Source organism: Manis javanica, chromosome 14 (assembly GCF_040802235.1).
Source record: "Manis javanica isolate MJ-LG chromosome 14, MJ_LKY, whole genome shotgun sequence".
In the NCBI taxonomy this organism is placed as follows: Eukaryota; Metazoa; Chordata; class Mammalia; order Pholidota; family Manidae; genus Manis; species Manis javanica.
In genome coordinates this window covers 86,980,783-87,496,364 of record NC_133169.1, presented here as the reverse complement: position 1 = coordinate 87,496,364, position 515,582 = coordinate 86,980,783, and the positions used below count along the sequence as shown (strand labels likewise).

General features: G+C 42.1%; 21 protein-coding genes, 1 long non-coding RNA gene, 1 other non-coding gene and 2 pseudogenes across 57 annotated transcripts; 11 read left to right on the top strand and 14 right to left on the bottom strand.

Annotated features, from left to right (window-relative positions):
* Window positions 1–17,568: 17,568 nt before the first annotated feature.
* LOC108392114 (protocadherin alpha-1-like) lies at window positions 17,569–19,977 on the bottom strand. The gene has a single exon (XM_037016558.2). It carries the CDS (start codon window positions 19,975–19,977, stop codon window positions 17,569–17,571), a length of 2,409 nt encoding a protein of 802 aa, XP_036872453.2.
* A 41,220-nt stretch (window positions 19,978–61,197) lies between these two features.
* Window positions 61,198–66,558, bottom strand: ZMAT2 (zinc finger matrin-type 2). Its single transcript, XM_017652146.3, has 6 exons — window positions 66,413–66,558; window positions 65,986–66,079; window positions 64,786–64,909; window positions 63,503–63,576; window positions 62,957–63,102; window positions 61,198–62,239 (listed from the first exon to the last, which is right to left on the bottom strand). The coding sequence occupies exons 1-6, from the start codon at window positions 66,428–66,430 to the stop codon at window positions 62,096–62,098; spliced, it is 600 nt and encodes a 199-aa protein (XP_017507635.1). The 5' UTR covers window positions 66,431–66,558; the 3' UTR covers window positions 61,198–62,095.
* A 759-nt stretch (window positions 66,559–67,317) lies between these two features.
* Window positions 67,318–73,914, bottom strand: LOC108392117 (histidyl-tRNA synthetase 2, mitochondrial). 3 transcript variants are annotated; one of them, XM_017652139.3, is made up of 13 exons: window positions 73,630–73,914; window positions 72,324–72,398; window positions 71,943–72,062; window positions 71,724–71,819; window positions 70,899–71,024; window positions 70,697–70,804; window positions 70,347–70,445; window positions 69,962–70,055; window positions 69,528–69,655; window positions 69,193–69,435; window positions 68,909–69,025; window positions 68,544–68,690; window positions 67,318–68,131 (listed from the first exon to the last, which is right to left on the bottom strand). In XM_017652139.3, exons 1-13 carry the CDS (start codon window positions 73,735–73,737, stop codon window positions 68,072–68,074), a joined length of 1,521 nt encoding a protein of 506 aa, XP_017507628.2. In that variant the 5' UTR covers window positions 73,738–73,914; the 3' UTR covers window positions 67,318–68,071. The 3 variants fall into 3 exon arrangements, with proteins under 3 accessions (XP_017507628.2, XP_017507629.2, XP_073077916.1); XM_017652140.3 differs by having other exon boundaries at window positions 68,603–68,690; XM_073221815.1 differs by lacking the exons at window positions 71,724–71,819; window positions 71,943–72,062; window positions 72,324–72,398; window positions 73,630–73,914 and having other exon boundaries at window positions 70,903–71,030.
* Window positions 73,915–73,955: 41 nt separating this feature from the next.
* On the top strand, window positions 73,956–86,162 carry HARS1 (histidyl-tRNA synthetase 1). 3 transcript variants are annotated; one of them, XM_017652137.3, is made up of 13 exons: window positions 73,956–74,156; window positions 74,437–74,526; window positions 76,856–76,975; window positions 80,792–80,887; window positions 81,535–81,660; window positions 82,292–82,399; window positions 82,549–82,647; window positions 82,882–82,975; window positions 83,225–83,352; window positions 83,446–83,688; window positions 84,977–85,093; window positions 85,284–85,430; window positions 85,746–86,162. In XM_017652137.3, exons 1-13 carry the CDS (start codon window positions 74,067–74,069, stop codon window positions 85,815–85,817), a joined length of 1,530 nt encoding a protein of 509 aa, XP_017507626.1. In that variant the 5' UTR covers window positions 73,956–74,066; the 3' UTR covers window positions 85,818–86,162. The 3 variants fall into 3 exon arrangements, with proteins under 3 accessions (XP_017507626.1, XP_017507627.1, XP_036871825.1); XM_017652138.3 differs by lacking the exon at window positions 81,535–81,660; XM_037015930.2 differs by lacking the exons at window positions 73,956–74,156; window positions 74,437–74,526; window positions 76,856–76,975; window positions 80,792–80,887; window positions 81,535–81,660 and adding an exon at window positions 81,214–81,377.
* LOC118971950 (glomulin pseudogene) lies at window positions 78,871–80,784 on the bottom strand (annotated as a pseudogene).
* A 288-nt stretch (window positions 86,163–86,450) lies between the features above and the next one.
* On the top strand, window positions 86,451–89,067 carry DND1 (DND microRNA-mediated repression inhibitor 1). 2 transcript variants are annotated; one of them, XM_073221817.1, is made up of 4 exons: window positions 86,451–86,574; window positions 86,701–86,818; window positions 87,149–87,610; window positions 88,221–89,067. In XM_073221817.1, exons 1-4 carry the CDS (start codon window positions 86,551–86,553, stop codon window positions 88,676–88,678), a joined length of 1,062 nt encoding a protein of 353 aa, XP_073077918.1. In that variant the 5' UTR covers window positions 86,451–86,550; the 3' UTR covers window positions 88,679–89,067. The 2 variants fall into 2 exon arrangements, with proteins under 2 accessions (XP_073077918.1, XP_073077917.1); XM_073221816.1 differs by having other exon boundaries at window positions 86,551–86,818.
* WDR55 (WD repeat domain 55) lies at window positions 88,938–95,239 on the bottom strand. 3 transcript variants are annotated; one of them, XM_037015940.2, is made up of 8 exons: window positions 94,926–95,056; window positions 91,282–91,515; window positions 90,577–90,677; window positions 90,398–90,485; window positions 90,122–90,301; window positions 89,931–90,030; window positions 89,676–89,845; window positions 88,938–89,593 (listed from the first exon to the last, which is right to left on the bottom strand). In XM_037015940.2, the coding sequence occupies exons 2-8, from the start codon at window positions 91,305–91,307 to the stop codon at window positions 89,299–89,301; spliced, it is 960 nt and encodes a 319-aa protein (XP_036871835.2). In that variant the 5' UTR covers window positions 91,308–91,515; window positions 94,926–95,056; the 3' UTR covers window positions 88,938–89,298. The 3 variants fall into 3 exon arrangements, with proteins under 3 accessions (XP_036871835.2, XP_036871836.2, XP_017507632.2); XM_037015941.2 differs by having other exon boundaries at window positions 91,282–91,503; window positions 94,926–95,054; XM_017652143.3 differs by lacking the exon at window positions 91,282–91,515 and having other exon boundaries at window positions 94,926–95,239.
* Window positions 95,240–97,058: 1,819 nt separating this feature from the next.
* Window positions 97,059–107,798, bottom strand: IK (IK cytokine). Its single transcript, XM_073221809.1, has 20 exons — window positions 107,643–107,798; window positions 107,057–107,123; window positions 105,589–105,681; window positions 105,019–105,078; window positions 104,032–104,199; window positions 103,750–103,864; window positions 103,220–103,290; window positions 103,081–103,127; window positions 101,659–101,822; window positions 100,800–100,908; window positions 100,424–100,463; window positions 100,076–100,277; window positions 99,828–99,846; window positions 99,346–99,423; window positions 98,982–99,063; window positions 98,700–98,757; window positions 97,819–97,907; window positions 97,522–97,630; window positions 97,324–97,358; window positions 97,059–97,242 (listed from the first exon to the last, which is right to left on the bottom strand). Exons 1-20 carry the CDS (start codon window positions 107,656–107,658, stop codon window positions 97,215–97,217), a joined length of 1,650 nt encoding a protein of 549 aa, XP_073077910.1. The 5' UTR covers window positions 107,659–107,798; the 3' UTR covers window positions 97,059–97,214.
* A 118-nt stretch (window positions 107,799–107,916) lies between these two features.
* Window positions 107,917–109,834, top strand: NDUFA2 (NADH:ubiquinone oxidoreductase subunit A2). The gene is given in 4 exon segments (XM_017652157.3): window positions 107,917–108,074; window positions 108,197–108,303; window positions 109,628–109,710; window positions 109,712–109,834. Coding segments are annotated over 4 exon segments (321 nt in total). The 5' UTR covers window positions 107,917–107,970; the 3' UTR covers window positions 109,739–109,834.
* A 96-nt stretch (window positions 109,835–109,930) lies between these two features.
* TMCO6 (transmembrane and coiled-coil domains 6) lies at window positions 109,931–117,559 on the bottom strand. Of its 13 annotated transcripts, none has more exons than XM_073221810.1 (12): window positions 117,091–117,559; window positions 114,851–114,963; window positions 113,218–113,339; window positions 112,934–113,117; window positions 112,580–112,684; window positions 112,320–112,405; window positions 111,965–112,099; window positions 111,669–111,780; window positions 111,367–111,553; window positions 111,129–111,223; window positions 110,589–110,756; window positions 109,931–110,333 (listed from the first exon to the last, which is right to left on the bottom strand). In XM_073221810.1, the coding sequence occupies exons 1-12, from the start codon at window positions 117,263–117,265 to the stop codon at window positions 110,220–110,222; spliced, it is 1,596 nt and encodes a 531-aa protein (XP_073077911.1). In that variant the 5' UTR covers window positions 117,266–117,559; the 3' UTR covers window positions 109,931–110,219. The 13 variants fall into 13 exon arrangements, with proteins under 13 accessions (XP_073077911.1, XP_073077913.1, XP_073077912.1 ...); XM_073221812.1 differs by having other exon boundaries at window positions 111,965–112,081; XM_073221811.1 differs by having other exon boundaries at window positions 113,224–113,339.
* A 359-nt stretch (window positions 117,560–117,918) lies between these two features.
* Window positions 117,919–119,587, top strand: CD14 (CD14 molecule). Its single transcript, XM_017652156.3, has 3 exons — window positions 117,919–118,067; window positions 118,157–118,285; window positions 118,361–119,587. Exons 2-3 carry the CDS (start codon window positions 118,283–118,285, stop codon window positions 119,483–119,485), a joined length of 1,128 nt encoding a protein of 375 aa, XP_017507645.2. The 5' UTR covers window positions 117,919–118,067; window positions 118,157–118,282; the 3' UTR covers window positions 119,486–119,587.
* Window positions 119,588–136,666: 17,079 nt separating this feature from the next.
* LOC108392115 (uncharacterized) lies at window positions 136,667–146,260 on the top strand. Its single transcript, XM_073221485.1, is given in 11 exon segments — window positions 136,667–136,693; window positions 136,776–136,895; window positions 137,479–137,552; window positions 138,435–138,521; window positions 141,069–141,205; window positions 142,352–142,514; window positions 142,516–142,556; window positions 142,637–142,686; window positions 144,211–144,519; window positions 145,101–145,409; window positions 145,480–146,260. Coding segments are annotated over 11 exon segments (1,476 nt in total). The 3' UTR covers window positions 145,639–146,260.
* Window positions 146,261–146,565: 305 nt separating this feature from the next.
* SLC35A4 (solute carrier family 35 member A4) lies at window positions 146,566–148,472 on the bottom strand. The gene is given in 3 exon segments (XM_017652169.3): window positions 146,566–147,823; window positions 147,825–148,327; window positions 148,329–148,472. Coding segments are annotated over 3 exon segments (1,071 nt in total). The 3' UTR covers window positions 146,566–147,399.
* Window positions 148,473–148,516: 44 nt separating this feature from the next.
* Window positions 148,517–150,964, bottom strand: LOC118971980 (SLC35A4 upstream open reading frame protein). Its single transcript, XM_037016067.2, has 3 exons — window positions 150,795–150,964; window positions 149,683–149,781; window positions 148,517–149,101 (listed from the first exon to the last, which is right to left on the bottom strand). The coding sequence occupies exons 1-3, from the start codon at window positions 150,807–150,809 to the stop codon at window positions 148,904–148,906; spliced, it is 312 nt and encodes a 103-aa protein (XP_036871962.1). The 5' UTR covers window positions 150,810–150,964; the 3' UTR covers window positions 148,517–148,903.
* Window positions 150,965–151,121: 157 nt separating this feature from the next.
* Window positions 151,122–157,073, top strand: APBB3 (amyloid beta precursor protein binding family B member 3). Of its 3 annotated transcripts, none has more exons than XM_073221807.1 (12): window positions 151,130–151,454; window positions 151,764–151,927; window positions 152,010–152,086; window positions 152,635–152,695; window positions 152,913–153,059; window positions 153,172–153,299; window positions 153,700–153,859; window positions 153,986–154,070; window positions 154,289–154,372; window positions 154,574–154,689; window positions 154,830–155,021; window positions 156,520–157,073. In XM_073221807.1, exons 1-12 carry the CDS (start codon window positions 151,406–151,408, stop codon window positions 156,754–156,756), a joined length of 1,500 nt encoding a protein of 499 aa, XP_073077908.1. In that variant the 5' UTR covers window positions 151,130–151,405; the 3' UTR covers window positions 156,757–157,073. The 3 variants fall into 3 exon arrangements, with proteins under 3 accessions (XP_073077907.1, XP_073077908.1, XP_017507655.2); XM_017652166.3 differs by having other exon boundaries at window positions 151,131–151,454; window positions 153,745–153,859; XM_073221806.1 differs by lacking the exon at window positions 154,830–155,021 and having other exon boundaries at window positions 151,122–151,454; window positions 153,745–153,859.
* A 627-nt stretch (window positions 157,074–157,700) lies between these two features.
* SRA1 (steroid receptor RNA activator 1) lies at window positions 157,701–164,357 on the top strand. 2 transcript variants are annotated; one of them, XM_037016066.2, is made up of 5 exons: window positions 157,701–157,865; window positions 157,987–158,112; window positions 162,720–162,817; window positions 163,530–163,638; window positions 163,753–164,357. In XM_037016066.2, the coding sequence occupies exons 1-5, from the start codon at window positions 157,841–157,843 to the stop codon at window positions 163,950–163,952; spliced, it is 558 nt and encodes a 185-aa protein (XP_036871961.2). In that variant the 5' UTR covers window positions 157,701–157,840; the 3' UTR covers window positions 163,953–164,357. The 2 variants fall into 2 exon arrangements, with proteins under 2 accessions (XP_036871961.2, XP_017507659.3); XM_017652170.3 differs by having other exon boundaries at window positions 157,708–157,865; window positions 162,621–162,817.
* A 725-nt stretch (window positions 164,358–165,082) lies between these two features.
* EIF4EBP3 (eukaryotic translation initiation factor 4E binding protein 3) lies at window positions 165,083–169,633 on the bottom strand. Of its 2 annotated transcripts, none has more exons than XM_073221808.1 (3): window positions 166,760–169,633; window positions 165,569–165,742; window positions 165,083–165,412 (listed from the first exon to the last, which is right to left on the bottom strand). In XM_073221808.1, the coding sequence occupies exons 1-3, from the start codon at window positions 167,103–167,105 to the stop codon at window positions 165,384–165,386; spliced, it is 549 nt and encodes a 182-aa protein (XP_073077909.1). In that variant the 5' UTR covers window positions 167,106–169,633; the 3' UTR covers window positions 165,083–165,383. The 2 variants fall into 2 exon arrangements, with proteins under 2 accessions (XP_073077909.1, XP_017507661.1); XM_017652172.3 differs by having other exon boundaries at window positions 166,785–166,991.
* On the top strand, window positions 167,071–171,085 carry LOC140846202 (uncharacterized). Its single transcript, XR_012125141.1, has 2 exons — window positions 167,071–167,199; window positions 170,939–171,085. It is a non-coding gene; the product is annotated as an uncharacterized lncRNA (long non-coding RNA).
* A 993-nt stretch (window positions 171,086–172,078) lies between these two features.
* Window positions 172,079–288,360, bottom strand: ANKHD1 (ankyrin repeat and KH domain containing 1). Of its 4 annotated transcripts, XM_017652158.3 has the most exons (35): window positions 287,840–288,358; window positions 263,890–264,043; window positions 259,623–259,779; window positions 258,504–258,651; window positions 257,678–257,825; window positions 254,851–255,084; window positions 251,905–251,999; window positions 245,514–245,751; window positions 245,087–245,278; window positions 242,416–242,525; window positions 220,468–220,524; window positions 211,712–211,799; window positions 209,470–209,597; window positions 209,133–209,276; window positions 208,025–208,127; window positions 200,483–201,241; window positions 194,175–194,320; window positions 193,893–194,004; window positions 193,256–193,401; window positions 192,624–192,766; window positions 191,966–192,179; window positions 190,519–190,694; window positions 190,149–190,311; window positions 188,370–188,465; window positions 187,777–187,893; window positions 184,164–184,338; window positions 182,947–183,403; window positions 182,316–182,462; window positions 180,526–180,675; window positions 178,743–180,355; window positions 175,668–175,844; window positions 174,420–174,671; window positions 173,681–173,856; window positions 172,824–172,988; window positions 172,079–172,546 (listed from the first exon to the last, which is right to left on the bottom strand). In XM_017652158.3, the coding sequence occupies exons 1-35, from the start codon at window positions 288,128–288,130 to the stop codon at window positions 172,487–172,489; spliced, it is 7,731 nt and encodes a 2,576-aa protein (XP_017507647.2). In that variant the 5' UTR covers window positions 288,131–288,358; the 3' UTR covers window positions 172,079–172,486. The 4 variants fall into 4 exon arrangements, with proteins under 4 accessions (XP_017507647.2, XP_017507648.2, XP_017507649.2 ...); XM_017652159.3 differs by lacking the exon at window positions 220,468–220,524 and having other exon boundaries at window positions 174,420–174,620; window positions 287,840–288,360; XM_017652160.3 differs by lacking the exon at window positions 220,468–220,524.
* On the top strand, window positions 185,023–185,131 carry LOC118972058 (U6 spliceosomal RNA). Its single transcript, XR_005060869.1, has one exon. It is a non-coding gene; the product is annotated as a U6 spliceosomal RNA (small nuclear RNA).
* Window positions 288,361–295,509: 7,149 nt separating the features above from the next.
* SLC4A9 (solute carrier family 4 member 9) lies at window positions 295,510–323,761 on the bottom strand. 8 transcript variants are annotated; one of them, XM_073221801.1, is made up of 23 exons: window positions 323,260–323,753; window positions 322,763–322,923; window positions 322,368–322,481; window positions 321,873–321,928; window positions 321,596–321,753; window positions 321,277–321,364; window positions 320,769–320,923; window positions 320,424–320,540; window positions 320,065–320,239; window positions 319,817–319,950; window positions 319,388–319,650; window positions 318,520–318,578; window positions 318,112–318,297; window positions 317,869–317,982; window positions 316,787–316,867; window positions 316,530–316,691; window positions 316,204–316,382; window positions 315,427–315,499; window positions 313,920–313,988; window positions 313,513–313,686; window positions 312,738–312,890; window positions 312,271–312,370; window positions 295,511–298,462 (listed from the first exon to the last, which is right to left on the bottom strand). In XM_073221801.1, the coding sequence occupies exons 1-22, from the start codon at window positions 323,541–323,543 to the stop codon at window positions 312,317–312,319; spliced, it is 3,009 nt and encodes a 1,002-aa protein (XP_073077902.1). In that variant the 5' UTR covers window positions 323,544–323,753; the 3' UTR covers window positions 295,511–298,462; window positions 312,271–312,316. The 8 variants fall into 8 exon arrangements, with proteins under 8 accessions (XP_073077905.1, XP_073077902.1, XP_073077903.1 ...); XM_073221802.1 differs by lacking the exon at window positions 295,511–298,462 and adding an exon at window positions 310,699–311,325 and having other exon boundaries at window positions 318,112–318,144; window positions 323,260–323,752; XM_073221800.1 differs by lacking the exon at window positions 295,511–298,462 and adding an exon at window positions 310,699–311,325 and having other exon boundaries at window positions 323,260–323,751.
* Window positions 323,762–336,104: 12,343 nt separating this feature from the next.
* On the top strand, window positions 336,105–346,854 carry HBEGF (heparin binding EGF like growth factor). Its single transcript, XM_017652179.3, has 6 exons — window positions 336,105–336,423; window positions 336,610–336,783; window positions 339,917–340,094; window positions 345,132–345,287; window positions 345,839–345,929; window positions 346,263–346,854. Exons 1-5 carry the CDS (start codon window positions 336,378–336,380, stop codon window positions 345,909–345,911), a joined length of 627 nt encoding a protein of 208 aa, XP_017507668.2. The 5' UTR covers window positions 336,105–336,377; the 3' UTR covers window positions 345,912–345,929; window positions 346,263–346,854.
* Window positions 346,855–369,854: 23,000 nt separating this feature from the next.
* PFDN1 (prefoldin subunit 1) lies at window positions 369,855–425,996 on the top strand. 2 transcript variants are annotated; one of them, XM_073221798.1, is made up of 5 exons: window positions 369,855–369,997; window positions 372,424–372,590; window positions 391,345–391,429; window positions 397,768–397,828; window positions 425,596–425,996. In XM_073221798.1, exons 1-5 carry the CDS (start codon window positions 369,965–369,967, stop codon window positions 425,634–425,636), a joined length of 387 nt encoding a protein of 128 aa, XP_073077899.1. In that variant the 5' UTR covers window positions 369,855–369,964; the 3' UTR covers window positions 425,637–425,996. The 2 variants fall into 2 exon arrangements, with proteins under 2 accessions (XP_073077899.1, XP_073077900.1); XM_073221799.1 differs by lacking the exon at window positions 397,768–397,828 and having other exon boundaries at window positions 369,856–369,997.
* Window positions 386,845–386,972, bottom strand: LOC140846309 (U4 spliceosomal RNA; annotated as a pseudogene).
* A 19,254-nt stretch (window positions 425,997–445,250) lies between the features above and the next one.
* CYSTM1 (cysteine rich transmembrane module containing 1) lies at window positions 445,251–512,790 on the bottom strand. The gene is made up of 4 exons (XM_073221484.1): window positions 512,740–512,790; window positions 502,159–502,519; window positions 481,899–482,120; window positions 445,251–446,359 (listed from the first exon to the last, which is right to left on the bottom strand). The coding sequence occupies exons 1-4, from the start codon at window positions 512,788–512,790 to the stop codon at window positions 446,250–446,252; spliced, it is 744 nt and encodes a 247-aa protein (XP_073077585.1). The 3' UTR covers window positions 445,251–446,249.
* Window positions 512,791–515,582: the final 2,792 nt, after the last annotated feature.

The window sequence follows — 515,582 nt, the reverse complement described above, 5'->3', positions numbered from 1 at the left end:
CACTATTGCCATTTCTATTTAACATAGTACTAGTGGTCCCGCCCAATGCCATAGGCACATGAAAGACATAAAATTGGAAAGGAAAAAATACTACTCTCATTATTTGCTGACAGTATTGTTTTCTCTATTGAAAAATACAATGCATCTATAGATAAATTATTAGAATTAATTGGTAATTTTGGCAAGTTAGCTACATAACATGTCAATACAAAAATGCAACATATATTAAAATGTACTATTACTGAAGAGAAAAAAAATTAACTTAAAACATATGCATAATGATTATAACTGGAAAATCCCTAAGAATAAATCTAATGAAAGATGTATAGGACCTTTACACAGAAACTTTTATTTTATTTTATGTAGAGAAATAGACCATGCTTATGAACTGAATGACTTATTATTGTAAAGTGTCAACTTGTTTCTTGTTTCTCAATAGACTCAGTGCAATCCAAATAAAAATTTCACCAAGTTGTTTTAATGGACTTTATATAGAAATCTAAGTGGAAATGAAAGAAGCAACATGGCATTGATGTAAAAATGAACACAAAACTCCACGTTAAATAGATTAGAACAACAAAGGGCCATGCCTACATAATGGACAATTGCTTTGTAAAAACTGTGGAACTCATTTTTAAGAAATGATCTTGGTTCAGTTGAATATCCTTGGGGGAAAATTCATCTTGGTCCCTATGTCACAACAAAGACAAAAAATTCCAGTGGGCTGTATATTTAATGTGGCCAATGAAACAAAAGACAGCAAAGGAATTATCTTCAGACATAGAATCAGGAAAATTGATAAATTAAACGTAAATAAAAATAAAATTTCCTAGTCACCAAAATACAAAAGAATGAAAAAAGTCATAAAGTAAAAGTGTGCAAAACCAAGAAAGGAGTTATGTCTCGATTATAAGAAAATTTCAAAAAGCAATAGGAAAACAGGCAGGAGACTTGAATAGCTATTGCACAAAATATGATATTAAGATGGCCAACAAGAAAGGAGGTCACTCTCATTTATAATTCAGGAAACATAAAATGGGAACATTAAACACACCCAGAAAATGACAACCATGGAAATAATCGGAAAATGCCAAGTTTTGGAGATGATATAAAGCAATAGGAATTCTCAAACATGGCTACCACGAGTATAAAGAGGTAAAAATATTTGGAGAAATTGTTTAGTATATTAAAAATGAATATAAACACATATTGCATATCCCACTAATCTCAATCCTACTTAAATAACACAGAAAAGTGTGTATAAGAACACTGACATTTCTACAAATACATTAATGGCAGCATTATATGAAATAGATATAAAGAGAAACTATGCAAAACCCTTGACAGTGGAATAAATATCTTATTATCATAAACTACTAGAGAGAAAAAGAATGAACGCCTACTAGATATGGCAATATCAATGATTTCATCACAAACATGCACACACGTAACACATTTTCTGCAAATCACTTAAATTTCAGGAAACGGGTCAAAGTTAATTACTTATAATGTTGAAACTGTGGTTATATTTGGGGGAGAAAAAAGGGAAATTGATTTCAGAGGTGCATTTAAGTGACTCCTAGAATGGAGGTAACAAAGTTCACACTTTCAAATAACTCAGCTACATTATACAGTTTTTGCACTTTTCAATGTATGATACGCAAATAAGATCAAAAGTCTCTAAACAGCTGACTATAGCAGAATATAAATAGGTGAAGATAGTAAGCACAAAATTCGTAACACTAGTTATATGAATATGCAATGAATAATGAAGATGAAATGTAACACAATTTATATTGCCTTGCTGTCCTATGCTACTAAAAGATATTAGTTTAAATGGTTGTACAACAAGAAGCAAAGATATTTAAGGACAGAAATTTCACTCAGAATTTTTTAAAGAAGTTGATAGAATTAAAAAATGAAACTTCAGATTAAATAAAGCATATTTATAAACTAACCTTTGAAAGGGAATTTCCAATTGCTGCCTGCAGATTCTCTCTGTCCCTAGAGTCGGACAGACTGGGGCTGAAGGCCATGAGGTCGGCCTTGGGCGGCCCCTCCCCAGAGCACACCCGCTGCCGCCTGGGCTGCGAGCACGACCAGCTCCCCACCGCGCTGGAGCACACCAGCGGGGGCCGCCCCGGCCCGCACGCGCCCTCGCTGCGCGGCGCCGAGCACCGCAGCGCCGTGTACAGCAGCAGCGTGAGCACCAGCAGGCTGGACACCGCGCAGATGCCGACGACCAGGTACACGTTGACGTCCACCAGCGCCGCCTCCGTGCTCCGGGAGCCCGCCGACGCCCGCGACGACACCCTGGGCGCCTGGCCGCTCTCCACCAGCGACAGCAGCACGGTGGCCGTGGCCGTCAGCGCCGGCTCGCCGTGGTCCTTCACCAGCACCAGCAGGCGCTGGCGCGGCGCGTCCGCCTCGTCCAGCGCGCGCGTCGTGCTCACCTCGCCCGTGTACAGCCCCACGCGGAACGGGCTGCGCGCGCCCCCCGCCGCCGCCTGCAGCTCGAACGACAGCCACGCGTTGTAGCCCGAGTCCGCGTCCACCGCGCGCACCTTGGCCACCACGTGGCCCGCGCCCACCGACCGCGACACCGGCTGGCTCGTCGCGTCGCCGCCGCCGCCCGCCCCAAGCGGCAGCAGCGCGGGCGCGTTGTCGTTCTCGTCCAGCACGAACACCTGCAGCGTCACGTTGCTGCCCAGGGGCGGCACGCCCGCGTCGCGCGCGCTCACCTGGACCTGCAGCAGCTCCAGCTCCTCGTGGTCCAGCGGCTGCAGCGCGTACACTTTGCCGCTCTCCGCGTGCACCGACACGTAGCTCGACAGCGCGCGCTCGCCCACGCGCCGCTCCACCAGCGAGTAGGACACCCGCGCGTTCTCCTGCGCGTCCGCGTCGCGCGCCGACACCGTGAAGATGTGGCGGCCCGGCGGGTTGTTCTCCCTCACGAACACCGTGTACTCGGGCTGCGCGAACGCCGGCGCGTTGTCGTTCACGTCGGCCACCTGCACGGACACGCTGGCGGTGGCCGACAGCGGAGGCGAGCCCCCGTCCCGCGCTGTCACCAGCAGCTCGTAGGTCTCGACGCTCTCGCGGTCCAGGGCGCTGTCCAGCACCAGCGAGTAGTAATTCTTGAAGGTGGACACCAGCTTGAAGGGGACGTGGGGCGCCAGGGTGCAGGTCACCTGCCCATTGGCACGGGAGTCGCGGTCGGACACGCTGATCAGGGCTATCACCGTGCCAACTGGAGCATCTTCTAACACAGGTAACGATAGTGATTTTATGACCAACTCAGGTACATTATCATTGGTGTCTAAAATTTCCACAAGAACCGTGCAATGACCTGCCATTGGCGGGTTTCCTTTATCTGTCGCTTCCACCTGGATTTCATATAATTTAGTTTCCTCAAAGTCTATGTTACCCTTTACCCTGATGTATCCATTAACCGGATCTAAGTGGAATTTTGACAAAGTATCTGTTGACGTGTCTGTATTAAGAGAATATACAATGTCCTTATTTATTCCTTCATCCAAATCAGAGGCGTTAACAATCACTACTAGGGTCCCGTTTGGTGAATTTTCGAATAATCTGACTTTGTAGACAGCGCTCTCAAACTCTGGGGCGTTGTCATTTACATCTAGAATTGTGATCTTCAGTTGAGTAGTACCCGTGAGCTCTGGTTTCCCACCATCAACTGCCGTTATTAGTAACTGATGCTCAGGAGTGTCCTCTCTATTTAAAGGTTTTTTCAACACGAGCCCAAGGGATTTCATTTCCTCATCATTTCTTTTAATATCCAAGGTAAAAAAGTCATGTGACTTAAGACTGTAGGTCAACAACGAATTCGCTCCGATATCTGCATCTGATGCGCCCTCTAGCGGAATCCGAGAACCAGGCGGCCAAGATTCATAAATAAACAAATTTTTTACTGTCATTTGAAAAACCGGCGGATTATCGTTAATGTCCTTCACCTCCACCTCCACATGGAAAACCTGCAGCGGCCTGTCCACGACCACCTCCAGGTGGATGCTGCACTCTAGGCTCCGCCCGCACAGCTCCTCGCGGTCGATGCGAGAATTCACAAACAAAATGCCATTCTGCAGATTTACCTCCAGAAGGTCCCCGCGGCCTTTGGACGCCACCCGGAACAGGCGCGGCACCAGCTCCGCCAGCTCCAGCCCCAGATCCTGGGCGATGCGGCCCACGAAGGTCCCGTGTTTGGCCTCCTCTGGGACCGAGTAGTGGACCTGGCCAGTACTGGTCTCCCAGACCGGAAAGAGCAGAAACAAAAGCAGTAGTCGCCGCTCCCCGAGATTTTCTTTCCGAGAAAATACCATTGCAAGCCTTTCCCAAATATTGGATCGCTCTTGCATCTATCCAAAATTAAAAATATGAGTTTCTTATTCGTCATTTCTTAAATGACCTTTAAGGAAGCCCATATTTTAGAGATGGTGGAAAAAAAACCGTATCTGAGTACGCAATGCGCGCTGTTTTCTTTTGTGGTGAAAGACGCGGTGGACAGCGACATCATGTGGCTAAACTTGTAAGTATTAAATACATATTTATCTTTTCCTTATACTTCATTTGTAGAATTTCTATTTCCAAAATTTCTATTTCCGTTGTAATTTATTTCAAGAAAATCTCAAGATCCATATATCTTACCAAAACATATCCTTAGACCTTTTATGCTAATTTGTCTATTTCAATTATGCCTACCCATGGCTTACAGCTAAATGTAGTAAAATAGTGATTACTATTATAACAGTAGTGCATACCTATATGGAAATATTTTCTATGTGACAAGCACTGTTTATTTGGTTTAATGGGATTATCCCATTTAATTTTCACAACAACCCTCTGAGACAGGTATTAGAATGATTGACTTTTTACAAACAAGCAAGTGGAAACACAGTTATTAGGTTCATTTCTAGATTAAATAACTAAAAAGTTATATTAACTGGTGGTGTTAGGGTGGGGTTGACCTTAAATTCTACATTTTATAGAACAATGAGGCCATTGATATTTGTGACCTTCAAAACACTGAAAATATATGTGTATACCTATCTATAGACACAAACATATTTACTTCTGTATTATAACTGTTAATGTGCAAAATATGTTCATTTTATTATTTGTTGAGTGTCTGTAAACCACTTTTGTGTCCTTTGTCTAACAAGTATATCCTTGTTAGCTGTCTTAACTGTTATTTACATAAAAATATCAGAAGTAAGTTTTACAGTGCCATTCTGTAAATTTGTTTTTTACTGCATGACAACACTGTGATTTGGATATTTATTTCAGTCATATCACACCAGTTAACAGTATATTCGTTTTTTTAGTCTCCACACCATTTTGTATTTCAATTTATCTATATATCGTAAAATGTTCACAATATGAAATAATTGTGTTTTTAACAATCGGCATTCTAGATGAATTTCTGGATTCCATTTTCCTAAAAACTTGCTAGCTGAAAGCATTGGTGATTTAACCAATCATTAAAGGGAGAAAAGTAACTTTGGAACATGACTCACTACTCAGCATAGGCAACATGAAGCAATGAAACATTCTAAAGATTTCTGTGAATTCAGTGAGATGCATGAGTTCTCTGAACACTGGAAGTTGAGCAAAGAAAATTCATGAGAAGAGGTTGAATTTAGATGGGTAAGATAATTCCAAAATTTGAACACAATAAGACCCTTTTAATTTAAAGGTGACTTAAGTATTAGAAGAAAAGTTTTCATAACAGTTTTTTTTCTGGGTACTCACTGAGTGTAAAGCCAGGATTACAACTAACTTATATTTTATCATTCATATTTAAAATAGACCAAATCATCAGTTAATGTTTTAATGGGTAAATAAGTGAACCTTTTAAACCAGCTTTCTCAAGTAACATAAGAGGTAAGATATATTAATGACATTTGGTAATATCAAACTTTCATAATTTCTAATTCATTCTATTGTACTAGTTCATGAACAAGTAAGTAAACATTTTAGAACTGTTTTGGAAAAAGCATGAATCTAGGAAATAATTATAAATATCAATATACCTGTTAGAGTGTTGATGACTCTTCAGAGCTAGTTATTGATAAAATGCCCTTGAAAACTTATTGTAATGCTATACATTTGACATTTAAGAGTATACTAAATGCAAAATGGGATGCCACAATGAATTTATACCAGAATAGCTCCATAATGATTATTAGGAGATGAAAGTATACTATGAGTTTAGAAGATTGAGCCAATGTGAGGATATCAGTAAATAACATTTACCCTCACTTAGACATCTCTTCAGGCAACTTAATAAAAAATGTAAATACAGAATAATAAACCAATAGGAACTTATGCAGTGATAGATTGTGGTTCCCAGAGGTCTGGGCATACCTGAATATATTTTTTAAAGCTCAGCATTTACCTATAGTAGAAACACAGTGGCCAGACTTCTAGTAGGACAGATTCCACCTGACCATTCATACTTTGTGTCTCAAGAAGGTGGTGAGCAGATGATACTCCAGGTATCTTCCCAAGAAAGAACTTCTTCCTCGTTTGTTCAAGCCATTTGTTTTTCTCTATGAAGACTCAGATGAATTTTTCTGATTCCCAGGAAAAATAAACTCAGCATTTTGAGGCATATCAACTCCAAGGAACTAATAAGTTTCCTGTAGGAGCAGACTATCCTTAAATGGAGTTCAAGATTTCTCCATCAAACTCCTTAGTTCCTTTAAAAACAAATCCCAGATGGAAATTGACACTGTGGTCTGTGAAGTGACTAAAGCTAAGATCATTTAGTGGAAGTAATTTCTATGAATGATCAATATCCACATACATTTAGGAAAACAGCATATAACTAAGAACCCAATAGTAGAAGAAAGTTTTAGTGTATTTAGTATTTAAACTGTTTAGTTTATTTCACCTCGAGACATCTCCCTTTGGTTGAAAGTTTTAAAAAATTCCCTTCCAAGTCTAACATTTACTTGTCAAGTTTAGTGTTTTAATTACCTATCACAGGAGTTTCCAATGAAAATGTAGTCATCCAATACCAACACTTACCTTTTGGAAAAACTCCAAGTTCGGTAGGAATATGGATGCTATCAGGAGAAAATGAGTGAGCTCACAGTCATCAAAACTGTTGTCCCAGGAACAGAGTGTAGTGCCAGAGGCAGGTGGCTAATCTCTGCACATGGGAGGCCTGCATACATGGGCCTGCATACAGTGATACTGGTACTGGAAGGATGATTGACCAGCCCACTAATACAAAGACTGGGTTAGAGTTCTCTCCACTTCTGTGAAGAAAAAGTCCCACTACGAGGCCACCTCATAACGTGATTTTTTAAGTTTTTTAAATTAAAATTGAGAGGGGACTCTTTCCTCAATTAACTATTGCGCCTTAAAACTCCGAGGATTTTGCAAGTGTGGAATCTTTATCCCAAGTGACAGGCTATTTTATAACTGAAAGATCTACCTAAGATTAGCAATTATTTCTAAGTGATTTCATATGTTGTAATAATCTATGAAAGACACTTTTGGAGGTACTGGCATGAAAAGATCCATTCAGGCAGCTTTCAAATACAAGGAAAAGAAAAAATGTCGCATAAACAGATAAGGACAAAACGAATTCTTGATCAAAAGAATAATTTAGGAAATGTCCAGGTATATACTATAGTCTTATTCCAACATATTCTGACAGAATGGATAGATGGTATAACTTGGAAATATGTATTATACAACCATACTCTTTAAATTCTTTCAATTGGGACTTTTTAAAATTGAGAAACATATTTGCAGATAATGTTAAGTTTCCGAATTATTCTCAAGTGTTTTTCAATCCTTTAAGGTCCTGTTATTCATAGAGAGAATTAATTATGGAAAGACAAATGTAAAAATAAGAAAATTATTGAAGTAAATAGATCTCAATGCCATGAAACTGATATGTAATTCATATCATACATTGCAGAACAGGATGATGATATCAAAATAAAGGCAGAGCTATGAATCAAAATAAGTAATAGAATCATAAAAAATAAAGGAAATAAAACAATTCTAGAAGACAGGAAAAATTAAGAGACTCACCCCTCCTAAGAGTTCTGACTCGGAAGATTGTTGTCTTTGTTCTGCGGAGCCTGGATTTTGAGGTAGGCTGGGGCTGAAGGCCATGAGGTCGGCCTTGGGCGGCCCCTCCCCAGAGCACACCCGCTGCCGCCTCTGCTGCGAGCACGACCAGCTCCCCACCGCGCTGGAGCACACCAGCGGGGGCCGCCCCGGCCCGCACGCGCCCTCGCTGCGCGGCGCCGAGCACCGCAGCGCCGTGTACAGCAGCAGCGTGAGCACCAGCAGGCTGGACACCGCGCAGATGCCGACGACCAGGTACACGTTGACGTCCACCAGCGCCGCCTCCGTGCTCCGGGCGCCCGCCGACGCCCGCGACGACGCCCTGGGCGCCTGGCCGCTCTCCACCAGCGACAGCAGCACGGTGGCCGTGGCCGTCAGCGCCGGCTCGCCGTGGTCCTTCACCAGCACCAGCAGGCGCTGGCGCGGCGCGTCCGCCTCGTCCAGCGCGCGCGTCGTGCTCACCTCGCCCGTGTACAGCCCCACGCGGAACGGGCTGCGCGCGCCCCCCGCCGCCGCCTGCAGCTCGAACGACAGCCACGCGTTGTAGCCCGAGTCCGCGTCCACCGCGCGCACCTTGGCCACCACGTGGCCCGCGCCCACCGACCGCGACACCAGCTGGCTCGTCGCGCCGCCGCCGCCCGCCCCAAGCGGCAGCAGCGCGGGCGCGTTGTCGTTCTCGTCCAGCACGAACACCTGCAGCGTCACGTTGCTGCCCAGGGGCGGCACGCCCGCGTCGCGCGCGCTCACCTGGACCTGCAGCAGCTCCAGCTCCTCGTGGTCCAGCGGCTGCAGCGCGTACACTTTGCCGCTCTCCGCGTGCACCGACACGTAGCTCGACAGCGCGCGCTCGCCCACGCGCCGCTCCACCAGCGAGTAGGACACCCGCGCGTTCTCCTGCGCGTCCGCGTCGCGCGCCGACACCGTGAAGATGTGGCGGCCCGGCGGGTTGTTCTCCTTCACGAACACCGTGTACTCGGGCTGCGCGAACGCCGGCGCGTTGTCGTTCACGTCGGCCACCTGCACGGACACGCTGGCGGTGGCCGACAGCGGAGGCGAGCCCCCGTCCCGCGCTGTCACCAGCAGCTCGTAGGTCGCCACGTTCTCGCGGTCCAGGGCGCTGTCCAGCACCAGCGAGTAGTAATTCTTGAAAGTGGACACCAGCTTGAAGGGGACGTGGGGCGACAGAGTGCAGGTCACCTGCCCATTGGCACCGGAGTCACGGTCGGACACCGTGATGAGGGCGACGACTGTGCCCAGCGGAGCGTCCTCTCGGATGGGTAGTGAAAGAGAGGTTATGGTGACTTCTGGTATGTTATCATTAATGTCCACCAGTTTTACTGAAATTTTACAGTGCCCAGACATTGATGGACTTCCATTGTCATATGCAATGACTTGAATCTCATAGGATTTCGTTTCTTCATAGTCTAACTGTCCCATAGTTCTGATTTCCCCTGAGCTGGGATCTATTTTGAACTTGGTCTTTATAGTAGAGGGCATATCGCTACTAAATGAATACACAATCTCGCTGTTTGATCCTTCATCTGCATCAGAAGAATTTAGTTTAACCAATAATGTTCCGTTCGTGGTGTTCTCTAACAACTGTACTTTGTAAACTGATTGGTCAAAAGTAGGTTCGTTGTCATTAACATCTAATATCTTGATGAGCAATTGGACGGTGCCTGTGAGCTCAGGTTTGCCCCCATCAGTAGCCACCAGTAACAAATTAACCTCGGCAGTCTCCTCCCTGTCCAGAGATTTCCTCAGTACAAGAAACAAAGACTGACTGAGTTCATCATTTGTCTCTACTTCTAGAAAGAAAAACTCACTGGAGCTGAGCTTGTAGGAGAGAAGAGCGTTTACTCCAATATCTGCATCAGATGCTCCCTCTAGAGGAAACCGCGAGTCAAGCAGCCTGGATTCGTGAAACCGGATAGTCCTTACCGCCACTGGAAATACTGGTGGATTGTCGTTAATGTCCTTCACGTCCACCTCCACATGGAAAACCTGCAGCGGCCTGTCCACGACCACCTCCAGGTGGATGCTGCACTCCAGGCTCCGCCCGCACAGCTCCTCGCGGTCGATCCGAGAATTCACAAACAAAATGCCATTCTGCAGATTTACCTCCAGAAGGTCCCCGCGGCCTTTGGACGCCACCCGGAACAGGCGCGGCACCAGCTCCGCCAGCTCCAGCCCCAGGTCCTGGGCGATGCGGCCCACGAAGGTGCCGTGTTTGGCCTCCTCGGAGACCGAGTAGTGGACCTGGCCGGTGCCGGCCCTCCAGGCTGCGAGGAGCCGAAGCCAGAGCAGCAGTCGCCCAACCTCCCGGCCCCTTCTCATAGAAGACACCATTACCAATCCTCAGTGAGTTGATCAAATTAAAAGATCATGTTGTGCAAATTTTTAAATATTTTCCTCTAGTCTCTGCTCAAGTCCTGCTACTTCTATTGTTCTGTTTCTCTTGAGTGACAATGGCATCTGGGTATTTTTCTTCCTGGAAACACTCTGTGGTAGACAGCGACATCATGTGGCCAAAATGTAGGCTCTAGTATTTATCCTGTAGATTTGAAAGTAGACAATTGTCTGGTCTAAATTTACTAAGAACACTCAGCTTAGAAAAATTCCTTATTTTAAACTCTGAAATATATCATTTCCCATTTTCATCATGTTGAAAACACATAGCAAAATTTACCATCTTCATTATTTTTAAGTATGCAGTTTATTAATTTTAAGTGTGTTCACCTTGCTCTGAAACGGACATCTGGAACTTGACATTCTGCAAATCTGAAAGTCTGAAAAGACAACTCCCCTTTTCTACCACCATATTATGCTCCCGCTAAACACCACTCTACTTTATATGAATTTGATTACTTTAGGTTCCTCATATAAGTGGAATCATACAGTATTTGTCTGTGACTGGCTTATTTCACTTAGCATAATGTCCTCAAGGTTCATCCATATCATAGCATGTGACTGATTTCCTTCCTTTTTAAGGTTGGATAATATTCTAATATACGTATAATATAACATATTTTGTTTACCTTTTCATACCTCTGTGTATGGACGTTTGGGTTGCTTCCACCTCTTTGCTGTTGTGAATAGTGCTGCTATGAACACAGATATGAAAACATTTCTTTGAGACCCTGCTTTTCAGTTCTTTTGGGTATGTTACCTCTTTTTTTTTTTTTTTTTTACCATTTCTTCAAATGAAGCACATAGGAATCAAACAATCAAAGGGGGTTTCAGTCAACTGAAAATACATGTATATTCCATTGTTGGCTTTTTTGTGATTTAATTTTGTTTTCTGAACTGCAGTTATTTGGAAATTGATCATTTACTTGTTCTGCATTCGGATAATGTGTTCTTCATTTAGCAATTTTCCCTTGTCTACTGAATTTGGATTTTTATGCAAAACAGTACAATTGATCTCTTTTTCAGTGTTTTTTAAAAATACCTTGTTTTATTAATTCTTAGCTGGACCCTTCACACCCAAACAATATGAAAATGAATAAAGGTATCATAGGGATAAAATAAAATGAATTAGTGGTGGGTCAATATTTAAAATGCATAATGCCAGTTATGCTGAGGTCAAACATTTTGCTTTCAGTAAAGAGGAAAACAAAATTATTTGCATGATTTACAGTGTCCACAAAAGAAAAACAAAATACTTGATTAATAAAACTTTTTCTGATACTGAAGATCAATACTAATTTCTCCCTTGAGTTCAGTATCTTAAGATACTTATTCACATGATCCTCAGAAGTGTATATTTATATTAATCGTACTTTAACAATGAACCTCAAGTAAACTGGCTTAAGCAGAAAAGCAGAGGATCATTTATTGTCTTATATCTGGAAATGGATAATTATTAACTGGTTTCTGGTAGAGCTGGGTATACACAACTCGATAATGCCATAAGGAAGATATCTCCATATTTATGATTTATTTTCCTCTGCTAACTTTCTTCTCAGGTAGGCTTTTGCCATGTGATGGCAAAACGGCCAAAGTAGCCTTTAGCGTACATTTAGTGACTCTCAATAGAAAAAAGGTGCCCTTTTCCTAATAGCTGCAGCAAAACTTGTAGCCTGTCACTTTCTTTGACCCAGTTGAGATGACATATCTTTGCTTTAGTCAAGAGCTATAATGGTTCTTAGGCTAGACATGGGCTGCTTATTCATTCTTGAAGTCAGGAGATAAAATCAGCCATGCCTAAATTATATGGACTGAAAATAAGGAGGTTAGTTCTTTTGAAGGTCAGTGCAAGGTCTCATGTATCTAAATTCTCTGGGAGCTTAAACTGATTGCACATGACTACAGACTGGCTATTACATCATTATGTAGTTGTAATACCCAGTAATTTTTATTTAATCAGTGGTCAACATATCAGCTTCTGTTTGATGTATTAAGGAGTTATATCTAGAATCCAGGCTTTAGCTCTAGAAAACATGCCTGCCTGAGGCAACTTTTGCAAACCTACAAAGTGATTTTGCAGGATTTTCAAAATAACATGTCTGAAGGTATAAAGCATATACTGCAGCTATTGAATGTTTCTAAGGACCTGGAATACCTCTCTCCCTCCCTCCGAGAGACTGAGTGCCATTGCCAGAAATCCAAGCACACTTGCCCCACTGGGAAAAGGAGACTGACAAGCCATGGTCAACAAATACCACCCAGCTTGACATCTCTTGGTATCTGTAGTGGATTGAATAGTAGCCCTCAAAAGGGCTACTATTTATCTATCCAAAACTTCAGAATGTGACTTTAATTGGAGTTATGATCTTTACAGATATAATTAAATTAACCCTAACCCTAGCATCATCCTAGATTAAGGTGGGCTACAAATCCAAAAACATGTGTCCTTATAAGAGACAGAGAAGATACATAGAGACACAGGAAAGAAGAAAATGTGAAGAACGAGAGACAGAAATTGGAGTTATGTTACCACAGGCCAAGGACTGCCAGGAGCCACCAGAAACTGGGAGAGGCAAGGAAGAATTCTCCACTAGAGTCTTCAGAGGGAATGTGGCCCTGCCAACACCTTGATGTTGGACTTCTGGCCTCTAGGACTCTAAGAGAATTAATTTCTGTTGTTTTAAGCCACGAAGTTTGTGGTAATTTGTTGCAGCAGCCTACAAAGCTAATATAGAATCCACTGCTAAAATTATATCCTTTGCACTTATCAAAGCCAGCTGTCAATTCCCTAAGGTTTATGCATCTGAGCATTCATTTTTGCAAAATCTTCATCCCAGTCTTTCACAAAACTACAACAAAGCACCAAAAGTTCAAAAAAGGAAGGGTGGGGAAGTGGTAGGCAAGAACAAAAAAAGAAGGGGTAACTAAAACATTTTAAATTTAGTTTATTTTTCTTCTCCTACCTTTTATAAATAAGAAAAAGAAATCAAAACACAATAATTTTTTCTGTGGAATCCAAGTTATTTAATATGCTTGATGGTCAAATGCCTTAGTAAAAAAAAAGGTCAATAATAATAATGTTCTCCTATCAATTATATTATTATTTATTGTAATTTTCTCCTTTTAAAGTTTATTCTGTTCATATTAGGTTAATGGCAGTGGAACCCCATGGAATACGTTGCTATACACTGACTATTTTAGGTTTTCCTCTGAAATCAACACAATTTTATTTCTGTCCACTACAAAGTCCTCTGTGGTAATGGGAGACTGCCTAGGACAGCTTTTCTCCACATGTTTGCTTAGCACCCCAGACTGCTCTGATCTTATGGCATCTCAACATCAACCTGCGCTTCTCTAACTGCTGTGACAAGAAAAGAGAGCAGAAAAGAGCCTTGCACTCACAGCTACATATTTCTGCTTGGAGGTGACCTACATCATTCACATTTCATTGGTTAAAGAAAATCACCCCTCAAGGTAACAGAGAAGTAAAATCCTCCAGTGTTCCCAGAAGGAGAACAGAAATATTCATAGTAGCTACTCAAATATACAACTATTTCTCATTCTCATATGTTTATATTCTTGAATGACCACTAGTCTCAAAGTTGCTTCAAATGATACCTTACTTTTCTAATTACTTATTGTTATTCAAAAAAATAGAATTATAATTCTACTCTTAGAAAAGAAGTTTTCTGAAAAAGAGGGAACATACAAGGAATATTCGTCTCAAGTGTTGTCCCTTGTATTTCAGGTGATGTAAAAATATTTCCCTACTGGTGAAATTACATTGGTATCAGTGTACCAAGGTAACTTGACAATAAAATTACAGTTCCTAAACTCATAGTCATGAAACTGAAACTAATTACTGAAGTTGAATAATTGAAAGATAATAACGTATGTTTTCTCAGTATTTTACTGAAATATACTGGAGGTATAAGGCATATACTGCAGTTATTCAATGTTTCTAAGGACCTGGAATACCTCTCTCCCTCCCTCCGAATTTGTTTTCACTGGGGTATTTGAAAACTGGAGCCTCTACAGAAAAATGAGAACAACACTGTTATTCTCAGTATGTATATAGGACAAGGATCTTTGCCTAGTTTTTTTCAAATAGATAACAAAGGTGTGAAGCAGCTAACTTGAATAGATAATTAATATTAACAAAAATTAATCCAATCATAACAATGATTATAATCTGGTAATAATTTCTCAGCATACAGAACTTCACTTTCGAGGATACGACCAATTTTAAGTCAATAAATTCCCCAAATGAACAATTAATTTGAATTTTAAATATACCATGAAACAAGTCCTTAAGAGTATATTTTCTCATAAATCTATATTATTCTATGCTTTTATTAATACTAAAATATTCAGTGAATAACACATTAATAATTGGAAAAAACAAGTGGAAAAGTAGGAAAATAAATCAGTTGGTTTATCGTTATAAGGAAGAAGAGAGGAAGTAATACAATACATTTCCTGGAAGAAATCTGATAAAGAAAGATAAAACTACTGAAAGTTAGGTTAACTACACTAAGATTCTGAATGGGACAAGAACATTAACTACCAATGGGAAATCTATTCGTTTTTATATTTAAAAAAATACTAAGTAACAATACCACTCCACAATCATCTTTTCCTCCACTGCAAAATTACCTTTTCATAAAAAGTTGCTTTTCAAACTCTGTAGTCTTTGGTTTACTGGTCATTCGCTAATATTTGAGATTCACGTCCATGTTAATATCTTCAGGTCATATTTAAAAGGCAACTGATATTCAACAAATGATGCTCAATTTCAGTAATAATCTTATTATTAACCCTAGGTGAAGTAGCTAGATAATGGCTTCATCAACCTATGTAGATTCTTGAACTCAAGTTATTCTACTCTAGCTTCAAATGCCAGCCTCCAACTCGTTTTTCTGGCTTCACAGAAGAAAATATACGTTTACCTTTTGCATGCTATTTGTAATTTTCAATTTGGCCTCAAAACAGTTACCTCACTATCCCTCCCAATTTTTTGATCATTTAAAAATATTCCCTTTTCCAGGGCATTTTCCATCTATTTGACTATGTTTCTCTTCAGCTAAGGCGATGAGAATTACACATAGTTTTCTGAGTACTACTAGCATGAAGAAAGCCTTCATCTGCTTAGTTTCCAGGAAACTTGATAATAACAGACAGCATTTCATTGCCTATGTTTTAAACAGTCACAAATAGAATGAGATCCTCCTTCACAGACATTTTGGTTAGACAAAGAAAAATGTAAAAGCAATATTACACCGAATTCAAGTCTTTTCTTGAAAAGACTATTGTTAGTTTACATAGGTTGTTATTTTACATAGGTTAGATTGTGGTCTCCTTGGAGCCAGACACCTTGCCTACCTTGTTTCACTGTTGCTGTGTCCCTAGGTTTTACAGCAGGTATATAGGAGGCTCTCCATATGTGCTTGTGGAATGGATCCATAAGTAAATATTGAAAGTCTCTAGAGGAAATACTAAGCCTGGACATTAGTATCATTAGCAAATGTAGCTATGGGGACATAGTAATATGAATTGGGGAAGAGAAATTATTCTGTGACTCCCTAGTCAGGATTTTATAATCTTGCTAAATTTATTTCATATTTAGAGGACCTGATAATTTCTCAGCAACCTGACTCCAAAATATTTTTGCCAAAAAGCTGGGTATGATACTAAAATTTGAAAAATTACAGCCTATTTTGTGCAATGCTCTAAGCAATGGCTCTGTATCAACTCAAATCACCAAACACTTAACTACCAAATTATATTAATTTCTTACAGACTGTTTTCACAAGGGGACTGTCATGGGAATTTTTCCTGTATGTTTATCTTAATGTTTATAAACAAAAAATATATTAATTTAATGCTTTGTAACTTCAGAATGACTAGAAAATACAATACTATCTTTATTAAATATTTTTCAGCTGGCTTTGAAAAACTGCTATCAAACATACTGTCCAGTATATTGCTAAACCCTTAGTAAATAATCAGGTATCAACTCTTCCTTGAATGTATAGCAGGAAGAGTGTTTTTTCCTCTCCCTAAGAATTACTATAATTTCCTTTTATTGTTAGATTCATATTTCTGTTATTCACTTCCAGGACTTAACACTTAGCCTATGCTTGATTTTTGGATAAGTTGCTCCCACACTCCTCTTGGTCTTTTACTTTGGCTTTTAAACAGATCTTTTAAAAATTTGCTCTTGCAATTTTTTCCCATTGTAAGGTACCTTAAATATTTTATGAAAGGCAAAGAAGTGCATTAAATCAAGCAAGTTTTGGATATCCTTGGGAAATTTGGAGAAAACTTGGTAAAAATATTGAACTTAGTTTTTCTGAACCTCAGCACCTTTATCCATAACATGCGACTAAAGTATCCACAAAGTTATTGGAAAGGCGGATAATTAAAAAATACAGCGTTTTTCGAACATTTGTGGATAAACGAAAGGAGCTCAATAATATTTTCCTAACTGGATCCTCTGAATAACAAATTATTAAGCCTTTTAGACCCAGGAGAAAACAAGAAGGTCATTGGCTTCAGGAAATTGCCCATAATGACAATGAAGTAAAGTTTGTATGACTTAAGGTAAAATGTGACACAATAAATATATTTTAAATTATTGCTTAAAATGATTTTTTATTGCCCACTTTGAAGTCAGTGAAGTCAGACGGTTTCTGTAATGTTACCTGTGATTTTTTGTCAGGGCTTGAATTTAACTATGAGATATAAGGTAATAAATATACCTGAGATGTTACTGTATTTGATTATATTTAGATCCTGTGTTAAATATGTTCAAGACAAGTTAGAATTTCAGTGATTTACTATCCTATTTTAATCGAGGCGTATGACAATTTGTCCTTGTTTTTTGTCCCAAATTCCATTCAACGTGCAACTGCAAGTCACCCAATAAGTATCTACATTACGTGGTAAGATTTGTTTCAATATTAGTGAATACCTTGAATACCTTTTAAAGAGTGGCATTTGAAAATTGGTTGGATAACGTCAATTTAAAAAAATTAAAACCAAAAACTAGAAAGGTGAACTTACATTAGCACAAAGATCTGAATTTCTTTCTAGATGTTCGTTTCCTTCTGAAGTGTTCGAACCCAGAGGTAGGCTGGGGCTGAAGGCCATGAGGTCGGCCTTGGGCGGCCCCTCCCCAGAGCACACGCGCTGCCGCCTCTGCTGCGAGCACGACCAGCTCCCCACCGCGCTGGAGCACACCAGCGGGGGCCGCCCCGGCCCGCACGCGCCCTCGCTGCGCGGCGCCGAGCACCGCAGCGCCGTGTACAGCAGCAGCGTGAGCACCAGCAGGCTGGACACCGCGCAGATGCCGACGACCAGGTACACGTTGACGTCCACCAGCGCCGCCTCCGTGCTCTGGGCGCCCGCCGACGCCCGCGACGACGCCCTGGGCGCCTGGCCGCTCTCCACCAGCGACAGCAGCACGGTGGCCGTGGCCGTCAGCGCCGGCTCGCCATGGTCCTTCACCAGCACCAGCAGGCGCTGGCGCGGCGCGTCCGCCTCGTCCAGCGCGCGCGTCGTGCTCACCTCGCCCGTGTACAGCCCCACGCGGAACGGGCTGCGCGCGCCCCCCGCCGCCGCCTGCAGCTCGAACGACAGCCACGCGTTGTAGCCCGAGTCCGCGTCCACCGCGCGCACCTTGGCCACCACGTGGCCCGCGCCCACCGACCGCGACACCAGCTGGCTCGTCGCGCCGCCGCCGCCCGCCCCAGGCGGCAGCAGCGCGGGCGCGTTGTCGTTCTCGTCCAGCACGAACACCTGCAGCGTCACGTTGCTGCCCAGGGGCGGCACGCCCGCGTCGCGCGCGCTCACCTGGACCTGCAGCAGCTCCAGCTCCTCGTGGTCCAGCGGCTGCAGCGCGTACACCTTGCCGCTCTCCGCGTGCACCGACACGTAGCTCGACAGCGCGCGCTCGCCCACGCGCCGCTCCACCAGCGAGTAGGACACCCGCGCGTTCTCCTGCGCGTCCGCGTCGCGCGCCGACACCGTGAAGATGTGGCGGCCCGGCGGGTTGTTCTCCCTCACGAACACCGTGTACTCGGGCTGCGCGAACGCCGGCGCGTTGTCGTTCACGTCGGCCACCTGCACGGACACGCTGGCGGTGGCCGACAGCGGAGGCGAGCCCCCGTCCCGCGCTGTCACCAGCAGCTCGTAGGTCGCCACGCTCTCGCGGTCCAGGGCGCTGTCCAGCACCAGCGAGTAGTAATTCTTGAAAGTGGACACCAGCTTGAAGGGGACTTGGGGCGACAGGGTGCAGGTCACCTGCGCGTTGGCACCGGAGTCACGGTCGGACACAGAGATGAAGGCGATGATGGTACTGAGTGGCGCGTCCTCTCTAACAGGCAAGGACAACGACGTGACTGACAGTTCCGGAGCATTGTCATTTACATCTAGCACTTTCACTAAAACCTTGCAGTGATTTGACATGGGAGGACTTCCTTTATCAGTTGCTTTTATCTGGATTTCATATGATTTTGTTTCTTCATAATCCAGTTTGCCAATTAGCCTAATTTGTCCTGAGCTGGAATCAATTTTGAAGTTTTTCTGAATGTTAAAGGGAATATCATTGCCAAAGGAAAAGACAATTTCGCCATTTACACCGTCATCAGCGTCAGAGACGTTTAATGTTGTCACTAATGTTCCATTTGCCGTGGTCTCTAATAAATATACTCTGTACACGGACTGGCTAAACGACGGGGCATTATCATTAACGTCCAGCACCGTGATCAGCAACTCAACTGTATCTTCCAGCTCTGGTTTGCCACCGTCAGTGGCTGTCAATAACAAATGAAGTTCTGGTGTTGTTTCTCTATCCAAAGATTTCCTCAATTCAAGAGAAAGTGACTTACTCAGTTCATCATTTGCCTGTACATCCAAAGAGAAATAATCATTGGGGCTGAGGGTGTATGTTAGAAGAGCGTTGGGACCAATGTCCCCATCAGCAGCGCCCTCTATAAGGAAACAGGAACCCAGCAGTCTAGATTCAGAAATAAACAACCTTTGTTCTCTCCATCTGAAAACCGGTGGATTGTCGTTAATGTCCTTCACCTCCACCTCCACATGGAAAACCTGCAGCGGCCTGTCCACGACCACCTCCAGGTGGATGCTGCACTCCAGGCTCCGCCCGCACAGCTCCTCGCGGTCGATCCGAGAATTCACAAACAAAATGCCATTCTGCAGATTTACCTCCAGAAGGTACCCGCGGCCTTTGGACGCCACCCGGAACAGGCGCGGCACCAGCTCCGCCAGCTCCAGCCCCAGGTCCTGGGCGATGCGGCCCACGAAGGTGCCGTGTTTGGCCTCCTCGGAGACCGAGTAGTGGAGCTGGCCGCTGCCCGCCTCCCAGGCTGTCAGGAGCAGAAGCGACAGCAGCAGACGCCGGGCTCCCGGGCCTCCTCGCCTAGGCAACAGCATCGCAAAAGCACAACTCCTTTCGTACCGCTCGTTCCTTACTTAAAAATTATGCTTTTTTTACTTCCTATTTTCAGTAATTTATCTCCTTACCGATTTTATCTTTTATGGGCAGTGACGAAATGGAACTTCCTCTCTAGGTTTTGTTGCCAGTACATTTCCAGTACAAGACTTTGTGGTACACAGCGACATCATGTGGCTAATAATGTAGATTTTAGATGCATTCATTGTTCAAAATAGTATTCTATACTCATTTGCAATATACTCAGCACATTTTCAATTTTATGTCCTTTAAAGACCAGAATATTGCAAATCTCACTTGAGAGTATGTATTTCAGAATTTCCTTTAGCTGTTACCACAAAGATATTAGGAATTTGAGGAAAATCAAGATATGTAAAATAACCTTATATCTTTTTACTTAAAATAATTTATCGACTCATGTATTTTTATTATTAAATATTTGTAACTGAATACTGGAGTTTTAAAATAAGGGTCTTTGACCACTAAAGTTTTCCTTATCCTAGGATGGTTTGGGTGTTTATTTTTTAAATGATGTATCTGGTTCTTACATATGAAATTTTTGGAAATGTTTCTGAAATACATTTAAAATTCCTTCAGTTTTGTGTAAACAATGACATTATTCTGATACTTTAAATCTTAGAATAATGATATTTGGGACATTTCCCTTTGTTGCTCACTATATAACATCTACATAAATGCTGATCTTGTAACTTTGTCCTCCAAAAGTCATTATTCCAAATTGAATTAGTGTCCATTGGCTCTTTATTCCTACATCAAGTTTTCAGCGATATTTTTTTCTTATTAAAACAAAATATTGTCATATTTTAATATAAACAATATGAATATTTAATATCAAGTACAAATTTCTGAGAATTGTGTAATAGCCCATAATCAAAATTTTTTATGTAAATCTAAGGTGTAGATTAGGTTTTCAGAAGAAACTCTTTGAGAATACCCTACTAATAAACTTCTCTTTTAACTTCAGTCCAGTTCATAATCAGAACACCATAGCTACTCAAATTTTGTCTTAGAAATGTGGTCTGAATAAAACTATCACTAGTTAATTTTCTTTAAAATAGCCTTAACATTTCTACTTTGAATATTATGGGTATTTAAGGATATTCATGTTAATAAGATTAATATATTATGTCTTCATGATAAGAAAGTGAAATCATTGTTTACTTGATAACTAAGATATACACTAAATGAAGCTTTTTTTAAAAAAGGTTATAATTTTAATAGTTATATTCAGTGTATTAATTACTTTCTTACAAAGATACAACAATACAAGATCCATCAATATCCTGTTTTCAAAAAGAAACACATTTAGAACTTGGACATTTTCTAAATGTCAGGCGATTTGGACAATACTGTCAATATTTGATGTGCAAGGTACTTTAATGTGTTATGTTTCCTTGTGATACATTTTATTACTATGAAGAACACACAGAATAAATACTAATTCAACCAACTCACATTCAAATACCTTAAACATAAAACTATTGAGCTAAATACACTTTTTTTCCACAGTTAAAAACTTATTTTGCCTCTTAAAACATATCTATAGGGAATTGAAAATTACACAATTTTGATAATTATTGAGAACTACAATAGTCTTTAAATATAATTTCAACTACAAACCACATTGTAATATTTCATCCTCTGTCTCTTTTGATGAGATTTGGACATATTTTCTAGACAATTTTCATTTATATTAACGAGATGACACTTAATTGAAACTTTGAAAATAGTTAGTAATGGACTTAATTATCATGGTAGTGAACATAATCCTCAATATGAAAACAAATGGGAGGTTAGTGCCTTGAAAAAAATGTTATCAGACAGAGCTGTTAAAAGATCAGAGTGTATGTTATTGAAGCTGAGCTGGTATAAACTCAAATTAGAGTGTTATAACTTTAAGATATGAAATGTAATGTCCATGGTAATTACAAAGAAAATAGCTATAGAATCTGAATAGACCTATAACTAGTAAAGAGATCTAATCAGTAACAATTTTTTTTTAATTCCTGACAAAGGAAATTTCTTGACTTGAATGATGGCTTCACTGATGAAATCTACCAAGCATTTAAAGAAGAAATAATACCATCCTCAAATATTTCCAAAAAATTGAAGAGGAAGGAACACTTTCTAACTCATTCTATTAGACCGGAATTACTCTGATATCAAAGCCAGACAAAGACACTACAAGAAAACTACAGATCAATATCCCTTATGAACATTGCTACCAAAATCCTCCAAAAACATATTAGAAAACTGAGTTCCAGCAACGTGTTAAAAAGATTATACACCATGAGCAAGTGGGATTTATTCCTGTTATGTAAGGATGGTTCAACATACATAAATTGATCACTGTTTCACTAATAGAATGAATGACCACAGGATCATCTAACAGATGAAGAAATAGCATTTGAAAAAATTCAATACCCCTCCATGATAAAAACACCCAAATCCTAGGAACAGAAGGAAACCATCTCAACAACAAAATACCATATATGAAAACCCACAGAGAACATCATACTCAATGGTAAAAAAAAACTGAAAGCTTGTCCTCTAAGATTAGGAACAAGGCAAGGATGCCTGCTTTCACCTCTTCTGTTTAACATAGTACTAGAAGTTCTAGTCAGAGCAATTAGACAAGAAAAAAAAAGCCATCCAAATTAAGAAGGAAGAAGTAAAATTATCCCTGTTCACAGATGATATGATCTCATATGTAGAAAACCCTAAAGATTACACAAAAAGCTTAAAATTAATAAAAGAATTCAGGAAAGTAGCAGGACATAAAGTGAACACACAAAAGTCAGTTGTCTTAGGATACACTAAGAATGAACAGGAAATTAAGATGTTAAGATGTCAATACTACCCAAAGCTATCTACAGATTTAATACAATCCCTAGGAAAATTCCAATGATTTTTTTTTGCTGAAATAGAAACACCAATTTTAAAATTCATTTGGAATCACAAGAGACCCAAAATAAAACAATTCTGAAAAAGAACAAGGTTGGAGGGCTCACATTTATTGATTTCAAAACTTACTACAAAGCTATAGTAATCAACAATGTGATACTGACATAAAGACAGACATATAGACTAATGGAATAGAATAGAGAGTTCAAAAATAAATCCTCACATATATGGTCGGATGATTTTCAAAAAGGGTGACAAGACCATTCAATGGGAGGAAAGGCAGTCTTCTAAACAAATGACTGAGAAAACAGGATATCCGCATACAAAAGAATGAAGTATATACCCTTACCTAAACAGCACATACAAAAATTTACTCAAAATTGACCCACAACCTAAGTGTAAGACTTAAAAACTATAAAACTCTAGGAGAAAACAGGGCAAAATCCTCATGACACCAGGTTTGTCAATGATTTCTTGGATGATACCAAAGGCACAGGCAACAAAAGAAAAAATAGACAAATTAGACATCATAAAAATTGAAAAATTGTTCCATCAAAAGACACTGTCAAGGACTTCCCATTTCTAGTTCCAAATGTTAGAACATTGGAAATCACCACTCTGTCCTAACAAGTAAAGAGATTAACAGAGTGACAAATCAACAACTTTTCTTGGATGTGTTAGAGATAGGAGAACACGGGGCAAATCACTGCCTCCAAGATTACAGAGACAGACAGGAAAATTCAGGGAATCACAGATTACTGGTACAGCAACTCAAGAGTAGAGAGTACTGTGAGAACCAATGTTGGAATGGGAAAATCTGAACTGTAATTGAAAAATTGCTGGGGGCTCAGTGTGTAAATGTCCAACAGTTGAAAACTCTAGGGAGAAGCAGTTATGGGGGACTCCACAATATTTTGAGATTTATCTCCAAGAGCTTGACCACATTCCCATAGTAAATATCAGGGGGAAATCCCCTCATGCTTCTGGCACAAACACACAAAATTTGAAGAGATAGAACAAATATCAGAATCAGACATGACAAGGATGTTGGAATTATCAGACCAATGCCAGACAGCTAAGGGCTTTAATGGAGAAATCACACAGCCTGCAAGAACAGACGGGCAATGTAAACAGAGAGACAGGAAACCTAAGAACCAAAAAGAAATGTTAGTGATAAAAAACCCTAACAGAAATGAAGGATGCCTTTGATGATCTTTTTAGTAGACTGGGCATAGACAAGGAAAGAATCTTTGAGCTGGATGTTATGTCAATAGAATCCTTGAAAACTAAAAAGCACAGAGAACAAAGACTGAAAAAAAACAACAGAGTATCCAAGGACTGTGGGACAACCAGGAAAGGTCTAACACACACATTACGGAATACCAGGAGAAAGAACAGAGAAAGGGACAGAAGAAATAACTAATAATTTCCCCCAAAATTAATGTCAGACATCAAAGCACAGACCCAGGAAGCTCAAATAACACCAAGCAGTATAAATGCCAAAAAATCTACACATAGGCATATAAATTTCAAACTTCAGAAAATCAAAGATTTAAAAAAAATCCTGAAAGAAGCCAGAACGATAAAACACCTCACCTATAGAGGAACAAAGATAAGAATTATATCTGACTTTTCAGAAACCACTTCTCCACAACTTGATAAAGAACATCCATGACAAACCTACAGATAACATTATATCTAATTATGGAGGATTGAACGCTTTCATTGTAAGACCAGGAACAAGGCAAAGGTGGCTATCTCACTATTCTTATTTAGCATAGTGTTGGAAGTGCCACCCTTTGCAATAAATCCAGAAAAGGAAATAAGAGGAATACAGATGAGAAAGAGAGAATGTTGTCAGTATGGTGCAGCAGGCAAAAAAAAGAAAGAAACAAACAAAATCGTCCCTCTTTATCTATGACACAATTGTGTACATTAAAATCTCAGGGGGGAAAAACTCCCTAGAATAAGTGAGTTCAGTAATATCAGAGAAAACAAGATAAACATACAAAAATTAATTCTCTTCAAATACTAGCGATGAAAATATACATACCAAAATTAAATTTAAAATGCAACATTTACATGAGCTCAAAAAAAGATATTTAGGTGTAAATAACAAAGTATTTACAGAACTTGTATTTTGAAACCTACACAAGACTGATGAAAGAAATCAAAGAATATCTAAATAAATGGAGAGACATACTGTGTTCATGAATTGGATGACTCAACCTGTCATGGGAAAATGTCAATTTTCCCTAAATTAATATATAGATTTAACACAATTCCTACCAAAATCCCAGCAAGATTTTCTGCAGACATAGACTAGATTACATAAATGGCAAAGAAACTAGAATACTTAAAGCATCTTTTAAAAACAAGAAAAAAGTACAAAGAATCAGTGTACACCATTTTAAGATTTACTATATAGCTACAGAAGTTGAGACTGTGTTATTGGCAGATGAATAGACATTAATGGAATAAAATAATTTTAAAAAGACGCATGCAAATTTGCCAAATTAACTGAATTTTGAAAAAGATGCAAAAGCAATTAAATGAAGAAAGAGAAAGGTTTTCAACAAATGGTGTTGGAGCAATTGGAATTTGTTAGGGTAAAAAAATAAAAAGCCTTGACCTAAGTTTCACATATTATACTAAAGTTAATTCAAAATGGATCACTTAAAAGTAAAACATAAAATTCTGAAACTTTTAGAAAAAAATACAGGAGAAAAATTTCAGGATCTAAGAATAGGCAGAGTTCTTACACTTGACACCAAAAACAGTCTATACAAGGAAAAGCTCATAAATTGGACTACATCAAAACTTAGGGAATTTTATCCTATGAAATACCATGTTTAGAGTAAGAGAAGAAAAGCTACAGATTTGGGGAAAACTGTTTGCAAGCACATACCTGACAAAGATGCATCTAGAATATATAATGGATAGTCAAAACTCAACAGTAAAAAATCAAACAGACCAATTAGAACCTGGGCTGAAGATATGAAGGGACATCACCAAAGAAGATGTACAGATGACAAAGAACCACATGAAAACATTTCAACAACAGTAGATGCTGGGGAAATGAGAATTAAAACAATGCAATATCATTACACATCTATCAGAATGGTTAAAGTAAAAAATCAAGACATCAAATGTTAGCGAGAATGCAGAGAAAGTAGATCACTCATATATGGCTGCTAATAAAGTAAAATGCCACAGCCACTCCAGAATGCATTTGGCAGATTCTTTTAAAAAATAAACACAGACTCATAGCTGCACTCCTAGCACTTATCCCAGAGAAATGAAAACTGATCTTCACACAAAATCCTTCATATTGGATTGGAATGTTGACAGCAGTGTCATTTACAATATCCAAAAACTTGAAAACAACCCAGGTGTTCTTCAGTATGAGAATGGCGGCAAAACAAACTGTGATGCATCCACACCACGGAATTGTATTCATAATAAACTGGAACAAACTATTGATACATGCAACATCCTGGGCAATTTTCCAGAGAAATAAGCCAAGTGAAGAAAAAAATGAATCATAATATATTATTCCATTTATATATCATTTTTGAAATGACAATGTTTTAAAAATAGATAACAGATTAGTAATTGCAGGGGTTAAGGAAGAAGTGGGGGTTTAAGAGAACAACAATGAGGGGTGCTTATCATGATGAGAATGCATCCTGACTGCATCGATGTCAGCGTCATAGATGTGATACTGTACTACAGTTCATAAGATGTTACAGCTAGAACTGTCACCACCTGGGTAAGTAGTAAAGGGATTATTATTTCTTACAAATGTGAATCTACAATTACCTCAAATACAAATTTTAATTATAAAGTCAGGAGTGATGTTAGAAAACTGGTAGCCTAGGAATCCCCGAGGATTCCTGAGCCTTATTCCCTCACAGAAACATAAAAGCTGTATGAACTAGCCCTGTAGAACTGAAAAAGTCAAAGGATTACAGCAACCAAGGAAACACCCAATCAGGAAAAAGCCATCTTCAAAACAGTAGGAAACTTTTGTGATGTTTTTACTCATCCTTGCCCCAACCGCTCCTTGGCACAACATCAAACTTAGCCATGAACAGATGGCAGCCCGGTTCCCAGTTGTGTCCCTCAAATGAGAGGGAACACAGCCAACCTTACTTGCAAGTTATTGGGTTGGACTGCTCTAACCTGTTTGGGGGATAACCAAAGGAATGAAGCAAGTCATTTATCTGCTTTGTGTAACTCAGAGTGTAGGTGAGAAAAGTGGCAGGCACTGTTCATAAAAGCTACAAGGTGAACATAGACCCACAGAAACATGGGGCAAGAGATTATGCATGAGTCATACAACAGACCACCTAAGATCTGAAAGGGAAGCTGGGGTGAGACTTGTTTTAAAAGATTAAGACATTCAAAAGCAACTACATATGTAGAAGAATTGGAAAGCCATGTGTATGTCCAAGCGAGATGCATGCTCAGAGAAGTCCTGAAAAGACCTTAAGCTATCATCTTGGGCTGATGCCTAGGCATAAAACAAGCCAAGCTAAATGGTGAAGAAGTGACTCAACACAGAGCCAATCTAAGACTGGAAGAGGTGGCGGTTCTCTACCTCTCTATTTTTATTTTTGTTTGTTTTAATTCCTGACATTGAAAGAAATCTCTGCCAAAACATTGCTGAACATGAGCTAAAGGAAGAGAGATTTCAGCGATCATACTTGACAAAGAATAAAAAGTTTGGAAAAGTCTTAAAACAGAAGTCTACTACAGCCTTTAACGATAAAGAAAAACTAGCAAACTCCAGGGAAGAGTTTGCAGAGAAAGTAGATCACTCATATATGGCTGCTAATAAAGTAAAATGCCACAGCCACTCCAGAATGCATTTGGCAGATTCTTTTAAAAAATAAGAGGGAAGAGGGATAATCTGAGTTCCAGAGTTACCACATAATAACTAAATGCCTGATTTGAAAAAAAACATATGAGGCATACAAAGACACAGAACATGGCTTTTCAAAAGAACAAAATTAGTTGGCAGAAATCATCTCTGAGGAAGCTCAAACACTGGGCTTAAAGAAAAATACTTTAAAATAACTATCTTAAATATGCTAAAAGAGTTAAGGGAAAATATGGAAAAAATGTAAAAGAAATCCTGGAAATCATATGTGAACAAAATGAGAATATCAACACAGGGATAGAAATTATGAAAAGCAACCAAGCAAATTCTGGAGCTGAAAAATACAGTAGTTGAAATGAAAATTTCAACAGAGGGTTCAACAGCAGATTTGAGTAGGCCAAAGAAAGAATCAGCATTAATGAGAAGACAGTGGAATTGTCTGAAGAACATAAAGAAAAAAGATCGTAGAACAGTAAATAGAGACTAAAGGACATATGGGACAGCATTAAGAATACAAATATACTCATTATTAGAGTCTCAGAAGGAGAACAGAAAGAGAAATGTGTAGAAATATTATTAAAATAATGGCCAAAAACTTCCCAAATTTGATGAAATACATGTGCCCACAAATCCAAGAAGCTAAAAGAATTCAAAGTTGTATAAATATAAAGAAATCCACACTAAGACATTTTATAATCAAACTGTCAAAAGATAAAGGGAGGACCTTGAAAGCAGCAAAAAAGCTATTCAGCATATATAAGGAATGCTCAATAAAACTGTCAATTGACTTATTATCAGAAACCATGGAAGCCAAAAGGCTTGATGTATTTATAGTTTTGAAAGAAAAATCTATCAACTGAGAATTCTATATCTGGCAAAATTGTCCTTCAAAAATGAGGGAGAAATTAAGATATTCTAAGATAAACAAAAGCCAAGGAGCTCATTGCCACTAGACCTGCCTTACAAAAAAACGTTTAAGAGAATCTTTTGGTTGAATCAAAGCACTATAGATAGTAACTTGAACTTGATGATATAAAGATTTTTTAAAAACCAGTATTATTCTATTTTTGGTTAGTAACTCTGCTCTCTGTTTTCCATATAATTTAAAAGACAAATGCATAAAAATAATTTCAACCTATATTATTGTACACACAAAGTATATAAGATATAATGTTTGACATCAAAACATAAAGTGGGGGAGATGGAGCTGCATGGGAGTAGAGATTTTGAATGTGATTGAAGTTAACTTGGTATCAATTCAAATGATACAACTTTAGGATATAATATGTAATCCCCATAGTAATCACAAAGATAGTATCTATAGAAAAACACAAAAGGAAATGAGAAGGGAATCAATATATATGACTACAAAAAATCAACTAAACACTAAAGAAGGTGATAATAGAGTAAATGAGGGATCAAAAAAAGCTGTAAGGCATACATAAAAAATCAAACTGGCATAAGTTTCCATATAAATATACAATTGTTCTAAATGTAAGTAGATTACATTCTGTATTCAAAAGGCAGAAACTGCAGAATGGATTAAAAAAACATGATTCAATTGTATTATGTCCACAGGAGATGTACTTTAGATTCAAAGATACAATTAGAGTGAAGATAGTGTTGGAAAAAAGATATATCATGCAAATATTAACCATAAAAAAGCTAAAGTGGCTAAACTTACATTGGACAAAATAGACTTTAAAATGAAAATGTTACTAGAGCTAATAAATAACATTTTATGTTGATAAAAGCACCATTCCATCTTAAGGTTATGAAAGTTATAAACATATATCTACCTAACAACAGAGCCCATAGTACATGAAACAAAGGCTGATGGAATTGAGGGGAGAAATAAACAATTTAACAATCTACAAAGACTTCAGTACTACACTATCAATACTGTTTAAAACAACTATGCAGAATATCAAGAGTCTATATAAAGTAGATCTAACAGACTTCTGCAGAGAACTCTAAGAACAGCAGAATACACTCTTCTCAACTGTGCATGGTGCATCCTTCAGGTTAGACCTTATGGTAGGCTACAAAGCAAGCCTTAATAAAGTTAAAAGGATGGACTCATAAAAAGATGTTCTCCTTTAATGGAAATTGCAAATTAATAACAGAAAGAAATTTGGGAAATACAAAATATGTGTAAAAATTAAACAATACTCTACTAAATAACCAATGGGCAAAAGAAGAAATCACAAGAGAAATAAGAAAATAGTTTGAGGTAAATAAAAATTATAGCACAACATACCAATTTATGGGATAAAAGGGCTTATTTATAGGTGTAAATGCCTATATTTAAAAGGAAAAGCTATCAGAAATCAGTAAACTTAACTTCCACTTTAAGATACTAAAGAGAAAAAAGAAGAGCAAGCTAAACCCAAAACAATCAGCAGGAAGGAAATGATAAGGATTAGTGCGGATACTGGTGAACTGGAGTGTAGACAAAGAATTAAATAAATATCCATGAAACCAAAAGTTACTGATCTTTGGAAAGATCAGTAGGATTGACAAACCTTTAGCTAGATTGACCAAGAAAAGAAGAATCAAATTACTAAAATTAGAAATGAAAGAGGGACATTACTACTGACCTTATAGAAATAAAAGAATGAAAAGTTTCTAAGAAAAACAACCATAGGCCAACAAATTAGATAATGTAGTTGAAATAGAAAAATTCCTGGGAAGGCATAAAATACCAAAATTGAGTCAAGAAGAAATATAAAAATCTGAATAGACCTATAACAAGTGAAGAGATAGAATTAATAATAAAAAATTCCCCACAAGAAAAATCCCAGACACAGTCAATTTAAAGATTTAATACCAATTCTTCCAAATAATAGAAGACAATGGAATCCTTACCAACTCAGTCTATAAGGCCACTGATAACCAAACCAGACAAAGATCTCTTATGATCGCAGACACTAAAATATTTAACAAAATACTATCATATTGAATTCAGCAATGTTTAAAAAGAGTCATGCATCATGACTAAGTGAGTTATCCTGGTAATGCAAGGTTGTTTTATCATCTTAAAATCAACTATATAATATTCCATATCAATAAAAGACAAAAACTACATGATCATCTTGATAGACATATTTCTCTGTTCATTTTGGGATATGGTAAGTCCAAACAATGACACAGAGATCTGAATATGACTACCTTTTTAAGTCTTCCCCAAATGTGAATATCAATTTTAACATGCATTAGGGTAGTTTTATGCATTAAGGGAAAGAAGTAGTAGTAAAGGTAATAAATCAATGAGAGTTGAAAAATGTTCTGGAAGTGAAGGAACAGTAAAGAAAGAGTCAGAGAGATAGGGGAAGGAGTGTTATGGATTTGGGGGATCTACAAATAAGGCAGTGCTGTTTCTCATATTTTTAATTTGCTTTAGCTAAGGAATTGCTTAGTTAGGCAATTTTAAAGTCCAATTTCAAGGTGGAAGACTTCTTGTACCAATTAAAGAAAGCACACCAGTGGAAAGGTCTTGTCGAATATCTTCCATTTAGTTTCTCACCTATATGAATTCTCTGAGGTTGAGTAATTTGATAGCCGCTATTTAAGGTCTCTACATATTTTGTATTTATATGGTTTCCATCAGTATGAATTCTCTTTTGTGTATTAGGATGACTTCCCTGACTTAATGCTTACATTCCCTATCTTCATAAAAACTCACATCAATATAAATTCATCAACATGTATTAAGTTTTGAATTGTATCCAAAAGCCTTCCCACATTCCTTGCATTCAAAGTGCTTCTTACCTAAATGAATACTCTGTTCTCAAGTAACTTGTTATATACCAATGGTTTTCACACTTTCAGTACATTCGTAGGGTTGTTGCTGCTCTTTTAAACCAATACGTATGATCTGATGTTTGGTAAGTTGTCTTCACATAAAAACTTTACTAAATTTCCTATATTCATAAAACCTCTCAGCAGTATGAGTTCTCTAATATACAGTAAGGCCCTAATTAAATCTAAATACCTTCCATCTTTTCTTATATTAATCACATATTTCACCAGTATGAATTCTCTGATACTGACGAGCTTGTCCACACATAATAAAGGGTTCCTCACATTCTTTATATTTATAAAACTTATCACCAGTATGAATTCTTTGGCTTGAAGAAAGAACTCAGTCAGGTCTAAAGACCTCCCCACAGTCCTTCCTATGATTTCTCACCTGCATGAATACTCTGATGTGGATAAATTGTCCACACACAATGAAAGCTTTATAGCACCTCTAATATTCAGAAAGCATCTCACCAGTATGAATTCTCTAATATATAAGAAGAACTGAATTAAGTCTAAATATCCTTCCATATTTCTCACATTCATCAGGTTTCTCATTAGCATAAATTCTCAATGTTAAGTAACTTGTCCACACACAATAAAGGCTTTCCAAGATTACTAATATTCATAAGGTTTCTCAGCAGTTTGAGTTCTCTGTATTGCAGAAAAAAGCTTATCTAATTCTGAACACCTTCTTATATTCCTTATATCCAAAGGATTTCTCACCAGTATGAATTCTCTGGTGTTGGCTAATTTATTCACACAAATAATGACTTTCTCACATTCTTAACATTCATAAAGTTTCTCACCAGTATAAATTCTCTATGGTGTGTTAAGGACTGAATTAAATTTAAACATCTCATATTCCTAATATCCATTGTGGTTTTCACCAGTGTGAATTATCTGATATTGAGTAAAATGCATTACAAAAGGTTATTCCCCATTCTTTAGGATTATACCATTTCTAATTGGAGCAAATTTTCTCAATTTTGAAAAAGGTTAGATTTTTAGTACTGCTTATGGAGTTTCTATTAAGAATTATGTGTCATAAAGTGAGAAAATGTCCATAAGTGGCCATTTTCATAGGTAATAATTTGGGTAAAATACTCTTTTTTAGTTACCTGATATCTCTCAAGCATGGTCTTACACCTTCAGTTATTTCTAAAAATAGAGGTCTTAAAGTTAAGCTTATTACTTCTTAATCTGATTCCTTAATTCCTGAATTAAGGAATATTTAGTGTCAACTCTCCAGAATTCTGGGTCAAAAGGCTGTCACAGCCATATAAGAAGCTCCAGAACTAAATTAGTATATCTAGTGGCACTCTAGTTTTGTGCAGTTTACTACGTAAACCCTTCCAAGCATCTTGTAAGCACATAATTTCCCATATGCATATCCTCCTAATTAAAAATACCTGGAATTATTTGATTCTGGCCCCAATGACTAGATTGATTATGTAAATAAAGACAAAAATAAAACAATGCAGAAAAGTGGTTGTATTAGTTTCCCAGGGTCGCTGTAACAAATTACCACCAACTTGATGGTTAAGACAACAGAAATCTGTTCTCTCACAGTTCTAGAGGCCAGATTATATTAAAGTGTTAGCAATGCTTCAGTTCCTCCAAAGGCTGCAGGAGAGAGTGCATTCCTTACCTCTTCCAGCTTCTAGTAGTTGTCAGCATCCTTTGTGGCTATATCACCCCAATCTCCCCCTCCATCTTCACGTGGCTCTCTCCTATTCTCTGTGCTTGTCTCTTATAAGAACACTTGTTATTGTATTTAGGGCCCACCTGGGATAAGATAACCCATGATGTTATCATCTTAAGATAATTAATTGTATCTGCAAAGACTCTTGTTCAAAAATAAGGCAATATTCAGGCAGTCCAAGTATTAGGACATGGACATATCTTTTTGGGGGGCCACCATTCAACCTGCTATAGCATTCAGTAAGGTTAAATACAAAATTCTGATTAAAAATAACTCAGGAATATTTCTTTACTCAGAAAAATTACATAACTAAAATCCTACAGCAGAAATTACACTTGCTATAGAAATTTTACATGCATAATCATCACCTCTACCATTTAACATGTAGTATAAAGAAAGAAACATTTAGTATAAGAAAGAAAATGATAAAAAAGAGAGAAAGCTATCATTTTTAAATACTGATGTAACACTCTGCCTAGAAAAACCAACATATACAAAAGACAAACTTTAAAAACTAAGAAATATCAGCAAGTTTCCTGTAATCAAGATCAGCTTTAAAATATTAATGGCATTTCACATTATCAATAAATAGAAAACATTAAAATGTACATGTAATTCATAATACCAGAAAAGCTATAAAGTATCTAGGAATTAACTAAGAATATACAAGATCTCAATGAAGAAAAATACACTTAAAGTACAGAGAAGGTTATAGATATATTGAGAAACATTCTGTGCTTAGATCCCATTCTTTAATATAATATACAATCTCCCCAAATTAATCCATAAATTAAAAATACTTGAAATCAAATTTTCAGTTGGATTTTTTAGCAGTTAGATAATATTAATCTAAAATTTAAACAGAAGAATAAAGATCAATAAAATTTAGGTCAACATAATGGCTCACATGATTATGGAGACTAAGTCCCAAGATCTTCAGTCAGAAGGCCTGAGTACAAGTAGAGCTGCTGATGGTATGAGTTCCAGTCTGAGTGTGAAGGCAGAAGAAGACCAATGTCCCTACGTCAGCTGTCATCAGTCAAAGAGGGTGAATATTTTCTTCCTCAGCCTTTTGCTCTATTCAAGTCTTCAGAAGATTAGATAAGGCCCACCCACGTCGGGGAAGACAATCCATTTTACTTAGTCTACCAATTCAAATGTTAATCTCACCCAGAAACAATCTCACAGACACACCTAGAATAATGTTTAACCAAATATCTGGATACCCCATGCCCAGTCAATTTGACAGGTAAAATTAACCACTACAGTATTTCTGTTCTTAGGAGATAGGTACATGAAGCATTGCTGTACGAAGTGTTATGATGTCTTTGACTGTAAAATGGTTTAATGTTTGTAAAATTCACTAACACTGTAAAAATCTTTTAACAATATAACATTGCATATATATATGGAAATAATGTAGCAAGTGTTAACATTAGTGAAGGATATACGTTCATTGTCTTATTCTTGCAAGTTTTCTCTAGATTTAACATTTTTTTCACAAAATTTTTTGGCAATATTTTTAAAAATACTGAGAATCTATTTCATATTTTTCCTACTGCTACCACTGGCATCAAGGTCATCATAGTCTCTTATTGGGTTACTGAAATAGCCTCTCATGGTATCTCCCTGCTTTTACCCTTTTCTCTCTACATTATATTTTCAATATGGCAGCCAGGATGACATTAGCCATATCACTCCTGTCCTGAAAAGAGAAGTTCTAGGTTCCCATTTCCTTCAGAGTATAAGACAAAACCTTATTATGACAAAGCCCAAGTGATGTGGTTCTCCCATTACCACCCTGACCTCATTTTCTACTGCACACTGCTTCAGCCACACCACCCTCTGTGCTGTTTCTTGAACACACCGAGCAAATATCTTCCTTAGGACTTTTGCTCTATAATTTCCCTCAGCCTGGAATGTTTGCCCCCAGAAAATTCCTTGGCTAACTCCCTGACCTACCTTAAGTCTTTGTTTAAATTTAAATAATGAGACATATCACGATTATCCTTTTTAGCTATTTAATATGGGGGCATGTATCTCCTATCTGCCACAGATTCTTGATCCTCTTAATTTGTTCTACTCTTTCTTTGTGCCAAAGCATATATTATCTTTACCTTACTGAATATAATTCACTTATTATTTTCTTATTTATTGTTTGCCTTTTCTCATAATGTAAGTTCCTTGAAGGTTGGACTTTGTGTTTGTTTTGTTCCATTATATATACCGATTGGCTAGAAGGGTGTCTAATACACAATATATGCTCAGTACATATCTGTTGATTAAAACAATTATTATAATAAAATTTACATGTCAGTTTTGGCCTGAGATTTGAAGGTAAGTGAGCCAAGAATGACTCAACAGTTTATTTCTTCAGCAACTAAGACAATAGAGGTGCCTTCAATTCAAAGAGGGAAGACTAACAAGATCAGATTTGTGGGAGAAAAACCAATTGTGTAGTTCACATATAGTAAGTTAAAGATGTTTATCAGCCATTCCCAGTGAATATATCTACTATGCAGTTGGATGTACGAGTCTTCACTTTCAGAGAAATATACAGATTAGAATCATAAATTTGGGCATTGTTAGCATGTAAATGCCATATAAAATCATGAGACTAAATGATATTGCTTAAAGAGTGAGTGTAAATAAAGTGGAGAATAGGACTAAGGACTGAGCACAAAATAATGATGGATTTTGTCCAATGAAGAAACCATGGCAAAATTAACAGACAATAGTTAAGAAGAATATAGTTGCAATGTCTGAAAAAATAAGCGACTAATATCTAGAAAATAAAGGAAAGCAACAACAAAGACAGGACACAGTGATTAGACAATTAACCTAAATAAAAAGTCAAAAGAAAAGATGTAATATAAAATACAATCTCCCCAAGTTAATCTTCATTATTAATATTCATTATAATCACTGACATGAAAAATTTTTTAATGATGTAACACTTCACATTTATCAGAAGAGCAAAAATATGAATACAACTTATGCCCAATGTGGGAAAGAATGTGGAGATAAATGAAAGCTCATGCATTGCTGCTGGAAGTGTAATTTGATGTAGTCATTCTGAAGAGCAACCGCAACTACTTAATCAAATTAAGTAGAAGAATCTATGAATCATCCTTTTACTCCAGCACTGAATCCAAAATAAATTCTCATATAGGTGCATACAGGGAAATATGTATGTAAGAATGTTTATTTCTGCATTGTCAAAGAATGATTTTCAAAATGTTAAAAACATAGTTCTCATTCAAACAGATACTAAGCTGGTCAGTTTTATTTAACTCATTGACAATGGAACCAGCAAGATGACAAAGCTGGCCAAAGATAATATAAACGTGAAATTTATAGTCAGAGGATGGCAAGAAAGCTAAATAAGATTGCTAAGTTAAATTCCGAACTAGTCAATGTCCATCAGGACAACAGAACCTTGGTAGTTAATTGTTCTTCATGACAAGTAAAAAATCATCACAGAATAATCAGTTCTAAAAAATTGAAAAAATTCTGGGCCCTCATCAGCTGTGGGAACTAAGTTATATCCCTGTATGGAATCAAATGATCTTTGGAGAAGCTTGTAGAAAATACTTTAAGATTATTTTGAAAGATCGTGCAATTATCCTTTTACTTTGTTTTCATGTTTTGGATCATTTCCTTAATCCCTCATGTGATTATGAATAATTCTGAAATATTATTCTTCATCATTCAATGGCCATCTCATTGCAGTTTTTGTTGTGGTGATGGCTTGACTCAATTTGTAGATGAAGCAAAGGGTATTCACTAACATACACAGCATTTTTGTTTGGTCAGTAAATTGAGAGCTATATAATACTGAGCAACTACTAGGTCCACAGAATTAACTGCTGTCAGGCTATTATGTAAGGAATCTAAGATTGCATTTTCAATTGCCTGTATCTTTCTCAGACGTTGTAAGTATACTTGTTTGCTCACATACTCCAATGCTAGAAAACTAAAACCAAGATACTCATCTCAATCAGATTCTTTCTTCAGTCCCAGTAAATGTGAGTGAATTCTTCTTTCTTCTAGCTTTCCAAAATTTGCTAGAATTCCTCGCCTGCCAGTAAGTAAAATTCCTTATTCATTGTAAGAATAAGGCCCAAAAGTATAGATAAACGACCAGATTCTTAGATTGGTTTCACATATGATACATCTTTCTTGATGATGGTGTTGTTCATACCTAATAAAATGGAATATGTTCTTAAATATGACACTTTCAGTGTACTCTTGGTTGCACAAATGGCTCATCAAATTATTGGATAATTTTGATTTCTTTGATTTGTTAAAATTATACTGTTTTTTTAAAAAGACAGATTCTGATGTAATCTATTGCATACAAACTAAAAGAAGTTCTGGTTCCAGAATGGAGTAATCATATTCTACCCTCTCTAGTTGCAAAACGCCAGATAGAGTGTATGGATTAGCCATCTGAGGTCTCTCAACAGTTAATAACAGCAGGCAGATTTGTGAAGAAGCCTCAAATTTGAAGTTCCACTAAACCAGCAGTGTTTGCTATTTTCCTCCTCTGATACTGCCCAGCCTGGAGTCAATGGCAGCCTAAAATCCGGGAGTGCATACCAGCTGCAGACAAAGAGTTCCAATGGGATCTTTCTTCTATTCTTGGAACTAGAAAGAAGAGTACTAGAGCTCAGAGATAGTGGGGGAATTCTCTTTTTATCCCCCTTCTTTCCTGCTACATCACTAGGTACCAAGCAGATACATAAAACCTGAAGAACCCTTCTTTCTGGTCCCAAGAACATGGAACAAACCCCTGTTGCTTTTTAAACGTCTTTATGCTATCTGTCTTACTTGGTCCTGAATGCAGACACCATCATATAAAGTTTGTGGCAGAGAAGGGAAACTTTCAGCCTCAGCTTTCAGATGTGTTTCTGGGCATGTCCACTTTGAAGAAGTGATATTTCTGCTGAATATGAATGCTTTCTTAGCTCATCCTCATTACTAATCATAGTGTGGGATATCAAAATCCCTTTTATATCTACTTTGAACATTGTTTCTTAAGCTCTCTAAGCTCCTTCTCACTATTCAGGCCTTTCAGAGACTGCTACCGAAGGACCAGAAACAGAGGCCCCAGAAAGCCATGGAGACCAAGGGAGATCAGAACAATGATCCCATGAGGTTGTGTATGAACTCATGAGCTCACCTCCAAACGGGATCTCATGCTAAACAGCACACCACAGGCTTCAAGAGCTGAGCCACAGAGTAGACAACTGCCCAGGTCCAAAACTGGCCACTGGGTGGCATACTTGCAGGCCTGATACAAAAAACACTGCAATCACTTTGAAAACAGAACTGACTTTAAAATCACGGCCAACAGAAGGCAGGTTAAAACTTGAGGCCTAAACCCAACCTGGTCAATCGTCTGCTACAATAAAACCAAGAACCCGACAACATTCTGCTTATGATATATCCAAGACCAAGAGTCTCATAAAATAGTATTCAAAGTGTTCTAGGATAGAGTCCAAAAGTACACAGCACAGCATGTGAAGAACCAACAAAGTCTCAAATCACAAGGGAAAGTTCAATCAACAGATGCCAATTCCAAGATGACTCAGATGTTGGAATTACTAGACAAAGACATTAAAGCAGAAACTATGCGCTCTAGGAATTAGGGAATGAAATTATCATTCTTGTAATTAATAACAACTTCAGCCACAAAATAGAAGATAGGAAGAAAAACTAAATGCAAATATTAGAACTGAAATGCAATAACCAAAATAAATTCACTAGACGGGATCAACGGCAGAACAGAGATGACAGAAAACAAAACCCCAGTGAACCAACAGAAATGATCCTATCTGAATAACAGAGAGGAACAAACATTGAACAAAAGAGAACAGAAATTCAGAACCCTGAAGGTAATACCAAAAAGTCTATCATTTGTGCCATCAGGGTCTCAGAAGAAGAGAAAAAACATGAGGTAGAAAAACATTTGAAGAATCCATAGCTGAAAAATTCTCAAATTCAGCAAGACAAACTTACATAAAAGAGAAGCTTAGTCAGCCCCATACAGGATAGATTTTAAAAAGTAGATTCAAAAATGTATATTCGCAGACACATCATTCTCAAATTGCTGAAAACTAAAGACAAAAACTGAACAACAGAAAACCCTAAAAGCAATCAGAGAAAATGATGCATTTTATGTTGGGTTGACAATTATTCAAGTGACTGTGGATTTTTCACCAGAAACAATGGGCCCAGAAGGAAATGGAACATTTTTAAAGTGCCGTAAGAAAAGAAACCAGAATTCAGTATCCAGCAAAAATATGCTTCAGAAAGGAGGTAAAATAAAGACATAATCAGATGAAGAAAAACTAAGAGACTTCATTGCCAGTAAACCTGCTTTAAGAGAAACAATGAAGAAAGTTCTTTAGATGGAAGGAAATTATGCCAGAAAGAAATTTGGAAAATCAGAAAAAAGCAAGAGATGTGGTAAATATCTGGGTAAGTATAATAGACTATTATTCTCCACTGACATTCCATAGACTATATTTGCTGTTTGAGAGAATTTTTCTGCCTCTATTTTTAAGCTATTTAAATTAAAATTTTCAGCTATTTAAATTACATTTTTAAGCTATTTAAATTACATCTGCTTCTTGAAAACAAACAAGATATACAGGAATATATAGAGCAAAATTTTATCCTCTCTCAATTTCCACATCCTTCCCCAGAGTTAACCACTGTTAACTCTTCAGAACTTTTTAAAAATCCAATTACATTCATAAGTAAGTGTACAACCATATTATGCAGTATTGTGATTGTTTTCCTAGTCTCTTGGTGGGTTTTAGCATACTTACAGAACTTCTACTTCTCAGTCGTTTTGGAAATCTCTTCCTGTCAGTACATTCTTGCGCTTTCATGACTGCCTTGTAATCCACATTGTAAGTCTAAAATAAGTTATTTGGCGAATAGTTATGTCGTGTCCGATCTTTTGCTATTAAAAAGAAAGTTTACATTGAACCTTATTACACTAATGTGTACATGTGTGCCAGTATGACTTTAAGATGGATGCTTAGGAGTGGAATTACTGAGTAGGCAGTTTGCAGATTTGACTTTAAGGTAGATCTGTCAAAATATCTTCCAAATGAACTTGTAATAAGTCTACTTAAATTTTCACCACATGGACAAAAAAAGTGAGATATTATTATTCTTTATGATTTCCTAATTAGTGGTGATGTTGAGGGTCCTTTATATGTTAGTTGGTCAATTGTAATTGCCCTGTGAGTTTGGTACCCAATCAGTAGTTATTTATTGAACACTCCCTATTTGCCAGGCATTCTTTTAGATTCTGGGTATATAGAAATGAAAAAAAAAATGACATAAACCCATGTTGGAAACTTTCTTTCTTTCTTTCCTTCTTTTTTTTTTTTTGCTTACATTCTAGGATTTATATCCTTTGTCCATTTTCTGCTGCACAGCTTGTTTTTATTTTATTTTCAGGAAGTGTTAATATATACTTATTATAAATTATCCATTCTTAGAGATACTGTCCAAGATAGTTAAAATATTATTTATATAGTCAAAGAAACCCAAAATTAGTATGGGTAGTGTAGAAATTTTCCTGAATCTTTATCAGACTTCACCATCTAATAAATCTGTTTCTAACCCACAGCATCTAAGATACAGGATCACTTCTGCCATTGAGATATTGCCTTGGAAAATCTGAGCAGCTCATGCATTTCCGTGCTGTGCATATTCAACAGTCCCTTTCCGAGGAGAGATTCGGGGAGCCCTGAGTCTTTGTGATCTCCTGAGCCACCAAGCCCCGCCTCAACACCCTCTCTGTCTAAGTCTTGAGTTTCTCCAGTGCATCACGATCCAGAAGGGATGCTCTCCGCTCTCACTAACTCCTCACTGTTAGCCTTAATGTGTATTTGGAAGGAGGACTGGAGTCCACCGTAATGTGCAGTGGTCAGTAAATTGTAAACAAAGTCGGACCCTTCAGATTTGTCAAGTAGTCTGAGAGGTATAAGGGGGCCTCATAGAATTTTTCTGGACCTGCTTGGCTGTGTCAGCAGTGACCTAAGGAGAGGCCCTGGTGGACAGAGGATCTTGCTACTCAAAGTGTGGTTCTCAAATGAGCAGACCTGGCTTCACTAGGGAGCTTTTTAAAAATGCAGAATCTTGAACCCCACCCCAGACCTACTTAATATGATTCTTCATTTTAGTAACATCCTCAGGTGAATCATCTGTCCACTAAGGTCTGAGAAGTACTTGTGTATTAGTAAAAAGCAAAGACTCTAGAGCCAACTGGGCTCCCTCATTCATTTGCTATTTAACCCTGGACAATTTAGTTTTCTGTGCTTCAATCTCATCTTCTATGAGTGGGCCTAATAATAATCGTATCCCTACGCTAGAGGTTTGTTATTTGGGTTAATACATGTAGTTTTATGAACAAAGTCAGGCACTTCACGAACCCTTTCGTTGTTAGGTTTCGTTAACATGAACTGTTTCCAGAACTCTGCCAGCCTGGCTCCGTCTATTCAACAAGTCTTCCTAAGCATTGCCTCCAGGGAGCTAGAAGTAGCAGTAAGTTCCAGAGCGCCCACCTCACACCAGTGTGCTCTAGACTTGAGACCGCCTACTTCGGTTCCTACCCAAAAGAGGTTTTTTTGCCTTACTCTTGCTTCTTCGGGTAAGTACTATGCAGACATCTTTGCTTTTTCAGACCCACCTCATATCCATTCATAACGTTACTCTGGATCTCCTAAGAAGCAAACATCAGAATGGAATTGAATGTGCAAGTGTTTTTAGAGAAAATGCCTATGAGAGAAAATAAGGAGAGAGCCAGGAAAGCCTGGCAGGATATCTGTGAGAACACAATGCACTTCTGACCCCAGTAAAAAAGCAGGAAACAAGGTTGGGTGGAAACCTCAAATATTCCCCTGCTGTCTAAGGAAGGTTCATCAGGGTGATGGGTGAAACCTCAAATCAAAGCTGGCCACAGAGGAGTCCCGGGTCTTCCAGGGATGGACTTGCTTTAGGATCCTCAGACTTGCTCAGCACAATCCTCGGCTGGTAACAGCCTGGGGGAAGTCTGGCTTCTGCCTACAAACTTGGTGGTAGATGTCAGAGCACAGCAGCTGGATTGGTCAATGGCTCTCCTCCTATTTGGAAATCAAAGAGCACATTCTCATGACTGCCACAGCCTCTAATCCATTCTCTTGGAGGAGATAGTAAAAATTCCCCCCAGGTTTGGAACCACCTCAAGAAAAAGTTGTATATTCTTATGATCAGGTTTTTCAAAAGAAGAGGATAGGACTAAGCCAAAAGTTCCTGTGATTCTAGCCATTAGTAAAGGAGTAAGGGGAAGCAGTACTGGCCTGGCCATTCATTTAATGTATGTTAAATATATAACATAAATATGTAATAAATATAGACCCAGCAGTGAGGTTGTCACTGGAGTTTAGAAAGAAACTCCAGCAATATCCACCTACTCCTTCAGGATCGTTCTATTTCAATGTCTATGCTGTGCCAGACACAGTTCTGGGTTCCAGGGACTCACTAAGAGAAAAAGAAGACACACATAGCACTGAAGATCCCTCTTTAAATTGTTTCTGGTAATATAAAAAAGGGAACTTCCAAATTTTTTATTTGAAACCAGTACTTTAAAAACACAATAAAAATAACACCAGAGACTTTCGGTTTCTGCACTGACATCTACAGAGCGTGGAATCCATCACTCCCATCCTAAGAATACAGCTGAATAAACCAAAAAGCTGACTCTTCTTAGATCTGTCAGAGAATGGAGGTCACTGGGTAAGCTGCTGGCCCAAAAACTGGAGAGAGAGGTGGATACAGAGAATCACAGCTTATCTGGAGCAGAAGCCCTCTGCTGGAGACAGGACAAGGAGGGGCACTTAAATTATAACTGACAAATTGCTAGAGGCTCTATGTGCCTGGATTCAGAGTTAAAACTCCGGGCCCCCAATCTTAGGGGAACCCTCATACTTTCCTGAGTTTTACCTCCAGGAAAAATCCACAATGCATCCAACAGGAGGAGGGGAAAAGTAACCATCTAGAAATAAACCCAGAGGGTTCTGTTCTCTACAACAAAGCCCTGCCCTCAAAAGAAATTATTTTACCGGAGCCTAACCAATGTTGGGGAAGAAAATACCCAATTCCAGTTCCTTTTAGGCTTTGATATGGGGGGGAAGGAAATACCCAAATCCAGCTCCACTAGCATTCTTGTCTCACATAAAAGGAGGGAAAAGTGATGTCATCAAGATGGCAAAATAGGAGACCCCAACTTCTGTCCCCCAACAAAAATCAACAGACAAGCTGTTCATGAAGAAAAACAGCTCTGGAAGAGCTCTGGAGTCCATGTAAGAGACTTCAGCAAATAACTTCCCATTCAGTAGATTGTCTCTTTGTTTTGTTGTTGGTTTTCTTTGCTGTGCAGCTTTTGAGATTGATGAAGTCCCACTTGTTTATTTTTGCTTTTGTTTCCCTTACCTGGGGAAGACATATACAGAAAAAATTTACTATTGCCAGTGTTCAAGAGTTTATTGCCTATATTTTCTTCTAGGAGTTTTATGGTGTCAGGTCTTATATTTGGGTCTTTAATTTATTTTGAGTTTATTTTTGTGAATGTGTAAGATAGTGATCCACTCTCGCTCTTCTGCATGTAGCTGCCCAGTTTTCCCAGGACCATTTATTGAAGAGACTATGTTTTCCCTATTGTATCTTCTTGACTCCTCTGTCATATAGGAATTGACCATATAAATGTGGGTTTATTTCTGGGCCCTCTACTCTGTTCCATTGATCTATGTGTTTATTTTTGTGCCACTACCATACTGTTTTGATTACTGTAGCTTTGTATATATCCAATAAGTGGCTAATATCCAAAATATATAAAGAATTCATATAACTCAATACCAAAAACATAAATAATCTGATTTAAAAATGGGCAGAAGATCTGAATATATATTATTTCAAACATACAGATGGCTAACAGACATATGAAAAGATGCTCAACATCACTGTCATGGAAATACAAATCAAAACTACAAGGAGATATCACCTCACACCAGTCATAATGGCTAATATAAAAAAACAAAAACAAAAAATGACAAGTGTTGGTGAAGAAACAGTGTAATGTTCATGGGAATATATATTGGTGCAACCACTATCAAAAGCACTATGGAGGTTTTTACTCAACACCCAAAAAACAAATAACCCAATCAAAAAATATGCAGAGGACCTAAACAAACACTTGTCCAAAGAAGAAATACATATGCCCAACAGGCACATGAAAAGATGCTCCACATTGCTAATCATAGGGGAAATGAAAATTAAAACCACAATGAGCTATCACCTCAAACCAGTTAGAATGGCCACTATCCAAAAGATAAAAAATAACAAAGGCTGGCAAGGATGTGGAGAAATGGAACCCTCCCATACTGTTGGTGGGAATGTAAATTGGTGCAGCCATTGTGGAAAGCAGTATAGAGGTTCCTCAAAAAATTAAAAATAGAAATAAATACCATTTAATCCAGTGATACCGCTCCTAGGAATTTACCTGAAGAAAACAAGATCCCTGATTTGAAGAGACATTTGCACCCCTATGTTTATCGCTGCACTATTTGCAATGACAAGATATGGAGGCAACCTAAGTGTCCATCAACAGATGAGTGGATAAAGAAGGTGTGGCTCATATACACAATGGAATATTATTCAGCCATAAAAAGAAAATAAAACCTGTCATTTGAAACAACATAAATGGATCTAGGGGGTATTATGCTCAGTGAAATAAGTCAGGTGGAGAAAGACAAATACCAAATGATTTCACTTATTTGTGGAGTATAAAAACAAAGCAAAACAGAAGGAACAAAACAGCAGTAGACTCATAGACACTGAGAAGGGACTAGTGGTTACCAAGGGGGAGAGGCTGAGAAGGGTGGCAGGGAGAGGGAAGGGGATAAAGGAGTAATATAATTTGCAAGCACAATAGTTAACAATCACAATATAGGTTGGATACAGGGACAGTAGTGCAGCTGGAGAACACAGTTAATGATTCTGTAACATCTTACTATGTTGATAGATTTTGATAGTGACTGCACTACAGGGAGTGAGAATTTAATAATTTGGGTAACTATTGAACCACTGTGTTGTATATTTGAAGCCAACATAAGAATGTATATCATAAAAATGTACTTCAATGTATATCAATGATACTTTAATTTAAAAAAAAGAAAACAGTGTGACCTGGTAATTCCACTTCAGGAAATTTACCTGAAGGAAACAAAATCACTAATTCAAAAAGACATGTGCACTCCTATGTTTAGTGCAGCATTATTTATTTATTTATTTATTTTTCGATTTTATATGAAGGCTTTAATTTGAAATGGGAATTGGTGTCATTTTCAGTGCAACACAAGTTTTTCATGCTATGGAAAAGCAGCAGGAATACTTTCTGATTCTGGTCGTGGACTTTTTTTTATTAAAGTATCATTGATATACACTCTTATGAAGCTTTCACATGAAAAACATTGTGGTTACTACATTCACCCATATTATCAAGTCCCGCCCATACCCCACTGAGGTCATTGTCCATCAGCGTAGTAAGATGCCACGGAGTCACTACTTGTCTTCTCTGTGCTACATTCCCCATGACCCCTCCTACACCATGTGTACCAATCATAATACCCCTCGATCCCCTTCTCCCTCCCTCCATACCCTTCCTCTTCAACCCCTCCCCTTTGGTAACCACTAGTCCCTTCTTGGAGTCTGTAAGTTTGCTGTTGTTTTGTTCCTTCAATTTTGCTTCATTGTTATACTCCACAAATAAGTGAAATAATTTGGTATTTGTCTTTCACCACCTGGCTTCTTCTACTGAGCATAATACCCTCTAGCTCCATCCATGTTGTTTAGTGCAGCATTATTTACAACAGCCAAGATATGGAAGCAACCTAAGTGTCCACGAATAAATGAATGGATAAAGAAAATGTGGTACATACAACAGAATATTACTCAGCCATAAAAAAGAATGAAATCTTGTCTTTTGTGACAACATCATTGAACCTTACTCCTAAGTGGAGTAAGTAGGACTGAGAAAGACAAATACAATTAATTTCACTTATAGGTGAAATCTAAAAAACAAAACAAATAACTAAAAAAAAAAAGCAAAAATGACTCAAATGCAGAGAGTAGATCTGTAATTGCCATGAGGGTGGGGGAAAGGAAAAATAGGTGAAGGGGATAAAGAGGTATAAATTTCCAATTATAGGTCATAGTCTATTATAGGTCATATTGACTACATATAGTCAATAATAATTTAGTAACTTTGTATGGTGACAGACGCTAACTACACTTATAATGTTGAACATGTCAGAATGTATATAATTGTCAAACTACCATGTTGTATTCCTGAGACTACTATAGTATTGTATGTCAACTGTACTTCAACAAAGGAAATAAAAAAGAAAAACACTTAAGCAATACAGAAGAACAAAACACTAAAGAATAATCACACAAAAAGGGAAGGAAGAATAGCTTCACTTTCATGAATCATCCTATTCCCCAGTCGCCATTGCTCAGCACCAAGAGGGAACTCCCCAGCTGGAAAGGGATCCCCTCGCCGAGAAATGGAGAACAGGATGGGTGGAAAGCTCTAGGCTCTCAGAACCCTGCATAATGGAGCCAATTCAGTTTCACCCTGTCCAGAGATAAGCAACACTGAGATGTATAGAGACAGCTGGGAACAAGGGAAAAAAGCAGAGGCTACCAATCAGCCACACAGCAGGAGCCACACAGCAGGAGCAACTACACTTGCCAGTGACCGGCTCTGCAGATGACCTCAGCGGCTTTTGCCACTGAAGAAACCTACAGCCAGTATAGCGTCTATGGAACCTTCCAAATTTCACCAGTTTTCACCCCATACGTATTCATGTTCACTGACGCTAGATGCCTCAGTCCCTCCCTACTTCCTCCCATCACCACCTCCACCAGAACCTACGACTCATACTGGCAGACAGCCCAGGACTCTGCAGCTGCACAAGTGAAAGAGAGCAGCCTAGACACCTGCAGCTGACCCCTGCTGCCATATGTGCTTGAGGCTAGCCCCTCCAGCTATGCACTTGCATGTTGCTGGCATGACAGCCATCACCAGCTGCCATTGCTATCTGCACACTCACAGCAATATCTCACAACCTTGGAAGTGCATGCTGATAGCTGAGGCCCCCATTGCTTCTTATGGGCCTGGATTCAGCTCTAGCTCCTATCGCTGGCCTGCACAACTTGCTTCACCTGCAACTATCCCCTCCAGTTGTCTACCTGCAGGCACTAGGCCCAACCCCATCACTGGCTTCCACAGCCATGTGCACACCCATGGGGTGACTATGCAGCCATAGGAGCGCATGCCAATAGTCAAGTTTCCCACAGCTGCTTGTGAGCCTGGATCTAGTCCTATCTACTGTCACTGTCCTGCACTGAGGGGCTCACTTACAGCTTGCTGCTCAAACTGTGAACCTGCATATCCCTGGCCTGTCTCTCCACACCAGCCTCCACTGCTTTGCGCCTGTGGCAAGAACCAGTAGCCATGGTAATACACACTGACAGCCAGGACTACATAGCTGCCAGTATGATCACAGTTAGCCCCAGCCCTTGCTGCTTGTCCTGGCTTCCTCCACTATGTGTGTCTCTGCAACTTGCACCTACCACTACACAGGCACCTGCAGGTGGACCCACAGTAAAATGTGTACAGACCAACAGCTCCAGCTACCTGGCAGTCCAGCTGCCTGCCCTGGTCTCTAGCTGCTGGACTGGGAGGCACTGCTGAGGACCCCAACAGTCCTTGAAGCCTCTGCAGATCCCCCCAAATGTGTGTCAAGAATAACACAGTGTTGATACTGTGGAATGAATAGCCAGAGCCAAAGAGTCAGCCCACACTCCTGGACACTGAGCCACTACATGCCTCTGCACTGGGTGCCCTCTACCACTAGACCCAGGGCTACAGCATTCTCCAGTATACCCCCATCTGCAGGTGAAGGTCTTTTCTTATTGAAGTCAGTCCATAAAGCCTGGGAAAAAAATGACTGTTTCTTCAAGTGTGCAGACATCTACATAGAAATACATGAATATGAACAATCAGGGAAATGTTGTTGATACTCCCTTCAGATATGTTAGCATTTGCTTAATATATTTAGGTGGTCCAGTGTTCAGTACATATATTTGCAATGGTATCCTCTTGATTAATTGATTCTTTTATCATTATGTAATAGGGGACTTCAGTACTTCACCTTCAACAATGATCATTATCAACAATTGACAGATCATCCAGACAGTAATAAATAAGGAAAGATTATACTTGAACTCTACTTTAGATCAGATAGACCTAACATATTCAGAACATTCTATATAAGAGCAGCAGAATACACCTTTTTCTCAAGAGCACATAGAACATTCACCAGGATAGATCATGTGTTAGGTCACAAAACAAGTCTTAGCAAATTTTGATACTGAAATTTTACCAACTATTTTTTTCTGACCACAATGGTATAAAACTATAAATCAATAACAGGGAGGAAAGTGGAAAATTTACAAATATGTAGAAATTAAACAACACATTCCTGACAATCAATGGGTCAAAGATTAAATTGAAAAGGATATCAAGATTTTTATTGAGCCAAGATGATGGCATGAGTAGGGCAGCAGAAATCTCCTCCCAAAACCATATATATTTTTGAAAATACAACAAATACAACTATTCCTAAAAGAGAGACCAGAAGATACAGCACAACAGCCAGGCTACATCTACACTTGCTAGAACCCAGCACCTCATGAAGGGGGTAAGATACAAGCCGCAGCCCGGAGGGACCCGAGCGCCCCTCCCCCCAGATCCCAGCTGGAGAGCAGTCAGAGCTGGAGGGAGAGGGAGCCCAGGACTGCTGAACACCCAGCCCCAGCCATCCGCACCAGAGCGCAGACACAGTGCATGGTGTGCTGGATACTAGGGAAACAGAACAGTAAAACCTGTGAGCGGGACCCTGAAGCCAGTGCCCCTGTGACAAAAGAAAAGCCAGTGCTTTTTGAAAGACTTAAAGGGACAGGGACCCCACCGCTGAATGGAAGCACCCCGGCACACTCAGCCCAGCAGCTGGGAATCCCAGGGAACTCTGGGCACCCTAACCCCCTGGGCAGCAGTGCAGCTCTGAGGCCCCTCACAGCGATAAACAGCCTCCCGCCTGTTCCTCCTCCAGTGGGGTGGCCATAGCGGAGCAGCCTGAGAGCGGACACGCCCACAGCAGCCACACAGAGCCTCCTCCGCAGCCACCCGGGCCAAACTCAGAGGCCCCATCGGCGTGCAGCTTCCCAGCACAAGCCACTAGGGGTCGCCATTCTCACAGGAAGGGAAGGTGACAGGCAAGCAGGAAGGGACTTTGTTCTCTCAGCTGACATACACACCAACTGCCTGTGACTACCTCTATCACCATAAAAAGGCAGAAGAATTTGATACAGACAAGAATAACCCAGACATCCCCTGAGAGGGAACCTGGGGAGATAGATTTAATCAATCTTCCTGAAAAAGAATTCAAAATAAAGGTCATAACCATGCTGATGGAGCTGCAGAGAAAAATGCAAGAGCTAACGGATAAAGTTGGGAGGGAGAATACAGAATAAAACAATCTCTGGAAGGACTTAAAAGCAGAATGGACGAGGTGCAAGAGGCTGTTAATGGAATAGAAATCAGAGAACAGGAACACAGAGAAGCTGATGCAGAGAGAGATAAAAGGATCCCCAGGAATGAAAGAATATTAAGGAACTGTGTGACCAATCCAAATGGAACAATATCCACATTATAGGGGTACCAGAAGAAGAAGAAGAGAGAGAAAAAGGCATAGAAAGTGTATTTGAAGAATAATTGCTGAAAACCTCCCCAAACAGGGGGAGGAAATAGTTGCTCACACCACAGAACTACACAGAACTCCCAACAGAAGGGACCCAAGGAGGACAACACCAAGACACATAATAATTAAAATGGCAAAGATCAAGGACAAGGACAGAGTTTTAAAGGCAACCAGAGAGACAAAAAAAGGTCACCTACAAAGGAAAACCCATCAGGCTATCATCAGACTTCTCAACAGAAACCTTACAGGCCAGAAGAGAATGGCATGATATATTTAATGCAATGAAACAGAAGGGCCCTGAACCAAGAATACTGTATCCAGCATGACTATCATCTAAATATGAAGGAGGGATTAAACAATTCCCAGACAAGCAAAAGTTGAGGGAATTTGCCTCCCACAAACCACCTCTGCAGGGTATTCTAGAGGAACTGCTCTAGATGGAAGCACTCCTAAGGCTAAATAGATGTCACCAGAGAAAATAAAATCACAACAAAGAAAGCAGACCAACCAAATACTAACTAAAGGCAAAAAAATAAAATCAACTACCCACAAAAGCAGTCAAAGTAAACACAAAATTAAACAACTAACATAAAAAGAATGGAGGAGGAGGAATAAGAAGGGAGAGAAATAATCATCAGATTGTATTTATAATAGCTTAATAAGCAAGTTAAGTTAGACAGTAAGATAGTAAAGAAGCTAACCTTGAACCTTTGGTAACCACGAATCTAAAGCCTGCAATGGCAGTAAGTACATATCTTTCAATAACCACCCTAAATGTAAATGACTGAATGCACCAATCAAAAGACACAGAGTAATAGAATGGATAAAAAATCAAGAACCATCTATATGCTGCCTACAAGAGACTCACATCAAACCCAAAGACATGCACAGACTAAAAGTCAATGGATGGAAAAAGATATTTCATCAAACAGAAGGGAGAAAAAAGCAGGTGTTGCAGTACTAATATCAGACAAAATAGACTTCAAAACAAAGAAAGTAACAAGAGAGAAAGAAGGACATTACATAATGATAAAGAGGTCAGTCCAACAAGAGGATATAATCATTATAAATATATATGCACCCAATACAGGAGCACCAACGTATGTGAAACAAATACTGACTGACAGAATTAAAGGAGGAAATAGAACACAATGCATTCATTTTAGGAGACTTCAACATACCACTCACACCAAAGGACAGATCCACCAGACAGAAAATAAGTAAGGACACAGAGGCACTGAACAACACACTAGAACAGATGGACCTAATAGACATCTATAGAACTCTACATCCAAAAGCAACAGGATACACATTCTTCTCAAGTGCACATGGAACATTCTCCAGAATAGACCACATACTAGGCCACAAAAAGAGCCTCAGTAAATTCAAGAAGATTGAAATTCTACCAACCAACTTCTCAGACCACAAAGGTATAAAATTAGAAATAAATTGTACAAAGAAAGCAAAAAGGCTCACAAACACATGGAGGCTAAACAACATGCTCCTAAATAATCAATGGATCACCAACCAAATTAAAATAGATATCAAGCAATATATGGAAACAAATGACAACAACACAAAGCCCCAACTTCTGTGGGATGCAGCGAAAGCAGTTTTAAGAGGGAAGTATATAGCAATCCAGGCAAATTTAAAGAAGGAAGAACAATCCCAAATGAATAGTCTAAAGTCACAATTATTGAAATTGGAAAAAGAAGAACAAATGAGGCCTAAGGTCAGCAGAAGGAGGGACATAATAAAGATCAGAGAAGAAATAAATAAAATTGAGAAGAATAAAACAATAGAAAAAAATCAGTGAAACCAAGACCTGATTCTTTGAGAAAATAAACAAAAGAGATAAGCCTCTAGCCAGACTTATTCAGAGAAAAAGAGAATCAACACACATCAACAGAATCAGAAACGAGAAAGGAAAAATCACGACGGACCCCACAGAAATACAAAGAATTACTAGAGAATACTATGAAAACCTATATGCTAACAAGCTGGAAAACCTAAAGAAAATGGACAACTTCCTAGAAAAATAAAACCTTCCAAGACTGACCAAGGAAGAAACAGAAAATCTAAACAGACCAATTACCAGCAACGAAATTGAAGTGGTAATCAAATAACTACCCAAGAGCAAAACCCCTGGACCAGATGGATTTACCGCAGAATTTTATCAGACATACATAGAAGACATAATACCCATTATCCTTAAAGTTTTCCAAAAAATAGAAGAGGAAGGAATACTCCCAAACTCATTCTATGAAGCCAGCATCACCCTAATACCAAAACCAGGCAAAGACCCCACCAAAAAATAAAATTACAGACCAATATCCCTGATGAACATAGATGCAAAAATACTCAACAAAATATCAGCAAACAGAATTCAAAAATACATCAAGAGGATCAAACACCATGACCAAGTGGGATTCATCCCAGGGATGCAAGGATGGTACAACATTCGAAAATCCATCAACATCACCCACCACATAAACAAAACGGACAAAAATCACATGATCATCTCCATAGACGCTGAAAAAGCATTCAACAAAATTCAACATCCATTCATGAAAAAAACCCTCAACAAAATGGGTATAGAGGGCAGGTACCTCAACATAATAAAGGCCATATATGATAAACCCACAGCCAACATCATACTGAACAGTGAGAAGCTGAAAGCTTTTCCTCTAAGAACAGGAACAAGACAGGGATGCCCACTCTCCCCACTGTTATTCAACATAGTACTGGAGGTCCTAGCCATGGCAATTAGACAAAACAAAGAAATACAAGGAATCCAGATTGTTAAAGAAGAAGTCAAACTGTCACTATTTGCAGATGACATGATATTGTACATAAAAAACCCTAAAGACTCCACTCCAAAACTACTAGGACTAATATCAGAATTCAGCAAAGTTGCAGGATACAAAATTAATACACAGAAATCTGTGGCTTTCCCATACACTAACAATGAACTAACAGAAAGAGAAAACAGGAAAACAATTCCATTCACAATAGCATCAAAAAGAATAAAATACCTAGGAATAAATCTAGCCAAGGAAGTGAAAGACCTATACCCTGAAAACTACGAGACACTCTTAAGAGAAATTAAAGAGGTCACTAACAACTAACAAATGGAAACTCATCCCATGCTCATGGCTAGGAAGAATTAATATAGTCAAAATGGCCATCCTACAGATTCAGTACAATCCCTATCAAATTACCAACAGCATTCTTCAACTAACTGGAACAAATAGTTCAAAAATTCATGTGGAACCACCAAAGACCCTGAATAGCCAAAGCAACCAAGAGAAGGAAGAATAAAGTGGGAGGGATCTTGCTCCCCAACTTCAAGCTCTACTACAAAGCCACAGTAATCAAGACAGTTTGTTACTGGCACAAGAACAGACCCACAGACCAGTGGAACAGAATAGAGACTCCAGACATTAACCCAAACATATATGGTCAATTAATATACGATAAAGGAGCCATGGACATACAATGGGGAAAAGACAGCCTCTCCAACAGCTGGTGTTGGCAAAACTAGACAGCTACATGTAAGAGAATGAAACTGGATCACTGTCTAACCCCATACACAAAAGTAAATTCGAGATGGATCAAAGACTTGAATGTAAGTCATGAAACCATAAAACTCTTAGAAAAAACATAGGCAAAAATCTCTTGGACATAAACATGAGCGACTTCTTCATGAACATATCTCCCCGGGCAAGGGAAATAAAAGCAAAAATGAACAAGTAGGACTATATCAAGCTGAAAAGCTTCTGTACAGCAAAGGACACTATCAATAGAACAAAAAGGCATCCTACAGTATGGGAGAATATATTCATAAATGACAGATCCGATAAAGGGTTGACATCCAAAATATATAAAGAACTCATGCACCTCAACAAACAAAAAGCAAATAATCCAATTAAAAAATGGGCAGAGGAATTTGGTAGTGGGACAAGAACAGAGCCACAAACCAGTGGAACAGAATAGAGACTCCAGACATTAACCCAAACATATATGATCAATTAATATATGATAAAGGAGCCATGGACATACAATGGGGAAATGATGACAGTCTCTTCAACAGATGGTGCTGGCAAAACTGGACAGCTACATGTAAGAGAATGAAAATGGATCACTGTCTAACCCCATACACAAGACTAAATTCGAAATGGATCAGAGACCTGAATCTAAGTCATGAAAGCATAAAACTCTTAGAAAAAAACATAGGCAAAAATCTCATGGACATAAACATGAGTGACTTCTTCATGAACATATCTCCCTGGGCAAGGAAAACAAAAGCAAAAATGAACAGGTGGGACTATATCAAGCTGAAATGCTTCTGAACAGCAAAGGACATCATCAAAAGAACAAAAAGGCATCCTACAGTATGGAAGAATATATTCATAAATGACAGATCTGAATAAGGGTTGACATCCAAAGTATATAGAGCTCACGCACCTCAACAAAAACCAAATAATCCAATTAAAAAATGGGCAGAGGAGCTGAATAGACAGTTCTCTAAAGAAGAAATTCAGATGGCCAACAGACACATGAGAATATGCTCCACATCACTTGTAATCAGAGAAATGCAAATTAAAACCACAATGAGATATCACCTCACAACAGTAAGGATTGCCACCATCCAAAAGACAAACAACAAATGTTGGCGAGGTTGTGGAGAAAGGGGAACCCTCCTACACTGCTGGTGGGAATGTAAATTAGTTCAACCATTGTGGAAAGCAGTATGGAGGTTCCTCAAAAAGCTCAAAACAGAAATACCATTTGACCCAGGAATTCCACTTCTAGGAATTTACCCTAAGAATGCAGCAGCCCAGTTTGAAAAAGAGAAATGCACTGCTATGTTTATCACAGCACTATTTACAATAGCCAAGAATTGGAAGCAACCTAAGTGTCCATTAGTAGATGAACGGATAAAGAAGATGTGGTACATATACACAATGGAATATTATTCAGCCATAAGAAGAAAACAAATCCTACCATTTGCAACAACATAGATGGAGCTAGAGGGTATTATGCTCAGTGAAATAAGCCAGGTGGAGAAAGACAAGTACCAAATGATTTCACTCATATGGGGATATAAGAACAAAGGAAAAACTGAAGGAACAGAACAGCAGCAGAATCACAGAACCCAAGAATGGACTAACAGTTACCAAAGGGAAAGGGACTGGGGAGGATGGGTGGGAAGGGAGGGATAAGGGTGGGGGAGGAGAAAGGGGGCATTATGATTAGCATGTATAATGTGGGGTGGGGGGCATGGGGAGGGCTGTGCAACACAGAGAAGACAAGTAGTGATTCTACAGCATCTTACTGTGCATCATTTAGAAATGAAAGAGAATTATAAACCACAGCATCATCACAGTGACTGTGATGGGGTATGTGGGGGGGGGACTTGGTGATGGGGGGAGTAACATAATGTTCCTCATGTAATTGTAGATTAATTACATGTAGATTAGTAAACATAATGTTCCTCACGTAATTATAGATTAATGATACCAAAATAAAATAAATAAATAAATAAATTCTTAAGGAAAAAAAAAATCTGGCTTTCAGGTTCCCACAGAATAATGCCAGTCACCTAAATTTGAATCTCTCCACCCATCCTAAAAGGAAACAAACAAACAAAAGGAAAGATAATAACACTACCTATCACTACACAACATGGAAACAGGGAATATTATAAACCTAATTTTACATATAAACAGGTAAACTATACATCCCAAACCAGCAGATCCAGTCACAAAGCCATGCTATAGAAGACAGGCTGAGATGGTACTGAAAAGTCTAGACAGCATCACGAAAAACTGAAGGAACAAAACAGTTCCAATGATAAGATGGATAAAGCCACCATCAGAAAGAATGAATCCCAGCTTGTGTGGAGAAATGCTGACAGTAGGTCTGAGACCTGGTGGATAAAAATAATTGAGGCCTCTAAAAGGAGGGCTTAAAAGTGTTTGAGACCAGAAATGGCAATCTTGGGAAGGCATCTCATTCAGAGGAAAGAAGTAACTTGAGGGGAAGTGTCTCTTGAGACTTGATACTGAAGAGAGAGAAGGAAGCAAGCAGAGAAAATGAAGACTACTTTAGAAATGAAAGAGAATTATAAACCACAGACATGTATCAACGACATGAGCTCCACTCCAAAAAAGGGCCTATTTGGGAAAAAATGCACTTCATTCTATCAACAGAAGAGGGCATTCTTGAACTAAGAAATCTGATCAAGCATCCAATTGCCTGCCTCTTGCAATTCCTGAAACTGGAAAATAAAAGACATTTCAAAATGAACAGAATATAGCATGCATAATATATAAAGACAACAAAAAAATGAGAATAAATATTAAGAAAAAAAGCTAACCATGAAATAGGAAAACTGAAACACAACACTTTAACTTGAATTAAACAGTCATTTGGTGATAAGAAAAACTTGTGAATCAGAACAGAAATGGACAAAATCAAAAAGATAGAAGAGTTAGTCAAAATGAGGAGAAATTGAAGAAAGAGACAAATCATCTCAGGGAAAAAAAAGACTAAATTATAAGATGCCCAAGGGGAAGAAATTTTACTTATAATATAGTAACTGGTATCAAGTCAAGGGATTAAAACAGCCCTGGAAATAAAAATAAAATCAAGAAAGCAGCCCAAAGGATCATAAAGAAAGTGCAGGATACAGAGGCAAAGAAGATCCAGTACATAGTCTGTGAAAAAGAAAAACAAAATAACAGAAGAGATGTAATATACAAGAATTATAATAACGAAAACTTTCTGGAAATAAAACTTGAATCTACAAATTGAAAGAGTCTTCCATGAGCCTAGGAAAATTGATATGGAACAGTTAACTCTAAGGTGTATCTTAAACAATCATTTAGATTTGGAAAAAAAAAATCCCCTGGGCCTCAAGAAAAAGGTCAAATCATTTACAAAGGAAAGACAGTCAAGTTGGTATCAGGTTTCACAACAACATACAAAGAGAGGGAAGCCAAGGCATTTTTAAAAATTCACCTACAAATATGGACAACAGGCTGTTGGTTACCATGGGGAGGTGTTGGGGGAATGGGTGAAACAGATGAAGGGAATAAAGGGGTACAAACTGCAAGTGGTAAAGTCATAGGAATGCAAGTACAACATATAGAATATAACCAATAATAATGTAATATCTTGGTAACAGGAGAAACTACACCTACTGTGGCAAGCACCTAGTATATAATTATTGTCACTATGTTGTACATCTGAAACCAATATAATATTGTGTATCAACTTTACTCCAATAAGAAAAAAAGACAAAAAAATTCAAGGAATCAAGATTTTATAACCAACCAATCTGTCCTTCAAGTATCAAGACTACAGAAAATCAGTTTCAAATATGCAAGAACTTAGAATACTGTACTCAGGAGCAGAGGTCTTGAGGATTTTATTAGAGAATGAGCCTCATCCAACGAAAAACTAACTGGGAAAATTCAGAGAACATTATGATGGAGTGCATTAAATATATCAAGTTACAGATCTCCCACTAAAAAAAGGTAGTGACAAGTTTGGGAAAATAGTATGCAAATTTTGTTTTCTAAAAATGACTTAAAAAAATGGAAGGGAGGAAAGGGAAAATAGAATAAAATAATTTACTGTTTTATAAGTAACAGGAGGGAGTCAAGCTATAGCTTACAAAGATTTCAGACCAAGTGTGGGATAGGAATTTGAGGGCATTAGAAAAGATTCAAGTACAATGTTAACTGCTGGAACAAAAACACAAACATTACTAAAATACCAAAATTTAAAAGGAACCTTTTTGTTTGTTTGATTGTTGTTGGGTTTTTTTTAGGGTGGGATCTTAACAAGCTGCAAATTGTATTTCAGGACTCATCTTGGGATTTTGTAGCTAAGCTAGATATACCCCAGAGCTCCTTTCCCAGATGTATTACTTCTTCTGTCACTCTTTTTTAAAATTAAACCCCACATAGATACCCTATTCCTTTTATATATACTACAAAATGCTTTCTCTTCCCACAATTCCTACTTTTTTCCAGCTAACCTCTTTTATTTCAGCTTGCATCCTTTTCCTCAATCTATGTATTGAGGGCGGTTAGCACTTTCTTACTTTCTGGCACTACAAGATACTCTCGGGTCAACTGTATTTCCTGCCCCCCAAGTCTTGCTTCAGGCACTTCTCCAAGGAGCCCCGATTGATGGTCCAAAGGAAGCTGAACAAACCCAGCTGCTGGTGCTCTGGGCAGGGAAGGAGTCTCAAAACGCCTTCTTGAAGGCTGATTACTGAGAAAAAAAAAGAAACCTGGCGCAGAAGGACTGGAAAGCGCCCGTGGGTCTTGAACCACTAGTAAGAGTGGCTAGCTGATGATTTTGTGGAAGGAATCACTGGGCTAGGGCTGGTGTCAACACATCCTCCATATACAGCCTTGGTTGGCAAAAATTAGCCAGAGTAAGCGCAATCCAGGATGATTTAGTTGGAAAAACTAACCTGCCACTCCACCCTCCAGCCAGACACTTGGAGAGAGACAAGGACACGCCGCTGTGAGGAGTATCCAGGCCTCCCCTACCCGCTCAGTGAACAATTCCTCGGTTGTTTCCAGGGCATTCTCTTCTACCACAGCGGACGCCTGCTCCAGCCTCCGCACTGTGATCAAATCAACTTTCACAGGCAGCGCCTGAGTCAGCAGGGTGGGATCTTAACAAGCTGCAAATTGTATTTCAGGACTTATCTTGCGATTTTGTAGCTAAACCAGATGTACCCCAGAGCTCCTTTCCCAGACGTATCACTTCTTCTGCCACTATTTTTTTAAATTACTTTAAACCCCACATAACACCCTATTCCTTTTATATATACTACAAAATGCTTTCTCTTCCCACAATTCCTACTTTTCTCCAGCTAACCTCTTTTATTTCAGCTTGCATCCTTTTCCTCAATCTATGTATTTAACTGTTCATACAGTATAGTCTTTTATGCCTTGAGGGTGGGGGCTTATTAGGGACCAGTGTGTTGGGAATTTTATATTTAATTTGAGAATGTCTAGATCTTTGTCAGGACATACAGATCCAATTCATATATATTGTAATGGTTACATTATATGCAAATATAAATATACAAGCTTTATTTTAAATGTTTCACTCTTATGTGGTTAGCATTTAGTAATGTATATAGATGTTCGCTGTTGTATACCTGAAACCAATGTGATATTGTGTACCAACTATACTTCAATTTTTTGTTATAAAAATGAAAGTACAGTACATCCTTGTACATATAGGTACCATACACAAGTACGTTTTTAGGATAGCTACTGATGGGTTGAATTGCTAGACTAAAGTCTTCACATTTTAATTTTTGGAGGGGGTTATGCAATTAATGCAAGAGCCCCTGGAGGTGCCTGAGGCCACAGAATAATCTGATGGAGTACAGAGCTTTTTGTTCCCTAAGTACTTTAAACAGCAACTGCACCAGAATGCAAATTCCATTGCAGTTGGGGTCTTGATACTTGCTCCAGAAGATAGTACCAAGGGCCTAGAATATGCTCAGCATCTCAGCAGTAACTGAATAAACGAAGACAATGTAAGCCAGTCACAGGCATATTCCTCAACCAGAATTCATTATTTCCAGACTTTAGAAAGACCACAAACATTAAAGGAGTTTCTCTTCCAGAAATTTGAGTTCTCTGATAATTCTAGATTCCTTAATTTCCATCTCCTTTTTCCCCGTTTCCATGTCAGCACTTTGAATCCCTCCAAATACCCTTGACTAGACAGGACCCTTGGAGAATCAAACCACTTGCCAGTCTCAAGAGAATTTAGAGACTCTGGAATTCAGAACTGCTTTTAAGTAAATATGACCTGAGGTGAGATTCCACTGTACCAAAGAGGGAGAGAGATCGTTTTAAGCCACACATCTTTAGAATGAATCCTGAACCATGGACCTCAGCTGACAACCTTCTCTAGCCTGCTTTGAAAAGGGGGAGCAAAAAGACCCCAGTGACTAGGGTTAAGGACTTGGTACAGCACACAATCCTGCCAAGGAAACCATCCACTAATCTTCCCAGAACTGGCCAAACAAAGCATATGTGAAACTTTGAGCTAGTAAAGACATTCAGTGTTCCCAATGGCAAGATTCATTATCAGAAACAAATCAGGCAAAAATATGCCTGACAGCAAGGGAATTTTGTACAAGAGTCCAAAGGAAGCGTACCCCTTTAGGGGACCCACAGTGGATGCTACATAAAGGTGTGTGGGGTAGGGGCTACATGAGGAAGAGAGAGTAAGCCAAATGGTGGCAGCTTTAACCCGATAGAGCCTACTTTTCAGACCAAATAGAGAGCTAAAGCTATTATAGAATTCACTTGCTTGAAGTCTGTGTAACTATTGTTTGAGACTAAATTTTTTTTCCTCTCTATTCCTGGGACTTGGAACAGTATCTGATCGAGGGAATACAAAGTTGTCTTTCCTTTAGTTAACCAGTCTGTGCCCTCGAATTCTCAAGTTAGACCAAGTAGGGAAGGCACTTCTCAATGGGCTGGGCAGACAGATTTCACACACACTTCCAGGGACACGGACATCTTTAGCTGTCACAACGCAGGCCTGGGTGGATGCTACTGGCATCTAGTGAGTATAGGCTAGGGATACTGCTCAACATTCCTACAATCCACAAGGGAGCCCACACAGCAAAGAATTACCCAGCCCAAAAGGTCAACAGTGCTGAAGCTGAGTGACCCTGCGCCTGCCTAACTGCAGGCGACAAGGTCAACACTAAGTTCATCCCTGAGCTCTGCTGTTCCAAAAACAGAAGATCAAAGGAGGCTAAAATTGTATGAAAAGTTTTGTTCAAACTCCTCTGGACACAGATCCCATCAGAGGAAAATACAACTCTTGTTGAGGAACCTAGAAGAAAAGTGACAAGGCTCAAATGAAGGGAGAATAAGCTCTATATGGAAATCCTCAGCGTGGGAAGAAAAAACAATACACAGGGAAAAACATGGAATGTTCCCAAATGTGAAATAGGCCCAGTCAATGCCATTTATTATACATGTTGAACAGCCTCTGAGACCCAAGGGCTCCCATATGAGGTTTTTTTTTCTTTTCTTTTTTGCATCAAACAGGTTCTTCCAAGAGCCTGCTTACAAGGAAGACAAAAACAGAGTAATCCTCAATAAAATGAAACAAACAGGAAAAGCTGAACAGTCTACATATCAAAAAACAAAGGTTAAAAAACTCACCAGACAAAAAAACACACCAAACACTCATTCATTTAATGTCCTGTTACATGCACTGAGGAAGCCAAGAACATCAGGCCCCAAGGCAGCCGTGCTCTGAGGCTCTAACTCAGGCTCCCTCGATGTGACAGATTCATGCACACACATCCACGCATACCACTAACCCAGGCAGTATACATGCATGCACAGGTGGCCGGAGAATCCCAGGGAGGGTGTAGGGGAAAGTAGGGCTGGAGAAGGATATGCTACCCACTGGAAACTGGGGGCCCAGAGAACCTTTCCACTGCAGGCTAAGCAAGAGTCAAATTAAAACAAATGCAGAACACAGGATAAATGTAGGATGCTCAGAGAAAATATTGGACAGATGAAGAGGGGAAAATGCAGGGGAAGTTTTGGGAAAGCAGCCTCAGAAAAGGAGGTTTTTCTTTATTGGGAACTCAAATGGGCACAAGCGCTGTGACTCCAGTGATACACTGAGGCTGAAGGAATATGCCACAGCATCACCTCTGCCTCCTGTGCTCTCTCCCAAGGCAGAGGGTAACCACGAACACCCACCCTCTAGCCCTCCCCACTGCCACTGTTAAGGACTTTCCCAAGTACCCCCGAAAAATGACACCCCCACACACAGGGTTAAGCCCAGCAAAGAGACAAGCACAGAGAGCCTCAGTAACTCTTCTTGGCGGAACCAAAGCCAGAGAAGCCCATCACAGCGGCCATCTCATCCTCCTCCTCAAATGTCAAGTCCTCCTCGGCCCTCCTTTTCTTCTCCTTCTGTTTCTCTTTCTTGTAGGCTTTGGCCTTTTCCTCCTAGGGGGGAAATCACTCAGAATCAGTTCAGACTCCTGGCCAAATGTTGAAAGAGACAGGTGAGCTTCAAGATTCCTTTCTATCCTTAGGAGAAAATAGTTAGAGACAAGTAAAATTTCAAGAGCAGAGGAAAAACAGGAAAGATGACCAGGAATGAGAAAGTTCAGGAATTACCAAGAAAGAGAAGTTTTAGCCTGTGAAGTGCACTCCTCAATCCTACATTCTAGTTCATCTCTAGATCTTAACAAGGTTATGGGACAAAACATATAAAAGCAGCTAACATTGTGAGGTATGTAGTACATGCTAAGAACTGTGCTTTGTGTATTATATACTAGTATGTCTATTATGGTCTATTATGGGGAAACCGAGGCACAGGGAGGTCATATAACTTGCCCAAGATTCACAGCCAATAAATGGAGGAAATGGAATTCTGACCCAGTGCCACAGGCCTCTTGGAGACTAGGTACATTTAGTCAATCTGTCCTGTAGTAAAAAGTATGGCCCAAAGACTCCAGAAAAAAGGAGAGGTTCAGAGTCATTTCCTTTAGATGATGACAATCCCAAACAAGGACAATAAATGTTTCCCTATTATACAGAAATTCAGGACATAAAATGACCCTCCAGGGATGGGAGGTGACGAGGAAGAGAGCCTCTCCATGATTTACAACATAAAATTCAAAGCCTAGGGAGGGAAAAGAAAATGGCACAGAGCCTCACCTCTTCTCTGAGCTCCTTCATCCTTTCCTCAAAATCATAATCTTTTTGCTTCTCTTCCATCTTCTTCTTGTTGACTTCAAAACGTTTCTTCACCTGATCCAAGGTGGAGCGCTCCACACGCATAGACATCCCCAGGTTTCGCTGATCTGGGTAGGATCAACCACAAAGACGGTGACGTTGTTACAACACCTCAGGCCCTCAAAAAGACTTTTCCTGACATGGATCCCATAAAACACACAGCAGAAGTAATTACAGCTGGAAGAAACTCCCTTGGCTTTGTTTCCAGAAGGAGCTGACCCGGATAACAAGACGCAAGGGGCTTTCAACTGCCCTTACGGACGCACACCAGTGGGGACAGCTGGGCCCAGAAGACCATGGCTTGTTGAGAGTCTAGAACAGTGTCTCACCTCATGGCCTCCAAAAACATTAGGTAAGGAAGTAAAGGATGGCCTGTACTGAAGCAATGCGAGAATTCGCCAGGCATTACAAAGGAGCCCAACAGAAACCCAATCCCAGCCCCGGTCACAAACTACCTCCAAGCCTTACGTTTCTTTCCGTTAATGTGATCCAGGAAGTTGATGGAGTCCTTCACCACACAATCGCAGACATTGCAGTAATATCTAGCAGACAGAAAGGAGCAGCAGTTGGGCAAAATGTGGTTATAGGGATCTTACCGTTTTCAACCTAGAAACATATTTTTAGGTAAAACTTCCTTTTTAGAAGGAGGCACTTCTCACTCACGTAAAGGCTTAGCTCTTGGAAGAGCATGGTAGACAGTCTCCAAGATGGTTGCCTTGATAACCCCCAATTTCCTGACATTCCAACCCCGTGTAGCCCCCTCCTAGTTTGAAGTTGTCAAAAGTGATGCGATGCCACTTCCGAGATGAGGTTGTAAAAAAAAAACGGCTTCTGTCTGCGGCTGCCCAGCTGGATCGCCTGCTCCAGGAAAGCCATTTGCTTTCCTGTCAGCAGCACTATGGAGAAGCCCGTGGGGCAACGAACTGAGGTTTCCAAACCACAGGCACATGGGAGAGCTTGCAAGCAGATCCTCCACCCCCACTTACGTCTCAGCTGAATGCAGACCCAGCAAACACCTCGACTGAAGTTTTGTGAGGCACCCTGAACCAGAACCACGTCGGTCAGCCATTCCCAGATTCCTTACCCACAAAAATCACGAGCAATTCATTTTTTCATGCTGCTTCATTTGTTAATATACATGCAACAGATAACATACAGAGAGGAATGACAGCAATGGGTTTACAAAGCAGCGCAAAGATGTGTCACTCGTTACTGTTTGTTTTGCCATCTTACTGAAAGACCTAAACGGACAGAGAAGTAGTGGTGAACAAAAGAAAGTTCTTGTGGGACCCTTCTTCCTACAGATTTTAGTCTTGCTCTAGAAGGAAGGTGCACAATCAGGCAATGCATAACAACTATAGGCTTGGCAACCATTCTGGAACCTCAACCCCCTTTATACATCACCAGCTTCTAGCCCCCATTCTTGCTTCACCTAATTTCTCCCCCAAAGATGTCCTCGGTAGTCCTTTCTTTCATTTCTTCCTCTGGCAGGAGAACAAAGAATCCCTTTTAAAATATTTAGTAGTAGTTATAGTGCTAATATGGAGATGCCTACAGAGTAACCTCTCCTTGAGACACCACTATGTTAACTTGAGAACTTGAGGGGCAAAGAACAACAAACCTAGACTGGAATTATAGGCAACAAAGTTGTAAGTCTAGGGCAAAAGACCCTCCTCAACACTTCATAAAACCAACATAGACAGTTTCCTCTGTCTGCTCCTGGCTGCTGAAAAAGATGGAAAACCACTCACCCTCCCATCTCAGATTGTGGGGTAGTCTTGGTAATGACAATTGTCTTTCCAAGCTTGGATTCCAGGTCCACCTTGTAGTCCCTATGCCGGAGAAGCTCCCGCTTGACTGGCTGCACTGGTTTTCCTGAAATATAACAGGGAAGAAAGTCCCTTCAATATTACAGTTCCTTGAACCAAAAAAAAAAATGCATGTAACTCAAAATCCAGAGGTGTGCTCACATTTCCTTTTGAAACCTGAAGCAAGGGATACAACAGGCGCTTCTAGCAGCAGCTAGGGAAAATCCAAATGCAGGAGAAAGGTAAGTAATCCTTAACTCTCTACAGCTTTTCTCCACTTTACTCCAACCAGTCTAAAAGCAATAATTTCTATTTATTAACTGAACTGAAGGGAGGAATTCTGAATTTTCACAAAATGCAACCCGTTAAGAGAGCAAGGACACTCAGTAATGCTTTCAGACAGATACCCCAAGCATAACACAGAAAGGAATCCTCTGGGAGCTGAGGAAAATTAAAAAGGGGACCAACATTTAGGAAATACCTGTTACATACCAACCGCTATTATGCAAGTTACATAAAAACTAAAATGGATAAGTGTGTGCAAGGTGGTGAAGAAGTAAAGCAGAACAACAATGCACAAGTTTGAAAACAGTTAAGAAAATAAGACATTTCTTTTTGTATAGTGGAATCTCTATCTAGGAAAGGAACATCAATTCCGTGACATTGTACAAAGCAGAGAACAGCCCTACTCAACACTGGCTGAAACAACCATTTCCTGGTGTAAACCTGCCCTCCTTAGATTTCAGGGGAAGGGTTTGATTGGGACAGTTCTTTGATTGAAGCAATTGCCAGGGAAAGAGGGGCTCCTCAACAGCAGTAATGCACAGCAGCCAAAAACTGCACTTAACTTCTCCTGTGTCACTATTATGATCTCAGTCTCTTACCTGTGCTTTGGGAAGTACTAAATGAGCCAAGCAAGGGAGGGCAAGGAAGCGGAGGGCAACAGAGCTGGAAAGCACCTCCAAACCACTTCAGTCCATCTCCTCGCTCTCATTTTATGCGTGAAGAAATCAAGGCCCAGTGAGGCAACGTTCTGCCAGAGGTTACACAGGAGAGGAAGACGGGGCATTTCAACTCTCCACCCGCTCTCCAGCCACAGCATCACCTCTGATACCCTTAGACCTTGATGGAACAGGCACCCACCATCCTTCTTTTCTCTCTCTTCCGTGAGCCTCTTCTCAGCGAGCTTCTCATATTCATCTTTGTCCCACTTTCGACGGAAGTCCAAGTTTTTTGTCTGTGGGGGAAAAAAGCGCTCAAGATTCGTCGCTAATCGTATCTGACCCCTAGAGAAATAGGCAACCACGTCCTGGCAGCCAAGGCGGCCCCGGGGCCTGTCCAGAACGAAGCGTCTCCGGACAGCACCAGGAGGCTGAGTGGCCTCAGGACCCCAACCGGAGACCTCCGCGACTCTACTGACCCTGTGCCAGGGCCTTACGAGGGGGCTCTTGAACACGTGTCGCTGGATCTCAAGGAGGTGTCAGAACGCAGACGGGTGCGGCATATTCTGCGCTAGGAAGCCACCCCCTACTCAGCCCCCAGCAGCCGCCTCCTCACACACACCACCTACCCCGCTACCCGACGCCATCTTCACTGCGAAGTGAATGGGGAGCCGAAAAATGCCGGAAAGAGCGGACTTGAGCCGTAAAGCAAGGCTGCCGTCCAATAAACGGAGAGTTCCGAGTTCCTCATGCGCTGACTGGAAAGCTTCTCAAACAGGATTGTCGGCTCCGCCTCTGCTCCAAGGAAATAGCGCATGCGCAGGGTGAATATGAGGCAACACGGAAGTACGGGCACCTGCAAACTTTTTTTCTTTTTTGCCCTTTCAAAACAAGCATCACAAGGTTGCCTAGTCCAACACGTCTATTCTACAAAAGGGGAAATTGAGGTTCAGATCAATGCCCTCTTATCTAGTCTAAATCAATTCTGTGTGCACTGCCAAAAGTTTCTGAACCTTTTTTAAGGCGGAACCACTGTTAATGGGGGCTCTAGATGCCCCATTTACCTGTATGCACTAAATATAAGGCCCTGAAACACCAAAGTGTTTGCAAAGGCTGAAGCTTTCCCAACACACATATGGAAAGTGCCTTTTGCACTTTGTCTCTTTATCTTGAAGCAACGCTATCACCACTTGGTTAACTCATCTTTCCCTCCACTGAGGAACATTATAATCATTCAATTAATCTATAGGGCACAATTTAATCAACATGATTGGATTGGGAAGGCCAATCAGCAGCAACACTCCAGGGTGAAGAACTCTAGTGGACGGCTCACTATATGTTGATTTAGTAACAGGACTGTATCTCCAAGCTGCGGGGTAAGAGTGGATGGGGGAAACTGGCTGCTCCCTTGGCATGGGTGACAGAAGCGTCACCCCAAGAAAGGTTAATTCTAGTTTAGAATTCTCCAGTGCACAATAAAGCGTTTTCTAGGGCCTATACAAACTAATCCCTTGATAACAGATTACCCAAACCATTACATTTAATATTTTATTTAATGCATTATCCAACCACTTTTAGAACAGTCACCTCCATGGCAGAACATGAAATAGCCACAGCAATGGTTCTGGCACAGGAAATGGTCTCCAAAATCTCAAAAGATTAGACCTCCATCATGTTAGGTCACCTATTAAATTTAACAGTCACCCTGTTAAACGGCCTCACCCTGGTTTTGTTAGTGGTTAGGCATTCACATACATAAATATGGGCACTACTGTGCCTTTGAGATAGCATCTCTGTCCTCAAAGCAGAGAGCAGCCATTTGTCCCTTCCTTGCTCTCTCAAAAACTCCCTGGATGGATAGACCAAGGGAAGGTTGTAGACAAATCCCCAGAATTTGGTCCAGAAGCCACAGTGTAAGGCTAAGTATCTGACTTCTGATCTCAATGGTTCAGAATTACGTCAGCCTGAGGTTGACTCTCCTAGAACCTTGCTCACATAAACAATCCCAGCACTTCTTGGCAGCATTTAATGGTCTTTAAATCTGCTACCTGCATCTGCAGGTAGGACACGTCTCTTTCACATACCAGCCATCTGCGCCCATGCAGAATAGCTGCTTGCTCTAGCCCAGGAGTCCCTAGGGCCTTCTATAGTTCTGTATCCAGGAAGGACAGAGGAGGCAGAGGCACTTGTCACCCATCCTGGCCAGCAGTTGTGAGGTCCATCAAGAACTCAGTCCTAGATAAAACATCTGCTGCTACAAAGAGCAGCAGATGGCAATCAGGTAAGGATCAAGACTCAGACAGTCGCTTCTGAATTTCAGTCACAAGATGTTCCCGTTTAATGGCCACCTGAAACATAAGAGAACCTTCATGTAATGAACTAGAGTGTGATATTAGCCACTGCTTTTCTGGATTCATTTACTCTGCAGCTGCTCTCACTACTTATGCAACTAGTAGGGAGAAATGTGGGCTTCAAGCTGACCTGGAGATTGTATGCCCTCAAGACTAATGGGATTCAAACACGGGATCTATGTCAATTTTGTGGATTAGTCTAGAAACACCCTCTGAGGTTTCATTTGTCCTTCTTCTGCCACCCAGCCAATACTCAGTGGCTACAGTGTTTGCCTGGGGTGGTTCTTCATTCACCTTTATCACTATTAGCCTTGGAGATATTTCCTCAGCCAGAAGACAAATATTTCTTAAAGAATCTAAGATAGGTAGAAATACTCGATCCCTTCTATTTTTGCCTGCCCCCACTCACCTCCTCCCTGCTGGCCACTGAACGGAGCTTGATGACCCCATCTTTCAGTTCTTGCTCACCAATAATAACCACCAGTGGAATGCCCGTGTCCTCACAGTACTGCAGCTGGGTTAGTAGTTTAGGGTTGTTCTTATACAGTAGCTCTGCCTGAAAATGGTGAAGATAAGAGTAGAGGGCTTAGAAGTGACTACATCACTGAAACTCCAGGAGCCAACATTTCTAAAGAAATAACCAGCTAGCCCTCCAACCCAAAGAAGATACTCCAGTGAAGACCAGAAGGGTCTTGTTCTGCTCTAGGCATAAAGTAAAATTGGGCCTGGTGCCTGAACTCCACATATACCTACATGACTTGGACATCAGCATACCTTAATCCCAGCATCCCAAAACTCTGCAATTAGCCTCAACCGTTCTTGGAGAAAATTCTTCTGCGGTGTGGCCACAAACACTTGAGTCTCTGTGGTCCGTATCTTCTCACCAGATGTCTGATAAAAGACAGGGAAGAAAATAAAACTAATAAAATCTTCCTTTGCATGAGTAATTCCAAAAAACAAGAAAAGAATCATCACAAAAACAGTCCAACTGCACCTCCAGAAACACAAGAGTTTTTAGGCCTTCAGCCCCACTCCACCCTTCCTTATCCAGGACCTACCTTCATCCTCTGCTCCACAATGGAGAAGATCCGCTCCACCCCAATGCTGAGCCCCACGCATGGCACCTTGTGGCCCCTGGGGTCAAACATGCCCACCAGCCCATCGTAGCGCCCACCAGCAGCCACACTGCCCACATGCAGGGGCTCCTCGTCAGCCTGAGCTGGGGTCTGTAGCAGCACTGCTTCATAGATCACTCCTGTATAGTAGTCTAGACCCCGAGCCAGGCTTAAATCAAAGGAGATCTGTGGGGAAAGGTTACAGCCAGTCCCAGACATGACTCAGGACCCTGAGAGCCCCTGAGCCCTGTACGAGGTCCACTCCCCATGCAGCTTACCTTCTCAGCAATTCCAAATAAAGTCAGATATTCAAATAGCAGCTTCAGGTCTCCCAAGCCCTCTAGGGCCTGCTTATTCTGGGACAGTTTAGGATCCTGGCACATTTGCTCTACCAAGGACATCCCACCTGGGGAGACAAGGGAGAAATAAGGTCTGCTATTCACCCACATGTGTTTCATCCGAATTTATCCCTCCTCACTTAGAACAACAACAACAAAAAAGATCCTGACCACACATGACCAGGCTTTCTTCCTCTGCCTCTACCTTTGCCATATGAGGACAAAGAATGGTTCCAATAAAAGGGGAGTTAAATTCAGGCTAGGCTATGAAACTTAGCATTTCTATGGAAAGGAGCTGCTTCAGAGACAGAAGCTGTTCGCCTATCACCCTCACCCTGGTTCCATCATACAGCTCTGAAAACCCTGGTTCTTACCATGACATTGGACATAGTCCCCAATTCGATCCGCCACTTCAGGAGCCAGACCTTGCTTTTCCACCATCTCATGTCTCACATTTTTCCAAGACATCTGTACAAATACCCAAACATTAGCCCAGCCCCAAGATGCTTCCTTCTCTAACTGGAAAAGGACAACTCACTTCCATTCAATATGTGTTATGCTCAACAAAGTCACTAGAGAGGCAGCTTAGGAAATGCAGCCACAATCCCCACTGCACAATCAAACTCAGGTCTTGCTTCAGAATGTCTCCTCGCCCTCCTCGCACCCAGCCACCATCTCCTTATTTTTCTCTAGGGGTATAGAACTGAGAGCAAGGCAGAAACTCTGACAGGGTCTACTGAAGCATGCCTTCTTTGTTACCTTGTCTAGCTTGTCTATTGAGGAGCAGACAGCATGGAACTTGCTTTCAGGAACACCACAGACAGCAAACATCCCATCCAAAATCCTCCGGTCACTGACCTATGAACTCAGTGGAAATAACCCAAATGCCTTGTTAATGCCCTTTCCCTCAAAACAGTACCTACTTTCCTGACTCATAAAAGTGACAGAAAGGAGATTTCAGATGATAACTGTATCCTGACATATATGAAATGCAACAGCTGTACTAAGAAAGTTCTGAAACTACAGACTTAAAGGCTGGGTTCACCTATGTTTTGGGACAGCATCAGGCCAAATCCAGAATTCTCCCCTCAGCCCTGTCCTGGCCTCACCTTAATGACAAAGTCCCCCAGTTGCAACCCACTTAGGATTTCACACATGATCTTCAAACACTCTGCATCAGGGATCATAGGATCAAATTGACCAGCAATGTCAAAATCCTACAGCAAAGAAAAAGATGGGAAAAAAAGAAACTCCCCTGAGCAGCCAGTTCCTGAGTTTGAGCCCCCAGACTGCCTCCATCAGGTCACTTACGCACTGGCAGAACTCCCTGTAGCGGCCTTGGACTATGGTTGGGCTCTCCCGCCGCCACACCTTTCCAACATGGTAGCGTTTCATCTTCTTCACTTTATTCATGGCCAGATAACGAGCAAAAGGGACCTCACATAAACAGGTTAAGGAGGAAGAATACTGCATCCAAAGGTCCAGTGAACTGACATTAGGGAGGAGGGAGGACTGGGCCTCTATCAACTGGATTTCACCCACAAAGATGAGAAGAAGGACTTTCTCTGTCTTGTTTTCCCTATCCCCAGGGCGTAACAATGCTTGGCATTTGAAATACTCTGAATAGTGTCAAATGAAGGAAACCCACCTAGCAAAACTACAAGTTCAGTAGAAAGCAGGGGAAGCAGAGAGAAATAAGCCAAGAACTTCCCTCTTATTCCGATCAATTCTTAACTTCTCCAAATATTCAAGCTTCAGAACCTGGATTTGACTACATCTTCTATGTCAATATTTCTTAATGTGTAGGTCAAGGACTAATTGCATCTTAATTACCCAGATGCCTGTTTAAAATGCAGATTGCTGAACCCCACTTTAGCTACAGAATTAAGAATAGAGGCTGGCAGCCCGGAATCTGTTTCTGCAAACTTCCTGAAGGGATTCTGATACATGTTAAAGTTAAATGACAGTGCTCCAAGCCAGCCTCCACTGACAGAGCTGCCTTCTGGAAGAAACTGGAAGCGAAAGCTGCTGCCAACAGACATTGAGAGGTCCCAGGGTCATTCTTGTTCTCTTTGTTCAAGAAAGCCCTCTGGGTTTGAAAAGAGGTAAGTCAGATCCCAGCACTCAGAAGGATACAGTGAGGTCATAGCGTAAGGACAATAGCTCTCCACCCTGATCCTTCAGATCATAGATGAGCCTAGAGTCCTCTCCGTACTTCTCTGTGAGCACTTCCTTCAGGGGACAAACAGAAAGTGTCACAGTTCAAAAGAGGACCCCAGAACACAGACTAGAAGCTTGTTGGGAAAGTAAAGGCAGGTGAAGGAATGGGGTTCCAGCACTTTCTATGCCTCTTACCTTTAGCTCAAATGCTGGGGTATCCAAACCTTTTGCTCCATGACGTTTAAAGCAGCTAACAACCATACTGAGAATTTTCTCCCTGACGACCATCTGCTGAGGACTAAGATCTCTGGTGCCCTAGAAACCAAAAGCAACCATAGTGAATAAAAAGACAAAAGACAAGTCCATTTAAGACAGAATTAAACATCTATAATCTAAGGTCTAGAATTGAAATCTCTCTGAGTTCAAATGATTCTGAGCCCCATCAACTACCTCAAGAATAGTGCTTTTCTTAAACTTGTCTAAAAGGATATTAAAAGGGGTCAGCAAGAGACAAGCAGACCAGAGGGCAGTCCTCCAAAGCACTCAAATGGGATAGGGTGAGGCAAAAAGCATTACCTTTGGGGTCTTGATAATAAAATTAGATTTATCTTGATGTGGTTTCAGTTGGGACGTTAACATGGCCTCAGCAACCTGGCAGAAGAAGATGTGAGTGTGAGATGTGGCTCTTCTCAAGGCTGGCCAGACCTGTGATATCTCTGGCCCTATGGACCACCAACGTACAAAGACCTTTGGTCCTGAGAAGCAGGAAGTTCAGACACTATTTTATCCATTCAAATCATAGCCCCTCTCCAAAAACCCACATTGTATCTGCATTATATAAATAATACACATGAGGTCAGGTCTCTACCATACAAACTTTGTCACTCTATTTGGAGTTTTTCAATGTCTGAAAAAGTTTAAGCACTTGAGAATAATGAAGGCACAGAACAAACCAACCCACCATTACCACATGAGCAATCAAGGGGCAGGAATTAGTATGATCTTCTCCAGTACTCAGTTCCTACTCAAAGAGTGAAAGTAATCATTTGTATTAAGTTAACAGTGGTCATTAAGCTTGGAGATGGGAGAAAAAGTAACTTGTAGGCAGAAGAGAATCAGCCTCGGGACACAAAACATGCCCGTGGAATGAAAAGAAATGGATTTTTCTGATTGAACTCAAAATCAGACTGGAAGGATGCTGTGACTGAAATTTAATAACAAAAAATCTGAGCCCTGTTGTTTACGATAGCACAAAGCATCTGCTAGGAAGACGACAGGGTCTTTCCCAAGATAAAAACAGAATAATTGGTTTTGTTTATCACCAGCAGGTTGTATGCCTCTCCAGAAATATGGAGGGTGTGGTAATTCCATATTTTGGCAGATTCTGTTCTCCAAAGGACGGCAGGTCAAGTCCAAAATCTCTCCTCTGGAATTCCAAAATACAAAAATCTCTGAAAACAGAAAATGCTTTCTCTTTTTTAAGCCTCATTTTGAGGTAAATTCTAATATGAACTCCGTCTACTTATGGTCATCTTCAGTCATCTTAGTGGGAATACTCATATATATATATCGCTTATGAAAATTTAATGTGTTTGGACACAGGAGATTCAGATAAGTAATTGTGGACCAGTATTAAAATGTTCCCTTGTTATGCAACTTTGCAGCCTCCCTTTCCTCAACTGATATGCAAATAATACCAACCTCTCGAGATTGCTACCAAGTTTAAACAACAATACATCTAAAACGCTTATCTCAGTGCCAGTACATGGTGGGCATGCAATAAAAACCAACTGTAACACTACTGGAGTACAGGCCGCGAGTCCAAGCTTTCAGACCTGGAGAACCTGCCCCCACAGATGGCAGCTACTTCCGTCTGGCTCACCTGGCTATGATAATGGACCTCCCCGATGCACACAGCACTAGGAGGCCGCAGGAGCTGGCCGAGCAGGTAAGTCCAGGCCCTCCTATGCAGGAGTCCGAGCTGGGGCATGGTGAGGCAGGAGGCCGGCTTTCAGGGACAGGAGCCAAAGGACCAGAGAACGAGGCAAGGCGGACACCGGAAAGGGTTCAGAGCGCTATAGAGGCGATGCCCTAGCACAGAGGAAAAAGCGAGCTCTTCCGCAACTCCCAAAGCCTGCAAGCGGAATCCAATCTTCTCGGGCTCACGTCTCCGCTTCGACACTTCCGGTAGGAACTGGAAGTAGTTACACTCGGCGGAGGCTCTCTAGGCGTGCGGGCCAGTGACTCGATAGCCGGAAGTCATCCGAGCTGACGCTGCGGCAACCACAAGACAACGGTCTGCAGCAAGTGGCGGACGCTATGGCGGAGCGTGCGGCGCTGGAAGAACTGGTGCGACTTCAGGGAGCGCACGTTCGGGGCCTCAAGCAGCAGAAGGCCGGCTCCGCGCAGGTACAGCGGAGGTGGCAATGGAGTGGCCAAAGCAAGGCTGGGGAGGACAAAGAACTGGGGTGGTCTGCACCTAGTAGAGAAATGAGTAGGGGATGAGACCCTGCCTTAGGGTGGAGGACGGGCTGGGTTGGGAGGGAGCAGGGGTAGGATCCGAGAGAAGTAAAACTAGGCCTGGGGAGAAAGATCTGCCTCGGATCCTGATGAGGGACGGGTACTGAATGAATGGCGGAGGTGGGAGGGGGAGTGGCAGATGTGAGAGTCCAGCGCCTTATCTTAACAGATCGAGGAGGAGGTGGCGAAACTACTGAAACTGAAGGCACAGCTGGGCCCTGATGAAGGGAAACAGAAGTTTGTGCTCAAAACCCCCAAGGTAATTTAGGGAGCCTCTGAGAGAATCCCTAGCTCCACTCCCCAGGGCTGATATGCCTGTTTCCTTGAACCAGATACTTGAGGAGGATCTGCAATGCTGCAGAGGAAACAATAGTTGCTCTGGGCTGGATTGGACTCTTATCTGAGTCATTCTGGGATTGCAAAGTGGCATCAAAAACTAGGCCAGCTGGGTGCTTATGGGAGTCGGCCTGCTACTGCTTTTCAATTCAGTAAATATTTATCGAGTACTTACAACATGTGCTTAGCATTGTACAAAGCAGTGAGGAGACCATGGAGAACAACACATTCTATTTAAGTAAGAAGACTTAGGACAAATAATCCTACACATGGATATGTCATTACAAATGATAATAAATGATATAAAGAAATAACAAGGATGCTCTGAGAAAAATAAGAGAGAACCAAGGAGTCTGAGAAAGCCTCGCTGAAGAAGTGATACACCAACTGACCTAGCAGATGAATGGGAGGTAGCCAGGGGAAGAGTTTGAGGAAGAAAAGTCCAGGTAGAGTATGGGAACCCTGAAGCAGGAAAGAACCTTGGTAGTTTTCAGGAACTAGAAGAAGACCCACCTGTGTGACTAGAACCAAATAAGGAGTAAGCAGTAGGGTAGAATGAGGTTGGAGATTCCAAGCTCGGCCTCCAGGATTTCAGTTCAGATGCCACTTTCTGTAAGTTCTCTAACAGAACTATTTACCCCTTCATCTGGGTTCCTTTGGCACTTCATAGTTTTTTAACGTCGCATTTATTGATGACTTTTAGTTATTCACATGGTTCATTTACCCTGAGAAGCTAAGACTACATGCCTGAAACTAGGTCTTCAATGAATGTATGCGGAGTTCAATTCCGAAGGAAAGGGGAGATGATCTGTCTTCCTTTTGTTGAGATGCCACCTTCTAAGGATACTGCTTTGCTTAAATTAATTGAACTATTACTTTCTACACAACTCATTCAAAGGTTGAAGACTGTAAAATCCCAAGGCATTGATCATTATTCAAATTATTAGGTGAAAAGATGAATAGGGAATTTATGACAGCTCAGGCTAGCCTCACCTAAACCCAATGATCAATCTTAACATTATTAAAACTAGGACAACCAGACGTTTTTCCTGATGCAATGCAATAAGAAGTACTTAGCACCACCTATAAAATATCCTTGCCAAGAAAAATTGAACCTGAATCTAATCAGGCCTTCAGACCTAAGTACCAGTTTACCAGAAATATGGGAGATAGAGGAACATATTAAATGACACATTGAGATATTGTTAACCAAATCTAGAAAGCAAAACATTTTTTAGAAAAATGACCCAATTTCTTCAACAAATAAGTGACTTAAAAAAAAAAAAAGAAAGGAAAATATTAAATAGACATAAAAACATATCAACCAAATACAATGCATGGACTTTTAGAATTTGATTCAAATAATCCAACCAAAAGATCCGTCTGTCTTTTATGCCAGACATTAAAGATTTGCAAAAATATAAATCAATACCACTCTTTTTTTGTTTTGGGAAGTAGTTACATTTTGCTAAAATGTACTTAGGTTAGTATGTAGTAGATTTACCATTTTTTAAGTGAATTAATAAATATTTTTAAATGTTTTCAGTTTTAATTTCTAAAATGATAAATATTTATAAGTACAACCCACTTTGGGTCCTTAGTAAAAGTAAGACTATAAAGAGGGCCTGAGACCAAAGACTTGGGAGTAGGATATAAAAGCTCAGACTAGAAACTTCGACCCGGAATGACAGGATCCTACTCTTGACTGTCACACAACTGCTGAGTGCCCTTAAGTAATGACTCTTCTCAACACCCTATAATTCATCTGTAAAATGTTTCTGCCCAGCCCATGTTGCAGGGCTGGGAGAACAAATTAAAGAACAAATACTACTTATCAGAATTTTAAGCTACATTGGGAGGGAATGTTACTTGTGAAATTTGGAATTCAACTAGTTAAGCCAGGTTGAATTATGTACCTGTCAGGTAGGTGCTTTCTATTAGGCAAGGAAATGTTCTGTTATCCCAGAAAAGGAGTTTTTAGGAAAATTGCTCAGAGAATAGAATTCTAAGAATTGTAGAAAATAGACCCAAGCTAAAAAGGGTATGGAACTTAGAGGGGCAATAGCAAATGGATGTGTGGTTAATCGGGAGTTGTTTGTACTTACTTTACAGCTCAGTGGCCTTGAGGAAAATTTAAGATTGAGTCAGTATTTGCATTTGCCACCATGGAGGTCATGCTTTTATGTTTCTAGACCTTAACTGTTCTTTGTCTTTAAATCCAATACCTGGTTTTTTGGCTGATGGACTCCAAGGGCACAAGAGACTACAGTCCACGGCAGATGGCAGTTCGGGAGAAGGTATTTGATGTAATCATCAGCTGCTTCAAGCGCCATGGTGCAGAAGTCATCGATACACCTGTGTTTGAACTAAAGGTGAGGGATGAGTGAGGAGAAACTGCTTGGTGGAAAAGTGGGTATACAGACAACAAAGAGGGTGAGGAGTGGTGGCCCAAAGGTCTCCCTCCTGTTGTGGGCAGGACTGATTTAGAAGGAGAGGCCCAGCTATTTATTTATCCTGGTTGTGGCCAGCAGTTTCAAAAAGTAGCCCTATGCAGAAATGGAAGTTCTTAGGACTGCTGTCTGTGATGAATTCGTAGTACCTGTATCTGGGATATTTTCTAGATGCATGAAAACCACACAAACTATAAATATGCAACCAGTCTCCTACTGATAGACCCTGAGGTTGTTTCCAGTTCTCTGCTGTTAAAAAAACCAGATTGCATTTCTCCCTACAGTGACTTCTATTGCATTTATAATAAAATCCAAACTTTTCTCAGGCTTACAAGGCTGCACATGATTTGGCCACTGCCTGTCTCTCCTGTCTCACCTCATGCTATTTTCCCTTTGCCCACTCTGCTACTCTGGTCTTCTTTCTACTCCTGGAACAAATATGTTTCCGTCTCAGGACCTTTGTTCTTGCTCTTCGCTCTTCCTGAGCTCCCCTTTCTCCAGCTCTTTGCATGACTTTAATTTCAGATCAAATTAGCAATTATAGATTTTAATTTCAGATCTCAACTGAAATGCCATCCCTCAAATAATCCTCTGTACTACCTTTTCTAAAGTAGCCCTTATCTATCACACTGATCTGTTTTATTTCCATTAGAGCAGCTGTCACTATCTGAAACTATCCATTAATTTGTTCCCTTGCATTGGTGTACTGGCTGATGTTTCTCATTAGTGTAGAATATCCCTAAGAGGACTGCCTTTGTCTTGTTCTCTGATACATACTCAGTGTTTAGAACAATATCTGGTACTGGTGAACATTTATCTGCAGGGTAAGTTCTATAGAAATGGAATTGCTGGGTCAAGGGGTTGTGCTCATTTATATTTTTATCAACTGTATTAATTTGCTAAGGCTGCCACAGTAAAGTACCATAGACTGGGTGGCATAAACAAAAGTAATTTATTGTCTGGAGGCTATAAGACCAAGATAAGGTATCTGAGGGAAGGATTTGTTCTAGGCCTTTCTCCTTGGCTTGTAGATGGTTATCTTTTCCCTGTGTCTTCACATCATTTTCCCTCTGTGTCCAAATTTCCTTTTTTATAAAGACATCAGTTATATTGGATTAGGTTCCAACCTAATGACCTAATTTTAGCTTAATTACCTCTTTATAGACCCTATCTCCAAATATAGTCATATATGAGTTTCCTGGGGGATAGGACTTAAACACATGAATTTTGAAGAGGGACAGAATTCAGCCCATAACATCAACCAATGTATGAGTGTTTTTGATTCTACACACTGCAATTTTTCAAACTTTTTAAACTTTGCCAATCTGGCAGTTGAAATATGTTATCACCTTGTTGAAGATATCAACTGCTATCTACTATCTGTTTTGGCTTTTAACGTTGTTCAAATCTCAGGCATCATAAAAACTCTTATGTTTGTTGTAATAACCCACTCCTAGGGGTTTATCTTCAAAAAATAAATATTCAAAAGAAAAAAATTATGTACCCAAATATATTTATTGAAATGTTATGAAACCTTTTTTTGGAATATACTAAACATTGAACAGTGTAACACTAGGAAGGAAGCTCCTGTTTCCTGGAATATTATGCAGCTTTTAAAAGTAATACCTCACAACATGGAAATGTTGATAAGCAGAAAACAAAATTGGTTTTTCCTTTTGATTATAACCACATCAAATACATAAGCATTGGAATAGAGAGTAGAGGAAATGTAGACAAGTGGAAATCATTCATGTTAGAGTAGTTTCTGTTTTTGTTTTTTTTTTATTTTACTAATTTTTATTTAGGAAATGGAACTTTCATTTCATCCCAGTATTTTCTTCGGAGGTAGACTTTGTTTTTATTTCAATGAGTTCTTCTACTTGAGCCAGAACACTTTCAATCAAATCAAATGTGAAAAGAGCTGAATGTAGGACCTTAAGCTGCATTTCAGGAGGCATGATAGGGATCTCTTCTCCACCTACAGTTACAGAACAAAGATCCTTAGACTTTTGGACTTCTTGGCTATTTTCTTGGCTATTTTTAATTTCTGCTTCATAATGTGCTTTTGACATATTAAGTCCTGTATGGAGTGGCTTTAAGAAATTATTCTCAGTCTTTCCAAGTTCTGTCCATAATCCAGTTTGATTATCATTTTCATTATCTTTGATAACCAAATATCTCAATAAACTTAATGAAGCCATTATCCTGTCTGAGTTTTGCAGTCACCCTCTGGGAGAAAGAGTACCAAATCTAGAAGGGAAATTAGTGATGGTCCTGTAAACCATTTGTTATATGTTCTCTTTAAAGACACATCAATTTGATTTTTGATATTTTGAATAATAAAGGCCTCCACACCTGAGTGATTGCTTGTATTCAATAAGCACCTAAATAATGTATATTTGCCTTGTGAATCCAACTTGTTAATATACAGCTGAAGCATAAACTCTTCTTCCTCAGTGCCTCAGTGGGGCAGAGTGTCATTACTTTGACTAAGCCTTGAGGTACAGTAAGAAAACTCTTGATTTCTAAACACTGGTGAAGTAGACTGTTATCTTCTATTCTTAATAAACCATTCTCCAACAGATCCAGTTCTTTGGAGAAAAGAGACTCTTCTGTTCTTTGCAAAAAGACTTCAATATGCCCCATATTAAATTGCAAAAGGTACGATGGGCTTAAGACCATTGGGAGCTGATCAATACTGATGCCCTGTACAAATACTAGATATGCCAGAGAAGCCATAGACCCTGCTAACTGTTTGTCTTCTTCTTCCTCAAATTCAAGATAATCCCAAATCCTCTTTTTCCTTTCATGATTAAAAATCATTTTGGGGAAAGGGTGTCCAATTGCTGACAAAAATCCTATTATTTCAGATGCAAAACACCTTAAAGGATCATTTCCACTTTCTCCAGACTGTTCAAGGAATTGTGCTGTCAGCAGAGGCCATTTCAAGCTTTTGAAACAAAATTTCAGTAACTCGTCCTTTGACTTTTCATTTTCCAGTGAGTTTTCTTTGTCGTCGATGACTTCTTCCACAAAAGGCTTAGTGAGCTCTATTAAGGCCTTGCAACACTGACAAAGGCCATAGTCATCTCTCTGCATTTGTTCTTTTGAGTATGGAACGGAGGAGGGACAGCTGACTCCAAAGGGTGGACAAGGCTAATCCAACTGAATATGCCGTGTTGTTATGAAGTTTCTGAATCACTTGACCAATAAATCAAGCATCAGAAAATATTTCCTTTTTTCATCTTCCTTACCATTCCATAAAAGGCATCGAACAACAGGACCAACAAGATTCCAGCCCATATTCTTAATGATGACTTTATTCTTTTCATTTTGAGTAATTTCTAATAGCTGGTCTATGTGCCCTTCATCTATGCATCTTTGACCAGCTAACTGAAATAAGCCAAAATCTTCTTCTTTAAAGTCTTGCTCTTCTAGGATTTGACATCTCTTTATTATGGATTGAAGTTCTTCCACAGCCATTCCTCCTTTTTCCTGGTTTTGATGCTGAAATGTACCGCAGGCCGCCAGCCCCTCTCAGCGGCCCCGCCCCGCCCCGCCCCGCCCCGGCTGGGCCCGCCCCGCGTGGGCGAGGGAAGGCGGAGCCTCGGGGGAGGTGCCAGGGCCCGTCCGCGCGAAGTGCGCTGCCCGTGGCTGACGGGCCCGACTAGTTTCTGTTTTTAAAACTTCCTTTTAAATTGTTATAATTGTGACCACGTTTCTTTGTGTTTTCTCCAGGAGACACTGACTGGAAAGTATGGGGAAGACTCTAAGCTGATCTATGACCTGAAGGACCAGGGCGGAGAACTGCTGTCTCTTCGCTATGACCTCACTGTATCTTTCTAAACCTGGGCTCTTGACACTTTGGATGGATTGGCCCTCGTTGAGCTGGGGGTGTTTCTAGCATCAGTTTTGGGGACAGCTATACATAAATGGGATCAAATATGATGCCTTTGGCAATCAGGGAAATTATTTCTCTAAACCAGGAACAGGACTGTGGCTAAACAGCATAGCCTTGTAAGACTTCTGAATTCTGAGTGAGACCTCAACTTGATGTCAGGGCCAGTTCCAACTCTGCCAGCATTCCCCTGGCTCCAGAATCTCTTTTCTGCTGTCCAGTGGACAAAGTTGTTAATGGACCAACAGCACGTTTCTTTTATCTCCAAGCTGTGTCAGAGAATCATATGCTAAGAAATAAATGTGGCTCCTTTTCTGCTCGCTGGCCAATCTGCTCAGCCTCCTGCCATGCTCAACGTAGGCCAGGGAGACACTACCAAAGAAAAAGGAGACTGAATCATTTTTGAAACTTCAGCTGCCCCTTATGGTAACAAAGTTGATTCTAATGTTCAGAAATGCTGTTAATCTTATAGTTGGTGGTTTACCCACACAGGGAGGAGTTAGGCCCCAGTTTCTGTTGGTTATGATAGTAGTCAACATCCAGACTGATAGGAGGGGCTTTCTTCTTAACTCTTTGTTATCAGGTTCCTTTTGCTCGGTATTTGGCAATGAATAAACTGACCAACATAAAACGCTACCACATAGCAAAAGTATATCGGCGAGATAACCCAGCCATGACCCGCGGCCGATACCGGGAATTCTACCAGTGTGTGAGTGTGTAGGTCAGGCTGGGTGACTTGGCCCTGCCTCAGGTCAGCAGGATCTGTTGAGTACTCCTGGTGGACTGAACAGACTGGTTGCCCCAGACAATGCTAACCCTTAGGTTTCTTTAGTCTTTTCGTGTAGAGGACAGGGATCATTCTCTCCATTGACACATGAGTAAACTTGAGACTCAGCAAGATGAAGGGATCATAGGAATAAGAATGGCAAAGGCAGACTGGAACTCTTGGTCCAGTGCTCTTTATATTGAATCACAGTGATAGGATCACAGCGTAGGACGGGTATTTAAGGTATTAAAGCGGCCAGACTGATAGTTTCTGAATAGTGATGATGACTGAGAACTAAGACTGTGTAACTGCCCCCATGACATAGGAGGAAATAAGGAAAACTAGATGAATGAGGTCAGGAAGGAATAGCCCAAGAGACTGGTATCAGCAAACCAGGACTGGTAAGAGATCCGAGAATGCTGCAGTTTTCCTCTGGGCTAATGATCAGAGAATGAAAAAAGTCTGTGCATAAGTGCAAACAGATCTTCATAGCGAGAGAGTAGAGCTCCCTGCAGGCCCCCCCACTGAAGTAGAGTGAACCCCTGAGGACCTCTAGCTACTCCTCTCCCTGCAGGATTTTGACATTGCTGGGCAGTTTGATCCCATGATTCCTGATGCAGAGTGCCTGAAGATCGTGTGTGAGATCCTGAGTTCACTTCAGATAGGCGACTTCCTGGTCAAGGTCAGAGCTGAACAAGGGCTGGGAGGGCAAAGTTAAGCCTGGCCTCTCACAGGAGAAGGTCCTTGTGCAGAGATACCAGTAGCCCAGGTGACCAGGGCTATTGAAGGTTACTAGTGGATTCTCTCCTCACTATGCCTTGGTAACTCCAGGTGAATGATCGGCGCCTTCTAGATGGGATGTTTGCCATCTGTGGAGTTCCTGATAGCAAGTTCCGTACCATCTGCTCCTCAGTGGACAAGCTAGACAAGGTGATGACCCAAATACACTTGACTCTTCTTTCCCCAGATTGCACCCTCCTCTGAGAAATGGAAAACAAGATTAGAAGAGAGGGGCCTGCCTCTTTGGCCACCAGGGGAAGATTAGCCCCGGAATGTAGGTTGAAGGGTAGCTTCTGCTCCAAGACCACCTTCTGAGGGTGACCCATATTGGCCTTGCAATGGGGAAGCTACCCAGGGGTCCCTGACTAGTGTGTGTCTGCCCAGGTATCCTGGGAGGAAGTAAAGAATGAGATGGTAGGAGAGAAGGGCCTCACACCAGAGGTGGCTGACCGCATTGGGGACTACGTCCAGCAGCATGGTGAGGAACCAACCCTGACCCCCAGCAGCCATCCCACTGCCTTCAGGTCTAAAGCCGAAACCCTTGTGTGTGTGGATGTGTGTGGGAGAGAGAGGGAGGGGCAGAGAAAGTGTGTGTGTGTGTGTGTGTGTGTGTGTGTGTGTGTGTGTGTGTGTGTGTGTATACACGCATGCTTGTACAGTCACACAAAAAGGCAGAGCCCCTGTCTTTTTTCTCTTGGTAGTCTGACTCACAAATATGTCTCCTCAGGTGGGTTATCCCTGGTGGAACAGCTGTTCCAGGATCCTCAACTGTCCCAAAACAAGCAGGCCTTGGAGGGCCTTGGAGACCTGAAGCTGCTGTTTGAATACATGAGCCTGTTTGGCATTGCTGACAAGGTGAGTCAGGTCAGGGATGGAAGCCTTCGCGGGGCTCTGGAGCTTCAGCTTCCTGACCCTCATCTGGTATCGACCATGTTCTTGTCCCCACAGATCTCCTTCGACCTGAGCCTTGCTCGAGGTCTCGACTACTATACCGGGGTGATCTATGAGGCCATGCTGCTGCAGACTCCACCCCGGACAGGGGAAGAGCCCCTGGGTGTGGGCAGTGTGGCTGCTGGAGGGCGCTACGATGGGCTCGTGGGCATGTTTGACCCCAAAGGGCGCAAGGTGCCATGCGTGGGGCTCAGCATTGGGGTGGAGCGGATCTTCTCCATTGTGGAGCAGAGGCTGGAGGTAGGTCCTGGGGGTAAGCAGAGAGTCTGGGTGGCTGGCGCCCAAACCGTCTTCTTTGATCTCCAGGAGGGCAAGTGATGCTGCTCTGGACAAGAAGCATCTTTGTAAAGAAATGGAGAAAAGATGGTCCCTGGTCTTCACAGATTCTCACCCCATTACAGGCCAGATATGGATCTTTGATCATTCTTCACAAAATCCTTTGCTCTGGGTCCCTACTTCCCTCAAGCTGTCAGGAATCTAAACCGATATATCCAAAGACCTGGATCTTTTTTGTAATACAAAGTCCTTAATATTTTACTACTCTATGCCAGGCACTGTGCTTACTGGTTTTCTTGCATTACCTAATAAGATTCTTAAACAGCCCTCTGAAAGTAGCTACTTTTATTATTTATTTACAATTGCCAGATGAAGGAACTGAAGTATTATGGATAAAATAATTTTACCCAAGGTCATGAAACTTAAGTGGCAGAGTCAGAAATCAAATCCAAGCAGTCTAACTCCAAAGCCTCGCTTCCAACCACTCTGTGACATTGTCTCTAAGTGGAAAGCAAGTGTCCGAGGCCCTGAGATCCCTCAGATGTCTGTCTTGACTCTTTGGCACCTAGAGGAATATCAGCCCTTCATGGCCTGAAGCCCTTCTTCCTTGCTGCTGCTCTTAACTGGCTCTTGGTATTTCATCCCCTGGGGAAACGCTCTTGAAATAACATTTCCACTGATCCCATCTTTTTCTCCAGAGTGGAAACTACCTGTTTCCCAACTGAGGTCCTATTCCAGTAGGCATCTTATGTTGTATGAACTATGAAAGTACTTCTGAGAGAGACAAGGGGCAGTAACAGCATGTCCTTTCCCCCATCCACACACACCCTGTGTCGTGCCCTATGGCTAAAGAGGAGTAGTCTCCTGACTGGGCAGATGGGAAGTGGGAACGAGAACTGCCAGAGGGGACTGCATTGCCTGGGTGCGCTCACAGGATCACTTCTGTGTGAGTGTTCTTGGGGACCCTTAAGGTACTAGATGGAGATGAGCTTGAAGTCACTATACATTACCTTTGGCCTTGCCCTATATTATTTATTCTGGCAAGTCATATGTACAAGCCGGGCAGTTCATGTTTTGTATCATCTACCTGATGCCCAGTTGCCAGATGAGAAGACTGGAGCCCTGCCCTGGTGGACCTCACCGAGTTGGGCCTGGTCTCTCAGAATCCTGAAAATAGCGTGCTCTGTTTGCTCCTTGAAGGTGTTGTAAAGAGTAGCCCAACTCTCTGACTCTTTATCTGCCCCTTCCCCAGGCTCTGGAAGAGAAAGTACGGACCACAGAGACACAGGTGCTTGTGGCATCTGCACAGAAGAAGCTGCTGGAGGAGAGGCTGAAGCTAGTCTCAGAGCTCTGGGATGCTGGGATCAAGGTAGAGAAGGCAAGCCCCAGGGTGGAAGCAAATTTGGGAGTGCTGGGCCCAGACTGAATAAAAGCTCATCCATAGTGACTCTGCCAGTACTGTGACTTTTTGGTGTCAAGCTAAGAGCAGAGTGCCAGCCGGGGCCCCAAAGACGTTGTCCCTGAGGACAGCATTCACCTTCTGCTTTGGTTCCCTGCAGGCAGAATTGCTCTATAAGAAGAACCCAAAGTTGCTGAGCCAGCTGCAGTACTGTGAGGAGGCAGGCATCCCACTGGTGGCCATCATCGGTGAGCAGGAGCTCAAGGATGGAGTCATCAAGCTCCGTTCAGTGGCCAGCAGGGAGGAGGTAAGTAGGCGGGCAGGAAGGCCGCAGGACAGGGGATGCACGCCATGTTGGCAGGTTGATGCCTACCTATGCAAGAAGCCTGGCGTTCATATTTGTACCCACTTGTGAAGGACTTAAAGAGCGTAACTCATTACTATGGCCATTGTGGAGTAGATCTCCATCCCCACGTACACCTTCAAGAAGCACTGTCTACCCTGAGGTGTTTGATTGGGTTCCTGCTCCCAGCTGAGTCAAGCCTGATGCCTAGAGGAAGGTGTGGGCACGGGGCACAGTGGAGTGGAAGATGTTCATACCACTTTCCCCCCTCCTGGCCAGGTGGATGTCCGAAGAGAAGACCTCGTGGAGGAAATCAAAAAGAGAACAAAGCTGCCCCTTTGCACCTGCTGAACTGAGCAAACTATCCAAGGAAAATGGGACTGGCACTAATATTGAAGGCTCAGACAAACTGCATATGTACTTCAACATCTTTGCACATTTGTGTTCCAGCAGGAAGACCTGAAGAGTGGTCAAAACAGAGACTTTATTTTTATTATGATTATTTTATTGGTAATCACAGGCAAAAATGGCCAAGGACTACACCATTTTCCATAGGAGGCCCTGGGGGCTTAGTCTAGTCAGTGCTCCTGAGCCACAGGACTGGACGGAGACGGGCTCCTCCGCAGCGCCCTGCGCCAGGTAGCGGGAATGCCCCCAGGCCCACCAGAGGTCCAATAAAAAGCCTCGGTCACCGTATCCTGCTTGTGTCGCTATCGCCTGGACCTGCCTTCCCCGTCAGCTCCTGAGCCTCCCGTTCTCACCACTCTAGCGGTGGGGAGACCTCCGGGTAGCCCCACGGGCTCTTCCCCAGGGGCTCGGCCTCCGGCGTCGTACGTGCCGGTTTGCAGCCATTTTTTTAAGAGGTGGGGCTTTGCCGGCAGACGCACCGCTAGCCTTTCTGGCTTTCACCTGAGGGTCGGAGGAGCCCGCGGCGCACGTGCGGCGGATACGCCCATCCCCGTGGGAGGAGGGGTCGTGCTCCGAGCCAATGAGAGCTTGGGGGGTGGGTGGAGGGTAGGGAAGTTTCCAGAGGCAGATAGAGGGGAGGTTATAAAGGGGCTACCGACGATCGTCTGGCAGAATCATGCAGTCTAAGCGGGAGTGTGAGGTAAGTGGCTGGCAGCCTGGGGGTGGGCGGGCCCCACCCGTGCAGGGAGCGGGGGCCCCGGGGGCCCAGGCGAGGTGGGGCGGGCGGCGCGGCGGTGCCCCCTTTCCACCTGCCCGTTCCCCTCAGCTCTGGTGCGAGAGAGTGAATCCAGAGAACAAGGCGGCGCTGGAGGCGTGGGTCAGGGAGACGGGCATCCGCCTGGTGCAGGTGAACGGGCAGAGGAAGTATGGCGGGCCACCCCCAGGTACGATAGTCCCAGCCGGCCCCGACCATCCCCCTTGGGGGAGGGAACGCCTCCCAGGCTTCAGGTGGGAAACCCGAACTGGGCGTTACACCCCCCATCCAAGCAGTTGAAAGTCACTGTCGGTGGCCCCTCCCCCCAACACGCCTCAAGAAAAGCAGCCAATATTAAAGTACACCTTTTCCGTGCCATCCTTGTCGCCTCAGTCACCCAGTGGTGCCAACGACCCAGCTTTCAGGCGTTGTACCCATTTCACAGAAGTTTGCTCATACGTCCCAATCGGGATCCCGAACCCGGAACGATGACGGTGCCCCTTCCCAACCCTTCCCCCAGGCTGGGTGGGCAGCCCGCCGCCGGCCGGGTCAGAAGTGTTTATCGGGCGGCTGCCGCAGGACGTGTACGAACACCAGCTGATCCCGCTGTTCCAGCGCGTGGGCCGCCTCTACGAGTTCCGCCTGATGATGACTTTCAGCGGCCTGAATCGCGGCTTCGCGTACGCCCGGTACAGCTCGCGGCGCGGCGCGCAGGCCGCCATCGCCACGCTGCATAACCACCCGCTGCGGCCCTCCTGCCCGCTGCTGGTCTGCCGCAGCACCGAGAAGTGCGAGCTGTGTGTGGACGGGCTGCCGCCGGGTCTGAGCCGCAGCGCGCTGCTGTTCGCGCTGCAGCCGCTGAGTTCCGGCCTGCAGGAGGCGCTGCTGTTGCCCAGCCCCGGGCCAGCACGCACTCAGATGGCGCTGCTCAAGTTCAGTTCGCACCACGCCGCCGCTATGGCCAAAAAGGCCCTGGTGGAAGGTAGGAGGGTGAAGGTTAAGGGGTCAGGGGAGGCGTTCTGCCAGGCACTTACTTCTGCATTTCTGAGTTTGCGACCTTACATTTCTTTGACGTAAGGTTTTTAAATTTCCAGTGGTGCTACCAGCTACCACTTAACTAAACATTTTCCGCCCATTATTTCCTGAATTAATCTTAAACATTCCAATGAAACACTGAAGGATCTTCCTCTTTAGAGATGAGCAAAATTTAAGACAAATTGACTTGCCCGAGGCAGTCCAGTCGAGCCTTTTATCCACTACAGAATTTGCTTCCTCAGTGTTGTGAAAATTAAGCAGTGCTTAGTACATTCCCTGACTCAGGTATTCACAGTAAAGGTTAGCTATTATGGTTATCAAGTAGACAAAGCCTGCATTAGCCAGTACTATTCCAAAGAAACTTAGAAGGTAGCAGTTATACCCCCTTTACAAATAAACACAATGAAATTTGGAGAAGATAGTTTAGCTTGCCCGAGGTCATGCCACCAGGAAATGGAGAGCTAGAAATTTAACCAGTCTAACTCCAAGGGGCTTAAAGGGTCTGGGGGCCTGGGCCTAGGGCTGGACCTGCTCTTATCTCTCCTTTTTCCCTGCAGGGCAGTCATGCCTCGGTGGAGAGCAGGTGGCCGTGGATTGGCTCAAGCCAGAGCTGAAGCATCATCTCCGCCTGCAGCTCTTAGGACCATCTGTCCAGTACCTACAGCCAGTAGGCAGCCAGTTAGCCCTAGCAAGGGAGAGGCTAGAGTCCCAAGGGGCTAGAGCTGCCCTGCAGCTGCTGTGCCAACGGATGAAACTGGGCAGCCCAGTATTCCTCACCAAGTGTTTGGGTGTAGGCCCTGTTGGCTGGTACCACTTCTGGTACCAGGTGGTGATCCCTGGGCATCCAGTGCCCTTCAGTGGCCTCATCTGGGTTGTGCTGGCTCCAGATGGGCAGAATGGGCATGAGGTGGCCAAGGATGCTGTGTCTGCACGGCTGCTGGCGACACTGAGTGAGTCTGGAGCCAGCCTCCTGGGGTCTGTTGGGGCTGAGGCAGGTACTGTGGTTAAGCAGTGACCCCGTCCTGTTCACAGGCAGCCTGAACAAGTAGGCATGTCAGTCTCCAGGCCTGACACAGCCTCCCATCTGGGGCAGGGCCCTATGGCACCTGGGAGGCAACTCAGGTTTGGCTAAGTTGTGGAGGGACCTTGCCCTTCCCCAGGGTCTGACCTGATTCCATCGTCTTCCACCCTTGTGTGTGTAATGCACACTCCCCTTTTCCTCCCAGAACTTAGCATGAATCTTCTTTCTTGTTTATTTGTTGGTTTTTATTTGGGGGCTGGCTGAGCCAAAGGGTCAGAAATTGGGACTTCTGTCCCCAGCACTTGGCATTCTGGTTTTGATATGAGTGTGGTTTTGAGTTTTTCTATGCTGGTTGTATTTATATTAAACCCCTGGTTGGTATACACCTGTGTCTGTGCTGTCTTGCCGCGGCTGTGGGTGTGGCTTACGCTGGTAAGAGTAAGCAGCTGCTACAAGGCGAGTACTTCCCCACAACACTGTCCTCAGTCCTGAGCCTCTGTGTATCTCCTTATGCTACACAACAGGGTATTACAAGCTCATAGGCTCTCTGGAGATCCAGCCCATGAAGGGACTGTTTCCCAGGGAGGCCCCATCTTGAGATTCAGCTCTTCCTCTCAATCACTGTCATCCTTGCTCTCCTCTCCTTCCTCCCTCAGTCCTGCAAAGAAGTCATCACTGCTCCAAGCCTTGCTGCTTAGGGCCCGCAGCTCCCCTCCCCTTTTCTTGCGCCGACGGTAATCGTCCACCACCACAGCCCGCAGCTGGGCCATGTTCCAAAACTTGAGGCGCTGGTCGTGGCCACTGCTGGCCAAGAAGCGGCCACAGTGGGAGAGGGCCAGCTCCTCCACAGGCTCCCCAGGATGCTGGCCCACACTGCCTACTACTCGGTTCGGCAAGATGTTCACAGCCCTAGGCAGAGAGAAAAGAACCTTGGGTATGGCCGGTTGGGCCTGCCATTCCTGGGATGGGAGGGTAGTCCTGCTTCTCCCACCTGATGACTCCGTCAGAGGAGCCAGTGCACAGCAGATTCTCAGTGACTGGAACCATGCAGTCAATGGACTCAGCTCTCAGGGCAAAGCGGTCACTTGTAGCCCCAAGCCCATTCCAGTTGAAGAGGTAGATGGTACCTTCACTGGAGCCACAGGCCACCTTCTTTCCACACTGCAGGGAAACAGGACAAGTTATATCTGGAGCCATATCAGACCAGGTTCCTAGCACACCCCCATCCCTCTGCACTCAGCTGTACTTTCATGAGAGTGACAGACGTCAGGTCTCCAGACTGAGGCTCTGAGAGCAGCTCAAACCGACGTCGCCTGATATTGAAGACACCAAGGCAGCCATCTCCACTGCAGAGAGAGCAGAGAAGCAGGCTTGGCCAACACTCCCAACTGAAGACATTTAACACAAGGAAGGGATGGGAAAGGTTTGGGGCTGGACCTGGCTGTCAGCAGCAGCTTCTTGGCTAGGTCCAGAGCCATGTCTGCGATGTAGTCCTCATGCTGCCGCATATCCATTAATGGGCCCTCCTTCCGCTGGTCCCACAGCCGGATACCACCTGTGTCATCCCCAGTGGCCAGAAGGTTCTCATCCACCAGCAGGAGACTGTTGATGGGGGCACTAAAGACACAGATGCAGAACTTTTTGAAGCATCATTGTCCCATTATGGACCTACCAGTCCATACCCCTGACCTCTACACAATTGGCTCCCCTTACCCATGAGCCTTGGAAATGCGTCTTTCCAGTAGGCCCTGCTCCACATCTAGAACATGGATGGCTTTGTCCTTGGAGACAGTAACAAGTTCTGGGGAAAAGATGCCCAGGTCATGAGGCTGTCACTGCTCCTTTCCCACCACCACATTGCTGGCTGCCCGCTTGTCCCCCCCAATACTCACTCTGCCCATCTTCAGAAAAGGCCACAGCTCGGCAGGACTTGAGGTGGTGACCTGAGGACCAGAGCTCCTTGGTTTCTCCCTCTTGACAGGAGTAGGAAAAGCTAGGAAGAGGAGGAAAGTGAATGACCCTGGACCCTGCTTGGGGTGCATGGAGTACAGAGATCAACTAGCCAACTGGCCACCTACTTGGGAGTTCCCTGCTTGCACACCTTGAAGCCCAAGGACCTTATCATCCATTTTCCATGAGCTTCAAATGTCTTTTTCCTATTCAATATACATTAATTCAAAGTGCATTTGCTCAGGTCTTGGTGACCTCACCCCACCCCGCCCCTGTTCATTATCCTTGACAGCTCTAGCCTGGGGAAAGATTTGATCTGACCCCAATATGGAAGCCCAGAAATATCTGCTAAATTAACGACAGAAAAACAGCCCCAGAAATCGGAGATGTAAAAATCAGGAAGGCAGGACTCTTGTATTCCATGTCTGCAGAAGCTAGAGAAAGCCAAAAACCACACACATACTGAAAAGGAGAGAAGGTTAAAACAGAGGTGGAATAGAGAGGTACCAGTCTATAAGCTTAGCTTAGAGGCAAATACCTGTCCACAAAGTATCCCCAGTGCCTGCCTCAGAGCAGATCTTCAACTAAGGCCAAATGAGTAAGTACTTAATTGCCAGTGAAGTTCAGGCAGAAATGGGTCTACTTACCGTTTGCTCTGTCCTGGGCCTAACATGACAAAGCTACTTAATAAACATTCACGAATAGGATGAGTACTTGGGAAGACGAGAGCCCTGGAAAGCTAAGGTAATGACGTGGATCAGATCATGAAGAATACGTAAACTTGGCAGACAAGGGGCAGATGTTGAAGTCTCTTTCAGGATAGACACAAAGCGGAGGGTTCCAGTAGCAGGAGACTGGCATGGCTGCATCTGAAAGACAGGCTGGACCGGGCTTGAGACCATAGAGGCCAAGCAGAGCTCTTTAATTTAGTCCTATGGGAAAAGAAACCTCCTGAATGGTCATGGGAGAAGTTAGGCTTGCCAGATGGCAGTGGCTGAGGGTAGGGAAGAGGGAACAAACTGAAACAATGGGGATGTGAAAAGTAGAGGTCCAGGGTGATCTCCAAGATTTGGCCCTGTAAATATGAATAACAGTAGAAAGGAACCCACATTTGTTCAATACAGGTGCTGAAGTGAACACTTGACCCTCTGCCAGTTATATATTATTTCCATTTTCAAAGACAAACATAACAGAAACCGGTAGGGGATTGAGATTTAAATTCATTAAATCTGATAGCACAACTCTCCTAATTAAAATAGTCAATAGCTTCTCACTGCTTCCAGCCTACATCTTTATTCAAAAGCAAACGTGTTGAGCACTTATCTTGGTCTAAAAGCAGGAGATACAATGGAGAACAGACTAGAATAGTTTTTCAAACTCCAGTCATGACCCATTAGTGAACTGCAATCAGCATTTGTGTGTTCCTGCAATCACAATAAAATAAGCCAGAAAACAAGGAAGAAGTTAAACTGTCCCTGTTTGCAGATGACATGATATTATACATAAAAAGCCCTAAAGAATCCACTCCAAAACTACTAGATCTAATACCTGAATTCAGTAAAGTTGCAGGATACAAAATTAATATGCAGAAATCTGTGGCATTCCTATACACTAACAATGAACTAGTAGAGAGAGAAATCAGGAAAACAATTCCATTCACAGTTGCATCAAAAAGAATAAAATACCTAGGAGTAAACCTAACCAAGGAAGTGAAAGGCCTGTACTCTGAAAACTACAAGACACTCATGAGAGAAATTAAAGAGGATACAATTCCCATGCTCATGGATAGGAAGAATTAATATTGTCAAAATGGCCATCCTGCCTAAAGCAATCTACAGATTCAATGCAATTCCTATCAAAATACCAACAGCATTCTTCAACAAACTAGAGAAAATCATTCTAAAATTCATATGGAACCACAAAAGACCCTGAATAGCCAAAGCAATCCTGAGAAGGAAGAATAAGTGGGGGGATCTCGCTCCCCAACTTCAAGCTCTACTACAAAGCCACAGTAATCAAGACAATTTGGTATTGGCACAAGAAGAGACCCATTGACCAATGGAACAGACTAGAGAGCCCTTATATAAACCCAACCATATATGGTCAATATATGATAAAAGAGCCATGGACACACAATGGGGAAATGACAGCCTCTTCAACAACTAGTGTTGGCAAAACTGGACAGCTACATGCAAGAGAATGAAACTGGATTATTGTTTAAACCCATATACAAAAGTAAAGTCAGAATGGATCAAAGACCTGAATATAAGTCATGAAACCATAAAACTCATACAAGACAACACAGGCAAGCATCTCCTGAATATAAGCATGAGCAACTTCTTCCTGAATGCATCTCCTCGAGCAAGGGAAACAAAAGCAAAAATGAACTCATGGGACTACATCAAACTAAAAAGTTTCTGTACGGCAAAGGACACCATCAACAGAACAAAAAGGCATCCTACAGGATGGGAGAATATATTTGTAAATAATGTATCTGACAAGGGGTTAACATCTAAAATATATAAAGAATTTACATGCCTCAACACCCAAAAAGCAAATAACCCAGTTAACAAATGGGTAGAGGATATGAAGAGACTTCTCCAAAGAAGAAATTCAGATGGCCAACAGACACATGAAAAGATGCTCCACATCACTAATCATCATGCAAATTAAAACCACAATGAGATACTACCTCACACCAGTAAGGATGGCCAGCATCGAAAAGCGTAAGAACAACAAACACTGGCAAGGATGCAGAGAAAGGGGAACCTTCCCACACTGCTGGTGGGAATGTAAACTAGTTCAACCACTGTGGAAAGCAATATGGAAGTTCTCAAAAAACTAAAAATAGAAATACCATTTAACCTGGGAATCCCACTCCTTGGAATTTACCCAAAGAACACAACTTCTCAGATTCAAAAAGACATATGCATCCCTATGTTTATCGCAGCACTTTTTACAATAGCCAAGATATGGAAGCAACCTAAGTGTCATCAGTAGATGAATGGATAAAAAAGAGGTGGTACATATACACAATGGAATACTATTCAGCCATAAGAAAGAAACAAATCCTACCATTTGCAACAACATGGATTGAGCTGGAGGACATTATTCTCAGTGAAATAAACCAGGTGGAGAAAGACAAGTGCCAAATGATTTCCCTCATTTGTGGAGTATAACAACGAAGCAAAACTGAAGGAACAAAATAGCAGCAGACTCACAGACTCCAAGAAGGGACTAATGGTTACCAAAGGGGAGGGGCATGGGAGGGCAGGTGGGGAGGGAGGGAGGGAGAAGGGGATTGAGGGGTATTATGTTTAGTACACATGGTGTGGGGGATCACGGGGAAAACAGTATAGCACAGAGAAGGCAAATAATGAATCTGTGGCATCTTATTACACTGATGGACAGTGACTGCATTGGGGTATGGGAGGGGACTTGATAATATGGGTAAATGTAGTAACCACATTGTTTTTTCATGTGAAACCTTCATAAGATTGTACATCAGTAATACCTTAGTAAACAATTTTTTTTTTAAAGCCAGAAAATGTCAGTGATTCACACACAAAGTAAAAGTGTGAAGGGAGGTTTAAAAATGAAAACTTTTTTTTTTTTAGTGGTAGCAACTAATAGGTAATCCAATTTATCTGGGGCTTGGAGGAAAGGTGAAGAGATACTGAGAACTGAGGGACAGTGGGTACAAGTGAGGGGAAGGGAGTTTCCAAGTAGAAGGAATTATATGTGTAAAGTTGCTGAGGCTTCAAGACACATTTAAAATGTAAGGGTGAATGAGCACAGAAAGCAAAGGAGAAACGGACCAAGGGCCAGAGTCAAGGCCCGGAATGCCGGATTAATTCTGCCTTAATCCTAAAAACAAAGGTTAACTATCGAAGGGTTATTAATGAAGGAAGTGAGGTGGTTGGATTTGTGTTTGTGAAAGATCAGTTAAAGTGGACAAAAAGCAAAAGCAGCGGGCCCCATTGAGCCTGTTTCAGGCTGAATATAATAATCCCTTAGCGGGTAACAGTGTCCTGAACGCCTCTTGTCCTACTGTCTCCAGGCTCCGTCACTACATTTCAGCCACTTTGTCTTCTTTTCGGTTCTTTCAAAAGGTTCCTGGGGTAATTGGTTTAAAGCCGAGTGTTACTGAACAAATCGGACCAGATGAGTCCTGCAAAATTTGTCTCCCTACAACTTTCCTCGTCCCGGCTCCATCCCTGGAGAGCCTCCAGACAAAGCAGCTCCCGCACCTACCACGCTCGCCACGGCCCCGGCCCTGCCCCACACTTACATGAACACGTCCCCATCCACGTCCCCGGCCGCCAGGAGATCTCGGGCAGGATGGAAGGCCAGCCCACTGGCAGGGGCTTCCAGCACGATGTCTTCCGGGGTGTCCCGGATACGGGCCGGGGCTTCCAAGGAGTCGGGATCCTCCTCGTCGCTCCCATCTTCCACGGGCTTCTCCTCACACGTGCGGTCCATGCACTGGAGGATTTCGCGCCCAGCAGTAGTTGGGCAGTAAGCCCAGAAACGAAACACACAGCGATAGCAGTGGCCCAGGGAACCTACTCCAACTCGGGAGAAGGGGGACCGGAAGTGACGCCAAGGCGTTCTCCAAAACCGGAAAAGGCGGCACCGGCTGCAGAAGATACAGGTGGAGTGTGGTCCCGAGGCCCGCCCCCAAGACCGGCTGCTTACTGTGTTGCATGGTCTCTTCCAGCTAGACTGAGCTACCGACAATCTCCTCCTTGGTTCCTTCACATAGAATTGGGAACTCGTTTAATCCTTTCTCCTCGTCCTGACCGAGTTCGACAGTTTGGTACTCCCTCCGCCAACAGTAAGGAGGATTTTATGCCTTCGGGATGCGAGAGGGGACACCAGTCTTTCTCGGCTTGGTGAAACCCAAGAGTATGACAAGCGGCAGCCAGGTTGGTCAGGAAACCGCAAAAGCACACGCAAGAGAATTTGACATGAGGCGGAAGTGGACAGCAGGCACCCGCTCACATGCTGCTACCCTCCATGCTAATTACAGATTCGTGTCCAGAGAATAGCGTCCTGCCTGATCCAACAGCTTAACTTAGTGGTCTGGGCTATCAATGCTCAGAGATGGCAAGGATTTGTTGAAGAGGAAAAAGGGCACAACAGTTCACATTCTGGACATTCCAGTTACCAAAGGTTCTGCAAGGATGGGGGCACCCTGTATGGTAGGGCGGATAAGGGGTAGGAGCCCCTGCAGTTGAAGAGAACCTTCTCATACTGCTGTGGTACTAAGCCTTCTAAGACATCTTTATATGCTCATGTGCAAGCCTCGTAGTGAGAAGTGAAAAGTGAGGTTAAGGATCTCAAAGAGGCTACAGGTCTCCCGTGTGATTGGAGAAGTTGCTGTTTGGTGTTGGGAATCCTTTGTGGCCAACCAGAGGGCTTGTCACTTCCACAAGGCTTGGTAGTACCAGCAGAAAGTGATTTTAAACTGGCAGTAAATCCCCAGGTCTTAATCTTAGGGACCCTCCAGAGGTATCTAATTTGAGCAAGGTCTCTGTGACCTTTTTCCTAATTGGGACCTCTGCCTACAATCATGAAACCATCAAAGTGTTTTAAATTAGCCATTCTAGGTGCTACTGCAGACAGCACTTAACTTCAGCCTCCTGGGTGCTATGCACAAAGCTGGCTTCCTCAAAAAGTCCTTGCCCTATCAAGGTGAAAGTGACCAAAGGCCAGACAACCGATAAGGTAGCCTAGCTTTCCTTGGATCTGGTGAGCCCACAGATCTTAACTAGGCTCAAGGCAGGCAGTGGCAGCTGGATAGCCAGTCAGAAAGTGGTGACCCTTACTGATAAGTACTAGCTACTGACAATAAGCAGAGAGGAGGGAAAGGGTGGGTATGGGGTGGTTCAGACATCAGAGAACCTAGCCTGAGCCTTAACAGTTTCCAGGGTATTTAAGGGTATCAAACCCTTCTGGCCTAGGACTGGGCTTCCCCAAGGTTACCTCTTCAGCCAGGGAAGCAGTGATTTGTGTTTGGGATTACTAAAGCTCCCTGGAGGGCACAAACTCAAAAGGTTTTTGTTCCCACAAGCAAATATCATCAGTTGCCTTTACTTAAAGCCCAGTCCTGCACAATCTTGAAATCAGATTGGCAGCCCAGTAGGCTGACCCCTAATTGCCAGAGAAACCCTGCCCCAAGAGTAGGCCCCAAAGGGGCTTGAATGGGTCTGACATGTAAGACCAATAATCCTTATGTCCTTTTATCCATGTCTTGCCAGCAATCAGGGTCATTCTTCCCTTCCCTTCCTCTGTCTAGGATCTAGAACTACAGTTCAGTGAAGAACTGAGCTTTCTTCTGATTTTTATACAATCAAGGAATTAGTAGCCCTCTTCATACTTCTGGGGACCTCGTGGGAGGATGCTCAACACAGAGAAGACAGCAGGTTAACCAATTTTAATGGTACCAAATGACAATACAATAAAATTTTATATACATTCACAAAAAAACCACTCTCCAACGTTTCTGGAAATTACAGAAAACAAGCAGTGGAGAGCACATCCTTGTGGAGATTCTCCTTGGAGTTCGAACTGGAGATCAGTATTTTGGTCTTTTCACTTCAACCCTGAAATGGAAGGAGAAATAGTCAGTATGATCAATACTCGAAACAAATCCCACCAGTGCCACAGAAGAACATGCTGCTCACCCATCAGCCTCCATCTTTTTCCTCTTCTCAATGATCTGCAAAAAGCACAGTTATAGCCCACAGTTATCCTTCTAGTCCAAGGCAAAAACTGACCTCTCCCACTTTCACGGCTCTCTAAACCCCTGCCTGTTCCTGGATCTGAGGGCCAGTGTCACCTCCCAGCTGAAGCCCTCCCACGCAAGAGGCAGCCCCACTTACTGCACTAATCTTTTTCCATTGGCGATCAAGCTCTGCCTTGTCATTGGTTTCCTTGAAGCGCCTGGTTTTCCGCCCTTCTGACATTTTGATGCCATACTGGAATGCAGCCCTAAGGGGAAATAAGGGCAGTTGGGAGAAGACATTAGAAGTTGCATGGCTACGGCAAGGTATTTCGAGAGGGCCCTGCATCAGAAAACCTATTTGGGAATGTCTCAGGGACTAACACCCTCCAACCCGGTATGGGCTAGCCCAACCCATCCCTCTCCTACTCCTTGTCTGTATTTAACACTGACTCACTTGGGCAAAGCCTCTTTGTTGTTCATGTATTCGCTGTATTCCTCCTGGGTATCAAAGTCCCAGCGGCCTAAGGGGCCCTTCTTGTTACCCTGTTGCAGAACAGAAGTGGGGAAAAGGCAAGGTAGAGACGTCAGTGGAAATGGAATTTAGCCCTTGAATAAAGCCATGCTTTCATACAATTCCATTTCATCATTCATAAATCCTACCCTAATGAATAATAAATGCTTACTATGTACTTACTCTGTGCCAGCACTACTTTAAACACTAAATACATACTTAATTCTCTCAAAACCCCATTGAGAACTATACTTCTCTCCATTTCCTGATGAGGAAACTGAGGCATAAGCAGTAAAGTTGGCAAGGTCACAAAACTAAGAAATGGTAGAGCCAGGGTAAGGTTCCAAGATGGAATTAAACCATGCTCTTAGCCACTGAAGTACACAGAGAACAAGGAAAAAGTAGATGAAATTTTTTCACCATTAATGCTGTTAAGTATTTGTTGGGGTATTTTTGTTTCTGCTTTAAGACTTAAAGGAAAAAGTTCAATCCTGGCTAGAATAAAATTCAGTTATTTTCTAAAGACTAAAATTCTTTGTGCTCTTTTGCTTATGCACTAAAGGCTTTCTTAATACCTAGGATGAAAATCAAAGCCTGGTACTTTGTAGGAAAAAAAAATTTTTTGACCCTTTCTTATTTGATTTTGTATAGACACTTTAAAACAGTTGAGCTGCCCATGACTCCACAAAGCTGCTACTTCCACTGCTGCAGCTGAGGGAAGGTGAGGCCCAGTAAATGAGACACAGATCTGTTGGGAGTGAGAATAGGATATGTGCTAAAGAGTAACCTCCCAAGAGCCCCCACCCATCCTTCCATCTCCACACCTGGTCCATTTTGCTGTAATCCACCTCCTCGTCACTGTCTACAGCCATATCATCCATCCTAAAGAAAACAGTTAAACAGATGCTTTATCCAGAAATTGCCCAACTTAGAGGCTAGGAATATACCTAGGAATGACCATCCCCCTAGACCTCCCACTTAGGGCCTAATAGTTTGAAGTAGGAAGGGCCCCTAAGAACTCAGGAGATCAAATTTCTACCACACCTCCCCTCCCCCAACTTGTTGTCCCATCACCCCTGCCTCCCTTCTTTAACAATCTCACATACGTGGCTGGGTAGCACTCAGCATAACTGTTGGACATGCCAAAGAAATCTCCCAGCTGCTTCTTATCCTCTGGCTTCTTCAGCGTACGCTATGTTAAAGAAAACAATTCTACCCATAGCAGAGAAGTGTCAAGCAGGAAGAGCGCGGGGCTGGAACCTCCGACATGAAAACTAAAGAGGGCTGTGAACTTGAATGGGTCCTCGAGAAACTGAAGGTCATAATAACATCCTTTCTGTCCAAATATAACAGAGAAGGGTGGGTGGAATTGGTGTGGGGGTGTGGGGAAGCAGGGAGGCAGGTGGAGTTGGAATGAAAAGAGAGCAGCAGTTCTCCAGAACCCAGTAACATATTGAAATAAAGGATATGACTCAGTGCCTTCCCAGCCAGTAGACCCAGCAAACTTTTCATTGATTGACTTGATCAATTCCTTGGCAGACCCAGGTCCTGGGAAAAAGAGAACTCAGTTCACACTGAAACAGGTATTTACAACCTCTTCCCACAACATACTTGCAACCTGTGGCTTTCATAAAAATATTTTTTTCAGCAACAGAGCCCTTTCAGCTAACAAAATTTTTTAATTCCAACGAATGAGCTACTCTGGTTGAATAGGGTAGTGTACCCAGAATATGCCCACTCAACCTGCCTCACATCCTCAGAGCCCCACAGATGACAGAAACTCCGGACTCATCATCTGTCTATTCCATTAAGCAAGACATGTACAGATTTTGTGAGAACCCAGATTCAGGAAGTTCCCAACCCCACCCTTGCCAGCTCTGAGGTCTAGGTCAGACTCTCAGCCAAGAGGAAAGCTGCCAGAGCCAGTGCAAGATGCCTTGGCTACAACCCACCTTTGTCGACATCCATGGGCTGGAAAGAAAACAGAAATTGAAGTGAGTGTTACCATGAGGGATTTCTATTCGTCCCTCCAAGTCTGAATCAATTTCCCACCCCACCTTGCTCCCATATTCCAGGACGGTTCCTACCCAGCTGCTGCTATGGAAGCCATGAGATGCCTGTGTAACAGAGACCCTGTACCTGGCTCGGCAGGCACAGAGATGGGCAGCTCCACCATGTGGTACCAGGAGCCACATCTCACCTCATCATCCACTTTTGGCTTCTCAAAGTAGCTGTGCCTCTTTTTCTCTTCTTCTCTCTCCCGCTCCCGCTCTCGCTCCCGCTCTCTGTCACGGTCCCTGTCTCTCTCCCGATCACGCTCCCGTTCCCGGTATCTCTCCCGCTCCTTGTCCCGAGGCATCTTGGTGGTGGAGGGCACATAATCCCCAATGTCTTCGAATATACTAGGAAAACAGAGACGGCTAGCTGCCAACCACGTCCCTGGTCATTTCTCCAGATTCTTACACCAAGGCCTCCCCAAAATGCCCAAGGAAAGAAACATAGAGCCCCTTCCTTCCCCAAACCAGATGACAGGGGCTAGGATACATACTTCATGTCAGCCTCAGGGGGTTTCTTCTCCTCCAGCTTCCCTAAAAAGTAAAGAGAGGAGTGAGAAAAACACTCCTGAGTTCATTTCGCTCAGCCTCCCCATGTGCTCCAGCTCTCACTCTGCTTGGAAGGTGGAACAACAAAGGCTACCCATACTATCCCTCCCCAGGCCTCACAGCTGACGCACTGCTTTGAGTAGGTCAAGCAGACAGAAACCGGATGTGCCCATCCCTTTGCCAGTGCTCCACTGCTCCCATTTTTCTCTGCTCCCCAGGAGCCTCCCGGTGTTCTGGAGACAAAAAGCTCCAGGAGACCTTGGTTCCATCCTCACATGCCCTTCCAGGGTTAAGGTTTCTCTCCCTAACCCTCCTGGTTACCTTTATCCTTTTTCTTGAGCTTCTTGTTGCGGGTACCCTGCCTCAGGTAGGAAAGGATCTGGGTGAGCTTGCTGATGACAATGTCATTTGTGGTCAGTGTGGTCTGGGCCTGAAAACCACAAGTAGCAAGAATGTCATCTCACAGAGCAAGAATATCTTCATTCATTCACTTAACAAATAAGAGTTAGAATTAACCAGATGAAAACAGGGAAAGGTTTTGTGGAAGGCCATTCCTGAGAGATTAAACAGCACTAAGGGTCAAAAGTGAATCTAGCACATTCAAGCAAGCCCGGATTATGAGAGAACAAACACCTGGGAAACATGGTGAAAAGAGGCTGGAAAGGCCAGAAGCTGCAGGGACTCGTGGGCTACGATAAAGATGTGTGCTCTTTATCCTAATAGTGAGGAACTATTGAAGAAAGCTTCTAAACTGGTGAGACTAAAATTCACCCTTGGCCAGGTGTAAAAATAATAATAGAAGAGAGGATAGTGAGACTATGGGGGGATGGAAATGTTTTAAAATTTACTGTGATGGTAGTTGCACAACTATGAATCTACTAAAGGCCACTGAATTGTACACTTTAAAGGGCAAACTGCATGGGATGTGAATTAATATCTCAGTAATAATTAAAAAGTAAATAAAATATTGTAAGAAAAAAGAGAAGTAGGAAAACCAATCAGGAGCCTCTTTTAATAGTTCCAGCAAGAGAAGATGGCTTAGATGGATGTCACTGGAGAAAAGGAAATGGATTCAATTGAGGCCAAAAATGGACAGGACCTGGGAATGGGTTAAATGTGGCAGAAGAGATCCAGGACAGAAGTGGAGATGATTCCCAGGTTTGAGGCTCAGGTCACTCACCTCCATAGTGGGACAATCCGCTTTGCTGCGGATAAGAGTGGTGGGGATGTCTGTGTCAGCATACTCATCATCGAGGTCTACCACGTAAGCCATGCGGCCTGGCAGAAAGAGCTCATTCCTCTCATACGCTTTGCTCTTGAAGAGCATGCGGTAAACGTTGCGGCCTACAAAGAGGAAGGGCAGCAAGGAGCCAGTGAGAACCTTTGTAACAGCTGCCATTGATTAGTAAGTGCTCACTCTGTACCAGCCACCTTGCCGCATGCTATGCATACTTTGCTTCATTCAAACTTCATAACAGCCCTGCGAGGTAGGCATCACTGTCTCCTTTTAACTGGTAAGAATACTGAGAGTTAAGTGATTTACCAATAGTCACACAGTTACCAAGAGACAGAACAAAGACTGGGACAAGCAGTCTAACTCCAAAGCCTGAGCTCCTATCCGCTCTTCTATATTGCCTTCCCAAGGGCACTGGGTGCCCAGCATGGCATTAGGCCCTGCGAGGAAGAAGGGTGAGGTTTAAGGTAATACTGATGATGATGGAGAAGCCAACTTTACCACATGTTCAATATGATAGGCCCACTGCATATATACACCCCAATAATCCCATTGGTGAATATTAACCCCATGTTTGTAGATGGATAAACAGGCACTAAAAAGTGAAATAACTGGCTAAAAATCACACTCCTAGTGTGGTTTCATCCTCAGGATTCAAATACAGGTCTCCCTGACTGCAGATTCTGAGCTTTTAATCACCAACCATGCTACCTCTCTTAATGCATAAGCCCCAGTCTGCGAGAGCTTCCAACCTGAAGAGACATTAATAACATACGAAATAATGAAGTCCAAATCTGAGTTCTACTGGACTATTTTATAGGAACTAGCTGGTTTGGGGGTAAAAAACAAAGGCAAGGGTGAGGGAAAGGGGAAGCCTATCCTGCCTGCAGCATTAAATTCCCTATATAAGAAGAAAACAAATCCTACCATTTACAACATGGATGGAGCTGGAGGGTATTATGCTCAGTGAAATAAGCCAGGCGGAGAAAGACAAGCACCAAATGATTTCACTCATATGCGGAGTATAAGAACAAAAGAAAACTGAAGGAACAAAACAGCAGCAGAATCACAGAACCCAAGAATGGACTAACAGTTACCAAAGGGAAAGGGGACTGGGGAGGGTGGGAAGGGAGGGAGAAGTGGGGGGAACACGGGGAGGGCTGTGCAACACAGAGAAGACAAGCAGTGATTTTATAGCATCTTACTACACTGGACAGTGACTAATGGGGTATGTGGGGGGGACTTGGTGAAGGGGGAAGTCTAGTAAACACAATGTTCCTCATGTAATTGTAGATTAATGATACCAAAAAAAAAATTCCCTACAATACACACAGAACGCACAACCACTTGTGTAGAAATTGTACTCACCCAAACGTGTTTTAAATTCAATTTTATTCTCAGGATCTTCATCTTTCCTGAAAAGACAAAAATAATATTTTTGCTAAATATGTTCCTACTTTAGGTCCCACTTTTCTAAACCCTCAATCTCTCCCCGATGTTTCCTTACTTGGTTTCCTTCTGGGGCTTTTCCATCAGTTCTTCTTCCTCTTTCTCTTTGCTGGCAATCTCAGCTCGTACCTAACAGAAAAGCAAGTAAGGGTTAGACACTGATTCATTTGATGCTTATTTACTGAACATCACTATACCGCACTGTACCAAGACTAAGAGCTCAGCACTAAATGAGACAACATAGTTCTTGCCCTAATGGAGCTCATAGCAGGAGAGACGAACAAACTCAAACAGCAAAGCGTGGTAACAGCTGTGATTCAGTAAAATAGAAGAGTTACACAAGAGTGCAGGAAGTGGGAGATGACAGAGTGGGGGGACATAACCATACCTGGGTGATCGGGGAAGGTTTCCCCAAGAAAATAAAACCAAGGCTGGGAGTTGCAGGATGAGTAGCAATTAGTCCTGCACAAAGGCTACCATTAGCCATTCTAGATGGTCTGAGCCAACAGCAGCCTCCCTCACCTCGAAAGGCCCATACAGGAGCACTGAGCACCCTAAGATTACTTCCACTCACCCACAGAGGCTCACCTTTTGAAGCAGAGCAAAATCCAAGCCTTTCACCAAATGGGTGTGCTCCATGTCACCACCCAAGAATTTGGACTCCTGGATCAACTGTCTTCTCTTCTCCGCAGCTGATTTGTCCCTGTATAATGAAAAAGGCCACAACAGAACAATTCCTTTGTAGGTGGCAAGTACCTCTTGATATGGCTTGGCATGGGCTGCAGAGTGGGGAAAGTAGGAAGAATTGACACTGCGATCGCGTGACTCCGGAATGCTGAGGGAAGCAGGCCCTGGCCGCGCGGTACTCACGCCTCGGCAGTGGGGCCCACAGCCCGGTAGTTAGCTGTGGTGCTGATCAACTCGGTCTCCTCATAATCTTTGTTCACACCATCTCGCCGTTCCTTGGCACGGTCCCGGTACTTCTCTGCAAGTTCTCTTTCTCTCTCAATTTCTTGTTGGCGAAGCTTGGCGTAATAGCTGTGACCAGAGGAAGGCAAAAGTGTAAGGCTCACCCACTGCTGTATCTCAAGGTCAGCAGAATTGTTCCTGCCTATTTCCCTTTACCTTCACCCAACTCCATGGTGGAAGTTCATAAACGTCCTGGAAGAACCGCTAGCCAACTCTTGATAGGCCTCAAAAGCACAGCATCATCTTCCAGCTCAGATATACTATTCCAGTGCCACCACACAATATTCTGTCACTTCAGAATTCTTTAATACCACCCAACTGTGTATCACTGAGTCTCTATAGGTATGATACCACCACAGGGCAACCGGGAAGTCATCTAAATTTTTATCACTTTCCACATTTCAACTGAAAACAAACCTTTCCTTGCTGGTCCTCTGCCAGAAGAGAGGAAAAGCAAAGCACCAGATCTAAAAAGTTTAGTATCCTTTAAATAATAACAATGATGATGGCAGCCAAGATTTAATGGGTGGTTACTAGAAGCCCAGGTACTGACACTAACTGTTTACATGTGTGCTATCACAGCTGCTCCTCATGACAACCTGATGAGTTATTATCACTATCTCCAGTCTACCCATGAGAATATTGAGGATTAGAAAGATTAAGCAAAATGCCCAAGGTTATCCGGCTATAAACTGGTAAAGATGAAAATAAAACACTGCAGGCTGACTCCAGAGCCCTAAACTGCCACTCTACATATCACCCCTCTCCATTATGAGACCAGAGAACCTCAAGATAACAGAGGAAAACCTAGCCTCATAACTAGGCCCTCCTCCTTTTTCCCAAACACTGTCACCTTAAAAACCCAACATTCTTCCATTGTTCCTTCACCTTTTCTTTTTTCTCCTTCGTGCAGCAGGGTCTTCATCCTCATTATACTCCCTTGGCATCCTGGAAAAGAAAGAAACTCACTAATAGCAAAATACTGCTACAGTGCTAGAGACCGCAAAAAGTGGCTTTGAAGACTGACGAAAGGCCTAGAATACTGACCAAAGCAACAGTTTCATCCAGCAGAGATCTATGTCAGTATCTGTAGATGAGTGGTTCTCAAGCTTTAAAAGCATCACGACCCCCTAACAGACTACATATCCCCAAATGTCTAAGATTACATATCCCCAAATGTCTACCCCAGGAATCTGAGACTGTAGGACTGGAATGGCCCTGAAACCTGCCCATTTAGGCACCAGGTTCCTTTGGAACATCCATGGAACACTCTGAGAAAAAATGAGATCCTAGAGCATCCCCCCTAGAGCATCTTCATTAACACTTCAATCTCCAGATAGAGAGAATCAGAACCACAGGCTTCAAAAAAGAACTAGCCTTCCAGTTCCAAAAACATCTAGTTCAGTAATTTTCGGTAGGAAGGAAATGGGAGACAGTTTAGATCACCCGAGAACTTACTCATGGTGCCGTGACTTAGAGGGCGGTGCAGAGGTGGGTGCAGCCCTTGGGGTCATGAGGAGTTTCCTGAAGTCTTCATTGGTGAGTTTCGATCTATAAGGCAAAGACTTAAAAAATTAGTACCCAACAAGAATTGAAAAAGGATTATGTAAAAAAAACATGGTTAATTTTACTGGAAATGAGGGAAATACAAATTAAAACAAAGATGACACTTTTAACCCATCAGACTGTTAATTATTAAAAAGCTTGGTAAATCAAGTATAAGTGAGAATTTGACAAGTAGATACTCTCATATATTGCTGATGGGACATAAATCAGGATAGCCCATTTGGAGAGCAATTTGGCAGTATCTATTAAAATCTAAGTGTGCATATCCTATAACCCGCAACTCCATTTATCTATATTTAGTCTGGCCAATTGCTGGCCTATTAAAAACAATTTAAATGTCCACTAACTTGAGACTAACTAAACTTTGACAGTGCTTCCCAAATGTGAGACAGGTATCAATCATACTACACGAAAAAAATCTGAACTGGAACAGTGATAAGGACTCTTAACTCCTTCAACAAACTTTAATCAGGCCACCCTAAAACAAAACCCCTTCTGATATGCCTCTTCTTGGCCTGCTGAGCCCAGCTTTAGGAAAGAATCCTAAGTCTCCCCAGTCTTGAAAACTTTATTCAAGACTACTGTAATAGGAGTCAAGACTATTTGCAATAGGAGAAAGGGACTGAAACTCAACTCTGAATTCAACAGGGACAATGGGGACTTACAGAAAATGACAAAGAGGAACTTGGTGAGGTATCAAGGGTGAGGTGGAAAAGAAACCTGATTAGATTTCAAGGGTTAGGGGAGAAGGAGCTTGACTGGATCTCCTTGACTGGCTGAAGAGATTTTTCAGAAATTGGCCCAGTCAAAATCAGACCTTGGGAAAACCAACTAAAGTGAGGTCAAAGGGAGTCCTTGTCACTGCCATGACAATATTCTCCAAGACATTAAGTGAGAGAAAAAAGAAACTGTCAAAATTAGATATATGTGATATAACACCATTTAGTTTCAGTACGTCAACTAGCAAAGCAATAATGTATTTTCCTCAAATATGCACGTATGTATACAAATGCGTTTAAAAAGAGTAAAAAGATACATATAAAAAAGGTTACCTCTAAGAAAAGGACTGGAGTTGGGAATGTTATCAAAGAGAACTTCACCCTTACTTTTAATGAATTCCTGTAATAATGTGTAATTAAACAACAACTTTAAAAACAAGCACCCTACTTGCCAGAATTTCCCCTCTAATACTCTTATAAGCAGTTGGCCTGATCTAGTTAAAGTTCACAGAGATAAAGGGACAAGGGGTACAATTTCTGGCCATCCTTACTTACAAGACATTAAGAATTCTTCCACCTTCACTACCACCACTCTACTCACTGCCCGGCTCATGCCCATAGTCCTACATCAAAACACTCACTGGTGGAAGGAGTGGGGATCGTCCACATCGTGTCCATCGGGAGCCAAAGGGTTGGAGAAAGGCTCGCCTAAGAAAAAGAATTAATATTAATTTAGTCAATCTCTTTTATGTCGGTTCTTGAGCAAAAACCGGGGATTTAGTAGTGAACAATGCAGATGTTTTCCTGTCAAACTGCTCACAATCTAGTGAGGAAGAAAGACAAGAACAGAGACAGTTACGAAAAAAATGTTCTAAGTGCTGGGGAAAATAACAAGAAGCTGTGGAAAGCTGAAAACGGCCCCTAAACCAGCGCGGGAAGATCAGCAAAGAATTCCTACAGATGATATCTAAGATACTCAAGATTAAGTGATGGGGAGGGGGGAGAGTCTACAGATAAAGCACTCGTCGTCCCTTGGGGCACGGACAAGGCTTAAATACGGAGTTTGGGGCTGAACGGCCTCCCTCGGGCCCCAGAGGCCTCGCCAGGCTCCAAGCGTCCCACTCTCTCAAACCTCACGCACACACCCGACTTAAGCTCTCAGGCCAAAATAATGCGCCAACGTCCCGAGTCCCGCGAGGAAGAAAGGACTGATAACACAAGCCTTACTATCTCGTTCCGGCATTTTGACGGTGGGGTTTAAACGCCAGCAACACTAACGGTCCGGCAACAACACAGAAGCGACAGGTTTTGGCCCACAATGCACCTCAACAACCAACCCACGATGCCTTGCGTTCCCCAGCCTTTCCGCAACCGCCAGATCGCGGTGAACTGGAGGACGATCTGATTGGTGCCCTGCACGATGCTTTTATGGCATTGGCTAAAGTTTACCCTCCAACGTCAGCCGACCTATCGCGAGACGGAGAGTCCGCGGGGGAGGGTCCAACTGGATAATTTAACCGGAAGCCCTAAGGCGGGGCGTTGAGCCTTAGGTGACATGGCGGCGGCTGCAGCTGTAAATCGAGGGATTCGGGCCAAGCTGGGCCTGCGTGAGATTCGCGTCCACTTATGCCAGCGCTCGCCGGGCAGCCAAGGTGTCAGGTGAGGCGTGATGTGGTGAGGCTGGAGGGCGTTGGGGTGCTGGGGTCATGACCTTGTCATCCTGGATGTTTGGGGAAGCCCGCGGCCATCCAGTACGCGAGGTGCTCTCTCCGGCCCCGCAGGGACTTCATCGAGAAACGCTATGTGGAGCTGAAGAAGGCGAACCCCGACCTGCCCATCCTCATCCGCGAATGCTCAGATGTGCAGCCCAGGCTCTGGGCACGCTACGGTGAGCGCGGGACGCTTGGGGTCTGGGACCCCTGTGGGGAAACAAGTGTTCGGCAAGAGAAAGGGCCGCCCACGGACACACACACACACACACGCACGCACCCACCCCCACGAACTTGGATTTCTGCTTTGCTGTCGACCTGTAACAGATTTTTAAAATTTACATTCATAAGCTTACAGGATGCTTTGTGCCCCGACTAGCATGTGGGGGCGGGCCCTATCCTGTGTCGTGACCAGGAATTGCCGTTATGTCATTCAGAGCAGGCTTCAGGTAGCGGGACAAGACATGCTGGTCAGTCCCGTCAAGGTAGGTCCTTGCAAATTACGTGGGGGCAGTGCCGTTTCAGATAGTGTGAGAATCTCAGTAATAACCTGAAGTAATGACTGTCAGACCCTTAATGCAAGGCTCTGTGCTGATTGCTTTCCTGCCTAAATCTTATTTAATCTTCATTAATTATATGCGGGAGCAGTTTTTTTTCTCTTTGTAGAGATTAGAAAGCTGGATCCATTTTATGGAACATAACTAAGGTTATATAACTAGGATACGATAGGGTTGAACCGTTACATTTGTTTTCCTTTTCTAGAATGCATTTCTGCCAGACTTCTATGGTTGGTTCCTTGTTACAATTCAGGAGTTAGTTCTGAACTTAAATGTCACCTTCTCAGAAAGGCATTCCCAGACTGGTTATGTAACATTGCCCCTGGCCCCCTTTTATATCTGTTTAAGTTTACCACAATCTGAAAATTACTATTATGTTGCCTAACATATTAGGCACACACTAAATATTTATACTTACTGAATAATGGTATTGTAGGCATGACTTAACTAACGGAAGTCTTGGGAAAGGGGGAGGTCACACTAAGGCAGATGGGTTCTAGTAGTGGACAACTGTAGTATGCCATGCACTAAAAATTTTGGGGAGTTCTTTCAAAAACCAATGTAGTAGAGAAATAGAGGTAGACACTAATAACTTTATTGTATTATACCAGATTATGGAAGCCATAGAATGGGCACCCAGTCAACTCTAGGGCCATACAATGCATTGCTACAGTGGTTAATAATACCTGCCATACTCCTTAAAATTTCCTTGAAACACTGTCCTATTGTGGCCACCCAAAATCAGCTAAAATTGTAGTTGAAACAGAGCTTCCTGGAGGTGTTTCAGACCCATTGGATAAATTCCAGGCATACCAAATACACCTTGATCATTCATGTCTCTTAACTACCCTAACAAGACTTTAAGTTGAAAACAAAAACCTTTTCTTATATTTTGGTATTTCCAACAGTGCAGGGTGGATACTTACTCACCATCCTCTCTCCTCAGCATTTGGCCAAGAGAAGAATGTCTCCTTGAACAACTTCAGTGTTGATCAGGTAACCAGAGCCCTGGAGAATGTGATAAGTGGCAAAGCCTGAAGCCTCCACTGAGGACTAAGAGCAACAGACCCACAGCCTGGGCTCTAGTGAACTGAGTACGATGTGGGAGAACATATTCTTCTGTTCCTTATAAAGCTTGTGCTGAAAAATGCCATCTCAAGGATGTTCTTTTCCTCATTCCATCTTTTACCCTTTATTGTGCAACTACTGAGTCAAAGCAATTTAATGTAAAAATAAATAAAACTTTATTCTGTCCCATCAAAAGCCACCAGCTGCTGGAGCAAAAAAAGGGGATTCCAGGGCCCCATATGAATGCGACAATATCAAGTTCCCTCTGGTCCTCCTGCCTGGACCACACTGGGTGAAAGAAGAGGAGCTGGGGTCCAAAGGTTTTGGCTTAGGCTTAGGTGTGGGAGCAGAGAGCATGAGACGACATTATGGTTCTAAACCCCCAAAAGGGGCTCTGTGAGCAAGGAAGCCCCCACTTGGGGGGAGGGGGCAGGGGTGCAGAGTGGTGTGAGTGACACTGAGAAGCCACGTCACCCATGAAGAGCTGTCTGCTGGAGAGCATGCACACGATCCTGTAGCTGTGCCGCTGCCTCATGCCTTCCCAGGGCCTGCAGCCCTGATTCCTGCAGGAAGGCCCGGGCAGCCTGAGGGCAGGGAAGGAATGGATTTAATATCTGGGTCCCTATGCCCTAATACTTGATTCCCACAGCTCTATGGGTTAGCCCACCTGTTCTTGCGAGAGAATGCATTCCCAAGAAGAGGATGGAAGTTCTAACCTAAAGCTCACATAGGTTACCCAGGCCCAGAAAAGCAACTATAGTTAGGACCAGAAGGAAAGGGGGCCATGGTGAGGCCAGAGGCTTCAGAGTGAGGATTGGGGAACAGGGCCGGAAACCTACCTCTGGCCGATAGAGGAACAGCAGTTGCAACAGTTCCAAACTCTGGCCTACAACTTCAGTGTCGGACAAGGCCAGCATGCCCAGCAAAGAGGGGAGCAGGGGCCCTGGCCACAGATGCTGGCAGTAAGCAGGACCCTTCTCTGCAACGTTGCACAGAACTGTGAGCACCTGTGGGCAGATAGGTATACACAGTCTCCACAACTGATGAGAGCTAAAGATCGTAATGATAGCTAAGATATGGAGCATTGATCACATGCCCAGGCAGTGTGCGAGGCACTTCATATGCATGTTCTGTAATCCCCACAGTAACCTCAGGATTACTATTGCTAATAATAAATGAGGAAACTAAAACAAGGGGGTTAGTTGGATTTGCCCTTAGTTAAGTAACTAGTAAAACCACAGTTTAGGGACTCAGACCTAGAGTGGTCTGGCCCTGAAGCCATCCATCGCGCAGCACCTGCCCACTCTCAGCTCGGGGCCCTTCAGAGGGCTGAAGCCTGCTCCCATTGTTTCTCCAACTCAAGTGACCCCAATACCTACCAACGCGCTGACCACATTAGATACTGGCAACAACTGCAAGAGGGGCTCAATCAGATCCAGGGAGAGCAAGGAGGTACAGAAACCGGGACTGTTTGCTGAAAGGGAAAACGTCAGGATGAGGTCCCTCAGGCTGAGGCCTAAACTGCATCCCCCCCCATTCCTACCCTGTCTCAGCCCAGGCCATGAGGAAGAACTCCCAGGATCTAAGGGCCAGGCTCGGACAGATTATGGTGTGTACCAGTGAGGTTGTTAAGGAGCCAGAGGCCCTCCGGAAGCAGGCTGGGCTGTTTCTGCAGGAAAAACTGCAGAAGGATAAATAAGGCTGCCATGACACGCTCATCTCCGAGCTGCATTTGCTCTTCCACAGCCTCTGCCGCTGCCTCCGTTAGCAAGTTGCTTAGACACCGAAGCACAGGGCATGCAACCTGCAAAGACCAGTTGGAGGGTCAGATGTAAGGAGGAAGAGAACATCTTCAGACTGGAGGAGGAGCAGAGTAGGAAGAAAGGCCGCCCAGATCTTGACCAGTCCTTTTCACCTACCAGCTCCAGTCCTGCATCCTCGGTTCTCTGGACAGCCCCAGCAACGTCCAACAGCAGTAGCCCCAGAGTGGACAAAGCCCCATGGGTGATGAGCAGGGTGTTATTGACCTGGCTGGGCAATAGGAAGCAAGCAGTCACTACTCAGTCAACCCCACCTTTAAGTTGGCAAACAGTCTAGGGCCTGACCACAGAAGGAAGAAAACACCCCGATTCCAGAAACCAAAGTTCAAGAACTTAAGTGTCATGAAAGGGAGCCCCAGGGGAGGTCTGTGGCACTTTCCCAATTGGCCTGTTACCTGCAGATGATGTAGTGAAGGCACCAGGCAAACTCCACAGCAACCCCAAGGGTCAGCTTTGGACCAGGTTGCAACAGTCGCAGCATGTGCTGGGGGAGAGGGGAGCCCAGGACAGAGCTGCCAGCAAAAGAAGTGCTATGAGCAGGAACCACAGAAGGCAAGAGGCCAGTCACTCTCCAAACCCTAACAGCAGGTAGGAAAGTGTCCAAATGCAAAATTCTTCCCAGCCAGACACATGACACATGGAGTTAAAATGTACAACAGCTTTGGAAACAAGACTTGATAAGGCATCCAGGGGCTATACTACCAAGTAGGTCACACCTGCCTGCGCATCTGGAGACACAATTTTACTTACGGGATGATCATGTCAGGAGCTTCCTTAGCCTGCAGAAGCTGGGACAAGGCATATCCAAGGGCTTCCAGCACAGTCAGATGTGGGGACTAGAAGCAGACAGGGTGGGGATCTGACGCTGGGAGCTGAGCCGTAAGATTTTCTGAGACTTTCAACCCCTTAGCACAGGACAAAGACAAACTGCCTAACCAAAGCAGGTGGGGCATGTGGAGACAAGTGAGGGGAAGGTTGCCCAGGGAGGGAGAAAGGAGATGGATACTTACATGGATGCATGCAGCCAAGGCTGGAACAATGCCCTGTGGCAGCAGCTGCCTTCTCACAGCTTCACTTTCCACGATCAGGTTTCCCAGTGTATACAGACAGAGTTCCTGAGAGCAGGACAGACACCAAAGGCACTGGGCTTGGCTCGCCTCAAGCCTGGGCGTGAGGGGTGGGGCACACGACACTACAGCCTTGTCCCTGAGGCTGTGGGCACAAGGGGCTAATGGGAGATGATAGTATCTATGTGGCCGGACACATCAGGGGAAACAGGTTTTCTTCCCTCTGCCAGCTCAAACTGGACCCAAAAGCACACTTTTTAAATCTGAGAACAAGGTAGGAAGGGAGACAGGGCTTACTATAAAGTCTGAGCTGTGACTGGAGAGGTAGGTCAGAAGGTAGGACGTGGCTGGCAGGCAGGCCTCAGCTACCGCAGACTGTTCCGAGTGAGAGAGCTCGTGAAGGCACCGAGCCGCCTCGAGCTGCAGCAGGGCCTGGCTGCTGGTCAGGAGTCCGACCAGGGTCTGCATGCTGCCCTCCAGCCTACGTGAGTGGGCATCAGAGTCCTGCTCAGCCTGTGGCCCATCCCTTCCACACTCCTGTCCATCCCTCAGAGCACCAGCCCCCCACTCACACCACTCACACTGACCAGATGAAGATCTGCTGCGTCTCAGGGTGCTGTAAGCCCCGACGAAGGCGGACCAGAGCCCTCTGTCTCTCCTTTTCCTCTGTCCCCCGCTTGGCTAACTGCAGGAATTGCTGGATCTGGAGCCCAGCATACAGAGAGGAGACATGAAAAAAGCAGGTTGTAAGTCATGCTCCGCTCGCCTCACCTGTGAGCCAGTATTGCACCATCTCTTGAACTTGTCATTCACACTAACATGGCTAATAAGTGCCAACTTTACAGTAGGATGGACAGAACAAACAACTGGGTTTAATGCCAGCCCTGCCATGTATTCTATAAGGAACCTAAACTTGAATTTCCCACCTGAAAAACAGGAGTAACATCAATGCTGCCTTTTCACGGGGTTATTTTCATGAATAACATTTAAAACTATTGTAACCTTCCTGCCATTCTCCATGCAACCTACACTTCAACACCACCTAATGCAAACCTGACTTGGTTTTTAATGCTTCCCAGCTTTTGCGCCATATTCCTCTTGCCTGGGATCCCCTCCCCAGGTCCTCCACTCCCTTAAAAGTTCTGGTCCTGTGGGAAATTAGATCTTTCTGGAATCCTCTGATAGTCTTGGGGTTTCTATTGTGCCTCATGTTTCCTTCATGACAGGGGATAGTTAAACCTGTCTCTTCCACTGGGCTGTGAGCGCTTCAGACAAAGGGACTCTATAGCTTGTGTATATCAGTACCTAGCATAATGTCTTGGCATAAAGTAAGCACAACGAGCATATGGTATAACCTTGACGTAGTGCTTTATAAACCCATGTATGTAAACATAGATAATATAACACAGGGGATGCCCAATGCTTGCTGAATGAATAAATGAACTAAAACTCTTTCATTCACTTAGTCAATACTGAGCATCTACTATATGCCAGATACTGTACAGGCATTTCAATTTTCAATGATGATAACTAAGATAGGGTCTAGGTTCCCGTGGATTTAAAGTCTCCTTGAAGAAATGATAATAAACAAACAGTTAGTATGATTAGTATTTCTGTAAATAGGCTGACAAGACAGAATACTAAGATGGATCCACTTTAGATGCAGTAAATGCAAAGGCCTTGAGACAAGAAAGAGCCTAGTATATTGTTTCAAGAACTGAAAAGGGGCCAGTTTGGCTAAGATGAATAAGCTGATAAGGTTGGAGGTAGGCAGAGGTTAGACGGTGTGGTGCTGGACTTTTTAGGTCACAGGAAGGATCTTGGTCTCTATGTGTTTTTAAATGACACATCTGACGTGTGGAGAATGGAAATGAAGTGGGGTGAGGGGAGCACGACGTACAACTTGCTTGGGGGCATGATACTAATCATACTAACTGCTTAGGAGATTCTGTAAGTATCCAAGTTAGAGCGTAGGGACAACTGCGACGGCGAGGCATGTAGACTCCAGAACTCTTCAGGCTGGGCCTTGATGATGTATTGATGTGTGGATGTGGGATGGAGTTGTTGAGGATGTTCCCCCGGTTTCTGGCTTGGCCCACTGGATGGATGGAGGTGTTGAAGGGGCTGCGTTCAGGTTTGGAGCGTTCCTGGAATACTCTAACAAGGAGTTTGGGGCCAGCCAGAGTAGACCTCAGCACGCACGCTCCCTCTCACCTCGGCTTCCCCGAGGATCCCAATCACATATCCCTCTTCAGCTTCCTCCGGGGCGACATCTCTCAGCAGCCTCTTGCTGACCAGCTGCTGCTCCCTCCGCGCAATCCGCAGTGCTGGGGGCAAAGGAGCCGGATGAGCATGGGTAGGGCACCCAAAACACAGAACCCCGTCTCCCCGCGGGGGGCCTCCTCACGCTATCTCCAGTCGTTATACCCTCCGTCCTCCGGTCAGCCCGCACCTGCTTCCCGCTCTCGCCGGCGACGCCGTAGCTCCTCCACCCCACAGCCCACCGGCCGGAGGCGGCCCTGCAGTCGGCTCCACATGGTGGGGCTGGGAAAACGCGCTCGGAGCAGAGCCAGGGAAGCAGGCCAGAGCTTAGAGGAAGGTAGGCACCGCGCAGCCTCAGTGCAGGACAGGACGGGAGGGCGAATGGGCGCGGCGCGGCGCAACGTGACGTGGGCGGAGCGAGGGGGCCTGACCAGAGGCCGGGCCGGGCGGAGGGCGGGGAAAGGAGGGGAGGGGCGTAGGGGAGGTTTGGAACGGGGCGGGGCGGGGCAACACCCACTCCGCCGGTGGGTGGTTTCTCTCCTCCCCAATTCTAGGAATGAAAGTAACTCAACCTAGACCCAGACTGCCGCCAATCAGTGCGTCACTTTCCACTCTGCAAACATAACCTCCCTACCCTTAGCACACCTTAGACGAACGGTTCAAAACCGCGAGGAGCTCTAGGAAGCAATGGAACACCAGTTCACTAAACACGGCTCCCACCGATGAGCGCTGGCCAACGCTGGTCATGCATTACCTTCTTACATGTTCACCATGACAATTTATCCCCATTTTAGACGTGTGAGGAAAATGAGGGCAAACATATAACTACTTCACTATTCTGCATAAAAGTGACCCTCATTATTTTTAGAGGAAAGTAATTGTTTCACCAAAGTTTGAGCGCCACAGATACAGGTACTGGGGAAACACCGGTGAAATAAAAACCTTCCTACCCTCAAAATCGGAATTCTGGCCAGCTAACCCCTACATGGTATAACCCCTGCATACCTCTCCACTCTCTACTGGAAGGGTGTTTCATCTTACTCACCCCTCCTGGGATCTTCTCTTTGTTCCCTAAAGGGGACCTGCTTTTTTCCTCCTCTGGGCTTTTGAACAGGCTGTTCTTCTGCCTACAGCCCTGTCTCTGCCCTTCCTCCCACCCCAAACAGCATTCTTCCCTTAATTAACACCATCCTTGAGACCTCATCTTCATCGTCCCCTACTCAGAACGACTGGATCAGTGCTCCTTTTGTTAGAGTGTATAACACCATATACTTCTCCTCAATACCCTTTTTGCAACTGTCATTAAGTTATAGTGTACTTGTCACCTCCCAAAGCCCCTTCCCAGCTCCAAGAGAATAGAGTCCTGGTAACACTTAAGAATTTGTATTGGTGGCCTGTAATTTTTAGAAAGCCATTACTTGGGCAAAAACCATTACTTAGGAGGAAGCTGAAGGGGGATATGTGATTGTTGTAAGTAATAACAAATCCAGGAAAGATCATTGTTCTTCAAACCAACTTCCTTCTCTTGAATTTAATTCCACCTCTTGGAGTCAACTGATGAAGGCTTCAATATCTTCCACAAAACATCTAGTTACATATCTGCAGTTCATCATCCTGTCTCCACATTTTGTCTCCAAGCCCAGCATCCAACCAGTCCCCGGATAGCCATTTATTGAGTACCTGCTGTGTACCATACTCTGGCTGGGGATAGGTCTTGACTGTCTTTGTTTGCCTCCCCCACCTACTAGAGTACTTGAGGGACTGTGTGATCATGTCAACATCTAAGGGCTTTGCACCAGCCCTGGACTCGGTAGGCAGATGATGGATATTTGTTGAATCGAGGTATGAGAGGGGGATCCTTGCAGAACCATTATTGCTCCTCTTAGCTTGCACCCCTAATCTAGAGCGCCTTTCCTAAAGTGACAGGATTTGCTATCAGGAGCCAGGCTTCAGTGGCCCAAGTCATGTGAATCAGAGGCTCTGATGAAGAAAGCAACAATCAGAGAGGCTGGCATCAGATGTGGCTCTAAACTTATAGACAGGTACTACTATTATCTCCATTTTACAAAGCAGAAGCCCAGAAGTCTGAGGCCCAGAAACTTGCCCAAGTCTCACAATATCAATAGCAGAGCTGGGATTCCAAGGCAGCTGAGACTGCAGAGTCAGTATATATAACACTGAGCTGTACTCACATGTTGGTACCCAGGGATGTCCCGTGACCTGGCCTGGCCTTAGGATGGCTGAGAGTATCAGGGCATGCCCAACAGGACACACAGGCACAGTGTGGGCTGGTGAAGCCTCCTTGTTTGAAATGGGGACAGATGTGAAGCTATTTCTGGAAAACAGGGGATGTGAGAATTCAACCATTGTATGTGTAGCTCTTTCTCCAGAAAACCAGAGGTGCAAAACTGCGAGGGCTGTGGTGAATGCATAGCCCCACTCCGCCCCACCCTGGGAGACTTGTTTTTTTTTCTTGGCAAAACAGGTGAGTTACTAATTAAGCCTCATTCAATATAGTCCAGCCTCTCTTTCCTAGGACACAGGAATTGTGAGGGGCAGAGAGCAGAAGACAGCTAGGTACAGGTGTCAAAACTATGTTAGAAATATCTTTTTTCTCAATTTCAGGACAAGGAAATGAAACTAAAATATTGAGCAATTCGGCCAATGTGTCTCTGTTAAACACTTCACCTTTAGGAAAGCTATTACTTTCTTAATAGACAAAGTTTGAAAAAAAAGAAAAAAAATAGAACACGTCAGCCAAAAGGGGACGATGAGTGTTGTTCTTCAAACCAGCTTCCTTCTCTTGAATCTAATTCTAGCCCTTAGAGTCATAGGATGAAATTCGCAATCTCCTCCACAAAATATCCAGTTAAATATCTGAGGATATTTGGAAGACTGGACTTGGGTGAGGGGAGGTTAATAGTAACCACCAAGACTAGGGAAAGTCAAGGAAACGAAGTGGGTAGAGTCTCTGGGATGCAGGCGGGGAAGGTCAGAGTCCTGGCCTGAGGCACTGGGGACCTTCCTTCCTCCACACTCTCCGGACGAGCCTCGGGCGCCTGACCCCTCGGGCGGCACTGGCCGGTGCAGAGCGCCCTTAGTCACCCTTCAAGATCCTTCCTGTTTCGGCTCCTCTCCCTACATTTTTTATTGCAAAATTTCCCAGAAGGTTAGTGAATGGAGTGGCTGGGTGGAAAGAAGTGACCAGAGTTCAGAGAGGAGGGACAGAGTGACACCTAGGGTTACATAAACTCCCAGGGGCCGTCGGCGCGTTGCCACTGCCCGCGGAGGCTGCACGGCGGTGAGGGCCGCTGCGGCGGAGGGGAAAGAAGCCGAGCCCTTCCCGGAGCCGGGGACGCAGACGCTCTGAAGCCCGCGTGGACCATGGTGAGTGGGGGCGGCCGAGCGGGGCTGTGGGGACGCGCGGGGCGCGCGAGGGCCGCCCTGACCCGCCTCTTACAGGCCCCCGCGCCCGACCTGCTGCTGCTGCTGCTGCTGCTGCTGCCGCCGCTGCTCGTCTCCGCGGACGCGCCCGAGCCCTGCGCGGTGGACGACGACGACGTCCGCTGCGTCTGCAACTTCACCGCCCAGCAGCCCGACTGGTCCAGCGCCTTCCAGTGTATGGCTGCCGTCGAGGTGGAGATCCGTGGCGGCGGCCGCAGCCTGGAGCACTTTCTGAAGGCTGCCGACGTCGACACAAAGCACTACGCTGACATGGTCAGGTCTCTGCGCCTGCGGCGGCTCACGGTGGGCGCCGCCCAGATTCCTGCTCCGCTTCTGGGGGCCTTCCTGCGAGCGCTCGGGTACTCGCGGCTCAAACAGCTGGCGCTCGAGGACCTGGACGTAACTGGCACGATGCCGCCGCCGCCCCTGGAGGCCATTGGGCCTGCGCTCTCCACCCTCAGTCTCCGTAATGTGTCCTGGGCAGCGGGAGGTGCCTGGCTCGCCCAGCTGCAGCAGTGGCTCAAGCCAGGCCTCCAGGTACTGGGCATTGAGCAAGCACACTCGCTTGCCTTTCCCTGTGCAGAGCTCCGCAGCTTCCCTGCCCTCACCACCCTAGACCTGTCTGACAATCCGGGACTGGGCGAGCGCGGGCTGGGCGCGGCTCTCTGTCCGCAGAAGTTCCCGGCCCTCCGGGATCTAGCGCTTCGCAACGCGGGGATGCAGACGCCGGAAGGCGTGTGCGTGGCGTTGGCGGCTGCGGGTGTGCAACCCCACAGCCTAGATCTCAGCCACAACTCTCTGCGCGCCACCACCGCGGGCGCTCCCGGGTGCGTCTGGCCCAGTGCACTGAGGTCTCTCAACTTGTCGTTCGCTGGGCTGGAGAGGGTACCTAAAGGACTGCCGGCCAAGCTCACTGTGCTTGATCTCAGCTGCAACAGGCTGCTCAGGGCGCCTCGGCCAGACGAGCTGCCCAAGGTGAGTAACCTGACACTGAACGGGAATCCTTTTCTGGACCCTGGAGCCCCCAAGCCTCAAGAAGACCTGATGAACTCCGGTGTGAACCCAGCCTGTGTGCGCTCCGCCCTGGCAGTGGGGATGTCAGGAACTCTGGCGCTGCTTCAAGGGGCCAGGGGCTTGGCCTAAGAAGAAAGAATTGGCTCGGACTGCCCTGGCTCCGGGGGAGCCTCTTCAGGACGTCTTAACCAACCACCTTCTGCCCCATATTCATTAAAGTCTTAAACAATAGTCCATATCATTCACTCAACAGATGTTTACTGGGTGTCTGCTCTGGGCTGGGCACAATGCTGGATGGGGAATCCATTATATTTAGACTCTCTTCCTAATTCTCTAGAAACCATACATGCCCTAAGAAAAGAACTTCAGGGGCAGAAGAGGAAGGGAAGTTGCCTTTCTAGGGCTCTGTGGAATCAACTCTAGGAGGAAAGGGTGGTTCTCTGGAAGGCTGTACAGAAGAGGAGACATGTAATCTAGGTCTTGAAAGGTGAATATCACTTCCTCGGGAAGGATATCCTAGGCAAAAATGGGCAGCACATTAAAGGGCTCAGACACCTGAAAGCGTATGGCCAGATCTGAGAATTAAAACTGATGAGAGAGGGCTGGAGATCATGGTGATGGAAGCTGGAGGCATTTATTCATTTGACCACCTATTATGTGCCAAGCGCTACTATGCTAAACCCTGTGAATATAGCAGGAATGAAGCAGAAGTTCTTGTTCATTCGGATTTCAGATTCTGGTTGGGTAGTGGAGGTAAGGGGAAGACAATAACATATAAAACAGACTATGGTAAGTACTGTGAAGAGAAAGGGGACAGGGTATTGAGGATTGATTCATTATATAAGATTGTTCGGGAAGGCCTCTCTGATGGGGAAATTTGAACAAATTCTGAGTGAACTGGGAAAAGGAGCTTGAGGATATCTGGGGGGATAGCATTTCAGACAGAGGCATCAGCAAGTACAAAGGTTCTGAGGTCTTTGGGATGGTAAAGAAAACAGTAAAAGAGGCCAGTGTGGCTGAAGCAGGGTTGGGGAGGGTGGAGGCGAGGAGGTGGTAAGAGATGAGGTTAGAGACTAGAAGGACCAGATCGTGTAGGGCCTTGTAAAGTAATGCTGCTCAAAATATGACCCAAGGCAAGTGCCAACTTCCAAATTGTTCATTACTGCACCATAAGGAGACAGGTAAAATAAAGTCAAGAATAAGTATTTGGAAACTTCTAAAATTAAAAATTTCACACTGTAGTGTGTGTTCCAGAAGCATGGTAAATGTAGAATATAGTAAGGACTTTAGCTTTTACTTTTAATAAGCTTAGGAGCCCTGCTGGTGGAAATGTAAACTAGTTCAACCATTGTGGAAAGCAATATGGAGGCTCCTCAAAAAACTAAAAATAGAAATATCATTTGACTCTGGAATTCTACTCCTAGGAATTTACCCAAAGAAAACAAGTTTTCAGATTCAAAAAGACATACGCACCCCTATGTTTATTGCAGCACTATTTACAATAGCCAAGAAATGGAAGCAACCTGCGTGTCCATCAGTAGATGAATGGATAAAGAAGATGTGGGACATATAGCAATGGAATACTATTCAGCCATAAGAAGAAAATTCCTACCATTCGCAACAACATGGATGGAGCTATAGGGTATTATGCTCAGTGAAATAAGTCAGGCAGAGAAAGACAAGTACCAAATTATTTCCCTCATTTGTGGAGTATAACAATGAAGCAAAACTGAAGGAATAAAAACAGCAGCAGATTCACAGACTCTAAGAAGGGACTAGCAATTACCAAAGGGGAGGGATGGGAGAGGGTGGGTGGGAAGGGAGGGAGAAGGGGATTGAGGGGTATTATGATTAGTATACATGGTGTGGGGGGATCATGGGGAAGATAGTGTAGCACAGAGAAGACAAGTAGTGACTCTGTGGCATCTTAGTACACTGATGGGACAGTGACTGCAATGGGGTATGGAGAGACTTGATAGTATGGATGAATGTAGTAACCACAATGTTCTTCATGTGAAACCTTCATAAAAATGTATATCAATGATACCTTAATAAAAATGAAAAAGTATAAAATAGAAAAAAATAGCTATGGGAACAAAAAATAAATAAACAAAAAATGAACTTAGGAGCCATCTCTCTCTTCTGGGCAGAAGTGACACATAAGCAACAGCACTTTATGAAGGGACTTGGAGGCCATCCTATAAGCTGTAAGGAGTCAATAATGAACTTTAAGTGGACAGTTAATGGAATCAGGTGTATGTTTGTAAAAGCCCACACAGGTGGCCTTGTGGAGGACGATCAGTGGATTCTAAGGGAGCATTGATGAGGTTATTGAATGAGTCCAGCACGGATGAGGACCTGACCAGGATGGCAGTGTCCATAAGGATGTTGGGGAAGGATGACTTCAAGAGCTCTGAAGGAGGAAGAACTGACGGGTCCCGGGATGCCTGAATGTGGGTGACATGCCTGAGGTTTCTGATTCAGTTAATGATAGTTTCATTCAGGAAGACAGAAACACAAAAGGAAAAGAAGATTTTTCCTGATTTCTTTGGCTAAGACTTTCTGTACTACATTAAATAGAAGTGGCTGATGAGGGCATCTTTGTCTTGTTCCTGATCGTAGATGGAAGGTTTTCAGTCTTTCACTACTGAGGATGATGTTTTTTAACATGAGAGAAATAGCTTGGTTGTATGCAGATGGGAATAATCCTGTAGAGAGAGAAAACCTGATGACTCAGGATAAAGAAGGGAGTTCTTCTGAATGAATGCCCCTGAGTAGGTAAAAGGGACTGGTAATCCACCAGTGGAGGGGTTGGCCTTAGTGTAAGCATAGAAATGAGCAATTTATAGTCCCAGGGTGGAAGGCAGAGTATCTGGGCAAAGATGCTGGTGAGTAATTGTGCTGACAGGAGTCTGTGGAACTTCTACAAAACTGAAGCTCTAAATATAGCACTTCGTATGGTGGCACATTGTTGTTTAGGACTCAACTCAAATGTCACTGCAACTCCTCCTGCCTCATCATCCTGATCATAGGGTCCTATGTTATTTTCTTCCCTGCACCAATTTCAATTTAAAATTATATTCTTTATATCTTTTTGTGTGTGTTTAATATGTTGAAAGCACCATGAGAGCAACAATTGTGTCAATCTTGTTCAGTTCAGAGTCTCCAGTCCCTAAGACAGTGCCTAGCATACAACGGGTACTCCATAAATCTTTACTACTAAATAATTAATTGAATGAATAAGAGGAGGGGGCTGAAGCTTTTAGTGCTGCCATGATTTAAGTGAGCAAACACACATTAGCATTTTCTTCCCTAGAATCCAATAAAAGATTTGCCTAACTGAGGTTGGAGACCATGTGCTATGTGTCACCGTTCTAGTTGCAAGGCATGTGATATCTTTTGATCTGATAATTCACAGTGGCCTAGGAGAGGGATTCATTCATTCAAAATTGGGGGGTGTTTCAAAAGAGAGATACTGAAAGATCCTGAACTCACATCCTCCCATGGACACACCAGATCTATAGCATCATATGGAGCAGTTTCCTCTGAAAAAAACCTTAAAAACTGGCAGAACAAAACTGCGGGTGGGTGCACAAGGCAGCCTAAGTGAGACTCAAAGATGGAGCAAGTTTTGCTGACAAGGGCAAGATTGAGAAGTGTGCCCCGGACAGGGAAGGAAGTGAGACAAGGACTAGGATATGGACAGAGAGAAGCAAGGGCACCACTTCCCCATTCGCATCTGGGGTGATGTGATGAATTTTATCCTACAAGATAGGATGGCGTTCATAGGATTTTCTTTTCTGATCCAAAATCAGTCTCCCTCTAGCTTCCTCTTTTGTTCCTATTTTGTCATCTGGAACAGACGTTAGTTCTTTTACTCAAAAATTCGTATACTCTGAGTCAAGCTTTTTTGCTCTCTTCCATGGCGTCATCTCTTTCTCAACACATTTCCCCCTGGCATTTCTTCTAATGCTCAAGAGTTCCCTCATTTTCCAGTTCAGGGGGCTCTTTCTGAGCTACTTAGAATTACATGCAGTGGAAGAAATTTGAATACTTATTCGGATCTTTGAGGTTATTAAGAAGTTGCTAGTATTTTTGTTTATGGTATGGTATGGTATTCTGTATGATAGGTATGATATTATGGTTATGTTTAAAAAAGAGTGGTTGACAAAGACATCACAAGAAAAGAAAACTATAGTCCAATATCCCTTATGGATATGGATTCAAGAATCCTCAGCAGAATGCTAGAAATTGACTCCAGCAATGTACAAGAAGAATTACACACCATGACTAATTGGGATTTATCCCAGGAATGCAAAGTTGGTTTACCATCCCAAAATCAATTAATGTAATACATCATGTGATATCGGAATAAAACATTAAAACTACATGATCATCTAAATACACACAGAAGCAGCTTTGGACAAAATCCAACACCTTTCATGAAAAAAACACTCAATAAACTAGGAAGGGAAGGGAATTTCCTCAACATGATTAAAGACATCTACAAAATTCACCAGTTGATATCATACTTAATGACGAAAGTTATTGGATGCTTTTGCTCTAGGACGAGCAACAGAATAAGGATATATGCCCTTATCACCTCTATTCAGCATTGTATGAGAGGTGCTGGCAATGGCAATTAACCAAGAAAAAGAAAAAAATGGCATCCAGATTGGAAAGTAAGAAGTAAAACTACCTTGATTGACATATTTTATGATATATATATTAAAAAATCCTGTGGCTATGCCAAAATATATTAGAACTAAGCAAGTTCAGTAAAATTTCAAGATACAGGATCAATATATAAAACTCAATTGTAGACCCAGTAATTCAACTCCTAGGAATTTACCCCCCCCAAAAAAAATCTCTGATTCGAAAGGTGTATGCACCCCTATGTTTATCACCACAGTTTTTGCAGTAACCAAGATATGGAAGCAACCTGAGTGTCCATCAACAGATGAATGATGAATGGATAAAGAAGATGTGGTACATGTACACAATGGAATAAAAAGAAAAAAAACCCTGCTATTTTCAACAACATGAATGGATCTAGAGGGTATTATGCTTATTGAAATAAGCCAGGTGGAGAAAGACAAATACCATATGATTTCACTTGTTTGTGGAATACAAAAACAAAGCAAAACAGAAGGAAGAAAACAGCAGCAGACTTATAGACACTGAGAAGTGACTAGTGGTTACCAAGGGGGAGGTGGGAGGTGGATAAAGGGGAACAGTAATATGTAATCACAATATAAGTTGATCACGGGGACTGTTGAACCACTGTGATGTACACTTGAAACTAACATAAGATTGTATATTAACAACACTTTAATAAAAAATCAATTGTATTATCTTTACACTTGTAATGAACATTCTGAAAATGAAATTTTAAAAAATTCCATTTACAGTAACATCAAAAAGAATAAAATACTTAGGAATAAATATAACAAAAGAAGAGCAAACACACTCCTAAAACTATAAGAATTTGTTGAAAGAAACTAAAGAAGATCTAAATAAATGGGATAACACCCCATATTCTTGGATCTTAATCTTGTTAAGATGTCAATTCTCCCCTAATCTACAGATAGAAAGAAATTCTTATAAGAATCTAAACAGAATTTGTGTACATTGACAAGGTGATCCTAAGTTCAACAGATATTGAATTTTAGCAAATGCTGAATAGATAAAACAATCTTCCAAAAGAACAAAGCTGGAGGACTCACACTTCCTGATTTCAGAACTTACTGTGAAGTAACAATAAACAAGACAGTGTGGTAATAGCATAAGAACAAACGTAGAGACTAGTGAAAGAGAAGTGAGTGTCCAGAAATAAACGATGCTTCTACAGGCAACTAATTTTGACAAGGATGTCAAGAACATTCAGTGAAGAGAGACTCATCTTTTTAACAAATGGCAGTGGGACACCTGGATATCCAGAAACAGATGAATGAAGTTGGATCCTTGCCTCAGACCATATACAAAATTTAACTCAAGATGGATCAATTACCTAAATATAAGAGTTAAAACTATAAAGCTTTTAGAAGAAAACAGAAATTAATCTCATGACCTCTGATCTGGCAACAGACTCTTAGCTATACCAAAAGCAAGGGCAACCAAAGAAAAAATGATAAACTGGATTTATCAAAATTGAAAACTTTTGTGCATCAAAAGACATTATCAAGAAGATTAAAACACAACCTATGAAACATGAGAAAATATTTGCAAATTACATATCTGATAATGGTCTAGTATCCAGGATATACAGAGAGCTCCTACAACTCAGAGACAAAAAGAAAAACAACCCATGAAAAAAAAAATGGGGAAAAAATTTGAATATCCATTTCTCCAAAGGAGATATTCAGATGCCTGACAAGCACATGAAAGGATTCTCAACATGATTATTCATTAGTGAAATACAAAAAGACAAGCAACGAATAAAAATTTGGCAAAGAACTTTAATAGAGATTTCTCCAAAGAAGCTATACAAATGGCCAACAAGCATGTGAGAAGAGGCTCAAAATCATTGTTCATTAAGGAAATGCAAATCAAAACATGATGAGGTACCACCTCACACCCACTTGTGTGGCTCTAATAAAAAGAAAAACAAACTGTTGGTGAGAATGTGAATAAATAAGAACCCTCATACATTGCAAGTGGGAATGTAATGCGGTATAGCCACTTATGGAAAACAGTTTGGCAGTTCCTCAAAAAGTTAAACGTAAAGTTACCATATAATCCAGTCATATTACTTCTAGTATATATGCAAAAGAATTGAAGAGGGATAGATAAACAAATTTTTGTGTCAAAATGTTAATAACAGCACTATTCACAGTAGCCAAAAAGTGTCCATTAAGGGATGAATGGATAAGCAAAATGTGGTATCTACATACAATTGAGTATTTTCAACCTTAAAAAGCGATGAAGTACTGACACATGCTATAACTAGATGAACTTTGAAAACATTATGCTAAGTGAAATAAGCCAGACACAAAAGGACAAATGTTGTGTGTTCCCACTTACATTAAATATCTAGAATAGGCAAATTCATAGACACAGTAAGTATATTAGATACTACCAGGGTCTGGGGGGAGGGAAGATGGGAAGTATTCGCCTAGTGGTTAGAAAGTTTCTGTTTAGGGTGATGAAAAATTTTGGAAACAGTGGTGATGGTTGCAGAACATTGTGAGTGTAATTAATTCTACTGTACTGTCCACTTGAAAATGGTTGAAAAAATGGCAAATAATATATATATATATATATTTTTCTTTTAAATGAACTTAAGTGAATATGGTGTCTCTCAAAACATCTTATTGCACTCACCCTTCCTCTCGTGATGATATGAGGGATGACAAAATGCCGATGTTATTAGATGCAGTGGAGTGAATGACATAAATTTAATTACAGCATATTGTTATATTTTAATAGTTTATTATTATTATTTATTGTTGTTCATCTCTTACTATGCCTAATTTATAAATTAAACTTTATCATAGGTATGTATACATAGGAGAAGACATAGTATAAATAGGTTTGTTACTGTCGGTGGTTTCAGACATCCACTGGGGGTCTTGGAATGTATCTCCCCACAGGTAAGGGGAGATTATTGTTTTCATGTTATTATTGCTCTATCTGTTATATAAATGCTACACCAAATGTAGATGATCAGAAAGGTGAGATCCTTTTTCTACAAGGGATCCTTGGTGAAAACTCAGGGGGTGGCTTGTGAAAAAATAAAGAATATATCTGGTCTTTGTTTCCAGTTCCTGGCAGAGCTTCAGAAACCTTTGCAATTTCCTGAATGGTAGAAATCTCTCTGTGGTGCTAATGAGGTGACTTCTGGCCAGTGACTTGATAGCTTCAGACCTGAGGAGGCTGCATATCAGAGAAACCAACCATGTGATTAGAGGGCTGGAGTTCAGTCCATTCACACAGCCCTCGACTTAATCAATCAATGAAATCTCAATCAAAAACTCTGGACAATGAGGCCCAGGGAGCTTCCTGGTTGATGAGCACATTGATGTGCTGGGAGGGTGGTGCACCCTGACTCCACAGGGACGGGTGTCCTGCACTAAGGATCCTTCCAGACCGTGCCCTATGTGACTCTTCATCTGATTGTTCATTTGTAGCCTTCATAATGTTAAAAAGACACAGACCCAACATGGTGTCACTTTTGCTAGGCCAAATCACCAAAGTGGGGCTTAATACCTAACTTAATTATAGTTTCAACCTCTCCCATAAATGTAGTCAGTCAGGAATTTGCTGTCAGCATGGATACAATGCTCCATGTGCCCTCTCCTTTTCCAAAGGAAGATGAGATAATGCTCTTATGAGACCCTGGTCCTTTCCCCCCCCTCACAGACATAGATAGCATCAGGATGTCTATAGCATTATCCTTTTAGGACACTAGATGTATCCATGCCACACTGCTTAATGTACTTATAAATGTAACCTCTTTTTTGTATGTATCCCCTGCTGTAGAAAAAATATTTAACATGTCTCCAGATGGAGGGGCATCAAGCAGTTTATCAAAGCACACTGATGGGAGGCTCTCGGGTCCTCAGTAAACTACGAATAAACTTTTTATCTTTCTTAAATATAGCAGTCGTGTTGATTTCTGTCAACAACTATAAAAAAATAATCATAAGTAAAGCCCTTTCCTGAGTTCTATGAGTCATTCTAGTAAATTACTGAACTTGAGTAGTGATTGTGGGAACCCCCAAATCTGTAGCTACCTCACACAGTAGGGCTGGTGGCATGGGGACCCCACTTGTGGCTGGCATCTGAAATAAGGGCAGTCTTGTTGAGGACCTTGCAATTTAACTTGTGGGATCTGGCAGTAACCCCAAGTAGTGTTAGAATTGGATTGGAATGCACGACACCCAAATGGAGTCAGAGAATTGGTGTCAGAAACAGTAAGTTTAATATTTTCCTCAGTTCTGTAAGTTGTTCTAGCAAATTATGGAACCTGTGGGAGTAGTGGGAAAGTGTAGATAGCTGGTCAGGGTAAGGGAGGGCTGGGAACCCCTTAGCTTGTGTTTGAAGTAAGGGTAGTATTGTGCTTTTAGCTATGAAGTTTGGCCAAACTCTGGTGACAAAAGTCATTGCATTGCTACATGGAACATTATTGAGCAATGATAAGGAAAATATTCAACACAGCCAACAAGGTCAACAGAAAACCCTCGCCCCCCTCCGCTTTTCTCCCCCTCCTCCAGGCTCTTCCTTGGCAAAGTCAGCAGCACATTCCCTCCCCCCCACCCCCACTTCAGTCCTTTAGGTTCCTCTTTCACCCTGTTTGCTGTGCATGCCAAAATGCCACATATTAAAAAAAGTATAAATGGCTCCCCTTGCTTGTGCTTGGGGCTCACCTTGGGAAATTACTCCCCATCTGAGCCCACTGGTGTGAAATCAATCTCCACCCTCCGAGACCTCCGAGTGCCACCTGTCAGCGATCCAGTCCAGGTTTTCCATAACATTTGGTTCCTTGACCAGGAAACCCAGCCGCGCTGGCCCACTGTTGCCACTGGTTTGTGGCAACAGCAGGGCAGTGACAGAATGGGCGATTGCAACAGAGGAGGCGCGCCCTGCCTGATCTTTCGGCACCGCCTGGTCGCCCTGGGCCACCCCTGCTCCGCTGTCCCCGCAGGGCTCAGGGAGGCTTGGCAGGTGAGGACCTGGTTCTGCCATTGGATTGCAGTAAGGCCCTCGGGCCCCTGACCCAGCCAGCTCACACCCACTGGGGTGGAAGGGGAGGTCCCGGGGACTTCTTAGAAGTCTCACAGGTAGGAAATTCCCAGGGAAGGAATGTTTAAACTCTGGTCTGAGTGTATAAGTGAGTGTGCAGGGCGGCTGAAGCCATTCAGATCCCACTGGGCTGAGTCAGCACTGAATCTGTGATTCCATAGCCTGCGCTGAGGAATCTGAGTGGGCCCTTCGCCGAATTCACGGTTCGCTGCCACGACATAATGGTGACTCAGCTTTGGCTGACCTGTCCGGGGACTTATACAGGTGCACCTTAGTCAAGGCTGACCAATGTCTCTGAGAGGAGAGTGAACAGATGGGCATCTGACTGATCTCCTCTCTGAAGGGAGCACCCCCTCCCTTGTCTGTTCTCACAGCACCGTTACACGGACACATCATGGGGTCAGGGCACAGCAAACCCACAGCTCTCGACACCATGATAAAAAATTTCAGGAAGGAATTTTCAGGAGACTACGGAGTAAAATTAACTCCTGGCAGGTCGAAAGCCCTGTGTGAATCCAAATGGCCCACCTTCAGTGTAGGGTGGCCTCCAGAAGGGACCCTAGATGTCCCAACAGTCTGCCAAGTCTGGCGGGTCATCACTGGAGAACCAGGCCATCCTGACCAGTTCCCACATATGGACTCCTGGTTAGAACCCGCCCAGACCCTTCTCCCTTGGGTGCAATCTGCTTGCAGCAGGCAGGGATAAGGTAGGGTCTTAGTTGCCTCAACAAAGCAGCCCGCAAAGGATCAACAGAAGCCTGAGCCTCAGCAAATTCTTGCTGGTGATCCAGAGGAAAAGCCAATATTGCCCCCTTATGCACCCCAAGGCCGTCAGCACCCAGTCCCCTGGTCCTGGACACCCTGCTTCCCCACCACCTCCAGAACCAGCAGACCCACTCTCCCCCATACCAGCAGCCAGACTGCACCCTTGACTGGGAGCAGGCACCCTTCAGATGCTGGTGTGAGAGACGTGGGAGCCTGAGGGGCGTGATAAAGATGGGACCATCTGGCCCAGCCAGTCCATGCTTTCCTATCAACCCTTCTCCACGACTGACCTCCTCAGTTGGAAACACAACACCCTGACATACTCAGAAGCCACAAGTCTTGGTTGATCTCATGGAATCCCTCTTCCAAACCCATCGGCCGATCTGGAAAGACTGTCAACAGCTTCTCTGCACCCTGTTCAACACGGAAGAGAGGAGGCAGATCATAAGAGGGGCTCACCAATACCTGGAAGATCGGGGTGCATGGGCTGAAATCGCTTTCCCCGAGGACCACCCCTAGTGGGACTTCACACCCCCGAGGGACAGCAATATCAGGTCCGCCACTATCAGGACTCTATCCTCCAGGGGATCAAAGCTGAGTCCAAAAAGCCTATGAATATGACCAAAGTATCTTCAGTCACTCAACTACCAGGAAAGTCCCTGGGGACTATTAAGACTGTGTGAAGCTTATTGCATCTGCTGTCAGATGCCTTCAACCCTGAGGCACCAGAGAGCCAACAGATGGTCAACACCTCATTCGTGGCCCAAGCTTCCCCAAACATCAGACAGACGCTCCAAAAACTTGAAGTCTTCACTGGATGAATATCACTGAGCTCACTGAAATTGCCAACAAAGTCTTTCTAAATAGAGAAGTTCAGGCCGACGGATAAGCTGAAAAAAGAATGAAGAAAAAGGCCAGCCTCCTGGCAGCTGCTCTAAAAGAAAGAGAGAGATGACCAAAGGCAGAGAAAAGCCAGCCACCAGGAGCGGGGAAGCCTAGGACCCCCCTAGCCAGGGACCAGTGCGCTTACTGTAAAAAGAAGGAGCACTGGAAGAACGAATGCCCCAACCGAGGCAAAGCCCCGAAGCCCGGTCGCTGCCAGGAGGAGCCCCACGGGGAAGGGCTCGCTGGCCTGGCAGGGACAGACCCGGAGTGACAGGGACCGGGCTCTCTCCACTCGGCCCCCAGGAGCCCATGGTCAGAATGAAAGTGGGCGGCCAACACATGACTTTTATAGTTGACACAGGGACAGAACACTCTGTGGTCACCCTGCCCTTAACTCCCTTCAGTGGAAGGACTGCAACTGTCCTCGGAGCCACTGGGACAAAGGCAGTCCAGCAACACTTCTGCCAAGCCTGCCAACGTGAACGTGGAGGCCGCAAGATCTGACATGAGTTTCTCTTCCTGCCTGAGTGCCCCGTTCCCCTCCTCAGCCGAGATATACTCTCAAAGCTCAGAACTCAAATAACTTTTGAACCAACTGGACACACTGGCCTCAAACTGAACCCAGGCCAAGAAGAGCCAGGGTCCCTCATACTGGCAATAACCACACCCAGGGAAGAGGAGTGGAGGCTATTCTGCACCCAGACCCACTCAAGCAGCCCACCTGAAGTCAGAGCCGCCTTCCCCTCAGTATAGGCTGAAGACAACTGGCTTGGACTTGCTCATAACCAAGCCCCTGTCATTGCAGAATTGGCTCCAGGGGCGCAGCCACACAGACAGCAACAGTACCCTCTCTCACAAGAGGCGAGAGCAGGCATCCAGGGACCCCTGACCAGACTCAGAGATGCAGGCATTCTGATAGAGTGTCAGTCACCCTGGAACACCCCGCTTCTACCAATCAAAAAGCCAGGAGGAGGGTACTGGCTGGTTCAGGACTTGCAAGCCATCAACAATTGTCTGTTTCTTTACACCGGGTGGTCCAAAATCTGTACACCCTCCTCAGCCAGATCCTGGGGTCTGCCAAATGGTTCACTTGCCTAGACTTAAAAGATGCCTTCTTCTGCTTCCAGCTGGCCCCCCCAAAGCCAGCTCTTGTTTGCCTTTGAATGGACTGAACCAGGTATGGGGTGGCAGATGCAGTCAACATGGACGTGGCTGCCGCAAGGGCTCAAGAACTCACCCACTCTCTTTGGAGAGGCACTGGCCGCAGACCTTGCCAGTTTTCTGAGGGAAGCCAGGCGCTGTTCCCTTCTCTAGTATGTAGGTGACCTCCTCCTTGCCAGTGACACCCAAGAGAACTGTGCAGAAGGCAGAAAGGCCCTCCTCCAACTCCTGTCAGACTTGGGATACTGAGTCTCATGGAAAAAGGCACAAATCTGCCAGTAGCAAGTCCACTACTTGGGCTTCCTCCTCACCCAGGGAAAAAGGACACTAAGGCCGGAGAGGGAAAAGATCATTACCTCCTCACCCCAGCCCCAGACAAAGAAGGGCCTACGAGAATTCCCGGGGGCTGCAAGGTTCTGCTGAAACTGGATTCTGGGATTTTCAGCAATGGCAAAACCCATTTACGGTCTCCTGGGGGGCCAGACCGAGAGACCCCTGTCTGGACAGAAGAGGCAAAAGCCACCTTCCTGGAAATAAAAGCTGCTTTAGGACAGGCACCAGTCCCAGGCCTGGCAGGTATAGAAAAGCCCTCAATCTCTTCATACATGAAAAGGAAAAAGTGGCCCTCGGGGTTCTCACACAGACCGCTGGGCCCTGGCAGTGGCCGGTTGCATACTTGTCAAAGAGACTGGACCTGGTTGCAGCAGGATGGCCACCCTACCTCAGGGCACTGGCAGCCACAGTTCTACTCATTAAGGAAGCAGATAAACGTATCCTGGGACAAGAACTAAATGTCAAGGTCCCCCACGCTATTGTATCCCTCATGAACACACAGGGACACTGCTTCCTCTCCAGCTCAGCTGGCGCAATACCAGGGACTCCTCTGTAAAAACCTGCGGATCACTCTTGAAACAGTATGGACACTGAATCCAGCAACTTTCCTCCCCACCGAACAGGGGAGACCAGATCATGACTGCTCCGAAGTAACTGTCAAAGTCTACACAAGTCGCCCGGATTTGCAGTATCAAGCAATACAAAATCCAGAACTCACACTATTCAGTAATGGCAGCAGTTACCTACAAGAGGGTATCCGGAGAGCAGGTTATGCAGTAACTACTGCCACTGAGGTCTTAGAAGCAAAAGCCCTGCCGGCCGGATGGTCAGCACAACGGGCTGAACTGCAGTTCTTCATTCAAGCCCTCACCATCAGCTAGAGCAAGCGAGCCAACATCTACACTGACTCCCGATATGCCTTTGCCACTGTGCACATACATGGGACCATCTGCAAGGAAAGAGGTCTCCTTACCACAGCAGGAAAAGCAATCAAGAACAAGGAAGAAATACTAAGACTTCTCAAAGGTGTTTGGCTCCCAAAAGAAGTAGCAATTCTGCATTGCAAAGGATACCAAAAGGGAAACGACCCTGTAACACAGGGGAATCGGCTGGCAGATGAAGCAGCTAGAGCAGCAGCCAGTAAAGAAACAGGTAAAGGTCCTTCCCTCACCATGGCCCTAACACCCCCAGTGGAGGTCCCTCCACCCAAGTGCACTGAAAAAGCAAAGGACTGGCCCATGGCTAAAGGAGCCACCCTAACTGAAAAAGTGTGGTGAATGCTGCCCGATGGATGCATCTGTGTCCCGACTGCAACCAGAAGGCATCTAGTCAGCAAATACCATCAGCTCACCCACCTAGGAAAAACTGCACTGGAAGCCCTCCTCAAAAAGCAATACTACATCAGCCAGTTGCCAGCATCATGCCCAGCAATAAGTGAGTAGTGCGTGACTTGCACCAGAAATAATGCTCGATCTGCACCGTGACCCCTGCCAGGTGTCTAAAGGGCAGGAGTTGCGTCCTCTGAAGACCTTGAGATAGACTTCACAGATGTCCAGCCAAGCAGAGGACTCAGATACCTCCTAGTGGTAGTGTGCACATACTCTGGGTGGGTCCAGCCTCCCAGCCAGGACAGAACGAAGCCAGGAGGTAGCCAAAACCTGCCTACAATTCACAGTGACAGTGGATCTGCCTTTGTAGCAGATGCAGTACAGATCTTAACTAAATCTCTCAACATTACCTGGGAACTCCACAATGCATATAGGCCACAGAGTTCAGGGAAAGGAGAGCAAATAAATTGCACCCTCAAGGGAACCTGAGGTAAGTTCTGCCAAGAAACTGGCCTCCTGTGGCTGGACCTACTGCCCCTGGCTCCCCTGCATGCTTGCTGCACACCCAGGACTCAAGGCCTTTCCCCTTTTGAATTAGTGTATGGAGGCCCTCCCACCCTCAGGTCTAGGAAACCTTCAAGGGAACCTGCACCAAATAGGAGATAAGGGAGTGAGGGAACAGCTCCAAGCCTCAGAAGCCACCCTAAATAAGCTACAACAATATACCACAGAAAGAGAGCTGCTCTCCTTAGGAACCCCAGTACATTCCTTCCAGGTGGGGGGCTCATTCTGGGTCAAAGATTGGAAAAGGGACCCCCTCAAGCCTCAGTGGACTGGCCCCCACATTGTTGTTCTAACCACTCCTATTGCCCTCAGAGTTGCAGGCATCACTCTGTGGGTCCATCATTCCAGAGTGAAAAAGGTCCATAATCCGGACAAAGAAATACATCAGTGGAAGGCCCAGCCAGACATTCAGAATCCTCTCCACGGTCGTATTGTATTCGACGATTACCCTCTGACTAATAAACACCTGCACGCCGTGGATACTGGCCCTCGCTGGAGTGGGATCTTTCATCCTGGACATTGGACTCTCTGCTGCTGCCCCCTCTGACTGGACTGTCCCTCAAAAAGTTGCCCTTTCTATTGTCTATTGCATAGTCATAGACTGTTTTGCTGTGCTTACCTGCCTTTCCTAACTAAACTCAAGCCTCAGCCTGCATCTCCCCAGTACCTCTCCATAATGTTACCTCTATACCTATTTGGACTGTGCTTAACCACCCAAACCACATCAGAATGGAGAAACCCTAAGCTATACAACTTTGCACTGTCCTCAGGGGGAAAAATCCTAGCTCAAAGTGGTTGAAAATATGAATGCAAGCCATTATGACCCTATCATAAACCAAGATGATGATGCCCCCTAAAACAAAGTATTTAAAGGGGCATCAGAGGGGGGAGTGATGAGGGAAATATATTCAACACAGCCAACAAGGTCAGCAGAAAACCCTCGGTCCCTCCGCTCTTCTCTCCCTCCTCTGGGCGCTTCCTTGGCAAGGTCAGCAGCACACTCCCGGCCGCCCTCCCCTCACTCCTCTGGGCCTCACTCCTGCAGGCTCCCCTTTCACCCTGCTTGCTGCACACGCTGAAATGTCACATATAAAAAAAAGTGTAAATCACTGCCCTTGTTTGTGCTCGGGGCTCAGACCTTGGGAGATCACTCCCCTCTGAGCCCACCAGTGTGAAATAAACCTCCACCCTCCGAGCCCTCCGAGTGCCGCTTTATTCTTCCATCGACGATCCATTCCAGGTTTTCCGTAACAGCCACAGAAAGGAAAGGAGTACAACACATGCTATACCACGGATGAACTCTGAAAACATTATGCAAAGTGAAAGAAGCCAGTCACAAAAAGAACACATACTGTGTGATTCCATTTTTATGAAATGTCCAGAATACGCTACTCTATAGAGATAGGAAGTAGATTAGTAGTTGCTTAGGGGTCAGGGTGGAGTGGGGCTAGGGAGGTGACAGTAAGGGAAACCAAAGGTTTTTATAAAGTTACAGAAATGTTCTAAAATTAACTGATGATAGTTACACATATCTGCAAAGATATTTTAAAAAAACATTGAAATATATACTTTAAATGGGTGAATTGTACGGTATATGAATCACATCTCAATAAAGTTATAATATTTTTTAAAAGGGTGGTTGTCATTTATAAATATATGCCCAAATAGCTGTGGATGAAATATAAATGTCTGCGATTTGCTTCAAGAGAATCCACTGAGGATGGGGAGAGGAACAGAAGAAATAAGACTGGCCATAAGTTGATAACTGCTGAAACTAGGTGCTTGGAGGTTCATTATGTTATTCTCTCCACAGTTATATGTTTGACATTTTTCATAAGAGGGGAAAAAAAGAAGAATCCCATGCAATGTTCTGACTCACAAAAGATGGGACTGTGCCCTCCTTTGATAGTTATTATTTAGAGGCCTCGCCCAAGGCCTTCAGATCAGGGGGATGAATTATTGAGGGCAATCTGAGAGGCCTGGAAGCCACGGAGAGTGGAGAAGTGGCAAGCGCAGGGGCTGGTTTGGGCCGGGGCAGCTCAGCCCCTCAGCCCTCACTGGCAGCGACAGGCCAGGCTGACCACGGTGGTGGAAGTACAGTGAGGGAGAGGACCAGGCGAGAAGCCCCCATACGTTCATTCTCAGAGCTGGTGCAGCCTGGGAGAGCCTCTTGGGAGAGGCAGAGGGCAAGGCCATTTCAGGTTAGGAAACTGGGGCAAAGGGGGAGGCCAGGACTCAGGAGTGCTGGGAGCTCAGTGTCCCCAACAAGAGTTGATATGAAATCCACCCTTCTCAAGCCCTGAGGAGACCTGTCACCCCACACTCTTCCTGGGGGGGCCCAAGAGCATCCGCCTGCTTCAGCCCAGGACTCCAGAGACTCAGGCAGAGATGGGATGGGGTGCAGATGAGGGCGGTGAAGATGGAGTGACACTGCTGACCCCAGCCCTGCCCAGAGGAACAATGCGTCACCTTTGACAGTCCTGGGCTCTGATGCTGCTGAGGTAGAGGGTCTGACGGGCAATGGAGGAGGATGGGAGCCCTTAGGCCCCTGGATCCTGTGATGCTTAGTGCTGCCCTTTGCTCAGGGGGGGCTGGGTCAGGGCACCTGAGACAGGGGATGCGCCTGGGTCTCCCTGCAGGAGGCAGAGCAGAAGCTGCTAGCACAAGTCCAGCCCACGCTGGGCTTGGTGGGCCGAGGGTACAGCGTGAACCTGCTGCTTTGGGGTCGGGAAACAGAGGCACCCCAGCTTGTGCCTCAGGTGAGTCCCAGTGGAGCCATCGGGCATCGATCTCATGAGCTCAAATGCTGCCTCCTCCAGGATACCTTTGAGAACATTCCCTCTCTACCCTCGGCTACGTGTCCCTCCCTCGGTTCCTATAGTGCCCTGTGGTCCCTATAGGACATTTTGCCAGGGTCAATCTATGCAGCTAATGAGAGGTCAGGGAAGGTAGGAGGCTGGTGCCCATAGAGTGAGGGTCAAGGTAAGATGGTGTGCAGAGATCAAATATCCAGTGAGGGCTAATTTTTAAAGCTCTTGGTAATACTAATAATGCTAATAAACTTGAAAATTTTGGTTTTTGAGCTTCACAAAAATGCCCCCAAATCAATAGCTGCCTCAGGCCCTTGTCATGGGCCTCTGCCCTAGCAAACTGCAGCTCCCACTGAAAATGTTTGCTCATGTGTCGGGCTCACTGTGAACCCTGGGGCCTGGGGCTATTTCTGTCCTGGTTGCTGTGTGCATAGCACCTAGCACAGGGCCAGGCACAGACCTCACCCTCAGGAAAGTTGGAGGACAGATTGATTCTTTCTCAATCCCCACGGAACCCCTTTCTCCATTTTAGCTGCTGCAGATGCTGTTTGAGGAAGCTCTGCCGCTCAGGGGCTCTGACTCTGCACCTAGTACTCTTAGCCTGGGGTAGGTGGGACCTGAGGGGGAGGCGACCTGGGAGCCAAGGCCACGGTGATGCTGCAGAAAGAGCCTGAGACTGGCGGGCAGACAGAGGAGCTTGGATCTAGCCCCACTCTGCCGCTCACCCGTGCAGGCTTGCCTCTCTTGGATTTCCCTTTTCCGGCCTGAATGGCTAACCTTTGGTTCCCTGATTGGCCCACAGGGCTCCACTGGGAGGATCATCTGAGCTGAAAGCTGGGAGAGACTTGGTTTGTAACGGGTGTCCTGCTTGTGTGATCCCAGCTCAGTCCCCGAGGAAGGACTCGGGACCTGCGCTCTCCAGGGTCCGAGAACCTGTCAGTACCGGATGCGGCTCCTCTGGGTTCATGAGCATCCGGGGCCCAACTGGGCCTGAGAGTGCTTGCTGAAGGCCTGGCTGACATCCCCAAACTGAGCCCTTGGAGGTTTCTCTTCACTGCCACCCCAGGGAAGGGAAGCCCTGAGCTTGGGCTCATGCTTACAGGGCCTGGGTTTGCTCCCAGGACTTCCTCTCACCATCACCCCTTTATCCCACGTCCCCATTCCTCTCACTCTTCTACTCCATCCATTTACACTTCAACTCAGTCATTATCATCCTGGATGATTTGAGTATCTCACTGAGCAAAACTTCAATTTCTCTATCTGTAAAATGGGAGCAATCCCAGCTATTCTGTTTCCCTCCATGGGCAGATGACAGGAGAAAAATAAGATAATGAGATGAGAGGCTGTTAGGGGGTACTCTGAGATTCGAACCTTGGGGATGATTCTAACAGGCTCTTGGGATCCCCATGGGCTCCCTGTGAAGAGGTTCTGGGGGGCTGGACATAACCCAGGTGCTTAGGAGCTGAGCCTAGCCTTTCCTTCCTCCAGGGTGGTGGGAGATGCCGGTGAAGTGGAGGTGTCTGGCTCAAGTGCTGTCTCACAGCTGTACGTGCAGGCTGCAGGGGGTGAAGGCAGGTGAGGATCCGAGGGCACATGGCACCTCTCAGCCCCCTAGGCATTTGGCCTGATCCTACCTGCTCCTCCACAGGGCCTGCTCTCTGCTCAGTGTTACCATGTCCTGCCCAGGGCTTGACCCTTCTGAGGGGCTTGGGACCCAGCATGTGTGGCAAGGGGCCTTGAGGATCCTGCAGCCCCCAGGAGCCCTGTAAATCTGATGGAGACTTCTGACTGCTTTGAGGGGTTGGCTGAAATATGGATGTAGAGGCCCAGGATAGCATGAGAGTCAACTCCTTTCCTCACCTTTGACATGCCAAAGAAACTCCCTTTAGCATTTCTTGTGAGGCAGGTCTACTAGCAATGAACTCCCTCAGCTTTTGTTTATCAGGGAATATCTTAATTTCTCCTACATCTTTGAAGGATAGTTTGGCCAAATACAGAATCCATAGTTGACAGGTTTTTTCTTTTGGCACTTTGAATATGTCATCTCTCTGCCTCCTGGCCTCCGTGGTTTCTGATGAGTAACTGTGTTTTAATCTTATTGAGGATCTCTTGTAACAAATTGCTTCTCTCTGTTTTCAAGATTCCCTCTCTGACTTTGGCTTTTGACAGTATGATTATAATGTGTCTTAGTGGGGATCTCTTTGAGTTAGTCCTCCTTGGAATTAGTTGAGCTTCTTGGATGTATAGATTCATGTCTTTCATAAAATTTGGGGAATTTTGCACAAATATTCTTCAAATATTCTTCCTGTCCCTTTCTCTCTCTTTTCTCCCGAGACTCCCATTATGCGTGTTTGTGCATTTGACGGAATCCCACAGGACTCCTAGTCTCATTTTCCTGCATTCTTTTTTCTTTCTGTTCCTCAGACTCATACCACAACCTCATAATGCTGATTTAATTTACAGATGAGGAAAGAGAGGCAGGCCTAATTTATAGATGAGGCTCAGCGAAGGGAAGGCATATCTTATTTGACCTACCTTTGGGCTTACTGAGATTCTTCCTTGAGCCTGCTCAGATCTTCCCTCTAGCAGATTTTAAATTCCATCTCTAGAATTTCTGCTTAGGTCCTTTTTTTTTTTTTTTTACAATTTCTATCCTTCTATTGATATTCTCTATTCAGAGAAATCAAGAAATGAGACATCATTTTCTTGATTCCCTTTAGCTTTCTGAGCACATTTAAGGAAGTTGAATTAAAGTCTTTGTCTAGTGAATCCATTGTCTGTGTTTCCTCAGATCAGTTTGTTCATTTCTTCTTGTTCTTATGAATGGAGCCATACTTTATTTGCATGTTTGATAATTTTTTGTTGGAAACTGGCCAATTTTAGTATTTTTTGTAATGTATTCTGTTTGTTTTGGCCTTTTAAGTCTCCCCTCCTTTCCTTAGACCTCTGACATTTTGTATATGATAATGTGGTAATTCTGAAAACTAGATTCTCTCTCCTTTTCAGGGTTTGTATTGTTGCTTGTTATGGGTTGCAGTTATCTGTTTGCTTAGTTACTTTTCAAAACAATTTTTTGCAAGGACCATATTGTTTGTGGTTACATAAGTCTCCATTCTGTTATCTCAGTGGTTAGACAGTGACATGAAAAAACTACTTAAACTGTTGGGACAAAAATAATTTTTTTTAAGTAAGAGAAAAAGGAAGAAAAGGTAAGAAGCAGGAGTAGAACAGGAGGGGAAAAAAGTCAGGAAAAAGAAAAAAGAAAAAAAATTTCCAGGTTTCTACAGATTGGCTCTATGTTGGGTCGCTCATTCTATGCTTAGCTGGGCCATTTACAGCTCTGCCTTCACCTCACCCCCTGCTTGTGCTGAGCCTAAAAATCAGCTAAAGGTGAAAGCTACGGTCTTCTCAGGTTTTTTCTGAACATGCATCCTGCCCTGGGTATGTGTGTGGCTTTCTAAGGTCCCCAGTACATGTGGGAACTTTTCAACGTCCTTATTCCCCTAAAATCTCACTTTCCAACTTTTCCTCCCCATCTTTCCATGTGTTTATCATTTTCCCCAACTATTATTTCTGCCTGTTCTTTCATTTTTCAATGGTCTGAGGGACTGTCCTCTGCCATGGTTGTTCTGCCCTGAGAGAGATTCAAGATAGGAGAACAACGGGAAACCCCTTTCATCAGTCCTGGTGGGGATCCCCAGACAGTCAAAACAGACAAACACACGTTCCTTGGGAACATGATGTGAACTGCTCCCCAGAGAACCAAGTAACCAGATATGTGGGCCTTTGTCTTCACGACCACCTCTGTGCTTGGGAGGAGGCTGGGGCTAGGGTGAGATAAAACATCATATGTTTTATGATGTAAGTATGATCTTTTATCAAACTTAAGTTGCGTTTCTCCTGGTTAAGCATTCACTTAGTTGCCATAAACCTTTGACTGTCTCCCAGAGTTCTATAAGGTTGATTCTCACCATTTTTGCCAGATGTATCTGGGGAGGGACCCCCAGAATTCCCCCCTCTGCCATTTTTGTTGATTGTCACCTTACTTAGTCAGGTTTAACTTGGGTTGTCTTTTTATTATTGAGGTGTCAGGACATCTTTTCTCCGCCTTCCCTCTGGCAGAGATTGCCCCCTGCTACAGGTATTGGCTGGTGAGGTTGTTGGTGAGCAGGCAGAGGGCTCTCGGCCCTGGACTGTCTCATGGCTCCTGGAAGGAAACAACTACAGTGGCCTTCTTCTTTTTCTTCTGGACCCTCATGGTTGCCCGGGGTTCTTTGGGAAGCTCTGGGATCTGGCCTTAGGCCTACCCCACCCTCTCACCCAACCAGCCACAGCCCCAACCCCAGCTTAGAAAGAGCCTGACCATCTGAGAGGGGCAGGATTCAGAAAGGTCCCAGGATGGCGAGGCTGCCAAAGTCTGGGATGGCAGGGTCTATAGTAAAAGCAGCCCCTCGCCCTGCAAAGGCCTTCAGCAGTTTGCCAAGCATTTTTACACTGTCTAATACCTTTCATCCTTGCCACAGCCTCATAAGGCTGATTTAATTTACAGATGAGGAAAGGGAGGCTCAGGAAAGGGAAGGCACTTCCTATTTTCACACACCCATTAAAAATCAAGCCTGTGTGAAATGATACCATGTCAGAGATTGGGGGCAGGTCAAGCGGGTGGTAGGATCAAACAGGAATGGCCGAGCTGACAAGTGCTGAAGCTGGGGAATAAGTAGATGGATTTCTTTTTTTTTTAGGAGAGCAAGGTACAGGCTTTTATTTAGAGATAAAGTGAAAGGACAGAGCTCCCGACTCACGCCAGGAGGGGACAAGAGAGTCCCTGTAGATGGATTTCTTATACACTGTATAGGTTTGAAAATTGCGCAATAAAAGAGCAAAAAAATGTCTGGCTTTCCTATTGTCTCTAAAATCAGTAAACACACATTCATTAGACCAACATATTCCCAGACTTCCTCCTTCCTGCACCAGGCCCTGTGGAATGAGGAAGTTAATCTGGAACCCTTCCCGCCCTCAAGGATAAAGCAGTGAGGGACAGAAGTGTGTTTATCTATAGGCCAGTTTCGGTATTATGATTAAGGGCACAGACTTCAGTGCCAGACAGAACTGGGCTTGGGTTTCAGCTCTGCCGCTGCCCAGGAAGTTGCTTGTCCCCTCTGAGCTTCAGTTGCTTCATCTGAGAAATGTGGGGGGGAGGCAGCATGAATTAGAGTTGTTGACTCACTGGAGAGTGGTGTGGATTGGGCAATCCGAGAAAAACCTTAGCACAATGCCATTGAGCACATGTAAGAGTCTGATAGGTGTTAGCTTATTTTATACATTATAAAAATTTAAAGTATTATAGACAGTGAGCTTTGGAGTCCAGAGGAAGGAATGATTCCCTGGGGGTCTCCCCTTCCTAGGAAGCTCCCCGAGCTTGCTGCAGGCTGCTCTGTTGGGGACTGCGGGAAGGAGGATGCTGGGGAAACAGGCAAGGCCCTCCCTGCGGGATGCAGTGGAAGAGCCCTGGGCCCGCCGGGCTGGCCCGAAGAGCCTGCATGCACGCCTCCTCGGGGCCACCCTGACAGAGTGGGCTCAGGAAGCTGGGCAGGGCTCTGCGACAATTGCCCAATTGCCGGTGAGCAACCTGAGGCCTGGAAGTACTCGGACCAGCAATGGCCAGAGGCCACCCTGAACCTTCTCCCCATAGGTGGTGAAAGCCTGGAGTCAGTGCCCAGGAAGCCGGATGCTCAAAGGGGTGCCCCGAACCACTGGGATGTCTTCTCATCCAACCTCTTGGGAGCCCCACTGATGTCTGCCTTCCTCTCCTCCGTTTACAGAGCAGTAAGAGGGGACCCATCCTTCCCTCATTAGTATATTGATTCCCAAACACTTCTGTAGGCCCTGGGAAATCACTGTCCTCATAGAGTTTACAGTCTGCTGAAAAAACAATGACAACTCCATTATCAGGGCTCTGACGGGCTATCAACACAGGGTTCTATGGGGCATCTAAGTTAGTCTTGACAAAGAGAGGGAAGGAAGAGTTTATGGAGGAACTTGATTCCTGAAGGATGTGGCCAGCAAAAATGAATGAAGATCGTTCCAGGCAGAGGAAATAAGAAGCAGTCTCAGAGGTAAGCAAGTTCTTGATCTCTTTGGGGGACTCGATTTGTTGGAGAACAGAGTTTCAGGAAGAGAGTCTAGAGAAAAAGACTGGATGAACCACTGTGTTGTACATTTGAAACCAATATAAGGTTGTATATCAACAATATTTCAGTTAAAAAAAAGAATGACTGGAGACTGAAGTAGGGGCCTGGTCATATAAGGCTGTAAATGTATTAAGATGTTTGGAGTTGGTCTTGAATTCAAGGGGAAGCCACAGAATTATTTTAAGCAAGGAAGACAACATTGCACCCACTTCCTGGGTGACAAACAGCCTCAGCAGAGAATGGCTCTCAATCACCCGGGTCACTGGCATAAACAAAGGCAGCAGAGGTGCAAACACATCCGAGTCCTTAGACTCAATGTGGTCTCTTGCACCCCCTTAGGGCGCATGACCTGCCTCTCTCGTGCACAAGGGGGCGCTGTCTTTCATGATTTGACACACGGGGGCTGGAATGCTGCTTCCTCTCAGCTCCTCCTGGTCCTTCTCCCTTCTCATAATCCCTTGAAAGTTGTTCCTACTGCTCCCGGCCTTGAGAATTAGACACGTGAGCTCCCATTTACTGAACAGTGCCTGCCAATTCAGTATTTTGGGGGCCTTATTTCATGTTCTCCACCCAGTTTATCAGCTCTACTTTACAGATGAGGAAATGGAAACTCAAGTCTAGTCACCTGCCTGTGGTCATACAGCTAAGAAAAGAATGGGCTGACACCTTGGTGTGATTTTAAAGCCCTGAGCATAACCCATGCTGCCCTGGGGCATGAATTCCCACTCCTAATACATTCTGAGCAGGTGATGGATTCAACAGGAAGTCACAGGCAGCCCCGGCCTCTCGGGGTGGAAGGTGTGTGTGTTTTCTCCACCTTTGTTGTGTTTAACTGCATTTTCCTTCACTGGAGGAACAGCATCTCTAGGATCTGGGCTCCACCAAAAGCATCCTGTCAGGGATTCTGGAGACCAGGCAGTAGTACCTCATGTACCCCAGAACTGGAAGCTATTGGTGAACAGCTGCAGAGCCCAGCTAATATGTTTTCTGCTTGCCCTGCCCCAGTATCAGGGAGAACTGTGGAGCTTCTGGCCAGCAAAGGACCTGAAGGGCTACCTAAGGGAGGGGCATAGGAACAGGCTGCTTTCCTACTGGGTCAGTTCAGGGGTATAGGACCTTATGGCTTCCACAGCACCCACTGGCAGAGTCAATCTCTCTCTTCTCCCACTGTGGCCTCTGAGTCTGTCTGGGCTGTAGGTTCTTCTGGGCCAGTTAGGTCCTGGCAGACACCAGATGTGGCCCTGCAATTCTTCCTGGCCCAGGCCCAGAGACAGAGACTGCAAGAACAGCACCAAATCTGGATCCAAGAGGAACTGAAGCGTTTGGAACAGGAGGTGGTGGTGGCAGGTGACCAAGTCAAAGGACTAGTGGCTGGAGAAAAGGTGAGGAGGGTCAAATAGGAAATTTGAGGCTCCCTCTAACTGGGCCATGCACTGTGCTGGGGGCTGGCTGGGAGCCAGCCCCGGTCCCAACAGCCTGGGCCATACTCTCTCTCGCGGCCCTCACAGTTTTGTTGGGGGGAGATGAGGCAATTTTCAGTGCTAAGTGCTGTGATCGGGGGAGCAGGGGCTTATGGGAACAAGGAGGTATACCCGATCCAGGCTGGAGTGGATCAGAGATGTCATCTAAGCTGAGATTTAAAGGACAAATCAGCCAGAGGAATTCAGTAGACTGAGCTCCGCAGGGGCAATTTGTGCTCATCCCACAGAGGCGCTCAGTAATAACGCGTGTGTGTCTGTGTGTTGGGGGGAGGTGGGGTATAAGCAAAGGTCCAGAGGGAGACAAAGGCAAAGCAGCTTTTGGGTAATGCAAATTGTCCACCTGGTTGGGGCCTGGCAGGCACATGGTCAGAGGCAAGGCTAAGAAGACCAGTGTGTGCCATGCCTCTGAATTTGGATTTTACCCTGAGGATGATGGTGGACCAGTGAAAGGCATGTCGTCTCAGTGCATTTGGGCAAGTTAGTTCGTTTCTCTGATCCATTCTTTCCAAATCTGTAAAATGGCAACTGCCTCACATGGTTATCATTGTATAAAACAAGATAATATGCATGAAGTGCTTAGAACAGAGCCTGGCATACAGGTGGCATTGAACAAAAAATGTGTATTATTACTGAAGGTCTCGGAAGAGAGGCAGAGATGGCTCCTGGAGCAGACAGTGCTGAGACTCCAGCTGGGGACCCTCCAGGCAGAGTGGAACACCGCAGAGCAGGGCCTGGTAGCCCTCTTTGACCTGCACATGTAGGCTGCCTGAGCTCAGACATGCGGCAGGTCCGTGGGGACAGAAGGCACACCTGGAGCTAGTCCTCAGGCTGACTGACAGGCACCTCTGAATCTGGCCACAGGGCCACACCTGGCGGGAGCTATTGGAGGAGCAGGCTGGGACCACAGAGCATCGTTACCGCAGCCTGCTGGCCAGCATCCTGCAAGACACCATCAACCTGGCCACACAGAACCAGGAGCTACAAGCCCAGGACCAGCAGCTTCGGCAGGATACAGACTAGGCTGGATCCTTGCCTTAGGGAGATATGTGATGACCAGGAATCCTGCAGAAGCAGTTTCCTCTCTTAAGGGTCCTAAGAGGAGAGGAAGTTGGGTCACGATAACCAAACTAACCTTCATTATGGATAATTAATACCACTAACATGGTCTCATTGTGCCAGTCCCTGTTGAGTGCCTAATATCCGTTATTTCATTTAGGCTTTTCTACTACCCTACCAGTAGTAGCTACTATTTGACTCCCATTTCAGAGATACAGCACCTAAAGCTAGGAGAGGTTAAGTAACTGCCTAAGGAGTCAGCTAAGTGGCAGAATTAGAATTCATTCATGCCTTATTGGCTATGGTCTACACTGGACAGGAGTGGTTTACAAGCTGTACTATGCATCAGAATCACCTAGGAAGCTTATTTTTTTAAAAAGGAAAGAAAAAAGAGAAAAAAAGATTCTCAAACTCTGCTCTGTAAGATTCTGTTTCAATAGATCTGGGACATTTTATTTTTTTAACCAGCCTACCAGGTATTCCGCCACAGGAACAGGGCCTGACATTCCACCAGCCATAAGGAGAGATGACAGGCAGGAGTATCCGTGAGGGAGTCAGAGGAAATGAGAATCAAAACCACACTGAGTTCTTACGAGCTCTTCTCCAGCCTAGACACTAGCTCGTCTTTCTAGGTGCAGCACCTTCCAGTACCAAAATCCCTCCAAATTCCTCAGGGCCCGAGTTTTGTGCTTCAGAGGTTTCAAAAGCTCTGCTGACAGAGAATAATCTCAGTCCCATGGAGTCCTCAAACCAGATAATGCTCCTGGCAATAAACAGCCTTTCTGCCTAGTCTAAGAATTACCCCAGGATTAAGATACTCAGGGCACCAGGGGAAGGACATTATGTTTGAGGAACTATATGCCAACAGAGAACACGCAGGACAATCAGAGGTGATTGTAGGAACTACCTGCACCCCAGAACAATTTATTAAGACCTTATTGCTTACGCAGTTAAGAGTCACTGATTGAGCTGTACAAGTTTCCCTGTGCCTGGTCCTTGGTCACTCTGTGTAGAGCTTCCCTAGGCTTTTGGGGGCTGGGACACTCCCAGGCAGGGGCAGGACCCAGAGTGGGATGGATGCTATCTCCTAGGGGCACAGAGGAGCAGCGGGCTTCAAGAGAGCCCTTTGGGCGAGCAGAGAGGTTGAGTGTAGGCCTGAGTCAGGGCCCAGGGGAAGCATTCCGAGACGAGTCAAGCGCCAGCCCTCTCTGAGGTTTCCCGAACAAAGGCTGCAGAGTCATCCGGTGGAGAGTGCAGAGGCCCCATGTTCCGAGTGCCGCGGGAGCTGGGGTAGCCTGGCAGAGTGGCTGGGCGAGGGGTGTGTAATCTGTGACAACCGGGCCTTCCTGCATGACAGTGGGGGGTGAGTATCCCTTGGGGAGGAGTCAGGCACCGCAGCCAGCCCCAGGCCTGGGTGCAGCGGTCTGCTGGTGTGACCACAGGAAGCAAGGAAAGCCAACTGGTGCCCTCACCCCACTTAAGCAAATGCATTCATCCGAATGAGGCGGGGAGCCTCCTCCATCAGGCGTGGGGTCATTTCTCAGGCACAGGTACTGACGCTCTCCCAATTCCTTAGTCTGGGAGGGCTTGGCTAAGGGAGGGGCAGGTAAAGGCTTCCTTAACCAAACCCAGTCTTTGCGTTTTCCAGGCGTAACCGCTCATCCACACACCTCTAGAGACTAACCTGGCTGCTCTCCCTTCCCAGCTTTTCTCACAAGGCACTTTTTACAGGACTTTTGGGGGTGGAGGTGGGCTGGGGCTGGAAAGCAGCTCTGATGGGGGCGCCCAGCTTACAGGCTCAGGCGTCAGGGTGGAGGTGGTTGGGGGCTGGCGGCTGCCATAGTACAGGCGCACAGCCAGGCCGATGAGCAGCGCGGCCAGGAAAAAGGTGGCTGTGAGCTGCAGCCGCAGCAGGGCTGCCGAGAGCGCAGCGTTCACCACGAGCGAGCAGGACACGACGAAGAGGCGGGTGATGCTGCCGCCGTGCTTCAGGACAGTGGACACGAGCAGCCCGTTCAGGGCCTGGCTCAGCACCACGAGTGCCCAGCCTGAGAAGCCCTCCAGGAGGCCTGGGCCAGGGCCACCGCCAGCGTGCGGGCCTAGGTGCAGAAGCACACCGCATGTGTAGAGGAAGAGGTTCTGGAGCCGGAGGCAGCCGCTGCCGCTTCATGAGCAGCTCTGTGTACGCGGACGGCAAGCCCGAGATGAGGCAGCACAGGATGAGCAGCAGCGGTCCCCGCGGAGTGAGACGCAGGGCCATGCGGCCAGCGGCAGCGGCTGGAGGGGGCCCCGGAAGGGTGTGTCCAGGGTCCTGGAGGCCACCAGCTGCACAGCGGGCCCCTGCTGCCATGAGCAGCATGAGTGCCAGGCCCTGGCGCGCAGAGAGGCGGTGCTGGAGGCAGAGGCAGTAGAACAGGGCTGTGATTCCGATCTCGAGATTGCTCAGCACCTGGTAGGTACTGGGATCCACGTGACATTGCAGATAGATCACCAGGTTGTTGTTAGCGCCATAGAGCAGGGCTGATAGGGCGAAGGGGGCAGCCTGGCGCCAGGGTGGAGCCCCCTGGGGCCATGCTTGCCAGTCTGCCAGGAGGGAGAAGGCGCACAACAGCAGCTTGGTCAGCTCAGTCAGCAGCATGGCTGAGGAGGGCTTGGAAGGGCACGCGGCCATCCACTTGGCACAGTGCCAGCAATGGGGCGTGGGCACCATACGTGGCAGTGGACAGGAGCAGCATCAGGGTCCAGTGGGCCTGCCTGGGACGGCCCAGGCCTGGCATACCCCCATCCTCTACACTCATGCCCAAACCTGACCCTCGACGGCTTGTACAGCTTGCAAGGGGGGCAGTAGGGATTGAGACATGTTTGGGGAAAATGAAGTTATGGAGCTGGCTCCCTGGAGGGAGGAGCCGTGGTACATCGCCAGAGAGAAACTGAGGACCAGCGTCAGCTGCAAACTCCACAGTCAGGGCTGGAAGAGGAAGGGGCTGGTGGCCCTAGAAGCCACAGTCTTGGGGCCAGTCTAGGCAGTTATGGGGGGAAGGAGTCCAAGGTACTGGCTGATGAGCCACTGTCCACCCTCTGCAGGACGGGAAGCGAGGAGGATGGCAGTGGACAAGTTGGAGATAGCAAATGGGTGACAGCTGGGGAAGCTAGATAGGGCATCTGTGGTCTCAAGGCCTCTACCTGCAGGCCCCAGCTGCTCATCTCGCCTCCCCCACAGGATCCAGAGCTAGTCGGGCCCCTTGCGCAGTGACCGAAGATAGTCCCTCAACGTCTTCTCCACATTGGGTACAGCATATGCCTGAGCTGCGTAGATGCCAGTACAAGTGCCCACAGCAAAGCCCAATACTGCTGATGCCCTCAGTTTGGCCACCACGTAGCCGGCCAGGAAGCCTTTGAGGAATGGGGAGGACAGGAGCGAGCCATCCTGTGGAGGAAAATGTAGGAGGAAACTGAGCCAGGCTCTCCCCTTCTCTCCTAAGAGCTACTCAAGCTGGGCTCCGAGCACCCCACTGCTTGGTCCTTTTTACTCTGGGAAGCTCTACAGTTCTCTCCAAAGAGTTCTCAAGGTTCTGGAGGCATAAAAAGAACCTAGGAATACTGACCACACGATCTCAAAACACTGGAGTTAGAAGGCTCCAATCACAGAACCCTGCTGCTACAAGGCCAGAGAGAGGAATCTGACCCCTGCCTGCTTCTCCAGCCTAATGTTCTGGCGTGCTCCCGAACTACTGAAGCCTAACTGAACTTTCATCTCATGTTCATCCTGTTACCTTCCACCCCAAGGGCTTTATATATGCTATTCCATTTGCCTGGAATGTCCCCTCCTCCCCTCCTTATATAGTTTACTACTTAAGATCCCAGTTAAGTATCATTTTCTCAGGGAAACTTTCCTTGGGGTCACAGAGAACAGGACGTCAGTAAGCATTTACTGAATAAATCTTTATCACCCCTTCAAAAGCACAGTGGCAAATAAAGCTTAAGGGGAGCGGGGGCAGTCAGCTCTACCTGGCTCACACCACTGTTTACTTCGTCTTCCACACGCTGCTGTAGGCGCTCCAGCTGGTTCTTGAGAAACGCCAGGTCCTTAAGCTTGGGCAGAGAATCCTAGCACAAAGGAGACGCTAGTTTCAGCAGGTTGACCCAGACCCATCCTCTGCTCAAGTTTATCAGATTGCGGACATGGGTAAGGGGTGAGCCCAAGAAACCTCCTCTTATGAAATCTTCCTGAGGCAACAGTGGTACAGGAAGAAAGGCATCAAAAAGTAAAAGAACACACGCAGGCCAAGGAAGGGATGAGAGATGGGCTCTGCATCAGTGACTTACAACACACTTACAGAATATTATACAGCAAACAGTGGTAGGGGAGACAGGAGGAACTGTTAGGGACCTTCAATTAGGTTTATCAAGTAATAACTAGTGACTTGACTATAAGCTATCTGATAGTGGGACTAGTCTATCTTGTCTCCTGCGTCCATAGGCCTAACAAAAGGGGTAGCAGTACTTAGTAAATGTGTGAGTGATGCTGAACTTCCAGACAGATGGTGAGTGAGCAAAGGCCTGAGGCAGTTCCCTGGGCAATTTGGGGGTAATCCTGATTTCTGCAAGGGCTTTCCCTTCTCCCAAGGCCATTCCTAAACCGTATATGCGACTGGATGCGGAGGGTGGCTACAAGAGTGAACGTAAATGAACCGAGGGATTCTGATCGCTTCTAAGTATGACATTCAATGTGTGCGCAAGGGAGTGTCTGAATGAGGGTGTGAGTAGCCGCGTGGATTGGAAATATCGTGTATTTGGGAGAGAAATTTCGGGGGCTAGGGGATAGAGCAGGGTGAGGTGTGTGTCAGAATGAATGTTTTGAGTGTGAGAATAATTAAGGATCCTGATGGTCTCGGGAGGGGGCACGTGGGGAATCCCCGGCTCCTCCTACCTCGCAGGGCTCCGGCACTTCCTCCCCACTGCTGAAGGGGTCAGCAAGAGTGAAAGTCAGCCCTAAGGGAAATAAGGGGCAGCCCTCTTGCTCCAGGCCCACGAGCCGCTCCAGTGCGCTTCTTCTCAGGACTAAAAAGATGTGAAGACCACCCCAGACTGCAGCTAACCTAACCTCCACATCCACTCACCTTGTCATCCGCCATCTTCCCCGCCGAACTTGCTGCGCAGGCGCAGCCCCGCCTTCCTCACGCCAAGTGTTACGGCCATCTTTACTGAGGGCGGAAGAACTTCCCGGGTATTTTTGAAAAGGGTAGAGGCGTTTTCCTGGCGGCCGAGGCCGGGCGGTCTCCTTTTCGCAGATGCCCTCTCGTGACTCTTCCCTTCGAGACACAGGCTGCGTGTGCGCGCGCGCATACGACCTGGGCGCGATGATCTCATTCGTGCGCGTGTGTGCGCCGCGCACGTTCGCCTCGAGGGTCTTCCGCCCCTTGATGAGCTCATGGTGGCGCGGTGACGTTAGCGACAGTGCGCCTCCCCTGGAGCCGCGCACCGGGAAGCTCACCTACTTGGGGATCCTGCCGCCCGTTTACACGCCCCACCCCTCGGCCGGCGGTGCTGCTCAGGCCCGTCCTTTCCCGCTCTTGGGACCCAGCCCCTGCCCCGCCCCATATTTGTGCTGCGCCGGCTGGCCCGCTACTCCGGCGCAGAGAGGCTGGCCCTGTGAGGCGCCGCACCTGCGGAGGACCAACTGGGCTGAGCGTGCGGGCTGGCGAAAGCCGGCAGGGACGAGGCCGGGGCAATGCTGGGCAAGGATTACATGCTGGCCATCATTCTGGTCAACTGCGATGGTGTGCACAGTGGGCCCCAACGGGAGGATCGGGAGCTGAGGGGGTACGAGGGAGGGCGAAAGGCTATCTCAAGGCTTAAAGAAAGGGAGAGGAGGCTCGTCTCGGGGTGAGGACCAAGGGACAAATAAATCCCAGGCTTTGCACTGCCATATCCAGGACTGGGAGCCTGGACCTTCAGAATGAACCTCCAACTAAGGGTTGTCCTCTTTGGGATGGAGGATGGGTTATGACAGGCTGTTATTCTGAACCCACGTATATGCCCTGCCTCCCCAATCCCGTGGTCCTTCTCCCCATCCCATGCTCCTGTAGATGACTTGTGGGGGGACCAGAATCTGGAAGGAGAGCCAGGCCTGCCCCCTGGCTGGAGGAAGATCCGAGATGCTGCAGGTACTTACTACTGGCATGTACCCAGTGGTAGCACCCAGTGGCAGCGCCCAAGCTGGGAGCCAGGGGACTCAGAGGACCCAGGCACGGTAGGTGGAGTGTGAGGAGGGGGTCTGAGTCCATGTGTGGATATAGGCCTCCTGCTACACTGACCTAGCCCCCTCTCTACAGAGGACGGAGGGGATTTGGGGACTTCGGCCCCCCAAGGGGAGATCCTTCTCCAGCCTGGAGAGCTCACTGGACCGGAGGTAACAGGGATAGGCCAGGCAAAAACGAAAGGCTTGGGGTTCCATGGCGCTCAAAAGTTGGACCCACAGTCTGCTTTCCAGCCCAGGTTCTGGGCTCTGTCCAGAACTCATGTTTGGAGCTACATTCTGTGTTCTTGTCTTTGTCCCATGTTCTTGATTCTCTCAGTATTTTGAGTTTTGTCCTTTGTTTAAAGTTCTGTCTTTTGCTACATTTTTTTTTCTATTTTCTGGGTCCTGACCATGTTCTAGACCTTGGCTACTGTGCTAGACTCTCTGGGGGTTCGTATCCTGTGTTCTAGGGCCCCTTGTCCCAATTTGGGGCTCTGGTCCACGTTTTGGACCCTATTCTATGTTTCCAACTTTTATTCTATGTCCTGTGTCCTGAATTTTTCATCAAATTCCACAGTATGTTTATTTAATATGTCCTGGGCTCTTCACCCTCTAATTTTATATTTGGGGACTCATGCCCATCAAATAGTCTGTGATGTAGTCACCAGTGTCCCTTCTGTGGGACGTGTGGTCCCCTTACCAGCTCTGCTCTGTTCCAGTAACTCTCTGTCCTGGTATGGTGAGGAATCGTACATCCAGAGCATGGAGCCAGGGGCTAAGGTAGTGACTTGGGCCTGAGGACCAACCCAGGGCATTGGGGTGTGTACGTGTGTGGGAGTGTTCCGAGGGAAAGTCAGGGGGGGGATTGGGCTGAGCAGAGGTCACCAGAGAAGGGGAGGGATACCAGAGGTTTATATGTGTGGGGCTTGTGGCACCTCCAACCTTACTGCACCTCTGCTCACTCGGGGCCCTCCTGTCCCTTCCTCCAACCTGTCAGTGTTTTTCAGTCCGCTCTCTGGGCTGGGTAGAGGTACCTGAAGAGGACTTGGTACCAGGGAAGAGCAGTATCGCAGTCAATAACTGCATCCAGCAGCTGGCCCAGACCCGCAGCTGTAGCCAGCCCCCAGATGGTGCCTGGGGTGAGGTGAGCTGGTGGGCCCTTCAAGTCCAGGGCCCAGCAGACATAGTTGTCCCCGAATTGCCTTTTCCCCATGGCAGCCACCTTCATCTGAGCTCGGGGCTGACCTCCTTGGCAGGGCCAGAACATGCTGATGATCCTGAAGAAGGACGCCATGAGTCTGGTGAATCCTCTGGACCACAGTCTGATCCACTGTCAGCCTCTGGTGCACATCCGCATATGGGGTGTGGGCAGCTCCAAGGGCCGGTGAGGATTCTGACATCCCCCCAAGTGAGAGTTGCTCCTCCCTCCACCCTGCAGGCTGTGATCCCCACTGATGCTGATCCCCTGTACTTGAACCCCTGGAAACAGATCCTCTGACATGGACCCAAGCTCTGCCTCCCCTGCCTGGTCTAGCCCTGGTTGGGGAGGGTGGGCCCAGCTCAGCAGGGCCGGATAGGGGAGACCCTGAGAGGCTGAGCTGATTCTCTCCTCTGCTCCCCCATGCTTCTGGAACAGTGACCGGTAAGTGACCTCCAGGTGACTTGAGCCCCAGCCCTGACCACTCTGTCCCATTTCTGCCATATCCCTTGCCTGTCTTTCTGGCCTCCTGCAGGCACTACAGACCCCTGCTCCTGCCCCTACCCTTACCCAACCTCTACCCCAGCCCAGTCTCTGCCACTGCCACAGCTCCAATCTCTGACCCTGCCAGGGACTTCGCTTTTGTGGCTGGTGACAAAGACAGCTGTATGCTCAAGTGCCATGTGTTTCGTTGTGATGTCCCTGCCAAGGCTATTGCCAGTGCCCTACATGGGCTTTGTGCCCAGGTAAGGGGCAGGGAATGCGGGTGTGGAGTCGGGTCTGTGGCTGCCAAGGTTGTTGGGCAGGGTGGTATCTGCTCCTTCACCTCAGTTCCCCTCTCCCTGCTGGTTTCAGATCTTGTTGTGTTTCAGATCTTGTCAGAGCGAGTAGGGGTCAGTGGTGATTCCCCTTGCTGCTCTCTAGACCCCATCTCTCCTGGAGACCTGCCACAGCAAGGTATGGGGGGGCAGGCGCTGCACCGCAGCGAGGTGGGAGGCCCTGAGTTTTTAGTACTTCTCTGGAGTTACAGGACTTGTGACATGGCCTGGTCCCGGGAACCCCCTGAATTAGAGCAGCATCCATGGCCTTTCTTCTATTGGCTGCAGCTCTCAGAAGGGTGGGGAGGGGAGTCATTGAGAGAGTGCCCCAGCTAACTTGGTGTGTGTGTATTTCAGTGGAGCTGCTGGACGCAGTGAGCCAGGCTGCTCAGAAGTATGAGGCCCTGTATGTGGGGACCCTGCCAGTCACCAAAGCCATGGGTGAGGAATGAGCGGGCGTACTGAGTGGGCTGCATGAGGTAAGGGGAAGGTCCTACCCTTCCCAACTCAGGATTCTAAGCCCATCCCCCGCTATTCTGCTGCCATCTCTCTGAATCCCAAGTCAGTGGGGGACCTAGACACTTCTTGCAGATCCCCTCTCTTTTTATGTCTGGGAGCACCATGGTGGGAATGTCCTTCCAGGCATGGATGTGCTGAATGAGGCCATCAGTACCCTCACCTCCCGGGGGGACCGGGATGCCTGGGTCCCCGCCATGCTCAGTGTGTCTGACTCTCTCATGACCGCACATCCCATTCAGGTACCAGAAGAAGGGGAATTTGGGGGCTTTGGGGGTGAGGGGGCGGGCATTTATTCTGAGGGGTCATTACTTGCCGCTGGAAGAACTCAGTGGGTCCAGCTAGTGCCTGGCCTTCTAGTGACTAGGCCTGTTGTGAGCAGGCAGAGGCTGGTGCAAAGGAGGAGCCATTGTGGCAGTGCCCTGTGCGCCTTGTGACCTTTATTGGTGTTGGCCATGACCCACACACCTTTGGCCTCATTGCTGACCTGGGCCATCAGAGCTTCCAGTGTGCAGCCTTCTGGTGCCAGCCCCATGCAGGGGGACTCTCTGAAGCTGTGCAAGCTGCTTGCATGGTGAGTTAGGGGTGAGAATGGAGGGGTGGGATTGCCCTGCGCCTGCTCTGTATTGGTGGCTGGGGCTCAGAATTAGTGACCTCTCCAGAACTCACAAACCAGCAATCCCAGGGCTGGCTCTATTTCACTAGTGTTTTATTTGGCCCTCATGCTGCTTTTTAATAAATTTAAGTTAGTTGCCAACATTTAAAATCCAGGACATTTCACCTAATAATTGCTATTCCTGTTTTTTGAAAAATATCAGTTGTGACAGTGTGTCCACACAGAGTTAATTTTGATGGGTGGAATCGTGTAGGGACTGTGCCCTGTAGGTTCGCATTGTTTTCCTGTTTGTCTCATTTGGGTTATAGTCCTGGCATCTGAGTGTGGGACTCTTGCACTGGCACTCAGTCACTCACTCACTCAAAATACGAGTGCCTGCTGGTCAAGTATGTGGCACCACACTTGACCCTGGGGATTCAGTAGTATAGATAGTACAGCCTTACCCTCACAGAACACTTGGGGTAGAGCAGAGACAGCCTAGAAAGGAGTTGTACACCACAGGAGGATGGAGACGGCCCCTTCAGGGGTTCAGGAAGGCTCCTGAAGGAAGTGGTAGAAAACTAAGAGTTGAAGGTGCAAGGAGGAAGTTCGCCAGGTGAAGGGGATGGGACAGAAGGCATGCAACAACGACTGGGAACCCCAGTCGTGAAAGTGAGAGATTATTAGTGGATCAGGGTATCTGAAAGCATCTAGTGTATCCAGAGTGCAAGAGGCATGGAGTGAGAGAAGGCAGAAAGAATGGCAAAAACCAGGTCATGGAAGGATTTGTAGGTGAGGGTGACGAGTTCGCTTTATCCCATGGCGCTTTGAGCCATTGAAGGGTTCTGAGCAGGGTGGTACAATCAAGTTTGTGGATTAGGAGGAGTCCTTAAGCTGTAATATGGGTAAAAGATCTGGAAGACACAAGAAAATAAGTAGGAAGACTATTTAGGACCCCACTGAATTCAAGTGAGAGAAGACTGGGGCACTTACATGGGGAATGGAATCTACTTTGCCAGGGGCTACTCTGGCCCAGTGAGACTTGGAGGAGAATTAGCATAGTGGTAGGTGCACAGGTTCTCCAGTCAGACAGAACTGGGTTTGAGCCCAATTCCACATAGAATTTTCTGGCCAGTTGATCTTGGGCAAGTCATGTATATTCTCTCTGAATCTCAATTTCCTTATTTGCAAAATGGGGATAGTAACACTTGATAAAGAATTAAGTTAAATTGTACACATACAAGTAAGTTAGATTATAGAAAGCATTAGCACAGTGTCTAGTTCTTAAATGCTCAGTAAATGTCAAATTTTATGTTTTTGTTACTGAGCTATCTGCGAATGCTATAGGGGCTCCAGATGTGGCAGACGATCAGCTTCATATTAGATTGAGGCCTTGGCCAGTTCCTTGTCCTGCAGAAGCTTTCCGGGAATCAAGGGGCAGAAGGGAACTGGATCTGCACATTCCCCTTCTCCACAGGTTCAGTACCAGAAGTGTCTTGTGGCCTCTGCAGCTCGAGGCAAGACCTGGGGTGCCCAGGCCCGTGCCCGCCTGCGGATCAAGCGGACCAGCTCTGTGGACTCCCCAGGAGGTCCCCTGCCTCTTCCCCTGCTCAAAGGAGGGATTGGGGGTGCAGGAGCAGCCCCTCGAAAGCGGGGTGTCTTCTCTTTTCTTGATGCCTTCCGGCTGAAACCTTCTCTGCTCCATATGCCCTAAATTTTCTGGGAGGACTAGGGTAAGAGGCTCTGGGTCCACATCCAACTTTGTTTCCCTTGATATCCCAGGAGCCTGAAGCCTCTCACCCCTGGGAGCCTTCTCTGCCTGCTCCTCCAACTCTGACCCACCCTCTGTTTATTGCCTAATTTATTGTTTATATGGATGACTGAGAGGCCCTGCACCACAACCTGGGCAGGCCCCTGGCCCTCCTTTCCCTGGGTCCCTGTGTTCCTTGCCCCTGTCCAGCCCTGGACAGTTGGCTCTACCTCAGCAACACTTTATAGCAAAATCAGTACAAATAAAAATCCCTCAGTGACCGTACTGGATGTGAGTATGTTGGGCCTGGGACAGGGTTAGGGGCCAACAACCTGTGTGAGGTGAGTCTTTGTACTTGGTGTTGCTGGCCTGTAGTCACATGAAGGCATGGGTATGATGGAAAATATGATTTCATTCCTTCAACAAATATATTATTCTAAGGTTTTTCTATGCTGTGCACTAAGCTAGGCACCGGGGATATCATAGGGGTTCAAACTTAATGAGACTCAGAAGGGAAGAGGAACAAAGAGTCAAACAAGACAGAAGATACTATGTAGTGCAACTAGGAGGTCTCCGAGGGTTGTGGGAGCCCGGGTGACACTTAACCTGGCCCGAGGCATTACTAGGCTTCTGAAGACTTGCACATGAGGACTGACGGAAGATAAGTCTAGAGAATAAATGTTGAACAGTGGACAGAGGTGAGGCTCTGGAAGCCCATCTGGCTAGATTACAGAGGGACCTAAATGGGGCAGGCGCGTCTGGTGGTTTAAATTTGCTCCTGAGAGCATCTGTGAGACACGAGGGACTGGACCCGGGGGGACTTGGGCTTCCAGAGCGCCGCCTCCCGGGACACAGCGCCGTTTGGTACCTTGGGGTCAGGGCCCCGATGCGCACCACTGGCTGGAGATTTCGAGCTCCTTAGGTCGCCGGCGCAGGGTCCGCACAGAATCTCTCGGACCGTCGGAGGGCCCCAGGTAAGCCGGCCCCGGGAGCGCCCAAGCCCGCCCCGGAAGTGACGCGCTGCCGCGCTGGCCGTGCGGAAGTGGACATGGCGGAGCTGTACGTGAAGCCGGGTGAGCGCGGCCGGCGGGCTGGGGACACCGGGCGACCCCTCCCCAGGCTGGGGCGGATACCGCGAGGAGTGCAGTGCAGACCGCCTCCCGCTTCGCTTCACACGCACCCTCGTCTCCGCAGGCAACAAGGAGCGCGGCTGGAACGACCCGCCGCAGTTCTCCTACGGGCTCCAGACCCAGGCTGGCGGACCCAAGCGCACGCCGCTCACCAGGAGGGTCGCCGCGCCGCAGGATGGGTCCCCCCGAGGTGCGTGGGGGCCCTGTGCGCGGAGAGCGGCCGAGGGTGGGAGGTGCTGGGCGTAAGCTTGTCTCGAGGGCTCCGAGGAGAGACCGGGGCCCCAGAAAGGGGCTCGGCGCGGGCCCTTTTCCGAGTCTCTTCTCTATTGCCCAGGGCAATAAATGGTACGTTGGTTTCAGAAGAATCTGTGTGCTTTCCTACTATGTCATCTCATGCAGCCCTTTGGTTTATTTTTTTAATTCTCAAATTTTATTTTCAACCTGTATCTCTTCCTTGGACTCTAGTATGCTGTACGTCTTCACTTGACTGTATTGTAAGCATCTTAGACTTAACGTGTAAAATTAATCATTTAATCAGTATTACCGACTTACTGAGCACCTCCTATAAACCAGGCACTGCTGAGGGCTAACTAGGCAGAGGTGAACAAGACAGGCTTTTTCACGGAGTCCACACTGTAGCTTTAGAGACAGACACAGAAAATAGTGGTAAGGGCTCTGCAGAGAAATAAAACGGGGATGTGAGAGTGACTAGGGAACTTAAATTAAGTCTCAAGGGACTGACTTTTAAGACGAAATCTGAAAGTGATTAAAAGCCAGCCATACAAAAGATCAGGCACAAGAGTGTACCAGGCATTGGAAACAGCTAATGCAAAGGCCCTGAGAACAAGTTTGGCAAATACAGAGATCAAAGGAGTATCTAGTAGCTGGAGCACAGAGGCTAGGGATAGAGATTAATTTCTGAGAAGTAGGCAGGGGCGGGATCATAGTGAGTTTTGTAAACCTGAATAAGAAGTTTGTTCTTTATGTAAAGTTGAGAGCCATTGAAAAGTTCAAATAGATGAGGGCCACCTTTCCTCTAGAGCATTTCCAATGCCAGTAGGTGGGGCTGTGGCCCTGAGAAAGGGGCCAGCTTCAGCCCTTGGCTCTTCTGTGCATTAGCAGCACCCCTGGCCTCTACCCACTAGATACAAGTGGCACCTGTCCAGTTGTGACAGCCAAGTGTCTCCAGACATTTGCCATGGGAGCAAAAATCTCCCCAGCTTGAGAAACACTGATTTAAGATCACTGTATCTGCTGTGTGGGAAACAGATTTTAGGAAGAAGTAGAAAGATAAATTAAGAGGCTATTACAGTAACACTGCAAGATTTAATGATGATTTGGACAAGGGTGGGAGTATAAGAGGTGGTAGGAATTAGATAGGATATGCTATGGAGAAAGTCAGTAGGAATGAGTAGATAGAGTAGGTAAGAGAAAGAAGTATTAATGTGACAGTTTTTTTGCTTGAGGAACTGGCTGCTATTGTACATTAGTATGAGAAGACTTGGGATAGAAGTTTTGTGGGGAGAGGGAAAGCAAGCTTTCAGTCTTGGCCGTGTTAAATTTGGGCTGCTGTTGTGGGAATAGATGTAGGCTAGAATTACAGAAACAGTCACCATCATATGGATGGTATTTGATGTCATGGGCTTGAATAAGGTTACCTAAGGAAAGTGTGTGGATAGAGACTGAAAGAGGATCCAAGACAGAACTTTAAGGCTCTTTCTAGCATCTCAAGGCTGAGGAGAGAAAGGATTAGCAAAGTAGATGGAGAAATAGCCAAAGTAAAAAGAAAAGTAAAATTTACTCTGGGAGAGAGTAAAGTCTTGACTCAGCGATGATAGATCCTCCTGAGAGGTCAAGCTAGAAGCACTAGGTTTGACAAACATACTGAGAGCCGGTAACCCTAACAAAAGCAGTCCGGAGTGATGAGAACAGAAACCCAGCTGGAATGGGCCGAGGCGAGAATGTGACTAGATAGCTTGTTCAAGAATTCTGCTGTGAAGAGGTGTGAAATGCGGCAGGGCCTGAGATGGAATGTGAGGTAAGGGAGGGTTTTCTTCTGAAGATAATATACACTGGCGTGTCTGTCTGCTGATGGGTGGTGAGTCAGTAGAGGGAGGACCGATGGAGCAGGAGAAAAGGGCTAACCGCAGGTGGGGAGCCTGGAGGAGGTGGGAGGCAAGGATGCTGAGTACAGGTGGGGAGATGGCTTCTGGAGTAGGAAGCTTTCCTCCATTAGAGGAGGAAGGGCGGTGGCCACAGAATGCAGGTGGGTTAGTAGAAGTGGTGGTGAGAAGATGAGACTTCCTGTTTAATGGCCTCTATTTTTTCAGTGAAATATGAGGCAGGGTTGGGGAAAAGAGGGAGAACTCTGGTAGAAAAATTGAGAGATAAGTTATGAGAATAATTGTTCCCAAGAGTGGAAAAATGAGGATTTTGAGGCATTGTCGGGGACTTTTAGAAATCTGTAGCCTTGACTTTAGTGTTACTCATCAGCATCGTTCTGTTTTTCCTCCCAATGTGTGCAGACAAGTTGGGTTTACCAGTAAAGTGGACAGTGTGGGTGGTGAGGTAAAAGTGTTTATAAGGGAGTGATTTTGATGTACTCTGAAATCTGAGTGGCTGAGCTAGAAGGACAGGAGGGAGTCGGATTTTGGAGATGGTTCAGTGTTGTTGACAACACAGAGGGCTGAGGTGGGTGGGAAAATGGTCACTGGAGGTGAGGAGGTCAAGAAACCAAGAGGCCAATCATTAGATGAATCAGTCATCCATGTGGATGTTGATGCCTGAAAGTAAACCTGTCATTTTTTTTTTCAGTTTTCTCATTTTCTGTAGTGGTTCCACCATCCCATCACTGAAGTCAGAAACCAAGAGTCATCCTCGACTCCTCTCCCCCTCACCTCCACTCCACCAAGTCCTGTTGCTGCCTCTTCCTAAATAAATCCCAGACCACTCCATTTCCCCTCCTCTGCTCTTTTACTCTAGTACATGCCGTCATTTTCTCTTTCTTGGACTCCTATGTTCACCTCCCAGCTGTTGACCTGCCTCCTTTCTTGACCTATTCTCATTGTTTTTTCACAGACCATACGTAGTGAGCATCTTAAAAAAACAAGTCTATTCTCTTCACCCTCTGCTTTTATAAACATGCAGTGGTTTCCCATTGCAATTAAGCTCAAGATCAAACTCCTTCAGAGCCCAACAGGTTCTGGGTCCTGGCTTACCTCTCCAGTGATAGCTTAGACTGCTTCAGTATTAATAATGTCCAGCTATATAGGCTTGTTTTTGAACAAGCGTGGACTTTCCCTGCCTCCTGGGCACTGCCCTTACATCTACCTAGCACATAGTGCCTTCCGCTCTTCCTGGCTGCATCTGTGTCATCCATTCATTCTCAACATTGTGAGTACTTTTGCTACACACTAATCTAGCAGCTGTACCTATACTCTTGCTTTATCATCATTGGAACCCAGTGAAGTAAGCGCCATTCCTATAATATCTCTGAGATGTGTTCTTTCATATATAACAATAATGGTATTATACACAGCAGTAATAGTAGTAGAACTCCATTCGGGTTCCCGGACCCAGATCCAATGGGTGTATGTGTGTGGGAGGGGGTCTTCCCATATTTAACACCAAGCAGTTCTTGAACACCAGCAGGGTGTTGGAGAAGTCAATTCTGATGCTCTGTGTCCACAGACAGCACTAAATTTCCCATGTTAAGGGCTCCATCTTACAAGACTGCCTACCACCCCCGCTTCAGATGCTGGTCACAAGCTCCAGGCGGTTTACCTGTGCTCCTGACCTACCGGATACAGATTGTAGGTTCCAGTGACCTCCCCCTCAGGTTTGATTAATTTGCTAGAGCAGCTCACAGAACTCAGGAAGACTCTTATGTTTACCAGTTAACACAAGTTAACAGCTAGCTGAAGAGATACATAGGGCAAGGTCCCAAATAAAGGAGCCTCTGTCCTCGTGGAGCCCGGGGCCTGGCGCGTTAGCAGGCGGAGGCGTTCTGCGCCAGCAGCGCTCTCCCACTGAGAAGCTGGATCCAAGAGAGCACTAAGCTCCTCTCAGGGAGTGTGTGAAGGCTTTATTGCATAGTCCCGACTGACTGAATTATTAGCCATTGGCTGATTTCAGCCTCCAGCCCCTGTCCTTGCGTGGGGTTCAAAAGTGTCATTAAAATGACAAAACACCCATTTCACCTTTAAGACTTTGCAGTGTGTTTTTAGGAGCTGCGCATGAAGACCAAATATGTATTTCTTGTAACTCATTATCACAATCCCATTTTTACATAAGAGGTTTTACCCAAGTTCAGAGGTTAAAGGTACCTTGCCAAACAGCACATAGTGGTGAGCTAGGATAAACTTTGATGTCACCTCAGAAGGCCTTCCATGAACACTCAGTTCTACTATTCCTCTTTATTACATTACCCGTTTTACTTCTTTGTAGCAAGTAATGTAACTTGATAATACTGGTTTTTTTCCTTCCTCTAGAATTTAAGCTCTCTGAGGTCAGGAACCTCATCTGTCTGGTTTATTACTGTATCTCTGGTGCCTTGCACATTGTCTGGCACACAGTGGGGACTTCATAAATATGTTTTAAACAAATGAGTTGTCCCAGAGTAGCCCTCTGTAGAAGTTAAGAGTTGAGCTTTTCTTACCTATTTAAGTCATGTTGTTTGATCCTGCTTTACCTTTTCAGTCCCCACCTCAGAGACTTCTCCTAGGCTCCCTGTAATGGGGCCTCCAAGCAATGTTTCCAGGCCCCCACCTTTGGGGAGTTGTCCTGCCTCCATTGCAGAGCCCACAAATTTCCCAGTCATTGAGTCTGAGACTCTGCTGGAAGATGTGCTGAAACCTTTGGAACAGGCCCTGGAGGATTGCCGTGGCCACACAAAGGTAAGCCCTGGCGTACCAGAGAGGGTTCCCATCATCAGCCAGATGCAGGTGGGGCTCCTCAAATCAAACCCTCTGACCCTCTGGGCAGTGGCTCTTGACGCTTTCTGTGGAATCCCTTTGGAATCTGCTAAGGATTTCCCGGAAAAACGAAAAAAATTTTAAGAGGGTTCATGGGACTTCTGAAGACCAGTCAGTACTAAGAGGCTTGTAGGAGTAAAGGCTGAATTCACCTCCCGTTAGTGATGATAACAGCCTGATTTTCATAGCTTCAGGACCTCTAGGCTATTCAAGAGCAGACCCTGCTGCTTTTGCGCTCAGGGAGAGGAGAGAGGCCCCCTTTTCCTATCTATAGTCTTTCCTGAGTTCTCTGGAGGCAAGGATCTGAGGAGTCTTAAAGGAAAGTTGCATAGTAATTTCTACCTCTTTGGGTCTTAGTTTCCTTGTAAAAATAGCACACTATAGAAGGACTTTCTGAGGGCCTGAGAACTCTGGAAATTTAAAAGTTCTAGCCATTCATACATTTTTCTCGGGAGGAGATCTGTAAGTTTCATCAGATTCTTAGGAGAGCCTCTAACATTTGGGTAAAGAACCAGAATTCTAAGATGAAGTATCAAGTTCCTGGGCCAGTGAAGGTAGGTGCTTCCTCTGTGGTGCTGCCTTTCCCAGCCCACTGGGCTGGCAGCACTGACTGGAGGGGGACGCTGTCTCTCAGAAGCAGGTATGTGAGGACATCAGCCGGCGCCTGGCTCTGCTGCAGGAGCAGTGGGCTGGAGGGAAACTGTCCATGCCTGTAAAGAAGAGGATGGCTCTGCTGGTGCAAGGTATGGGTAGGTTCCCTGGGATAGCCCGAGTCCCTCATCCTGCTGGCTGGGAGTGGACGGCTGGGGGCCGTGTCTTTTGCCTAGGCTACCCGCTCAGCCTCTCTCTTTCCTCAGAGCTTTCAAGCCACCGTTGGGATGCAGCAGATGACATCCACCGTTCACTCATGGTTGACCATGTGACTGAGGTCAGTCAGTGGATGGTGGGAGTTAAACGATTAATTGCAGAAAAAAGGAGTCTATCTTCAAAGGAAGAGGCCAATGAAGAGAAATCTACAGCCATAGCTGAGGAGAACCAGACCATACCAAGCATCTAAGAGACTCCATGATCCTGTGGGTTCCTCAGACTCACACCATCTTCTCTGCCTTGGCACAGGAGGCCTGTTCTCACTTGGCTTCCTCTTACCACTTGGGAGACAGTCTGCCCCACTGGGGTCCTTGGCCTGACCTACCTCTGAGGGAAGAGGGTCCACCTGGGCCACAGGGAGGTTACTTGTTACCCATAACATCTGCATTTCAATAAAAACATCTCAGTGGTGGGCCCTGGGTGGGAGAGATGAGCCCTTCTTACAGCAAACTGGTCCCCTGTGGTGTCCTTGACTGCCCTACATCCTCTGTGCCCCCATTCACCATGGATGGCCTTGCTAGGCAGGAACAGATTACTGCCATTTCCCCCCAAATTAGACTCAAATATACATACCTTGCTGAGCTGAGTAGCCATATCTTTGGATGATTTAATTTTAATATGAGAACAGAGGCTCATATAGCCTGGGGAGATTTTTTCCTTCAAGAAAAGGAACTGCCTTATTTGCACTGTGTCACCCTTGCAGTATCCAAATGCTATAGAAATTAAAACCAGATTAGAACATAGCTGTGTACATTGCAGGAGAAAAAGACCAGGTTGCTGAGATAGGGAAGAGGGAGTGGGTAGGATCATGATTGACTTCCAAATAGGCTACTACCTCATTTTGGACCCTAAATTCTCTCCTAACCCTTTGAGGACAACAGAGCCAGGAGGAAGGGGCCCTGAGGTTTGTATCCTGTTGTGAGAAGGTAAGGTACAGATTTTAAATGTTGGAATAAGGGGATTGATACAAGGCAGAAAAAGCATGGGGAGACCCAAGAAGGCTAAAGACTGGGCAGAGCCTCTTTTTTTCCTGGTTTAGAATAGATAGGGATGGACTGCTGGAGAGACCTGATTGCAGGAAGCAGCCTTCCTGGCAAGGCTGGCACAGCCCCTGGCAGGGTTTGCCTATTGCTGGTTATCGTTTGGCGGCTCCTGGAGCACGCCTCCATAGACTACCTCAGGCTCTAATTGCTGCTGGAAGTGGGCCCAGAGGGAGCTGGGAAGGGACCTGGGACCTCTGATCCTAACCTGGTCGTCTGGGGCCCTCAGCTGTGTGGCTTCAATGGGAATATCAGCATTGAGAACACCAGAGCCGAGGCACTTCTTTGAATGTTTACTAAGCAGTCAGAAAGTGACATCCCCCAGTTGTAGCCACAGCCTGACAATGGAGGGCTGGGGGTTTGGAAGGAGTGTCTACAGACCAAAGAGAAAGTAGAGCTAAGGGCTTGGCAAGTTGCCCAATCCTATCCCTGGTCTAGTTGCCTCAGAACAAGAGAGGCCAGACCAACAGTCACTCCCAGGTTAGATGAGGTCAGCTGGCCTTTGGATAGCCCAGGAAGAGGTGGTGGCAGCAGCGGCATGAGGGAGTCGTCTAACTTCACACGTGGTCCTCTGCACTGGATTAGATGTCCATTTCAAATTGTGCGTCATCTGGAGAGAGAAAAGGAAGGAGGACAGGTTGCTGACCTGAGGGTCTGCAGGCTCAGTGCTGGTGCAGAAACCCCTCTTGAACTGAATCCCCACTCTGCTTAACTGGGGCATTTGGACTTGAAGGCATTTCTTAATTTTAGGTCCTGCTTTCCTTACCGGGTGTCTCTTCCTCTGTCTCCTTCTGCTCCTTCAGTTCCTCCAGCCTGGAGGGTGGGGCTGTTGGAGGAGTTGTGACCCCGGGAATCTGAGGGAGGCAGCAGGGAGGCGTCCGGGCAATGGGTGAGTTCTTGCACTCCAGCAGGAACTTTCGGTCGTAGATGATCCTGGTGCCTGTCAAGGGGCAGGGTTTGGTAAGAGGTAGGCGCTTGGGTACAGAGCTGTCTGGAGCCCCGGATGGAACTTCTAGGAAACTGGGGACCATGTTTCCCTGTGTACTAAAGGGCAACTATTCTGCAGCCCAGCTAGGGTCTCAGCTGACCAGGTCTCAACAGCACTTAAAGACTTCCAGGTCTAACCAAGAAAGCAAGGTCTAAGCCCCATAAAGCAAGTGAGGCACCCAGGGGTACTGCTTTAGGGGAGTGTTTCAGGTCTTGGCTCTAGAAGCACAAAACTCAGAATCAAGTAGTTAAGGCTGCTCTTGTCTGGCTCTGCTGACAATGGGACTTCATTGCTTTGGTTCATAAATTGGGGCCTACCCCTTCAGCCTCAGCAGTCAAGAAGACAAACAGCAGATGTGAAGGTGTTTGATCCAGTGCTGTCTCCTGGACTCATACTGCGGTGAGGAGGAGCTGTCTTCCCCTGGACACCTGCTTTCCCCATGAAACAGGAACATACTGTTCTCATCCTGACCCCTCCCAAGTCCTATCAGGCTCAGCCCAGCCTAGAGGAACTTGGCCTGAATTGTATCCCCAAAGAGCCCTGCCCTGTTCTTGACCCTCCCCTCTGCCTCCACGTGGCAGGAACCCCTGGGTCAGGAGCCCAGCAGCGCGGGATCCCAGGCTGCTCACCCAACCAAACAGCCACCAGCCAGGGGCAGATACCCTCAGCCCCTGCCTCCAACTCTGGCCGCTTTGCAAGACCTGGTGCTTCCTGTTGGGGCCAAGTTTAGTTGCTGGCAAAGTTGGGCGGGGTGGGGAAGCAACGAGCCCAGAATCTAGGTCACGGTGAAGATTTCAACCCACAGTCACTCGGAAACGGCTCAACGCCGTCTTGCATCACTTTGGGGTTTCAGGGAACTGGGCTTTGACTGCAAACACTTTCCAACCCCAAAAGCTACAACCTGCAGTGGGGCCTGCTTGAGAGTTAAAGCCCCGTTTCTCCCCAACCTCCCCACCCCCGAACACGCACGCGCTGGCGGGCGCGCCCCTCTGACCTCCCGGGGTAGTGGCGTATAGCGTGCCCCCCGGCGTGGTGCTGTAGCCATCGGGCAACCGGTCCCTGCCCCCAGGAATCGGGCAGCCGGTGGAAGCGGACATAGCGAGCGGGACGAGCAGGAAGGCAAGCTGCTGCTGCTGAGGACGCGGAGCGCAGCTGAGTCTGAGGCGGACTCAGTTGACCACGTGCGGCTGCAGCAGCACCACCAGGAAGACGTCACGGCTGGGGCGGGCCGTCCGCCGTTACTCAACCCGACAGTCCCGCCCAACGAACCCCCAGCTCGCGGCAAGTTGGAAGGAATCCCAGGCCCCGCACCCATCTCCAGGTCCTGCTGGCCCAACACCGGTCAGCCTGCCCCTGAGGGCTGCAGCCACTCAGCTCTCTTACTGTCTATGGATGGGAGCTGGAAACAGGTAAGGTACAGCACACAATACTGCCATGCATTAATTCACCCAGTCCCTGCAAGTTTGGGGCAGTAACGCACTGTATTACTAGCCGTTTTTTACAGGGGAGGAAACTAAGGCCCAGAGAGGTTAATCACTGGTTCCGAGTCTTCTAGGACTGGGGGCTGAGAGTCAGACCCGAGTGTACCTGATCCCTGTACAGCTGTGTACCGCCTCCCATTAATCAATTTCTGTACGGTGATGGCTTAGTGCACAGCAGGAAGGGGAATGTCAGGGAGGGAGGAGGGGCTTTCTGGAAGAAGAGATGCTTGGACTGATCAGAGGATGGCTAAAGGTTGGGGGACAGGAGAGACTTGCTCCTGGATCTCTCTGCCGCAGCTAGCTAACCTGAGGAAACTCAGGGCAGGGGACTTGGACGTTAGGCTTCTGCAAAGGAATCAGACTCTGGCCTTAGAAGATTTTTCGATGTAGGCACGCTGATATGAAAGGAGGCAGGAGAGAGGTGGTGGAAGAACAAATATTAAGTCTAGTACCTATACACACTAAAAACCTCAACTTGACCCAGTTGTACTTGGTTTGGCTTCTCCAAAATTAGTATACCCCCATCAACTCCTACTCCCAAATTAAGTACAGACCACCTGACTTCACACATTTATCAAAATTACATCATCTCTGACTTCATCAGGTTTTCCCTTAGCTCTGATTTCTTTACTCATTAAAAAAAGACTGTATTTTATTAAGTTAAGTGCTTCTCAAATTTACACATAAATCACCTGGAGATCTTGTTAAAATGAGAAGTTTTATACAGCAGGTCTGGGGTGGAACTTGAGATTCTGGATTTTAATAAGATCCCATGTGTACAGGTCTTTAGAATCACACTTCAGGTAGCAAGCATATATATATTTTACTGTTCCAAAAAGGGTTTTGAGGCTCTTAACCAAGTAACATATGCTGAAATGAAGTGTTTTTAGCAGTGCTGGAGGGTGAGGCTTAGAAGCAGATTGAGTAGGTAGTTTGGTGAAGGGACTGGGGGATGGTACAGTGGACAGCGAGACTGAAGGTGAAGACTCCGGCCTAGTGAAATGGGACAGGCAAAAGGTCAGTGGCTGTGAAGATGGAGAGAAGTGGATGGGATCCTGATAAACAGAGGAGGAAAGATAAGGCAGCTGATTAAAGATGGGGTAAGGAAGGAGATAATCTAGGACAATTCCCAATCTGACTTGAGCATCTTGGTAGCTAGTAGTACCACCTAAGGTAATATGGAAAACAAGAGGAAGGGCTTATTTTATACTGATGAATGTATAACCTGTGTGGAGTGCTCAGACGGAGAAGCACAGCATGGTAGTAGATATACTGGTCTGAAGCTCAGGGTTAGATTTGGGTGAAAAAAAATCCAAGAGTTGTGAGATGAGGCCACCTGTGGAGTAGGAACAGGCCTGGGCACATCAACATATATTTAAGAGGTTGTGGGGAAAGAGGATTCACCAAGAGACTGAGAAGGATCAGCCAGAACAGAACTAGGAGAGAAGTGTCAAAGGTTTTCAGGAAGGATCAGTGTGGAAGTGAGGCCTCCCTTCAATTAATCTCTACTACAAAACAATAGCAGGAGTTACTATTATGACAAGACTACTGCTGGAAGCTTACAATCCTTGAGATGCTGTGTGCTTTATGGGCTAGGGAACTAGAGAATAGGTAGTTGGCTTTAGAGAGAAAGCCAGATTCATCATCAGCCATGCAACCCAGATGAAGGACCAAGACGATCAACACTGATTACCCACTAGGCGTATGGGATCTTTAAAGAAATATCTATGCCCTGGCCCTGCGCCCCCAGAGACCTGATTAAACCTAGAAGGGAATACCAGGTCTCTGCTATGGGCAAATTACTCTGGACTTACACAAGTACCATTAAGATAAAACAGGAGGTGCAAAGTAATCACAAAATAGGTTTGCTGTCTGATCAATACTTTCATGATCTTGTTTCCCAAATTAGGTTTTAAAGCCCAGGCTCCTGACCCTCACTGGAAGTGGTCTTAACACATTTACATTTTGGATACTTAAAACCATCTTTTTCTCACTTGCCTCGTACAGAAGAAAGTGAAGGTGAGGGAACCTGCCTGTCAGCAAATGGTGACAGAGCTTTGAGGATGAATAGAAAATACAGCAATATCAGAGCCTTTCACCCCAGGATAGGGTCCACTGGGAATACGTCATGACCAGCCACACCTGTTGGTAGAAGAGAGCTAGCTAGGACTAGTGGGAGTACAAGATGTTCAGAAGCTGTTTTCCTACAGGCTTGTTTGCCTCTTCCTGGGTTTACAATGTGGTCCAAAGGTCTTAAGCAGTGGGAAAAAAACATGTATACAATTAGTCCTCTCTGTTGGGCTTGAAACTACAATATGACCAGCCTTTCCCCTTCTACAAACTTCTTCAAACTGAGGACGGTGCCCTCATGCACCATCTTGAGGTTGGGAGGAGGATTTGGCAAGAACAGATGGCAACTATAGTTCCAGGTCCTGAGATTTCTTACCTCTGGTTAGGAGGGGCCACTGGCTGTCCAATTCTCTTCTTTGGTCTGGTTAGCTGAGGTGATGGGATTTCCCCTTTGAGAGCAGGGACTGAAGGAAGCAGACTGGCCTATAAAAGGGCAAGTCAGCACACTGTAGCCACAATAGGTTTAAAGGGTCTTAAAACATCAATAATTTTATTGTTGGTATAATTTTATTACATTAAATACTACTTGAAATAAATGGGTTCAGAAACCTTGGTGATATAATTTTATTCCCTGAAAGAGCTATTATTCTCATGGGGTTTGATCTATGCCTCAGCAGGATGATTCTTAGTAGCTCGAGGGCTCACTATGGATGTGCGAGAATTTCTTCTGCCTCCACTAAAATCTCAAAATCAGTGCTGGCCTCCACAGCGGGCTTTTGCTTCCACGTGAGAACCAGTGGTAGGGGCTCACAAACCTCAATACCGTAAACATTCTGTTTGGCTTCCAGTATTCCCACACCATATATTCTCACTCACAAGAAAAAGAAGAAAAAAATATGTGGAAGAATGAGGGACTCTTTTGAGTTTATCTATGTTCAATTCCATTTTCAAATGAGGAAAGGGAAGCCCAGAAATTAAAAACAGCTTGCCTAAGGTCATATAGTTTCAAGTGGCAGAAATGAAAATAGGATTTAGGCTTCTGACTTGTTCCATTGTACCCATGCTGCCTACCCCCACATCCCTTGCATATTTTTAAAGTTAACTAAGTTCTTACCTGAGCTAGGTTTAATCCAAGGTTCAGGTTGGTAAAATAGAAGTAAAGTAATGCCAGGAAGAGGCAAGACAGAGGAAGAAGAGATTATAGCAGGCGAAATGGGGTAGGAACTAGACTACTGGGTTCCAAATAGAGAAGAGGGCAGTGCTGGTAAGAGGGCAGGAAGGAGGCTATCCTAAACAACTACTATCAACTGCACACAGCTCCCATTTCTTCCTAATCTTCCTAGGGGTTTCTCATACTTGCCTCTCTTTCTCACAGGTTCTAGTTACTGACCTGGATAAAATTTCTCATTCTGCTGTCCTCAAGATATAGAAGATAGGGTTAAGGACTCTTTTGGATACTTCAGATGTATTGCAGATAGAAAAAACATTTTTGTCCCATTGAGAATTTATTTAGTATTCTCTCTCATTACTGTATGTTTCATCAATGGCAGTATCATTCATTTCACTATAATTAGGTGATTTTTGTGTTTGTTTGTAGGTGATCCAAGGTTTTTTTTTGTCCCTCTCAAGGTAAGGGGGCCTCTTAGGAATACTTGATATTGTTATTAAGCACTAAAAGGCTTCAACACCAGTGATACTCTCCACATCCACTCAAAATAGAAAATAAGAAACAAGCTTAAGGAAGCTCTCCCACACGTAAGATGACATGGAAGACAAAAGAGCTGCTACGTCTAACACAGAGCTAATATGGTGTGCTCATCTAGTGGTGCCTTTAGGAGCCAGGCAGAGAAGATTAAGATCCTGATGTAACAAGAGTAGAAAGTGCTGCTGGTATGGTTCTGCCTAATTACTATTTTCCTGTGCACCCTTCTTGGCATGATAATGTGTTTTGGCTTCTCTGTCAACCTCAAACATTTTTGTTTCTTTTTCTGATTTCCTATACATAAGACCAGGAAATTCAACTATATTAAAACATGAACAAGATGATGAATGCTTATTTCAGTGAGACAGTTTTTCCTTCTCTAATGCATCAGATTCTTGGGAAAGCCTATAGTTTGGCCAAAGCAATCCATTCCAGTGTTGTTGCATTTAGCTTGTTAAACATATTGGCTCTTCATACTTGGGGCCATGGAACCAAACCCACAATTAGTTACATATTTTTAAACATTACTCAGTTAATTCAGTAATACAACAGAATAAGGAGTCACCCCCACTCCCTCCTTTGTCCCAACCCCAATACAACTTAAAACACATACAACAATATCTTTAGATAAAGAAGTCAGGAAATACAAAAGGAATTTGCAGTTGATGATCTAGGTGTCCTACATTTGTTCAGTGTCATCTGATTGAAATCCTACTGTTCTTGTTGACATACTCATGATCCACAAAGAGCTAACCCTAGCATTGGCCTATCTGTTAAAGTCAGGTAAGACATAATTGTAGGGGTTTGAAACGTTCTCACTATAAAACAATATGGAATAGAACAAGGAATGTTTAACACAGAAAAAGTAGGTAACTAGTCTTAAGAGTGCTTTTTTCAAGGCAGTCTAAGAATGGACTCTAAAGTGTAAAATGTGAGAAACCTATTACAAATACAGTATTAACAATCTAGTTCAATATGATTGTGGACTGGGTGGTACCTGCATGACCACTGAAAGGATCACACCCCACTTCTAAACACTGTTCATCTTTTTATTGAATATTCTGGTAAATATTTCACATTGATACAGGCTACATTAAGTAGAGCCACTAAATGACAAGAAATTTACTCAACCTTTTCCTTTTATGTAAACAATTGTACATGTATTTACCACCCTAAAAGGTTGAAACATGTGAATCATCTAAGTCTCTTCTGCATACATGTAGCATTCAGTATGTTTAGCCAAAAGCACTAAGTTCAAAATGGCTAAACTAACCACAGAACATAATCAGGTGGATAGGAAATCACTTTTTTCTTATACAATGGGTAATCAAATTTCCATTGATAAAGCCTCAGAGAAAATTTCTTAGGCACATTAAAAAAAAAATCCCCAGGGTTCTTCCAAGGTCATAGGTTTCCCAAGGCTAAAGAGTAAGACCTTCTAACTTAGTTGACATATTTGAGATGCATGTTTCCAATATGAGGTGCCCACGTGCCAGGCCAAATCTGAAAAGGGGGAGGAAAAATTGGAATTTCTAATTAGGAATCTGTAGACATTTACAAAATGAATATATAAACGCAAAGGCAATTCACTGTTTCTGCCTAGGAGGAACAGACATACATGAAATAAAATATTTAGTAGCATCACCTTGATACTGAAACACTTAGTTCACACTGAGGTGGTCAGATGTCATGACTTGATAATCAAAACTTACCCTACCCAAAGAATTAGAAGAATGACATGATAAATCTAAAAAATAAAAGAGCATTAAGTCTATTTTACCTGCTGGGCATCAGTGCATTCAGTTGAATTTTGAATAACTTTTATCATAGGGTTCCAAGCAGGATCTGGGTTGTGAAGTCCATTAAATAGAGGGCCTCCTGGAACATCAGCAAGCTGGGGATGAGAGGGTATGATGGTGCCTCCATACATGGAAATCGGCAGACCCTGAAACAGCAGAAAAAAAGTCTGATCCTGAAGTGATTATAAATGATGATTCCATAACAGTAGCTTAGGTCTCTCTAATTTCCTTTCATTCAAAGAACTCGAGAGGATCCTGTAAGTACAGCACTGAGCAGTACTGAGAAACCAAAAGTAGTTACCTGCATCAGCAACACTTTTTAACAAGATGAGAAAAAAAACCAAAATCCAGTATCACATCCTCAGGAAATTTCCTGTATTTGGAACAAATAAAAAACCCTCAACTTTCCCATAATTTAGTTTCACTAATAAGCTTCTGCTAAGAAGAAAAGGGGAACTCTCCATGATCGTGTATAGTCATACTCTGGCTTTATGGCAGCTGGGAAGCTCTCAGAGCACACAAGAGGGCATTGGGAGCTCACTGCCAACTTTTTAGAGGAGCAGAGGCTTCCTGCAAAGCTGCAACAGCAAAACCTGAAGCAGTGAAACCCAAACTGGGCAGGCTGTTTTGGAAAATGGGGGCATCTTCAGGACAGTTTGAAGACAAAGTACTAGACAACACGACCACTCTTGAAACTGGGCAAAAGATCTGGCAAAGTCATGGATGCAAACTAGTTACACCAAAAGGGAGAATTATTTCAATACAAATTATTCCTTAACATGTGACTACATTGGGTGGCAAAGTGTTAAACAAGTTACAATGATGTTTGTCAACTCACTTTAGAAAAATCCACAAAACTGCTTGCCATAGGCTGATGAAAAATGTTAGAGGGGGCTACCATTCCAGAATCATCTCTCTCCATTGGCTGATGCTGGGAGAATGTGCTTGGATCTGATAATTGTTGATGCATTGGATGGTTCCCTATCACAGACTGTGACCAACCTGATAAGCCTTCTGGAAAGAATTGAGAACAGGATTTAATATTTATTTGGATAAAATAACAAACATTACCTTGTTTTTCATATTAAATTTTATCAAAATCATTCCTCTAAAGAGTTCAGGGCACATTCATGACAATCTTTGCAAAAACCAAAAAAACACAAAATTCCTGGAAAACTGGGTGATGTCCTCTGAGTACCCCACTCTTCTTTAATCTTCAAAAGATTAAATGCTTTCTGAAAGAACTGAAATGATTGTCCCATTCTACATTGGAAAGTTTAAGAGGGAAAGGAAGGATGCTTTGCTTATTTACTTCTAATCAACTCTACATTTATTATTTATATATATATATCACATATTACTATTATACAAATTACATGTGTTACTATGTATAACCCAAACTAACATTCCAGACTGAGACTGACTTGAATTCTTCAAAGGTATAAACATCCCTTCTGACTGTTAAGTGTACCAACTAAGCTTTTTGATCTTGTTTTGTTTTTAAGCAACTGAGTTTTAATTGCAAATCCCACAACTTACTTGAAATATCCCTCCAGACAGAGGCAGGGTAACTGTACCTGACATAGCATTGACACCAAATGACCAGATTCCACTGTGTCCAACAGGAGCAACAAAACTGGTCCCCACAGGGGCTTGTGTGACAGACCCTCCTTGCCGAATCCGGGCTAGTCTCTCCGTTCCAATGGGGGGAGGTATCTTTCGATCCTGACTGGCACTGCCTCCTTTTGGTTGGCCCAATATTGGTGGTGCAGAAGTGGCTGAAAGAGGTGAAGATGATCCCGAAGAAATAGATGGAATAGGAGAGTCACCTGGTGGCAAAATATTTCTCTATTGTTTTATTACATTAAAAACTATAAGAATATGAGAAACCTTATTGCAAAGATCTAGTCCACAACATGGGTTCTGTAAAGAAAAGTCTCATTTTATAAGATGATTCAAATGTAAATATGTAATTTCTATAAACATTATCTTATGCTACTTCTGCCTATAAACAAGTATACTCTAAAAGAAGTTTCCAGATTGAACTGAACAAGGTTAGAAAGGAAGGCTATATTATTTATTCTTACTCTAGTTTTCAATAATCTTCTCAAAAATGTACTGTCAAATTTAAATTAACTTAAATGTGGCAATGTTTGTATAGTACCTTGTATATTATCTGGAAAATAGCCGGTGGCCCTCTATACTAATTAGTTTTCTTTTTTCTCTTTTATAGTCCTTTTCTTCCATAAGGAAGAAAGGTTAAATGTTAGCCAAATATCACAGGGTTCAATTCAAGGCTTTGTTTCTTAATGAGACTCTCATATAATATGGGTAGTTTTCCTTGTCAAAAGGGCCAATACTGACTGACTACCCTCATGATTCTTATTAAAAAAGAAAAAAAAATCCTGTGCCTGTTAGAACTTCATCTAAGTATTGAAATAAATAAGTCTGCATAAAGGAATACTTTGACTTAGAAATAGCAATACTACAGTTTCCTAAAATGTAAAAATAAATGAGAAATCATACCAAACTGACCAGATACGTAAATTCAATTTCTTCTCAGACTTAAGAAATTATTTCACAATACTGCTCCCAAAGGGTCTTTTTATAAAATTACTTGTACCTCATTTCTTGATCCAAGTCCCAATGTAAACAGTTCTAGTTTGGAAGAAAAGCTTGACCCTTCTCCAGTTTTCTATCCTACAAATGACTGCAATACAAACCTTGGGTATCTGCATACCATTTGGTTCACTAAAGTTACAGTAGAGTGTTCCCTGAAACAAATGGTTTAGTAACTTTGGGAAGAGTTCCTATGGGATTCCTACATGAGTTTGAGGCGCTTGTCCAAGGATGGGGAGAAAAATGTTGTCTGTTGAAACTAGGAGTCCCAACAGGAGCTGGCCCTTGTAGGAAAACCCGTGTTCCTGGTATGCTGGAAAAACTTGTCAGAGGAGCAGAAGAGGAAGATGGGGAGCTGCCCGATGGGTCAATGGATGGTAATCCTGAAATGAAACAGGTCCAAGACATCCAATTAGCCAAGGCTTTAAAATTGAAATTCCAGGATTACCCAATTCCTTTAAAAAAAAAAAATAAAGCATGCAGTTTATTTTTGTAGATCACAGCAAAAACAATCTATTTATGTAATAATATATGTCCCAAACCCATTTTCTTCTTGCAGTCCAGAAGAATATCACCAAATAACACTAGATACAGAAAAGTGAGCACATGTTGTTTAAGAGTGACAGCACATGGAGCAATGTTCTGGGTAAATCTCAAAGCTTTCACTGGAGGGGACATGAAATGAGAGCATGTTGTAATTAGGTGGCACCCATCAATAACTTCTGCATTCCCTCTTGGGGAAAATTCAAAGTATAGCTGTTCATCTACATAAAAACAAGTCATTTCCTATGGAAGATGAATAACAAAATCTACCAATGTTTCCTTCCTAACAAGGAGGAAAAGCATACCATTAAATTAAAAATAATTTCAATATTCCATCTGATAAAAAAAAGCAACAGCTGCAAATTATATCAAAGTTTCTATCTAGTTTGTGCAAATCCGAATTTAGTAGTCTCCTCAAATTCCATTGCTTTCTCTGGAGAACCTATTAGGGAAAGGGGACAAAGGTCTGGAAAAGGACTGGAGGTGTTCATTTCAGGAAAGAGTAGCTTAATATCAACATAATCTGTCAAAACTCTCAAGCAGGGATTCATTCATTTAAAGGTATAAAGTTCAAAGGTTTTTAGTATATTCACAGGGTTGTACAACAATCACAATTTTAGAACATCTTTGTCTTCCTCTAAAAGAAATTGTATCCATTACCTGTCATTCCCAGTCCTCCTTTATCCCACCTCTAAAGCAATCACTAATATGCTTTCTGTCTTTAAAGATTCACCTATTCTGGGAATTTCATATAAATGGAATGATACAATATTTTTGTGACTGGCTCTTTTCACTTAGCATGCTTTCAGGTTTCATCCATACTTAGCATAAATCAGAACTTCATTTCTTTTTATTGCTGAATATATCCCATTATATAGATGAGCTATATTTTGTTTTTCCATGCATCAGCTGATGATGGGCATTTATTGGGTTGTTTCCACTTTTGGCTATCATGCTGCTATGAACATTTGTGTACCAATTTTTGTGTAGACAAGTGTGTTTTGGGTATACTGAGGAGTAGAATTACTGGATCATATGGTCACTCTGTTTAACTTTTTGAGGAAATGTCAAACTGTTTTTCTAAAGTGGCTATATCATTTTGAATTTCCACCAGCAGTGACTGAGAGTTACAATTTCCTGCATCCTTCCAATCGTAAGCATTACTATTTCTTACCTCTAAACCAGGAGAGTAAACTATATCCATGAAAGAAGAGCATCAACAAAAGAAACCACACAGGCAGTTAAGAAATGAGGCCAAGCTTAATAAATCCTGGACCCCAAAGGAAGGTCCAGGATTAATGCTTGGTTTTTAAAAAACTATGTTCTTTCTGTTAGCTGTAAATAATTTTAATACTTCAGATCTGAATAATTAATATCCCAAAACCTTGTTTTCTACCAAACTAGATGGATGATTTCCTTCATTCCCCCCCTTTCTTTTTTAGAAATTCATAATCTGTACATCTTCTGGAATGTAGCACGTGGAGTGCAAAGAGCTCAAACACCAGAATATGAGAGATCTGAAGTCAAACTTGGGCTAAAGCACTCTGAATTCATTTATTAAGTGCCAGTCTAGTCAAGGATTAGTGCTTTCTTCTACATAGCCTGAGACTGACAGTGAGCTCTTCTTTCACCCAGGAGCCTTTGAAAACCTCTATTAGTTCCCTCCAAATGGAAAGTTTGATACCTATTTATAGTAAAGAAGAAAAACATTTGGACCCACATATTGTTATATGTAAGCTTGTATTTCTATTTGAAAGATGATATAACAGCTGTGTTTCTTGTAAATGGAAACATAGCTGAAATGAAAGCTAAAGTTTATACTATATCCATAAAGTCAAAAATTTTAAGCAAAGTAGATCAGTTTATAATTAGCAAAGAGCAATGATGGGCTAGAGGACAGTTTTCCACTGAAAGAAAAATGCTAAGTGGCAGTAATGCTTCTTACCCCCAGTCTAAGTCAGGCACAATTTCTAATGTTTTTTCAGAACACTGTAGATCGGATTACAATTTGGCTCTTAGGCTCTAGAAAATAGATTCTGGTTTTCCAAATATCTCCAAGACAACACTAGCCTCATATCTATCTGCATCTTAATTATAGTGCCTCAGCAGCTAATTTCTAACTTTGAGGAAGCAGGAGCTAAATCTAAGCTGGTCTTTGTAAAATAAGCACCCACAAATGACTAGATCTCTTCAATCAGCTTCATCTAATGTAAATAATATAGAGTACTATTAAACAACATCATTTAATATTCAGTCTGAGTGACCAAGACTGCAAATAAATAAGGTAGACTATTGACTGGTGCTTAAATACCTTAGTAACTCAAACTTTTTAAATCTGAGAAATGCAAACAATCACCATGGCTTAAAAAATGTCTGTAGATTTGGAATCCTTGAAGCATCCTATGCATCCTTTTTTATTAATGTCACTATATCAATTCTAGAAAATAGGGTGACACAAGGTATAACCTCATTGCTGGGAGGGACAGAAAGATCATATAGCCAACATAAAGCAGCTCATTATATGTGAGCAATTTACCTACAGCTACTTTTTGGTCCACGCCATCAGTAATCATTAAAAGGTGTTTACTAATTATGACACATTCTCATTTCTTTACTATCATACAATATTATGTACAAAATGAGTGCTTTATTATTAAAAGATTTGATTATGCTCTTTAGAGCTCCAAAATGAGCTACAGAGTTATAGTCATAGTAATACAGTAGTTATAGTAACTTACCAACTGGACTAGTAGAAACTCGCTGGGAAGGTGGTCTGAAGCCAGGTGCCTTAGAGCTGTCAGGGTGCACATTTTCCAAATGTCCGAGAACAGAGTTACCGAGGAACGCTGACTGAACAGTGAAAGAGGCATCTGCGGCAACGCGTGAGGGGAGTGGACCATCTCCCCAACCCTGGTTAGCTGGCACCTGACTGCTATCGAAAAGACTACTGAAGTGATTGAAAAGTGTGGCTGGGCCAAATGTAGGTGGCAGAGATTTACTTGCTGGGTTAATGTGCATCTGAGAACCATTCATAATGTTCATGGCTGAAGAAAGCTGCACTGCAGCTGGTGGGCCTTGAGGTGGTGTTAAAGGAACTGGATTTGTAACAAAAATAGACTGGGGCTCCTGGTGTATAGTTGCATTTGGTACCACTGAGTAAAAAGAACCTCTGGGCTGCATTCGATGAGAAACTCGAGGTGCTGGTACAGCTAACTGAGGTAAACTATTGGTGTCCTGATTATCAGCAGCAACCAATCTGGGTGATGCCAAAGTCAAGGGAGCAGGCTCTGAGTTGGACGCAAAAGGCATTGACATAGGACTTAAATCAGGTGCACTGGATGGCTGTGCCTCCTCCTGAGTGTTACTGGAGGGAGGGGTAGGACTACTGGACGGGTGAGTCTCTGGAGCTCCTTGGGTGTTGCTGGCAGAGCTACTGCAACTATTTGCAGTTGAAGATGGGGTACACAGGTTTGCCACCGGCTGGTCCTGTGCGGACACTTTCTCTTTGGGGGGTGGCACGGCAGAGAAAGGCTCCATCTTTTGTGAAGAAAGCTGTGCTTGCGGAGTACTTGCGGGCAGAAATGTGGTGGGAACTTGCCCACTAGTGACAGGTGCAGAGGAGATAGAAGGCAGGGAACCACAAGTGCTCGACACAGAAGAAATCACTGTTGCTGGAGGACTCGTCTTAGGCACACAGGCAAACAACTGCTTTCTGACTGACGAAGGTGTCCGGGTGTTAGTCACACACAGCTGCTGACTGGCAGCAACTACAGATGAGACAGTGATCGGACAACTGGCAGTAGCTAGTCCAGCAGACTCTGAGGGTAAAACAGTCCCATTCTGGTTAGGCAGACGGCCTGTATTATTATGCTTTGGGGAGCTATTTGTGTTGCCAGGATTCACAGGTCTCACTGGGAATGGTCCCCAAGTGTTAGGAGAGGGTGAAAAGGTTCCTCCAAACTGGGCCATGGGTAAGCGGGGATGCCGAATCTGTTGCATAGTTTGAGCAGCCAGCAGGGCAAAATGAGGGTGGGGATAAGCTAAGGGTAGAGAAACTGGGAAAGAAGAACGTACGTTTGTCGGAACGTTCTTGTTAAGTTTATTTGTGGGCTGGAACGTAGATAACGTTGTGGCTTGTGAAGTCACAAGAGTTGGAGCACCCAAGGGAAATGCATTTTTACTGGAAGCTGCTGTGGTGCCTACTCCAGATGAGAAGTTCGTGTGGATGGATTTGGTGCTAGCAGGTGTTCTGATATGATTTTTAGGAATCAAGTCTTCCAGTTCCTTAGCAGGATCTTGAATAAGCGCATTGATAAGCTGAACTGCATATCTTGTTGATTCTGTACCACCCCTGGGGAGAAAACAAATGAAAAAAACAAGATAAAAAACAAACAGCAAAGAAACCTAAGTAATCTTAAGCCACGAGATAAAATTCTTGATTGTACCATACCAAACAAAAGTATGCTTCTAATAAAATTTGGTTTCTACATAGAACTACTAATATCCATTTCCCACAAATACCTGATTGTGATCATTCTCTCGCCATTCTTATCTTTCTGTTTATCCACATCAATATGGGCACCAGTAACGTCTTGTATTGCAGTGATGTTGCAGCCTCCTCTTCCCATTATCCTGGAAACCACTGAGGCTGGAACAGACAATTTCTTTGACCTATAAATAAAAGACTATGTATGATTATGAAAGCAAATGTCTTTGAATAGTACATGTCTTTATTAAAAAAGATGTCTCAGTACGTTTAAGTATGTTCATTGACATCTGTGGAATAATATTTCTCAACTTTAAAGAGGAAATTATCAGAAATTTTTATTTTAGAAACTGACCTCTTATCATATTGACTTTAGTGAAAATAAAATTATATTGCCATTTAAGACAAAATTATATTTAAGTAACCAATGCATTTAAAGCTGCACAAAATAATAGACATCAACTAAACTGCAAAAATCATACGTGTTGACTCTTTCTAAATTAAAATAATGCGTACCATATTGTTAAACTTCATACTGAATAGAGGCTAGCTTATCAGTATCAACAACTTATACTTGACAATAAGAAATAAAGCCTCAGATTTGAACTACATGAAATGCAACTCACAAGAGGAGCCAGGGCCTTCTACTTGTGTGTGAAGTGAGTGGAGCTAGAGAGACCAGTGGCAGACCTTGGGATCTAACAAGATGGCCTGACTGCCCCACAGAATTACCAAGGGAACCCCAGTATTTGCTGGCAGAACCAGCTCTCAGCATTAAAGCAGAACCAGATGAGAGCAATAACCAACATGTCATCTTCATGTAGTCACTGCTGGGCCCAGAATTCTCCCTTTAAAGGAGGGACCTTCAAATTTGAACTATTATATCCAGAGGAATACCCAATGGCAGCCCCTAACATACATTTCATGATCATGATTTATGACTTTAATGTAGACAAGTTGGGAAGGATTTATTTAGATATTTTGAAAGATAGAGCATGGACTAAGCTATATACCATGAATAATACTTAAATCAATCTGATCAAGTATGCTTCATTTCTTTCTGCCGAGACTTCTTTCTTTTTTGTTTGCATTTAATGGATATAATCTTTAGAAACATTATAGAATGATATCTCAGTCCTTTGGTGATTAAATGTACATTAGGAAATCCATGTGTTGTCCTGATTCCCTGTGGTAAGCATGAGCAGAGGCTAAAAGTATCATCTGGATCATGAAGACATTTATAAGCAGTGGCCCTCTCTGCTTTTATTCATTTCCCTCATCATGGTTTAAGTATAAAGCTGTGTGAATAAAGGTAGTTATCAGGGTTAGGTGCACGGGTGTGGATGTTTCTTTCTTTCTTTCTCTTGAGGGTGAAGGTAGTTTTAATTTTATGGGCTCCTTTCCCCCTCTGCTGATATTAATTGCATTGGTTAAAAGTAGTTAAACAGTTCTTTAGAATATGATCTCTAGCCAAGTTTAAGTTTATTAAAATGCTGTAGATGGACAAGCTCGATTGAACCAAGACAGGGCCACTGAACAAATATTTATAACCTTCACTACTAACACTGTGACTTTGCCATTACATGTCGAATCATCCCTTTGAGAAGCTTGTGATCATTTTGTATGGTCTGTCTGGAAATGTCTGTAAATCTAATGTTTTAATAAAATATTTTTGTTATTTTGCTTTAGTCTATCCAGGATTTATCATAGCACTGCAGTTTAAAATAACTACATTCAAGTTATTCATTAATTAATTGGGGAGCCATCTTGCAAGAGGAGGCTATATGTCTATGAAAGTTAAAAAGATCAGACTAAGTCTACTCACCTTCGTACAACTTCTTTCCAGCCCTCTTCTCTTTTTTGGCCCCTTTTGGGGCTAGCCAAATTCAGCTTTATGTTTGGAGAACTTAATGGCAATGACACTGACTTGTAGCTCGTTGATAAGGAATTAGGATTCACTTCACCTTCAAGTCTGAGAAGAGAGAAATATCAAGTCCAATAAAAGATAAATTTTAAGATTGAAACTAAAAGACTATTCCTTTATAGACGTTATGCTGAATTTTTGGCTTTTGAATTGAAACTCGGCACATCAAATTATGCCCAGTTCAGAAAAACAGAAATAGGGCCAAGAGTCCATTATATATTTTAGTTTTAACATAGATTCAGAAGCCGCAAGTTGGTTTATAATCAATCGAAATGATGTAATAAAATAAGATCAAGGTATGCTAATATTTTCAACTTCAAAATGGAATCATAAAAATTTCTAATACTCTCATTTCATAACTAGCACCATGATTAGGACATTGGTGAATTTCAGTTTTGAATACTGAAGACAGATAATGTGGTAGACTTAAGATGTTTAATAGAACTTGTGTCTGAAGAATGTGCTTCAAATTCTTGTGCCAGGTATGAAAAAGGAAAGGTGGATGTAGAGTTAACAAATCAGAAAAATTTACCGTGTCTGAGTTTTGGAAGAGGCAGTATTCGTCTTTTCTTCCTGGGAATGGAGCAGCAGTGAGGGGTATCTCCTGTCACTAGAGGAATTCACATCCACGGTGAAATTTAACTCTTGGCTTTTACCACCACTACTACTCTCACTGTTGCAATCTGTGCTGTCCAAGTTATCTGAATCACTATTTCCACCTGTACCACCACCTCTGGGTTCTCCATTTATTTTATTTTTATCTGCTTTTTGCTGTGCTAAGGATATATGCTGTTCTGGTAATATTAAATGTGCAGTGGGAGGGGTGTCTTTTGTTTTATTCTTCTTATTTTTCCGATTGGAGCTGGGGGTTGTCACCACGTTGGCCCTTTTTTTCCCGAACACATTCGTGAACGTTGTAGATGTTGCAGAGATTCCAATTGTGGTGGTGGTGGTTGCACTAGGAGGTTCTATAGGAACTTCTTGCTCCACTGAAATTATCAAAAGGATAAAAATCACATTGAGAGCCACAGATCTCAAAACAAATTTGACAGAATAGACCTAATGATTCATAATACTTCAGTCCCTTTTTTTACTAGTGAATACCAGTATTCACTAGTAAAAAAAGAATATTTATTGTAGTCAGAACAAATATATCATATTTTGATATCTAACATGGTATAAAACACTCATACGATTAACATTCTTGAGACCTGAAATGCTAGTCCCATGAACTAAAAATCACAATATAGTTTGCATTTAGAAAATTTTCAAAGTATTTTAGAATTAGAATTCAAATAGAACAGAATTATTTGCCAACTACAAGCACTGCCAGACTGTACAAAAAATAGCTCTTTGACAGTAAGAACCCCCCAGCCCTGCTACAGCTTTGAGCCTTGACCTCAGCTAAAAATTTATTGAGGAACTAGACCTCTCCCCAGTTTTTAAGCCAAGGAGGGGACAGTAGGTAAGAACCTGAAGAGATGCTGGCAAACATCTTACTCAATTCCTTTTAGACAGACATGATGCTTTACAGGATGACTTAAATTACAACTAACTTCAGATTATGTGCTTGCCTTCCCTCTTCTTTATCACTTTACAATGCAAAATATTTAGAAATATTTACTATAAAAGTCAGTTGTTAATTTCCGATGAAAGTAATCAAGTACTTAATTGTAGTCAGAAGCACTCAGAATGAAACTGATAAGCACAGGAGAATTTTGTTACTAATTTGGATAAGTCATATCTCACCATCTTCATCATTCTCCTCTTCATCTTCATCCTCTGGTAGTTCTGAATTCTCCTTAGGTTTGTTTTCCTCATCTTCTTCCTGCTTCCTTTTCTGTTCCTCTTTTTTCTTTTTTCTCTTTTCTTTTCTTTTCTCCCTTTTAGCAGCAAGAGCCTGCTTTCTGCTCTCCTCTCTTGACTGTAAACACAGTAGGTTTATCATTACCAGTAATGCAACTACTTAAAATAAAAAATGGGTACTTTTGTTTATGATACATGGAGCTTCCCATGGATGTCAGTATCAAAACACATTGAGAAAAGCAACAAAAGAAAAAATAGGTAAACTGGATATCATCAAAATAAAAAGGTTTTGCACTTCAAAGGCACCATCAAGAAAGTAAAAAGACAACCCACAAAATAGGAAAAAAAAATTGCAAATCATAAATCTGGTAAGGGACTTCTATCAAGAATATGTAAAGAACTTTTACAAGTCAATAATGAATAGCCAAGTAACTCAATTTAAAAATGGGCAAAGGATCTGAGCAGACATTTATCCAAAGAACATACACAAAAGCCAATAAACACACGAAGGGACAGATGTTTAGCCATAAGGGAGAAGCACATCAAAATCACAATAAGCCACTTCACACACCCACTAGATGGCTGTAAGCAGAAAGATAGATAATAACAAGTGTTGGAGAGGATGTGAAGAAATTAAAATATTCATATATTGCTGGCAGGAATGTAAGATGGTGCAGCTATTTTGGAAAACAACCTGACAGTTCCTCAAATGATTAAACACAGAATTACCACATGATCTAACAATTCCATTCCTAGTTATATACAAGAGAAAGGAAAACATGTATGCAAAAATTTATACACTGTGCTCACTTCAGCAGCATATACACTAAAAAAATTGGAATAATACACAGAAGATTAGCATGGCCCCATGCAAGGTCGACATGCTAATTCATGAAACATTCATATGAAAAAAACCCCTAAAACTTGTATACACCTATGAAGTGGAAACAACCTAATGTCCATCAATTATGATGGATAAACAAAATGTGATATATCTGTATAATGCGATATTATTCAACAACTGAAAAAATGAAATATTGATACATGTTACAATATGGATGAACTTTGAAAACATTATGAAGAGGCCAGTCACAGAGGACCAAATACTGTATGATTCCATTTATAGGAAATGTCCAGAATAGGTAAATCCATACAAACAAAAAGTAGATTAGTAGTTACCTAGGATAGACAGATTGAAGGAGGTGAGGGATGATACTTAAGAGGTGAGGGGTTTCTACCTGGGATAATAAGTGTTCTAAAATTGATTATAGTGATGGTTGCACACCTCTGTGAACATACTAAAAGCCACTGAATTGTATACTTTAAAAAGGTGAGTTGTACATGAATTAAATCTTAGTCAAGCTGTTAAAAAATACATATATGTGGCATCTGAAGTGCAGGTATCATGATCTTTATAAAATACTAACAAATCTCACTGTAAAAATACTGACAAAGGCTCCTACAGAAGGTTTTTTTCTCTTATATAATGTTTTAAACTCACATACATAATTCTGATAACCTTCAGGTTTTGCTTTGGTTAATAGAAAGAATCTTTTCTTTTTTTTCCAGAAGGGGGAAAATGGTAATAGTTGCCTAGAATCATAATGAAAGTTTGAAAAGAGTAGAAAACACATCCAGAAACATAATTTCCATTAGAAATCTGTCTATGGAGTTTGTCTAATTATCATTAGAATTTGTCTATGGAGTTCTAGTCTCTTGGTAATTAAGTAAAGCATTTTCCTCAAAACTAAAATTTATCATCTTAAGGTATAAGTTCATTATTATTCAAAAACTTTTTTGACCTAAATCGTGGGTTGGCAAACCATGGCCTGAATGCCAAATACAGTCTTCTGCCTGTGTTTATATGGCCTGAAACTAGGATTGGCTTTTACATTTTAAATGGTTGAAACAAAAAAAATTGAAAGATTTCATGACACGGTAAAGTTATACAAAATTCCAGTGTCCATAAATAAAGTTCTATTGGAACACAGCCATGCTCATCCATTTAGCTATTGTCTACAAGTGGCTTTCATGCTACAGTGACAGAACTGAGGAATTATGACAGAGACCACATGGCCTGCAAAGCCTAAAATATTTACTATTTGGCATTTTATAGAAAAAGTGTGTCAACCACCTATGTAAATGAGAAGAGCTGGGAACTGAAAGAAGAGACTGCATATTCAACTAAAAATTATTTAATCACTTTGTTTGCATAAGAGCAAACTGACTATTTAGGGAATAGTTGACAAAATCCCTGGGTAGTTACACAAATATAAAAATTACAGATGTGGAAGGGACCTTAGTAGTCACCTAACTTCAAACTTCACTTGATTTTAAAATGAATGTAACTTTTTTTTCCCTTTTCCTTTTAACTGTAACCAAGTTTATCATGTAGGTACTAAAATTTAATACCCTAATGAAAAGACTTCAAGGTTTACACTTTCCCTCCATTATAAGCAATGCAACAAAGCTGTCCTCATACATTCACATCTTTGAGCATTTGTTTAATTATTTACCTTAGGCTGAATTTCTATGGGTGGCATGGTATTAAAGAAGGCCATTAATTCATTCTTTTTATTAATTCATTTGTCAAAGCATCTCTATGAATAGTCATACTAATTTACACCATACATGAAAAATCATATTAAGTGCTAATTTCTCCATTATACCACACATCCCTTGCTATCAATTGCTATTATCAAACCTTTAAATTTTAAGCTTTGCCAGTATGGTACAAAAAAAAAAATTAAATCACTTTTGCTGTGCATTTCTTTGTTTATTCATGAAGTTGAGTATTCTCCATCTATTTATGGAACATCTATATTTCTTTTTCTATGAATTGCCCATTTGTGTGATTCTTTTTTACTTTAGGCAAGTTATCTTTTCCGCATTGATTTGTAAACAGACCTTTTTTTCTGTTCTTAGCCTATGAATGTTTTTTTAAACTAAGAATTGATATGAAAATTTTAGCATCTTTCAAAATTATCATATTTTTTCTCTTCTTTTAATCCTCAACAAAATATCTTCATGCTGAGCTATCTCTTACATGCCTATAATAACTCTATCTGATCATGGAGTGTTTATTCTTTTAATATAACTTCTGGATTCAATAACACCCTTATTTCCTAGGTAACCAGACTGAGCCTCATAAATGCTATCTTTTTTTTTTTAACTTTTCCCATTATACCACACATCCTAGGATAGTAGACATTTAGTTTTAATTGAGGATGTAATTAAGCACTTCTATCACAGATATAGCAATAAACAAAAAACTTCCAATGTTTTACTGAATTTCTTCTCAGACTAATTTAAAGCCATTTAAGAAGTAATGTCACGCAGTAAATTGTGATCTGCTCAAAAACCAGTCCCCACTTATCTGACTCAATTTTTTTTATGAACAATAGGTAAAAATTAAAAAAATGGATGGTGGTTTGATAATCTGTTAATCATTTCCTTTGAAAGAGATTTTGTTAAGATTATTGGTCATATAGGAGGCAAATCTATTCTAGCAGATTTTCAATAATTTTTAATAAGAAAAATTATTTTTCCCACTCACCTTTTCCAGATCAAGTTCCTTTAAAAGAATACTTGCATTCTTATTTGCTTCTGCAGCCTGCTGGTCTTTAGCCTTCACAATTGTCTCAACACACTGGTGACATTTTTTCAACAGTTCCTATAGTGGAAAATGAAACTATATAAATAAAGGAGCACATAACTTAAACAGGCTGTCTAAAACTTGAGCTGATGAGGACACCAAAGTTCAGGACTTAAAGGTCAAACAACTGAAAATTCACTACACTATTTTGAGCTACCCTTTGAGTCTAATCATTTATCAATCTTTCATCAAAATAAGGCACCATTTCCTAAAAAGATTATGTGTTCTTAGCAAACTTCCTAATTAGGCTAATAATCTAGTTAATAAAGTTTAACTGCTGTCATTTTAATTATGGTCCATAATAGGAAGGAAATCTCAAAATAATTTATCAAAAGAATTATACCCATTCTTCATTTGCAAATGAAGAAACTAAAGCACAGGAAGATCAAAACAGCAGTCTCACAGAGGACAAGAAGAACATGTTGGTAATCGTACACTTTGGCATATAATTTCACAAAGAACAAAAATGTGCTTCAATAGCATATTCAACCTACCTTATCTGTAATTGTTGCTATGTATCTCATGCATTCTATATCAGAAGGGAACTGATTGACTTCCTTCACCAAATATTGAACGACTTTTACATGAGCCTAAGGAATACAACAAAAAATACACAAAAGAATTCCTTGAAAATTTGCCCATATATTTAGAAACTCAAGAATAAAATGTAGATAGTAATACTTCCAGATAGTTTACTAAACTTAAAAATAAGAACAACACACTCAGGTATTTCTCCTAAATTTAATCTGCTCATTCCCAATGAAAGTAGAACTTTTGTAGAAAACAGTATTTCCTAGAATAAATCTACTAATAAAGTAAAAATTGGTGATATGAAATGAACCTCAGTATAAAAGGGAACTTAGTCCTGAACCGAGGATATTCTAGATTTCAAAGCATTATTTTAGCTCTACCTTATTAAACTAAACAAGGTAGGCTGTAACATTTACCTGAGTCCTGTTATTTGAAGCTGGATAAAGCACTTTCTAAATGCTATTGTTAGGGGCTGACTGATCTGTAATTAATTCTAAGTATATCTACTTTAACATAACCAAATTTGCATGGTTTCCCCTCCTACTAAGGTTCTGAAACATCCTCAAGGTCTGATGGTGACAATCAGAAAAGTAGTTGCCTCTGGGGCAGGGAATTAATTGAAAATGGGCATGATGGAACTTTCTAGGATTATGGAAGTAATTTATGTATTTTTGGGGTGTAGGTTACATGGGTGTATGCATTCATCAAAACTCAAACTATGCACCTTAGATGTATATACATTTCACTCTTAATTATACCTTAGTTAAAAGGAAAGAAAAACATTGAAAAAAGTAATTAAGTCTTTAAAATGTTTTAAGATTTTCTTTTAAGACACATAACTTACACTGCTCTCATTCAATGGCTATTTAGAGACCTCCTAGTATGGTCAGGCACTGTGCTAAACAACTGGGTATAAACAGTGGTGAAAAAGACAGTCATGAATCTTGGTCTTCATAGATCTTCCATTCTATAAGTTGGGGAGATAGATGTTTAAGAAGTAAATACATGTTTGTATAATTACAAATTGAGGTAAGGAAAATAACAGGATTCTTTAAAAGATAACAAAAGAATCTTTTTCAGATTGGGTATTAAGGAAGGACTCTCTGAGAAGTGACACTGAAAATAGGAGCTAAAGACGGGTACAAGTGAGCCAGGTGAAAAGTAAGGGAAAGAATGTTTCAGGAAAAGAAAACCAGTGAGCAAAAGCCCTCAGGCAGCTAAAAACAGAGTGCCTTCTAGGCCAGTGGCTGAGTGTAGAAGCAAAGGGGACTGGTCCATGGAGGCTGGCATTAGCCATATAGTGCAGGGCTTTGTAAGCCATGTTAAGTAGTTTAGAGTTCATTTTAATTATAATAGGAAGCCTTTTTAAATATAGCAGACAAGTGAGTCTTAATATATTTAGGAAGTATAATAATTTTTTATGAAAGAGTCTAATCATTTTTGTTCCTCCTGAGATAGAGAAGACATCCATCTGCACATAATATCTGTCCTTAAATTTCATGTTTTAGATAAAGCATTACAAAATGAGTCAAGACAATAAGTGATTTAACAACAAAGTTGCCTATGGTGAACTGCCATAAAGCTTTTAGATTTGGCCACAAAGACAGTGGAAAGATAGCAATGATTTGTATATGGAAATAAAGTCAATTTTCAAAGATTTATTTATCTTTCTGACATGTTTTCAACTTAGAATTCATTTAAAAGCATTAGATTTTATCTTTCTTTCCCTCACATCAAATTACCTTGCGGAATGCTGACATAAGAGGTGTGATTTTCCGGTTATCTGCTGCATCCACATCAGCACCTGCTTGAACTAGCAATTGCACCACATCAAAATGACCACCATTGGATGCCAACCAAAGTGGTGTGTTTCCCTTCTTGTTACGAACATCAATATGGGCTCCTCTATAAAATCAAAGAATGTTAATATAGTCTGTTTCCTGTGAGAAGAAGTTGACTTTTCTATTTCCTCTATTTGTCTTTTATGACAGAATATGCAAAATACGTGTTCTTTAGAATGTCAACGAAGTAAACAATTTTATTAACTGTAAAGGCTCTGAAAAATTAAAGGGGTCACAGGCAGTTCTACACACGAATATAAAATTCACCCACCTATTAATCAGGAGCTCACAAAATTTGTAGTGACCTTTATCAGCTGCTATTGTTAGAGCAGTATCCCTTGAGGAAGGCACAGGGGGGGCATTGACATCAGCTCCCTTATCAAGGAGAACTCTTCCAACCTCTGCATATCCTCCGGAAGCAGCTTCCATCAAGGGGGTAAGACCAGTCTATTTAAACCAAAAAATGCAAGTAAATTAATATAATTTCTTTAAAAGACTGAAACATTGATTTGTAAGTGGATTCTATTTCCGATTTTCTCTCATAGAAGAGCTAAGCAATATGCAGTCTTGAATTTTACCCAAAGAGCAAGTGAAAATTGTTAGATTCAGTTAGACATGGTAGAATGAATTCACTTACAATACTATTTCATGCTAAAAAAAAAGCCCCAACTTCTATAATGTTATAAATGTACACATGAGACAGTAACTTCTCTGCACAGGAGACATTAAAAATGAATAAAATTAAGTATGGCAAAATGTTCAATTGTAAAACATTTTTAACACCTACCTAAGAATACAGTTTGCTAAATGACTCAGGATAAATTCCTTCAATCCTACTCAAACTTGGGTAAAATAGATTAAAATATCACTTCATATATTTTATGACTATGTGTCTTTTGTTCATTAGTCTCCAACAATTTTGCCAAAAGACATTTCCTACTGGTATCATCCATTTCCAGTACAATAAGGATCTCTCTGGGATCTAATAGATAAGTGGTCCACACTGAATAGCTGTAACAACAAAAAGATAAACTGCATAGGACAAAAGGCTCATTTCTTGTTGTGTGATGAAAAATCTGAGGGGAAAATCACACTTTCTCACTTCTTAGATTAAAAAAAAAAAAGTAAATGTTGCACTGAAGTTTAGGAAATACAACTAATAAAACCCAAGGAGAAAATTGTAAGATTTTCATTCAAACCTTTCCAATTTGAAATGACTACCACATTGTCCATTGTCTGATTATAAAGAACTCTACATAAGCTACAGGTTTCTCAGGTTAAAAGTACTTAACAGTCCTAAGCAAAAAAATTCAAAATACTGACACACTAATGCAGTAATTTTTTTTGATTGAGGCTTTTACCAATGGTAAGCACATGCTTCCTTAAAAGAGCTCTTAAAAAAAAATCTACATTAAAGGACTCCACACCTTACTACCATATATCTTACTATATTCAAAAATTGCAAACTAGAAGATTAACAGAGAGCCACTTGAGACTGAGGTTGGAATAAGTACTGATTCTATTCAGTGTCCTTAATAAAAGTCATGAATGGGAAGAATGTGTCACTGACAACTGTATGACACAACTCCCCAATCCTGCACTGGGGCATCAGTTTTAATTTATGACAGTTTAAAATAGCACATTCAGTTTGAGTTAAAATGCCACGCTCTTTCTACTAGAAATACATCTTAGCAGTTGACAAGTTATACAATGCTTACCTTTGCCCTATGTTCAACATTGGCTTTTCGGTCCAGAAGCAAACTTACTACTTCTGCTCGGCCTTGGAAACAGGCTAAGGTGAGAGCTGTGTTCCGATTGGTCTCTATTTGGGCATTAATGTCTGAACCCATGTCAAGCAGCAGTTTCACTGCAGGAACATGTCCATTCATTGCAGCCAACATCAGGGGAGAAATACCTAGTTTACTCCCAGTCCTAAGGGGGGAAATGTGGTTAGAAAATTAAAATAATACGTTGCCTATTGTTTTTTAAAAAGCAGAGAGAACATAAAAGATGATAATGTTTCAGTAAAAAGAAAGGTTTCTAACACCAATGAATAGATGTTACTTGTTTAGACTAATAATTAGGAATAGGAAAATCTCACAATTTAAAACATAATGCCTATTTAGAGGTTATAAATTTCCAACTATACACAACAAAGTACTTTCTGAAATGACACCTCTTTAAAAATAGCCATGTTAGCTAAAATAAGCTTTGATTACTTATAAGCACATTATAAGAGTAACAGTTGGCCTTGCAACTAAATTCAGTACTCTTAATTAAAAATGGTATTGTCCAAATATTTAGGGGAAGACACTTATTTTCAAGGCAATAATTCACTAATCATGTGTAATAAAAAAATGAACAGGTGATAAATACCTTGAATTAATCTCTGCCCCAGCATTAAGCAGAATCTTAATAATATTAACATATCCTCCAGATGCAGCTAGACTCAGGGGTGTATAATCAGAAACATTCCTATGTTCTTTATTTGCACCTCGTGCCAGCAGCAAGTCTACCACCTACAAAGTAAAATATGAACAGAGAAATCCAGTTTACACCAAGGGTTCAACTTTTAATGAAGAAAGCACAAAGCAATGGGACCTATAACTTCCTTGCCTAAATATCTGATGTTTTAATTAGGCTCTAAATATTCAAATATCAATAGGAGAGAAATGGATTCAATTTCATAACAATGAATTCAGAGCTTTGAAATCCCAATTACACTGAAACAACAAGATGCTACTCTTTCTATTTGTCGATTGCAGAATGATCATTTTGCATTTAGTATTTAAGATTTTGGTTTAGCCCTAAAAATGTAAAGATAAAGAGAATTTTTAGTTTGCCTAAAGGACAAGAAAGAGATTCCTTACCAGAGCATTTATTATCCTCATTAAACTTAGTATATGGAACATGTCAAAACACATGCAAGCTTTATTTATGTAGATAAATTATTAAAGTATACATATTTAAAATACATGCAAAGTGTTTACAAACTAACATTCACACACCTCCTGACGTCCACCAGAACATGCCAGTGAAAGTGGAGTGTCCTTTGTTCGTTCAGATTGTGCTTCTATATCTCCACCTTTATCCAAAAGGATTTCAACAACGCCCACATGCCCTGCTGTTGCTGCCAGGATCAGCGGAGTGAAACCTAAATCATAAAGTAAAAATCTCAAACACATCTGTGTTTTTTATTTATTAAGCCAGTTTTCAATTCTCTATTGTTTTAGTAGAAAAAGGTCTTCGAGGTAGATACTGATAGCCATTTAAAAATAAAACTGCTCTAAATCCTAGTTTATTTGTGAGAAGAACCCATATAAATACCTGATAAAAAGGAAATGCTAAATCAAACAAAGCTTAAAATTTATACCTCTAATGAACTGTGATACTTTTGCATGCCATACTTCCGGATTAAGGAGAAAGACAATCACAACTGGCTGTATTTCCCTGATGATCTCCAGGCTAATTAAAGAATTTCTGAAGAGCAGTTTGGCTCTGTAGATCAACAAATATGGATATTGCTCACTGAAATATGCTTATCCACCTTTTCACTGAGATAGTCTAGGAACTACTTATCAGTAGTGAAAACTGTTTTCTGATGTAAACACACTCAGACTTTATTTCTTACTGACGTTTTCTTACCTTTTTTGTCTCTGTGCTCAATTTTAGCATCTCGTGCAATGAGTACAGATACAAGTTCTTCATGACCACCCGCACAAGCTAGTGTTAATGCTGTGTCATGATTGCTCTCAGTCTAGGAGGAAAAAAAAATACTCTGGATTTTTTTTTTTTTTTTACAACAGGGTTATCAATTGAAGAGCAAATAATATTTTTTTTCACTGTGAATGTACAAAAACAATTTTCTTTTCCAAACAAAGAAAATCAAAATGTGCAGGATAAGTTTAAACAAAGCAATCTACTCACATGTGCATCAATGTCAACTGAAGGATACACAGGGGGCATAGATTGGGAAGCCACATTGCTTGGAGGCTGTGAACAGGGTTCAGATGTAAGACATTCTGTGGTCTGAGAGGAACTGTTTGAACCAGTGGGCACTCTGCTACTCACAGCTGAAAAACAATATTCATATTGCTAAATTCTACTAAAAAGAATAAAGTCATTTGTGTACAGAAAAACACAGAAAACAGGAACTTCTATAGCAGTAATGTAATGTAGTAATTAAAGCACAAACTTTGGAGTCAGATGGACATACATTTGAATTTCAGTTCCAGCAGTGACTTTCTGACCTTGGCAAGTAATTTAACCTCTAAGAGCCTCAGTTTTCCCTGCATGTAAACTAAGATGATAATAATAGTACCTGCCTTGTAAGGGTACTGGAAAGGCCATTCGAGATAATGTAGGTAAAATACTTATAAGGGTGCCTGATATTCAGTGCATATACAACAAATGATAGCCTTTTACACTGTCAGTAGGGAAAAAATAGTTTTCAATTAAAAAAGGCATTTTATGTCTTAGTTTGTAAAAGGCAATTAGAGAAAAATGTCCAGAGGACAATGCAAAAAAGAGGGTGAAGAATGAGTTAGAATATTTTTTCACATAGGCAGAGAGTATGTTTTTTTAGATTCATTATTCACTTTGAAAATTTGCTTCAATGTCTGAAAATCAAACCATTTTAAAAATGAAAAATAGAAGTTTTATTTGGGATCTCAAAATCTGAGATTAACTGAGTTTAAGAACTGAGTTTATTAAAATTGTATCTAATGTCTTTGACCATTTCTTATGTTTTATTAGAGTTTTTTTCCCCCCACAGGCAGATTGGACCTATCTCAGAGGGATGTTGTGAGTTGTCACTGAGATAATGTATAAAAAGCATTTAATAAAATGGTTTGGCACATGGTAAGTGCTCAATAAATGGAATTATCAGATAATTTATGATTTCCAGTGTTGTTATTCACTGTATTGAAAAACAAAAACATTACCACTCATTCAAGAAAAATTCAGAAAGAACATATAATTGTCAATATTATAGGAAAATATAAAGCTTCAGTTGATGGTAGTAACTTATTATCACCCAAACTAAAAGTCAGTAAAAAACATATAGGTCTTAAAGGAAAATGTAAGCATTTTGAACACTGCAAATATAAGGAGGATTGTGGAGAATGTTTTCTCTCTAGAAAGTGGGTATGACTGGATCCCAATTAAGGATACTGCTTATAGCAAGTGTGAGTGACTGTTAGTACAGTACTTTAAATAACAAATTTTATGATGTTCAGATATATTTATACATGTACTGTCCTCTCTTCCCCATCAATGTATATAAAAATCATCGTGGCAATATGAATTTCTATAGCTTATGTCACAATATAAATATGCATAATCCAACTATATGATTACAAATAGGAATGACTATTATAATTTGTTTCACTTGTAAGAACATGCACACGAAAATAAAGTCAAAAATTTTTTTTCATCCAATGAACTAAAAGCACAAAGTATTTTGCTACACTCCTTCAAATTAGCTGATATGTTTAGAAAACAGCTCCAAAAAATAAGACACTAAAGACACTATATATCACCTTTGTAGTAAGATTTTAACAGTGGTCTCATAATTATTAACATATGCCTTACTAAAGAACTACTTTTCTACCATTAATTTTTATTCATGTTATCTTTTTGTTATTATGAAAACAGATACTTAAAAAATTTTAAATAGTTGATTAGAGTTCTATGCCAGAAGGTGATCCTATGAGACTTCTTTACAGAGTTGGCTTTTAAAAAATTCTTCTGTGCATTTAACAGCTCGAGTACCAAAAATGTGTTGTTACATCCATTATTGTACATTTTTGTACAAAATTATCCTAAAACATTTTTTCCTCCTTGCAGTAATGACAATCAGAAACGTTCCATAGATGTAACTTTAATAGGGTTAATTACATACAAAATGTTATGAAGATAAAACTAGAAAGTAACAAAGATTTAAAACACACAGATGGAACAATTTTTTAATTTATCAAGATAAAATTATACCAGGACTGTATTTTCATCAATCCTAAAATATTTCCTACCTCTGAATGAAATGCCCCTGAAAATGATTGATAGATCATTCATTTGATTACTACCACAAAAGTGACCATATAATCCAAATTAAATGAACACACTATCCTAAAATGGGAGAACTAAGTTCAACATTCTACTTAATACTTTATGAAATTTAAGCTAGTTTTGTAGACAATATGAAAGATAATAATAAACCTTACTATATAAAAATCTTAGATACATGGTGTACATAAACTATGCTGTTCAGGCTTTAAGAAATTACATCATATAATCTGTTTTATATAATAGTAACTTTATTAAATAGTTCCACATAATGAAATATTAACATCTATTAGAAAAAATTATTTAATTTTCTAAATAATAAAAAATGAAAGTAAAAAATGTAGTAAAGGAAGATATTTTATTATAAATTCCCTAAAAAATAAGACGATTTCCTAATTACTTTTTTTTACTCCTAAGCCTATGATGTAAGCAAGATATTTTGAATTGGAATTTGTCTTAAGAGGGCCTATTAAGGTGCCAACAATAGTAACAATGCACTAAAGTCACAAAACTATATTAAATCTCACATGCAAGTAAAATCTTAATATAAAAATGAGGGAAATTATTGGATTAACACATAGTCTACAGGCACACACCTGATCATCTACATTTGCTCTCTTACAACACTAAACTATGTTTTCTACCTTTATCTTGCATCTACCTACCACTTCAGCATTTTATTAAAAATAAAAATAATAATAATAATAAAGGGAGAAATGTGGGATCCACATATAAATCAAGTATAAAAATCAAACGAATATTCATATTTGACCTGATTGTTTATAGTTCATAATGCGTGATCAAAACCGAAAGTTTCTGTGATGACTGCCCTTGTACTGTTTACCATGTAAGAACTTGTTCGTTATGCTTCAGAAGATTGGAGACTGACGAGAATTAGGCTTGGGATGGATTAATAATTGTGCATTGAGCATTGACTCCCCTATACAGAATTTTATTGTTGTTAACAACCATTTGATCAATAAATATAAGAGATGCTCTCTCAAAAAAAATAAAAAATTAAATTAAATTAAATTAAAAAATTTTTTAAATGAGGGAAATTATTACTTAATAGAATTTAGAAGTCTAAAGAAATAACAGTATCTTTAAGATCAATTCCAAACTTCAAGTTGAATCAGATGCATACATATTACATCTAAGGTTCTTAAACCTGGATGAAAATTGAGTTAGAATCTTGGCACTTACTAGTGACTTAATTTCCATAAAGCCTCAGTTTTTCAACAGAAAAATAGAGGTGGGAAAAGGACATATTTTAAAGGATTATTACAAATAGCCCATGAGATAATGTGTATAAAGCACTTAGCATGGAGTCTGGTGCATGTTAAGTGCTCAATAAATATGAATAAATTGATATCAGTTGATTTTTAACCAATCTTCTTTATATATTAATAATGAAATTTTTACTAGATGTTTCTAGAACTGCTCAATGGTCAGAGTTTTTTTCAACTTCTTCAAATTGTTTTACTTTTCCAGACTTTAGTTCTAGACATTTGAATTGAGATTAACTTGCTATTATAACTTCTAAAAGCCCAACCCTTACTTTCAAAAGAAAAGAACCTGAAGAACCTTGCTCCCAATCAAGAGTTTACATACATTCTGTCTGAGATTATATCAAGTATGACACATATATGAATATATACTAAAATACTAAGTCAGCTAATCAGTCACATTATTATTTATCTAGCCAACTCATTACCATGACAAATATTTTGACAGAACAGCAATAAAGAAAAAATACTCTTTTATTTAAAGAGTGAAATATATTACTAGTATATATAGATATTCTCTAAAGCAAAATTATGAGATGTACAGTATTCTCTCTTTTACTAAATATTTGGGATGAGAAACATTTAATTGAGGTAAAATTAATTATATCTTTGGCCTGACCTATCATCCTACTGACATATTAATATATCATACCACTGTACAATTCATCCTTGTCTAATTTCTTTCATCTTCAATTCAGAAAATTAAAAAGCTTGGACTTAATAATATTATTTAACTTTAAGTGAGATAGGTCATTATCTTGAACAAAGAAAGTCTAATTATTGCTATGTATTTTATTTTATTTTATTTAAAATTTTTTATTAAGGTATGATTGATATACACTCTTATGAAGGTTTCACATGAAAAAACAATGTGCTTACTACATTTACCCATATTATCAAGTCCCCACCCATACCCCAGTGCAGTCACTGTCCATCAGTGCATAATTATTGCTATGTATTTTAAAACAGGTAGGTAATCTTCACAAGAATGGAAAATTTTTATATGAAGATAATTTTTGTATACTCACTGGCTGATTTATAAGTTGAAACTTATTAATAGAAGAATACTGTACAAAATGGTAGGGCAACTATCACTAGACATTAATATTTAACAGAATCAAATTTTCTTAGTTTATATTAACATTATATATAATTTAAAGGTTTTCTAAACCAATTTTTAAAAATTTCATGTGAAATTTATAAAAGACCACTTCAATTTAACAAATACTTCAGTAAATAGAATTTGCCCTCCCCTACAAGAACTATCCAACCTACAAGTTCCCTTTAGAGCTATTTTTACACTCTTAAAAAAAATAAATTTAAAAAAAGGTCCTAAGTTACAACAAAACTAGACTGATTAGTAATGTCGATTTCATAACTGCAAACTGAGCACTTAATTTCCAGGAATATTATAATCTATTTATAGAACCCTAAGTCTTAAAAATACTACTCTCAGGTTACCATTATTTCATTATTACTATTCATAATCATACTTCACACTCCAGTATTTGCTATTACCCAGATTATAAATTGGAACTATAAATGAAGCGTAAGTGTTTATTCATAGTTTATAGAAACTCTCAATACTAATGACATAAAGTTAGTTTGACTTAAATGGCTATGGGCTGAAGAGATAAAAATCTAAAGTAAACTAATTCCTTAAAAATATTTCCCAGCATTTTAATTTCTTTACAGAAACTAAGATACTCCTCCTCTGCACAGTGATACCCACCACATATCATAGGAGACTCACAGGCAGTATTACAATTCTCTTACCATTGGAAGTCATACACATGCCCAATAAAATTCCTGATTTAAGTCATCTTATTCCACATTGTTAAAGATCAGTAAAGATTAGGAAGACTAAAAGCTCACAAAAGAAGAAAGGAAATTGGGAAAGCATAATTGGGATGGGAGGAGGGAAGAGAATATGACAAGAGGAAACAGACAACAGTAAGGAAAAAATGTTGCAATCAAGAGACAGAGGACTGGCCTGCCTTTGAATATCACTCCAGCTACATCTTAGTTCTTGGTCTTCATCCACTGTCAACAGCCATTCTGGCTGCATTTCTGAACTGGGCTCTCATGGAGGTGATACATTCACCAGCCATCTTTAGGAAGGTAAATGATTAATTGCACTGTTTTCCCACTGCTGCAAGGACAATGAAAGGGAAAGTAAACTTGTGCACCTCATTTCATATCTAGTTGTAATTTTTCCACACAACAATAAACAGAAACATGTACTTTAAGGTTATCAGGCCTTTTCTTTTTCCTTTTTGTGCACGTATGTGTGGTGTATCTGTGCGCTTTCAAGATAGTTAATATAAAAACCCCAATCTCCCAATCATCATCAAGTTGACAATAATTTTAATGTACTTGAAATCTAACCACAAATACTGTAACATGGAATGGTTGTTTTCTCTGAAAGTCTCTTTTATTGGATATACTTATATTGATCTAATAGAATTATAAAGAAAAAGCAATGTGATTTAGAATTATGATTTCCAAACATGAAAATCATTAGCAGGAAAATTTAATGTTAATCTTATGTGAATATATCTAAGGTCTACAAAGAAATTCTATCTTGAGATGTCCTGCCCAAACAACACAGGGTGATTTTGATAACAAAGGTCTAAAATAAAGGATCATAGCATCTTTCTTTGCCTTTGCAAATAAAATAAAATAAAAAAAAAAAAAGAGAAAACACACTTTTGTGTGTTAGTGTTGTTTAGTTAAATTCATGTCTAAAACACCTCAAGAAATAATAATTCTACAAAGATAGTTCTGAAATGGAGAAGTACAAAGTCAGTGTTTTTGGAGGGTCGTGTAAAGAAGTTGAGCACACAGATTAAAGAGAAATTATTACAGATACATTTCTTAACCCACCTGCTATCAGGTCATCAAGAGTGTCGGTAAGCGTCTGGGCTGGAGTTGCAACCATCAGTCCATCTGGTTCTTGAACTAAGAGCCCCTGATCGTGTCCAGTAATAGCAATCTGAGGCTGTCCTATTATCTGATGGTTACCTGATACTTTCTGAAGTTCAAGAGAATCTGTCCCATTAGAACCTAAGTCACTGGAAAAGTTACACTGTGGAGATGATAAAGGCTGGACTGGGACAAAATCAGTGTGTTCTGCCGATGGCGGAGACTGTTGCTCATCATCAACATCATTATCTTTAAATAAGATTGTGTCAACCTGAGGTAACTCTGAAAAGTGATCCTCTGGGAGACTACCATCTCCTTCCCCTTCCGGGAAGACTCCTCTATGAGAGCACTGCTGGTGGAGAGATACTGAGTCTTTCTGACCTTTGGTTTCCAAGTATTCTTTGGTAAACTGCTGCTGTGTTTTCATCTGTAACTGCCTTTCCACTTTCTGCAGTTCTTTCAGTATTTTCTTCTTCTTCTGGACTTGCTCTTCTCTGTTCTTTTTAAGTTCTTCTATCTTATCTTTGTTCAGAGGTTCACCTTGAATTAACTCCAATGACTTAAGCTGTGCTTTTTCAATAGCACTAATTCTTTGTCCCAGCTCATTCAGCTTGCCTTCGGTCTCCTCTACTATGCACTCCAAAGGCTGGTATGGGTGAAAAGGTGGCAATGCATCCTGATCTGCTACCTGCAGGGAATTGGACTTCTGCTTGGATGAACCTAAGCACATGAAAAATGTTTGAAAAAGTGCCATGCTAAAAAACAAAAAAACAAAAAACAAAAAGCAACAACAACAACAAAAACCCCACCTCATTTCCCCCACCACCCCACACATGGACTTCCCTCCCAGAACCCTCATAACTAAGGCTATAGAATGGTCAAAGATTCACATTAGTGGTAGGTAGATTAAAAGACTATACTCATCTATTCTAGCACAAACTGGGATGTTGCCAATTAAAAATATGTCAATTTCTTAATAAAAACACCCTAATCTTCAGGAAAGGAGGATTTTGGAAATTAGGATACGGGCAGAGAAAAGAAATGAAATAGGAAAAAAATCTTAAAATTCTGCTTATTAGATTGGTATTTTAAAAGAACATCAAATATAAAGCAGTATCAAAATACTGTTGAGGATACCAGCAATGTTAGCTTAACTGCCCAACTATTCTTTTCACAACATTAACAGTGCAAGTACAAAAAAATAAAACTCGTGGATAAAACTAGTTAAAAGTGTTTTTCAAGTTGCCAAAGTATTTCTCATATTAAAATATAATGTGAAATCACAGTTTTCCAATACATATCCTTCTAAAATTTTCCATTGTCTTTAATATTTCTTTACATGAACACTATATTAAACTTATATCACAAAGGACAATTATTCTGAGTTTTAAATTAACTCTTCATGTAAAAGTCTATGAGAGAAACAAAGAATGTTACCCAGGAGAAAAATCAGACTTCCCATATAGGATTTTTCATATTGACAATGTATGCTAAAAATGAAATAAATGCATGTTATTTTAAGATTCTTAGTTGTGCTTGTTAATCCCCTCATGACAAAACAATTATCAATATTAATGATCCAATCCTAACATCTGGACATAAAAATGGAGGAAGTATACAATAACTATTTTGAGGCAAATTTGAGGCTTCATCTTATTTAGGCAGAAGTGGGGCTACTCAGCAATAAAAGGAACAAAATACTACTCAAACATCCTACAACATGGATGAACCTTGAACGCATTATGCAAGTGAAAGAAGCCAGACACAAAAGGACAATTGTGCAATTCTATTTATATCAAATCTATAGCTAAAAGGCAAATCTACAGAAAGAAAGTAGTTGTTGCCTGGGGGTATGTGACTGCTAGCTAAAACTCATTACACTGTACACTTCCATGAGGGAACTTTAAGGTATGTAATTAAACAACAATAAAGAGCTTAAAAAAATGAATTGAGTAAAAAATAGTCCACTCTTTTGGACTGCAGTCAACATATATGAGTAAAATATGTAACTTAAGAATTTTAACAGTAAGATCATCCAAAGTATTCAAAATGATTCTCAAGTCCAAAGTAACAAGTCACCCATTTGATGTTAAAATGCTCTCAATTGCAAGAGGGTAACAAAACCACTGGGAGACAGAGATGCAATTGCTTTTTTTGCTAGAACAGGAGATCTCAAAATTACAAGCAGCTCAAACAACTGTTAACATGTTATTACTGAAAAAGTCTAATAGTTTTTCCCCTAGATATTGTCTTTAACAAAGTCAGAAAATCAGTTCCAAAATCACTGCAATCACTTTAAGAGACTCAAAATAAAAAGCAAACTTCAGGAAAATGCATTGTCTAGATTCAATTTTATATTTCTATCCAAACAAAATGATGGGGAAACACTTTATCCTTTCAGTGCAAAAGCTGTTAGATTTGTCAAATAATTTTATAACTATTTCCATAGATCATATAGGAATCCATGGTTTGATACTTGTCAAAGTACCTAATGACAATCAACAGGTAAGACAAGGAAGGTTAATTGCCACAAATAACAATGTACAAATCTGCCAGCGCAGCAAAGAAATTTTCAGTTCTGCAATAAATTCAGTTACCATCAGCAGAGTAAATTTAGAAACTCTGCAAATATTCTGAATGTTCCCTTAAACATTCATTAATTTCAAAACACCCCTGTATAGTTGCTATGTAATGTATGTTTAAGATAAGAGAAAACTAGGTAAGAGTTCAACACAAAGCAGACTGATAATTATATGACCACACTGGACATTCACAGATTTAAAACCTAATAACTATTAAGATGATCTAAAATAAGACTAGAATTTTGGGGACAGCAGCAGATAGGACTAGCCCTGTCTTGTCAACAAATAAAATGCAAGAAGCTTAGATACAAGATTACTAAGAGCAACTTGAACATGTGCAGCAGGAAAAACAGAGGATGGTGAAAGTAAAGCACAAAAAGCAGTTCTTCCCCAAATAGCCAATGACTGACTATCTGTAACCATGGAGTTAGTGGGATTACCTAGATACATATCAAAGCACTAACACAAGCTAGACTATCAAGAATAAACCTGACTGAAAAACAAATAATGTTACCTAATTTCTCCTAGAAGAGGAAGCAACACCTTCAATTTTGGGTAAAAGTAAATAATGTGACAAGTGTCCTTTTAGCAACAGAATTTCCAGTAGGTGAGAAGGCAGTGCAAGATGCCAGAAAATGAAAGAGTTCCATCTCCTTAAAACATCTCCCACAAATAAACCTGTTCATTGGCAGTGCTGAGTGTCATTGTAAGCGCTATTTAGGAACATAGGTAAAGTCACCATCTCATCTCTTTGGTCTGGTGTCTATCCTACATCCTTACCTTTCACTTTTCCTCCATGAATAAAACAAAGTTTGCAATAGGAAGCCATGATATCAAAACAGTTTAGGATATGGTCTTTATTCTTTTAATGGGCAGTGAGGTAATGAGTTGAACATACACTTGCCAAGTATTTACTTCACTATTGAAATGAGTTTAATTCTATCAACCAGTTTTGTGTATAATTAGTTCACTGTACAATAGAAAACAATGGCCAAAGGAAAAAAATACATGACTAAATATGGATCTGGATCTGATTTCATATATCCTTACTTGGTTTTGTCTAATCAAATTTAAACATTGTTCTGCAATTCCCTCGCTTTCTTACATCACCACACAGCACAGCACCATACTAGAATGATGTTTAAACAGCATTCCCAACTGGGTCTTAAAAAAAAAAATGATGAGGTAGAACTGAAAGTAACATAGTACATCAAATACAGTAGGGTATATATTATCTAATAGAATGTGTATTTGGAAAAATAGGTATATACTGTGTCCTGGGTTTCAATATAAAATATTTCTTATTGTCACAGTCAAAAATGAAAGCCATTGGCTGACAGTTGACTCATTTTCCTTTTTGTCTATAAATACCTGTCTCAAAATTTCCCAAAATAACAGGGCATGCTAAACGTCTTTAATACAGTAAGGGTAACCAAAGGTGTTCAAAGATATGGCACGTGTGTTACATTCAACTTCAACCTCTTACTGTAAGGAGTTATATGTAATTTGGGCATATGCAAACCCACGTAAGCATGATTACATAATAGAAATTCACTAGAGAGTATCAGTAGTAAAATACCAGGGGCATGCTCAATTTTATTTATTATACATATAATTTATATAGTTTTAGGATTTGATTAAAAAAAAGAAATTTTCATATTGCCTATTCCAAGAAACAACTCTGAAATAAGACAGCATGTTAATTTAATTCTTACTTTGCATTTCTGTTTTCGGTCTTTCCCCCACTGTTCTAGAATACTACTGTTGATTAATTTTTTAAATGTTCTTTTAATCACAATGTCTGTCTTCTTAAACATTCTTAATTTTTTAGAATTTTCTTGATTTAAAAAAATTTCTTTTGCCTTCAGAATAATCTATATTCTTAGGCCTGGCATTCACTAATTTATTCAACAAATATTTGAACAGCTGGTGCAAGCAAAACAGAGTGGACCATACAAAGATGAGCAACATAAACCCTGCCTTTGAGAAGCTTACAGTCTAAAAGGGGAGATAAAGATGCATAAATCCAAATATAAGGATAAAGCCAAGGGTTGGCAAGCATGGAAATGAGGTGAGGTGTATAATAAAGGAACCCTTACACGTTGCTGGGAGGAGGGTAAACTGCTGTAGCCATTCTAGAGAGTGGAGTTGTAGCACTTTGTCAGATAAACGGTATGTATTCCTTTGACAGGCAATTCTGCTCCTGAATTTATCCCCAAGAAATTCTCATGCCGATCTAGAGGGGACTATACGAGTAATTTCATCCCAGCATTGTCTGTGGTGGGAGGAATGAGAGGCAACCTGAGAGGTACCCATCACTAGGAGAAATGGTAAGTAAAATTGGAGGATACACAGGGTGAAGCACTGCGCTGCAGGTAGAAAACAAACTCGAGGTGGACACATGGATAGATCTTAAAGACAGTGTTGAGTGAAAAAAGTAAATAGCAAAAAACAGATCCACAACACAGTACTATTTATGTAAATTAAAAATACAAAGTGTTAACATTTTATAAGAACTTGTAAGAACAGAAGAATATGCACATTAGCCTTAGAATGGTTGCCTACAGGGGAGGTAGTGGAATGGGAAGAGGGACAAACAGGGAATAAATAAAAGTGAGGAGCTATGATGACAAGGCACCAGGGATGGACTGATTCACTCAGCCTTCTACTCTTGAAGTCCAAAGGGGAGAGAAAAGGGCAGAAGTGACTAAAGTCAGAAGGAAGATCCAATAAAGTGATGTAGGAATTCAGAGAGGAAATTATTCCTCAAGATGGCTTGAGGTACACACAAAAGATGTGTTTGTTTATCCTGACATCATTTTAGTGCTTTGCAATGGATGAGTTCTAAGTTGTACAACCTGCAAAGGATGATCACGCTGCTGAATCTTCTCTTTTAGAATCTCTAAAGAACCAGTCACAACAAATATGTTAGGTGCAACAAATGACTTTAATCAACAAATTTAGTCACAAAATTGATTTTGGAAAGGCAAAGGGTTAATACTACTTATGCACCCTTTCCCATCTGAATGTTCATAACTATAGTTAATAAAGCCAAATAATGCTTGAAAACAGAGGAAATCACTCTCACCTAGTTTCACATTTTGTTTATAGAACTGATTCTGAGGCCTCTGTTAGATGTCTCCTAGAACCTCAAATCCTTGAAAACCAACAATGGATAAGTGAGATTAGTTACCTAAATGAGGAGAATATGGGTCAAAATGGATGGAGCCTGGACAAATGGTGCACGTGGCTCATGAAAGAACAGAGTATCTGAGTAGGATATACATAAAAACCTGGGTAAGATGTAAGGGTGTGAATATATATTTTAAGAAGGTGCAGATATGAATAATAAAAAAACTTAATACAGGAATAAAATCTTGTAAGAATTTGAAAGATGACTGCTAGAAGACAGAGTCCTAGAGAATACCCTCCCCCATCCCTAATCATATATGCAACACAGAAATAATCTAAGGTCTTATAAGAAACAAACACAAAAGGGTCAAACGGCAATTTCATCACCCAAAGGAACTTTTCCAGAGACATAAATGACAAGATTTGAGAAAAAGCCACTTTAAGGAGAAAAAAGTAGTAATATATCTAATATAATATGAGAGGCTTTTCTGTCTGGTGTGTACTTTTACATTAACAGATTTTTCCTAATTCATAGTGACATAATATTTTATGATACATATGATTGATACTACTAACATGACATCTTAACACAATGCATTATCATAGTTTGATCCTGTATAAATAGATATGAGCTTGGCAATGCCATTTGGCAACAAAAACAGGCATTTATGTTTAAGTATTTTACTAACAGCTGTCAGTTGCTTGGGATGCTCAGATTCCTTAATGCATGTTTAGCTGGCTTTTTATTTAAGATTAAAAATAGCAGTCTTCATTTTCTGAAAAGTTTGAATGGCTACGTGTCCAAAGGAAAACTGCTAGAATTAGCTTAAGATAGAGTTCAGATATTTTATCCCTAAAATTAACATTAGAAATGAATTCATTCTTGGTGAACATGCTCAATACTCTAAATTACTAAAATGGACATAGTTTGAAAGAAGCTTCTGTTTGCTGCTATAACAGTCACCCCTAACCAACTTTTCCTCATCATAGTCTTAAAGATACTAATATTTACTTACACACCTCATTGTGATTTCAAAAATTAAGGACTTGATTATCATCAACAGAATGAAATATGCTCATAGATTTGTTTTTATATAGTTTTGATACCTTACATATTACCTATTTTCTCTATTTCACAGAGCTCAGATATGACAACTATACATGATTATCAAGTGAAGACACTTCACAAAAGAAAAATATCAGACCTCACAAACTTGAGTCCTTTTATAATCGAGTATGCTACTTCTTCATATTCACTTGGATATTGTTTATTTACTTTTTGATAGGTATTTGTCCAGGTTCACATACTGACAGGTGTTAATCCACTATATTCCACATTACTTGAAACAAACTAAATGTAATTCTTAGCTTCTTACTTACTGAACTGAATCAATGCTAAGACTTAACTAGACAGCAAACACATTTTCACTCCTCATATTATACTATTGTTTAGCTAAATAAATGTCAAATGGAAAATGAAAGTCCAATATATTTTTGCTACTTTAATATAGCCAAGGATTTGGTATGCTTCCTAAGTATTTTCAACTGTGTCAGATGAAATCTACACCTATCAGTATGTTAACAGGACAATAAGGAGTAAGTTTTCCTGGTACTTACGTCATTTCTATTTTAAATAGTCTGTAAAATTATTAGCATTTGTCAGAACTACGTACCTCAATTAATTCTGAGTACACAGTAACTGTGTACCATTAAATTGAAAGTGTACTTTATGAATTCATTAATTAGGTGACAGCATACTCAATTTAACAAACATAATTTACTAACTAACCTTTTTGTACTCCTAAAAGGGTGGCAGAATTCTCCTGTGAAGTTCTGTCAGGTTCCTGGGGAGGTACAACCATGGCAAGTGTATGCATTGGTACACGTGGAACCTAAAAAGTTAACTCAGAAAAAAATAATCTCAGACCAAAGAATAAAACAAAACCACATAAATGAAACAGAGATCCTGTTTTAGACTTTCCTCATATACTACCAGATTCATTTTCTTTTTTCTTAAACAAAAACCTTCACCAAGGAATAGTATCTGAGAATATTTAAAATATTTAAAAATTGGTTTTTAAAGAATTTTCAACCTGACCTCCATTCTGAACAATGAGTATGTATCAACAAGATCTAATACAAGTTCTAACTCCTATTCAAGGCAATCTACAAGTAGTCAATGAATTAAGATAAATGAAATTAATATTACTTTCTTGTTAAGAATGACTTGCTGGTTCCAATTACAGGTAGGAGTACAAGTCACATAATCACTGGCCAATCTATCCTTGTTTAAAATTCTGTATGAGTCAAAAGAAAAAAAAAGTCCAACATATTTCCTGAATTGGGGTATTTTAGCAGTTCTCAGGACAACTTTATAGAAAAGAACTTCAGATTTTACTGACCTTCTACACTTAGTATGCTCTCTATATTCTCTCCATATTTTTAGGTAGGTATAAAAATTACTTTCACGAATTTTTGCTGCACGTACTCTAGTTAACCAAACTTTTCTGGTGAAAAAAGTAGGTATCTCTAGAATTAATACTGTCTTGGGAGGTATTAAGGGAAACCTTTTCTCCTGGTTCTAGATCATGCTTAATGTGTTCTTTAAAAAGCAAACAACCCTAAAGACCTAGTTACAGTAAGATGACAACATGGAATATTTATATTTATATCTGGTATTAAGTGGTTTTTTAAAAACATGATTTTCTGTAAATAAGACAATAAAAAAATTTCCATGTACTTTTGAAGAAAATAAATCTTAAGGAATTTAGGATCATGTTTATCTCAATATGTAATAAAAAGTGAAACCAACCCACTTTGCTTAGAACCAATTTTAAATAAAAACCAACCAACCTGAAGAATACTTATATTTATAAGTCAGCTCTGTTTTACTTTACCTGAGATTGATCTTGAGAAGGTGGGGTGAGCTGAGACACATCTGTAGTAGGAACTGACAGAACGTTGTTTGGATAATCCAATAGATAAGAAACAACATTGGTATGGCCACCTTTTGCAGCTTCAATGAGCATTGTTGAGCCATCCTGGGAAAAATTGACACCATAATTAATTATTTGCAAGTTTCTTCTTATAATATAACTATATACATTCAGTTTTTTAGCAGCTTATATAAAAACAAAACTCATTTTAACAGTAATAAACATTAAGCACTAAGAGATCAGATAAGTTTTAGTGTATCTTAATAATATATGTATTATTTATTTTTAAGTAGAATACCTTGAGTCGGTGAGTAGGGTCAGCCCCATGAGCCAGGAGGAGTTCAACAACTGCCAGGTGACCTCCTGCGCATGCGAGTGATACTACTGTATGATCGTTATTGGCGGTAGCCCTATTCACATTGGCACCTTCAAAGAAAAATAAACAGCAATCTTAGTAACAGTTGGAATCAAGCCAGTTCACAGATAGTATTAAAGATTTTTTTGAAGTACAACATAGATACAAAAAAAAGTGCACAAATCAGAAGTGTATAGTTGAAAATTTTTCACAAAGTGAACACACCTGTGTAACCAGCACCCAGATCAAGAAACAGAGTATTATCCACATACCAGGAGTCCCACCTTGTGCCCCCTTTCAGTCACTACCCACCCCTCCAGTAGTAACTACTATCCTGACTTCCAAACTGTTTTTCATTTTTGGAACTTTTTTTATGAATGAAATCATACAGTGTACTCTTTTGTGTCTGGCTTCTTTCGCTCAATATAATATTTGTGAGATTCATCCACACTGTTGCGCGTAGTTGTAGTTCGTTCATTCAATATCACTTTTAAAATGGAAAATCTAGAAGACTAAGATTAATAAATATATACAGGTTAATGTAAGCATCAAATAATACAATTGTATGTAAGTCAAAATGTTTCAAAGACATTTTTGATCTACTTTCAGAGTATGGCAATATAGCCAGGTCTCAAAGTAGAGAAACAGATTTTTTTTTAAACAGTAATCAAGAGAAATGTAATTCTTTATATTGTGTATTTTAAGAGTCAGAGGGACCTGGATATGGAAAGAAGACATAAGAATATCCAACTATGTTATATGAAAGGCTACTTAGTAAGTTTTTCGAAAGCTTTGTTTATCATGACCTGAAAAAAATCTAGCTGCAAAACTTTTCTTAGCCTCTTTTACAGTAAATTATTTTTGACCCCTGGAAAAATAGTTATTTTCTATTTTTAGTTTTAAACTTTTAGGAAAAAGTTTTTAGTTCAACTACCTTTGTAACTTCCATAAATCTCAAGTAGTAGTTAAGATGATAGCAATATTCATTCTTCCTTAATTCCAGACTATTTTATGAAGAGAAAAATCAACTTATGAGTGAAACTACTATTATTATTTAATTTTCAGAAATAATCCAGCTGAACCCAATCCTAATTTGCACAGAAGTAACCTTTTAGAAGGGGCAAGGCACACTGACAAAGATCCTTACAGTAGCAACACTAATATTTTTAAAGTTGTTAATAATAAATTTAGATGGTGGGGTTGTTTAGCAGTTACTACAGCCTGGAAAGGCTGACATCAGTGTGTTCCTGCTACTCCTGACAAGCCTGACTACATGCTTAGCAGAGTCGTTGCTGGGCATGATCAGCTAACCTCTTTAGTAAAGGAACATGAAAGAATTCTAAAGGTTACCCATCCTTTTATGACTTCCGTGTGCTTGACGTAAATAGCTTTTACAGACTATGTTAAAACATCATGTAAACACATGCCTTACTTGGTAGCAAATATGTGCTATGAATCCAATTTAAGTTTTATCCAATTAAAGAAGAAAACAAGTGTATTTAAAATGATAGAATTTTACACTGTATTCTTAATGGCACAAAATGTCAGAATTCAATTGGAATACAGATAACCTTTCATCAGATTACAGAGTACCTCTAACACTATACACAGTGTTAGGCTGAAACAAATGAAATGATTGACAATACCACTTTTTATGTGTAAAATGACAATTTCATACAGCTTAACCTAATATGGCTTAAGTGTTTTACTTTTCTATAGTAATTAGCCTCGAACTACCTCTTTGTCCATCATTTGAACTTCCTTGCCTGAATATATTCTAATATTAGAATCTCTACAGGATTATAAAAATAATAAATAACCCCCCTGTATACTCATTTAATTCAACTGTGCAACAAACAATTACAGACTTGCTCTCTTGAACCCTCCTTTCCAGCAGACCTGCCAGAACGCTGAACAATACTCTACTAAATATAGCTGGACAATTTACATTTGGGTTTTTCAACTTTTGGGAGCAACCACATGCTGTTTGGTTGATAAAAACTTCAAACTCAAAACTAATAAAGAAAAATCCCAGAAGTACTTCATGAACTCTATGCTATAAATAAAATACAGCAACAAAAGACTAGAATACAGTACTTGCAACTTCAACATAAATTCCAACAGTTCAGAATTTTTTTCCCAGAAATTATAGCTTCTTGGAAATGATCACTTGTACTTTCTTTACCTTTGCTAATAAGGAACTGCACAGTGCACAAATGACCAGCTCTTGCAGCTTTCATCAGAGGTGTTCTTCCACCTTCAGATTCATGTTCCTATTGAAGAACAAAATATAATCCATCAGTACCAATTCATTAACTATGTATTTTAAGCACTTACTACACATGACATGAGAAATACTTACTTAATGTAGTTACTTATACTACCTACCTCAATTCCTCCAAAATGCAAGAGTGATTTCAGTCCACACTAGATGGTATAACTTTTTGAAGGCAAGTTCAGTTTTGTATACCAAATGATAACCATTAAAGATAATACTGTGAACAGTTTGATCCTCAAAGAGAAACAGCTACATTTTTCTAATCTTAAGGTTAGAAAAAGATGCTTTCCTAACTATTCATCTGAACTGTGAAAAAGGAATATTAGTCTCGTGAGGTGATTAGGAGGATCTTAATTATATCAGAAGCCAGTCAGAACTCTATCATAGGCTAGCAACCAATCCCTGAAGAAAAACACTAAGGTATTTCAGTAGTATAAATTAAAAAGGAAAAAATACACCAATGAGCAGATATTTTTTAGAGTAGAAATTAAATACATGAATAGTCAAATGCAAAAGATGCAGTTTTATAATAGCAGGAAGATTGTTATTCTTCTAGGAAGTTTGCCAGCAAGAATGAATGAATGATAAAACAGCTTCCAACCATCCTAGTAACAAATGCCACTAAAATGGGCTTGCTTGTATGGTAAGTAGCTCTGTCTGTTGGGAGAACTGTGAACTGTTATTACATTCACCGAAGTATTAAAATGTAACTGATCACTTCTAGAAGAGTTCTCTCTCCTATCCCCTCTTTCATTATGCATGCAAAGACTGACATCTGTTGTTCTGGTTCTCTTGTTACTAAGAAAAATTTGATAAGGAATAGTGATTAAATCAGGCTTTAGTTCAGCTCTACTCTTCTAACTCAGAATCCTTTAGCTACCATACAGTCAACTGAGTAATAGTGCACTCTGTCAACAGGATACAATTTAGTCTATTTACATGACTATATCTGATCGACAAGTCAAGCAAACTACCAACAAGAAATAAGAGTAGATTGTCAATCTAACAATCTAATAGAAACTTTAAACTGGACTGCAGTGACAGGAATTTCTCACAGAAATACTGAAGAGTTTCTCAACCTCCTATAAAAAGTAGTTTATACTTTGACTTTCAATTGTTATGCATATTGATCAGATAATAATTTTTATTAACTCTAAAGGTGTGGAAGAATGAGTAAGTATAGACAATGCAAAAATAGTTTGGCTTTAGAATGGAATTTGAACTTATGCTCAAATGTAGATAAATCTAACATTCCACCAATTTTCCACACAATCAGAATATACACCATGAATATATTACTCAAAAGACTTAGAAACTTGTCTGTCCAGTTTTTCCATCTGACTTATTTCTGAATTATCATTACAATCAACTACACACTGGAAATAAATTGCTCCTTTGGCAACTTACTATTTCCCTTCCTATCTCAGGGCTTTTTTGGTCAAGCTGCTTTCTCTATAACACTTCTATTAGCTCTTCTCATCCCTCACATCCCGTCAAGTGTTATTTCCTCAAGGAAGATCTCCCTGAGGTTCCTGACCAATCACTCTTTTTATAACACATCTTCCTTGACTTAACAGTGACGTTATGTCCTGATAAACCCACAGTAAGATTAAAATACATAAAGTCAAAAACAATTCATTTAATATACTTAACCTACTGAACATCATAGCTTAGCCCAACCTATTTTAAATGTGCTCAGAACCCTTATATGAGCGTACACTTGAGCAAAATCATCTAACACAAAGCCTATTTTATAATATAGTGTTGAACATCCTGTGTAATTTACTGAATACTGTACTGAAAGTGAAAAACAGAATGGTTGAATGGGAACAGAATGATTGTAAGTATATTGGCTGTTTAATTGCACGGCTGGCTGGGAGCTGCCCAGCATCTTCAGAGTATCTTACCATGTATCACTAGCCTAGGAAAAGATCAAAATTCAAAATTTGAAGTACAGTTTCTGCTGAATGCATATTGCTTTCACGCCATCATAATGTCAAAAAATTTAAGTCAAGCCATTGTAAGTCAGGGTCCATATATATGACACAGTCATATGAACTGCTTGTTGTAAGTTTCAATCATATATTTGTTTGTGTAGTTATTTGGCTAACATGACTCTGACATTAAACTGTGAACTCCATAAGAACAGCTGTCATCTCTATTTTTGCTTACCGTTATAAACCTAATGTCTCAAACAATGAAGTGCTGGAATACTGTATACCAAGAAGGAACCTAAGCATAACTGACCTCTCAAATCTTCCCTCTCATAATATTGAGGTTTCAAGTTTCAATTTTCTACTAGGTAAGATAAAGAAAAGTTAATTTAACAAGAAATTAAGAGAGTTAAACTTAGAGAGTTAAGACATTCATTATCTGCATTTGATAATACAAGTTGACCGTTGAACGACATGGGCTTGAACTGCATAGGTCCCCTTACACATTTCTTTCAATAAATATTCTGGGCAATTTTTTGGAGACTTGTGACAATGTGAAAAATATTTTCTTTTCTCTAGCTTACTTTATTGCCAGATTACAGTATATAATGCATAACATACAAAATGTGTATTAACTGTTTATGTTATGGTAAGGCTTCCAGTTGACATAGGCCATTAGTAGTGAAGTTTTAGGGAGTCAAAAGTTACATGTGGATTTTCGATTGTGTAGGGGTTGGCACCGTTAACCCCCACATTGTTCAAGGGTCAACTGTACATTATTACTGACATGGATAGGCAATACTAATGTCACTTGTCCTTTCTTTCCTTTTTCTTTCTTGTTTTTCATTTTCATGTTTTTATTGAAGTATCATTGTTATATAAAGAGGTTCAACAGTTATAAATATTATTAAATCCTCACCCCCACTCTTTCCTTATTTCTTAAGCATGGGAGGGACACCCATCAACAAAACTAGGTCCCATGAGTAATGGCAAAGACCAAAGATTTTGAAAGCCCTGCTTTACAACAAACTTTTAAAGTTTAGTAACTGTTAGTTCTCTATATTTAAAAATAGTAATACAATAGCTGCTAAAAGGTAAGAAATCACAAAGTAGAGTCCCGTGATCCTCACCCCAAGTCAGATTTCAAAATTCAACATACTAATAAATTTATGAAACAAATTGTTAAAAGCTTTATTTTCCTCCCTGTAAGTAAACACACATACATTCCTTTGGTTTTGAACAATATAATTCTGACACTGTGGTTTGTAAAACAACTTTATAACACATTTATAGTATTTCATATCCTAAGATCAATAATGTATATCCCACAACATATATCACTGGTCTCATATCTACTAAATCCTTCTCTTAAAACAGGAATCAAATTTGTGTATACTACTTATGACTTTGGGTTTATCAGTATGGTCAATGTTTGTTCAAGGTCAATAAAACTTTTAGACATCTTTTTTTTCCTTCATAAACACAATTATTTTCCACGGATACAAATTTAAGTATTATACAGTCTAACTTTTTTTTTTCTTTCTCTGTCCTTGCAAATAGCTAAGATAATATAGGGATTATCTATTCCTTGAACATTTGATAAAACTCACCTATAAATCCACATGGTCTTTTTACCGTCATTGGATGGATGACTTTAAACTACTGATTCAACTTGTAATATAGTTATTGTTCTATTGAGGTTTCTTGAGTCAATTTAATAATTTATATATAGAAAAATCAGTATTTATTTCATCTAAGTATTCACATTTATTGACTGTTCATATAATTGCCTCACAAATTTTAATGATCTCTACTGCAAATAGTTTTAATTCCCTTTGTTTCTATCATTTACCTGTTCCCTTCCCCTTTTTGAAAGTCTGACTTTCCTATTTCAGTAGTTTTTCTTTTTAATCACCTCTTAATTTTGCTTTTCATCCCTATTTTATAGTTTTGAAATTTTCTATTCACTATTGCTTTTATCTTTACCATTTCCTTCCTTCTTTGTGCTGTTATTCTTTTATTAGCTTCATTTACTTTCATTTTACATAAATATATAAAATTTTCCTTCTAAGGAAATAAAGATACCACTTTAACTGTAACCTGTTTTAATGTGTAGTTTTTGTGACAATTTTCTACTTTGTAATTTTTACTATGATTGTCTCTTGAGCCCAAGAATTATGTAAAAGTATTCTTCATTTTCTAGATGGATGGAATTAAAAAAAATTTTTTTTGATTTGTAACTTTAAAGCAATAGAGATAAAAAAAATGTACTCCATATGATTAAGTTTTAAAGACTTTTTTGTGGCCTAAAACATGGACAATTTTTATACATGTTCCATGTATTGGCATATTTACTGGAAACAGAATGCTAGCTCTCTAAGAGTAAACTTGATTTTTTCAAATTCTTTTATTTGTTTGAGCTATCAGTTTCATAGTGAAGTATATGGAAAAAATCCTATCACTACAAATGTAGACATGATTACTTTTCTTGTAATTTTCTATTTTATTTGGAGAGTAGATTGTTAGTTACTGATTAGCAACTGTTCTATCATTTGAAAGAGCATTCAATCATCTCTAAAAATGCTTTTGGCTTAAAATTTCATTTTATCTTATATTAATATTGGCTTACATTAACTTTTTCCATCACTTTGTCAATCCCTCCCTGTCATTTTGCTTTATCTTCTAAAACCAAAATCTGCTAGATTTTGACTTTTAACCTAATTCAAGTCTTTGCCTTTTAACAACTGAGTTCAATAGGTTTATATTTGTCCTGATTACTGATAGATTTTTCTAAAAAATTTTAAAGTTATTCTGCACTTGGTCTTCCTTTCCTGAACAACACAGGGACTCTAAGCATGGTTTTTAAACCTTCTAACCCATCCTTCTGAATTTCATATGCTATTGCTATCTACAGTTTTAGTATTGCTTTGGTTATAAGCATAAAAATTTAAGTTTTATATTAAAAAATTTATATATATAGTATGTTTCACTAATTTCTTTGCTTACCGTAGCTTCTTGCATCCCACGCCTTCCTCCTGGGTATATTTCTCTCATTGATGTACATATCTTTTGGTAGTTCTTTTAGCAAGGGTCTGAGGTGGTAAGCTCTTTTATTCTTTGTAGATCTGAACATATGCTTATTTTGCTTTCTCTGGAATGGTAGTTGAGTACAGAGTTCTATATTGTAATATTTTCTCTTGGTATTTTGAGGATATTACTCCCTATTGTCTAATATGATTAGTATTATTGATGAGAATCTGCCATCAAAAATTTGATTGTTGTTCATTTGTAAGTAATGCATTTTTTTCTTCCAGTAGCTTCTAAGATAATTTTCTTTATCCTTACAATTCTGCAGTTTCATTTGTGCTGCTTAGTGATTAATTTTTCCACTCGATTCATGTCTTGCTTCAATTCTAGAAAATTCTCCATCATTATTTCTTCAAACATTGCTTCTGCCTTCTGTTTCTATCCTTTCAGTAACTTCATATAGTGTGGAACTTCTCAATCTATCTCCTTTCTCTCAATTTCTTTCATATTTTCCATCTCTTTATGTTTGTGCTGTATTGCTTTTTCTTATCATTTTAATCACTAATTGTGTCCAATACACTGTTTATCCTACATTACTGTTTTTATTTCCACCTTTTTCCCCCCTAAGTTTAAATATTTTGTTTCATATCCATCTATTCTTAACTTATATAATTATCAGTTTTTGCTTCATTGTCTCATTGTTTTATGGCTATCAGTCATAGTTTAAAATAAGCATTTAAAACTTTTAAGATTAAAATCTTTTATTTCAGTTTCATTGGACCTGTATTCTCCTGTTTTGCCTTTTGTTTGCTTGTATTTTGACTATCTCTGGATGTAGATTTGCTCCTGAATTTTGTAATTTTTTTATTTGAAAAAGATCATTCTGCATGGGAGTTGTTTGTTCTTTCATTTCCATCCACAAACTTATCCCTTTTCATCAGATGATTTGAAAGTTGCCTCAGTCTGGCCCCTTCAAGTCCATTTCAGAAGATCTTTCACTGGCAACTTAAGCTTTTGGTCCTGTGGAGTTTGGCGCCCTCCAAGTTGTTAGTTGGCACTGTTGTCTTTGCAACTTCCCTCTACCAAGAACAATTTACTAATTCCTAACTGCAACCCTGGGCAGGTTCTTGGAGCGTTTTTTTCCAGCTTGGTTCACAGGTATGGCAATAAGGTGCCAAGTTCCTTGCTTCAATTAAGTGGACTACATCTATTGGTCTGCTCTATTTGAGATGCATTCAGTCCCTATTTCCCTGTTGATGTTGAAATCCCAGCCGCCACAGCCCATTGCTTCCTAGTCTTAATTCTCCTTGGGCCTATAGTTTCAGCTGTAGATCTGTTTCATTTCTAATCCACAGAGTTCTTTAATCTTGTTTCTGAATATAGCTACATATTTTTAGTTTCCTTTTTTATTTCTCCCTTTTTTATTGTATCTATGTACATGAAATGATATAGATGAGAGGTTTCATACTAACACTGACTTTACCTTCTTGACTGGGAGTCATTTTGTACTTATATTTAAACAACCTTGAGATAGCTGAAAATGACTCGTTCAACATACTTTAACCTAGAAAGAGAGAACCTGGCCTTTAAAAAAATGTATTAAGACTTTTGCGTATTTCCCAGATAGTTTTAGATCAGGAAAAAATGGATAGTTTCCCAGTTTTGAGTAGTAAAATTTAAAACTATGCATATTTATGTTATTCCTTTATAAAAAGTTAGCATTTAAAAAGTGGGAGATCATGTTTAAAGTTTACTAATGTAAGCTAATCACTAATGGTTGAAGTATCTTGATAAAGGGGTACTCAGAGCTTATAAGTCCCTTAAAATCCTATCCATGACCAACAAGTTCTAGTTTTGATGAATAAGCACTATGAGGAAAAAGATGTAGTTTCTTTCTACTTGGCTTTAGAAAACAAAATTTAGTTTTAAATTAAGTTGATTTTTAAAAAAATAAGTTGATTTCCTTTAAAACTGCAGTCATGGGCACCCAAGATATGTATCTAAGGACTGTAACTATATCACAGAGGCAGTGTTTGTTGGAGTCAGGGAAGGACATTGTCTAGGAGGAAGGATGAGCATCACAGGAGAAGGGAGGGAGCTCTTTTTATATTATATATGTACTGGAGGATTCTGGTACTACCCCTGGGGATATGTTCTTTGAACCTACCACTGTATATTACTCATTGCCTTAGTGATCTACTGTTACTGATCAGATTCATATCCCTCAGGAGAAGTGAGATGGATAAAAGACTGAGGTCCTGTTCCAGAGCTTGTGTTTAGCTCAGTTTCTAAAAATCGTAAGTAACAAAGAGAAAAAACAAGCTTATTCAGTATGGATGGAGGAAAAATGATCAATTTTAAAGGAAAGATGGAAAAAGAAAAGAACTTAACAATGATGCATCTACAGACTAGCAATGACTAAAGTGTAGAATATGGAGGATTTGTCATCAGAATCTCCTGGGATATTGTTTAAAATGTAGACTGCCTATTTCAGATCTGAACTCCAAAAGAGGGCTGCAAACCCCATTTTTAAAAAGTGTTCCAATATTTGAGATCTATTTGTAGCAAGAGATTTATAATCACATTTCCTTTAACAAATCTGAGAAAGAATATTATATCTGAGATAACACTCAGCTTTACATTCTTGATGAGAGCTTGAGATATTATGCAAACCAAGTAAAAGTTGGGGTATCTTTTCTGGGGTATCTTAACTCTCCGATAAGGGGAATGCAAAAGAACTATTTGAATAAGAAAATCTATTTTTCACCTAAGAGGTGTCTTAGGAATACCACTTAAAAAGAATACTAAGGAAGCAAACTACTATTAATATAAATCTCTTTTTATTGGAACTTTCCACACAATATTTTGTGAAATAAATTTATTTACTTTGTTCAAATAGAATGAATGTAACAAGTTTTCATTCAACAAGCCAATAATGAGGATATTTAGTAAGCATTATGACTGAGAGGCTTGATACTGAAAATTTTAGATGCCCTATGTTCATTGCGCTACAATCATAATTTATTCCTAACTTAAAAATTAAGCACTACACCTGAGTTTAAACAAATTTCTCTGGATTACAACAGATATTAAATTTGCTTGATTTTAAAACCATCAGGAACAAACTCCACACTTTTTTTTTAAAAGTAATCTTTGCTTATAAACAAGTATTCACCTTCTTAAAAAGAAATTTCAGAATGAAACTACAGGGGACAATTTTAAGAAGAAAATTTTAACTTTATAGAAATTAGGGCATGAACAATATAATAAATATTTCACTAAACTTTTTTCTGTTTATTTGAGGATTATATAAAAAATAATCCAAAGTATTACCCTAAATCTGAGTTTCAGGTCTTTGATGAACAAAGTTGAATGCAGAGGACTTTATAATTCAGACTTTCTGGGGTATCTTAACTCTCCTGAGAAGGGGAATGCAAAAGAACTATTTGAGTAAGAAAATCTATTTTTCACCTAAGAGGTTTCTTAGGAATACCACTTAAAAAGAATACTAAGGAAGCAAACTACTAGTAATATAAATCTCTTTTTATTGGAACTTCATAATGTTTTTCAATGAAGAGGATTTCCTTTGTCACCCAGCAGGGTCCTGGAACTTCTTGGCTGCAATTCAGATATCCAGAGTTCTTGTTTCCTATAACATCTACTCTTTAGTAGTAGCTTACAAGCATCAAAGGCCACCCTCACCTGATGCTTGGCCGGATCTATGCCCTCCAAAATAGTCTTCATGTCCTCCTGCTTGTCCTGTGAAAGGAAAAAGAAGAACTCACGGATCTTATTCCAAAAATTAAAGTCACATTTGGCCATGAAGACCTTGTGACTGGTACTTCAGGTGCTGGGCTTTTTAAACTCAGGATCTTCAACTAAAAAGATTCTCATCTGTAGCAATCATAATCTCATGAGCAAACTATGATTTTTTTAAAGTATATGATAATGTGGTACTCTACCGATATAACTTTAATATAAACTTTAATATATGCAGATATAATTCTGCTGAATTATTTGAACTCATGCCTTTCTCTTCAAATACAACTAAAGCTACAGAAGCAAGAGCAGTATCTTTTCATATCTAACCAAATAAAATAATTTAATCAAAAGATTTGGGAATATCAGAAGTTGAGAAAAAAGTAAGCAAAATACCATAAGATGATTAAATAGTTAGGTAGCTCCCCTCCTCCATTATAAACACACTTAATGATGACACTTTTCAATTAAAATAGGAACTTTCAAAGAACCTGAGAGATGGAATATCTATATTTTCTCTAGATTTAGACTCCTGACAGAGAGAAATTACTTAAACATGAGATAGGGTTATGGTTAAAGAAATAGTAATAAACTTTGCAGTCACTGAGCAGGATCAACTAAGTCTCCAAATAAAAGAAATATGGCCTAGAGAAGGCTTCACCCTAAGTTACTCCTACCTCTTACCTAGGTAATGTGTCTACCTTAAGGGGATATGTGCTCCTATGGTAGAGATTTGATAAGAAAGCAGTCTGAGACAACTAAATGATTTGGAGAAGCTGACTGTTGAGGCTCACTTCCTCTCCCTATCCCCATGATTTTCAAAAAACAGCAAGCCCCATTCAAATAGGAATAATAAGCATAAAGTATCCTAAAGAGAACCTACTAAGAAGTTTCCAAAAAAATGGAAAGAGAATAAAATTTTAGTCATATCTCCTTCATATTTTCAAATAAATTAATGAGAACCTGAACTCTTTAAATAAACAAAGTGATACAACAGCAAGAGATTCAAAACTGAGTTAGAAGAGCAGAACAAACTAAATAATGATGAAACCATGAAAACCACATCAGAAGCAGCCACAGATACAGAAAAAATAATAACCTGGAGGATGGTCTTAAGGAAGAAGCAATGCACAGCAAAAGGAAAAATGAAAAGAATTAGATATAAAGAATACAAATAAGGGAGATCCAATATCTGGAGACTAAATATCTGAGAAGAAAGCAGAACAGAAAAGGAAGTATTCAAGGACATAGAAGAAGAAAACTGGAAAAAGAGGAGGAAGATGAGGACAAAGGCAAGGAGAAAGGGAGGAGGAAGAGGAACACCTAATAGATACAAAGCACTCATTGTTTTCCAGGAAAACTAACACAGATTAATAAACCCCAAGAAATATCCTGGTGAAATCACAGAAGTTTAAGCATAATATAATAACCTTATGACAATCTAGGCAGAAAAAGGAAGTCATTTACTTACAATGGGAAATATTTTAGTTAAGCTCTGGCAGTATTCAAAGCCAGAAGACACTGGAATAGCAGACTTAAAATTTTGAGGGGAAAAAAAAACAACTGATTCAGTAATTTTATATATGGCTACATTCATTTATAAATACGATATACAATAGTTTCAAAAATACAAGCACCTGGGAACTCCTTTTTCTTTGGTGTGCGGGAGTAAATTCATATCCAAATACTATTATTAGTCACCTAAGAGGTGAGCCAAGTTCAGGAACTCACAAATTAAGAGGCTACATAATCTGAAAGATTAGTAAACACTGAATCTAAATATATAGTTAAACAACTATGAGAAATAGGGTCATAAAACAGAATGTAAATGTTATAAAACCATGACAATGTAAAAATAAAATAACTCATGAAAATCCTATGGTGGAAGACATGTTAATCTCCTTTCAGAATGGAGTAGATACTGTCTGAATATTTGATATTTTAAAAAGCAACTTTTAAAAAAAGAAATTAATAGAATATTTCAAAATTTGCATCTTCAAATGATGCCTGAGTACTCTTTCAGAAAGTAACTTTATACCTGTGTTTCATATAGTTCACCAAAGCTTTGGAAGCAATTAATGAGCAGCTACTATGGCTCCTTGGAAAACAGGGAAATTTTTTAGATAAAACAAACATGAGGACCGTGATCAGAAATTAGAAAATTAAACCACAAAAGAGAGAGAGAGAAACAGAGAAACAAAGAAAGAAACAGAAACAAAGAAAGAAGATATATAACATTAGTAAAAATGTAGGGAATTAGGAGGTCTCAATTCTTAATAAAAGTATAAAATGGCTCACAATTTTTGAACAATTTGGCAGTAGCTATCAGAATTTTAGATGTGGACCCTCTGACATCCAGCAATTTCAATTTTAGGAATTTATTCCTATAGATGTATTAATAAAAGTAGCAAAGATATATAAATATGCTTAACAATAGCACCACCATCTGCAATGTTTAAAAACTATAATACCCAAATGTTTATGAATAAATGGTTATTAAGTTACATAAAAAACACTGGGCACTTGTGAAAAAGAATGAGAAATCTGTTGGAACTGACATAGAAAAATACTGTATTAGCAAGAAAAAAGTTGCAGAACTGTATATCTGGTAAGAAAACCATTCATATGAATGAATAAGACATACAGCTCACATACATAGTATATATATATTCTTGAGTGTATAGAAATGTCTAGAAGCATATACAACATATTGCTTAAATTAAAAAAAAATCTTATGCAGAAATCTACATTTGTTTCAGAAGGTTTAACATAGGTAACAAACTGATCCTTCAAAACCTTTTCTTTGTTTTAAGGAAAGTCCATATCACATCTCATTTTAAAGGAAATAAACTTGAGGAGTAAGAACCAAAGGAGGATGCTAATGTATCCATATCCAAATCACCAAGTTTCCATTAGTTTAACTATTCTAAGAAAATGCCCCCAAATGTTCATTTGCTGGTAGAATACAGTCCAAAGAAAGCAACAAGGGAAGAGAACCTACTTTATGGTTAGGGATGAAAATCAGTAATAGGCTACTGTGACAAATACAAACGGTCCAATTTCCTCATCAGTGCAAAAGTACTTTAATTTTCATTGCAATGTTAAAAATAATAAACTCTTAAGACTATGGTCAATACTATAAAGAAAATCGATAAAGACCAAAATGCTACTTCAATAAGGAATTACACTAAGAACTAAACATTGATACAAATATTTCTTTCAATATATGTGACTTTTCATTGTACGTACATAAAATACCTTTGGAAGGATACAAAAAATGAAGATTGCCAATGGAGAGGGAAACTGGGTGCCCATGTGACACTTTTACACTTCATGAATTATGAACCATGAAAAAGTATTATGTATTTAAAAATAAGAAAAAACTTTTCCAGGTAATTGTAAACTTTGGTTAAATAAAAATTTAACCGTAATAATGAGGAAAATAACTTATGGGCGTAAGACCAACTATTAGTCAATATGGCAATGACCCCATAATTAGCAACACTTTGGGCCTACTACACTTCTTTTGGTTGGTTCTATTTATTTTCTCTGTTTATTTCCACTTCATCTAAAGCAGATTATTATGAGCATAAAGAAACCATGCTCTGTCTCACGTCTTTGGTATCCTCTCCCTCTTCCATCCCTATCTTCAAGGGGGCAAACACCTTAAAGTAATGTGGAATTATAAATTCCTGGCTTTTCAATGAACATTGCCTATGTATACTATGAAAGCCAAAGCTGAAAAATCATGCTAAACAAAGGAAATTTTGAAAAGATTGAAGGCATATAAGACAAGAAGAGGATGTAACAAGTTTATTTTGCTACTTGAAATAGACTTTAACTAAAGGAAAAGAAATTCATAACTGAATAGTTCCAAAGATAACTGGAGAGACTACATTCTTTTTTTTAATTTTCAAAGTTATGTTTTAATTGGCTACTACAGTATTGCTGAAATTATATTGATTTTTGCAGGTTGTTCTTTGAGACTATATTCTTGAGGAAATACTTTACTTGAAATAAAAATTCAGGTCTAAGGAAACTCACCCTACTTCTTTGACAGTACAGTTGACCCTTAAACATGGGGATGGGGGCACCAACCCTGTTTTGAGCAACCAAAAATCCACGTATAATTTTGACTCCTCAAACTACTAATAGCCTACCATTAAGTGGAAGCCTTACTAGTAACTGATGTAAATTTCATGTTACATGTATTATATACTGTATTCATACAATAAAGCAAGCTAGAGAAAAGAGTTTCTTCAAATAGTCACAAATCCCCCAAATATTCCAATGTATTTACTCTTAAAAATCCATGTATGCATTAAAGATGATGGCGTGAGAGGTGAGACAGAGGCTTCCTCCTAAAACCACATATAATGCGAAAATATAATTAATACAACTAACCCTGAGAGAGCAACAGGAAAGAGGATTGTGCCAGACTGCATACACCTGAAGAAAAGAGCAGACCTCATGGAACAGGGTAACATACCAAAGCTGTGGCCTAGTGGCACCCGAGCCCTTCCCCAACTCCAGCTCACCGGCAGGAGGAAGAGAAACTGAGCAGGGAGGGAGTGGAAGCCTGGGACTGCTGAATACCTAACTTCAGAGATCTGTTCTGGGAGCACAAATGTACATTTCATGGTGGTTTCATGATACTCATGGTTATTTAGCTGCTTCTGATGACAGGGTTGGAAAGCTAAGACAGGAAGAATTCCTGGAGAGACTGAGATCCCAGCCACTTGTGGAAAGCAGGGATCCATATCTGGCTGCTCTGGGACAAAAGCTTATACCTGTGGAGACACGCATAGTGGCCGGGAAGCAGGAAACAGCTCTTTCATCCCCCCCCCACACCAATACCAGTCCCCTGTGACCCCCAACATTGCTTCAGGGGCTGAGCAGCTCCAGAGAGTAGAGCTTATGGACACTAGAGGGCGCCATATACAAATATGAAACGCCAAAGGAACCTGGTCCAGAGTAAAATTATTAATACAACTCCCGAGAAAGATTTAAATGACATGAACCTCATGACTCTTCCTGAAAGGGAGTTCAAAATAAAAATCATTAACATGCTAATGGAGGTACAGAATAATATTTAAGAACTCAGGAATGAATTCTGGTCGGAGATCCAGTCGTTGAGGAGCACAATGGAGGGTATTAAAAGCAGATTGGCTATGGTGGAGGAAATAAATGAAATAGAAACTACGGAAGAGGAAAACAAAGAAGCTGAGGCACAGAGAGAAAAAAGAATCTCTAAGAATGAAAGAATATTGAGAGAACTGTGTGACCAATCCAAACAGAACAATATTCGCATTACAGGGATACCAGAAGTAGAAGAGAGAGAGAAAGGGAGAGAAAGTGTCTTTGAGGAGGTAATTGCTGAAAACTTCCCCAATCTGGGGAAGGAGATGGTCTCTTAGGCCATGGAGATCCACAGATCTCCCAACACAAGGGACCCAAGGAAGACAACACCAAGATACATAGTAATTAAAATGGCAAAGATCAAGGATAAGGACAGACTATTAAAAGCAGCCAGGGAGAGAAATAAGATCACATACAAAGGAAAGTCCATCAGGCTAACATCAGACTTCACAGCAGAAACCTTACAGGCCAGAAGGGAGTGGCATGATGTAGTTAATGTAATGAAGTGGAACGACCTGGAACCAAGATTACTTTAGAACGGCCTGGAACCAAGATTACTTTATCCGGCAAGATTATCATTTAAATTTGAAGGAGGGTTTAAACAATTTCCAGATAAGGAAAAGCTGAGAGAATTTACCTCACACAAACCATCTCTACAGTCTATTTTGGAGGGACTACTATAGATGGAAGTGTTCCTTAGGTTTAATAGCTATCACCAGAGGTAATAAAACCACAGTAAAAAAGTAGAACAGCTAATTACTAAGCAAATGCAAAATTAAATTAACTATCCCCAAAATCAATCAAGGGATAGACAAACAGTACAGAATATGATACTTAATATATAAAGAATGGAGGAGGAAGAAAAAGGAGAAAAAAAAAAGAACCTTTAGATTGTGTTTGTAATAGCATATTAAGTAAGTTGAGTTAGATTCTTAGATAGTAAGGCAGTTAACCTTGAACCTTTGGTAACCACCAATCTAAAGTCTGCGATGGCAATAAGTACATACCTATCGATAATCACCCTAATGTAAATGACTGAATGCACCAATCAAAAGACACAGAGTCACTGAATGGATAAAAAAACAAGACCCATCTATATGCTGCCTACAAGAGACTCACTTTAAACCCAAAGACATACAAAGACTAGAAGTCAAGGGATGGGAAAAGATATTTCATGCAACTAATAGAGAGAAAAAAGGAGGAGTTGCAGTACTTGTATCAGACAAAATAGACTTCAAAACAAAGAAAGCCACAAGAGACAAAGAAGGACATTACATAATGATAAAGGGGTCAATCCAACAAGAAGATACAGCCATTATAAATATCTATGCTCCCAACACAGGAGCATGTACATATGTGAAACAAATACTAACTGAATTAAAAGGGGAAATAGAATGCAATGCATTCATTCTAGAAGACGTCAACACTCCACTCACTCCAAAGCACAGATCAACCAGACAGAAAATAAGTAAGGACATAGAGGCACTGAACAACACATTAAACAGATGGACCTAACAGACATCTACAGAACTCTACACCCAAAAGCAGCAGAATACAAATTCTTCTCAAGTGCACATGGAACATTTTCAAGAATAGATCATACACTAGGCCACAAAAAGAGCCTCAGTAAATTCAAAAAGACTGAAATTGTACCAACCAGTTTCTCAGACCACAAGATATAAAACTAGAAATAAATTATGCAAAGAAAAAGAAAAATCCCAAAACACATGGAGGTTTCACAACATGCTTCTAAATAACCAATGGATCAATGACCAAATAAAAACAGAGATCAAGCAATATATGGAGACAAATGACAATAATTGAACACCACAAAAAATCTGTGGGATGCAGCCAAGGATGTGCTAAGAGGAAAGTATATTGCAACACAGGCCTACCTCAGGAAAGAAGAACAATTGAATATAAGCAGGCTAAACTCACAATTAATGAAACTAGAAAAAGAAGAACAAATGAGGCCCAAAGTCAGTAGAAGGAGGGACATAATAAAGATTAGAGCAGAAATAAATAAAATCGAGAAGAATGAAACAATAGAAAAAAATCAGTGAAAGCAAGAGCTGGTTCTTCGAGAAAATAAACAAAATAGATAACCCCCTAGCCAGACTTATCAAGAAAAAAAGAGAGTCTATACACATAAACAGAATCAGAAATGAGAAAGGAAAAATCACTACAGACACCACAGAAATACAAAGAATTATGAGAGAATACTATGAAAAATTATATGCTAACAAACTGGATAACCTAAAAGAAATGGACAACTTTCTAGAAAAATACAACCTTCCAAGGCTGACCAAGGAAGAAACAGAAAATCTGAACAGACCAATTACCAGCAACAGAATCAAACTGGTAATCAAAAAACTACCTAAGAACAAAAGCCCTGGACCAGATGGCTTCACTGCTGAATTTTATCAAACATTTAGTGAAGACCTAATACCCATCTTCCTTAAAGTTTTCCAAAGAGTAGAAGAGGGAATACTTCCAAACTCATTCTATGAGGCCAGCATCACTCTAATACCAAAACCAGGCAAAGACACCACAAAAAAAGAAAATTACAGACCAATATCCCTGATGAACATAGATGTAAAAATACTCAACAAAATATTAGCAAACCGAATTCAAAAATACATCAAAAAGATCATCCATCATGATCAAGAAGGATTTATTCCAAGAATGCAGGGATGGTAACAGCATTCAAAAATCCATCAACATTATCCACCACATAAACAAAAAGAAGGACAAAAACCACACAATCATCTCCATAGATGTTGAAAAAGCATTTAACAAAATTCAACATTCATTCATGCTAAAAAATGTCAATAAATAACTGGGAAAAAGTCAAATGAAAAATGTTTTTTCCTACTTTACATATATATATATATATATATATATGTATACATGTATATATATATATATATGTATACACACAGACACATTTATCTCCTACTTTATATACATAAAATATATGTTTTCTGTATTTTGTGGTCTACCTTAGATTTATAGTACATTCTACTTTACATATTATGTTGTATAAATATAAAACAATAAACATATACTATATTAAAAAAAATCCATGTACAGTGGACCTACACAGTTCAAACCTATGTTCTTCAATGGTTAACCATAAATTAGATAAAATATCGATATTAAAAAGATATAGAGTGGAAGAGATAATGATGTAGCATTATAATGCCAGATTATTCTTTATTGGGGTAGCCTAACCAAATTAATTATATATTTTAGACATTAATCTTTATCTATTAAAATAATTTCTAAAATATTTTATAATAAGTCTGCTAATTATTAGTTATAAATAACTTCCAAAATAATGTTTGGGGTATTTTAAGATACATCTAATATATACAAAGATTTTAAGAGACAGAATAATTTATATATCATTTATCATCATTATTAGTAATGTTGATTTTATCTTAAAAATTCATTTTGAGGATCTCATTACACTTTAAACACTCTTGGGCTAACAAAGTACTCAAGATCATCTCATCCATTTAATACCTCCAAACAGGTAGTTGGTTAACTTGTTCTTAGAAATCATAATATCAGATTTCTTAAGCTAGGTCATTAAAGATCATTTGATTCAACTCCCTCAGAAAAAAAGGAAAAGGAAGAGGAGAAAAGAGAACAAAAGAAGCCTAGAGAATATAAGTGATTTGACCAAGGACACTCAGTATAGCTAAAGTAATGCAATGACTTTGGTAAAATGGTCCAGAAAAAAATACTAGGTTTCATTTTATAGATGAGAATATCAAGGCGAGTGTTTGCCTACAGATCAGTGATTCAATGACTATGATGAAAATTTAGATGTCTAATGTTCAATGGCATCAATTCTTTCTAAACAATTATGCATAGCCTTTGACATTTATTAGACCTCCATTCAAATATAGGATTATGGGATGACTTCCACAGGGCATTCCTTCCTTTTAGTATACCTAGTCTGGAATAGCAACGCACGCCTATAAAATGCTAAATTGGGTCACAAAAATCTCTTTATGTGAACATAACTAGAAAATATGTACCTTCTCTAATATCGAGTTGTTTATTATGGGAAATACTCCTTGGCTTCAGAACATACTGATCAGTTATACTATGGTATACCTCTTCTAAAATGAAAGACCAAGGAGAGGGAGAAAAGGAGGAACTATTTATTTACCTGATTTATATTTACCTATTTCACTTCCAACTTTAGCTTTGCTGGCAAATATATGAGAAAGAAATTCTAGAGATGACAAATATTTCTTCTATCTTAATATATCAAACATTTAATGATGAAATTTACATGCCATAATGAGAAAGATTCTATAATCCTTACAAGTGGTTAGAAAAACTCAAACACCCACCAAATCAAAATACTTCTGAAATGTTAGCCAACACTATGTTGCCACTTAAACATACTGTCCATACTATCATTTGGACCTCTGGAAACTCTGACCTGATGCAGTTATCTTTCATACAACAAGATTGTATCTATAACAATAAAATGGTTGGGCATGGAGCTAAAAAAAAATTTAAAAACCAAATAATAAAGTAGGTCAAAATTAAAAGCAAGCAAGAAAAAAAAGAAAGAAAGCAGCAGAATTTCACAACCCAAATCATACTTTTGAATAGTTAACTATGCAAATTTTTTACACTTGAGAAGTAATAGTGAAGGGAGGCTAAGTACTCCAGTAAAAGAATTCAAACCACCAGTACTTTGACTGAAGTAGGCTACATAGATGAGAACAAGTATGAAAAATTCAAACTCTGCCCTCTGGATGAACTAAAGATCAGTAATTGGGGAGAACAGACTGGAGTAATACAGGACATGACAGCCGTGGCTTGAAGATGCTGGGAGTTGGGTCAACCTCAGTTTATTTTTTATTCATTTTGTTATCATTAATCTACAATTACATGAAGAACATTATGTTTACTAGACTCCCTCCTTCACCAAGTCCCCCCCACAAACCCCATTACAGTCACTGTCCATCAGCGTAGTAAGATGCTGTAGAATCACTACTTGTCTTTTCTGTGTTGCACATCCCTTCCTATGCTCCCCCCCACATAATACATGCTGATCGTAAGGCCCCCTTTTCTTTTTCCCTACCCTTATCCCTCCCTTCCCACCCATCCTCCTCAGTCCCTTTCCCTTTGGTAACCGTTAGTCCATTCTTGGGTTCTGTGATTCTGCTGCCATTTTGTTCCTTCAGTTTTTCTTTGTTCTTAAAGTCCACATATGAGTGAAATCATTAGGTACTTGTTTTTCTCCACCTGGCTTATTTCACTGAACATAATACCCTCTAGCTCCATCCATGTTGTTGCAAATGGTAGGATTTGTTTTCTCCTTATGACTGAATAATATTCCATTGTGTATATGTACCACATCTACTTTACCCATTCATCTACTGGTGGACACTTAGGTTGCTTCCATTTCTTGGCTATTGTAAATAGTGCAGTGATAAACATAGGGGTGCATCTATCTTTTTCAAACTGGGCTGCTGCATTCTTAGGGTAAATTCCTAGAAGTGGAATTCCTAGGTCAAATGGTATTTCTATTTTGAGCTTTTTGAGGAACCTCCATACTGTTTTCCAAAATGGCTGAACTAATGTACATTCCCACCAGCAGTGTAGGAGGGTTCCCCTTTCTCCACAACCTCGCCAACATTTGCTGTTGTTTGTCTTTTGGATGGTGGCGATCCTTACTGGTGTGAGGTGATATCTCATTGTGGTTTTAATTTGCATTTTTCTTATGAATAGTGATGTGGAGCATCTTTTCATGTGTCTGTTGGCCATATGAATTTCTTCTTTGGAAAACTGTCTGTTCAGCTCCTTTGCTCATTTTTGAATTGGATTATATGCTTTTTGTTTGTTGAGGTATGTGAGCTCTTTATATATTTTGGATGTCAACCCTTTATCGGATTTGTCATTTATGAATATATTGTTCCATACTGTAGGGTACCTTTTTGTTTTATTGATGGTGTCCTTTGCTGTAAAGAAGCTTTTCAGCTTGATATAGTTCCACTTGTTCATTTTTGCTTTTGTTTCCCGTACTCGGGGAGATGTGTTCATGAAGAAGTCGCTCATGTTTAGTTCCAAGTGATTTTTGCTATGTTTTTTTCTAAGAGTTTTATGGTTTCATGACTTACATTCAGATCTTTGATCCATTTTGAATTTACTTTTGTGTATGGGGTTAGACAGTGATCCAGTTTCATTCTCTTACATGTAGCTGTCCAGTTTTGCCAGCACCATCTGTTGAAGAGACTGTCATTTCCCCATTGTATGTCCATGGCTCCTTTATCGAATATTCATTGACCATGTATGTTTGGGTTAATGCTTGGAGTCTCTATTCTGTTCCACTGGTCTGTGGCTCTGTTCTTGTGCCAGTACCAAACTGTCTTGATTAGTGTGGCTTTGTAGTAGAGCTTGAAGTTGGGGAGCGAGATTCCCCCCCACTTTATTCTTCGTTCTCAGGATTGCTTTGGCTATTCGGGGTCTTTGGTGGTTCCATATGAATTTTTGAACTATTGTTCCAGTTCACTGAAGAATGCTGTTAGTAATTGAATAGGGATTGCATCAAATCTGTATATTGCTTTGGGCAGGATGGCCATCTTGACGATATTAATTCTTCCTAGTCAAGAGCATGGGATGAGTTTCCATTTGTTAGTATCCTCTTTAATTTCTCTTACAGTTTTCAGGGTATAGGTCTTTCACTTCCTTGGTTAGGTTTATTCCTAAGTATTTTATTCTTTTTGATGCAATTGTGAATGGAATTGTTTTCCTAATTTCTCTTTCTGCTAGTTCATCGTTAGTGTATAGGAAAGCCACAGATTTCTGTATGCTAATTTTGTATCCTGCAACTTTGCTGTATTCTGATATCAGTTCTATTAGTTTTAGAGTGGAGTCTTTAGGGTTTTTTATGTACAATATCATGTCATCTGCAAATAGTGGCAGGTTGACTTCTTCTTTACCAATCTGGATTCCTTGCATTTCTTTGTTTTGTCTGATTGCCGTGGCTAGGACCTCCAGTACCACATTGAATAACAGTGGGGAGAGTGGGCATCCCTGTCTTGTTCCCAATCTCAGAGGAAAAGCTTTCAGCCTCTCGCGTTCAGTATGATGTTAGCTGTGGGTTTATCATATATGGCCTTTATTGTGTTGAGGTATTTGCCCCCTATGCCCATTTTGTTTAGAGTTTTTATCATGAATGGATGTTGAATTTTCTCTAATGCTTTTTCAGCATCTATGGAGATGATCATGTGGTTTTTGTCCTTCTTTTTGTTTATGTGGTGGATGATGTTGATAGATTTTCGAATGTTGTACCATCCTTGCATCCTTGGGATGAATCCCACTTGGTCATGGTGTATGATCCTTTTGATGTATTTCTGAATTCGATTTGCTAATATTTTGTTGAGCATTTTTGCATCTATGTTCATCAGGGATATTGGTCTGTTAATTTTCTTTTTTGGTGGGGTCTTTGCTTGGTTTTGGTATTAGGGTGATGTTGGCTTCATAGAATGAGTTTGGGAGTATTCCCTCCTCTTCTATATTTTAGAAAATTTTAAGGAGAATGGGTATTATATCTTCTCTGGATGTCTGATAAAATTCCGAGGTTAAATCCATCTGGACTGGGGGTTTTGTTCTTGGGTAGTTTTTTCATTACTGCTTCAATTTCTTTGCTGGTAATTGGTTTGTTTAGATTTTGTGTTTCTTCCTTGGTCAGTCATGGAAGGTTTTATTTTTCTAGGAAGTTGTCCATTTCTTCTAGGTTTTCCAGCTTGTTAGCATATAGGTTTTCATAGTAGTCTCTAATAATTCTTTGTATTTCTGTGGGGTCCATTGTGATGTTTCCTTTCTCATTTCTGATTCTGTTGATGTGTGTTGATTCTCTTTTTGTCTTAGTAAGTCTGGCTAGAGGCTTATCTAGTTTGTTTATTTTCTCAAAGAACCAGCTCTTGGTTTCACTGATTTTTTCTATTGTTTTATTCTTCTCAATTTTATTTATTTCTTCTCTCATCTTTATTATGTCCCTCCTTCTGCTGACTTTAGGCCTCATTTGTTCTTCTTTTTCCAATTTCGATAATTGTGATGTAAGACTATTCATTTGGGTTTGTTCTTCCTTCTTCAAATATGCCTGGATTGCTGCTATATACTTTCAGCTTAAGACTGCTTTTGCTGCGTCCCACAGAAGTTGGGGCTTTGTGTTGTTGTCTTTTTTCCATATATTGCTTGATCTCTATTTTAATTTGGTCATTGATCCATTGATTATTTAGGAGCATGTTGTTAAGCCTCCATGTGTTTGTTGGCCTTTTTGCTTTCTTTGTACAGTTTAGTTCTAGTTTTATACCTTTGTGGTCTGAGAAGTTGGTTGGTAGAATTTCAATCTTTTTTAATTTACTGAGGCTCTTTTTGTGGCCTAGTATGTGGTCTATTCTGGAGAATGTTCCATGTGCACTTGAGAAGAATGTGTATCCTGTTGCTTTTGGATGTAGAGTTCTATAGATGCCTATTAGGTCCATCTGTTCTAGTGTGTTGTTCAGTGCCTTTGTGTCCTTACTTATTTTCTGTCTGGTTGATCTGTCCTTTGGAGTGAATGGTGTGTTGAAGTCTCCTAAAATGAATGCATTGCATTCTATTTCCTCCTTTAGTTCTGTTAGTGTTTGTTTCACATATGCTGGTGCTCCTGTGTAGGGTGCATATATATTTATAATGGTTATATACTCTTGTTGAACTTTATCATTATGTAATGTCCTTCTTTATCTCGTTACTTTCTTTGTTTTGAAGTCTATTTTGTCTGATACAAGTACTGCAACACCTGCTTTTTTCTCCCTGTTGTTTGCATGAAATATCTTTTTCCATCCCTTGACTTTTAGTCTGTGCATGTCTTTGGGTTTGAGGTGAGTCTCTTGTAAGCAGTATATAGATGGATCTTGTTTTTTTATCCATTCAGTGACTCTGTGTCTTTTGATTAGTGCATTCAGTCCATTTACATTTAGGGTGATTATCGATAGGTATGTACTTATTGCTATTGCAGGCTTTAGATTCGTGGTTACCAAAGGTTCAAGGTTAACTGCCTTACTATCTAAGAGTCTAAGTTAACTCACTTAGTATGCTGTTACAAACACAATCTAAAGGTTCTTTTCTGTTTCTCCTTTTTCTTCCTCCTCCATTCTTTATATATTAGGTATCATATTCCGTACTGTTTGTCTATCCCTTGATTGATTTTGGGGATAGGTAATTTAATTTTGCATTTGCTTAGTAATTAGCTGTTCCACTTTCTTTACTGTTTTATTACCTCTGGTGATAGCTATTCAACCTTAGAAACACTTCCATCTATAGCAGTCCCTGCAAAATTGACTGTGGAGATGGTTTGCGTGAGGTAAATTCTCTCAGCTTTTGCTTATCTGGAAATTGTTTAATCCCTCCTTCAAATTTAAATGATATTCTTGCCAGATAAAGTAATCTTGGTTCCAGGCCGTTCCACTTCATTACATTAAATACATCATGCCACTCCCTTCTGGCCTGTAAGGTTTCTGCTGTGAAGTCTGATGTTAGCCTGATGGACTTTCCTTTGTATGTGATCTTATTTCTCTCCCTGGTTGCTTTTAATAGTCTGTCCTTATCCTTGATCTTTGCCATTTTAATTACTATGTATCTTGGTGTTGTCTTCCTTGGGTCCCTTGTGTTGGAAGATCTGTGGATCTCCATGGCCTGAGAGACCATCTCCTTCCCCAGATTGGGGAAGTTTTCAGCAATAACCTCCTCAAAGACACTTTCTACCCCTTTCTCTCTCTCTTCTACTTCTGGTATCCCTGTAATGCGAATATTGTTCCGTTTGGATTGGTCACACAGTTCTCTTAATATTCTTTCATTCTTAGAGATTCTTTTTTCTCTCTGTGCCTCAGCTTCTTTGTATTCCTCTTCTCTAGTTTGTATTTTATTGTCTCCTCTACTGTATCCAACCTGCTTTTAATACCCTCTACTGTGCTCTTCAACGACTGGATCTCCAACCTGAATTCACTTTTGAGTTCTTCGATGTCTTTCCGTACCTCCATTAGCATGTTGATGATTTTTATTTTGAACTCCCTTTCAGGAAGAGCCACAAGGTCCATATCATTTAAATTTTTCTTGGGAGTTGTATTAATAATTTTACTCTGGACCAGGTTTCTTTGGCATTTCATATTTGTATATGGGGCCCTCTAGTGTCCAGAAGCTCTATTCTGGAGCTGCTCAGCCCCTGAAGCAATGTTGGAGGTTGCAGAGGAGTGGTATTGGTGCCTTGGGGTAGGAAAGAGCTGTTCCCTGCTTCCCGGTTGCTGTACCTGTCTCCACTGCCTGAACCATTGGGCGAAGCACACAGATATAACTGTTGTCCCAGAGCAGCCGGATATGGATCCCTGCTTTCCACAAGCAGCCAGAATCCCAGTCTCCACAGGAACTCCGCCCGTCCCAGCTTTCCAACCCCGTAATCAGAAGAGTATGATGAAAGCACCATGAAATGTAGGTTTGTGCTCCCAGCGCAGATCTCCGGAGCTAGGTATTCAGCAGTCCCAGGCCTTCCACTCCCTCCCTGCTCAGTTTCTCTTCCTCCCCGGTGAGCTAGGGTGGGGGAAAGGCTCGGGTCCCGCTGAGCCACAGCTCTGGTACGTTACCCCGTTCAGTGAGGTCTGCTCTTTTCTCCAGGTGTATGCAGTCTGGAGCTGTCCTCTTTCCTGTTGCTCTCTCAGGATTAGTTGTGCCAACGATATTTTCTAATTGTATCCAGTTTTAGGAGGAAGCCTCTGTCTCTCCTCTCACACCATCTTTAATCCTCTCCCCTCTCAACCTCAGTTTTTAAATGGTATTTGTGTTATTTCAAACAGTTCAGTAACAAATTTGTAAGGACACTGGTTATTAAAAATTCATTTTCACAGAAACAAGATTAAGTTGTTTCCAAAAGTAGTTTGTTTTTTCCATATCTTTTAGATATAAGTAGTACAAATGTATTTTAATACAAACTTTCTTCTAATAGGTTTACATCATATTATAACTATGTTCACACCAAATAATAAAAACAAACCTGGGCCCAATAAACAAAGACATCATGCAGAAAAAGAAAACACATAAAGGAATAATTTTTATCTTAAAACATAATGACTCTCATTACAATGGTTAACAAGAAATGAAAACAGCAGAACGATAAGTATTAGGTGATTTGTTCAAGGCTCTCTGCTTACAGAGTAAGTTCAATGCTTACAGAGTAATTAAAATGATTCTGCATATTAAACAGAGAGAACTTTCAAAAAATTCTGGAATTAATGGACAAGTTTTTGTTTCATTTAATTTTTGCTTTTCGAAAAGAACACTTTGAGTGACCTGATTAAGAATACTAAACTAGTCCAAAAGTTTAAAATAATGGACTATTTAAATTTATGCAGTTAGAGAAGCTACATATCAATCCATAACCTCTAATTACAATGGATATCAAGTGTGCTTATTATCAGAAATATCTGTAAGTTACAATATTTGAAAATCCATCAACAACATCCACCATATCAACAAAAAGGACAAAAACTACATCATCATCTCCATAGATGCCAAAAAAGCATTTGACGAAATTCAACATCCATTCATGATAAAAACTCTCAAAAAAATGGGTATAGAAGGCAAGTACCTTAACATAATAAAGGCCATATACGAGAAGCCCACAGCTAACATCATACTTAACAGCGAAAAGCTGAAACTTTTCCCTCTAAGATCAGGAACAAGACAAGGTTGCCCACTCTCCCCACTTTTATTCAACAGGACCTACAGTACTGTAGGTCCTAGCCACAGCAAACAGACAACACAAAGAAATAATACACATCCAGATTGGTAAGGAAGAAGTTAAATTGTCACTGCAGATGACATGATATTGTACATAAACAAACCTAAAGAATCCACCCTAAAACTACTAGAACTAATAACTGAATTCAGCAAAGTTGCAGGATTCAGAATTAACACACAGAAATCTGTGGCATTCCTATATATTAACAAACTAGCAGAAAGAGAAATCAGGAAAACAATTCCATTTACAACTTCATTAAAAAGAATAAAATACCTAGGAATAAACCTAACCAAGGAAGTGAAAGACCTATACCCTGAAAACTACAAGACCCTCATGAGAGAAATTAAAGGAGACACCAATGGATGGAAATAACATCCGATGCTCAGGGATAGGGAGAATTAATATTATCAAAATAGCCATCCTGCCTAAAGGAATCTACAGGGTCAATGCAATCCCCATCAAAATACCAACAGCATTCTTCAATGAACTAGAACAAATAGTCCTAAGTTTCATATGGAACCACAAAAGACCCCAAATAGCCAAAGCAATCCTGAGAAGGAAGAATAAAGCTATGAGGATTACACTCCCCAACTTCAACCTGTTCTACAAAGCCACAGTAATCAAAAGACAATTTGATACTGGCACAAGAACAGACCCATGGATGAATGGAACAGAAGAGAGCCCAGATATAAAACCACATATATATGACCAATTAATATACAATAAAGGAGCCACAGATAAACAGTGGGGAAATGACAGACTCTTCAATAACTGGTGTTAGCAAAATTGGACAGCTACATGTAAGAGAATGAAACTGGATTATTGTCTAACTCCATACACACAAGTAAACTCAAAATTAATCAAAGACCTGAATGTAAGTCATGGAACCATAAAAATCTTAGAAGAAAACACAGGCAAAATCTCTTGAATGTTAACATGAGCAACTTTCTCCTGAACACATCCCCTTGTGCAAGGGAAACAAAAGCAAAAATGAACAAATGGGACTACAAACCAAAAATCTTCTGTACAAGCAAAGGACACCATCAGTAGAACAAAAAGGCATCTTACAGTTTGGGAGAAGATATTCATAAACAACACATCTGATGAGGTTAATATCCAAATATATAAAGAACTCACACGACTCAACAACTAAAAAGCAAATAACCTGATTAAAAAATGGGTGGAGGACCTGATCAAACACTTGTCCAGAGAAGAAATTCAGATGGCCAACAGGTACATGAAGAGAAGTTCCACATAATCATCAGGGAAATGCAAATTGAAACCACAATGAGATATTGGCTTACAACAGTTAGGATGGCCAACATCCAAAAAACAAGGAACAACAAATGCTGGCGAGGATGTGGAGAAAGGGGAATCCTTCTACACTATTGGTGGGAATGTAAATTAGTTCAACCATTGTGGAAAGTAATATGCAGGTTCCTCAAAAAACTAAAAATAGAAATACCATTTGACCCAGGAATTCCACTCCTAGGAATTTACCCAAAGAAAACAAGATCCCCAATTTAAAAAGACTTATGTACCCCTATGTTTATCACAGCACTATTTACAGTAATAGCCAAGATATGGAAGCGACCTAAGAGTCCATCAGTAGATGAATGGATGAAGAAGATGTGGTGCATATGCACAAGAGAATATAAGTCAGCCATAAGAAGAAAACAAATCCTACCATTTCCAACATGGATAGAGCTAGAGGGTATTATGCTCAGTGAAATAAGCCAGGCGATGAAAGACAAGTACCAAATGATTTCCCTCATTTGTGGAGTGTAACAATGAAGCAAAACTGAAGGAACAAAAGAGCAGCAGACTCACTAACTCCAAGAAGAACTACAGGTTACCAAAGGGGAGGGGTGGGGGAAAGTAGGGAGGGAGAAGGGAATTGAGGGGTATTATGATTAATACACATGATGTAGGGTGAGTCATGGGGAAGACAGTGTAGCACAGAGAAGACAAGTAGTGGCTCTGTAGCTCTTACTATGCCGATGGACAGTGACTGCAGTGGGCTGTGGGGGGGGACTTGATAATATGAGTGAATGTAGTAACCACAATGTCGCTCTTGTGAAACCTTCCTGAGATTGTATATCAATGATACTTAATACAAAAAAAAGAAATATCTGCAAGTATTTTTACTTTAAAATATCCTTAAAACTAGAAAAAACAATGTTCCAAAAACTAAGTTTCAAATTAGAACATGCATATAATTTGAGGCTCTACCTGAAAATGCTCAAGTGTGCCTTCAGTTCTGGCTGTGAATTTTCAGAAAGCAATAGGTAAGAAAATTTCTAGATTTCCTTTAAAAGTATGTTCTAGATTAGGCCTACTACATATTTAGAATGAAAAGCCCTAAAATTTCTGTTTCAACCCAGGAAACAATACAAGACAACCTAATTGTTGCATTAAAAAATTTTAAACATTGTTAATATCCTGATTTTGATGCAGAATATTTTGAAGAAGGGTAAACAGCTTTTAAGCTCTTTTTTAAAAACAATAATATCAAAACCCTGAATTTTGGTAAAAGTTAAGCTCTAAAGTCTAATAAAGCTTAGGAGTTGGTTCAGATTATGTTCCAAAGGTTGACCTGTACATCCTTATTTAAAACTGAAAATAGTTGCCCCCAAAATGAAATTCTCATCCAGAGCACCCCAAAAAATTCTACTTCAAGAAGCAGAAAACCTTATTTGATACCAACAGATACCAAGAATACACCTATGGGATGCCAGGAATGAAATAACATCTCCACTCCACACAGTGGAAGTGGAGAGTCTTCCATCTGCAAATCACTGCAGGAAATCACTAGATACTAGGAGGTGGCAGCAAAGAATGGAGGACAGTAAAGATGCCACTGCCTTGTTAGGTCCAGCTAATGAGAATTATCAGACACTTTTCTCAGGACTCAGGGACTGATCTACCTGCTTTACTCACTTCTTGTTTTTGACTAGATTTCCCCTCTGGTTTATAGTAAAGGCTGGAATCACAGTTTATTTATAGGTTTAAATACCAAACTTACTATACTTTCTACATTTTCTATAAGAACAAGTATTACTTTATGATCAGTAACAGGACTAAAATTAAAGTTGAAATCTCTCTACAGACAGCAACAGCATGGAATAGGCAATATTTAAGTTAAAATCAATATATGAAATAATTCCAAACGAAAAAAGAAAAAGTTATTCACATGAGATTATTAAATCTATAATATTTATAACAGTGAAGAATGAAGAGCAAGTCAAAAGTTCAGTAATAAGTGAATGATTATGGTGCATCAACTTGATGGAATATTATGTAAGAGTTACATATAGAGAGAATAAGTAGCAATATGGAGAAGATTATGATAGGGCATACAGTGGAAAAAATAAAAACTATTACACTATTATTTTAATTACATGTAAATATAACTGCAAAGATAAATATAACTGCAAAATAGAAAAATAAATAATTATGTTAGAATAATAGTATTACCTTTGTACTTAATTAAGATATATATTTATCTGAGCTACTTTTTAAATCATATTTTGAATGTAAAAAAGTATGGTAAATTTAAAAATTTCTCTGTTCATTTAATGCAATTTTTCCAAGGAATTCTAATAAAAAACACTCTATTTACCTGATTCCAGAAGACTATAAATCATTTTAAAATATTTCATAATTGATTTTTAACTTGGTCAAAATCAGTAAGGTTTTACTATACATTAGAGCATATTTAACAGTCTCTTTTTCCTATTTAGCAATTTTTCAGAAACACTCTGAAGCAGGTTAAGAAAGTGATTTTTCTGTAGAAAAATGGAAGAAAGAATTCAGATAAGAATTCAGAGGATCAGCGTTTTAAACTTTGCTTAGAGTTCTAAACTTTATGCTCTACCCTATTTATTCAAGCAAAGAAATACCTCAATTCTTAATTTCATGATGATTCAAAACATCTCTAAAAAAGGACAATGATATAGGAAGAATGCAGATTGAGATCTAAACATATTTCTCAACATAATTTCAAACAAAGAAGTACACATCTTAGCAATTCTGATGGGACAGTTCCTGATTGATGAGAATGAACGCTAGTATTATTATTACAATATTTAGTATTAGTAAAAATGATATAGCATAATCATACTATCTTTTTAGTCAGCAATTATTTTCCAACAATGTTCTCAGGTATCTATTTAGGAATATCTGTTATTGGAAATGGTTTAAAGGCAATACTTGCACGCTTTTTACTAAATAACTGAAATTAAGTTGATTCTCTACAACATTTACAGCTGTGTAAGTTTGTCTCACGTAGATTTTTAAGAAACATGTTAAGGGGGGACTTGGGAAGAAATTCTATCTAGAAAGGAGTTAAAGTATCCTCACAAAATAAAACTTAGGCAAGGCACACATTTAGCAGGAAGCATGAACCTTCAAGTGGGATATTATTCACAATTTCCCATAGTTATAAGAATTATTACACATGAACCTAATTTGAAACACTGAAAAGCCAAAATAGAAAATATTAAAAGAACAGAAAAAGAATAGAATGCTATAATAATGTTGTTATAAAGAAGACAGTAGCTTTGTTTTTAAATGTCTAATTAATTAGAGAAATAAAAGAAATCACTCAAAGTGATTTGACAGGTCATTCTATTCTATGAACCTATCATTGAATTTATAATGTGTCTAATAAAGGACAGTTTAAAAAGTTCAAGAATGTCAAATGAGGTTGGAGTGATAGGAAGATAATGAACAAGTACTTTTACCAGGAAGATAAATGAAAACTAAGTATTTTCAAATATATTTAATAAATGCAACAACTAGAACTAGCCAAACTTTTTTTAAAGTTATTTTATATAAAGCATGTAAACCATTATAATCTTCTTTACTAGTGTTTTGTAAGTGCTAAAAATAAATGATTATTAACATTCACACAAAAATATTTGAGATTAAACGGATCTTACTAAATCAGCCCCTGCTTGAAGTAAGACATCTGCAACATCTGTATGTCCATTTTCACAAGCATAGGTTAAGGCTGTGTCTCCTGTTGCTGTTGTAGCATGAACATTAGCACCTAGCAAACAAAAAAAAATCTTCCATTTATTTTGTGAATTGTAAAGTCATATTAAATAGTTAAAATTTGAAATTTGGTCAAACTGATAAGCTCAAAATATGAAAATACTAAAATATATTTTAAGTATCCCAATTTTCCTTTAAATATGCTTTGTAGAAATGCTTTTAGCGACACAGAAAGGAACTATACCAAATAATTTTTAAAGACACTATTTGATTATATATCCCCAGTTAGATATAACCCAAGAAATAAAAGAACTACAAAAACAAAAAATATCAAACAGTTTTCAGGAATCATATTGGTGTAGTGCTGGTATGTATTCTGAGACAGTCCTATGGATACTATGGTAAAAATAAGTAATCTTTTGGTGAAAAGCGAAATTTTTAGTACGGTTGAAGAAAACATGTAAGACTGCTGAGGTTAAGTAAAAACCACATGGCTCTGAATTGGAAGTACTGACATGAACACACGATGTACTCTACCTATAAGACAAGTAAGTATTTCCTAACCCTTACCAACTAAAAGAGACCACAGATAAACCAAGCAGAAATAGCATCTCTAGCTTAGACTGTGGCCTCTAAGTACCATTTCCTATTAAACAGAATTAGAGCTTCTTAAAGGAATTATTGGTTCCGTACTGGGGCAGACCTTTATCAGATGAGCCTGAAACATCACCTTGCCATATCAGAAAGCAAGGAAACTATTCGAGACTGTAGTCAAGTCACATCAAAAGGATTTAGGACCTAACCTTATTGACCAAAGATAGTCAAACTGTCCATCTTTTGACTATTTTTATATCAAAAAGAATGAGGACTATGATGGAGTAAAAGCCATCATACATGTTTAAGTCCAAAAGTTCAAAATGGTGTTTAAATATAAAACAAAAAGCCACTTCACTGGTCACCACTGAAGGATGCTAGGGAACTCTCTCATTATTTTGGGAAAGATAAATAAGAAGGAGAAAAATTAAAAAACATTTACACTATGGTCATCACATGATTTATAGCTAAGGGTTAAACAAAGAATTGAGGGGAAGTTTCTCTTTATAGACATTCCAGCTAATAAACAAATAAGGAATAATATAATTTAGAATATCACCACTTTGCAAGACCTAATGAATTAATAGAGCTAAGCAATAATCATCAATGATCATGGATAATCAATACTAATATCACAAAAAGGGCGACAATCAAACATTTATTACCGCCTGAAAAATGTACCCAATACTTAGGAAGGAGTCTAGTAAAAACAAACAAAAAAATCCCTAAACATCATCCCTGAATCGAATCAAATCTCTAGATCTAACTACTACTTTATGGAAATCCAAAGCACAGAAAACAAGATAAATGAAACCATGGAGATGCAATTAACAAAATCCATACTGTGAAAGACCTAAAGGATAAACATCCCTTGTCTTCAACCAAAACTTACAAGGAAAAGGAAAAGAAGATGGAAAGGAGCCACAGATGGACTTAAAAAGACATATTGATCAGTAGTTACTGTATGAATCTAATTTGAATCCTGATTCAAAATAGTCATTAAACATATGTAATACACATTTGTAAGACTATCGGCAAAATATGAGAAATGCTTGGATATTTAATACTAAGGAATTATTATTTAAAAACTTTTAGGTAAGAAAATAGTACATTGTGGCTATCTTAAAAATATTTGTCTTTTAGAGATATATATATTGAAATATTGATTATAGGTACAAATTTATTTTTAAAATAATTTATTTTCAAATTTAAAAATTAAATTTTAAACTAAAAAATGTTTTTATAACTGTATGGTGACTGAGGTTAACTAGACTTATGGTTAATATATACAAGTAGCAAATCATTATGTTGTACACTTAAACATACAATGTTATATCATTATATCGAAAAAAATGTGTTTAATGTTCAATTATTTTAAATAAAAACAATTTTATAAAAGTAAATGGGTGATTTAGAGGGAGCATTGCTGAAATGAGATTGGCCATGAATTTAAGATTGTTAAAGCAGGACAGGTTCTTAGTGTTCATTATGATATTTTCTGTTTGGAAAATATGCCATAACAAGGTTTTTTTAATTGTTTTTAATTGTATAGGCAATGTATTAAAAGACCTATAGAGTTTTCTTTAGTATTATACCTTAAGAACTTCATGTAAATAAATTACATTCTAATCTAGAAAAAAAAATTTTAGGTAGTGATCATATAAAAAACCAATTTTCAAACCCATGGGATAGTCCGGGAAACTACATACTTCAAATTAGCTCCTCCTCCTCCTCTTATTAACAGAGACTTGGAACAATTAACTTTTACCTTCCAGAAGCCACAGACCACACTATAGAAAGAGATGGTTAATGAGAAGCCTTATGGTCACCAGGCAAACATTAATAACAATAAGAAACCTTTTGAAAAATGACATTTTTAGGGATTTAGGAGCCTAAGAAGTGCAGCTAAATTGTGGAGCTGTTTTTCAACTTTTGTAGAAATGAAAGTGAAGATTAAGTGTTATAATTATGATAATGACAAAAAAGCCTTTTTCTAAAAAGGCTGTTTTTAAAGCCACATACCGGAAGCCAGCAAATATTTAACCAACTCCAGGTGTCCCTCCTGAGAAGCCTCCATCAGAGGTGTGGAGCAGCCAAGTTCTATATCAGCCCCTGCCTTAATCAGGAAGTCTGCAACTTCAGAAAATCCTCCACAGCAAGCCAAGGTCAGGGCAGTTTCTTGGGTTTCTTCTGTCTGGGCATTTATATTTGCTCCTGAGGAAAGCATAAAAATAGTTAAAACTAGTTGCAAAAGACTTATGATAAAGATACTGTTTTGAATTATAATAATCATCTCTTATCTTCTTCTGCTTCTAGGGTTCCTTCCAGGGTGCTGCTAATTTGTTTTATCATCAATGCAAAAAAAACATTTTAATTATAGTAAACTTCACTGACACTAACACAAAACATCCAAAAGAAATTGATTTTTAAAGAATTCAAAGTGCTTTACCTTGTGCTAAGAGCAGTGCCACCATCTCCTCATGTCCTTCCCGAGCAGCTTCCATCAAGGGAGTATATCCTTCATCATTAACCTCTTCAAGGTTTGCCCCCCTTTCAATAAGTAGAGCAGCCAATTCAACATGTCCTCCACAGGCAGCCAGTGTTAATGGAGACTCAAAGGAATCTGCAGGCATGTTCACTTGAGCACCGCTATCCAAAAGCAAACGTGCTACCTCCACATGTCCGTCCTGGAGATTTTCAGAAGTAAAGGAAGAAAGCAAGAAATTTTTTATTTGTTTTGAATTTTTTAAATGGGAGAAGAGAAGTAAGAGATGGGGGAAAGACAGGAAGAAAGAAAAGGAGATGTGGCTTAGATGTGTATATATATATATATATATGTATATATAATGTATATTGTATATATAATGTATATATATATGTATGTGTATATATATGTATATATAATATACATATATATATATATATTGTCATGTCCATATGTGTAACTTGAGAGACCATTCTTATCAGAAGTCCATTAAAATTATTTTACCTTACTTTTGAGCAAGTCCAAATTTTTCCAAAAGAATCAGACTTGTGACATACAGTTACATTTCCAAGTAATTCTAAATTCCTACATTCTTTGAAATTCAAAACCCTGTTAAATCCATGGTCAACAGTACCTCAAAATAATTAATGTTTATATTACTGCCTGGTCAAACATAGCAATATTTTCAAACTTCGGTGTCATGTTTAAGTATACAAACTGTGTTAGATCTACTTAAGAAAGAAAGACTTGGCAAAAATATGTAAAGTTATGTAAAGTCATTACCCCTTGGGATTATGTCACCAAGGCAAACCCCTGTGGATTGAGACTGCCCTATATTTTCCCTCATCACTAGCTTTCCATACATCACATGTAATGAGGCAAGGAATTTTACAAAGATGTAAAAATAAGTATCTTATTCATCTGTAAATAATTTTACCCTGCACCCATCTGCCTAGACAGATAGCAATTAACAATAAATCATTCTCATGGAGGATAACCAATCTATCCCTCTATCACCATAAATAATACCATCTCTAGTTTCAAATTCTTTATTTTGAAATTTTATGTAGGTCTTGACTCTTTTATGTAGGTGAGTTAAACATTGCTAATTTAAATTAAGACTGAGTACAAAGTAAAGTTTATAAAGTTGGACAATTCTTTTATTAAAGAATTAAAGAAAACTTAATTAAATGTTAGATTTCAGTACCCATGAAGAGTTCCATTGTACTTAATTAAAAGATAAGCCTACCCTTAATAATTTTTGACACAATGCCAAATACAAATGATTTTGCATTAAAATTTTAGTTTTAAACTGAAATAAAATTTTGACTTCACTAAATACTAATCCTTCAAATATATGTAAAATAAAATATACCACAACCAAATTACTGTGTTGAATTATTTGCCATTTAAACTACACTTTAAACTGAAAAGAAAATAAAAATTTTAAGTGTTCACAGATGAGGGTACTACTATTGTGCTTTAGTTCCTCCAGGCTCCCAGTAAATTACTTTGCTTGAATTTATTTGAATTTTTTAAAGATTCTGCTAACATATCTTGAATACAAATATTAAGAGAGGAATTATACTAAGCACTTTTTGATGTAATGAACAATATTAATTTTGCCAAAGGAAAAATGAATAAGAAAAAAAATTAAAGGTCTAATACCATTATTCTATCATTAACTGTAAAAACTGGGGTAAGTAGGCAAAGCAACGGGAGGCACTGGACAGCAACCAAGCTAGGGTTAGGCTTAAGAGCACTGAAAGAAGGAAGCCCATGAGATGAATTTTATGTACACCAGTTTTCTCTCTTTGGGAATCTTCCAAACCACAGTTGAAGCAAACAGATCCTAAACAAAGAGTGAACATCTCTTTGGATAAAGGAAACAAAGACCACAATACAAGGTAGCCAAAATAGTTAGGACATGGAGAGTGTGGGCAGGATACCTGAGAAAAAGAAAACACAGGGAAGTCCCAAATACCTACATAAAATTATCCTGAGATAAGGAATCTTGGGCAACTCCTGAACTGAACACACTAAGGATGAGACTCCAGGATGCCCAGCAAAGAATGGCTACTGAAAGACTGGAGACTCTGGGAGTTCAGACACAGACAAAGAGGTGAATATCCAAACTTTCAGTTGAAATGGTAGAAGGCTATACCCAAGAAGTAAGGACCTAGAGTCCTTACACTAGTTAGGCCATACCAAAGAGTAAGGACCTAGGAGTAAGAGTAAAGCTGAAATTAAGACTCAGTAGGATCACAGTGATCCACTGGTAATTTAAGTTCCTGCCAGAACAAAATTTAACAGTCTTAAAAGGAGGACAGGATAACCCATTGCCTTGAAAAAGGATCATCTGTAGCACATAGTTTATAATAAAAAAATTACTTTACATATTAAGAGTCACGAAAAGCAACTGATTGACAAGATATAAAATGGCCAATAAAAGTAGTCCCAGAACTGAATCAAACATAGGAGACAGAAGGAAAGAACTTCAAAATAACTATTACTGATATGTTAAAAAGAAAATAGAGGGAAAAAAATGAATAGAAAAAGAATTTCAAAAGAGTCAAAATATAAAAGCATACTAATATAATTACATTTAAATGTAAATAGTCTATGAAAAAATATGAAGCAACTAAAATAGCCAACTCTGTATAAGTACAGTTGGAGATTTCAAAACCCCTCTCTCTACAATTGATAGAACAACTAGATAGAATATCAGAAAGGATGTAGAAGAACTCTACCATCAGTCAACAAGACCTAATTAACAATTATAGAACATTCCACCCACCACCTATTTTTTTCAAATGCCCATAGAATGTCTGCCCATACCCTGACTATAAAACACACCTCAAAATTTTAAAGAACCAAAATCATACAAGGTATATTCTCTGATCACAATGGAACCAAACTAGAAAATTAGAAAATATGCCCCCCAAATTAAGAGTTTTATCAGTAACAGCTCTAAAGCCAAATATATTACTTTAGGATTACATGTTACTGTCCTTTTCCAAAAGCATATTCAAGCATTAATTATGTTTAATTTAGAATCAGGTTAAGAAACTGTATTAGAAACCAATTAAAAGTGGCTGAAAAAAGACTAACCCAACTAGCAGAAAGAAGGAAATAATAAAGATTAGATCAGAGATAAATTAAATAGAAAACAGAAATAGTAGAGAGAAATCGATGAACCCAAAATTGGTTCTTTAAAAAGATCAACAAAACTGACAAACTTTTACCCAGACGGACAAAGAAAAAAAGAGAAGATTCAAATTATTAAAATCAGAAATGAAAGTGAGGACATTACTACCATTTGTACAGAAATGAAAAAAACTATGAGTAATTATGAACTGTAAGCCAAAAAATTGGATAACCTAGATGAAATGGAAAAATTCCTAGAAATACAAAACCTACTAAGACTAAATCACAAAGAAATAGAAAATCTGAATAGACCTGTAACTAGTAAGAATCAGTAATAAAAAAATATCCCAATAAAGACAACTCTTGGACTTGGTAGCTTCTCTGGTGAATTCTACCAAACATTTAAAGAAGAATTAACACTAATCCTTCTCACACTTTTCCAAAATATCAAAGAGGGAACACTTCTTAACTTATTCTATGAGATCAGTACTACCCAGATACCATAGCCAGACAAAGAGAGTATAAGAAAACTACAGAGGAATGTCCTTTATGAACACCAATGCAAAACTCCTTAACAGAATACCAACAAATTGAATTCAGCAGCATATTAAAAGGATTACACAAGTGGGACCAAGTGGATTTATTTCTGGAATTCAAGGGTGGATCAACATATGAAAAACGATCAATGTATATGCCACATTAACAGAACAAGGAAAAAAAAAACATTATCATCTTCATTGACACAGATAAAGAATCTGACAAAATCAAAAACACTTTTATGATAAAAACACTCAACAAATTATGACTAGAAGGAAACTATTTCAATACAATAAAAGCTATATATGAAAATCCCACAGCAAACACGACTCAGTGTTCACCACTGAGTATTCTATTAACACAGTACTGGAAGTTCCAGCCAGAACAGTTAGGCAAGAAAAAGAAAAAAAGACATCCAAATTGGAAAGGAAAAGGTAAAATTATCTCTTTTTGAATATGATATGTAGAAAACCCTAAAGACTACACACACAAAAATGTAGAATTAATTAATTCAGCAAAGTACCAGAGTACAAAGTCAACACACAAAAATTAATTGCATTTCAATACACTTATACTAAACAATGTGAAAAGGATATTACAAAAACAATTCCACTTGTAATAACATCAAAAAGAATTAAATACTTAGTAATTAACTTAACCAAGGAAGCAAAATACTTGTACAATGAAAACTACAAAAAAATTGCTGAAAGAAATTAAATAAGACATAAATAAATGGAAACACATTCCATGTTCGTGGATTGGAAAACTTAATATTGTTAAGATGTCGGTACTATCCAAAGTGATCTTACAGATTCCTATCAAAAGCAATGCAATCCCTATCAAAAGCCCAATGCTGTTTTTTTGCAGAAATACAAAGGCCCATCCTAATATGCATATGGAATCTAAAGTGACCTTGAGTAGCCAAAACAATCTTGGAAAAGAGTAAGCCAGAGGACTAACACTTTCTGATTTAAGAACTTACACAAAGGTATAGTAATTATAACATTGTGGTACTGGCATGATGACAGACATATAAAGGGAATAGACAAGAAAGCCCAGGAAAAAACCCTTGCATATATGGCCAAATGATTTTTGACAAGTATGTCATGACCTTTCAATTGGAAAGACAGTCCTTTTTTAACACATGATACAGGGAAAACTGGATATCCACATGCAAAAGAATGAAGGCGGACTCTTACCTAACACTATATATAAAAACTCAAAGTAGATAAAAGACCTAAAACTATAAAACTCATAAAAGAATACACAGGACAAATACTTCACGACATTGGATTTGGCAATGATGTCTTGCATATGACACCAAATGCACAGGGCAACAAAAGAAAAAATAGATATATTGGGCTTCCTTAAATTAAAGACTTTCGTACATGAGAGGACACTATCAACAGAGCAGAAAGGCAACCCACAGAATGGGAAAAAATATTTGCACATCATATATCTGATAAGGGATTAACACCCAACATATGTAAAGAACTCCTGAAACTCAACAACAAAAACAACCTGATTCAAGGATGGGCAAAAGATTTGAACAGCCTTTTCTCCAAAGAAGATAAACAATGGCCAATGAAAAATGGCCATGAAAAATGCTCAACATCACTAATCAGTAGGAAAATGCAAATCAAAATTACAATGAGATACTGCCTCACAGCCCTTGGGATGGCTACTATCAAAAAAAGAGAAAATAACAAGTGTTGGTGAAGATGTGGGGAAATTGGAACCCTTGGCACTACTGGTGGGATTGTAAGATGGTACAACCACTGTAGAAAACAGTATTGTGGTGGTTTCTCAAAAAATTTTAAGTAGAATTACCACATGATAAAGCAATCCCACTTCTGGGTATATATACCTGAAAGAACTGAAGCAGAGACTTGCAACAGATATTTGTACATTCATAGTAGCATTATTCACAATAGCTAAAGTATGGAAGGAACCAGAATGTCTATCAACGAATGAATGGATAAGCAAAACATGGTGTATACAGAAAATGAAATATTACACAGACTTAAAAAAAAGGGAAAAAATTGAGACATATGCCAGAACATGGATGGACCTTCAGGACATTACGCTAAGAGAAATAAGCCAGTTACAAAAAGACAAACATTGTATGATTCCACTTCTATGATTCCACTTATATTCTACCTAGAGTAGTCAGAATCATAGATTTAAAAAATGTGGTGATTGCCAGGGCCTGAGGGGAGTAGGGAATAGGAAGTTGTTATTTAATGAGTAGAGAGTTTCAGTTTTACAAGATGAATTATGGAGATGGTGGTGATGATTGCATATTATGAATGCATATAAAACCACTGAACTATATATTTAAAAATGATTAAGATGGTAAATCTTACATGTATTTTATTTTACTACAATAAAAAAAATTGGGAAGAAAATAAAAGTATCTCAGTGTGTTGGAAATGACATAGCCAAGCCTGCCTTTTATACCATTTCCCACATTAAAAGATTTGCTACTGAAAGGTAAACAAAACATAGTATACTTCCCTTGCCCTTTCTAATAGTGCACAAAATTTTCAAAATATTTACTCATCTCATAGTAAATATTTTTCGAAGAAACAACACAGAACAGTAATTCTCAAAGGCTTAAACACATATGATCTTTTTTTCCCATAAAAGCTCGAATGTAATTGAAAATTACCATGCAAGCCTCCATTAAGGCCGTATGCATCTCATCTGTTTTGTGCTCTTGATCTGCACCAGCATCAAGCAGAAAGCGAACCATATCCAAATGGCCTTTAAAAAAAAAAAGCAACACAAATTTTAAAACTGTATTTCTAAAGAACTGAGTATCAATTTAATATGTATTAAAACGGGGAATCTTTTTTCTTTTTGATGTTTATATAAAAATTTGTAAGAGAATGTATTTTGCATTCAATAAATAAATCAATGACAGTTTTACAAAGCCAATCTGGAATAAGCAGGCGCTCATCAAGGTAGCTAGGTTTTAAAGACTGAATTAGTCCGAAGCACGTAACTCAAGTTAAGTAAAAGAATAATACTTATTCTTTGATTTAATCTATATAAACTATCAAATCGAAACACTGAAATCAAATAGAATTCTAGGTAAAGTATATTTGGGTATTTTTCAGAAAAACAGCTTTAAAATAAAAACCATAAACTCACTGTGGCAATGAACAGGCACAGAAAACTCCATTCAAAATAATTTCAACCCTCTTGATACATTTAATATGTAAAAAGCCTTAAAAGTCATTAAGAAAAAGACAAACACTGCAGTAGAAAAATGGGTGAAGAACATGTAATGGTAATTCAAAATAAAAATGAAAATGAATAATTGATGAAAAAAAATATTAAGCCTTCCTATTAAACAAATGAAAATTAAAATGAGACACCATTTTTTACTATCAAAATGGCAAATATTAAAAAGAATGATAATACCCAGTGTTGGTGAGGGTGTAGGGTGGGTAAAGGGCATTCTCAAACACTGCTGGTGGGAGTGTAAATTGGTTCAACCTTTCTAGAAGGCAATTTGGCAATATGTATCAAAAGCCTTAAAAATGTCCATACCCTTTGACCCAGCAATTCCACTTCCAGGAATTTATCCTAAGGAAATAATCAGAGATTAGGCAAAGATGTCTGCACAAGGATGTTATCACAGTGTTTTTAATAATAGTGAAAAATTGGGAACAATTCAAGTGTCTAACAATAGGCAATCATGGTTGCATCCATTTGATGTATTCGGCAGAGACTGCTAGTTCCTTACTCAATATCCATTTTCTCAATCTCCCATAATAACAGAACTCTGATTTTAGTTAAGTGGCAACAATGCCTGACTAAAAGAGTACATTTCCTACCCTCCCTTGGTATGTGTAACCAATAAAATGTAAGTGGGAGCTAGAAGGCAGAACTAGGAAGACTATTTAAGGGTAGCTTATTAAATTGGAAGGCACACCTCACTTTACCCTTGTCCTCTTCATTGTTCCTAGAATACGGATTGCTGGGGCCCTAGCTGCCATCTTGGATTGCAGGTAACTTTGAGAATAGAAACCACATAGTAGGATGATGGAACAGAAAAACAGAATTCTGAGATCTTATTAACAATGGAACTGCCATATTTGCCCTAGATGGCCTATCCTTGGACTTGTTTTATGTAAAAGACAGAAAGACCCTCTTTTGCTCAAATCATTACTAATTTAGCTTTCATGATATACGCAACCAAACCCACTCCGAACTGAAATAATGAAATACTGTGTGACCATCAAAAGTTGTGCTATATCTCTCACTTAGCAACTTTACAATTCCCTGTATGGCCCCGGAAGATGACTGGTTAGCCAGAGACGGGTAAGATTCCTCAAGGGAGAAACAACCTAAGACAGGCACAGTCGCAGGGCGGCCATCAGGTGAGAAATTGGGGATCAATAGAGGTGAGGCTTAGAACCTCACCTCCCCTGTTTTGAGAGAAATCTTCTGTATCCGTGGATGTTTTGTTGCCCTTGTCTAGCTTGGATTAATACTTAGTCTATAGGCACACACCTGATCATCTACATTTGCCCTCTTACAGCACTAAACTATGTTTTCTACCTTTATCTTGCATCTACCTACCACTTCAGCATTTTATTTAAAAATAATAATAATAATAATAATAAGGGAGAAATGTGGGATTCACATATAAATCAAGTACAAAAATCAAACAAATATTCGTATTTGACCTGATTGTTTATAGTTCATAATGCTTGATCAAAACCATAAGTTTCTGTGATGACTGCCCTTACACTGTTCACCATGTAAGAACTTATTCACTATGTAAGAACTTGTTCACCATGTAAGAACTTATTCACTATGTAAGAACTTGTTCACCATGTAAGAACTTGTTCGTTATGCTTCAGAAGATTGGAGACTGTTGAGAATTAGCCTTGGGGTTGATTAATGACTGTGCATCGAGTCCCCTATACAGAATTTTATTGTTGTTAACAACCATTTGATCAATAAATGAGAGATGCCCTCTCAAAAAAAAAAAAAATAGTTGTGCTATAAAAATTACCACTGAGATGAGAAAAAGTTCATGATGAGAAAAATCTAACTACAGTAAGATTATAAAATAGTGTTGGAGTATGACTGTTCAGTCAAAAAAATATTTATATGTATTTGTTTATAAATATACTTAAAAACACATTGGAAGTAAATACACTAAAATATTGTTTATATACTTTTTAAATGTTTGCATGGTAGTATTACATGCCATTGTAAAATTTCTTTATACTATTCTGTGTTTTTCAGGTTTTCTGTATCAAAAGTGTGACTGTTATTATTTGAGTGTGTATTATTTTCAAAATAAAGATTGGAAAAATTATATAAAACAGAAGTTATTAAATAATGAATGCCCTCTAAATCTGTGCTATGAGTTTTGGTTAACTTCATAACTAATTGAATAACTTTGAATTAAAATAATAAAGAAACATATACTGTGAAACTATACTTTAGGAAATAGAGGCTAAAATAGACCTTCTATATAATCTTATGAGCCAGATAATTTTATACCACAGGGAAAACATAAAAGATATAGAATTAACTCAAAAACTCGATAAGCAAATATTCAAAGTTGTTATATTCACAATATATAGAGTACCTTTGTAGCATGCAAGTGTAAGAGCACTTTCTTTGAATTCATTAGAATGAGTGTTGATGCCTGCCCCATGATCTAGAAGAACTCTTGCAACTTCCACATGCCCTGCACTGGCTGCTTCCATTAATGGGGTATGTCCATTTTCATTATGATCTTCTATGTTTGCACCTTCATTAAGTAGCACTTTCACAATGTCAACAAATCCTCCAGCACAGGCGTAAGTTAGTGCAGTATTTCCTACCAAAGAACAAAAAGAAATAAAAAGTTATGATAAAACAGATACAATTATAATTATGCTACTGCTCTAGTTCTACCTCTTCAATTCCCAACATAAACTACTATAACTATTATCTCAAGTTTTTTTGTTGTAATGGTTAAAAGCATCATCTAATTTCCTTACTAATTATAAGATTTATTATAAATAGTCCAATTTATTTCTCTTTATATTTCCTTAGCTTGTCAAATAAGATTAAGTGCCATCTTAAAAAATTACTTTCAACATATTTTTATCAAAAATAATCTAATGAATCATTCAAAATAATTCCTTTTTCTTTCAATACTGTACAACTTAGAAACACTTAACATACTGTTTATTCATTAAATTTTCTATTACCTCTCCTTTACCTTGATGGAGTTATTCACAAGACAATTCATTATTTTAGGTACATTTTCCTCCTGACACTATTTTTTTCCCCAATTGTTACTTTCTTTTTATCATAGTATCATTGATTTACAATCTTATGAAGGTTTCACATGAACAACATTGTGGTTTCAACATTCACCTGTATTATCAAGCCCCTCCACCCACCCCATTGCAGTCACTATCTATCAGTGTAGCAAGATGCTACAGAGTCATTACTTGTCTTCTCCATGCTGACCTACCTGTGTTGTGCTTGCGAATTATAGTGCCCCTTAATCGCCTTTTCCTACCCCACTCACACTCCCCAACCCTTCCTCTTTGGTAATCACTAGTCCCTACTTGGGAGTCTGTGAGTCTGCTGCTATTTTGTTCCTTCAGTTTCCCTTTGTTTTTATACTCCACAAATGAGTGAAGCCTCCTGACACTACCTTTAATCTACATTCATGTGACCCAGTGAGACAGTTATAAATCCCTGTCCATGTAACTCCTTCAAAAGAAAAATGTCTTTAAAAAGTCATTCCCTCATAGATCTGCAAAGAAGTAAAAAGCTAACCTTTTCAAACAATATTGCTTCTCTCTCACTTACCAACTTTACATTTCCCTGTATGGCCCCGGAAGATGGCTGGTTAGCCAGAGACGGGTAAGATTCCTCAAGGGAGGAACAACCTAAGACAGGCACAGTCGCAGGGGGGCCATCAGGTGAGAAATTGGGGATCAACAGAGGTGAGGCTTAGAACCTCACCCCCCCTGTTTTGAGAGAAATCTTCTGTATCCGTGGATGTTTTGTTGCCCTTGTCTAGCTTGGATTAATACTTAGTCTATAGGCACACACCTGATCGTCTACATTAGCCCTCTTACAGCACTAAACTGTTTTCTACCTTTATCTTGCATCTACCTACCACTTCAGCATTTTATTAAAAATAATAATAATAATAATAATAATAAGGGAGAAATGTGGGATTCACATATAAATCAAGTATAAAAATCAAACGAATATTCATATTTGACCTGATTGTTTATAGCTCATGATGCGTGATCAGAACCGAAAGTTTCTGTGATGACTGCCCTTGTACTGTTCACCATGTAAGAACTTATTCACTATGTAAGAATTCGTTCACCATGTAAGAACTTGTTCGTTATGCTTCAGAAGATTGGAGACTGTTGAGAATTAGGCTTGGGGTTGATTAATGATTGTGCATTGAGTCCCCTATACAGGATTTTATTGTTGTTAACAACCATATGATCAATAAATATGAGAGATGCCCTCTCAAAAAATTAAAAAATTAAAAAATAAAAGCCATTGCCTCTTGGTTTGCCACCTATTTCTTTCCTGATTTTGTTTTGATGATTTTTATTTATTAAGAGCTTGGGGAGATGATTTAACTATTCAAAAGTAGGAAATTGAAGTTATTTAAAAGGTTTAGCAAGAAAACTAGTATTTCAGAACCCAATTTGTTCAGAATTCAACTGTTCAACCATCTCAGATATTATGCACATTAATATTACTACAACTGTGACAAAGTGGTCAGCAAAATAGCCTACAATCTCGTTCATTTAAAAAATATATTAGGCTGCATTTAACACTTACTAAATAGTATGGAACACTGGTATGCTTTCATTAAATTTTTGAAAACCATGTTGTTGCCTCACTAAATCCAACCAATCTCACTACTAAAACTATACCTATAACTCAAGTCATATGACCAAAGCTCCTTCTGTCTAAGAGTCTAGGAAAAAAGCATAAAAAACTAGAAGTTAATGCCACAGAATCTCTCATATAATGCATTTAGTACACTCAGCATGAAAACCCCTACATGTTAAATACTCTCAAGTTAATCTATAATCTAAGGTCAAGGGAGATGTACTTAAATGAGATATAGAATTATCAGAGATACAGCTCATAATTTTCCTTCTTTATACACTGCATATCACTGTGTCAGAGACAAAATTGTCCCCAGGAGACTGTCAATCTCAACCACACAAAATTTAAGTGTGCTTTAAAGACTTTTGAAGTTATCAAAATAATCTGTATTTTACTCAGAGATTCTAAACAAAGGCTAAGACTTTTCTGTTGGTTTACAACTGGTTTTCCCTAGTAATCAAATTTTTATCTTGCAGGTCATATTTGACTTAATTTCATCAATTTATTCTCAACAAATTAACACACCATTCACATGATTTTCTACATACCTGTTGCAGACTGGGAGTTGACATCTGCATCATGAAGAAGTAGTAATTTCACAATATCTAAATAACCTCCACTGGATGCTGCCATTAGGGGAGTTATGTCTCCTTTATTCCCGCGGTCTTCAACATTAGCATGCATAGCAAGCAGCACCTTTAAAACACATACAGAAAAACGGTCAATTCTCACTATTAATAGTATTTCTAGAGAATATACTGAATCTGGGAAGATATTCTTTTACAGGGGTGTGAGGAAAAATAAAAAATAGCAATCTCTTAGAAAAATATGCCAGTGTTCACTCCTCAAAATACCAAGATATAATATTTTATAATATTATTACATGTTAATTTTCATGTTAATCTTTAAATAGGTAATCACACTAGCCAGCCTATTATAAAATATAACTGTTCTAGTTAAATAATTTGTGCTTAGTATTATGTAGCAAAAGAGCAGTAGAACTATACTCCCAAGACATAAACTAACTGGTAAACACATGGCTATTTCTCGATATTGTTCTAACAGAAGGAAAAATTTTAAAGAATTGTAGTCAATATGGGTGAAGTAAAAATCAATCACTACTTTCCACTATAGCTATATATTATTTCTAAAGACAAGTTCAAAAATTATTATTTGTATGTGTTTCTTATTCAGTAAGACTAGTTTTGAGCAAGTGGCAGAAAGATGGACCATAGGTCCATTTTCTTAACAGTTTCTATTTTACCTACTGCCAAAAAGACCTTAGCCTCTAATTATAATTTCTTTTATTAGTGATAAAAACAAAGTATCAAAACGCTTCCACACTTTTAACCACTAAGGATTATTTCTGCTTACTTGTGCTAATTCATAATACCCTGCTGAACAAGCCAAGCACAGCAGACTTTCTCCTTCTTCTGTATGTTCATTTACACTTCTGCCTTCATCAAGCAACTTACGAACAGCATTCACATCCCCATCTGAACAAGCTTCTGCAAGACTACGACTGGAAACAAAATTAAAACAATTAACCAACACAGAAAGATCAGAGTCCTTTAAAGATAAATAAGTTAGTCCATACACAGAAAAATGTTGATTTAGTAAGAAAAAAATTGTATGAACATCTTGCTTGCTAAGCATCTTGTTTGCAATACTAATTATGTGTGTCAACCAAGCCAGAAAAGCAATAACTACATATGAAAATAGCTGTTTCTTTTTTCTTTCAAAATGTTCCAACATCTTGTTGTATTACATTTTAAATAAAGTTTTTTAAGGCATTAGATCCACGAGTTTTTAAACTCTATTCATATAATGATTCTCAAAGACATTTGGGATATAATCTTATGGCTAAAATTTTTATTTGATAATAGTAGAAGGTGAAAATCTAAATAAAGATTTTACTGTAGAATGATTAATGAAATTGGTAAATCTCAAACTTTAGTGTACATCTACAAATCGCTCATGTTTCTTGTTGAAATGTGGATTCTGATTCAGCAGATCTGAGTTAGGGTCTGAAATTACATTTCTAATAAGCTCTGAGGTGATCATGATGCTGCTACAGTCCATGGCATATTTGAAGAGCAAGCACTGACTACCACACTAGCAACCCATTTCGTTTCTTATTCCTCAGGCAGTCTTTACTTGAGTAGTAAACCTTATTCTAAAGGTTTACTACTATAACCTTTAGAATAAGTAACTTCTTTAGCAATGGAAAGGTCGTACTCAGTTTTGAGTTCTAACAGACTCTTGTATAGTACATTCCACAAAGCCCAATGAATAGGAGTGGAATGCAAAAATAAAAATACAATATCAATTTTTATATCCTATTATATATTTATATATCCACTTAAAATGTAATATCCATTCGGCCAAAGTTTATAATCCCCCCTAAAAGACGTATTTAACCAAAATTTGCTACTGCCCTCAACTCAACTCAGGAAAATGTCTAATAACCAGCAGAAGTCTTTAAACACATACGTGTCAACTTGTCCTGCATTGTGGCTGTTTTCTGCTCTCATCCGTGTCAGTGCAGCAGCAGCTTCATCCAGTGCACAACTTACTGAGGATGTCAGTCTCCGGAGTACCTCAGGATCTGCAAAAGCTTTACCATCAGCAGTTGACAATTTGCCAATTCCTTCAGAGTGCATCAATCAATCAGGCAGTGCAGGGGAAGAAAAAGAAGTACAAGTTATAATTAATTTCTAAACACTGTTATTTAGGGCAAAAAAGGCATAGTCTCCATAGATAACACTGCCAATCAGAATGTAAGGCTGATAGTTTCAACTTTATCACTAACATCAAAAAGCCATCACATATCACCTGTGTTTTAGTCTTTCCAATTTTACAATGTACATAATATTAATTTGTCCTCTACCTAACTCCAAATGTGACTTAATATGATGTTCACTGAAGACAATGAGTGAAAGTTCTTTCAAAGTATGTAGTCATACCATAAGATCTCTAGGATAGGATCAAATTTGTATGAATTATTTTCTGTAGTAATGAAGGAGATATTCTGTAACATTACAACAAATAATTCAACAGTTTCTTCCTTTGGTAGAATAGCCACCTGAAACAATCTTTAGGGCAACGCCGTAAATTAAAGTAAGTTCATTCTTATATTTAGTATTTTATTATGTGTTAATGACATGCCAGACCCTAGGGAGACAAAAGGAAAAAGGCATAGTTCGTCCTTACAGAACTCACAGGCTAGTAGGGCTATCAGATGTCTAAGTTGCCAAAAAGTCTTTCTAGATTTCTGAGTGATCAGTGATCACTATTAAGAGAAAATTCCATTGATACTACTACTGTCTGGTTACTGATAAAAATGAGAGAAAAATAATCAATAAAATTTTGGAGAACAACAAAAAGGAATGGAAAACTTGCCCAATAAGATATAAAATGTATTATGATGCTATGCAAATTAGCAGTATGATACTTGCACAGAAAAAAGATAATTATACCAAAGATATAAAATACAATCCAAAAAAAAAGACCCTAGAAAAAGATTCACTTGTGAATTCAGTATATGATAAAGGTGACATTTCAACTCAATGGAGACAGGAGGGCTTATTTCATAAACAGTGTTCAGAAACTGGCTACCATTTGAAAATTAAGTAAGATCACTAATTCACACCATTCATAAAAATTAATGCCAGGCAGATTTACAATCTAAATGTAAAAAATAGAACATGAAAATTACTATTATACTATGTAGTATTTTCTAATGCTATATAATATAGCATAGGGGAGGCTTTTCTAAGCATGAGACTAAATCCCAAAAGCCATGAAATAAAAGGTTAGTAAATGTGATATTAAACATTTTTAATTTAAGTAAAATGTTCTATACAATTAAACACAATATAAAGTTAAGGCAAAATAAAAACCAGAAAAATCAACACCCAATGGATTTATATCATCATTTATAAAGTGCTACCTATCACACAACTTACTGATAATATTAAATGAATACCAACTAGGGTGAGAGGCCCTTTCAAAGACTGCTGATAGGAATGCATACTGGTATAAAACTGGGGGAGCAATCTGACAACAGTTAGCAAAATTTTAAATGTAAATATCCTTTGACCCAGTGATACCAATCTAGGAATTTGTTCTGTAAAGATACTTGCACAAGTAAGAAAAGTTATAGATATATATGAATAAAACTACAACATTGTGATACTGAATAACTGGAAATAGCCTAAATATCCCTCAATAAGAAACTGGTAAAATAAATTATGGTGCATCCAAGCAACAGAATATTATCTTACCTTTAAAAGGAGAAAGATAAACTTATCATATTATGAAGGATACTGACAATAAAGTAGGTGAAAAAAAGAAAGTTGTATTTTTTGTATAATATGATCCTACTTAATTTTTTTAAATTATGTATATTCAAACATAAACATGTATTTATAAAACCACAAAGGAAAAAGTCTGGAAGAATACATAAACCTTGACAATGGGAAGACCTTATTATCTACTTAATAATTTCACATCACTTTATTTTATAATATGTATTACATTTAAAATTTAGGAAAGAACTTTTAAAAATTCTTCAAATAGCCTCAGTTCTTAGTTTGAAGGATCTCAAAGAATCTTAGAGAAAAAATTAATTTTCAGTTAAGATAGTATCAAGAATTCTATCTTCCCTAAGAAGCTTAGTAATGTCTAACACAAAGTCTCAAAAGTTCTCTTAAATATTATGGGCTCAACACAATGTCCAAAAAGCACATCAAAATTCTGAAGCGTGAAAAGAAAATATGGATAAAACAACTGACTTGCATAGGTCTTAGTAAAGAGCACATCATTTTAAAATACATCTGACAACTTCTTTGGACACAGTATCACTTCCAACAATGTCTGAAGTTTTAAGTTGTCAAAATACACAAACTTTTAAAACTCTATAGTTTTTGACACCACCTGAAAGACAGAAAGTCATTATTTCTAAGTTTATTTTCTAACAATAGGTATCATAAAAACAGCAATTCTAAGGTATCTTGTTGCTTATACCAACTTACAATGAACCAAAAGAGAAATGGGGAAAGAAAAATGCTTAATGTACCAGAAAAGAGCAAGCCTTGAGTGAGAGTTCTGAGGTATACAGAAAAAAGAGAAATTAACTAAAAACCCTTAATTAGGGTCATGCAGTAGTACTCACATAATGACTGAAGTGTCAATCTAAACCAGAGAGTAAAGATGTACTACCACCAGTAAACAAAGCCTGGTCTGAGGAAGGAAAGGCAATTAGCAGAAAAGAAAAGACTTGGAGAAGAGAAATGCCTTTTTTCTACATTTCTCTCTGCTTTAAGCAAAACAAATATAAGATTCCAAAGCACATGAAAAAAAATTAGAGGGTAGCCACGGCAATCCCATTCCAGGTATCTTATACAGTGTATCTGTAAATCACGACTAAGAGACTCACAAGAAATCCAGCCTAGAATGGAGAGACACTCAATGTAATTGCTAATGTGATAAATTACTAGTCCTGCCCTAAATTAAACATTCTTCTGCTGGATACCTAAATATTTTGTTCAATCTAATTATAAGTTTCTATGAGTTCCAAAAAGATAAACTAGATAAAATAAAGTCAATCTGCTACACTTGTACCAGTGCTTTTCCCTAACAGGACAAAGTTAAAAGAATAACCAGATGATATTAAGTGAACATATTCTTAACATAATAGCTTTGTCTTTCCAAGAATAATATAAAAATACTCTATTTATTTAGCTCTTATTTTTCCCCTAGTTTATTTGGTCAAATGCAACACTGTTTTTCTTCCTTCAGTATGAAATGTGCTAAAAGTCTACTGTGATTTTTCTGAATATCTATCTTTAGTGCTGTGCTTATTAAAGTACTCAGAAACTGAATGAAAATTTCTACACCTGAAAAAAATTTTTATTCTTAATTTTCTCTATTTACTAATATTAGTTAGGGTATATATACATATATATATATATATATATATGGCACTCTAACAAGTTCCTAGGCACTATTTCAAAAAATAACCTGTAAATTCTTCTAGATTAAATTCTTATATATATGCAATGTGTACATATATTTACCTTAAATAAATAAAAGTGTCATACAAAGTGAACATATCTCAAAAGCAATATAAAAAGCTTACAAAAAGTTAACTTCCTAAAACAATTTTAGAAGATAAAAGGTTTTTATTACAGTGTAATGGAAACTTTGTATAGCACATGAGCAGGTTGTACTACATAAAATAGTTATAAGTATGTATTATTTTGAGAAAGTACATTTATCAGATCTTTCTTTTTCTGCTACTTCAGAACAAGAAGTTTACATAGCCTGGTATATTCTGGTCCAATTTCATGTTCAGTTTTTACTTAAATGTCTTCTAAGTAAAAAACAGCGTAGGCTCATAGGCTACAGTGAATAAGTAATCACATGCAGAGTCCCCTAAATCAGTTAAAAGATTCACAATTCGATAACTAAATTTATCCCTCACATTTATACTGTAATTGGTAATAGGTTAAGATTTCCTTGATAATTAGCTGATACCTAAGACTTAAAAATGGTGTTGAGCCCAGAAACCACTCACTGAAAACTTTCAACTAAGAATTTTGAAAATATAAACTGACTATTTCCCTTAGGAAATAAAAATTATAATAAATTTTACTGATTTCAAATTTTATATAATGTTATATAATTTGGGGGGTAATCTTGTTTGTGTAGAGACCTAGACTTTTAAAGAGATGAAAAAGAGAAAACAACAAAGTACCTGCTGCTTCTAGCAATGCTTCCAGTCGTGCTTGTGTCTCTGGATCCACAGTGCGTAAATCTGCTCCTTCTGCAGTACTTGATAAGAATATCTCTGATGTTGTTTTAAGCACTGGGTTATCCAGATCTTCTTGGTCCAAAATAAATGATTCAACCTGTTTATGAATAAAAGATGCATGAAACTGGTCTCAATATTGTTAAAATAACTGCAATTTAAGGTAATATAATTTCTCATTTAAAAATTAAATATAACGAGATAAATTATCATAGAAATATGGGGCAATGGGAAGGGACTTTGAGGGAGCCTCGTGATTATAGGCTTATCTTCAGATAAGACTAGAGGTACAACCCAGACACACCAGACTCAACTTTCCTGGAAAGCACTGTGCCTAGCACAGAGCCTGAAAACCAGCATTTTTTAAATGAAACGAGTACATGAATATAGCCCCTAGGAAGATGTAGAGAACTACATAGCATAGACAGGTCACTAAGGCACAATTTTTCCTCTCTTCTATTTATTCAATTTGGACTTAAAGTAAGATTTAATCCACTTCCAAATACCTGGAGTCCTACAGAAAGGGCTCCATGAGGTTAGGACCATACCTGTTTGTTCATTGCCCTATCCTCTGCACCTAAGAACACCTCATACACAGTAGGTATTCAATACATATCTGTTGAAACGAATGAATGGTATAAGCAAAACAAACATATAAAAAATAAACATGTAACTCTCTAATTTCAAATCAAGTTAATTCTAAATGAGCTTAAAAAGAAATAAAATATGCACAACTTTCCTGGGAAGCAATTTGGAAATATGTACCAAAATGCTTTTAAAAGCTCATTATCTTTGGGTAATTCCATCTTAAAGAATCTATCCTTAAAAAATTATCTGAAAGACAAAATTGTGCAAGGATGTTCACTGCAGCATTAATTAAAATCCCAAAAATGAGAGGGAAAAAACTACAATGGGAAATTTGCTTAATACATTTTGTACATTCACAGGACAGACTGCTATTGCAGTCATTAAAAACGTTTTTGAACCATATTTATGGCATGAGGAAACATTAATAAAATGAAGTGAAAACTACAAGATTCTAAACCACATGATCTTTATTTTGTTAAAAATATATTATGTAAACATAACATGTCAGTACTTACGTATAAAATAATGAGTACATATTTATATAACTATATATCTATAATATGTAAGTATGTATAACCAGGAAAGTTAAGATATTTGAAGAGAGAAAAACAGGAACAGAAAGGTTAAGTACTTCTCCAAGGTCACACAGCTAATAAATGGCAAAGCCAGGTTTCAAACCCAGACTGTACAGCTACAGAGGCTGTGCTCATAATCACATGTTTTCATATGTTTGCAAATAAAATTTGTTTATACTTCACAAATTTATAAACAAAGGACCACAGTATTTGGACTACATTATTTGTCATAGTTGGCTAGTTTGTCATCAGTTTTCAAAATGGATACCAAATAAAGATGTCCTGATAAAGACAGTAAAGATAAAATGATTTGGATAATTTTATTATCTAATGACATACAATAATTTTGCAAAATAAATCTTTAACTTCACATCTAATAACATTGAGCCATGTACTATGCTGCAACATAGGATCTTTAATACGTAATTACAGACAAAGATGCCATTCTAGATCCATGTCCATAGGTAAAATGTAGCCTACCAGTTATCAAATGATATTGAAAGATAACTGCCTATACAACAAAAAGCTTGTTGCAAGACCAAAAAATTATTAGGTACTTGCAGATATATACACCTGCCAGTTGTAAGGATAGATAAAACTATCAGTCCAAATTACGAAATTTCTCACTAAAGATGGTATTTAGAAGTTAACATTTCTATTTTATAAAAAGGATTGATCTGATGTGGTACTACACATAGTATGGAAACAAATACAAATTCATGTATATGTAACACTTAAAAAATCCAAGTTAAGAATTTCCAATTCTCTCCCATTCATTTCTCCAATATTTACTGAAGCCCTATATTTTATACAAAGCACTGTAACAGGATAAAAATGTGGTAGAAGAGTAAGTCATATAATAATGGATTACTGTCTAACTCCATGCACAAAAGTAAACTCGAAATGGATCAAAGACCTGAATGTAAGTCATGAAACCATAAAACTCTTAGAAGAAAACCTAGGTAAAAATCTCTTGAATATAAACATGAGTAACATTTTCCTGAATGCTTGCTTCTCCTAGAGAAAGGGAAACAAAAGCAAAAATGAACACATGGGACTACATCAAGCTAAAAATCTTCTGTACAGCAAAGGACACCATCAGTAGAACAAAAAGACATCCTACAGTATGGGAGAATATATTTGTAAATGACTATCTGACAAGGGATTAACACCCAAAATATATAAAGAACTCACACACCTCAACACCCAGAAAGCATAACACCCTATTAATAAAATGGATGGAGGATATGAACAGACAGTTCTCCAAAGGAGAAATTCAGTTACCCAACAGGTACATGAAAAGATGCTCAACATTGCCAATTATCAGGGAAATGCAAATTAATATCACAATGAGACATCACCTCACACCAGTTAGCATGGCCAACATCAAAAAAACTAGGAACAACAAATGCTGGTGAGGATGCCAAGAAAGGGGAACCCTTCACTCTGTTGGTGGGAATGTAAATTAGTTCAACCATTGTGAAAAGCAATATGGAGGTTCCTCAAAAGACTAAAAATAGAAATACTATTTGACCCGGAATTCCACTCCTAGGAATTTACCCAAAGGATACAAGTTCTCAGATTCAAAAAGACATATGCACCCCTATGTTTACTGCAGCACTATTTACAATAGCAAAGATACGGAAGCAACCTAAGTGTCCATCAGTAGATGAATGGATAAAGAGGATGTGGTACATATACACAATGGAATACTATTCAGCCATAAGAAGAAAACAACTACTACCATTTACGACAACATGGATGGAGCTATAGGGTATTATGTGGAGTGAAATAAGTCAGGCAGAGAAAGACAAATACCAAATGATTTCCCTCATTTGTGGAGTATAACAACGAAGCAAAACTGAAGGAACAAAACAGCAGCAGACTCACAAACTCCAAGAAGGGACCAGCAGTTACCAAAGGAGAGGGGTAGGGAAGGGTGGGTGGGGAGGGAGGGAGAACGGGATTGAGGGGTATTATGATTAGTACACATATTGTTGGGGGGACCATGGGAAGACAGTGTAGCACAGAGAAGACAAGTATTGACTCTGTGGCATCTTAGTACACTGATGGACAGTAACTGCAATGGGGTACAGGGGGGACTCGATAATATGGGTGAATATAGTAACCACATTGTTTTTCACGTGAAACCTTCATAGTAGTCTATACCACTGAAATCTTATTAAAAAAAAGAAACATACAAAAAAAAGTATGGTACTTAGAGTACAATTATGATTTTAGGGTAGAAATAACAACAGGGGGTAGATTTGAATAAGACTATGTAAAAAGTGACAGATTGCTCATGGTCTACCTGGTCACCACAACAGCAATCTCATCCTGAGTGAGAGTAATGTTTGTATCACACACACAAGATTGCACATTCTGAAATGCTTGGGAAGAATGAAGTTCAGAAGAAAAACACAAAAGAGATGTATCCCTTGCCTTCAGAGGACTCATAACCTGTTTACAATTTAGAAGACAATTTTCTGAGTTTACTTCTCCTACATCTTAGAGTGCATGTAAATTCAAATTTCAATCAGGCAGCAAGACATAATGGAAAGAAAAACTGCACTGAAGAGCAGAATCAGGGTTCAAGTACCAGTTCCATCAGGCATTGTGTGTACTCATAGCATAGCACTCACTCTTTTTGACATTTCATGTTTTCCTCAAAGACAATCCCGCCCTAACTACCTTACAGTGCTATTCAATTATGAAATAAAGCATTCTGAAAACAATAAAACACTATAAAATGTAATTTTTAGAATATAATGTATAATTACAACTCTTCTACCCTGTCCTTCACCACAGTTGGTATCTTCTATGCTTTCTCAAACTGAAAGAAAAATACTCACTGATAATCCAGTGTGCTCCATTTTTAACAGCATTCACTTGAATTTTTCCCGTTTTATTGAGATATAATTGAATTTAACATCGTATAAGTTTAGCTGTATAACAATGATTTCAAATATGTATGTATTACAAAGTGATTACCACAGTAAGTTTAATATCCATCACCTCACTTGCTTGACAATTTTTTTTCTTGTGATCACTTAAATTTTCAAGTGTAGTTTCAGACATTTTGTATTTAAGATCTGACCACAAGATTAAAAATTTAAATATCCACAACACGTAGAAAAGTCTTAAGTTGTCAGAATAAGTTATAGTTATACATAACTTTATACATAAGTGATTTGAATATATTTGTGTCAATTAGAGGTACCAAAAAGCACTCAATTCTAATATATCATTTGTCCTACCCTCTCTTAAATTTTAAAAGCTTATCTCAATGTGGAATCAATTAAAAGACAAAATATCCAGTTATGTCTATTACTTTGGGAATATTTGGGGGATTATTTGTGGCAATTCATAATCAATAATTTACCTGATAACTGCTGAAACACATGTTCTTGCAATTCAGACTGCAATAGTATTACCTCAAAATTCATCTGGCTAGCCAAGATGCAAACTATAGCTACATGGAAATAATACTAGGCCAATTCTGTACACTTACCATAGAAGGGTTGGTGAGAAAGAATTTTTAAAAAAGTGTCTATGTAATGTGGAAGTTCAAAATAATGGCATGTCTTATAAAATTAGTCTTTATCATACAATAAATATAAAAGCTTCATAGTTTCTTACATATAGCTAAAGGATCACAGACATTTCCTTACTGCCTAATCTCTTATAGGTAATCTCTTTTAAAATGCTAAAGGCAAACAATTTTGTGTCTTCCTTCTCAAAAAGTCTTTTTTCCCCTCCCTTCTCAAAAAAATGTGTTTTTTAGCTTCAACTAGAATTTTAACAAAGTTGTGGGGTGGTAAGGTAAGGGAAAGGGTAATGAGCATTTTGTCCCATTTTTTATCCTATTTGACATTTCAGAAATGAACCACTGGATGGCAACAGTTACTGGGGAGATTAACCACAGACCCAGGTATTATCACTGAAAAAGCCTAGTCACCACGGCCAAATCTAGTTACAAAAATCATTTATTAATCCAGCTATGATTTGGCCAAAACTCAATTCCACTAAAAAAGCTATTTCCATTAAGTGTAATTAGGCAGTGTTATAATTGAAACTTTCAGTAATATTAATGTTTTAAGTCTTAAACATAGTATGTTTAAGCCATAGACATAGCAAAATAATTAAATCTCACCTATGTATTTGTCAAAAATCAACTGTTACCTTCTCTAAGGCTGTATTTCTGGAAGTAGGAATTGTTAAATAACAGAGAATATAAGTTAGTAAAAAAGAACACTCTACCATAAAACATGTATGTTATATATTTTTGTTTACATATTCTCATGTGTCATATCATGCACCAAGTTAAGAACACCAGCAAGCTCTCAAATATAAGTTGAATGTACATTGTTTTACATAAAACACCTTTAAATAGACAAATGGATTATGAAAATTTCATTTTTAACATGTTAAATAAATTTATATTTTGAGTTAGGGGCTAAATATAAGTAGCCACAAAGTTATTTTCTGGTAACCTTTAAGAGTAATCATCATTCCCATGAATTCCAACTGGAGCTATGAGAAAGCTCAAGGGAAAGTTAATCATTATTTTACACTCTCTCCTCACAAACCTTAAAAAATAAAGCTCCCTTAAGTAAATCATATTTGATCATTAAAAATGTGAAACTAAAATGTACATTTAAAAATGTATTTTCTACTGCTCTTCTTTTTTATATAGTTTACATTTGAATAGACCAACATCTTACCCTTCCCTACCCGAAGTAAGCCATCTACTTTAAATTAGAATCAGCACTTAAACCAGTTTTAGAATGCAGGTGGCTTATTATTGATTTCTACTTGGTGCAGCAAAAAGGATGGGTCAGCACTCCAAGGGATAATTGCAGAAAGACATAGCAACTTCTTTTTACAGAAAACACAGTACTCGAAAGTTTCTACAGTACCATCCACCACAAACATGCCTAAGATGCACTCAAAGGGGGAAAGTAGTATCGTTACAATTCAGAACCAAATAATGATCAATCTAGGAATGAATCTTGCTGATACTGTAAGGCCCAATATAATCAGCAACATCTTAGCATATGGGAATAAAATGTCTGTATTCCTTAACGTAAAAATATTTCAAGTTTCTTTCTACAAGGAAAATTGCATTCCCAATTTCAGAACCACAATCCTCAAAAAACATGAATGGTATCTTGGGATTACTGAAGTTGATTAGCTTCACATAGCACAAGAAAAACCATCACGCTTTTCCTAATTCTAAGTTAAAGCTGGAGAAAATTTACTCCATTTTGCTCAACTACAAAAATTTCACCTCTAAACTACAGTTTTTAATACAGACTATTATTTTTTGAAGACTCTAGTTAAGGATGGGAGGAAGAAAGGAATTTAAAAAATAGCTACCATTAATTACTTAAAAAAGAGGCTACCATAAATAATATGCCTCATATATATCAGCATTTTCCACATATTACTCCATTCAATTATCATAACTTCTTAGTCAGTAGATTAATTGATCTTCATTTTAAGTAAATGAAACTCAGAAGAGTTAAGTGACTTGCCCATGATCATATGACCATGCAGGGATCTGAAGTCATGTATTTCAGATTCCAAAGCACACACCCTTTTCACCACATCAAACTGTATTAAGTGAATCCTCAAAACAGTGGCAGCATATTAACTAAAACAAGTATCAGTGAAGAGAAGCAGAGAATCTGTAAGTATCGTAATGTCACAATTTAACAATAGTAATGTCAGGAAAAAACTTTCACAATTAAATGTAACAGATTATAAGCCCATGGATTCCTCTCTGCCAGAGTTCTTAAAGAGACAGACAAATCATGCATTCATTTAGTAATTTCTGGCAGCTACATCTACATTAGTCCTGGCCAGCACACATACCTATGAAATTGTGCCACAACAGGTTTTTTTTTTAAAAAAAAAACTGCTCCCCTACTCAATGGAAAAATCACAAGGAATGAAGTATCTGACAATTAAGGCCAAGGAAATGTTACTGTTGAAAGAAGAAACATTACTCTATATTTTCCCTATCATAATAAATGGGTAAGGTTGAGGTTAGAAGTAGTCCTGGCTTCTGCTAATTATTCTAAACAGAAAATAAGCACAGAAAACACTCCAAAGAAATACTTGATTTTAGTAAGTTAAAAAGAGCCTCAAGGACTCTCAGAATACCAGCCCCATCACTCACAGCATGATCGTACCTAACTTGTTTTACCTCTCGTAGCCACATTTTCCTCAGCTATAAAGTAAGGATAGCAGTAACTATTTCACAGTGTTATTGGTGATTAAGTAAAATACTATATCCAAAATTGCACAGTAATGCTTTAATACATGGTAATTGCTCAATAATCATTAGTTATTACTACTAATTTTACCACTACTACTATTATTAAGGTTAGTTTACCTAATACTTTGTTTTCCTACATTCTTACTCTCTATGAATACAAATATGCCTCATATGTATCAACTTGTCTTAAGCAAGTAACCTGAGCATATTAAGCACTACAGATTCATCCATTCAACATTTATTAAGCACCTACTATGTGCCAGACATTCTACTATATACTGGGAACACAAAAATAAATAAAACATGATCCCTGCTCATTAAGACAGTTAAATAAATACCATAAAGCATTACAGATGCTGTAACAGACAGCTACACACAGACAACATGGGACCGCAGGGGAAGGAATGGTCAATTCCAATTGGGGTAGTAATGAAGGAAATCAGTTATGGATGATGACTCTGTAACAAGGTATTCAACAGGATAGGGAAGAAGGCCATTCATGAAAGTAGTGTAGAGTAGTTGTTGCAAACATGGGCTTCAGAATCGAGGATACCTGGATTTGGCTCCATCATTACTAGATGTACAACTTTGCGCATATTACATAACATCTCTAAGCATCAATTTCCTCATCGGTAAACTGGGATGATATCACTTTCTTCATAGAGCGATTGTAAAATTAATCTGAAAATATACAGGTAAGCATTTAGCCTAATGGATAATAATAAGCACTCAGCATACAGCAGCTATTATTATAATTCTATAAGCCAAGCAGTAGAAGCAAATTATACCAGGGCATTTAATAGTTTACTATGTTCAGAGATGTGCAGCAATTTGGTATGGGTAGAATATAAAAAGCAAATAAAGTAGGGTACAGCAAAGACAGGGTTAGGAAAATAGAAGCCAAATCCTAAATAACCTTGTATGTTATATTAAGGAATTTGACTTCTCCCTTATTAAACTAAAGAACGGGAAGGCTTTTTGCCAAAGGAGTGACATGGCTGAACCAGCATTAGAGAATTTACTCTGATAGCAGCGTATTAGATGAATTAGGAAAGAGAAAGAATTAGAAAAGTATAATCTTGGAGGTAGACGAGCCAGGGATCACTGCAATAAGTGCAGATGAAAGATGATGGTTTGATTTGCAGCAGAAGCAGTGAACAAAGAAAGTGACAAATAAACAAGATATTAAGAAAGAACCCAGAAGGCTTGAGTGCCTGCTTAGATGTGTGTGGTCACAAGAAATAGCAGACATGAGCTCCGAGGTTTCTGGCTACAGTGACTAGCTTTAGGGAAATGCAGTTTACAAAGGTGGGGGAGAAAAAGATGGGGTGGAGGAGGTAATAATGAGTTCACTTTTAGAAAGCCTGACATGTTTATGGAACATACATGCAGTAGGCAGTTGGAAAGCCTCTTAGCAGACTGCTAAAAGAAGTGAGAGAAGGAAGCCTCATGGATATCTAAGAGAACGCTCCTGAGAGAGTGAATAGCAAATGCCAAGGGCCCTGAAGCAGAGCATGCTTGGGAAGTCTACAGAACATAATGAAGCAGTTGTGGTTTTGCTCAAATATGAGCACAAGACAATCTTACACTAATGGACTTTGTATCCTTTCATTAAATCAATGCCCCCTTTAAACCTGCCCCTGAACGCTCAACTCCTAAAGTCAAGTAGCACCAAATATCAGCCTTTATAGTGATCATCCAACTAATACAGAGCAATGATCCACACACTGAGTTTGGGATCTTGAACCGTCACAAGACCATAAGAAAACTAAATGAGGTAATGCAATTGATACACAATGCCTAGAAAAACACTCAAATATAATTTGTTAATATGTGAAAGTTGTTTAGAAGGGTAAATATAATTTGAATAAATAATTTACCTTGTTTTTGTGTTCCCTAAAATGTCCGTGTTTCTGAAAAGCCTGATGTCTTTAAAGGCAGGGACCACATTTTTTCATCTTCGTAATTTAAAAGCCTAGCACAAAGCTTAACAAATAGCAGGATCTAGACAAATGACTACAGAATAAATAAATCCAGTCTAAAATACCAATCATAATTCTTAAACAGACTGCCAAGGATTCTAAGCACTGACAGACATAATTTTACTACGCAAGATATGAGTTCATGCAGAAGCCCCACGCCAAACAACACTCTGATTTTCTTCTGTAGGGAATGAATGATTGACTATAACATTAGCAACAAGGAGATAATGAACAATGGTTAAGTACCTTTGATACTGTATTATCAAATTATTCTAAATTTTGTTGTGGGAAGGATAATAGACCGAATCCATGCATCTGACTTAAGTATAACCTTAAATAATGGTCTCTTCAAACTGAAAGAAAATACTTTGTTAACCTGTCAGTCAAGTCCTAAAGTAAAACAGGTACTAAAATATAGCTGAGACTCTCAATGTTCATAGAGTCAAAGTAACTAGTCATTTAATATAACTGGGTCCAACTGAGCAGTGATATCAAGATTTGTTTTGGCAATTAATCACACAGGTGATAACACTGGCTTGGGTGTCAAGCAAACTGTATGTTACTTAAATACTGAATTCACAGCTCTTAAGCAGCTGTTAGAAGATACCAGATGCAAAAATTCTGCTCTGTTTTAATATTTCATACCTCTTATCCATTTCTTTTACTATCCTGGGGAAAGAAATTCTGTCCATATTCTTCCTGCAGACCATAGTCCACATCAGATACACTCAGACTACAACTGCCCAAAATAACCATCTCCTGCTTCTTCAGTATTATCTCCTCTTAAGCATATATCCAGGCTTTGTAAGGGAAAGGATACATGAAGACAAACACTAATACTATGACAAGTCGCTCTTCTGATGGCCTGGTGAAAACAAGTCTAAATCACATGAGCTCTACTCCCCTGCATCCATAACGAAGAGAAGCAGAAATTTTAAGAGCCGGAATATTACAAAATGGGGGGGAAAAGGTATGTGTGAATACAAATTCTACAGCATATTAAATATGCCCTATTAAGTCTCTTTGAAGACCAGATAAAGAGAACAAGAACATCTCCAATAACCCAAAATAGTCAAAAACAATCTTGAAGAACAAAGTTGGAGTTACACTTCCCAATTTCAAAACACTGCGAAGAGGTATAGTAATTGAGATACTATGTAACTGGCATAGGAAGACATATAGATCAATGCAATAGAACAGAAACAAACCTTCACATTTATAGACAACTGATTTTTGACAGCCGTGTCAAGGCAAGTCCGCAGAGAAAGTCTTTTCAAATGTTTGAACAATTGGATATCCACATTCCAAAGAATGAGACTGAACCTCTACCTTACACCTTACATAAAAATTACTCAAAATGTTAAGAGCTAAAACTGTAGAGTTCTCGGAACAAAACAAGCGTAAATCTTCATGATCTTGGATTATGCAATGGTTTCTTAGACATCACACCAAAAGCCAAAGCAATTTAAAAAAATAAATAAATATAAAAATTGAGCCTCACCAAAACTAAAAAAACTTAATGACACAATCAAGAAAGTGAAAAGACAACTTACAGAATGGGAGAAAATATTTGCAAATCATGTATCTAATAAGGGACTAGCATCCAGAATATGTAATTTTTTTCTAAAAACACTTACAATAGTCATGAAACCATAAAACTCCTAGAAGAAAACATAGGCAAAAATCTCTGGAATATAAACATGAGCAACTTCTTCTTGAACACACCTCCTTGGGCAAGGTAAACAAGATAAAAAATGAACAAATGGGACTACATCAAATTAAAAAGCTTCTGTAAAGCAAAGCACACCATAAGCAGAACAAAAAGGTACCCTACAGTATGAGAGAATATATTCATAAATGATTAATCTGATAAGGGATTAACATCCAAAATTAATATAAAGAACTCACACACCTCAACACCCAAAAAGCAAATAACCCAATTAAAAAATGGGCAGATGATCTGAACAGACACTTCTCTAAAGAAGAAATACAGTTGGCCAACTGGCACATGAAAAAAGATGCTCCACATCGCTAATCATCAGGGAAATGAAAATTAAAACCACAAGGAGATACCACCTCACACCAATTAGGATGGCCAATATCCAAAAGACAAGAAACAAATGTTGCCAAGGATGTGGAGAAAAAGAAAAACCCTCCTACACTGTTGGTGGGAGTGTAAATTGGTTCAACCACTGTCGAAAGCAATATGGAGGTTCCTCAAAAAAACTAAAAATAGAAATACCATTTGACCCAGTAATTCTACTCCTAGGAATTTACCTGAAGAAAACAAGATCCCAGATTTGAAAAGACATATGCACTCTCTATGTTTACATGCACTATAATCAACAGCTATAGATGGATAAAGAAGGTGTGGTTCATATATTAATCAGCCATACAGAGAAAAGAAATCCTGCCATTTGCAACAACGTGGATGGAGCTACAGGGTATTAATGCTCAGTGAAATAAGCCAGGTGGAGAAAGACAAATACTAAGTGATTTCCCTCATTTGTGGAGTATAAAAACAAAGCAAAACAGAAGGGACAAAATAGCAGTAGACTCACAGACACCGAGAAGGGACAAGTGGTTACTAAGGGGAAGGGTTGGGGAAGGTGAGTGGGGTGGGAAAAGTAGATTAAGTGGACTATAATTTGCAATCAGAGTATAGGTAGGTCACAGGGAAGGCAGTACAGCATGGAGAAGACAATTAGTGACTCTATAACATCTTACTATGTTGATAGACAATGACCGCACCGCAATGGAGGAGGTGAGGACTTGATAATATGGGTGAATGTTGAAACCACTGTGCTGTTTATGTGAAGCCATCATAAGATTGTATGTCAGTGATACTTGAATAAAAAAATATTACGCAAACTTAACCCTTTCCCATAAGAAAAAAGCACTTACAATTCAACAATGAAAGGACAACCCAACCAAGAAATGGGAAAATAAAGAATTTAATCAATAATATTGTAATATCTTAGTATGGCAGCAGAGAATAACTATACTTACCATGGTGAGGTATATAATTATTGAGTCACTATGTTGTACATCTGAAACCAATGTAATATTGGATACCGACTATATTCCAATAAAAAAAGGAAATCCACAAACAAATGGCCCCCACGCAGTTCAAACCCATGTTGTTTAAAAAAGAAAGAAATAGGGATAAGATTTGAATAGACATTTATCCGAAGATATACAAATGTCCAATAAGCACATGAAAAGTTGCTCAACGTCATTAGTCATTGAGGAAATACAAATCAAACCCACAATGAGATACCACTTCATACCGACTAGGATAGCTACAACCAAAAAAACCCAAAAATAACAAATGTTAGGAAGGATACGGAGAAACTGGAACCCTCATACATTGCTGGAGGGAACATAAATGGTGCAGCTACTGTAGAAAACAGCTTGGTAGTTCCTCAGAAAATTAAACATAGAGTTATCATATGACCGAGCAATTCCACTCCTAGGTATATATCCAAGAGAACTGAAATAATTTGTTTATATGAACCTTGTACACAAGTGTTCATTGCATCATTATTTATAATAGACAAAATGTGGAAATAACACAAATGTGATCAACTTATGAACAAAATGTGGTCTATCAACAAAATGGAATAACTTTCCAATTAAGCACTGATACATGACACAACATGGAGAAACCTTGAAAAACAACGTGCTGAGTGTAAGAAGGGAGGCATATAAGACCACATATTGTATGATTCTGTTTATATGAAATGCCCAAGCCAGGCAAATCCAGAGAGAAGGAAAGTAGATTAGTGATTACCAGGAGTTACAGGGAGCAGGGAGTGGGAAATGACTGCCAGCAGGTCTAAGGTTTGTTCAGGGGTGATTAAAGTGATTTAAAAGTGCTGATGGTTCTCCTCGGGCAAGGGAAACAAAAGCAAAAATGAACAAATGGGACTACATTAAGCTAAAAAGTTTCTGTACAGCAAAGGACACCATCAGCAGAACAAAAAGGCATCCTACAGTATGGGAGAATATATTTGCAAATGACATATCCGACAAGGGGTTAACATCCAAAATATATAAAGAACTTACACACCTCAACACCCAAAAAGCAAATAACCCAATTAACAAATGGGCAGAGGATATGAAGAGACAATTCTCCAAAGAAGAAATTCAGATGGCCAACAGGCACATGAAAAGATGCTCCACATCACTAATTATCAGGGAAATGCAAATTAAAACCACAGTGAGATACCACCTCACACCAGTTAGGATGGCCACTATCCAAAAGACTAAGAACAAATCCTGGCGAGGATGCAGAAAAAGGGGAACCCTCCTACACTGCTGGTGGAATGTAAGCTAGTTCAACCATTATGGAAAGCAATATGGAGGTTCCTCAAAAGACTAAAAATAGAAATACTATTTGACCTGGGAACTCCACTCCTAGGAATTTACCCAAAGAATACAAGTTCTCAGATTCAAAAAGACATATGCAACCCTATGTTTACTGCAGCACTATTTACAATAGCAAAGATACGGAAGCAACCTAAGTGTCCATCAGTAGATGAATGGATAAAGAGGATGTGGTACATAAACACAATGGAATACTATTCAGCCATAAGAAAGAAACAAATCTTACCATTTGCAACAATATGGATGGAGGTGGAGGATATTATGCTCAGTGAAATAAGTCAGGAGGAGAAGGACAAGTACCAAATGATTTCTCTCATTTGTGGAGTATAACAACGAAGCAAAACTGAAGGTAAAACACAGCAGCAGACTCACAGACTCCAAGAAGGGACAAGCAGTTACCAAAGGGGAGGGGTGGGGTAGGGCAGGTGGGGAGGGGATCATGGGGAAGACACTGTAGCACAGAGAAGGCAAATAGTGACTGTGTGGGATCTTACTACACTGATGGACAGTGACTGCAATGGGGTATGGGGGAGACTGAATAATATGGGTGAATGTAGTAACCACTTTTTCATGTGAAACCTTCGTAAGAGTGTATATCAATAATACCTTAAAAAAGGTGCTCATGGTTGTACAACTTTGTGAATACATTAAAAACCAATGAAATATACACTTTAAAGAGTGAATCCATGTCATGTGTATTATATTTCAATTTTTAAGACTTTGGGAATTTTAAAAATACTTCAGAAATTTCTTAAATTTCCTATTTTTGTATAGGCACTGCGGTGCTATGAAGAGAATGGATTTGTTGTTAGGGAATGTGCACCGAAGATTTAAGGGTAAAGAGACATGATGTATACAACCTACAATCAAATAGTCCAGCAAATATATTATTTATTTGTTTATGGAGTGAGAGAGAATGGGACAAAATGAACAAAATTAGTGAGTCTGAATAAAGGATATATGGGAGGAATTCTACTGCAACTTTTCAGTAAGTCTGAAACTGTACCAAAGAGAAAGTGACAAAAAAGATAATGTATCCAATATAACTGGACTATTGCCCCTTTGGGGATTTGTTTTTTGATAATGATAGTTTACTTCACATGTTACTGAATTTACCAACTATAATTTTTAAAAGGCAGAAATAAAAATGTAGAGATTTGGCAGAAGACTAGGTAAGTACTTAAGAGAAAAAAATCTATTAGAAGCTGATAAAGCTGAAAGTCCTTTCAAAGTGCACCACTCAGGGTATCAACTGACATGGCCAAATCTTTACCTTCTGACTCAGATATCACACACACACAAAAAATGCCCACGTGAAAACTTTTTCAATCCTACATCATTAGAGAAAATACTACAGGTTCATTTATCTAGGCTTAATAACATATTAAGATAATTTTTCCAAAACTGAACTCATCTCTAATAACATAAAGGATAAAAGCCTTCTTCCTAGCATTTAATCAATATGTGAAGCCCCATGATCAATTACAGATTAGTCAATATGAGGACAAAACAGGAAAAAATAAAGATTACAATACAAACATATCTACCCAGAGCACAGTATTCATGTTAACTGGGTTCAGTGGCTCAGAGGACATCAGTGAATGCTCAGTCACTCCCTGTTAGAGATGCTTTTAAAAATGTTTTCAAGCCTGTTGATTTGCTAATACCTATTGTGATGAAACAATTACATAATTGTATTAACACTTGCCCTAACCCAAAGTCATCTACAGATTCAGTACAATCCCCTATCAAAAGCCCAAGGGCATTTTTTGCAGAAGTACAAAGACCCGTCCTAAAATTCATATGGAATCTCAAGGGACCCTGAATGGCCAAAATAACTTTGAAAAAGAACAAAATTGGAGGATTAACACTGCCTGATTGCAAAACTTTCTACAAATGCTAGGTAATCAAAACAGTGTGATACTGGCATGAAGACAGACATGCAGAACAATGGAATAGAACAAAAAGTCCTGAAATAAACCCTCCCATATATGGTCAATTGATTTTCAACAAGGATGCCAAGACTACTTCAATACTACCTTAAAGACATGCTAAGTAAAACAGCCTTTTCAACAAACAGTGCTGGAAAAGCTGGATATTCACATGCCAAAGAATGAAGCTGGACCCTTACACCATACACAAATATTAACCAAAGTGGGCCAAGGCCTAAATGTAAGAGCTAAAACTACAAAATTCTTAGAAGAAAACACTGGAGAAAACTTTCATGACATTGGATTTGGATGGCTATGACTCCAAAAGCACAGATAATAAAAGAAAGATAAACTGGACTTCATCAAAATTAAAAACTTTTAAGCATCAAGGACACCATCAATAGAATAAAAGGCAACCCATAGAATGGGAGAAAATATGTGGAAATTATATATGATAAAGATTAATACACAAAGAATTCCTATAATTAAACAATGAAAAAACCCAATTAAAAATGGGCAAAGGATTTGAATATGTTTTTTCCAAAGAAGATATACAAATGGCCAATAAGCACATGAAAAACTGTTCAGCATCACTAATCATTAGGAAAATGCAAATCAAACCACAATGAATACCACTTCATGCCCATTAGGATGGCCGCTATCAAAGAGAAAAATAAAACAGTAAACAAGTATTGGCTATAATGTGGAGAAATTGAAACCCTTGTGCATTGCTGGTGGTAATGTAAAATGGTATAGTAGCTATATCAAATAGTATGGTGATGCCTCAAAAAATTCAAATTACAATTGCTATGTAATCCCATAATCCCACTTCTGGGTGTATACCACAAAAAAAAATGAAAGCAGGGACTTGAGCAGGTATTTGTATACCCACATTCATAGCAGCATATTCTCAACAGCCAAAAGATAGGAGCAATTCAAGTGTCTTATCAATAGATAAATGGATAAACAAAATGTGGTCTATATACAATGGTAGAATATTCCGCCTTAAAAAGGAATTAAATTCTGACACATGCTGCAACATGGATGGGATGAACCTTGAAGACATGCTAAGTGAAATTAAGCCTGTCCCCAAAGTGGAACTACTTATGATTCCACTTAATTAACGTACACAGAGTAGTCAAATTCATAAAGAAAGAATCGTAGTTGCTAGGGGCTGGTGAAGGGAGGATGGGGAGTTACTGTTTAGTGGATACAAAGTTCCAGTCTGGGAAGATGAAAAGTTCTGGAGATGGCTGGTGGTGACCATTTCACAACAATGTGAATGTACTTAATGCTACCAAACTGTACACTTTAAAATGGTTACAACAGTAAATTTTATGTTTCGTATACTTTAACATAATTAAAGAAACAAAGAAAAAAAAGGTTAAAATAGTAAATTTTATGTTACATATATTTTACCACAATTAAAGCAACAACAACAAAACCTTGTTCTCAACCTAAATGCCCTCATTACAAACTTTTAAACACATCAAATTTACCTTAGCAACTTAATAAACTGTTCTCCTGTTCAGTTCTTTGGTGATTATTAATCCCTGGGGGTATACTTGCCTTCCTCTTTTCAAAGTTGCACACTAATGCAAGTAAATCAAACCACTAGGATACAATGGGGAAAAAAACAACACCCTTTCTACTACTGAAAAGAGCATCCATTAAGGGAAAAATGATGAGAACAGAAGGATACACAGTGAAGGAAGAGCAAAATATGCTCCCTGACCGAAAGTTGCTGAATTTCAGTCTAGCAAATAAAAAGGAGCCTTATGTTCAACTTTACTTTCTCCTGGTTTATGTGAAGTTGTCCGGAAGAAGTAAACCAGTCAATCATCAAAAGTCAAATGATTTTCACTCATAGGAACCATACACTGTCAATAACTACCAATACAACAACACACATTTTAGTTTTTACAAACTAATTAGTGTAACAATACTGCAAACTCTGTATTTCCCATATTGGCAAAGGTGCAAAGTTAGGTATATGCCTTTATAAGCGGTTTAATATTGCTCAATTCTTTTAAAATGATAATGGCAAGGCCTGAACTTTTCAAGTTTTCAATTACAAAAACTACCTTAGGATGGTGTTGCTCCTATGCTAAATGATAACTTTTTATTGACTTCTTAATATATTGATCTACATGGCAATCACCAATTTCATTAGGTAATGTAAAACTTTTCCAACAAGACTATGGATTATATGCTAGTTTGAGATAGGCATTTCTTAAACAACTAATTAAATTCACTGGTACAATGCATCAGAAGAGGAACAACAGGATAATCTAGCAGCTAAGAACCAGAATGGGAGTCAGATGACCTATTATTACCTATTAAAAATTAGCTGTGTGATCCTAGGCAAGTCACTTAGTTCAATGGTTCCCAGGCTTGTGAGGCTTTACCCAGAGTTCAACATGGAGTTTCCAATTTGATATTTTGTCAAAAACGGTTGTTTTAAAAACTCACTTCATAACAGTAGGAAGAAAATTATCTTAAAATAGAAAAAAGTGGGAAAAATTGCTTTATGAGAAATTCATTTTGTTGTCTTTACTTTTCTCATTTTACTTTAGATCTATGAAAACTTCCACAGGGACTAAGTGATGATTTACTGGAGAAAAAGCATTTGATAACCCAAAACTGCCTATTTCTTAATCTGAAGAAGCAAAATAGTAGCATGAGTTCTGGTTCAGTACTGGATTCAAATCCTAGCTTTAACACTTATTAGCTGTATAATATTTTAACCATTTTTTGTCTTTTGTTTTCTAGATTCATCATTTCTCTGTGCCTACATTTATTCATCTATAAAAATATAGATAATACCTACCTGAAAAAGGGTGTTGAAACGATTAAATAAAATAATGAAAGTATCTAGTATGGTACTGGCATATAATAAGCTTTCAATAAATGGTAGCAGTTACCTAAAAATGAGATGAGACAGGATTATCACCAATATTCTATGTATGACTTTACAGACTAGCAACAGAAGAAAACTGTAAATAAAGTCCAAGAAGATAGATATATTGAAACAACTCATATATAATGGGTCTAAAAAAATTGATTTTATTTCTTATACCTTTAGTTCTGTAGAAAGGTAAATTTGGTAAAAACAAACAAAAAAGGTAAACTCCTCAATTTTCTTTTAACTTGCCAACCAAGAGCGATACTTTTTAAAAACTGCTCTGCTTTCTTTAAAGCAAGAGTTTTTTTGTTTTTTTTTTTAGAGGGCATCTCTCATATTTATTGATCAACTGGTTGTAAACAATAAAATTCTGTATAGGGGGGTCAATGCTCAATGCACAATCATTAATCCATCTCAAGCCTAGTTCTCGTCAGTCTCCAATCTTCTGAAGCATAACGAACATGTTCTTACATAGTGAACGAATTCTTACATAGTGAATAAGTTCTTACATGGTGAACGAATTCTTACATAGTGAATAAGTTCAAAGCAAGAGTTTTTTTTATCTTATCTATCGTTGAAATCAGAAGGCCAGAATTAATATTTCAGAAGTCATCCAGTACATCACTCAGCGTCCAAATAGGCTCAGCAAGGAATGTGCTTCAACTCATCTCCAATGCTTCATTCTTAACATGTTTTATCACTTTTAGGTAAAAAGTCTGAATCCTTCTCAAATCTACCCTTTAAAAATCTCACACAAATAGTGTATCTTTTGTGTAACAAAGGAAAAAATAAAAATACGTATTAGTATCTCTATAAAGAAATTCTGAAAGGATATGTAAGACACTATAAGTGCAGGATTTTTTGGAACAGGGGTGAGATCAAGACTTTTCACTGGTTTTGCCTTTGTATTACATGAACTATATGAATGTCACCTATTGAAATGTACTACATGATAACTAAAAGAAAACCCCTACATACTTCAAATTTCACAATGAGGTTTTCCTCCACCAAAACCTAATCAACTGTTTTGATCCACTATTCATATCACCATATTTCTTAACTCATTATTTTATATGTAACAGGCTTTACAGAATAAAACTTGCGCAAGGTTGATACTCATGCGATATAACAAACTGTTGTTGTAATAACATGTAACTTTTCCTTCAATAAACATTTCAACTGTCTCCAAAACTTGTTCACCAGACGACAAAGTTCTATTTCCTATTTTATCAGTACTGATGGTAGTGTATGGAATAAAGCCCTTTTTCAACTTTGAACAAAATTCCCTAAAGGCTTTTTAGAAATTGATTTTCCTTGACAATAAATTTTTTAAGAATAATGCCGTAGTTTAAGTGAAAGCTACCCAAAATGATAAATTTACCATAGAACATTTACAGCTCTAAACCTTTCAGCACCCTATTTCGATTTCTCTCCTGTTCAGGTTATAAGCATAAGCCCTGAGCTGTTATTAAAAGCAGTGACTCACCTTGTTTACCTGATGTTTGAATACAGAGTATTCATGACAAAATTGCCATCCCTGATGATAAGAGTGGCCTGTAGAGCAGTACTTTTAACCAGGGGTGGTTCTGCCCCCAAGAGATATTTGGCAATGTCTGGAGACATTTTTGGCCATCACAACTGGGTGGGATCTACTGGCATCTAGTGGGTAAAGGCCAGTGATGCTGCTAACACATAGAGAGCCTCTCACAACAAGGAATTATCTGGCTCTAAATGTCAATACGTTGCTGTTGAAAAACCCTGCTCTAGATTACAATCATATATAAATAACCCAAAAGGAAATGATCTCTCTTCCAACTAGAGAATGGAACTTCTGTATGGTCTATGCTTTTTATTCTAAATACATCTTCAGGAAAAAAAAGTTCCCTGCAAAACTTTTGCTATAATTTGCTATTAATTGCTGTACACAGTATCTGTGTGTGCTTTCACCCAGCTATAAATATGGTACCTGCCTCAATATAAGAAAAAACTTCATATGACATAAAGCTATGCTTTCTAACTGGGTATTCATCTTTATAAAGTGTGTGTGTATGAATATGTATACACACACAAAGGCTTATATAGACCTGGAAATTTTACTGAAAGAAAATTTTAATACTGGTTACCACTGAAGAGTGAGATTTTAAAGATCGGGGGGATAAGAAGGAGAACTTTTATTTTTCATGTTATATCTGCCATCTATATTGATGAATTTTTCACCATTGGACTAAAAGGAGGGTGTCGCATATATATACATAAATATATGCACACATTCTTACAGAAAAATTAGAAGTAATATACCTTACCCAAGTCCTTTCTTCATGAATTTTATTTTTCTTTTATCTTGCTTAAAAGAGAGACTACAAATCTAAAATTAACATTTAAAAATTGGTTTTTAAAGACTTCAACCTGACCTCCATTCTGAACAATGAATACATTTCACTAGGATCTAATGCAAGTTCTGATTCCTTGATTCAAGGCCTTGGACGGCTAAGGCATATGCTCAGTAAGCCTGAAGAAACACAAAATAGATATTTACCACAATGTTTAAACAAGAACCAAAATTCCCAAATGGTAGCATTCCCTAAGCTAGCACCATTCTAATACAAGAAATTAACAGAAAGATCCAAACTACTTCCTCAAGCTAACAGGTCCTCTGACTTAGCCAGCAAGGGAAAGAAGCTATTTTTATCTAGCTATTGGTGCTGAAAATGAATAGAAAAGAGGTCCTTAGAGTATTTATGCCTCTGTATAACAAATGTATAGGACTTTAATTCTACAGCAAATACACTAGGCCTCCACATTTCTTTCTCATTTCTCACCTATTCCTGCTCCATTTGGGAAACTAAACAAATTTCACTCTCAAACTATAAACTAACTCATTATCCTTCTGTGTATCTAAATTCTAAATACTTGGTTCTAAAACATCTAGGAAATAGGAAAATAAAGATTTTAGCATTTATTATTCATCAAATGGCAGTTGGGTGGGTGTTTTTTGAAGAACATTATATATGGTCTCTTTACCCTGGAAATTCAAAGGCAATAATACAGGAGAAGAGACCTCATCTTGTGAGTGAGAAAAGAGACAAGGCAAGAAATTTGCCTGGGTAAAATAAAATAGGTCATTTCACTCAAAGGCATACATTATACCCTGCCACACACACTATAACAGCAGAGACTGGATATTCCAGGAATTTTTCTCTGTGATATGGGAGAAACAGGACATAGAAACAAACTTTCCTTTCTCCACAGGCTAAGAAAGAATCTACTGACCAAGCCTCATCACAGACTAGGCTAAAGTCCCCAGGTATCTTAGAAACTTCCATTCTGAAAATGAGTCTTCATGTCTCCATATACATAAGACCTAAATCCTTTTTAGGCACAGAAAACTTAAGTGAACAGGAGAATAAGGGGTTCTTCTATCATTAGTCTAAATGAATGTAGGAATCATAAATAAATAACTTCTGTGATAAATATTTTTTTAAAAACCCACAAACGGTGTGGATTCTGCTCCTAGCTTTAACCACGTGGTATGGTGACTCCAAATGAAATATTGTGTGCATGTGTGTGCGCGTGCACGACGAGAGAGAAAGAGAGAACAAGCCTCACAAGAAATAGTTACCTCAAAAGCTCATTTCCCAGATTTAACACATAAACCCAGAGTTAGAGATTTATAACTTTGGAAACTCACTAGCATCTACCTCTGAAGAAATTTAAGAATAATATTTATTTAAAAGCTAATGAGGGATCTTTCATCTCACTGGTGACAATTATGTAAAAGTGGTCCAGAAAACCAAGGACATCATCTTTCTATGACATGTAAACCAAAGCAAACTTAAAACAAACAAAAAAACCCTAATCCTTAGTCTAAAGATATTCCCACTTTATTTCCTAGGTTAAAAGTACATGTATTCTAGGTTCACCTCTCATCAGTTTTCATTGAAAGGATAAAAGCAAGCCTTCCATAAGCCCAAAAGTGGAGGCTCCAGAGATTAAATAAAATCCTCTCCTACCTTGGCTTATAAGCTATTTCTCTTACAGTGAAATCCAAAGATACAGATACTCAAGCCATAGCTCCCTTACAACTCACATACAGTTTTTTCCAAAGCAAACTGTTCGGGTCAGAATGTACTAAGGTTTCAAATACAAAAGCACTGCTCAGACCAAGAATGGTAAGAGTGCACTAACTGTATTCTGCAACCCACATATACAACAGCCAGGAGAGTTGTAAACACAGAGAAATCCCTGTACTTTAACACCAAGATCAGAGGTTAAAATAATTGGTCATAGGGGATGAACCAAGCACTTTAGAACCAAAACAGAATACGGAGCACTTAGAACAACAGTCATCAGAGGACAGTACTATATTCAAGCCATAGTAAAAAAAAGTCCATAAAATATTTCCTATTCCCCTACAGCCCAAAAGATGATGCCTACCACCCTAGGTTGCTCAGACCCACAAAGGCACGATATGTACGTACGAGCTAAAAGAAATGAAAAGACTGATAACTAATTTCCCTCACTGCAAAAGGTGTCGATAGGATGCCTCGCCTCCAAGCCTTTAAAAATCTCCACAGTTCAGCTATCTGGCTATTCTGAAGCTCGGAGATGCACGGGAACTTCCTTTTCCTGTCTAACTTCATAAAAGGTCCCAGGTGCAAGGCTCACGTGATTTTTCAGGATAAAAGCAGACTGCTCCTTATTACTCACCTGTCTTAAACTAAGGAAGGGAACTGAGAACCTTTCTTAAATAAACACGTAAGGCATGAGGCAAAAAAAAAATGTGCAGCCCGCCCGTCAACTTTGGGGAATGGCGCATAATGGAAACGCTGTTAAGAGCCGGCCAGCTCCGTCTCTGTCACGTCGCTCCCTCTCCTGGTCTCCGTCTCGCCCGCTCCCTCAGTACCAAGGGCAGGGACTCTGGCAAGACCCCGCCCCCCCATCGCCAGAACCGGGTGGGCGGGAGGCAGCCTGAGGAGTCCTGGTTCCCGCGCGAAGCGCAGAGACCAGAGGACTCCCCATTGTGGGTCTACGGATGGTGACGGGAACCGGTCCGGCTCGAGTCGCCGGCAGAGGAGTAAGCCGAGGGCGCACTAGGCCCGCACCGCTGCCACTGCCGCCATGGAGCCGATCGCTGTCAGAGAACGGCTCCGCCCGAGGAGTGGGAGGGCGGCCCGGGCCCTCTGCGGGCCCAGAGAGAATTCATGCCTCACGCGCTGTGGGAGGCGGGGGTCGTGGAACCGTACCTCAGACACCTCGTCCTCGTCGCTGCCAGAGGCACCACCTCCACCCCCGGTCCTCAGCACGGCAGCCGCCAACTTGAAATCCAGCGCCGCGTCCCCTCCGCCCGCACCGCTGCCCCCGCCACCGACTCCCGGCGTGGGTCCGGCCTCCCCAAAGAGTCTCACGGTGCGGATCCCCAGCCCGACCCCTCCCGGCGGAGGCGACTCCGAGGCCCCGGCTGGGGCGGATCGCGGAGCCACAGAGTCCAGATCCTCCTCAAAGGAGGTGCCGCCGCCTCCGCCGTCGGTCAGCATGGTTCTCACGCGGAGCCGGAGATGCTGCCGAGTCACTCGCGGCCACCGCCGCTGCTGATCCCGGGAACGAGAGGAGCAGCAGGAGGAAGAAGCGTCTCCTTCCCCCCGTCCCAGCAGCGCCACTAACTTCTCACTGCCTAACCTGCTGCCTTCCGCCTCCCACACTCGCCACTGGCTGCAGCTCCCCAGCAGCTGCAGATCATTGGCCAAGGTGACCCGTCGCTCAGACCCTTCGTCACGCGCCGCTCGCTGGCTCGCGGCCCCCAAGCTGCGTTGACCCGCGCAGGCCTAGGCGGTTGCGAAAACCCGCCTCCTAGTCCCCACGCACAGACTTCCGGCCTTCTTCTACGTTTATTGGTCAGCCTCTCTGACTACCGCGTCACGACCTTAAAGTGGATTAGTTGGTCTTGTAGTCAGTCATAGTGACCCCTGACAATGAGAGAGTTCATTGGTGCCATGAAGTGTCGGTCACTTAGTCACAGGACGTCGCGTGGTACAATTGGCCGGTAAGAGTATCATTCATCCCGCCCCCATCTGAGGTGACGGGAAAGGGTTGGGGAATTTCCACTTCTGAGTAAAATGACGGCTGAGGCGAAGACTCGCAAAAATTGGTAAGATTTGGAGAATTCACCCTGCGCCTTGGTGAGGCTCATACAACAAGGATGCAGGAGGCGCGGCGGTAGCGCAGCTCCCACCTGTCGCTCTTCGCGGGACGAGGAGACCACGGCCGGAGAGTTGCTGCACGCGGATTGGAGGAAAGAAGCAATCGGTTTCAGTTAGGCTCCACCTTCCTGCCAGTCTCTGGTTGGAGAAGAGCAACGTCAATCACTAGCGCGTTTGTTACCCCTGGGACAGGTGAGGAAGTGTAACCCATCGGCCTTTGGCTCCTTGAGCTGGGAGAGGCGAGGCCGCACAGCTGTTTCTGCATTGCGCCTTCTGCCTTTCTGAGCCCAGGCTCTGAGCGCGGAGCTGAGGGGACCGGGGGCGGGGAGGTGCTTGGGGTGGCCTCCCGGAGGCGATGCGACTGGACTGGGCAGTTCTACAGCCTGCGGGCGGGATCACCCCGCAGGGCCGCGTTCTCTGGCTGGTGGAAGGTGGCAGGTCTGAGGGCTGGACAGCGCCATGCCTCAGTACAGGGAACTGTCCCACGAAGGAAGGTGGGAATCCTGCGAGTGGCGCGCGGAAATCAGACCACAGAGATGAAAGCGGTTAAGAGTGGGTGCTGTGGAGCGATTTCGAATTCTGGTGCCAACATTTTTTTGCTGTGTGACATAAAGGAGTTTGTTGTTTTATCTGTGTGTATGTGACTTTCAGTTCTTTCATCTGTAAAATGGGGTAATAGTAATAGTACCTCCTTCATTGGGTTGTCGTTACGAATAAATTAGATAACATATGGTGATTAGCAAGTGTCAAATTATAGTACAGACTCATTTTTGTTAGTTACTCTTTCTTCAGGAATCCTCCACCTGCCCCTGGTTACTACAGCAAAACGAATTCTTGTCAAATCTCCGTGATGCAAAATAAGGCCAGCTAAGGGGGTGGGAGTTACCCCCGATCCCCAAGGATCTCTCTCTACCTGTATTATCTCTCTCTTTCTATCCCCTTTGTCAATAAAGACGGATTTAAAAAATGCGCATGCCCCAATTAATCCTATGATCAAAGATTACAAGAAAGGCTTTTGGTGAAGTTTGTATGGGAAATGTCCTTTGTCCCAGAGAATGTCCATACGATTTTTAGCCAAGGTTGGCTAAAAACAAAATATTTGGCATGTCTTCTCTCTTGCAGCTTTAACAAAGGGCTTTGTATATCTTGATTGTGCAATTTTAAATATTTCACCTTGCTTGAACTGGAATCTGAAATTCTATAAAACATAATGATTTTTTAATGTCTTTAAAAATCGATTCTGCCAAACATTTATTTAAAGAGCATTTTGAAGATTGTGAATATTTCTTTGGCTTGGTAATTGCTAATTTTGGCATTTCACATGCAAAAAAAAAAAAGGACTGTTTTCTATGAACAGAACATGTTAGGTATGTTCTTTCTGGACATTAAGTTGTAGAAAATGGAAAAAAGTCTTGTACCTACTTTCTAGAAAACTATTTTTATGTAAACACCATGTATACTGCCTTTAGTTAAAATTTATATAACTTAATTAGCCCATATCCTCAGTGCTGTTTGAGTTTTCAAGGCATGTGACTAGGTCACAACCCAAACTAATAGCACCAACAAAAGAAACCCAGCAGTGCCCCACCCACTTCAAAGCTGGATTATCCAGAATTAGTATGGATACATCCTTAGGCAAAAACAGGTATTGACTGGTGCAACATTACAAAGGAACTACTTGTCATTCCTACCACTGATACAAAAATAATTTCTGATGCAACTCCCTCAACAAACTCATTAAATTCTTTAAACAAATGTAATGAATCTCAAAGGCAGACAGAAAAAAAATCTGGGTGTATACATTTTCCCCAGTATATTTGAGAGAGAAAAATACACACTGTACTCAGTACTAGCAACAACCCCGAGTGTGGCCAGGAAAGTATGAACAATAATCTTTGTATCATCTGGACTTCGACCTGAGACAGTCACTTGTCAGTAGTTTGACAGTCAGTTTAAGAGTTGGGAATTCCCAATCTCCTAGATTTTGGTGACTGTTATATAGAGTCTGTATTAATATGATTCAATATTTCCATTTATACCCTGGTTCATGTGGTTTTACAAATATGAAAACTAATTGAGAAAGTCATCACCATATCAAGTAATACACTTAGTGAATATATAAAGTCACATTCAATGTATTTCATGTAAAATACCAGTAAGTATTAATGTGATTTAGTGGGTAATCTTGGTTTTAGTATATAGTATCTTAACATGGCATTTACTATTATATAATACACTGAATTTTTCAGATGTTGAGTAAGAGAGAACAAAATCTGTCTTAAAAGTATATTTGTTAGAAGTGAGCATTAGAATAAAATGTTTTCCTACCAAAAAACCTGTGGGAATATTTAGTATGGTGTAGTAGTGTGTACTCCCTTTTGACCATCTTTCAGACAGGGAAGGAAAAGGGAAAATGTATAGCTCAAGGATTTTTAAAACTTCTGAGGTAACAAAAGGCTCCATTCCTCATAAGAAATATGAGATTGACAAGTTGTACAGGGACTTTAACTACATGTAGTTCTTTCATGTGCAACTTACATTTTCTCAAAATATTCAATTTCCGAGTGTCAGTCCACCTCAGTTCAGCCTTTCTATGTAGGGAAAAAAGGATAAGCAAACCAACAAATCTGTTGTACTTGGCGATTATGTCATTTAGCCTCTATAATAACTCTATCAAGACTTTACCCATTTTATAGATGGGGAAATTGAAACTCCAAAAAGGTTAAATAATTGGCTTATAAGGCCAATATATGGAAAGACTATGACTAGAATTTATTTCTGCCTGATCTCAAAACCCAAGCTTGTCTCACTGTATCACATTGATTCCGTGGTAATTTCAAAGGCAGAGGAACTTCGTCAATCAGGTAAATTGATACAATACCCCAACCATTATATCCTTGTTATAAACCTGTTAATTAGCACTTTAGGTGGAGTTACCCTACCACCAAATTTGTTATCTCCCTCTTTTTTTAACAGTTGGAACATTTAATCTAAAACTTATTTCCTGGTTTCTCCCAACTATATCATTAGTTTTTAGACCATGTAAATGCACATTAAAAATATAAAGAGTTAATATATTCACATGGCTGAAATTTCAAAAGAAGAATTTAAAAAATACAATGAAAAGAGTCATTTTACTTTGCCCACTAAACACCCAGGCCCCCTGTCATAAGCAAATCATGTTACTAAGTTTTTAAATACCCTAATAGGGATTTTTGTACATATATGAGCAATTTTACACATGTTATTTTTTCCTTTTTTAACACAAATAGCAGCATACTGTACATGCACTTCTGTATCTTCCTTTTTTCACCAAATTTATTCTAAAGATTCTATGTCAGCATACAGTGAGCTCTGTCGTGTTTGTTAACTACTTTGTAGTATTTGGTTGACCAGGTGTACCATGATTTCTGTAATGCTGTATATTTACAGTATACAGCATATAGTAGCCATTTCTATAATACTGTATATTCAATCCTTCTTTCTCTGTCTTTTCTTCTTCCTCCTTCCCTCCCTCCCTTCCTTCCTTTCCTTTTCTTTCTTTTTCTTCTACCTTCTTCCCCTTCCTTCTTCTTTCCTCCCTCTCTTCACCTTCTTCTTTTTCTTTTTCTTAACAAACACCTCTACAGATATCTTACTTTCTAACTTCCTCCCTATCCTCTAGGAAATGCTGGTCACCAACTAGTTTAATTGAGAAGTCATAAATTGCAGCTAGATTGAAGGCTTCCACTCTTTTGAGCTATAGTTGATTACATCTGCAAGATGTCTAGCAAGATCTAGGAAGGAGGCATATTTTAAAAGATGAGGAGCTATGCCTACAGTTGGGCTACCCTCACCATACAACTTAAGAAAGTTATACCAAATTATTTGGAAAGCGTCCTAGAGTTTATTCTGCTGAGCCTGCCTTCCTGAAAAGGGGCAAAATATATATATATATATATATATATATATATATACAAAAAAAAAATGCCTGCTTGCCCACTAAAAGTTTGACTCTTGCTACCTACCCAACAAAAATGAGGCCAGTAAATAATGTTTCTCCATTTGATTATATACTTTTAGTGCCAAGAATAGTTTTTTCTTTCTCAAACTTCTGAAACTAATAAGTATATAAATAGCTCTCGTGGTGGAATTACTCGGGTTCCTAACAGGGTGGAACAATTAATATCCACCTTCCTTGGAGCTCTGTCAGAATTCCTTTATTCTTGAATTGTTGGATAAAGGGTAAGACATCAAGAAGAATATGCAGTAGGATTTTTGAGAAGAAGTAGGGCTTGGTAAAGGGGTCTCGGAGTGGGTATCAGAAATACCAAGTCTGCTTCAGGTGACTAATATACTTCTGTGTGTGACACTGCTTTTAGATTTACAAAGTTTGTGTGTCCATTTGACCTTTAGAGGTACACTTTGAAGGTACATAACTTCAGAGGGATTTTTCATATCATAAAACATGTCATCACTTCAAATCAAATACCATAAATGCATTGAAAAAGTGTAGTAGATTACACATAAAACTAAGGTGTTAATAGTGATTATCTCTGGGTAATGGAATTAGACAGATTTATAAAACTCTTTTTCTTTTTTTAAATATTTGTATTTCCTAGGCTTTTTCTTTTTTTCCTTTTTCAAGAGAACATATACTTTTTGTGTAATAAAAAATTCTAACATATGTTTTCAAATAAGTTTTGCAGTTTTTTATCTGTTCATTCAACCAGCATTTATTCAGTTCCTGCACGGCACTCTGCCAAGTGCTTTAGAGAGGCTGAGGATTTAATGTACGTCCTTTCCATTACATGGATCCATATACTTACGGATTGATGATTAAGTAGATAAAGTGCACATGGAATGATAGAGTACAGTCTTAAACAACAGAAAGGCAAATCCAAAATAGTATAACAAACTATTTTACAGTATTAACTAGATAGGATGTAAAAGAGAAATGAAAATGGAGTGAGTTTATTTAGGAAAAAGCTTTGATTATGGTCATTTTAAGCTAGGACACTGACTGAGGGAAATAAAAGAGGTAAAGTATTCCAAATGTAAAGAAATGATAGCAATGGTGACAAATAATTGAAAGTCTTCAGATTGCAAATCAGGATACTAAAAAGACTAACTTGGTTAATGCAGAGAAATCAGAAAGGGGATCAAAGAGAAATTTTGAATACTGAACTGAGGGCTTTGAATTTGGTTCAATAGGCCACCCACCATAGCTTTGAAAATGCAAAGTTAACTAAAGTAAAAATTTTTAAGTGAAGATTACAATTTTTCGTTGTTGTTTTGGTTATATTGGGTGAGATGGGTTAGAACAAGGGCACACCAGAATCTAGGAAACAAGCAGGTATGAAGTGATGAAGGCCTAGATTTGGGGAGTGAATATCAAAGTGGAGAAAAAGGAATGATCAGCAAGCATAGAGAATCAACATGAGCTGGTGCCTGATTAAATGTGGGGAACAACAAAGGAGATAGGAACAGAAGAAGTTACTTCAGAGGAATCCATACAAACTTTCTGAAGAGATATGTAGCATTATGTATTATCCTTTCTTTAAATTTTTATTTCCACCTATTAGAATGGCTAAAATCCAAATAACTGACAATACCAATTGCTGGCAAGGATGCAAAGCAACAAGAACTATCACTCATTGCTGGTGAGAATACAAAATGGAACAGCCCCTTTAGAAAAGTTTGGACGTTTCCTACAAAGCTAAAAGTAATCTTAATACACTCCACAGTTGCACCCCTAGGTAGTTACTCACTGATCTGAAACATAGATCCACATAAAATTCTGCACATGAATGTTTAAAGCAGCTTTGCTCACAATCACCAAAACCTGGAAGCAACCACGATGTTCTTTAATAAGTGAATTGATAAACTGTTACAGCCATATAATAGAGAACTATTCAGTAATAAAAAGGAATGAGCTAACAAGCCATGCAAAGATACAGGTGAATTTTAAATGCATATTGCTGAGTCAAGCCAGTCTGAAAAGGCTTCCAACTGTATGATTCCGTTTATGTGACATTCTGGAAAAGCAAAACTATGGAGATAGTAAACAGATCAGTGACTGCCAGGGGTTGGAGTAGGAGAAGGTTTGAATAGGTGAAGCTTGAGGATTTTTTTTGGGTGGTACAATTCTTTATGATACTGTATTTTATATGATACTCTAATAGTGGATACATGGTGCTATGCATTTATCTAAACCCACTAGAACTTTACAGAACAGAGTGTACTTTAATGTATAAAAAAATTTTTTAAATTATTAAGTAGGTCAGGGGATCCCAGAATGGAATTCAGATTATGACAAAAGAATCTAATTGCATTACAAATTTATGAAACAACTTTTCTGAAGGGAGTGGAAGAAAAAGGTACTGACCTGTGTAACTTTGGAAATGAGTGATGGCACTAAAACTAAAGGTAAAAGGAACAGCACATAAGCACTGTGCTCTGGTTGATGAAGTTGTTTCCCCTGGAAATATGCATTAACAGATCTGATCCTATGTAAGTGTATTGAAACTGAACAATTATGTAATTGATGGGCAGATGGTGGGAGCCTAGTTTCTCACTGTTGGAGTGGGAGATTACAGATAAGCAAGGGAAGAAACTAGAATGACCCATATGGTAATGGATTAGAGTTGGAAACATCAACATGAACTCGTATTTAGTTTAATATAGTTATAAATGGATACATGTAGAAATACGTATAGGTATGTGTGTATACACAAGTTAGTGTACACACATATTTTTCCTTGCCCTGTCAGCTAAGAAAACCTAGAAAAAACACTTCAGTAGCAACATACATAATTTGCTTCCAGATGTTGGTTTTTAATAACATCCTCCAATAAAAGGAATCATGGCTCTTAGGAAAAATGACTGATTCTAAAATTGGGACAGGAGTATACAAGATAAACCCAGAGCATCTTACAGTGCCAAAAAGTAAGAAAATACCAAACACACACACACATACAAGAGTATCTCAGAAAGATACAGGGGCTAACTGAAAGAGCTCCCAGTGGCCAAAAGTGGAAAAATTTGAGCAAATACTAGACTGAATTATAACCCAAAAGTATAGGATAAATATCCATGAGTCCATATGAGTATAAATGATTGAATAAATAAATGGGGAGAATAGATAAGTCTTTCATGCAGATGAACTGCAAATTTATGTAGATATCAATGCTCAGGGTGAAGTATTAACTCTCCTTTCCTTAAATGTGGGCTGTGCACAGTGACGTTATTCCAAAGAGTAAAGTATGTAAGGTGGGAGAGAGTTACCTACAGTGGAGAAACCTGACAAACACTATCAACCGGGTGGTCAAGATTGACATCAACAGTAATAACTCAGGTTCCATTGATGCTATGTGGGAGAAAAGTCTGAGAAACTGTCACAGCCTAGAGGAGCCTGAGGAGACATAATGACTAAATGTAATGTAGTATCCTGGGTGGGAGGCTGGAACAGAAAGAGGACATGAGCTCAGCGTGGGTAGTATAGTCAATAATATTGTAATAACTTTTGTACAGTGACAGATGATTACACCTATCATGGTGAGCATTTTGTAATATATCATTGTCGAATCACTGTGTTGTACACCTGAAATTAATATAATATTGTATGTCAACTATACTTCAATTGAAAGAAAAAGGACATGAAGTAAACATGAAGGAAATCTGAATAAAGTATGGATCTTACTTAATAATGTATCAAGTAGCTAATATTAATGTCTCAGTGTTGGTTCATTAATTGTGACAAATGTACCATACTAATGTAATATATTAGTAATAGAGGAAACTGCATAACAGACTATGTGGGAACTCTCTGTACTATCTTTGCAACATTTGTTTAAATCTTACCATTCTAAAATTAAAATTTTATTTTTATTTTTACTTTTTTCCAATTCTGTGGACATAAATTGATATAACATTGTATTAGTTTAAGGTGTAAAGCATAATGATTTGATAAACACAATTATTGCAAAATGATTACCACAGTAACTTTAGTAACATACATCACCCACCGCATATAGTTACAGGGCTTTTTTCTTGTCATGAAAACTTTTAAGTTCTACTCTGTTATAAAAGTTTATTTTTTAAAATGCATATGCCTTTGTACTTCTAAGAACTTATCTTTAAAAGTTAATCAGACATGAGCACAAAAATATTATATTGCAAAAAATCAATACAATCTAAATATCTAACAGGAAAATGCTTAACTCAGTTGTGGTTTTCAGTTTGATTCCAGTCATTAAAAATGAAGTTCATATTATATTAAACAGAAAATAAAATTATAAGAAGGTATATAATATTCTCAATACTCTAAAATGAATAGAACATTCCCTTACATCGGAATGACATACACCAGAGATAGATTATCTATGGATGGCAGACTAATGGGTGATTTTTATTTATTTTATATATGTTTATGTTTTTTAATTTTCTATAAAAAAATATATTGCTCCAGTGACCAGGAAAATTTTTAATAAAGGTTTTAAGGAAAAAATCACTATAGATGTAAAATCAGGGGACTGATCAAATTGAGTATGTATTGATAGTATTAGGAAAATTAAGTAGGAGCAGTTCTTTTTCAGGTGAAGAAAATGATGGTGGGTTACCCTGCCTGTTTGGTTTCAGACAGCAATGGGAAGAACTTATCCTGTGTGGGACATCATGTTGCAAGTTAGTCAGAGCCCTCAAGAGAAACATACTGAACAGAAACACAGATAAATATCTGTAAGGTAATTGGGAACAAATTTTTAAAAGATGTCAAGTTGCAGCCTTGCTTTTCATGAAAGAAAACATTTTTTTCCAGAAAGGTCAAGTGATTAGCAATGACGATCAAGCCACTTTTCCCCCAGGTGAGTGAATCCTTGGTGAATATGTTTGGATATTGCCTCCACAGAAAGATACTGAAAATACGAGTACTAAAGGCAATTCTGTGAACTTCCCTCCGCCCCTCAGTGCTGACTAAAAGGGAAGGCCAAGAGCAACACTGAGGAGCCAGTACCAGCAACTGTGTAGGCGCTGAGCCCAGATACCCTGCTCTACAGTTAGACAAAAAAGAGCCTGCAGTCAATAGATCCTTTGGGGAAATCCAGGATTTTACCATATACATCAAAATGAAGCCTCCACCGCTCCTATCCCACACTTGGGAAATCTGAGGCTGACCCCTCCAAACATGCTGATTCCTTGGTCCTCTCGTTCCCTGCACCTTGGGCAGCCACACCCACCTTCTCTAGAACCTCTCCTCAGAGGGTCCATTGACATTCTGCCACAGACTTTAGAAGGTCCCAGCACTGGCAAAAGTTTAGAATCTCATGGTCTGAGTTCTTTCTTTTTCTTTCTTTCTTTTTTTCTTTTCAATAGGAGAAGAAACCAAAGTTTAATTACATACATATGTACAGAGAAGCCATAGACAAGGGTTCCCTATCTGATTACTTTCTTAATGAGATAATAGTTAGATAATAAGCCCCCACAGCAAGAATCAGTTTGTCCTCCAGATCGTGGTGGTCTGGCACATGGTGAATCAGTACTTTTGAATCAGAAGGACTCTTGAGGGAGTCCTCTATTCTTCACACACTTTTTTAATAAAGGAGGAACCAGAAAACTGGGCATTAGAGTCAATATCTCCCAGGAAAATCTCTGAGGTGACCTATGACTCCATCCATCGCTGTCTGATGTTTCCTGTAAGAATCAGAAGTACATCATTGCTTACCAAAGTAGAAGAAAACAAGCCCGGGATTCCAACTTGGGGAGCAGTTTTGCTTATAAGTGAGAACTGAGTCACTCTGAAAGCTGATCTTGGAGACTCTCGTGTAGTGTTTGAACTCAAATTTAGTTTGCCACACCCCTTGCTCATCAAGGCAGCCCATAATTCAGGAGACGCAGCATGGCGTTCACCTGCAGGGCAGGTAACAGGGCCACCTCCCAGATGTTCTAACCCAAAGAAATGGCGTGTGTCTGCCATGGCCCCACAAGGATACCTATAGACAGTCACGAGTCTGGTACAAGCTCACGGAAGGTTCAAGAAAAATTGTGATCAGGAGACTGATCAAATGGAATATGTATTGATAGTATTAGGAAAATTAAGTAGGAGCAGTTCTTTTTCAGGTGAAGAAAATGATGATGGGTTACCCTGCAAACCCAGGAAAATCTCTGAGAACCCTGAAACTTTTCAACCTAGAGGACTGTCTTAAATCCTGGCATTGGCACCTTTGATGACAAGAAAGAAAAAAACAGCCAGTGTTGGACTTTTCCAGCAGAGCTCTAGCAGCTGCCAAAGGTTTGTCAGTTGAAGAGGATTGCTTCATTGTAAGTTATACAGAACAAAGTCTGAGGAGTGGGCGAGTCTGTCAGTAGCCTCTGGGGTTTGGTTAAAGCACTAGACTGTCCCAGTGCTTCTGTTGATAAACTGGCAGGTTTTTAACCATGATTGAGCCCTAAGAGAGTCCAAAGAAAGCAGCAAAACCATCCTGTGTACCAGGGGTTTCACATGAATATTGATTCCTGGGGAGTCACTGAAGGACCCAGAAATATTTAAAAACCGTCAAGAACACTGGTGAGACCACTGTTCAGAGCCTGATTATCTTTGAGGTGCCCAACAACTGCTCTCACAGGTTCCCCCTTGCACTTTCATTTCCCATTAGGATTGTAAATCGATACAATCTTTTGGGTAATCAGTTTGGAGTTGCCTTCAAACTTCTAAATGCACACACCCTTTGATTTAGCAAAATCCACTTCCAATTCTGGGAGAAAAGTGGCACAGAGACACATGAACTCAAAAGTACGTGTAAAAGAATAGTCATTGAAACCTTGCTTATCAATAAGGAAGTGGTTAACAAAGTTGTGGTACAGTTATAAAATCACCTAATATACATTTGTTAAAAATAATGAATGAAATCTGTTAAGTAGAATGTTTATAGTGTACTGCAGAGTAAAAAAACAATTATTTCCAGTTTTGAGTAAAAATATTTTTTGGACACTTTTTGTTTGAATTTGTTTACAGTGAGAATGTAGCCTTTTTGTACTAAAAGAGCTATTTCCAGAAGCACCCTAGTTATCTTAAGTCTAAACTAGAGATTTGGTAGATTTTTTTCTTGTTTACTTAAAAATCTGTATTGTCAAAAGGTTGCTTATCCAATAAATTAACATTGGGAGGAAAAAGCAAATTCATTCTAATTTTGAACACACTTCTTTAGGTCAAATCTAGAGTTACCTTTAACTCAGAGAAATGGGAAGTTAGGGGAGAAATGTTTTACCTGTGCTTCAATACATGCACACATACACGTATATTGCCATAATTCTCCTGTTATGTGTGGTCTCTCCATAGACTCCTGGAGGCCCCAGTGCCTTTTCAGGGAGTCCATGAAGTCAAAACTGTTTTCATTATAATTCTAAGATATACTTTTCACCTTGTTGACTTTTGCACTGATAGTACAAAAGCAATGGTAGGAAACAATTGCTGGTAGCACACTTCAGGGCAATGTTATCAAACTGTACTAGAAGTTAACATAGTGTTCTCCACTAAGCACTCAAAAGGAAATAGAGCCATTTTACTAAGAATGTCCTTAATAAAGCAGTAAAAGTTAATTTCATTAAATCTCAACCTTTGAGTGCACATATTTTTTAAATTCTATGTGAGCAAATAGGAAATATACATAGAGCACTTCTGCTGTGTATTAGTTGTCTCAAGGAAAAACACTCATGCAACTAACCGGTTTTTCATAGAACACTACTTTTACTTGAAAGTCTGACTGACATGAATTTTGGTAGTTCAAATTTATGTATTTGGCAAGAGTTTTCCAGAGCCTGCCACTTGTAGAACAGCCGACAGTGTTTATTTCCAACTCTAAAATTCAAGCTTTGGGGCAAAAATGAGGGTTTGGGAGAATTATATCCACTACCACTGACTGTTTCTCAAAACTTAGACTTTTCTGATGAGACAGGTGATATTAGTTTTTTGATATCACATTATAAAGTGGTCACTATTTGCATGAGCTGCATAACTCAGTGAACCAATACTTTCCAGATGACCAATGCATGATGTCACAAAGCCATGCATGAGTGAAAGAACCATCCAAAGACAGACCTATGGATTTTAATGTAACAGGATATGAATGTTGGCAGCCGCGCTCAGAAAATAGCGCCCAATGCAGGGCAGCCGGAAGGCCCCGAACTTCCTAATGACAAATCATCCCACACCACTAAACTACATGCTAATTGCGCCTTGGCATAAGGACCAATGAGACCCACCAAATTGTTATGCTAATAAGGCATATGGAGCCGCACCAACCAGGTCAGAGCATGAGAACTATATAAGCAAGCCTCTCCTTCCCCTCTGGGTCCTGCCCAACTCATTTGTTTCACAAAGAGCTGAAGAATAAAGCTTTCTGCAGAAGAATCCTGCTGTTGTTGCGTGCTGTTCTTGCCGGCGAGGACGGGGCGCGCGACAAGTGGTGCCGAAACCCGGGAACCAGAACATCACCGGCACAGGGAGGACCCTTCAGACATCTGGAGAGGATTCAGAACTGCAGGTCAGAAGAAATCCCGGAGGGGTAAGTTCCGAGAGGCCCCTGCTTTTTAGGATGATGGTTGATGGTTCTCTGTAAATAAGGAGGCACCATGGGGAATGCACCGTCATTAGTCACGGCGCTGCAGACAGCTCTCAAAGAGCGAAACTTGAAGGTCTCCAGCAAAGTCTTAGGATCTTTTGTGAAGGAGATAGACCGTGTGGCCCCCTGGTTCATTTGTTCAGGGTCCCTCTCAATCCCGAGCTGGGACAAACTGGGGAAAGATCTTGATAGAGAGGAGGAGGAGGGTAGCCTGAGGGGAGGCACCAGGCCCCTCTGGAAACTGATTAGAGCTTGTCTGCAAGATGAGAGATGTGAAAAGGTAATAAAAGAAGGTCAGAGAGCATTGACAGATATCCAAGAGAGCATGTCAGAAACGGAACGGGAAACAGAGCGCGCGCAGCCGAAAAAAGGCCACAAAAACGAAAGTAAAGAAACCCCAGAGTGAGGGAGAAAGCCCGCCTAGGGCAAAAGCGAAAGAGCCCCGAGAAGCGAGTGACGATCGCCTCAGAGAAAATAGTAAATACCCCTGGAAAGAGTTGAGGGACCTCCAACTCTCCAATAGGGAATCTGAGGAGGAATTAACGTCCGCAGAGGAAGGGGAAGAAAATAAAACCGCAGAGTGCAGAAGTAAGGGAACCAGCAAAGTTGAAAAGCGGACCAAGGAAAAAACGAAAGCAGGGTGTCCCCCGACGCCCATTGCCCCGCCACCTTACGTGAGTGGCGCACTCTCCTTTTGCCACCCAGATACTCTTCAGGCAATTAGACAAATGTTTCCTGTATTTGAGGATAACGGTGTACGCTCTCACCAACCCCTGAGTCATAAACAAGTTAAAGACTTAGCGGAATCCATCCGAGTGTATGGGGTCAGTGCCAACTATACCATAGCACAAGTTGAGAGATTAACAGAGACAGCCATGACACCCGCAGACTGGCAATATATAACTAAGGCATGCCTTTCTAGTATGGGGCAATACATAGAATGGAAGGCGTTGTGGCATGATATCAGTATGACCCAGGCACGCGCAAACGTGGCCGAAGGACAGCCTGCGTGGTCATATGATATGCTGACGGGCCAAGGACAGTGGGTAGCCAACCAGACCGCCTTCCCCTTACAGGTATACGCACAAATAAACACGTGCGCCGCCAAGGCATGGAAAGCCCTCACCAACAAAGGAGAAGTGTCCGGCAATTTGACAAAAATTATTCAAGGGCCGAGCGAGCCATTTTCTGACTTTGTCGCTCGTATGATGGAGGTTGCAGGCAGAATATTTGGAGATCAGGAACAAGCAATGCCCCTAGTGGAGCAATTAGTATTTGAACAATGTACCAAGGAATGCAGACAGGCGATAACACCCTGGAAACAGAAAGGGATACACGCTTGGTTGAAAGCCTGTAGAGAAATAGGAGGACCACTCACCAACGCGGGCCTAGCCGCAGCCATATTACAGAGCCACAAACAAGCCAGGATCACTAACAGAAGTATTAAATGCTTTCACTAATCTGTCACGAGGCCTGTCCCAGTATCTTTCAGGAAACTGGTCCCAGGACTTCGATGGAGCACTAGAAGAACTGCGGCGAGAAATTATCCACATCAACTCCACCCGTCTAGATATCTCCGTAGCGGAAAGACTCTCTTCCTGGTTCCTCAGAGCTCTCTCCCACGTCAAGGAGTGGGCGGGCATGGCTGGGATGGGCGTGTTCCTGCTTGGAGGTCTCATGCTCTTACTCTGGTTGTTATGCAGACTCCGCAACCAACATAAGCAGGACAAGGTGATCCTTGCTCAAGCCCTAATGGCGATAGACGTTGGCGCCTCTCCCCAAGTGTGGCTCAATATGCTTAAGAAGGAAGCTCAGCTTTAGCTTGAGGTAGCTCTTGCACCCTGAGCCCATGTGGCACTGCACCAGGCCCGAGTACCTCAATGCTTAATCACAGCTTTCTTTAAGAAGCTCATGGTGCAAGAGGGTTGAGAAAAAGGGTCCAAACCCTTTGTACCAAGCGGTCCCAACGCCAGCCAGAGGATGCGAGGCAAAGCACTGCAAGAGGTCTTGGACCCCTCTGAGAGGCATGCCTGACTGCATAGGGGTAGATGCCCAGAACCCTTCTCCAAAAAGGGGGCATCAGGAAGTATGATGGAGGTCAGGCCTCTGTCTCCGCCTCTGCTGGCAAGTTCCGCCTTGAGCTTCTGTTAGACAAAAAAGGGGGAGATGTTGGCAGCCGCGCTCAGAAAATAGCGCCCAATGCAGGGCAGCCGGAAGGCCCCGAACTTCCTAATGACAAATCATCCCACACCACTAAACTACATGCTAATTGCGCCTTGGCATAAGGACCAATGAGACCCACCAAATTGTTATGCTAATAAGGCATATGGAGCCGCACCAACCAGGTCAGAGCATGGGAACTATATAAGCAAGCCTCTCCTTCCCCTCTGGGTCCTGCCCAACTCATTTGTTTCACAAAGAGCTGAAGAATAAAGCTTTCTGCAGAAGAATCCTGCTGTTGTTGCGTGCTGTTCTTGCCGGCGAGGACGGGGCGCGCGACATATGAAAAGTTTATAGCTACAGTTTCAACCTTTACAAAACTAACAGTTGTTGGATTTTGGTGTGATATTAAAGGGAGTAACCACAATTATTTGAAAAAGCCATTAAAATATTCTTCCCTTTCTCAACTATCTGTGTGAGGCCAGATTTTCTTCATATTTTCTTCAACCAAAATACTATATTGCAACTGGCTGAATATTGAAGCAGATAAAAGAATCTGTCTTTTATTAAGCCAGACATTAAAAATTCACTCTTCCTGTTGAATTGTTTTGCTCTGTTTTGTCACAGAAATAGGTTATGTTCACTTTTATAAAATGACTCAGATTTTTTTAAATTCCTCTTTTAATTTCTGATACAATAAATAGGAATTGATAAAACCCACATATATAAACAAGAGCTCTTTGAGTCTTTAATAATGTTTCAGAGTATAAAGGGGTTCTGAGACCACATATAGCAAGTCCATTGGAGGCAGGAGACTGGAGGAGATGACCTATGGAGACTCTGCTGGCCTTTCAGTCTTTTCTCACTCAGCCAACTCTCACCTTTAGCACAACAGTCAAAGCTTGGGAGCAAGAACTCTGCACTGTTCTGAGTGTGTTCCATTGCGAAAGGGGAAAGACACCTCTTTCCCTCCTCCAAGTCTCCAGACAAGATTTGGGGGGTGCAAAGGGTGAAGAGAGAGACTAGGAAAGGGCAGATGAGAGTGAGGGACCTTCCCAGCTCTGAAGGAGTTTATTGAGAATCCCCGAAGTTAGATGGTGAGGACGAGCTGTCGGGGCCCTTGCGGGGCCACTCAGGCTCAGTAGCAGGACCACGGAGGAGCCAGGGACGTCCCCCAGAGCAACTGCACTCTTTCTATCCCTTTCCTCCAGCTCTTGGCCCATTTCTTCAAATGGCCTAAACCATTCAATGACCTTTAAGAACCACCACTTCTTCTAGGCCACAGTAGCACACCATAAATTAGAATAGGCCAACAGGGAAAGAAATCAAGCCTAAAGAGAAAAAAATGTAAACCAACACGGTAACAACTATTAATTTACCACATACCTCCCCTTCCACCTACACCTCTACCCATGCTGTTTCTTTTCCTTCCTACCATCCATCCCCTCCCCCTGGCCTGAGCCCTGTCCTTAGGCTATTACAGGTTCATTAGGGATATAGTCACTAGGGTGAGAAACTCCAGGGTAAGGCATTTCACCATGATTTGAAGCCCCTCTGCCATTTACTGGATGTGTAATCAAGCAGGGAACTCTCCTTCTCTGGACCCTCAGTTTCTGCATCGTTCAGATGACATGCTCTCCTAGCTCTGTGATCCTCTGGTTATTAATAAACAGGAGATACATCCAGGCTGGAACCAAGGACTCTGAAATAAATGTATTATCATTGAAAAGAGCAGAGGATCTAGAGAGAGAACACAGCTCTAGTTTGCATCACTCCACATTATCCCCTTTGGACATGGACATATTCCTGGGAGATGAGCAAACACAGGTCTCTGAAAACAACCTGGAGAAACCTCCCAAGGCTTGGTTCCTCCCTCGGGTTCACTTAGTAGGTTCCTGGAGTTGGTATTGGACAATTCTCAGTCCTTGCCCAGCAGGGGTAATTCCTTCGGTCTTAGAGGCCCTAGAGATTTTCACCCTCCCTGTTGTAACCCTGCTAATTAGACCAGGCTCTGGCCCCTACCATTTCTTTTTTTTTTTCCCTACCATTTCTTTTTAATAGCTTTATTGAAATATAACTCACGTACCACACAATTCACCCAAAGTGTACAATTAAGTGGCTTCTATTCACAGAGTTGTACAACCATCACATCTATTTTGGAACATTTTCATCACCCTTAAAGAGAAATGCTATACCCCTTAGCCATTATTCTCACAAACCCTTAGGTCCCAGCCCTCGGCAACCACTAGTCTACTTTCTGTCTTTGTAGATTTGCCTGTCCTGGATAGTTCATATAAATGGAATTATACAATATGTGGTCCTTTGTGATTAGCATCTTTCACTTAGAATTTTCAAGGTTCATCGATGTTGTAGCATGAGTCAGTTCTTCATTCCCTTTTATTGCTGAGTAATATTCCACTGTATGGATAAAATACATTTTGTTTATCTAATCAGTTTGGGTTGTTGGGTCATTTGGGTGGTTTCCACCATTTGGCTACTGAGACTAATGCTGCTGTGAACATTGGTGTATAAGTATTTGTTTTTGAGTCCCTGCTTTCAATTCTCTGGGGTGTTTAACTAGTAATGGAATTGCTGGATTATATGATAATTCTATGTAACTTTGAAAACACAGTTTTCTGGGGTTGCTACACCGCTTTATATTCCCACCAGTGATGTATGAGTGTTCTAATTTCTCCACATCCTCACCAATACTTGTCATTTATAGCCATCCTAGCAGGTGTGAATATGGTATCTCATTGTGGTTTTGATTTTCATTTCCCTGATGGCTAATGATGCTGAACATCGTTTCATGTGCTTAGTAGCCTTTTATCACCTTTAGATAAATGTCTGTTAAGACCCCTTTCCCATTTTTAAGTTGAATTGTCTTGATTATTGAGTTGTAAGAGTTCTTAATATATTTTAGATACAAGCTCCTTATCAGATACATGATTGCAATTATTTTCTCACATTCTGTGGGTTGTCTTTTTATTTTCTAGATAGTGTCATTCAGAGCACAGAAGTTTTATATTTTGATGATGTCCAATTAAAATTTTTGTTTTTGTTGCTTGTGCTTTTGGTATCATATTTAAGCAACCAAAAATGAAGATTTACACCTATGATTTCTTCTCAGAAGAGATAGTTTAGCTTGTACACTTAGGTTTTTGATCCATCTTGAGTTAATTTCTGCATATGGTGTGAGGTAGGGATCCGAGTTCATTCTTTTACATGTCAATGCCTATTTTTCCCAGCACAATTTGTTGAAAAGACTATTCTTTCAACCCTCAATTGTTTTAGCATTCTCATCAAAAATTAATTGATTATACACTGGCACAAGAACAGACCCATAGATCAGTGGAACAGAGTAGAGAGCTCAGAAATAAACCCATGCATATATGGTCAATTAATAAATGATAAAGGAGCCATAAATATATAATGGGGAAAAGACAGTCTCTTAAATCAATGGTGTTGGGAAAACTAAACAGCTACATGAAAGAATGAAACTGGGTTACTGTCTAACTCCATATACAAAAGTAAACTGAAAATGGATAACATCCTAAATGTAAGAAATAAAACTGTAAAAGTTAAAAGAAAACATAGGCAAAAATCTCCTGAACATAAGCATGAGCAGTTTTTCTCTGGATACATCTCCCCAGGCAAGGGAAACAAAAAAAAAAATGAACAAGTGGGACTACATCAAACAAAAAAGCTTATGTACATCAGCAGAACAAAAAGTAAACCTACAGTATGGGAGAATATATTCATAAATGATTTCTCTGATAAGGGGTTAACATCCCAAATACATGAAGAACTCATATGACTCAACACCAAAAAGCAAACAACCTGATTAAAAAATGGGCAGAGGACCTGAACAGACATTTTTCCAAAGAAGAAATACAGATGGCCAACAGGCACAAGAAAAGATGCCCCACGTCACTAATCACCAGGGAAATGCAAATCAAAGCCACAATGAGATATCACCTCACACCAGTCAGAATGGGCACTACCCAAAAGACAAGAAATAGACAGGAAATAACAAGTGTTGGTGAGGATGTAGAGGAAAGGGACCCTCCTACACTGTTGGTGGGAATGTAAATTGGTGCAGTCACCATGGAAAGCAGTATGAAGGTTCCTCAAAAAACTAAAAATAGAAATACCTTATGACCCAATAACTGCACTTCTTGGAATTTACCCAAAGAAAACAGTATCTCTGATTTGAAAAGATACATGCACCTCTATGTTTATTTCCCCATTATTTACAATAGTCAAGATGAAGAAGCAACCAAAGTGTCCATCAGTAGGTGAATGGATAAAGATGGTACATACACACAACAGAATATTATTCAGCCATAAGAAAGAAGGGAATCCTGCCACTTATGAAAACATGGATGGATCTAAAGGACATTTTGCTAAGTGAAATAAACCAGTCAGAGAAAGACAAATACCACAGGATTTCACTTGTGGAATCTGAAAAAAAACCAAAATGAATAAAACAGCAGTAGACTCATAGACATTGAGAAGGACTGGTAGTTACCAAGGGGGAGGGGGAGGGATGGGTAGAGAGGGGAAAGCAGATAAAGGAGCACAAAACTCTCAATCATAATAAAAGTTGGTCACGGGGGTGTAAGTGCAGCAGGGAGAGTATAGTCAACAGCTCTCTAACATCTAAGTTGACAGACAGTAACTGCACTAGTTGGGGTGAGGACTTATTATACCTGTTGAACCATTGTATTGTAGACTTGAAAGCAATACAGTATTGTAAATCAACTATACTTCAATTCAAAAAAATTAACTGGCCAAGTGTGAGAGTTTATTTCTGGACCATGTCAATTCTGTGTCTTTCCTTATGCCAGTACCACACTATCTTACTTAATGTAGCTTTGAAGTAAGTTTTAAAATCATATAGTGTGAGTCCTGTAATTTGACTATTCTGGGTTGGCCCTTACTATTCTTACCCCAGAGTATAATGCCTCACCCACACTGCTTCTTTCATGGTATCCGTTAGGAGCCTGCAGCCCTAATCCTCATCCTCTTCAACCTCATCTTGCAGTGTTCTTTCCCTCATTCCACCACTTTAGCAATATGGGCCTTCTTTAAGTTTCTCAAGCATTCTGAAGTTCTTCCTGCCCAAGGGCCTTTCCATTGACATTCCCTTTGCCAAAAATGCTTCCCCTGCACTCCCTCTCCCGTTCCCAGGGTTGACTTCTTTCTGTCATTAAGATCTCTGCGCAAATGTTATCCTCACAGAGAGGCCCTCACTAACCCCCATCCAAAGTAGTTACCCACAAACCCTTCCCCTTTATCACATTAGCTTGTATTCTCGCACTTCTGCTCTTGAGACAGTCTCATGTATATATTGTTATATTTATTTTCCATCTCCCCCAACTAGAATGAAGACTCCAGGAGAGCAGAGATCTTGTCTTATTTAACACTGAATTCCTACACATAGAACAACATAACCTATAATAGATATTTAATATATACATATTTGTTGAATGAATGAATTGATCAGTCAAGCCCTGGACAGCCCCTGTAGTGGGATTTAGCACCAGGAACTGGTCCTCAAACCAGGATTGCTTTTCTTGGACTCACCTTCTCCCATTTTGTAGCAGTCAGCAATTCCTCCCTCCTTTTATTCAGTGATTTTCCCCAGATCCTCCTCCTAACATTTGTCTACATTTCAGGAGTAGATACAGACACATGCCTGCCTCCCCCATCTCTGCTCTGGATTATTCTCAGGAAAAATGACCAAAGGTGTCTCTGGTTATAGTATGTATGGACAAGTGCATATGCAGGTCCATTGGCAAAGACAAAAAGCTACAGTGTTGAGAAGCATGAGGCACTGGACAAAGGGACAGAAGGCTACGGAACTAAGAAGACAAGAATCCAGAACCTTGGGGAGAATCAGAACCTCAGAGAGCCCAGGAATTCACATTATAACAACCTTTGATTCTAATGCCCACAAAGGTTTGAGAACCAGCTACTGTCTGGAGAGTACCTAGGTTACTGAAACGGAGAGATTTTTCCTGGGGCTTGGGAGGGTCTAGTAACTCTCTATACAGCCCTGAGTCTTTCATCTAAAGATCTTAAAGAATGTCAGTTAACCCTTGCAGCACCCTAGAAGTCAGACTCTTGGCCCCATTTTACTGACAGAAAACTGAAGTCTGTGGGTTACAGCCAGGAAAGGAATATCTCAGGCTCTTATGGCCTGAACAGAGCAAGCTAAGGGCTAAGTTTGAAGCCAGAACTGACCTCAAAATCTTTATGACAGTGGCTCCCAATCTGGGGACTGTAGAGCATTTAAATTCATGTGTATGTTTACGTGTATATACCGTAACTGTAGGCGGATGATTTGGCTGAATCTTTGATACTCGGGTCTCAGCTTAAAGGTCACCTCCAGGAGAAGCTTCCCTGAACATCCGTCTTAAGGAATATCTTCTCCCAGTCCCTATCATATTACCCTTTTTTATTTTCTTCAGAGCACTTGCTGTTATCTGAGATGATCTTATTTTTTGTTCTCCTTCACTATTACATAAACTCTGTGAAGTCAGAAACCTGATCTGACAGGACATTGTCGATGGATTCGGTAAGTATTTGTTGAATGTTTAAGTCTAAATTAAGATATTCTCAACAATATGCAAATGCTGTTGAAATAAGTAAAATATCTAAGTAAAATGAGTAAAATTACCTGTTTAAATACTTTCAGTATATATTTCTTATAATCGACTATTATTTATAGTAATTTATAGAAACAAAGTAATAAATATATAGGATAACTAAATAGATATTAACACTATAGAGAAAAGCAAGGAAATATTTACTATAAAATTTGGATAATTTATCTGGTACTGGGAATGCTATCTGGGAGGAACATAGAGAGGGGCTTGTGAGGTACTAGAAAGATCCTATTTCTTAACCTGAGTGTTGGATACATAGGTGTTCTTTTCACTGTTGCTTTTTAATTGCACTCCTAGGTATATACTCTGGAGAAATTCTTGCACTTGCAGAAGACTTTTACATAGTCTTTTGTATATGTTGATACCTTTTTCAATTTATAAGGTTGCTCATTCTAAGTAGGTGACAAAAAGAATGAGGTCATTAAGTATGTACTGCCATGAGGAAATAAACAATGCATATTAAGTGACACGCATGTTGTAGTACAATCAACAGTATAATCCCACTTTAATAAAAAATTAATGTCCATTGAAATAAATCTGAACAATATACACTAAAATGTGAACACAGGTTATCTCTTGGGTGGTTTCCATTTCAAAATTATATGTTTCTGTAGTGTTTCAATATTTCGCAGTAATCTCATTTACTTTTGTGGTAAAAAAAGAAAGATTATTTTTACATGTGTAAAAAACTGTTTCAAATAGGGGAATAGGAATTACTCTGGAAAGAGGGACTTTTTCTCCCTTTTGCAAGCTGAGACATGTTCCCTGATGGCGCTCCCCTTCCCCCACTGTGATTCTGTAAAAGGGAATTTGTGAGGACAGAAAGTTCAAAATGGGAAGGGTTTTTGGACTCAAGTCCCTTTAATGGGGTAGAGAGTGAATGGGGCCTGGCTAGTACCTCTGGCTTACCAGCCTTTCCTAACCACAAAGCAAACCTGCTTGTTCCCTGCCACTCTGCACCCCCAGCTCAGGAGGGTGACTGAAATCTTGGCCAGCTGCCCTCCAGTCCTGCCCCATTCTTCCAGGTTCCAAGGTGACTGAGCATCTGGCAGTTAAGCCAAAGGCCAGTACTGTCTTGACTTCTTGAGTGAACCCCTGTGAACTGAGGGAAGACATGGTGTGGTCAGAGCAGGTGCTCAGGGCCACAGTAGGGCAAAGAAGAGAGCAGAGGAAAGACCAGGAAGTCTCATTCTGGGTCAGCCAGTGAATTGCCCTTTCTCTCTCTAGCTCCTAGAATTTTCTATTGCAAATGGTGGGGTCTCTTGAGCTTGGAAAGACATAGAGAAGAGGGTGTTCTGTGTCCCAAAAGAAAATTCAGCTTATCAAGGGAGGAAAAATCCACATGCTGCACCCTCTGCCTAGAACATTTTTCCTCTCTTGGGAAAGCTTCTATTCATTCTTCAGATTTCAAATTTTGGACCACTGCCTCTTGGAAGTCTTCCCCAACTCCCACCCCACCTTCACCACCTCCAGGAAAGGTGTGCCTCCTTTAGCCAGCACCCTCCTACTCCAACAGCTGCCTGCTTGTCTTCCTGTTCGTCAGGGACCACGACTCTTACTGACCATTGTATCTCTAGTACCTAGACACTCTATTATAAGTACTCAAAAAATGTTTTCATAAATAAAGAATGGCAGAGAAGGCAACGGGCAGATATTCCCTCCACTTGTCTCGAGTGTGGTTCTCAGCAGCATAGGGGGGACCCCTCCAGGGCAAAGGAGAGCAACACCAGCTTTATCCTCCCCCCTCCCTCCCGTCTTCAGTCTTCACACCCCTCCGTTCCCCACCCCGCAGGTCCACCCGCAGCTGGGTGTGAGCTTGAGCTCCCTCTACTGGCTAGACTTCAGTGCCGCAGGGAGCCAAGCCCAGGCGCCCTGGCAGGGGTCATCCCTCCGCAGAGACCTTCCTACTACCCACAGCCCACTCCGGACTTCCAGAAGGACTGACACTTGAGGGAAAACAGGGTTGGTCGGCACACTGGAGGTTTCCAAGGTCTGAGCCCCCACCTTCCCAACCTCGACGCCAGGGGCACTTCCCCCACACCCTCACCTCTGGCTCTGCTTTCTGGTCTACTCCCAGACTCCTCCTCCTCCAGCTAATTCACAGAGATGTTGATTTCTGGAGACTTCGGCCGATACATCAGCTCCGACTGTAGAAGAGATACCCCAGAAAGAGTTGAGGATGGACAGAAAGAGACAGAGCCGAGAGAAAGGTACCCAGAGAGTGAAAGGTTATACACTTGCACGGAGACAAAGCTCAGGGTGGGGAACGACAGCCCACTGAGCTGTGTCTCCGGCCCTTCCTGCCCCTAAGCACTCACAAACTGGGGCCCCTGCCCTATGGAGAAAGAGCTCCCTCTCTTCCTCAGGGTGCCCGCGTCAATGTGGAGCTGAGAGGACTGACTGTGCTGCTCACAGCTTCAGGCTTTGTAGAGATATTAGACTTCAGGAACAACAGGGCGAGAGCGCGCTCCCCACACCTGCCCCTTCTCCTGAGGGGGCCCACCCGGAGCTCACATCCTCACTGTCACTTCCACGAAGTGAATACTCTGGCTCCAGCCCCTTCTCAGGGATGCTTCTCTCCCCTGGCATCGGCTCATCCAGCCATAGGAGTTCCTGTGGTGAAAAGACCCACTCCAGGGCCTTTCGGACCCCCACCAGGCCCAGCAACTGCAGGGACAGAAACAAAGCTCAGGGCTGTTAGCACCAGCAGCAGGAATATGAACAACAGTAACATTTATTGAGCACTTCCTATGTGCTGGGTACTGTGTATCGTTTCATCAAATGCTAACATACTGCTACAAGGTAGATGCAATGGTTATTACCATTGTACAGAGAAGGAAACCAAGGCTCTGAGGATTCAGTAACTTCTCAGAAGTCTCACCAGGCTGGGATATGGTAATGACACTGATCCTACTGCAAAGTCCATGGCTCTTAACTTATTCAGGGAGTAGGGAGAGGGCCAGAAGCCACCTGTGTCATCACCTCACTGAGTGATGAAAAAATGCCAGCACTCCTCTCCAGGGACTCAGTGTTCTTCTGGACTTTCTATCCCTACCTGTGGTTGAAGAGCCCAATGAAGTTGGGGAAGATGTTGAACTGGGTATCCCAGAACTAGCCCATCTGTAGGCATCCCTTGGCCATCTTTCTTTGTCCTACGATTCCCAACCAGGTAGGGTCATGGCAGGTGAGAGAGGGGAGAGTCTTCCTCTTGTGAAGGTCTAGGTCACTCTCCCAGACTCTGAGTCTCCCAGGACCCCCCAGAACACCGCCCAACCCTGAACCAAGTCACCATGAGGGGGAAGATGATGGCTGCAGAGGTAGACTTGATTATCCAAAGCAGCCCCAGGCAGGCAAGCTGGACGGCTGTGAAGAGGTGGATCCTGCTCAGAGGCACATGCCGTAAGAGCAGGAGGTCTGGCTGGTGTTTCGCTGGCATCAGTAATAGCTGCACCCTCTTTGTGAACTGGGGGGAATGAGAAAAGCAGGAATAACCTGGAGGGTGTCACTGTTAACTATGCAAGCCCAGCATGGGAGGAGGTCAGAAGCCTCCCTGGCCCCCTCCCCATCCAGAGCACAGCAACAGAGTCCCTGCACCCAAGAGAGGCAGGAAAAGGGAAGAGGAGAATCGGGGAGTGCAGTTGGGAGGAACCCGCAGAAAAGAAGAGGTGTGGGGTTGATCGGTTTTAATGTGCTCACCTGGATGCTGCTAATCGCTGCCACGCCCATGTACAGGAAGATGCCGTAGAGCACAGGCATGGGGATGAACTGGTGGAAAGGAACGGAGAGCTGGTGAAGGAGTTCACCTCTTCCAGCTGCCCAGATGCCCCTTTGGGGTCCAGCCCCAGCCTCCAGCCTCCAGCATCTAAGCCTACCTAGTCTTTTCTTTTTCCACTTTGCACACCTAATTGCATTGAATCTTCGCAGTGATCAGAGGAGGTGAACTCTATAATAGTCTCCATTTTACAGGAAGGCAACTGGACTTCACAGAGACTCAGTAACTTGCCGTCGCCTGGCCTGCCTCTTCAGTCTTCCGCATCACCCTTCTCTCTGCTCTCTGTTCCTGCTACACTGGCCTCCTTCCCTTCCCTCAAATGCCCAAGTTTATTTCTACCCCGTGCAAGGCCTTTGCTTTGCTTCTGCCCTTTCTCTGCTATTTTCCTCCACCTAAAAGGCTCTTCCCTGACTTCCTCAAGTCACGCTTCTCACTACTCATCTCATAGCACCCCCAGAAAGGTCTTCCCTGACTATCCAATCTAAGTAGACTCTTTGTGCTCTTAATCAGCTGAGTTGTTTTTCATAGAAGTTTTCGCTACCTGAAGTTACCCTATTTTATTGTTGTCTGTCTTCTCTCACCAGATTGCAAGGAGTGTATATATCTCTGGATCACCACTATCTCCCCGGTCCCTGGAACAGGGCTTGGCATATGGCTCATGCTCAGTAAAAGGCTGCTAAATGAGAGTCTCCGAGTTAGTAAGTGGTCGATCCGGTCCGTCTGGCTCTTTCAGCTACCCTACTCCACTCTCACCCAGCTTCCGTGACCTTTCCCTCCCCTGACCTCTTTCTTCCCCCTGTTAGTGACTGTGTGACGTTCTCCACACCCTCCTTGGTTGCTTTGCTTCTTAGCTTGTGAACCTTTCTGCTATTACTTGTTACTTACCCTGTGTCTGTGTGTGTATTGCTGTAGGGGCTTGGCTCCATATTACTTTTCAGTTCTCCTCCCCACCCACCCCCATCTGGACCACGTCTTCCAGCCCTGCACACAACAGGTGTTCTGTAAACATCTGGTGAGGGGCAAGTGAAGGGTTTTTGCCTCAAAGTTTTTCTGGGGTGTGGTGATCATGCTCTTAGCTTAAGGCTTGTTGGGAGGCCGAAGCAAGGGTAGCATTGGTCCCTGGGGATGGTGGCATGTCCGCCTGCTCCACTGGGTAGAAAGCCCACTGATTAAGAGTCTGTGTTCTTGGATCTGAGAAACTAGCTCTCTTGGTGGTTTCTTGTAAGCTACTTAACCTCTTTACCTTTCAGGTTCTTCATTTGTAATGTACATATGCCTCTCAGGGTTTATGTGAGGGTTACATGAAACCAGGTGTGGAGAAAACTTAATACAGTGCCTGGCTCACAATAAGTGTTCAGCCAGTGTCAGTTCTTACTATACTGATTAATAGTATAGCCCTGCCCGTGACGGCGGCCTGTCTAACAAAGGTACCTTGAGTACAGGTGCCAGGAAGATGGAGATTCCTGTGAGGATGAACACCACGAGGCCCGTCAACCTCTGCTCCCTGTGAGGAGAGGGAGGTATTAGCCAGGGTCTGGGAGAACTGCTGGGGCGTCTAGGCTGGAGACACTGGCCAGACAGCATCAATGAGCCTGGTAGGAGGGAAGTGGGGGGACTCCCCTGCAGTCACGTGGTAGGAAGGGGACCTTAGCTCAGTGAGGAAAAATCGGTGGTGAGGAGGGCAAAGGGGACTTCCATATGGAGTTCCAGGCCTCTGCATGGTGCCAGCTAATAGTTGCTCTTTGCTTTTATTTTGATGGAAAATTAGAAATGTTTGCATTGTCATAGGACTTTATACTTCACAATTTGCAAACCTGATTTCACATACTTTCAATGGTTAGATTGTTTTTTCCAAGTTACAAAATTGTTTTTGATAAGGTTAAGTTTGTAACATCAGTGAGTTGCTTCTGCAGTGAGGGGGGATTCTTAGGTGGCACCTCACCTTGCTCAGCGCCCCCTCCCTCTACCCTCATACTGAGATGCTCCTCTTGAGGGCCTTTCCAGTTCTGGCTTAAGGAGGAGAGGGAAAGATCTGACACACCCATCTCAGAGCCCAGAAGCCACCATGCACCCCACTGGCTCCCTGAGCAGTGAGAGAGCCCTCTGAAGTCACCAGCTCTGAGTTTAAACTACCCAAAAAGCTCTTTCACCCCATCACCCCACCTTGCTGGCCATCTCTCACTCCAGCATCCTGAACACTGGCCTCACCTGATGCCCAGGAAGCTGAGAGGCTCTCCCGGGGCACAGGTTCTGCCCTCTCTCCGAAGACTGTCCATGTGGGCCAGGGAGATGACGGTGGCCGAGACACACCAGGGCAGCCCAAGCGCTGACGCGAGCAGCAGCAGCACGGCCACACAGAAGAGGTCCAGGTGGAAGCCGGCGCCCTTCTGCAGGCAGTGGTGCGACAGTGACGGGGAAGCTGGCCCAGGCCTGGGCCCTGTGTCCTCTGGGGTGGGAGAGCGGGGGCCTGGCCCCCACCCTGGAGCTTCTGTCCCTTGGTCTAGGGTCCTGGAGTCCTAACCCGCAGGCCTTACCCGAAGTCTGTGTTCATCACGGTTGAGGATGACTGCCGTGATCTGCTGGTCCATGAAGATGAGGATAGACAGCAGCAGGGCAGGCAAAGCGGCTGCCACACTCAGCCACCAGGGGTTGGCTCCAAAAGGTGACACCAGCCAGCCACGCCCAGGGAGTGTTGGCTAGGAAAGGGCATTCCATGGACAGGTTGGGGGGGTCTTCCTAGAGCACCTCGCTTGCACACCCTGACCTTGGCGTTCTTCCATAACCCTTTTACCTGCCAACCACATTCCAAGATCCTGGATGCTAGGTGGGGCAGTGTGTGTGTGGGCACAGCTGGTTCAAAGCATCCTAGTGCCTTAAAAGAGGGCGGAAGGCAGGGGAGCAGCCTCAGGATTGAGCCAGAGCCAGGGGCTCTGGGCTTTGGTTCTGGGATCCTTCCTTCCCTACAGGAGGAGGAGGTGGTAGATGAGGCCTGCCCATACTTCTTGGTGTACAGAGCCCTCCCCTCTCAGCACCCCTGCACCATCCAGGGTTGGGCAACTCAGGCTCAGACTTGCCTTGATCTGGGGCAGGGGCAGGGCTGGGTGTGTCTGCGTCTGCTCTGATTACAAGCGCCGTGGGGGGAGGGGGCCCCAGGGGCTCTCTGGTTCTGAGCCCCTGGGCCTGCCCCAGTTGGAGTACCCCTGCTCTCCTGTCTTGGGGGAAGCTGGAGGGGAGGTTTCCAAATGCACAGGAGAAGTGCAGGCACTAAGTTATGCTAAGCCTTGTCTTCTGCCCTGTCATGCCCTAGGGAGGGAGTCCAGCTTCACTGGATCCGAGCAGGCAGCTGGGGGCACAAGGAGAGAGTGGGGCTTCGTGGAGTGGGTGGGGCCATGCCAAAGGCAGGAGAGGCTAGGACAACAATATCTCATGGTTGTTGAGGTCTCTTTATGTGCCAGTCCCTGTGATAAATTCTGTACACTATGATCTGTGAACCTCAGAACAACCTATGAGTAGGAGCAATTGTTATTTATTTCCATTTTATAGATGAATAAACTGAGGCTTAGAAATGTGGGCTAACTTGCCTAAGGTCACACAGCTAGGAAGTGGCAGAACTGGAACTCAAAGCTAGGACTGGCTGACCAGAACCCATCCTCTTACCTATAATAACAGCTCCTGAGTATTCTGTGCTCATTATGTGTCTGGAGCAGCACTTCATTAACCCTCACAACTCAGGGAGGCCATTATTACTACTTCTATTTTATGAGCGAGGAGACGGAAACTTAGAGGAGGAGAATGGTGGGATGCATACATCCTCCTCCCGGGTCCTGTCTGCTGGCCCCCCTTCTCCCTCTGCGCGACACTCCCAGCTCTCACCTTGAACTCTCTGGGCACCGTGAGCTTCGGAGTGGCTAGGCCCAGGACGGCATCGAGGCCACAGCCCAGCAGAATAGCCAGGACTGAGGAGAAGTCGCTGAGCACCTTGCGCACCTGGCCACACAGGGGACGCTCAGTGAGGTTCCGACCCGCTATCCCCTCCTTCTGCACCCTTTCCCATTCACAGACAGGGCCCAAGGCCAAGGGCCAGTTCTCTTCCACAGAAAGGGAAGGGACACTCACCACAGAGGGGAAGAAGTGGCTGGTCTTGACATGCTTGAGAGCCAGAGCAAAGAGGAAGGAGGAAAGGAAGAGGAGGGAGGAGAAGGCGATGTCTGGGACCGTAGGACAGCCAGGGCCACGAGGGTGGCCTCCCCGCCGGGCACACTCAGGTGGGGGCAGCAAGGATGCATTGACCAGGCCTAGGTCCTGCGTGGAGGGGTGGCCAGGGATGGGGTTACAGGTGGCGGAATAAGCGTTCGCTGATGCGCACGGATTCACTGAGGGCCAGTATAGGGGTCTCGAGCTGTGGCAGATGGCTGGGCTTCTGTGAGGGTTTTCCTAGCCTGTGGGGTGGGGAAAGCCAGGCGCCACTGACTTCTTGGGCCTCTACCGTTTCTTTCCCAGGCCTTCCCAGGAACAGGCCCTCACCAAGCTTAAGCTGTCATCTCTGTCTTTTGGCTTTGTCCTTGTCCACCGAGACTCATTTCCTGGGAAGCAGAGAAGAACTTGGGTGGATGCCCTGCCTCTGGGAACCTTCTCCAGCCCCTCAGGGGCCTAATCTCACAGGTCTGGCTGAACCAGAGAGTTCTTAGTTCTGACTTCCTGTCTGCTGATTCCGATCACTACCAAGTCCCCAGGACACGGTCTCACATTCTTGTCCCTTCAAATTCCTCACCTATCCGTGTGGCTGAGAGCAGACGCCAGGAAACGTTTGCTCAATAGATGAGCACATGCATCTGTGGGTCCCCACCAGGGGCAGAACTGCCAGCCCAGAGTCTGGCACTCTTGAGAGGCCATGTCTTCCCCAGTCCTACTGTTGCCTTCCATGTGGAAAGATACGTGCCAGCGCAACACTCCAAGCTTCTCTCCACCAGTCGGCCAGTCACTCAGATGCAGGGGAAGAGCAGTGATTCATTTGATTGGTGAGTCTGGGAGAAGAAGCTGGGCATGCCTGGCCCTGGCCTTCGTCTCCCCTCTCTGGGGAGTAAGCTGCCTGCACTGTGCAATTAGCTCTGCTGCCCTGGGCCAAGACGGTCCTGTCCTGTGCAGCCACGACTGGCTGGGTAAGTCTGTCCAATTTTGGTTTCGTTGTTAAGAAGCCCATTCACCCAGAGATATATAACCATGTTCTTCTATCGGCATTATCAGAAATAAAGATGATACTGGGCCTGCTCTGTTGATTTATTTCTTAATTGATCCAGAAGCAAGAGTGGGGAAGAGTGCTGCTGGTTACTGGGTGAGTAACCCCTCCTGCAGCCCACCCCAGCTTGCCAAACCCCCTGATTCCTTCACTCACCTCCTGGGTCTGGGTACTGGCAGAAGCAGCCATAGGCAAGAGAGCCAGGCCTCTGGATGGGATAGGCACGGGTCAAACTCAGCATTTTGCCCACAGCATCGTGGATGAAGATGAGGCTGATGAGAGCACAGAAGCCTTCCTCCGTGAAGCGGGTGAAGTAGCGCACCAGCACGCTGGCCTCCGTGGCCACCAGAGCCAGGCAAAAGGTGGCCACCCAGATGCCCACCCACAGGCGGAAGGGCAGGTAGTCCAGGCTGTAATCTCTGGTGGGGAGAGACAGGCAGGGCTTGGCAGGGTTGCTCTGCTCCTTATTTAACCCAGGTCAGGTGCCCCTGGAGGCAGACAGTCCTCATCCTCCCCTACTGACCCAGCCAGGGCCAGGCTGACGTGCACCTGGGGAGGCTCAGGTGGGGCGAGGAGCTCTCCTACCTGCTGAAGGAGAAGAGCAGGCGCTCAAAAACCAACACGGGCCCGGTGCTGCTGAGGATGGTGAGGGGTTGGCCAGCCATCAGGCAGAAGGCAGCTCCAGCCGCTGACGTGCCCAAGAAACTTTCTAGCACACCCTGGAAGCCAATGTGGTCCTCAGCCAAGGAACCCACGGTTCTGGGAGCCTCCTCAGCCTGCCCATAGTCCCGGGGAAGGGCTAAGGGCATGCTCCCCTCATGCCTCCCACCCACCTGAGCACCGTCGGTGGCTTCTCCCAGCAGACCCCCGAAAGTGATGGCGTTAGTGATGGTGGCCAGGTAAATGTAGAGCACGGCTGACAAGCACTGAGGGTGCAGGGCGTCCAAGAAGTCGCTGGTGTACCATGAGGCCTTCCGGCGCACATCCTGGACAAGGCCCCCAAACAGCCTCCCGCCCACGGGTCGTCAGTGACCCTGGTTCCCACAACCCATGCCCTTATCCCCGCCACTCTCCTGTGTCTGGGTGAGCCTCCGACACAGTGTAGGCCTCTGTGCCCTGTGACCACCCCCAACCCCCAAGCCTCCAGCTTCCCCGTCACTCCTACCCTTGCTCCCGCCCCAGCACACCTCACCTGCCCGTCCGCTGCAACTCCGGGCTTGGTGTGTGAGGCCAGTGGCCATGCCTGTCCTTAGCCGGGGCTCCAGGCTGGAGGGAGGCTCCCCTGGCCTCCCGCAGTTGCGAGGGGAGCCTGGAGGGAAGGGATTTCCGGTTGACTGAGGATCTCCAGGCGGAATGCGACTGGGAGCCAGAGTTCAGACGCCCTGCCCTCTGGTGGCTGATAATGTCTCTGCCGACGTACCCCAAATCCAAAGGTTAAGTCCCCATCCCTTTCCGGAGATGCCCTCCCTTCCTCGACAGCAGAACGGGACCCAAGGCCTGTGGGGAGGGACCAAACGGGACGATGACCCCCAGATACCTTTTGTGATGAGATGGCAGACGTTTAGGAGGGGGAATCCGGGCTGTTGGGTCCCAACGACCTGGAGGGAGCACTGTCACCTCCTCTAGGAAGGCATCCAGTGCTGCCAGAAGGTCATGAAGGTTGCTGGCCCGACGAACTGACCACTGGAATTGCTGGGAAGAGGGGCCCGGAGGAGCAACAAATGCAGATCTGGATACTTGCGTGCATTTTCACACTCTCAGAACTAGATGTACCGAGTCACACAGCCAGACAAGTCCTTCAAGTGTTCATTTATTAATGCATGTGTTCAGAGAGTATGAACTGCCTATTGGGGGCCAGCAAGTGCCAGGTAAGGGGGCTACAGTGGTAGTCAAGGAAACTTCAGGCCTCATGTTCACAGGCACACTCTGCCTCACTGCTGTACTCAGTTACACACAGAATCCACACACACACACTCACTGACATGAGTCTGTGCACATGAGCATGCACACAGACACACACATGCACACACATTTGCCCAGCTCACCGGGTCACTGAGGAGGACAGCCACTGCCCGGCCCATCTCATGGTAGCTCCATCCCAGTGTGGGGGGACCAAGGAGGAGGCAGAAAAACCTGAGGAAGGAACCAGGCCCCAGAGAGAGTCAGAGCCCTGATCCCTGGCCTTCCTAGCCGTAGATACTGGAGTATGTGCACACCAACTTCGCAGCTCTGAAACTACCCCTCTCCAGACCCCTGAGCACCATCCTCCCATCTTCCCTCCCCCAGAGAACCGCACCAGACACCTCCCAACCCCTCCCCAGTGGAGGTCCTTCTCTGGGCTATGGGACCCCTGACCCCCCTCACCTGTTGGAGAGGGGCACCTCAGTGAGGGGCCCCAGCACCACTGGATCCTGCAGTCGTACAAACACCCCCAGTGGCTGCGCCAGGAAGCCCACCTCTCCCGTCAGCACAGCCCCTGCCTCAGCGCCTGGAGGCAGCTTCTTTCTCAGGGGGTTCTGACGCTGGATGCGGGTTCAAGGAGACAGGGTGAGAGGTTGTGTTGGCAGGGGAGTCCAGCGGAGGGTGGGCCTCTGTTAAACTCTGACTCTCTCCCAGCCCTGCCCAAACAAGGGCTACACACCTGTTCCTTCAGGGGGGCTTCCTTGTCATGAGGAGCCTCTCTTGGAGGGGCAGAGCCTTCAAAACAGGATCAGGCAGTGATTAAGAGCACAGGCTTTGGGGGTGGTTCTACCAGGGCTTCCTAACCAGCTGTGTCACTGACAAGCTATGAAAACCGGAGTACACCCTTCCCCCCGTGGGCTTCAGGTTTCTCATCAGTAAGATGGAGATAACTGTGGTACTCCTTCACAGGGTAGTTGTGAACATGAAGTAAGATACCACATGTGAAGCTCCTGGAGCAGTGCCTACTGAGAAATCCCTTCAAAGCCATGGCTGTTGGGATTCTAGCCCCGATTCTTCTCTCTTCTCTCCTCACCCCGACTTCCCCTCGCCCATGAGTCCTGGGTTGAGGTCTGAGCTGAGGCTAGGCCACTCCTGGTCCAGGAAGGTGCAGGGGAAATCCAGGACCCTCCCACCGCAGAGGTTTTGGTCCTGGGCCCAGGGAGGGCCCTCTCACCCCAGCAGGGCCTGGAGCCATTGGGCTGGCTGAGGCGCTGGGGTCTCTGCAGCAGCAAGGCCTGCAGCTGCCCTCTCAGCTCTGGGCTCAGCGACTGCAGCGTGGTCACCTGCTCTGGAGAATAGAAGAGGGGCTCCAGCCCTTTCCTGAGAGCTCCCTGCCCCAGCCCTTCCCCTCCCCCTGCCCAGATCCCTTTCCCTTCTGGGAGGCTCAGGGGGCACAGGGGCCAGTGAGCTTGCTTCTCCATTCTGCTTTTTCATCTCCCTCCTGCCCCTGTGACAGACATGGATAATCCCTGGGGGAAGGGGGTCTCTGGAAAACTCCAAGACTTTGAGGGGACATCTTAGGGAAATGGTAAGGCTGCCAACCCCTCTCTTTAAAGGCTCCCAGCATACCCACGAGCTCCTGGAAGCTCTGAGCTGGACAGTCCAGCAGCACGAGGCCTTCAGCTAGCAGGCTGCGGAGCTTCTGGAGGCTGGGCAATGCCAGGGTGGGCACGTGGGGGGCGCTCCACCGGCCTGCACCCAACTCCAGCTTCTCCTCAAACAGCACCCACCTGCATGGATTGGGGTAGACAGTGTTACTGTGGACATCTCTCCCAGGGACACAGGACAGCCAGGGAAGGTAGGGCAGTGGGGGAGTCCTGGGCCCAGTGGTGCAGAGCATGCCCCTCCCCGGGCAGTCACCACTTGGCTGGGGTCTTGGGGAACTCACAGCTAGACTGCAGAGGATGCTGAGCCTGATAGAGGGTGATAGACTGAAATTGGGAACATAGAGAGGAGCTCTGAGTGGGAGTGAGAGTGCCCCCTGCACAGGAGGAGCTGGGGGTCATGGAGGAGGCCCCAGCTGGGGAAGGGAAGGACCCCATAAAACTGGCCTGGGTCCCACTCACCTGCCTGTCTCTCTCCACTGCTGTGCCTGGGGCTGGCCCAGCAGCTCATTCAGCTGGATGAAGAGTAGAGGGTCCTGGGGTTCCCCCAGTTCCCTGTCTGTGTCTGAGCGGCCATCAGGGCTGGAGCCAGAACAAGGGCCACTGTCCAGCTCTCCTGCGAGTACATTTTCAGAAGCACTAGAGGCTTCAAACTCCTCCTGGCTTGGCAGCTTCATCTTAGGGAGGCTTGCACAGACCAGTGCAGTCCTAGGTCCTGAGGCCAGGGGCCCTCTGGCTGGCTGCATTTATTACAGCCATACAGCACAACATAAACAGAGCAAGGCCTGCTAACTCCAGAGCTAACCGGGTCACTTCCTCCCCAGCTTGCGCTCTCCCCAGCTTCTGCCGGCCTGACAGTGTTTGTAAGGCTAGCCGGAGCTTTCCCAGGCTCTCCAGAATTGCCCAACCTGGGGCAAAAGTGTGTGCATTTCCTGTTGGATCAGGTCTGGCCCCACTGTGTTTTGTGTAAATTAACAAGAGTAAGTTACTAGCCTGGGTCTGAGGACTGACTTCCCCAGATTATACTGTCTCCAATTCTGTATCAATTACAAATACCAAACACCCAGGAATGTTTTGGGTGTCACCAACACCCATTTGGACAAACAGAGACCTAATAAATAAATAGGGCTATAGAAGCCAGGCAGGATAAGGGAGAGAACAGGCAGCATTCCTGTCCATTAAATAGGCTAATGATAAAAAGTGAAGGCAGTTCATGGAGAACACAATGTCTGAGTATTAAATTCCTCTGTCCAACAACACCTGTAAACTCCCCAATTTAGCTGTGTCCCTGGGGTCAGCCCCTCTAAGTCAGCCCCCAGTGAGGATGGCGGAGCCAACCAGGGTGTGTGTTTGAAGTTCCTGGAGCTAAATGAGCAAAGGAGAACATCACCTATTAGCAAGTCTTGGCTCTACCTTCAAAATATACTGAGAATCCAACCACATCTCCCCACCCTGTCCACCGTCATGTCTCCCCTGAATTATTTCAATGCTTTACCAATCTCTTGAAATATCTGTTTCCACTCTTCCCTTCTTTCCCAAAGTCTGTTCTCCACACAGCAGCAACAGGGGTCTTTTTAAAAGGCAATCAAGCCACATTACACTGCTGCTCAAAATTCACCCAGTACATTCCCATAACTCCTAGAAGAAAAATCAAACTCTGCAATGGCCTATAAGATCTGGCACCTGGTCCCAGCCCACCTCCCTGACCATATCTCATGCCATGCTCCCCCTGCTCACTCCCTTCCAGCCACAGGTAGCTAGCTTCATCTGTCAGGCAAGTCTGTCCCTTCTGCCTGCCGGTCTTTGCAGTAGCTTTTCTCTCTGCAAGGAAAGCTTTCCCCCCAGATCTTCATGTGACTGGATCCTTGATGCCTCCGTGTTATCTCAGTTACCCACGCAAGGAAACTTTCCTTTTTTATCCAGTCCTAAGTTTCTCCATAGCATTTCTGTTTCATTCTCTTCCTGGTAGTTATCACTACTAGTAACTGCCTCATTTATTTATTTGTTTATCGTTTATTGCCTGCCTTCCCCCGCCCCGCCCCCCTCCCCGCCACACACACCAGAATGTACCGTTCACGGAGCAGGTATTTTATCTGTCTTCTTCACCGCTGCGCCCTGGAGCACCTCAATAAATACTTCTTCAATGAGAGCACCGAAGGGGCGGGGCTGAGAAATGGGCTGCGCTTCTCCTGAAGGCCACACCGGGGCGCTGCTCCCCGCAGACCTGGTCGCTTCCTCGGCTCCGGGAGCGCGGAGCGGCGGGGTCCCTCTCACCCGCAGATCCGCCAAGGCTGGGAAACGGCAGAAGGTCAGGGAGGAGTTCCTGTCCTCCCCTTGCCCCGGCCGACTTTGGAGGGGCCTGGCGGGATGGGATTTGGGGGAGAGCAACAGGGATCGGAGGAGAGGCCAATCAGGCTCACTGGAATGCGGGTCATCCCACTTGGTACCTGGGACCCTTGTGCTCCCGGAGAAACGGGGCTCAGGCTGGCCCTACCTACCAACCCCAGATCTGGACTTGGAGTGATTTGCTGCAAGTCCTAGGAGGTCCCAGGGCAGAAATTAAAGGAGCGAATCACCCGGGAGCCAGGTGCTGAGTCCGACAGGGGGAGTTGGTCTCACTCTCAGGAGGAATAGAAACTGGCCTAGGGCCTGAGAGGGCCTGGAATCCCTGTGACCACCCCCTTCAAGAATGTGCTCCAACTTCAGGGGCAAGTGACTCAAGGGAGCCTGATGGGGACAGGAGCACGGCCTTGGCATGAATGCCCCCTCACACACACACCCTCCCTCCCCATCCCCACTCCTACCAAAGTTCAGCGGGTGGGTCCGCCCTTGCCCTCTCCGTGGCCCCGCCTACCCTGGCTCGGGGCTGCCTGCAGGAGAGGGCCATCATGCCCACATTCTCCCCAGACCTCATTTCCACCTCTCTGCCCTGGGCCCTGAGGGATGTGAGCAGCAGCAGTCTTCCCGGCAGGGCCTGATGAATGTGTGCTGTATGGGTCAGAAGCCCCAGCAAGGAGCCCTGGAGATTATTACCCTGGCAGGGGGCTTGGAAGGCTGAGCTCCCATCCTGGTTCAGGCACGCACTTACTGCAAATCTCTGAACGGAGCCCTTCCTCTGAGCCTGTTCTCTTACCTGTAACCTGAGACAGTTGTGGTAGATGATTTCCAAGGTTCAAAGACTACCTTTATGCAATACACTAAGCTAGACCCTGAGGGGGAAGGGAGCCGTGTCACAGACAGACTTCCTGGGTGCAAATCCATGACTGGTCACTTTCTAGCAAGTGGAGAGGAGGTTTATCTTCGTAGAACCTACGTTTTCTTACCAGCAAAAGGGGATTAATAAAAGTACCCATTTCATAGACTTTATTAAATGATAGTGCATGTAACATAGGCCTTGTACATAGTAAACACAATAAAGGAACACTGTTATTATTATACAACTATGAAAATAGTCACTCCCAGAGTAGGGAAGAAAGAAAATACCATATACTGAAATGTCAACTGTATCCAACCACTGTGCTAGGCACATTATCTCATTTAAGCCTTACAAGCTTTCTAAACATTTTAAATTTTTGGAAACGTTTAATTTAATTTTTAAGCTATTGATGTGAGTATAATTGTAGACGAAGACATACAGAAGTTGCAAAAAATGCAGAGCATTCCTGGGCTGGTACTTTCCATCCAGCTGCTCCCAAGGGTAACATCTTACATAACAATAGTACAATATTAAAGCTGGGAAAATGACATAGGTACGGTATCAACTAGAATACAGGCCTTTCAGATTTCACTTGTTTCTATATGCACTCATTTGTCTTTATGTGTGTGTGTCTGTGTGTGTGTACAGTGTAATGAAACTTTACCACACATACAGATTCACTTACAACAAGCTGGGCAAATTGCTCAGGCCCTTTAAGGCTTGGTTTTCTTACTGACAAAATGGGGGATGAAAATACTCTCTTCTTCAGAGGGCTGTTGTGAGAATTCAATGAGATAATGTATTTAAAATGCAGAGAGCAATGCCTAAAATGTATTGAGTACTCAATATATGTATTTTATTTTAGAAAAAGCATGTTTTGAATGTATTTTATTTTAGAAAAAGCATGTTTTGAAGTGATTTAAAATACATAAATAATTTGTATTTGTTATAGAAAAAACAGAAAATGCCCATAAGAGTATAAATGAAATACAGTACATTTTCATAATACTCTTACAACAAAATAGCCACTGTTAATAATTTTACTCACACCACAAATTTGAGGCACATTTCATGATTCCCCCTTTATTTAAGTGTATTTTTTTTTATTGAAGTGTAGTTGATACACAGTAGAATATTGGTTTCAAGTCTACAACACAGTGGTTCAACAGTTCCGCACATTATTAAATCCTCACCTGAACTACTGTTGTTACTATCTGTTAACATAGGGACATATAACAGAACCACTGCTATATTCTCCATGCTGCACTGCCATCCCCATGACCCCTTATATCATGATTAAGATTTTTACATGATTCACACTCGACTGTAAGAACATGGAGATTCATAAAGGTTATGCAGTTGTGCCACAGTCACTGAGCATATGAGTGGGGAGCTGAGATTTAATGCACACTCTTGACTCCAGGCTCTCTCCGCTGGGGTGGCTGGGAAGGTGCCCGAATAACACCAGTTCAGGGCTGACTGGGATGAGCTGTTGTGTGGGCTTCCAAGCACTGCCTTAGCAACTCACAGGCTATCTCAGTGAGTCTTCACCACAGCCCTTCAAGGGAAGTTTCATTCCCGTTTCTGAATGAGAAAACTGAGGCTCAGAGGGGTATCTTGGCCAGTGTCATCGCTAGGAGCTGGTGGACCCAGGGTTCAGAAAGAGGTCAGTCGCATCCTCAGCCTGAGCTTCAAAGCTTCTGATCTGAGGGATTCAGACATGATGCTAGGGGTGTGTGTGGAGGGAGAGTCTGTCTTTGGAGATTTGAGTTTCCCTGAACCCAGGGCCAGTGTGCCCTTCCCTAACCCCCACTTTGATCCAGACTACCAAGGTCCAGCCAAGACTTGGCATGAGCCGCCACAGCTGCAGCCCAGTTCTACTCCTCACAAGGCCCACACCCCAGCAGGAGTAAGGGCTGAGGGCCTTTGAAGGCAGAGAGGAGAGCTATCTGGGAGATGGGATCTGCGATGCACAACCAGCTGAGCCTGCCGGAATCGCTCTGCCTCAGGCTTCCCAGGCCCCCTGGCCTGGACTTCCACACTCCAGAAGTGTTGGGAAGGCAACTGCACGTTCATCATTTTTGAGTTTTGCATTACTTACTTATGCTGCCCTTACAGAAAAGATTTAAAAACAATGAAAGATGTGGATACAAGTAAATACTGACAGAACGATAGAGAGCCCTGTAAGGAAACCAAACTGAGAGGGAAGAAGTAATGATTCTCAAAGTGCCAGGTGAGGGGTGATCCTTGCAACTGAGCAGCAAAACTTATCTGTGAGCTTCCTGGCACTGGAGGCAAAAAAGGAAATATATGAATCCCACACCTGTCATTATCTAATAAAAGGGGTTAACTGCTGGATAGTCATGAGAACAAAACTTGCTAACAACACTGAACTACAAGAGGAATTTATTACACCTTATTCAGACACTGGCCAGGGACCTTATATGTAACAATATCTAGAACAATAACCTTTTATAAAGAATGTAGAAAGGCTTTTCATGTGAGGATCTCTTGTGTTAGTGGTTCTAAACCCTTGAAATTAATACTTTCCTTTTTATAACAAGTATACAGTTAACACCCCTTTACTATTGCCCATTTACTAACATCCCTTACTATTCTGAAATGAAATTCACAGATAATATTCAATCTGTGCATTGACTTTCTTTTGGTAGAAATCTGTCCATGTTAACATTTTTTTTTTGAGAGGGCATCTCTCATATTTATTGATCAAATGGTTGTTAACAACAATAAAATTCAGTATAGGGGGGTCAATGCTCAATGTACAATCATTAATCCATCTCAAGCCTAATTCTCGTCAGTCTCCAATCTTCTGAAGCATAATGAATAAGTTCTTACATGGTGAACGAATTCTTACATAGTGAATAAATTCTTACATGGTGAACAGTACAAAGGCATTCATCACAGAAACTTTCGGTTTTGATCACGCATTATGAACTATAAACAATCAGGTCAAATATGAATATTCGTTTGATTTTTATACTTGATTTATATGTTGATCCCACATTTCTCCCTTTATTATTATTATTATTATTTTTTTTTTTAATAAAATGCTGAAGTGGTAGGTAGATGCAAGATAAAGGTAGAAAACATAGTTTAGTGCTGTAAGAGGGCAAATGTAGATGATCAGGTGTGTGCCTATGGACTAAGTGTTAATCCAAGCTAGACAAGGGCAGCAAAACACATGTTAACATTTTGATATATTTTTTCAGTTTTTCTCTGTACATAGGTTTTCAAAAACATTTTTAAGTAATTGTAGAGATGCAATTCTTTATGCTTTATTTTTACTTTTTTATTAAGGCGTAATTGATGTATAACATTATAGTAGTTCCAGGTGTACAACATAATGATTCGACATTTGTGAAATGATCACCACAGCTGCACACTTATTTTTTAAAGAAAGTCATATCCTAATTAATATAAAAAAGAAATATTATTAAAAATAAAATTATTTGAATATGGAAATGCTTGGTCACAACTGCTCTAGAAATCGCAGTGAAGTAGCCCATTGCTTGCCTGGGACCTAGACAGACTTACCTTGAACATGACAGCTACAAATACTGACAGATACAGTGGTGTTGTTTGGCAACTCAGATATGACCAAAATGAGGAATTTATGCTTAATTTCATTCCTGGAAAATTCAGTGGAAAAACTTTTTATATGTTTGTGTTAATTAGAGATGATTCTAGGCTCAAATAATTATAATCAAGTTTTCCACCCATATATATATATATATATATATATCATATAGATAGATATAGATATATAGATATAGATATATCTGCTGGGACAAAGCAGTGTGGAGGGGGCAATTCTTAATTGTGCAGGCCTGATGGCTTTTCCCCCAAATACCTGAGGACTCCCCTATTAGTAACAACCAAAAGCCTCCCCCCAAATTCCTAGAATGTCCCCTTGAGGGCAGTGTCTCTTTGTGAACCACTGTCTTAGATCAACTTCCAGTTATAAGAAAGAGCAAATGGGCAATGTTAAATTGTTAAATTGAAGCTCTGTGACTGCATTTCTAAGAGGAACCGAACTTACGCATTCCTAGTACAGGATGTGATGTGACCTCATTCCAAGGTTGAGCCCTGGAGAAGTTAATAACAGCAGTGACCTATGTTTGTACAGCTTTCCATTTTGCCAAGCACTTTCAGAGATGTGATTTCCTTCTATTGTCACAAAAGCCCCCTAAACAGATTCTTATTCTCCCCACTTAGAGATGGAGAAACTGAGGCATATAGATAAGGTTATCATGCTTTGTAGAACACTTGTCCCCTGCCTGCTAACAGAGAGCTATCTGTGCTAGGAGATGCTTGAAGGGATAAGGGACTGGAGATGTTAATTCCTCAAAGTCACAGAAATGGGCCCAGAAATGAGGGAGGATGGCTTGGAATCTAGGCCTGAGCCAAGCACATTATAAATATCCCTTTTTCAACATCTTCTGAGGATGACAGGGATTCCTGACCCTCCCCACCCCTCCAGTCCCTTCCCCACCTCTTCCATTTGGGCACTACCTCCAGGAGCCCCCAGTCAGCACAGTAGGTGCAAGGGGAAGCCAAAAGGCAGGCCTGAGTGCATATCCAACTCTACCCTCCAAAACTCCCTTATCAACTGGCTCAGATGTGGGGATAGAGAGTAGAGAGTGAGGCTAAGAGAAGCCAGCCTGGGGCAAGGACCACCGTGCCCTAACCCTGAGCTCCCAAGCTCAGGTAACTCTGCTGCTGGCAGTATACCCATGACGGGGCCGCCTCCTTCCGCCCTCTCCTCAGCCAGGGGGCTTTCATCTGCTTAGCATTCACTTCTCCTGGTCAGAGTGGAAGGAGGAGGCAGCTGCGTCCCCTCCCCCAGGGAGCCGGCGCTTCTCTCTGAGCTCTGAGCCAGGGTTGCTTTCCTGTATGGAGGTTCCCAAAGCCCTGGGTGGTCGTGGAGATCCACCATCTCATCAGTAAGCATGGCCATCTCCCGTCAGGGAGGGACCACTTCAGCTCTGAGGACAGCTAGCCCATGGCCAAGCAGCACCCTGTCTAAGTTCACAACTGAAGGAAGGAAAGGAAGAATTTATTCTGAACAGCAGCTGTCACTGATTAAGCACCTACTATGTGCCAGGCATCATATTCTGCTTCATACACACGATCTGATTTAATCATCACAAAAGCCCTAATAATAGCTACGATTATTATCCCCATTTTGTGAGGCAACTGTAGGTCAGAGAAGTTGCATACCATGTCCAAAGTTAGAAAGCTGCCAAGAAATAGCAGAACCAGAGATTGAGCTCGTGGCTTCTGTCCCTGAGAGTGCACCTATTTCACTAGCTGCCCTGCTGCCCTGACCTCCTGGTCCTCCTTCCAGCCTGTGAGAGATTCTTATCCTTTCCCCTCTCCTAGCCCAGGACGGTGGGAGCATTGAGCCCCCGTTGAGCTGATGGCAGTACTGTCCCTAGAAGCAGAGAGGGGGGCTATTGTCTCACCCTTCCGTTCAGGGTAGTATACAGCTTAAGAGCACAGACCCGGGAAAAAGAGAGGAATTCAAATTGAGGCTGAGAGTCTCACTAGCTGAATGAACTCGGGTTGTTACTCACCCTTTTAGCTTCAACCCCTTAAAATGGGGAGGAGTCTCTAGTCTTAGGCAGTTATGAGGATCAGGCAAGATGATGCATGTGAAGTGCTGAGCACAGGAAGTGTCATTAATTAAAGCTCCTCTGCCTCAGAGGTTCACATTTTGTTCAGATGTTTGACATGTTATCCTAGTTAATTATGCAGACCAGTGCTTCTGAACCTGACTGATGTCAGAATTACCTGCCAAGAGTATAAATGCTTGGGCCCCACCCAGGAGGTTTTGAATTAGGAGGACTTGGGTGGGACTTGGACCTTTTATCTTTAATACATTTCCAGCAATCCTGATGCACAGCCAGGTTTGGGAGTACCAATCTACTAGCATAGACACCTCAGCCCCACTGGGGAAGGGACTCAGGTTGGTCCCCTCCCCAAGTTCCCTTCTCCCCTTTGTCACTACCAGCACCCTTTCCCCCTCACCTCCCCACCACTGGCTTATGAGTGCCCTCCCCACCTGAGGTCTGTGTGGCCTAGCAGTGAGTCAGTGGCACTCCGTGTCCCATGGAACCTGCCTTTCTAGAGGCCTGGGAAGCCAGCACAGGGCTGGGAAGAAGGATGTCAGGGTTTCTGCTCTGAATTTGGCCCCTTGTGACTCACTGGTGGCCCAGGGCCAGTAGGTCTCCAAGCCTCAGTTTGTTCATGGTCAATGGGCAGTCAGGGAAAGCGAGTGGCCTGTTTGGACTCTGCCTCCTAAGGAGTGTGTCCTTGGCACTCCACAGCAGAGAGCAGGTAGGGAGGTCTGGGTACAAGAGGGGGCAGATGTGAAGAAATCCTGCATGACTTTTTTCTCCTATATACGTCAATAATAGTATACACAGAAGCATAACTCCGGGTTCCCGGACTTGATTCCAGTGTGTGTGTGTGTGTGTGTGTGTGTGTGTCTTCCCACACACAGACCCAATTCTTGAGCACTAGCAGGATGTCCCAGAACTCAACCCAATTCTGATGCTATCTGCCTGGAGACAGCACCAGATTCCCCAGGTTAAATGTGTGTGTGTGTGTGTGTGTATGCGTGTGTGTGTGTGTGTGTGTGTGTGTGTGTGTCTTCCCACACACAGACCCAATTCTTGAGCACTAGCAGGATGTCCCAGAACTCAACCCAATTCTGATGCTATCTGCCCGGAGACAGCACCAGATTCCCCAGGTTAAATGTGTGTGTGTGTGTGTCTTCCCACACACAGACCCAATTCTTGAGCACTAGCAGGATGTCCAAGAACTCAACCCAATTCTGATGCTATCTGCCTGGAGACAGCACCAGATTTCCCAGGTTAAAGGCTCCGTCCCACACTGCACCCCCATTCCAGATGCCAGTCGCAAGGCCCAGGCAGTTCCTTGTGATTCTGACCTACTGGCTACAGACTGAAAGTTCCTATGACCTCCCCCTCAGGCTCAGTTAATTTGCTGGAGTGGCTCACAGAACTCAGGAAAACACTTCAAGAAAATACTTACATTTACCAGTTTAATAAATGATGCCATAAAGGACACAAGTTTAACAGCCAGATGACGAGGTACATAGAGCAAAGTCCCTAATAAAGGAGCTCCTACCCTGTGGAGCTTGGGGCCTGGCTTGGTGGCCCGTGGACACGTTCTGGCTCCCCAAGGGTGGTAGCTCTCTCCAACAGAGAAGCAGGATGGGAGAGAGCAGATGCTCTTCTGGGTTTTTGTGAGGGCTTCATCACATAGCCATGATTGACTGTGCCATTGGCCACTGGCTGATTCAGCCTCCAGCCCCTGCCCTTGGGTTCAAAACTCTCTCATTAACATGACAAGACACCCATTTCACCTTTAAGGAGCTGAAGTGTTTTCAGGAACTGTGGATAAGGACCAAATATAACCGGGGAATGACCAAATATGTATTTCTTATAACCCAGTATATCAGTTGTGCTTTCCCGTTGACATCTCATTTGATGCTCACAGTGATAGGGAATAAAATCCAGCTTCTGCCTCATCCTGTAAGCCCTCTGATACTCTGTCCCTTTAGCCTTTGCTTCAGGGTTATCTCACATTCCTCCTCACTTTCTGGCTTTCCTGCTGTTCCCTGAATGCTCCAAGCTTAGCATTTTTGCACTGTTTGCATGGCTTGGAATGCTTTTGCAAGGATAATCGCAAGTCTGGTTCCTTCTTCTTTTTCAGGTCTCAGCTTACCTGTCACCTGTTCAGAGAAGACTTTGCTAATCAGTCAATGAATCTAGAGTATCATGTCAAGCCCTGGAACACATCATTCTATAGCATATCATTGTATTTTAACTTTCATCTTAGCACTTGTTATCATAGGATCTATTTTTCCTTCCTTATTTACTTAACGTGTTGCCCGTCTCTCCTACTGTAGAAGGAAAGCTCCACGAAAGCACGTCCTTGGCTATCTTGTTTATTGCTGTCTCTCTAGTGCCTGAAAAGCACTCAATGAGTGTTTGTGGAATAAATGAGTTGATGAGGCTGCCCCAGCATGAATTGTGATTCTTTTCTTTGGTCAGAGGACACTTAAGGTTCTGAGAGGGTAAGTGACTGACCCAAAACCATTCCAGGCTTTTTGTCTTCTTTTTCCAGGCCCTTCCCATAAAACCTGGCTGACACACAAACCTGGCTGGGGTGAGGCTTCCAGGTGTGATGAAAGCCTGGAGTTGCCCCATGAATGGGGCTAAGGCGGATGTGGGGGTGAGAAGGCAGAAGGACAGAGCATGCAAAGGGAGAGGCAGGCTGGGACAGGAGAGCAGGGTGTGAACCTGGCATGGGTCGGGGGAAAAGGGGTGACTTGGCTGTGTGTCAGGAAGTCTTTCCCTCCACCTTCCCCTGGGGAAAGCCTTGACCCCAAGGTGGCGTTGTTTTGGGGAAAGAGGTGGACAGGCAGCTGCTGAGGGAGAACAAAGGTGTGGCCTGGGTGGTGACCCTCCGCTGAGGTCCTGGGCCTGATACTAATCACCCAAAGGAATAATCCCGGGGTGGCACTTGGCCAAATAGGTGACAGGTGAGCTTCCACCTGAAACCAGCCCAACCACCACATGGGAGCCTCAGACCTATGGGGCAGGGGAAAAGAGGCCTTTAAGGAAATGGAGTGGTCAAGGTAGAATGTTAGTGATAGTAATGGTAATAGGTCACATTTATAGAGAGTTTATAATATGCCTGGCACTGTACTGAAAACCTGGCGCTTTTCATGTGTTCCCTTGCTCTAGCTTCCAAAAGCTCTCTACCAAGGAGGTATTATTATTATTGTTATTCCCATTTGAGAGATGTGAAAACTGAGGCTCAGTGAGATTAAATATCTTGTCCAAGATCACACAGGAAATAGCAAAGTCAGGAATTTAACTTACATCTGTAGTGATTCCAGTGTACTATGGTTACCTAGGCCTTGGGAGGGTTGCTAGGAGCAAGTTTAAGAAGGCAAAGCCCCACTGACCCCTGCAAAAGGGGGCTGGGGAGGGACAGTGGGTTAGACTGTATATAAATAGCAGGCCTGTTTTTATCCCCGCACATGGGGCTGAATCAGGCAAGCGGCTCTATCTGGCACAATTTGAGGGCTCTGAATGCCAACCCAACCCTGTGCCAGACAACTCCATCCCCAGCACGTCTCTGCGAGCTGCGACACCTACTGAGAGAGTCATTTCTTTGGGTAAACGGCATTGACTCCAGAAGACCCCTGTCAAAATGCACAAACCTCCTGGCACCTGTTGAACATGGCAGCCTAGGCCAGCCAGCTAGGTCCTGGGTCCCAGGGCTCAGTTTTTATGTTGGAGAAGAAGATGGTGTTCAAAAGGCAAGGAAAAGTATGACGCTTGTTTGACAACCTGTATTTTTATAGTCCCAGAAGCCTGGGAGTTAGAATCTTTGGTTCAAAAATCCTAATGGAGACTTATGTCCCCTAGGGGAAGGGTGGGGGAATCCACTCCAGCGGCTGGAAGAAAACTACTTTATTTTACTGTTGCTGGATTGATATCAAGTCCTTGCAACTGCAACTGTAGTTACCTCGGGCTCATGAGACCTGCTGGCAGTCCTGTATCTATCTTTTAAGTGATAAATGAATTGATTATCATTTCCTATTTGCTGTGTTGGGAGGCAGAGAAGCGGGCTTCTGAAACTCACATGAGGGTGGAGATCCCTGGTTTGGATCAAGCAAGGATGGCCGGAGGGACCAGGCCTGGAAGAGGGGAAAGAACGGGCAGGGAGTCCGAGGGCAGAACAGCTCGGCACTCACCAGGCTGCAGCGCGACTAGTGTTTAGGGAAAGGTGGGAACTGGCCTCCACCACCTGCCGGTCAGCAGCCCTATCCGAAGTCAGGCCGCGGCTGCCCGGGCCTGGTCCCGAAATACACGAATGCCGCCCCCCGCTCCCGCCCCCCACCCCGCAGCGCCCGGCCTGTCGGGGGCTGCGCAGCGGGCGCCGGGCGCCGGGCGGGAGTCCCGGCCCCGGAGGGGGAGGGCGCGGCGCGCGGCGGGGCGGAGCTTCGGCTCCTCCCGGAGCCTTATTCCCGGCCGCGCGCCGCCGAGCCTTCAGTCCCTCGAGAGAGCGGTGCGCGGCTGGCCAGCCTGAGCAAGGCGCTGGGGCTCGGGCGGGCGGGCGGACGGACGCAGTGAGCAGACAGACGCCCAGCGGCCGCCAGCCCCACGCAGTTCCAGCCAGGCTTGCACCCCGAGGCCGGCAGCAGCCTGTGCCCGGCGAAATCTCCCGCGCTCTGCCCGCTCCGGCTCCCGTGCCAGCGCCCGGGGGCCGCCTCCTGCCAAGTGACCGCTGCCTCTCCGCCTCCGAACGGCCCGGGACCATGAAGCTGCTGCCTTCAGTGGTGCTGAAGCTCTTTTTAGCTGCAGGTAAGAGGGCTGCCGACGCCCCCGGAGATCGGGGGGATGGGGACGCTCAGCTGGGGGCACCGGGGAAGGTCGCTGCAGCGGCCCCGGGGCGGGCCACTTGGTGGGGCCCGTACTCGCTGGCAGCGGTGCGTGGAGACCAGGGTTCTGGGCTGGGAGTTTTGATGTGGCCTCGCCCCTCACCCGCAGTGGTCTCGGCATTGGTGATTGGCGAAAGCCTGGAGCGGCTTCAGAGAGGGCTGGCGGCCGAAACCAGCAACCTGGACTCTCCCACCGAATCTCCGGACCAGCTGCTGCCCCCAGGAGGCGGCGGGGGCCGGGAAGTCCTGGGCTTGCAAGAGGCAGACCTGGACCTTTTCAGAGGTGGGTGTGGGGGCTGCCCTCGGACCCTGGTGGGCAGTGGAAGAATAAACGATTCTGGGATTCGTGCTGTTTGGGCACACCCGTGGGTTGGGGCTATTCATGGAGGACCTCAAGGAAAAGCTGCTCGGCCTGACAAGCGAACTGGAGGCTCCTGCAATATGGGTCCCGCTGTCTGCCCTTTGGGTGTCATAGGCTGAGTTGCTGCCCTTCTGGGCACTTTGGGGCAAACTGAGACAGGCAACATATCTGGGGTTCCTACGTTCTTCTGAGTAGGCTGGTTGATTGGGACAAGGAATGGTTGAGATGCTTCCCATAGATTTTCTATGTAAAAATGAGAGTAAGTCCTAATTCCCACATCAAATGACCATTATGTATACAGTAACAGATGTGGAGGCGCTAGGCGCATAGTAGGTCTGCAGTGTTTGTCTCCTCCATCCACCTGTCTCCATGCTGGGGAAACAGGGGAATGGGGAACTCTTGTTCTCCCCAGTTAAGCCAGCCCCTTCTGGGGAGGCTATGAATGGTGAACACTGGGTCCCTAGGAAGCTATATTGAAATGCTGATTGTCTACAAATCCCATCCAAAGGTGGAGACTTCCTGACCACCTAGAGTCCCTGAAAGAGACTCCAAGGGAGGAAGGACCAGTTGTAATCCTCCAACCAGCAAATGTGGATGTGGCTGAGTGCAAGCACAGGGCAGAGTCCAGAGCCCTTGGCATCACTCATTTCCATGGCCCAGCCACATACAGCGATTCTTTAGGGTGGAGCAGGGACTGAGCCCTGGAAGCCCGGAATGACTATATTTGGTTGGAAAGCTACCCACCTGTTCTATCTCCACCTGCTTCTCAGCCACCCTTCCTCCTTACCCAGAGCTTCCCTTAGGTGCCATCTCTGTATAAACCAAGGGTCTGCTCCAAAGCTGAGCATGGGCTCCTAGCCTTCATCCTCTCACAGTGGCCCTCTAGGGTCACCCCTGGCCTGAGCAACCTGGATTCTCCTGGCCCCTTCCTCCTAGGCTGGGCAGAGCTGGACTGTGACTCATTCTCCACCCACATGGCTGCTTCTCATACCTCTGCAGACCTGAGTCACTTCTCCCTCTCCCTGGCAGGAGCCTGGCTCTCAACCTGACACCCTCTTCCTCTCCCCTCTGATGGGCTTGGCCCTCCAGCCTCAGTTTCACCACAGCTCTGGTCACTGGTTTCTCTGAGCAGCTGTCTCACCTTCTGCGCTCTGAAGGTGCGCAGGCCAGCACCAGAGGAAATGGGGCTGTGGAATTGCTGCTGCCTTGCCTCGTGCCCCTTCTCCTGGCTTTGCTGTGCAAAGACTATCTTTCAAGTTTGGGGATCCTATCACCTAAAGTAAATACAATTGACCCTTGAACAACATGGATTTGAACTGCTCAGTTTCATTTATATGCAGACTTTTCCCAATAACTATATTGGGAATTTTTTTGGAGAGCTGCAACAATTTGAAAAAACATTTTTCCTTCTAGCTTACTTTATTTTAAGAATCCAGCATATAGTACATATAACAGATAAAATGTGATGTGTTAGCTGTTTAGTTTATTGGTAAGGTTTCTGGTCAACAGTATGCTATTAGTAGTTTAGTTAAGTTTTTGGGAAGTCGAAGTTATATGCAGAATTGTGACTATGTTGGGGGTTGGTGCCCTTAAACCCTGTGTTTTTCAAGGGTCAGCTGTAACTGTTCTCATTTATTAAGTGTGTACTGTATTCTAGGTACTCAATGTGTTATTATGGGTTAATTAATCCTTGTATCAACCCTCTGAGATAGGAGCTCCTGCTATCCACTTTGTACCAAGAACCCCAAGGTTCAGGGAGATTGAGCAACTTGCCTAATATCACATGGCTGAAATTGGAGCCCAGGTCTGCTGACTGCAGAGCCCATTCATTGTCTCATTCCTGGCTCAACATCCCAGGTGCTCTAGACTTTTCTGGGAGAGAGGAAGTGGGTGTGTGAGGCAGCTTGGTGTATTGGGAAAGAGCACTGCATATCAAGTACAAAGACCACATTTCTGATCCCGACCCTGCATGACCTTGGGGAAGTCACTGCCTTTTGGGACCTTAAATTTCTCATCTTAAATGGAAAGCCATGATATTCTTTGAAGTCACTTCCAGCTTGAGGGTCCTAGATCTCTAGTCCGATGTATGATGCATACCCTTCTGTCAGACACATGGCCACAGCCAAGGTACAGTAGGTACCTTTTCTCTGCTGGGGGCAGAGGAGAGGGGGACGGGCATCAGACTCCCGGGGTTGAAGGGCATAGCCCACGGTCAGTCCCAGCTAGATGTCTCTGTGAGGTTGTTTTTCCCCCCTTTGAAGTATGGAGAGAATGGAGGAATCACTGTGTTCTATTCCTTCTGGATAGCTCCTTACTTTCCGTCTTTCTACCCTGTATACACTGTACTCCTATCTTAGAGATCTATAAACAGAACATTTGGGGATGAATGTAAATGGACCCTTGAGAGAAGCAGTAAGGTGCAAAGGGCAAGGTAAATATTTTGCTTGAAGTCAAAAAAGCAAAGCATTGATCAGGGATGGCCTGCTTGCTGTCCCTGAGCCTGGCTCTGCCCTGGACTCATGAGTACCCTGGTACTAATGGTACCGCAGAGGGGGCCATCTGGACATGGGCACTGTTCTTATTTAGGAGTTTTCTGCTCCCCCCCCCAAACCCTCCAAGTACCTTCTTCAGAAGCAATTTTTATCTCTGACGCTCTCTTCCTGAGTGCAGCATCAGGAAATGAGGCTTATTTAAGGAACCAAGTGGGCGTAGGAGAGTAGGAGATAGGATGGACAGTGGGGTGGGGGGGAGGTTGGTAGAATTGTCCGGTCAGTTGCAATCACTCAACAGAAGCTAGCATTCTTAGAAGGAGGTTTTTATACTGAGTCTGCAAAGTGCCTTCCTTGGGAACCCCCTAGCTGCTAGTTGTCCACTGCTTTCTGGTAGTTCTCCCCAGTCTTCCTTTAGCCCTTGCAAGACCCTAGACTAGAGGTCTTCCCAAAGGCTCTGACTTCAGGTCGGGTCAGAGGGAGCACATATTCCTCCCAGAGGCTGTGCTGTTCTGATTCCTTCCCCTGTAGAGTCAAAGGCTTAACGGGGTACCTTTCTCCTGCAGCTGCTTTCTCCTCTAAGCCACAATCTCTGGCCACACCAAGCAAGGAGGATCGTGGGAAAAGAAAGAAGAAAGGCAAGGGGCTAGGGAAGAAGAGAGACCCATGTCTTCGGAAATACAAAGACTTCTGTATCCACGGAGAATGCAAATATGTAAAGGACCTCCGTGCTCCCTCCTGCGTGTAAGTGTCCCTTCCCCAAGGCTGCCTTGCATCAGCACACTCTTTGTCAACCACGTGGCTGTTCCTCGTCGTCACTGTTTCTTGAATTTATAATTCCACCCAGTTTCTTCTCAACCTCTGAGTGGAAGTTGGGAGGAGGGGAAATATTTTTAGTCAGCGGAAGGAGCTCCCCCCGCATAGGATGCAATTTCCTGTGGCGTGGGTTTGTGACGCTCTTTCATCCTTGGGGACATTTCCTGCTTGCTCAGAAATGAGCATGTGGCTAGGAGCGCTGATACCTGAAGGCAGGTCCTTCATTCCTGCCTCATGCCCTACTCCAGATGGGAGAAGCCAGTAGGAAATATGGCCAAATGGGCTTCCTGGGTGGAGTGGAGCTCCTGTGGCCTCTTTCCCGAGCTGTGCAGGCAGCATTAGACATACACCGTGCGGGTATGTGTATGCTCAGACATATGTGCACATGAGTGGGCAGATGTGGGCTGATTCTGAGGCATGGCAAGGTCATTGTGGGAGTAGAGAGAGGCCTCTCCCCACTTCTTCCTCATCCCAGCAAGGACCAGGAGGTGGAGGGCATGGCAGATATTGGCCTTTGGCCATGAGGGTGAGAAAACACTTTCTTTGTGCAAGATTAATGGTAAACGGAACCCAACCCAGTAGGCATCAGCTCCTGGTCAGACAGCACCACCCCGTCCCTGGCCAGGGGTGTGGATTCCCTAGTCCAACCCGGCAAATGGCTGCTTTGGCAGTCCCTCAGGGATGACAACACTGCCACACTCTCTGGTAGGCATAATGTCACCACCATGCCTGAGGCCAGCACCTGCATTAGGCTGCAGACATCCACTCTCTTCTGCTGGGCACAAGGTCCCATGGAGAGGCAGGCTCTGTGACCTGGAGACTCGGGGTAGGGCCAGGCACACTGCCTCCCAGCCTGTCAAGAAGGCTGGCTTCTTGGCGTCTCTTCCACAGATCCCTTGGCTTTTAAAGCTTCCTTATCCCATCTGAGCTCATGTAGCAGAACTGCTGTGTGTTTGGCATTTGGCAGACAGACCCCTCACTCCTCACCATGTCCATGGCTGCTTGTGTTTCCTCTCCTATAACATCCTTGTCAGGAGGTTAGTATTGAAGGGATTGCCTATGGGTGACATAGACAGTCCCCATGTTATCCTTTTAGGGTCTTGGGACAGGGCAGGAAATGTTTGTCTTTAATTTATAAGGTGACATCATGACCACAGGCAGAGAAAGTGACTCTTAGAGCAGTCAAGATGGACTGAGACCAGGAACCTGTCTGGGCCAAGTAGGTCCAGGGTGGTGGTGGATGGACTTCGCGGCTCAGCTGCTCTCCTGGAGTGACTGACCACCTAAGCCCAGAGAACCTAGATAAGGGTGTCTGGGGCCAAAGTGGCTGGAGGGAGGGTGATGATACCCATAATGCCTAGTTCTTTGCCCCAGAGCTTCACAGTTTACACTTAATATGAGTTGAGCCCAACAGGTGTGTATTGAGCACCTACTTGGTGCCTACGAAACACCAGGTTTGGGGACGGGATACAGTCCTGTCCTAGGATTCTCAAAAGCCCCTGCTGGTAGGCAGGGTTTGCTGTCTCTACTTGAAAGATGAGGAAGCTGGAGCCAGGAAATAGGAAGTGATTTGCCTGAGACCAACAGCTGAATAAGTGGGTGGAAACAGGACAGGGACTCAGGTGCCCGACTTTCAGTCCAACATGCTTTTCAGGCTCCTGGACTATCCTGGGTGTTGGCTTGCACCCCTCTTCCCTGTCTGTCCTTACAGTTTGAGTCGGATTTTATAGAGGGCAGCTGTTATCCTAGAGATCTCTTAAACCTTTTACTAGCCTACGAGCATGGCAATCTGATTTGAAGACTGTTTTCCAGGCAGATTTTCAAGGCACTGGGCTCTTTGTCCAGTTTGGCTGCCTTCTGCCTAGAGCCCTTGGTATTCAAAGTAGAAGGCAGCAAGACAACAGAGAGCTCCTGGTTCTGGGGGAGTGTGGCATCTGGGCACTTATATCTGGAGCCCTTTGTGACTCCTCCTTGCCTCCAGACCATCAGCCAGGGTGTGTCCAGGCTGCCGTGGTGAGCCTGAGGCTAGCTGGCTTCCTAAACCAGCCCTCTACAGCCACTATCCACAGGAAAACCCTTTTGTGTCACTAGCCAAAAGTTGCCCTCAAAGAGCAGCAGTTTCCTGGGGCTTCTGACTGGCTGCTGACCCACAAATTGGCTGCAAGGTTTCCTGTGGCTGGAGGAAACTTGGGGACAGTTGGCTAAGGAGGACTCAGAGCTGGATGAGAGACAGATCTGGGGGTATTTCACTTGGCCTCACTGTCCAGATGCTGAGAAAGAGTGGTGAACCCCCTTTTCCTTGGCTCTGCTGGACTTTGGTGCCCCATTCTTCAGGATGTGGGCATACCCTTTGGAGTCAGATTGTATAATAATTCACACATATGTAGGGCTTGGTCTTTTGTTAATGCTTTACCTATATTATATCATTTGATCTTCACAGTTCTCTAGAGAGGTTATTATTCCTGTGTTTTACACAAGAAAATCAAAGCTTGGAAAGGTATAAGTAACTTGCTCTAGATCACCAGCCTAGAAATAATAGCAGAACCAGTCTAGAACTCCTGTGTTCCAAGTTCTCTCCACCCCTGGGGTAGGGGTGGAGAAACCCAGTTTGGAAGATGGCTGGACCCTGGAGAGATCTTGCTTCTATTGTAATAAGAGTTCTGAAGTGGGCCACAGACATGGGTAGGAGGAACATGTGCCAGTTTGATGGGTCGCTGGCTCTGAGCAAGACACTTGATCTTGTCCCCACCCCGGATGCCTGGAATGTGCTCATTCCCCCCTCCTTCCCTGGGGAAGCCAGGAGTTGTCTGCAAAGGGAGGGGGAGGTGGGTAATATTAGGATGTTTGCATTATTATCTTTTTGACTCAGGATGGGGGTGGAGAGATTATGTAACTGAATCGTGGAACTCTGAGGCCAAGCTTTATTTCTATCATCTGAGTAACTACCTGTGGGGTTTGAAAGATGGGCTGGAAGTGAAAAACAGACTGAGCTTCAGCTTCCCTCCCCCCAGGAGGGCACAGTCTCTGAAGTCGTCCAGTCTGCTGGTTTGAGTCCTGGCTTAACCAGTCACTAGCTCTATAACCCCGGACCAATTATTTGTGAAGTTAAGCCTCAGTCTGTTCATCTTTAAAAAGAGGGTAGTAACTCCTTCACAGAGACATTTTTAAGAGTAAATGAAATGATCCTTGTAAGGCAATTAGCACAGAGTACTTGGCTCAGAGTGAGCCATTTAATGTTTGCTATTTATTATTAGTTATTATTCAAGTTATAATAATAAAAAAAAGGACAGAGATCAGGGACAAACAGCCCTCATGAACCCGTCAACCCATCAGATAAGTGTTTCCTTGGGGTAACCTGCCCTGTTCACAGTGGAAAGAATCATGAATTTGGATATACCAGGACTGATTTCTAGTCTTAGGAAGCTGTGCAATTTTTGGTAAATCACTTAATCTTTCTGACCCTTACTCTTAGTCTTTCAGTCTGTAAAATGCGGCTGTCCCTGCCTACCAGGGAGTCTCAACTGAGCTAATAGATAAGAATAGTGTCTTCTAAGCTGTGAACTGCTGTGCATAAGTGATTTCCCAGGGGCACTCCTTAGAACTTCCCCTACATCCTGGCAGCTCTTGCCCACTTGGGTAGTTGGGACAGATGCATGGAGAGGTGCTCTGCTGTGTGTACAGTGGGCCTGACCTATATTTATTCTGCAGAGAGGCGGTTTCCCAAAGCACCCAGGAGGAGCTGGGGCAGGGAGAGGCGCTGGGCAGGAAGGAAGGGGTAGCCTGGCCCCCTACTGCTGCTAGGTCTAGAAAGGTCCTCTTACCCAGGGTGTCTCAGTAGGAAGAAGGGATCCTTTGCTGGGAGGCACCAGGTGGACAACCTGCTTCCCATGGGAAGGCGCAGCTCAGAATGGGGGGCTGCCAGGTTCTCAGTGCTTCCTTCAGCCGCAAGACCCCAGGCAGACAGTGCCACGGCACCGCCTGGCTGGTGGGTGGGCAGCTGTGGGCAGAGGGGAGCACACTGAGCTCAGAGTCAGGCCATCCAAGTCCACATCTCTTCCCTGCCTTCCCTCGCCGTGGGGCTCCCTCCTGTGTCAGGGGTCCCTTGGGTGCTCAGATAAGGGAAGGGACATGAATGTTCTTGTTCACCTGTAAGCACTTCCAAATCTTCTAAGAGCTTCTTGGAAATGATTTGTGTTAGAAGAGGCAGGTGCCATATGACTTATTTTTTGAGTGAGAAGAGCGAAGGGGCTGTTTCTGACACTCTTCCGTGCTCTGGCAGGACAGCTGGGCAGGAGGTTAGCTTGGTTTGTTTGCTTTGTCCTGTGATGAAGGAGGCCCGCGAGCCCAGCGTTCAGAGGCCAAAGGCCGAGGTTAAACTCTCAAGTTGGGTCCTGCACCCAGGAGGAGCTGGGAGTTAAATGAAGGGAATTTGAGAAAAATGACTCCTGGCAAAGGAACAGGACCTATTAATAGGCTGGGCAGTGGCAGAGAGGGACGCTCGAAGCATTGATGGGGAAGGCTGAGATTATTTCTGGTCAGGATGTTGAGGGGCCTCACTACAGGGAGTGATACTGAATCAACTCACCCCACTAAGTCTGGGGCCCAGTCCTCTTGACTGGCTTAAAGAATGTCTTCGCACACATGCAGTTAATTATCCACACGTGGAGCACATCTAGCTGAGACCTTGAAGTCCTCCCTCACTTTTTCCCTGCCTGGAGCAGGAATCTCAGGCCAGAGAAGCAGAGGGCGGGGGAGGGGTGGAGGGCGAGGAGTGAGGGAGGCCACCGGACTTCAGAGGGGTTTTCAGAGAGCCTCCTACCAGAGAAGGTTGGAGGAAGAGATTACGGGCAGGGGCAGATAGGCTGAGGGCATGAGGACTGGGATTCGGCTTCTGTAGGTGGGCCATTGCCAAAAGAGAGAGGCCAAACCACTAAGCTTGTCTCTGCTTTGTTCTCTCTTAAACAGCTGCCACCCAGGTTACCACGGAGAGAGATGCCATGGGCTGAGCCTCCCGGTGGAAAATCGCTTGTATACTTACGACCACACAACCATCCTGGCTGTGGTGGCGGTGGTGCTGTCGTCTGTCTGTCTGCTTGTCATCGTGGGACTTCTCATGTTTAGGTGCGTGTTGGGAGCCCCCGGGGGCTCTGCCTGAACTCTTTCACGTCCATTCTTCTTTCTCCTGGCTTGCTTTTGATGGTGGTAGTGTGTGCTCTGGTGGTTAAGGCTCAAGTTGGTGTACACTTCCCACCGTGAGGCATCGGGACCTCAAGCCATGCTTCTTATCCAGGGTCTATGTTCTCAAGTGGGGGAGACCTGCCAAGCACCCCGTGCCTGTTTTCAAGCAGTGCAGCTCATCTCTTGCGAGACCTGGACCAAGTCACCTATCTTTCTAAGGGTCATAATCTTCCAGTGATTGTAATCTCTGTCCACCTTCCCATAAGGATGTTGTGAGGCTTGTACAAATGAGCTGAAAGGTCTTAGCAAATGTAGCCTGCTGTCAGAGACAGGCAGCTGGTCCTTTGACCCGAGGTTTGTTGAGCTGCCCTACCCCCTGGGCCTCTCTGAGCAGTTGAGGGAACCACCATGCAGTGTCCCTTAGAAGAACCCTCTCTGGGACCTACATCCTGGTGTAGCAGGCAGAACTTGCTCACAAAACTTTCCTTCCTCAGGTACCACAGGAGAGGAGGTTATGATGTGGAAAATGAGGAGAAAGTGAAGTTGGGCATGACCACTTCCCACTGAGAGAGACCTGTGCTCAAGGTAATGGTTCACCCTTTGCCCTGTGGTGCCATCTTCACCTTTCCTGCATCTGTTTTAAGGGATACTGAATTCCTCTCTTGGTTTAGGAGTTGGGGAACAGGGTCACAATGCAGAATTGTTTTCAGAAAGGCCATCCATGCTTTATCTCCACTTAGGGTGAGAGGTGCTGGAGAGATACTGAAGGGAGATAGATCTAAGAGGACAGCTTCTGCTGTCCTCATCCCCACCCCTTTTTACCCTTTCCCAGATGACCTTTCCACTTAAACTGGACCTGAGAGACTCTCAAAATCTAAGACTGGCTCCGGCTTTAAATGCCTTCCTCCTGTGCTTTAGGAATTGGCTGGGGATGCTACCTCTGAGAAGACACAGGCTGATCGCGGACTCTGCAGAGGCGAAGGACTTCACAACTAGCTCTGAAGACACCTTTGTCCCCAGTTGCTACCTAGATTGGACCTCCCGTAACTGCTTTGCCAAAATACCAGAGCCTTCAAGTGCCAAACAGAGTATGTCCAACAGGATCTGGGGCAGAAGAAAGCAAACGTGAAGGACCTTCGTGCCCTTCTGATTCCCCTCCACCCAACCCTACTGCCCCCCATGAGTTTGTTCAAACACTTATCTTCTGGATTAAGATGCCAGTTACATTCTATATGCTCCAGGATCTTTGACCGAAAAAAAAAGGAGAGGAAGAATGAAACGTTTGTAGATGGGAAGAAAGTAACAAAGATTGAGAAGCCATGTACTCGAGAAGTCACCGAGGGCCCTGCCATTTGGACCCTGTGGAGCTGGATTTGATGAGCTAACTGTGAAATATCCCAAGCCTGAGAACTCTGAATTCTGGGACTTCTACCCAGATGGAAAAATAACAACTATTTTTTTTGTTGTTGTTTGTAAAATGCCTCTTAAATTATATATTTATTTTATTCTATGTATGTTAATTTATTTAGTTTTTAACAATCTAACAATAATATTTCAAGTGCCTAGACTGTTACTTGGGCAATTTCCTGGCCCTCCGCCCTGCATCCCCCACCACTTGGCTCAGTATCACTCTCCCCTGCTGCAAATCCAAGATGGCTCTGTGACCATCTGTAGGGATCTATCATCTGTCCACATTTCCAAACATCTTCGATGATCGGAGTCGGTATGGTCAGGATGTAAGAGTTAACTTTGTCAGATCCACTCTATGAGTCGGACTGCAGTGTTGCCTAGGCAATTTTGTCTACATTTTGTGTTTTGAAAGCCCAAGGTGCTGATGTCCAAACGTAACAGACACTGGTGTTTCCCTGTGTCCTCTTCCTGCTGACTCTCAGGAGGTTGGGCTTCCTTGCCTGCAGCTTTCCTGGCCCCTCCTCCACCACAGTCCCAGGCCCACAGGGTGGGAACTCCCTCTCCCCGGTGTAAGACATTTCTCTACTCCCGCTCTTCTTCCGGTGCTACTCCATGCAGGGGTCTGTGCAGCAGAGGGTAATCCAGAGAAGGTGTTAGCCAAGAAAAAGGCTGAGGAGAACAGAAACATTGGAGCTGACTGTTCTTGGTAATCAGTAACCTATCGATTGCTACAAAGAAGTTTGGAGGTGAGGAGGGCTTCTGTGTAAACCCACCCCACCTCACTAAAACTACAAAGGTATGCTGTCATAGTCCCTTCTGGAAGTTTCTGGTGCCATTTCTGAACTGTTACAACCTGTATTTCCAAACCTGGTTCATATTTATACTTTGCAATTCAAATAAAGAAAATCCTTATTCCATAGCCATCTGTCTGCTTGTTGTAACTGGGAACTGGTTTACAGAAGTATTTTTCTAAGCCTGACTTGGTAGTGGTGCTATGCCAGGCCTATTTATGTACACTATCTCAGTATTCCCAACAACCCTGTGATGGAGGTACTGTTGTTCCATTTTTCCAAAAGGAAACTGAGACTTGGAGAGGTTATCTAACTTGCCTTGAGGATTCACAGTTGGTAAATGACAGAGCTGGGACTCCAACTATTCGTTTTATTACTTAAACCTCTGAGATGAGAGAGAATAGACCTTACACAGGAAGTGTGGCTAGCTTACTAGCCATCCATTCAGTCAGCAGAGCCTTGACTCAGGGCCGGATCCTGTGCTGGATATGCAAGCAGGTACTGCTCCTGGTGAACCCCCTTCTCAGGCTCCACAGCCAATCCATCACCAAGTCTTGTCAACCCTACCCTTAGAACACGTGCCGAATGCAGCTACTCCCCACTACTTCCTCCCCTACCTTACCCCAGCCCAGCCCATTGTCATCTCTTGCTTAGACTCATGCCCTCTGTCTCTTTTCCCCACCTTGCTTCCTCAGAGCCCATTTCCAACATAATAGCCAGAGAGATCATTTAAAACATTTTGCAGATATTGCCTGCCTTGCAGGCCTTCCCCGGCCACCCTCTTACACCGCATTCCTCCTCTACCCAACTCTTCTTATTCTGTATTGTTTTTCTCTCCACAGCCCTTATCGTAGCCAACCTGTTCTTGCTAGTTCATTGTCTACCTCTCCCTCCGTGAGAGCAGGGGTGTGTACATTGCTCCAATCCCAGATTCTAAAACAATGCAATTGAGTTGTAGGCACTCAATATTTGTTATATGGATGAATGAATATAGGAAAGGACTAAAATCCAGTCCAAAGCCAGCTAGTAGACAGGTATGTGATCCAGTGCTACCCTGGAAGTGTGGTTGAGTTTAAAGAAAGACCTCTGTTGGGGAGGGTCAATGGGGGGGTAACCGGATGAAAGTGGAATTTGGGGTCATTGTGTCCTGGGTGGATTGGAGACAGAGGGATGCAACAGGGGGACATTGGACGAGGGTTCCTCTGCTGTCCTCTCCTCCCCTCTTCTCTTAGGAGTTGTGACACTCTGAAGTTTCTCCAGGAACCCACACAGGCATCTCATATATACTTTGAATATCCTTTTAAAACTTTGGGGAGCAATCATTAGCAAAGCTGAACATATGCAGCCCTGTAACACAGCAATTCCATTCCCCAAAGACATGAGTATATATGTTAGCTAAAAGACATGTATGGCAGTGATTTTGGCATTATTTATGGCAAAAACTAAAAACTGGAAACTATCCAAAACCAATCAGTATTTGACAATGAAATGAATAAATAAATTGTGGTATACCTATACAATAAAATACTAAATAGCAATATGGATGACTCTCAGCGTAATGCTGAGTGAAAGAAGCCAGACATAAAGGGGTACATTCTGTGTGATTCCATTTATTTAAAATTTAAAACAGGTAAAACTAATCTATGGTGAAATAAATCAAGATAGATTCCTGTTGGCATCAGCAATGACTGGCAGATAGGGGGACTTCTGGTGTTCTGATAACATTATGTCCCACCTTCTGGGTGCTGGCTACCCAAGTGGACTCACTTTTAGGAATATTTATTGAGTATGACTTATGCATTTTTCTTTATGTACAAAACTTCAGTAGAAAGATTTTAAAAAACTCGGATAAGGGACTTCAGCTATTTGCATTAGGTAAAGCTTGGTGAAATACCAATACTTGGTAATGCTCTGTCAAGTAACAATGTATTACTTTGGTAATCAGAGAAAATAGTGCAGATACCAGAAATCACTGTGGACAGCCAGTTACTTTGGACTCTTTGTGGGGCTCCCTTTCCTGCTCCCAAGCTTCAAGCCTCCAGTCCTCACATGGGCTGGGCTTTTCCGAGCACACTTTGTTTCTCCAGCTAATGTTTCCTGTGGGCTCTGGGCTTCCTGCCTCTCAGCTGCTCTCTTCTGCTGCCCCTGCTGCTGATGGGGGCTCTCCTCAGCTCCCCTGGACATCTACTGGACTGGCACGGTGGCCCTGGGAGCCTCTGAACCTACAGCCACTTCTCAAGACTGGCCGGCGTGAGAAATTTGGCTCTCCTGTGGGCACCTACTTCTCTGTGGACTTCCCTTTCAGTCGCCTGATACTTTCTTTTATAATGTTCATAGTAACCATTATTAGGTTAATAAATATTTAACATTCATGGAGTGCTCACTAAGCACAGGTCACTGGGCCGTACCCTTTGCAGGCGTCATCTCAGTTATGACTCATTCTCATCCCAACGCAGGAAGGAGGTAGGTGCCACATCTCTACCCACGTTGCCGAGGTTAGTGGTTTAGTATGTTAAATTGGGAAGCCTGACCCCTGAGCTTTCTCTCTAACCTCTAAGCTCTGCTCCTAAATGAGTTCTTAGGGCCAGCCTTATTTTCTCTTCTTCCTGTATTCAGAAATAATACAGAGAAGAAACCATATGAAAGTAAGGTTAGAAAGCAACTCCTGTCTTGCCCTGGCCTCAGTTTACGGATCCACGGGTGGGGACCTGATGTGCCTTAATGTGGTGCAGGGGCAGGAGGAGGCCCAGCTCCACTGCTCACTGGGGAGTGCCCTCCTGCGCCACACTTGACCTCTCTGAACCTGTCTCCTACCTATAAAACAGAGATTCTAAAAATATTCACCTTGAAGAGTTCTTAAAATGATAGGTGTGAATAAACGCCTAGCTCGGAGCCACACACATGCTAAATGCTCAGTGAATGCTGGTTATCTTCAACAATGCGTCCAAGGAGCTAATTACTGGCACATCTGGGATTGAAACCTAGCCCTCTGATGTCCAAGCCACGCCTCTTTCCTTAGAAACAAAGAATGCTTTTCAATCACTGTTTCGTATTTTAATTCAGCTTTGGTTTCAAAGGAACCCTAAAGGGTCTTAAGAAATAGTTGTAGATTTAAGAAGCCATGGAACAGCAACTCTGACCAAATATATCACTTCAAGTAGGCTGGCCTGAGATCCTTCCCTTTGTCAGCAATGCCTGAAATTCAAGCTTCCTGTTTGAGAATGCTAATACTCCTGGGAAGAGCTAAGCATTAAGAGGCTTGGCATTCTTTGTTGGTGTAATTCATTTTAGTTTCATTCAATGAGCAAATATTTGTGGAGGCCTCCCTATCACCTTCCAAATGAGATCCTAACCTAGAAGTCACTGGTTTGGTTTCCCTATAACGAGGGACTTATATTTCTGCTGTTGACACAGGGGCCACGGAAGTCAAAAATTCTCTTATGAACATGCTAAGTCTGTTATGGGGTGAGGAAGGCACTGTAGCGAGGGGGATAAGAGGAAGGGGGATGCAAGGAGGAGGAAAAAGCGGCAAAGGGATAAATCAGAAAGACTGGAATACAGAAAACAACAGGGACACCAGACATTTATATGGTGTTCCAAGCTCTAACGTGTACTTCTCTTACAGAATCTTGTTTAATCCTCATGGTGCCCCAGGAGGTGGGTGGTTTAATGGACAAGGGCCCTGAGACCCACAGGAGTGACGTGTCCTGCATGATGAGCTAATGCCATTTTGCTTGATTCTGCCCTTGCCCAGAAGGGCCCCGGCTTCACCCTGATCATGCTTCTATTTTGGCCACCACTCTCTGAAGAAAAAGGAGAGGAGAAGGCTCTGTGCCTTCCTCCTTGCTGTGGTGAGGTGCCCAGGTCAGGCCAGGCCTCCAGGGAATGGGGCACCAGGCGGTCTTGCTTCACAGACACCAATCCTGGAAAAATAAAACAAGGTTAACCTTGTCCCAGTGCAGGAGGAGGAAGTTAGAATTCCCGCTTCCATCATTGGTTTCTGGAGTGTCAGGCTACCACCAAATTAATATAATTTGGAGGTTGTTGTGGATTGGGTTTTCTTTTTGAACTTATAAAATGGCACATTTTTTCCTGATTGCCCCCTAGACTGATGGAGAAGAGAACAGGGACCTCTTAGCTCACTGCCACCCACACAGCTGCCAAGGAAGCCAGCTGCCCCCTCTGCAGAGAACATCGCTCCCCCCTCCTTCCTTTCTTCCCTCCCAGCATCTTGGCCATTACTAACCAACAGGGCATCTAAGGAAAAGGGCTCCTTTCAGGGCTGGAGTGCAGTAGTTAGTGGATCATACCCTGTGTGGGAGGCTTCCCCAAAGACAGAAGATGTGGGTGTAGGAACCAGACAGACGGGAGGGGTTAAGTCACCCTTTCCCCAACCCTTATTTCCTTTTCTAACCCAGAAGTCACTGGTTTGGTTTCCCTTTAATGAGGAACTGGGTTTATTTCTGTTGTCCCCCTGCTTTTGACAGTGGGCAGGCTTCAATGGGAGTGTGGAAGGAGGAAGAAGCTACCAGCTCCGTCTTCCTTCATGCCACTCCTGTCCGGGCTAAAGCTGGCTGTGTGAGCCAGGCCCTCGCCCAAGGCTCTCTAGGAAGGCCTGACTCCTTTCTATTTTTTGGTGGTACTGAGAGTGTTGGATGGCGCTGGGACGCTCTGTGCTTGGTAAGGAGGGCCTAATCGGGTTCTTTTGCTGGGAGATGTTCTCTCCTGGCCAGTGGATGTAACTCCAGACCCTGTGACTCCAGTCCTGAGAAGTCTGGCCCAAGATTAACCCTGCAGGGACAAATACCCTTTCCCAGGTATATGTTTGAACACCTGGAAAAAGTGTGCCACCCACCCTGAGTCCTGGGTGGTTGGGCACCCTCCTCCTCTGTGCTTCCACAGCACCAGGCCTCGGACGCACCAGGCCTCGGACAATGCAGGGGAAATTGGTTGTGTTCTCCGTAGCTTTGGTTTTCCTCTCTGATGGCTTCCCTCACACTGGGTGGTCTCATTGTTTGCTCATCTGTTTCTCCCACTGTGAACTCTTAGAGGTCACGGATATCCTTTTGCAGCCCTGTGTACCTGCACCCAGCACAGATCCTAGCACAGCAGAGGCACTCACTGAGTGTTGGATGTATGCCTGAAGGACTGGACAAGTGAATAATTGAATGAGTGCATGAATAAATGAATGAGTGAAAATAGAATGGGCGTTTTGAGTTCAGGCTCTGGATTAGACAAAGCTGGGTTCAAATCCTGATCGTGCCATTTTCTGATTGTACAATAATCTTGAGCGAGTTATTTAGCCTCTTAAAGTGTCCATTTTATTAGGGTTTTGTAAGGATTATAGTTCACGTAAAGCATTTATAAGCACTCAGTACATGATAGCTATTAACAAGCTCTGACTTCCAGCCCTCTGCTAGTTTTTACCCTCATGGGTCTCGTTGGCACCTCCTTTTCCAGGCCCATGGCTTGGCCTGCAGGGGCTGTCCCAGTTGGAGTGAGACTGTGTAATGGGTACAGCACCAGGCTTCGCTGAGGAGAAACCATGACAGGGGCCTGCCTAAAGATGGGTGAACAGGTTGGCTGCCACCCCCATTGTCTCAGGCCTTCTTTGCTGGTGGGTGTCCTCAGGAAAACAGGAACAGTGCTGCCTTTAAGGTGCCGGGATGACAGCCACATCAAATATGTGACCTTTTCCTAGGAAGCCTGGTTTCCATGGTGAGTGGGGCCTCACGCTCTTTCTCAGGCCATGCTCTGTGGCTTGTGGCCTGCTCTGGAATGTGATGGCAATGGCCCCAGCAGCTGGGTGGGGACATCTGTCCAGGGGCTGCCCTTCCAACATCTCCAGGGTGGGTGAGGGGCTGAGATAGCCCCCTGAGCTACCTGATGCACACACCAGTCCTCAACCTGGAAGGATCTGCACTGAGGCCATGACACTATTCCCCCACACCCACCCCATATACACACACTTAATGGCTCATGGCCAACTGGCTGCCAGGCTGACCAGAGAGAAGGGGACTCTTTCTGTGATCCCCAAACTTAGGCAGAGGTCCTGACCTCCATCTCAGCTTGGCAGCCTGGGCTGGGAGAGAGGCCTTGCCTCCCTGATCTTTGCAGAGCGTGTGTTCAGGCTCAGCCTCTGCAGCTGCCGGATCAGGAGCTGAATGCCCAGTGTGTCTGCCAAAGCCTGCTAACGCGCCTTTCTTCTTTCTCTGAGCTATGCAAACAGAGGCCACTCTGGAATGCGGTAGCTAATGTCCCCTCTACCCGCCTCCCTCCCCCTGTGGCCTGTGTCCTCCCCACCCCCAAGTCTGGAGTCACATAAGAAAAATGCAGTGGAAGAAAGAAATCCCCCAATGTGTCATGACATTACATTTCCGCCTGGTGCTCAGAACCAAGAAAAGTAAGAGGGAGAGGTGGAAGTAGTGTGGCCATGGCCAGGGCTGGGTGACCGCAGCACCTCACTGCCTCCCTGGGGCAAATCACTTGCTCCCCTTGGGCTGTTTCCTCATTAAGTCCTGGGAATCACCCTGACTCAGATGGCAGAGAAACTCTGAGAATTAATTGTTTGCTGTCCTAAGTGAGCACTGATATTCCCTCAAGACTGCCAAGAGGCGCCAGATTGCAACTTTAAGTTGGCAATTATTGGATAGCTCACTGCTCACCTGTATACACACTGGACAGACATACAGAAATTCCTACTTTGTTCTAGAAGCTAAGAACACAAGGGTGAAGAGGACCAAGCCCTGCCCTGCAGGAGCTTGCACTCTAGCTAGGGAGGTGGACAATGAAACAAGACACAGCAATCAAGTGTCAAGAGAGTGGTGATGGGCAGGGGGAGATGCCAGGTGACTGGGGCCCCAGGCCTCAGGGAGGCCCCTTCCTTTCTTGAGGAAGTAAAATTGCAGCTAAGGCCTAGAGGATGAGCAGCAGAGGTCCACTGGAAAAGCGGGGGGTTCAGACTCTTCTAGGCAGGGGGCACAGGCAAGGCAGAGAGGAAGGATGAAGAGAATGAGGGACTGAAGTGCCTTTGGTGGCAGGAGTGTAGACAGCTGGGTTGGCGTCAGCAGAAGAGGCAAAGACACTGCAGAGGGCGGCTGGGCCAGATGATGCAGGGCTTTCTGACTGTGCCAAAAACTGGATCCTCTGGATGATGGAGAGCCAGCCTAGGGTTTTAAAATGAATGATTGTAGGGAGTGTGCATAATGGGATCTAGTTTTGGGTAGATGACTTAGGCTGTGGTGTGGAGAATGGACGAGAGGGGTAGCTGCAGCAAGTAGGGAGACCAGTTAGCTGGTGGCTGTTACAGTCTGTAGGCAGTAGCATCTGATGGTACCAGCACTGGAGAAAACAAATATATGAATTCAAGAGTTATGTAGGAGTTATGTGGAGGATGAGAGATGGGAAAAGGAGGCAGGAATGACTCTGAGTTTTAGACTTGTATGCCTAGGGAAAGTGGTGCATCCACGCAGAAGGAAAAGCTGGAAAAGGAAAAGCTGGTTGGGGGTGAAGAGAGCAAGCCCAGATTTGGTCACATTAAGTCTAAAGTGCTGACCACTGCGTCAGTAGAGATGTCCAGTGCACAGCTGCACAACTGCGTCTGGGGCCCAGAGGAGGGCTCCAGGCAGGAGAGGTGTCATTAGTCTGGAGAGTGAAGTATGAAGATGCTGCTTGCTGCTCTAGAAGGTAAGCTCTCAGCCTCAGTGGCCCATCACAGTAGTTTATTTCTCACTCAGGTAAGTCCAAAATGGGTGCTTCTAGTAAATGGGAGGCTCTTCTCCAAGAAGTAGCTCAGGGACCCAGGCCCTTCCGTCTGGTGTCTCTGCCATCTTTCCTACATAGCTTCCAAGGTCACTGTGATGGGGAAAGAGCATGAAGGATCACGCATGAGAGGTTCTGTAACTTCCATCCATATTTCACTAACAAAAGTTCACCACATGGTCACACCTAACTACAAGAGAAGTGAGAAAATATAATCTATGTGACTGTCCATGAGAAAGAGGAAATGAGGTTGGCAACCAGCTAGCCAGTCTCTGCCACAGGAAGACACAGGAGTGGATAAATCACTTGCAAGGCTGGGGCTTCTACCTATTATTCATTTATCTCTATTTCTACATGGCTACCCAGGCACAGGGCAGACAGAAGTGAAGAGAAGCCACTTCTTCCCTTCCCCAGGTTCATATTCTTGAAGACCACAGAGAGAATAGGCTCCAAGCCACTGCGGTCCATCCTCTGAGCTGGTCTTCAAGGTGAAAGAACCCGGCAGTCGGTAGTGGTGTCGGTTCTGATATGTGGGCATCCTTGCCTCTTCCTGAAGCTTAGCTGCCATTCACCCTCACTTCACTTTCCTTTACCTCAACTAAGCATTTGTTGAATATCTGCTCTGTGTTGGATACAATGTCCAGTTCTGGAAATGCAGCCATGAATAAGGCAGCCGTCCCTAGATATTAATTTGTTTGTATGTTTCTTGCCTGTCACTAGAATGTATGTGTCATGAGTTGTCTCTGTGGCTTCTCTTTCCTACTGCTGTCTGCCAGCCTCCAGAACAATGCCTAGCACTTAGTAGGAACTCTGGAAGTAATTGTTGAATAAATAGGTGGTTGAATGAAGGCCTTTGGGGAATTCACATCTATAATGAGTGCTTTGAAAGGGGAAGAACAGGCTTCTATAGGGCAGCCTATGGTACCTAGTCTTGTTCAGGTCAAGAAAAGTCTTTCTGAGGAAGACATTTTTAAGCTTAGAGTTATAGGATAAATGAGTGACAGGCAGATGGAAAACCATAGGCAAAGGTCTGGCATCCAGAGGGTGCCTGGAGAAACAAAGGAGGTTCAGTGTGGCAGGAGCCTCGAGTGGAGGGAGGGAGTCCTGCAAGATGAGACAGAAGAGGCTTGGCAGGGACAAGACTGCATGTGGCCTTGAGGGACCTCCTGAGCCAGTAGTCTGTCCTGAGGATGCATCACTCAATAGCTTCTTTGACATGCATTGTATTTCAAGTCATTGTTCAAAGAGAGCAATTTTTACTTTATTAGTGATCCTCACCTCATGGTCTCAATAATGTCTGAACCAGGGTTAGAATTCAAGTTCTTGTCTGCCTGACCCTACTTTCCAAGCAGGGACCTCTTTTCCTTTCTAGGAAAACAGATGCTGAGAGTCTTCTTGCTGAAAGGGGGTGCGGAAATGAACAATGTGCTTGAAATGAACACCTTGATGTGCTTGGGGCTTCTACATTTAATTATCACCACGACCATGGAAGTTGGCAGGGTTATCCCCATTTTAGCTTATCCCCTAAACTAGAGATTTTGAAGAAAACACTAGTCTTTCTTGGAAAAACAACTGCTCTGATGGACTGCAAACTGGCAGAGTCTGAGAACAGACTTGCAAAGGAGCCAAGAGTCTGATGAGTCAGGTGAGACAAGCAGCCAGGCAGAAAGTGTCCGTTAACTTCTGGGATGCTTAGCACAACATCCCAGAAGAGTGAAACGTGGTCCCTGCCCTCACAGAGCTCAGAGTCTACTGGGAGAGGCCGGCAAACAAGAGAACGCTAATTCCAGCACCGTGTGAGAAGTTGCTCTCAAAGAGCATAAACTGAGCTTCAGGGGAGACTGGAGCAGCAATAAAGTTGACTGTGTGCCGTGCCGAGTGGGGGCATGGAAGGTGTACAAGAGCTGGCAGTTTAGATACAGACCCAATCTCTCTGTTCTTTTAACATCCTTTTGTTCATCCCACCAACACCTCTGAAGTGCTGATAATGTGCCAAGTACTAGGGATAAGCAATAAACAAACAGACACAATACTCACCCTCAGTCTAGCAGGGGAGCTAGTCACTTAATAAATAAATACATGGGCCCGCAAAGCTGCAGAGAATACTTTCAGAAGAGAAATGAGAACAGCATTTGCCCTTGGGAGGAGGGACTGAGAATCAGGGGGTCAGGAGCAGGAAGCAAATTTTCTTTTCCTGGTGTATCATTTATACCGTTTTCATTTAATATGTGGTTATTGTAAGAATGATTCTTTTTTTCCCCAAAAGTGAAGTTTAAAAATAACCACACACAAATATACTACAAAAAACTGTGAAAAATGCCATGAAGAAAAAGTAGACGGCCCTCCGAGAGAGGCTAATCGGGTAGAACTACTTTACATCAAGGAGCTGGTGATGGGCCTCTTGACGGAAAGGCCATGGACGCCGACACCACCAGTCTGGTTGTGCGTAACCGGGCTGAGTGTAGGTAAGAGCATTCTAGATGGGAAGCAGCCCCTAGAAAGCCAGGAGGAACGGAAATGCATAGTGGGTTCTAGAAGAGAAACTGGCGTGACAGAGCTGCTGAGATACAGGGAAAAAGCTCTTTACGGCCCCAACTTTCAACAGTCTACAAAATGGATCCTGCACCTATGCTGGACTGCGAGGATCATGTGGGCTGAGGGGTGTCGTCTTGTTAGAGCAGTTCCTAGCATCCTATGGGCACTGAAATATTTGTTTCATGCATAAATGAACAAAGTCAATGTATGAGTAGTTTTTTTTTCAGAGACTATTAGAAGAGCAAGACATGGTAGATTTGCATAGTGTTCTGCTGCCCTGAGGACTGGGGCACCCCGAATCTGATATCCACTGGAGGGTAGAGTCAGGGAGACAAAATATGGGCTAAGAGCTGATGTTGTCCATGTGAGCTGCGGCCACAGTGTAACATCACAGAACCTTGGCCTTCTTCTGGATTCCACTGTTTTCTCTACGGCGTCTTGGGCTTCAGCTCCTGCTCCTTTCCAGGAATTCTAATTTTCTCTGTGTCATAAACACCTGAAGCATTTATATCAGAATGGCTTTCAAGTGCCAAGTCTTAAGGAGATTTTTTCCTTCTGCCTTCCAGGAAAGCATTTCTGTTCATATTTTCTTCTAGCTGCAGTTTCTAAGCCTGGCGAGCTTCTGAAAGCTGCCAATTCTTTAGGCCCCAGCACAGACCCACCGGATCCCCCTTTCCAGGAGGAGCGGCTCAGGTGTCAGTGCTTTGAAAGCTTCCCTGGTGATTCTGATGCCACATGTGGAAGTCAGTGTGATTCTTAAACTTGCAGAGGGTTATCAGCCTCTCTGAGATGCCGAGATTACACTCATCCTGACCCAGAAAAAAAATGTCTCACAGGCACAACACTTAACATATGCTGCCGAGGATATCCCAGACACCCCAGTGTGTTTCCGGAGCGCCCAGATTTCCCAGGGCACAGTGCAAGTCTGGAATGACCCCAGTTTCATCCTGCTTCCAGGCAGAAGAGCCCCGGAGCCTTTTCTGTCGCCGCCCTTTGTGCTCTGGGGTAGAGGCTCTTTTCAAAAGCCGCAGGTGTAAGTGCAGTCAAAGGTAAGTGGCCATGAAAAGGAGTTCCATATTTCCAAGACAAATGGAGCCTTCTGACTCCAGATTCTTCCGTTTGACACTCAGTAATCTTGCCATAATCCACCCAAGAGAGGCCACAAGGTCAACTGGAAGGAACTCTGGAAGGGCCTCTAAGACTCCTGGGCCCTAGTCTTATGTGGACACCATTTTGCTATGTCCTTGGCAAATCACTTCTCCTGGGTGAGCCTCATTTTCCTTGACTGTAAAATGAGGAGGTAGACTAGAAGAACTCAAAGATCCCTCCCAGAAATTTGAGTTGAGGATTCTTTTCTGGAAACTTTTTACAGGACCCTAAACTTCAGACGGCAGAGCACAATGGAGGTATGTGACAAATGGGTGGACCAAGAGTCCCTCAGAGAGTTTGCTCCCTTATTTCACATGCCCTTTTGCCCTCAGATGCTGATGTCCCAGGATAAGTGTTCCTGCTGGTGACCTCTGGTTCTACTAATCCCTGTGGTTAGAAAGACGAAGACCTATGAGGTCATCACGGGCTACTTACCCACAGCCGGTCACGCTTTACCATCTTCCTAAACCCAGGCTGAGGCATTTGACCTTAACTGAAGGGACAAAAGGAAGTGGTAACTTCCACACCCTCATCACCAGTGGCTGCTGCAATCTGTCTTTAGTGAAACAGAGACAGATTTAGTGACTCTGAGCTGGAAAAGTCAAATTACATTAAGTCTCAGATTCAGTCTCCTTGGCTAGGATCCGCCATGTCAAATGATACAAGGACCCCATTGCAAAACAAAACTGTTTCCTTGAGGTCCCTGACCACTGTTACTGGGGAATAGGGGTTCACCATCATGAAATTCATGTACGCACTGAAATGAAATTGAACTTGTTGTTAGGAGAGGATTGAAAAAGTTGAAACTTCAGCAGTTAAGGTATAGTGAACATCTATTTTTTTTTCTAGTCTTTGTGACATCCAATGACCTCTTCCTTTGATAGTTCACACTTTACTCTTGTAAAGAAGACACTTTTCCCTCAACCTCAGTCCAAATGCAGTTTGGGTGGGACCGATTCCCTTAATCTTCCTGGAATGGCTATATGACCCACACCTGGCCAATCAGAACATCCATACCCCTGGCTAATATGACTGTTTCAAAGATGGGCACATGACCCTCACTAGGCCAGGGAAATCCAATCCTGGAACTCTCTGGAACCATAAAAGAAAGAGGTATTATCTCTTTCCACTGTGGAGGCTAAACTAGTAAGCAGAAGCCTGGAGTTGCTTGTAGCTACTTATGAGAGTTAGCAACAGGGTGGACAATGTGAGACTTCCCATTTTAATTTATTGCTTGCTGGGTGCTATACTCACTCATGTTCTTCTAATTATGAAAGAAAAAACATTAAAAATTTTAACTTCTCACATCTTAAAAAGTCTTCATTTAAAATTTTGGAGCTGATAAATGTAGGCACTGTGGAGAAAAGCTTAGTCACCTTGTCCTAGGCACAGCTCTGAGGATGGAAGAACATTCCCTGCACTGGTACTTCTTGGTATTTGTAAACGCATGGGGTGTTTTGTTCAGATTTTAACCCAACCCCATTATATTCCTCTTCCTGTTCCAAAGGACCGTGAACTTTTTCCTCTTGGAGTGAGCTGGGGTGATAGAGGCATGGTTTCTCCACTAGGCTTTTCATTTCCCTGACTTTATTGTTTTCCTATTCTTGGGCATAGTCTCCTGTTCTTGGCTCTCACCTCTGCCAGGCCCCACACCCTCACTTTCTCTGGTGAGAAAAGAGATAAATACCTTGGCCTTTGTTAGAATCTGTGACCAAGCTTCATCTCTTATGCAGGTTTAAATTATCAGATCAATTGAAAATAATCACTTTCTTTGGATTTTTCATAAACAGATTAAATCAGATATGGCAAGGGGCCTGCGAAAAGCCACCACCAGTCTCTGCGGATGACAACTCAACTGCTCTCCTTGCAGTTTCCAATGACTGTTTCAAAATTTGGTAGGCAGAGCGGAGGCCCCCCTTCCCTTCGTAGGAAGGTCCCAGCCTTCAAGGGTTGCCTGAGGGTCTCTTGCAAATACGCCACTGAGGAAGGCTCACTCCCCATGCTTGTCCCTGATGCCTCACAGAACTGCCCTATGAGACTTACAAGTGTCCACCCCATTCCATGCTAGTCCTAGACAGACTGCTGTGCAGAATTTATTTTCAAAGAAAATAGGTACACGTGCAGACTTTCCCATTCTTGAGGATTTCAGGAGGTAGCCGACTTAGGAGAGAGTCTTAAAATCTTTCAGTTCTGTTTAATTCAATTTAATACTCTCAGAGGCAACCCATAGGCTGGAGAGGCTCCAGTGTCACAGAACTACCTTTCCTCACCACCCTTGGGCGAGGTGACTGAGAGCTTGAGGTGAAGGGTCTGGAGACATCCAAGAAAGGATGACAGAGCAAGGAGATATGTGGGACAGAAGTGAAATAAACCAGAAGGCAGTAGGCTTATAAGAACTCTAATTTCAAGATGCTCATAGAAAATACCATGTTCCAGGCACTGTTCTCAATACTAAGTGTACATTAATTCACTTAATTTTCACAATGACCCTGTGAAGTAGTTACTACAGTATATCATCCCCGTTCTTCATGTGGAGATACCGAGCTACAGAGAACTAAAATAACTTCCTCAAGGTCCTGCACCTGATACATGATGGGGTAGGAATTAAATCCAGGCAATCTAGTTCCAGAATTTGCTTTTAACCATTATACCACGCTGCGTCTCCATAGGATCTATAGGTTGATGACAAACTGTCCCAGCCTGCCCAGGACTGTGAGGTTTCCCAGAATACAGGACTTTCAATGCAAAAACTCGTAGAGTCTTGGGAAAATCATGATGGTTGGTCACCCTTATATAGAAATGTTATCAGAGATGTTTCTCTACTAATCTAAGTGATGAAAAAACAGTGGAAATAAGGCAGAGTTTAAGAGAGAACTTGTTCAAGACAGGACCAGATTTTTGAGGAGCAGATGAACCCTCGGGCTCTCTCTCCTCTTCTCCAACTGCCTTAGTTCTAGCCTCTTGGTGTCTGGATGGCTGCTCCAGTTCTGATCTCATTTCTCATCTTCTGTCTTCTGGGAATCATTCCACATAAAGCAGCTTGGAGTATAAATGTGACCAGTCACTCCTTGCTTATAATACTCCATTATCCTCAGTGGCCATAGGATAGAAGTCAAGCTCAAGCTTGACTTTGTAGGCCCTCCACCATTGGCACTCATCTCTCTGTGTCCCTTTCTCTTAGTGGTTACCATGTTTCCATGCTCCAGCCACACCAAACAACTTGTATTTCCCTCTCACCTTGGTGTGTTTGTCTCTTCTAGGAATATCCTTTCTCCTTTCTTTGTCACAAACTGCCATTTTTCCTACAAGACTGCTGGGTTAGGAGCCCCTCCTCTGTGTCCTTCCAGCTCCTGGGGGTCACTTTCTCTGCAGCATAATTTGCATATTCTTTTATAACTCTGTTTGTGATTCCCACTGTACTGTGAATTGCCCTTTTATTTATCTGTAGATTCACAACTCTTGACACATAATAATAGTTAATGTTGATTAGGTGCAACTATATACTGGGAACTTTGCATGCATGATTTCATTTAATCCTCATAACAACCTATGAATGGGTACTACTATTACCTCTATTTTACAGTTAAAGAGATGGAAGCTCTGAGAGGATAATTTTCCTTGGACTCAGAGTTAGTAAGGGTGAAAATAGGATTTGAAACTAGGAGGTCAGGCTCCAAAACCTCTGCTCTTAACCACTCTGCTGAACTTTCTTCCAAACTGAATGAACCCTTTAGGGTCTGTCGTACAAAGTTGTGAAATCAAATGACTTCATGAACAGGAAATGGCTTTGTAAGCTAAAAAGCTCTGATGTCAGAAACTGCTAATATCCCCCCAATATCTGTCTTCTATTTCCCTTTCATAATAACAGAATTCCTGGTGTTTAACTAGATACATAGTTGCCTATAATAATAACATTTCCCAGCCTCCCTTGAAACCAAGAATGGCCATGTGATTCCGTGTGGGCCAATGTGATATAACAGAGCAGACCTAGGACTTTGAGGATGTGCCTTTAAAGGGAAAGAGTGAGCCTTCCTTCCCACCCCCCCCTTCTAGCTAGGCTATGGACATGGGGGTGATCAATTACCTTGGATCATATGGGTAAGGTAGAAGGAGGCTGGGAACTGTGGCCATGGAACTCACATACTTAATCCTACACTGCTTATGCCTAGATGGTTGTGACAGAGAGACATACGCTTCTGTCTTGTTTCAGCCATTGCTACTTTGGGTCTCTGTTATAGCAGCTGCAAAGTCTGCACTCTGACATAGTCTATTAACCTGGAGAAGCGTTACTCTTATTATTCCTGTGCAGTGGCTTTGAGACTGCTTGCAGCCTATCATAAGAACTCATGTCCTCTTCTCAGCAACAGACATTACCATTCAACTAGTTTATTCAGGTTAAAATCTTAGAAGTCTTTTTCTTTTAAAACAACTTATTGAGGTATGAATGACATACAATCAACTGAATATACTAAAGTGCACAGTTTGATAAGTTCCCATCCAGGAAATCATCTCTACAATCAAGATAATAAACATATCCACCACCCCAAGAGTTACCTAATACTTCCTTGTAATTCCTTTTTTTTCCTCCTTTCCAGGCCTCCCACCCCATCCTATCTGACAATCATTTGTCTTTTTCTGTCACACTTGATGTATTTGCACTTTCTAGAATTTTATGTACATAGTATCATATGCTACTCTTTTTTGTTGGGCTTCTTTCGCTTGACATACTTATTTGGAGATTGGGAACCATCTTTGATTCCTTTCTTTCTTTCATTGTTGTCTCCTTCATTTCATTACCCCTTTACCCCCAATTCATTCGTTCATCGAGTTCAGTAGCCTTTACCTGAATCCATCTATTTCTATCTCCATTCTTACCATCATCTCTCTCCTATACTACTGCCTGGTCTCTTTGCTTCCACTCTTGCTCCCTTCAGTCTATTCCCCACCTGGAATCCACACTCATCCCTTTAAAACTGAGTCATATCAATCTCTTCAGATCATATCACTCTCCTGCCTGAAATCATTCAATGGCTTCCAATTACACTCAGAATGACATTCCAGCTCCTGACCATAGCTTTACAACACCTTTCATGGCCTGGCCGCTGTCCAACTCCCTAATGTTACCTTCTGCCATCCTTCCCATCCAGCCACGCTGGCTCCTTCCTTTTGTTTTTCAAATAAGCTAAACCTGTTCCATTTTAAACCCTCTTCTCTCATTATTCCTTCTGTTTGGAATGTTATTCCCCCAGCTCTTTTCATAGCTGGCTCATTCTTATTTCTCAGGTCCCATCTCAAATATTATGTCCCTCCAGAGAGCTTCCCACACCTCAGTGGCCTCCAGCCAGTCAGTCTTTAGCCATGTTGCTATTTTCTTCCTTAATAACACTTATCAATATATGAAACTGCTTGTTTGCATGTTTATTGTCTTTCCCTAAAGGAAATGTGTACTCCCTGGGGCCGGAGAGTTTGTACCTTTTTAAAAATTAATTTAAAAAATTGAGGTATTGTCTTGCCAATGGATTTTAGCCCTGGGCAAGTTCGCTATGGATTCAGTGTGACCAAAGAAATCAACAGCAAAACATTCTTGGGGTGAAAGGGTTATACCCAACTTTATTTCCAGGTGGTAGGTCAGTCACTAAAATTCTGTTCAGTCAGAGCAAGTCTGCAGGCAGCAAGCTGGTCTCTGCCTCTGGGCCCCTCTGTCCTTACAGCCGTCCTCTGGGCCTCTCTGCCTGCACAGCCATCCCGCACAGCCGTCCTCTGGGCCCCTCTGTCTACACAGCCGTCTCTGGGCCTCTCTGCCTGCACAGCCATCCCACACAGCCGTTCTCTGGGCCCCTCTGTCCGCACAGCTGTCCTGCACAGCCATCCTCTGGGCCTCGGTCCTCGGCGCTGCCACCACTCCAGTCTCTGCTCTGCTCTCCTGCAGCCTTGCAGCCCTGCCACCATGTCACGCCCAGAGCACTGGGCGGAGCTCTTTTTTATAGAGTCAACAGCCATGTATTGCCCACAGGTGTGCAGTGAGCTAGTCAACCATGGCCAGGTGAGAATCCTGGCCACAGGAACTCTCATTTTATCCACAGGTATGTACAATAAAATGCAGTGGAGTTTGTCTCTTGTTATTGCTATGTCCCAATGGCCTAGATCATTGCATAGCAGATGTTTAATAAATATTTGCTGAATGAATAAATAAGTGTATTGAGCATGGGTCAGTGGAGGAGCTGAGGGATAATGGATCATTTTTTTAAGTTACACAGCTGTAGACTGTGAACCTCAGAAGGAGTGCATCCCTGTACCAGTGAAGTCTTCAGCATGAAGCCTGTTTTTTCTGTGAAAATAATAGAAGCAAGCACATCATGGTGATTCTCTTGGCAAGTATCTGAGGACTGCAAACTCTTCAGGGCTTTCTTAGAGAGTCTCTTCCTGCCAATTTAGAAGCTCCAGAGAGAGAAAGGAAATAATTCCTCTATTTTGAAGACCCAAATGAAAAGGAGGTATAGAAACATATTACAGTGGCTTTCAGTCCATAAATGTACATCACATTTGTGGATAAAGAAGGGTCCTATGGCCAGGATTCTCACCTGGCCCTGGTCAGCTAGCTCACTACACACGTGTGGGCAATACATAGCTATTGATTTTATATAAAGAGTTCTGCCCTGCCCAGTGCTCTGGGCAATACAGTGGCATGGCCACATGGCTGCTGCACAGCTACAGGAGAGCAGAGACTGGAGTGGTGGCAGCGCCGAGGACATAGACTGAGATGGCTGTGAGGTAGAGAGGTCCAGAGGCAGAGACCAGCTTGTTGCATGCAGACTTGCTCTGAGTGGATGAGATTCTAGTGGTTGACCTGCTACCATGGGAATAAAGTTAGGTATAAACTCTTTTACTCCAAGAACATTCTATTGTCATTTTTCGGTCTCATTGAATCCACAGTGAATTTGCCTGGGGATGAAACCCATTGGCAAGACAACACTCTACCACCTTTACACTCAGGGAAAGTTTAATTTTTTCCCCAGATTTGCTTCACTCATGCAGTGTCAAGCATTAACATAAAAACTGGGCTGGAACCCATGAATCTCAAAGGGCTTTGATAGGAGAGAATATGGAGCCATCTTTAGGGTGTTTCCATGGTCTAAGACATGTTAGACACTGAAATAGGTTCTTAGTCAAAAACTTTTGAGTCACATGTGAAGATCAACTATCAAGAGAAATACAAGTAGATGTCCCTAATAGAAGAATTCAAACCCAGAAAAACTTCAGGTAGTAAGGCATTGTAAATAAATTTTAAAATAATTATGTTCATTATATTTTAATTATGTTCACTATTAGGCAAGAATATATCATTATGTATCATTATGAAAAAGAAGAGAGCAGTGGATTTGAAAAGGACATTTTTTCCATTTTTGTATGTGGTAAAATGCACATAACATAAAATTGTCTGTCTTAACCATTTTTAACTATTCAGTTCTCTGGTATCAAATACATTCATAATGTTGTGCTACCATTACCACTATCCATTTCCAGAAGTCTTTTCATGTTGTAAAACTGAAACTCTATACCTATTATAACTCTCCTTTCCTCCACTTCCCCCTACCCCTGGGAACCACCATTTTACTTCATCTTTATGATTTTGACTATTCTAAGTCCCTCATGTAAGTGGAATCATACAATATTTGTCTTTTTGTGACTGACTTATTTCACTTAGCATAATGTCTTCAAGGCTCATCCACGTTGCAGCATGTGTTAGAATTTCATTCCTTTTAAAGGTTGAATACTATCCAATTGTATGTATAGACCACATTTTATCCATTCATCCATTGACGAAGACTTGGGTTGCTTCTCCATTTTTGCTATCATGAATAGTGCTGCTATGTGCCTGAGTGTACAAATATCTGTTTGAGTCCCCACTTTTAATTATTTTGGTCATACACCCAGAAGTGGGATTCCAGGATCATATGCTAATTCTGTTTTTAATTTCTAGAGGAACCACCATACTGTTTTCCCTAGCAGCTCCAACATCTTACATTCCAATCAGCAACACACAGGATTGCAATTTCTTCACACCTAGCCAATACTTGTCATTTTCTGTTTTGTTTTTGGTTTTGATTTTTCATAATAGCTGTTCTAACAGAAGTGAAGTGGTATATCACTGATTTTGATTTGCATTTCCCTAATGATTAGTGATTAGTGATGTTGAGGATCTTTTCATGTTAGCCATTTGCATTTCAAATTAGCCATTTACATTTCTTCTTTGGAGAAATGCCCATTCAAATCCTTTGCCCATTATTAATTGGGTTGTTTGTTTTTTCATTGTTTGTTGGAATTCTTTATATATCATGAATACTAATCCCTTATCATATATATAATTTGCATAGGTTGTCTTTTCATTCTGTTGATAGTCTCCTTGCATGCCTAAAAGTTTTTAATTTTAATTTATGTTTTTGTTGCTGTTGTCTGTGTTTTTTGATGTCATATCTATGAAGTCATTGCCAAATCCAGTGTCATGAAGGTTTTCTCTAATGTTTTCTTTTAGGAATTTTATAGTCTAGATCTTACATTAAATCTTTGACCCATTTTGAGTTAATGTTTGTATATGGTATTAGGTAAGGGATATCTACATTCTTTGCCTGTGGTATCAGTATTCCCAGTAACATTTGTTGAAAAGACTGACTTTTTCATCATTGACTGGTCTTGGCACACTTGTCAAAATAATCATTTGACTATATATTAAGGTTTGTTTCTGGGCTTTCTGTTCTATTCCATTGGTCTATGTGTTTGTTTTGATTACTGTAGTTTTGTAATAGGTTTGAAATCAGGAAGTATTAGTCCTCTAGGTATGTCCTTATTTTTCAAGATTGTTTTGGCTATTCAGTGTTCTTTCAGATTCCATATGAATTTTAGAATGGGTTTTTCTATTTCTGCAAAAAAAAAGCCTTTGGGATTAAAAAAAATTTTAAATTAAGGTATCTTTGATATACAATCTTATAAAGATTTCACATGAGCAATATTGTGGTTATTACATCCATCCATGTTATCAAGTCCCTGCTCCCACACCCAATTGTAGTCACTGTCCATCAGCATAGTAAGATGCTATAGAGTCACTACTTGTCTTCTTTGTGCTATACTGCCTTCCCCATGACCCTCCCACATTATATGTGCTAATCATAATGCCCCTTAATCCCCTTCTCCCTCCCTCCCCACACCCACCTCACCATCCCTCTCCCTTTGGTAACCAATAGTCCCTTCTTGGGAGTCTGTGACTCTGCTGTTGTTTTGTTTCTTCAGTTTTGCTTTGTTGTTATACTCCACAAATGAGTAAAATCATTCAGTACTTGTCTTTCTCCACCTGGCTTATTTCGCTGAGCATAATACCCTCTAGCTCCATGGGATTTTGATAGGAATTGCATTGAATCTATAGATCACTTTGGGTAGTATTGATATCTTAACACTCAGGAGGAAGGAGTGGTATGCAAAAAGGAACAATGACAAAAAAATTGAGAGAAGACTCTTGCCTAAGGGCACATTGTTCTTAAGTAGAGCAGGCAGTACTTGAACCCAGGCTGTCTGACACCTTAGCTGATACCCTTAACTTTTACATTACCTATACCTCTATGAGAACTCTTTCAAAATCTCATGAAGTAATGTACAAGAAAGTATCTGAGACTTTCTTTGGATTTTAATGTTCAATTATCTATTAATCATCTATAATGAAGTTCTAAGAAGGTCCCAGAGAACAATTAAGCCCTTTTTTCTTTTTTAAGTTAGAGTGATGACACATTCATTCTCATCCAGTGTTTATTTTGTATTCCTTCCATGTGAGGTAATGTGACAGGGTTCTAGGTATAAGTGGTGGGAGAACGTTTATTCCATAGGTCTTGATTTCAAGGACTTTACAGTCCAGTAAGAAAAAAAGATCATTTTTAATATAGAAAATGTCACGTGCCTTGTGAGAGGAACAGATGTATTCTTGAGGAAAATTCAGAGGAGAGATTGTTTTTGGTCTGTGGAATGAGTGATGTAAAAAAATAAAAAAAGACATAATGGAGGCGGTGGCCTGTTTGCTGGACCTTGAAAAACAAATATAATGCTAACTCCATCAACTTAACTGTAACTATTTATCGGGTCCCTACAGTGTGCATGCTGCTCTGCTTGGAGCTTCTCCTCCTTATTTATTTCTCACAATCACCTTGTTAGGTCTAGGCTCGAGGTAGACCCTTGAATCCAGATCTGGTTGGTTCCAAATTCCCTGCCTTTTTCCCTCCTCACACATTTTTAGAGTAGGTAAAACATCCATTTCTTCCATTTCCAAAAGTCTGATTATTATCCATCCTTCTGGTTCAAATACCAGGGCTTTTACAGATTTTCAAAATTTTCAAAATATGACTTGCTTCAGACCATAAGAGGGGTTTGCAAAAGCACAAATTTCCAGCCCCCAATCTCAAAGATTCTAAGTAATTAGGTTTGGAATGTGAACCAGATAATCTATCTATTTAACAAACTTACTTGTCCTCTTTTAAGAACCACTGTGTCTAGAAGGTCTTCCAGGAGCGTTCAGTAGAAGTAAGTTCTTTGGGGAGAACACTTCAACTAGACCTTCTCGTCTTCGTCATACTGGCATGTGGGCGGCTCAGGCTGGTTTTCTTATCTCTGTGCTGAAGGACTGAATGACTGAGGAGGTTTTGGCCTGATCTACATACATCTGAATTCGGCAGCACAAACGAAGCCATTTGTCTAAATGCTTAAAACCATACGCGAAACCTGCGCGTTGTGATGTCTGGCATGATGTGGGGAAGAGTACTGCGATTTCAAAATTCGCAACACCTCAAGGGTTACTACCTTTGAGACCGGAAGATGCCCTAGTAGCCGAGTCCTGCGCAAGCGCAGAGGGAAGGCGGACGACAAACCTCCAGGGCGCACCCTTCCCTCCCTCTCTTTCCGGCCTCCTCCCACCGCGCAGGCGCAGAGGGAACCAAGATGGCGGCTCCCGTGGATCTGGAGTTGAAGAAGGTAAAAGGGGGTCTGGGTAGGCAGAGGTTTCTCCTGATAAGTTAAGGAACTGTGAACAAGAATATAGAGTGAGGCTCTAGTTCTGAGGAAGGAAAGAAGCCCCAGGCGACTGGGGAAAGATTTCCCAGAGCCCTAAGACGGGGCCGGGTATCCGTAGGTTGGAGTTAGGTGTAGCGGTTTTTGCTGGTGAAGAGCCGGTTTAGCTGGATTTGGTTCAGTTCGGCGGGCCGATAGTTGGGCTTCCCCCCTCTGTTCTGAACTTCAGAGCCGTTTTGTTGCGCGGAGCCGTCAGTTCCATATTAAGGCCTGAAGTGAGCGTTACAAATTGGAGCCAACTTCGGACGGTTTGCCTGCTGTAATTCTGCATCCTCGTTTGCTTTGAAAAACTGTAAATCTAACCTATGCTTTTAGGCCACTTATTAGATCCTATTCTGTGGAAGGTCGCAGTATCTATGTACAGTTAAGAGTCATATATTCTAGCAGCGTTCATCTCAGGGCTTTGGCCCCCATCGCCTTTCCCCTTGCCCCCCCCCCCCTTTTTTTTAAAGGACTTGGGGGCAAAAAAAAAGTCCAGTAAAGTTTTCAAAATAAAATTGGTGTTAGAAGAATTGGGTTTCTCTCTTCAGTTATTTATAAATGTATTGTTACTCAGAAACGTTTTGCCACCTAAAAGCTGTCAGGATTCTAAAACCACTACGGACCCAAAACCATACCCTTGTTTTTGGGTAGCGGGGAACAGGGATTGGAAGGTTACTAGACTTCATGTACTTTAAACCTGTATTTTTCTAGAAAAGGGAATAGTTACAGAAAAAACACAAAGATTGGGACTAGAGCCCAGTATTCTTTGCCTTACTCCACACCTTTTGACCATGAGTTTAGGTTCTTCAAAGAGCAAATTTTACTTCTTTCAGACTGCCTCCTGGTCAAATTTTGCATAAGCAATAGTGCTCCTAAGAAATGGAGCTGTTTGTTACGGCTCTTAGGAGTTACATATACGTGTCTTGCTTGCTTTTTGTCATTCTTGTTTTGAACCTTGTAAATTTAGCCTTTACATGATTTTTAAATGTAATTCCTAATTACATTTCTCTAATGCTGTAAAATCTCATCTTTAACAGTATACTAGCTTTCTTAGCAAAGTGTATACAGAACAATCAGATAATATCTGTCATTTTACATGCAAAATAAAATTCATTTTAAGAATACAAGTCTGCCTTTTTTTCTGTTAAAAGCTCAAATTTAAGTCAGGGTTTAATGAAAGAGCTAACAATGGAATACAGATGTGAATGGACTTACCTCCTTGTGGTGTTTGAATTTGTTGCTAAGAAACCTGTGGACCATGAACACAAACTAAGAAAATGATTACAGGACTAAATTGTATAGTTTTGACAGTCAATTAAATTCACCAAAAAAAAAAAAAAAAGAAACCTGTTTAAAGGTTTTTATCTTCTAATATATTTATAAGGTCTTTTTTGGGGGGTGGAGACTATTAGGAAATTTCAGGCACTTCTCTCCCACCAAATAAATCTTGAAACCCTAGTAGGAGGTGAGAAGAGTCAGATACAGTGAAGTAGTAGCCTTTGTCATATATTGCAGTCACAATATTTAGTTTTAAGGCATAAATTTGACAGCATGTGAAAGTCATTCCAGACACTTCAACGAGAGTATCCAAGAACTGTATATCTTTAAGTGTACGCAAGGTTCAAATTTGGTTTGGTATGTACATATGAAGATTATGATGCAATTCTACCAATGCTTTGAATTTTTTTTTGTCTTTCTTTTAAAAAATATTAAAACTCTGGATATTACTGTAAACAGAATGGAAAGATTCCTGAACTAGAGGTCAGAAGAAATGCATTTAAGTTACCTGCCTTTCCATCTAATAGTTCAACCCTTTGTAAGCCACTGACATCTCCTTAATGCATTTAATTACTTAATTTGTAAACAGTGATGAAACTGCCATCCCTAACTCATAGGATTATTGAGGAGTAAATAAGATATTATTATATCCCTCAATATTTTCATATTAATAGTCCCATGTTAATATGTCAGACAAATGTGGGAAAGTGCTTGGAAACCTAGTTGTGTAATATGAATTTTACACATTGTTACATTAATGGTTCTTGTTTCGGATCACTGGGCTTCATCCTCTGACTGCATTCATTACTCCTTGGTTACCTGCTACTTGATACAGTTATAATTTAATGTGCATTTGTTCTGCTATAAATAGATTGCATTTTCTGAGGACAGGATAAGTTCAGTATTTAGCATAGTGGTTTGATTGTTTACAGTTATATTGACTTTTATTGTTTGGTAAATTTCACGGCTTTGTCTCTGGTTAACAGGCTTTATTTTAATATATTTGGATTTGATTTAAATATTTCCTGTAAAATGTTTTAAGTACTAAATCAAAGACTTGTTTTTATTAGGCCTTTACAGAGCTTCAAGCCAAAGTTATTGACACTCAACAGAAGGTGAAGCTTGCAGACATACAGATTGAACAGCTAAACAGAACGAAAAAGCACGCACATCTTACAGACACAGAGATTATGACTTTGGTAGATGAGACTAACATGTATGAAGGTGTAGGAAGAATGTAAGTAAAATATATCCTTATGGGGTTATTTTGGGAGAGGTTTTATCTGAATTAAATAATAGAATTTGTTCATTTAAAAACTCAGGTTAAAGTGTCAATAGCTTTAAATGTCTAGTCAAATACCTTCTTTTTTTAAAAAAATGAGAAACTGAACCCCAGGTGTGTTTAATTTTAGACTTTAAAGTACATTTCTTAAGTATTTCCTTGTTCTATGTTAAAGGTATATTTAAGTGTGTAACTTAAGTAATAAAAATATGACTTGTTATAAAAAGATGTTTGTAGTAATTTTGTGTGTGAAGAATTATTTAAGTAGTTGTAGTTTTAACCTTCCCTTCCCTACCTAATTTATTAGGAGTCATACAAATCATAAATCTTTTAGATGTCTGACCAGTGTTGTAAAATAAAAACGAGGATTCAGTTACCATTTAAATAAACTCATTCGTCAGACATGAGAAATCAAGTAAACCAATTTATGTTTTGCATGTTCTAATTGTTATATGATTAACTACCTATACTTCACTTTTTTTCTTTTAAAAAATATATTACTCTTATGATAGAGGATAGATCTGCTTCATGTTCTCTAAGCAGTAAATAAGGAATGGAAAAGCCCTTAACTACTGGTCACATTCCATAATAGTGAGCTAAAAGGAAAATGATTTTTTTTTCTAAGTGTGGGAGGTACAGAAGGGTTTTCCTGGAATTTGGTCTTTGAATATTAGTAAGTGGACCACTACTTAAAGTTTGAGGATCTTTTAGTTGGAATGGAATTTGACCTCAGTCTTAGGATGACTTGTTTTGTGATTGATTTGAAGGAAGCATAACATGTGTAACATTTAGTAATGGCTTTGGAATGACATCATGAGAAGTAGACCCAGCTCATGACTAGCGAATCCCTATCTTTCTGGAAGAGAGATAGATTACGATAAACTGCTTATCTGATTTGTTTTCACAAAGTAAATAATATACCACAAATTTTATCTCTGGAGTTCATGGTTTTTCATTTTAGCTTGTTTTAAGAGAAGGGAATCTCAATTTGTGAGTTTTTACTGGGACACAAAAGAATTCGGTTGAGAACAAAGTAGAGTCGTTGAATATATGTTTCTGTAGTATGAAGTGCATTGTTGGCATTCACTGCAGGGTAATTTTATCCTTAATGTGAATATCCTTAAGTCTTAAAACAGTAATACTAGTTTTTCTAGCATGCTTGTTAACATGTTGCACTTGGATTTCATATCACTACATTAGCTTCTGTTTGCAACAGCTAAAGAATCTCTTTTTCCAAAATAGAAAAACTCTGGTTATCTTTGGCCTTTTGCGCTACAATGAGATTTTTAGTTTTATTAGAATAATTTCATTTATTCTAATTCTGCATTCTGCAGAAGTAATAGGAGATTTTTTTTTCTTACTGCCTAAAGTAATGCAGATAGGTTGTATTCCATAGTACAAAGAATTTTAGAGTTTAAAAGCAGGAGTATGAATTAGTTAATGGTAGAACAGTAGTATATCCAGATTTACTTCATATAAATTGTTTCTTAAAAGGTATGTGTAGTTTTAAATGCTTGGATAAATTGGAACTCCTACATGGTTTCAAACTTCAGTTTTAAATTGGACTTATGTGCATCATACTGCATCTCACTGGGAGTGTGAATTTGACCCTGCATTGTAGGGGCATGTAAGGTGAATGGTGTTTGTTGTTTGTCTAGAGTATTAGTGCCCTCCGGAAGAAAAGACTTGCTGAGTATTAGTCTAGTCATGAGGATGTTCTCTTTGTTGATGCTAAACCTGAAATAACTATTTCTGAATTTATAGTCTTGAGTAATCTTGAGTATCATTGTGGTTCTCTTTTTTAATTCTATCCGTTATCTTTTTAATTTGTCATTTTTTTCCCTTTTTGTGTATTATTTGGGAATTCTAATTTAGTACTAATTTTTCTCAAGTTGTTATTTTAAAACCATGAATTATAAAGTCCAAACACTCCATTTTTGTTTTAACACTTGCAGATTTTTGCCTTTGTTGAAGTTCAGGCCTCACTGTGTTTTGCCTGGACTATTGCAGTAGCATCTTAACTGTTTTTTTCGGCGTTTATTCTCTCTGTCCAAATGCATTTACACATCTGCTTTCTGAATTGACCATGTCAGTATTCTTCATAAAATCCTATGCTGGTCCTCTGTTGCCCACAGGGTAAAATCTAAACTTGTTAGCCTAGTATTCATGGTCATTCATAATCTGTTCTTAATGTACCCTTCTCGCCTCGAGTCTCACCACTTCCCATTCCCAGACTCAGCAGAGCACATACATTTCATCTCATGAACTTCCTCCTTCCACTGGTTTTAGGTTATCTGTTGAGAAGGAATTTGAGTCTCATATGGGCTTTAAACATGCTTTAATTGACTAGTGATGTCTGTCATGGATTGAGGGCAGAAGAGTAGTAGCACATGTACCAGAAATTGATATCTGTACCCTTGCCAGATGGGCTTCCTCATACATGCTATTTTGTTTGTTTGTTTTTGTGTTTTACTGTTGCTCGTTCTGTCCTTGGCCTGCAGTATCCCATGTGAAATTCTCATCCTTCGACATGACTTATCCTCTCTGACAATTTTTCCATTCTCTTATGCAAACTTTCCTGAGTGATACCAGAGCTTCTGTTCCTATAGCTAGTAGAGTGTAGAGACCAGGACAGAGAAATTGATTTTTAAATGTCAGTCACCCCAACTGGATTGTCAGCTCTGTGAGACCGTATACATATTTATGTCCAGCACAAAATAGGTGTTAAATGTGTGTTGATTTGATTAGAATATAATTATTTCTCTTACCTAAAATAACTGCATTTTCTTTTGTTTTTTTATTTTAAGAAAGAAACAGTGTCAGAGACTTAAGAATTAGAGTTTATTGTTCTAATATGTGATTCAATAAAGATGAAATTATAATAGTAACATATTTTGGCTAAAGTCAAAGGAATTGTTTCTGACCAAAATAAATCCTTTGATTTGGCAGGATTAATTCTTTATTAAATCTGTTAAGAAGATTGACTTCTAAATGCCAACCAGTTGTAGAGCTACTCAGTCATATAACTGATAACATAGAAAAATTCAGGCCTTTAGAATTACGATGAGGTTAGTATATAGTATAGTCCTTGGAGAACAAAAGCTATTATTCTATTAATAATAATATCAGTGTAATTGTATTTGTTTTACTTTGCTCATCTTGATATAGGATAGAAGTCAGGTTTTTCTTTTTAGGGTATGTATTTAGTTTACCACATCACTATAAGCCCAGATAACCTTCCAAGTCATAAATATGGAGAAATTTAGTAGTGTTAAATGCCTCTTATGTGTGGCTAATTTTGGTTTAAAACAGAGAAAATCAGGCTACCAGGTAAGAGACAGTGGCTTGCTATACTGTAAGCTCCGTATTTGTTGCTTAAAGCTGTATTTCATCCAGTCTCTTGGCATGTTGCCAGCACATTTTATTTCTCTTACCTCATATTCTTTGGAGAGGCTGTTATGTAGCCTGATACTACTACCACCAATTTCTAGTTTTGCTACTTAAGCTGTTTGTGAGCTGACCTCACCGTACTGCTTTGAGAACTATGATGAAAGTTACAACTGTGGAGTGATCTGTCTGAATAGTTGGAAGTGTTTGTCTTTGCATCTTTCTAGCATGCAAAGAAGGAATAGACACAGATAAATAAATAACTACATGGGTGTTTCTTGTATCTTTTTTTCCCCATGAATAAGAACCAGTTTATAAAGGTTTATGGGGGTTTTCTTCCTTTTTATTTTGCATAGAAGAAAATATTTTTTAAAAATAAGAATTGCATTCAAAGAGGCACATAAATGACATTTAGCCATGCTAGTGTTTGAAAGGACCATCTTTAGAATAAATGTCAAAGTTATTTTTATTAACAGTAGGTATGATCCTGACCCTGATTTGATGTCAGGTCTATTATTTAATTACTCTAATATCCTTGTGCTTGAGCATTATAGAATAAACATTTCTTCTTTCCAAAAGAGACAAACTAAACTTTTTATTTTTTTAATATGGGATGTACTTGAGTAGATTAGTCTTAGAAAAAGAATGATTAGTGCCTTTTTAAAACTTGAATCTCACTAAAAATAACTCCATATTTAAACTAATTTAGAGGTATGCCACCATTCTGTGGGTATTTTTTACATTTAAGGAACTAAGAATGAACAATGGTATAAATCTACCAGCTAGATAAGTGTCTAGCAATGCAGAAATTGCTGTTTGGGAGCGGTGTTGCTATTTCTACTTGTTGAAGTAATTCGATGGTTGATCTCTAGTAGTTGAAAGATCCAGAATGCAAAACCTAAGATAAATTTGGCACAGGTAGAAAGTAAAAACAGTAGGTATGTTTCTGATAGGTAACAAATTAAAAAGAAATTAAATGGTTGAGCAATTTTTTAACTAATTAAGATGTAGAAATTCAAACTCTTCTTGATAGTTTGGCTGAACTGCGCTTTGTTTAAAAATACTGGTTTTATTGTGATTTTAGTTGTTAGTTTGGACATTGACCTGTAATTTGAATTGTGACATTCAGTAAGGCCAGCATGAAATACTTGCAGTTTCTCTAACTTTAGTTGTAGTAAATATTAATAGAAAGGGACACAGTCATGCTGCCTCAGGTTTTGCAACCATTTTACAGTTTTATGTGACTGTAGAAATGTTATGCCAATTAATTTAAGGTAATTTTAAAACTGAAAAAATGATTGTTCTAGATTAAGGATCGCAAGTCTTGGTATAGAAATATTGTTATTATTAAAGTAAAAAATAGTTTTAACTGTTCTCACCAGAATAAGTTTGGATATATTATTTAATGCTTACCCTATGAAGAAAAAAACAATATGTCACTTTTGGTATGAGAGCCACATTGCAAATTCAAATTTATAAGCTTTTATTACTCTCTTTAAAGGTATTAATCTGTATTTTAGAGAAAATAAAGCAAAGGTAAAATAATTTTCAGAGGTGAGAAGGAATTTTTTTAGTTATTTTTTAGATTTTATTTTAAAGGAAGAAGGTTTCTTGATGTTGAGCTGCTTTTACTAATAGAATATGACCCACCCGTCTTGTGTTTTTATACAGAGCCATTTAAAGACATGGCTTTCATTGCTCAAAGTTCTAAGGGAGAAAAAAACTTTTCCTGTTGTGCAGGGAAAAGTGACTTCAGTTTTGCTGATGTTGAGTATGCATATAACCCCAGATGGGCACACACTTTTCTTCCACAGATGTGCTATTCTAGGGAGAGATTTTTGAGTAATGTTTTTAATTTCCTTAAGTTGTCAGTGATTTAAAAACTTGGTGTCATTATAACTCTGCCATCCTACTGTGTAGAATGACATCACTGTTTTTAAACCGGGGAAGTCAACAAACATTTGCGTTGGAATTACATAGCTATGTTTCTTCTGCAGAAGAGTACTTTTAATAATTCTTTCCCTTCGTCCCTTCCCATGTCCTTCAGAATCCAAATAGTTTTTCTGAAACACAGGAAATCAGTTTCAAAAATGTTGTAATAATTGGAAGTCTGTTGTAAAAAAAAGAAAGAAGTCAATTGTACTTGTCTTGGGATGTACAAGCATGCTAAAGTAAAATTTTTATTTAATGTGTCCTTGTTGTAGGGTTACTTATTTTAGGCTTGAACTTGTTTAAAAAAGTAAATGTAATTGATTTCATAACTGGGAGGACTTTGCTTCTGCATTTCCTGACATCAAAAAGCCTGACTTTTTTTTTAGCTGACAAAGGATTAAATCGGCTGTTGTATGAAAGTAGCAATTACTCATCAACACAAGAGGGTACTACAGTGTATTCCAATTTGTGATAAGCGACGATCAATGTAGCTAACTGAGGAAAGGGTGAAAATACCACTACCTTGTTGCTATGCAAATTAAAATAAATGTAGCAGTGATTTTGAACTTTATTACTTTGACAGTGGGGAATTATGTTCTGACTTGACTAGCTGAATTACTCTGAAATGAAAAACTATCAATTTTTTAAAGCTATACCAAGAATTTTCTGATTTTAGCTGTCACTTATCTCACAAAGGCAAATTTAGGAACAACTTGCTGTCTAATCTGTTTGAGAAACAACTAAAATGTTCATGTCAAGGAAAATAATCTGCTTATGGAAACATCCGTAAAGAAGCTCAGAAAAAAAAAATACGGAACTGAAAGGTGAGAATCGGTCCATTTACACGAGCACACACTTGGTAGTGACTTACTGGTATTCTTTTCTTTCTTACTACTCATATTAGGAATTGCTGTGAACTGCAAGTATCCTTTGCCCAGATGGAATAATTAGGATTGTGGTGTGTTGCATGCGCCATTAGTGCTTGTGGTTTTGCAAAGAATGTATGCCCAATTTATTTTTAGCATTTAAGTTCTGAATGGACATGTCTGAGAGAATGTTATCTTATTGCCCAGGCCAGGAACTCTTCATTACCATCTTTTGTTTGGAGGAAAACCAGTTACCTTGAAATGGACCAGAGCACTTGGAAGACACAATTCCTTTGGCTTTGAAGAGGACTTGAAATGTTCTCATATCAAAATTTGCACAGCAGCAGGGGCCCAAGTATTAAAAATGTATCTTTAAATAGATAAGAGCATGACTCCCTAAGCTGAGCCTTTCACATGGTTTGATTCAGAGCAAAATGATTTCGACCACAGTATGCAGGCTCTATGTGTGTCTGACTGAGTCTTTTGCATTTGTGCCAAAATGTCTTTATATTTCACTGATTTTCTGCATTTGTACCAGGAGTCTTCTGTTTGGGTCCTTCAGTACTCACTGGATAGTAATTTTTTACCATCTAATGATTATATTTTAATCCAATGTCATATTTTAATTTTCTAGTAAAATAAAAAGTTGTAGCTTAGTTTAATGCTTATATGTGGAAATTTTGGGGGTGTGATAAGGCCACAGTAAAAATGGTAAACATCAGAGGTGATTATTTACCAGAATACTTAGAATACCAAATAGTGACCCAAAATAAGCAACATGTTTAAAATAGATTAACATACTACTGCTTCCATTTCAGGACTAATAGTTTGATTTAAAAATACACAGTGACTTTTAATTAGTACAGATTAAACCTAGCAGTGTGTGTTACTCATCCAGAACAAGGAGTGTTTGCAGAGGTTTGGGTTCCCGAGGGACCATGATTGTCTAATGCACTGATTCTCATTCTCCTCTTTTTGACCTGTCTGTTGCATTGAGTCCAGTTGATCTTCCTGTCTTGGAAGCACTTTATTTGCATGGCTTTCAGGGTACTGTCTCGTGGTTTTCTTCCTGTTTCACTGGCCATTCCTCCTCCATCTCCTTTATAGTTTTCTTTCCCTTTTCCAAATATTAGACTGACCTTGGGCTGAGCCTTTGGATTTTTTCTCCTCTCTTTTCTATAGTCAGTCTCTTTAAGTGAGTTTATCCAGGCCTATCTTTTTAAATGTCTTTTTAATATGCTGACAACGCCCAGATTTTTATCTTTAGTTTAGATGCCTTCCCTGGACTCCACGCCTGTATATCTACCTGCCTACTTTACATCTCCATTTGATGGTCAAATAGGCATCTCAAAATCAATTTGACAAAAATAATACTCTGCTTAGAAATAAACCAGTACCTCCCACAGTCTTGATCATTTCAGTAAATGACTTTTCTGTCCTTCCAGTCCTTCCGAATCTTGGAGCCATCCTTGACTCCTGTTTTTCAATCTTACATTCAGTGCATCAGCATTAGATTTTGTCAGGAATTGAACACTTCCGCTTCTCGCCACCTTGGTCTAAGCTACTGTTGGATCATTGCAGTTGCCTCCTGACTGGGCACTGTGCTTCCGTCCTTAGTACTTCATAGCTGTGCTCAACCGAGCAGCAAGAGTGTTCCTTCTAAAACAAGTCAGATCACCCTAGTCAGAAGCTTCAGATGGATTTCCATTTTATCATTGGAAAAGACGGGGGCTTTTGTAATTGCTCTTCTCTCTTCCTGAATCCTTCTTCCACATGTCTGCATGGCTCACACCTTGTCTTCCTTCAGGCCTTTACTAAAAAGGCATTGAGATCTTTCATGACATCCTATTTAAGATTATACACATACTTCCTCCCCCACCTACTTGCCTCATGTACTTTTTTTGACTTTTTCTCCATGGCACTTAAAACCATCTGGCATGCTATAGTACTAATTATCTTTCTTAAATCAACTTTTTGAGCTGTAATTTATGCACAGTAAAACAGTCATTTTAAGAGTATAGTTTAATGAATTTGGACAAATGTAACCACCATTCCAGTCACAATATAGAACATTGTCATCATCGTAAAAAAATGCCTTCTTGCTTCTTCCAAATTTGTTCTTCCCTCCCCCAAATCCTGCTCTTGGCAACTGATAATCTAACTTCTATCACTGTAGATTGTCTATTTTAGAACTTCATTTGGAATTATTATAGTATGTACTCATTTGTGTGGAGTATCAAGCATAATGCTTCTGAGATTCACCCACACTGCGTACATCAGGCCTTCTCAGGGAGGGTATGTGGGGCTTTAGTTCTACATATTTCAGTACCCTTACCTCTGCCCTCCTGCCTGTGCTTGCCAGCTTCATCTTCAGGTTGGCTGAGTCTGTTTCTATTAACTGAATATTCTCTTGTCTCTGGGTCACATTTTCCTGTTAATTTTAGCTATCTGTATAATTTTTTTGATCAATGTTCCAGCTGGTATTTTTGATAAATGTCCCAGCTGGTATTTTTCAGTTGTGATATAATTGACATATAACATTGTATTTGTTTCAGATGTATAACATAATGATTTGATATTTGTTTATATTGCAAAATGATCACCACAGTAAGTCTAGTTAAGATTCACCACTGCACAGTTACAAATTTTTTATTCTTGTGATGAGAACTTTTGAGTTTTACTCTCTTAGCAACTTTCAAATACACGATGCAGTATTATTAACTGTAGTCACCATGTTGTACGTTACATCCGTGTGACTTATTTTATAACTGGAAGTTTGTAAACTTTTGATGATACCCCCACCACTGACAATCACCAGTCTATTTTCTGTATCTTGAATTTGATTTTTTTTGGATTCCATATATAAGTGAGATCACACAGTATGTGTCTTTCTATGTCAGACTTATTTCACTTAGCACAAAGCCCTCAAGCTCCATCCATGTCACAAATGGCAAGAGTTCCTTCTTTTTTTGTGGATAAATAATATTCCAGTGTGTGTGTGTCACATTTTCTTTTCCACTCATCCATTGATGGACACTTAGGTTGCTTCCATGCCTTGGCTATTGTAAACAATGCTGCAGTGAATTTGGGGGTGCATATGTCTATTTGGGTTAGTGTTTGCATTGTCTCTGGATAAATACCCAGAAGTGGAATTGCTGGGTCATATGGTAGTTCTATTTTTAATTTTTTGAGAACCCTCCATACTTTCATAGTGGCTACATCAATTTATATTTCTACCAACAAGTGTTCCCTTTTCTCCATGTCCTCGTCAACACTTGTTATTTCTTGTCTTTTGATATAGCCATTCTGACAGGTGTGAATTAATATTTCATTGTGGTTTTGATTTACATTTCCCTGATGATTAGTGAAGCTGAGCACCTTTTCATGTGACCATCTATAAATCTTTAGAAAATGTCTAATCAGATCTTCTATCCATTTTTGAGTGATATTTTTTTGCTATTAAGTTGCATGAGTTCTTCATGTATTTTGGATATTAGCCCTTTATTAGATAGATGATTTGTAAATATTTTCACCTATTCCGTGGGTTGTGTTTTTGTTTTGTTGATTGTTTCCTTCACTCTGCAGAAGCTTTTTCGTTTGATGTAGTCCCATTTGTTTATTTTTGCTTTTGTTTTATTCTTTTGCATGTGGGTGTCTAGCACCATTTATTGAGGAGATTGTTCTTTCTCCATTTTATGTTCTTGGTTTCTTTGTCATAAATTAATTGACCATGTATGTGTAGGTTTATTTCTGAGCTCTTTGTTCTGTTCCATTGATGTATGTGTCTGTATTTATGTCAATATCATACTGTTTGGATTACTATAACTTTGTGATATAGTTTGAAATCAGGATGTGTGACACATTGTTTTTTTCTTTTTCAAGATTGTTTTGGCTGTTTGGGGTGTTTTTGTGGTTTGATACAGATTTTAGGATTGTTCTATTTCTGTGAAAAAATACAACTGGAATCTTGGTAAAGATTTCATTGAATCTGTAGAATGCTTTGGGTAGTATGGACATTTTTACCACTTTAATTCTTCCAGTCCATGAGCATGGAATATCTTTTCATTAGCATCTTCAATTTCTTTCCTTAATACCTTATGCTTTTCAATACATGTACAGGTCTTTCACCTTCTTGGTTAAATTTATTCCGTGATAATTTATTCTTGTGATGTGATTATAAAATGCAGTTTTCTTAATTTTTGTTTCTGATAGTGCCTGTAATGTTTTGCATGTCAACCATCTATGAGAATTCCAGTTGCTCTGCATCTTCACCAACACTTGGTATTGTTTTTTGTTGTTGCTTATTCTAGTCACTCTAATAGGTTAGGAGTGGTATCTCCTTGTGGGTTTAATTTGCAGTTGCCTAATAACTAATGATGTTGAGCATTAGTTATATGTCATTTTTTTCTCTTCTTTGATGAAGTATCCGTTTAAGTCTTTCAGCATAAAAGAGTGAATTTTATATTTTAAAATTTAACCATTTTAAAGTGTGTAACTTAGTGGTTTTTAGAATATTCATGAAATTGTGTAATCATCACCACTATCTAATTCTAGAGCATACTTCTCACTGCAGAAAGAATCCCTCAACAGCTCTGCTGTATTCCTCTCTTCCCTTGGTCCTAGGCAACCACTGATTGTTATCTGTATAGACTTGTCTTTCTGGACCATTTCTTGTAAAATGGAATCATCCAATCATAGAGTATATGTGTCTGTTCAGCATTATTATTTTTTAAAATATCATTGATATATAATCTTATGAAGGTTTCACATGAACAACATTATGGTTTCAATATTCACCCATATTATCAAGTCTTCTATACATTTTGTCACTGTCAGCATAGTAAGATGCTGTAGTCATTACTTGTCTTCTTTGTACAGCATTATGTTTTAAAGGTTAATCCCTGTTGTAGCATGTTATCAGTACTTCATTTCTTTATATTACTTAATAATATTTCATTGTATGGATATATTACATTTTATCCATGCATCAGTTGATGAACATTTGAATTATTTTCAGTTTTTGGCTATCATGAATAATCTACTTTGAACATTTATGTACAAGTTTTTGTGCACATATATATGTATATGAAAATGTGTCTACACACACACACAAACATACATGTATGTATGTTCATTTCTTTTGGTTATATTCCTAGGAATAGAATTGCTAGGACATATGGTAACTTTATGCTTAACTTTTTGAGGAACTACCAGAGTGTTTTCCATAGCAGCTGCACCATTTTTTTGTATCCACCAGCAATGTACAAGAGTTCCAATTTCTCCATATCCTTTCTCAACACCTGTTACTATCTTTTTGATTATTGCCATCCTAGTGGGTGTGATTGTACTTTTACTTTGAACCTACGTCTTTTCCTTTTCTTAAGTAGATTTCTTGGTGATTGCATTTAGTTGGGTCATGCTTTATTATCCAGTCTGACCATCTTTGTCCTTTAATTGGGGTGTTTAGATACTTATATTTCAAGTAATTGTTATGATTGGATTTAAATTTATTGCCTTGCTCCCTGTTTTCTATTTGCTTCATTTGTTCTTTATTCCTTTTCCCCTCTTTTTCTGTCTTCTTTTAGATTATTTTTTATGATTCTATTTTATCTTCACTCTTGGCTTATTAGTCCTTAGTAAAAACATTTTTTATTAAGTGATTTTTTCTATTTTTTATAGTATATGTCTTTATCATAATCTACTTTGTAATATTATACCACTTCATCTTATTATATTTCAAATCCCCCTACCTTTCCTTTTTAAAAATTGTTATACTTTTTACATATGTTATGAAACATACAATATATTGTTTGTATTTTGCTTTAGATCAGGAGTTGGCGGGCTTGTTTTATAATAGGCCAGGTAGTAAAAATTTTGGCTTTGCTGAACATATGGTCTCAGTCACAACAGTCTCTCTTAACTGTGCCACAGTTAACTATCTTTTAAAATGATTAAAGAAAACATGTCTGTTATATTTAGCTTAATTTATACTATTTCCAGTGCTTTTCATTTCTTTGAAAGTTGCCATATTAACATACTTCTGCTGGAAGAACTACCATTAAGATTTCATGTGTTTGCCGGAATACACTCTCTCAGCTTTGTTTGAATTTCCTCTTCATTTTTGAAGATATTTTCACTGTGTATGTAATGCTGGGTTAATAGTTTTTTTCTTTCAGTAGTTTCAAAATATTCCATTGTCTTCTGCCTTACATAGTTTGTGTAAAGAAGTTTGCTGAAACTCTGTTTCTCTGTATCATTTCTCTGGCTGCCTTGAAGATTTTCTCTTTATCTTGGATTTTCAGAAGTTTGCTTATGCTATGTCTAGTTTTGTTTGTATTTACTTTGCTTGGGTTTTTATAAGTGTCTTGGAACTGTGATTTGGTAGGGTTTTTTTTCATTTGTTTTGGAAAATTCTTATCCATTATCACTTCAAATGTTTGTTCTCCATTCTCTTCTATGTATATGTTAGACTGCTTAATATTATCTCTTAGATCTTGCATAGTAGATCCTGTTTCTTTGTTTAATTTATCTTACTGTTTATTTCTGTTTTTTCATTTGTGTTTTAGTGTGGTAGACCATAACCCATGATAAAGCCAGCTTATAGTTGCACATTCTTAAGGGACAGTTTTGTTGTTTAATTTGATTTACTACAAAGGTGTAGATAGACAAGTTTATTCTATTTTACCCTACTGAGAGGCCAGTTTATTTCTTCTTGACTCTTAGACTGGAGGTGGAACCCTTTAGGAGCCTGGCTTTAATTGAGGATTCTCTAATAGCATTCTTATTTTGGATGGTCCCTAGGTTTTATCTCCTATTTCTATGCCAGTGTCAGTGCTCACAGTCTCCAGGATTCAGTGGACGCCCTCAAGGTGAAAGCCAGTTCATTGCTTTCTTATCTGCCAGAATTCCAGATTTTACTTTATATTAGGCTTCTGTGGAATCTTCCCTTTGTATTTGTGCAGCAAAATGTTAAAATTTGTTTTGTTTTTTGTTTTTAATCAGGAAGTGTGTTTAGGGTATCCACTTTGCATTATGCCAAAACAGAAGTCTTTACTCCCTTCAGCATTCCACAATATGGATGTATTATAACTTTTAAATTGCATCTTTACTAAGGGATTTGGTCCTTTCTTTCTCCTAAAAAATTATGAAGTAAACATTTTTTTGCATGTAGATCTTTGTATGCATGCAAATAGTTTTCATCACCAGTGGAATTAGGGAAAGAAGCAAGATAGGCTCATTCTTGTTCAGCCCTTTCTGTGCCATTTAATTTGTGGATGCCTTAAATGCTATTAGAATATATTTTCAGATGTCCTCTAAAAATTTCTCTCCCAAACAAAATGCATCATCATAGGCATATTGTTGTCTCTGGATAGTATAAATCCAGGTGACCATTCTTCAGAAGTGCACCCAAAAGATGAATTGCCATCTGATGCTGGATTGTGTTGTGCGGGTGAGCAACACTTTGTTTCATGCTGAGTCATATGAGTGGAAGTCATGTACCAACTTGCAGGACAATTCAGAACATAGCCTCTGATGATTCACAAATACAAAAAGTCCAAAAGTTATCACAAAACTATATTTTTCAGATGACATAATTACAAATAACTGAGGAAATAAAACAGTAAGCCATAAGTCCTTGAGAGTTGACAGTTCAGGACCACATGGCATTGACTCTAGTCTAGATTGTATAGTCCTGAATATGGTAAGTACATTCTCTGCATATCGTTTGTCATATGAAAAGAGTTTCCCTCTTCATGGTTTATTTTTCCTCTGTGGCACATTCTGGACTCCAGAGTCTTTTATCTACCATTTGGCTTTCCATGGACTATCAGAACTATCAGGTGGGATAGTTGTGAGAGTCTCTACTTTGAGAAACTGTGTACATAATATTTATTTGATATATGACTCATAATTATGTTATTATGATAGCTCCTTTATCTTCAAAATAGCATCTGATAGTTCATTGCCTTCTTAACAATAGTTAGGTATTTTCTAATAACTTTTTCCAGAAATGCAAATGTTTCTTGGGGTACTTTCCAATCTCCACATATTATACCTTTGGCATTTTTTTTTTTTTTTTTTTTTTTTCAATTAGCAATAATCGCGCCTCGGATAAACCTCATTGGCTATGATACTGCCACTGCGCAAAGCTATACCTTTGGCATTTTTATAATTGAGGGCCAAACCAAATTTTCTGTAAGTTTTTTGTTTGAACTTTTATTGTGTAATTATTTTTATTTTTATTTTTTTGAGAGGGCATCTCTCATATTTATTGATCAAATGGTTGTTAACAACAATAAAATTCTGTATAGGGGAGTCAATGCTCAATGCACAATCATTAATCCACCCCCAGCCTAATTCTCGTCAGTCTCCAATCTTCTGAAGCATAACGAACAAGTTCTTACATGGTGAACAAATTCTTACATAGTGAATAAGTTCTTACATGGTGAACAGTACAAGGGCAGTCATATCACAGAAAGTTTCGGTTTTGATCACTCATTATGAACTATAAACAATCAGGTCAAATATGAATATTCATTTGATTTTTATACTTGATTTATATGTGAATCCCACATTTTTCCCTTTATTATTATTATTATTATTTTTTAAATAAAATGCTGAAGTGGTAGGTAGATGCAAGATAAAGGTAGAACACATAGTTTAGTGTTGTAAGAAAGCAAATGTAGATGATCAGGTCTGTGCCTGTAGACTATGTGTTAATCCAAGCTAGACAAGGGCAGTAATACATCCACAGATGCAGAAGATTTCTGTCAAAACAGGGGGGGTGAGGTTCTAAGCCTCACCTCTGTTGATCCCCAATTTCTCACCTGATGGCCCCCCTGCAACTATGCCTGTCTTAGGTTGTTCCTCCCTTGAGGAATCTTACCCGTCTCTGGCTAACCAGTCATCTTCCGGGGCCATACAGGGAAATGTAAAGTTGCTAAGTGAGAGAGAAGCAATATTGTTTGAAAAGGTTAGCTTTTTACTTCTTTGCAGATTTATGCCCTGCGGCTTCTATGCCCAGCCGTGTAATTATTTTTTAACATTGACATCTGCGTTTATGCAATGCTCATCCTTGTTTAAAACTTTTATGGCTGAGATGTCTTAGGTTTATAACAGGTTGGCCAGCTTTGGTGACATCTTGCTGGCCTTTGAAGTTGGCACAATCCAGTATAGCTGCCTTTGGGGTGTGTGGCCATGGAAAAACATGTTTTTGTTGTTGAGTGTTTTTGCTTTCTAGTAATTTTATTTTTTGCTCAAGGGATTTTGTATCTGTTGAGATATTTTATTTTTAAAGGCCACACAAGTAATGACTTGACCTCTAATCTTAGCTTTGAAAATTTTCCAGACACTAATAAAGATAATGTCTGATGACCTATTATTTGAGAATACTAACTAGCCAGCAGTTAGTGCTATTTAAAAATGTATATTTTACTCTGAAAAATATTTCCATGGCTAAAATATTTTCTTAGTAAAATTGTGCATGTAATGACAATTTGAATTTATAAATACTAGATTTGTAATATTTTTTATATGGTGTCACAGAGATTTAGTACAGTTCAAAACAACTCTTCTCAAATACTATACTAAAAATTAGTTCTGAGGAAAATATTTTATAAACCAAAATCTTATCAGAAATAACACCTGTCTCTTGGACTAATAATACTTTGGACACAAAGGGTTTTATAGTCTTGTTTGGTTTGCATGATGTGAGCTGTCTTTGTAGTAAGTATATGAGTATGATTTTTACAAAGAATCAAGTTACTACTGAAGACTAGGATTATCAATTAAATTATCTCATCTGTCCATTTCAGAACACAAGCTTCATAAATTAGTAAAGAGAAGTTCAGCAGACTGCACTGATACGTGTGCCAAGGTGTATTCATTAAGAAGAGGAAGGGAAAAGCAGTTTTCTCCTAGATGTCTGAGCAAAGCAAGAGTTGCCTTTTTTGGTCTCTCTTTACTTATCTTATGTCTATAATAATAGCTCCACTTGGTAAGAACCTGCCTAGACAGAGTTGTTTTTCTGAGAGTGGTAGAGGAAACTGCAGATTGCTATCTTGATGTGTTTTCTTGTTTGGCCTTTTCTTAAAGGCAGACGCATAGATCAATTTAACAGAATAGAAAGCCTGGAATTAAAACCACACATAAATGGTCAATTAATTTATGAAGTAGGCAGGAATAAATGATGGGAAAAGGATAGTCTTTTCAATAAATGATATTGGGAAAACTGGACAGCTACATGCAAAAGAATGAGTCTGGACCACTATCATACAACATACACAAAAATTATGTATACAACAAATACCCAAGTCAAATGGATTAAAGACTTGAATGTAAGACCTGAAACCATGAAACTCCTAGAAGAAAACATGTGGTAAGCTCCTCCACATCAGACTTGCAGTGTGCTTTGGATCTGACTCCAAAGCCAAGGGCAACAGAAGCAAAAATATACACATGGGACTGTATCAGACTGAAAAGCTTCTGCACAGTGAAGGAAACCATCGACAAAGCAAAAAGGCAGCCTGCTGAATGGGAGAAGGTATTTGCAAATCATATATTGATAAGGGGTTAATATACAAAATATGGAACGCTCATACAACTCAGTAACAAAAAAACAGTCCAGTTTAAAAATGGGCAAAGGATCTGAATAGACATTTTTTCCAAAGAAGATATTCAGTTGGCCAATAGACACATGAAAAGATGCTGCACATCACTAATCGTCAGGGAAATGCAATGAAAACCACAATGAGACACCACCTCAAGGCAGTCAGAATGGCTATTATCAAAAAGACAACAAGTGTTGGCAGGGATGTGGAGAAAAAGAAAACCTCATGCGCTATTGGTGGAAATGTAGATTGGTGTAGTCACTATAGAGGACAGTATGGAGGTTCCTAAAAAGATTAAAAATAGGATTACTTTTTGATCCAGCAGTTCCACTTCTGGGTAGTCATCTGAAGAAAACGAAAACACTGATTTGAAAAGATACATGCCCTCTTACCTATGTTCATTGCAGCATTATTTACAATAGTTGAGGTGTGGAAACAACATGAGTTTCCATCTATAGATGAATGGATTAAAAAAAGACGTTACATATGTATGAGAATTGGATAATAGCCTTAAAAATTTTAAGAATGACCTCCTGCCATTTGTGATAACGTGGATGGACTTTGCATTATGTTAAGTGAAATAAGACCGAGAAAAGACAAATGCTGCCTGACTTCTTCACCTGTAAGTGGAATCTAAAAACAAAACCAAACCAAAGTAAGACTCATAGATACAGAGAACAGAGCGCTGGTTGCCAGAAGGGAGTTGAGGACAAAATGGGTGAAAATGATCAAGAGGTACAAACTTGCAGTTATAAAGTAAGTCATGGTGATGTATAGCATAGGGAATACAGTCAGTAATATTGTATTAACTTTTTGTGGTGACAGGTGGCAACTAGATTTATCATGGTGATCAGTTTGCAGTGTGTATAAATGTTGAATAACTGTTGTACACGTGAAACTAGTAGGATACTGTATGTATATTATACTTCAGTAAGCACTCCTTCCCCCCCCAAAAAAGAGATGATGTTAAGTTCTTTGTTGTTAAACTCGCGTTTTATGCAAAGAGAAGAAACAGTCTGTTTAATTAATTGTAATCTTTACTTGAAATCTGTTACAGCTAAATTAGACAATTCTGAAAGGGATTTGAGGAATTAAGGTTTTCCTTTGGTTCCAATGGATGGGAAATATTTCAGTCCACTTACTTGAGACTATAAAAGAGTTTGTTCTTTCCCCACATCAAGAATTATGAAGATAAAGTCACAAAACAGATTCAGGGTTAATTTTTAAAGCTTTGTCATATTTCCATCCTCATCAGTTGTAAATAATGTGCCTGATTGTAAAATGGAAAAAGTTGAGATTTTCCACTTATGCATTTTGAGCTTTTCAGAGGTATTATACACTCTGGAAATAATAATAAAAGATACTAGGCCTTATACAGTGCTTTTTGTGTGAGGAACTCATATAAACACTAATGCATTGATCCTAACACAGTACTTGATTGTGACTTTAAAAGGTCATGAGTTACTGCTGTAACAACAAAAAAAATAGAGAAAGATTGGAGGGGAAGCTCTGATTTACAAATATTGTTTAAAAAATATCTACTTAAGCTGATACAGATAACTGAAAAATAAAAATTATGGGTTTTTAAAATTATTGTTTGTTAACTTTTCTCTTAGCATATAATAAATTTTGTAATTTTTCTTTTATTCATGAATTTACTCGAAGCCTGATCCCCTTCTTAGACCAGAAAGCAGAATTTACTTCTACACTTCCATTCCTTTTCAGAGAAGAACGCTTAAGCCTTTGGTGGTTTCTTGAATTTGCCACATTAACATGACAATGCATTTCATTTGTCCTGAGTTGGGAGGTCATCGTTTTACTTTTCTTAGTTTAACATTTGTGGTACATAGCTGTTGGTTTTGATGAATATTTGGTGGTCATGTGACTTAACTTCAGCTTTTTCGTGTTTTATAGGTTTATTCTTCAATCCAAGGAGGTAATTCACAATCAGCTGTTAGAGAAACAGAAAATAGCAGAAGAAAAAATTAAAGAATTGGAAGTAAGTTTTGACTGAATGTTGATAGTAGTAGTCAGCTTTTAGGAAAAAAGTAATTATCTCACTTTCATATTAAATGAAAGTATATGCCTGTCAACATGTCACATTGTTTTCATTTGTTCTGATTGTGTTAGAGCTATGAAGCAGTCATATTCAGGCAGTGTATAAAACAAAAAAAAAATCTTTGAATCTGTGGGGAATTTTGAAGAAGATAGGATGCTTTTAACCATGAACATGTCTGTTCTTAAAAACAACAACAAAAGAAAAATATGTAACATATTTAGGACCACATATTGTGGTGGGTGGGCATGAGAGGGGGTAGTAATGGTAGTTAAAGGATCTTGATACATGTCTGTTTTACACATTATAATTCCTTTAACATAGATCAGGCTCTAGACAAGACTGAGTAGTAAGTTGTAACTAATTGACTCTGAAGGTTGGTGCTTCAGTGAGGAAAACAATTTTTTTTTTTAGCTAGGGAAAAAGATGATAGATGATAGGTAAGAGTAATTTAGTAAATTTTTGAAAAATTGGGAGTTTATTACTACAGTTTCCTTATATGTTAAGACCTTTAATGAGATTTTCTTCTTGGGCTTTGGTGAAATGTCCAACCTGTATATAGTAAAAGTTGGGCTAGACAAACAACTGGTTATTAATTCTTTGGGACCAAGATTTCCTGAGATGGGGGTGGATACAATGATTTCATAGGTCACTTTATCTAATTTCTGTGAGTACTATTTGAGGCAGTGGTTCAGAATCTGACTCAGCCCTCTGCTGAATTGATGAGACACCCCTGTAACCTCCTGGGGATTTCTCAGGGGCACCAAGTTGGCATGGCCTGGGCAAGCATGTAGTGTCTTAAGGTTACATAGGCTTGTTTTTGTTTGACCACTGATGATAATTTAGACAAACTTGATAATAGATTTACAGCTTAGAAAGATGTATTGTAAAAACAAAACAAATAAGCAAACAAATCTCATACTGTAGTTATTGTATCCTATTTTGTCAGCACAACTATACCAGATTGAATTTTATATTCTCTAGTGTTTTCAAGCAAAAGTATCTCAAATAACTCCAAGTAAAACTATTTCATATAGATAACAAGAAATGTTTTTTGCAGCTGTGTAGGTAAATGTATCTAAAAATTGTCCTGATTAATGAGTAGTAAGACACAAAGTAATGTGTTTATAATTCTCTTTTTATGAAAACAAAAAGCAAGATCTGTGTATGAACATTGAAAATGATACGTAAGCATATAAACACTGGCTACTCTAAGGAAATTAGATGGGACATGGGGATGAAATTATTTTTTTCATGTAATCTGTGTATTTGGTAAATTGTAACAAGTATGTGTTAACTTTTATATAAAACATTATCAAGGTAAGATTGCCACAGATAATGATTTTAGTGTATTTTTGGTTCTGATGAGTATTATGAAATATATTTTCCAAAAGTTTTCTTTCATTGAGTCTTTCAAATACTAGTAGAGTATCCTGATATCTGACAGATAATAAAGGTAGATGAGCTGGCATGTAGGTGCCTGTTGGAAATGCTTATTATAGCAACATAACCAGCATAAACTTGCCTCTACTCAAAGAAATTTTATTTTGCTGTTTTTCTTTTTTCTTTCATTTTACATGTTACTTAAATTATAAAAGCGATATAATGTAAGGTGCTATAAAAAAGAAAAGCAGTCAAACAAAAATTAAATAATTAAACAAATTTACAACTTTCCTCTCTTCACACACTCCCAAATGTTACCTTTGGTGATTATTTGTGTGTGTATCATTTCGAACTTTCCTACATTTTATACACATTCATATGTATAGATAAATAACTTTTTAAAATAAAGAAGCATTATGCTGTATATATTTTTTCATTTGACAATGAATCTTTCCATTTTAGTAATAGAAATCTAGTTTATATTCAACTTGTCTTTTTCCATTTCTCCTGCTATTATAGGTTTCTCATTCCTCAGTATTCAATTATTGCATGATCCCTACCTCTGCATTTAGTAGACTCTCCAATATTGCCTTAACCTGCATTTTTTTTTTTTTTTTTTTTTTTGAGAGGGCATCTCTCATATTTATTGATCAAATGGTTGTTAACAACAATAAAATTCAGTATAGGGGGGTCAACGCTCAATGTACAATCATTAATCCATCTCAAGCCTAATTCTCGTCAGTCTCCAATCTTCTGAAGCATAACGAACAAGTTCTTACATGGTGAACGAATTCTTACATAGTGAATAAATTCTTATATGGTGAACAGTACAAGGGCAGTCATCACAGAAACTTTCGGTTTTGATCATGCAATATGACCTATAAACAATCAGGTCAAATATGAATATTCGTTTGATTTTTGTACTTGATCTATATGTTGATCCCTCATTTCTCCTACTATTATTATTATTTTTATTTTTAATAAAATGCTGAAGTGGTAGGTAGATGCAAGATAAAGGTAGAAAACATAGTTTAGTGCTGTAAGAAGGCAAATGTAGATGATCAGATGATCAGGTGTGTGCCTATGGACTAAGTATTAATCCAGGCTAGACAAGGGCATCAAGACATCCACGGATGCAGAAGATTTCTCTCAAAGCAGGGGGGGTGAGGTTCTGAGCCTCACCTCTGTTGATCCCCAAATTCTCACCTGATGGCCCCCCTGCGACTGTGCCTGTCTTAGGTTGTTCCTCCCTTGAGGAATCTTACCCGTCTCTGGCTAACCAGTCATCTTCCGGGGCCATACAGGGAAATGTAAAGTTCTTAACCTGCATTTTTAATAGTACTACCTACTATACACTCTCTTCCCTTCCCTGAAGTAATCCTATACTTTTCCACTGCCATACCTTTACAGTTTTATTATTTACTTCAGCCTTAATGTATACATGTGCACACACCCATGTGTGCACTCATGCACACATGCTTTGGGAATCGGAGTGTTTGGGTTCAGTTATAGTGAGTTACTGAGAGAGGTGTCAGATCTTCCTTCATGATATTAATCAGTTTTTCTCAGTCTTTCAGTTTTATGGGCAGTGGTATTTAGAGACTACTCTCTGGGTGCTCAGAGTGCTCATTATTACCGTATACATAGTTCAGAGGATGTGTCTGATTTTGTTCTATATGTTAGAATTCCTCAGCCCTTTTAAAGATAGCAGTCCACTGACTTTTAGCTTCCCGTGTTGCTGTTGAGAAGTCAACTGTCAAATTGTTGTTCCTCTGTCTTTTCTCTTTGGCTACTTTTAATATTGTCTTTTTATCTTTCACACTTTGTAGTTTCTTTGGGATATATTTGGGTCTGATTTAATTAAAAAATTTTTTTCTTAATCCTACTTGGATTAAGTTGGGTTTCCTGAATCTGAGGATTAGTGTCTTTCATCAGTTCTGAAAAATTCTTATCATCTGTGAATATTACTTATTCTCTCTCTTCTCTATTAAATGGTATTTCCTTCAGGAATTTTCCCTCACCTTTAAACCAGCTGTCCTCACCATCTATAGTAGCATCTTAATTGGTTTTTCCATGTCCAGATTTCCCCCTTCCAACCTTTTAACATATTTAAGCCAGAACAACCTTTGTAAAGTGTTGTATCTGGTCGTGTTACTCCTGTATGTTAAAACTCATTATTATTCTTAGGGTAAAGTTCAAACTCATCCACATAGTTTCAAGGCTCTTTATGAAATGCCTTCAGTTTATTTCTCTCATCTCCCTCATTTCTTCTGCCTTCTCTTACACTGTATGCTCCAGCCATAAGGAAATACTCTGTTTTTATAAGTTGCTGTGCTTTGTTTCTACTGGGTCTGTGCAAAAGTAGTTCCCTCTGCCTGGGAATTTCTGCCCTTACCTACTTCATCTATTAATCCTTAAGATCTTAGTTTCCGGCTACTCCTGAGAAACATTTTGATTCTTCAATCTTAAATTAGGTGCTTTTTCCTTGATCTTTCACATTATTCTATTAGTTTCATAGCACAATGTGGGAATTTGGGTCTGTAAACTGTCACCAGTTGAAGTAATTAAAGTTAGCCTTGAAAAACTGACCTCCCCCTAACCCCTAACCCCCACCTTCAAGCTTTGTAGTTGAACTTCTGACTTATGTGCAACTTAACTACTAACAGCCTACTGTTGACTGGAAGCTTTACTTATAAATAGTTGATTAACACGTATTTTATATGTCACATGTAATATATACCATTTTCTTACAGTGAAGCAAACTAGAGAAAAGAGAATGTTATTAAAATCATAAGGAAGAGGAAATACATTTATAGGACTGTACAATATTTATTTAAAAAAATCCCTGTTGTAAGTGGACTTAACGTAGTTCCAACCCATTTTGTTCAAGGGTCAACTGTACAAGTATGGTTTCCTATTACTTGGGAAGCTTGATACAGGTTCATAGCTCTACGTAGTTTTTCCCAAGGCCTCCCAGTTGTTGCTCCTTTAAAATCTATAGTCTCTTCTTCTCGGCCCTAGCATTTCTTACCATTCCAACCTGTTTCATCTTAATCCTATTTAATTACTATCATTATCATTAAGTTCTACCCCAGATACCTTACAATTAAGTTGGGTAGGCAAAATTTATGCATAATTGTGTAGACAAGTGCCAGGATGTTTCGATTTAGCATGTTTTCATCTCTGAAGGACTAAGGTTATTTTTGTTCTGGGTCCATAGGTCTAGTTTTTGATCAAAGCTGTTAACTTGGCCCACTTTATGTGCCTCTCTACCCACTACCAACAGTTTATATAAATGACATTATGGATAAACTTTTTCTATGATATAGGTGCTAGTCTGATTCAGATTCTGATTTGAGAGCCTATTTCCATTAGTATTTACTAGACTCCCTTTTATTTACACTGTTTCTTTATGATTGTCCCACACCCCCAGTCTTTCTTTATTTGTGAATGCAGAACTTACCTAGAATTTGTTTAGTTTTTGGTAACACTGTTAAGGCTGCGCCCATAGTTTTTGATAATGCTGTTAATGCTGTGCCTACATTGTCAACCAACCTGTTGGCCTCACCCGCTGGTCCTTTCCTCTGATGGAGCAAAGGTAGGGGGTTCTATAACCCTGTCCTTATGTCCCCTTGATAGGGAGTCACATTACTCATAAGAATGGTAGAAACAAATATTGTCTTGACCTTGGGAGATAGTCTTACTGTCTTTTCCTTCTTAAAACTCCATATTTATATTTTAATACCCCTATGTTGTGTTATTCTTCAGACTATAATAATTTTACTGGGATTGATTAGGAAATATTTTCCTAACAGACTCACAATATGATAGTGTTATGTATATTTTTATCTTTCCTTTATAAAGACAATAAAGGAGGGAATATCACCGTTCCAGCCTAGTGGTGATTAGTAGACCAATGATGCTGATCCTTGTGAAGAGGAAATATGAAATGGTGGCTCTCGTGTGATAGAGTAACTGCTATTTATGTCATTGAGGGAATTCTCTACCTTTAAAAAATACTGATTTTTAAATACTAAATTTAAAAATAAAATTTTAAAGTAAAAATGCTTTTAAAAAATACTTTTTAAAGCTGGCTGAGTGTAATACATAATGCAGTATATGTTATCATTAGGAAAGTACAAAAGCATAGTTTTTTAAGATGACATTAATGTAATTGGGATTTGAAAGTACGACTGAGTCTCATCTGTCTTTCTAAAACTAATTTTCTGTTTGAAATGTACAGCATTGCTACAAAGGGAGTAGAAGTCTTTTTTTTTTGAGAAAACAAAGTTCAGTTAAAAACTTGTCAATAGATTGAGGAGATACATATCTTGTAAAGAGTAAAAAATACATCCTATGTTTGTGCTCACTTTTTTGGAGATAAGAAAGAAAGAATTACTATGGACTTGTTTTGCAGTTGTAAAATCTTAGACTCAGCATTCATTTGAACCAGAACTCAATTTCTGAATCCATGTCTTATGAATCTCATCTATTTAGAATCCTTGAGATAACTAAGCTTTCAGTGATGTCGTCAAACACATTTTGACCACCATTCTCTTATGTTTTCTCCCTTGTTCTAGATGGGGGGCCAAACAGTTACTGCTCAGGCTCATCTTTCTTCAGCCTAAAGTCCCCATTATATTTTAGGCACTTACATATTAACTGGTTGAGCACCTTCCTTACCCACTATCTCTGGCATAGTTACCACCCCTTCCACCACCCTGGTTAGCTCGGCAGTGACAGAAAAAAATAAAAATAAGGAAGCTCAAGGACTTCCTGGCCTGCTTAATGCCACATCTGACGCAGAATGTTACAATCCCAGGGTTGCAAAATAGCTCTCCAGCACATGCTATAAGTAAAATCTAAGAAACTGCATTAAGGTCCTAACTCTTCCACAGAATGAGGATATCGGTCAGATAGTGGTTTCTGAAACAAGCAGGAAGAATACTGGCACAAAAGGTGAGTAGGAGGTGCCTGTGACTCTGCAGCTGGCTGAGTTCTAAGACTCTGATGAGAAAATGTTTTGGAAGAGTTCCCATAATTGAGGTTTTTACTCTGCCTATTGAAGATCATTTTTTCCATAGCACGGGTGTTGGCTGGTAGGCAGTGGACGGATGTCCAGTTTCTGCCCTGAGTACTTCATTTTTGAGCCGGTACTGTTGTACATATGGGAGCCCCTCTTTGAAGGTGATGTCGAGGACAGTGTTACACGATCGTCACTCGTCTGTGTTTTCAGTGAAGAGAGAAGGGCAAGTGAGTGCACAACCAGTGATATAATTTTTTAAATACATTAAACAAAAATTACACCTAATGGTTCATCTGCTTACGTTGTTCCAAGTTTAGAATCATTAAAAAATTAGTCACTTATTTATTTAGTAGTGAAATACAGAATCTATAGAAATATATATTAAAGTTTGTATAGCTTAATCAATAATTATAAAGCAAACACCTGTAACAGTCATCCAGCCCAAGACATAAAAAACTGGCAGAATGTCAGAGCGCACCCCCCGTGCCCCACCCCACCCACGGGAGGACACCACGCACGCGTGCGAGCGCTCTCTCCCTCCCTGATCCCAGTGCCACCCCTGCCTGCTCTCCCTGCTCCCACCAGGTCAGGTAACTACTGTCCTAACTTTTGTGATAATTATTTCCTTCTTTAAAAATACGGTTTTACCGTCTGTGTGTGTACCCTCCACTGTGACTTAGTCTCGCCTGTATATAAAGTTCCGCCCGCTTCTTTTGCTCAGCGTTGTGTCTGCGAAGTACATCTGTGTTCTGACCCCGGATTCTGATTGTTCATTTTTATTGCTATACGGTATTCTGTTATGTAGATGTGCCACAGTTTATCTTTGCAGACTGTGCATTTTTACCTGGAACAAGTCAAGATGTTCTCATATAGAGTATTTGCACGGTTTATTGCTCAGCCTCTTTCTGAGAGGAGTCTGTTTTTCAGAGACATCCTCCTCTCCTTCCGGAGTTTGAGTCCTGGAGAAAAGTAGAAAATGTCTCAAACATTAGCTTGTGCATTTCCCACCTTCAGTTGTAGCTAGCTAGCTAGGCGCCTCTGTCTTTTTTTTTTTTTTCTTTTAATTAAAAAAAAATTGCACATCAGTGAATTAATCTCTTTTCTATGTTGTTTTGATTTGGGGAGTCTTGGGTAAAATTTTTATTATTGTCACATACATTAGGATTTCAGATCTGAATTCTTAATCTCTATAGAATTCTTTTGCATTCTCAACATTTATAAAAATGAATGTTTGCTTTAAAATAGTTTTTAGTTATTTAAGACTTAAGTCTAAAAGAGCCTGGTGGTTGGGAGCCCTGGAGTTTATAGTGAACTATGTATGTCCTCTGTCCTGGTGTTGTAGGGCCTACTGTGGCTGCATCCTCCTCCTCCGCGGCTTTCAGAGAAGAATAGACATGAGTCTGAAAAGGCCCATATTTGCTTTTTTCCTGAGTATTCTTATTTGTTATTATCAATATTATCAATGCCTTTGTCAGTGTATATGTGTTGTGATCCAAGTGCTATTATTTGCCTAAATGTAAACTGTGATATATTTCATATTCTCAGTAGAAATATTTTAGGTCCAGTGAGAAGTCATATGTAAACAGTTCAAACAGATTTGCCCTTTTAACTAGATAGCCTCTCTTGTTTATCTATAAAATATATATTACAGATGGTTTACACACACACACCTCTCTTTGATCTGATGTGCAGTCTTCATTTCATAATTAAGATAAAAGAAGGATTTGCATTCCAGGTAGCCCAGAATTCAGCTTTTTGCATCTCAGTTCAGTTACTTTTTTCTTCTAGGATGTATTCTCAGGGTGTCTTGATTCTCCTCCTTGGAATACTTGTCTGTCCCCATACCAGACTATCCTTTTGAATGCTTCAGACGGCTGTTGACCTCAGCCTTTGCTGCTCTATGCTTCACACGGTCTGTACTTTTCTCTCTGTCTACTCGTAGATATCTGTCCTTAGCCGCCTCTCTCCCATGCCTCAGAGTTTGTCCAGTCATTTTCAGGCTGCCTAGAGAATGATTTTTATTTTGATGAGTTAGACTTTAAATTTTCTTTCATGTTGGTGCATGCCTCCCTGCTGTTATAACTCAGTGTAAGGCAAGGTTTATCAATGTTCTTTTCTTTACTTTTATTTATTCATTCATTCATTCATTCATTTATTTATTATTAAGGTGTCATTAATATACACTCTTATGAAGGTTTCGCATGAAAAACAATTTGGTTACTACATTCACCTATATTATCGAGTCCCCCCTCCCCCACATCCCACTGCAGTCACTGTCCATCAGCGTAGCGAGATGCCGCAGAGTCACTACTTGTCTTCTCTCTGCTATCAGTGTTCTTTTCTTTACTCCAGGTTCTTGCTGGTCAGTTCTTACATCGCAGGTCTCCTCTAACCAGTCGTTTTATATCACAGATACTGGCCAGGAGAAGTGAGTTGTTCAGCACTCAGTGTGGACAAGGCTACACCTGTATTTAATGAGCATACTGTGCATGTCAGCTCAAAAGAACAAGATCCAAGCTGACATTTGAACCATAGAGATCTCCAGGTGGGCTAGATTCATAGCGGAGCACTCATCGCCCTGAGTTCCTGACTTGGACGCCTTCGTTGAGTTAGGGGTTCTGGATTCTAGCCCTTGTTGCGCTCTAAGCCTTAGTGTCCTGATCTGTAAAACCAGAATATCGGATTAGAAGGTATCTAGGGATACTTCCATTAAGTTTATTGGTATAACCTTGGTTTTTTTCTGAATAGCTACATTAGGAGCAAAAACACCCCCTTAAAATGAAAAGATGGAGGAAGGCAAAACAAAACAAAATAAAAACCAGTTTCCTTTCATGTCTGTATCATTAATTTAAAAGGTAATTGGAATCCTGTTTTTGAAGTGAAAATAAAACTAGTTGTCTGCCTACACTCTTGCCAGCCAAAATGTAATACATTTACATCTCCTTTGATACCTTTCTGGTGTTCACTTAAATTGATGAAGTCATGCAGGTGTGCATGTGATGGCTTAAAGGTGGCAGGTAGTTTATATTAGATATTGCCAATTTTAGAAGTTATTTTGGATAGAGCTATGTAATAGCTTATTGAGTCCATATACATAAATTAAAATAACATGCCCAGGAGGACATCATCTTATTTATTTGTAGTGCTTTATCCTGTACTGTCTTATAAATACATGACACTTAGAATAGTGACAAAAAATGCTGATAAATTTTTAAATTCCTTGAGTGGACATGTACATTTTTATAAGTGATATCTTATTTTTGTAAGATATTCCTTTATGAATTTTATTTAATCTGATGCAGATTAAGTTATATTACTTAGGACGTTACCATTTTTCAAAGAATTTTCACTACATTATTTCATTTATAAAGAGAATATCTATAGGTGATGCTGTCTTTGCTAATTCTGATTAATCAGGGGAGTTTTTCCAACTCATTTATTTTTTTTTTTGCTTTCAAACAAATCTCTCACCTATCACCAGCATAATAAAAATACTTGAATTCCATCACTATTCATGAAGCCATTCTTCTGGGTACATAATTATCTTATGAGAAAATTTTTCCAGCATGGACACAGATTATTGAACTCCTAACTTTTGTGTAAAACAGTTTAGCTCATTTTATTCTGCTTTTGTTTTTAAGAAAACATATGTGAGGGTGGAACAATACTCCAGTTCAGGAAGCATTATCGGTTTCCACTGATGTTTTATACGTATTCTGTTTTTACATGAGACTAAAAGCTCAAACTCTGTGTGATACTATAAAGACATGGAAAATGATTCTTTCTTAGGGTTGGAGGAAGTGATGACTAGTGTTTTTTTGCTGGTAGGATCTGATAATCCCCCCTCCCTTTAGCTATTCTAGGCATGTTTAGTTGTCAGGCGTTGTCGGACTAAATTGCTAAAAATAACAAATAAGGGGGAGGCTGTTCTAAGGCCAGCTCTTACCACTGTCTGTAATCTGTTTAATTTAGTTCCTAGGGAGAAAGGGCAAAAGGAACATGGTGCCGTTCCCATTGAATGGATTTTTTGTTTAAAGTGCTGACAAGAACATTGTTTGAGCTCCCCCTTTTCCAAACCCCATAGGGCTCACGTACTCCCATCCACTACAGTGTAGAGCCAGCGCCAGGGGCTCACAGAGCGTGCTTCGTCCGATCAGTGGTCATGCTAGGGATTGACCAGGTGACTGTGGTCTTTTGCTTGTCATTTAACGTGGCTTTTGACAGTGGAAACATGCAGTTAGCCTGTGAGAGAGAGTTGAGAGGCAGAGGATGGTGGTTAGAAATGGGGGAGTTAGTGTGAGAAGAAAGACATCTCTCTGTTCAGTTCTCTTCCCTAACTCAGTGTTCAGAATCAGGCTGTCTGTAATAGTAACCACACATGCGGCGGCAGTGCACCTGCGTGCAGTTTGACCCACCGTGCTGGTGTAAAGCTCTATTGGATTTAGCCCATGCCCTCCCTGTGCCTTCATTTCTTCTGAATCGTAGAAATACCTTTCTGTAGAGATAGCAGTCTAGTGCTTGTTTGTAAAACTGTTGATCACTGAAGGAGTGATTTAAATATGTATTTACCAGTGGTGGAGTATGTGAAAACTGGGAGCGAATTTTACCGTTGTATTTCTGGCATTCCGCGTTCTGTGTTAGACTCACCAGAGGGCTTCTTGATTTTTATGTCTGAAGTTGCTTATTGATTTTTGTATCTGAAGTTCTACCCAAAGTCCTTTCCTTTGGGCAATTCTCAAATTTTTTTTTTTTTTTTGGTTTGAACTTGACCACTTTTAAGCACACAAAAGAAAATTGTTTTTATTAGAGATTCTTGACAGGGGTGGGGTGGGGGAGGATGTCTTAAGAAAGCCTATTTTAATGGAGATCCTGGTGTTTACCTAAAACTGGGATCTGAACACTTGGACACTGCAGGCTTTGGGAGTGCTCACTTTTAGACATTTCTTAAGTCACCACCCTTACTTCTAATTTAATGAAATAATTAGTTTAACTGAACTAAAGGATCTCAAATGTATAATTTAGAACACAGTCTTGAAGACTGTCTATGTTACACAGATGAGAAAGTCTTGTGATTCATGTGGAATGACATATATAGCAGCACTTTGAATTTTTCTAAGTAACACCCAGACAGATGTCATTTGTGGTCAAGTTTAATCAGCTCTAGAAACTTGTAAAAAAAAAAACAACAGAACCCCATTACTTTCTGCTCAAAGCGTGGACTTTCTTGGGTATTCAAATTCAAAGCCTTCATTAATGAAGGCTCTGTGGTCTACTCTCTTTAGAGAAGGCATAGGAGGGAAATGGTGGTGATGGAAAATGTAAGGAGGAGGAGCTTCTGGTACTATAGGTGAAGCCTTAAATTAGACCAAGTTTTGAACTGAATTGTAAAATGCCAGTTACTTAAATTTTTAGGTTTTGGTGCTTTCAATATCAGAGGCTGAACTTTTTCGCTTACAACAGGTTTTTTTCCTTCTTTTTTGGAGAACTAAACAATTCTAAGATTCATGACATAAAGCTTTGACCCGTGATAATTGTTAGGCCAGAAGAAGCGTATGCGTATTAAAAGAACATTAAATGTTTAGTGGGTGTCTTGATTATACAGAGTACTTTGGGGTTATGTCTAACTATGGAGGCTTTTTGTTCTTACTTTCAATCTTCTGCATTAAGGAACCTTCAGTCTATTTGTGCTTACAGTGGGCTGTGCACTATTATAGGCAATGAAGACAAAATTAGCAAAGGCCTTGATGTCATGGAACTTCATTCTGGAGAATGGGAGGGAGAGATAGATAACAGAAAAATGATATAATAAAACAAAAAACACCCAACAACAACATAGGATGAAGAGACAGAATAATGGGAGTGTATAAGCTCGTTTATGTAGTGTTGACAGGAAAGGTTTCTCTGATCAGGTGTTAGAGTTGAGCAGAGGTCTGAAGGGAATGAGGGAGAGTAAGCCAGCTGTGGGTGCCTCTGGGAGAAGAGGGTTCCAAGCAGAGGGAACAACAGGAATAAAAACCCAGAGGTGAAAGTGTAATCGATGAGCTGGGAGAACAGAAAGGAGGCTTGTTGCTCTGAAGCTGCGTGAGCAAGGTAGAGAATTGGAGGAGATGAAATCAGAAAGGTATCAGGGAATAGATTATATGGGGTCTCATAGGCCATATTAAAGATTTTGGGGGTTTTTGAAGGGTTTTGAACAGAAGAATAACATTTTATTTACATATTAAAAGGATCATCTGGCTGCTTTGTTGAGACAGATTTTAGGGGGAAAAGGTAGAGGCTTTTGCAGTTATCCAAGTGAGAGATTGGCAGTGTCTTCGACGAGGGTGCTGACATTGGAGGTGGTTAGACTCTGGGTGTGTTTCAGTGTAAAGCCGTGACAATTCGGTGTAAGGGTGAAAGAGAGGACTCAAAGTTTTGAACCTATGATTAAGGATTCACACCTCTTTCCTCCCACCATGTATCACTCTTTCTCCTGTTGGACGTATCTGGAGTCTGTCCATGGGAGAGAGGGTGTTTCACATGGGCATTGAAGGGCAGTTAGAATTTTGGTAGATAGAGCTGGGGCAGAAGAGAGCATTTCAAATCAAAGAAACAGTGTGGACAGAGTCTGGAAGTGGAGTGGTGGAATGGAGGGTTGGAGTGAGAAATGAGGCTGGAGAGGTCTAAGAGAAAGGAGTTAAGGCCCAAAGAGTGAAATTAGCTTTGTTTTTTCCTCACGTTGTATAAGTACTACTTGTTCTGGCAGGTAGTTATTCCCAGGGCAATGATGTTCATTCAGTGGGTTTCCATACAGCATTCCGTGTGTACAGGGGTCCACAGAGATTCCACATGTTTATGGAAACAGATGTGCTATTGATAATTCAGAGATCAGTGTTTCCTAGTCAATTTTCAAATTTCAAAAGTAATTTTAAAAGTAAATTGAAAGTTTGTTTTGGGCCATGTTTACCTCTGAGATATACTATTAGACACCCAAGTAGAGATGTTAAAATAGACAGTTGGATGTATGAATCTGGAACTCCAGACTAATGAAATAAAATGGAGAATTGTCTGTAAATTGTCCATTTATAGGTAACATTTAAAGTAATAGAACTGGAGTCGGTCCACTAAGGAGAGAAGGTAGCTAGAGGGGGGATGAATGAGGCTCACGGACTGAGCGCAGTGGCATTGTAGCGCATTGCAAAGCTCTTTACAGAGGTGTGGACAGTGTGCAGTGTGAGGCAGAGAACTCGGCAGGTGCCCCCTGGCAAGCCTGTGCTGAGAAGAGGCCAAGCTGAAGGGGTGGGGCCACCTCCCTGCATGGCTGGGGGGCTGCCCAGGCCCTTGGTTTTGTGGTGGCAGAAGTGGCTTAGGCGAGTTGCAAGTGCTTCGTGGCCGGTCCTTACCAGCACTGACTCTGGAGGTGGGCAAGCCTGGCCTGCGGAGGGAAGTAGCTTCATTCCCTCGGGCAGGGACAGCAGAAGGTAGAGGCGGACATCGAGTTAGGCTCAGAGCTGGACACCCTTCTGGGACCACACTGCAGGGAGTGGTTGAACACAGTTCACTTAGAGCACAGGGCTCAGAAACCCTGCCAAGCATCTGAAGTGTCTTTTAAGTAAAATTTGAGGGAGGTGGGTACTTACATGGGCGAAAGCAAGCATGCTTACTAGTTTTGAACTAGTTTTGAAGGTTAAAAGTCCCCTAAAGGGATTTTATTGTAACCAGTACCCTCACTGTTCCCTGTACACTCACAGATATGCGCATACATGCACTTTCCTGCCCTCTTTCAGAATGTACCGAGAAGAGCTCAACCTGTAGAATATTTTTAGAGTTCTTGGATTCTTAGCATGTAATAGGTACTGCTTGTCTTTGTTCTGATTTGTGTAGCATAATGTATTGGCATGATAATTAAGACTATGAATTCTGGAATCAAATGAATATGAATTTGAACTCCAGTTCTGCCACTTAACTACCACTTTGGGTAAATGACTTAGTGTCTGTAAGCCTAAATATGCTCTTCAGCCACAACAGCAGTATTGATGGAGAGAGACACCTTTATCTCCTGCCTGTGTGTGGCACCAACTGAAAGTCAGGCAGATTTGTATAAGTATTTTTATGTATTTTACCTTTATTATTGATAAAGATTAGGTTGAAGGATGTGGTTTAGGTATGTTCTAATACTGATTCAGAATTAGGTATATAAATTAGATGAAATTACCCAGCAAATCTCTGAAAGTATGGGACAACCCCAGGTCTCTCTCTGCAGAGGCAGGAAGTGCCTGTCACACTTAAGAGGAAAATGTGTATCTTCTGCATGCACGTAGACCCTGGCAGAGCAGCAGAGGCTGAGCCACACTGCCTTTTCCCGAATACACCAATCAGAAAAGCCACTAGCCTTCCAGAGAGTAGATTGAGAAGGCCTGGACTGCATGTAGCTAATGAAAACCAGAGGTGAGGAGGCTAAGCATTTCTCTTGCAAAAAGTACCTACACTGTGGTATATGTGTAAATCACTTGATACTGTGCTTGGCACACCGTAAATATTTGGTAAATGCAGGATTTTGTTATTTGCATCTGGTGGATTGCTCAGTAGCTATTTATCAATTGAGCATGTTGCCACCAAATACCAGAAAGGTTTTTTTTTAAATTAAGAAACAAAGATACACAAATCTACAAAGCTAATTTAATGAACAACCTTGTGTACTCCTCACCATCCAGAGCTAACAGATGTTAGTATTTTGTAATACACATCTTTGTTTTTACAAAAATAAAACAATACTAATGAATCAAAGTCTGTTAGGTAATTTCCCTTGCAACCCCACTTCCAAAAGCAGCTCCTATGAGGTATTTGGTGTGTGTCTTTCCATTCAGTGTTTCATAGCATCTTAATATTCAACAAATGATATCATACTGTTCATATCTTTCAGTAACTTGACTCTTTCTTTGAGCCGTACCTACACTAATAAATGTATATAGTTCACTCATTTTAACTGCTGAAGAATATTCTATAAGAACATTTAACTTTCTATACTTTATTCAAAGGACACATTGTTAATAGCTTCAGTAAACACCACAGAAGTGTGGCCAAAGGGCCACGTGACTCCTTCCACATGTAGTGTAAACCCAGCCATTGTAGGGCTGGTTGATGGGTTCAAGGGTGCAGTGTCAGCAGGTTAGTGATAACTGCTCTTCTTATTTCCATGGATAGCCATGGATTCTGTGATGAAGCTATTTCATAAGCTTAATGGCCTCTGCCCATGCTTTAGAAGTGGGGATCACAGAGCCAGAGCCAGAGTAGCCAGGGCAAGAGAGGGGGATCGGAGTGGGGATACCCATGGTTCCAGATTCTAGATTCCAACCACGGGATCATTCACTTTTACTCCAAAAGAAATAGGGATTCCTAGGCCTGGTTGAATACTCCCAGCAGCTGGACCTTCTAATGTTAGTGATCCTTTTCTTATAAAATGATTAACCCCCTGAACACCAACACTTTGAGTAAAGAGATTATAAGTGGCTCATAAGTGGCCAGCATCTGGAAATTGAAGCAAGGGCAAAGTGAAAACCACCCCTTGAATCATGTTTGCAGAGAAGTGTGCCAAGGACTCTTTTATTACTCCAGTGTCATTATAAATTTAATTGGTGTTATGTCAGCTACTTAGCTCAGAGCTAATAGCATCTTAAACTCTATTCTGTTTGTGCCAGTTCCATGGTAACTTGATTGGGTGTGGAGTTGGGACAAGTGGCAGTTGTGACGTCTGGTCTGTATAGAGTGATTTCATCACAGTATGAACTCCATCACCCTGGATGGAGAATTGTCACAGGTGGTGTGACCTGATCTCTCTGCCCCTCAGAACACTCAGAGCCATTTGAGCTAAGACCCTGGGATGCTTGTCTGACCAAGAGGTTTAGCTTAGAGAACAGCAGTTTCTTGGTGGTACTGACAGGTATAATTGTGCATCTTCCTTTTCTTTCTTAATGAAAAGAAGCTGAGGTTTTTTGAAAGGTTTATAAATAGCCCTTTGAGATTGGAGTGTATTTGTGGTTCCCCAGTTCTGCCCTCTGCTGACCTGTCCAGATCAGCAGAGGAGGCGCCGATGAGTCATGCATCTGTGCTCGCCGCGGCTTCGAGCGCTTGCTTGTTTTCACTGTCTCCAGGTCCTTTTATGGGTTTCTGATTGCCATATCTCTATTTTTTTAGTTGTACAAATACGTTACTCTGTTGGAAAGTAGGAATGTGATCACATAGAAGTTTCCTTACCCTTGTTTGTCCATTGGCCCTCCCAGAGTACCTTAATAACTCATCAAATGTTAAGTGCTTGCTGATAACATTAATTTTCAGAAATTAATATGTCAGTGTATTTTACCCTGGGTTGTGTGTGTGTGTGTGTGTGTGTGTTTGTGTGTGTGTGTGTTACACTAAGTCTGGGTGGAGTAAAGACAGATTTGCTGTGAAAATAATTAATTAGGAAACTTGCCTTGCCTGATTTTAAACACAGGGCTTTCGTGTCCTGTCTTTTCTCCTTGTGGTGTGGTATTTTGAGAAGACTAAGAATTCATTTTTATTTTTAATTAAGATAAAGTACACACAACATAAAATTACGTTGTTGTGCAGCCATCACCACTGTCTGATTCTAGAATGTTTTCATCACCCCCAAAAGAAACCCCTTACCCATTAAACAGTTTACCGCCCATTTCCCTTTCCTCTAGCACCTGGCAGCCTTTAATATTTTCTGTTTCTATAGATTTGCTTGTTCTGGATATTAATATATAAATGGGTCACACAGTAGGTTGCTTTTTTTGTCTGGCTTCTTTCACTTAGCTTAATGTTTTCAAGGTTCATCTGTGGCTTAGCATGTAGCACTACTTCATTCTTCTTTGTGGCTGAACAATATTCCATTGTATGGATATTACACATTTTGTTCACCTGCCCATCAGCTGACAGACATTTGGTTGTTTCTACTTTTCGGCTACTATGAATAACGCTGCTGTGAACATGCACAGGTTTTTGAACACCTGCTTTTATTTCTCTTGGGTGGAATAGCCTAGGAGTGGAATTGCTGGGTCATATGATAATTCTAACTTTTTACTTCCTTAACAAACTGCCAAGCTGATGTCCACAGTAGCTGCATCATTTTACATCCCCACCAGTAATGAATGAGAGTTCTAATTTCTCCACATCTTTGCCAACACTTAATTTCTGTCTTTGATTACAGCCATCCTAGTGGCTGTAGAGTAGTATCTCATTGTGGTTTTAATTTGCATTTCCCTATTGACTGAGTTTGGACATCTTTTCATGTGCTTATTGGCCATTAATACATATTCCTTCTTTAGAGAAATATATGTTCAAGTCCTTGCTCATTTTTTAATTGGATTGTTTACCTTTTTGTTTTTGAGTTGTACAATAATAGAAATTCTTGGCCTACTTGGAGCAGATAGGATCAGACTGTCTCTGCATGTCAGACATAACTGCATGCTAGTCTTGTCCCCATGGTTGAGTCAGTTACACCTTGACTTCCAAGAATGCAAGGTGTTGACCTTACTTCCTCTCACAGAAGGCACACCCTGATTCACCTACCCCTTCACCATGCCTACAGGCCAGACTCGACGTGAGCACTGTTGATTTGATCCTCGTGCTCTGCTAAGACTGGGGCAAACTAAAGACAGATTGAAATAGTAAGACTTCTCATTTTATGTGCTCATTTGGAAAACTTGTGGCATTTTAATAGTCCTTGTTGATGAATACCTGGCTTCCTGGTCCTGGAGAAGCAGAAGAACAATAATGTATATTGGGAGACTGCTTGCTTTTATAAAATTTATTTTCATGAGATCTCTCTATTAGGTATTGTGTGCATTTAATTTTCACATGTGATGGAACTAAGGAGAGTGTTTCTATGGGGGCTGTAAGTTTTAGTTTGTTTTAGAAAGGAATCAAAGACCCCAGGGTTGTGATATCCGTAGTGGTCTCTGTGTATCCTTTTCCTAATCTCTTTTACTCCAATCTTACTAAATGTTGACTTTCTACAAGCCTATACCACCTCTTATTCTGTGTTCTTTCTCATGGCTTCAAGTACAACCTGTATGCAAGATTTTCTCTTTTGCCCAGACCTCTTCTGTGCACTTCAGACCCAATCTAGTTCTCTTCTCACATCTCACATGGATATCACAGGATAAACTTGACATGCCTAAAACTACACTCGTATCTTCCCTTCCAAACCCAGTACTCTAGGGGTTATTCTTGACCCCACCCAACTTCAGATATCTAATGAAGGACTTGTCCTCTTGTTGATATTTCTCCTGAATATTTCTTAAACCTGTTTTTATCTATCTCTACTGCCTCTGCTAAGATACTGTCATCTCTTTCGAAGCCTATTGCAGTGGCCTCCAAGTGGGTTTCTCAGCATTCCCAGTTATGTTCTCTAATCCATGCTGCCCAGCCTTTTTTACATTGCAGCACCCAGGAAATAGTATTTGAATGATTCACTGGGGTAAATAGACAAAGGTGCTCAAGGTTGGAGGCAGCTTCCCAGGAGGACTTTGGTGGCCCTGAACCTACCCAGCCACTCTAGGGACTGAAGGGAACAATATCTTGGGCACATCTGTTACCTGTTCATGACTCACTGGGCATTCTGTGGGAAGCTCTACTCTAACTCATTCTCTATGTTACAGCCTGAGTGGTATTTTATTTTCAATGGAAATTTGATTTTGAAGTTTAAACCCATTGGCTTTCTGCCAATTATCATCAAGATAAATACCAAATCTTTAATACAGCTAAGACCCTGCATGATCTGACACCCATCCAGCCTCTTGCTTCTGTGTTCTCTCTTTCTTTCTACTTCAGCCCCAGTGGTTGTCATTCAGTTCCCAAACATGCCATGCTCCATGCTGCTCCACCTGCCTGAAATCACTCTCTCCCCAACCCTCACCTCTCCACTTAGTTAATTCCTACTCCTACTCAGAGCTAGTTCAAAAGTGCTTGTTATACACAAAGACATATAATAATTAAAATGGCAAAGATCAAGGATAAGGACAGTATTAAAAGCAGCCACAGAAGGAAAAAAGATCACATACAAAGGAAAACCCATCAGGCTGTCATCAGAAACCTTACAGGCCAGAAGGGAGGGGCATGATATATTTAATGTAATGAAACAGAAGAGCCTGCAACCAAGAATACTCTATCCGGGAAGATTATCATTTAAATTTGAAGCAGGGATTAAACAATTTCCAGATAGGCAAAAGCTGAGAGAATTTACCTCCTACAAACAATCTCTACATTGTATTTTGGAGGGATTGCTATAGATGGAAGTATTCCTAAGGCTAAATAGCTGTCACCAGAGGTAATACAACTACAGTAAAGAAAGTAGACCAATTAATTACTAAGCAAATGCAAAATTAAATCATCTATCCCCAAAGTCAGTGAAGGGCTAGACAAAGAATACAGAATATGATACCTAATATATAAAGAATGGAGGAGGAAGGAAAAGGAGGGGAAAAAATAAAGAACCTTTAGATTGTGTTTATAATAGCCTACTAAGTGAGTTAAGATAGTAAAGAAGTTACCCTTGAACCTTTGGTAACCACAAACCAAAAGCCTGCAATGGCAATAAGCATGTACCTATTGATAATCACTCTAAATGTAAATGTTCTGAATGCATCAATCAAAACACATAGAGTCACTGAATGGATAAAAAACCAGACCCATCTGTAAGCTGCCTACAAGAGATTCACTTCAAACCCAAAGACATAGACAGACTAAAAGTGAAGGGATGGAAAAAGATATTTCATGCAAATAATAGGGAGAAAAAAGCAGAAGTTGCAGAACTTGTATCAGACAAAGTAGAATTGAAAACAAAGAAAGTAACAAGAGACAAAAAAGGATATTACATAATGATAAAGAGGTCAGTCCAACAAGAGGATATAACCATTATTAATATATATGCACCCAACACAGGAGCACTGACATATATGAAACCAATACTAACAGAATTAAAAGGGGAAATAGACTGCAATGCATTCATTTTAGGAGACTTCAACACACCACTCACTCCCAAGGACAGATCAACCAGACAGAAAATAAGTAAGGACACAGAGGCACTGAACAACACATTAGAAGAGATGGACCTAACAGACAGCTACAGAACACTCCACCCAAAAGCAGCAGGATACACATTCTTCTCAAGTGCACATGGAACATTTTCAAGAATATATCATATACTAGGCCACAAAAAGACCCTCAGTAAATTCAGAAAGATTGAAATTGTACCACCAGCTTCTCAGACCACAGAGGTATGAAACTAGAAATAAATTACACAAAGAAAACAATAAAGCCCACAAACACATGGAGGCTTAACAACATGCTCCTAAATAACCAATGGATCAATGACCAAACAAAAACAGAGATCAAGCAATATATGGAGATAAATGACAACAGTAATTCAACACCACAAAATCTGCGGGATGCAGCGAAGGCCATGCTAAGAGGGAAGTATATTGCAATATAGGCCTACCTCAGGAAAGAATAACAATCCCATATGAACAGTCTAAACTCACAATTAATGAAACTAGAAAAAGAAGAACAAAGGAGGCCCAAAGTCAGTAGAAGGAGGAACATAATAAAGACTAGAGCAAAAATAAATAAAATCGAGAAGAATAAAACAATAGAAAGAATCAATGAAAGCAGAAGCTGGTTCTTCGAGAAAACATGTCTGCCCAGGGGTTTATCTATTTTGTTAATTTTCTTGAAGAACCAGCTTATATCAAGAAAAAAAGAGAACAATACATAAATGACATAACATAAAAAACATAAACAATCAGAAATGAGAAAGGAAAAATCACTATGGAAACCACAGAAATACAAAGAACTATTAGAGAATACTATGGAAAATTAAATGCCAGTAAATTGGACAGCCTAGAAGAAATGGAGAAATTCCTAAAAAAATACAACCTTCCAAGACTGACCCAGAAAGAAAAATAAAGTCTGAGCATACCAATTACCAGCAATGAAATTGAATTGGTAATCTAAAAACTACCTAAGAACAAAATCCCTGGACCAGATGGCTTCACTGCTGAATTAGACATTTAGTGAAGACCTAATAACCATCCTCCTTAACAGTTTTCCAAAAAGTAGAAGAGGAGGGAATACTTCCAAACTCATTCTATGAGGCCAGCATCACTCTAATAACAAAACCAGGCAAACACACCACAAAAAAAGAAAATTATAGACCAATATCCCTGATGAACATAGATGCAAACATCCTCAACAAAATATTAGGGAACTGAATTCAAAAATACATCAAAAAGATCATCCATCATGACCAATTAGGATTGATTCCAGGATGCAAGGATGGTACAGTATTAGAAAATCCATCAACATCATCCACCACATCAAAAAAAAAGAATGACAAAAACCACATGATCATCTCCATAGATGCTGAAAAAGCATTTGACAAATTCAACATCCACTCATGATAAACACTCTCAACAAAATGGCTATGGAGGGCAAGTACCTCAACATAATAAAGGCCATATATGACAAACCCACAGCCAACATCATACTTAACAGCGAGAAGCTGAAAGCTTTTCCTTTAAGATTGGGAACAAGACAAGGATGCCCACTCTTCCCCACTTTTATTCAACATAGTTCTGGAGGTTCTGGCCATGGCAATCAGACAACACAAATAAAAGGCATCCAGATTGGTAAGGAAGAAGTTCAACTGTCACTGTTTGCAGATCACATGATATTATACATAAAAAACCCTTGAGAATCCATCCCAGAACTACTAGATCTAATAACTAAATTCAGCAAAGTTGCAGGATACAAAATCAGTGCACATAAATCTGTTGCACTCCTATATACTAATGGTGAACTACCAGAAGAAGAAATGAGGAAAGCAATTCCATTCACAGTTGCATCAAAAAGAACCAAATTACCTAGGAATAAATCTAACCAAGGAGGTGAAAGATCTATACCCTGAAAACAACAAGACACTCATGAGAGAAATTAAAGAAGATAACAATACATCCGATGCTCATGGATAGGAAGAATTAGTATTATCAAAATGGCCATTCTGCCTAAAGCAATCTACAGATTCAGTGTAATTCCTATCAAAATACCAATGGCATTCTTCAATGAACTAGAGCAAATAGTTCTAAAATTCATATGGAACCACAAAAGACCCGAAATAGCCAAAGCAATCTTGAGAAGGAAGACTAAAGCATTGGGGATTATGCTCCCCAACTTGAAGCTCTCCTACAAAGCCACAGTAATGAAGACAATTTGGTGCTGGCACAAGAACAGACCTATAGATGAATGAAACAGAATAGAGAGCTCAGATATAAACCCAAGCATATATGTTCAATTAATATACAATAAAGGAGCCATGGATATACAGTGGGGAAATGACAGCCTCTTCAACAACTGGTGTTGGCAAAACTGGACAGCTACATGCAAGAGAATTAAACTGGATTATTGTCTAACTCCATAAACAAAAGTAAACTTGAAATGGATCCAAGACTTGAATGTAAGACATGAAACCATAAAACTCTTAGAAGAAAACATAGGTAAAAACCTCTTGAATATAAACATAAGCAACTTTTTCCTGAAACACATCTCCTCAGGCAAGGGAAACAAAAGCACAAATGAACAAATGGGACTACATCGTGCTAAAAACCTTCTGTACAGCAAAGGACACCATCAGTAGAACAAAAAGGCATCCTGCACTACCAGACAATGTATTTGTAAACGACGTATCTGACAAGGGGTTAACATCCAAAATAATATAAAGAACTCACATGCCTCAACATCCAAAAAGCAAATAACCCGATTAAATAATGGGCAGAGGATATGAACAGACAATTCTCCAAAGAAGAAATTCACATGGCCAACGGGCACATGAAAAGATGCTCCACATTGCTAATTATCAGGGAAATGCAAAATAAACCACAAGGAGATATCACCTCACACCAGTTAGGATGGCCAACATCAAAAAGACAGACAACAACAAATGTTGGGGAGGATGCAGAGAAAGGGGAACCCTCCTACACTGTTGATGGGAATATAAATTAGTTCAACCATTGTGGAAAGCAATATGCAGGTTTCTCAAAAAACTAAAAATAGAAATACCATTTGACCCAGAAATTCCACTCGTAGGAATTTACCCAAAGAAAACAAGATCTCAGATTCAAAAAGACTTACGCACCCCTATGTTTATTGCAGCACTATTTACAATAGCCAAGAAATGGAAGCAACCTAAGTGTCCATCAGTAGATGAATGGATAAAGAAGTGATAGTACATATACACAATGGAATACTATTCAGTCATAAGAAGAAAACAAATCTTACCATTTACAACAACATGGATGGAGCTAGAGGGTATTATGCTCAGTGAAATAAGCCAGGTGGAGAAAGACAAGTACCAAATGATTTCACTCATTTGTGGAGTGTAACCACAAAGCAAAACTGAAGGAACAAAACAGCAGCAGATCACAGACTCCAAGAAGAGACTAGTAGTTACCAAAGGGAATGGGTTGGGGATGATGGGTGGGGAAGGAGTGAGAAGGGATTAAAAGGCATTATGATTCACACACATAATGTAGGGGGGTCATGGGGAAGGCAGTATAGCACAGAGGAGACAAGTAGTGACTCTGTAGCTCTACTACACTGATGGAGAGTGACTTCAGTGGGATATGGAGAGACTTAATAATATGGGTGAATGTAGTAACCACAATGTTTTTCATGTGAAACCTTCATAAGAGTGTGTATCAATGAGACCTTAATAAAAAAAAGATTGCTAGCTATTCATGTAGAAGTGCTTGTTATTCCCTTGGTTACACCAGGTGTTTCCTCCATTAGACATCATGCTTTACTCTTAGATCCCTATTACAGTGGTAGTTAAATAAATGTCCATGTGCCCTGCTTCAGTGTAATCTCTGTTGTAAGGTTGTAAGTGTGACTTGTTCACTGCTCTAATCACAGTGCTTTGGGGGCCTAATATGTATTAGGTGCTCAATAAATGTTGGTTAAATGACTTATGTGTTAATTCTTAGTGCTAGGGATGAAGTATTAATCAAGTCTGACAAGATCACTATTCTTTTTTTAATATAGCATGTTATTTCAACATGTTACTCTGTAACAACCACTTTCTAATTGTTATCGCCTCATTGAAACCTCATATTAATATATATCCACTTATCTGTAAATTTTAAAATTTTTCTTTTGGTATTATTACTATACAATTACATGAACAACACTGTGGTTACTAGATTCCCCCCATTAACAAGTCCCCACCACATACCCCATTACAGTCACTGTCCATCATCATAGTAAGATGCTATACAGTCACTACTTGTCTTCTCCATGCTAGCCTGCCTTCCCTGTGCCCCCCCAACATTATGTGTGCTAATTGGAATGCCCCTTATTTCCCCTCTCCCTCCCTCCCTTCCCACCCCCACCCCCAAGTCCCTTTCCCTTTGGTTACCAAAGGGTTCAAGGGTAGTTCCCTTACTACTTAACAGTCTAATTTAACTCAACGTAGTATGCTATTACAAACACAACCTAAAGGTTCTTATTTTTTCCCTCCTTTTTCTTCCTCCATTCTTTATATATTAGGTATCATATTCTGTACTCTTTGTCTATCCCTTAATTAACGTTGATTTGATTTTGCATCGGCTTAGTAATTAATTGTTCTACTTTGCTGTGGTTTTATTTTTCCTGGTGACAGCTATTTAGCCCTAGGAATACTTCCATCTATTAGCAGTCCCTCCAAAATACACTGTAGAGCTGGTTTGTGGGAGGTAAATTCTCTCAGCTTTTGCTTATCTGAAAATTGTTTAATCTCTCCTTCAAATTTAAATGATAACCTTGCCTGTTAGAGTAATCTTGGTTCGAGGCCCTTCTTTTCAGTGATTTAAATACATCATGCCACTCCCTTCTGGCCTGTAAGGTTTCTGTTGAGAAATCTGATGATAGCCTGATGGGTTTTCCTTTATATGTGATCTCTTTTCTCTCTTTAGCTTGTTTTAAAAGTCTGTCTTTATCTTTGAAGATCACTATTCTTATGAAGCCTACATTCAGGTAAGATAACAAAGAAAGAAGAAAATATCGTAGTAAAGGTGATACTTTAGAGAGGTACTGGGGACCTCCTTTAGTAGTAAAGGAAGGCCTCGCTGAGAAAGTGCAGTTTCAGCCAAGATATGAATGAGAAGCAGCAGCCAGCCACTTAAAATACGAAGAGTAAGAAATTCAGGTGGAGGGCACAGGTGGCACAGATGTCTAAAGGTTGAGATAAGTTTGGTGGAGTGTAAGCAAGTGAAAGGGGGAAAGAGTGGTAACAAGGTCTGAGTAGTTGATAGGAACCAGATCATGCGTGGCCTTATTGCCCAGTAAAGGAGTTTGGATTTTATTCTAATTGTCATGGGAAGACATAGAGGGTTTTGAGCAGAAAGTAATTTGATTTATGTGTTAAAATACGCATGACAGACATCCAGGCTAGGATGGTGGAGGCTTTGATGGGATGGTAGCAGTCAAGCTGGGTAGAAAGGAGAGTATGGTTTAGGGATATATTTGAAAGTAATTTGCAGTTTGCAGTTTGACTGGTTTGGGGATAGGGAGTTTAGGGAGAAGGAAGTAATCAGGGGAGGCTTCTGTATTTGTGTGTGTGTTCCCGTGGTTTTAAGTCGGGCGTTTGGATGAGTACTGTTCACTGAGGTGGAGGAGACTGGGCTGGGCGGGTGGCGAGCTGACAGTAGGTCAGCGGTGTTTGTTTTAGGCATGTTAAGTTTGGGTTTGATATCCAAAAGGTTTGTAAGCAACTGGATGTGTGAATCAGGAATAAACGGGAGGTCCGGGTTGGACATAGAAATCTGGGAATAATAATAGTGTTTAAAGCTGTGAGGCTAGATGAGAGTTTCGTGAGACACTAGATGAGACTACACTGAGAGAAAGAGGAGAAGAGGGATTCCACGACGGCTTCCTAGAAAATGCCAGCATTTTGAAGTTAAGCAGAAGAGAAGAAGTTAGCAAAAGAAAACTTAGAAGAGGCAGCTAGTGACGTAGGAGGAAAGCAGGAGTGTAGGGTCGTGAAAGCTAAGAGAAGAAGGCATTTTAACAGTTGCGTTGAGTGCTGTTGATGGGTAAGAATGGGTAGAGTCAGAAGACAGTGGAGAAGTAACCACTGCTTTGGGCAGCAGAGCCCCTTGGTGACCTGGACCACAGTCAGTTCAGTAGAGTAAATGGAAGCATGACTGGAGAGGTCTGGGGAGCAAATGGGAAGTAGCGAGTGAGGCAGCTGCTAAAACCGGTTGGTTTAAGGAGTTCTGTTAGGAAGGTGGGGAGAAAGGGGGCAGTATCTACAGGGAAATGTGGAGTCCGTAAAGGATTGTAAAGTGACTTACCCACCAAGGAGGATCTTGCAGAGGAAGAGAAATAGAAGATTAAAAAGAAAGAAAAAAGATAATTGTGGGAGTGAAATGTTTGAGGAGAGGGGGGATGGAATCAACGCCAAGTGGAAGGGTTGTGTTCTGACAGGAGCAGGGCGCTCTCTCCGTTTTAACCGCAGGGAAAGAAGAGGGCCTATGGACAGGTGTAGGTCAGGTAGGAGATTTGGTGGTGGGAACAAGAGGGATTTCTCATCGGATTGCTTGTATTTTCTCAGTGAGGTGGGTGTGAGAGAGCACAGGAGATTTGAGGAGATTAAGTGTGAAATAGTTGTTTTGCTCAGCAGACAACTGAACTGGACAGTGCTGAGTGCCCGTTCAGATTCATGGTCCTGCATGGGAAGTGAATGATTCGGTGCAGTTGAGGGTTTTCTCAGGTGACTCTCAGTGGTTCAGGCACAGCAAAGAGTAGGCAGATTTGGGTCTAACTTGGGTTGGCATTTTGCCAGACAAGTGCAACAGAGGGAGAGAAAGGCAAAGGAGAACAGGGTGTTGGCAAGGGGAATAAGTCTAAGTGATGGACTGTGGGAGCTAAGCTGGGTAGGACGGGGAAGACCATGAGATCACAACGGATAATGAAAACCGTGTTGAGTGGTGAGGGCGAAGAAGTGCTGGAGTGAGTTATCAGGTAGAAGGGACCTGGAAAAAGATGAAGTGGTGGCAGTGAAATAGACATTTCAGGGGTGGTGTGGTTACCAGTATTGACAAGATCTCTAGAGTATGACATGGGCACGGTGGTGAGATGGGGTAGAGTAGATAGAAATGGTGAGGGGGAGGTCATGGTATGGCATGGGTCATCTGTGTCCTTGTTAGTCACCTCGAGTGGTACGGCAGTGGTGGAGGACGCCGCTGGGCCACTGGTGAATGAGGGACAGTACCCAGATATTGTTAGATTGCAGCAACGAGCAGGGAAGGGGGGTGGTAAAGAGGAGGATACCACAGAATTTAAGGTTTTGGGAGGAAAAAAGAGGAGAAATGGTTTGGTACTAAATGAATGGAAGGATGGATGGATGGAAACTTATGCTTTTATTAGATAGCTTTCATTGAAAGTTAAAAAACTCTGAAATCTCTACCTACTGGACTCCATTCTACTTTTCAAGACCCCCTTTTTTGAAAACAGGTTGGCAAACTATAGCCTGCTGGCCATATCTGGCTTGCTGCCTTTTTGTGTTTTAGAACACAGGATCCCCGTTCATTTACACTGCACCCGTCTGTGCACTGCCTACAGCTGCCTTTGTAATAAGATGGCAGAGTTGAATAGTTGTGACAGAGGTAACTCCAGAAAGCCTAAGGTATTTTCTGTCTGGAAGAGAAAGTTTGCTGACTTCCACATTTGAACAGTGGTTCTCAAACTTTAGTATGCTTCAGGATCCCCTGGGGGGCTGGGCTCCGCCTCTGCCATTTCCAAATCAGTGGGTCTGGGTCGGGGCCTGAGAACATGCATTTCTAACAAGTTCTCAGATGCTGCTGATGCTGCAGATTTCTAGGGACCACACTTGAAGAGCCATTGCTTTAGCAATTTAAGGTGGTGGTAGGTTCCTTCTCCCCTTAATTTTCTCTGAGCCAAATGTGCCCACCTACCCCAGCCTCTTGTCACTTGCCATGCTTCACTGGCTTCTCTCACCCCTTTAAGGCTGGTGCCCACAAATGCAGTTATTCTTTGGATAAAGTCTGATCAAGGCCATGTATGTTGAACAGTTGCCCCTCCTGGCTGTGTGCTTACCTGTGAGCTTTCTACGGTCCTTCCTGGATTGTCTGAGGGCCTGGGCTTTCCCTGGGGCTCCAATGAAGCTGACGTGTTAGGGCAACAGTAGGTAGAGATCACCGAAACCCTAGGGTCTCTAGGGAGCTAAGCACTGTTGTTCGGAGGAAATTAGAATTGCTCTTATTTCCAGAGTTGAATTGCTCTCAAGTGTTTGAGGAGTGTAGAGGTCTGTCCTGGGCAGGTTGAGCATGTGATCTCAGATGGGAGCTGGGAGTCTGTCCCCCATGATGGCAGCCTCAGTCTCTGAGCGTCAGGGAACATCTGGGAGAAGAAGAACAAGGCCAGTCCTCAGCTGAACCAAATCTTTTGCCTCCATCTTCTAGGAGGCGCTCTGAAAAAGTGTTTGAAAGCAGTTTCTTAAAAATGTAGAGACAGTAACACCCTCTTAGATTAGCCTAGTTGTGTCCTTAAGAGTGAAGTGAATGTAGCCTGATGAATTCACAAGTGGACGTGAGTTCTCGGGGCCAGTTGTCCCTTGGCCTTGCCTGCCAGCCCGGGCTGGCGCGCCTCTCCTGCCTGAGTGCCCCCCACCCGTTCAGGCTCCGCGCGCTCCCCCTCTGGCCATGCCGGCTGCATTTCCCCTCCTGGCTTCTCTGATTGTGGCCTCACTGCCTTGCTTTCCTTCTCTTCCTCGTCTTGTTTCCCTGCCTTCTTCACATTTTACTCCCTGTCTGCCAAGACATGCTTCCTCAGCCTTTAGTGAGTTCCTGTCCTCTTGCTGAACTTCCCCTTGTGGGCAGCTGGCATCCTCTGGCCATTTTACAGTTCTACAAACTGAGTGAGCATGAGAATGAGTGAAGCTCTTGAGTTTTTAATTTGGAAGTTATGGGAGAGACAGACAGAAGGTCTCTGGTTTTGTCTCTGGTTTCTGATTCGCAGTGGAGCTTGAAGTTGGTGTGGTCTGAGGAAATGTGGCCAGGGCAGGTCAAAGTCAGGGTCCAAAACATGGGACTCAAAACAGCAGGTCTTTGAGCACAGATCTCACTGAATATCATGGGCAGAAGGGAACCAAGACTGCTCTGTCTGCTGCCCTGCAGCCTAGGTTGGAAGCAGGCTGTCTTCCCCCTTCCCCAAGCTCCATTTTACCTTTCTTATTTGGTTTGTCTTTAATAAGACAAGAGTTCATTTGAAGAAAGGTTCTGTGACTCAAGAAAAATGGAGGAGAGGGGACACTGGTATTGTCCAAATCTTCATTTTACAAATGGGGAAATGGAGGGTGAGACATACATATTTCTGCCCATACCCCCAAGAAATGGCAAACAGGAAAAACAGTAATTTAGAGAAGAAGGGAGAAAAAATTCCTAAGAACAGAAAAAAATCTCAAGAGGTAGTGTCACAGATGAATTGCCTCAGGAGTCTGAGAGATTGTGTTATGTCAGAGAAGTTCTAGGGACGTGAGCCTCTTTCCTTCATGAGAGGGTGAGAATAAAACACAGTCCCTCAGTCTGACTCCCAGAAAGCAGCAGCTCAGGCTGATGAGCAATAACTGACTGTCATTTCCTTGGCTACGCTGAGCCCCGCAGGAAGTCTCAGACTTTCATGGCAGGACAAGGCCCTGCAAGAATGTCGCTGCACCCAGGGCTCTGTGGTTGGATGCCACTAGAGAATTTCCTGGGGAAAGTGTTCTGAGGGTGATGGCCCAGCAAGACAGAAGGTGCTGCACTGAGGCCGGCAAATGCCTTCCCGGGTTCCTGGGGGAAGGTGTGGGTTTAGCGCCCCCTGGAGTTCACACGGCAGGTGTGGTTCCCTGGTGGCTCAGTGGCCTTGCCGCTGACATCGGACGGACGGAGCGGTTTCTCCGGGATTTCCAATTCCAGGACGTGGGGAAAGTCGGATGGTATATAGTTTTACAGTTGACCTGATAATGTGGAAGGGCTTGACCCTTAGGGCCTGTTGTGTTTGTGTGAGCAAAGCTTTGATGTCCTCACTGGCCTCAGGGAGGTTTGAGTTTTAAACCCATGTATCTATGCAGAGGCAGAGTGAGAGGGCAGTGCCCGAAGCTGAAAACCACTCCGAAGGAGACGGTCATTTCTGCCCTGGCTTCCTCTGCTGGGTGTCTCCCACTCATTCGAGTTGACAGGGAGACCCGCAGAGCAGTGCGTGTATAGGTGAATCAGTAAGACATCATTTTCCACAATAGATGCACTTTTGTTCAATAGGTATTGCGTTCCTATTATGTACCGGCTTTTCTCTGGCCACTGGAACTGTATCAGCAAACGACAAAGCCCTGCCCTCTTGGGCCTCTTCTTCTTGTAAAGAAGACGGTGGACACTGCTTCTGGCGGTGCTGTGGAGGAAAGTCAGGGGGAGCCTAGGGAGTGGGGCTCTGCGGTGTCATCAGGAAGGCCTTTTCCCAGTAGCATTTGAGAAGAGCAACAAGGGAGCAGGTCCTGCAGACACCTGGGGGAGGGAGTCCCCCCAGAGAGCCGGGAAGGGCAGAGGCCGAGCAGAAGCGGCTGGGGGGCGGGGGAGCAGCTCAGAGGCTGGGGTGGCTGGGCTTGGACGAGGGGCAGCGAGTCACGCAAGGGGACTTCAGAGTCGGCCAAGAGCAAGACTGGCTTTTGAAAAGCCTTTGTCTTACCCTGAGGTGGGAACCATTGGAGGGTTTTAAGTGTGAAAAGGTGACTCCGGCCACTATGTGAAGAAACTGGCAGGGCTCAAAGGGCAGAAGAAAGGAGACCCTTAGGAGGCTGTTCATTAAGGTCAGATTCTGGATGTATTTTGAGACGGTTGATTGATTGGATGTTAGATGGAAAGAAGATTCAAGGACAATGCCAACATTTTTCATCTTGAGCAGTCACAAGAATGGAGTTGTCTTTTACAGAAATGGGGAACCCTGGGGTCCACAGAATCTCTCATTTGACTAGTAGTTTTAGGAAACCGGAGAGCCAAGGAAGAAGTAGCTTGACTTAATCACCGGTTCCTGAATTTTCTGTATCCTCTCTGATAGTCTCATTTTAATTCTACAATTTTTGGAGGGAGAAATACAAGTCCCAGCGTACTGACTTTTAAGAATCCTTATCAAGGCCCCTGGGGCTCAGTGTGGTCAGAAGCTCTGGGTCCAAGAAGAACCTTGGGGTAGACTCTCTTTCTAGGGGCATCCTTCATATGCTGTTGGTTTTCTGGGACTGCATAGTAACAAATTACCACAAACTGGGTGATTTAAAACAACACAAATGCATTCTCTCACAGTTCTGGAGGCTAGATGCCCAAAATCAAGGTGTTGCAGGGCCATGTCCCCTCTGAAGGGTCCAGTGGGGAGAATCCTTCCTTCCTCCTTCCCAGCTTCTGATGCCTTCCTGGGCTTATGGATGCACCCGTCCACTCTGCCTCCGTCAGTTGACACACGGCATACTCGGTGTGTCTGTGTGTCCCTTTGTCATCACGTGGCCTTCTCATAGGACCCCCCAACGTAATATGATCTCCCCTTGGTTACCTCTGCAAAGACCCTATTTCCAAATAAGGTCACATTCACAGGAGGCAGGGTTTAGGACTTCAGTATATCTTTTTGAGAGATACAATTCAACCCACAACAGATGCTTTGGTCTGGGTTTGATTGTAAGGTTCTTCTGGGCTTAGACATGGCTTTGAGGATGGGATGGCAGCCACTGAATGAAAACTGGGTCCGTCTGTGCTAGCAATGCCCATGTATTGGGATGAAATAAAAATTTTTTTAATGTCCACTAAGTTTATTTAAACAAATAGTAAAGATAGACAAGTTCATTTTGCACCATTTCTTGAAACTTGTAAGATTTTAGGATATGCAGTGGTAAAACTCATGAAACTGAAAGTGGAAGTTAGAATGAAGAATTTTAAAGAGTTGCAACCAGAATTCACTTGTCCAGAGACCTGGGCAGTAGATAGAAACCCTCTTATGGAACATCAGGGATGCCAGCTGGGGCAGCAGACCTGGGTTCCTGAGTGCTGGCTGACTTCCTTAGGTTCCCACGGAGCTGGGAAGGTGCCCAGATGGTACATGGCACTTGCTGTCTAGTTGCTGTTCCCCTTCTGTGCAACACCCAGTGCATGTGCATTCTTCAGTAGTGTGTCAAGAGTTATTAGTGTTTCCCTCTTTTTAACTCACCGCTAGTAAAGTCTTAGGGTTGTTTATCAAAGGAAGTTTGAGTTCCCACTCTGATATCACAATGATAGGACTGTATCAGGCTTAGTAATGTAGTTAAACAAAATTCCTTAGCAAACAGTATACATTTGTGGCCATCAAATTATCATGGTCACTCTGAGTTTTTATGGAGCGCCTGTTGTTTTGTAAGGAATTGTGTGCAAATTGGACAGGTGGGAGAGGAATAAAGAGAGACAGCTTTCTCTAGCCTTTGGAAATTCTGAAGTCTGGAGAAGACAAACAATCATAAATTCACACCAGAACTGAGAAGGACTTGTGGATGCCACAGTTTGGGACCTATAGGAAAAAGTCTCTAAATGTATCATTTAACAAGTATCTGGACAGAAAGTGGGGAAGTCAGAAGTGGGAACATGTAGAGGGGCACCAGAGGTGTAATGGTGAAGGAAGGCCTTGAGCAGTGGAGGCACACTCATTTCAGTTTTCCTCTTTCAGTGGTTGGGGCCCACTTCCCCAGTGAGGCCTGCCAGGCCTGGCTGCTCACCTGTTCGGGCCCAGGGTGAGGGGAGGGCAGGGCTGTGGGGTCAGGCCTCCGCATCACTGGCTTCAGCGTGGCTCCGTCACTGCCCCCTCGGGGGTCTTATTTTGAGCACTCCTCCGAAAGGGGGTCTTTATTTCAAGTGCAAATCCACAGCTCTGTCCTCCGGCTGGAACCGTGGCGAGCCACCATACTTCTGGGGTGACCGCAGGGCAGATCATACACAGACATCATTTCCTTTGACTAATTCTGTGTAATCCTGGTCCAGATGGGACTCCTGAAAGTAGTTCAAGTTCGTTGTCTAAGTCGAGATTTTTAATTTAGGGCCCAGATGGGGTAGGAGGTAAGCTTCCAAAAGGTCTGTTTTACTCGGTGTGTCACTCCCCTGGATTCCTGGCAGGCAGCCTCTCATTAGAAAAGCAGACTTCATCTTGACTCATCTGCCTCGGTAGGACGAGTGACACAGCTTCTCAGCACTCACACAGCCTCCCGTCTCACTGGACAGAGCAGAGGCCACACTGTCCATTGTGCAGCAGTGGCGGCCACAGGCGCCTGGCCCGGGCCATGGAAAACCTTGAGAGACAGTCTGTATGGGGCTGGGGCTTTGTCCTGGAATTTCCTGGCCTTTGTCTGTCTGGTGTAACCTCATGTACTGAGACGCCTGTTTTTAGAGTTGACTTCCTTCTGGGGGAAGAGTGTGGCTGCCTTCCACAGAGCACTTCTGCTTCCTGCACCAGCCGGCCTCCCCTGTGTGGTGGGCGAGCACCCTGGGCAGGTGTGTGTGCCTGGCTCCCAGCAGACACTGCTCCTGGAAGTCATCACTGGTCAGAGGGGAAACCATAACCACTGGGCAGGAAAGCTGCATTGGACAGCCTGCCCATTCCCCGAAACCCTTGTTTCTTTTTCATATTGCAGCAGAAAAAGTCCTACCTGGAGCGGAGCGTGAAAGAAGCTGAGGACAACATCCGAGAGATGCTTATGGCACGAAGGGCACAGTAGGAGGCCTCCACGGGAAGCTTCTCCCCTTGACACTCCTACTCCCGGCAAGGGCAGAGGGGCCTGTGCGGGGAAGCCACCTCTGCTCTGATGGGCATTTTTTCTGGACGGTCTGGTAACACTGTTTTCTACATCACCCTAAGCCCCTGTATTTTTTATCCTGGCTCTGCGGGCCACCCCTGCCCAGGTCACTCCTCTCCCCTGGGGGTCAGGCGTGAACACCCAGGAGAGGGAGGAGGGGAGCCAGGATGCACAGGGGAGCTCTGCTGAGCCGCCTACTAGTCACGCTGGGCAGACCAATAAAAGGCCTCCGTCCCGCACTGCTGAGTCCGCTTCTCTTGAGCTGGGGGGTTAGAACAGGTTTCTGTGGCGGAGGCCGTCTCTGCAGCACCTCCCTTCCCTCTCCAGGGCCGGTGGCCCTGCTCCTGCAGCAGCGGAACCTTGCCCTCTTCTTTTTTCCCTTTCTGTTCCTTTAAGTAATCCCCTCAAACTTCTGAGCCTCCATGTGGTATGCAGATGAGGAGAGGAGACCAGGTCCTAGCTGAATCCTAGGTGAACAGGATCGAGGTGCCTCGGTGGCAATCTGAATGAGATTCCTTTCCCCCTTCCTCCCAAAGTTCACTAATGAGTCAGCAGCACCCCAGGGCGGTCTCCCTTTGGCGGGTGTTAAGACGTGGTGGGGTGGGGGCGGCGGCCCTGTGATGCCGAGGCGATGCCAGGCCTCCCCGAGGCGCAGGAGGAGTGGTGTGCTGCGGCTGGCTTGGGGCAGCCAGCGATTCAGTTCTCAGGAATTCTGTTGCAAGCCAGTTAAACACAGCCAATATTAAAAATTTACAATGAAACTACATTAAAAAAGAGGAAAATAAATATTCAAAACTTATCCCTTCCCAGTTACTAATCTGGCTGTGATCTATGTTTTTGAGGTTAACAGCCTGTTGTATCTGGGTGGCAGAAATACTACACAACGGTGCGCTCCTGTGCTTTTCTTCCCAATTTCACATTCAATATATCACGTCGGTAGCTTGAAATCAGCTATGGGACCATTTACTCCACAGAAACAGGTGATGTTACAAAATCATGGCTCTGGTCTTTGGAAGACAGGGGGCTGGTATATGTCTTTCAGGGACCATCACAGCTTCAGAGGTACGGTGGGCGGCCAGCCGAGAAAGGAAGTGGGACTTGCTGTGGCGGCCCAGCGCCACCCTGTGGCCGGACCTGAGATGGGTGGCCTGGCTGACTAGTTTGTGCTGGGCTGGCTCTTCTCAGCTGTGTGGGTGTGTCACGGGAAGGGAGGTGTCATGAAGGGCCAGCAGGCCAAGAAAGCCGTGGATCTGGGTCCCAGGCCCTTTCCTAGGCTTTGGGGAAATGTGGGTACAGCTCTGGGGCAAGCCCGTCTCTGAGTGGGACTAGGGAGAGGTGGCTCGCCTGGTGAGGGCCCCAAGACGTCGCTGAAGGATACCTGGCCCTGGAACCTGCCTTCCTAATACACTCACACTGCTCTTGTAGCAGCCAGAATGAAAAGGTAAATATACCCCTCATCCTGTACCGAATAGTGGCCACTAGCTGATACCCAGGGCTTAGATTCTATCTGGAATAATTCAGACAGTTGAGGTTTAGACACATTTATTGAAACTTACAGGGTGTTAGCAGAGAAATCATTCAGTGGTATGTCATACCATGCCATTACCTTGAATGTATAATTTAAAAATTATAAATATATATTTCATAACTAAGCCTTTGGCCAAAAAAATAAAAGTCATTTAGCACATTTGTGAAGGGCCAATATGAAATGGATTTTGAACATTAAAAGATCAAGTCACTGAATTAAACAGCAGCGGCCCCTGCTAATCTAGAATCCCACTGTGTCTGCGCAGAGCTAGTCATTTATTTCAGCAATCAGAAGAGATGGGGCAGGCCCACCTGTCTTGTCAGAGGCAGCAGGCGGCAGGACTGGCAGGACAGGAAGGCTGGGCCAGTCAGGTGAGCATGTCCCAGAGACAGCAGCAACACAGAGCTGTCCAGCAGGCTGTGAGGCAGGTGGAGGGGCCCACGTCATCCCTTCTTTGGTCTTCCACCACATACACTGCAGAGGGTGGAAGAGGAGAGAGGGTGAGGATGCGCTGTCACAGCCCCCAGCTCTACAGAGCCAGCGCCTTCCACACTGAGGGAGGGGGAGGCAGCTGAAAGCCACGGGGCCGATCTGGTGCAGCCTTCCTGCTCACGTCACTGCAGATGACGAGTGGAAGGCGTGTGGCTCGGCTGCGCACTACTTGCCTTCCTCCTCTTGAGGACGCTGATCCCCGCAAGGGCAGGCCCTAGGGAACCGACACAGTAGCCTCCCACCACGGCAGCCAGAGAAAAGTAAGAAGGGTCCAGCTGCCTGGCCAGAGCTGGCTGACCTTACTTGGTTTAGAAACCAGGCGGTTCTGTGCCCCGTACTCCGTGGGGAAACTGGAGGGAGTTTCTTCAGATACAGCTAAGCCGTCTCCCAACAGCCAGAGAGTAACTAAAAGCTTCTGAAAAGGAGTTAGGTCCTAAAAGAATAATCGAGAATCTTGGTTTTTCATACACAGCAGCACAAAAAGAATGTGCCCAACCTCTGAACTTTCACCCAAAGCAACAGGAGGCAGGATGAAAACCTGGTCAAGCGGGAAGGCTGCCTGGAGCCTGGCACTCCTGCTTTTCCTCAGAACGGAGCCGGGAACCTGAGCCCTGTCAGGGCCCAGCGCTCTGTAAGAGACTTGAGGGCTAGACAATGCACAGGGCAGGAAGGACCCCAGCCACCCTCTCGCCAGCTGACTTGCTGCCGGCATCAGCCTCTCTTCCCGTAAGCACACACTTAAAAATGGCTGCTGGTCAGCTTTGGCTTCAGAGGATCTGTGGCCACTTTGAAGAAAAATCTCAACAACCATCATCAAACTCAGTTGTAAGCAGTGAGGATTTTTGAACTTTTTGAAAGTTCATGAATACATGAGTCCTAAAAATTGAACCAGTCCTGGGGCAGTCTTCTTTCAGTTCCATTTTTGGGTGCCTATTTTTATATCTCCTCTCTTGGCAACTTCTCTCTCTGGAGCCTGGTAGAGCGGTGAGGAAATGCTGGGTTAGTGATGAGCTTTTCCCAGTTCTCCCACCATACCGGCCCCCTCCGCAGACACAGCCCTTTCCTCCTCTCGTGGCACAGGTTTAATCTCAGCCTGCTTTCATTTGGCCTCACTGAGCAAAAGAGGCGAAGTTGTTTGGGCCTGGGAGACACGGTCCACCACCAGGGAAGTCGGCCAAAGAGGAGACAACCTGTTTATTCTGAGGACTGGTGAGGCTCATTACCTGCTTATCATCCTAACAATAACTTTGAGATATTACCCTCATTCCTGTTATGCAGGTAAGGAACTCAAGGCTGAGAGAGGTTACGCCTCTTGTTCAAGCACACGTGACCAGCCAGAGGCGGGGGCAGGATCTAAACCGAGGCCTCTGGCAAGCCAGTCTTGTCCAGGCCCAACTGGAAAGAAAAAGGGACCATGAGGAGTACAGGAGCGAATGGCCTCTGGGACAGACCTCTTTTAACCAGCCAGAGCCCACACCACCGACGGAAGGCCTAGGCAGCCCAGACCCTGGGGTCAGCACAGCAGGAGAACTCCAGGCAGAGTATCTCTGCCATTTGCCCCGAGGGCCAGCACAAGTCCCCAGCCTCCCCTGATCGTGCATGGGCAGCTTCGGACAAGGAAACCAAGGACACAACTGGCTGTGAACCCCCTTGAAGAACCCTTCCTATTGTTTTCCTGCCAGAGGACTGGCCCTGCTGCCCCTGGGCAGAAGGGCCCCCTGCCCCTGCCTGAGACAGAAATAGCTTGCTTGATCCAGGCCCGAGAGGTGAGGGTGGGCAGGTCTGAAGGTAGGTGGGACTTGTGTTTTCTATCACCCAAAGCTGGGGTGAGTGACCCAGGAGAAAGTGCCGAGGAGGGCCTCAGTTCCCGGCTGCACCCATTTTGGGGCCCTGTGATGGCCAACTTTGTAACTGTTTTCCTAGACGCCCTGCTACCTGTGGCTCTGAGGCACTGCACTCAGCCTGGGCTGCCCCAGGAGAGATGCCACCCCACCTGAGGCCTCACTGCTCCTCACCTACTCTACCACCCAATGGGTGAATCTGCCTGGGAGCTCCTATAGCTGCCTGGCTGGCCAGCCAGTATGCAGCCCGTGCCACCCGAGTCCTGGGCTGTGATGCCCTCCCTGATACTTGAAGCTTCAGGGGACTGGCAGTCCTGGTTGCCGGTCACCCAGCAGGAGCTGGGACATAGATGATTCCAGTTCAGAGGTTCCACACCCAGGCCATAGGGGCCTTCCTGGAACTTGCCTGTGCTGGCAAGCAGGGCATCAAGGGGGCAGAACCATGGTTATGTAAGATGTTAAACATTAGGGGAAGCTGGGTGAACAGTATACAAAATCTATCTGTGCAAGTTTTCTGTAAGCCTAAAATTATTTCAAAATAAAAGTCTTGAAAAGGGAAAAAACAGGAAGGGGTCAAAAGAGCAGTAGGTGGGGAGAGGAGCAACCATTGGCCTTCCAGATGGTGCCGCAGTCAGTGCCCAGATGGGAGAGGGGTCCTGATGCCTGCAGGGCTGCTCAGACTGAGCTCCTCCATGGAGACCGAGTGCCCCCTGTAGCCGGCCTGGGCTTCAATTCTGATGGATGCAGAGAGGACCTATGGATTGGCTTACATGTACATCAGCCAAGTGGCTAACCTCCCATGTGCTGCTGCCCCAGGAGCCTGCATTAACCATCCCGTCCAAACAGGAACGGACTAAAGGGCCTCTACTCTCAGAAAACTAGCTGAGCTGAAGATCAGGTCCAGGGGGCTCCTCGCCAGCTTGTCTCTTTTGCCCCGGGGCAGCCCTTGGACACCATCAGTGTTCTCAGCCCAGGTGGGCAGGGGGCAGTCAGCAGAGAGGTAGGCACTCAGAGCTTTGCCACTGGATGCAAGGGCGAAGGAGAGGAGTGTGTGGTGGTGGTGGTGGTGGTGAAGGGGGTTGGGGGCATGTGCCTGGAGGGGTGTGTGCACACACGTGTAACCCAGAGCCCCAGGCTAGGTCAGAAAGGCCCAGGTAAGTCTTAGGTCTTGGGTGCAGAGCAGCTTCTGGTAGAGGCTCCCACCCACCTTCTTGCCTCTGGGCTAGACGCAGAGAGGCCAAATGGAAGATACTTGGAGGCACGCAGCCCCCTGTGCTAACTGCCTACGCACTAGTCCACTGCAGTCAAGGCCTCCAGACACCAGCCAGCAGTCCCAAGGGTGCCATTCACATGGGCTACTCAGAAACCAGGTATCTGGACACACAGTGGGCAAGTGGGGCTCCAGGCCATAGGCAGAGATGCCCAGCAAGAAATGTGAGCAGAGGTCTTTTCAGCTAAAGGCTCCAATTCCTCAGTCCATCCTGGAATCTGAAACCCTTACTTGCTCAGCTCAAACATTTTTCAGGTACTTTGACATTGTGATAGAGCCTTATTAAGCCCTTCGTATTTGTGTGCATCTGTACACAGTCCTGTCTCAGGAAAGCTGGTAAGGAGAAGGAAATGAAAAGACTGGGGCCTCCTAGAGGGTTCTGGCATTTGGGGCCTTCATGCTCCAGTAGCCAGGAAGCTGCACCTTGGTCTTTCATGGCCCAGACCAGTGATGGACACCCAGGGCTGCTCCTCCATCGCTAAGACCACCACAGCCGCAGCACCTGCCAAGCAGTGCCCAGAGGAGATGCCAGCTTTGCCCAGAGCAGGAGGCCTGTAGTGTGTGTGCAGCCACCATCCCCCACCTTTAGCAGCTAGACCAACAGACGATTGGCCAGGCCTGCCTGCCAGGAGGTATCGGATGCTGGACAGCTGCTCTGACTACTCAGACCGAGAGGCAGGAAGGGAGGGGAAAGTCTTTAAGCATTTTAGGAGTAACTGAAATACCAACATGGCCACAGGATGGATCCTGTTTCTTCCACGCGGGGCACAGAGGAGAGTGCACAGCTTGCTGAGGTTTTCACTTCCATCTTTCCTTGTATACGCATGTGTGGTGGGATCATTTATTATTCAGCACAAGGGGGCTGAGCTGTTAAGAAAAGATGTCCTAAGGGCAGTGCCACTATGCCACCTGCTCTCAAGCCCAGGAGCACAGGTAATATGCTGAGTGGGGAGAGTGACAGGGTGGAGGGTGGCCGAGAACAGAAGAGGCGATCAAGGGTGTGGAGGGTAAGAGCAGGAGAGGCAGGAGTATCTTCCACTTTCTCCTCCACAGGGAGGTGGGATGTGGGGCTGGCAGCACTGGCCCAGCTGTGGCCAGGCTCTGCAACAGCAGCTGCCCTTGCCTGCTGCCGGGGTCTTCCCTGGGCCTCCGCCTACCCTGCTGCTCCTCATGCCACCGCCTCCTGCGGCTTCAGCTCTGGCCTGTCTCTTCCGTGAAGCTGTGAGTCACGTGATGCACATCTCCCAGGTCTCTGTCCCTCTCTCTGCTTCAGGGTTCCAAGATATGCCCCCTAGGATAGAACAGTCTGGGAGCTGGCCAACCAGTTCTCCTGCCCACTCATGTATGTGCTGCCTGCCACCCGCTGACCATTCCGCCTGCCGTCACTCACTCTGCAGACACTGAGGGTCAAGCACTGATGAGGGTTGGCCTGGGAAGGGTAAGAGCTTACTGACCTATGTGTGGGTTCCGTTCTAAGATCTCTAGAAGTGCAGCTGCCACCACCATGTAAGGGAGGCCAGCTGCAAGGCAAAACCAAGCAGCTATTTCAGCCAAGACCAAGCCTTAGAGGCTGATGATGGGCTAGGGAACCCCAGCCCATCTCACCCACAGTGTCCAGAGGAGAGATCCTCCTCTGTCACAAGGCCAGCTTGCACATTAGGCCTGTCCATTAGTCCACTAGGCACATTAGTCTCAGTCCTATAACGGCAGGCTTGGCTTAAGACTGAAGTTTTTTTTCATAAAACTTGTGTCAGTCTGACTAGGACAGTGCCACCACCTCCTGTGGCCCCAGGGAAGGACCTCTTGGAGGCACTATGATAGGATTGATTGTAGACACTGGGACAGTTGAGAACATCTTAGGTGCTATGCCTGCAGACGGAACTGCTTTGAGGAATCATGCTGGCCAGTCATTTTTGCTAAGAGGATGCTAAGCTCAAAAAAGGTAAGTGACTTGATTTAGGTCACAGTGAATTAAAGGCAGGTCTTGGCCTGTCACCCAACCTTCCTGGCCTCCTGGCCCCAGCGCTCTCTGCATGTCAAGATTAGGCTCACTTCAGACCAGTCTGGCGGCAAGTGACCTGAAATATAGCTATGTATGGAGGGATAAATGGCCTCTCTTTCTGCCCCGTTTTCCCTTGAAATACGAGGTCTGTGTTGGAGGGTAAGATCTAGTCCTTGCCCTGCTTCACAGTGTGTACCCAAGAGTCACAGCCCATTACCTCAAAATGACCTGGCCCAGCAGTCCCCAGGCAGGCCCAGGGCATGGCATCTCCTGGGGGCTGGATTCTCCCCCTCAAGAGCTCTGCTTCACACCTTCCTGGGCCACCCTACCCCTTGGGTCACTTCATTTTCTAAGTGGTTATGTACAGGGGCTGTAGAGGCACACCGCCCAAGCTCTAATCTAATGCTGCAATGACAGGCTGTGTGGCCCTCACAAGTCAGTTCCTGGAGCCCCAGTCTTCTCACCTGCAAAATGGGGGAAAAAGTAGAGCCTACAAGCCTATGTTTTGAAAACAAGAATGTGGGTGGATTGGCTTAAAGATGGCATGAGTGGTGAGATACAAACCTCCTCCCAAAACTACATATATTATGAAAATTAGTAAATACAACTAATCCTGAAAGAACAACATGAAAGAATGCTGCGACAGACTGCCTACATCTGGGGAAAACAGCAGACCTCACAAAAAAGAGTAAAGTAGCAAAGCCATGATCTGGCAGGACCCAAGCCCTCCCCCAACCCCAGCTTACCAGTGGGGGGAAGAGAAATGGAGTGGGTGGAGGCCTAGGATTGCTGAACACCCAGCCCTGGAGATCTTCTCTGGGACCACAACCTACATTGCATGGTACTCTGGAGATAAGTGGGGTTGGAAAACTAAGACAGGCGGAGAGTCTGAGATTCCAGCTGCTTGTAGATAACAGGCACCCACAACTGGCCGGCCACTCTGGGATAAAAGAAAGGCAGGCACTCTGAGAGACTTCCCAACAGCAAGAGGGCCGCTAAAGGGGCAAGGATTGCACAGAGCTTGCTGCTCAGGAGAAAGGACAGGTGGACAAAATTGTGCTGGTACACTCAGCCCAGCAGATTGAGTACTTGAGGAGCTTCAGGCGCTCCAGCCCCCTGGCTGGCAACACAGCTCCAAAGCCCTGCACTGCAATAGGCAGCCTGCCACTCCTTCCTCCCAGCTGGCACTGGCTCTCAAACCTGCTGCCCCTGCCATTGCACCAGGCCAGCCAGAGAGTGGCCCCACCTACAGCATCTAAAGGGGCATAACATAGAGACTCCTCCCTGCATGCTTGGTCCACTGGCCCTGGCAGTGGAGGCAGGCACTGCAGCTGGGAAGCAGGAAACAGCTCTTTCCTCCTGGCAGGCAATAGCACTGCTTGCCTGTGACCCCCACCATTGCTACAAGTGCAGAGCAGCTCCAGAGAGTAGAGCTTCTGGGCACTAGAGGGCACCACCTACCAATATGAAATGTCAAAGGAACTTGGTTCAAACCAAAACCCCACACACATGAAAGATGGCCAAGTGAAACTGAACTCACCAATCTTCCTGAAAGAGATATCAAAATAAAAATCATAAACATGCTCACAGAGCTACAGAAAAATATTCAAGACATCAGAGAGGAATTCAAAAGAGAGAGAGAAACTTAGAAAAATATAGTATCTGAAATGAAACATACAATGGAGGGATTTAAAAGATTAAATGAAGTAGAGGAGACAGTAAATGAAATAGAAATTAGAGAACAGGAATACAAAGAAGCTGAGGCACAGATAAAAGGATCTATAGGAATGAAAGAATATTGAGAGAACCATGTGACCAATCCACACGGAACAATATTCACATTATAGGTGTACCAGAAAAAGAAAAGAGAGAAAATGGGATAGAAAGTGTCTTTGAGGAGGTAACTGCTGAAAATTTCCCCAATCTGGGGAAGGAGATAGTCTCTCAGGCCATGGAGGTGCACAGATCTCCCAACACAAGGGACCAAGGAAGACAACACCAAGACATATAATAATTAAAATGGCAAAGATCAAGGATAAGGACAGACTATTAAAAGCAGCCAGAGAGAGAGAAAAAGATCACATACAAAGGAAAACCCATCAGGCTATCATTAGACTTCTCAACAGAAACCTTCCAGGCCAGAAAGGAGTGGCATGATATATTTAAATGCAATGAAGCAGAAGGGCTTGAACCAAGAATACTCCACCAGGCAAGATTATCATTTAAATTTGAAGCAAGGATTAAACAATTTCCAGATAAGCAAAAGCTGAGAGAAATTACCTTCCACAATCTGTCTCTACAATGTATTTTGGAGGGACTGCTATAGATGAAAGTGTTCCTAAAGCTAAAAAGCTGCCACCAAAGGAAATAAAACCACAGTAAAGAAAGCAGACCAATTAATTATTAAGCAAATGCAAAATTAAACCAACTACCACAAAAGTCAGTCAAGGAATAGACAAAGAGTAAGAATATGATACCTAATATAATGGAGGAGGAAGAAAAAGGAGGGGGATAAAAAAAGAGCCTTTAAATTGTATTTGTCATAGCATACTAAGTGAGTTAAGATAGTAAAGAAGTTACCCTTGAACCTTTGGTAACCATGAATCTAAAGGCTGCAATGGCAATAAGCACATACCATCGATAATCACCCTAAATGTAAATGGTCTGAATGCATCAATCAAAAGACACAGAGTCACTGAATGGATTAAAAAAACAAGACCCATTTATATGCTGCCTACAAGAGACTCAGTTCAAACCCAAAGATATACAGACTAAAAGTGAAGGGATGGAAAAAGATTATTTCATGCAAATAACAGGGAGAATAAAAGCAGGAGTTGTAGTACTTGTATCAGACAAAGTAGACTTGAAAACAAAGAAAGTAACAAGAGACAAAGAAGGACATTACATAATGATAAAGGGGTCAGTCCAAAACAAGAGGATATAACCATTAGAAATATCTATGCACCCAACACAGGAGCACCTTCATATGTGAAACCAATACTAACAATTAAAGGGGGAAATAGAATGCAATGCATTCATTATAGGAGACTTCAACACACCACTCACTCCTAAGGCCAGATCAACCAGACAGAAAATAAGGAGACAGAGGCACTGAACACATTAGAAGAGATGGACCTAACAGACATCTACAGAACACCCCACCCAAAAGCAGCAGGATACACATTCTTCTCAAGTGCACATGGAACATTTTCAAGAGTAAAATATACTAGGCTATAAAAAGAGCCCCAGTAAATTCAGAAGGATTGAAATTGTACCAACCAGCTTCTCAGAGCACAAAGGTATGAAACTAGAAATAAATTATGCAAAGAAAACAAAAAGGCCCACAAATATATGGAGGCTTAACAACATGCTCCTAAATAATCAATGGATCAATGACCAGATAAAACAGATCAAGCAATATATGGAGATGAATGAAAACAGTAACTCAACACCTCAAAAATCTGTGGGACACAGCGAAGGCTGTGCTAAGAGGGAAGTATACTGCAATACAGTATACTGAGGGGGCTTACCTCAGGAAAGAAAATAATCCCATATGAACAGTCTAAACTCACAATTAATGAAACCAGAAATAGAACAAATGAGGCCCAAAGTCAGTAGTAGGAAGGACATACTAACAATCAGAGCAGAAGTAAATAAAATCGGGAATAATGAAACAATACAAAGAATCATTGAAAGCAGGAGTTGGTTTTTCAAGAAAATTAACAAAATAGATAAACACCTATCCAGTCTTATCAAGAAAAAAAGAGTCTACACACAGAAACAATCAGAAATGAGAAAGGAAAAATCACTACAAACACCACAGAAATACAAAGAATTATTAGAGAATACTATGAAAATTATATGCAAACAAATTGGATAATGTAGAAGAAATGGAAAACTTTCTAGAAAAATATAACCTTCCAAGGCTGACCCAGGAAGAAACAGAAAATCAGAACAGACCAATTACCAGCAACAAATTGAATTGGTAATCAAAAAACTACCTAAGAACAAAATCCCTGTACCAGATGGCTTCACTGCTGAATTTTATCAAACATTTAGTGAAGACCTAACACCCATCCTCCTTAAAGTTTTCCAAAAAGTAGAAGAGGAGGGAATACTTCCAAACTCATTCTGTGAGGCCAGCATTAGTTTAATACCAAAACCAGGCAAACAGCACAAAAAAAGGAAATTACAGACCAATATCCCTGATGAACATAGATGCAAAAATCCTCAACAAAATATTAGGAAACTGAATTCAAAAATACATCAAAAAGATCATCCATCATGATTAAGGGGGATTTATTCCAAGCATGCAAGGATGGTACAATATTCAAAAACCATCAACAAAAAGATGGACAAAAATTACACAATCATCTCCATAGATGCTCAAAAAGCATTTGACAAAATTCAACATCCATTCATGATAAAACCTCTTAACAAAATGGGTATAGAGAGCAAGTACCTCAACATAATAAAGGCCATATATGACAAACTCACAGCCAACATTATGCTTAACAGTGAGAAGCAGAAGGAGAAATGAGGAAAACAATTCCATTCACAGATGCATCAAAAAGAATAAAATACCTAGGAATAAACCTAACCATGGGGGTAAAAGACCTATACCCTGAAAAGTACAAGACACTCATGAGAGAAATTAAAGAAGACACCAATAAATGGAAATACACCCCATGCTCATGGATAGGAAGAATTGATATTGTCAAAATGGCTGTCCTGCCTAAAGCAATCTACAGAGTCAGTGCAATTCCTATCAAAATACCAATGGCATTCTTCAACAAACTAGAACAAATAGTTCTAAAATTCATATGGAACCACAAAAGACCCTGAATAGCCAAAGCAGTCCTGAGAAGGAAGAATAAAGCTGGGGGGATTATGCTCCCTGACTTCAAGCTCTCCTACAAAGCCACAGTAATCAAGACAATTTGGTACTGGCAAAATAACAGACCCAAAGATCAACGAAACAGAATAGAGAGCCCAGATATAAACCCAAGTATATATGGTCAATTAATATACGATAAAGGAGCCATGGATATACAATGAGGAAATGACAGCCTCTTCAACAACTGGTGTTGGCAAAACTGGACAGGTAGCATATCAATGATACCTTAGTAAGAAAAAACTGGACAGCTACATGTAAGAGAATGAAACTGGATTACTATTTAACTCCATACACAAAAATAAACTCAAAATGGATCAAAGACCTGAATGTAAGTCATGAAACCATAAAACTCTTAGAAGAAAACACAGGGAAAAATCTCTTGAATATAAACATGAGCAACTTTTTCCTGAACACATCTCCTCAGGCAAGGGAAACAAAAGCAAAAATGTCCAAGTGGGACTACATCAAGCTAAAAAGCTTCTGTACAGCAAAGGACACCATCAGTAGAACAAAAAGGTATCCTACAGTATGGGAGAACATATTCAAAAACGACATACTGACAAATGGTTAACATCCAAAATATATAAAGAACTCACATGCCTCAACACCCAAAAAGCAAATAACCTGATTACAAAAGGGGCAGAGGACATGAACAGACACTTCTCCAAAGAAGAAATTCAGATGGCCAACAGGCACATGGGAAGATGGTCCACATCACTAATTATCAGAGAAATGCAAATTAAAACCACAAGGAGATTTCACCTCACGCCAGTTAGGATGGCCAACATCAAAAAGACTAGGAACAACAAATACTGGCGAGGATGTGAAGAAAGGGGGACCCTCCTACACTGCTGGTGGGAATATAAATTAGTTCAACCATTGTGGAAAGCAATATGCAGGTTCCTCAAAAAACTAAAAATAGAAATACTGTTTGACCCAGAAATTCCCCTCCTAGGAATTTACCCAAAGAAAACAAGATCTCAGATTCAAAAAAGGACAGATGCACCCCTGTGTTTATCGCTGCACTATTTACAATAGCCAAGACATGGAAGCAACCTAAGTGTCCATCAGTAGATGAATGGATAAAGAAGAGGTGGTGCATATACACAATGGAATATTATTCAGCCATAAGAAGAAAACAAATCCTACCATTTGCAACAACATGGATGGAGCTGGAGGGTATGATGCTCAGTGAAATAAGCCAGGCAGAGGAAGACAAGTGCCAAATGATTTCCCTCATTTGTGGAGTATAACAATGAAGCAAATCTGAAGGAAGAAAACAGCATCAGACTCAGACTCCAAGAAGGGACTGGCGGTTACCAAAGGGGAGGGGTGTGAGAGGGTGGGTGGGGAGGGAGGGAGAAGGGGATGGAGGAGCATTATGATTGGCACATGTTGTGGGGGTGTCACAAGGAAGACAGTGTAGCACTAAGAAGACAAGTAGTGATTCTGTGGCATCTCACTATGCTGATGGACAGTGACTTCAGTGGGGTGTTGGGGGGACTTGATAATATGGGTGAATGGAGTAAGCACAATGTTTTTCATGTGAAACCTTCATAAGAGTGTGTATCAATGATACCTTAATGAAAAAATTTAAAAAAACAGTAATTAAATGAAAAAAAAATGTAAATGAGAAGAACTTAATACATAGGAGCCACAATGTGATGACATCCTGCAGAAGAAATCACCAGAAGTCAATGTTTTCTTATAATGGGTTTGTGTGTGGGGAGGGGCTTTTCTAACCAACCCGCGATCAGATTGGTACTTGTCCTTGGGGCCCCAAACCATCACGCGATGATGAAAGCAGAGCAACTGGCAGCCCATGTGAAGCCCAGCTGCTCACAGAGGAAAGAGAAGAAACAACCCCAGGGGAGACAAGGGGCTGGGTGTATGTTGGCCTGGGAGGTAGAATATAAACACCTTTAGCTGTTGAGACCCCGCAGAGACTGGAGAGGATGAAATATTTGGAAACATCCCATTTCCTTAGAGAAAGAGAGTAAGGGAACCCTTACACATGTATATGGGAGCATCTGCCTAGATGTGATGAGTCTGTGGTTACCACTAAGGCAACTCAGATACTAAGGTCTACCGAAGCATCATATGAAAGAGAATGGTCAGGTTAGAAGGTCGACGTCTTTTAGTCACATTTAAAAGACTAAAAAACTGAAGAGTAAGGTGTTTCTCCTTACACTTAAAAAAAATTTTTAAAGGCCAGTCAAATGTGATCAGCCCACAACTGAATGGCAAAAATTCCAACAGTCTGGTGGCCTGGCTCATTGAATCTCAGGGAAGGGACTGAATTCTCTGGGGACAAGAGAGTTAGTGAGGCAGCTCCCTCCAGTCTGTTTTCTGGCCTAGACTAAGTGCAGAAATGGAATGAGAGCTGATGGCATTTTCTGTCCACAGTCACAGAACATTGAAGTGAAAGGACCATCTGATTCCCCACCGGAGATGCTGCAGAAGGCAAGAAGGTTGCCAAGGAGCCAGAACAGGGCGTGTGTGAAGGACGGCACAAGTGCATGTCACTTCCTCATGGGGGACTCAGTGCAGTGCTGGAAGCTGACCTTTGGGTGCACGTGGCTAGAGACCCAGAAGTGTTGGTACTTTCCATGCTATTCTACAAGCAGTAGTGGTCCCCACTTAAATGGGGGCTTTTTATTTTTCTTCCACTATTAAAAGAAGAGGTCAAAACCAGGGCCCACACTGTTACCAACTTGGAAGTCAGGTGCACCCAAGCTGAGGTCTGGCCCAGTTCTTCCATAGCTGGTGACCTCGGGGAGTCACTGGGCCTCTCGGAGCCTCTGCCTCCTCCTCTATAGGAAGGAAAGGCAGCTGTGGGAGCTACTGCCTTAGAGGATGTGGGAAAATGTGGTGAGGAAAGGGGTCATTAAACAGGTCAAGAGAAGATCCAATTTGCAAACAGGGAGGTTTTATCATGGGCTTTCTTAAAGAGATCATATATATATATAGGACATTTCAAACATCTACAATTTGATAGACATTCCACTGTTTCTGTTACAGAACTAAAGAACAGAGGTGCCAGCCATTCCGGTGCAGCATCTGCACACCGTGTGCTGGCGCAGCAGCATGTGCAACGCTTGGGCTTGCGAGACACAGCAAGCAGCCCGGGCCGCGGGGCAGGGCGCACAGCTAGCAATGCCCCAAGCTGACAGGAGGGCTGCACAGCTGGGGGTGGGAGCTCTATCCAGATGAGTTTATAAAATGAAAAACTTAGGTTTTCTTGTAAATCTGAGTAGATAACCAAGAGCTTTTCATGCTGGTGAGAGAAGAAAAAAAGCCAGCAGAAAGGAACTCAAAGTGTTTTACGAAGGTGACGGCCCCACTTTGGTTTGCACGAGACTTAAGCAAGGAACCTCACATACCCTGAGGGGAGGAGACACCTTGCAATGCCTGTGTTCTTAGGTTTCAAGAGTGCAAAGCAATTTTTCTTTCATCCTTAAGTCAGCCAAGAGATCAGGGCGGGGTTTGCTGGACAACAGGAAGGCATATTCAGGATGAGAACCTAATGGTAGGCTCTCTCCAGCCCCCACCCCAAAGCCTGTCTGCCCCTGCCACAGAGACACCAGACGGGCTGTGGATGTGAGAGGGGAGGGTGTCACTGTAAAGATCAAGGGTGGAGGGCCCACAAGTATGAGACGCCCCAATATCATGGATGACATTCTGCAGAAGGGAGAAAGCATTCTGTAAATCATGACATATCAGGAATATATTTCTAGTGCAGTGTTTTGGAGAAATATGAGTGGGGCTCCTATGCTAGGCATAAGAAATTAAGGGCAATCTAGAGAAAAAAATATGATCATGCCCACCCAGGATGACAGTTTCATGACCCCCAGCTAATGGGAAGGGTGCATGATCTGGCTAACAACCTGCTCAGCAGTGAGACACAGGGACCAAGGTTGTGAAAGATGGTGGCTGACCTGCCCCACAAGCCTCTTAATACACCAGCCATCTTTTCATAGCTATTCCTACCCAATTTGACCACACCTCATTTACTACCAAACTTCAGTAGACACCAGTGTAATCATAAGCTGAGGGTTTAACTCTGGAATAATCACAACATAGCAAATGCAGCAGGCTGCCTGTGTCATTAAAGTTACAGCACTTAAGAGCGAGCAAGCAATCCCATTAAATACCCATCAGGGCCCATAATAATCTATAGATGTAATACAATTCTAATCAAATCCAAGCAATATTTTTTGTATATTAAACTGATTCTAAAATTGATGGATAGGCAAGAGAACTAGAATAACAATTCTGAAAAAGAATAACAGAGGAATCACACTACCTTATTTTATGATTTAATAAAGCTACAGTAGTCAGAATTACTGTACTGGCAAAGGGACCAACACACACATCAAAGGAACAGACAGAGAGGGAGTAACAGACCCACAGAGGTACGGCCACATGACATTTGTCAAACATGCAAAAGGAATCCGATGGAGAAAGGACAGTCTTTTCAGACAAATGTTAAAAAACCCAACACACAAAAAACTAAAAACCTCAGCCATTGTAAACCTCACATTTTATGTATGAATTAACCGCAATGAATCACAGATCTAAATGTAAAACATAAAAGCATAGAACTTTCAGAAGAAAACCGAATTGGCATGAATTGTGGTTTGGCTGAGTTCTCAGACCTGACAGCAAAACCACACTCTAGAAAAGAAAAAATGATAAATTGGACTTAATCAAAATTTAAAACTTTTACTTTGTGAAAGGGGATGAAAAGACAAGCTAGAGACTTGAAGAAAATATTTGCAAATAACAGAGTACTTGTATCTATACTCTATAAAGTCTCTCAAAACTCCACAGTAAGAAAACAGCTCAGTTAAAGGTAGGCAAAAGACTTGCTCTTTACCAAAGAGGATATAAGGAGGGCAAATAAATACATGACAATCTCTTTAGCTATTTAAAAAATGTAAGCTACAACCACAGTGAGAATCTGTAACATACTTATCAGAATGGTTAGAATAAAAACCACAGTCAACATCAAGTACTGATGAGCATGCAGAGGAGCTGCAACTCTCTTCACTGAGGATGGGAACACAAACTGGTTCAGTCACTCCAGGAAAGAAAAGGCAGTTTCTTAAACATATACTTAATCATATGATCCACAAATTCCACACCTAGGTATTCATTTTAGAGAAACACTCACACACAAAAAACTACATAAATTTATGACTCCAAAGAGTGGAAATAAGCCCAATGTCCTTCAACAGGTAAATGAATAAACAAACTGGTACCTGCACACAATGGAATACCACTCAGAAATGAAGGGCCCGCCAGATCATCACAGAACACACCAGCAGTCACAAGGTGATGATTTTGCTTGTGAGGCAGTAACCCAGAAGAATATTCTAGGGCAAAACCTATCCAGCAAAATCTCCCTTAGCCAAATGTACTGGAAAAATCTGGAAAGCCCAAAGGCTTTCAAATGTATTCCTCAGGTCCCCTACAAAGGTGGTCCCTCCTTGCTTCAACTGCAATTCCATAGTGGAGCTGCATGTAAAGTTTCTTTTGAAAAGATTTGTATTAGGAAAATCTGAGAACTATCAGAAAGTGAAACGGTGGTCATGAAGGATCTATGCTGTTGCTGCTGTTCCTAAGGACCTCCCCAGCACATGGATAGTGAGATGCTTGGTTATCTATGTGCTGGGCTCTCCAAAAGCCACCCCAAGGCCACTGCTCGAGGAGCAACATCTCCTCTGTCCAGGCTTAAAGCAGAGTGACATCAGCCTGATTCCCTTATGTGGTGCCTGGACTTGACGGAGCCTGATGTTCTGTTGCATGTTTCTCTTCAGTTCAGCAGGGGTTTTGAGCCTTCCTGCCTGAGCTGGTTCTTTCTACTTCTGAGTTTGTCTCTTCCACGTCTGCGTAGATGCCTGCCTTTCTCCGGGCCTGAGGAGTCCTCTCCTCTGGTTCTAGTGTCAGACTTCGCTCTGTTGGTGTCCTTCACTGAATAGGAGGAACTGGAGAGAAGCCCATCCCTCAGTGGCAACAGCGTGGATAAGTCCAATGGACATTTCTGAGTTCTTACCTGACCTCCAGGCAACATTTGATGTTACTGATCTCCTCCTTCTTAATACAAATTCTCCTCTCCACTTTCAGGACACCCCATTCTCCTGGTTTTCCATGTCTGACTCCTTTGCAGGTTCATTGTCTATAGGTCCAAGTCAGTTTTCCTTAAAACTCAGCCCTGCACTTGTCTTTTCCGGCCGTATTTCTACCCAACTTGATCTCATTCATGCTCACAGTTCCAATTATCACCAATATGCCAGCGCTTTCCATGTTTACATCTCCATCCCAGACTCCCCACCAAGCTCCAGGTATACACCCAACTGCTTACTGACATCTCCGCCTGCATGTATCATAGACACTTGACACCTTAATCTAACCCACCAACAGATTCCAAGCCCAACATGGTTTTCTTCCCTTCAACCAAACACACGTCCTTTCCCTTGTTCCAGCCTCCACAAACACTGCCATCAGGCAAACAGATCCAGTCAGGAGCCCAGAAACCACCCACTCTCCCTTTACACTAGTCCCCATACCCAGTCCATCCCCAAGTCCTGTTGGTTTTACTTCCAAATATCACAAATGCATTCATGTCTCTCCATCATCACCATGTGAACCTGACCCCCCTCCAAACCATTCTTTACACGGAAGCCAAAGGGATCTCTTAGAAATGCAAATATGCAAATACGATCATGGCATCTCTTGGCTTAAAATCCTTCAGCGGCTTCTCACTGCTGATGGGGAAAAACCCAAAATCTCGAACTGGGGCTATGAGCAAGCACCTTGTCCTGCCCCTGCCTTTTTCTCTTCTGTTCACAGCATCCCCTTGCTTTCTGCCACACCAATTTCTTCTTAAATGAGCCATATTCTCCCCTGTCATTGGGTCTTTGTACCTTCTCTTCTCACAACTGTTTTGCCTATTAACACCTATTCATCTTTAAGCTCTCTCCCAGAATGTGCAAGATTCTCCCCCTTTTATATGTTTTCATAGCAATACCTATCTTCTCTTCTTGGGCAGGTAGACTGTTATTTATTACCTGTTGGATTATTTAGCATCTGGTTCTCTCCCTTGAGTTTATAAATAAGCCCCACAAGGACAGCGATGGGGTCTGTTCTGTGCTGCCCATCATCTAACACACTGGAGCTGTTCAGCCTTTACTGAATGAGTGTCAGTCCTTGTAGGCAGAGGGTGTTTCCTGGGAGTTCCATGGGGCAGATGGGAGAACTGCTCCTCCCAGTTTAAAGTGCCGAGGCAATGCTGTGATACAACTGAGTTAAAAATCTTGTCTGTGACCCCACTGGAGTGAAGAAATTTTCACCGAAAATGTAATTTTTTTTTAAAGAATCCACTTAGAATAGCATTAAAGCCAACATACCTCAGAAGAAATCCAGTTTTAAAAACCAACAAAGGACATGTGAAAGCTATGTGATGAAAATCATATGACTTTATTTAAGGACATAAAAGAAAAAAAATAGAGATAACATGTTCATGACAGGAAGATAGGATTGTAAATGTATCATCTCTTCTCCCCAAATACTCTGTAAATTACATGCCATTCCAATTAAAGCCAAACATGGTGGTTTTCCATAGAAAGTGACATATCCTAAAACCTAGATTAAAGAGTAGAAGGCCAAGAAAAGCTAAGAAAAGTGATGAAGAAAAAGTGGTATGTGTGTATGCATGTGCTGGGGATAGGGCAGATGCTGATCAAACTCCTGACCCCAGCCCAGTCATGTCTGGGAACTTGGTATTTGACAAATACCACTTCAAATCAATCAGTGAGGGAAGGGTGACCTAATCAATAAACAGTGTTGAAACTATCAAAATTGAAAAAACCTCAGAACCCTATCCTACACCATGATCAAAAATAGATTTAGGTGGTCTAAAGACTATGTGGAAAAAATTTTACAAGAAAATACAAGCTTATCTTTATGATCTTGGAATAGGAAATGATTTTTCAAAGACTTCTAAAATGCACAAACATAAGGGAAAGATTGATAACATGATATTTTAAAACTTCCATACTAGAAAATACACTATAAAAAAGGTTAAGACACAAATAGGGAGAGGATACTTGTAACCTATAAAAGTGACAAATATTATTAGTATGTTGAATATTTAAAGATTCCCTGCAAATCATTAAGAAACCAATAGAAGAAAAATGGGCTGAGAGTATGTACAAGCAATTCACAAGATTTGTAAAAGCAAATCACAAATACTTATATTTTTATGTTCAAGGTCCTTAGTAATCAGGGAAGGTCAGTTAAAATAGTGAGATACCATTTCACACCTAATAGGCGCTAAAACGTAAGTCTGCAGATCAAGTATTTTTCAAAGACAGAGAAAATGGACATTGCGCAGCACTAGGTGTGTTCATCGGTGGCAGGAGGGAGCAGCCTGCAGGCAGCACTTGGGTCTTGGCCGCTCAGTCCAAGTTGTCCAGGAGGCAGCAGCAGCAGAGAGCCGCCCAGCACGCGGCCAGGGCTGCCTGGCAGCCGGCGGCGTCCTTCTTCCTTCCCCGTTCCAGCACGTACACTGGGGCAGGGGGTGGGGTGGGGAGAGAGACCCAGTCAGAGGGGACTGCCCGCAGCGCGACAGCCAGGCGGCTCCGTCTCCACCAGGTGTCAGGTGCTCTCTGAATGTGTCGAACGAGTGAGTGAAGGTGACATCTGCTCAGCAGCCGGCAGAACTGCTTTAATTACCTCCCCTTCCCCAAGGTGACTGTGAAGCCCGACCTGCCCTCAGCTGAGGCTCACCCGTAGTGGTCCAGTTTGCAGTGAGCCTGCTGCGGCAGGCACTGGCTGGAAGCTTTACACATTATCTCATTTAATCCTCACAACAGCTCAGTTACTATCATTTGTAGCTCTCAAACTCTGTTAGCAAGGGTGTGAATAGGTAGAACCCCACTGAGAGAGAAATGGTGGGGAGGAGTCCAAGCACCTTTGACCTAGAAAATCCCTATCTAGCATTTTTCTACAGAAATAATTGCCCCAGTGTTCACATATGCATGTGGTGTGACTGCTGCTGGAATTATATCAAAATAACTCCAAAACTAGCAATAGCCTTAATGTCTGTCAACTAGAGACTGGTAAGCTAAATTGATGTGTATCACATAATAGAATACTGAGCAGCCATTAAAAAGAACTAGGTGGCTCTTCCATGTTGCCAATAAAAGCAAGGTACACAGCAGTGCCCTACTTTATCTGTACAATGAAAAGGATATACACACACAAACAGACATAGACAGAAGTTTCTGAAATAATACAAGAAACTTAAAAGTCGGGATAGGGAGGGGTTGCAGGTTTTTACTTGGCATTTTACATTTTTCTCAAATCCTCCTCTACTGTCATTGCCAGCGGCCTGTTGGCAGGAGGGCAGGCCTGTCCAGTTTCAGGACACCTTGGACTTCTAGCGTCTGACACATGTGCCAGCTCCAAGGGCTTTGGGACAGCTAGCTCAACCGACCTGGGCTCCCTGGTGGCACCGGCCTCAGTCCTGGACTACCTTCCCACGTCACTGTTACCTAGACGCCGCCTTGGCCCAACTCCACTTAAGCCGTGCTCCGGCTGTTCTCGCTGCCCTCGCAGCCTGACGTGGCCCCTGTGACCTGTGGTTCCACCCATCAGATGTGCCTCCAGCGCATTCTGACTCCCCTCAGGCCTTGCCGACTCTGGCCCTGGGCAAATGCTACAGTTTCTACTGGGCAAACCTGGCGAGTAGCAGACAGATCAAATCCCACCAAAGAGCTCAGAGACCAGCGAGCACCCCGCACTGGTGCAATCCTAAGACCGGGCTCCAGGCGCCACAAACACATGCCCCGTCCCCCCATGCCAGGATCCAAACAGCCCACTGCCAAGCACACTTCCTCCCTCGCCAGCAGCATCTCAGAATTTCCCTAAGCCCAGCCTCTTCTCTTCCTCCCCTTTGGGTCTGTCTTTAGGTTTGGGCAGGCAGTCAGGCGCCCACCTGAGCTCAGTCCTGGAGAAAGAGGGCACCAAGGGAGCTGGGACAGTCTGTCTCTGAGTTTGCCCAACCCCGAGGATTCATGCTGCTCCAGGGGCCACCTGTGTCCCTCGCTGGCCCCCTCCCGCTCACCCCTGGGAGTGTGAACCTCGGCTCTTCCTCCTCCGGCTGCCTCCTCAGCAGAGCTCTCACCAGCCCGTGTGTGACCGCAGCAGGGGCCTCGCCAGGACCTTCAGTGCCTACTCCTCTGACCCCGGAGGTAGTGCCCACCCTGCCCCTTGGCCTTCTCTTGACTGCTGCAGCACTGTCCCTGGGCCCATCCTCTCCTCCATCCCGGAAATAGCCCTGGGGCCTTTCTGCTCTGTCTCTGGGGTCCTCACACCTCCTGGGCTGCTGCTGCCTTGGCCAAGGCTCCTGCCTGCCGCTCCTAGGCTCAGCCTTCACCTTCTTTCCATCATCATCAGACCTAAGTCTGCAGAGCCCTGCACGGCCACAGACAGAGCGGTCCCATTCCACAGAGGCGCCAGCTGCTCGGGAGAAGGCTCTGTGCTCTGTCCGGATTCAACTAGGAGGCCAGGCGGCACCCACCCGTCTGCTTCCCGCCGCCTCATGCCGCACAGCCCTGTTGTACACTTCACTGCTGTCGTGTCACTCCTTTGCCCCCAAACACCCAGGCTTCTCCTTCCTACAGCACATCCTCCTCGGCTGTGCAGACCACTCACAGATGTTTGGGTCCCATGGGTCCATATCAACCAGGCTCAACGCGCTACCCAGCCCCACCTGTAAGGGCCTTGAGTTCTTCTAAAGCCCAGATCCGTCCAACCTGCCCCCACAAGGAAGGCTGCTCTTAGCACAACACAGGCCTGACTGGACCAGCCTCACATAGGGAGACCTGCACTCCGGAGCCGGGGCTGCTGCCTGTCCCCTGGGGTCAGGGAGGGCAGTGCTAGGCACATGCACAGTGCGAATTCCGTGCGGTGAAACTCCTCGGAGCTTCAAGCGCCAACGCCTGTATTTGCTGGCTGCAGAGCCCTGGTGTCTGTGGAAAGCTGCGTGAGGACCACTTTGCGGTGAGAAGGCAGGAGCCCACTTCCAGCTGCATTCACAGAGCGAGGGGCAGAGCTGCCCTGAACCCCATCAGTGCTGACAGTGTAGCGAGCAAGGCGGGCATCAGTGCATCCCTCTGGTGGGATGAGGGATTTGAGAGCAGCCTCTGCGTGTGGGAGGCCAAGGCTGAGATAAGGTACTCTATGCTCCATACGGCAACACCAAAAAGCACAACCTGCAGGGGGCGCTAGCTGTGGGGTGCGCAAACCTCTGTTCCCATTTCCCCCAGCCCTCCTTCCTCACCAAAGCTGGCCTCGGCCATTTCAACTTCTTTTCCCAGGGCCCTGAGGCCCAGCAGGAAGCAGTGCGGTGGAGGAGTACATGGGGTAGGCAGCGGGTTCGCATCAGACTGTGGAGTCGGGAAGTTCAGAGAAAGCGGGGAAGGAAGGCTCCCTGATACTGTCACCCCAATCCAGGTCACAATTCCCAAAGATACTGTTCCAGTTTAGTGGGAGGCACCACAATTAGGATTTCAGAACTCATTTTAATAAGACATATTAAACTGGATTTAAATATAGGCTCATTTACTCATTGGCCATGTAAGCTCAGGCAGGTGACAATCTCTTTTAGCCTCAGTTGCCATTGCTGTACAATAGTGGTAACATTAGTAATCTATACGCTACAGCACATTGTAAAGGGTTCAAGAAATATTCACTGACGTTATTACTGATATTCAAGCAACTGTGACTCATCAGGCGGATGCTCCCCTGACTGAGTAAAGACCAGGCCTCTTACAGACAGACCAGAGAGGTAGAGAGAAGGGGTGGCTCTCCCAGGCTCTGGGGAGAAGCCTCAGAAATAAACAAAAGGCTAGGAGGCAGAGTCACAGGCTACTCCAGGAAAAAGGGCCTGAGAGATCAGCCAGCCCGTCACTGTATGGAGAGGTGACAGAGGTCCAGCCACAGGGAGAGGTGTGCCCAAAGCCACTATGAGGGAAAGGGGCAAATGAACAGAGCCAGGCCCCCACCTCCAGCAGACCCCAGGTGGAAGAACTCAGTGTGGAGGGAACTGCCGGGAGCTCAGGGCCTGGCCTCCAGCCCCACTCATGCACAAGCACACACAGTCCCTGTCACTTTTCCTTTGGCCCCAACCAACCATATGGCATCAGAGCCCAGGTTCAGGGTCGGGGATTCACAGTCACACCTGTGGGAAGTATGACTCTGGGATGCTCAGGAGGGTCAGGACAGAGCAGCTTCTGAAGGCAGAGGACAGGGAGCTAGTGTACTGAGCTTGGGACAGAAGAGAGACTTGGCTGGCATGGGAACAAAACAGCAGCAGCCCAAAGCTGTAGGCCAAGGGCCACAGACAGACCTGTATCCATGCCTAGTGACAACCCACCCCATCCCCTGAAGGCCCAAGCACCCCGGGCTCTGTGGCCACTCAGCCCAGCAGGAGAGCCCAGTGGGTTTCACAGGCACCTGCATAGACCATCTGCTGGGCCTTGGCCTTCCCTTGCAGCGACCCCTGGGAGCAGAGAACCAGTCCACCTCTGGGATCTCTGGCTGTGCACCCCTTGAACAACCTCTCAAGGAATGGCTTGCCTGCCCCAGGGTGGAAAAGTGCCCCCTTGTCCGTGTCAGCTCCAGGAACAGCTGCCTGATTCATGAGCTGTTCTCCCAGGGTTTAGGCAGAGCCCCAGTTCGAGGCTGGGTTACAGTGTGGAAGGCTGCTCCTCACAACCCACACGATCTCTGATTCTCTGAGAAGCAGCTGACCTGCTGTCCGGAAAACTCCCTTCATCCTCTAATATCCATAACAAACCCAAATAAGGCGCCATGTCAGGGGACTACAGTGATGGCCACAGCATGAAGCATGTACCAGCGCATTCTCTCAGCTCATCCCCAGCTCAGACTAATCGGACACCTCCCTTGCTTCCTCGTTCAGGCTCCAGATCGGCTAGCCCCACCCTGGGTCTCGTCGTCACCTCTTCGAACCCCATCTTCGCCTATAAAAAGCGGGGTTGATAGTCGTGTCTGTAGTGAGGCCCCAGTGAGATGAAAACGCGCTCACAAGATGTCACTTCGCTCCCCTCCCGCATCAGAGCAGCAGCAGAAAGTGAGGTCAGTCCCAGCCCTAGCGGAGCAGGGGGAACTAGGCCAGGGCGCTGACTGCCACCTCAGTGCCGCATGAGACCACCACCGCCTGGGCGCTCCGGGCTTCTCCTCCAAGAGGCCTTCCTGAGCTAACCCAGCCTTCAAGGATCTTTCTCACTCTGAACTGTTGCCACCACACTATCATTCCAATCATTTGAAAACAGCCCTAGAAATACCAAGCAGTCCTTAAGAAGAATGCAGATGAGACAGTGACGGGCCCAAGGGAAGTCTTGGATGCGAAGGGTAGGCTACAGAACAGAAGAACAGCAGAGATTGCTAAGAAAAAACCCTATCAATCTTGAGTTTTAAGGAAGGGAGTCACTGCCACTTGTCAGTTCAAACCCTTCAAGAAACCTCAACTCATCCTGCATTTTTCTAAAACGTGTAGAGTGCCCAGGACGGCCTGGGAGTAAGAACTTTCTCTTTGTTTGCCAGCAATGTTTTCATTTTCATCTGTGACACTGGAACGGCACAAGAAGCCTGGCCTCTTCCAGGAAGGGCTGATTTATCATCAAGGCTTCCACATGCCCTAGCTGGGCTGCGAGTTCCTCCCGTGACAGGACGCCTGCCCCGCGGCCCAGTCTAAGGCCTCACCAGGCCATGGGCACAGGGTCTCCCAGGGCGCAGGTGACTGTTCGTAGTGTGGCTGGCTCTGCAGAAGAGGTCTGAGTTGGCTCATTTGTGGGTTTGGAGAATTTCTAGTAAGAAATTAACACAGAGAATAACCATATGCCCATATGGACAAGAATTTCACAACCAGCTATCTCCACTTCCTAACTGGTCTGGCAAATACAGAGGAGCAACGGCCAAAGGAAGTCTCACCTAGAGGCAGAGAGACCCATGACCAGACAGCCGAATCCACCGAAAGCCCATTACCCCGCAGGTGTGTATACCTTACCAGTTTCCAAGAGCCCTAGGACTGGTTCTCAGCCGGTGCCCCAAAAACCAGGTCTTGTGGCACCTCCAAATGTCAAGGTATTTCAGGAAAATATCTTACTTTCCTAGATAAAAATTTACATATAATTCTGATTACGCTAAATGTTGTGTAAGAACTAGATGAAATGGAAACAGATTACAAAAGCCAGCAGACACGGGGGTTAATATTGTGCCTGCACAGAGCTGCCGTGAGTGGAAGACAAGTGACCTCAAGACACCACAGTTGTCAGTGGGCTCAGGGTTTCAGGTCCCAGATACAGCTGGGTCTGGGGACGCAGCCAAAAGGCCAGCCCAGCTCAGGTCAGCAGAGGCAGGCGTGGGATTATCCCCTAGCTGCGATTAGGTGCACCGCGGTGCCAATGCCACCAGGTGACAAGGGAGCCCCCCAGGCACAAGGAAGGAGCCAGCTGAGTGGAGTCAGAGACAAGTAATATGTAAAACTAGAATTGTAACATGTTGTGAAAGCCTATCTATCAAAATGAAGCTTGGTGTTAACGAGTTACACTGGAGTCTAAAGTTAGATTGTGAGAAAGCTGCCTTTTGGTGTGCAAGTCTAGCCGTTGGTGGAGAAGGGTGATTTATAAGAAACTGACCTTCAAAGACATCTTGCTCCTTGTGCTTTAAAACTCTTACTCAAAAGAACTGAAAAAGCAGGGGCTCAACAGGTAGCCGCACACCCAGGATCACAGCAGAATTATTCACAGTGGCCAAGAGGTGGAAGCAACCCAAGCGTCCACTGCTGGATGAATGGATAGACGGAACATGATCTATACACAAGATGGGTTTGTATTCAGCCTCAGCAAGGAAGGAAAGTCTGACATATACTACAGTGTGGGTGAGCCTGAAAGACATGATGCTGAGTGAGGTGAGCCAGTCACAGAAGGACAAATACTGTATGATACCACTTATCTGAGGTACCTGGAGAAGCCTGATTCAGAGAGAGAAGTAGAATGGTGGGAGGGGGCTTAATGTCGGATGGGTACAGAGTTTAGTTTGGAAAGGTGAAAAGTCCTGGAGAGGTATGGTGGTGACGGTCACACAACAAAGTGAATGTACTTAATGTGAACTGTACACTTAAAAATGGCCAAGATGATAAATCTTGTGCATATTTTATCACCACACACCCCTACATTCTTTAATCCTCTGCTTACGCATGAGGATTCCAGACACCTCAACACCCCGGGGAGGAGAGAGCACAGCCTCACCTCGCAGCCAGCACAGCGCCAGGTGCTGGTGGCTCAGGGACGCTTTGGCCCAGCAGTGGTCTCAGTTTGCTGCATTCGAGGGTGAGGATCAGTCCTGCAGTCCCCGGGGGCCAGCATGGAAGTGTTGGGCCAGCCAGCTAGGGGCACAGTTAAGCCCACTTGCTCTGCCTGCCCTTGTGTGCACCTGCCCTGCCGGCTGAGGCCTTGCAGACGGCTCCGAGTCTGTCTCACAAACGGAGCACGTGCTGAAGGAGAAAAAGCTGCTGTTCCTGGCACTTTGCTCAGTTTCCCTCCTACCTCAATGCTCACTTCTCCTTTTTCTGACACAGCCAGCCCTGCACGGGGGTCCAGGAATAAAAGGCTCGTCTCTGACTCAGGCAGCTCACACACTCCTTGGGAAGAAGGGCCAAAGAATTATCTGAGGAAATGACAGTGACATGCCACACTGGGTGGGCCCAATAATCAGCAAACTGGCATTCAGGATCAGGACACAGCCTTTCAAACTAAGGAGAGAGGGATGCCAGTCTTACGACTTCCCTGTCCTCGTTTCTCTTGCCTTATGCCAATACAAGAAAAGTTAAAGAAACAGTGACTAGTGAGTGGCTTACCCAGAAGTGGGCACCATTTTAGACTGGCCCAGCCCCTGCAGCCTGGGCTTCTCCTGACTGATAGAGTTATCACGGCCTGGCTCGCCTCACCCCAGGGAGGGGTGGTGATGGTGATTAATGCAGGATCTGTTATTTCACACCCTGCTACAGAGGGAAGATGCTTGGAACCAGGGAATCATGGAACAAAGCAAGGACAGAAAAAGTGAGAGTAGAACAGAATCCTTGGAAACCACTGCATTTGTGCCCTGAATATAAGACGATGATTGCTATGATTCTGGAGGCTAAACAGAAATCAGGAAAACTACTGTTTTCCTGGCTCTTCAGGTACTGGGTTACAAAACAAAATGGAGATGTTACTTTGAGAGAAGCTGGTTCTTTGGAACTTGCCCAGGTGGGCAGAGATCACCAAGGAGGTAGCTGTTGGGTTCTACCAATTAGTGTCCAGGCACAGCCAGGCACAAGCTGCCCTGCTATCGGCAATGTTAGTCCGACTCGCAGTGAGTGCCAGCCTCAGGAGTCCCGTCCAGATAATACCGGCAGCATTTACTAATAAAGCAAACACTGCTGTATCGTTTTTACTGAACACAAAGCATGTTTTTATCTTAGGTATACAGACCACAACTGGCTTCTACACGTACTGGATTCCTGTGTTACTGATTAACAGTTCTAGCAGATATATTTATGCAAAACACCCCAGGTTGTTTTCTTCCACTGTCAGGCTTAATTTTTCAACAGTAAAAATAGTTGTGTTTTTACCTGAATGCCCCCTCAGTTTAGAGCCCTGGTACAATGGGGAGTTCTGAGGTCAGGATGACCAGGCTCAGTGAACCACTGAGAAGGTGACTCACGGCAGACTCACTGCCTACCATTTCAGAGCAACAAAGGTCATCCTTACAGATTTGGAAAGAACCCTGCGGGGTGCCTGGGCTCCACCAAGTCACCCACAATTGCTGTTCTGTAACACTTCCACAAGACACAGTCACGGACAAAGGGTCTTGGAACCAACACCTCCCCCACTGAGATGTGCCATTTGGCAACTGTGAGGCCAGAGACTTCCCGGATAGAGAAAAGAAGAGAGGCCTGGCCTGCGGCATGGTGACTAAAACTCTGCTGCCCGGGAGGCAGGGCCAGAGTTTGGGAAACAACTCCCTTCCATGGTCAGTTCTACCAGTTCAAGCCAGTTTGTCAATGAAGGCCTATCAAAACAAGTCTCCAGTGCCACAACTGAGCACCCCTCCACAGAAACAGGAAGAGACAGGCCAGTCCTTGCTGTGACCCCCGAAAGGTGGGGCTCTAAGTGGGCTTAGCCTTGGAAGTGGGGTGGGCATGCAGGGAGCCTCCGACAGGGTGGGAATGACAGCAGGCACCTGACTGCTCCCCATCCACTGAGCAGCATTCAGCCACCCAGAGCGGTGGGTTTATTTATAGCACCACTAGGTTGGAGGACAGAAGGACAGCCCAGCACACTCAACCTAGGGTACAGCTGTGCTACACCCTCTAGCAGCTCACCAGGAACACCCTGGAGAGGAGGAGCGGTGGCTCTAGAGTCAGGTGTCCTGAGGTCTACTCTTGGTGTGGCTGCCTCTCTCAGCCTCAGTTTCCTCACCTGTAAGGTGGGAATAGCAGCACCTATTCCCTCACTGGGTTCTTCAGGGCTGAATGAATTAACCATTAACACAGGCCAGTGCCTAGTGCACAGCAGGTTCTCAGTGTATGCTAGCTGCTGTTACTACTTCCAAGACAGAGAGATGAAGGACTGAAGGCAGGGCGCCCTAACTGCTGAGCACCTAGAAGCAACATGAGCATCCGGTAAAGCTGGTAGGAGATCCTATAGACGGTTTCTCATTTTACACAATGAATCAAGGTCTTTTTGAGACAGGAAATGGGGTAAAAGAAGTGTCTACTTCCCTCAGGCAGCCTGAGCCCATCTCTTTGTGGATGCCAGGCTGCAGGGCGATAACTCAGGAAAGCCAGGGGCACTGCCTTCTAATGATGTTCACACAGCCACCCCAATTACCTACACCCGCCGTATCAGCAGGCAGGAGCCGGCGACCGACCACCAAGACTCCTTCTCCCACCCCACCCCATGCCTGAATAGGGGAATGGTCCTGCTCAGGAATTCCTTTAGTCTCCAGGACAAACCCTGGTGACCTTTGGTTCCTGAGTCTACCTGGATAAAATGCTGAGGACACCAATGCCACTCACCACTCCATTCCTCCAGCCTAGCACAGAGCACTCAGTAGGCCTGGCACGTGGGAGGCAGGGAATGAATGAGTGAGTCAAAGAATGATCACTCTGTTCTGCACTATTTACCTCGGCTAGAAAAGTTGTTTCCTGCCTGTCTTGTAAGCAAGCTGCGGATATAGGCTTAGCTGGCTCTTCTCTGAAGCAACAGTAAAGATTGCTAAGAAAAAAACCCTATCATTCTTAAGTTCTTAAGAAAGGAAGTTACTCCCATTTGTCAGTTCAAACCCTTCAAGAAACCTTGACTCACCCTGAATTTTCCCAGAATGGCTGAGGGCAGCCCTGATATGGGGCCACCACTTTATTCCAGAAGAGACCCGCCTGATGAGGAGGAGATGCTGGGAGAGAGTCCAGTGAGCAGAGGGACTAGTCCGCAGCCACAGGAAACCCCTTCTCCAGAGTGGCCTCTTGGGCCTTTCCTTCAGATCTGCAGGCCCAGGACATCCCGCCCACAGCCTTGAGGAGTTTGTGGTTACCCACAGCTGCCCGAGGGGCTTAGGGTTTTTTTGGCAGGGGAAGGAAGAAATATTGATTCTTCATAAAGTGTCCATGACACACATATCCCCAAGAGTAATAATCCATTTCACCCACTAACAACTCAAATATAACCTTGCACACTCTCTAAAACCCTCCAGGCCATCAGGGTGTCCCAGGCTACCAGATGGATGCATTTCAAGGGTAAATGGAGAAGCTCAGAGGGAACCAAGTACACCACTGAAAAAAAAAGTTTGATGGCAGTTTTTTTCCCAGGAGAAAATGGAACTGAAAGGCATTGAAATCTTTCCCGGGCTATTCCCATCATAAGATCTTTAAGCAGGTACGTTGCTGGGAAAAAAGGTCTGACACATGGGACCCCAAGGAGAAAGCTCTCCACATCACCACGTACACCCCAGGTAAACCCCTAGGAGAATGTGTGTGCGTGCACACGTGTGCGGGGGTGGGGGACCCTACTCCCTTCTCCCGCTGCAGGCAGCGTCTAAGTCCGGAAGGCTGTGGCTGGGTGAGGGCCTCCACAGGGAGTGTGCCACCTTCCCAATCAGATCCCAGCCTGCGCACGAAAGACACCTCTGATCAAGCAAGGAAAAACACACCGAGTCCAGCATGGGAAAAGGAGCAGAGCAGTAGTGGCCTCTCAAACCAAAAGGGTTGCCACCCTGACACACACAGCAGCAAGCTTCCTGGCTGCGAGCTGATAAGGTTTTCCTTACGTGTCAGTAGGAAGTCCCGTTTCCTGGAGGAGGGAGCCAAGGCAACGCCGGAGGAGACATCGGGGCAGGCTGCGCAGAGCGCCTCGCTCGCTCACTGGTCTGGCTCTGTGGGCCCCCCAGCCTCCAGCAGCCTGCTGGCTGCGCCAGGAGCCGGGTCCTCCTCATTCCTGTACCACCCAAGGTCCAGGCGCTGGCACCCAGGCTCACTGGATTCAGGCTCCTGCTCGCTATACCTGGCACCGGCACTGAAGTGAAATACACATCCCTTAACTTCTCTGTGGCTCAGTTTCCTCATCTGAAAAGAGGAGACACTAACAGCACCAACCTCTTGGGATTGTGATAAAGATTATATGATTAATTCCTCAAAAAGCAGTTAGCACAGTACCAGGAACAAAGTCTGTTTGTTTAGACAATAAGTGATAGCCGTAACTATTGCTGATACTCTATGAGCTAAGTAAACAAAGGACCACAAGAAAGAGCAATCTATATTGCAGAACTTTGCACTGTACTGAGCTTTTAAAAACAAGAATAATTTAGACTGGGGGTGGGGAGAAAACCCAGCATGAAGTCAGCGGTGCGAGACTGACATCTGAAATGGACACCTCAGTGAAAACTGATCACCGCTCCTTAGGACTTGCATATTCTACAGGCCCAAGATGCAGCCGAGGATACACAGACTTGATGAATTTAAGAAGAAGAAGAAAAAAACCTCACCACTCAATAACACTTTCATGTAGCATTATATTAGCTGCAAATATATCCCCTGGACAGAGACTAACATACCAGTTGAATTTTAAAAAGAACTGCATCAAAAAAACCTATCCAGAGACCAAAGATTTACACCAAATGTTAACTACTGTCTTTGGGTAGCAACATTAAGGGTAGCATTTACTTTCTATAAGGAAGAGAGAGTTCTGTAACTTGAAAAAGTTATTTTCAAAACAAGGCCAAATTTCTCCGTGCAAGAACCTGGCTGTAACCCAGGAACAGAAGCAACAGCCAGGGCAGAGCAGAGCTGTACCTAGTCAGGGTTGGAGAAGGCCTCTCTTCTGGCCCCCGACCACGCTGGACTTGTGACACTTGTGTTAGTGTCTGCTCGGCTCAGTCCTCAGCCAGAGATAGACACCGGTCTTCACCATCTTCATTGCCAGCATTCTAGTTACAATCATCCTGTGTCATGTCCCCCTCTGTAGGGCTTCTCAGCTCTGGGAAGCCACAATATAAGCAAATCCTTCCCCGGTGGCTGACCACACGGACCGCTGGGAAGCACACGCAGGCCTTGCATAGGCCCTAAAGCCACCCCACCAGCACACATAATGCCTCATTTACTGTTTGGAAGGGTGTCCTAGGAAAAGATCCCTGCCACCCTAGGTGACCCCACTCACAGAGAGGTCCCCACACCATGCCCGGTCTTGGATCCTACCCTAGAGACTGACCCATTCTAACTCACCCACACCTCCAATTTCCCTCGGGGCCTTTTGCCCAAAACAGTCTTCCTCTCACCTGCCAAACCAATTCCCTCATTGTTTAATATAAACCCAACTTAAAAAAGCTCATGCAAGAAGTGAAGGGAGTATTTAGGTCATGCTTCAAGACTGGGTCCAGGCAGCATCGGAGCAGCACACCCAGGCAGAGCCAGCGGAAGGGCACTAAGCACAGTGAAGCAAACCAGTCTAGGAACGGGCAAGACTTCAGACCACTCCCGTTCCCTGGCCCAGCCCGGCCCGCTCCAGTCAGTAGGCACTGGGCCCACCCCGCCCACAAGCAGAGTGAACTGGATCTGTGCAGAGCACTGCCTTTTCACACTCCATTTACCCTGAGAGCTGGGTAGGCCAAGGCCTTTGAAAAAGCAATAGAGGGTTTTGCACAAAGTATTTGACCAAAATAGACTGTATCTATTGTTCCGTAGGTGTTTCCTTAAGAGTCACTAGGAAGTCCTATTTCCTGGAGGAGGGAGCTAAGGCCATTTTTAAGAGCCAACAATCCCCATGTCTCGTGACAGACTGTTCTCCACATGATGCCCGGGTCCTCGAGACCTAGTGCAGTCACTGGGAAGACTTTAACAAACCACTGGCCTCGCTGAGCTGATTTTTCAAGTTAAAGCCTGAAGTTAGAAGGACGTGGAATGAGAGTTAAAGTTATTGCTAGGGGCACAATGCACTCACTAAAGGCCAATCTCATCTGCTTTTATGAAAAGGAAAAGGGTGGCAGGGATCTTTTCCTAGGACAGCCTTCCAAATAGTAATGAGGCATTACGTGTGCTGGTGGGGCGGCGTCAGAGCCTGAGCCAGACCTGCATGTGCTTCCCAGAGGTCAGTGTGGTCAGCCACAGGGGAAGGATCTATAGTCTGCTTATATTGTGGCTTCCCAGAGTTGAGATGCTCTACAGAGGGGGATGTGACACAGAATGACTGTAACTCTGAGAGAACATGTCTTACTCATAGGGTCTGCCTTTTCTACCACTGCTAACAATGCATGTTACTGCTAATTTTGAAGTATTTTAGGATATCCCCTAACAGAATGCAAAAGAGCATAAAAGGTAAGAATACAGATTTTGAAATCAGACAGACCTAGGTTCAGTTCATGGCTCAGTGAGTTACTATTTGACATGAGGCAAATTACTTCCTCTCTCTGAATCTCATCTCTAAATGGGAAACCACCAGGACCACTCTATGGAATATAAGATAATATATACAAAGTATCTGAGTAAGATCTAATTAGAAACACTAACATTTATTTAGTGTCTGGCACTGAATTACAGAAGGCGTTTAAATGGCATTCAGCAATTACTGAACGAGTGGTGATTCCAAGGGAAAAAGGAGATGAAGTTATAAGTTTTTCTTCATTCATGGGGGGAGCCACACAACACATGGAAGCATGTCAGGCTCTGGGGTTGGTCACCTAGGGCACCATGGGCAAGACATCACAGCTTCTCTCAGTGTGGTTCCACTTCTGTAAAATCTCAGATAATACCCCTTACCCTGAAGGACTATTGTAAGAATCGAAGCCATGCCCATAAAGCTCTCAGCCCAGTGACAGGCACCTCACAAGGCGCTCAGTAAACGGAAGCTGCTGAGGAGGATGGGCTTGGGGGTTGGCCTGGTGGGTTTGAATTTCAGCTCTGCCACTTCCTACCTGTGTGACCATGAACAAGTCGGCTTTTCTATGCTTCGTTTCTTCATCTGTGGGATGGGGATCATAAAAGACCCACCTCGGTCCCAGGACTATGTGAGTTAATATATGAGTGCCTGACACACAATAACCACCTGATAGGTCTTAGCTCTATTATATAGTTAGTATTTATTAATTATTTAATAGTAATTAAATACTATTAAATGTTAAAAAACTGGGACCATTGGCCTAAACTCTTCTAGTTCTGCTGGTTTTAATCTAGGAATTGGTATCAGACACCTAGATTCTCCAGTCCCAGAATGCAGAGAGGCTCAGAAGCAAAACCTGTCCAGTCAGACATGAAGAGGGGGTGCTTTATAGTTCCTGGAGCCTTCTTCCTGGGAAGGCCACCAGAAAGAGTCATGTATTTTTTCAGCTGCTGATGAAGCTGCTTAGAAGGCCTTTTTTTTCACTGGGCTCAGAAGCAATGTCCAACTTAAACTTTTCATTATGAACCTCTATAGTAGGAGTTCTCAAAGGTGATTTATGCCCCTCGGGGACATCTCGTCATGTCTTGAGAATCTGACTGTCATAGCTGAGCAGATGCTGCTGGCATTTAGTGGGTAGAGGCTAGAGATGCTCTACACATCCTACAAGGCACGGGACAGCCCACACATACACACCCCCCAGTTCCAAGCAACAAATCATTCACCCAAACGCCAACAGTGCGGAAGCGGAGAAACTGCCCTACAGGGAAAGGTGCTTGGGACAAGGTGGCAGGGGAGACAGAATACACAATGAATGACACCTACACAGAACGGTAGCCAGCAGCACATGGTGGCATGTGCGTGGAAGCAAGAACTGCCTAGGAAATAAGGATACAAAATGATTTATGGTGATGGGCTATCTAGACCATGAGTGGAATTAAAAATTTTTTTCTACAAGACCTGTTACTATGTTTAGGGACCATAGAAAGAGTGGGGGCTCAATGGGAGCAAGAATGACCCAAGCTGCAGTACCTCACGTATCTGTGACTGTCGCAGTGTAGCAGTGCTCCAATCCCTACACACAATGAACTCTGCTCAGCCCCCAGACAAAAAGATGAGTAATGTGAAGGTGGGAAAAGGAGCCCAGTCTTTTCTGCAAATTCAAGCTCAGAATTTTTTTAAATTAAGGTATCATTGATAAACAATATTATGAAGATTTCACATGAGCAACGTTATGGTTTCAACATTCACTGATATTATCAAGTCCTCACACCCCCATTGCAGTCACTGTCCATCAGTGTAGTAAGATGCTATAGAGTCATTTTTTTTCTCTATGCTATACTGCTTTCCCCATGACCCCCCTATATTATGTGTGCTAATTATAATGCTCCTTGATCCCCTTCTCCCTCCCTCCCCACCCACCCACCCTTCCCCATCACTACCCTTTGGTAACTACTAGCTCCTTCTTGGAGTCTGTGAGTCTGCTGCTGTTTTATTCCTTCAGTTTTGCTTTGTTGTTATACTCCACAAATGAGGGAAATTACTTGGTACTTGTCTTTCTCCGCCTGGCTTATTTCACTGTCAAGCTCAGAATTTAATAACTTGACAAAGCTTATTCCAGACTCTCACCCTGCCCTCTCTCTTGCATAGCTTTAAACTCTTATTCACCTTTAATCACTCAACAAGTAGTTACCAGGGAATCAAGTGGTCAAATTAGACAGGTCTCTGCTATCATGGAGCACTCAGATAGTAAGGAAAACCATAATTCTGTAACTAGGCCCAAGACTGTAAAATGACAACCAAGGTAGCCCTTTGAAGGACAGAAAGCTGCCCTGACTGGGGTGGGGGATACCACTCAGTGTCACTGAAGTGACATATGAGTGAGACGGGAAGAATTAATAGGGGTTAGTTGTACTGAGCCAAGAGAGGTGTGAAGAATTTTCCAAGCCATACAGAGGAAATCCATTTTCAAAGCCATGTGGGAGAGGCCTGGCGAGACTGAGAACTGACATGGAATCTGGTGGCAGGGCTGAACACGAAGGACCTCAAGGCCTTTTGGAATGTTGGTCTTTATTCTAGGAATAATAGAAAACCATTAAGGAGGGTAAAAGAACCATTTAAACCGTTAACTTGTTTAGTTCCTATTCTGGCTTGCCCAAGGATTAGGTAGGAAACTACTCCCACCAAAAAGTCTCATTATCCTCAGGTAAATCAAAACGTCTGGCCCATCACATAGAAACCCACGCTAGCAGCAAAGCTTCCAAACTGAATGGAAGCCAACAGAACACTGCAAAAAAAAAAAAAAAAAAGCAATTTCCCCTCTAAAGCAAGTATCAGCAAGTTCTAAGCCCAATGGGCAATGAAGGTCTATGCTCTCTCTGGGGCAAGAAAGGGGAGCCCTCAAGATGGCTGAGAAACAGCTGTGTCAAGAGCCACAGTTTCCAGGAGGGCCCCACAAGCAGCCCATCTTCTTCTAGCTGGGCACCCACGTTGAGGCTGGATTGGACCATAACTAACTCTCCCATCTGTCTCCAGACTCTGTGCTTTCATCTGCACAGGCCCTGGGGATTCATCTTGCAGTAGATCTTTCTGGAAGCCCTACTACCAGCTACTGTGCGAGGTGTGGGAATTGTATGATCTCCACCTTATTCCCCTTCCTTGTTCATCTTCTTCCTCCCTCTCTGCAGACCTCCCCACTGTGGCCATCTCTCTCCGCTTGTAGTGAAAAGAATATGTGACCAGACCGACTTGCTGGGTCACAGACCACAAGTTCCTCAATTCTGACAGACCTGGCTAAAGTCTTAAAGATGATAGCCCAGGCCCATATGAGACATAAGGGCACTTTTCCAAGGAATTCCATGAAAATGCTACTTGGGCATTAGAAGACTCAGATGACTGTCCCAGGATATGTGCTGAAAGACGGAAGAGGAAGGATGAAGTTCACATGGATAGAACAAGAGAAACTGAGGATAAGATATAAAGGAGTGTTTTGCAAAATGGCCAACTCCTGCCATGAAGAAGGCAGGGACCAGGATAAACCAGAAGGCCAAGAAGGAAGGGGCACCAAAGAGGCACAAAGCACACCAAGCGCAGACTTCAGCCAGTTTGAAGGCAGTGACAGAGCAGAGCTCACTGCCGCCATCTCCCTGGCGGCCCTGGCAGGAGCCGATGTCTGAGGCAGCGAACAGGCTCTCAAGTCAGACCTGGTACTGGAACGCTTGCTGTACCACTTACTAGCTCTGACTTTGGGAAAACTCTCTTCTTGAATAGGACCACCCTCGTGGAGCTGTCTTACCAGTTAAATGGTGAAGGACAATACAGTGTTCAGCCCCAGGGCTGCCATGCAGCTAACTCAGTAGCAGCTCTGTAGGGCCACTCCAGGATTCTGTACAGAGGAGCCGGGGAGGAAAAGGAGGCCCAGCTAAGGCCAAAGGAGAAGGCCTCACAAGATACTTGTGCAGGCAGAGGATCCTGGGGGAGGGGACGCTCAACCACTCAACAAGCACCTGGAATCAAGTAGCACCCAGAGCACACAGAAGTCCCTGCCTTTAAGGAGCATACAGTCCAGTGGGAGGAGAAAGGCAGCCAAGGAACATGTAAACAGTATGTTAAGGAGGCAAGAGGCAGGAGAGCAGGGACAGAGTGCCACGCTGGGCTGCCACATTAAATGGGGGTGAGGGAGGGCAAGTGATTGGAAGGCCTCACTAGGAGACAGCTGAGCAAGAACCAAAAGAGAGGACATAAGCTGCATGGGTTTCGGAGGAAAAAAGGCAGAGGGAAAGGGAATGGCACATACAAAGGCCCTGGGGTAGGAGTGGGCCTGGTGAGTGAGCGGGCAGCCTGTGGAGGGGCAGCACAGAGGGCAGAAGCAGCAGACTCATAGTAAGGGCGCTGGAAGGACTCTGGCTTTTACTCCGAGTGACACGGGAAGCTACTAGGGGGTCGGGTAGAAAACAGGCAGAAGGGGCAAGAGCAGGAGGAGGGAGACGAGTGATGTGGCTACATCTGCAGACGAGGCGACTTTGGAGCCACCCCACAACTGCCTCAGGCCACTGGGGATTCTCAGGGCAGATTAGGAATGACCGTCTGCAGCGGGCTTCCCCACCTTTCCCCCAATAGCTTTCTGTCTTCACCATTCCCATCTCCCCACAAGCAAAGATTCAGAGAATCTGAGTAGGCCCAGGGACGGTCCTAACTTCCTCACTGCCCATCAAGGCGCCACATACAAGGTGTATTACACCTTGTTTATTCTTCACCACAGTCCTGTAAGCCCGGTTTTACAGATAAGGAAACAGAAGCCCAGGGAACTAGAGAAACTCCACCTAGATTCCTAAGCCAATGTGGCTTTTGGTGCCATCACACAGCGTCCTTGCTGGGACATTCTGTCATCTGACACCTGGCAAAGAAAGAAAGTACTGAGCCGGACTCATGCTGGAAAGGCTTCCCAGAGCATTGAAAACGCCTGATCGGAGCTTCTGATGAAACAAAAGTGTAAAAGGCTCAACCAAGCCAAACTGTGGCTCTGCACCTCAAGCCAATTAGCCAGATGCCAGACCATTAAACTCCTACCTCTTCTATCCTCATGCTGACTGATGAGAGCAGTGTCAGACTCCAAGAGTGTGCAGAAGGAGAACCCCCCCGACACACACACACACACACACACACACACACACACACACACACACACCTCACTGGTTGCAGGGCACTTCTACAGCAGGTGCTCCCTTTTTGCAGCTTCAGATTACAAAGAACCATAATAGGGCCACTTTTAGTTCCTGACTTACAGGCTTAGAAACCCAGTTCAAAGGCCAACTGGGCTTCTGACCTGTGTGCGGACATCCCAAGGACTCTGCTGAAGTAGAATTTATTTTAAATTACTATGTTGCCAGATATCACAGCCCAAACCCAGAAGAAAATGTATAGAACCCCAACATCTGGACTTGGAAGAGTTACATAGAAAGGGGAGGGTCTGAAAGGACAAGAGGACTGGATAACTAACATGAATTCACAACCACCCTTCAAAATGATGACATTCCTATTCACCTAAGACACATTTACTGAGCATATACCATGTGTCAGCACTGTTCGAGGCGCAGTGGAAGCAGAGGAAAACTGCTTTCATGAAGCCTATAAGAGGAGGCAGGCACAGAGATGGCAGAAGCTAAGTTATCTGTGTTAATAAGGTGATCTGAATCCAGCTTTCTCAACTCCACTGTGCCTCTGTCTACTGGGACCCTGGTGCCCTGCTACAACTACCAGGCTTTTGTGTTTGTTTTGGTGGTAGGGGTGTTGTGGGGGGAGATGGGAGGAAATGGTCAGAAAAGAAGCTATTTTCTTTTGGTGGGTGTTTGGACCCTCTGCTGGATTGCAGCAGCAGGGCAGGGAGAAGAAATGTACTTAGCTTGGAATCCGGATTCATATCTTAGTCAAAACTCATTGACTCTGGGGAAGTCACTAAATCTCTCTGGGCTTCAGTTTGATTATCTCTAAAATGAGATGGGTTAGCCCAGCAAGGAATGGCAAATGGCTTCATCTTACCTAACAATTCCAAAGCCACATTCGGGCTGAGCAGAAAGAGCCACAGTTGATGAGTGACATCTGCCACGACCTCGAAAGAGTGATTAACCTGGGTGAGCATCTGAGGATTCTTGCACTTCTGAGTATATGAAGTATCTGAGTGGGAGTCATTTTAATTTTGGTGACAGAATTTTAAAAACCTCTTCTTTCATGACTTTGTAAAAAATTCACAAAACCCACCTTAAAAAGATTTTCCTGATACAAGACTGGAGATATTGCATGTTTAATTTTTCACTTTAAACAGTCCTATTTCTATGGCATATTCACAGCCACCTAGAAGTAGTTTTGTTATTTAGAATGCTTCACTAACCAGAAGTTCGCCTACAACCACTGGGACTGGAGGTGGTTGTTTCCAAAGATCTCCCAACCCACAGACCATTTGGCAGTGTGCTTTTGCCACTTCCCCACCACAGAGTGAAGTCTGTTTCCCCTGTCACGAAAGGCTAGATAGACTGGTGGCTGCTTTGACCGGTAGAGCGGGATGGAAGCAATGTTCCCAGTCTTCTGAGCCTGGGCAATAAAAAAGCCGAGAAGAGCATTATATTGTAGTTACGTAAGGTTTAGGGCAATCTGGGTGAAAGGTATATAGAATTGTTTGTACTATTTCTGCAGTGCTTTTGTATACCCGAAGTTGTTTCAAAATTGGAAGTTAAATTAAAAAATTTTTTATTTGTTTCTTTTTTTAAGGAATGCCTGACACTTTCTGCTTTTGTACTCTAACATGGAAGGAGCCCAACTACCTAAGGCTGTCAGGCTGTTAGGATGCTCAAGCTAGCCTCACGGACAGGCCATGTGGGGAGGGGAAAGGAGGGGGAAAGAGAGATACCAGATGTGTGGTTTGTTTTTTTTTTGAAAGAATAATTTCTTGTTATAATGAACCAGAAGTACAAGATTTCATTGAAACTGAAACAGCTGACAGAATATGGTTGAACTTAAACCTCCAAGGGAAATAACAAGACCAAACAAGCCAGTAAGAATGGAGAAGCCCATATTCCTGAACACATCTCCTCGGGCAAGGGAAACAAAATAAAAAACAAACAAATGGGACTACATCATGCTAAAAACCTTCTGTACAGCAAAGGACACCATCAGTAGAACAAAAAAGGCATCCTACAGTATAGGAGAATGTATTTGTAAATGACATATCGGACAAGGGGTTAACATCCAAAATATATACAGAACTCACACATCTCAACATCCAAAAAGCAAATAACCCGATTAAAAAATGGGTGGAGGATATGAACAGACACTTCTGCAAAGAAGAAATTCAGATGGTCAACAGGCACATGAAAAGATGCTCCACATAGCTAATCATCAGGGAAATGCAAATTAAAACCACAAGGAAATATCACCTTACACCAGTTAGGATAGCCAACATAGAAAAGACTAGGAAAAACAAATGCTGGTGAGGATGCAGAGAAAGGGGAGCCCTCCTACACTGCTGGTGGGAATGTAAACTAGTTCAACCATTGTGGAAATCAGTATGGAGGTTCCTCAAAAAGCTCAAAATAGAAATACCATTTGACCCAGGAATTCAACTCCTAGGAATTTACCCTAAGAATGCAGCAGCCCAGTTTGAAAAAGACATATGTACCACTATGTTTATTGCAGCACTATATACAATAGCCAAGATATGGAAGCAACCTAAGTGTCCATCAGTAGATGGATAAAGAAAATGTGGTACATATACACAATGGAATATTATTCAGCCATAAGAAGAAAACAAATCCTACCATTTGCAACAACATGGATGGAGCTAGAGGGTATTATGCTCAGTGAAATAAGCAGGTGGAGAAAGACAAGTACCAATAATTTCACTCATCTGTGGAGAATAAGAACAAAGCAACAACTGAATGAACAAAACAGCAGCAGACTCACAGAACCCAAGAATGGACTAACAGTTACCAAAGGGAAAGGGACTGGGGAGGGTGGGTAGGAAGGGAGGGAGAAGGGGAATAAGGGGCATTATGATTAGCACACATACATAGGGGTGGCACAGGGAAGGCAGGATAGCACAGAGAAGTGGCTCTATAGCATCTTACAACTCTGATGGACAGTGACTATAATCGGCTATGTGATGGGGACTTGATAATGGGAGGAATCTAGGAACCACAATGTTGCCCATGTTATTTTATATTAATGATACCAAAATTTAAAAAAAAAAGAGTAGAGAAGCCCAAGACTGGTTTGGAACATACAAAAGCATAATGGAGTCTCAGCATGGCTATCTTCTGACCCCACCCAGCAGTCGATTACAATAATGCTCCCACCCCTCTCTACCTTCTGAAGCATCTGGTAAACCAAATGGCTTCTTCCTCTCTATAACAGGTGTAAGCCTACCTGATAGTATCCCTTTGGACACACTATAGATATAAAGCTAAGAGGAAAGTTTATAAATCTCATTCAAGGGTAGAAAGTACACATACTCAACCCAGCCCACTGGTTATCATCTATGTTCCAGCCGCAGTAGATGCCAGGGGTAGCAGAGATCAATCTTTCCTGATAAGCCCTGCTCAGACTAGAGGACTTCTAAGGTTTGGGGTGGGTTTACTACATACCAATAGATAACCAAAGCATCTGTCAACCTTTCACTTGTGGTGAAAAGCCTTCAATTCTGGTTTGGCAAGATCTGACTATTCAAGGATTAGGTGTAAGGATCCTTGGTTTGAGGTCAGTTTCACATTCTTCTTGGCTTCTGTTTCCCAAGTTCCTTTTTATATGGCATACCTATTCTTACTTCAGTAAGATTTATCTCCCCATGTATCTAGGAATACGATGGGGCTATTATCCTGTTTTGCAGCAGGGTTTTTTGCTCCTTGCATTGTCTCTGTTCCCCCAGAGTTTCTTTTTCCTGCCTGAAAAGGTCACCATCTATCATTTGGGAGGCTTTACTCAGGTCTCTGGTGATCTTCTGTTGTTGGTTAATATTTAAGCTGAGATTCTGTCACTTGCAGCCTCAAGAGTCTTAACTAACACAAATGGTGAAAGCCTCAACTAAGAGTCAGACATTAAAGATGAAAACTAGACACAGCATGAAAACGACCTGAATTTAGAGAGTGGAGGTGCTTAGAAAGAAGTCCATTTTCGGTACAGCTGAAGCACAAAGGAGTGGTAACTTCTACTGGAAGTGTGGGACACTCAAGGAAAGCTTCATGGAGGTGATGTCCTGTTTGATCTCCCAGTTGTGTTAGGTGGGGGCAGAATGGGAGTGGGGTTGGGGCAGGGGAGTGAAGAGACAGCACAGCAGGTTGAGGCCTTATCTGCACATAGACTACTTAGATGATGGCATGTGGACTTCAAGCTGATAGTTATTTGGATGAGGTATCTGGTGGTCTTGGAAGGGGTGGATGTATTTTGCATATGGAGAGATGTGAATTGTTAAGAGCAGAGTGGAATATGGTGGACTGTCTGCCAAAATGGTCCAATTCCTTTCACCCTATATTCACATGCCATTCTTCCTAGCAAGACATAGTTTATTCTATATGACTGCTTACCACAGCCATTATTTATTACTAATAGCTAAAAAAAACAGAAACTCAAATGTCTATCAATTGATGAATGAGTAAATAAGAGGTGACATATCCATACAATGAAATGTTATCTGGCAGTACAAAGGAACAAATACTAGTACATGGATGAACTTTGAAAATGTACTAGATGAAAGAAACCAGTCATAAAAGACTACATATTGGGGCGGGAGCCAAGATGGCGGCGTGAGTAGAGCAGTGGAAATCTCCTCCCAAAAACACATAGAGCTATGAAAATATAACAAAGAAAAATCTTCCTAAAATAGAGACCACAGGACACAGGACAACATCCAGACCACATCCACACCTGCAAGAACCCAGCGCCTTGTGAAGGGGGTAAGATACAAGCCCCAGCCCGGCGGGACCCGAGCGCCCCTCCCCCCGGCTCCCGGCGGGTGGAGAGAAACCGGAGCAGTTTTTTTTTTTGGCGAGCGCTTTTTGGAAGCCTTAGAGGGACGGGCCCCCGTTGCTGGGGAGGCAGGGTGGCGGGACCGGTGAGGAGGTGCCTGGGAACAGCGCCGGAGGACAAAGAATATCCCGCGTTTCTCCCTGCGAGACCTGGGGGCGGGTGCCTGAGACCGGTGCCTGAGGACGGAGGAGGTCACGCGTTTTTCCCCTTTTTTTTTTTCTCTTTATGGCAAGCGCTTTTTGGAAGCCTTGAAGGGACGGGGACCCCAGTGCTAGGGAGGCACGGTGGCGGGACTGGTGAGCGGGTGGCTGGGACCGGCGCCTGAGGACAAAGAATATCCCCCGTTTTTCCCTGCGGGACCGGTGGGCGGGTGCCTGAGACCGGCACTTGAGGACAGAGGAAATCGCGCGTTTTTCCCCTTTTTTTTTTTCTCTTTTCTGCGAGTGCTTTTTGGAAGCCTAAAAGGGACAGGGACCCCGGTGCTAGGGAGGCAGGGCGGCGGGACTGGTGAGCGGGTGCCTGGGACCGGCACCTGAGGACAAAGAATATCCCGCATTTTTCCCTGTGGGACCGGTGGGTGGGTGCCTGAGACCAGCACCTGAGGACGGAAGAAATCGCGCGTTTCTCCCCTTTTTTTTCTCTCTTTTTGCCAAGTGCTTTTTGGAAGCCTTGAAGGGACAGGGACCCCGGTGCTAGGGAGGCAGGGCGGCAGGACTGGTGAGCGGGTGCGTGGGACCAGTGCCTGAGGACAAAGAATATTGAGCGTTCCTTCCCTGCGGGACCGGTGGGTGGGTGCTTTTTGGAAGCCTTGAAAGGACAGGGACCCTGGTGCTAGGGAGACAGGGCAGCAGGACCAGTGCGCGGGTGCCTGGGACAGGCACCTGAGGAAAAAAAAAAAAAAAATCGCGTGTTTTTTCTTTTTTTTTTCCTTTCTGTTCCCTCTCTCATTGTTGCTGTTGTTGTTTTGGTTTGGAGAGTGCTTTTTGGAAATCTTAAAGGGGCAGGACAGGTCACTTAGACCAGAAGCAGGGAATCTGGGGATCTCTGGGCACTCTAACCCCCTGGGCAGCAGGGAGCACAGAGGCCCCTTACGGAGATAAATAGTCTCCTGGCTGCTCCCCCTCTAACGGGGCTCCACCATTTTGGAGGAACAGCCCCAGCCAGGCCAAGCCCACAGCAACAGTGGAGATAAACCCCAAAGCAACTGGGCAGGAAGCAGAAGCCCTGTCTGCGCACAGCTGCCCAGCACAAGCCACTAGAGGTCGCTATTCTCCCAGGAAAAGGCTACAAACCAACAAGAAGGGAAGCTCTTCCAGCGGTCACTTGTACCAGCTCTGCAGACTATCTCTATCACCATGAAAAGGCAAAACTACAGGCAGACAAAGATCACAGAGACAACACCTGAGAAGGAGACAGACCTAACTAGTCCTCCTGAAAAAGAATTCAAAATAAAAATCATGAACATGCTGACAGAGATGCAGAAAAAAATGCAAGAGCAATGGGATGAGATGCAGAGAAAAATGCAAGAGCAGTGGGATGAGATGCAGAGAAAAATGCAAGAGCAGTGGGATGAAGTCCGGAAGGAGATCACAGATGTCAGGAAAGAGATCACAGAAGTGAAACAATCCCTGGAAGGATTTATAAGCAGAATGGATAAGATGCAAGAGGCCATTGAAGGAATAGAAGCCAGAGAACAGGAACGTATAGAAGCTGACATAGAGAGAGATAAAAGGATCTCCAGGAATGAAACAACACTAAGAGAAATATGTGACCAATACAAAAGGAAAAACATTCGTATTATAGGGATACCAGAAGAGGAAGAAAGAGGAAAAGGGATAGAAAGGGTCTTTGAAGAAATAATTGCTGAAAACTTCCCCAAACTGGGGGAGGAAATAATCGAACAGACCATGGAATTATACAGAACCCCCAACAGAAAGGATCCAAGGAGGACAACACCAAGACACATAATAATTAAAATGGCAAGGATCAAGGACAAGGAAAGAGTTTTAAAGGCAGCTAGAGAGAAAAAGGTCACCTATAAAGGAAAACCAATCAGGCTAACATCAGACTTCTCAACAGAAACCCTACAGGCCAGAAGAGAATGGCATGATATACTTAATGCAATGAAACAGAAGGGCCTTGAACCAAGGATACTGTATCCAGCACGACTATCATTTAAATATGATGGTGGGATCAAACAATTCCCAGACAAGCAAAAGCTGAGGGAATTTGCTTCCCACAAACCACCTCTACAGGGCATCCTACAGGGACTGCTCTAGATGGGAGCACCCCTAAAAAGAGCACAGAACAAAACACACAACATATGAAGAAGGGAGGAGGAGGAATAAGAAGGGAGAGAAGAAAAGACTCTCCAGACAGTGTATATAACAGCTCAATAAGCGAGCTAAGTTAGGCAGTAAGATACTAAAGAAGCTAACCTTGAACCTTTGGTAACCACGAATCTAAAGCCTGCAATGGCAATAAGTACATATCTTTCAATAGTCACCCTAAATGTAAATGGACTTAATGCACCAATCAAAAGACATAGAGTAATAGAATGGATAAAAAAGCAAGACCCATCTATATGCTGCTTACAAGAAACTCACCTTAAACCCAAAGATAAGCATAGACTAAAAGTCAAGGGATGGAAAAACATATTTCAGGCAAACAACAGTGAGAAGAAAGCAGGGGTTGCAGTACTAATATCAGACAAAATAGACTTCAAAACAAAGAAAGTAACAAGAGATAAAGAAGGCCACTACATAATGATAAAGGGCTTAGTCCAACAAGAGGATATAACCATTCTAAATATATATGCACCCAATACAGGAGCACCAGCATATGTGAAGCAAATACTAACAGAACTAAAGAGGGAAATAGACTGCAATGCATTCATTGTAGGAGACTTCAACACACCACTCACCCCAAAGGATAGATCCACCGGGCAGAAAATAAGTAAAGACACACAGGCACTGAACAACACACTAGAACAGATGGACCTAATAGACATCTATAGAACTTTACATCCAAAAGCAACAGGATATACATTCTTCTCAAGTGCACATGGAACATTCTCTAGAATAGACCACATACTAGCTCACAAAAAGAGCCTCAGTAAATTCCACAATATTGAAATTCTACCAACCAATTTTTCAGACCACAAAGGTATGAAAGTAGAAATAAATTCTACAAAGAAAACAAAAAGGCTCACAAACACATGGAGGCTTAACAACATGCTACTAAATAATCAATGGATCAATGAACAAATCAAAATAGAGATCAAGGAATATATAGAAACAAATGACAACAACAACACTAAGCCCCAACTTCTGTGGGATGCAGCGAAAGCAGTCTTAAGAGGAAAGTATATAGCAATCCAGGCACACTTGAAGAAGGAAGAACAATCCCAAATGAATAGTCTAACATCACAATTATTAAAACTGGAAAAAGAAGAACAAATGAGGCCTAAAGTCAGCAGAAGGAGGGACATAATAAAGATCAGAGAAGAAATAAACAAAATTGAGAAGAATAAAACAATAGCAAAAATCAACGAAACCAAGAGCTGGTTCTTTGAGAAAATAAACAAAATAGATAAGCCTCTAGCCCAACTTATTAAGAGAAAAAGAGAGTCAACACAAATCAACATAATCAGAAATGAGAATGGAAAAATCACGACAGACTCCACAGAAATACAAAGAATTATTAAAGACTACTATGAAAACCTATATGCCAACAAGCTGGAAAACCTAGAAGAAATGGACAACTTCCTAGAAAAATACAACCTCCCAAGACTGACCAAGGAAGAAACACAAAAGTTAAACAAACCAATTACAAGCAAAGAAATTGAAACAGTAATCAAAAAACTACCCAAGAACAAAACCCCGGGGCCGGACGGATTTACCTCGGAATTTTATCAGACACACAGAGAAGACATAATACCCATTCTCCTTAAAGTGTTCCACAAAATAGAAGAAGAGGGAATACTCCCAAACTCATTCTATGAAGCCAACATCACCCTAATACCAAAACCAGGCAAAGACCCCACCAAAAAAGAAAATTACAGACCAATATCCCTGATGAACGTAGATGCAAAAATACTCAATAAAATATTAGCAAACAGAATTCAACAGTATATCAAAAGGATCATACACCATGACCAAGTGGGGTTCATCCCAGGGATGCAAGGATGGTACAACATTCGAAAATCCATCAACATCATCCACCACATCAACAAAAAGAAAGACAAAAACCACATGATCATCTCCATAGATGCTGAAAAAGCATTTGACAAAATTCAACATCCATTCATGATAAAAACTCTCAGCAAAATGGGAATAGAGGGCAAGTACCTCAACATAATAAAGGCCATATATGATAAACCCACAGCCAGCATTATACTGAACAGCGAGAAGCTGAAAGCATTTCCACTGAGATCGGGAACTAGACAGGGATGCCCACTCTCCCCACTGTTATTTAACATAGTACTGGAGGTCCTAGCCACGGCAATCAGACAAAACAAAGAAATACAAGGAATCCAGATTGGTAAAGAAGAAGTTAAACTGTCACTATTTGCAGATGATATGATACTGTACATAAAAAACCCTAAAGACTCCACTCCAAAACTACTAGAACTGATATCGGAATACAGCAAAGTTGCAGGATACAAAATCAACACACAGAAATCTGTAGCTTTCCTATACACTAACAACGAATCAATAGAAAGAGAAATCAGGAAAACAATTCCATTCACCATTGCATCAAAAAGAATAAAATACCTAGGAATAAACCTAACCAAGGAAGTGAAAGACTTATACTCTGAAAACTACAAGTCACTCTTAAGAGAAATTAAAGGGGACACTAATAAATGGAAACTCATCCCATGCTCATGGCTAGGAAGAATTAATATCGTCAAAATGGCCATCCTGCCAAAAGCAATATACAAATTTGATGCAATCCCTCTCAAATTACCAGCAACATTCTTCAATGAATTGGAACAAATAATTCAAAAATTCATATGGAAACACCAAAGACCCCGAATAGCCAAAGCAATCCTGAAAAAGAAGAATAAAGTAGGGGGGATCTCACTCCCCAACTTCAAGCTCTACTACAAAGCCATAGTAATCAAGACAATTTGGTACTGGCACAAGAACAGAGCCACAGACCAGTGGAACAGATTAGAGACCCCAGAAATTAACCCAAACATATATGGTCAATTAATATTTGATAAAGGAGCCATGGACATACAATGGCAAAATGACAGTCTCTTCAACAGATGGTGCTGGCAAAACTGGACAGCTACATGTAGGAGAATGAAACTGGACCACTGTCTAACCCCATATACAAAGGTAAACTCAAAATGGATCAAAGACCTGAATGTAAGTCACGAAACCATTAAACTCTTGGAAAAAAACATAGGCAAAAACCTCTTAGACATAAACATGAGTGATCTCTTCTTGAACATATCTCCCCGGGCAAGGAAAACAACAGCAAAAATGAGCAAGTGGGACTACATTAAGCTGAAAAGCTTCTGTACAGCGAAAGACACCATCAATAGAACAAAAAGGAACCCTACAGTATGGGAGAATATATTTGAAAATGACAGATCTGATAAAGGCTTGACGTCCAGAATATATAAAGAGCTCACACGCCTCAACAAACAAAAAACAAATAACCCAATTAAAAAATGGGCAGAGGAACTGAACAGACAGTTCTCCAAAAAAGAAATACAGATGGCCAAGAGACACATGAAAAGATGCTCCACATCGCTAATTATCAGAGAAATGCAAATTAAAACTACAATGAGGTATCACCTCACACCAGTAAGGATAGCTGCCATCCAAAAGACAAACAACAACAAATGTTGGCGAGGCTGTGGAGAAAGGGGAACCCTCCTACACTGCTGGTGGGAATGTAAATTAGTTCAACCATTGTGGAAAGCAGTATGGAGGTGCATCAAAATGCTCAAAACAGACCTACCATTTGACCCAGGAATTCCACTCCTAGGAATTTACCCTAAGAACGCAGCAATCAAGTTTGAGAAAGACAGATGCACTCCTATGTTTATCGCAGCACTATTTACAATAGCCAAGAATTGGAAGCAACCTAAATGTCCATCTGTAGATGAATGGATAAAGAAGATGTGGTACATATACACAATGGAATACTACTCAGCCATAAGAAGTGGAAAAATCCAACCATTTGCAGCAACATGGATGGAGCTGGAGAGTATTATGCTCAGTGAAATAAGCCAAGCGGAGAAAGAGAAATACCAAATGATTTCACTCATCTGAGGAGTATAGGAACAAAGGAAAAACTGAAGGAACAAAACAGCAGCAGAATTACAGAACCCAAAAATGGACTAACAGGTACCAAAGGGAAAGGAACTGGGGAGGATGGGTGGGCAGGGAGGGATAAGGGGGGGGAAGAAGAAGGGGGGTATTAAGATTAGCATGCATGGGGGGGAGGGAGAAAGGGGAGGGTGGGCTGCACAACACAGAGAGGACAAGTAGTGACTCTACAACATTTTGCTAAGCTGATGGACAGTAACCGTAATGTGGTTGTTAGGGGGGACCTGATATAGGGGAGAGCATAGTAAACATAGTATTCTTTAGGTAAGTGTAGATTAAAAATTTAAAAAAAAAAAAAAAAAAGAAAGAAAGAAAGAAAAGGGGGATTACTCCTTAACAGGATAAAACTATTGGTAAATCAAAGATCAACGCATGCTTTAAATATCCTTAATGTTGATCACTTAAAGGGTGTCAGATGATCAGCTATGGAGGTACTCTTTTCTGATAATATTCCTTTCTCTTAATTAAAAAAAAAAAAAAAAAGCAGTTACTGTGTGCTGACCTCCAATGAGTTCTGCACAGTGGTATAGAGGGCATGTCAAAGTGTGGGCAAAGGGTCTGTTTGTTTCTACGCAGAAGATCAAGGCCTAGCTTGGATACCCAGAAAATGAACTAAGATACGATATGAGGAGGAGCTTCCGGCATCAGCACTCTCTGGAGGACTCGTGCCGGGGGATGATCATCAAAAAGCCTCCACAGGGATCCGGACGATGCTGCGGTTGTGGCTGCATCCAGCCCACCATCTCCTGGACTTGCCATGAGAAGGAGGAGGGAGATGTCTAGGCTGGCATGTGCATACAGTGAGACAACGAATTTGACCGGATCTGTCTGTTGGAACTCAACCAGGAGTTGGGAGGGGTGCAAGTTGTAGCACCCCAAAATCTCATGACTATAGACTATCTATGGTTAAAAGAACATATGGGATGTGAACAGATCCCAGAAATGGGCTGCTTTAATTTGTCTGATGGTTCAAGTACAGTTGGAAAATATCCATCATATCATAGATAAATTTTCACAAATGCCTAGGGTGCCTAAATGGTTTTCTTGGCTTCACTGGAGATGGCTGGTAATTATAGATTTGCTTTGTTTATGTCACCGTATTCCTATTATGTCAATATGTGTGTGCAAATTAGTTAGTAGTTTAAAACCTATACATACTTAAGGTACTATACAAGAAGATATGTCAAAGAAATAATCAATCCTCCCAAGTTTCCTTCATATGCTACATCTATAGCTTTTCTTCTTCCTTCCTAATTACAAACTTTAAATAGAATTCGTGCCTCATATCGAATTTACCGAGTATCATAATTCCTCCAGGTGGTAAAGATACCTCGAGACAAGTGCTGGGCATAGAAGCCACAGGGCATAAATCTGCAAAGAAGTAAAAAGCTAACCTTTGCAAACAATATGGCTTCTCTCTCACTTACCAACTTTACATTTCCCTGTATGGCCCCGGAAGATGACTGGTTAGCCAGAGACGGGTAAGATTCCTCAAGGGAGGAACAACCTAAGACAGGCACAGTCGCAGGGGGGCCATCAGGTGAGAATTTGGGGATCAACAGAGGTGAGGCTCAGAACCTCACCCCCCCTGTTTTGAGAGAAATCTTCTGCATCCGTGGATGTTTTGCTGCCCTTGTCTAGCCTGGATTAATACTTAGTCCATAGGCACACACCTGATCATCTGATCATCTACATTTGCCTTCTTACAGCACTAAACTATGTTTTCTACCTTTATCTTGCATCTACCTACCACTTCAGCATTTTATTAAAAATAAAAATAATAATAATAATAGGAGAAATGTGGGATCAACATATAAATCAAGTACAAAAATCAAATGAATATTCATATTTGACCTGATGGTTTATAGTTCATATTGCATGATCAAAACCGAAAGTTTCTGTGATGACTGCCCTTGTACTGTTCACCATGTAAGAATTTATTCACTCTGTAAGAATTCGTTCACCATGTAAGAACTTGTTCGTTATGCTTCAGAAGATTGGAGACTGACGAGAATTAGGCTTGAGATGGATTAATGATTGTACATTGAGCATTGACCCCCCTATACTGAATTTTATTGTTGTTAACAACCATTTGATCAATAAATATGAGAGATGCCCTCTCAAAAAAAAAAAAAAAAAAAAAAAGACTACATATTATATGATTTTATTTGTAAGAACTGTCCAGAACCAATCTGTGAGAATGGTTAGAGGGGGTCTGTTTAAGGAAACAGGGAGTGATTGCTAAGGGCTGTTTCTGGGGGGTGATGAAAGTGTTCTGGAATCAGTAGGACGGCTGCATAACTCTGTGAATATACTCTTAGTCACTGGATTGTACACTTTAAATGGTTGAATTGTATGGTACATGAATTATCTCTCAATAATAAGGAAAAAAAGCAAAGGAAGGGGAGATGACATCTATTTTCCCTCTTGTTGCATCTGGCCAGCCTCATGACTTGCTCTGAACAGTGATACTGTGCCAGTTCTGGACCTAGCCATTAAAAGCCTGGCAGCTTCTACTTTCACCCTCTTGGAAGCTAGTTGTCATGTAAAGAAGCTCAGGCTACATGAGAAATTATGTGTACAGAGAGGCCTCATAGAGGTAAACCAAGACCCTAGGCTTGAGAGTGAAGCCATTGTGGCCATTCCAGCCCCAGCAACAGTGGAATTAATCATGCAAGTGACCCCAGAAGAGATCACATGAAGCCAACTCACAGAATCATGACAGATAAATCATTGTTGTTTTAAGCCACTGAGTTTTGGGGTGATATGTTATCCAATAGACAACTCAAACACAACCTCTCTGAGCCTCAGATTCCATCTCTGCAACATGGGACTAATGCTAGAGGGTTGCTGTGAAGAGTATAAGAGGCTAATACCAGGCACCATGCTCAAGAAATACTAGTTGTTTCTGCTCCTATTATTAAAAGTCACCCCAGGAGACCCATGACAGACTACAGGTATGCTCTCAAGGAAGCCTCATTCCCACAAGTATCTGCTGCTTCCAATCCCATGGTTTCCAAAAAGCTGGTTTCCTGAGAAAAACAAAGGTTTTTTTTTTTACTACAATTCCTGAAAAATGAACTTTGAACCATAAACAGATTGCCAACGAAGGTTTCTGCTTAGATTAGCCATCTACCCACCTACTGTCCATTCAACACACCTTTATTAAGTCCTTACTAGTTAGCAGACACCAATTAAGAATATCTAAGACCCTCCTTCTTTGAAAGTTTCTACTTACAGAGCTGTTAACAGAATGGACTACATGCTTAACTTCAGCTGAGAGATGGTATCTGCAGTTACAGAGAAATCTGAGGAGCTCAGAGACATATATGCAGAATACAAGCCCAGAGAATTACTCTGACTGGGGATCCCAGATACAATACAAAGAGGGGAATGAAGTGGGTGCCTAAAGCATGCATCCCTTAGTGAGGGGATCAAAGCATCCCATTCACATAACCTGCACCCCAGGTGAGAGAAGAACTTGACCATCTAGCATCACCTGCCATGTCTGGGTACAGGCAGTTAACAATGCACAAAGCTGAAGACAGAGAGCGAAATCCTATAGGGAAGGACATTAAACAGCTTTCAACTGCATTTATGAAATCTGATGAACTGATTTTATACTGAACACACACTGACCTAAAAGACATACTGAACTAAAAGACAGAGCCTTTTTATCCTAAGAAGAATTAAGATATTATTTTTTCCTCAGAAAGGCTCTCATAATACTTAGAGTTACATCAAAGGTAAGAAGGAGTACCTAATCAGTATTTTCTGCCTGAGGAGACATAGTCCCCTGACCCCAGGAAGCACTTTTTATAGACAAGCTTTATAAAGATCCAAGGCTAGTTTCAGTTGGTATAATCAGCACAGGCCAGGAAATGACCTATGTACCATAGACCCTGAGGGTTGTAGGTGAAAGACCTAACCCCAGGTGGCACTGGGCTGAGGCTACTAGACAGTCCAAGTGCTGGGGTTTTTCACTGACATATAACATAGTCAACTGCACTAACAGTAAGTGTACAATTCAAAGAATGGTTACATCCACATTAAGATAAAGAGTATTCCCAATGCCCCAAGAAGGTTCCCATCCCACCCCAGCCCCAACTCACAGCCAGGAGTAACCACTATTCTCATCTCCATTACTACAGATTAGTTTAGCTTGTTCTTGAATTTTACATAAAAATCACACATTATGCAGTCTTTTCAGTTTGCCTTCTTTCATTCACCATAGGTTTATCTTGTTTTGAAGCAGAAAGCCCTGAGGCTGAGGTTTATTTTTAGGAAATGCCCCTCTGATGTCACAGGCCTGGATACCAACTACTTGGATGACACTGGTCACACTCCCTGAGCTTTGCTGACCAAGTGTTATACAACAAAACAGAATCTTAGATTGTAAAAGTTTTCCTCTGAGATAAAACTAAATATTTTAACTGAATCTATTCGATCTTAACACAGCCTCTGATTTGACACCCTAAGAGTATAATCTTTCATACAATGAATGTAAAATTCCTCTTAAATATATTTTTCTTCCATGCCATCCTCCTATTCTAAGGAATCCTCAAATCCTGGAATAAAATGAACCATCAATTCTCTTACTACTTTTGACTAGGAAGGGGTTTAACTATAGGAAAATCTGTGAGGCAGCCTAAAGCCCTAAATTCAGGGGAATGTGGGTCAGCTCAGATGAGACAGGAGAGCAACAGCACAGAAATAAGTTAACAGGTACACAGAATCTTAAGCCGAACTATCAGGAATTCAAATCTGGGATTGGCAACTTCTAGGTGGGACACAGGCAAGTCATCACTCTACTCTGTGCCTCAGCCTCAGTTACTTCACTGTGAAATGGGAATAACCTCATCGGATTGTTGCAAGGATTAAATGCTAATATATATAAAGCTTTTAGGTGGCTACCTGGCATATAATAAGCACTCAGTGAGAATTAGCTATTTTAAAAGCTGAAAGCGCTGTAAGAAAGCAACTGTTCCACAAACCAAAAGGTTGTAGAAGTCCTAACAGTCATCAGGACATCTAGCACAGTGCTTCTCAAGATGTTTCCTTTCTAACTTCACAGACAGACATTTTTTGTAAAATGCAATATTGCATGCTGGTGTATCACAGCAATGTCAAATTGCTCTACAAGTTTTTAAATGTTTACTCTCATTTCTGTACTTATCTCAGTGTAACCTGCTAGCCGCTCATGACTGGCATTTGTCTGCAGAGTTAACTTTGAGTAGCACTGTTCTAGCAGACAACAAGGACTCCTAAGCCTGCTGAAAACTCAGCTAGGAGATTAAACAGCATTATGAAGACATTAGTAAAGAAAACCAATCCCAATAACAGGGGCAAGAGGATGACTTGAGGGTCGACAAGCTGAGAGATAAAATAATCCCAACGGGCTAAACCTGAAAAACAAAACTGGCTACCAGAGCAAGAACCCAACTGGCCCTTCCCCCCTGGTGCTCCAGGAGCAGCTCTCAGAAAACATGTCGGCCAGAAAGTCATCAGCCCCAGAGGGGGCAAGAGACTCGAAAGAGGTAGGCAGAACTGACTCAGGCCTCCTGAGAAAGAAGGCCTTCTCAGGAGTAGAAGCTACCCTAAGCAATCCCCAAGCTTTGGGAATGTCAACCATGGCATACAAAGGTCAGAGTTTCTTCTTTGCCAAAGAAAATATGCAAATATTTCCTTTGGTGACATGCGGCTGCATAGCACATGCACATATGCATGCATACACACACCCTGTTCACAATACCTGTGGTCTTAGGAGGCTCCTGGGGTCCACCTTGCCAGCCATACTGCGGGTATCCTTGATAGGGGTACCCCTGAGGAGGTGGGTAGGGGCCCCCCATAGGTCCTGGAGGGTAGACCTCAGGCCCCATCGGTTGCTGTGGATAAGGTGGGTACGGGGCCGTCGGCCCGGGGCCTGGATACGGTGGAGGGTTCCCTTGATTCATCAGGGACCTGCAGAGTGTACCTAAGAGACAAACAATGAAAAATATTTGCATTTAAGTCTGTGAAAATCATTAGGAAAAAAATTTCAACCCGTGAGAACATTTACAAAATGCCTTAAAGTTATATCAGACCTCTTGCAAATCTTCAGCTCTGCCCATTTTGTTGCCTTCTCCTCATCACCACAATTGGCAAATATCTTATGTATCTATTTGCCTTTTGTTTGCCTCCTGCACTAGACTGCAGGCTCAGACAGCACAGATCAGGTCAGTTTGGATCATTACCCTGACCCTAGAGCTTACCTTAGTGCCTGCTATAAAGATATTACCTTGTTTCTTTACTTCTCTGAAATGTCCATAAATGTAACTGGATAGCTCTAAGGAGGCAGAAAGTCTAACAGCACTAATTATGACTCAGCTCAGTGGAGGCCGACCCTGTACCAGAAATCGTCCAATGACAAGGGCTGGGGGGACCTTCCATGGGGCAGCAGCACCATCAGTGACCAACTGAACAGTGTGACCACCTGCCCTGCCCTGGGCAGCCCCACGGCTATGGGCAGTTGAGCTGTGCCCTCATTGGACAGAGGGCAGCTCCAGAGGGCAGAGCTGCCTACAGAGGATGCTGAGCTTCTCCTCCCACCACCCAGGCTCCCAGGGCCCCCCACCTGTGTTCCCAGGTTCCTTTTCTCCAATGGCTTGCTTCTTAAGGGAGGCCATTGCTTTCTAGCCCCCAAAGCCTATTAACCATTCTCTTGATTGGGCTTAATTAAAGACTGGCGAGCCAGCACCTTCCTTCCACGGTGCCCAACCCAATGACTTCCAGATGAAAAGCATCACTGGAGAATGCAAAAGACATATTCTGGATAAACATGGTATCTGTCACCTTGCTGCCTTGTACTGTTTCTCTTCTCCTGTACTGATACTTTTTACCTATTTGAATGTCTTCTGTCCCTAAGGATAAGTTAATAAAGGGAAGAGTCTCACACTCAAAATTGAATAATTTCACTACTGATTCTTTTTCATTATATACAATTAATGAATTCACAAGTGATCCCATAAGAAGAACAAAATAGCCATAAAGTAAGGTTCCCTAAAAAATCTGGATCAAAGTAACAGTGGACTTTGCTGGTTTCCTACAAAACAACTGTATCTCCCTTCATAACAGCAGTCAGATTTCCAGTTAGGTACCATCCATTCTTCCTGCAGTTCATGTAGTTCAGAGGAAGGTCATTCTGTACCAACTCTAGGGTGAGCCCAGTCTAAGCTAAGCCAGTCCATGTCAGCCTTGCCCCCTCTTTCAAACGTTGACGTAAGGAATCCCAGACTAAGCCAATCACAAATGGCAGCCTTTGGCCTCCAGGACTTTTCTCAAGTGGCTTGATGAGTTGAAAGCTTCAGGCTCTCCTAACACACTCCCAACCTTCCCTTCCCCTTAACACACGGTCTAGCAAGGACACGGGATACAAAACTGCTTACAAGCTGCAGCCCCAGGGGAGCCACCCTTAAGATGAAGTAGACGCTTCAAAAGGACAGAGTTCAAGAAAGGAGGAAAGAAACGGCATTCCAGATGACTTTATAACAAGCTCATGAATCAGACTGAAACCCAGCCTAACCCAAACTACCTCTTCAGAATTCCTAGTCCTAAGAACCAATAATGTTAGCTAATGAACCCCTCTGAGTGACATTCCAAGCCTACTGGTTGCCATTTGACTGCCTGGTACTGTGCTAAGTTGTGGGTTATAGAGAAAAATAGGGCTCAAACCCTTCCCTTAGAAAACTGGTTCAAAAAATGTAAGGATAGTGATGTTTAGAAAATGTGGTAAATAGACTGCTGGGTAAGAACAGGGACGCAAGCCCAGTAGGAGGAGGTGAGAGTCAGGAGAGGGTCACCTGAAAAGGCAATTATTATAAATTAAAATTTTATAATAGGGAATGAGAATAGCTGGAGCCATTACTTTGACCAGGTCTGTATTCTGACCCTCATTTTAGAGACTGTCTTAAATTTCCAGGGGGCTGACCAAGATTCAGAGAAGAACTAGAGGACATTCCTTTCTCTCTCTCTGGTCTATGCCAAGATGGCATCATACTCTGACCTGGGAACGGCTTTTCCCTTCCATTATTGCAAAGCTCACGGTGACTAACTGCAGTCATCATGTGGACTTGGGCATACGTAAATGCTGACCACTTCTGCATTTCCTTTCTTTTACCAAAAAGGCTATGGAAAGCCTAGTAAGCCCCAGTTAAACAGAAATCAGTCTCATTTACCCTTCCTATGGCCATTCCACTATTTATTCTGTCACAGAAGTAGAACACAGCCATCATAACTACTCTTTCCTGAAATTCAGTGTGTATGGGGGGCTGGGGCGGTCCTCCAGCCTGACCTAATTCCTTCAAAACTGCAGTAGAACTTGGTTAGTCCAACTAGACCCTTGTAGTAATGATTGTTCTCACTCTGGCAAAGTCTGGACCTATATTCCTCTGAAGACATTGTTGTTCTAAGAATAATGAGCAGTGAGAAGGAAAAAATAATGTGTATTGAATAACTTCTAACCTCAATGTTCTATGACTTTTTGTGGTCCACCTGTTTGCATCTATTCTCCATTATCCTGTGCAGTTCTCTCCTTGGGACTCCCAAAACTCTCTTAATGTATGTGTCCCCTCCACTTCTCTTTCAGTCGTATTTCCCACTCGTTTCTGGTGCGTACCCTCCTCCCTGGGCCTGAGGAATCCACATCTGGGGAGGAAATCCCATGTGCTACTCACAGAGGCACTTATAAAGAGCATAAACATCCAGGTATTCTGGCTGCCGTGGCGCACAGCCCCTCCACCCCGTAACACACACACACACACACACACACACACACACACTGTCCCTATGTTCCCATGATACACAGGCATCGTAAAGGGATAAAAATCTGGATCTATTTTTGGTTTCCTCTAAGCAAGACAAAAAAGTCTCACTTAAGAGAACAGCAAAAGTCACAGAAACAGCATCTGTGCCAAGATCAAAGATTCTAGAGTTGGCCCTTGAAAAGCAAGGCTTCACCTAGTGGGAATCAGTTGTTTCCAAGCTTGTACAGAAGCAAACCAAAGTTTAAAAAAAGATTACCTAACACCGACACAGTCTAGTACAAACCACTGAACATAACCAAGCATAAATGAGCTTTAACTTTAACGCATGATTACTGACTTTGACCTATGATACTGAATTTTTCCCTTAATTTTAGTCTGGTGAAATGTAAACCCTACTATAGGGGAGGGTGTTACACTGAGGATCATCAATGTGCCAGTGGATATTGCAGCATTAAAGACAAATCAGAGCTCTAAAAGAGATAGCTCAAATCAAGCAGCAGCCAGGATCCATTAATACACTGCACTGAACCCTGCTACCCAACAATCTCATTTGGCCAAACTCAAAGTCACAGGATGAGCAGTCATTCAACCATATAATAGGAGGTGCAATTACTCTTCCAGAAAGTGGTCCATGGAGATAAGATCACTATAAAAGACCTCATCACAGTAGACACACAGGACAGAACAATACAAAGTTATTTTTTAAAACTACAAACTACCTGGTAGTCTGGCATTGACCCTGCAGGCAGTACAGTGAAGAATTCCCCTCCAGAAAAACTGAACAGCCCCCGTGGAAAACAAAAATTATTGATACTACAACTTGAGGGTACTCCAAAGAAATGACTCACCTAATCACCCCAAAGTAAAGCCCATGCACACAGAACTTCTAATGACTTTTTATTGCTTCGTACATAAATGGACAAAGATTATCAGATATCTGAGGAAAGACTGCAACAGGAAAGAACAAAACAAAATAGGAAAAAGAAAAACAACAAGTCCAAAAAAGGAAGAGAATTAAATAAACACAGTACATCTATACACATCTTTTGCAGTCATTTTTGTTTTTTAAACATTATGTAATATTAAATGTAAGAAAAATTAAAGCTATATATTCAGCATGATCTCAATTTTCTTTAATATTGATAAATAGATCAGTGTAACAGAATGAAGAGTCCTACAACAGACCCATAGAGTAGTCACCTAAGTTAATAGAAAGGTACTTCAATTCAGAAAGTAAAAATTAGTCTTTCCAATAAATAGTGCTGGATATTCTTGGGGTGGAGGGTAGGGAATGAACCTTGATCCCCATCCTTATAAACAAAAAATAATTCACACTACATCACAGACCTATGTATAAGCTAAAACAAGCAACCTTTTAGAAGAAAGTATATAAAATATTCACAACTTTAGCAATAATTACACCTTATAACCCAGCAACTCTACTCTTAGATAATACTGAAGTGAAATGAGTGCCTAAGTCTACAAAAGACACATAGAAGAATGTTCAAAGCAGATTTATAATAGCCCCAAACTGGAAACTATCCAAATGTTTATCAACAGCAGGACAGATGGATTATGGTATAGTTACATGATAGAAAACTGCCTGGCGATAAAGAAAAAACATAATTATTAATGCAACAACTTGGATGACTCCCAAAGACATGATGCACAAAAGCTGCCCAGCTCAACAGACTTTGAATTGTATGATTTCATTTATATGAGGTTCAAGAAGGGCTAAGACAAATCTATGGACACTGACTGGAAGAGGCACAGCAGGGGCCTCCTAGGCTCATGGAAATGTTCTACATCTTGGCTGGTTCATGTTTACATGAATACTGTAAACTCACTGAGTTGTACATCAAGATTTTCACACTTTAAGTTGTAAGGTAACAGCAGACAAAATTTGGATAGAAGGAAAAAAGTACTTACAGTGGTTGTCCCTGAATGGTAAAATTATGGGCAGTTGTTATTTATATTTGTATTTCTGAAATTTTCAATAAGGGAACTTAAATAGTCAGGAAAAAAAAGTAAGTTTCTTAGTGCTTTCTGATGTTTTCATGCTGCCACCTTTTCCTTAATGCCTAGCATGCTCTGCAGACTGCCTATCCACTTCCAGTACCCTGATTTCTCTTCCTATTATGAATTTTCCCCTTGTTGACAACCTATTTGATATCTGCTCTTCACTGCTCTTTACAGTGGTTTTTGTCATTGTAGTTATTTTTTCACAAGACACTCAGCTCCCTAAGTTTTCTAAGTGTTTTATTTCTGTTTCAGACTGATAAGTCACTTGACCAGGTGCTAGATGTGGGGTTAAAAAAATTCTCTTGGTTACATGCAGACTCCCCTGACTCTGGAACTCCTTTTTTTTTATTAATTTTTTAATTTTGGTATCATGAATCTACAATTACATGAGGAACATTATGTTTACTAGACTAACCCCATTACCAAGACGCCCCACATACCCCATTACAGTCACTGTTCATCAGCATAGTAAGATGCTATAGAGTCACTACTTGTCTTCTCTGTGTTGTACAGCCCTCCCCGTGCCCCCATACACATTATGTCTCCAAATAGTAATGCCCCCATTTTTTTTCCCTCCCTTCCCATCCATCCTCCCCAGTCTGTTTCCCTTTGGTAACTATTAGTCCATTCTTGGGTTCTGTGTTTCTGCTGCTGTTTTGTTCCTTCAGATTTTGCTTTGTTCTTATACTCCACAGATGAGTGAAATCATTTGATACTTGCCTTCTCTACCTGGCTTATTTCACTGAGCATAATACCCTCTAGCACCATCCATATTGTTGCAAATGGTAGGATTTGTTTTTTTCTTATGGCTGAATAATATTCCATTGTGTATATGTACCACATTTTCTTTATCCATTCATCTACTGATGGACACTTAGGTTGCTTCCATTTCTTGGCTATTGTAAACAGTGCTGCGATAAACATAGGGGTGCATATGTCTTTTTCAAACTGGGCTGCTACATTCTTAGGGTAAATTCCTAGGAGTGGAATTCCCGGGTCAAATGGTATTTCTATTTTTAGTTTCTTGAGGAACCTGCATACTGCTTTCCACAATGGTTGAACTAGTATACATTCCCATCAGCAGTGTAAGAGGGTTCCCCTTTCTCCACAGCCTCACCAACATTTATTGTTGTTTGTCTTTTGGGTGGTGATGTTCCTTACTGGTGTGAGGTGATACCTCATTGTGGTTTTAATTTGCATTTCTCTTATGACTAGCGATGTGGAGCATCTTTTCATGTGTCTGTTGGCCATCTGAATTTCTTCTTTGGAGAACTGTTCAGCTCTTCTGACCATTTTTTAATTGGATTGTTGCTTTTTGTTTGTTGAGGTGTGTGAGCTCTTTATATATTTTGGATGTCAACCCTTTATCGGATCTGTCATTTATGAATATATTCTCCCATACTGTAGGATCCCTTTTTATTCTATTGGTGGTGTCCTTTGCTGTACAGAAGCTTTTCAGCTTGATATAGTCCCACTTGTTCATTTCTGCTTTTGTTTCCCTCATCTGGGGAGATATGTTCATGAAGAAGTTGCTCATGTTTATGTCCAAGAGATTTTTGCCTGTGTTTTTTCCTAAGAGTTTTATGGTTTCATGACTTACATTCAGGTCTTTGATCCATTTTGAATTTACTTTTGTTTATGGGGTTAGACAATGATCCAGTTTCATTCTCTTACATGTAGCTGTCTAATTTTGCCAATACCAGCTGTTAAGAGGCTGTCATTTCCCCATTGTATGTCCATGGCTCTTTTATTGTATATGAATTGACCATATATTTTTTGGTTAATATCTGGACTCTCTATTCTGTTCCACTGGTCTGTGGGTCTGTTCTTGTGCCAGTACCAAATTGTCTTGATTACTGTGGCTTTGTAGTGGAGCTTGAAGTTGGGAAGCAAGATCCCCCCAGCTTTATTCTTCCTTCTCAGGATTGCTTTGGATATTTGGGGTCTTTGGTGGTTCCATATGAATTTTAGAACTATTTGTTCCAGTTCGTTGAAGAATGCTGTTGGTATTTTGATAGGGATTGCACTGAATCTGTAGATTGCTTTAGGCAGGATGGCCATTTTGACAATATTAATTCTTCCTAGCCAAGAGAATGGAATGAGTTTCCATTTGTTAGTGTCCTCTTTAACTTCTCTTAAGAGCGTCTTGTAGTTTTCAGGGTATAGGTCTTTCACTTCCTTGGTTAGGTTTATTCCTAGGTATTTTATTCTTTTTGATGCAACTGTGAATGGAATTGTTTTCCTGATTTCTCTTTCTGCTAGTTCATCATCATTGTATAGGAAAGCAACAGATTTCTGTGTATTAATTTTGTATCCTGCAACTTTGCTGAATTCAGATATTAGTTCTAGTAGTTTTAGAGTGGCGTCTTTAGGGGTTTTATGTACAATATCACATCATCTGGAAATAGTGACAGTTTGACTTCATCTTTACCAATCTGGATGCCTTGTATTTCTTTGTTTTGTCTGACTGCTGTGGCTAGGACCTCCAGTACTATGTTGAATAACAGTGGGAAGAGTGGGCATCCCTGTCTTGTTCCTGATCTTAGAGGAAAAGCTTTCAGCTTCTCGCTGTTAAATATGATGTTGGCTGTGGGCTTGTCATATATGGTCTTTTTTATGTTGAGGTACTTGCCCTCTATACCCATTTTGTTGAGAGTTTTTATCATGAATGGATGCTGAATTTTGTCGAATGCTTTTTCAGCATCTATGGAGATGATCATGTGGTTTCTGTCCTTCTTTTTGTTGATGTGGTGGATGATGTTGATGGATTTTCAAATGTTGTACCATCCTTGCATCCCTGAAATGAATCCCACTTGATCATGGTGTATGATCCTCTTGATATATTTTTGAATTCTGTTTGCTAATATTTTTTAAGCATTTTTGCATCTAAGTTCATCAGGGATATTGGTCTGTAATTTTCTTTTTTGGTGGGTCTTTGCCAGGTTTTGGTATTAGAGTGATGCTGGCTTCATAGAATGAGTTTGGAAGTATTCCCTCCTCTTCTTTTGTTTGGAAAACTTTAAGGAGAATGGGTATTATGTCTTCTCTATATGTCTGATAAAATTCAGCGGTGAGTCCATCTGGTCTGGGGGTTTTGTTCTTGGGTAGTTTTTTGATTACCGATTCAATTTCATTGCTCATAACTGGTCTGTTTAGATTTTCTGTTTCTTCCTTGGTCAGTCTTGGAAGGTTGCATTTTTCTAGGAAGTTGTCCATTTCTTCTAGGTTTTCTAGCTTGTTAGCATATAGATTTTCATAGTATTCTCTAGTAATTCTTTGTATTTCTGTGGGGTCTGTCATGATTTTTCCTTTCTCATGTCTGATTCTGTTTATGCGTATAGATTCTCTTTTTCTCTTAATCATTCTCTTAATCATTTTCTCAAAGAACCAGCTCTTGATTTCATTGATTTTTTTCTATTTTTTTATTCTTTTCAATTTTATTTATTTCTTCTCTGATCTTTATTAAGTCCTTTCTTCTGCTGACTTTGGGCCTCTTTTGTTCTTCTTTTTCCAGTTTCAATAATTGTGACTTTAGACTATTCATTTAGGATTGTTCTTCCTTCTTTAAATATGCCTGGATTGCTATATACTTTCCTCTTAGAACTGCCTTTGCTGCATCCCACAGAAGTTGGGGCTTTGTGCTGTTGGTGTCATTTGTCTCCATATATTGCTCGATCTCTGTTTTAATTTGGTCATTGATCCACTGATTATTTAGGAGCATATTGTTAAGCCTCCATGTGTTTGCAGGACTTTTTGTTTTCTTTGTACAATTTATTTCTAGTTTTATACCTTTGTGGTCTGTGAAGTTGGTTGGTAGAATTTCAGTATTTTTAAATTTACTGAGGCTCTTTTTGTGGCCTAGTATGTGGTCTATTCTGGAAAATGTTCCATGTGCACTTGAGAAAAATGTGTATCCTGCTGCTTTTGGGTGTAGAATTCTGTAGATGTCTATTAGGTCCATCTGTTCTAGTGTGTTGTTCAGTGCCTCTGTGTCCTTACTTATTTTCTGTCTGATTGATCTGTCCTTTGGAGTGAGTGGTGTGTTGAAGTCTCCTAGAATGAATGCACTGCATTCTATTTCCCTCTTTAACTCTGTTAGTATTTGTTTCACATATGTCAGTGCTCTTGTATTGGATGCATATATATTTATAATGGTTATATCCTCTTGTTGGACTGACCCCTTTATCATTATGTAATGTCCTTCTTTACATCTTGCTATTTTCTTTGTTTTGAAGTCTATTTTGTCTGATACAAGTACTGAAACACCTGCTTTTTTCTCCCTGTTGTTTGCATGAATTATCTTTTTCTATCCCTTTACTTTTAGTCTGTGTGTGTCTTTGGGTTTGAGGTATCTTGTAAGCAGCACATAGATGGATCTTGCTTTTTTATCCATTCTATTACTCTGTGTCTTTTGATTGGTGTGTTCAGTCCATTTACATTTAGGGTGATTATTGAAAGATATATACTTATTGCCATTGCAGGCTTTAGATTCATGGTTACCAAAGGTTTAAGGGTAGCTTCTTTACTATCTAACCATCTAACTTAACTCACTTATTAAGCAATTATAAACACAGTGTGATGATTCTTTATTTCTCTCCCTTCTTATTCTTCCTCCTCCATTCTTTGTATGTTAGGTGTTTTATTCTGTACTCTTTTGTGTTTCCTTTGACTAGTTTATTTATTTTTTGCCTTTAGTTAGTATTTGGTTGGTCTGCTTTCTTTGGTGTGATTTTATTTTCTCTGTTGACATCTATTTAGCCTTAGGAGTACTTCCATCTAGAGCATTCCCTTTAAAATATCCTGTAGAGGTGGTTTGTGGGAGGCAAATTCTCTCAACTTTTGCTTGTCTGGGACTTGTTTTATTCCTCCTTCATATTTAAATGATAATCATGCTGGATACAGTATTCTTGGTTCAGGGCCCTTCTGTTTCATTGCATTAAATATATCATGCTTTTCCCTTCTGGCCTGTAGGGTTTCTGTTGAGAAATCTGATGATAGCCTGATGAGTTTTCATTTGTAGGTAGTCTTTATTCTCTCTCTGGCTGCTTTTAATACTCTGTCCTTATCTTTTATCTTTACCATTTTTATTATTGTCTATCTTGGTGTTGTCCTCCTTGGGTCCCTTGTGTTGGGAGATCTGTGGGCTTCCATGGTCTGAGAGACTATTTCCTCCCCCAGTTTGGGGAAGTTTTCAGCAATTATTTCTTCAAAGGCACTTTCTATCCCTTTTTCTCTCTCTTCTTCTTCTGGTACCCCTGTAATGCGAATATTGTTCCGTTTGGGTTGGTAACACAGTTCTCTTTATATTCTTTCATTCATAGAGATCCTTTTATCTCTCTCTGCTCAGCTTCTCTGCGTTCCTGTTCTCTGATTTCTATTCCATTAACAGTCTCTTGCACCTCATCCAGTCCACTCTTAAATCCTTTCAGAGAAAGATTGTTGCATTTCTGTAATCTCCCTCCTGACTTCATCCCTTAGCTCTTGCATATTTCTCTGCAGGTCCATCAGCATGGTTATGACCTTTATTTTGAATTCTTTTTCAGGAAGATTGGTTATATCTGCCTCCCCAGGCCCTCTCTCTGGGGTTATCTGGGTGATTCTGGTCTGGATCAAATTCTTCTGCCTTTGCATGGTGATAGAAGTGGTCGCAGGCAGGTGGCACATGTGTCAGCTAGAAGAACAAAGTTCCTTCCTGCTTGCTGGTCGCCTTGCCCTTCTCTGCTGCCTGTGTTGGTTACCCGCACACCTGGAGCAGCCTCCAGGTTAATCCCCTGAGCTGCCACAGGTAGGGCAGCCCTCGGGGTAGCCCAGAGCCCTGTGGGGAGTGGCAGGCGCACCGGGTGTGCTCTCCTGCGAGAAGAGCGCCCCTCCATGCCTTGCCCCAGCTTCCTCTGTCTGTGCCGGGCAGCTGCGTGCCGGCGGCAGCCTCTGGGTCTGGCTGGGCAACTGTGTGCTGAAAGGGGACTCTGGACAGCCGCTGTGGGCGCGGCCACTCTCTGACTGCTCTGCTGCTCTGGCGGGGCCACACCAGCTGGGGAGGACTGAATGGCAGGCTGCTTATCACCATGAGGGGCTTCATAGCTGTGCTGCCACCCAGGGGGTTAGGGTGCCTGAAGTTCCTCAGGATTCCCAGCCTGCTGGGCTGAGTGTGCCGGTACGATTCCATCCAGCTGTGAAGCCCCTGTCCCTTTAAGACTTTCAAAAAGCACTCACTTTTCTTTTGTCCCAGGGGAGCCAGCTATGGGGACCTGCTCGTAGATTTTACTTTTCTGTTTTTCTAATATCCAGCACACCATGTGCTGTGCTGCCAGTGCAGGTTACTAGGGCTGGTTAATTAGCAGTCCGGTGCTTCCACTCCCTCCCCGCTCTGACTCCTTTGCTCCTGCCGGTGAGCTGGGGTTGGGGGAGTGCTCGGGCCCTGCCGCGTCGCAGCTTTATATCTTACCTTTTTCGTGAGATGCTGAGTCCTCGCAGATGTAGATGTAGCCTGGCTGTTGTACTCTATCTTCTGGTCTCTCTGTTAGGTGTAGTTGTATTTGTTGTATTTTCAAAAATATATATGGTTTTGGGAGGAGATTTCTGCTGCCCTACTCACGCCGCCATCTTGGCTCCCCCACCTGGAACTGATTCTTACTTTCCAAGCCAAAGTCATGCTTATCCTTCCATACCCTTCTTGGGAATTTATAAAATTGTCTTTAAAGTTTAAAAACATGAGAGCAAGTCTTACTCTAAGAATCTCTTCTATGTCTTTAACTCCCTGATTAGCTGGCCTTTTAATAGGATCTTGGTAAATAGATTCTTTCATAGTCTAGGCCCCTCAGTTTTTCTTGATTCCCATACCCATAATTTGGCATATGTTTTGTTGGGCTAAAAAAAAAAAGTTTAACAATTAGTGGTTTTGTGCTGCTTTATCATTCAGGTTTACAGTGTTCTTTAAGTTTTAGCATTAACATTAGTTCATTCCATTCACATAGTCATTTGTTCATTCCATAAATACTTCCAGAAGCATCCACTATGACCCAGCATTAGTGGATCTAGGAACTACCAAGACAATTGTAAGCAAGAAACAGTTTTTACTTAGGCTAGTAAGAGACACAAGTTAACATCAGCAACTGCAAAACCAAGCCAAGAGAGAGGAAGCACTTAGTACTGTGAGCTCCAAGTAGACACAGTCAGGGAAGTCAGAGAAAACTTCTGACAGCAAGTAATGATCACACTGAAAGTTAAGCATAAATAGAAATTTGGATTACTCAACCTTCACACTGTGATCGAGGCAACAATCTGAGAAAGAGCTGAGTGCAATTGAGGTGTTGAACAGGTTCATTATGGCTGAAGCAGACAGTATGGGGTGAGGCCAAAGGATCAGCTCACAAACAGCCTGCTAAGAGTAAACTTTCAGGATCGCTTTCTGTAGTTATTGTCTCTTTTAAAAGGATTAGTGTAACTTTATCTTTGCTTGTTAAATACCATTGGAAAACCTCATTGTTTGTTTATTCAACAATATTAAGTACCTACTACAGACAGGCCCAGTACTGGGGATATGAGAGGAAGAACTCTAGCTGGCTAGATCTTCCCCTTCAGGACTGCTAATAATAAAAATAAAATTACCTTTTCCATTTGTCTGTTATTGCATCAGATGGAAAATGCTGAAAGTTTTCCAAATGTCAAGGGTATGGTGAGGACAGTTTGGCTATACAGACTGGACAAAATTCACTTTGGGTGGTCAACTCAGTTATACAAGTTTACTGAAACTGGGTAGAGAGAACTTGAATAACTCCACCAATTGGGGAAGTCATGTGTGATATACTGAGTTATAAGAAATACATATTTGGTCATTCACATGACCAAATATATTTGGTCTTCATCCACAGTTCCTGAAAACATTGCAGTCTTAAAAGGGAAATGGGTGTCTTGTCATGTTAATGAGACTTTTGGCAGAGGCTGGATGCTGAATCAGCCAGTGGCCAATAATTTAGTCAATCATGACTATGCAATGAAGCCCTCACAAGAACCCCTGAGAAGAGCTTATCACTCTCGGCTCTCCTGGATCCCGCTTCTCAGTCAGGGAGAGAGTCTCTATGCTTGGGGAACTGGAACGCTCCCATGTGCCACCGAGCCAGGCCCTAAGCTACACGAGGATAGAATCTCCTTTACTTGGGACCTTGCCCTATGTATCTCTTAATGTGGCTGTTAACTGGTATCCTTTCCAGTATCCTTTCTTAAAGTGGTAAAAGTGTTTTCCTGAGTCCTGTGAGCAGCTCTATCAAATTAATGGAGCCTAAGGAGGAGGTCGTTAGGACCTCCAATCTGTAGCTGGTAAAGCACAGATTAACTGCCTGGGGCTTGCGACCAACACCTGGAGTGGGGAGTGGGGGCCAGTCTCATAAGACAGACAGACCTTACTTAACCTGGGGAATCTGGTGCTGTCTCCCAGCATATAGCATCAGAATCAAGTTGAGCTCTCGGACACCCTACTGGTGTTCAAGCATTACTTGGTGTTAGCATGTGTGGAGAGAACCCCTCCCATTGGAATTGGGTCCTGGAACCGAAACTGAGTTATACTACTATTACTGCTGTGTATACTATTATTATTATAAATATATGTAAAAAAAGACACCACTGCATTTGGTGTCAGGGGAGAGGGAATAACACACACACAATTATATAAATATATGTAAAACATCCCAAAGGTTCATCAGAACTGGAATGGTCGAATAATTTCCAAACACTGGAACTGCTATTCGATCCATAAGAAAATGAGGTAGAATTACTTGTGCTGATATGGGAAAGTGCCAACATAGTGGAAAAAGGAAACTGCAACATGCTACATTCTACTATCCCTTTGGGTTTAAAAATAAAGTTCTGTTTCTAGGCCTGAATAGATTATATTAATAATTATTCACTAAGCTGTACTTGTTATGTACACTTTTCCATACACATTTAACAATGAATGTTAAAACCCCTGCTGATCATCTTTAGGTAAATTTACCACATGGCTTTTAGGAGGAAATAATCCACTTCTTAACTCACTGAGCAGAAGAGCCATGCTTCTAGACGCATCCAGCTACCACAGAGAACACATTTTGTTTTAGTCATCACCTGAAAAAACCCAGCTCTGGGGCAGGATCCACAACTGCAAATAATCCAATGGGTTCCAGACCAACCTCACAAAGAGCCCCTTCTCCAGCCTTTATGAATCATGTTTAACTGCAGAAACGAGAGATCTGCCTGGATGCATGGAAGGACTCCCCAAGGGTGGAGAGGCTCACCAACAGCTCCTTGCCTGACATCTCCCCACAATGCCAGCAAATCCTGACCATAACCCCTCCCCACACTGCTGGGACTCCCAGTCCGGGGAGAGACGCCTCCAGCCTCATCCAGCCATCAGCTGAGGGGCTCTGGTTCACACCCTACCAACGCTGCTATTGGAAAGCCAGTGGGGAAGTGTTGTCTCTTCCTCAGAAAAAAACGCTGGGTACCTCTGAATTACATAATCAGGGAGATACAGGACAACATTGTAACTTCAAATAGCCAGCCCTCAAAGTGACAATGGAGGGAAAATGAGGCCCAGCAAGAGGGAGGATCGAGATAGCAGCAGTGAACAGAAGGGAAAGGAGAAGGAAGAAAGCTGTTCACATAGAAAGAGAGTTGGGGAAATGAAAGGACAGGTTAGAGGTGGCAAGGGAGAAAAGGGATGCACTCTGCCCCCTGCCATGTTGAGAGGACACATGGAAACAGGTCCATCCCTCCCAACAAGCTTGACAAGGCCACTTCCCAGGTCAGGTCTCCCACCAGCACAGCCCCTGAAAGACCCACTTTCCAGGCCCTCCCAAAGCATTAGATTAGGCTTTGTGGGAAAGGAGAAATCTTGATGGCTTTGAAAGAGGCCCCTACAGCTTAATGTGCTGGCAATTTAACTAAGCACTCCTGGTTCCTGACAGATCCCAGACCAGCCCCGGCTTTGCTCTGCCATTAAAGCTGCTCTCCCGACCCTCTAAGGGAGCAGGAGCTCAGTAAGCCCTGCAGGACTGCTCTTAATGAGCAAGAGTGAATTTCACTTTTCGCCAGCAAGCCCCACCCTTGCCTACCATGTGGGGCACCCTAAGAGACCCTATAACTCCAGGGAAGCTCACTCCCCCTCCTTTCTTCCCTTCATTTCCATAGAATTTTTTAAGGAATAGGCATTATGGACAACAAAGGTCAGAAAGAAAAATGCTACATGATAACTTTAAATTTCTGTCATTAGCAACACCCACAAAGAGCTACCATATATGTGGAAGACAAGGGGCTCAAAGTAGTTTGGGGTATTGGTAAATTTGAAAAAACTGCATCCACCCTGAACAAAAACCTGAGTTTTCCAAGAGCACACTTGCATACAAAGAACAATATTACACTGCATCAATGAAGTCACGCCCCTGGCAAAGGGCCTAGAATTTAATACTGTGTTACAGGCTCACCACCACTCAGGACTCTTTTCGGCAATCTTCATATCAAAACAATGACTTCACAGTGACTGTACTCATTTCTTATTAGTTCCTAGATTCTTCACTCTGCTGTCTTCCTGGCATCAAAGAGTTTCAGAAGATGGGACTTAGGGGGCCCTCTCTGAAGGCCTGCCTACCCCCAACCATCCCTACCACCTGTCTACTGCTGCCTGAAAATATTCACCACTAGTGAGTCATATTTTTGCTCGAAGGCAGTATTTTCCTAAGTCAGGTAAGTGGCATTATTTGGGGAACATGGATAAAGCACTTAATTTTAACAGTTATGGTATTTACCTTCTTTTTGTGGCAGGTCATATTTGCCAATTTAAGGCAATCATACAACTACTTTTTAAATAGATTTTAGAGTTTAAAAAATGAATCTAATTTAAAAAATGTTAAATAACAGTTTAAATGGCACAGAGATAAAACAAAAACCACTCAGGTGGAACACAAATGCTATGTGAGAAACACGGTAAAGCGAGCGGTCACGCCAGGTCCCCTGCTTTCGAAGGCAAGCACACCCCGCCACTGGAGTTTCTATTGCCACCACCAGACATCAAAGATCACCAACATTTAATTTGGCAAAGTCAGAAGGGCCAGAAGAATGCAGAAATTGATCAGAGATAAAACAATAATGCTGGCTGCAGAGAGGATGGTTATTGGGGAGGAAAGGCATGGGGGCAAGGGGGGTGGGGGTTTCCTGGGGTCTCCTGGAGGGTAGTGGCAGGAAAGCAAGAAGTTTTAGGCTTAATGATAAGGACTCATGAGACAGGCACGTTCCTACAAAAAATCCCTCTCTTCACACACATTTTCCCCGTGTGATCCTGCCCAAGGTCCTGATACTGAAAGCTGACTGGTCAGCATTAGACATTTAATGTGGCAGAAGTCTAGCACCACTTCCTGGGTCTGGTCTTCCTCTCCCCAAATACCTTTGCAGTTCACTTGCTCCCATCCCCACCTTTCTTTGAATACTGATCTGGTCTGATAGCTTTCAGTTATGATGTATTTTCTGGGCCAATTCTCTTGGGACTAACTAATGCTTCTTTAGTATAAATTACCAGAGAACTAATTAATGATCATGCACCTGTGAATAAGGAATTATTCCCCAATAAGGAAATTCAGATTGATCAAACCCTCCTTCCACCACGACTACAAACAATACCTTAAACCATGTAAAAGGGTTCAGAAAAATACAAATCATCTCTTGGTTTTGGCAAAGTTATGCCAAAGGCCTGCTACCCACAGAGACTGGATTCAAACCATTTGTCCCCCTTGCTTTAGATATGAGGGCCCATAGAGTTTCTTAGCTCTGTTTTTGAGGCCTAAATCAGTACTAATGTTCCACATGTCTCCTAGAAACTACAAAAGAAGCCATTACGAGCTCACTTTCTTTTGAAGAGCCCTTTGTATATAGCGCCCAATGTGGCGGCGAACCTTTTTGGCTGGAGGGTCAGCTCATGTCCAGTTCTCTTGCTTCTCTCTATGGCTGTTTCTTAATTATTGACTCCCATTATATAGCCAAGCCAATTAGTAGCTTTGGCCATGCGTGGGGAGCTTGGAGGCCTGGAACACAGTGCTCAGCTCCGCCTGAGAAAAACAGGAAGCCTCTCCTGTCAGAATTTCCCTCCTGTGAAACTTAACGCCTAGCCAGAAATGTCAGAAGTCTAAGAGACAGCTGTAGTTTCAGAGTCCCTAGGCATCAGCAAGCACTTAATCTCTAAGTAAAGGACTGGCAGATTGACAGAGGATGGGGGAATTTTAAGGGATGACTGTATCACTCCCCATTCAATTTAGTGAGCATTACTACCCACTCTGTCTCTGATGAGCTTAATAACTAACTCCTTTAGGGTTGAAGGATGTTGGGTTGAAAGCCCCCAAACCTGCTAGGTTTCTGGTTTACTCCAGGCACTCTGAAAGATCAGGAAAAAAGAGTAGGGAACAATCCGAACTGATTTACATATCAAACGCAAACATGCTCTAACCCTAGGCCTCCAGATGTGGATTAAAGAGTTAGTGGTAACCAAGCTCAGATATGCCAGGGAAAAACACACAAATGCCTTAGAATTTGAATGAGGCTTTTACGTAATTTAGAATGCCCACCATCTTTTTTATTTTATTACATCTCAAAACACACCATTCATCCAAACATTAAAATATTCTACTTTGGAAGAACTCAAATTTCATATGAGTCTCTATTTAATTCTCCATGGTACCTTTGTAAAGGGGGGTACTGACCATTATCCTGTTTCAAGGTCAGAGAATGTTTCCATGCCAAGAAAGGAGGGCCCTGCCTAGGGCCTTGGGTGATAAAGGTGCAGGCCTGGAATGCTCCACGGCCACATACACCAGCTCTGCCCCTCGCCTCAGCCCAGTTCCCTTTAACAGAGAGCACTTCTGCTCTTCAACAGAACAGCCAGGCCCAGTGTTTATCACAGCTTGTGTTTAGGGAAACACACTAACATTTTTTTCTGACAATCAAGTCTTTAAATTCTCTACCAGTGGGAAGACATGTGGGGGTGGTAGGGGTGAATGAAAGTGGAAAATTTCCCCAAACTCTTGGCCTACTTAATTGCCCTGACAGCACATAGTTATAGTTTTGGGGAGGGGGGGAGGGGTGTGTGTGTGTGGTGGTGTAGACTGTTTCCTTCCAAAGAAGGCATGATTAGTTGGCCGGCGATTTAGATTTAGAAAATGGTTAACTTTTTTTTTTAATGAGGCCAAGAAATCTAATTTTCAACAAGTCTTAATATTACAGGACTCCTGCAGAGAACCTTAAAAATCACCATCATAACAAATCCTACCACTGAACAGGTCACAAAGGGGGGAAAACCTTGCAGGTAAGGAGTAATGTGTCGTAAACAAGTGACCTACCTTAAGACTTCTTTTACAGAGAACGTCATCATTGACCTGACTGGAGGTTTGCTCTACGTAGGTGCCACCACTCTGGATTTGCCCTCTCGTAAAGTGCTGTGCTGGTTTCTACTCTTTATACACAACCAGCGGAGGCCACCTTCCCAAGTTCTCTACAATTCCCTCAACTGCCTTTTACTGTACAAGTTCCCTGGAGGTTCAATTCTGTTTTCTGGAGTCAAACAAATACAAAACAAATTGGTGGGAAAGTTCAGCCATTTCACATCCTCCCAGAAAAGAGAAGTTGCTAAAGCTCAATATAAAATGAACTTCTGTGCATTTTTTGGGGTCACAGAATCAGTAAACTGGGAAAAGTCATAAATTACCACATCATTCCTCTTCAATGATCAAATTATCTTCTTCCTGTTTCTCAGAAAACTAAGACAAAATGGCCAAATAACACTGCAGCACCCTTTGGAAGAGAAAACCACAAGCTATGGTGAGCAGGTAGGAAAGAGAACTCTTTGTTCTTAAATTACCGAAGCACAGAACTCCTTTCACCTTTCCCAATGCCCCATATTCATGTTTTGGAAACTGTCCTTCAATAATTTCCCCCCATTAAATCTCCCACCAGTCCTTAGGGTTTGGATTTCACCAAAGTGTCTGAAACCCCTGAAGGGCAGGCACCGTGGACAGTACAATCTCTGTGCATACAGAGTTGGGGAAGCTCTCAGGTAGTCAATAAATCGTCCACAGTAGATAAAATTAACTGCAGTTGGGAGCATCCTTTCTCTCATAAGAAGGAATTTTTTAAAAAAATTTGTGAACAACGGCTAGGGTGTACAGCACCTGGCTGCCTGCGCCCCCACTCTGTCTGTTGCAAATATTTCATAAGCAGGAAGTTCGTAGAACCGCATCTCACCAGTTTTAGGCATTGCACCCGTTCCCAACTTGTCACAATGGCTTCCTCTGTGTCTCCCCATCCCAGTGCTTCCCCTTCCCCAATCCACCCGACGCTCCGGTGGCTCCCGACAGCACATAAACCCTCGGCTGGGCACGCAGGACTTTTTCCTAGTTGGCCCTTTCCAAACGGTCCCCCGCCGAACAGCTCCAGCACTCGGAGCTTTCTCGTCTTCGCCTTCTCCAGCGTACGGCACCCGCGGTCTCCTGGCCCGGATTCCCCCTTCCTCGCCCTGCACTTCAAGCCCCCGCCGCTGCCGGGAGACGAGTCCCCACCCCTGAGGACTCCGCTCAGGTTTCACCTCACCCGTTAGGGCTACTCAGCTCCCGATTCCCGGCTCTCAAGAATCAGGATTCCTCTCCACAACGCAACACCTTCTCATACCCCCGGCCCCTCTCCCGCCGCGGGGCTCCCGAGCGGCCTCTCGTCCCCGGCAGGCCCGGCTCAGAGCACGAAGTAGACTCCCGGCAGCGCCCCCAAAATCGCAGCCCAAGGCGAAAAGATGCGGAAGCTTCCGGCAGACGTCCCCCGAGACGGGGTGTGGCGGGCCCGCCTACTCCGCAGGGCGCGACCGGCTGAAGCGCGGAGCCTCGAGTCCGCAGCCCGGAGGCAGGACGGGCGGCGCGGGACCTTTCCCCGGCCCCCGCCAGCGCCGGCGGCACGGCCACGCGAGGCCTGGCGAGCGGCCGCGGGGCGCCCGAGTGGGCATCGAGCCAGCTGCGGCCGTTTCCCGGGCTCCCGGCTTCTCCTCCCGAGCGGGCCCACCTCGCCCCGGCGCCCGCCGCTCTCGGAGGAGCGCGGCGGGCGGAGCCGCACAGCTCCGGGTGGGCCCTGCCCGCGCGTCACCCCCTCCGCGGTCCCAGCTGGGCAGGGCTTGGGGCCGCCGCGCCTCACCTCTCCTCGCCACTAGCCGGCTGGACTCTGGTACCGCCGGGACGCGACCCGACCAAGCGAAACAGCGCCAGACGCGCAGCACCTGCCTCTTAACCGGTGAAGAGCCGCGGCGCGCCTGACGTCGCAGCCGCCCCGAGCGCCCAGAGCTCCGAGTCACCTGATCACCCTGGCAACGCGCGCGGGGCGGGGCGAGGCAAGGGGCGGTGTCACAGCACGAGCCCCGCCCCCAGTCGCGGGCCCTCGAGGCGCCGCCGAGAGAGCGCGGGGCTCCGCGGCGCAGGGACGCGAGGTCTGGCTTCGGCCTCCTACCCCCGCCTCCGAGCTGGGACGGACACCCGAGACTCCAGCAGGCGCTCGCGCACTCGCGTCAGGTCGGATCGGTTCTCGGAGATTCCGGACGATGGCCTGTCGCCGCCAGTGCGGGGGCCTGAGAGCCAGGGCCTGTGTCCCCTCTGTACCCGGCTCGGTGAGTGGCACGTAGGGTTTGCTGGAGGCTGCTCCTCCTGTCTTCCCGGTCTAAACTCAGCTCGATTTTGGGGTTTCCTCCCCGAGCTGTCCCTGAGAGGACCGGGGCCGAGGCTGATAACTGGATTGCTTTCTGGCAACTTTCCCCCGTAAACTTCACAGCAAGTAGTGCAGCTTCTGCTGGAGGAAGTACTGAAACTCCAATCATTCAGCCGAGGGGAGGAAAGGGGCTGGAGCCCAGGCCCAGACCTCCTGTCCTGAAGGCCGCCTCCTCCCATTCCACAAGAAAGAGAAATCTCTAAAACATTCCCAGAGCAAAACCTAGGACAGAACCTGCAAATCCTACTTGGAAAGATTTTTTTTCTGTTTTTTCCTTTAGAAACTGTTTTCTCTTCAAATTCCTCCCCTTTCTTGCTATAATCCTATGCCTACACCTCTGTGACTCTGCAGTCTCCAGTCATGGACCATCAGCTGCAGAACGAAAATTTATCACGCCATGATGTCACAGTTTGAGAGACGCTGCTTATTCACCCCTTCGCTTCTTGCTGATTTTCATTTACATTTTATTCTCTTATTCCCTGTACTTCTATGGATGTTTCATGTTTGTAGTCCTTCTCAAACTATGGGATTTTAGACCAAAAAGTTATTTTATAATGAAATTCTAGTGAGCACCTTTTGGTGTCTTTTTATGCTTTACCGAATAGTTTTATGTAAGTGACACTTTTTTACTTTTATACATTTATTTTTTTTTAAAACTAACATATACATGGGGAAAAAAGACAGTTGTGAAAGGGAGAGAAGAATCACAGCGCCAAACAGAAAGACTGGTACAAACAGGAGAGAAGAGATGGAAGTTGGAATCTAGGTCCCTAGTGGGCAGGAAGGTGGTGGGAGCAGGGCAGGAGCAGCCGGACCTGGGGGGTCAGGCAGATCTGAGGAGGGGAGCTCTACCTGGAGGTCAGAGAGGGCTGGGAAGTGTTGGGCTAGAATGAGGTTTGAGGAAGGCAGTGGAGGGGCAACGTCCTAGGAGCTGAGAGAAGGGAGGAGGGTTGGAGAGAGAGGAGGAGCAACAGAGGTTTGGGGAGGCACTGCTGAAAGGGATGGTGAGGTAAAACGAGACCCAGGAAGGAGTGCTGACAGCCTGGTTGGCTGAGAGGTTACAGAGGGGAGACTGAGGGGAAGGAGGAGCAGGTGGGAAAAATCTGGCGTAGGCTGATGTCTGCCTCCTGAGGACCAGGCAGGGCGTCCTTCAGAGCACAGCATTGCCTATTAGCCTCTGAGGAGTGGAGGTCATTCACACACACCCCCAAACCATCTTGGGACCATCAGGGTGCCAGAGCCAACATGTGCAGAACACTATGCAGAGGGGAGAACAGAGAAGGTCCTTGACTCTGACCGGAAGGCTTTTTGGTTGGAAGGTTTTCCAGGCCCTTGGGGGGTGAACACGCCTCTGATGCCCTGATCTGGACAGGGCAAGGTGAGACGGGGGTGGAAGGCAGGGATAACAGCCTTGGAAGGGAGGGAAGCTTCTCAGGGCAACTAGAGATGGCAGCTGGGACACTTGGGGCCCCATGCTGGGAGAGGAGAGATGATAGGAACTGCTTTCAATAATGTCCCTGGATTGGTTGGGTTCTGAAAGGGTATAACCTTCCAAGGAAAAACAGAACATTCCCACTGCCCCCACCGCCACCACCACGAGGAAGGAGTGCCATCAGGGAGTCCAGACTCGGGGTATGTTGCTGGCAGCATCCTAGAACCAGATACTAGCCAGGGAGCGCATCCCACATGGCTCTTTCCCTAGGGTTTAACCTCAAAGCTGCACAGCGACTGGCTGGAGATGTTACTAGAGTTTCACCAAGTTTATTCCTAACAACAGTGAGTTTCCATTCCTGGAAATGAAGAAAAATGTTTATTTAGAAGGCCCTAGCAAAGCATTTTCTCTATGAAGTCCATTAGTCTCAGAAGCTGCAATTAATTTTGAACATTTGCAATTCAGAACCATCCAAGGATTGTTGTTCCATCCAGGGTCTGTTTAAGGAGGCAGCGTGATCCCGTGGCCAGGAGCCACTGGAGATTTATCTGTGTTTTGAACTTGGGGAAGTTACCTACTTCTTTGAACCTCAGTCTTATCTGTAAAAAGAGGATGATAATACAATTGATCCTTGAACAACACAGGTTTGAACTGCATGGGTCCACTTATACGTGGAATTTTTTCAATAAACATTGGAAAATTTTTGGAGATTTATGACAATTTGAGAAAACATTTCTGTAGCTTATTGTAAGAATACAGTATATAATACATATACAAAATATGTGACAGTCAACTATTTATGTTATCAGTAAGGCTTCCCAGTCAACAGTAAGCTATTAGTAGGTTAAGTTTCAGGAAAGGCAAAAGTTGTACTTGGATTTTTGCCCCTAACACAGAAGTTCTTCAAGGGTCAACTGCACTAATCTCATGAGACTATCATAACCTTTAGGTGCATCCTTAGTCAAAGGAAGAACCCAGATTCATAAGTTTTCAAAAAGCCATTTAAAAACCGTTGTATTTTCATTGAACCCCATTTGTTCACTCAACAACTGGATGAAAAAATGTTTCTTGGAAGCCTCATGTGCACTCAACACCATGATGGTACCAAAGGAGTGTGTCCCCTGACTTGGTCCTTCAGGCATCTGATTCCCGATAGGAAAGTGAGACAGCATGACACCTCATAAGGCCCCCATGAAATTGAATGCTGAACTGTGCCATGCCCTTTTGTACCCTCAGCATTCACGGAAAGGGAGGCCATGCCAGCTGCATTGGCTAAGATGGAGTGCCTGAAAGGCAGGGTCTGGAGTAGAACCCTGAAAAGAAGGATTTAGAAAAGAGGGGAGAGAAGAGAGCGTTCTTAGTTATGTCACCCAGACAACATAAGCACCCGGGGCAGGGGCTCAGTACATTTTTGCTAAATGTACTGAGACGGTACATTCAGCTTTTGAGACAGCAGAAGCTTCTGGTAGGAACATGGGAGCTGGAGTGACAGGATTGCATTCAGAGTCCATCACTTATTGGCCATGTGACCCTCATTAAGATACTTAACTTCTCTGTGCATTAGTTTCCAAACCTGGAAAAAAAATAGGGATAATGTTGATATGGACTTAATGGCATTCTTTCGAGGACTAACTGAGATAATGCACATGAAACTAAGCATGGTGCCTGGCATGTCTTAAATGCGCCAAACTGTTAGCTGTTGTTATTAGTATTAGTTTCATTAAGAGCTGAGAAGAGTATCGATTCAATATGAGAACTACAGGGAAGCTGCTTGGAGTGGAAATAGGCATGGGATGCAGTATTTTGTAAAGAATCATTGGGTAGCAGAATTCAGGCTGCCAAAAAAAGGAAAGGAGGGCCACAGGAAAGGTGCAGCCCCAAAGGGTAAAAAGGGCTGACTGAGGCCTAGAAACAGCCTCCTGAAAAGGAGAAAGCCCGCCCCACTTGCTCATATATATGTGTGGAAGTTGAAGCCTGGCAGGCAGAGACGCTCAGTAACCCTATTAGAGGAACATCTCTAGATGCCTTGCAAATTGAACAACATTGTTTCGGAGCTCCTAGGCTCAATGGCAAACACTAGTGGAATTCCCCTAAGTCAAGTGCAGAGAGTTTTAAAGCACTGAGAGGTCCACTAAGGGCTGGCCTTATTTTAATGTCTTCTCCCCGTGGAAGCAGGCAGATGAACACATGTGAAAGCACAACCAGTGAATGTAGCCAGCACACGCACAAAACCCAGAAAAGAATGACCAGATTCTTTTCTCATGTTGGGGTATTAAAGAAATGAGAAAAAAAAAGTACATGTCTACTTCCTAGCTCACTGCTGTGCCTGATTCTAATGGAATTTGAGGTTCATGTCAAGGAGAAAGAGACAAAGTCATCAGTTCAAGGTTCAAGGTTTTGGTTTTTACCTGAGCAATGGGTCTCATGGTTTTGTGCCTCTTTTTCAGATCTCTTTCCCAGCAGTTTTAAGAAAAGTTTCAGATTGGAGACTTAGGGTTTGTGTTGGCTATGGGTAACTTGCTTTCCTCTGACTGGGTGGCTGTGGCCAAGGGAAGTGACACCTTGGCTAGTTCCATGCTTTCCTCTGGAGCTGGGAATGAGATTAGCCTCTCCCAAGTCCCATAGTTGAAAGTGTGGAAGCAACATCTTCCCCAGAAAAATTTAAGTTTAATTACCATAACTAGGAAGAATGGATGCCTAACAAACAAAAACACAGCTGACCCCTACAGATCACCAATACCACAGTCACCAGGTCATCAAAGGCACCTGCAGGCACATGGAATATAATATTCCAACAGGTGAACTTTGAATCTGCTTGGGAGTCAACTCGCCTTCTGTCTTTTCAGGAAAGTTGCTTCAGTGGGAAGCAAACCCCAGCACTCAGAGGTTGAGCCTTACTGGGATCATGGCACAAAACCTGTCATTGTTTTTACCTAAGTGCACTCTCTGCTCTGGAAGTATTATCGCTGAGGAAAAGGCTTCAGGGAGCAATGAATGCCTTAAATGTGTACACAGTACCTTGAGTTCTCAAGAAGCATCACACATGTGTGCATTTTTATTTTTTTATTTTTTGTGCATTTTTAATTGTGACTTTTTGAAGCATCAAATCCTGAAGTGGCCTGGCATTCGGATAATGATCTTAGAACTCAGCTCTGGAGGGAAACACGTTTTTCTCCTTGGCTGTGACTCACCTGAGTGTGGCAAGTTCCTTCCCATCAACTCTGAAGAACATTCCTGCTTTTTGACATTTTGAAGGAATAAGAAAAAAAAAATCAACACAGATAAATTAGAGATACTCAGTCCATAAGTCATTTGCACTTATATTTATAAAATGGACCAGTAATAACTTAGCACATGACACATGAAGAATAAGAACTCAGGGCAACATTAAATCCACATAACATTCAGTCCATTTACTAAGTGCCTACCATGTGCCAGACTGTACGAAGCTCTGGGAATGTAGGAATAAGCAAAACAGATGGAGAAAATCTTTGTACATGACTCTCGCATTGCAGTGGAGTGGGCCCACTTGTATGCCTCTGTGAGTTTGTGTCATAGGCAGGAAACAGTCATACATGCCAATAAGCATACAGCACAAATTCTTAGGGCTTCCTCAAGGTTTGGCTTTCTGCCAGTGCTCCGCATACATTATTTCATTATTTTCTTCTTCCTAGGGATTAAAAACAGGCTTCAGAGAGATGCAGACACCTGTTCAAAGGGCCACAGGAAAAATGTGGTGGTGTCAAGACTGGAACTTGTATCTCCACATCTGCCTTTTAGCTTGTACCCTCTCTTAGGGTGTGGATGGGGGGTGATGGGGAGTGGTGGGGACTACGACAAACTGGAGAACAAGCTCTGTGCAAAGGAAATCACTATTATTCAGCTCGAGCCACTTACTTGCCATGGGGGAAATGTGGCCAGGTTTTCTGATTTTTTCACGAGAAGCCAGCAAACAGGATTTTGATTGTGAAAACCAGTTTTTAAAACCATGTGAGAGCCAAAATTCAGCATAATTCAGGCCATGGGTCTTCCCTTTATTAGAGGTCACACCGTGTCCAGGAAGGTCCTTGGGAAGGTAGGATTCCAGATAGTAACCCCGCAACTAAATGTGGATGGAAAACTGCAATAACAGCTGCGACCTTAGAGCAAAGTATTTCTCAGGTTGACTTTGTAAGGCTAAGGTAGGAAAACCGTGCCTTTGTTTACCAAAAAAGCAAAGTCCTTAATGGAAGGTAACAGCAAAGGAGCAGCCAGAGCATTCCAACCCCCCACACCCCCTGTACTGTGGAGGAGGTTGGGATAGAACCCTCCTATGCTGGGTTGACAGGCCATGCTTATCTGAAAGGGAAAATTTAACTTTAGGGCGGGCTTCATGTTACATCTGAGGTCCTAATAATGATCATTATGCTGTCAGCACACCAGACATGGTTCAAAATAATTCTCCTCCTAAAAGTCACATTCTCTGCATTTCCTGGCCCTTCCTTTCCTCCTCCGCCCTGTGCTCTCCCACACTCCACAGCCCACCCCATTTGCCAAGGGATGGCAGCCACAGGACATACGGAGGTCTCATCGCTGGGGTGGCCTGGGACTGGAATGGAGTTGGCCTGGTGGTGGCAGTGCCTCTTCCTCTCCTGGCCTTTGGAGGGAGGGAGGGGGGGCACAGAACAGCTTCCATAGTTAAAAATTATTTGCACCATCAATAAAGACTGAAATTCTGCAAGACAATGGTTTTACTTAAAAAGTACAAAGGAACGCCCATCCGCTGGATCTTAACAGGAGCAGAAAACCTCTGTTTACTATAAGAATTGTTTCAGAAAGAGAAGTAAAATCTGGCACATGAAAAATCCCATTTCTATCCACTCTCAAGATAGTAACTTTGCAGCCATATGCCACGTGTATCTCATCACAGCAAAACGTACTTAGTGCACTGGGACAGACCTGCTGCCGCCACCTCCTGTTGCTTGGATAAAGCTGAGGCATGTGGCACTGCTGTGAGATTCTTAGAGGCCCAGGCAAGTGCGCCTAGCAGGGACCCTACAACTCAGCACCAGGAGGCCCCAAATCCCAACGTCTTTGGGTCCTGGGAGACTTTTCTTTGCAAAACACACATAGTGTAAAGACTTAGATACCTTCTGAAAGGATGGGACAAAGAAAATGTGTACCTCACTCCCCCACTCCCCTTGCTTGAAAAATCATTTAAGATTAAGAGATGAAGTGACCCCTCCCACTCAGAAGGAGGCAGGGCAATGCTATGACTAGGTATTCCAGAGACCTGTGTTCCAGCCCTGATTCCCCTACATCCTTGCCTTGGGACCCAGAACAATTTACTTAACCTTTTGGGGCCTCAGTTTCCTCATCAGTAAGATGGAAATAATGGGATTGAGCACACAGAGTTGTCACAAAGGTTAATTGGCAAGACGCCGAGTGCATGACAGACGCTGCTCTCTCTGCACAGAGGTTGCTCCCCCGTTCACTTCAGGCTCCAGGAGCCCCCATCATGCCCCCCATCCACAAACTAGGAGGTGGCACATGGTAAAAGGCAGCTATACACGCCTATCTTGGCTCTGCCACTAACTCCTGTGGCCCCTGGGACTGGTCATCAGGAGTTACACGTGATGAGCGGGCAACTCTCTGGCAATTCTTTGGCTGCAGTGATGGAGACACCGGCTGCCTTTGCTCCCATTAAATCCAGAGCCTTATTTTAAATGCTACCTTTCCCTGAATTTCCGGGCTGCTTTGGCCATCGTCCAGATGAGAGTGCCCATCCTGCCTCCTGTCCAGGTCCGTGAAGAGGCCAGACTGGCAGCTCCGTAGGTATGGAATTCATCTGTGTGGGGGTGGGAGTGGCACCCTGTACATATGCAGATTCTGGGCTCCATCCTAGACCCACACTGCTTCTGAGTCACTGGGGCCAGGGCTTAAGAATCTAGCCCTATGTCACAAACCCTTTGAGGGAGCAGATGCCCATAAAAACACTTATGGTCCCCTGGTGCCTCAAACTCTACAGGTCTTTTCCTCAACCTGTTTCTCCTCATGTGTCCTACTTAACTGGATTGTCATACTCCAGGGTAGCCAGGCCTCCAAGCTAGAAACCTGGAAGTCCCGCAGGTTTGGGATAGTCCCAGTCATCACTCATCAGTTTGGCCTGTCTCCCTGCTCCGCCTGCCCCTGTCCAGCCTTCCCCATTATCTCACACCAGAACCAGTAGTCTTGCTCTCCACCTGCTCCATCTGGAGGTCTTGAGCTAAATGTAAACCTGGCCCTAATGCTCCCTTAGTTAAAATTCTTTAGGGGTTTTCCATCTCCTGTAGGATCAAGTCTGATGAGGCATTCAGAAGCCCCTCTCTCCAGCCTCAGCTCTCCTGCCACTTCCCCTCCTACGGGGAAAACTCCATCTAGACTTACAATATGCTCAGGTGTCCAAATGTCCCATGGAGCTGCATGCCTCCAGGCTTCTGCAGACACAGTACTCTCCCCTGGAATACTCTTTCTCTTCTGCTATTCTACCTTCAAATCTCAGCTGAAACATCACCTCCTCTAGGAAGCCTTCCCAGGTGCTCCCAGGTAGCAGACTACTCCCTCCTCTATCCCTGTACACTTCCCAAATATATCACCCTGTATTTCCTTTATTTGCTTATATGTTTCTGCCCCACTAGACCATGAAGGATTTGCAATTTCTTCATTTCAAACTCCGTATCTTTACCAGGGCTGATAAGGTCCTGCAGATCTGGCACCGGCTTACCTCTCCACCCTATCTCCTGTCACTCTCTGCCCCACCCACATCACACTGGCCTTTGGACTGCTCCCAAGGTGACCAAACTCCTTCCTGCTTTTGGGTCTTTGTTCCTGTAGTGACCTTTTCCTCCAGTGCCCTCCCCTAGATCTTTCCATGGCTGGCTCCCTCTTGACATTCAGATCTGTGCTCAAACGTTACCTCTTTAAGAGTCTTTCCTTGGCCAACCAATCAAAAGTAGTTTTCTTTCCCCACTGTTCTCTCTTATAATACCATATTTTCTTCACTTTTTAGTACTATCACAAATATAGTTAATTCACTTTAAAAATCAGCCTTATTGAGGTATACTTTGCATACAATAAACCACATCCATTTAAGGTGTATAGTTAGATGAGTTTTGTAGATGTATTTATATAAATACCCTCCAGTTAAGCAGGACACATGAGGAGAAACAGGTTGAATTGTATCCACTGCTCTACTCAAGATACAGAATATTTCCGTAATCTGTACAATTTTCCTGATTCCTCTTTCCAGCCAATAGCCACCTCCCTGTGGCCAGCCCCAATCAATCACTGCTCTACTTTCTGTTCCCAGAGCTTCATTCTGCTAGAACCTCATTTAAATGGAATGATAGCGTGTGTGCTCTTCTGTCTGGCTTCTTTCACTCAGTTAATGTTTTGGAGTCTCATTCATGTAGTAGGATTTGTCAGTGTTCATTTCTTTTTCTTACTGAGTAATAAGCTATTGTATGAACATACCACAACTTATGGATTTGCCTTGTTGATGGGTACCTGGGCCATTTCCAGTTTGGGCTATTATGAATAAAGCTGTTTTGATAATTGATGTGTAAGTCTTTGTATGGACATACATCTTCATTTCTTTCAGGTAAATATCTATTGTGGAAATTGCTGGGCATATAGTCACTGTATGTTTAACTTTACAAGATACTGCCCGACTTTTTTCAAAAGTGCGTTTCTATTTCCCACTCTTGCCAGCAACATATGAGAGTACCAGTTCTACATCCTTGCCAACACATTACGGTCTTTTAAATGTTAGCCATTCTAATGGGCCTGTGGTGGTATCTCATTGTGGTTTTAATTTGCATTTCCCTAATGGCTAATGATGTTGAACAACTTTTCAGGTGCTTATGGATATTTGTATATCTTCTTTTTAAAGTATTGGTTAAAAATGTCTTGAACATATTTTTATTTGGTTGTCTTCTTACTAAATTATAGTATTTCTTTATATGTCATAGAATAAAATGGTTTGTCAAAATACATAATTGCAAAATTTTCTTCTAGTTTGCCACTTACCTTCTCGTGTTCTTGATGGTGCCCTTTTCCCCTTTTATGATTAGTTCTTTCTGTGATCTAAGAAATCTCTGCCTATCCCAAGGTCATGTAGATTTTCTTCTATCTTCCTTGTAGAAGTTTTATAGTTTTCTTTTTTAAGTATTTCATTCTTTGATCCCTTTCAAGTGTATTGTAAAGCAGGGGTTGAGAGTCATTGCTTTCCATATGGATTGTCAGTTATTACAGCTATTGAAAAGTCTATTTGTTGAAAAAAAGTCCAACCTTTTGTTGAAAACTCTGTCCCCTTACCTGTATTTAAATTTTGTTTCCTTTTATTAGATTATTATGTGTCTCTCCCACTAGACTATAAGCTCCATATATTTGTTCTTATTTAATTTGGGCTTTTTTCCATCCTTCCTACCTCTTTGCAGGTAGAGAAAGCAGAGAAAAGGCTTACTTGCAAGGTAATTCTAGACATGATCCCAGGGACCAGGAGTAGGGAAGTGGGAAGCGTGAAATGGGAAGGGAGGGAAGCCAGGACAATGGGGTGCAGTGCTCACCGCTGGGGCCAGCTGGGCTCCATCTGGCTGGGACTTGCTGAGAAGCTGCATGGGGCACACCGCAGACCCAGAGTACCAGAGAGGTGGTGCCCATCTACCACCTCCAGCCCCATCGGTTGGGGTTGCCCTGGCAGGGTTAACTTCCTTAGACTTCCAGGCCACAGTGCAGGAGTCCAGACAGAAGCCCTGGGCAGGAGGCAAGAGCTATTGGAAGCCCCCGAGCCAATGGGCTTCCACAGGCTCCAGGCTGGCTGCCATAGTGACAGCTGAGGCCAGAAGAATGAAAGGAGGGTCAGGAGAGGTCTCTGATACACATTCATCCAACAGATATTTACTGAGTGTCTCCTTCATGCCAAGCATCATGCTAAGCACTGGAGATAATCACCAAAAAGCCAATCCCTGCCCTCAAGGGAGATAGAGACGGTAAATATTCAGTCATTGATGTGCCTTGTTTCAAGCAGTGATAACTGCTATGAAGAAAAATAAAACAGGGTAAGAAAATTGTGAAGATGAGTGGAGGGACAGGGCTCATTTTGACCATCAGGAAGGCATCTGGGAAGCTGACATTAGACAAGAGCAAATGGGGTGAGAAACTGAGCCACGTGGATAACTAGGGCAAGAACAGTCCAGGTGGAAGGAACCACAAACAAAAAGCTTTGAGGCGGGAACAAGCTTAGGGTGTTGGAGAAACACCCTAACATGGAGGCCACTGCGGCTGGGAACTGATAAGGGGCAGAGCCCTAAGTGGGAGGCTGAGAGGGTCTGGCAGTTCTCAGAAGCCACTGGAGGGTTTTAAGATCTATAACTTGGTCTTACCTATGATTTAAAAGTTATGCGGTGTATGTACCATTACACATGAATTAGAAAGGCTTAAAAAAATGACAATACCCAGTCCTGGTAGGGATGCAGAGCAATAGGGACTCTCATACTCTGCTGGTGGGCATGCAAAACGGTCCAGCTGGTTTGCAAAAGCATTTGGTTGTTTTACATAAAGGTAAACTTAGACTTACTAGGCAACTCAGCAATCCCACTCTTAGGTATTTCCCCACGTGAAATAAAGCTTATGTTCACATACAAAACCTGTACACAAATGTTTATAGTAGCTTTATAATTGCCCCAAACAGGAATCAATTCAAATATCCCTCAACTGGTGAATAAACTGCAGGACATCCATATAAGAATGCTCATCAATAAAAAGGAATGAACAATTGATAATGTAAGTGACAACCTGGAGAGACCACAAGGGCATTACACTGAGTGAAAAAATTCAATTTCAAAAGGTTACATACTCTATGACTACATTCATACAACATTCTCAAAATGAGAAAACTTTAGAAATGGAGAACAGATTAGTGGTTACCAGGGGACAGGGGGGCATGAAGTGAGAGTGGGTGTAAAAACAAAGAGGTGGCACTAGAGAAGAACAAAAAGTTCTTCTGTGGTGAGGTAAGTTCCCTATCTTGACTGTGGCGGTAGTTATGCAAATCTAGACATAGAGTTCAAGTGCATAGAACTATGCATGCACCCCACCCCCAACACAAACAAATGGACGCAGGTTAAAGAATGGCGAAAATGGAACTCTGTGCTCTGTGGTCTAGTTACAGTAATGCACGTAATGTCAGTGGCCTGGTTTTGATATTGTACTACAGCTCTATATATTACATGTCACCATTGCAGGGAGATGGTTAAACGGTACATGAAACTCTTATTATTTTTGCAACTTCTTAAAAGTAGTCCATAAATGTTTCAAAATTTAAAGTTTAGAAATAAAACCCTAGCAGGTGGGTAAAAAGCTATGAGAGACTTTTTTGACAGTAGGGGCATTTGCAAATGGGTGGGTAGTAGATGACAGTTGGCAATCATTGTCAACTTTCTTAGGTGTGATAATTCCTAGCTGTCCTCATTCTTGACTGACTGACTGACTGACAGATGTCCTCATTCTTAAGTGATATATGTTGAAGTTTTAGGGTCAAGTGTCAGGGTCTACAACATACTTCAGATGGTTCAGCAAATATATACCTATGTATATATGTCATTTTAAAATATGGCAAAATGCAAACTATTATTGAATCTAGGTTGTAGGTTGATAGATCTTCACTGCATTATTCTTTTATCTTTATATTTGAAATTATTCAGAATAAAAAGTTGAAAGAAAGAGAAAAGGAATGAACCACTCATATGTACAACAATATGAATTGCAAAAGTATTATGGTAAATAAAGAAGCCAGATTAAAAAGGCTACTGCAAGGACAGAAATCAGATCCCTGGCTGCCAGTGGCTAGAGGTGGGGGGAAGGGGCTGATCACCAGAGAGTGAGAGGAAAACTTGGGGGGTGGTAAACATATTCTACATGGTGACTGTGATGGTGGTTACATGACTGTGTTTGTCAAAACTCATAGAACTGTACATTAAAAAGGTGAATTTTAATGTATGTGAATTATACTTTAAAAAAAGTGGAGGAAACTATCATGTGCAGATGAACTGTTAAAAAACAAGCTATATGACAGCAAAGGTCTTACCTTAGACTTGTTTCTTGTGCTTATAACACACTTGGCATCTAGTGAGCACTGAATAAATATTAGGTAGAATGTGCAGTAAGTTTATTCCCCCAATAAAACCCCTGCGTTGCTTGAACCCTGGGCTGTGCAGTGCCTGGCAGGCTAGGTGGCTGTTCTGTGGCTGTTTTTGAAAGTCTAGTCCTACTCACAGGGATGTGATGTTTTCCCTGCTGCATCATCTGAAACAGTGAGGTCCTTTGGTGCCCTGTGTCCACGTGCTCTCTGCCTGGAGGGAGCTCTGTGGGCCATCTAGGAACCAGCAATACCTCCAGCCAAGTGGCATGT

Bases quoted from the DNA above. Each gene is read 5' to 3' on its own strand.
- ANKHD1 (XM_017652158.3), bottom strand. From the start codon at position 288,130: ATGCTGACCGACGGCGGAGGCGGCGGCACCTCCTTTGAGGAGGATCTG. The intron at 190,695-191,965 runs GTAAGCATTGTA...TGGTTTAAATAG, and splicing joins ATGTTGAACATAGGGCAAAG to ACTGGTCTTACCCCCTTGAT. The intron at 180,356-180,525 runs GTATTTGTGGGA...TTTTCTCCCCAG, and splicing joins GAGAGAATGATCACAATCAG to GGGTGGTACAGAATCAACAA.
- APBB3 (XM_073221807.1), top strand. From the start codon at position 151,406: ATGCTGGGCAAGGATTACATGCTGGCCATCATTCTGGTCAACTGCGAT. The intron at 154,071-154,288 runs GTATGGGGGGGC...TGTGTATTTCAG, and splicing joins TGGAGACCTGCCACAGCAAG to TGGAGCTGCTGGACGCAGTG. The intron at 155,022-156,519 runs GTGAGTTAGGGG...CCTTCTCCACAG, and splicing joins CTGTGCAAGCTGCTTGCATG to GTTCAGTACCAGAAGTGTCT.
- LOC108392117 (XM_017652139.3), bottom strand. From the start codon at position 73,737: ATGCCCCAGCTCGGACTCCTGCATAGGAGGGCCTGGACTTACCTGCTC. The intron at 70,805-70,898 runs GTAAGTGACCTG...TCTTTGCTGTAG, and splicing joins ACAGGGAGTTCTGCCAGTGC to GATTTTGACATTGCTGGTCA. The intron at 70,446-70,696 runs GTGAGGCCAGGA...CTGAGTTCATAG, and splicing joins TGGGGGACTTTGTCATTAAG to GTCAGTGACCGGAGGATTTT.
- WDR55 (XM_017652143.3), bottom strand. From the start codon at position 95,116: ATGGACCGCACGTGTGAGGAGAAGCCCGTGGAAGATGGGAGCGACGAG. The intron at 90,486-90,576 runs GTGAGTATTGGG...TCTTTTCCCCAG, and splicing joins CTTTTCTGAAGATGGGCAGA to AACTTGTTACTGTCTCCAAG. The intron at 90,031-90,121 runs GTCCAGCCCCAA...CTCTCTCTGCAG, and splicing joins AAGCTGCTGCTGACAGCCAG to TGGAGATGGCTGCCTTGGTG.
- IK (XM_073221809.1), bottom strand. The intron at 99,064-99,345 runs CATATCCTTTAT...TAACATAGCGTA, and splicing joins TGGCTGGGAAGGCACTGAGT to CGCTGAAGAAGCCAGAGGAT. The intron at 97,243-97,323 runs GTGAGCAGCATG...CTTCCATTTCAG, and splicing joins AAAAAGATGGAGGCTGATGG to GGTTGAAGTGAAAAGACCAA.
- SRA1 (XM_017652170.3), top strand. From the start codon at position 157,841: ATGGCGGAGCTGTACGTGAAGCCGG. The intron at 157,866-157,986 runs GTGAGCGCGGCC...TCGTCTCCGCAG, and splicing joins GGAGCTGTACGTGAAGCCGG to GCAACAAGGAGCGCGGCTGG. The intron at 158,113-162,620 runs GTGCGTGGGGGC...TTACCTTTTCAG, and splicing joins GCAGGATGGGTCCCCCCGAG to TCCCCACCTCAGAGACTTCT.
- PFDN1 (XM_073221798.1), top strand. From the start codon at position 369,965: ATGGCGGCTCCCGTGGATCTGGAGTTGAAGAAG. The intron at 369,998-372,423 runs GTAAAAGGGGGT...TGTTTTTATTAG, and splicing joins TGGATCTGGAGTTGAAGAAG to GCCTTTACAGAGCTTCAAGC. The intron at 372,591-391,344 runs GTAAGTAAAATA...CGTGTTTTATAG, and splicing joins TATGAAGGTGTAGGAAGAAT to GTTTATTCTTCAATCCAAGG.
- CYSTM1 (XM_073221484.1), bottom strand. From the start codon at position 512,790: ATGCAGCTTCTCAGCAAGTCCCAGCCAGATGGAGCCCAGCTGGCCCCA. The intron at 482,121-502,158 runs GTGAGGCGCGGC...TTTGTCTCTTAG, and splicing joins CCGGCTAGTGGCGAGGAGAG to GTACACTCTGCAGGTCCCTG. The intron at 446,360-481,898 runs GTATTGTGAACA...CCCCTGCCCCAG, and splicing joins GGAGCCTCCTAAGACCACAG to TGTACGTGCTGGAACGGGGA.
- LOC108392114 (XM_037016558.2), bottom strand. From the start codon at position 19,977: ATGCTGTTGCCTAGGCGAGGAGGCCCGGGAGCCCGGCGTCTGCTGCTG.
- LOC118971980 (XM_037016067.2), bottom strand. The intron at 149,102-149,682 runs GTAGAGCTGACT...TTTCCTCCACAG, and splicing joins TAAACAGTGGTGTGAGCCAG to GATGGCTCGCTCCTGTCCTC.
- TMCO6 (XM_073221810.1), bottom strand. From the start codon at position 117,265: ATGGTTGAATTCTCACATCCCCTGTTTTCCAGAAATAGCTTCACATCT. The intron at 113,118-113,217 runs GTGAGTGGTGTG...CCACTCACGTAG, and splicing joins CAGATCTTCATCTGGTCAGT to GCTGGAGGGCAGCATGCAGA. The intron at 112,100-112,319 runs GTAAGTAAAATT...TCCTGCTCATAG, and splicing joins GCTCCTGACATGATCATCCC to CACTTCTTTTGCTGGCAGCT.
- SLC4A9 (XM_073221801.1), bottom strand. From the start codon at position 323,543: ATGCAGCCAGCCAGAGGGCCCCTGGCCTCAGGACCTAGGACTGCACTG. The intron at 321,754-321,872 runs GTGTGTAGCCCT...ACCCGCATCCAG, and splicing joins AAGCCCCCCTGAAGGAACAG to CGTCAGAACCCCCTGAGAAA. The intron at 313,687-313,919 runs GTGAGCACATTA...CATTCCCCCCAG, and splicing joins CAGCGATTAGCAGCATCCAG to TTCACAAAGAGGGTGCAGCT.
- ZMAT2 (XM_017652146.3), bottom strand. The intron at 63,577-64,785 runs GTGAGTGGTTTT...TCTGTCTGCTAG, and splicing joins CCACAATCTGAGATGGGAGG to ATATTACTGCAATGTCTGCG. The intron at 62,240-62,956 runs GTGAGGCTCTGT...TTTCCCCCCTAG, and splicing joins TGAAGGAGCTCAGAGAAGAG to GAGGAAAAGGCCAAAGCCTA.
- DND1 (XM_073221816.1), top strand. From the start codon at position 86,551: ATGCAGTCTAAGCGGGAGTGTGAGGTAAGTGGCTGGCAGCCTGGGGGT. The intron at 86,819-87,148 runs GTACGATAGTCC...CCCTTCCCCCAG, and splicing joins GTATGGCGGGCCACCCCCAG to GCTGGGTGGGCAGCCCGCCG. The intron at 87,611-88,220 runs GTAGGAGGGTGA...TTTTCCCTGCAG, and splicing joins CAAAAAGGCCCTGGTGGAAG to GGCAGTCATGCCTCGGTGGA.
- HBEGF (XM_017652179.3), top strand. From the start codon at position 336,378: ATGAAGCTGCTGCCTTCAGTGGTGCTGAAGCTCTTTTTAGCTGCAG. The intron at 336,784-339,916 runs GTGGGTGTGGGG...TTTCTCCTGCAG, and splicing joins AGACCTGGACCTTTTCAGAG to CTGCTTTCTCCTCTAAGCCA. The intron at 345,288-345,838 runs GTGCGTGTTGGG...TTCCTTCCTCAG, and splicing joins GTGGGACTTCTCATGTTTAG to GTACCACAGGAGAGGAGGTT.
- HARS1 (XM_017652137.3), top strand. From the start codon at position 74,067: ATGGCGGAGCGTGCGGCGCTGGAAGAACTGGTGCGACTTCAGGGAGCG. The intron at 82,976-83,224 runs GTGAGGAACCAA...ATGTCTCCTCAG, and splicing joins GGACTACGTCCAGCAGCATG to GTGGGTTATCCCTGGTGGAA. The intron at 83,353-83,445 runs GTGAGTCAGGTC...TTGTCCCCACAG, and splicing joins TGTTTGGCATTGCTGACAAG to ATCTCCTTCGACCTGAGCCT.
- EIF4EBP3 (XM_073221808.1), bottom strand. From the start codon at position 167,105: ATGGGTGCGGGGCCTGGGATTCCTTCCAACTTGCCGCGAGCTGGGGGT. The intron at 165,743-166,759 runs GTGCGTGTTCGG...GCCCCTTGACAG, and splicing joins AGGGGCGCGCCCGCCAGCGC to GCACCAGGATCATCTACGAC. The intron at 165,413-165,568 runs GTAAGGAAAGCA...TTCTCTCTCCAG, and splicing joins GACAGAGGAAGAGACACCCG to ATGACGCACAATTTGAAATG.